The 576716-nt window shown below is 42.8% G+C and overlaps 4 protein-coding genes and 1 long non-coding RNA gene across 12 annotated transcripts; 2 read left to right on the top strand and 3 right to left on the bottom strand.

The window, feature by feature from the left end:
- Nucleotides 1–39141: 39141 nt before the first annotated feature.
- YTHDC2 (YTH N6-methyladenosine RNA binding protein C2) lies at nucleotides 39142–94813 on the bottom strand. 3 transcript variants are annotated; one of them, XM_090038387.1, is made up of 30 exons: nucleotides 94516–94813; nucleotides 93516–93606; nucleotides 91111–91307; nucleotides 89534–89733; nucleotides 88769–88935; nucleotides 86662–86764; nucleotides 84932–85088; nucleotides 82762–82869; nucleotides 81376–81524; nucleotides 76352–76487; nucleotides 75774–75900; nucleotides 71931–71996; nucleotides 67262–67440; nucleotides 66959–67055; nucleotides 66782–66869; nucleotides 66614–66694; nucleotides 65590–65672; nucleotides 63630–63735; nucleotides 62166–62285; nucleotides 60350–60622; nucleotides 59691–59817; nucleotides 58786–58991; nucleotides 58042–58237; nucleotides 54082–54191; nucleotides 52221–52513; nucleotides 49009–49186; nucleotides 47625–47828; nucleotides 44747–44929; nucleotides 42164–42264; nucleotides 39142–41736 (listed from the first exon to the last, which is right to left on the bottom strand). In XM_090038387.1, exons 1-29 carry the CDS (start codon nucleotides 94670–94672, stop codon nucleotides 42184–42186), a joined length of 4263 nt encoding a protein of 1420 aa, XP_089894513.1. In that variant the 5' UTR covers nucleotides 94673–94813; the 3' UTR covers nucleotides 39142–41736; nucleotides 42164–42183. The 3 variants fall into 3 exon arrangements, with proteins under 3 accessions (XP_089894513.1, XP_089894515.1, XP_089894516.1); XM_090038389.1 differs by having other exon boundaries at nucleotides 94571–94701; XM_090038390.1 differs by lacking the exons at nucleotides 93516–93606; nucleotides 94516–94813 and having other exon boundaries at nucleotides 89534–89731; nucleotides 91111–91270.
- Nucleotides 94814–138272: 43459 nt separating this feature from the next.
- Nucleotides 138273–502202, top strand: MCC (MCC regulator of Wnt signaling pathway). 2 transcript variants are annotated; one of them, XM_090038383.1, is made up of 19 exons: nucleotides 138273–138491; nucleotides 180053–180300; nucleotides 211627–211838; nucleotides 379713–379826; nucleotides 397226–397368; nucleotides 407022–407164; nucleotides 413225–413388; nucleotides 421073–421279; nucleotides 442174–442320; nucleotides 442654–442743; nucleotides 443515–443663; nucleotides 445843–445983; nucleotides 447821–447921; nucleotides 451954–452137; nucleotides 464526–464760; nucleotides 472807–473013; nucleotides 473944–474041; nucleotides 488578–488700; nucleotides 490359–502202. In XM_090038383.1, the coding sequence occupies exons 1-19, from the start codon at nucleotides 138346–138348 to the stop codon at nucleotides 490537–490539; spliced, it is 3033 nt and encodes a 1010-aa protein (XP_089894509.1). In that variant the 5' UTR covers nucleotides 138273–138345; the 3' UTR covers nucleotides 490540–502202. The 2 variants fall into 2 exon arrangements, with proteins under 2 accessions (XP_089894509.1, XP_089894510.1); XM_090038384.1 differs by lacking the exons at nucleotides 138273–138491; nucleotides 180053–180300; nucleotides 211627–211838 and adding an exon at nucleotides 237052–237637.
- Nucleotides 497993–523375, bottom strand: DCP2 (decapping mRNA 2). Of its 2 annotated transcripts, none has more exons than XM_090038386.1 (11): nucleotides 523185–523375; nucleotides 515546–515697; nucleotides 513914–514041; nucleotides 513354–513452; nucleotides 510478–510630; nucleotides 508616–508728; nucleotides 508355–508462; nucleotides 507269–507398; nucleotides 506794–506895; nucleotides 504656–504707; nucleotides 497993–504068 (listed from the first exon to the last, which is right to left on the bottom strand). In XM_090038386.1, the coding sequence occupies exons 1-11, from the start codon at nucleotides 523235–523237 to the stop codon at nucleotides 503905–503907; spliced, it is 1254 nt and encodes a 417-aa protein (XP_089894512.1). In that variant the 5' UTR covers nucleotides 523238–523375; the 3' UTR covers nucleotides 497993–503904. The 2 variants fall into 2 exon arrangements, with proteins under 2 accessions (XP_089894512.1, XP_089894511.1); XM_090038385.1 differs by having other exon boundaries at nucleotides 497993–504071; nucleotides 523185–523374.
- Nucleotides 523376–536967: 13592 nt separating this feature from the next.
- On the top strand, nucleotides 536968–564468 carry REEP5 (receptor accessory protein 5). Its single transcript, XM_090038382.1, has 5 exons — nucleotides 536968–537173; nucleotides 537344–537437; nucleotides 553693–553831; nucleotides 559866–560034; nucleotides 560989–564468. Exons 1-5 carry the CDS (start codon nucleotides 537053–537055, stop codon nucleotides 561036–561038), a joined length of 573 nt encoding a protein of 190 aa, XP_089894508.1. The 5' UTR covers nucleotides 536968–537052; the 3' UTR covers nucleotides 561039–564468.
- On the bottom strand, nucleotides 538628–559852 carry LOC149868323 (uncharacterized). Of its 4 annotated transcripts, none has more exons than XR_016441226.1 (4): nucleotides 555182–559852; nucleotides 551853–551924; nucleotides 540971–542307; nucleotides 538628–539737 (listed from the first exon to the last, which is right to left on the bottom strand). It is a non-coding gene; the product is annotated as an uncharacterized LOC149868323 (long non-coding RNA). The 4 variants fall into 4 exon arrangements; XR_016441227.1 differs by having other exon boundaries at nucleotides 538628–541056; nucleotides 542138–542307; XR_016441224.1 differs by having other exon boundaries at nucleotides 538628–542307.
- Nucleotides 564469–576716: the final 12248 nt, after the last annotated feature.

Below are 576716 nucleotides of genomic sequence, written 5' to 3'. Positions count from 1 at the left end.
TAACTTTTACAGTAACCAAAGTATCAGCATGGGTAAACAAAAGTTAAAAAGAAGCTACACAACTGCCGATCTCCCTTTTGCAGCATCAGAAAGCATACTAAAAAGTGTTCCGTATGACTCAATCCACACTGGGAAAGGTTAGCTAGGTTGGCAAACCCTGGTAGTGGAGATGCATCTTACAACAGCAAGCGTCCTGCCAGTATAGTTTAAACTGGTTTCCTGAATTAAATAAACTATTGTGGCAAAATAATTTCTTTGCTGATATAACTGCCTCTACCTTAGGGCTTCTGCTAGCATAAAAGTTTTATTTAAATACAAATGTCACACCTTAACAGACATTACCAGACCAGCAAAAGCTTTTTAGTACAGACTAGTCTGACAGGTGCTCTGTCTTTTGCTATGCATTCTAGCTTATTGTCTGTCTCTCTCAGAAGGACAAGCCTTTATTTTGAAAAATGACCTACCTTTTACAATACTGGCTGATGAAAGCATATTTATATACTCCACTGTAGCACCTGGGTGTTTGTGCTCTGAGAAACTCTTTCCTGATTTTTTTTTAATACAATAAGTCTAACAAAGATTCACTCTGAAGGATGAATTCTTAGTCACAGTCTATCCACCTGGGTGGAAACAATGGAAATACTATGGCTGACACACTCAATCCCCCCAGCACATGAAGTGAGCTGAATTTTAAATCAGCTGGTATTCACTCAGCAAGATTGTGCTCATCTCTGGAGCCTGCCATCTTGGAAACAGACACAAGTTACATTTTTAGCATGACTGGTCCCCTGAAAACGCTCTACAGGTCTACTGGGACACACACATGCATGGCTGCAGAGTGCATTTAAAGTGGTCAGTTGTGCAAAAAGTTGACCCTCCTCAAATGATCTATAAGATGAGGCACTGTACTTTAGAGTGCCTTAGGGAACTTGTGTTTCCCAGGGCAGTGGTTCTCAAAGTTTTTTGTACTAGGACACATTTGTAAACATCAATGGCCAGTCCTGACTTAGTGCTCCTCACTCCCAACCCACTGCCCTCAGTCCCCCAGAGTGTGGGGCAACGGGTGGATGGAGGTTATGGGGGGGGCCCCAAGCAGCCCCCCCACAAGCAGGAACTCTGCCAGCCTGGAAGGGAAAGGCCATGGTTTCCCATGTTTTTCTCTTTTAAAGGTTGTTGACCCATTTTTAAAGTTTGTTCAAGACCAATTCATATATTCTTGTGACCCACTTTTGGGTCGGAACCCGCAAGTTGAGAAATGCTGCCCTAGGGCTAATTTATCACATGACTGGTGCTGGCCTGATGCAGCCCAGCCCACCCCAACCCTTGGGACTGTTAGCAATAAGGGAGAGAGAAGGGCAGAGGGGTAACCCAGCAAGGGGTTTATCCAAACTCAGGTGGAGGGGGGACAGGTAGACCTCATGACCCCTCCCCCCAACCTCTGCCCCTCCAGCTCAGGTTGGGCAAACCTCAGCTGCTGACTCACTGCTTCTGGCTTCCCCCTCCACCACTCTTCCTGCTGACAGCACTGGTTAGGGGAGGGGGAGGATGGGGCTATAGCACAGGCAGGCAAAATATGGCCCACAAGCCAGATCCAGCCCACCAGGCCATACTACCTGGCCCACAGAGTGCCTAAAAAATTTAGTAAATTAATATTTATTTGCCCCTGCCTCTCTGTCAGAGCTGACAGGAGACAGGGGCAGTAGGACCCAAAGGAAGCCCTTAGCAGGCTTGCAGGCTTGAACAACTCATCCCTGCCCACCCCCAGCCAATTCACCACCACCACCACCACCCCCAGCTGGAGTACTGCATCCAGTTTTGGGCTCCACAATTCAAAAAGGATGTGGAGAAGCTTGAGAGAGTCCAGAGAAGAGCCACACGCATGATCAGAGGTCAGGAAAACAGATCTTACGATGATAGGCTGAGAGACATGGGGCTCTTTAGCCTGGAAAAGCGTAGGCTCAGGGGTGATCTGATGGCCACCTATAAGTTTATCAGGGGTGACCACCAGGATCTGGGGGAACGTTTGTTCACCAGAGTGCCCCAAGGGATGACTAGGTCGAACGGTCACAAACTCCTGCAAGACCGTTTCAGGCTGGACATAAGGAAGAATTTCTTTACTGTCCGAGCCCCCAAGGTCTGGAACGGTCTGCCAGCAGAGGTGGTTCAAGCACCTACATTGAACACCTTCAAGAGTAAATTGGATGCTTATCTTGCTGGGATCCTATGACCCCAGCTGACTTCCTGCCCTTTGGGCAGGGGGCTGGACTCGATGATCTCCCGAGGGCCCTTCCAGCCCTAATGTCTATGAAATCTATGAAATCAATGAAATTCCCTGCTTCCTGGCCCCCCCTCCCGTCCCCACTCAGACACCATGTGACTGTGGCTCCCAGCTGCATCCCCGGACCACGGAGCATAAGACTGTGCTGGTGGTGGGGTGGAGGGTGCATGAGGAGTGTGTGCATGCACGTGTGTGTGTGTGTCTGCAGGCACAGAGCAGAGCATGTGTGTATATCTGGAGGCACAGGGGCAGGGTGTGTGCGTGTCTGCAGGCATGGGGCAGAGTGTGTGTGTTCATTGGGTGAGTCCCACATGTACATGCACCCACCGTACACATGCACCCACATGTCCCCTCGCACTGCCATACGCAAACCCCAGCCACCCACTCACCATACCCACCCACACCCCACATGCTCCCTCCACCCACATACCCACACACCCCACAAACCGATACCCACCCTCCACAATATACCAGCGTAAGACTTCATTTTAAGCTACTGTGCATTCACCTCTGTGTACACTATACAAACACATGTAAATCAGGACAAAAATATTTTCTGAAATCAAATTAATGAATGTTGTAGATATTCAATTTTCAGAATTTAATTTGGTATTTTTCTGGTTCTAAGATGACAAAAACCCTTGCTGAAAGAAGTACTTCTGGGGGCAAGGAGAGGGACTTCTGGTGGCAAAGGTTAGAAGTTAGGGGGTGGGACTTCTGGTAACAAGATGGCAACCAGGGGGCAGGGCACCTGTCAAGTGGCAGAGCTGCATGCTGCTCAGCACTGACTGGAACAGGTAGGGGAAAAGTGCAGCTGAGCCCCTACCACTCCAGCTGGGCTCATCCCGTCCTGTCCCAAGCAGCACACAACTCCACTGCCACCTCTCCTCTCTGGTGTTGACTGAGCCAGAGCTGCAGCCCAGCTGCTGCTTCCCCTCCCCAGTGCCTGCTTAGCCTGACCCCGCACAGACTGAGCAGCACGACACGGAGAAAGCCTGTCCAGCAGCCACTTTCCTGGACTTACCTGCAGGGCAGGGCCCTTTCTAGTCCCATGCAGGAAGCAGAAGCTGGCCCAGACACCCTTTCCCCTCACCGGCGCCACAGGTTCTGGCCTAGCCCCGCTGCCCATCTCAAGCTGCAAACATGGCCTGAGCCAGGGGCAGGGCAAGGCCAGCTGGGTCAGGCAGAAGTCAGGGTTGACTGCCTCACAACCAGAACCCAAACAAACAGCCTGAGGTGCTGCAGCCAGTGGCTGGTGCTGCTGGCTGCTGTTGAAGGCTTTGAGAGAGGCAGCTGCCATTACCTGGGTTTTGAAGAGGCTGCACAGGCTGGAGAGAAGTGCTTGGTGGGCTAGATCCAGCCCACAGGCTGTATTTTGCCCATCCCTGGTCTGTAAGGTCGGGGAGCACTCTAACTCATGGGGAATTATGTAAAGCGCTACAAGTTAGAGCGGAGGTATGAACACCTGTCAGCACCCCTTGTGTTCCAGAACTTGATCTTTGTGCATTTAAATTCTTTAGCCCTAGCAAGAAAAAAATATCAAGAAGTCAGATCTAGAACTTCCTCACATGCTTTCACAAAGGCAGTTTCATCAGCATGCTATATGAAAAAAAAATCTTTGCAGTGCCCCTGCAAGTCTAAGATTGTTAGGAACCTGGGTGACAGTATTTGTGTTTGTTGTAGTGATGATCATAGAAAAGAAATGGATGAAATCAGACAAAAGTCACCTTAGTCACTGGGTTTTCCTGGGTCCTGCAGAAGCTCCATACAGAAAACTGTTAGTAGCTGATCTGACAGTAAAGGCAAATGACTTATATAACTAAAAAAAAAAAAGTGACTAAGACACCATACATAAACAAACCCTGCTTTTTAGAAATTCTAACTTTTTCTACATGGGAGACTAGGGAGACAACTGGAGGAGTAATGGAATTGTGATACAAAACAGAAGTTTTTATTTCACTTTTGTTAATATCTGCTTAACTTCCAAGGCATTAGGATATTAAGAGAACAACTAAGAGAAATTATATTTTGTTAAAAATTCAGATCCCCAACATGATCATTTAAGAAGCAAAAGCATACTAAACATATTCAGATTCTCAAAGCCCTCCAGCAAACTTGAGTTTATATATAATCCTAATATTTAAAAACAGCAGAATTTTAAATGTTTTCAGATCCTGTTTGTTTAATCAAAGAAAAGTAGAGCATAAACATAAAATTTAAGAAAGAATCTTTTGCAGGTCACCTTACATCAGATTCAGTGTTCTCTCGCACTGCTGTGGCTTTGAGCACATTTTTTAAATATTAGCTTTGCCTTGCCAAACATCAAAGTCACCAGATTCAGCTAGGTGTGCACACACAATAATGTTAAACCTATTTGACATTGGTGGATGTAGATACACAGGCATTCCAAAATTAAAACACTGGCACAGGAGAAAGAAATTCATCAGGTCCAAATGAAATCCATCCATTTTAAATTTTTCAATACAGGCAATTTGGATTTTCCTTCTGTAAGCTTGATATATTTCCTCATGAAACATTATGGGAAAAGCTGCAGTACTTCAAAAAAAACCACACAAAGAAAAAAAAATTTGTGCACCTACAGCAGATGCCCTCTTTTCATTATTTGCAGATTTATTTTTTTAAACATTTTGTTGAAGTTTTCCTTAGCAAAACATCACCACCTAGTGACAATGAGTATTCATGGGAGCTTCCAGGAAGCAGAGTTGTAGACCTTGAATAGAAGGTATTGACACACTTTCTCTCTCTCTCAAAATATAATTAAGCAAGAAAAAAAACCCAGAATATTCTAAGAATCTGCATATACTTACTGCATGTTTTTGCATGTTTAACTGAATAATTGAGATTCAAAGATAATATTTATTTTGTTAAGATTAGAAGTTCTCTAGGTAAGATCAATTTTGTGTGGAAACTGGGTATAATTAGGAATGATCAAATGAAAATAAACAAGGGAAAAACAGGCTGACAGTCAGAAAAGCCTTTCTGGCAGCAAGATCTATTTGACAGTGGAAAAGTTTTCATGGAAAACTGCTAGACCTTCACTGCTTGGTGCATTTTTTTTTCTAGTTGAAATTTTAAAACTGAACTACAGTGAAACCCCCTGCATTAAGAAGTGAGCTGACTACTATATATATTGCAGCAGACATTTTTCTTCTCTAATTTCCATTATTCATTAAGATTGTAACCCGGGCGGTACTCCAAGAGGTACCCCTCTCCAATCAAAGGGATCAAAGCAGGTGCACAAGTGCTGTGGGAGGTATAGGGACTCTCCTCCCCTATAGAGCAGAGCCAGACAACCAATAGGGACTTAACCATATACCTTTTAATGAAGGAACAATACTGGGAACATAACAGGCATAAATCAGAGTGTATAGTGGACACTACAATGCCCCAAGGGGGCAGGATTCAACAAAGGTTAGACACTTACAATCACTGACAAAAGACAGGGTTAACAAAATATAAAACACAAACAGCAGAACAAACAATACGAGTTGGTGAAATATAAAAAGGTACAAAATACTAAAATGTCAAATGACAAGGAAATATAGGTACCTGGAGGGGGAGAAACGGGGGAAAACACAATGGCCCCTTCTCACTGCAAGATTTGCTTCTTGTTAGCTCACTCACCTCAGCTGGGACTTGAACTCAGAGCTCCCACATGGGAGACAGGAACACTGCTACACAGCTACCACTGGTGATACTGTTCCAGCCTGCTAAGGGTCTTGACCTTCCCGGAGCCCCAGCCTCATGTCATGCTGCATGGCCTCTGATTGGAAAAGCTGGAAGCAGAGCTGGGAACCTCTCAGGTCGCTGCTCAGATCCTTGCTGGAGCAGGGGAGCCTCTCCTGCTGGCTGCAGCCTCTCGTAGGAGCTGGAGCTCAGTGGGGAGCCTCTCTGGCTGGCCACACGCCACACTGCTGAGGGTCCCACTGCTGCCTGCAGGTCCTGCTCCTTCAGGCTCTTCTGGGGCACTGCTCCTGCCCCGCTGGCTCAGCTTTTGCCAGCTGTGTGAAGCTCCTTCCTTCTTGTCCCTCGCTGGTATCTCCTGAGTCAGCTGCGCTGCCCCTTTTATCCCCATCCAGGTGACCCAAGGGGCCAATCAGGGGACATGGAGTCCCTAGGGCCTGATTGGTGAGGAAAGGGAATCCCAAGTCCTCCAATCATCTGTTACCCCTTCAAAACCCCTGGGCCAAATCATTACCAGATTGGTGAGGAAAGGGAATCCCAAGTCCTCCAATTATCTTTTGCCCTTTCAAAACCCCTGGGCTAAGTCACTGCCAGCCAGCCCGTCACAAATCAGGATGGAAATGTGGTTTCAAGGTAGGCATTTCCCAGATTAAATGTTTTTGTTATGCCTGAAGTGGTCCCTATCTAGTTTTACCCTGTTCATGTCTAGAGGAACTATTCAAACCAAAATACACATAAATGATCTCTTTACTCATTGCCAAACTTAAAAAATAAGCCAGGGACTCCTATGCAAAGACTAACTGGATATATCATTCACCTCTTTCAAGGACAAAGTGACAAGTTTACACAAATTTACACAAAGTCATGGGTGACTTCAATTACCCGGACATCTCGTGGGAAGATCACTCAGCTAAATCTGAGCAGGCGCAAAGCTTTCTCTCGTGCGTGGATGACCTCTACCTGACTCAAGAAGTCTATGGGCCAACGAGAGGCAAAGCGCTGCTTGACCTGGTACTGGCTACGGGGGACGACCTAATCGGCGACCTAGTGATTGATGGGAAGTTGGGTGTCAGCGACCACGAGCTGATCACCTTCACCATCCGCCGTAAAGCTGGCAAGTCAGTCAGCAACACAGAAGTCCTTGACTTCAGAAAAGCCGACTTTGATAAGCTCAAGAGGCTAGTCAGTCAGGCCCTCAGGGACCATGACCCCAGGGAGATGGGAGTTCAAGAAGAGTGGCTGCTTCTCAAGGAAGCGATCCTCAGTGCACAAGCTAAATCTATTCCAACACGGAGGAAAGGCAGCAAGAAGGCACAGCAGCCCCCCTGGCTCTCCAGAGACCTAGCAGACCTACTGTGGCTAAAAAGGAAAGCCTACAAAGGATGGAGGGTGGGATTCACCTCCAAGGAGGATTACTCCGCGCTGGTCCGGTCCTGCAGGGACCAAACCAGGAAAGCCAAGGCTGCAACTGAACTCCAACTAGCTTCAGGCATCAAGGACAACAAAAAGTCCTTTTTCAGATATGTGGGGAGCCGGAGGAAAAGCAAGGGCAATGTTGGACCCCTGCTAAACCAGATGGGGCAACTGACAACTGACACCCAGGAAAAAGACAACCTATTAAATAGGTACTTTGCGTCAGTCTTTCATCAGTCACACAAGATGCCCATGCCTGCTATGGGACAGGGAAATCTGGGTGAGGGGGATCCCCTACCCTCCATCAATGCTGACCTCGTGAAGGAACACCTTGAGAAGCTGGATACCTTCAAGTCAGCTGGCCCTGATAATCTGCACCCCAGGGTACTCAAGGAGCTGGCGAGCGTCATAGCCCAGCCCCTGGCACGGATCTTTGAAAACTCCTGGCGCTCTGGTGTAGTGCCCGAAGACTGGAAGAAGGCCAATGTGGTGCCGATCTTCAAGAAAGGGAGGAGAGTGGATCCGGCTAACTACAGGCCCATTAGCCTGACTTCTATCCTGGGGAAGATCTTAGAAAAGTTTATTAAGGAGGCCATCCTTGAGGGACTGGCCCAGGCTAACATTCTACGGGATAGCCAGCACGGGTTTGTTGCGGGTAGGTCTTGTTTGACCAATCTCATTTCCTTCTGTGACCAGGTGACCTATCACCTGGACAAGGGAGAAGAGATTGATGTCATATATCTTGACTTCAAAAAAGCTTTTGATCTGGTATCCCATGATCACCTCTTGGCCAAACTGCCCAGTTGTGGCCTTGGCTCCACCACGATCCGCTGGCTGGGAAATTGGCTTCGTGGTCGGACCCAGAGGGTTGTGATTGATGGCAGTCACTCATCGTGGTCCCCTGTGACCAGTGGGGTCCCTCAAGGCTCTGTCCTGGGACCCATACTGTTCAACATCTTCATTAACGATGTGGACATTGGAGTCAGGAGTGGACTCGCCAAGTTCGCCAATGACACCAAACTTTGGGGCAAAGCATCCACGCCAGAAGATAGGCGGGTGATCCAGGCTGACCTGGACAAGCTCAGCAAATGGGCAGATGAGAACCTGATGGTGTTTAACACCAAAAAATGCAAGGTTCTCCACCTTGGGAGGAAAAACCTGCAGCATCCTTATAGGCTCGGCAGTGCTACGTTGGTTAGCACTACAGAAGAAAAAGACTTGGGGGTCATCATTGACCACAAGATGAACATGAGCCTCCAATGCGATGCTTCAACTAGTAAAGCGACCAAAATGCTGGCGTGCATCCATAGATGCTTCTCGAGCAAATCCCGGGACGTCATTGTCCCCTTGTACTCGGCCTTGGTGAGGCCGCAGCTGGAGTACTGCATCCAGTTTTGGGCTCCACAATTCAAAAAGGATGTGGAGAAGCTTGAGAGAGTCCAGAGGAGAGCCACGCACATGATCAGAGGTCAGGAAAACAGATCTTACGATGATAGGCTGAGAGACATGGGACTCTTTAGCCTGGAAAAGTGTAGGCTCAGGGGTGATCTGATGGCCACCTATAAGTTTATCAGGGGTGACCACCAGGATCTGGGTGAACGTCTGTTCACCAGAGCGCCCCAAGGGATGACGAGGTCAAACAGTCACAAACTCCTGCAAGACCGTTTCAGGCTGGACATAAGGAAGAATTTCTTTACTGTCCGAGCCCCCAAGGTCTGGAACAGTCTGCCAGCGGAGGTGGTTCAAGCACCTACATTGAACACCTTCAAGAGCAAATTGGATGCTTATCTTGCTGGGATCCTATGACCCCAGCTGACTTCCTGCCCTTTGGGCAGGGGGCTGGACTCGATGATCTCCCGAGATCCCTTCCAGCCCTAATGTCTATGAAATCTATGAAATTTACATATAGGACTGATCTTCACTAGGAAAAAAGGTGTCATCTTGCCATATGTTCATTAACATAAAGTAACTAGCACAAGGTAAAATCCTTGAAGGTAAGGCAGTTGTAGTGTTCACAGGCTTTAGAGTGAATTGAACAATGTAGAAGGGCCACCTCATATTAGTTACCAGATGTTAGCTAACACATGGTAAGACAAGGCCTTTTTTCCTAAGGGGGGCATACTCACTGAGTTGCTTAGAGTATGTTTAGAGTTTACTTATGTGTCTGACCATCATGAACGGTCTCATGTATCTGCACTAAACGTGAAAGAACATTCAGAAATGAAATTATAGCTCAGTTAGCTTCATCCCAGAATAATGAATTCAGTAGCATCAGATCCACCTCAACAAATTTAAAGAAAATTTACTTTAACACACAAATCAAGGGCAGATCCAGGGAGGAGGTACAATGGCAGCAACTCCATTTTGCCTGCGTCTCCAGCGGTGTCCAAACCACAGCTGGAGCTCTGGGCTGGAGCGAGATATATCAAGGGACAAAGCAGCTGTTGCTGTCCCTAGCTGATCTTAGGGTGAGGGAAGTCCCAGGATCACTCCTGCCCCACTCCAGCCAAGGGTTCTAGGGAATAGCTGCATTGAGTATGTGGTTCCTCCCTCTCCACTATGTTTTTCTCACTGGCCTGGGGGCTCCAGCTACAGAGACCAGCTGTGTGGAGTGCTGGGAGGGGCAGGGGATGTCAATGAGCAATTCCCCCCTCCCTCAAGCAATTCTTCAGATTCGGATTCAGCTGAATTGAATCAGGGACAGTGATCTGAATCAACAAATCAAACCACTGCCCCTGATTCAAGCTGAATCCGAATCCAAATCAAATAGGGCTTGCTTCACACACCCCTACTATTTACCAAAGGTATCAGTTGAAGCAGTGCAGGAGCATCCTTGGGGTTCCCGTCAGTTGGGAAAAGTGCAGCAGTGGGCACATCCCCACTCCTTGCACCCAAAAGCAGCCCTTACTGAAGAGGGTGAGAGGGGAATGGGAGGGGAAGGGAAATGATGCTGAGTGGTGGGGGAAGGAGAGATTCTTACCTGTTTCGAAGACTCCAAAAAGTCCCCAGCAGCTGTTACCTGACTCAATCTGCCCATGGAGGGGGAGGGAGCTACAGCTTTCCTTGTGGCACCAGTGGCATCTCCCATACCCCCCTTTCTGACTTCCTAGGTCTCCCCATGAGACCAGTCATGTATTTTTCCCTGTTTAAGATGTTTGCTAAGACACTTTTTCCCCCCTAGTTTTGTCATGCTTCAGAAGTGTTTTATTGCATCAGCATCTATTTGTGTCCTTCCAACAGTCTTATTCCTGGTTTGGATTAGAAGGTGAATACATACCCTTTCCCAAGGCTAGCAGGGGAAAAACACTTCCAGGGAAAATCAGGTATGCCTTACTGTAGCTAAATTTCTTAGCAAGGTGTCAAATTATCTAGAAACACTACAAGATACAAAATAAATATAAGTGTCATGTGGACATTCTATAAGCAAATAAAATCTAGGGCCTAAGTATGCTCTCTCTGAACCAACAGATGCTTTGCCATTGACCTGAGAACAGAGTGGAGTCCAAATTAAGATGCTAGTTTTCTTAATTTATAAGGGACTAGATTCAAGATTTTTTCAGACAGGTGTTTTGTTTTTTCAGATGGTTTGAAGCTTTCTGTTTGCTATGTATTTAACTCAGATCACCAATCTATTTCATACCATAAAGGGTCATTGGTTGATGATAACTTGAAGTCATTCATTGCCAGTCCCAGATACATATGAAAAAGTTGAACAGAATTAAAATGCCCCAATCCCCTTTTACATGTACAGAGGCATTGAGTCCCCGAATTAGCACTTACTATTAAAAACGTTCTTTTTTTACTACATTTTACACATTTTACTAACTGTAAAAATGTTCTTGAAACTATTAGGCAGCAATCAGCAAAAATAAACCTATAACTAAGCAAGTTATGCCAGGGAGTTTTCCCTGATTTTCATCTAGAAGTCTGCTAGATTTTAGTACTTAAGAAAGTAAACTACACAGTATTGACTGCTGTCAAATCTACTGGTAAGCTGTATGCTAGCTGCAGCAAGAAGCTTAATGAACACATTTCAGTCTTGACTGACTCTCATTTCAGAGTATCCTGTTGCTCCAGTACTTAAATTCTCTTGTGTGAGTGCTCTCACTAACCCTGTCAGGACATAGGTGGTATTGTCAGATATGAACTATAAGACTAGCAAATTATTTTATTTATTTCCCAGGTGTTCCAGCTGCTTCTGCACGTGGTATCTCTAGGCTGTCTGTCCCTCCTTCCTCTTCCTCACCCCAGGGGTGGAGCAGTGCAGCATGGCACAATTTGCAGTGCTGGCAAAGCCTGCAGCCTAGGCACCCACCTGCACAGAGTAATGCGGGGGACCCAATGAAGCAGGAACGACACTGGGATATTCAGTACACTGGGACAGGGTGGAGGAGGGCACACACAGTATACTGGGAGATATATGATCCAGTGTGGGGTGCTGGGGGCTGCAGTGCAGCAGGGGGATGGGGTCATGCAGTGTGACCCTGCAGGCCCAAGGCCCCACTTACCTAGAAGATGGACAGCCCTGGATTAAATAGCACCTTACTCTAATTCAGTGAGACTACTCACAGGTTGAAGGTGCTACTAACTAAAGCACTGTTTCTCAAGGAGTGTGCCAGGGCCCTTTTGATGGGTGCCCCAAGGTGCAAGGAGATAAGCAAATAAACTAAGCAGATAAGCATAGCCTCAGGCTGGTCCCTGCCTGGACAATCCCCCACCCACAATGCCCAGCCCCTCTGCGAGGAGGTAAGCACTGTAATATATGAATTAGTTTTTCTTAATTAGTGCTACTCAGTTGACAAAAGTTATAGATGGGTAGGTGCCTCATGTCCAAAAAGGTTGAGAATCACTGAACTAGAGTAAGCATTATAAACTCTGATCCTTTATCATCTTGGTGCCTCATGTGTTAGATAGCTTTATAATCCATATATCAAATTAAATCAAATATTTGAACTGCATCATATCTGTAAAACTCTAAACCACAGTCTTCTTGAAATTGTTTGAGGTCATCATGTTCTAGTGTACATCTGCCAGCATATAGGAATATACAAGAAGGGAGACACAAAGGCCTTGAGTCTATTTCATTCTTTTATAGTCTAACAGATGGGCATCAAGGCAAGTCGCTTGGGAAGTTATGAACATTCTTTTTTATGCTTTACAGAGCCCGAGAGTGAAATAACTATAACAAAGCACAGAGAGACATTTAATCAACTGTCCTCTTTGGGGTTGTTACTCATTTACAGACATCTAGAGAAGAGGAAACCACAGAGGCAAATTCTGCTTCTGGAGGGAAACACAACACGTGTTTTCCATAGATGGCTCTTAAAGTTTAAGTAGACCCTGAACAGCTAGATGTCAAACTTCTAGGAGAACATCATCACAAAGTAACAGGGGTCCATTCCAAAGTTCCCAAAAGCCATGTCCAAATAGAAAACTGGGAAATTGTAAACACCTACCACCAACAAAGAAATACAATACAGCATCAGGTGTAAAGCATACCAATTTCCATGTTCAATCATCAGGTTTGTCTTCCAAAATAACTATAGAGCTGCCTCTATATTCCTAAAGACATACTGCAGATTGGCGTCATTTTATAAGCCACCTTCTGATGCCATGTGAAGAAAACCTCTTATTACATTGTAGAGCTTAAAAAGGCACCAATCAGAATTAGGGCCACATTATGTTAGGCATTGTACAAGCATAGGAAAAAAATCATTAAGAGCTTATTACAATCTGAAGCAAGGCCAAATGTGGCAAGTGAACATAACAGTTTGAGGACAAAGGCGAGCATGGGGTTAACAGTTGCATATACTTGTCATGTGATAATAAGCAGCTTCTGAGTCCAAAGATGTTTTAATATAAATTATTGCTGTGATAAATAACAATGCAATGGCAATCCTCCTTTAGGAATACCTGCTTACAATTTCATCATTAGTATTAGATATTACATTTTCTCACATATCTTTAGATAATTCAAATATTAGCTCATATCACCATTTTAATGGTACAAAATAAATTCTGCAACATTCTATATATTTATGGCTGCATCTACTTCTATAAGTGCCATAAACTGTCATTAAATACTTGGTAATTACCATATGTACTCAAATAAAAGGCTTCCCTGAATATAAGATGATCTCCCCAAATAGATTCTATATATGGAAAAATTGTAAATGTTGTTATCATTTTCCAGGTACAGAATCTAAGTAATGCAGGGTTGCCTTGAAACCCTCCCACTGCTATAACAGAGAAAGCAGTGGTTGGGGGGCGGGGAGGTCAGGTGGCTTCCTTGCCCTCTGCCCCACCCACTTCTTCCCATTGCAGGCTTCCTGCCCCCCTTGCCACCTGCACCTCCCACCCCCAGCTTCCCACAAGTCTCTGCCTCTTTCCTGCCTGCAACCTTCCTCCCTGTCCCCTTACTGTCAGATACTGCTTAGCCTGGTTCTTTCTATAACACAGCACATGGAAGCTGAGCCCTTGTCTGCCCATGCAGCAGTGCCAGCACTGCTCACTGGCCAGGCAGGGGAAAGAGTTTTCATGTGCTCCTGCCCAAGAGAGATGCCAGCCTGAGCTGGAGCTGAGCTCTGTGTGACAATAAAGGGGAGGCAAAGGGAGTGGGCAGGCTGGGCAGAATGTGAGGGAGGGGAAGCAGGGAGTAAACAGGGGGTAGAGGCTGCTGTGGGTCTGACTCTGGCCCCAGCCCAGGCTCAGGGCCAGAGTCAGCACTGCAGTAGCCACCTGCTCCTCCTTCCATTTCATATAAAAATGCAAGAGGAGGGGCTTTCTTCCCCCATGCTGATGGGGAGTGGGAGGAGGAACCCTGTCTTATATTCAAGTAAACACAGTAATGGGATTTTTTTTCCATTTGGGACCAAATTGGGTGAGGGAGAACATCGGAGGGAGTGGGGGGGGGGACGAGGAGGGAGAAATGGGCTTAGGTTCAACTGAAACAATTTGTTTTCTGGTTGAATGAAAGAAGTAATACCGCATTTACTTGAATCCAAGACCAAAATACTTTCCCCCTTTAACATGGGAGGAAAAGCACCTCATCTTAGATTCAAGGGTGAGGCAGCAGGGGGACAGGCAGTTGCTACAGCTCTAGCTCGGGGCTGGACCCTGGGTTGGAGCTGGAGCTGCATCTGTTGTCTGCCCCACTCCACTGCCACTGCTGCACATCTGCCCTCTCCCTCCCCAGCCCTCACCGCTTATCCTTGCTCTGGCAGGGCTCCACTCTACTCTAGTCCAAGGCATGGAGCACATTTGCTCCAGCTCCAGCCAGGCTCTGGAGCTCGGGCTGGAACTGCCACTAGTGCTGCTACCAGGCTGGACTGGGGCCAGAGCTAATGCTTGCTCCATGGCCGGGGCTTTGCCTGAGCCAGAGGGTAAGCGGCAGGGTGGGTAGCAGAGGCAGAGATGGCAGGAGGGGCAGGCTGCTAGGGGGAGGGTCACTGTGGACCCTCTGGGACTGAACATCTGATATAGGGCTCTTCAATTTCTGAGTGGCCAGGGGCCCCAAGCCTCTGCCATACACTGCACATGCTCCCCTGGGTCACATGCCACTCAAGCTTCAGGCCACATTGTGCCATGAGCTGGCATCCTCTCCCACCTTGCTGTGTCATACTGGTGTCCCCACACAGCACCCCACGGACCCACCCTTAGAGGTGGGGGCAGACAGCAGAAGCTGGAGGAGGGAAGGGAGCTTGGAAGTCCAGTGACAGCAGCTGAAGAGGGAGTGGCACCCGGACCAGGAGACTGGAACCTGCAGGTTAACTCCTTGGGGGATGGATGCTAGTGGTCTGTAGGACACCATTGGTCAGCCCTGATCTATTATGTGGTTGCCCTCAATCACAGATGAATGGATTCAGTGATTGAGGGCATCCCTTTCAGTCCCCTGGTCCTACATAAATCTTTAAGAATGTATAAATCAAGAAAAGAATGTAAAATGACAGGAGCAAGAGATAGATCATTTGTCACAGAGGATATCCTGTAATCTTAAACCAAATCCATCTTTTCTCCACAAGGTCCCAAGTTGCAGCATGTTTCAGAGCTGTCTGAACAATTATCATACTCCACAGTTATGTCTTGCAGAAACATACAGCTTTTCTCTATGGTGTTCATGTGCATTGGACTACATGTCACATTTTCTTCCTTCCAAAGTGTATAATCACTGTTCAGTGCATCTCCTGCCTAGAACTACCAACATCCAAAAATTCACTCCAACTCCCAATCTAGGAGTATCATAGAAGAGAACACATTCCATTTGCTATCAAATACACTGGAGAACACACTTGCACAGAGTGATCCTCGCCTATTCTAGCATCTTTGTGGGAGGATAAGTATCCATCTGCCAGCATGGTCTATACGCAGCTTTTGTGCTGAGAAATTTAATCATCTATGCTACACAGGAGTCCAGACCTTCTGGCCATAAACTCAAACTCTATGAAACTCAGAGGAAGGAATCCCAGAAGAGCAAAGAGACAATAAGCTCATTCAGGAGAGAGACTGAAAGATGCAGATCCCGCAGAGAGCCCTGAGCTCTTCAAAACCCATAAGCAGAATGCACTAAAGACAGAAGGAGCTCAGGAAGAAATATTACTGCAATGTTTTCTTTTCCCCTGTCCCCCATTTTTAATGGAGCCTCAGACCTTTTCCCTCCTCCCTCACTCAAAATGGCAGATGCACAAAGAAAGAGCAAAGGATTTGCTTTCTGAAGCTGCTTTATTTTAATATGCACTGGCAGATACAGGCAAGAAGTAAGAAAAAGGATGCCATAAGCAACCCCAAAACGTTCCCAAGTGCATATTTTTGGCACAGTAGCAGACAGAATTTCTAGTAACATTAAATCAATTCAGTGCAAATGGGAAAAAAGAAACACACCTAGACTTTTATGAGAATATTCAAATAAAATATGTGGAAAATGTAAAACCATCCTTGCAAGCATTCACACTATATTATTTTCATGAATAAAACTGAAAGTGAATGCAAAAAAATATTTAAAAGTGCAGGTTTGCCCAGTCACAACAATTCGACTCCAAAACAAAATCACTGGCCTGTTGTGCTTAGATTTAGGAACAGATACAGAGGAAAAGACTACTGATTGCTGGGTCATGGGACCAGGGTTTGAACTGGCCTGCAGATCAAACTGACAGAAGCCATACTTCTCTCTGCTTAAAGAAATTCCAGATGATCTTGGTCCAGATTTCCTTTCTATCTTCTGGCACAAACTTGGTAGAAGTGTTACTTGGGTATTCCTTAAGCTTTTACCACACCTTTCTAGGAAGGGCTGTCTTCTCTTGTCACAGTAGGACACCTTCCCACATAATTCTGTAATGAGCACTGGTAGCATTATTATGTAAAGAGATAGGCAGCATACAACCTCAAGTCCCCTCAGGCACGTGACTTTTGTTCCTTTGGCACACTCATGAGCAATTCATCACCACTGCCTACATGGCTTAGTAATATTTACTACAGTGTCACTACACTTAGTATCCAGGGAACTTGATAGTTTCTCCCTCCATCCCTCAAAGTGCCCTTGTATGGGCGTGCTGGAAAGCTACTGAACAGCCCAGGGGAAGCCTGAACCTCTTCATATTTTATAAAGATACTAGCCAACTGCCCATCAGGATTGATTGGGGGGGGGCGGGGAACAGGGATGGAGCACCACCACCCCACATTGCCACCACCTCCCAGGAGCAGGAGAAGAGGCAAAGCTTACCCCTCCATCCCCCTCAGCCAGCACCCTGCGCCACCACCTCCAGGGAGCCGGGCCTCACCCCCTCACTCCATTGCCACCTCCTCCAGGGAGCAGAGCCGCTGGTCTCACATCCCTGCTCTGCTGCGCTGCCACCACCACCACCACCTCCACCTCCTGTCCCGAACGCTCTTGGAGCACTCCAATTGGTTGTTTCAGGAACAAACCAAAAACCAGCTTTGATCAGAAGAAAGAAACTGACCAGAGAGGACATATTCTCTGATCTCCTAAAGATGTCTAAGCCTGGGGCACAAGGAACAAAGTGGATACAGGGAGCAGATGCCAGAGGAAAGGCAGAAGGACCAAGAGGTGAACAGGGAAAAGCACAAGCTGGCAAGCAGCTCGTAAAACATAAATGTAGATATTACAAAGCATTATGGAATAACATATCAGAGACCTTGTAGCTCACCAATTTTAATCAAAACCAGGGACAAAAAGCAACTTTCCCATCCGCCCTCTGCTAAATAAAATTTTAAAGAGGAGGAGGTTTAGGCATGATGGGGGAGTCAAGGTAAGCCAACTTGGGTTTTATTTTTGGTTAGCCACTCCAAATGACAGCTTCCCTTCCTCCATGCAGCCCTGCAGCTAGAACCAAACAAAACCCCAAATCATGTGTGGAGAAGAATTTACAGAAACATATATCTTACATGTTACCAACAAAAGCCTGGCTCTGTCTCAGAATTAATGAAGAGACTCTCAGTACAAAATGCTGCTATCTCCCCTTTCTTTGCAGCCTACAGAACAAGAAGACTTCTGAAATGCCAGCTTGAAACAGCATGGCTTCTTTCCTTCCATCCCAATATCTATCACGATTCCTCTTAATTACCATTCTGCAAATGTCACATTGTGGTTCTCCCCGGATGATAGCAATCATTATTCACTTTCCTTTAAAAAGAAGCTGAATCCTTAAGAGAGTCAGGCTGCTTCTGCCCTCTGAGAAGACAGGGTGACAGATGGTGTCATTTTGAAGATTCAAAAGCCAAAAAAGTGAGTTTGTTTCCAGTGAAGTGGTAAGGTAAAGAAGGAGGAATGGTGAAGGTCAAGGCCTCTGAGCCTTCAGAAGCAGATGGGAAAGAGAGCAAGTCAGGAGTCCTGTCATTTCCCTTCTGTTTTCATACAGTACTTTTTCACCTACAGAAGAGAAAGAGTTTTGTATTCTGGAAAACTGTCCAGTCTGAGTATGAAACACAATTCTAGCAGTCAGATCAGTCAGTGCCTTTCTGAGTAATCATAGCACATTTCAAGGGAGCATTATAAAACAAGAAACTAAAATTTGAAATAATTTCCATAAGCACATACCATCCGGAGTATTCTAGTACAACCACAACACAGAATTTACACACAAGTAGTAAAACTGGTCAGGACCCACACACGTCCTGGACATTTCTGACATGGGCACTACACCAATGCAAATCAATAAAACCTTACTTGTGTATAGAGTACTCATTTCATTATGTAAAAATGGGTTGAGAAGCCTGAGAAATGGGTTCAAATTGATTTCCTCTATGTCATTCAGGAAGCCCTGCCAAGATTCCTCTTTTACACTCTCTCCCTTACTAAAAACTAATACAGTATCTTTTATAATGGGTACCTAATGTGGTTTTTCCGTGCAAATACAGTGTAACGCATCACTTATTTGACACAGTCATAACCTTTTTATTTTCTATAGACACTTTGCACATTTCCAATTAGAATATATTTTCCTTAGCTGATCACAGTTGCATTCTCATATGCAATGAACTTTTATTTTCCATTGGTTTATCTGAACTTATTTCCTATTTATTTTTTTGCTCCTTCCCTGTTTCTACTTTTACATTCTCAACAACCATCCCTGCATAAAAACCTTTTTGTCCAAATAATTGACAGAAGATTGCCCCACTGAAGGAGCCAATTTCACATTCCCGATTCTAGGAGATAACCATGGCTGTGAAGCTAAGGAGCTGCCTTTGACTTTCAAACTATCTGCTGCCTCAGCTGAACTGTAAATTGGAGTTGAATGTGTAGAGCAGGGTTGCTCTATTGATAAGGGCCTATTTTTAAAGGATTAAACCTTGATTGGCAGAGAAAAGCAGCATGCCAAGAATTTGAATACTGTCTAAGTAAAGCTTGGAGTCTTGTGGATCACCTCCACTACTTGTACTAACTAATTAAATAGATTGCAAAACTTTGAGTAAATCTACCTTTAAAAAAAAGCCTAGCCCAAGCTAACAGACTCATGTTAAAATGGCAGCAAAGATGAGACGTTTGGGGTTTTAACTTGGATGAGAAATTTTCATTACACCCCAGTTTCCCTACGGGTTTTAACTTGAGCGACTAACCAGAAATAACACCCAAGTTGGCTTACCTTGACTCCCTCATCATGCCTAAACCTCCTCCTCTTTAAAATTTTATTTAGCCATTTTACTTTAAAAAGAGAATTTTCTCACTGACAAACTGATCTAGTGAACCGCTGAAGCTTTGAGAATCTTTCCAGCGTCTGCAAAAGGTGCTAGATTGGAGCCCTTTTTGTCACTGATTCACCATTAACAACCTGCTCTTTTTTCCCCCTCATTTTTAATTGCTACTGTATCAGGTTACACAGCTACTTACTAGCAATGATTTGTTTTGAAAGTCCCCAACTAAAATGCTCAGAAACATCTAGGCTGGGGCAGGAAAAATACAGGCTGCAAGCCGGATGCAGCCTGCCAGGGAATTCCATCTCGCCTGCAGGGCCCCTCCGTAAGCCCTGGCCTTGGGCTGCCTCTCTGCAAGCCAGTGCATCCCTGGAGGGGGTGGGGCTTTGGTTGCTAACCACCCCTCCATCCCAGCCTGGCCTTACCCACTCCACCCCCGAGCCAGGGGTCACTGAAGACAAGAAGCCTGCGCCTGGCAGAGCTTGTGCCAGGTCACCCCATGCCTGTTCCCAGCCTCCCTGCTTGCAAGAGTGGAAATTCAACTATAAACCCCATCAGGGTGGAGCCAGGGACTCCCACTGGAGGAAAGGAGGTGGGAGCACAGGGAGCCATGTGCTACGGAACTGCGTGGGGCTGGCCCTATACGCTGCTACCACGTGCAGCCAGGGATGGGGGTGGGAGCATGGGAGCCACATGCTATGGGGCCAGATGGGGGTGGCCCCAGCTGCTGCCAACATGTGCAGATAGGAACTAGGACAGGAGCTGTGTCTTATGGCACTGGGTGGGGCTGTCCCCACACGTTGCAGCCACCTGCAGGTGGGGACTTGGAAGCAAGCTGCGGACTATGGGCTGGTGGAGCTGGCCCTGCACCCTGCCACCATGTGTGGCCAGGGACTTACGTGGGAGCACTTTCAGGCCAGGTGAAGCTGGCCCTGCTTCGTAAAGCCACATGCAGATCCAATGACTTACACACTCCAGAGACTCCAAGGACCCCCCCTCCCTCACTCTCCTCCCCCACACAGCTTCCCATCCCCCATCATACCCCCAAGTTCACCCACACCCTCCCACAGCCCCCCCATACTCCTACCCCTGCGTTATACCCACACCCATACCTTCCCACACACCCACCCACATACCCCGCACTCACACCCCTCCACCCCTACCCACACCTCCCAACACACACTACACAAGAGTAAGACTAGATTTTGAGCTATTATGCAATTGCCTCTAGATACACTATGAAACTCACATTAATCAGGACAAAAATATTATGTTAAATAAAATTAATATAAATTATAGCAGATGTTTGATTTTTTTTAGTATATGATCCATTTTTTTCCCAGTATCAAGATGGTAACCCCCCCTCCCAAAAGGAGGGGCAAAGGGAGGCACTTCCAGTAGCAAGGGTCAGAGATTAGGGGGCAGGATGTCTGGTCCCAAGATGGTGGCAAGGGGGGCAGGGCACCTGTCAAAGGGCAGGGCTACCCTTGTGGCCCCCAACAGCTCACCAAAACCCGCTAAGTGGCCCTCCAGCCAAAATAACTGCCTACCCCTGATCTAAGTCCTTGGACTTTTATTTTTTTTAGTTATAACAAATAGCACCAGAATGTATCATTGTGTTCTCTTAAACAATGATAAGATGACAGAATTCTTTCTTTCACAAGAGGACTTCTGTGCATCCTCTTCACGGCAGTAATAAAAGACTGAAAGAGTCAGCAGTAGAATTAGGAGTAGGTGAACAGAGTACAATCCTTCGGCACCAACAGAGGGGACACTAGAATGGAAGTCCCTCAGACAGTCTGTGCCACCGAATACACCACTGCCCATTGCTACTGTTGAGGACAATCAGTGGCACTTGGGAAAAGGTCCACACCAGGGCAGCAGGGCCCAGGCCTTAGCCCTAAGGAGCAGGGGCAGAAGTCACTCACAGCCAGTGGGGGGGCAGCTAGGGTCTCTCAGGAGTTGCAACCCAATAGCCCTGGTCCCCTTGCCAGTCTACCGGACACTTGGTTGTATTTTAAAGAAAACTTACTGAGGGTGCAGAAACCACCCCAATGTGCAGGAAGAACAGCAAATATGGCAGGTGACCAGCTTGGCTTAGCAGAGAACTCTTCAGTGAGCTTAGACACAAAAAGGAAGCTCACAAGAAGTGGAAGCCTGGACAGACGACTAGGGAGGAGTATAAGAAAATTGCTTGAGCATGCAGGGATGAAATCAGGAAGGCCAAAGCACAACTGGAGTTGCAGTTAGCAAGGGATGTGAACCAAATACCTAGTTAACTATCATCCAGGCATCCAGTAAGACAGAAAAACAACAGAAAAAGAGAAAGACTAAAATATTTTCCAAGACCACAAACAGGGCTGGGATTAAGGAAGAGGCATTCTGTGAAAAGTGTGTTGGTAGCTATGAGATGCAGCAAAATAAAAGCACAGCACATTTTTATTTGTGAAAGATATAGATGCCCCCCTCCCTGACTGCCACTGAGAACTGTACTCTCAGCACGTGGATGAACTTGGAGCTACGCTAGCAGAAGTATAAATAATAAATAAAATATTATTAAACAACACTTACACAAAACATTGAATTTACCAAGTACTTTATAAATATTAACTATTTCCTACAAAACACCAGCAAGTAGCATTCTCTAATTACAGGATGGCAACAAAAAAAAGGCACTTTAAGCAACTGATACAAAGTCAGAGAAAAAACCAGGGTCAAAGCTGGGAGAAGTCATGATTCCCTTATTCCCAGCCCTGTTTGTAGGGCTTCCCTCCACAGAAAATTAAAACAGTGCTATCCTCATTTATGTCCACATTTCCAATATGCCTTTTCTTTTTAAATCTACTCTGTGGAAGCAAATAGTGTTTTATGACAATAATAATGTTTACAGTAAAAGCAATGGTGGTTAAACCCTTTAAAAACTAAAATAATCCTTTCTACTCTGCTCCTGTACTGGTTTTGGTCTTTGCAGACAGAAACTGCTCTTTAAAAAGCTTTTAAAGGTTTTGCGCTATGACTTGAATTAATATTTGGCTGCCGCCCAAGGGAAGGAGTTTCCCTTCGGAAGAATAGGAGCTCCCTGATGATAGCTATGAATAGAGGGAGAAAACACACACAGCTAACTCTTGATATGCAGCAATTCCAGTTCAGCCCCCACTGCCAGCACCAGTGTAGTCACAGAGGGATTTCAGAGCCCCCACTCTGTAAGACTAAAACTGCAGTGACGTTCACTGCTCATACTGCACTGCTACAAAGAACACAGGATAAACTGTTCTGGACAAACTAAGATGCATGTCTAGAGCATTATTCTGAATCCCTTGGGGAACAGGAAGGGTTTTTCCTCTTTGGAAGTTCCTTGGTCTGGGACACATAGCAGATGCTTACATCCTATTTAGCAAGAAGACTCCCTTCCATTATTTTCCTAACTCCCCCAACAAACACCCCTTCCCTCTACTCAGAGCAGACTCTTGTAATCTCCATTGCATGAAAAAAGCTTGCACTGCCTCGGAGAACAGCTTCAGGGAGACGTGTTGTGAAACGCAAGATGCACAGTTAGGATTTGTTTGCTTTTCAGGTTTGTTGCTGCCACAGCTTTTCTGAGAAAACACAGAACCCTACCAGTGTCATGGCACATGGTAGCAGAAGGGGTTTTCTGATTGGTTCACTACACTACCTCTCCGAACGACAGTAGTTCTGGTGGCAGAAGCTCACCCGTTGGTAGAGCTGTATCAAGATAGGGAGTTTTGCTGGCAGAGCTGCATCAATGAGGAACAGATCTTTTCACACCCCCTTCCTGGCCAACACAACTATTCTGGCAAGACTTTGTACCAAAACCAAGCCTTACTCTTGGGTCATGTACCAAACAAACCAACCTAGAAGATTTCGAGGACAGCTTAGGATTCACTGGAGCTCTGTCGAGTGTTGCACTGTGTGGTAGTTTTGTGCTCTGGAGAAATCCCTTCCAGAGAATGAAATAACAATTGGCCTGTGTGTGCAAATAAGCCTGCAGGTGTTGCTGGCAGAGTTGGCGGCACTTTTTGCAGGGGGTGCACTGCCAAGCCCAGGGGGTGCCCATGTGCACCCCCTACACGTCACCAATGTTCTTGATGCAACAATAATGAACTCAGGAGGCTGTCTTTAGAGGCCAGGGTAGCTCCTTTTGGTGCCTTCCCTCTAACCACAGTCCTCAGGGCTTCTCTGCCCAAATCACAGGCATCAGGGACTCTGCCTCACACAGTTGTTCAGGCCTGCCTTATAGGTACTAACCATGACTCTACAAGCCCTATGCATGTTAGGGGTACTAATTGTGGCCTCCCCCATAGCCATAAGGATATGCCACAAGGATATCACTCTAATCTCTTTCAACAGGCCCTCTGGTTCTGTTTCTGTTTCTGTATCAGTTTACACCCTCCCCATCAGGTCCCAGGCCCTGGCAGGGCCATTGCCTTTCTGTCATACTTTCTGCCTCTCTGTCAATATTTTGAACCTTCTAAAGGTCAAAGCAGAGTGCCTCCCAGGCATCCCCTCTGGCCTCCCTGTAGCCACAACCTGAGCCTCCAATCAAAAAGAAACAAAATACCGAACTCAAATTTTCAACCCCATCTTAGGTCTCTATACTGCTGCCAAACCCCACCCCAAGCAGCTGGCTCCACCCAGCCTCCAAATCTGCAGCTTTTTTTCTAGCAACCTAGAAGCATCTCTTCCTGTAGGGGCAAGGCCACACTGCCTGCTTTGGCCCAGGAGCCAGGGTTTATACTCCTTGAGCCTCTCCCCTTCTGGTCAGATTCCTCCCTGACCACGCACAAATGCCTCTCCTTGGGTCAATGGGCAGTCTGCTCTCATCTGCTGCCATCTGCTACCAGCTCTGCATCTCCCTTTGCGCATGCCTCTGGGTTCTGCCTAGTTCTTATTGCAGATCCACTTGCTCCCGAGTAGTCACCTATAGCTTTAGAGCTCTTGCCTTTACACTTCTTCGGCTGCTTACTCATTGGCAGCTGATGGTTGATGAGCTCCCTTTTCCTTATTAAAGTAACAGGAGCCCTTGCTCTCTGTTACACAAGTCTCCTGCCATGAAAAGCCAGTTCACTAGCCAATTGCACCACCTAGCATCATCTGGAGGAATTTTCAGTACCATAACATTTTGAGGCATTTTTATCTTCCTTGAAAAGGAGATACTTCTTACAATCTCAACTCCTTGTCTTTAACTAATGTCTTTATTTTTGCTTCAAAATTTGTTCTAAGAGGTTGCACATTACTCAGGTCAAAATATTAGCCCTGCAGTTGTTCTGATCTCATTCCCTGACCATCCCCACCCCTTCTCAACTATAAATACTATGTTTTCTATTGTTTGCTCATATCTTACCATCCCTAGCTCCCAGATCTGCAATTTCAACTGCCCTTCCTGTATTCTGGGATGGAGATTTGTTAGTCATCCCAAAATGTAGTTGTTTGAAACATATTGTGTTCTGCTTCCCCCTCAAATTTGGTGATTCCATGACCTCATCCTGTTATTGCTCCTGCTTTTGATCCAATAGTCAACACATCATTGTCTTTACTGAAAATTGAGCCAAAGTATTCATTTCCAACTGGAGCCATTACCTTTAATCTTGACTTCATCCTCACGACAAGAATACCCCTACTTCTTTCCTATATGTTGGAATTACCTTTGCAAAGTCTAATTCAACTAGACTCAGGACTATCTCAACATTTCTTGACTTCTACAATATCTTCCTTTAAAGACAAGTCTTTTTTTCCCCAACTCCCTAGGGCTGTCTGTCCCTATCTTTTTATAGATTTCATAGATTTTATAGACATTAGGGCTGGAAGGGACCTCGGAAGATCATCAAGTCCAGCCCCCAACTTCAAGGGCAGGAAGTCAGCTGGGGTCATAGGATCCCAGCAAGATAAGCATCCAATTTACCCTTGAAGGTGTTCAATGTAGGTGCTTGAACCACCTCCAGTGGCAGGCTATTCCAGACCTTGGGGGCTCGGATGGTAAAGAAATTCTTCCTTATGTCCAACCTGAAATGGTCTTGCAGTAGTTTATAACCATTCGACCTCATCATCCCTTGGGGTGCTCTGGTGAACAAACATTTCCTCAGATACTGGTGGTCACCCCTGATAAACTTATAGGTGGCCATCAGATCACCCCTGAGCCTGCGCTTTTCCAGGCTAAAGAGTCCCATCGCTCTCAGCCTGTTGTCATAAGGTCTGTTTTCCTGACTTCTGATCATGCACGTGGGTCTTCTCTGGACTCTCTCAAGCTTTTCCACATCCTTTTTGAATTGTGGAGCCCAAAACTGGATGCAGTACTCCAGCTGTGGCCTCACCAAGGCTGAGTACAAGGGGAGAATGATGTCCCAGGATTTTAATAGTTTTCCTGTTAAGTCTAAGCTTCCCCTTATCAGTTTTTCATCTGACCTTGGGATGCAAGACTGCATAATTTCTGGACCGTTGACAGACATTCCAAGCCTGTGCTACAGGCCACCTCTAAATTCAAATCCCTAAGCTCCCCTATCCAGCTGTCTTTGCCATTTCCCTAATTTATCAAAAATCTGTTTTTTGAAATTGAAAACCTTAGTTATAAACAGTGAGAGTCCTGGCTTAGTCATAATAGACGCATACGCATGCTAGAGGTTAGAAGTCTCTGGAGCATCTAAACTTCTGACCTTGATGACACTATGACCTACTCAGGAAACTTAGGCATGCGCAGTCGAAGCCTTAACATAATTTTCCATGCCCTGTTATGACAATAAGTTTGTGTGGTAATAATGAATGTGATTGGTCCACAAAAAGTGATGCGACTGATTGACCGGAATGATTAAGTTGAAATCCCATCTTACAGGGACCTGGCAGCAGGCCACTGCTCCCGACTGCCACCACTGGTAACAGGTCAATATTGCTCTCTGTACATACATTGTGTTCAATGGTTGTTGATTAGTTTATGTTGTTATGATTGTTGATACCTTTAGCTTATAATACAGATTTGCTCATCAACAGTAGTGGGCCTCAGGGTGGGGCTAGGCCGCAGGCCAACAACTCTGAGGGAGGATTCACCCTTTCAGGTGCAATCAAATCATAGACCCCTGGCACTGTAGAGGCCTAACAAAGCTCTGCCCATGTAATTACCACAGCCCTTGTGCCAGGCCAGTCTTCAACAGATCTATTTTATTTATCATTTATTTCACTCTAACCTGAATTGATTTAGGATTGTTTGGTTCAAGGTTATTTTCTGTGACCAGATCTCCTATAATGTCTTCCCTACTTATCAAAACTACATCTCAGATAGCATCAGCTCTTGCTGGCTTAGTGACTCAAATAAATCTATAGCTAGAACTTGCTGGGATAGCTGGGTCCTAACATTATTACAGTATTTATTCTCTGATCTGTATCTGGAAAATCCATGGCTATCCTAATGACAATTCCTGACTGTATTTCTCTCTAGAAATTTTACAGAGCTCTCTAGACATATTGAACTAACAAGGTGGGTCATGGGGAGTCCTGGTCTTGGGATCAGAGGAGGGGCAAGCCCCAAGTCTTGGTTTGGGACCCACAGCTGCCCCCTGCCCAACCTCAAAAATCAGGGCAGTAGTACCCCAGACAGGGGCTGCCCTTGTCTGATCCTGATGATCAGTTGATCATTAGGCTCAGCATTGGGAAGCCCTGGGCAACCAGCAATCGTGAGACTGGGGCTTAGAAAATATTATGCCCCATTCCCCAAATTCCTCAGGCTCCCCAACTGAACAACTGCCTTAACATCTCCCAGCAGCCTCAGTCTGCTACTTCTCCCACCCCAGTATGGCTGTTCTCCCCCCTGTATTTAAGTCAGCTTCTTAACCCACACTCTGCTACTTGGGACATGACAAGAAACTGAAAAAAAAAATACTAAAAGTTTAGGAATGTAAGTCCTATTCTTAGGCACTTGGCACGCTCCAGTATTTAGATATCCAATTTTTACCAAAATCCTGTTCAGTTTAAAATCAAATCTAAGCTAAAGTTGCTTTTGAAAAATGAGACTTGGGGAAACAATTTTCAGAATCTTTAAAGACTCTACGTGAGTATCCATTTGTAGCTAATTGCATCTAAATGTAAGAACTGATGGATATGTAAAGTATTTGAATTCTACCTTTATACCCCACCCCCCACCCACACACACACAAACCTGGAAAGTAAGACACACAAACTAGGCAGACACATTCTGGTACCTGTAAGAAATGCCACACTGTTGCTACATAGAAGTAGTTAGCTGGTATCTTTACAAGTGCCTATATCTAGGTGCACTAAGATACAAATCTCCCTAGCAACATGTGCACATAACTCACATTAACGTGAATGGAATTTATATCCAATAGAGAATATAGACTTACAGTTACTGTTCAATCAATGCAAAGTGTTCGAATGTTTTGCAGTCATGTGGAAAATTTGTTAGGGTTCTCATTACAACTAAAGCAATTGCATGCTGCCCTTCTGTTTAAATAACCTAAACAGAGCTGAAAAACCTATACATTCAGGAGAGAAAGAAGAGAGAACTAAAGTCCTGCCTATAAGATAAATGTACCATGCTTAAGAGCTGCATCCTCAAGCATAGTGCACCATTCTCTACACGGCATATCCTAAACTAGAAGCAGTGTAGCTGTGTCCATGCAGTTCATGAGTGGGCTAATTAGCATACATGTGTGACAGTGAGAATTCACAGTAGTTAGTCATGTTAGTCTGAAGTCAAACAGAAGCCAGGGTAGATCTGTACTTTATAGACTAACTAAAGCAAGAGTGTACTAGTCTGCCTTTAGCTTATTATTCTACATGCAGCATCACATGGGGGCAACTACAATACTTCCAGGTTTAAACGGCAGGTCCCTGGAGTGGAACATGCCTGAGATCACCACCCTGGAGAAAAATAAGTTTACTATAGCCCAAGTTTCCAACAGACTTTACCCTAGCCTTCTCCCTCCCCCATTGGCTGGAGATCAGACTTCAGGATGATGTTGCCTGCTGCTCTGCAGGCTTCACTTAACTGCTGACAAAAATACCCTTTTGTAAACTTCAGAAGCATGAAGCCTAATATGGAGGCTTTGTTAAAAAGCCTGTTTGATGCTGGGTTCCAGGCAACTGTAGCTAAACATGTGGACAGATATAAAAACTAAAGCAGTTCAAATGCTTCTGAGAAGTTTCAAAAGGCCACTTGGAATGGAGTGCTGTGGAGTATTTCACTTTTTATTATGTCTGTGCAGAGAGAGAAAGTAAGTATATAGCCTGCCAGCTGTCCTACCACCAGTTCCACTCCAAGTAGGACCTCTGCCCCCTTCCAGAATCAGACTTACCTCTCTGGTGTCCCCCCTTGCCAGACTCACACTGATTCGGAGAGCCATTGCTGAAGCTCCTCCAGTCACAATTTACCTCTCCACTTGGCTGAAGAGAGGAGAGAGAGAGAACGGATTGGAGCTAGAATGCCAGAATCCTGCCAACAGGGCCTAGGAGCCCCTATTTTCCCCACCCCCCACTTACCTCTCTGCTCCCCTATCTCCTCTATTTCCTATCCCTGTAGCTGGTGCTAGAGGAGGCTGCAGCATTTTGAAACATTCCACCCAGGGAAAGCACAGGGGCTGTATGCATGTCCACAGGGTGAAAGGCTTCTTTTATTAAATGTTTCATTTGGAAACGTTTCAATTGTTACATCTATCCATATCCTAAAGCACACTGCAAATGCTGAAGCTACAGCCATTCCGATTTTGAAGCTTTTTCTACCTTTTTCCCTTTTATAAGGAATTCTGGAATGGCTTTAAGGACTGCTGTGAAAAGACTAAAGGAAAGCCTGCAATAAAAAGTATAGCAGAATATTAAAAGGCAGATTATTCTTCAGGTATGTGGGTGGCTATATGGCTGTGCTGAAATAATAAAGTAATACAGGTTCAGAAGAAACAAGCACCCTCCCTTTTGCAGCAACAGATGGATGGCTATGTAATTTCAGCTATTAATACTGAATTGTTATGGGCTTTACTGCCAGAGTGCACTTAAATGTTTGAAAAAAGTAGCTTTTTATTGTTACAGAAATCGGTTTGCTCAAAGTTATCCTGAACTATTTGTTTACCTCTGCAAAAGTCACCAATAGAAATTCCTAGAATACTTTTAATCAGAACACATTTGTAAATGAATGTATACTGACTGACAGCAAATTTTTTCAGTTTGGCTCAGAAATGGCCAAACTGTTTTGATCCTTAAAGGAAAAAAAAAATTAGTCTACTATTTAACATATTAGATTTAAAGAAAATTAATTTCACTGAAGAAACGTGTGGCAGAATCACTGGATACACTACATTAGAACATATTACTTTCAAGGAATGGCATATGTTTTGATGTTTCTTGCAACATAAAGGTCACTTGTTTATTGCTACACTATAGGCTATATTCCTATATTCTTATTGTTGGCATCAAATAAAAAAACCCCACAGGAAACATTCCTCCCTCACCACGGAGGCTCGATCTGCCACCCCACCCTTTCCTCACAGCCGACTTACCAGCTGGACCTGGCTCCATGACGCCAGGTTGTGCTCCTGGCCACCTACATGCTGTGCTGTGGCTGGGTTTTAAAAAAGAAATATGCCCCTGTGTGTCAGCCACTTACGTAATTTTGTGGTGAACAGAATTTCTTCTATGTAGTTACTAGGGGTGCACCAATAGAGATTTTTTGGGCTGATACCGATGGCTGATTTTTAATGAGCCATATCAGCCGATATTGATCTGATTGGTGATATGCAGCCCGGCAGCTTGGAGAGCAGCATCTGACTGGTAAGTCTGTTGTGGAGGAAGGGAGGAGAAGGAAAGGGACTATGAGAGGGGGTAGATCGAAACCCCGTGGTGAGGGAGGGAGTGAGGCTGTGGCACAGGCAGGCACTACACAACTGGGGCATCGTGCAGGGCAGAGCCATAAGCAGCTTGTCTAGAGGGCGCAGGAGGCAGCTCCCACTACTACGCGCACCCCAGGAGGGCATGGGGGTGTGTACCCCCAGATCTGTGTGCAGGGCAAGGGTGGGCTGCTACTGTGGGCTAGGCTTTTTCTGGCAGGGGGCTGGGCAGCAGCAGTGCTGGGAGGGTGGCTGTGGGGGAGGGGGCTGCAGCCACCCCAAAATTTGCTGCAGCCCTCCTTCCAGAGTCACCACCTACCCCTGTGTGCAACCTCAACCTGAGCACAGATCCAGAGGCACACACCCTCTATGTCCTCCTGGGTTGTCCGTAGCGGCAGGAGCCACCACACATTCCCTGCACCCCCCAGAAGGGCTGCTCGTGGCTCCATCCCATGGCCTGCCCTGGCTGTGCAGCACCTGCCCCAGCTGCAGCCCCACTTCCTCCCTCACCACGGAGGCTTGATCTGCCATCCCACCCTTTCCTCACAACAGACTTACCAGCTGGACCTGGCTCCATGCTGCCAGGTTGTGCTCCTGGCCACCTACATGCTGTGCTGTGGCTGCACGCATTTATCAGTGATATTATCAGCCACATCAGCCAAAAAAAGCCGATGTCAGTTTTCCTTATATCAGTGCCAATCCAATATGGGACTGATCTGTTGGTACACCTCTAGTAGTTACTGTAGGCAGCTGCCTTCATCCAAGGATCTCAAACACCTTACAAAAGGGGATGGTATTAAACATTATCTCCATTTTTACAGAAGTCACACCTTTTACTTTTTACCTTTTACTTTTTCTGCCAGGGTATGGGATAATCCAAGATGGAAACTATGTTTGTTTTGCTCCATAATACCATTTGATTGCTGCTGTGCTTCACTAATAATCCCCAGTAGGTGATAAATACAGAAAAGTGGTACAGACTTGGAGGGTCTGATCCTGCACCCCAATTCCTGCAAGCAGTTTCATCACAGTCAACAGGACTTTCTCAAATAGAACCCCAAGACTGGGCCCTGCCAAAAAGTTTCCAGGACTCTTGTTTTGCATCATGTAACCCTGCAAATGTATAAAAACAGTAATTCTGCACAAGACATACCAGCTGAGAAAATGAACCTATTTTTCAGCCTGACAACTTTTTTCATCCCAACTGCTATATTTCCAAAAGAGTGGAGCAATAAGATACATTTTTCATAACCAAGGACCTCCACCTGTGTGTCTGAATCCCCATAATAATGTAGTTAATTGTTTTTCTCCAGCATAAGGGTGCATAGCTCTTAAAAATTGTAACTGATCTTGTGTAGTTATGGAAGTAGTCATCTACATAAATATTTAATTGGTTGAGCTCACACAGGCTATGCATTCATCCTAATACATATCTATGCAAGAAACACTAACTTTTGAACACCCTTTCTGATCAATTCCAAAAATTCAAGGAACATTCTAGGCATCACTGGCCAGAACCGGACTGATTCAGGAAAAGACATTTTGAAGTAGAATATTGTAGGAAACTGCCATCTGTTTAGCACTTCTGGTAATTCTGTAATTGTCTACAGATCAAACACAAGGCTGATGGAATCCATTAATACCTTCTAGCATGACAACACCCACATCTTGGCTTTGGTTATCCTTTCAGAAAGTTTAATATGTTGATAGCCTGAATGACTCATGTCCCAGGCAGAAAAAAAGACAAAGAATCATAGAAGTGGGGTCAGAAGGGACCTTGTAGATCTTCAAGTCCGAACCCCCGCCTGAGCAGGAGAAAGACTGGGCTCAGATGACTCCAGCCAGGTAGGCATCAAGCCTTTTCTTAAACTTCCCTTGGAAATTGGTTCCAGATCCTAGCCACCCTAACTGTGAAGTAGTTCTTACGCATGTCTAATCTAAACCTACTCTTCAACAACTTGTGGCCGTTATTCCTTGTTATGCCAGGGGGCGCTGGGGGGAACAAGGTTTCTCTCAAACCCTTTTTGTCCCCCCTAGTGAGTTTATTGACCATCACCAGGTCCCCCCTCAGCCTTCTCCTGTGGAGGCTGAACAGGTTCAGGTCCCGCAGTCTCTCATTGTAGGGTCTACCCTGTTGTCCCCAGATCATGCGGGTGGCCCTCCTCTGGACCCTCTCAATGTTGTCCAAATCCCTCCTGAAGTGGGGCGCACAGAACTGGACACTACTCCAGCTGTGGCCTGATCAGTGTCGCGTAGAAGGGGAGGATCACCTCCTTGGCCCTGCTTGAGATGCACCTGTGGATGCACGACAAGGTCCGGTTAGCCCTGCCAACTGTGACCTCGCATTGTTGGCCCATGTTCATCTTGGAGTCAATAATGACTCCAAGATCCCTTTCTGCCTCCATGCTCTCAAGAAGGGAGTTTCGCATCTTATAAGTGTGCTGCTGATTACTACTGCCCAAGTACAGCACCCTGCACTTGTCAGTATTGAAATGCATCCTGTTTTTGTTAACCCACCCCTGTAACCTATCCAGGTGATTGGACATAACTGGAGAATGGCGGGCAAAGGGTAAATAAAATAACTGCTTGCTTATTAGTTCCTCACAAATTGGTAGAGAGGAGAAAAGGGGACTCCTTGTGAAGAGGAGGACATAGTAGAGAGATGCATATATAGCCTCTGCTTGGGAAAAAGTAAAGGGCATACAGAACCACAGAGAAGACGAGAGAAGGTGGCAGGGAAAAGAATTATAGGAAGTCCCACCTAAAATAATGAAGAAAGGGCAAAGCACAAAAAGCTGTCTGTGTGACCCGAAGCAGCACTTCTCTATTTTTTGACTCAAGGCACCCCCTATCACTTTACTCAATTTTTCTCAAAACTACAGTGCATAACAGATAGAACTGGGCAAAAGAGAAAATTGGGGTGACTAGCTATTTTATTCAATAATAAACTGTTTTTTAGTTTCTCCAGATGATCAGGAAAGCACTCACACAGTTGCTATACAATGCCTTATCTGCTCAAGTCCTATCAGTCAGCTTTGGGCACTATTTAATCCTGTATTTCTCCATGAGGGGAACTGGAAGTCAACCAAGCCTGCAGCTGAAAGAGTTTGAAAGTCCTGGGACAACGTTGGGAATAAACTGAATGCAGACAGGAGTGCCCCACCTAGTGTCAGGAGTGCCACTTCCTGACTCAGCCCCATACACATCTCTTGGTAACAGGCATGCAGGACATTTCCATGAGGCGGTGACACAGCAGCCTGGAGATAAATCCTGGAAGAAGTTCTTATCATATGCTATGCAATCTTTCATAGATTCAGAGATGTCAGGGTTGGAAGGCACCTTAAAGGATTGAGTCCAACCCCCTGCCAGTGGCAAGAAAAAGTGCTGGGGTCACTTGACCCCAGCCAGGTGCTTCTCTAGTCTTCTCCTGAAGACCCCCAAGGTAGGGGAGAGCACCACTTTCCTTGGAAGCCCAATACAGATTCTGGCAATCCCAGCTGTGAAGAAGTTCTTTCTGATGACCAAACTAAATCTACTCTATCAGTTTGTGGCCACTGTTTCTGGTTATTGCAAGGGGTGCTGTGGTAAACAGAGCATCTCCTATTACCTGCTTCCTCCACCCCTCGTGAGTTTGTATACTGCCAAAAGATCCCTTCTCAGCCTTTTCTTACCGAGGCTGAAAAGATCCAGTCCCTTAGCCTTTCCTCATCAGGCCTTCACTGCAGGCCTCTTGCCATACGAGTGGCCCTCCTCTGGACCCTCTCAAGGTCATCCACATCCTTCTTGAACTGCAGCACCCAGAATTGGATGCAGTACTCTAGGTGCGGCCTGACCAGTGCTGCACAGAGGGGGAGCATCACCTCCCTGGACCTACTCGTGATGCACCTACTAATGCATGACAAAGTGTGGTTAGCTCTGCTAATCACTTCGCCACACTGATGACTAATATTCATCTTAGGGTTAACAACGACTCCGAGATCTCTTTCTGCCACTGTGCTGCTGAGGTCATCCCCCAACCTATAGCTGTGCTGGTGATTCTCTCTCCCTAGGTTCAGCACCTTGCACTTGTCCTTGTTGAACTGCATCCTATTGTTCTCTGCCCACTTCTCTAACCTGTCCAGGTCCGCCTGGATTCAGTTTCTTCCCATCAGTGCATTTGCTTTGCCCTGTAGTTTGGTGTCATCTGTGAATTTGGACAGAGTTCTTTCTACACCCTCATCCAGGTCACTGATGAAGATATTGAACAGCACTGGCCCAAGGACCGAGTCCTGGGAGACCCCACTGCCCACATCTTTTGAGGTCAATACCAACCTGGCCACCACCGCGCTCTGGGTATGACCCTTAAGCCAATTTGCCACCCACATAACTGTGTAATAATCTATGGCACAGCCATTCAATTTATTTATAAGAATAGGATGGGATACCATACCGAAGGCCTACTTAAAGTCCAAGTAGATGATATCTACCTCAACTCCTGCATCTAAGCTTTTAGTGACCTGGTCATAGAAAGAAACAAGGTTAGTTAGACAGGATCTACCTGCTATGAACCTGTGCTGGTTGCCCTTCAGCATTATATTATCTGCTGGACTCTTACAAAATCCATTGTGATCCTTGATAATTTTTTCAAGGGTTTTCCCAAGTATAGAGGAGGCGAGACTAACCAGTCAATAGTTACCCGGATCTTTCTTCCTCCCCTTCTTGAAAATAGGGACCACACTGGCCCTTTTCCAGTCCTCTAGGACCTCACCTGAGCACCATGAGCTCTCAAACAGCTGTGCCAGTGGCTCTGCTATGACACTGGCTAATTCTTTCAGCACCCTTGGATGGAGCTCATCTGGTCTTGCTGATTTAAACACATCTAGGTCCTCCAAGTGTCTCTTTACTAAGTCGGTGTTGACAGTTGGTGGGCTGGTGTTTCTCCTGCTTCTGTCAGTAGTTCATTTAAGAGATTTGTCTAAATCCAAGCTCAAGAATACAGAGGCAAAAAACTCATCAAAGAGCTCTGCTTTGTCCCTCCTATCTGTCACCAACTGCCCTTGTCTATCCTGTAGGGGTCCTATGCTGCCCTGCGCCTTCTTTTTGCTCCCTATATGCCGAAAGGACTTTTTGGTGTCCTTAATTTTTGTCACCAGCCTCAGTTGTAATGCTGCTTTGGCCTTCCTGATTCCCTGCAAGCGTGAGCCAAGGAGGTATACTCCTCCTTGGTAGCTACTCCCTGCTTCCACAGCCTGTATGCCCCCCTTTTTTGCCCTTAGGCTTTCCTAGATTTCCCTTTTTCGCCTTTTCTACACAGTGGGATTGCCTCCTTCTGCAGCCTAAGGATCGCTTCTTTGAGGAACGACCACCTTTCCTGGACTCCCTTTTTGTCCATGCTCCATTAGTCCACTGGGCTAATCTCCTAAGCACCCTGATGTCAGCCTTTCTGAAATCTAGCACTTCTGCGCAGCTGGTTACTTTTCTCACCCTTTGCCGGACAGCGAATTCAATCAGTTGGTCACTATCCCCTAGGTTGCCTTGTATGTGCAGATCCCCCACCAGGTCATCCCTCGTAGCCTGCAGTTAACCAAGTCCAGCAAGGTGTTCCCCCTAGTGGGACTGTATACCTCCTGTGTTAGGTGGAGGTCCTGTATGCATGTTAAGAACCTACGTGAGTGATTAGTTCTGGCTGACTGCTCCTCCCAGCCATGTCAGGGTAGTTTAGGTCACCCATGACAACTGTATCTCCTAACTGTACAGCCTCTGAGAGCTGCCCAGAGAATTCCAGGTCCAGCTCATCATCCTGGTGTGGCAGTCTATAGTAGACCCCCACTGTCAAGTCCCTTTCCCCTTGACTCCCTTGTATCTTAACCCACAGTACCTGAGCTTGGCCCCTCCCCAATTCCATCTTGATTATAAAAGATGTATATTGCTTCATCTCTGACCCAGGACAGGCAATGGGTGCAGCTGTAACCTTGGGCCTGGGTCAGGGCCAGAGCTAGAGCCATACCAACTCCTCTGCTGCTGTGTAATCCTCCCTATGCTCCCACCTTACACTATACCATCTTCCCTGCCCTTTTCCCAACACCACCCCCTCCCTCAGGCTGTGCAACTCCTCCCTCACACTGCCCCCTGGGCCCTGCCCCATGCAGTCTCCTGAGTCTCTGTCCATACCACATAGCCTCCCCTGCATGAGAGCCGAAACAGCCACCTGCCCTGGGCTAGCACTCAAATCCAAGACAAGGGGTTCTCCCCACCCCATGTTGAATGAGGACTGGATTTAAGGAAATACGCTACATTTCCTCTGCAAGGGGATTCCCAAGACATGCAATAAGCAAATAAACTTCCTCCCCTATGAGGCACCATAAACTGTGACTAGGTTTGGCTGGGCAAACATTTTCGGACAACTGACGCAAGACAAAGGGTGGGGATGCCTGGTCACTCGCAACTTGTGCCGCCATAAAAAATGTTATGGTGGCATGACAACGATGTTTGTTTGCACCCTGGTTACACAAAGGGGATATAATGGGACAATAGCAAGACAACTGTTTGCACAGATTCCGTTACTTTGGAAATGAATTTGTCCATGCTAACACAACAGTATTTCCCAGTGGATGAAAATAAGAGTAACTCCAGTGGATGCACATGTAGAATTCTCAGTAAGACTACATATGTGAGTGCAGGAGTTAAGGTATATAGACAGAAGGCCCAGGTTCAACACTGTGAACTGCTCCTTGGTGTTGACAGACTCTGTTGGGTTTCCTTTTTGACCCTCATTTTAACATCAAGAATGCAAGGCTAAAATGCAGGCAATTAGTCTAAACGTGTCCAAAAGTTCTTTGGGGCCGTTTGTTAAAAAATCATTATCTTGCAATGTAGCACCTTCAAATACCATAACTTCTTGCGCATCATGCACCTCTGAATAAAATATATGCCTTATTTTCAGAAGGCAGAATGTAGGCGGGGGGGAAAAAAGAGTTTTTCCAGAGTCATGGTCAACTGTATGACAGAGAAAGTCCTCCTGGAAACATTGACTGTCCAGGAAGTGTGGCATCCCAGCACTGTCTGGATGAGGAAACAAGGACTTCCTGATGTGGCAAGACGGCAACAAAGCTAGGCCCCAGACCCTTGGAAGAGCAGTAGCAAGACTGCTGTTTCTTTAAAAGTTTGTGTAAATAATATTGTTGTTTCCACACCATGAGCCTCACCAAGATACCACAGAGTATAGAGCTGCTCACTCACCTTCAGCCAGCTCAGTGACACTTTAGCCAGAAGCTACTGCCTCACCAGCAGTTGTGGGAAGGTTAACACTGGACTCTGAACTTGCTCTTTGCAGCTCCAGGGAGAAGTGGCAGCCATCCCGGTGGCCATAATGCACAGAATCCGTTTGCTCTATTCTACCCTGCTTCTATTCCAGGGGGTGGAAATCAGCTTTCTCATTTAAGATACTGGATTGTGGAGGTCTGATCTGGGAGAAAAAGGTGCATATGGTATGGAAGTAAATACAGTATTGTTATATTACAACACTGCTGAGGAGTTCTGACCTAAGAAAGCGGTTATAGAAAAGGAGAAAAAAAAAGAGAGATTCACAATAGACACAAGCTTAATAAAACCTGCTCCTTTATTCCTGTTTAGAGGTACACAAATATCTGCAAGTGACTTATACACGGGAAAACAAGAACACCACACATCACAATGTTCAGTGTTCCTTAGTTCAAAATACTCTCCCAGTAACTTAAATTCTTCAAAGGTAAGAACTGAAGGTTTTTGGATCTACTAGAAGACATTACTGGCAGTCTGTTCCTGGGTCAAGTCATACTGCTATTGCTGAAGAGATATTAAACACTGCTACAGACAATACCAGTTATTGTAGCTGTGTGCCAAAAATCCCAAAGGATGAACAGCAACAATTCTCTAACTATATGAGATATTATTATTTGATACCCTATGAATGTGACCGTATCAAAGACTAGGAAGCATTTCTTGTTATGGATAGCCTGTAACGCTGACCTTGAAATTGCATGAATTAATTTTATGAATCCTCAATTAACAGCTACTACAGTAGCCCATTAAGTTCCTTGGGACTTTTCTAAACCCATAGTGACCTAGCCTAACTCATTACCCAACATTTTGTTCTCAAGCCATTACTCATTTTTAATGTTGTCCTCCATGAAGTTGGAACTCTGTTTTTACTCCAAGACACCAACAGTGGCAGTTCTAAATATGCAATAGGGAAAAAAAAAAATTATGCTACGTCCAAGAAAAAAAAAAAAGAAAAAATGGAGAGAGAAAACAAAGCAGATGTTCTGGCTCACTGAATTTGTCTACTTTAAAGAGAATTCCCCAAAAAAATTGAGTCTCTCCACCAGTCCAGAATTATACTAGTCTGTCAGGGCTAAGAGATGTGGCATGATAAAAAAGACCAAATAAAACTTATCCTAATGTCCAAAATCCTGAGAAACTTACTCTGTAATCCATTTGTTTGCTTGTTCCATAAAGTGAAAAGAACTGGAGGAAGCACAGGCCCCGTGAAAACACTATGAATAAGGAAAGCTTAGTAGTTTAAACTGTGCTTTTATAATATCTCAGGTCAGAATTAGCTCATAACTTCTCCAAACTTTGTTATTTAAGAAGAATTTGTAAAATCAGTTTAATTTCTGTATAACATATTGCATTTTTAAAAGTATATTCCTAGTATTAATAATGGATTTGTTCAAAATTATATTTTCACTCAATTTATCTACTCTATATACAGAAAGTAATGACTGCAAGACATCACAAAGCTAAAACCGAAAAAAAAACTTTATTCCTGTAATTCCTTATTTCTAACTCCAAAAACACAGAACAGATAAAACACGAAATCTGGATCTAAGGTTACTGCTAAGAAAATTTAATAGGGGAAACACATAACTACAATGATGTGCAGCAAAACCTTAACTGCAAATGATTTCACATCAATATGTGACAAACACACGAAACTTAAGGAATAAAAGGGCATGCAGGGGAAAGAAAAAAAAAAAAATCAATGGACATTCTGAATATCTTAGTTGATGCACTGTATCAATATAAAATACTTCCCTGGAGAAAAGATGGATTCTCTTTCAATATTTCTCCTCCTTTTTCTTTTAAGGCCACTCATGATTTTTCCTCTTCTGAGTGTACAAGCATAGATGTGCGGTCCTTTCAAGAGTTTAGGTTGCAAATTGTTCCTAAGCTTTCTTAAGTTTATTAGTTTTGAAAGGAAACGCGCACTATCAATTAGCTTGAAGTTCAGTAACAAAGATTTCCTCTGAACTGCAAACCCTCTACCTTGTTCAAATTTCTAAAGGGATTTCATGCACATCTTAAAAGTCATGTAATATAATAGGGGGCTCTTCAGTACTACAGCACAAAAGGAAGTGCACAAGTTAGGAGATAGGAATTAGTAAAATTAGGTCTTCAAAACACACCACTTTCTGGAACCCAAAGTTTTTGGTAGAATGCAATTAGCCTCAAGGAGAGAGGGAGCTTGTATACCCAGGGAAGCAACTGTACAGTAAGATAGGGCATGAATCAACTGTAACTCTCTGCATGAACATCTTGGTAGTTAGTATGGATTAAGATCAAGGTAGCTTTTCTTACAATGGCTCTTTGAGGGTATGATGATATTGCTCAATTCTGGCACCAAAACTGCCCATAGCAAATATATTGCATCTCTGTATCTCCTGAAACTACTGTAGCTGCCTTAATCATAACACTGAGCTTATGGCAATAAACTCTCCTTCACTGAGGGCTTATTAATACACATATAGCAGTACATTAAAGGCAGCTAGCTAAACTGCTACCAGTTTGGAAGGTAGCATTTACAAAGCGAATATTACATCTCTCAGTGTAACAGTACCTAGCAACATAATTGCATAATACAGATATAGCCTGCAAGCATAAAAGTGTCCAAGTAGAAAGTTAGGATCAGGGTGGAATAGCTAATACACAGTAAATTCACATTGTAACTTACAGCACAGTATTTTTCCCAAGTAGACAAGACCAAAATAGCAGAATATCAGCAGTAATACATGCCCAAGAGGAGAAAACAGAAAATAAATTAAAAGACAAGAATGGAGATTTCCAGTTATAGATGAAGATTTCTGATAGTAGCCATTAAGTGTATAAATTTTGTGGAGACACACAGGAAAATAAAGATAACAGTAAAGGTAAGGAAAATGCTGCTGGTAACTGTTTTGAAAGTGTTTAGAGTTACTTCTTTTTTAATGCCCAGTGCTACATGACCAGGCAGACTGCCCTTTGGCAGCACCTTTAAAGAGGCTATTTTGTTTGCTAATAACGGAAGTAGCCATTAAAAAAGCAGTTACAGATCTATGGACAAAAAGTATAACCCTCACTTAAAAGGATAATGGGGATTTAGAAACACCCTCTGAACTAGTGTTCAAACAAAGAAAAGCCTACACACTTTCCATTCATGCTATAAATATAGGAGTATTTAATTTTTAAAAATCAGTTGCAAGGAGTACATTCTGCTAAGTCATTTGTCTGTACATAGCCTACTCTACCATAACATTTAGATGCTCGATGGCTACTGTAAGAAATCTTCACCTATAACTGGAAATCTCTATTCTCAAAATGTCTAAATAATAAAAGTTGCAAGATTAATGTAACAATAATTGCTCTAAAAATTTTCTGTTGTTTTGAACTGAAAGGGTATATGTAGCTCCCTACCATGCTATTTAAAACTCACCAGCAATTTCAGTCTTCTCCATTGTTTTAAATTTAATTCTGAAGCTTTAAAACTACTTGCTCAAAAATAAACTGTACACTAAGGGCATGTTCACAGCACAACAGTACCAGACAAGGGAGCACTAGCAGGAGGCACACCATGGCCACCCCATTAACAGTCACCTGAAAAATAAGTAAACATAGCCTCCTAAGTAGTGCTGGTGCCTGCCAATAAGCTCTCCACACAGTTCTCTCAAAAGACACGCACTCAGCGCAGCATTAAGTTGGCTATAATATTTCAGTTTGGGAGGTACTGTGCAGGGAGTGGACACACTTGCTCGACTGAACATTCATGACCAGGAGCAGTACTGAAGCAGCGTAGACAAGCCATACATGTCAAACTATAAAATACACATCATTTTCATTCTGTCAAGAACATACTAGTAAGTACTGTTCTGATGTTTGCTACTGTAAGTTCTTAATAAAATTAAAAAGGTACCCCCCGGGCAGGGGTGGTGGGGGATGGAGGTTCAGTGCTAATGGTCAAGGAATGGTGCAATTCCAAGAGCCTGTTGGCTTACGACACTTCTCCCCTTTTTATTTTATTTTTTTTTGCAGATGCACTGCAGGATTCAGTGCTTATTAAACAGATGTTCTTAGCAGCCATAGCTGTAAAACAAAAACAAAAAAAAGGAAATTTTTTAAAAACAAACTTATATTTTCTCTGACAAAATTATGCAACCTCCCCCATAAAAATATTTACAATTCTTCATAAGAAAAAAATATGGTGAAAACATATAATGCAAGGAATAATGAAAATTCACAATGGTCCCCTTCAAAAAAAAAATAAAAAGCATAATTATCCTACAACAGGGGTTGTCAACCAGGGATACCCCTGAGCGATCCTTGGGGGTACTTGGGAATGCTGCAACCACCCACAACCCCCTGCTACCACCTCTCAGGAGCACGGCCAGAGTGGGGCGAGGGTGGTGACGCACCAATGTGGGTCGCACAGGCACTGCCCAGCTGGACAGATACCTCCCCCGTCTTACACTTATTAAAAAAGGTTGAAAGCCCCTGTCTTACAATACATTACCTCAAGTGTATTTCTGTGCATCAATCAGTTGCATTTTTTCCAACCACAGGAATATGATCCCAAAGCTGTAGCAACTGTTCTCCAACCTGTGGTTCTAGTTCCTGAAGAAAAGCAAAAGCAATCTTAAATAGCAAATTCACATTTTTGCTGCTGTGTTTAGACATGTTACAAGACTACCATAACACAAAGAAGCCATAACACACTAGTGGCTGAGCTCCAAAAAAATTAGCAGTTTGGTTTTTGTTCTGTTTGAAGAGATACCTTTGGGTATTACAACATATACTACATTCCCCCTTTAACAAAAGGCTTTTCAAAGAATAAAAAGATTAAATTTTCATAACATACAGGAAACACACTCCGTGTAGGTGTAGCACATTGCAAGTACCCAGGATTCCATGAATTCCTCTGTTCTATCTATCTCCCTGTGTGCTGCCCTTCTGCTCCCCTTTATTTCAGGGACATTATACAATTTCTTCCCATCCAGGCCAGAGTCTCTGTGTTTCTCCATTCCCCTTCCTATCACCAACCTTATCTTACAAATCTCTCAAGGTACCACCTTCGTAAGGTTATAGCGAATACTAAAAGTTTAAATTTCAGAGTGACTATCCTTGCTGATATATTTTTGATCACGTCTGGATCAGTTATGTATATTTGGGATCATTTATATGTTGTGAAAAGCAAGTTGATTTCCAAGTAACTAAGACTGTTATGGATATGTGTGAATCTGTTGTATTGCTCTAAAATGAAACAAAGACTATTTGAATTTTATGAGACTCTGTATCTGGATTAAAACTAAGCAAGCCATTTCTGACGAGAATCTCTTCCACATTGTTCATAAAGGTAAAGGAAAAGCAAAGCAAATTACAATAAAATCCTAAAAGCATCCCTGTAATAGGTATTTGGCCAAAGTGGGTCCACAAGAACATCCCCCTCTTGTACAACACAGCCCCAAAGCACCAATTAAAAAATAAAATCTACAGTCAACCCAAGAAGGAAGCAGAAGACACCCCAATGTACTACCAAGGCCCCAGCATTGATAGGGAATTTTCTGGTTAATATATAGTCTCATGATCTTAAAAAGTAGACTGCAGAGGGCACATTGATCATAAGGGTATTTTTTACCATTAATTCACAAAGAATAACGAAGCTCATCGAGAAGCAACTTTTTAAATATTATAATCAAATATAAGGCAAACTATCCAAAAGATCCATATTCTAGAAGTTTTCTCTTTCATAGATATTCAGTTAAAATTAGGGCGGACAAATGGTTAAAAAAATAATCGCAATTAATTGTGAGATTGAAAAGAATAGTTGTAATTAATTGCAATTTTGATTGCACAGTTAAACAATAATCAGTATCCCCTCACCCAACAGCCTATGTGCCCTGCAGCTCCTACCCCACCACCACCACCAGCAGCACACAGCCCCAGCCCTGACCCCAGCTCACCCCACACCTGCTCCAGACCTGTGCCGCCAGCACGAACCTGTACAAACAGCCCCAACCTTGGCCCACCCTGTGCCTGCTCCAGACTCACTCGCCCATGCTAAGCAGCAGTAGCTGGACAGAAGCTGCTGCTCAGGGCAGGGGGAAAAGCAGCTCCTCTCCCTAACCGCTGACAGGCGCTTCTTGCTGCAGCCCCTGAGGCTCCTCTGCACTGCTGCCCTTTCCCCACTGAGAGGCCCAGAGACAGCAGTGACAGCAGCAGAGAGAAGCCACAGAGAAGCCCAGACCACAGAGAAGCCCAGACATGGGCATGGGCTCTGGGCAGCCACAGCAAAAAAGGCCCAGCAGCAGTAAGGGGGAAGAGCAGCAGCTTATGCCCAGCTACCATTGCTCAGCATGGGCAGGAGGTCAGGGCTGTGCATGTGGGTTACGCCCGGTCCAGAGCTGGTCCGCTCTGGTCACTCTGTCAGGCCAAGTCTAGAGAGGGTGCAGGGAGGGCTGGATTTTGCTCACTTCTAGTCAAAATGGACACGTACAATTAACGCTTATTATAAAAATTAACGTGTTCATTTGTTGTGTTATTTGTGTATGTTAACTGCAATTAACTGACAGTCCTAGCAAAAATACATTCATATTCCATTTCACACAAGAAGAAATATGGCCTCTGTTGCTCTAGAATATATTTATTTTAAAAGCAAAGGACAGAAGCTTTACAGCACACACAACACATTGTGGGATAGTATTTTCTATAGTTTTTAAATACATGGGTTAAAGTACCCTGGAGAATTATAAAATTGTATTTGGTTCTGTATGTCTTCTGTTATACACTGAAGTGTCAACCTTCTCCAGAAATGATGTTTCTTCCGTTTCATCTGTTCTACCTTGCTGTATGACAAAGCTTCAAACAAATTAATAGAACAACAGAACACAGTATGCCAGTATCGAATCAAAGTTAAACACATGATATATGAAAGATAAGTGCTGACAGAAGATTAAAAGTAGTAAGATACAAAGCTGCGCTATGAAACTATTACGAAAAATGAAAAGGTAAAGCCAAGAAAACTACACTTGCCTAGAAACTTTTAAATATCCTGTATATATAATAGTTAGTAAAGATTTTAAATGAGAATATGCGCTACCTGTCCATCTCTGCTTATTTGTACTTTCTTATTGTCATTCCAAGGGTTGAGTAAGTGATGCGCAAATTGAAAGGGAAGACTTTCTTTCCGGATCCACTCCACCTTAAACACTCCTCCTAAGCCTGTGGAGCCCCACTCCTGACTTTTCTCACGTCCTATCTCTGAAGACATTCTAGCAAAACCCTGTGACAAAATTTAAAATACAAAAAAAAACAAAAAACATGGTTTAAGTGTGACAAACCTAACCAGACTGTCTATAAACAAATAATACTCATGCAACCCAGAATAAAAGTAATCATTTCCATTTAGAATATATCTTTAATGAAAGATTTCGAAGTCCTTCCCTAAGAACATGAGCATAGTGATAGTGAGAATATAGAAACCAGGGTGTTTTTTAATCTACTTTAAATTATCAATGTGACATTTGAAATAAACTGAAGTAAAGAAGCAATTATGTTCTATAGAAGCCTTATGTAAAACACTGAGCAGGCTTGCACTGTGACTTTAATATCTCAGTATCTTAATTTTAAATAAATAAATAAATGTTTGACTTTTTTGGGTTTTTTTACTAAAATGATTTTGTTATGTGTAAATGCATGTAAAGCCAAATTTATAGAAAGTGAAACACTGATATTTTGGTTTTCTATTCTTTACTGACTGGAATGCACAATTTTAAAAAACCCAAAAAACTCTAATTACATTTTAATGTGCCAACAAAATATAGCCTCAAACAAGAAGCATGGTATTTTTTTTGTTTAGACAAGATTCAAAGCCAACTTTTGTGTCCAGTACCTATTAGTTGAGGGGCCTTTAATTTAGCAATCAAAACAAGATCCACAGGCGAACAGCCAGGGCTAGACAAATTCAGGCTAACAATGTGTGCCTTATTTCCAAGAGCCATGTTAATTAAGCACTGATACCATATTTATTCAATGGTAGTGTTAAGCTGATGCTACTGGTCCATGAAATGCACAACAGGCAAGAAATCTTGTGGATGATCTCTCTTATCAGAGCAACTGTATGGTTGGTATAAACATAGACAGGCTTTCAGGTATTAATTCTTACCCATGTTTAATCAATGGGATAAACGAATGAAGTATTAAATATGTTATTATCTTGTCACTGAACAAAAGTAAATAGTTAAACAGGGTTCAGGGTTCTGAGTACAGACATCACAGCCTTAGTCCTTTGGCAAATTTTAAGAATTTCTTTAATAAAATATTTAAGATACAGAAAAAGAAGGAAAACCAGTTAAAACATCTTAAATATAATGTAATAGGAAATGAAAAAGGCATATTAAAAGGTGACAGCTGGAGTGCAAGTGTCACAGTGTAGGTGGGGTTCACAATCTGATCGAAGTTGGTAGAGGTTACAATATTATGTGGGTCCCCTTTAAGCAGGGTTCTATCAGGTCAGGGCATCAGAGCTATGAAAATCCAGAGCCATCCCAGAGAACACCAAAGACGTGAGGGACGGTAGTAGGGCCAGCAAAGTTGGTAAAGGTTATTCCTTCTCTCAGTCCACCCTTTCCCTGACATCAGTGTCAAATTAAAAACCCCGTAAAGGTCTGATGGGTGGAATTACCGCATCCCTTCATTACCTGGTCCACCGTTAGACCTAATTTTCCAGCACACCAATACTGATCCAGTGACTTCCAAACTCTTCTTGTTCACCAGAGATGATCTCACTACAGTCCTTGGGTCTTACTGATAATCCTTTTGGTCTAAACCCAGGGTCTCAAAACTCATCTTGCACCCCAAGCCAAATCCAAACCACAGAGCTCCTTCCACACTAGATCCAGCCCAGGGCATGATGAAGTAGCAGCAGCAGCTCTGGCTCCAACCTGGAGCACATGGGGGCAGCTCCAGCCCTTGTCACATGCATCATTTCAGAGCTGGAGCTACCACCACCTCATATCCTGTGCTGTGGTGGCAGCTCCAGCACAGGGCCCACAGTGGGAAGGTAAAAATGTGGCAGTGGTGACAGGTAAACCAGCTGGAGGGTGACAGGCTATTGCTTGTCCTTCTGCTGCCAATCGCCATGTTCGTGGCCAGCCACTGCCTCCCCACACGCCCTCCCCCTCAACTTCTGGTGGCCTGATGGTGGTCCAGCGTGCAGGATGGAGTGGCTCCATGGGCCAAACCCTGCCCACAAGCTGCATGTTTGACACACCCAGTCTAAACTAACTCAGTCTATTTTCAACTTTTTTTAGACTTTCATAGATAATTTTATGTAACAAGCTGAGACAGCCCCCTGGTACCTTGGTCAAACTGAACTTTGTGAAAGGCTTCTGCACCAACACTTACTTGGGGATGGTGTTGGTTCTCTTCCATGTGAGATTAGCTTCCTTTTTTAGAAGATATGCTTACGGTCCTTACTTTAAAGCTACAAGGTGAAATAACTTTCAGGGTGAAATAACTCTCTGTACCCATAGCCATAACCTCTCCTAGCATTTTTCTTTATGAAACAGACCTCTCTCCAGACCTGTGGACCTCCATGACTTTTACAAAAAGTTGCCATTAAATCATAAATGGTACATTTATTTTTGGCAGTCAGAGGAAGAAAAGAATGAAGACACCTGTCTGATGTCTTTCCTCCCCTTTGATTTTCAACCAGAGGACACACACATAAAGCATAATGCTATCCAGACTGAAGAGCTCTGTATGCAATTCAGTCCTAATGACTGAACAACTTTCCTGAGTCAGACTGAAGAGAAAACTTCAGAGAAACATGAAATGCTCCTTTTTCTATCAACCAAATACAAACTACTTAAAACTGTTCTATAATAATATACAAAGTTTTTCCTCTTTGTATGGTAATCTGTTGTGCTATTACCCAACCACCAGGTAGACAATTTAAATTATAATTTAGGACTCACCTGAAAATGTCCAGATCCTTGAACTGAAAATACCAAGTAAACTATACTGCTCTCCCAGAAAGCTCGATTTAGTTTCCGCTCATTGCTTGGGGTTGTAGACCATATACCCTTTTGCTGAGAAATATCAAGGTTTCTCAGATTGCTACTCTTCATTATGAAGTACCGAACAGGCATATTTGGTCTTGGTGAAGGAGACTTGGAACCCTGCAAAAAAAGCAAGTGGACTGCATGTGCAAAAAAAAAATCTGGTAAAGTATCTTTTCAAAAAGTCCTCTTAGAATTCTAGGTTTGTCAAGAAAAGGACCTCTTGGCACTTGCGTTTGGCACCAATTTTCCTGATGCAAACAGGACAGATTTCCTCCCTCATTCCTATTAAATAAATCCAGGCAGCTAACATACACAAGGAGAGACATTCTGCTCCACCTAGACCGCATCCTCCACCACCTTATAGATTCTGCTCTAGTACCTTACCTCCAGGCCCTGGCATACATTAATTTCATGGCTCAATGGGATCAAAGGAATTTTATGCCTCATTCCACTATTTGTATATCCTGCCATGCCACACATGCATGGCATGATGCATGACTTTCAAGACCTGAGATAAAATTCCTCAGTTCCCTCTGAACTGACAGTGTTAGGGGAACCCCAGTCCCCAATACAAGGTTCCCCTCTTGTGCCTTGACCTTTAAAAGCTAACTAGACAGCCCAGCTTTGGGGAAAAACATGATACAAACCAACCATGAAGACGTTCATATTAAATGTAAAATATCTCTGTGGCTGGTTTGCCATTGTGTCATGCCATAAATTGCTTGTATGTGTTGCATGTCACAATCTATGGCACAAGGCCTGGGGCCCCTAAGTCAGACACTAGATATGTTGTGTGTTACATTTTCAATTTAAGCACGAGACCCAAGTTAACCTAGCTATCTGGAAGTAACTGAAAAATTGGTACTGAGACAAATCTGCAGACAAGAGCTTCCAGGAGGTTGTGCAGCTCTTGAACAAAAGTATTCTATCTAGAATTTAAACACTTTAGGGAAAGCGTGGGCAAAATGCAGCCTGCCAGGCCATTCTATCCAGCCCACGGGGCCCCTAAAAAATTTAGAAAATTAATAGTTATCTGCCTTTGGCTACCTGTCATGCAGCCCTTGATGGCTTGCCAAAACTCAGTAAGGAGCCCTCTGCCTGAAATAATTGCCCGTCCCTGCTTTAGGGTCTGGATTATTTATGTTTGTATGACATTTTACACTGTACACTGAAGCCTTAGTTTCATCAGGTACTATTTTGCATACGAATATTGTTCTTTTGCTCTCAAAAGAAATGTCAGGTAGATTATTTCATCTTTATATTTTTGTTACTATCCATAAATAAGGTGATATTTTACCTTTCCAGATAATGGAGGAGAAGGACTGGCACATGGGCTGGGATAACTGCTACTGTCTGTGGATTTCACAGATGACTGATCTGACCTGTCTTCTGAACTTCGTTTGGAATGTAAGATACCTCTTTCTTTGTATTTCTGTGGCTGGTGAAATGCTGGCGATGTAGATTTCATTAAAACTCTGTGGAAAGATAGGTGAAAGCTCAGAACTGTCTAAATATAATAGTTGGTCAGTATAAAATACCAAAGAGCATACAGTTTGAAAAAAAAAACAACTTTCAATTAAAGCCGAGTCTGGAGCACAGCTACATGTATTGCAATCCTGAGAAACTATGAGGTGTTTTGGTTTTGTGATGCAGGAAAAAGAAGTGACACTTAACCTACTACCTCTTTCCAGAAGACAAGTTTTATGAGAAGGGTGCATTCAAGGAAGGCTGCCCCTTAAAGAAGACATGAACAAATAGCATTGTTTCATACCCAACCCAAACTATCTATTGATTGGTTTTCTTCCTGCTGTTAAGAGATTTCTCATGCACATTCAGATCAAACTAGCTTCAATTTTAAGTGGACTCATGAAAACTAACCAAGAATTTAAAATAATTTGTGTTTCTTTCAGGGGTGTACCAACAGAGATTTTGGGGGCTGATACCAATAGCCGATATTTAAAGAGTGATATCAACCAATACCGATCCCATATCCAATACAGGGTCCATCAGGTTGCGAGTTCAGTGCGGTAGAAGGCGTGGGGAGAAGAAAAGGGCAAGGGGGGACAAAGCAACACCCCCTGGGTGAGGGAGGGGGCAGGCGCTGCTCAGCCAAGGGAGGGGGCAAGGGACAGAGGTGCGGCTTGTGGGGTGGGGACAGCTCCCCCTGCTGCTTGCACCCTGGGAGGGCTGGCATGTGCCCCCAGATCTACACGGCATGGGGTAAGCTGAGCTGCAGGGTGAAGCCAGCGCTGCATGGGGCTTTTCTTGCCAGGGGCTGGGCTTGGAGCAGGCTCCAGCAGCGCTGGAAGGAGGCTGCAGCCACCTCAAATTTCACCGCAGCTCCACTCCCAGGCCCACCACCTGCCGCTGCCCCAGCTGAATGCCCTGCCTTGGCCTAAAGACCGGGAAAAGCTGGGGCTGTACTGGGTGGTAGCATGGGGCTGGAAGCGAAGCTGCAGCGAAGTTTGGGGTGGCTGCAGTCTCCTCCCAGAGCCACCAGAACCGGCTCCAAGCCCAGCCCCGGCTAAGAGCCCTTTGCAGAGCCGACTCCCCCATGCAGCTGCCAGATCTGGGGGCACAGCCCTTCCCCCACTGCCCTCCTGGGTTGCAAGTGGCAGCAGAAGCTACCCCCACCCCACGAGCCGTGCCTCCATCCCGCACTGCAGCCCCCCTGCCCCAGCTGGGCAGCGCTTGTCCCTGTCCCCTCCTTCATAGCAAGGGGCATTGCTCTGCCCCTCACGCCCCTTCCTTCCCCTTCTGACTTACCAGCTGGAGGCAACTCTCCATGCTGCACTGCAGCTGCGCACAGCACGGACATTTATTGGCCAAATTATCGGTCCCATGGAGCCAATATCCAATATAAACTATTTTCTTAATATTGGTACTGATCCAATAATCAGACAAATGTATCGGTGCACCTCTAATTTCTTTCTCAAATTTAGTATTTGAATAAAGTTAGAAAAAATTTCACATTCTTATGGGTATGATTAGTATAGATACATGCACATGGATGCACACACAAACTAGTAAAGAAGGGAATAAGGGAGTTATTATATATATATATTTAGTTGCCTCTACTGTTTTTAAAGGGGGTTTGAAACAAAAAACTCTCATTTCTACATAAAAGACTTGTACATAGCAGTATGAGCCATTCAAGGTAAGAGCAACCATGTGACAAGTTTGCAATTTACATTTCTATAATTAAAAAGTTTAAACGAATAATTACCATATTTATTTGCACACTACACACACTTTTCCCCATCATTGACCACAAGATGAACATGAGCCTCCAATGCGATGCTGCGGCTAGTAAAGCGACCAAAACACTGGCTTGCATCCATAGATGCTTCTCGAGCAAATCCCGGGACGTCATTCTCCCCTTGTACTCGGCCTTGGTGAGGCCGCAGCTGGAGTACTGCGTCCAGTTTTGGGCTCCACAATTCAAAAAGGATGTGGAGAAGCTTGAGAGAGTCCAGAGGAGAGCCACGCGCATGATCAGAGGTCAGGAAAACAGATCTTACGATGATAGGCTGAGAGACATGGGACTCTTTAGCCTGGAAAAGCGCAGGCTCAGGGGTGATCTGATGGCCACCTATAAGTTTATCAGGGGTGACCACCAGGATCTGGGTGAACATTTGTTCACCAGAGCGCCCCAAGGGATGACGAGGTCGAAAGGTCACAAACTCCTGCAAGACCGTTTCAGGCTGGACGTAGGGAAGAATTTCTTTACTGTCCGAGCCCCCAAGGTCTGGAACGGTCTGCCAGCGGAGGTGGTTCAAGCACCTACATTGAACACCTTCAAGAGTAAATTGGATACTTATCTTGCTGGGATCCTGTGACCCCAGCTGACTTCCTGCCCTTTGGGTAGGGGGCTGGACTTGATGATCTCCCGAGGTCCCTTCCAGCCCTAATGTCTATGAAATAAATCTATGAAATCTATGAAAAAATTAGCAACCAAAAATTGAGATTCATGTCTTAAGGATTTCCAACTAATTTTCAAACAGCTTGGTTAAAAGTATTTTTAAATTGTTATATTAAATCATAATTAAAAATTATGAAATTGTTATATTAAATTATTTATTTTTCAAGGGAAAAAATTTCTTCCTCATTGTACCTTCCCATAACAAGTTTCATGGGTTTTTTTCAGGAAGCTTGTGTTATACAAATAAATACAGTATGTCTATTTCTACCCATTTTTTTGTAGAAACCCTTAAAGAAATGGAAAAAAATAGTATACTCAAAATAATACAAACCTATTTAAGATCTAGTTCAGGCATTACACTGCTTTCTATTAGAAAAATTACTCAGTTATTGCTCTGCAATTTTTTATATTAGAAAAATTTCACCTTCCTCTGGAGGACTCAAAATTTGAGCCAGATTCACCTTTTGTAATTTATACCACTAAAATCTATACAGGTTCAATCAAAGGGCTCAGTTGAACTGTAATAATTTTGCCCCAAGCAGGAATTTAAGGTACAGTATTGTATGGAAAGTTACAAACCAACTTACTTTTCAGCATTAAAAGAGTCATCAGATAATTCTGTTTCTGCCGAGCTTTTCCTGCTGGTATTTGATCTCCATGAAGATGCTAAGGGAAGCTCTTCAGAAGACATTGGTCTTGGTCTTTGTCCAATTCCTGAAGGCTGCTGTAAACCTGCAGACTGCTCTTCAGTACTTAAAACAGCTATGATTGCTCTTATAGTTGCTTCATCAACTTGAGACCAAGGTTTAGAAGGGGCTCTCATGCGGCGAAGAAATAAGCTGTGCCATTTCTGTCTGAGTTGTAACAGCAGACTGGAAGCCTATAATGAATGTCACCTCCATTAAAAGACTGATGACATTTTGAATAGCTCTGTAACAACAATGTCCTACTTCTCACTTTCTCATCTCACTAACCAGGCAATGTGCAACATTCTAGAACAACTGTTTAGAGCACTGGGATAAGTGCTTGCAATGTGGCCACTGCCACAAGCTGCCAATCCCTGGCTGCTCCAATCCCCTCCCTGCTCTGTGTCCCCCTCTGCTTACCAAGTGCCACTGAAAGCTGTGGCAAACACCAACAGGGAACATTAAATTCAGCAGCAAAGTCACTGAACAGAAAGCCTTAAATGGTCACTTCAACATGGCACCCCTGTCCCCTTGAATCAGACCTTCACAACACAGATCTGGCCTGTGGGTTGTTGGTTGTCAACACCCAATAAAATGTCTGAACTATTAAATGCATTTGTTTCAAATTGAAAAAGCAATTACATTTAAAGCCATTTTAATGTCTTGCTTTCCTAGTTTTTCTTTAATTGTTCTCTAAAAAAAAAATCAACTTTTTATTTAGCTCCATCATCTAAACTTTTTCATTAGCATTGTTGCTCCTACAATCTGGTTTTCTGAGTTGTACATACTACTAATTCCCAGCTCTAACTAAAGTTTTATTTAGAACCTCATGTTTATTTAATCTAATCTTTTTTTTACCTTCTGCCTTTTGTCTTAATTTTTTCACCGTATATGTTCTCTTCAATAAAGCAAGTGGAACAGTTCTAAATGACCCGTTTCCCTTAAAATATATTTCAACTAAATTGAACTGTGTAGGTCTGATTCTGTATTGCTAGTGCATGACATAAACCAAAGATTTCCAAAATAAAAAATAGAAAAATAGTGTAGAGAGCATTAAAATAGAAAACATTATTTTCCATACTGGGTCTGATAAGCTTTAGATGTCTGTCCTATAGACATGACTCCTCACCCTAAATACCACATTAAAAAGATATCTATACCTCACTCATTCTTTTTACATGCTGCCTTACCATCTTATTTATCAGTGACATTCTTCTTTAAAGCCAGGTCTCTGATCCTGCCTCATTGTCTCAAAAATGTATATGCATGGGGGTGTAAGTTTCCAATGGATTTCGGCAGGGTTTGCACATGTACTAAAACTAGCATTCATAAATCTCAATGCATTGTTAAACCATTAATTTATTGAAGCAGGAAAAAAGAACCACTTATTAAAGAAATCAACTTTGCTTTATTCATTCAGGAGAAGACCTTATATTTTTGTATGTATCTGATAATTTAGAACAAGATTAACATGAGTTGTGGGAAAGTAAACATATGATGTACTTACAGTTTTGCTGACAGTATTAATCCTAAACCTAAAATCTAATTTATTCCAATCAAGTGGCAAGTTCTTAGCTATAATTTTCCCTTCAGATCCCAAGACTTTTTATAAAAAAGTAAGAATATATACATTTATTTACTATTTTTCAATGAAATTCTTTAAGACCTGAATACTTCAGAAATCATAGTGAAGTGATAATATTAAGAAAGCAGATAATACTTGCTTCTTGGGTAAAATAATTCAGATGATACATTTACCTACCTCAGGATCTAGTTTGAAATGCAGCCATTCATCTAGCTTCAATACAGCCAGATTAGCAGTTGTTTTGTCTTCCATCTCACTATCACTACTATCATTAGGTGCACCATCCACTAAATTAACACAGAAAAATAAAAGCTACATTAGCACTTCTATATTGTTTCCAAGAGCAGACAAAAAAAACCCTATTTCATTATATACTCTTAAACACATGAATATTTGTTTCACTGAAATTAAAAGTAATGCTTTTATTAAAAAAAGCAAATACCATACAGACAGGTATAAACAAGAACAGTGCATCTAAGACATATGAAGTAATCTTTTTACTTTTCTCAGCACTGATAAAACCTCAGCTGGAGATCAGTTGCCACTTCTGAATAACAATCTCAAAAGAAAAAAAGATGTGAACCAACTGGAGAAAAACCAAAATAATCAGAGGTCCAAATAAATGTGAATGAGGAGGAAAGAATTAGGTTTCATTAGTCAAGAGAAAGGACATCTGAGTGGAGACATGGTAAGTCTTAAAATACTTGAAAAACTACTGCAAAAACGAAAATTAAAAACTGTCCTCTGAGTCCGCAGACAGGACAAAAAGTCTTAAATTGCAGCATACGAGATTTCTCAGCAGTGTTTTAAATCTATTGCTTCATTAGTAAATGTAACTCTAGTCTGGAGGGTCCCAAACTTCTTAGCAAGACTGGATAAGGTCTGCATGAGTAGAAATGAAATGACAAAGCTGACATCTGAATGTTTAAATCAAATATTACTGGCTTTATTACACAAAACAGATTTTACCTTAGTATCAAGTTAGTAACATTTACTTCACAAAATGTTCCTTTCAATGTTAAGGTGCTCACTTTAAATATTCAATATTAAAATGCAAAGTCCTTTAATGTTATTTTGTCAGTTAATATTACATAATGTCTTTCTAAATCTAATGGTGAAATTAAAGATATCCTAGCATTCCAAAAATCTCACTGCTTCTAAATTGTTGTAATATAAAATTTTGAACGGGATTATTCAAAGCTGTCAAATAACTGGTTCTCCAGAAAGAATGTTATTTTTAAATTGAGTTGGCAAATAAATATTTCTATATTAATTTAGTGAAAGATGCAAACATTCTACTCTACCAGAATTTCTGATAGAGTTTCTATGTTAGAATTAATTCTAAGTGCCCATTACTACTGCTGATGGAAAGAAACTTAAAACCTTGAAACTGAAAAAGATGACAAATACTTATGTTGGAAACATCACTGGAAAAAAGCTGACTTTTGAAAATCAATAGGTGCAAACATAAGTTTTCTGGTCATATGAAGTGTAAAGATGAAAATATCCTGAAGAAACTAACTCAGGAAAAAAAACCTGAAGTGAATTAGTGTAATAGATGACCAGAAAAGAGATGGAATAAGTCGCAAGCAGGAGGCCAAAGAGAAATAATTTTTTTTTTTTTTTACTTTTAAAAGGTCGGAAGTGTGCTAGGCTGTCAATCCAGTCAACCATTAAAAGCTCATTATCTGAAAACAGATCACCATTAAAAACTTTTCTACAAAAACACTATTTCTAAACTTATTACATTTATTTACTTGCTGGGGTGATGTGACCCCAGCTGACTTCCTGCTTCTAGGGCAGGGGGCTGGGCCCGATGATATCACAATGTCTCTTCCAGCCCTAATGTCTATGAAAACTGTGAACATTTATTTACTTCACTGAATGCTATATGGATATAAAGAAAAAAATAACAACAAAAACAACAAAAATAAAACAAAAAAGAAGATACCCCATAAAACACTCCAGTTTTAGAAGCAACAATTAGAAAAAGATCCAAGAAAAAAAACAGTTATCTAAGCAACTGAAAATTTAAAAGTGAGAATTGAAATCCAGATGTTGCATTCAATAGAACACTGATTCTCAGCCAGGGTGCAGGGGTACTCTGGGGTGCCTTGAGATCTTTTCAAGGGTGCTGCAGGGTACAACGCAGCATTAGCACTGTTAGGTACGCAAACATGATGCACAATATAAACCCAGAGATTTTAAATAAGAATCTGTAGTGTTAAAATACTGTGATCTGCTGTGGTCTTTGAGTTCTTTTTAAAAGAACAAGTGCTGTATTATTTTTATGTAGCCAATAAAGAAGTGAAAACTAAGAGCTGGTGATTTCCAAGGCATGCCTTGAATCTAAAAAGGTTGAGAACTGCTGTAACAGAGTACCCCTAATGGCACAAATATTAAAGAATATTATTTTTTAAACAACATTTAAAGTGGCCTAAAACTCAGTACAACCTCTTACTCTCTGGACGATAATTTCTTTTCCAATTAAAAGTGTATCTATTATTACCCGCAAGTCAGGATAAAAAGATGCATTATGCCTTGAAAGGGGCTAGACAGAACGACCTCAATCCTCAGGTGTCTCAATTACACCTTAGGTACACCTGAAGAGGGAAGGGGGAAGAACAGCAGAAGAACTATTAGAAGTACCCGGAACCTGGGTCCATATCTTTTGGTATAGTTTTAAAGCAGCCCTGAAGCTCCTCTGAAGTATGTTGGCTGCTTAAGGTGCCGGGGAGCAGCAATGCTGTGTCATGAGGACACAGCAGTAACATACGTACCTTACTCTGAGATACAGGAGAGGGAGAAACTAATTATAACACCTGCAGCTCTCACAGTAATATCCTAAATTGCCCCTTTTGTACCACAAGACAGAAGAAAACCTGACTCAAAGTATTTTTGGTAAGACAGCTTCAGAGAAAGACTGCCACAGACACTGCTGTGACTCCTTCAATGTTAAATGCTATGGAACCTCATTTTTCTTCAAGCATTAGATGAAACAGTAAACACCACCTTTTAAAATAAATGCGATGAGTGTTTAGTACCATCTTACCTGTCAACTTAAGTACTAATCACCTAACAAAAGAATTTAACCACTCAGCTGCAAGATAAATACAGTGAATTTAGGTAAGACATTCAGCTCTTCCTCACTTAAAGCTCTGGCCTTTGAGTCCTGCTGAAAGAACTCCATGTCTAGAATATTTGACATTTTATACTTTTATTTTTGTATCTCAAGATAGCTCTCTAGACTTTATGGCTAGCTAACATCAGGCTACAGAGAGAAACAAGAACCTTCATACACTGTCTCTGAGACCTGAAGACTGATCCCTTTGCTTCTGATCCATCCCCAGGTAAGTGGGGGAAAAAAAGCAGCAATTTGGCTACTAGAATAATGTATATATAGTGAATCAGCAATGAAGAAAAATAATTGCAAATGGAAAGGCATGAGAAAGAAATAAAATAGTCTAAGTTTATGAAGACCAAAAGTGTCTTTAAACACACTTATACCAAAGAACCAGTAGAGCCTAGACCTTAAAATCCTATGTCATTACAAGATTCAAACATCTTTTGATGCGACTCAAAGCTAAATAGTAAAGCAGATGCGGTAAAGGAGACAACACTCGAAGAAAGTTTTCAATTGACCTTCCACTCCCAGACTACTGGTGTATCAAGCGGCTGCAAATAGCTGTGGGTGCTCATCTCAAGGTAAGGAAGGTCACTCTGTCCACTATGTGGAAAAGTAGTGGCCCCTGCTACAGCTAACTGCTTTAGAACTTTTAGAGAAGACAGCCTTACAACATTGGAATATAATTCCCAGAGTAGTGTTCCTTTATAAATGTTTTGAAAGAAGATTCTCTCCCCATATTTTCCATTCCTGTTCTACTATTTAATCTTTAACCAATGAAAAAGCAGTGTTTTAAATAATCTTTAAAAGGATATTAAAATACAGAAGCTAGGCATAACATGTCTTTCACTGGAACCTTTAATGACTTTTTCAGTAGCTGTAAGAACTATGGTTGCAAGATCTTCATAATTCACACAAGAGACACATTAGCTACTCCTGTAAAATAAGTCTTGTTGCTGTAACTCACATGGGTACATATTATTGGAATTTTTTTATTTCCAAACATACTATACCTCTGAAAGATGAGGGCTCCTGTAAAGCATTACTTGGTAATCTTGCTGGTCCACAAAAGAGGCACACTGTAACAGGTGTCACAGCAGAACAGCATCGGATGTTTGCTATTCTGTGTGCTCTAGTCATTTCATCATATATTAGCCAATCTGTGGGGAGCGCCTGAATAGCTGCAGCTTGGCCATTTGCTGGAGGAATCTGTTAGCAAAAGCAAAAAAGGCTTTAGGCTGTTCTTGTACCTTTTCTAAGATGTACAAGAACAGAAATTTATTTATGTGTTTATTCCTCAAGCCAGGTAGGAATAAATGCAACATATATGCTGAAGTCAGCCATGATTGTAGAACAGTGTAATATTAAAAATTCTAATGTACTAAAGTTTTATACTGTCCTTTTACAGTTAAATAATCTGTACAGTTAGTAGACAGGGAAAACCCAGATCAGAACTTCAAAGCGGATTCCATGTTGCTACTTCATTCCAAAACACAATTCACACTGGAGACCAATAAACAACTTCATGACACCATTCCGTTAGGTAGGGTAACCAGGATCAGATAATTTCTGATAAAGAAGTATTTTAAAAGTGTTGTTTTTAAAATAAACTGACATCAACTTTTGCAGGCAATTTTAAACATGATCTTCATCTGGCCAACAGTGAGGTCTGATCTCTTGTACATATACATCTTGATTTCAGAGGGCTGAGACCTAAAAGGAGTTTGTGACGTTATACATTTAGAGAAATATTTTACCTTTTTATACTGAGGCTGACTAAGAACAGAGGTTGGGTGAAATCGCACTTTCTTCTCTTTTGGCCCAGTTAATACAAGGTTCTCTCTGTCCACATGGACGAGGTTTGGATACATCCCAGCTACTAGAGCACCTTTAACTACGGCCCAGTTTTCAGAGTTGGTGTTAACATCCCGAATATCACCTCCACCTCTAGCCCTCACAAAACCTAGAGGGAAAAAAAAGATTGTATATTTGTATTTTTTTTTATAAGCACACATTGTTTTTAAATTTCCTTTGGGTCAAAACAATATATTTATGCTTTCCCCAGCCCCCAAATTACATTTTAATAACTCTTATGTTAGTTAATATAGTATATATTAGGCACGTACTTAAAATGCAACTAGGTTAAGATCCTTCAATTTAATTGGCTTTGACATGTTAAAATAATGATGCTCTACCATGTAAAATGCTTTACATAAAACATTTACTAGGCTATGAAACTCAAAAAGCAACACTGGGTCATACCCTAAAATAAACATCTAGTGTAACTTTGAAACAGCCCTTTGGAGTACTTGAAGTTGTGCCATAATCTGATTCAATCTGCAGTCAAGACTTGGATCAGGGAAATGGAAACATGCTTTAAAACTATTTTTGTCTCCATTCTCAACCCTGAACTATGAAAAGCTTGGCTGAACTTAGGTATGATCCTCAGTGCATCTTCCTGTTTCATATTGAATAAACTGATGTTGTACAATGCCATCTTTTCACTATCAAATGTAGCTTTCTGAGCACATACACTAGAGTACTATATACATTACATGGGAGTGTAGCACCGGTGAGTTTTATTCTTGTTAAAATTTGAATATGCTCATTGCTATCTCTTCTGGGACTGAGTAATATTTAAAGGCATTTTTTAACAATTTACCTGAAGCTCTGAGCTGTCCAAGTAACTGTGTCCTCATCCCTATGATTATTTCCATTGTAGCCTGGGAAAGAAAGTTCTTCTCACAGAAGGCTCTCTCCCACCCGTCACTCCGTGCCTTCTGCCATGCCTGTAGGGAAAAAATAAATATATATATATTTTTATAAATGCCTACGAACACAGTTAACTTAAAACTACTACTGCCAGATTTTTTTTTTTTTTTAGTATAGTAATATTCAGTTTAGTTTAATTAAGGCAGAGAGGCCTTAAGGTATCAAAATCGCTGGACATTTCTTCCTCACATAAAACAGAATTGTCCATGTACATGTCCCTATATCAAAATAATGCATTTCAAGTAGTATTTTTAGATAATATTTTACATATAGATATATTTTAACTTGGATATACTTTTAGTATAGATACACTTTTAACTTAAAATGATACTCAGTTGAAACACTGAACTGAGTAAATTTTGCAAAATTATGCTAAGAAAAGAATAAATAATTCTCAAAATATTAGGTTACTCAGAGAAAGTTACTATTGGGTTCAATACAAGGACAATCTACTAATGACAACTGTGTTCTAGCTAGTCATACTTAAAGTGCACTATTACTCTCTCTTACGTAATCTATTATCAGTACTCCTCCTGTAGATGAAAATACCTGAAAAGCCCTGAGAAGCGCCATATGGTCACTAAATGTTCCCGCAGTAAAACGTTTTCTACACAGCATAGCTGCACGTTTTTGTGAGGCCTGTGTAGGTAGGACAAAAGGGTCTCGATATGCAAGAGTGCAAGCAATGGTAAGAATAGGATCCAGGCACTTCAAAACAACAGCACACAACACCATTTTACCAAGGTGTGGCTCTACTGGGAGGTCAGCAAGATGATAACCGAGTTCCGTGAGATCTTCCCAGGTATCCATGGCATCTATTGTCTAATTTAAAAAAAAAAAAAGGAGAAAAAAGCAAGCAAATTTATCATTCACTGTAAAAGCAGAAAGTAAATACTATTTGGATGACTGGATTAATACACCATACACTTTTCAACATACAGGAAACCCTTGCTATTTGCGGGTTTGGCATTTGCGGTTTCAAATATTCACAAATGCCGAACCTGCATTTTAAATACACTTTATACACTTATAGGAGCTCCTTGGGAGCTCCACGTTTGCAGCCACCGTGCTCCCACCGCCGGAGCTATGTACCCCACTCCCCAAGCCGCCAGGGGCACTGCGTTCACGAATGTAGACGGTATTCATGAACACAGTGCCTTATTTGCAGATTTCACCATTTACGGGGGATACGAGAACGTATCCCCTGTGAATGGCGAGGGTCATCTGTATTTCAACACAAGCTTACAAGTAAATCTTTGCTTTCTCCATGCCCCACGTTCACCCAGGAATGTTAAGGAGATTCAAAGCTCTAGGACACATTAATAGGGCTGTGTGAAGCTTTAGTCGCTGATTCGATTTAGCAGAGATTTGGCCCAATTTGGCAGCCAAATCTCCGAATTAAATCAAGAGACCCTTTAATTGATTCAGAGAGATTCAGGGAGATTTGACGACTTGGACACAGACACAGCTTTAAGTGTTTTTCTTCTACATACCTCAAGGTACCAGGTGGCTTGTGAACACTGAGATGGTGGGGCGGATGGAGCGTCCCACGGCAGCAGACCCAGAAGTGGACCAGAAGCACCCTGACCTGCAGCTTGGTGACTGGTGCCTCCTGGGTCTGGGGGACCACCCGGGGTTCCCCCATGGCCAATCCCTGAGGAGGTGCTGGGGGGACGGTCCGCTGCCGAGAACGCAGGGGTGCCCCCCGCGCTCCTGTGGGACGCTGCATCCACTCCATCTCAACATTCACAAGCCGCGCCTGGTACCTTGAGATGTGTAGAAAAAACACTGTGTCTAAGGCCGAATTGCTGATTCTCCAAAATCGGTATGGAATCTTCAGATTCAGATTCAGCTGAACTGAATCAGGACCGTGATCTGAATCAACGAATCCAATCAATGCCCCCAAATCGGACCAAATCCATATCAAATATAGCCCACTTCACACACCCCTAGTTATTAGGGGCAATGTAGGCATTGAATGTAGACAATGTAGAAATGTGTCTGGCAATAATAAAAAAAACATATAAATTCATATTTACTTCGGTTTTAAAACATTTATGTATATATGTAATCTAAAAAAAAAATTAGATAAACAACGGTTTCTTCTGAAGAAGAGACTATCTCATCCCTTAATAATGAGGTATTAGCCTAGACATAACAAAGCAGAAGCCTTAAAAAAAAAAAAAAAAAAAAAAAAAAAGTCAGCCAGCTAAAAGCCTTTTGTTAGGTGACTACACAAATGGAGAGTTTATACTCAACTATCTAACAGGCTACATAACAGATACACTGCCAAGTTTAAGGCCCAGACCATGAAAATAAAAACAACAAAGAAGAAAAATAAATGTAAGTCTATTCATCCACTTACCTTAAGCATTTGAACAGCATTTCTGACAATTAAGCCTGGTGGAGGATCTGGGGCTTTCATCAGAAAATCAGCAATAGGACAGTTAATTGGAGCCAACAGTTTTGTGTGCAAACAAAGCTCCTGTAAATTAAAAAAAAATCTGCAATTTCATAACATAAGTATAAATCTCAAATATAGTCTAAAAAAGGCAAACACACACATACCAGAAAACATTCAAATTTTAATGAGTGTTTTAATAAACATAAAACAAAGCAAACATAAAAAATACTGTATTTTAACTTCCACAGTTGGGAATTAATAAAAACTGTCATTTGGTGACATGGTAGAAGCCTGTAAGTACATAAGAGGTGTGCAACAGGATCTGGGGGAACACCTGCTTGCTAAAGCACCCCAGGGAATGACAAGGTCCAACGATCACAAACTCCTGCAAGACCGTTCTAGGCAGCACATAAGGTAAAAACTTCTTTACTGTCAAAGCTCCCAAGGCCTGGAACAGACTCCCCCCAGAGGTGGTAAAAGGACCTACTCTGGACACTTGCAAGAAATATTTGGATGCTTATCTTGCTGGGATCCTTTGACCCTAGCTGACTTCCTGCCCCTGGGACATGAGAGTGGACCCCCTCATCTTATGGGGTCCCTTCCAGCCCTAATGTCCATGAAATCCAAGGAGAAGGTGCAAACATAGCAGTATTTCATGTAACACTCACATTTAGTGCATGTTCTTACACTCCCTACACACTGACAAGGAAGGACAGTACTTGAGCTGGTCCATGATGCTGAACTTTCCACAAAATCTTTTAAAGGAGCTGCTCCTTCTGATCTTGGGCTCCCCATGTTCCAGGAAGATAAAAGGTCACCAGGGAAACCACACTTCTTTCAGTGCCCTTTGAAGATCCTGGGAAGCAAGAAACCTAGAATCCAGCTCCCTGATCCCCAGCTTCCCATGCTGACAGACATGCAATAGAATCTGAAAAATTTTATCAGATCCCGAAAATTATGTATCCTGCAGGATGCATGATTTCTGTGATCTGAAATAAAATTCACCAGATTCCATCATGGCAGGAGCCTTCAGCACCTAGGCTAGCGAAGCAAAATGGGTAATCCTGCTCTCATTTTAGGCCTCCTTCAAAAGTTTGTTTATGATAGATCTAGGTAAACAATAGTAATTAAATGTCATGATTTCCATTTTGACACTAAAAAAATTACATTATTCATATAAATACATGGTACTGCCAACACTTGAACTCATGCATTAAGACACAATGCAAGGTAAGCTATGCAGAAGCCAAGTGAGTATCAACAGCAAATTATCATAAATGACAACTTTTGTCTTCACTTTTTCTTTTTAAAATTAAGAAAAGCTAACTTAAGTATCACACACTTGCAGAATTCTATACAAACTTTATAAAGTGATATGGTAAGGTAACAACAGGAAGATATTACTATTTCCCAAGAAATACGCACCTGCAATGGCATTCTTAGAAGTTCTGGAGTCTGGAATTCCAACATATTCTGAAATCGGAGCCTGCTGAAGAGTCGGAAACAGATTCCAGGCCGACAGCGCCCAGCCCTTAGACATAAAATATTACTTAGAAGGTAACTGAGACTCTTACACAAGATGTGTAAAAATAAGTAAACCTAGACACTAGAGAAGATATGCACTGAAATCTGTAAAACATTAGGATAGATTGGCCATATTTTAAAAACATACTGAACTGAAATTTTCAAGTAACCAGTCTAATCTTCCTGAAGTAAAATAATGAAATAACTGAAGTAGAACTCAAGTGACTTCACTGCCACAAAGGAGAAGATGAAAGGCAATAAGGAAGGAGCCTTTAATTTAAAATGCAAATGGATCTGATTTGCATTTATAAAGTCAATTCACACCACACTACTCCTATGAAAAAGCTTTACAGAATATGCCATATGTCACAGAATGGTAGAGTTGGAAAAGACCTTGAGGGTTATCTGACCCAACTGCCTGTATGAATGCTGGAATACATTCCCAAAATTCTTGCCTGCCATTTTAGCAGGGGTGTAGGTTGTAGCCCTGTTGGTCTAAGGACACAAGCAGACAAGATTGTCTGCCATTTTAAGGACTCTTTACATTGCCAGGCTGGTGTGAATTGAGGTTTGTGTACCAGTTAGAATTGGACCCAAATATCTTCAGCCAATCAAATCAATGAACCAACCTTAGGAATTTGAAAATAAAATCCATGCATACTAAGTGGGTAGAATAAGGCAAAAATCTTCATACTCTCAGACCAAAACCAGGAAAAGTCGTATTATCTCATAGCTTGCCGAAGAATGTCTTGCATATGAAAGCTTGTCTATCTTTATCCTAACTATCCAGTTGGTCCAATAAAATGTACCACAATAAGAAATCCTTGCTTCTCAAATCTTTTAACATTATTTTAAGCTTAAATGTTTCCCCTTTGGCAAAGCTCCAACAGCCTATTATGGATTCATGGTTAAGACATGCCAATTTCTATACCCAACAGTACACAAAGGAATAAGGTGTGCTAGCAACATATCTGGGCACCTTTGACTCTCCAGCCTGAATGATCAGGTATCTGATTAGATCACTAATTGGATCAATTCAGGTCAACCTCTGGCAAGAGTCTAGAGTGAGGCTGAAACTTATCCTTCTCAAGCTGTAGCAAGACACCTTAAGCACTATCAAACACACCCCGTTTTTTTCTGTAAGTAGCAACAGTAGATGACTTCAATTCATGTGGATTAAAGGAATAGGCTGATGGCACAGGATCATAGGAAAGGACCTCATGTGGTTATCTAGTCCGGCTCCTGCTCAAGGCAGGAACATTCCTTACTAGATCATCCCAGCCAAATGCCTGTATATGCTGCACCTGCTCTTGAAATTGTCCAAGGATAGAGACCCCATGATTTTTCCTGTTTTAATGCTTGACCACCCTCACAGTCAGAAAATTCCTTCTAATCTCCAACCTAAATTTCCCCTGCTGAAACTTGAGGCCATTGCCCCTAGTCCTGTCCCCTACAGCCACAATTCTCCAGTCCATCCAGGTTACCCAGAACACCTATCAAGAACAATCTGGATAAACTGGAGAAATGGTCCGCAATCAATCAGAGGAAATTCAACACGGACAAATGCAAAGTTTTACACTTGGGATGGAATAATTCCATCCGCAAATGCAGACTGGGGAACAACTGGCTAAGCTGTAGTACTGCAGAGAAGGACCTAAGGGTTACAGCAGACCAAAAGCTAAATAAGCCAACAGCGTACTGACCTATATTAACAGAAGTGTCACTTGCAAATCAAGAGAAGTAATGTCCCACAGAACGAACCATTAGCATCACATTATTATTACTAAAGAGGCATGCTTTGATTAATATGTACAACAGTTGATGCTTGCAAAATAAAATGCAACAGAAAATGTGCATTTACCTGCCTTTTCGCTGGAGGGCACTAGCTTTTGAAATCCATACCATTTTTAACATTGTAACACAGTTCAATGCATCAAAGGATTTCTATAATGTTAAGGTAAAATCATTTCATGAAAACAAAATTTGGATTTGCCATGATATATTAGACAAAAATAACATAAATGACACAGATCATTGACCTTAATTTAAGCTAAATTCAACCACAATGATTACAACCATGGCATTTTGGAATCTGGACAGATTTAAAACTAGAATTAAGTGCATTTGATCTTATATCACTTCCTTAGCAAAATATCTACATCATATTATATTCTGTACATCGGGGTTTTTGTTTTTTTATAATACTTTGCATAGTGAAGAAAATGAACTGCATTTGCTTTATCACATGAACAAGTAAAATACATATTCAGTATAGTACTTGATGAAGTTTTATTCATTCTTTGTGACAATTGTCACATTGTCATATCTTCCCAGAATGCCTGCTTGCATGTAAAGTAAAACAATACCAGTGTAACAAATTAGGAGAATGTGTGTATACAGACTGTGAATTCCAGCTTATTTTATGACATCAATTCTTATGTCCTCTTCCTTATTATTACACACTGCCTCATATTCCCTGTGCAAAGCAGGCAAGGAGTGGTATCTATTGACAGCCAGTGAAGCCAACTATGGACAACACCTCATCTGGATGGAACAAGAAAGCATTAGCCTACATGAAATAAGTGACCCTTTCTAACTTGTTCAGAGTCTCAGAAGAAAATACAAACCGCCCTTTGTATATTTAAAGAGTTGTACCAGCCCTTGGCTTATTAGATCTCTTGGTAAATACCAGTGCTCTAATCCCAGCTCTACTAGAGTTATAACAGCCAAATATTTACATTTAGTTTCAATAAAATTTCCGCTATTAATGAGTTTAGATACCTTAAACATGTACGTTTAACAAGACACACTAACAAGAAACCTGCTAACATAATCTACCACTTCACACTTCTCTTAGTGTATAGAGAGTTTGAGCCAAAACATACCTCTTTCATCTTGCCAGAGTCAATAACAAACACAACATCATTGACTGTAATGCTGGTTTCTGCAATGTTAGTTGAAAGAATCTATAACGATAAAATTATTCTGTAATAACTGCAGAAGTGAAAACAACTGGAATTAAAGGAAACTTTTACAAGTCATTGGATACTTGCTATTTTGCGGATGCTTGGGGGTGGAGTTTTCAGCACCTTCTTCTGATCTGATGTTTGCATATTTGAATGCAGCATAAAAACCTGGTACCTGATGACAAAACAGAAGTTATTCTTAAAAATCTAAGGTATATGAAGGCAAGAAGAACTGAAATCAACAATACAGAGTAGAGATTTTACCTGTGAACATTATCAGCAAATCTCTTGTCATCAAACAGAATGCGATCCCTCAAGCTAACTATTTCATCGTAGCCAGGTAGAAAAATTAAAATTGCTCCTTTAAAAAAAATTATACACAGAAGTTATATTTAATCTGAGAAGAACATGCTTAAGTGCTGTGTATTTAGATCAGATGCAAAGGATTGACATACAGTACAGCAGTTTATTTAGCTACTACTATTCAGATAAGGAAATGATGATCTGATACATCAGGAACACTATATCTGCACTATCCAAATTATAATAAAAGAAATATACAATTACCAGCATCACAACTATGACAGATGTTGTAAAGTAGGTGCATAATCAAGTCCAGATCCACTTTCTCATCATCAAAACTGTGATGGTATGCTTTCAGTAGTTCTCTGTCTTCTGCACTAAGGTCACCACCATTTGCCTGGACCAGGGAACTTTCATCCAGATTTCCAAACTCCAAGGAAGCACTAAAATATATACATCCAATCACATAAAAATAAACTTATTCCTCATGAAAAAGGGTGAAGTGGGTCTAAGAACACCATGCTTCCTTTACCTGTGAACTCAAACTCAGATAAAAGCTATCACTAGTTCTGGGTCTGAAGTCAATATGAAATATTAGCAATGGCATAGATAGTAACATTGCATTTTCACTGCCCTGTATAACTGAACATTAGCTTTAGTGATTCAAACTCCAGTCCACCAAACATGCAACTCTCATACCACACCTGTGTTTAAGATGTTTTAGTTTACTGTACTTAGAGTCTCATCTGAAAGTACCAACTATATCACCCACTTTAACCTGTTTATAGGAAAATGGTAGAAAGAACATACATGTATCAAAATTAATTCACATTGCTCCAGTTTTGGAATGGGTAATATATTAGTTTACCAGATACCATATGAATGATGGTAAAATTCTACAAAACAACATATGAGAAACTGAAAATTTTCTGTAATCAAAATATAATTTGTGAATGTTCTGGTGTACGTATTACTTTTCAGTACATAATGACACTAGTCCTAAGAAAAAAAAAATGACAGCCACACTTTCAAAGAATAATTCTGAAACTGTATTTTTTTTTTTAATTTCAACTAGCATACCTTCACATTTTGGAAGAACTGAAGTGATTGTCCTTGTGCATCGAGGCTTTGCCTATGCACAGATACTGTAGTTTTATCTATCCCTATTATGTATGTAGTTGTACCAGCCTAAGTGTTTTATCCTGGTATAGGAATTCCCATAGGGAAAGAAAATAAGTTATTATGGTAAGAAAGCAATTCCTCACCTTTCCAGGTATGTTATCCCACTTCCAATGCAAGACATGCTCCCTCTAACAGTAATTCTATGGAGCTCATAATCCCACTTGTAAATGCTACAGCATAATTTGGCGTTGCAATCCATAGTTTGAGAAACATTACTGTAATGCTTTATACTGGTTATACCAGTTTAACTATTTTGGTTGAAAAAACAACACCCGTAAACAAAATAATTAAGTCACTGTTTAATACTATTGACCAAGCCTACCCACTCCCAAATCACAGCCTTGGCATCACCAAATGAAATAAAATTTAAAGTTCTTAACCAAAAATGACTGTAAAACAGGAACCTACAAAATCTTTGAAAAAAGCCAAACTGTTCCTCTCCTGTAATTCAGGAACACTTCATTTAGTCGACTTAATCATTCTGGCAATGACACTGCCAAAGCATCGAACAAAATTTGTAGAACATATCTTGCCATCTGAATCTGTACTTCACTTAACCCTCCTTACTTAGTATTAGCTCTCCTTTACAAGTATCCTCTAATTATCTTTGATAAATGATCAAGAATTGTTTAAAATTCATATTCCATTTCACTAAAAGAATATATAATAATGATTATTTGGTGTTTTGACAATCACTGTTACTGACTAATAGCTTGCTTCCTAATCTTTGTTCATGCTTATTTGTATTATTAAAATGAACTGGTATTAATAATTGCACAGACACTTCCCATTTATGACCAAACTCTTATTTTCGTTTAAGTGAAACATTTTCACTGAGAAGCAACACATCAGAAAGCAAATGCAAGAATTGATAGCTGTGTAACTATTGATAGATGGCTAACTATACATTCTATTTTCTATTTAACTGTTATAATATTCTGTATTATTTAACTACTTCAGGGTTTGAGGATTTTCTGTACCTGAATGCCTAGCCCTCTTTTATCATCATAGTATTAATAGCATTTTACCCACAAAATAAACCAAATACAATTTGATTCTCTGTTTCCCTATACTCCTTTTTCTGCCTCTCTCATTCTGCAACATGTTAAACAAGATAATACCAAATTTCGAAAATTTAGAATGCATCACTCTTCCACCTCGCAAAACTGGGAATCACATAAGGAGGCTACGTAGTGGTTGTCTTCAATATGCCCATCTACTCAGAAGTTGTAATTTTAAAAAAATTGAGAGAAATACCCTAGAAAAACCATCATGGTTTTGTTTTGTTATTCCAAGCAGACAAAAGTCCTGTGGTTATTCTCTCAATGAGTTTTTGGAAGAATGAGAAGTAAACATCTATATACCATTTTTTTTACCCTTAAAATCCCATTTTTCCCCCCTCGCACGAAGAAAAGGTTGTGTCTGGTAGCTCAGCATTAGTTAAAAAAAGAAAGAAAACTCCTTGCAGGTAGAATTTTAATAGTCAAAGACTACATCTAAACAAATACAGAAATTAAAAATGCATTTTAGAAATAGCTCAGTCTAGATAAAACAGCATTATATTAAAACAATCAAAAACAATTTAAAATGCATTGTTGCAGGCTATCATGCATTACTTCCTTCTTAGTTTGTATGTAAATTTTGGCACTTATAAAACTGAGGACACTATCTAGTGCCAGGTAGTGTAGAAAATGCAATGCAAGTTTTCCAAAATCATTCTGCCAATGAATCTCAATGGTAACCTGAAACACACATCCCCATTATGCTCAGTTAATGGAATCAGACATGGGTAATTTTTTTCAATAAATCACTTGCAAGTTTTTTAAAGGTAAACCTGTGTTCACTATGGATTAGTATAGAAAAATCTATTTCCTCCTTAAAAACAAAATTCAGTGTTTTAGGAATGGAGTAGCTGTATTTTTCAGCATTTTCTGTCATTTTTCAATGAATCAGGAGCACCAGTAAATCTGAAGAATCAAAGAATAAGTCTTAATTGACAATCAGTAGATCAAATTCCAAATTCAAATTCCAAATGAATTTGATAAGGACATATACAACAGCAGTGGGTATGATATAAAAATCAGTATTAAGGAAATCCCATTAGAGGTATGGTGCAGTAAATAATGTAGCAAGTTTTTACTGATGAAATTCTATGTGGCTTAGTTTAACTTACTGCTATTTGCACTCTAGCCAAATGAGGTATGGATAGAAACTCTTGAAGGACTATTTCAGTATCCCTCTCTTCCCTAAGAGCTCTTTCCAATTCGTTTAAAAGCTCTTTTGGAGAAAATATTATCCTGTTCTAAAAAAAATAACCACATCTTCAGCAAACAATGCTTTCAATTGCATACAATTAAGTTTAGGGATGCCAAACTTTAGAATATTAAGTTTTACAGACAGAGTTAATTTTTTCCTTGCACCTGCTCTCCCCACTCTTAACTCCCTTGAAAGAGCATAATGGAATTGTCATACTTAGTTGAAGAAAAACGGGAAGTATTTACCTGGGCATGTCTTCTTAAACATTGCAAAAAGTGCCATACTGGGTCAGACCATAGATCCATCTAGCCCAGTATCCTGTATAGCACAGTACAGAGAATGGATGCTTAGAGGAAGTATTTATGCAGGGCCTATCCAGTTTGAGCTTCTACCCTGCCCCTCCTCCCTTACAGGTTCCAACTTTCAAAGGGCTATAAAGTTCTAATTTAGAGGTTGCACTCCTACTTAACATGTTTAAATAGCCAATGCTGAGCTGGTTTCTGTATTAATTTGTCCAAATCCTCTTTCAAAATATCTGGTTAAATGATCAGCTTCTACAAAACCTTGTGGCAATGAGTCTCACAAGGTAATTACAAATTATGTGAAAAAGAACTTAATTTCTCTCTTTTATAAATTAAAATGCTAAAGTTGTAATTCTTTCTCTAGCAGTGTCAAAATAATTCTGAGAGAAAGTATATTTCCTGAATGGCCTGAATTGGAACTTTTGAGGTTTTTTTATGTGACTGAACCGCTGGAATAATAAGAATGTCTTACAGGAATCTAAAGATCTCTTAAATGTTTTGAAGAGCAGCACTGGCTCTTTAATGATGACACTAGATAGCACTTTTTACAAGCACTTACTAAGGTATCTTAATATAGTTATAGGAACCTAGTCTTACATACAGTTTTACAGATCTTGGGCTTAATTTTCAAGCACTGAGGACAGGAGATTACTAGATTTTTCTGTAACACAACCCTCTGCTGAGAGATGAGATGCAAAGATATAATATAGTGTTCTAAAAACATTCTTACCATGCAAGTGGTAGAGTAAAGAGGCAAAAGGTCAATTTAAACAGGCAACCTCCCTGCCCCAGAGTAGAAGGGAAGGGACATCAGTTGTGATTGTAAAGAGTATTAGGAGAACTTGACCTAGTTATCCTGCTGTTTTGGCAGGAAAATAAAGCATTGCATGGCTTACAGTTTCAGGGTTCTTTATCAAAGTGCTAGAATCAGTCCTGGCCTCTACAAGGAGTTGACTCATTCATTGATAAAGTAATAGGTGTGATCAAGAACACAGAGAAATATTTGATTTCAATTATGTTAACTCTTACTTTTATTTTAGAAAGTCTGTTTTTAAAAAGAGAGAACCCAAAAGTTTTGAGCTAGATTTTTAAAGACAGAAAACCAAAAAGTATACTCCTTAAAACTTTACTAAGAATTAACAGGGACACTCACCATGTTCAATAACTGTTTTAGCAAAGCAGAGATACTTTACCTATAGGATTCCAGAAGGTCAACCACCTCAGTCTGTCCAAAGTGCTTAGCCCAATCCAAAGCCATCCTGAAATAATGACAGGTTTTTTTTACTATCTCTCATTTAGAACTATATGTGCCACCATGCTTTTGTATGTTCTTAATTACTGATTTAAGTATACCATTTTCCCCTCCATTTCTAGTGTCTCACAGGTTTCATAAATACTGTGTAGCTATTTCACATTTGCAAGTATATAAACTAGCACAATAATGAACATGTGTACAATGGATGCGCCCAGTATATACCGTATTTACTCAAATACAAGAGGAGGTTTTTTCCCTTCCAATCAGCAAGGGGAAAAGCTACACTGTCTAGCATTAAACTGCTCCCAAAAACAGCTTGTGCTCAGTAATGGAAACCAATTATGAAGTTGATTAAATACAGCCAACATAGAGCATAACTATAAAACACATGGCCCACATTGGGCAAACATGCTCATGGGACCCTCTCCTGCACTTTTGTTTTGTTTTGTTTTTTAGCCGTTAAGAAAAAAACCAAACAAACGAACAGGCAGGTGATCCCTCTATAGGGAAACAACCCCAGGCCTGGAGGTACTGAAATACCAAACCAGTACTAGGAGGGCGAGAGCCAGCCCTGATACCCTCCCCCTTGTTGCCAAAAATGCTTGAACTTAGCCAAAAGGCCGAGATGCTGATGGGAACCTATCACGTTTGTTTGTTTTTTAATTTTGGAAAATTTTACGTGTTCCAGGTCAACTTAGCCAGATCAGTTCTGAATCCATTTAAATTGTTCAAAAACCATATGAGGCCCTGCTACCGGCAAGTATCCTCCACCCCAGACTTTTCAGCTTGGGACTTCAGATACTTCCAAATCCTTTGGCAGGCATCCTACATGCAGGCCCAAGCCTAGAGGCTTGGGGTTTGGATGCTCCCAAGTTTTTCTTACCCTCAGCCATACAGCCGCAGGAGCAACCAAGGAAGGAGTCTCCCATTTCCATAAAGTCAGTGTGTAGCCAAGATCCTCTCACCGGAAGCTGGTCAATGGCAAACTAACTATGAGGCTCTCATAAGGTGTCCTGTCCACACTGGACAGGGGTGGACCCTCCACTACACAGCACCACTTTAAATGCATTTTGGCTTAGATATCAGACCAGTGTAGTGACTTGATCTTAGCCCACAAAAGGCTGAGAAGCTACCACAAAGATAAGTTAATGCAGCCCATCTGAATAAGATACATGGTTAGTACCCACTGAACGCAGTCCCCCTCAACGCTGACTCTTTTTCAAGGCAGTGAACCACTACACTGATATTTGGACTTCCTCTTCACTCCTGCAGCTGAGTTGCACCTTACTTGCTAATTTCCAATGATTCCCATCTCTTCATGAGCTTTAAATGTCTGGCAAACATCACCAAACAGGGCCCCAGACAGTTTACCCAGAATCCCTCTGTCAAACCCTCTCTCAGCCTGTCACCAATGATTAGCATGCCACCCACAAGATAGCAGATCAGGCTGCCCTACGCCTCACCCACACAATTTTTTGAAGATACCAGGACTCATGACAAGAACACCCTGTTCCAATTATGAGTGGGAAGCAAATTAACACATGGTTCCTTTGGGTGGGGAGGGTGGAGGTGCTATCAGGAGTACACACACCTACTGAGCAGTGCTGAGCTGTGGGATCACCATAGCTTGAAACACTGTTAACTCTGCTGGGGCCCAGCTCAATGAACAACATGGTGTATCATGAGCCTTTCTGCTTTGGAACAAAAGTGCTGCTTAAAAGTGAATTTTTGGAGTACCTGTGCTAAAACTTGAAGCGGTCTCAAAAGAGGTAAAACGCATCGATTCTGGATGAACTAAGTCTATGGGTATAAATTACTCCATGTATGTTTATTTCAAAGTTAGTGTCTTCAGATTTGCCCCTCACTGCCATGGGCTTAGGGAAAGCAGGGTCTGACAGTCAGGAAGGGTGGCAAGGGGCCTGCAGGAGGGGAGAAGGGGAAACAAAGGAAAAGATACCTAACCATCCTGCACCAATTTATTTCCACTGCTGTAGCAGTGAAAGAGAGACAAATTCAAGACAAACTGTCAGATTCTATACCTGGAATATTATATCAAAAGTATACATTTTCCATATACAGAACCTAATTATTGGGGGGAGTCATCTTCTATTCGGGTAAATACAGTAATACTTTCCCAAGTAAAAATGTCAGTTTCAGGCAGGAGAGAGTACAATTAAGTTGGGTAAAAAAACAACTGTTTCACTTTATTTCAGTTGAAAAAACAAGTCTACATAAAATACTGAGCAATACTTTGTACTTTTCCTTCACTATTGTTTATACTGAACTTTTAATAGTTCCAAAGTGACACACGTGTAGCACTCCCTCTCAGCTAATACATCCATATGTATAAAGGTTTGCTTTTTTAACTTAAAAGTCTTCCTGGGAAATTATGTTCATTATGTCCTTATAAAGCTAATGTTATTGGTCCCTTCCCCCTCTCCAACTGAAAAAAACAAAACTCTTTTGCAAGGTTTTTAACATAATCACCATAGCAACAGCTCCCACCATACTCCAATTCTTGCCTCTTTCTTTATTTTACAATGATCTACTATGGATTTTAAGTTAAATTTTCTAAACTAGTACAGAATGCATTTAAAGTCACAGAAGCTTGAAAAATTGATATTTTTCCATAATAGGTCTATTATTTACAGTGGCTGTAGTACAAGTTAGTCCTGAAACGAAAAAAAGGCCTTAAGAATAGAAAACATACTCTTTTCCGGCATGCTCATGCATCATTCATGAATGGCAAAGCATTTAGGGGATGATCTGAAGCTTAGGAGCCTTTCTATTGTCTTTATATTTGCTTTAATATGCATTAATCAGTGCCATTGACAAGAAAATAAGATGGTCTTATAATACATTTGAAAAGCAAAGATTTACATATAAACTTCCTGAAAATTGCATAGTTTTGACAGACATCAGGGCCAGAAGTGACCTTCCGAGATCACTGGGTCCAGCCCCCTGCCCAAGGGGCAGGAAGTCAGCTGGGATCAGATCACCCCAGCAAGATAAGCATCCAAGCATTTCTTAAAGGTATCCTGAGTAGGTTCCTGCACCACTTCTGTGGGGAGTCTATTCCAGCCTCTGGAGACTCAGACCGTAAAAAAGTTTTTCCTTATGTCCAATCTAAAATGGTCTTGGAGGAGTCTGTGACCGTTAGGTTGTCTTCCCTTGGGGTGCCCTGGTGAACAAAAGTTCCCCTCCAGATCCTGATGCACATCCCTTACATACTTATAGGCTGCTACCAAGTCACTTCTCCAGGCTGAAGAGTCCAATGCCTCCCAGCTTCTCTACGTAAGGCCTGTTCTCTTGACCTCTAATCATGTACATGGCTCTCCTCTGAACTCTCTCATGCTTCTCCACATCCTTTCTAAAGTGTGGAGCCCAAAATTGGATGCAGTAATCCAGCTGTGGCCTCACCAAGGCTGAGTAAAGTGGGAAAATGACTTTTTGGGTCTTGTTTGAGATGCATCAATAGATGCAAGCCAAAGTTTTATTTGCTTTGCCAGCTGTGGTATTGCATTGGTGGCTCATGCTCATCTTGCGGTCACGACCCCCCAAGTCTGTTTTGGTTGTGGTGCTAGTGAGTGCAGCTTTTGAAATTTGAAATGTAGGGAAAAGAGAGAAAGTAAAACAGAAAAGGATGATTGGTTTTAGCTTGTTAAGATTATTCACTAATATTACTACCAAGAATATTTTTTCTTTTAAAAAAAGGAAGTTATCTACTTAAAACATGTAAACAGAAATCTGTATTTTTAAAAAGTCCAATAAAATTTTTTACCAGCCATTGGATGATTTGCAGTGCACATTTGCTCCCATACCAACTAGCTGCTCTACTTGACTCAAGAAGCCTCTCCCTGAAGCAACCATTAGTGCAGTTGCACTGGTTTCACTGTGCCTATAATCAACTAGTAAGGAAAAAGAAAAAAAAGAAAAACCAATGAGTGTTCGTGCAAAAACATCTGAATAGTGTTACTGATTCCTCCAAATGTTCTATTTGACACCTTGCAAAATTCTACCAATACAAGAAGAAATTAAATTTTGGATGCAAAGTAAAATATTCATTCCCTCCTCCTTGTCAATCCTCATAAATTTAACATTGTATTATATAAATTGGCTCCACACAAATATGCACACTTCAAGACTGTGATGATAATTAATAGGAACACAATCCATCATTCCTGAAAATCTTAAGTCAAAAATTTTCCAACAAGTATTTTTATTTAAAAGTAATATTTAAGAAACTAGTAATGCCAAATCCACAGAATTTCTTTACTTGTTTCATAATTTTTCTTTTCTAAAAACTATGCAGCAGATCACATATGAAGAAAAAACAAGCTTACTAAAATAAAGACCTACCACTGACATTTTCAGTTAAAATAAGGTGAAACACCTGAGCAAAGGCATCAACATCTTTATGCAACCATATGTCAGAGAGACAGGAATCCATTTCTTTTATTAACCAAGGTTCAAGACAGTTCACATCTTTCTCAGTCTAAAATTTAAAAAAAAGTAAAGATATTAGATTTGAAAAATAACCTATACAAATCTTTTCTAAGAGCTGTTGTTCCTCTGACAATTTATATTATTTCCACACCTACGCTAAAGATAATTATTATTCCAATAGTGACACTCCACAATTCACCATGCTACCTGCCTCTAACACAATTCATCTAAAATACCCTTGTTTAAAAGGAATACTGTCCCAAAGAGTTCCAATTTACCTAGATAGCAATATTGTAAGTAAATTAAAAAAGATGATAATCAAGGGACAGTACAAAATATTAATATAAAAATTGATTTGTATTTGCATAGATTAGTTAGGACCGCCTTAAAAGTTAACATTTTACAGCTGCTGTCTACATTATTTCCATTAAGTATATTCTCTCAACAACTTAGGTGAAGTTAACATACTCAGTATAACATACACCAATAGCATAACTGGGGCAGGGGGAAGGAAGCATTCCTTGCCATTGTGATGGCTGCTTGCACTGCTGCAGGATCCAGCACTGCCCCAGGCATGGAGCTGCACTGCTACAACTCTGATGAACAGTAAAACTACTTAGCAGGCTTTGAGACAATTTCCTCCTTCCCCATGCAGGTGAGAACTTGCAAAGTATCCGGGGGTATACAGAGCTGCAGACAGGCAAAAAAATAAAGGGCTTGGATAGCAGGCTATAAGAGGAGTGGTTGAAGGAAACAGGCTTTCTCCGCTTGTGGAAAAGATGATTATAGAAGGGACATGACAGCAATCTTCAAATATCTGAAGGGAGATCAGCTTCAAATATGTAAGGAAGAGGGAGATCACCTTTTCATCTTGCTGCAGAGGAAAAGATGTGAACAAATGGCTTGAAGCTACAGCAAATAGTTTTAGATTGTCAGGAAAATTTTCTTCACTGATAGAACAGTGAGGCAGTGAAACAGACTACCTAGGAAAGTTGTGGACTCTCCATCACTTGAAGTCTTCGAAAAGAAACTGGACAAGCATTGGTCACAGATGGTTTAGGATGGTAATTTTTAACCAGGGTGTATACTTTTAGACCCTTTAAAGGGCACTGCAGGAAGTGACACGCTATCTGAACTGTTAGGTGTGCAAATGATTCACACCTTAAGCTTACAGGGGTCTGGATAGTCCTGGGATCAGGTGGGAGGGCCATGCACCCATAGGAGACCTTAAACACTAATGCTTATAGTATGGGGAACAAGCAGGAGGAACTTGTCCTCCTGCTTGCTAACACAAACCTGGACACAGTGGGGCTCACTGAAACCTGCTGGGATTCAACCCATGACCGGGTGGTAAACATCAAGGGATACAGACTGTTCAGACAGGATAGAACAGGGAGGAAAGGTGGGGGTGTGGTGCTCTACATCAAAGAGCAATACACATCCTCAACAAAGAGCATAGGGTCAGAGGAGGGGCAGACTGAATTACTCTGGGTTAAAATAAAAGGAGGTCGGGGGGGTGGGGTAAGGGACTTAACTGTGGGTGTCTACTATACTACTGACTACCCAACCAGGGGGAAGAGCCGGACCGGGAATTCTCAGGTCAACTTGCGGAGGCAGTTAGGTCAAGGGACATGGTCATCATGTGTGACCTAAATTGCCCGGACATCTGCTGGGAGGAGCAGTCAGCCAGGTCTGATCGCTCATGGAGGTTCCTAGCCAAGATACAGGACCTCCACCTAACCCAGGAGGTGCACAGTCCCACCAAGGGAAATGCCTTGCTGGACCTGGTCCTGGCCACAGGCAACAGCTTGGTGAGGGGACTGCAGGTTCTCGACCACCTGGGTGATAGCAATCATCGCCTACTAGAACTCACCATTCAGTGCAGGGGGTTAAAGGCCTGCAGCAAGGCAGAAGCCCTTGACTTCAGGAGGGCCAATTTCAATGAGTTAAGGAGATTAGTTGGGGAGGCACTGAGGTCCCGGCAGGTAGGGGAGTTGCGAGTCCAAGGTTAGTGGCTGTTCCTTAACGAGACGATCCTCCAAGCCCAGAGAGTGACAGTCCCAACACAAGCCAAAGGGGGCAAGAGTGCTCAAAAGCCCCCATGTCTCACCAAAGGCATTCAGGAACGTCTGAAAGCTAAAAAGGAGGTGTACACCCGATGGAAAGGACGGGCCAACATCAAGGAGGGCTATACTTCCATTGCTCGAGACTGCAGGGGGGCTGTCAGGAAGGCTAAGGCAGAGACAGAATTTAGACTAGTGACCAAGATCAAAGATTACAAGAAGTCCTTTTTTAAATGCATAGGGAGTAAAAAGAAAGCACCGGGTAACATAGGGCCCCTGCAGGACACACTTGGCAATCTGGTAGTTGCACCAGACAATAAAGCTGACCTCTTTAACAAATTCTTTGCCTCAATTTTTCTGAGCTGGGACCGGGACATCCCGCACACTGGGATTCCGGATGGACTCAGGAGGGGCACAGACAGGCCTAGGGTCAGAGAGGACCTAGTTAGGGAATTTGTGGTGGGATTGGACATGTTAAAATCAGCAGGTCCAGATGACCTCCACCCCAGGGTGCTGAGGGAATTGACAGAGGTCATTGCGGGACCCCTGGCATGGCTTTATGAGCGCTCATGGTGCTCTGGCCAGGTGCCAGAGGACTGGAAAAGGGTCAATGTGATCCCCATTTTCAAAAAGGGGAGAAGGAGGACCTGAGAAACTATAGGCCCATTAACTCGGTCCTGGGGAAGCGCTTTGAGAAAATTATCCAGGAGCATATCTTCGAGGGACCAGCAGGGGAGATTATGCTTACGGACAACCAACATGGGTTAATTAGGGGCTGGTCCTGTCAGACCAACCTGGTTGCCTTCTACAACCAGGTCACAAAATTCTTGGACAAAGGCATTGCAGTGGACATAGTCTTTCTGGACTTTAGGAAGACCTTTGACACTGTCTCTCACCCCATTCTCATTAAAAAATTAGGCGACTGTGGCATCGGTGCCTACACAGTCAGATGGGTCGCAAATTGGCTGGAGGGCTGCACCCAGAGAGTGGTGGTGGATGGGTCTTTTTCGACCTGGAGGGATGTAGGCAGTGGGGTCCCCCAGGGCTCAGTCCTTAGGCCTGCACTGCTTAACATCTTCATCAGCGACTTGGACAAGGGGGTGAAAAGCACCTTGTTCAAATTCATGGATGACACTAAGATGAGGGGAGAGGTGGGCATGACAGAAGGGAGGGACAGGCTACAACTAGATCTGGACAGGATACAGGGGTGGGCGGATAAGAATATGATGGGATTCAATACTGACAAGTGCAAAGTACTGCACCTAGGAAGAAAGAACCAGCAGCATACCTATAGGTTGAGAAACTCCCTTCTTGTCAGCACAGAGGCAGAAAAGGATCTTGGAGTCATTATTGATTCCAAGATGAACGTGGGCCGCCAATGTGAGGACAAGGTCAGTAAGGCCAACTGCACCTTGTCATACATCCACAAATGCATCATGAGCAGGTCTAAGGAGGTGATCCTCCCCCTCTATGCGACATTGGTCAGGCTGCAGTTGGAGTACTTCATCCAGTTCTGGGCACCGCACTTCAGGAGGGATGTGGACAGCATCGAGAGGGTCCAGAGGAGGGCCACTCACATGGTCAGGGGCAGCAGGACAGGCCCTAAAAGAAGAGACTATGGGACTTGAACCTGTTCAGCCTCCACAAGAGGAAGCTGAGAGGGGATCTGGTGGCCATCTATAAACTTACCAGGGAGGACCAGCATGGAACGGGAGAGACCCTGTTCCCCCGAGCACTACCAGGAGTAACTATGAATAACAGCCACAAGTTGACTGAGAGTAGGTTCAGGCTAGACATCAGGAAGCACTACTTCACAGTAAGGGCGGCTAGGATCTGGAACCAACTTCCAAGGGAAGTGGTGCTCACTCCTACTTTGGGGGTCTTCTAAAGGAAGCTAGATAAATCATCTAGCCAGGGTCATTTGATCCCAGCATTCTTTCCTGCCCATGGCAGGGGGTCAGACTTGATCATCTGCTCAGGTCTCTTCCAACCCTACCACTATGAAACTTAGATATTTCAAATAGGAATCCATAGTGTTAAAAACATTCTGACCTGTTGTGGTCTTTTTTGAGTTCTTTGCAGAAGAAAAATTGCTCTTTTTTTTTCTATAGTCAAAAAAACAAGTGAAAACAAAGAGCTGGCCTTTTCTGAGTCTATCCAGGGGTATCTCGAGTCTAAACAGGTTGAGAATCACTGATCTGGAGTAACTATGTCTATGTGCTACTGTGGGTAGTTTCCATGCTTCCTGGTCACACGTGCCCAGGAAGGAATTTTTTCCCCTCCTGTTGCAACATGTCAGGGGTTTTACATGCCTTCCCAGAAGCACTGGGTGTTGCCTGCAGCCAAGGCTGGAGATTTTCATTTGGGTGTGCCAATGCTCCTGCTTGGACTAAAACTCAAAGGTTCCTGGCTAGAGGGCCTTGCCCCTCCACTAAGAGTCAGACCAATCACTGTATTTGGGATCAGGAAGGAATATTATCGCATGGTCACGCTGGTACGGACTATGGAAGTTTGTCTTCCTCTGTAGTGAGGGCCATAGCCCCGTGCCTTTCTCTCTCAAACCTGCTTTTGCAACCCTTGCAGCAGCAGGGCACTGACTACTGTTGTTCCCTGCTTTAACTGTATCAGGTTAGGGAACTATGTCTTGTAGATGTGTGACAGGCTTGATTGTGTAGCTTTACTAATAGGTTAGATAAGGTTTTGTGTGGGTTGGTTTGGTAAGGGATAATCCTGCCTCAGGTAGGGGGTTGGACTTGGTGACCACCAGAGGTCCCTTCTGTGATTTCTATGATTAACAAAATTACTTTTCTATGAGAGACAACATATTAACACACAGTATATATGAAACAAATTCTGAGACAACGGAAAACATACCAGCTGACTGAATACTGTGTCACCACCATCATCCAACAGGTCATATTCTTCAGCCACACTTGGGACAGATCTTTGTCTTTGAGCTTCTGGTTTACTACTACTGTCTTGAGCAGAATACCATTCCGTGAGGGTTGTTTGCTGTTTCTCTTCTAAAACATTTATGATTTCAGTAAAACATAAATGCAGTTATATTCTATTATCTAGACATTTAATTTACAGAAGTTAAGGCTTATATTATGGGAAATTTACCATACATCTCTCTTGAATTATAAAGTATGAGTGGTAAGGTTTTGTCTGTATCACCCATTGGTTAAAACACTAGCTATACTTCAACTGAACTATAATGATAAATAAAGAGCTTCTAAGATGCATAACTGCAAGCCTTCTCACAGAGCAAGGCCCAAAGTCACCAAATACAGAAGGTTCAAACCGGCAAATAATCAGCACTCCTAACAGACTGCAACAGAAGGGGAATTCAAGTAAATACTACAGAACTGGACCATATTTATTTCTTCTCTATAAGCAGAAACATTTTGAAATGATCAAGTAAGAAGAACAGACTAGTTTCTGGGCTGACCACCATTATGGAAGCCACTATGGCCACCATTATAGAAGCCATAACACTGATTGTTGATGTGGAACAACTCCCACATTTCTTAGAGGGAGCAATAGCCAATACTCCTAAGAAATGTGGGAGTTGTTCCACATCAACAACAATCAGTGTTCTACAGCTAAGCTGAGCAACAAGAACAATGTTTACTGCACAAATGACACTTTGATACAAGCCAGTGCTTAGGATTTAGGATGTTTTGCTTATAGTTTGTACATTTTTTTTTAACTGAAAGGAAAGGAACTAAAATGTCCTTTACTTGACAGGACATACATGTCTACTTAGGCTAAATACAGTTTTTAAATTGGTTAATATTTATTACAATAATTTTAAAATAATATCTTCATTGGAGAAAGCAAACAAAAATAGTACAACAACAGTCACTGATTCTCTGCAATGTAAACAAATGCTATTATGCTACATATCTGTTCCCAGAGGAAAACATTAATGCAACTTCTGATACTACCTTGTGAACAGCTAGAAGGCAACAAGTTTTAATGCTGCCCCCTTAGAAAAAGATACCCATCAAAATTCACCAGAAGATAAAGTACATACATAAAACAATAAAGTACATACATAAAACACAGCAGATCAAGTTATTTCTTCTTTTTTTATAAATATTACTTAAGATCATGAAACACTTAGAGCCTGAAGATGCAAGTATTTACAAATACATTAAGAATTACTTAACAAAAATATTTAACACATTTAACTACTCAACCACAGTTGCAATCCTACGTTTCCTTTTCCCCTGACAAATAAGTGAGTCTACTAACCTCGCTGTTTTTCTTTTTTGTATTTCACCATTTCTTTATTTGTATATCCAGTACTTCGTAAAATGTCTTCTAAAAACATCTCCTTAACCTCAAATGGCCTTCCTTGTACTGAAAAAATAAATATTTTATTTATTTGCTTTTTCTCCATTAGTTACTGTAACAAAGATCAATGTGTTTAATGCACAAAATTAACGCATGTTCTAGCCTACAAAAGAAAACAATTTTCACAACATTCCAGAGACTTGTTAAAGAACCAAAATGCAAAAAGCTCCTTATGGCAAAAGATACTATGGAGTAATGGAATGGAATGGAATGGAATGTATGTAAGATTTTTAACAAATTTCAGGGGGTACTTTTGCCTGGTTAATGTCTTCAACTTTATGGAAAGGTAACTGGATACAGTGTATGAGCAGAAAGTTGTTCTTTACAGTTTTATGAAAATGAAAACAAACTATTTTTGTTCTGTCCAATTATGCAAATTAGCCCATTGTTAATTACAAACACATGATTAATATATGGTTTACTAGCAAACTGCCCATCATGAATGACAGGGCAGGGGGAAGAGGAGGCAGGTGGGGAAAGAGCACCACCACCCAGTACCCGACAGTGGCTCTGCTCCGCCTCCAGCCCCATGTGCCCCACACCCACCACTCCTATCTGCCTGCAAAGGGGTGTGTGGCCACCCCTCGGATGTGGCGGTGAGGCTGGAGCAGAGCAGGCAGGAGGGGAGCCTGAGGCCAGGGCTGTGCTGCCAGCACCTCACACCACCACCACCTCCAAGAACCAGGGCTGGGGGAAGGAGGCGGGGGGCAGCAGCGCTGCTGGCTTCAGCCCCCCACTCCAATCCCTCAGTCCCGCTCCATCCCCACCATCTGCCTCTAAGGAGCAGGGCGATGGGGGGGAGGAGGAAAAGAGGTGAGCACCAGTGGATTTGCCCCCCACTCGGGCGTCTCAGTCCCCACCCTTACAGGGGTACTCCGTCGTGTCTGTCTGTCTGTGCAGAACACTCCGTTTGGTTGTTTCAGTCAGCATTGTGATTGGCTACAGAGACAACCAATCAGAGTGCGAATGAAATGTTAGGGACAGACAGACAGACACAGTGAGTATTATATTACATTAGAATGGTAGGTCTTCGAAAAAATAGTAAAAAAAGAGAAATATAACTAATTAGCCTGGACTCGCATGTGATCTTACCAGATGGCCAGTTCTGAAGTATCTTAAATCAAGTCTGTCCAATTCAAAGGCTTAATTTGGTAACGCTCCTTTTATTGCTTCAGTTGCTACTGCTAGCGTCTCTGGGCTCCCCATCCTCCTTTGGCACCTGGAAGCAGGGTAGCCCACAGCTCAGGGTGCCACTCTGCACTGAGAAGGGCCCCTACATGGTGTGGCAAAGAGTACCGGGGGCCCATGTGGTTACCCCCCACTCTGAAGTTGGACATCCCTATGTTAAATGAAAGTGATGATATATATGAAGCACCATCCTTCTGTCCTAGCTGAAAAGGCCTAGGACCAGAGGCAGATCTATGGGATTGTTTATTGAGATGAGCAGGGCTTAACACCAGAAATGACCTGACCATGCAAGAACTAGGAGGATCATCAGGACTGATCCTGGTCTCACCTTGCCGAGTACCCACATAATAATACACATAGGCAGGAAAGGGCATATGGGAGGATCCTGGACCATACGGTTTCTTGCCCAGGCAGCAAATGATCTATATATGGACCATTTCCCTGGAATGTGAAACTCATTACTGAACAAGGTGAGGAAAAGCAGGGCCACAGCATGATCTGTGGATACTGGGAAAGCTAAAGAAAAAGTTTCAAAAGCTTCTGTGCTAAAAGCACTTGTATACCCATAGGGAGGACAAATATTGACAATGACTGAAAAGAAAATGTAGAAATACTCTTGGTAATATGAGTTCACTTTTCCAAAACAGTAGCAACAAGCATTTTAAGGACAGCATGTAAGCACAGTTTTAACTTGGATTAATTTAACTCAGTAGTTTTGTGGGGGGGGGGGGGGGGGGGGGGGGGGGGGGGGGGGGGTTTGGGCAGGGGGCTCTTATTCAAAATTATTTGTTAGTTTCATAAGAAAGATATCAATTAAGGATAAGTTAAAAAGCCTTAAATCTGAATCACTTATTAGTTATATATATGAATCTCTACTTACTGTGAATTACTGGGCAACTTCCAAAATATCTGATAAATAGATTCACATCTAGGGCAGCACTAGATAGAATCAGTTTCAAATTTGCTTGTTTTTGCAATATGTCTCTGAGTTTTATTAACAAGAAATCACTAAATCTATCCCTCTCATGTAATTCATCCTATAACAAGCAGAAAAAGAAAACACGTAAAAATCATTACTCCACAATCACAGCCATTAAGAAAACTTATCCTGTCACAGCACAATTTGGAACAGTGAAGCATAAGACAGAAATAGCTTGATTTTTGGATTCTGAGTGAATTTTCAGACTATTACAAAAAACAAACACACACAAAAACTAAAAACTAAACAAAAATGTTACAACATTAAAAAATAAAGTAATTGATACTTGAGCCAATCCAGAAGTCATTGAGGCAATACAGAACCCCTGCCCCCACCCATGTCATTTTAAATAAAGGCCATTTTCAAAGTTAAATGGCATGGACCCTAACTGCAAAAACAAATCACACCATGGTACTTTTCACACAGGATATTGGGACCCCTTTAGCATTCAGGTAAAGGTACGAAAGGAGAGACTGTCTTGCAACTGCGGAACTGGTCAACTGACAGGGCTCCTAGCTGCAGGGGGTCCTACTACACATGCAACTTAAAGCTGCATAGCCACCAGTTATAAACTTAATACACATTTGTGTCTAACTTTATAGCAAGTTGGACCTTTTTTTGGCATAAGTACTTTACACATGTAAAGCTGGTCTCAGTTAACTGCATAATACCTGCAATGGGTAGAGGGGATCTTAGCTGTAGGCAACTGGCTGGAGATTTATCTTACGCATTTTTTTTTAAATAGAAGTCAAGTAACTCAAGCATCAAGCTGTACAGATAGCTACCTTTTATATGAACAAAGGGTTGCATAGTGGTTACCTTGTCCTCCTCTTGTTTGTTATAGCAATTTACAGATGTTGGTTTAGATGGTAAACTCTTTAGAACAGGGATCTATCTGTACTTCTTTACTATGCTCAGCATTCTGAGACCCTAGTTGCCACCCTGGACCATTAATTTTGCTGCTGCTTCTGCTAAAACCCACTCCAGATAAGGGAGGCAAATAAAGCAAAACCTTGGATTTAAGACTTGACAGTTCTCCTACTTTTTCTATTCGTGTAAGCAAATAATCTACTAAAACTGCCATGACTCAAGTAATATTCTCTGAAGTAACTAAAATACTAATCTTCCAACGTTCTAAACATTTTGAGCCTGATGCAGCCACTTTAAATACACACTGCACTGCAAATATATGATTCTTCACACACAGACTCAAATGCTTAAGGACTACATGTGATTATGAAACTTGCAAGATCAAGACTCTCAGTACTTTGCCTAAGTAAATGAAAGTCTTAACAAAAAAATGAAACTCACCCTCCAATATTTCCATGAGATGTTTTAAGACCCAATCTAGTTGGTTCTAAAGATGTTACAAATCATTTAAGGCTGTAATCTTAGCAATTTTAATAGTCTAAAAAAAATTATTCTTTACCTTGACAGGCAGCCCTTTTAATACAGTAAACCCTACACACACACATACTATTGTACAGGCCACCCAAAGTAGCAAATACCATAATTCTCATTTATATTATCCTAAACAAATAACAAGCTGACAAGAGAAAAAACAAGTCCCGATTTTGTTACCAAAGATACAGAACAGCTGTTCTTTATGTGAAACATGCAAGGGTTCTTACCACAATAACATGTGTCACTGTTGACAGTGTGCTATCTCCTGCCATTAGTGTGCGAAGTAAAACACCATTAGTGCAAAATGTTAATAGTGTCTTCGGAGAAACCCTGTTAGGAAGTTACAAAATAGATGTTTCAATCCCTTACAATTTTATAATTATACAGTATTTAAAATATGCATGCCATTTTTGTTTGGCTTACTAAAAATAATGTTCCACAAAATATTTTAATTGCTGATCAACAGAAATATAATTATATCACAGTTCCTTTATAGGCATATACTTAATAGAACCACTGGCAGCTATACTAATTTAAAACGGATTCCCAGAGGATGTGTGACCTGACAAAACTTTTCCTTCTCTAGAATCACATGGGTATACTCTTTAAAGCAATGTCAGAGTCACGGTCTATACCAGAATTTGAAAAAACAAAAGTACACCAGTCTGTGGTTGTTTACTTTTCTGAAAAATCTATAGTGTAACTTGGTTTGTAAAAACAGGCTCAGTAATTTTCCAGCAAGCTTAGCCAAAGTATCTGCAATTGACAGTGCTTGAAATGGACTGGTCACAGGAAACCACCAGACCAGACAGTCTCCCCCCGCTCCCCACCCCCCAGCTTCCATCTTGTTTTTCAAGAATTTCAACTTTAATTTCAGAGTCCACATAACATCAGTATTCAACATCTGTACTAGTGCTCCAAGTAGGCAGAGCTAAGTTTGCCTACACTTCCTTCCACCATCAGTTTGAGCTTTGACCTGTACAGCTTCACAGGCAGGTAAGCTTAATAACAAATATAAAGGTCAACCAAGTTTGGAAGCCACACAGTTACTCAGAGAGTTCTCAAGGTCAAAATCCCTTAAAGAAGCCAGTCCAGAAATAATTTAGCTCCTTCCCCCTACTTACCTCATTATTCAGATGCCCATAAGTGACCCTTCTTAAATTGACCCTTAACTATGTAATATTCAATAAGATTAAAATGAACTCCTCATTGCTAAGGAATGCTTCCTGCTGTCAGACACTGTTGGAAATTGCATTAGTCTTCCAATCTGTCTTCCATTTTTCCTTCATATTCAAATAGTCTCTAAATCCTAACTGCTTTTCTTATGCAGTATCTTCAAAGAGTAGCCTGCTACTTTTCTCAACAAGGACTTACTATTCTCTCTCAAGTACTGCAACCCCTCCCATCTGACCCTTCTCACATTCATCTTGCCCTAATTCAGACCAACACAACGCTACTGCATTTCAATCATTCATCTTTTCTGTCACTAAGATTTTCAGAACCTTTAAAATCCCTTTATCTGGCTTTGTAAGTCACTGTACTTACCTTCAAAACCTTACTTAAGTTGCCTCCCTTGTCCTTTTATTCTTCTCTTCTTTCCCCCCCACCTTCACTTCAAGCTACACAAGTAGTTTGCACCGTGAGTTTTTTCTTCCGACTTACCTGCATGCCACCTTCCACATGGATCCAGAAACCCATCCCTAGCTCTTCACTGGCAATTCTACCCAGTTTCACTTAAAAAACATGCCTATCAGAAGACCTACAAACCTCCTGTACATTAGCTAGCAATAAATCAAATGTCAAGTTGAAAAGGAAATGAAATAAAACTAAAACACAAAAAGATCAAGGCAGACACTCAAACCCATCATTTGTTTATGCTCTCGTTTCTTCCTTTTTACTGCAAATCCCACAAAACTTTTAGCTGTACACAAAGAATACCAAAAAACTTTGCTGATTTCACTGAAAACTGGATTTTGTGTCAGAACAAAACAAAGTGGATCTGTAAGGTATGTTATTTCCAGATGAAGCTAAAGATACCGCAGCTTATTATTAGAAAATGAATTTATTAAGTGGAAGCTTAATCCATACAAACAAAAGGCTGTTTTCTATATTGCCAAGGGTCTGATCACATGGAACATCACACCTTCATATAACCACAGCCAACCATTACTGCATCTCTGATCATGTATTATGCTGCATCACAGATGTGTATGCGTCTTTTAAACAACAGAAAGAAAGTCTCTGCTCTGAGGAACTTCCCTTTTTTCTTAAGTTACATACATTTGCACAACTTGATCTTTTTTGGTTATGCCATTAAAAAAGCATCATTCATACCTGCTTTCTAATCGGATCTGATAACCAATTGTCTGGCCAATCTTTTCTCTTCTTTCTGCAGCAACCCTTTCAGCCACAGCAATTGCTGCCAAACGTCTTGGCTGAGTGCAAAATATGCGACATGGAATTCCATTTTTATAACAATCATCAAGAAGGAACTGAGGAATCTATAAGAAAGTGCATATTGTTTTAGACTCAAAAATTTACATTTTTACTATAATAAACAAAATGTATGATAGGAGTACCAAAACAGTCAGCTTTCATTCATCCACACCCACAACATATGTCAAGTGCTGGCCACCCGGCTGGGGCTAGGGATGCTGCTACCACCACCACCACCTAGCCAGGGCCAGAGCCACTGTGTGCTCCATGCCCCAGGCCAGAGCCAGAATGACCACACAAGGTCAGTGGCAATAGTGAGGGGAAGCAGGGAGGGGCAACAAGTGGTAGCGGGAAGGCAAGTGGTAGGCAGGGGTCAGGCTGCCTGCCCTCCCTGCCCTGCTTTCCCCACTGCAGCAGTAGAGAGGGTTTTGAGATGAGGGAATAAAATAAATGTAAGGCAACCCTCCAACAGTTAAATTCTATACACTGAAATGTTTTAACACATTTGTAACTTTCTATGAATAGAATCTAATTATTATGGGGCAGAGTCCATCTTAAATTGAGTCATCTTGGATTCAGGTAAATACAGTAAATATTTTAAAGAATAACATAATTTTTAAATAAATAATTAAGTTATTTTGGTTTAATTGCAATAAAACCCACCTGAGTCGTTTTTCCTGATCCAGTTTCTCCCACAATCAAAATAACTTTATTTTCTTTAATAATTCTGACAATTTCTTCCTGTTTCTCAAAAACTGGTAGAGATTGCCTGAAGGAATCAAATTCAGATTCTCCCCTTTTCACTGGAATCTGAGGGATGCCATTGTTAAGTCTCCCACTTGTCTTGCTCATTTCTCGATTCTCTAAGAGAAGACAGAATTAATAACCAAGTACCACCAATCTGTCAATACCATGTACATTCTCCAAAATGCTCCAAATTAAATTTTCTGCTATGCAAAACTGATCAATCTTAATTTTAGAAACCTCTCTACAATGAAGTATGCAGTTCTTTCATTTTGTTTAACGTAGGGTACAGTGGAACCAGAATCATTTGTTTCCCAGTGGTTTTGAAACCTGCTTAGTGTGCAGTAGGTTGCTGAAATGAGAATAAGTCACTGAGCTGCTTGCTGTGGCATTTACTTCAGAGAGCATACTGAAGTAATTTGGAGTTCATCTCCAGTTCCACGCATCACATAGGCACAGGACCCTTTGACATAAAAGCTGCAACAAACAGTTGGAGCTCCTCAGTAGTCCAATGTAGCTGCTTAGCTTAGGTTTGTAGATCCCCAGTTACTTCACAATCCATCATCTTCACAAGAAGGTTGGGAAGCTAATCTTGAAAAGATTCTACTGGATCTATATAGAAACTGAACATTTTCCAGAATCCTAATTGAAGTATTTTTATTGTTTAATAGGCATTTTGAAATAAGAAGACTGACTTTCCCAAAATCTTACTCACAAAGTCAAGAGAGGCTAAAAGTAATGTAAAGACATGAGATTCAGCCCCACAGGAAAAAATATTATTTGTAACTATAGGGCAGCTAAAGAGAGATGGCAAGCAAGAGGAAGAAGCTGGCCTGGCTGTCACAGCATTCTAGCCTAACCCCCTCTTGCAGACTCATATTTTCATAATCTGCAGAGAAGCCAGTCATCTCATTATAATATATGCCTACTTTTAAGATTTTACTCTACCCCAAAACACGAGTTTGTGACATCAAATTATACACACCTGTTTTAAAGGATTGTTATTAATACTATGATACCTTGGCTCAGAATTCTATGTTAAATTTCAGACTTAACATATTACATACTATCTTCAGAAAGGTTGAAGGTAATCATAACAACTCTTTGATCCCAAATGAAAGAGAGCATACCCATTGATATGTCTGTTATTCAACAAGCTAAATATTATATAGCAGCAAAAAGCCTTTACAGTACTGATACCTTCATAATTCTGCTAAATAATTAGTATCCTGGTACAATAAGAAATTCATTAAATGTGTCTTTTTAGCTGCTACTTTCATTTGATAAAGATTTAAGAAATCTAGACATAAACTCTTAAAGCCAGCATTCCCACCAGTAGAATAATAAAACATAATACAAAAATAAACTTATTTTATAGGGGGGGGGAAAAAAATCAACACTAAAATCATGCAATAAGAAAATGAAAAGCCTTTTTTATCATTTTTTCATTAAATTGCATGGATACACAACCCAATATCAGTATACGATGTACATACCAGCTTCGACAGCAAACACATTTCCTCGTTCTGTTTTTGGCAAAAGTTCAGTGCGTTCTTTATTGGTGACAGGAAATCTCTGAATTAGACTCCTAATAGCATGTTTTGTATTGGGAATCAAACTGCAAGTCATTACTGTATGTGCCAATTCTGAACCATCTTTTTTCCTTACAGTTAGGTATCTGTTTGCTCCTTTCCTGAAAAGAAGTAAATAAATTACATTTTGCATAAAGAGTAATTCCCTTTGAGATTGTATTACCATGATTTATAAATAAAAAAGGTAACTTCAGCAACTTCAGAATAAGACCTCAAATACCACAATAAAAAAGGATAAGAGAAGCACATTAACTTAAAAATAATCAGTGATTAATGCATGAGGGACAGCAAAGAAATCCAAGCAGAGAGGAAAACGTTTTTTATAATTCTAATTTACAGGTGCGCTATAAATCAATGCAATAAATAAAGTTAGTGCGCTACCAAAATATCCCTCCAGCTATGACCGCATCTCTCAACTTATCTGTTTCTCCAAGAAAAAACAACTCTGATTCTTAAATGTATTAACATTCCAAAGTTTCCTTTTTTCCTCCAACATACACAGTAGATTTCTGTTACAATATCCCCATAAACCTAGGGGTCTGAGTAGGTTTAAGACTCTTCTATGTTTTCATGATTTAGCAGTCATAAGAAAAATATAAATAAAACACATTGAGTCCATACGCAAGTGACTTCAAATCTTCAGCATATCCAGTCAGATAGCATACATTGCACTCTGGAATTGGAAATAAAAAGTTTACAATGCACTGTTAAAGCATCCACAGTCAAAAGTTACTTCAACACTAAATATTATTTTTTCTTTTGCTTTAAAACTTATCTCAGGAGCCCAATAGTTCTCCTGGAGTGTTTATTTTAGTATGTTACAGCTCTAGTTGCTTTGCTTCTAGGTAGCACAATCCATTAACCAACCTAGATGAGCACATATTTGCTAGAATTGTGGATGATTACATCCACTTCATTCTCTGTATTCTTCAACTCAGCACTGAAGTAAAACTCAGAGTCATTTGTTTCTGAAGAGTTTAGCACAGCAGTCCTCAACCTTTTTAGACTCAAAGCACTCTTCACAAAGGCCAGACCTCAGCTTTTACTCATTTCTTAACTATGGAAAAAACAACAGAACAATTCTTCTGTTGCAAAGAACTTAGAAAGACCACAACAGGTCAAAATATTTTGGACCCTATGGATCCCTATTTGAAATGCCTGGGTCACTTGTACACGTTTCTAACATGATTCACATCTAACGACACAAATATTGCACAGCACCCCAGAGCATCCTTAAAAGCCTGAGAATCACTGGCTTAGCACAAGGTTCTTTTTTATTTTAATCGAGGCCAACAATGAAAGCAGAATGAGGATACAAAACATTCCTGGCATGATACCCTAAATATCAAGAGCTGATGGGTCACAGTAGCAACCCAATAATACTACTGTCATCAGTAGTGATATTACAACTTGTTTTGAAATACTGATTTTACTGTTTAGCAAAAGTAGTTTGGAGTGATGAGAACAAATTATGATCGGAGTTTTGAACAAGGATGGCCTCTGTCTAGAAGCTGTGTTAGAAAGAAGAGACTATGTTCAGGGGAAACACTTCAAAACTGCTGCCCATTTCGTAAGTCAGTAACATCTAGGGATTTGTGTGCCTTGCAGATAGCAGTTTTTGCCTTTTTTCCCCGCTTTACTACCTTAGTATTTTTAAACCTTGAAAACTTGGCAATAGTGAGATGCTTATTAGAAGTATAAGCTGGTCATCATTTTATGTGAACATAAAAGGGGCCCTCTGTCCCTGGAGCTCTTCTTCTCTTCTTAGGGTATCAGAGAGGGGAGGGAGAACGGGGTAAAACCATCTCTCAGATATCACTGCACCTACAACAAACTCCTTTCTGAAGGCCCTGCTCTCCAAATTTCTAGATATGGGAACAGATGTTTTCCATGATGCTGTCCCATACCAAGGTCCTGGATCCCATTCAGAAGTGTGGGCAGAAGATGCTACTATTAGACCGGAATAAGCCCCACAACTACAAGGAAAGAGAAACCTTCCTTTACGTACATATGTAAACAACAAGCTATTAAGAGAACACATCTTCCAAAACCACACAGCTCTCCAATTCCTTCAACAATTAAAGAATACAAACATTAAAAAAAGAGGAGGAATAATGCTAGGAAAGAAGCATGAGGAACCTGTTTCCTTTTCTTATCAACGCCTCTACCCTCAGGGATTTTCCCATGGAAAAGAACACTGTTATCCTTGGCCATGCTATAAAATGCACCAAAATGATACAATATCATCTAACTGATAGGCGGACGTTCACATCTAATAATTAAGAGAACTAATCAGGTTAACGGCTTACCCTTTGCTTTTGGAGATGAGGCCAAGGGACTGACTCAGTCGGTGAATAAAAGCTCGTTCCGTACTAGTCAAAGAAGAGGGAAATTCCATTTCTAAGAAGAAAAAAAAAGTCAAGAGACAACAACACAGCAGAGCCACCTTCTTCCTTCTAACTTCAGTAACCAAAATAATACTTTTCTACATTTTATATTTAATAGCACTAGCAAGCCAAGGGAACAATGAAAAAGGACTGTCCTGTTTCAACAGACTTCTTTTCCCCATAAAATGCAATTTTAGTGCAAGGCCAAATTATGTTATTAGTTTTACAGACTAATTAAGACAATCTGTTATCATATTTTTACAGCTTATTGGCTTTGTAAAGCTGTAACTGAGGGACCAGTTTGGCCTGCACCACGTTTGTGACAAGTGGTGGATACACTTCTCAGGGAGGCCCAGCAAAACACAGTCTGACTTGCAAACCCCGCAGTTTCTCTGCTTCCCAGGGCGGAACCAATCAGGACTTGGTGGGGGGGCAGGGAGGGAGGCTTGAATACAGGTGGGGGCCTTGAATACAGGGCCCACGTGTGGGAAGGAGCCCCCATGGGTCTGATCCAACCTGCCAACTTGCTCAACCCCCACTAACACACTACAGGGATATGTGCTGCTGCCTCACTGGCCCACCCTTCTAGGTGGTGGCTCCAGTCTGCAAGTACACACAGACATCACCTTATGTATTAATGTATATGAAAGTGAATAAATATGGTAACAAATATAATAATGGGCATATATGATGATACACCACACATAATAACGAGTGACACTGGAGCAGTCTGGAAGGGCATGATGAGCACAGCCCCGCGGGCCCATCAGCGCAGTGAGGAGAGGTCCTGCCCCGTCCCGCTCCCGCGGGCACCCCTGCGGGCCCCGCCCCAGTGCGAAGCGCGGCAGAGCCCCGGGGCGCCCCGAGGGGGAGCGAGCAGCGCCTGAGAGGGAGGGGGAGGGGCCGGGTCCCAGGCCAGCACCTCGCTGGTCGCCGTATCGGAACCGCTCCAGGGCCAAGTTCACGGCGATCTTCACCTCCTCGTCCACGCGGATGTCCCGCAGCCCTTTGGCCCGGCCGCGCCCGCGGCCGCCGCCGCCCGGCGCAGGCCGCGGGGACTCGCTACTGGGCCGCGACATCCTGCCCCGGGGCTGCGACCGGGTCGGAAAGCGAAAGCGGCCGGGAGCGGAGGCAGGGGCGGGGCCACGCGGCAGCGCTCTGACGCCAGCGCGTCCTCTGGGCAGTCGGCGGCGGCAGCGGCACCGTCGCCAGGCAGCGGGCGGGGCGGAGGAGAAGCGGCTGCCGCGGGGGGCGCCGGGATGCGGGGAGGCGCGAGGCGCTGAGCGTGTGGCCTAGAGTCACGTGACGTGCGGGCCCTTGGGAGGACAGCTGACCTTGCAAGGCACTTGTAAGGCCGAGGCAGGAGCAGGTCTCGCCTCAACTCTGCGCTAGGATACCCTCAGCCCTGACACAGCCCCAAGACCCTTACCTGCTCCACGTAAAGCGGGGGCACCCGGGCAGCCAATGTCCTGCTTCTGTGGCACGTTGTCAGTATGTGCTCAAGAGAGCCTAGACAGAGGGCTGCAGCCTGCGAGAGGAAGGTAAAGTCCCCACAGTCGTACTAGTCTGGCTGCGGGGTCAGATTCCTTCCTGCCCCAAGTTATGGCAGTTGGTCAGACTCTGGGCAGCGGGGCAAGACCCTCTAGACACAGACCTTGGACTTGTGTCCAGGCAGGAGTATTGACACAGCCCAGTCAAAATCCTGGTCCTAGCTGCAGCCAAAACCCCCATTGCCTCTGAGGGAGGCTTAAAAACCACCCTGACAGTGTGGCAGAAAGGGGGTGGGGGAACCAGCAAAGCCCAGAAGCATGGGGAATGCCTGTATTAGCACACTGGTTCAAAATGAAAAGCTGACCTTTTCCGACTTGTTCCTTGAGCGAAAGGGTTTGAGAACTGCTGCTCTACAGGAAAAACACAACAAGTAATACTTGGAAAATATAATAATGAACAGCATTTTGCATGGATATGGGTTGTAGCTGTGTTGGCATAAGGACATAGGCAGACAAGGTTCTTTGGGTAAATCTGATATTAGACCAACTCAGATAGTTGGAAAACATTTTCTTTGCAAGCTTTTGGGTATAAATGCCCTTTGTCAGGCATATTGCATCAAACTGGAAGGCAATCTCTATTTATTTTACAAGAAAATGTTTCTGTTGCATACATTTGATGTACATAGACTTTCAAAGGTATGGGAGCAGCTACTCCCCATGATAGTCTGGTCTCAGATTCTGTACAGGAGTGTGGGCAGGTCAAAATTAGATCAGAATGGATCCTGCAACTACACGCGTACTTATGAAAACTACAAGCAAATGAGAGAATGCAGCTCCCAAAACCACACCAACAGCACTATGAAACAAAGGCATTGAACTGATCTACATAACAACACCAGAGTTCGGGAGAGAGGGGCTTCCCAGTTCAGAGACATCACATGGATGAGAGGAATGATGATGAAACCGTACAAGACCATGACAACCCAAAGAATGCTCAAGAATGGGGAGGAAATTGAAGCATGGAAATATGTACTGGTATTTTATGTTATATGCAGCTAAGAGGACCCGTTTCTGAGAGAGGCTATGCCTAGGAAGTGTTTAAAGGATCAAGGAAAGAGACGGTGATGGAATATACTCAGAACTAGAGAATTAAAAGAACACAGCAGTACACTCCCGTATGGGATCCAGACACAAATACCTAGCAAATACCTGGCCGAAATATGGGTACCGGGGCTGTTACAGACTGGCACAGCTGGGTTCTGGGAAATGATCATAAAATGGCAGGGGCATTCCAAGTTTGCTGTGTCTCAAAGGTTCTATGTAATATTTTCTCAGTTTCCTGTACTGTAAGACTATTTTCCAAATAGCTTACCATACAAACTCTACCTACGTCAGGGGAAGACAATTATTTTGGGTGCAAGGCCACTTACCAAGTTTTGGCAATTGTTGAGGGCCGCAAGGGTAGCCCTGCCCCTTCACAGGTGCTCTGCCCCCAGTCACTATCTTGGGGCCAGAAATCCTGCCCTCTAACCCCTGACCTTTGCCATGTGAAGTCCCTCACCTTGCCCCCCAAGAAGTACTCCTTTCAGCAAGGGGGTTTGCCATCTTGGAACCATAAAAATTCCAAATTATATTCTAAAAATCAAATATCTACTACAACATTCATTAATTTCATTTCAAAAAATATTTTGCTCCGATTTACATGCGTCTGTGTAGCATACATAGAGGTGATTGTATAATAGCTTAAAATGAAGTCTTACTTTTGTATAATGGGGTGTGGGGAGGTATAGGGTTGTGGGTTAGAGGGTACAGGTTTGTGGTGGGCTGTGGGTATATGGGTATGTGAGGTATGGGGAAAGGTGTGGGTGTGTGGGGGGTTTGTGAGGCGGGATAGGTATGGGTGTGTGAGTGTGTGTGTAGGTGGGGTAGGGGAGCATATGGGGGGGTGTGGATGTGTATGGTGTGGGTGGGTATGGGGTTTGTGGGGGATGTGTGTGGGGGAGGGTGGCTGGGTAGGGTTGTAGTATGTGTGGAGGGGGTGGGTTTGGCCAGGGCCCTCCCACAGCAAGTGGAGTCCCAGCCAGTGCTTCTCCAAGCCCGGGTTCTGTGCTCCTGCCACTCCTGACCTCGGGGCATCAGTGTGGGCCCTGGGTTTCCACTCACTGCCACTTCCCCCCTATCTGCCACAGCTGTCCAGGGGATGGCTGGGCAGTGGCAGCAAGCAGGCACGTGGGAGCACATTGACAGCTGGGTGGAAGCATGTGGCCTGTGCTGGTGCAGAGTGGGGTGCAGGTGGGCAGCTGGCCTGGCTTCCACATCTTCCTGCTGGTGCAGCCCAGCCCAACTACATACAGCTCCTGCTGGCCTGGGCCCTGTGCTCCTGCTACTCCGCTCTGGGTCCCCACCAGTGCTGGCCCCAGCACACCAGCATGGGCCCTGCACTCCCACCCAGCTGTTGCTGCGTTCTCATGTGCCCGCTCACTGCCACTCCTCAGCCCCTATCATTTTCCCACTTTTCTGCCCACTGCCATCGTTTCTTTCTAACCCTCCTGCCCCTCTGGCACCACGTGGCTCCTGTCTGCAGCACTGGGACTGCAAGAGCTGGCCTGGCCTGACCCTGAGGACTGGGATGATCGCCCACAGTCCTCCCTGCTGCCCCCTCTCCCTTCTTATCTGAATTTCCCTCTCTGGTGGAGGGAGGCAGGAATAGACCCAGGGTCCCAGGCCAAAAGCATCTGCTACCTCTTCAGCCTAGGTCCAACCACATCCCTCCAGCCTCTACCCTAACTGACCAAAGCATCAAAGTTTAGAATGTCTCTTAATCTAATTTGTTAAAAGAAACAAACAAAAAATCAGAACCTTTCCCCCTTCCCCTCTCTCTGCCCCACCCCCCCCACAGGAAAATTGGGTTTATGCCTCTTTTTGATTGTACATGACCACACTCCGGTGGGCGTTGCTGAGGTTGCTGGGTCCTGCCACCAGCTTCCCTCCCCCTGGTTCCTACTGCCACTGGTACATTGTCATCTTTGACAGGCAGCCAGGGGCAGATAAATACTAATTTTCTAAATGTTTTAGGGGCCCTGCAGGCTGGATAGAATGGCCTGGAGGTCCAAATCTGGCCTACAGGCTGTATTTTGCCCACCCTTGACCTACATTTTGAAAAGTGACCTAGATTCTTTCCTTCCTATACATCTTCAATAGTGGTATTATTTAGTTGTTTATACTTATTTACTCAGAGACATTTTAATGGAATTCTTTGCTGTAATATTTGAACAACTGGCATTTATTAAGAAAGCTTGATGAATTAAGCTTTAAAACACTTGTAAATGTAGTATTTCCAAATGCTATAAATGTAGAACCTTACATGATTTTCACAGTCAGACAAAAATCTATATTTCTGTTATCCAGTCCTGTGTCTTAACAATAGCTTGTTTCCTTCCCATATAAATGTAACAAAGACGGTGCAGACCAAACTTTTCCCTCAGTTACGGCTTTGCGAGCCAATGACCTATAAAGATGTGATAACTGATTGCCTTAATTAGCTGTATCTGTAAAACTAAAACATAATTTAGTCTTGCACTAAAATTGCATTTCATGGGGAAAAGAAATCTGTTGAAACAGGACCTTCCTTTTCCATTGTTCTCTTGACTTGCCAGTGTTATTAAATGTAAAATGTATAAAAGTATTATTTTGGTTGCTGAAGTTAGAGGCATGACACAGACATTACAGGCATGACACAGAATATACACAGTGAGTAGAGGTGTTGAACAGAATCATAGAAAATTAGGTTGGAAAGGACCTCAGGAAGTCATCTGGTCCAAATGCCTGCTCAAAGCAGGACCATCCCCAACTAAATCATCCCAACCAAAGCTTCATCTAGCCGGGTCTTAAAAACTTCCAGCGATGAAGAGTCCACAATCTGTCTGGGTAGCCTGTTCCAGTGTTTTACTACCCTCCTGGTGAGAAAGTTCTTCCTAATATTTAACCTAAACTTCCCTTGCTGCAACTTGACCATTGCTCCTTGTTCTGTCATCTTCCACCATGGAGAATAGTTTAGCTTCATCCTCTTTGAAACCACCCTTCACGTAGTTGAAGGCTGCTATTAAATTCCCTCTCGGTTTTCTCTTTCTTAGACTAAATAGCCCAGTTCCTTCAGCCTCTCCTCATAAGTCATGTGACCCGGCCTCCTCACCATTTTCGTTGCCCTCCGTTGGACTCCCTCCAATTTATACACATCCTTTCTGTTGTGGAGGGCCTAAAACTGGACACAGTACTCCAAATGTGGCCCCAAAGGGCGCATCCACACATGCAGGCATGTGCTCTTGCAGCAGCTCAAATAGAATTGGTGCAAATTGCAGGTGGGGCTTCTTGCCTCAGTGCACGTGCCCGAAAATGCACTTCAGTGTGGGGCAAATTGTGCCACTTGGATCAAAATAATCCTGCCTGGCTCCTCCCAAATCTGCAGCCAGGGGGAGCTAGAGCCTGGGGCCAGCACCAGCACCCAGTATAAAAGACTGCCCTGTCAAGCAGTTACTCACTCTGAGGAGCTTCTGAGGCCCAGCCAACTGGTACCTGGGGACACTACCCAGCTGGACTGCTGAAGTAGCCCTGAGAGTTCCCTGCAACCTCTACCCACTGCAGTAGTCTGGCACTGGGGGCTGCTGCCTGGCTGTGACCTGCTATCACCTGCAACAGCATGTGGCCCAAAGGCTGCACACCTGCCAGACCCAGATGGGAACCGCATGGACATTAGAAGCATCTGCACCTCTGGGCCAGCTACCAGTGGGCTGTGGCAGCCCACTTGGCCTTGGTGCAGCACTACTGCCATGTGTGACACCAGCTGGCCATCAGCTATTGCCCAGATGTTCTCAGGATGGTAGCCTGCTTTGAACTGTCAAAGCATGTTGTCCTGGCCACTTGGAGCCAGGAGCTCAGCCACCTCCAGCTGGGTCCTGGGTGCCAGCTCTGAGCAGGATCCTCTGCCTGAGTCCTGCCACCTGCCTCCCTAGCAGGAATTATGGTGTTACCTGTTTAAAAACTGCAAAATCCCTGATAAAAAACCCCTGAAGTCATTCTTTAAAATACCCCAAAATCCATCTTCTTCCACAAGCAAAACAAAAGACAACTAGACATACATATATAGAGAGAGATCAAATCAGTTGGGCAATGTTTTATTGATATATTTACAATTTTAAAGCAATTTGAAAGTCTACCTTTGCCTCCATCATCATAATAAAATAAATTCTAAATATCTATACAGTTTGGCATTGACTTTTGGCTTTTTTGTCATAGAAAAATCAAAGCTGCCCCTACCCGCTTCACTCACCAGGATGTGCAGCACTGAGCAGCAGCGTTTCCTCTAAGCTGCGTGGTGTGCGTGGCCGTGCAGGCATACCTGACAGTGTGGTACAAGTGTGCCTGCACAGCTGCACACACCACACAGCTTAGAGGGAATGCTCCTGAGCAGCACTGATATGCCACTGCCCTGCCCCTGCCCTTGCTCTTCACTCTCAACCCATAGTCTGCTTCCCACCCCTGTCCCCTCACTCCTGACCCACAGGGTCAAGTATGTGGGTAAGAGGTTTTTTGGGGTGGCTTGGGGGTATGGGGTTTGTGGGTGAATTGTGGGGGGACTGAGTGTGGGGAGAGTGTATGGGGGGGATGCTCAGGTCTTCAACAGGGGCCAAAGTCCCCCAACAGGGGTTATCGCTCCCTCCCCCACATGGGCCACATGCCCCAAGCCCCACTCACTCCCCCAGCTGCCCCATTGTTTCCACACCCCGTCACAGCCCCCAATCACTACCCCACCTGGCCCCAGCATCCCTGCACTCACGGGCTGCAGCAGTGGCCGTCACGGCTGCTGGGGCCTCATGGCACAGCATCCCCACCTGGTGGGGTGCAGTGGGGATTGGCCCCAGCCGCCTGGCACGTGCTGCCAGAGTTGCATCTCGCGCAGGTGCAGCCCGGCTCGGCAGGGTGCCAGGGGGCCGCTGCAGCTGAGCAGTACTGGCCCAGGTGACAGCTGGAGCTGCCAGACAGCGCACAGTGCTACATAGCACCCTGCTGAGCCAGGCTGCACCCATGGAATGGGGCAGTGTGGGTGCCAGGTAGCTGGGGCTGAGCCCTGCTGCCCCCCGCCATGCAGGGGGGCTCTGCCATGAGGCTCCAAGAAACCCCAATTGCTGCTGTCGCTGCCGGGGCCGAGTGGAGAAGTGATCGGTGAGCTGAGAAGAGCAGGGAAAATAAGGGGACAGCAGGGGAAACAAGGGAGGAGCAGGGGGAACGAGGAGGGAGCAGGGGAAAAGAAGGGACAGCAGGGAAAATGAGGGGAGAGCAGGGGAAATGGTCGGGGAGCAAAGAAAATGAGGGGAGAGCAGGGGAACAAGCTGGGGGCTGGAGAGATGAGCTGGAGATGTTCCCCTGCTCATCTCCAAGCTCCTGTTCGTTCCCCTGCTATACCCTCATTTTCCCTGCTCTCTGGGAATGAGCAGGGGAACATCTTCAAATCGTCTCCAAGTGCTCGTCTCCACAGGGGGTGAGAGGAACATGTGGAGTTGGGAACAAACGGGGCAGGGGGAACGAACAGGGAGTTGGGGGAATTAATGGGAGGCAGGGGAGAATGAACGGGGAGCTGAGTGAACAAACAGGGCAGGGGGAACCAACGAGGAATTGGGGGAATGCACAGGGCAGAGGGAATGAATGGGGGAGCAAGAGGAATGCACAGGAGGGTTGGGGCCAGGTGGGGCCCCCCCAAACTCCTACTTACCTGCCATGAAGCCAGGTCTAGGTCCCTGCAGCCTGCACCACTGGTTGCCCCACACAGGCAGGCAGTGTGCTTCAGTACCTGGGCCAGGGCTGGCTACCAGAGCAGCTCTGTAGAGAACCAAACCTCTGGTTGTTTGTTCTGCTTTTTTCTCCCAGGGTATTTTTTGACCCTTGGATATCCAGGGATCTAATTTTGCCCTCATGCTGCACTTGTTTTGTTCCCACATGTGCCTCTTGCAGCATCTCAAAGGGGTTTGAGATGCTACAAGAGGCACATGTGTGGCAGAAAGCCACCTTGGTTTCTCCCCAAAATCTCTGCCCTGTGACAACGTGATTGGATGGGCCAGCACAGAGGATTCACACCTCAGCCTGTCTCTTTATGTAACCTGAGCTGGCTGCATTCCTGAGGGAGGGGGGAAACCTGCTCCCTCTGCCTACGTGACTGGCATCAGCCACCTGGGTGAGGGGCATCTACCTGGGGAGCTGGAATCTGCCTGGTAACAGGTGATGTATTTCAAATTGGTTGGCTGACAGCCAACTGGGGCTGACCTCCACTGGACCAGGTGAATGAGGTCACAGGGGCTATATAGGTTGAGGGGGCAGGGAGGCTCTCTCTCTTTGGCCATGAGGTGAAGCAGCAGCAAAGCAGGGGAGACAGAGAAGCCTTACCGTCTGAACCTAGCTCTCTCTCTCACCCCAAGACTGCAGAGGGGAAACTCAACCAGCCTCTGGAAGATGCTTGTGAGTAAGCTACTCAATCTGTTTAGATATTTAGCTGGCAGTAACACAGATGCGTGATCAAAAGGCTACCTCAGCCACACGGTTTGCTCTTTAGGATTCCTAAGATATTGCTCAATCCTGTACCCTAGTTTACCCTACCCCTTGTAATCAATAAAGTTCTCCTTTTTGACTGGTGTGGGGGACTTACTGAGGGGTGGGTCTAAATTATGCCTAAGAGACCCCTTAGGTCTGCGGACTAAGGGAGACTTTACTTTTTGCCCCCTGACTTGGGGAAGTGCCCCAAGTGCCTGTACTGGGTTGAGTACCCGTCGGACTATTAGGCCTGTGTTTCCCCGAGGACACAGGGCCGAGACAGTCCCTTCTCGGGGTGGTGGCGGCTACGTTACCCCCAGACTAGTGAGTGTGCTCCGGGAAAGGGGTCGGCCAAGCATGAGGCACCCCTAGGGAGGCATTCGGAGCCTGGAAGGTGGTCGAGCGCAGGGAGGTGGGCGGCTCAACGCAGGAGCGCCCCCTACTGGCCCACCACACATGCACACTCATTTAGATATGCCCAAAGGTGCCAAATAAAGCAGAATAATTTCTTATCGTTTCCCCAAAGCAAGAAGAATTCATTCTTGTATAGTCAGTTTCCATACTAGAACTGCACTTTAAGGACTGAAGCCCAAATTAACTGATGCCATTTCAGCAGGGATTAATCTGCTATGGGGGTTGACAGGAACTCATAAAATATTTCAGAGAAGTAGATACTTGATTTACTAGACTTATTTAAATGTCATGCATCTTAAAGATAAGCTGGTGTTGGACTCCCAACTATATTTCACACCATCTGCTTGCCATAGATTCTTGATCTTTTTACAAATATGTCTTTAAAAAATTATATAGCTAATAAGGCATACAAAAAAACTAGAACTCTTGGTTCCAAAATGATACCTTTTATTAAACCAACTGTAAAATGGCAAGAAAATTGTCCCTTTCTGCAAGCTTTTGTGATCAAAGTCCCTTTGTCAGGCTCTGGGAAAAGTGTAGATGGTACAAGATGGTAAAAAGTCCCCATAGGTAGGAAATAAACTTCATTTATATAAATTGGATTCCCAAGCATTCCCACTCTATGGTTGCATACCATGTTTCTGCCAGTAGTAATTTATGGCTGGCATAGGCGACAGGTCTTTCTATCCCCACTTCTTCTTGCGTTAGGACTGCACTGATAGCGGTCTCTGGCGCGTCAGTCTGTAATATAAAAGGTTTACAGAAATCAGGTGCATGTATCATGACATAGTCACATAAGGTTTTTTTTGAGTAATTCGATGTTCTGCATCATTTCAGCAGTCCACCTTATGGGTCCTGCCCTCCACCCTTTTAGGGCCTTTGAAAGGGGCACCGCTGATTTGGAAAACAGGGAACAAATCGCCGGTAATAATTTGTTAACCCCAGAAAGGATCTAAGTTGTTTACTATTGTGGGGTGTCATAAAGTTATGGATGGTCTCCACCTTGTCTGCTAGTGGCCTGATGGTACCGCGTCTGACTAAAAACCCTAGGTATTTGGTTTCTCTCTGTGCCAGTGAACATTTCCTTGGATACACCATCATCCCTGTTCTCAGTTCCAACAGTACAGCTCGGAGGGCTCTCTTGTTGTGTCCAGGTTTGTGAAAACACGACAATGTCGTCAATATAGGCTGCGGTGTATTCAGCCTGCAGTGCCAGAATCTGGTCCATCAGGTGTTGGGATATAGCAGCTGCTCCATGAAGTCCAAATAGCATGCAAATAAACTCATAGAGTGTCCCAAAAGCTGTCTTGGGCTGGTCTCTTTTGGCCATGGGGATCTGCCAACACCCTTTTGCCAGGTTGATTGTTGTGATATATTGGGTGTTCCCAATGCGTTCCACTAATTCAGCGATGTCGGGCGTAGGGAACGCATCGAAGACTGCCATCGCGTTTAACCATCAGTAATTGACACATAACTGTCAATCCGGAGTTGGCGAGCCAAGCTCACGGTATTGGTCACGGTGGGACGGCCGGGTGGTGGCAACTGGAAACGGAACAGGCGGGATTTTTGTCGTGGAGTTCTGAGGCACGGAAGCATAGTGGTTTCAAAACAGATAGAGATTTATTTGACTTACGCTTTTGATGGTGTAGGTAGTGATGCTTTCTTCAGTTACAGTTAATTAGTTGCAAACAATAAACAACGGAGGGGTCTGTTGGCCCACAGGGTTCTCAATTGAGCCCTTGCTTTCTAGCTGGAGCTAGGTGCGGCTGCCCAACTTGATAGTCCCAGGGCTGGTCAACAGCTCATATAGGGATCGACAGACAAACAATAACTGTAACGTGTCATGACGCCAGTCCAGTGATGGACAACGAATGGTCAATAGATGAAGGTGAGGTCAAGAGACGGGATGTGATGCAGCGGAGGTACAATCGGGTAAGTAGGGATGAGCCGAGTCGTGGTCGATGATGGATGCCGAGGTCAGTCAAAAGCCAGGTAAGCAGAAACCAGAATCAGTATCAAAGCCATAGGGATGATCAAAATCAAGGTCAAGGTCAAAGCCAAAATAGTCCAGTAACCAAAGGAATCAGTACTAGGAGAGATGAAATCAAAGGGTAAAATCACTGGGTGAGGTTATGAAGAAAACCGGGGGATCGAATCCCAACATCTCTCTCTGCCTCATGGTCCCTGCTGAAAGCAGCCTCCGCTTACAGATAGAGCACGGTCTCTCTCCACTCTTTCACCGACAACAACCACGCCACCTACACAAAGGTGGGGGCTCACACACTAATATTACAGCCCCTTGGCCAATCAGGCTGCTTAGCCATTAGAACTCTCTGGATTGTGACATCATGCTCTTAGGGAACTGAGCATGTGTAAGTTTGAGCTCTGTGTAGTAACTGGGCATGCGCAGGACTGAAAGTAGGTCACGGTTGATTGACAGTTCTAAAGGTCGAGCAGGGGGCAAGCTCTGACTGCACAGTGGAATTTTCCACTCCCTTAGGCTGTCTGCGCATGTCAAACTTAATTTCTTGTATTGGCAGCACTCATATTTAAAAATTTACTTTGATAATAACCTTAGAGACCCACTGGGTTTAGGGACCAGGACTAAGGGACTTCGCCAGGGGCCTCTGGGCGGACGTATGATCCCTTGTTCCAGCATTCTTCTAACCTCTTTGCGGACCTCTCCCAAGAGATGATGGGGTATGGGCCACCACTTTTCCCGCATTATGGCTCCAGGCGGTGTTTGTAGTGAGTGATAACTGCTCTGGACCCACCCAGGTTCCTCACAGAACACATCACTAAACTCTTTTACCAGAGCCTGCATCTCTTACCTTTGGGATGTTGACAACTCTTCACCTATTTGGACTTGGTCTTCTGTCCTCATCATCCCCTTCCCCTGGGGTCCAAGGTCCTCCATATCAGCATTCATAAAGGTAGCCCATCCCTCAGGTTTGTGCCACTCCCACAAGAGATTGACGTGATATATCTGCTTCTCACGTAGGTGGCCTGGCCAGTGCACTTGGTAGTTCATTGGTCCCACCCTGCAGGTTATCTCGAATGGACCCTGCCATTGGGTCAGAAGCTTGCTTGAGGATGTGGGCAGGAGCACCAAAACCCTCTGCCCGAGTTTGAATTCCCTTTCTTTGGTGTACCCATCCTACCTTTCCTTCTGGCAGTGTTAGGCCTCCTGCATATTATCCCTGGTAACGTCCCGAGCCACCTGGATCCTTTGTTGAAATTCTTGCCGATATGCAGCTAGGTCCTTCGCATTCCCCTGGCCCTGTTCCCAATCTTCTCTAAGTGCCTGGAACGGGCTCCTTGGACAGTGTCCTAGCACTAGCTTGAAGGCAGAATACTTCATTGAATCCTGTGAGGTATCTACCAAGTGTGAATAATATTAACAGAAGGAGTAGATCCCACCTCTGTGGGTCTCCTCATATACAGCGCCGTAGGATTCATTTTATTGTTCTGTTAAGGTGCTTCACTAGGCCATTAGTCTGGGGGTGGTACACAGATGTGCACAGGTGCTTTAACTGTAGGGTGCGGCATACCACTCGCAAAACCCCGGACATAAAATTTTGACCCTGATCTGTGAGGATTTCCTGGAGTATCCCCATCCTTGCTATCCACTTTATGAGTTCTTCAGCGATTTGTGGGGCTGTCACTGCCTGTAGTGGCACTACATCAGGATACCTTGTGGCATAGTCTTTGAACATTAGTATATACTGGTGCCTTGCACTGATGTGGGGAATTGGCCTGACTACATCCCTGGTGATTCTCAAAAACAGGATATTAATAATGGGCATAGATTGCAGTGGGGCCCACACCAGGCGATCCTCCCTGGTTCTCTGACATTCGGGACACACTGTGCACTGGTGAGTGATTTCTTCCCCCAGACCTGGCCAGAAGAACCCCCAGGTCACCCTGGAGGTAGTATTATCTCAACCCAGATGTCACCCAGTGGGGCTTGAATGGGCCAATTGCTGTATGACTTGACAAAACCAGGCGGGTACCACCAATTGTGTCCTTTCCAACTCCCCTATCTTTCCTTGCTGTACACGATACAAGAGTTGGTTCCTTACCTCGAATCATGGGGTTTCATTTGATGCTGGTGTCTGACTGGCGGGAGGATCAAGAGACTGTGTCCTAAGCCTCTAAATTTTGTGATCTTCCTCTTGGGCTTCTTGGAATTGCAGGCTGCTTGCCACACCTCAGAGGTCGATCTCATCTGTCTCATCCATTGATGTCTCACTCTTCTCAAGTTCACCAAGCCAACTTTCGTGGCTACGTATTTTCCTCCACTTGGCCTTGACATCCCAAACATGTCACAAATCGGCGTCCAGTCTCGACCTAACAGCTTGTCACATGCCAGCTGGGGGATTACACCCACCAGCAAGTCCCCCTGGTGTTCCATCACCCTAAGTCGAATCTATTGTTGATCTACATGTTTGGTTTCTCTGTGAAGACAGGACACCTTCACTGGGTTGGCACTATGGTTCCTTTGAGGGGTAATGAGTTCAGCCCTCACCAGAGATTGGGCACATCCCGAGTCTAACATAGCCTGAATGAGGCGGTTCCCAACCCAGGCTTTCACTATGGGCCATCCCCATATCGCGCTGTCCCCTCTGGCAGCATAACTGCAATCCGTCAGCTTGCTGGGGTCCTGGTCCCTTTGCCCCTCAGCTTGCATCCTTGGTGGATTGGCTGGGTGCCACCACTCTGTGGGACCACTACGGCATTCCCTGGGGAAGTGTCTGGTCTTCTCGCACTGGAAACAAATGGTGTCCTTTGATACGCCTCTGTTGGGTGGTCGCTTTCTCTCAGGCTCTCTAGGTAGTGGAGCTGACATGCCAGGGCTTCGCTTCTCCCTATTGTAGTCAGCTTCTGATGCCGCAAATGCTTCTGCTAGCTTTAAGGCTTCTTTGCAACTGCAGGGCAAATGCTGGCAAACCCAATGTTGCGTGCATTCCTCCAGGTCATTCAGGAATTGCTCTAGCAGGATCTGGTTGGCCAGAGCATCTTGATCGCATAATGCAGGGTTTACCCATTTATTTAAAAGATCCCTTAGCAGCTGTAGCAAGAGCCTAGGCCGCCTCTCTTCTGGACCCTTTTTTGCCCAGAACAGCCTCCTATAGTGTTTCCGGTTGATATCTAGCCCATATAGGATCGCAAGCTTTGTCCCGAGGGAGGGCCCGATATGCGGCCTGGGCTTTCCCTACCATGAGGGTGCCCAGTTGACTGGCCCAGTATCCTTTTTTGAGCCTAATCATTATGTCATGCCATTCAGAAGACTCGGTATAGGCCTCTGGATCATCTTCTCGTGTCATCTTCAGCATCTTAAGTGAAGCTAAGCTGTGTCTCAGCCAATCCTGTTGTCAATCCATCATCTGTTGTTGAGTATCTAGGATCTGAGTCAGGGCTTATAGGTTTTGACTCAGGACGTCCGGAGAAGCCATGGCCGTGGGCTGCATGTTGAATTGTTCTTCGTTCACTGGGTCTTCCTGTGGGTTCCCGGCCAGTGCACCATTTTGTGCCTGTCTCACTTTGAATATTTGTTCACGTGCTACCTTGGTGCATGCGCCTAGTGACAGGTGCGGGGAGGCTTTGTGCAACCTCGGACAGGGACCCCAATTACCCTGGGGAGACCCCCAGAATTTGCCTGCCATGACTTTGAATGTATCTCTAGTGGTGGGATCCCTTGTTGGCAGTCCCTCAAGATTGATTGTTCCTCCTGATGGATATTCATGGGGCTCCACCTCTTCTACACCCCAGCCATATCCCAGCCTCTGACAGGCCACCTGATCTTGATGCGGCTAGCCCTCCAGTCGTGATGGTCCTTACTCATCGCTCACCTTCAGGTGCCAGGTCTTCTCCAGCTACCTTGGTGGTCTATGGGCCCATTGGATATTACTCTCTCCTACAGGTCTCTCCCATCCAGCGCCAGCCTCTTGTTGGCTCCTGTGAGCAGCCCTTGAGATTAAGTTGTTGTTCGGACCTCTGGGCATTGAGATATCAAAGAATTACAGATAAAGCAACAGACAAGGAAAATGACAAAAGAAGAATATGCACAGGCCAGATAGCAACGAACAGATGGACACGCAAAAAGGAACATAAAGGCTGGTAAAGAAAAACAAAGAGATCAGGCTGGACTGCCTTGATATATTGCCTGCCCTGGAGCCTGTGCTTGGCAGCGTCCCCCAACGCTGTCCTGACCTCTACCTTGGCTGTGCTCCCTCCACTTTTCTCTAAGTCAGTTCTTCTCCCTTGACCCAGTCTCTGAGTGCCCGTTGCTGGGAGTCTCTTCTGTCCCGGGTTTCTGCCTGCTATTTCCTGAGCAGGGTTTCCTCCCACATGCCAGCACTGCCCATGACTGGCATGGAGGCTTGTTGCAGCTGCTACTCCTTGGGACATCCCTCTTCTTGCCAGCACTGTCTGCCACTGGCATGGAGCCTCTGCAGCCTCTGCTGCCTCTCCCGCTTTCCCCTGCTCCCAGCTGTTACCGGCTTTTATCTTTGCCAGCCAGTGATCATCAGTAATGTCAGCTACCGGCTTCAGCTGTATATAGGCGCGGCTGAACTGCACAGTTTTCTCCTGTCGGCATTGCTCGTCTGGAGTCTGGACTTCTAGAGTGGATGAGTATTCTTTGATCTTGGGGCTTCACCTTTGGGGGTGCATAGCCCTCGCATTTATTCCTCTGGAACATTTCTCCATCTGGAGCCCCAGAAGAAGATGCACATAGTCCTCTGGATGCTACAGATGATTTGCTCTGAGGGGGGACAGAAGCACCAGTAGCAACACTCCCCCACCATCAACAGGTAGCACATGTTCCACAGTCCCTGTTTCTGTTGAACCAAGGCCTTGGTCTTTTGCCATGTTTTCTGTCTTTTCAACTCCAGGTCAAAAACCACCCCAAGTACCTTTACCTCTTGGGAGTGGAGACCGCCAGGGTAGACAGGTCTCTGAGCTTACCCAATGCCAGGAAGATGCTTTTGCCCATGGTGAGCTTGGCCCCTGCTGCCACTCCATATATCGGGCATGTTGCAGCACTTTTCCCACAGACCACTTGTCTCTGCATAGGACTTTGAGGTCATCCATGTAGGCCAGGACTGTCGTCTCTTCCCTGCTGCCTCCAGAGATCTCAATTCCATGGATCCCAGGATGTCACCTGAGCTGCTGGGCTAGTGGTTCCATCATGCAGATGAAAAGGATCAGAGAGAGCAGGCATCCCTACCAAACACCCAATTCTTCTGTGATCAGGGAGGTTAGGAACCTGTTCACCAGCACCCTGCTGCTCACATTGGTGTACAGTGTTTTTAACCATGCGACAAAAGTCAGAGGGATCCTCATCTTCTTCAGCATCTCAAAAGGGAAATTGGTGGGACAACCTGTCAAAAGCCTTCTTCAGGTCAAGTTTCAGCACAGCAATGTCCTGCCCTTTCTCCAGTTGGTATGGGAGAAGGAGTTGAACATTGTAGCAGTGCCCCGTAGCTGCAGCAGGGCTCCACGGGTCTGATGCTCCCATACTGAGCTGGTCCTCATGGATCAGTGCACCTATAATAAACTTAAACCACTTAGCCAACACTCACTGCCTGAGGCTGAGAGTTAGGGTCAAATTGTTCTGCTCAGAATTGCCACCTGTAGGCCTCTTCCATGAGCCACACATGGTCCAAAATGGCTAATTTCAGGGTGTCATAGATGTGTGCATGTGGCCACAGCTCACAAGACCCAATAGGCATCTGGGCCTCCCCACTTAGGTAGGGAGCTAACTTAACAGCTCAGAGGTCCCAAGACCACTGATATACCTCAGCCACCTGCTCAAATGCTTCTGGAAAGGCCTCAGGCTCATCATCCAGCCCCATTCTTGTAAGCGTCCCCCCTGCATCCATCAGGGTCTGGGACACCACACCCTCTTCCAGGCTCAGTTTCACCTGCTGCAGCTGCAGCAGCATAAAGTGCTACTGTTCCTCTTGCATCCTTTGCTAGAACTGTTGCTGTTTTTTCAAAGGCTGTTGCTGTTCCTGCAGCCCCTCCACCTGTTTTAATACTGCTTTGGGGGTCATGCTGCTGACTGAAAGCTACAAAGCCTGCATTCTCCACCATCTGGAGTGTAGTGGACAAAGTGAGTTATACTAAGGCTTTTTTGCCATATTCCAGGCCTTTCCGGAACTAAGCAACAAAATTGAACAGAGTGCCTTCTGTGGCACTGGGAGATATGAGTGCTGTGACTGGGCACTAGGTGAGCAAGGCACAACAGTTTTCTGATAAGGAATGTGCCTGGCACAGTGTCAGGGGATAGGTGCACTATATAAGGAATGCTTGGCACAGAGCCAGGGGATTGGACAATCTGGGAAAAAGTTATAAAAGTAATGGACAAACAAAGGAACATGTGTGTTTCATAGATGTTAGGGTCAGAAGGGACCTGTTAGATCACTGAGTCTGACCCCCTGCCTTGGGCAGGAATGAGTACTGGGGTCAGATGACCCCAGCCAGGTGTCTGTCCAATCTCCTTTTAAACATCTCCAAGGAAGCACCACCTCCCTTGGAAGCTTAGTCCATATTTTGGCAACCCTCACTATACAGAATTTTTTCCTGATGTCCAATCTGAATTTGCTCTCTTCCAGTTTGTGGCCATTATGTCTAGTTATCCTGACAGGCACCCTGGTAAACATTCTATCCCCTATTTCTTGCTGCCCCCCCCAACCCCGATGAATTTGTAGGCAGCCATGAGATCACCTCTCAGCCTCCTCTTGCGGCAGCTGAAGAGGTTCAGGTCTCCCAACTGGTCCACATGGGTTTTTTTCTGTAGGCCTTTAACCAGATGAGTGGCCCTCCTTTAAACTCTCTCCAAGCTATCCACATCCCTCCCAAAGTGCGGCACCCAAAACTGGACGCAGTGCTTTAGCTGCGGTTTCACCCCGCATAGAGGGGAAGTATCACCTCCCTAGACCTGTTTGTGATGCAAGAAAGGGTGCAGTTAGCTTTACTTATTACCTCATCACACTGGTGACTCATGTTCATTTTGGAGTTGACTGCGCCTCCGAGATCCCTTTCCACAGTTGCTACTTAGAGTGGTACCTCCCAGGCTGTAGGAGTGTTGATGATTCTTCCTCCCCAGGTGCAACACATGACACTTATCCTTGTTAAACTGCATCCTAGTCTGTGAGGCCCATTTCCCCAGCCTGTCCAAATCAGCCTGGATTTGCTCCCTGCTGTCTAGTTTGTGTACCTCCCCCCATAGCTTGGTGTCATCAGCAAACTTGGACAGGGTGCTTTCTACTCCCTTGTCCAAGTCACTAATGAAGATATTGAATAGTACCTGTCCCAGGACAGAGCCTTGGGGGACTCTGCTGCCAACATTTCTCCAGGTAGAAATCGATCCATTCACCACCACTCTCTGGGTGCACCCCATAAGCCAATTTTCTACCATTGGACTGTGTAATAATCCACATTGCAACAGTTTAGCTTATTTAAAAGGATTGGGTGTGTTTTGTGCTTCCACCCTGGAGAGACAGGAGCAACCTTGGAATTCATGTTCAAACAACAGGGATTCCAGAAACTGAGATCCCACACACCCAGTGGAGGACCTGAGCCCTGGTACGCTCGAAGGTCACTGCCTGTCACTGTGAAGGGGTTGCTATTAAAGTTTGCTTAATACCACATCAGACAAGTGGCCATGTCAATCCTTGGAGGGCTCTGGCAAGAAGAATCCTAGTAGTAACAGGAGCAGGCCACCCCCTCAGGGGCTTTCAACCAGGCTTTGCCTGTCCTCTGTGCATCCCTCAGCAGCTTCAGGACTACCCAGTCTCTCACCTTCCTGGCCTTTGCTGCCTGGAGCGTCTCAGCCTTCACCAAAGTAAGCAAACAGAAACCTTATGGTCTTGGCCCCAGCAAGGGGTCCCACTGTAGCTCCAGGCTTCCTTCCCAGGTTTGCTTTCCTCCTAGAGCAGAAGCTTCCTCACTTGGGTACTTCTCTTTCACGCCACTCCCAGGTCCTGCCTAGTGGGTTTTTCAAATCTCAACAAGCCACCCACTCTTTAGTCTTCCCCCAGCTGCAGCCCTTCAGTCTTAATAGCTGCCTTTTCTTAATGGAACAAAACACCCTGTTACAAGATCGCAGACTGGGCAAAGCATATGGTTGAGGGTCCGGTGCTTGCTTGTTGACACAGCATGGCCACCACCCCATCCCCAGCCAAAGTAACACCACCCAGCACAAGGCCTGCAGACAAATGGCCCTAATGCAGAGGTGGCTTAAAATGTTTTAGGTGCACTGGGCATAAAGCTTGGGGGCTCTTCCCCCTTCCTGCACACAGGAGCTTCTTTTTTTTTAATATATTTCTCTCTCTCTCTCTCATATTCATATTCATATATATATAACAAAAAACTTTTTTTCACACACCTTAAATCACATTTAAAGCCCATGCACCCATTACAATAAATGCACCCATGGACCCGGAATTGGGGCTGTCTTCAAGTCTGATTGTCTAGTTGTCCCCTGTCTACTCCTCCTTTAGGAGGGTCTTTGAAGAGCCTGTGCCAACTATCCCTTTGCCAGGCAGAGTTGACTTTATCTTCTCCACCTTCTCCCACCAATTTCTGGTGGCAGGACTGGAGTTCACTCAGAAACATTTTAACAGTGTTTCCTCAAAGTTCGTGTGTCTGTACATCAGGAGGTTCCTGGACTTCTACAGAGCGCTCCTGATGCAGAACACAAACTGATCAAAGCAGGTTGTCAGGGTCCCCTGATGTTTAGTCAGGTGTCTGTACAGCAACACCTCCATTGTCATCAGCCTGACTCCTGTTACCTCTTTGCAGAATCAGTTTACCTTTTTCTATACCCCCTTGGCATATGGGCAGAGCCATAGGAGGTGGTCAATGTTGTCTTTTACACTTTGGCAGATTTGCCTGGGGTAGCTGGGTCAAATCCCTTGCCACTCTCTGTGTCTCCACGCCTTCACTGGGAGTGCACAGTGGGTTATTAGCCAATTCAGGTCTCTGTGGTCCTTTTGTAGGCCCTTGTAGAAGATCTGCTCCCAGACAGCCTGACAGTCATTATCAAGAAGTAGCTCTATGGTCAATAGTATATCTCTGGCTCTGTATTTCCTACGGTTTGACATAGTCACTGGGCCTTCATTTGGTAGCCTGTGTAACCCCTTCCCCCCATGCAGGAGCTAGGCTTCAGCAGGAAAAGAAGCCTCTTGGAGCTGCTGCTGTGGAGGTGTGCAACCTGGTTCTCATTCACACACTGCTGAGTTACACGAGCAATGTGAAGTGAGGGGTGACTCATTTGCATATTTATTGGCATAGTTGGGGTATATGCAAATATGTCTTCTTGTTTGTTTTGTATTGCTCACTGTGGTTTACCATGATCAGATAAGAACTGGGTTAAAATTAAAGACTTGTCATCTAGCTGTTAGTATTGGTCCTCTAGGTATGCTGGGGGCTAAGGCTGATACTCTTTATGTTCCTGAGAGACTAGAGTTTGGGGGGGGGGCCGGACATAGAATGGATATTGTAACAGGTCTGGGTGGCCAGCTAGGCCTTTCTGCAGGCTCTGCAGGGTTGGGTTTTGTAATGAATTATGGTTTTTCTTTGTGGAGTGATACTCAGAGTGTAGATATATCATCTCATATATATATAGACATATATTTTTCAAAAAAAAAAATGTCCCAGGCACCCTTTTCAAGCTCTTGATTGCTCTCAGGCCCTGCAGCAGAAGCTCATACTCAGCCAATCTGTCAGTGGCCCCAGTGAAGGCAGCCCAGCACCTAAACCTCCTGGGTACTGACTGAAACCACATCCTTGATGCTCTCAGGCCATTGGTTAGGAGCTCAGGCTGCCTGTGAGCACCACCGTTCACCAGTGATTCCCAGCCCCCACCTGCAGGGCCTGTATTTGCCCACCGAATGCAGCTCCAGGGAGGCTGCCCTGCGTTGCTAGGCCTCGCTCTGTGCCACAGACACCACCAGGGCAAGGACAGGGTGTGAGTGCAGGGGCAGGGGAGGCAGCAAGTGACGGGGCATGGCAGGCTGACTGTGCAAGACCCCTGCTGCAACTACTCCTGCCCCTTGAGGGCTGTAACTATTTTATATTATTTAGCATATAACCGTTTTATATTATCTTTATATAAAGCATATATTTTATATTATTTTCTCCTTTTTGTATAACTGCCGTGTGGCACTTTCACATTTATGTAACCTTAAGGCCTGTGCTGTTATCCAAAGCAAGTGCCTGGTACCGCTTTTTATTGCCTTGCAGTTTTACTGTTAGTCTAAACAAGTGCCTGGTACTATGCTCTGCTGGCAGTAGGCCCCACACCTGTACTCTATAAATTTTACCTCTTATCTAAAAAGTGTCAGTATTACAGAAACAAAACTTGTGCAGAAAATCTGCCTAGTAACTATTATGTAAAAGAAAATTATCCTATCTCTGTATATTTAGCCTATATTATAGTTAGTGTCATAGAGGCAGTCCAACGAACATCTATAAAAGAGGCAAAAAAGCAGGAAGCAGCAGAGACGACAACTGGAAAAACTCTGTGGGCCTGATCACCCTGCAGACCGGTTTTCAGCCTCCCCGCCTGGGCGTATCCCAGCGAAAACAAAGGCCTCAGAAATCCGACAACTGACAACGATTCACCGTGTTACAGTATTGCTTTGTATTTCCCATTCATGAGCCGTTGACCAGTTCTGGGACTTAAGGAGCCGGCAGCCGCACCTAGCTTTGGACTAGCTCCACTGTTGGAACGCAAGGGCTGGCTCTGGAACCTCGTGAACCAACGGACACCCTATAGAATATCCCACTCATGAGCTGTTGACCAGTTCCGGGACTACGGAGTCGGCAGCTGCTGGCTCTGGAACCCCGTGAACCAACAGACCCCTTTAGTATCCAGCACACTGTAACTGAAGAAACATCGGAGACTCCACTTCTCGACTGCCTCTCATCGTAGCTTAGACAGCATACCTACGCTCGCTATACTTGTATTTACTGCAACTTCGTTCCAACCGGCCTCCCCTCTTACTCGTAAGAGGGTGAGGCCAGGTGAGTGAATAAATCTTTTTATTTTACTCTATATCTACTCCGTAATAACTTTTATTACTAACATTCCATCTCAATGAGCCGTTGACCAGTTCTGGGACTTAAGGAGTCGGCAGCCGCACCTAGCTTTGGACTAGCTCCACTGTTGGAACGCAAGGGCTGGCTCTGGAACCTCGTGAACCAACGGACACCCTATAGATTAAGAGACACTAACTACTTACTCTAAGTCGTCTACTTGTGCCAACTTGGCGAACCTCGAGGGCGGCTAAAAAGCTACCTCAATTCCGCCCCACAAGCCGCGTGCTCGCACAACTCCGCAAAGCCCACGGCTCCCCTAAGCGGTGCCGGAGCCGCTAGCCCGGCATTTCGCCACAAGGGCTACCCCTGGACTGCCCCTGGCAGGAAGAAGGGAGGCCAGAGGAGGCAGCCAAGCAGTGCCCATGGACAGGGAGCACAGCCGTTGCTGGCCCCAGTATTGGCTACAAAGGACCAACTCTTGGAATCATCATAAATTCTAGTTTATTAGATGGTATGTGAAGTTAACAATAAAATCATAAATGAAAACTTTGAGTTATAAGGGGTACTAGTCACCTTAACACACACACATGAACTCACTCATTCAAATGCATGTCATTTAAACCCATGTAGTATATCATATAGTAGCTGCTGTAGTGATTGTGAGAGCACTGGTGTCAGTATATCTACCTGTCCGAGGCCCTGGAGTTGCTGTTGATGGTCAGCTTCCTTCAAGGTGATGTCATATCCAGAAGGGGGTCGCCTGCTTGTCCTGTCTCATTAGGTCAGGTGCTGGATGAGAGGGTGCCCCTGAGGGTCACGCTTCACTGCCTTTTATCCCTTTCTGGCAGACTTGTGTGATCTCCCAGCATCATCTTGGCTACCCAATCCAAAGGTCGATGTCCCACATCGGTTTTGACAGCTTTTAATCACAGAGGTGTCTGCCTGCTGGTACGTGAAATTTTAGGAGTCCACCCTTGACTTATTGACTTAATGGCTGTATTGTCATGGGTTACAGGAATAGTTCATCGGGTGGGTCCTCATTTTCAGGAATCAGGTCCTTGGCTTGATTAATTTCAAATGGCTTGTAGAGTAGAGTTTTGTAATGGTAAGTGGCTAGGCTATTGTCAATTAACAGCCAGAGGTACTTGGTTTGTCATTCATACTTGCATTCATTCAAGGGACTACCCAATACAGCAGATTTTATAACTTTGCAATTACAATTTCAGTGCAGTTTTTAACAATGGTCCAGGGTGTAACTTCATTCTACAGGAAGTACATTCCTTAAGGATTTAAAAGTATAACATATAAAATACAGAATGCCATAGTAAAGATGAGACAGATGAAATATAAAAATGCACTGTGAGGTAGTGAGGATCAAAGGCTACTAGGGACAGCAGGGGTGACACGTAGGGGGTGCATGCGGCTGCACGTGCACCCTCAGCATGGCAGTGCACCCCCTACAAAAAGGTGCTCCCAACAGTGTTGGTGGCACCTGCGGGCAGCCACTGCTCACCACCCTACTGACAGCAGCATCCGCGGGCGGTCAGCGATAGACGTTTGTGCATAAGGGTAGTTGCCTCCTCCGGGTTGGTGCTCGCCACCACCCCCAGCCACCACTGACAGCACCAACAGCATCTCCAGGAACTCCCTGCTTCCCGCTGCCACGTTTCTGCTGCTGCCATGCCCCCGCAGCTGCTGGGGGCACAGGTCATTCATGGGGAACAGTAAGTGAGTTAGGTTAACATAGGATATATTTACAGTCTTTGCAGTGGATATTTTCATTTTCTTTAGTGACACTGAGCTAAATTGATATATAGATGTAATTTCTAGGTTTCTCCTACAGAAAGCCACTTCAGCTTTCTGGCTTCCTCTGAGCCTCGCCACAACCATGCAATCAGTGTAATAGGTCTCCGCCAATACTAAAAGGAAAACAAATAAACAAAATGGGGGATGCAGGCAATAAGGGGTTTCTGTTATAACCATGCCCAGAAGGGAAATGAACAAAGGAGGCTTTTTGCTACACCAGCAGCACTACTGTTGGTGTCACTGGGCATAACCCTAGGTAACTCAGAGGGATGGAAGACCACGAGTGTCGATGAAGCCCCTCTGCTCTAGGCCTGGGCGAGCCAGGCCCCCCCCCCCCTTCCTGAACCTTTGTAACCCTTTCCTTGAACTTTTTGTAACCTTCTGTAATACTGGAAAAACAGGATGAGTAGCAGGCAAGCTGAAACTCCCTAAAACTGTTATCTGTGGAATGCAAGGACACCGCTCAGAGAGAGAAGGGAGGAGGGAAGGGGATTGGGGGGGTGGAAGCCAACTAGTGGAAAACTACTGCTGGAAGTGATCAGGGTATAAAAATACACTGTTGCAGGGCTAGGCGCGCAGGATTTGAGACCATACAGTCTCCCTGCGCCTTTTACTTGAGCTCAAATAAACTCTGTCTACTTCTCCCCCCAGTGTGTTTATTGGCGCGACGCACACCGGGCAACGAACCCAATTGTTGCCTCCCTTGGGCACCCTGTGCCGGCAACACTACTATTGGCATTTCCCCCAGCCATGCCCTGGGTCCAAGCTGTGGGTGGGGTAGGGTGGGGCAGAATGGGAAGCACTGCACTCTGGTTGGCCACACTGGCAGCCTCATGTAGTGATTACGGGCTGCAGCACAGAGCTGTAACCCAGCTGGTACTCAGATGAGGTACCCCCCCTCCCACCAATTGAAGGAATTTAGCAGGTATTAGTGTGCTATGGGAGGGGTAGCCACATATGGGGGAGCAGCTCATCTCCTATCCCCTATAGAGTAGAGCCAAGACCAATTGGAGCTTAACCATATACAGGTTTAATAGGGAAAGAACAGGATGGAATATAACACATATGTCGGGGCAAGGGGACCCTGGGAGATAATGGTACCCCGCCCCTCTCCAGGCATCCAGGAGGGGGGTGAACCAGGGAAGCAGAGCAGAATCAAAGGGATTTTTGGTGAACATACATGTATAACAGAGACAAATCAACAACAGACTTGAGGTGCAGGGTTCACAATTATATGAGACACAGGGTTTCCAAAAATATGAGACGCAGATCCCACAAAATGTGAGGTGCGGGCACCCTGGTAGGGTGGGGTAAAAAAGGTGAGGAGAACCTCTAGGACTGAAAAGAGCAAGAAAAGCTGCCCTATGAAGAGCAGCAGCCGGACAGGCTGCAATGCAACTGAACAAGCAGGTTTGTGCTCTCCTTTTGACAGGCTCAGTCTGCCCCACCAGAAGAGGGCTTGGAAAAACTGGTTGTTGCTTATGACAGCCCCTCTCCACAGAAATCTTTAGTAATTTTTTTATTAATATAAAAATTATATTATAGATTTTATAAATATAAAATTGTATTTTATATTAGAATAAAATTATATATCTATATACACACACATAGTTAAATGTATATAAATAGTTAATGTAGTTATATATATAGTTATATAGAGATATAGATATATGTATATATATATCAGCGACATCGACAAAGACTGTAAATGAATAGAGAATTTCAATTCCAGTTGGGGCTTGAACTAAGGGACTGCGATTGGGTTAGGAAGGACAGCGTGTGGGTGCATGGGGGTGCAAAGGAGTGGGTGCATTTACTTATAATGGGTGTGCAGGTTTTCTTTATGTGTTTTAAGTTTGTGATGAAAAGTTGATGATAGAGGATGTGTGTGTGTATATATATATCTATCTTTCCTTCTGCTATCTGCTATAATTACCAGCAAGACATGGCAGGAAAGGAAAAAGGTGCCCATTGGGCAAGACTGGCATGGTCATGGAACCCTAGAGGCATCACAGCCATCTCTGGGGACCCCATCCCGTGACATAGTGCTAAGAGCAGGGAGTGTAGGGGTAAGGTATGTAAACCTTACTCAGGTTGTAAGCACTTATACTTCACATTTTGGGGGCTATTTGGATGACTAACTTGCAGAAGTGTACAATCTTTCCTTTAGTAAGTAAATTGCTGGTAATTATAATAAATAGGGAGGCTGCCCCTGAGTCTATGTTTGGACACGGTCCTGATGGACCCCACTGAACCCTCTCAAAATGGATGCCTCACGGGACACCCGCAGCCTTATGGGCTAGATGCATGGCTCCAAAGCCACCCCTTTACCACACCCCAAGCCTCACAGATGACATTCAAACATTGTTCCTCTGAGGCCCTAGTTTAATTTGGCTTCCTGTCATCACCGGGCTCTCTGCAGCCCTGTCTCTGTGCCCCCTGGTGACAGGATCTCCGCAGCCCTGTTGTCATTGTGCCCTCTGGCGCTGGGCCCCCATACTGTAGTGGGCCCCCAATGAGGCCTCCTCCTCTCCCAGTAGCCTCAGCCAGGTCCACTGGTTTTTAAACAACAACCAAAATATGAGCCCCTGGGCTATAACATAATACAGCCAATCCAGCGTGTGCTCTGTCCCTTTTTAAAAGAGTCAAACCCCGACCCAAGCCTTAACTGCCTTGTAGCCTGGGGTACCTGGTGAGCTCCTGGAGCCCCATTAGGCCTATAGGCAGAATATCAGGTGACCACCAGTGTCTCTGGGCAATTCTTCCCTGGAGGCTCCTTCGCCTGGCTGCTGCCAGAGAACTAACTCCGGCTGGCCTCAGCCCTGGGGTTTATATGTGCCCAGGGCCCTGCCTTCTTCTGGTCAGCTGACTGGGTGCAGGTTAATTCCCTTGTTAGCCTGTGGCCATAGTAAACTACACCTGTGGGAGTGCTGCCTGGCTCCTAGGTCCCTCTCCCTAGGCAGTTTCCGCTCTCAAAGGAGCAGGCACTTTAGTACCCTGTGACACACTAGCATTGTATTGATACATGCTACATTGTGCACATTCAATAGGTAACTGCCATATTTACTCAAATACAAGATGAGGTTTTTCCCTCCCAATTTGCATGAAGGAAAAAAAGCTCATCTTACATTTGAACATAAGGAAACCTCATTAAATACATTGTCTGTAATTAAACTGCTGCCAAAAGCCACTTGTGCTCAGCAATAAAAAACAACTAGGGGGTTCATTAAATGCAGCCAACACTGAGCATGAGTATAAAACACATGGCCGTGTTGGGCAACCATGCTGATGGGAACCTACCACATTTTGGGACGCACCCACACACACACATACCTATCTAATATTATAAAGCCTTAGTTTGTCTGTCTGTTCATCAGGCTTTATTCACACTCTGATTGGCTGACTAAAACAGCCAATCAGAGAGTTCCAAGGGTGCTGGGACAGAAGGTGGCACCATGGAGTGCCACCATGACAGTGGGGACACAGAGGATGGAGGGGGAGGTGGAGAGAGTGGGCCAGCCCATTTCATAGATCTCATAGACATTAGGGCTGGAAAAGACCTCAGAAGATCATCGAGTCCAGCCCCCTGCTCCAGGGGCAGGAAGTCAGCAGGGATCATAGGATCCCAGCAAGATAAACGTCCATGTGTCTTTTGAAGGCATTCAGAGTAGGTGCTTGAACCACCTCCAGTGGCAATCTATTCCAAACCTTGGGGGCTCGGACAGTAAAGAAGTTCTTCCTTATGTCCACCTTGAAATGGTCATGGAGGAGTTTGTGACTGTTCAACCTTGTCATCCCTTGGGGCACTCTGGTGAACAGACGTTCCCCCAGATCCTGGTGAACACCCCAGATAAACTTATAGGCAGCTATCAGACCACCCCTCATCCTGCACTTTTCCAGGCTGTAGAGTCCAGGCTCTCAGCCTCTCTTCATAAGGTCTGCTTTCCTGACCTCCAATCATGCGCATCTCTCTTCTGCACCCTCTCAAGCTTCTCCACATCCTTTTTGAATTGTGGAGCCCAAAACTGGATGCGGTACTCCAGCTGTAGCCTTACCAAGGCTGAGTACAATGGGAGAATGACGTGCTGGGATTTACTTGAGAAGCATCTGTGGATGCAACCAAGCGTTTTGCTCGCTTTACTAGCCACAGCATCACATTGAAGGCTCATGTTCATCTTGTGGTCAACCATGACCCTCAAGTCTCTTTCATCTGTAGTGCTAACCAGTGTAGCACTGCCGGGCCTATAAGGATGCTGCAGGTTTTTCCTCCCAAGGTGGAGAACCTTGCATTTTTCGGTGTTGAACACCATAAGGTTCTCATCCACCCATTTCCTGAGCCTGTCAATATCTGCCTGGATCACCCTCCTGTCCTCAGGTGTGGATGCTTTACCCCAGAGTTTGGTGTCATGGGCAAACTTGGCTAATCCGCTTCTGACACCAATGTCTACAGCGTTGATGAAGATGTTAAATAGTATAGGCCCTAGGACAGAGCCTTGAGGGACCTCACTGGTGTCCGCACACCAGTGGGGTCCCCCAATATTCTATATTGCTTTCTGGTCCCAGAAAGCAATATAGAACTCCTGGTGCAGGCCATCTGCCCCATGAGTTTTACCACTTCTGAAGCTGTGGAGAATTTTGTTGATCTCCTCCAGTGTCCGCTTCACCACCAGAAACGTGTTCACTTACAGGCACATGAACCTCCCAGTCAAGGACTGAGTCAGAATGGGAGTGAGCAATCTGCAACTGTGTAGGTTACGCATGGGCCTGTGCAGCATAAGATATGGGTGACAAACAGCATTCTAACTTGATCAAACATATGCAATACAAAGCATAACCAAACTGCAGGGAAAGTCAGGTTTGGCCATGTTCAGGAAACCTGAATCAAAGCTGCAAATATATGACTGAACACCAAGCCAAGAGCCTGTATCCTAAATAGTCTGCATTACAGTTGCATCCTAAAACATTAATAACTAAGGTGATCAAACGTATAAATTTTGCTAGAATGTATTTTGCTAGAATGTATTTTGCTAGAATGCATGTATTTTTGCTAACACGTTCAAATCATTATAAACAGACACAAAGACAGGATGGAAAAAGCAAAGCTGCCTTGTCCTGACTGCAGGCCACAGTTAGTAAATAACTGTCTAAGGCAAAGGACAATCCATAATGGGAGATAAGTAAACCAAGTGAAGGAGCACAGACTTTGACTGTGTCTACATGAGCATGGACACTTATTTCCCTAGAGGCAAGAAGCAGTGGTACACTTTGTGTATCCCTGCCACCTGCAGCCTTACCTGGAGTCCTGGGGGCCTCCTGGGGGAGCAGCAGCAGTGATTTGTCCCGCTTGAAGCTTGGCCAGTAGCCAGAGCATGGCTCCGGCCAGTTGGGCTCTGGTAGGGCAGCATGCCCTGTCCTGGCATGCGCCGCCCTGCTTTCTTTTTCGGCGCAGGTTTTTTGACCCTGGGATCTCCCAACAACGATGCAACCTTGTAACATGGAGACACCTGAATGTACAGTATGTGGCACTGCAGGCAGGTCTGTGGTTTCTACATATTGCACAGCTGCATTCTTCTAGACATGACCTTTGAGGGGTTAAGCTAACAACTATGTCTGACTTCTTTGCATTTTAATAGGTGTGAAACCAGAGATTGGCAACTATATTACAGGTAATATTAAAGCTCATTCAACTGTCATGAAAATTGTCTTAGAATCACTATTATTGCTGCATTTTCTATTTGGAAGACAGAGTAAGCAAGGGAAAGGAGTGAACAAATGTTTTTAAAAAAAGGCAAAAATGGTGAGCAGCATGAAAAGGGTCATTAAGATAGACCACCTGCTTCTTTTTTGAAGTGGTGGTCTCTTTCTAAGGTCATGTGTAACTCTAGACTTCTGCCAACATAACCATAGGGAGTCGGGGTGTGAGGAAGTATGATCCTTCACAAACACAGATCTGGGTCAGTTAAAGCCCCAGTATACAAGCTGTTATACCAGCAAAACTGTGTTTTGTTATTATAACTTATTCCACAGGGAGCAGAGGGAATTGGGAATAAACTGTACTGCCAAAAGTTCAGTGTTGCCTGTACATGCTCTATCCTCTAGGAAGTCTTTACAGTATAGCATACCATTATAACAACAACCCAGGATCAATGAACCAATACATAGCTCAGGCTTCTCTTTAGATAGAAAAATACTAATTTCTTCTCTTAGGGTTTTTGATAGCGAACATCTGCAGACTGTTTACATGAATATAGACAACACTTTACTGCACCAGACCTATAGTTCACACACATGGCATTCTTTTTTGGAATAAAACATGCGTGGACAAGCCAAATGGTCTCTTTTTACTGAACAAAATTGCATAGATTAATAGTTCCCAACATTTTTGTCGCTATTGCTAGAATCTACTATAGGATGTTTGGGCTGCTCTGAGTAACCTGTTCCAGTGTTTTATTACCCTCCTAGTGAGAAAATTCTTCCTAATATCTAACCTAAACTTTCCTTGCTGCAACTTGAGACTGTTGCTCCTTTTTCTGTCATCTGTCACCACTAAGAGTTAGGGTTACCATATGCCCGGGTTTTCTTGGACATGTCCTCTTTTTTGGCCCCCTGTGCTGCATCCAGGTGGGTTTTTAAAATAAGAGCAAATGTCCAGGTTGTTTGCTGTTCTCTCTACTCTCCTGGCTGGTGCTTGGGACTGGGAGCAGTGGGCAACGTTACTGGCTGTTGGGGGTCATGTGCTCCCCACGTGAGCCCCGGCAAGCTAGGTGAAGCAACAGTGTGTGCAGGGGGGGAGGGGGAGGGGAGAAGTGTGTGCACACGCGCACTGCTTGAGCAGCAGGGCTGGGGGAGCAGGGGCAGTAGGTCAGGCACCAGCAGGGCTCAGGGCGGGGGCAGGGGGTCAGGAGTACAGGGCATTTGCAGGGCTGGAGGGCAGGGGGCTGTGGGTTGGATGTGAGGGGGGGCTGGCAGAGCTGGGGGACCAGGGGCTTAAGACATATCACTGCTCTCCTTCCCAATCATATGCCCCTCCTTCCCTCTTTTTTGCTGCTGGAAATACGGTAACCCACCTGAGAGCAATCTAGCTGCATCCTCTTTTGAACCCCCCCTTCAGGTAGTTGAAGCATGCTATTAAATCCCCGCTCAGTCTTCTCTTCTCTAGACTAAATAAGCCCAGTTCCCTCAGCCTCTCCTCAGAAGTCATGTCCCCCAGCCTCCTCACCATTTTTGCTGCCCTCTGCTGGACTCTCTCCAATTTGTCCACATCCTTTCTTGTCTACTCATCCATTCACAAACGCAGTAAAATGGAATTTTCCCTGAGCCTGAGGAAGGGCATGTGCCTGAAAGCTTGCAGAATTTTTTTTATGTGTGTGTATTTTTAGTTAGTGTAATAAAAGGTATCAACTCTTAACCAAGAGTTCCGGAGTTTTGCATTTCTTAAGGACAAAGGAAGATGGGGCATCCACTGATGTCATCTAAACCTGACCTTAAGAACATACAGGCCTGAATCAGCAAAGAAGCTAGCTGCATTAGGGACTGTAATGGGGAAAAGCAGGGAGGGAGCATGAGTGACTTCCATGGATCCACTTCACCTGAAATTTGTGAGCTTCAGTGACTCGCCTCAAAACACTCCATACACATTAATTAACATATCTTTTGCAATACATTCAGATTGGGAATTATTGTATCTTCTCTCATATAATACACTCCTGAATATAACACACATCTTGTTTCTGAAAGGCATTATGAAGATTTTTTTCCCCAGGGTTATGACTGCAGAGAGCAGACAGAGCCTAATCTTCAGATGATGCACCTTCCCCTTGCTTGAAAAGAGTGAGAGGCAAAGATTCCTTAGTGACATCTTTTATTGGACCAACTATGTCCTTGGGATGAAGTTAGAAAAGCTTTCAAATGCAAGACCATTCTTCCTCATATTCAGAGATGTGAAACAGAGCCAGAAGTCCTAGCAGACAGGGAAATTCCCCTAGGAAAAGTTAGCTTCATTATCAGAATGCCAAGACCATTAAAAGGGAGAGAGGATCTTTAACACCTGTGAAGTGAAGAACAGTGGGCCATTACCTCAATGGGCCATTGACTCTCTCAACTGCCTGAAAAGTAATACCAGAGATGTTACACTGTGCAGCAGGGATCAAAGCAGGAGGATGTTATCTTAGGCAAAAAATCAGCTTCTGGAGTAACTAGGAATAACAACCACAAGTTGATTGAGAGTAGATTCATGCTAGACGTCCAGAGGCACTACTTCACAGTCAGGGCGGCTAGAATCTGGAACCAACTTCCAAGGAAAGTGGTGCTCGCTCCTACTTTGGAGGTCTTCAAAAGGAGGCTAGATAATCACCTAGCCGAGGTCACTTGACCCCAGTACTCTTTCCTGCCCAAGGCAGGGGGTCAGACTTGATGATCTGCTCAGCACCCTTCCGACCCTATCAACAATGAAACTATGAGTGGGTGGATCTAGGATTTTGAAAAGGGGGTTAAAATGATGTGGTGCATCACATTTAACACAGTACATAGTTTTATCAAGTTAAAAAGAAACTAAGAGTTTCACTAATAAGGTAGTAGTCCAGGGCTATATTATTCAGTTTAAGGCCACAGCGAAAGCAAATATAAATTTGTTATACATATTTAAAAAAAAACCACCACAAGCTAGCTAATAAATACTGAAATATGTTGTTTCATCAGTCCTATAATCATTAGAATTAAATGGATGTCTCTTTTGCAGATCTGTAAAACAAAATCTAACCTTCTTGAGGACCTTGATAGTGCATCTAATGCTTCACTGAAAGTTATCTCCTCACCTGAATTAATGTTTTTAGCTAGAGTTAAAAACAGTTCTTGGGCCTGTGAAATAGAAGCTGCATTACCAGGAGAGCTATCAGACAGCAGAATTCCAGAAGAAAGAATAGTTTAATTAGGGAAACATAAAGACAATTCAAATTGAAGAGAGGGCCATTACCGCCTATGGAATGAAGAGTTTAGAAGGAATCAGGTAGAGTATAATGATCTACAAAGTCAGCTGACTCCCTTACTGCTCTCTGAATAAAAATGCTGCTGCCAGCTCCAGGTATTGCTTTTAAACTATGAGTGTACTATAAATCAAAGGGGGTGCAAGTGCACCACTATACCCCCCCAGCCACCCTTGAATACATACACCCCAATTTGAGAGGGAAGTGTGGGGGGTGTTTTTTTGGAGAAAAGGTGTGTGCTGTATGTGAGAAAAGACAGTATTATCGTTGCCATATTACATTTCAAGCTCTAAGAGAAAGAAATGAATGTGTGAGTGACTTTGAAACTTAAGTCCCATTCTCTAAAATTATTAGAGCCATGTGTATTTGGTAAACTTATGTCCAACAGCAACAGGTTTCACTCTCTGCCACCACCCTACTTGGCTGTGCTAGTCTGCTTTGTGAACTAGGGCTGCTTTGTAAACTAGATGTGGGGGGAAAAAGCACTTTACTTTCAGCTCAGCACACCAAGCACAGCACATGCCCAGAAGAGGGATCATGTCAGTCTGACCCAGCTCCCCATCATCCGTATAGCTTGCACATTTCAGCCGGGCTTTTTGTCAGTTTTATCTAGGAATAACGGTCACAAGCTGGCAGAGGGTAGATTTAGGTTAGATATCAGGAGGCGCTACTTCACAGTCAGGGCGGCTAGGGTCTGGAACCAGCTTCCAAGAGAAGTGGTGCAGGCTCCTACCCTGGGGGTGTTTAAGAGGAGGCTAGATGAACATCTTGCTGGGGTCATTTGACCTCAGTATTCTTTCCTGCCATGACAGGGGGTCGGACTAGATGATCTGCTCAGGTCCCTTCCGACCCTACAAACTATGAAACTATGAAACTATAATAGTTTAATGAATAAGCTATTAGATAAAAGTGTCAAAAAGCCCTGCTGAAGCTACGTTATAGACACTGGGAACAGGTTGTGGCTCCATCCCGTGCCCCCACCCTGGCTGTGGAGCACTTGTCCCTGCCCCAGCCTCAGCCCCACTCCCTCCCTCACCATGGGGGCCTTGACTTGCTCCCTGCTATTCCCATTCCCCCCCCATACCTCCTTCCTCACACCAGACTTACCAATCCAATGCTGGTTGCCAAGCTGCGCCGCCAGTATCAGGCCAAAAAATCTCTATTGGACCACTCCTACTTATTAACATTGCTGTGTATAAGCCCAAGTAGCTTGTTCATACAACACAAATGAGCAGTACTACACTTCCACCTCAGAGGGCAATCCACATAGGAAAGCAAAGTATGTGTGAGGGCATTATTGCCAGTTGGTTTATCATGCAGACATGGCCTTACATACTCAGGAGCTTAAATCTTGACTTTGAATTCAAATATAGACTTCTAAGGGCACGGGCAGATATACAGTGCTTTGAATAAAGCACTATAGCTCAGGAGTGTCGGTTATAGCTGTGATGGTCTAAGTAAGCTTCCTAAGAAGATTTTTTTTCCAGCTATTTGAGTTGGTCTAATAAAAGATATCGGATTTACCCAAAGAACCTTGTCTGCACTCTAGCTCAGACATTTAGAGTGCTTTGAACAAAATGAAAATCCTATAAAAATTAAATAGCCAAATGACATACAAAGTTTTAGTCCTACAGAATATCCTGTACCACATTATAAATAACCCTGGGGTTATAAACAGATATTGCATTTGTCATGGAACTGGTTGTGCCACAACTTGTCTCACAATGGAGAAGTCACGGGATTGGCATGTTTGCCTTTTAAAGTGAGTTTAGAATAGCTGAATTGGTTGTACCTGTGATGGTCTAAGGACATAGGCAGACAAGTTTCTTTGGGTAAACCTGGTATCTTTTATTAAACCAACTAACCTAGTTGGAAAAATTCTTCTTTGCAAGCTTTCGGGTACAAACACCCTTCTTTAGGCTGAGAAAGTGGCTGCTGAATGCACTGCTGTTCTTCCACCGGCAGGTGGCTAGAAAGAGCACACATCCCAACGTGCTTGGCACTGGTCAAGTGTCTGCATGCTCTTTTGACTCTGGCAGTGCTAACAAAAGAAGGTGCACATCTAAATCCTTTGCAAGTCAAAATTAAGGGGGAATCGTACACATGAATCTTCATGCAGTGTGACGCCTGCTAAGTATTCTAAAGCGTTTGCTGCTTTCTGTTGTGATGATAAATCTGCTTCAACTGGCTGGCTACCTTGTAATAAATACTGAAGTTTTAAACTGAAGTACTAGGATGATACAATTTTGTATGTATTTTTTTTTTTTTGGTAAAAAAGTAAATTAACCTGCTAAATGTGCAACAGCCAGGAGAGTTATATTAATGTTGTACTATAAGACAGCACACAGCTTTTACAATAGAAAAACTGATGAGGGGCCCCAACAGTTCTCAGTTTTTCTTTCACTTGCAAATTGAACTTTAATGTATTCTGCATACTGAAACTTTTGCAATTCATTCTAGTATTGCTGAATTTCCAAATTATGTGCACTATCAAATAATACAAATGTTAGCACAAAGGGGAAATTATTCAGCAATTTCCTCTTTTATGAGATGATTCTCCAGTCTTTTTTTCCAACTGTAATCTAAGGGAACAAGTCACAAATTGAGTTCATCATTTGTCACAAATTTTGTTATTGTTTGCATAACTTCTCTCAATAGCTATGATTTTTATGTCTTCCACTCTCTATCCTGTATCATGTCTCATTCATCTCTATGTATGTATAACTACAGTGCACAATTCAAAGTATGTACTTTGTTTACATTTTAAATAAATAGGGCTTCTCTACAGAAAAACTGACTAACTCAGGTGAGGTATTTAACTATTTCACTGTAGTGCATTCCAGATTCTTTGTATAGATATGCTGTTCTGAAGGAAAAGTTACTCTATTTGGGAAAATTATTTAGCTTTGAAACTGGAGTAATTTTTATGGACTACATCCCTATCATTTCAGGATAGGTGGTCCAAACAAGAGAGTTATTCTAGAATAAATAAACCAGAGTGAAAAACTTGTAGCAGAACATTTCCAGGAAATTTCATTCAGTGTAGATAAGCCCATTAATAAAGATCTTGCAACAAAAAAGGGCACATACTGTATTTAGAATCATTGTCCATTTCCTAGCTGTCACATTTTGATTTAATCACTGGAGGTACTTAAAGGGCCTGGGAAAAGTAAACTTCCTGATAAAACTTTTCACTTTAGTACCATAATTCTTACCAGAGTGCATAACCCCTGCAATCCTTGATTTTGGTTTGAATCTGAAAGAAAATTAATGTAAATTTAAAATCAAATACATGTTGAAAGTCTGGTCATTCATATTCAGAGTAATAGATCATTTAAATGCAGTCCTGGAAGCTGTTTTGTGTAGGTGCACTGCTACCCTCCTATAATTTAAATGGCAAGATCAAGAACCATATTTCCTGGTACTACTCACATTAAGTAAGTAAGCAAATATATATATATATCTCAAAAGTAATCACTTGCACATAAATAAAATGCCTGTATGGCATAGGTATACTGATGGAATTCATTATGATAGAACACATCTACAAGTAAATTTTGATCCCAAGTTAGTGTGTACATGCATTTAAAATGCCTTTTTCAATTTTACAGAACTTGTATGTGTTCAATAATTTAGTGCAAAATTATTTTGAGAGCAGCAAGGTTTGCAGGATAGAACATACAGCATGCACTTTAAATTTGTTATTTTTCTAGTAGTTATTATTTGAAACAACATAAATATTGGTATTATAGGCTCTATAGGTAGCTGATTTATAAAAGCTGCTGTGAAAAACCATCCCTGAGCAGTTCTCTGAGCAACTACCTAACTGGGACAGCTTGGTTGCTGTTGAAAGTTTGGATGGCATTACTTTTTGATATACATCCAATCAGCTGGAAGCATAATGATAAAAGTGCTAGCCTAGCACTTGGGAGACCCTGCTTCAGTTCCTTGCCACTGACATCTTGTATAACCTTGCACAAGTTACTTAGTCTCCCTCTGTGGGACCTATGGAGGGAATGTGACTGTTGTAGGTCCCATAAGATTGCTTGTAATCTGCAAATCCTCTGACCCCAACATTATGATGAATGCAAAATGAATAAAGAAACCTCTATTGAAGGAGATTACACAGCTTCCCTAGACAGTTTGTTCTATTGTCCTACTGCTCTTAGTTAGGAAGGTTTTTTTTTCCTGAGATTTAATCTCAGAATGAAGCAATAGCTGTAACATGGCAAGAGCTGATGAAAATTTAACTGGGTATTTCCTGGCTTTTCTGTGACTGTTAATGGCAAAGGCACATACCTGTGGGTTTTTTTTTAAAGAAATTTTTAAAGGAATTACACTGTCAATTAAAGTGATGAGTCCAGTGCAGCTTCCCAACCCTAAGAGATCTTGAGCATAAAAAGAAAATGGGAAGTGTTAACTTTGATGTGTTACCCTTGCAGAGTATTAATTTGGCTGCCTTGCTCCTCCCAGAGTGTGGTTTTGTCCATGCTGCTGTTGGCCACCCACTCAGTACATATGTATAGCACACTTTTCTGAAGGATTTAGAGACTAGGTTAATAGATGCAGATATTATTTCAAGCAGCATTAACTTCTTTCTGCATATGTGTCATTCAGGAACAGAACAGTGCAAAAGGAGAAATTATTCTGTGCCCAACAGACCAATTAGAGTCTGAAAATAAATTATCTCTCTACCCCACCTGCTGTTTTTTGCGGAGCTGCGTATTGTTTTTTCACTGGTTTCTGGGCCCAGTTTATCACTGGAACCTAGATGAGTTTGACAAAGCCAGGACTTCTCTAGAGAATGGCTTTTTCACAAAAAAAACCAAGAAACCAAACCCTGCTGGCCTTGATCTTTGATTTGTAGTAATCCCTGTAGCATTTAAATTATAGAGGTGGAGTTTGAAGTATGACTTTTACCTTATAACAATAATTTATATTGATGCAGCTGCAATTTAGTCAGGCTAGTATCTCTGTCTAAGCCTCTAGAATTGTTGATTAATTAGTTTTAAAGTTTTGGCTATAATGTAGGGCTGGAATCAATGGCCTCTGAAGAGAAGCTGCGCTGGTCCTCAAAACCTCACGTGATTAAGTTTTGATTTAAATCAACTGGTCTTCTTTTCAAAGAGTAAAGAGAAAAGAAACTGAAATGAAAACTGCAATACTGGACCTTTCAGGAATACAGGGCACAGCTACACAAGACATTTACTGCAGATTTGCCTAATTAGCTCCTCAGTAAAGCATCATCATCTACACGTGCAGTCATATTAGGCCACAGTAAACTAACTCTACCGTATGTTAGTACTATCTTACAGCGCATTACTTAGTTGCATTAAAACGCAAGTACTATCCTGTGGCGGCATTATTTAGTGTACTACAGCACATGTGCAGACAGTCAGGGCTGGCTCGGCACAAGAGTGCTTCAGCACAAGGGCTGCCTGCACTAACCCTGCACTGGAGCACCCTCATGCCCCAGTCTGCCCCTCCACAGCATGTTGAGCCTGGGTGGAGTAGCTTCAAACTGGCACGCTGACCCCTCCAAACTGTGCTCCCTGCCAGCCAGGGCTGCTCTGACCTGGCTCAACATGCTGCAGTCCTGGGTACACATGCAAATGCAGCACCCAGGAGTGTGTTGTGTTAACTGCACATGTAGATGCACCCATAGAATGGCAATTTAAAGTTTCTACAGTTACACAGCATTTGGCCTTATTAGACATCACAAAGTTGGTCAGTAATATTTCCATATACAAGGTAGCAGAAGTTTTTTGCATGTTTGTTTTTATTCTATAATATAGTTTAGCATTCACTCATTCAAGCTACACTTGTTGCTGGAAACATGTCATCTATTTATGAAACTTTAAATATATATGAGTCTAAAAAATTAAGTTGAAGAAGACTTTGTTTCTTAATATGTAGCAAATCATTCATATCTTTCTCTTGTTTCTTTGGACATATAACAAGGCATATTTTTATATAAATGGTGAGGTATTTTAGGCCTTAACCAAAATAAATACCGATTACATGATTGAGAAAAAAATGTTAAAATACTGATGGCTGCTCTCAGTTTTAATAAGAGCTTTAATAATAAACTCTTTGTCATCGTATCTTTAATATAACCATAGAGCATGATACCCTTCCCTCTTTTGCTTTCTTAGTAGTCAAAACATTTTGTATATTTAACAGAGGTAACAGTTCTTCAGGTAAAAAGAGAAATTAAAATGTTAATGCAGGGATTCCCACACTTTTTTGAGAACTAAACCAAGTTTGACAACTATACACCAACTTTGAGGATCCAGCTATGCATATTTTCTTAACATAGTTCCATTGGTTTGTGTTGCTGCAGTATCTTTCAAAGGTACTAGAGTCTGTTCAGAAATGTGGCCTGTGGTACAGGTAACCAGAAGATGTACAAAAAGCAAAAAAAATTGCCTCTCTTTTTCTCACCTACCTCTGATTGACTTAGGACAGTAAGGAGGAGGTGAAGCTTAGTAAGTGGGGATCAAATGTTGTTCCAGCACTGAAGTGCAGACTACAGAGTGATGGGTGAACACACCCACAGAGAGTGTGGTACTCTTCCTACCAAGCCAGTAACCCAGCAATCTGCACCACAAAGAAGTCAATCAGTTGAGAGGGAAATGCCTGTTACCACTCGATGACCTGAAGAAACATAGAACTCAGGTTAGTATGTGTGTGGCAAACGAAAAACACAAGACACAGCAGCTAGGACATTGGGGACATTTCCTGAAGGAAGGGCCTATCCCACCATATTTCTTTCTTGCTTATATATTCACTGTCATTTTATAAATCATAGTTGTGAATAGTTTTGGGGCAGCTAAAATTGCTTGAGTGAATGAGACGTGGGGAACAACACATCTTCCCCCCCCAGTATATTTACATTTAATATGTAACAGTTTATATACCCAGTTTAACTGCTTCCCCTGCAAAATCAGTAGCTGCCAAATTTTAAGAGGTGTTCCATAACTGTCTTGTTCTGTTTTTGATGCCCAACTTGAGACACGCAGATTTTTTTGGAGGTCCTGATCATGTACAACTCCCCTCAAATTCAGAGTTGTTTTTGTGGACTCAACACTTCCAACAATCAGACTACTTGTGCCTTACTTTCAGAGACCCTACACTTAATTTCCCAGCTATAGATGGAAGAAAAATTGCTAGTAGCAATTGCCAGTAGTCCCAGACACAACACTTGACAGGTTTTTTTAATGCAGAAGGCAATGAATCAACAAGAAGTGATGCTTTCTAAGGTTTGGCTTTGGTGGGTAATGGGGATTTTATATAAATACTTTTAAACAAATGTGCATGATTTGATTGTTTAACTTATATGTAATGATAAACAAATTTGGTCTCTAAGGTTCTCAATGTCAAAAGGGCAAACTGATAAACTAAAGGAATGAGTCAACTGGACTGAATGCAGAGGAAGCCTGGGATTACTTTAAGTAAAAGATACAAAAATTATCTGGAACTTATACCCCAAGCCCAAGAGAAAATGTGTGGGAAAGGGCTTCAAACCTATTTGAATGAAAACTGTCTCAAAAAGGATATTGGAAATAACGAGAGAAAACAGAGGACCCTGAAAAAAAGACTGATTAGCAAAGCAAGCTGTTTCTTAGAGCTTAAAAAATACAGTACATATTGCCCAAAGTCAAGCTAAGTTAGGTCTTGCAAAGAAAAATACAACAAACAGCAAAATGCTTTTCAGTTAACTAAAAGGAGAACAAGGAAAGAAGTAGGCCTGAGGATATAGTTCAGATTAAGGTAAGATTTGAAAACTCAGTGTTTCACCTCAGTCTTCAGTAAGAATGATGGTGTGAAAATGAAAGGCAGAATGACTAATGGTGTTGATGGTAAGAATTACTGCAGTTGATGTGGAAGCAAGAGTCAAGGAGGTCAGTGCACTCAGGCTGGGGGGCGCAGTGGTGGAGCTGATCCCAGAAGTCTGAAAGAACTGGCACATACAACTGGAGGTAACAACAGGAAGTATTTGCCATAAAACTATCAAGTCAATACTGGTATCACATGGTTGGACAACAGTAAATGTAACACCTATATTTAAAAAGAGGGAAGAAGTGATACGGGAAACTACAGATTAATTTATTTGACCTCAGTAGTATGCAAGGCCTTAGAACAAACTGGACATGTCTACATAAGATGCTAGCAGTGCAACAGACTAATTCTACTGCACATTAGTGCGTCGCGTAAAATACGTGCACTGGAGTTACTGCATAGTAGCGCCAATTGCAGCTAATTAAGGTTAGTACCTGCAATACCAGGTACTAACCTTAATGTGCCATAATTATGGTGCATTAATGCACATGTAGACATGCCCACTGAAAAGGAAAGAGTAGCTAAAGTCAAGGAGATAAATGGAAAACAGGCTAAAATACAATATGGGTTCACTAAAGGTAGAACCAGACTAACATAGTATCTGTCTTTGCTAAGATAACTAATTCTCTGGGGAAAGTAAATATAATGGATCTATTAGTAAATCAGTAAAACACATGATATGGTTTCACATGAAAGATAGTTAAAACAGAAAAGATGGGGATTAATAAATGGAAGAACTGTAAATTGAGTAGAGTGATGACAGCAGCTAGTGTTGACAGGGGAAGTACCAGTCTGGAGGGGGACTATTAGCAGTGTTTCTCAGGAACTGATTTTAGGAAAGATCCTTTTGAATATTTTAATTAATGACACTGGCACAAAAAGCAGACATATGTTGACATGAATGTGCCAAGGACATGAAATTGGGATGCATCACCAGTGCAGAGGAGGATCAGAACATCATGCAGGAAGAACTGGACTTTGGAAACTGGAATAATTGAATTTAATTCAGTTTCTATAGTTTCTTATTAATCTGCAAGTTTAATAAGAATTTTTGCAATAAACAGGGAGCTGTGTTTACTAATCAGTCACAAGATGGCCATCACTCACAAATGTGAGGTGGCTGTGCAGAAGGCAAATGAGATATGAAGATGGATCAGGCATAGTATTTTCAATAGAAGGAATTATTAAATAAATATTAAATAACTGTACAGGGCACAGTTGAGCTGTTATATCTGGAATGCTCCATGTAATTTTAGTTACCTGTATTCCAGAAAGATTCAGATTGGAACAGACAAACAGAAGAACTGTTAGGATGATCAGGAGAATGGAGGACCTGTCAGAGGAGGACAGACTAAGAGAGGATTAAGCTGCACAATTACTTGGTCAAATTAGAAGAATAGTCTGAAATAGCAAAATGGCTGGGTAGGCTGCACTACCGCAGAAAAGGAGAAAAGGAGTTGGGGTTCCACAGGATCATGAACTGAATATGAAGCAACAAAAAAACCTAATAGCATAATGAGACAGATGTCTTAATAGGATTGTCATAGGCTGGTCATGGGAAGTGATTCCTTCTCCTTTCTTCAGCACTGATGAGACCTCACCAGTGTCTGACTTTGGGCAGTGCACATTAAGAAACTGGAATTTGAGAGTCCATAAAACAGCGCTAAAAATTATTTTTGCTCTAGAAAATGTGAAACCTGAAGACAGGTTGGAAGAGTCTATAGTCTATGGAGGAGAAAATGGAGGAGGGAATTTGAACACACAACTGAAAAAAAAATTTAAAATACAAAAAGCATTATTAAAAAGGAGGCTGGCAACCAGCTGGCCTCTGGGTGGGAAAGGCACAGGACAAGAAATAATCTGTTCAAAGTGCAGCAAGGAAGGGTTAGATCTTAGGACAGGGGTGGGCAAAATGTGGCCTGGGGGCTGGATGCAGCCTGCCAGGCCATTCTATCCAGCCTGTGGGGCTCCTAAAAATTTTAGAAAATTAATATTTATCTGCCTGTCATGTGGCCCTTGATGGTTGCCAAAACTCAGTAAGCAGCCCTCTGCCCAAAATAATTACCCGCCCTGTCCTAGAAAGACTGTTCTGCCTGCGGAGATGGTTTGAGGCACTGGAGCAGATTCCCTAGCAAGGTTGTAGTATCTCAGTTCCTGGGGATTTTTTAAGCTTTGCTCAGACAGACCTTTGCCTGGATGGTTTAGACAGGGGCATAGACTGCATGACCTCCTGAAGCCCCTTTCCCTGTGGCAGGTTAGGGTGTTAAGTCTATGGTATGTCAGGGTTGAGGAGAGTCTTATGTAGCATTTAGATGGTTTTGTGTGGGATGGTTTGGATAGGGCTGATCCTGCCTCAGACTGGATGGTCAGCTTGGGAGTCCAAAGAAGAGCCACCTGTATAATGAGAGTCATATGAGGAAAGGCTGAGGGACCTGAGACTCTTCAACCTGAAGAAAAGAGGGCTGAGAGGGGACCAGGTAGCAGCTTACCACTACACTAGGGAGTACATCAAGGGAGCAACTGTTCACCAGGGCACTCAAGGAGAAAACCAGAAGCAATGGCCAGGAATTCCTGGAAGACTGATTCAGGCTCAACATTAGGCAAAACTTAAGTCAGGGTGTCCAGACTGTGGAATAAGGCCCCGCCAGAGGTGGTGCAATCACGTACCCTGGAAATCACGGGTGACTGGTGCCTCCTGAGTCTGGGGGGGGCACTAGATCTCCAACAAGGGGGAAGGGGGGGGTCCCCCAGCAGCTAACTGCCGAGCCAGTGGCAAAACCAGAAGCACACTTCTGGTTTTGTGGTTAGGGCTTCCAGGCGGTGCACCGCCAATCTCAGGGGGTGCATGTGCACCCCCTACTCATTGCCAATGCTGAATATGTTCAAGAGGAGACTAGACAGTCACCTTGCTGGGGCCGCCTGACCTCATTATCTTTCCTGCTTGGTGCAGGGGGCTGGACCCGATGATCTTCCGAGGCCCCTTCCAGCCTCACAGTCCATGAATCAGTGAAGCCCAGTGCAGCTTCTACGCAGAGGCCAGTGATTACAGCCCCACGTTACAGCCAAAACTTTACTAGCTTGACCAAACTGCAGCTGCATCAGTATAAATGAGGGTTCAGACTTTTGCCCTACTGTTCATTTTGGAAGCCGTGCGCAGCCGTGCACGTGTGTGTGCTCAGGGCTGGAGAAGTGTCACTTCTGTGCGCGCCGCCCGCGGCCCCGTCCAGCCCGCTCCCCGCGGCTCGTTCAGCCGGGCCCTCTAGAAACCGGGGCGGGGGAGACACCGGGCTGGGCTAGGAGAAACGGGTCTACACCGGCCGGGAAGGGTTTCGGGGCCCCCCTTGCAGGGGCAGCGACACGGGTTCGCAGGCGGGCGGGCGAGCGGGCACTTGTTGGCGCCCCGCAGGAGCGCAGCCGGTTGAGCCCCGCTTGCCCGGGGCATTGTTCAGGGCCCCGCCCCGCCCCCAGGTGGGCGGAGGGGGCGGCGCTGCGCTGGCGCCGGGCTCCCCCCCAGCCTCCACTGTGGCGCCTCGCGCCGGGCGAGGACCCCCCCGCCCCTGCCTCCCCGCCCACCCCAGAGCCGCGCGCATGATGGCGGCGGCGGCGGCGGCGGCTGCCGTGAGCGCGAGCAGCGCCGCGAGCAGCAGCAGCGACACGTCCAGCACGGGCGAGGAGGAGCGGATGCGGCGCCTCTTCCAGACCTGCGACGGCGACGGCGACGGCTACATCAGCAGGTCGGCGGCGCGCGCGGCCGGGACCGGGGCCGCGGGGTCCTCCCCGGCCCTCCCCCTCCCCCTCCCCCTGAGGCGCCGCTCAACTTTCGGGCAAGTTTCTCGGGCAGCGGTGGCTGTCCCCGGGCACCCGCCGCCCCCAGCTCCGCTCCGGGACTCCCGGCCGGGCGTGTGCCTGTGCGTGCGCATCGTGTGTGCGAGTGTGTACGTCGTCCTGGGGCGTCTATGCGTGCACGTGTGCATCGTCCTGGGGCGAGTGTGAGCGTCCACGTGTGCATCATCCTGGGGCGAGTGTGAGCGTGCATGTGTGGAGCATTCTAGGTTATGTATGTATGCGTGTACAGATTGTGTATGCGTGCATGTGTGCATCGTGCTGGGGTGAGTGCATGTGTGCATCGTGCTGGGGCGAGTGTATGTGTGCATCATGTTGGGGTGAGTGTGTGTGTGCGCATCGTCCTAGGGCATGTATGAGTGTGTGTGTGCATTGTGCTGGTGTGTGTGTGCACAGGTGCTAGTGTGTGTGGTCCTGGGGCATGTGTGTGCACGAATGTGCATCGTGCTTGGGGAGGGGGGTGTGCATTGTGCCGAGACCCCTGTGTATCATCCCGGGGGGGTATGCTCGAGTGTGTGCTCATTGTAGTGGTGCATGTGTGTGCATGTATCATCTGAGGTTGGGTGTGTTGTGCATGCGTGTGTCTGAGTATGCATCGTGCCGAGGAGTGTGCATTGCACAGCACTGGCACATGCATGTGCATGCATCGTGCTGGAGTCCAGGCATGTGTGTGTGGGTTGCTCTGGGGATGGACAGGTGCGTGTGCAAAGTGCAGCGGAGGAGAGGAGGCTCCGGCCCTTCCTCATCTCCAGAGAATGGGACCAGGCCCTGGCTCCAGGCACGGGCAGCCCCAAGCTTGCATGGCTCGGTCTGGAGGACAGTGTCTGCTGGGCATGGAGCTTCCTGCCTGCTCCTTCAGGGGACCAGGGAGTAGCTGCGGGTGCCCGCCCTGGAGCCCTCATATACAGGAGGTGCAGGCACAGCTGCTGCCTGGGGGCAGCCCAGTTCTTACAGCTGGCAGCAACTTTGTTTCAGCAGCAGATGACCCAGGCCCTACTGATTTTCACCCCCCTTCCATCACATCCACGAGGCCCCCCAGCACCCGGCCTGTGCCGTCAGATCCTGTCCTGTTCAGGCTAAGGCAGGAGAAGATCAGCCCAAAATAAGTTGTTCAAAGGAAAGGGGTCCCATGGGCCATGGCACCACAGCGGCTGCACCCTTAGAAAGCAGGGCTGGATGGGGCCTTGCGAGGGCACCTAGTTCAGCCTCCTGTTCAAGGCAGGAGCTGCCCTGAGGGAGCCGGTCCAGCAGAGTGCCTTGAAAACTTCCAAGGATGCAGCCTCTATGATTTCTCTAGGTAGCTGGTTCCAGTGCTTGAGCACCGGGGCAGCCAGAAAGTTCCTCCTAATCTCCAACCTGAATTTCCCCTGCTGAGGCTTGAAGCCATTGCTCCTAGTCTTGCCTCCTACAGCCACAGAGAAAAGCCCATCTCCATCCTCTCTTTAATCAATGTAGATATTTGAAGGCATCAAATCCCCCCTCAATCTTCTCTAGGCTAACTAACCCTTGTTCTTTCAGCTTTTCCTCACCAGCATGAGCAACGGGCTTCATGCTGCCATGGGTGTTGCATGCATCTGACCCCATTCCCTTCACCCCACCTTCTCCATGTACCTCATGCCTGGGTGCCCCAGCATCACCCCCAGCTCCTAAGGCCATTGGCTTCCCCAGGACTGTGCCATGCCATGCTGCACCATACTGCCCCCCTTGCACAAGGGCATGGGCAGGGGCATGGAAACCAGAGGAGGGAGGGGGAGCCTGGAGGCCCCCGATCCCACAAGATTGCTGCACATGGCCTGCAGGCTCCCAGTTTAGCCTTAGCCCTGTTCTAAGACAATACTTCCATTGGTCTGCCAGTGCATGCATTTTTGGTTGATAAGGGGCTTTCGATAAATGTGATACTTGTATTAGACCAGCTAAATAGTTGGAAAAATACTTCTTTGCAAGCTTTTGGGTACAGACACCTTCCTTGTCTTTTTGGTTGTCTTTCATTATACCGTCCCTGCAATGGTGTGGATCTGTAGTTGGATTCCTGTATTCGCCCAAGATCAGGCTCTAGACTGGGGTGTGTGATGTTAAACTTTTCTGGGTAAGGTTGGGTTTTAATTGCATCTTCTAGAGCAACAAGTTGAAAAGAAGTAACCTACTACTCAATGTTTATATGCCTGTAGTAAATGGTAATATTTTAAATGGGAGAGGGTTGGTGGTGGGTGGGTTTCTGTAAAGGCTGCTTGACTTTGTAACATTAAAAACTAAGAGGGGATTTTCTGAGGCCCTGGGAATTCACAGCTCCAAATTAATTCAGTGGGAACTGCAGGTTCACTACACTTCTGAAGAATGGGATCTAAGTGAGGGAAGGTTGTCAGTGTTGCATACTTTGACACTGGAGAATGTGAGTCTGCACAGAGGCCTTGAGAGCTCTGATATCCACTTCAGTCCTTTTGAAATGAGGGTGCCTTCAAGGGGCTCAAACACTGCGATTCAGTAAAAACTGGAACTTTTATATATACAGGCTAGTTTTAAAGGGATCAGTTGTTTTGTTGTTGTGTTTTCCCTAATGGACAGACCTTGGGTTTTTGGATTGTTTTTTTTTAACCAAAGGGATAGTTTGTCAGTAGTGGCCATCAGTTGGAAACTCTAAGAATATACACCTTCATACAACTGTATAAAGATGACATTTCCCCTTTAATTTGTATAAACTATTGATAAAAATTCTTGTCTGAAACCCTCAGCTGCTTGTTTACTATATATTTTGCCTGATCTTGGTATGCTTTCTGATCTGATTTGTGGTTTTTTATTAGTTTTTTCTGCTGACTGTGCAAATTGAAATGGGTTTAATAATGTAGTTAGTGTGCGTGAAACTTGCTCATAGTATTTATGTAGACAGGGTAGAGGACACTACTACCAAAGCACATTGTTGTATTTTAAATTATTTTTTCCTGCATGCACTTTATTGATGCTTGCAATTTGTGCATTGTGTGTTACCATGATGGCCTGTTCTAATTCTCACTTGAACTATCCTGGAAAAGCTATGACTCCATGATCTGGTCTAGGAGTTGCAACAAAATGATGCAACTCCTGAAAAAGTGGTTAAAGTTCGAGAAAGAGGTATTGTATCTTCTCTTAAACTTTTTAGGAGAAGGTGATGAATCTTTTACAAGACATTTTTGCCATCATATAGAACCATCTGTGGGGAGGAGGCATTGTTTTTGTCATCTGTTACATTTTGATCTTGGGTGGGGTATAGAATCTATACTGCACTGATTTTTTCCTTGGCTACTGATCTTGGAAATTGAGTGCATCCCTCTCTTTGTGCTGCTTACTCTGATTTTTTCTCTCTGTAACACACTTTATGACAAACTGTATACAGGACTAGACTTGCCCAGCTGTTCTCAGATATTTTCATAATGTGAGCCATTTTAGTAGAGAGATTGTCTGATAGTGAATAAGAAAATACCTATTTTACAGTATCTTGTGACAAGTAGAATAATTCCTTGCATTGAAAAGTATAGGTGTGTGTTTGGACATGTAAGTACATCTTCTAATATAAACATTAGTTTCCAAAAAAGAAAAAAAAAAACACACAATTTACTTCTACTTTTCATTTAATCTCATTCTCCGGTGCAGGCTCTTACTCTTGCTATTTCTTTTTCATTCTGTCCAAGCACTTGAACTTTTTCCATCTACTCTTTGGGAGATGCTACTCAGGTTTCTAGTTCTCTTGGCTTGCCTCCCTGGACTTCCCTTTGGTCCCAGCAGGTATTCTCTGTCCAAGAGGCAGCTAAGGTGATTCCTTCATGTTTATAGTTCCTTTTACAGGCCCACAGATGCAGCTTTGCTCTAAGAAGCCTGTATAAGTAGCTGGAAACAAAGAGAAGCCAGCACCATATAACCAGCCAACACTTTTTGTGCGCTACCAGCAGATTTTTTGTGGGTCATGTGTGGTCAGACTTGTGTTAACCTTTCTTTATTTGAACATCTTATCTTTTGAGAAATTTAAATGCATTCGGTGTAATAGAGATTGGATCCTCCCTTCCCCCCATTTTGCAGCCGTTTTCTGGTAAAACAGTTTAAAATATACATACCATTTATTTTCTGCTTGGAGCACTGTACTTTTAGTTCAGTGGTTCTCAACCTTTTTAGATGCAAGTCATTCCTTGTTTGGCTACAGGCACCTCTCCATTTGTTTTCTGCATTGAGCAGTACCGCATTTCAAAAACTAATTTATTTATTACAGTGCTTACTTTCTTGCAGAACAGCCAGGCAGCGGGGGAATGTCTGAGATTGCACTGACCTTCTCCCAGCAGAGGCACCTTTCAAAAGATCTCAACCCTGGTTGAGAATCACTGATTTAGTCTTTCATTTGCTACCTTAATGCCCCAGTAGACTGTTCCTAAGGTTGCTTGTTCATTGTAGCACCCCTTTTAAATTGTAGCGGTCGGGTGGGAAAAGAAATCTGTATTTTTGTAGTAAAGGAAGCATTTTCCCATTGTGCACATTTTATTTAGTATAAATCACCTGGGGAGACGAGCTATTTGCATATGTAATTAAGTTATATGGAGTCTCAGCTGTGGAAACTCTTTGTTGTGCACTAAACTGTAAACCTATTTAAATAATAGCTGGGAACTAGAGGCACATATGGAGAGAAAGGGCACCTCCTGAGAGAATCATGAATTTTTGCTCTCTGAATAGATGAGGTGACATTCTGAAATGATAAAGGCATAATTGTTAAGTACGTACTGGTGATGACTGTAAGAAAGAAATTGAAAAGCAGGAGAGAATTTTAGATGTGCATCTCCCTGATGAGTTAAATTTTTCAGCAGCCTGGATGCTTTTTCACTTTAAGTGGCAGTGTTTAGCAAATCGAAAATTATAAAGCAGTGCTGTAACTTCAGTTCAACCAGTGCATATCAAAATGCCCCTGCTTCTATTGTAGTCATTTGTCTGCTGTTTCAATGTCTGACAAGTGCTTAGCTTCCTTTAGAGAGCTGAGCAATAGTAGTAAGTCACTTTGCAAATGCGGTTTGCACATGACAGCCAGTTTTCAGGACCAGTCCCAGATGTTTTCCTGATAGCCTTCATTGAGAGCAGGATTCAGTTTTCACAGGTTTTCATCTGAAGACTTCACTTTTGTACTGTTAGCTAGGTTGTTTTTTTATTAAAAAGGAGCTGTTAATTGAAAAATATGTAATAGTTTATTTCATTTTGGCTTTGTTTATTTTTGAGATGCTTGGAAAAAAATACATATCAGATGCCATCGTTAATTAAATATCTATTCAGCGACACAGAGTCAAATTACTGGTGAAGACACCTGCTGTCTTTTGTTTCTTTTATAAGGTCAACATATGTGGCCCTGGTGACTAAATGAGGAAAGGGAGAACATGGTTCAGTTTTCACAGGTGGTGGAGTAGATTGATGTCTTCTTTTGAAACTTGCTTGCCATGTAGCTTTGTTATGGCTAGAACCTACTAATGTTCCATTTAAACTCATAATGAGTTTCACAGCACTGTAATTGTTACTAAATGCTTTACCAGATACTTCTATCGAATAAATTCATTCCATAAATATCTGTTTCCTGGTGTGTGCTCCAGCAGATATAACTTCACTTTAACCCCCCCAGATAAACATAGCTTACTGAGTTGACAGCAGTAGAAAAATGAATGTTAATGGTTCATGTTACAAAATATGTGCTGGTTTTATAATTTTAATATTACTATTTTTATTTTAATATTAATGTTTAATTTTAATTTTAAATTTAAATTGTTTTAAATTTTAATATTAACGTTTTAAATATGGCTAAGAAATATTCTTTAGGATTAGGAAAAAGTGAGGAAAAATGAGCACTGAAAGCACAGGGAAAACTTTAATTTTTATATTCAGAATGGCACAGTAAAATTAGATTCTGGAGAGGTTATTCACAGATTTCTTTATGAATTCACTGATATTCTTTATGAATTCACTGATATTATGCCATTATTCATCATTTGTTAAACTGCAAAACCGTGGTAAACTTGGGTGATTTAGAAAACCTGCTGATTTGGTAACAAGTTAGTACAGCCTATTAAAAACACATGCTGAAAGATTGCTTCCTTTGCCGGTCACACTCAGAAAGAGTTGCCTTAGGAAACTTGTCTGACTTGTCACGTTACATGAATGAAGTTACTGGTATATAGCCCTGAGACTATGCACGCATTATGTAATTGCAGACTGACATTTCCATGTTTAACAGGCTACAGTAGTCCTGCTCCTCCAGCTTGTTTTGCCCTCTGAGAGTCCTGTGGGATTTGTGAGCTGTGCAGAGTCTGTGGCTATTTAAAAAATAAATCCTAGTTCAGAAGGACTTGATGAAATTTTTAGGAAAAAATACTTTATCTTAAAATCTGTGTCCTAATATTCTGTGGTTTACCAAAGCTTTAGGTACATATTTATGACCTTAATTATAGCGGTGATAATATTTTTAATTATGGAATAAAACATTTTGTGTACAAATGTGAATGCATTGAAGTCTATGGGAATTTTATAATTGATGTCAGCGAAACCAGGTTTTATTTTTTTAATGTTCTTTGCTCCACTGTCTAAAAGAAATGAGTAAACCTGGCTTGAAACAATGCACTAGACGTTTGTTGGCTGGAAGACCAAACCTGCTTATCTGAAGTAGATGTGAAATTTGAGTGCGTGTAAGGGATCGAACGATATCAAAAAACACAGCCTTGTACTCACTACTGTGGGAAAGGATTAATGCTGGGCTTTCTGCTACAGCGTTGATTCTAAGGCATGGCTGTCCAACATCTGGGTGGTGGAGGGCTGCATACCCTGTGGGTTGCAGACCCCAGGTTGCATCCTGCACAGACCACATACTGCAGGGGGGGGCATCTGGGTCTCCCCCTCTGTTGTGCAGGCAGCCCACTCCCTCTGTTCATCGCATGCAGCCTGGCTCTGTGCCTGCCTCCCCATCTGTGCGTAGAGCCCTGGGCAGACCTGCCTCTGGTCCCCTCTCAACATGCTGCTCTGTCCCAGGAGTAGGATAGGAAGCCTAAGCTGGAAGACAGGGGCAGCCCAAAGCTCTCAGTAGCCGTAGCAGCTGGAGGAATGGGAGGAGCAGTGGCCAGGAGGGAGCCCACGGGCCATATATTAACCCAGCATGTTAACTTCCAGTTGAACAGCCCTGTTCTAAGGGACTCCGTTGTTTAATAACCCAGCCAGTTGGTACTGTCAAACTTGATTTTCCTCTAGTTGGTGAAAGGAATAGGAAGGTGTTTCCCTAGTTTAAAACCTCCAGTTCTTTGTGAATGGGAAAGATGTCCATCACTGTACTTCTGAGTCCTTGGAGCCATTGTCTGTGACTGCCATTGACAGTTTTGTCTAATCTCCATCAGCAGGGAAGTTTTTTAACACGTGTTCATGGGGCCCTGCTGGTGGGAACAGCTTGGAGCAAAGAGTCAGTTTCTGGATGAATTCTGGCTGGTCATGGGGCCTCTCTCTAATTCTGCCACCTTACATTTCATCCTCAGCCATTTTCTCTATTTCAGCTCAGTTGATTATCCTTTGACATTCAACCTGGAGTATCATTTCTGTTCTGGTGACAAAATTTCCAGTTTTTGCCTGTTTTGGCCCTTGCTTTACTTTATAGCTAAGATCACACATTACATTTATCCCGGGACCGGTTGTACTTGTATTTGTCCTGGAATAGAAAAGTCATGGGACTGGCATGTGCACACATCCGCCTCCCAGTTGGAGGTTTAGTGAGCAGCTGAATTGTCTGCCACTTCTGTGTCATTGAGTTAATGGTACAGTCCTGGGACAACCAGCCACTCTGAAATGCTTTGTGATGTCCAAGGTCAAAATGTTAGCACGTCTCATCCTGTGAACTTCTTTAGGGTTTGGCCAGGGACAGTGGTCATGGATAGCTAAACAACTGCATTTTATCTCGGGAGAAAATATTTTCTCCCAGGACAAATGTGACATATGCTTGTAGCCTATGAGAGACTGAGTTTCCACAGATTGTTTCTCTTTCCATAATTTTACTTCCATAACTGAAATTCTACTTGGTAAGTACCATAAAATACACATCTGTCACCCTCTCAAGAAGTGTATCCAGCATTTTATAAATGGGGATGTGGGAGCAGTGATCGTTGCTGTGAGGTGGCTGCAAGTCCCACACCCAGCCCCCTCCCCACCCTACTCCTGCCAACTCCGGTGGGCAGACTGCACCACAGGAGCAGGAGTCAGGGACTTTAAGTCCACAAAGTAGAGAAGTTTCCAAAGCTTATAGGAATTGCACATAAAGCCAGGGTGTGCAGTCCCCCCACCCTTTCCCCTCCCTGCCCAGAGGCACATTTCCTCCATACCCCTTCTCCCCCTCTGCTGCTGCCACTGTCTCCATTGTCCTAAGGGTGAGGAGAGCTCCTGTCCTGCTCTAGCCAAGCCTGGCAGGGGCTGAGTTCAGACCAGGACAGCACCAGGTGGGTGGGTTCCCCCTCCCTGTGCTTGCTCTTGTCCTGGCAGGGGACCAGGAACTCACCCACCCACTGCTGCAGCACAGCCCCTGCTAGCCCAGCTGGAGTGGGATAGGCACTCCCCTTGCCCTCAGGATAACACTCAGGCAGTAGCAGGAAGAGGAAGGGAGAGGGCAAGTTATTTTCTTCAGGGACTTCTGGGGGGTGGTCCCTGGCTAAGCTCTTACTGCGTGGTCAGAAAGCAGGGGGTACAGCTATGCCACTGCATCCCCTCTGAATTTGCTCGTGCCCTCATCTTTTCCATGCATATTTTACATTCACTAATACTGTGAGAAAACCCTAAAGCTCTCTGGCTCTTGTGTTTTTGCTAGTTAGTCTTGATAGTTTCCCTGGGATGGCTTTTTTTTTTGTCTATTTAATATTGCCTCCACACTTCTGTTTCTTAATCCTATTTACTTCTATTCATCTTCTCTCAGCTTCACTGCAATAATTCCTTTTATGCTTTTTCACATTCCTGATCTCTTTGCTTCTGTTGTTTATATTTGGTGGTCCTTTTGACCCCTACTGTTTTCCACGGGGTTTTTTTGGAGTAGAATATAGGGAGCATGAAGATGAATTGTTCTTTTCTTCATCTTATAACTGAAACAGTAAAATGTGTGCGTTTTGTGTTGTTATATAGTATATATGGTTGTTGAAATGTGCCTCAAATATTCTGCTCGAGACATGAGCAGAAATGCCTGTTAAAGCACAGAACTACAGCCTGGTAAAAACGTAATCCGGTAAATTAATTTCTGTAAGTTCTTGTGGACTTTGTCCAGGGGTAGATTTGGCAGTTGGGATGTATCTATTTCAAGTGCATGAGATTCAGATTTGTGCTCCATCTATTAGAATAGTACACCGAGTTGATACCCAATTATAGTTCTTGGCAGATCATTAATTAGCCCATGTGTTGTTTATAGCCCCTGGAAAAATGCATAAGTATTTATTTATTACTGTAGTCTGGATTGCTTGGTGCTCTTCATGTGCATTTCTATATTAATGAGTCTGAAATTGATCTACCTATAGGAGAGTCAATTTCATAAAGAAACTTCTGTGGGTAAATGAAGTAGTCATGAAATTTAAAACTCAGAACTCTTTTGTTTAGAATAGTTTTAATGAACTGCTGGGGTTTTTCCTCTAATTCTAAAAATTGGAGAACTTTCAAATAAAATAATTGTCAGAGTATTTTAAAAAGATAATTCTTATGTTGGACCTAAAATATTTCATTCTTTGATGACAAAGAAGAGCCAAGATCCGAACTGATTCTGTTGCTCTGTTTAAGTTAACACAGAATTTTACCCAGGGGGAATTTCTTGCTTGCGTGCTCAGTTACTAGCGATGTCCTGTGAAAAGTCGAGACTTCTGTTTTATAACAGAACACAGAAAAGGATTAGAATTTAATAGAATGAGTAGAAGTACCGCTTGTTCTTTTTAAATATGATCTCTTTATTTTTTTTTTTTAATAAAGAAAACCCTTTGAGAAAATTAGATTTTTTAAATTTATTTATTAGAAGTAAAGCAGCACGGGGTCCTAGGGGTGGCCGTGAACTCCCCTAGCGCACCTTACCGTGCCAATGTGATATTAAAAGCACCCTGACACCTCGCTTGCCACGTCTTTGATGTCAACAGTGTTGAAGGGAGGCTGCCCTTAGTCCTCTTTGACATGGTGCTCTGATGCATCTCAGTCTTTGTTCTATTTTGAGTGATTCGGTGCACCCCAGCCTTATGGGCTACATGTGGCTCCAACCACGCCTGTACCATGCCCCAAGCCTCACAGATGTACCAGACATTGTTTGGTCGATTTCACTCTCCTGCGCCCCACTGGTGCATCTGGCTTGCCTCACAACCGTGTTCCCTGGCACTTGTCAACAATCTCCGCCCCCGCTCTGGGGCTTCTCAAAACTGCCCACACTGGGGCTTCTTGCCTTGGGGCTCAGGTGGCTGTAGCCATGCCTAGCCTCCAAATCTACTCCTCAGGTCTTAAGCCTCCTGTGGGGCTCAGGCAGCCTCAGCCTTACCTGGCCCCCAATCCTTTGCTCCCCTTCTCAGAGCTGGGGTCAGTGCACCCCTGAATGTTGTGCCCTCTCTGGCACCGGGGTCCCCACACTACAGTGGAGCCCCTATGAGGCCTCCTCCAACCCCTAACAGCCTCACCCGGTCCTCTGGTGTAACAACAACAAAAACAATAACACAAGCCCCTGGGCTATAACACAAAGCTAAACCTCATAGTTAAATGTTCTCCAAACCACACCAGAGCTCTCACCCATGTAACTAGCAGCTTATACATCCAGGCCTTTTTCTTCTTTCCCTTAGTCAGGCAATGCTCCTTCTCCCTGGCTGCTAGCAGAGAGAGAGAGAGTAGTCACAGTCTCCAGTCTGCACTTTATAGTAGTCAGCCCCTGCCCCTTCCAGTCAGCTGACTCACCAGGTGTGGGCCCTTAGCTCCTCCTGGTTGCCCCTAGCAACCAGCACCTGAGCCCATACTGCTGCTTTTCAAGTAGCAGGCACCTTAGTGCCCTGCTACAAGAAGTATCAGCTTTTGGAGAACAATAGCAGGGTCCTCAGAAGGCAGCTGAAGAAGGCAGTCTTGCATACTTTGCAAGACTGCAACCTGCACAAAAGATGAACCTTGGGTGCAAACAGAAGTGACGGTTTTCACCTGATCTTGCCCCAGTCTACAGTTGTGACCAAACAGAAGTGCATGGCTGCAGAGCACTTTAAAATGGCCCTATCCCATGAAAATCTGAACCCTCATTGTACAAGTGTTCAGATGAACATGCTCCAAAATTCATTCTCCAGCTTCTGTCTGTGGAGCTCCCAGCCTGTCGCTGTTTTCAGAATGCAAAGGGGAAAGGGAGTGGAGGGAGTTGGTTGGGGGGTTTTCAGCTGGTGCTGGAGGGTTGGGCTGGTATTGGAGCCCCCTTGAGGCTCCCTGTACTCCCTTTCCCTTCTCCCATTCTGGGAGCGGGGGAGTGGCCTTGCTACGGAGACTGGGCTGCAGGTTTGCAGCAAGCAACTAGAATCCCCAACTCCTGGACCCAGTAGCAAACTTCTGTTGGATCTGAGGGATTGTTGTAACTTATAGTGCCTCTGAGTTGCAATAAGGAGTTGCTCTTCTGTCTGTGCCCACTTTTGTGATGCCCACGTGACAGCTCAACTCAGGGTTCTCCAGGAAACTTGGCAGGGTTCTTCTTCATCAAAGAGAAGGAACAGAGGATCAAATATTTTAAAATAAATGTAAAAGTTGGCTGGACGTCATGCAGGGGCGCTAAAGGGAAAATCCCAAAACTTGTCTTTTTGTTCTGCAGCTTATTTAAAAAAAAATAGTTAAAAAAATTACTAACATTGGATGAAATTCTGACCATATTGAAGTCAGTGGCAAAACTTTCATTGGTTGGTGCTAAGATTTTATTTTGTGTTTTAGTCCTCTAGTATTGCTAACAGGTAAAATGTTATAAATCTTCCAGATGACTAAACCCAAGTCCCACTTGATAGTCAATGGATAATCACTAGGCTTTAAGTTATTTGAGTGTTTTTGAATGTTTGTGTGGTAAAAGAGCCTTTTGAAATGTTTACTTATTGAAACAAAAATGGCTCCAAGGTTTCTATAGCAGACTAATGATCTGTCAGTTTTACTACACTCTGGGTGCATCTACATGAGATGCTTTACTGTGCAGCAGACTAATTTGCTGCACAGTAAAGCATCACCATCTACATGAGCACAGTAATTAGGGCTCAGTCGATTAATTGACTACACTGCCAGATAGTCCTGTCAGATACAAGTGGTATCTGGCAGCGCAGTAAATTACTGTGCTCAAACGTACATGTAGACAGTGACATTGGGATTAGTTTACTTTGGCTCAAATTGAACTGGTTTATATTCGGTCACATTAACTGCATGTGCAGACACACCCTTTGTTTACAGAAGCAAACCAAATTAATTTTTTGGTGTGAAGTTCTTTGTCTCTAAGCAAACTATAGTAGGTTTGAACAGGAATTATGTCCAGGCTTTTAGGAATGCAGTAAAGAGTTGCTGCCTGTGCCACGCCCCCCTACCCCCCCCCCCGGATAATAAAGTTCCTTCCTCAAGTTGTCATGTTATGTAGTGTGATTAAATTCATGTATTAGAATAAAATAAATCTTAATTATTAATAAGAACAGTGAAGTAAGCTGCCTCTTACACTGACAAAAATGGGACCTGTGTTTCACCATTTACTTGTGCAGTGTAACCACAAGTAAAGCTGTGGAGTAGAAATGACTCAGGTAGGTATGTTGTGTCTGTAACTTTAATCCCTCTTCCTCAATTTTTGACCTTTATCTGACCTATTCGTATATTTAAGTAGGTATCTTTTGCTGCTCCTACTTGTTGGATTCCTAACAGGAGATATTTGAAAAAGGCAACTGGGTCCTTTTTGTGCAAAGACTAAATGAATTCCCAGTACAGAAATTGCAAACTCTCTTGGTCTTTTGGATGAATCTTGGTTCCTTGTGTTAAGTCTATATATAAAACTCAATCCCAAACTCAAAGAGAAAGTTTGAACTATCCATCCTCTAGAATGTAATAGGTTGTGTCAAAATCTTGGTTAATAACTCTGAGACTTCAGTATATTTTGTTTTATTAAATGTACAGTTGCCTTTTTAAAACACTTGGAATGTTGTTATTTAAAATAAAATGATGCAAAATATTTCAGTATCACAAGAATGCAGCATTAGAGCAGATCTTGCACACTTGTAAAACTGTTGTAATTGAACTATTTTAATATCCTTTTACTGGATCACAGTTTTTGGTGATAATTGGGCTGACTCAAGAACTGTTATTGTTTAATTATTGTCCTCTCATTGAACAGAGGGTCTAATTGATTGGGTCAGAGAGAAAAAGAGCAGTGGAACATTTATATTGACATAAGCCTACTCTATAATTTAAAATAATTCTGCCCTCTGAAATTAGCCCAAGTATACACTCGGGTCTCTCTTTATGTGAATGCTTTTTGTGCAAATTCACTTACATGCAACATCCTTATTTATACGAGAAATTCACTTTGTGTGAGAAAAATCTGAACTTTTGCAAGTTGGCCAGCAGTGAGCTCCCTGCAGGCTGGCAGAGTTCCAGCCTACGGGGAGCTGGGATGAAGCAGAAGGAAAGCAGGGAGACGGGGGATGCCATGTGCATATTCAGTAGATGCACGTGGCCCCAAGTAGCCTTGAGGGCAGCTCCAGCAGGTAAGTGGGGCGGTGTGGGAAGAGGGAGATTGAGACCGCTGTAGGGAGGGATCTGGGCAGGGCTGGGGCTGCTGTCCAGCCAGGGGGAAGGGGCGGAGGCATGGACACAGTGGGCCCTGGCCCTGATCCTGGGCCCAACTTGGCTCCTCTCCACTGTGGTGCAATCACTGTGTTTTTCAGCTGCTGCTTTTGTTGATTCCTCTGAGACAACTGAGCTGATTTGTTGGCATCTACCATCTGCACTCAGCAGCTAGTCAGTCTTAAACACTGTAGGTAGTGATTAAAAAATTATTGCATTTGGTACGTATTGCAGCAGCTGAGTTAAAGACTGGAGGTTCAGGTATGGAAAATCCTTAGGGGATTGAGACAATCACATTTATGAGCACGTTATATTTTGTGATGGACTTAGTCACCATTGTGATTGAAATCTATCTTACTTTTTTATGGGAGGATTCTCTTGTTGTTTGAGGCTTTGCAGAAGCTTGGAAGGTGCTGGGCTGGAAATCTCAGCAGTGAAAAAAACTCCTGTTCTGTGTCTGAAAATGTGTCCACATGGATAGCATATTTTAAAGGCATACATTTTTGAGACCTTGTAAGGGTTAAATGTAGGGGGAAAGAAAAGACTTAAATCTTTGAAGTTGAAATTGAACGTGTGAGTACCAAAATTACCAGGATAAAACAGCAGCCAACATTCATGTGTTTTTAGTGCTTTCCGTTCTACACAAGAACTAGAGATTTCTTTCTTCCGTTTTTTAAACAAATTGGCCCCTTATGGTAACATTGACAATCTGCTGGTGAGTTCCATACCTCAATGATTGCCTCTAACTTTACACTGAAATCCCACCAAATGCACAACCTGCACGATCATGTTTAACATACCTTTGGTCAAGTGGTCCTGCTTTATGGGACATACTGCTGTTGGCGGAAATGTAGAGCTTAGTGTTCTGCAATGCTGCCGTGATAGAAATGGATTTTCCACAGCAAATTTAATTATAAATATATGGGCAGTGAAGCTTTGCTATATGCTCGATATAAACTTGACAACTACCTTCCAAGATTTCTAGCAGAAAATTGTCTGAACAAAACCACAACTTGGAATGTTTGTTTTTTGCCTCCATATTTAGCATTATGGGAACAGCTACAGTTCCCAAGGAGCTGAGGAAGTTTGATCTCTTCTCCTTTAATCCTGCTTAGTTCCTAGAGATGTTTTGAAATATTCCACAATGTTAATTCTGGAGCAGTGACAGGAGATGTAGGCTAGGTATGTACAGAGCAATGCAGTTAACAGTGTTAGATTGTTCATATCTGCATACAGAGAAGATCTGCATGCAAAAAACAGTGTTAGAGTGCTGATGTCTGAGTGCAGAGAAGAACTGCAATCCATGCAAAGCGGGATGTCTAGTTGATGCCCTGTACATTTTTCGTTTAAGTGCTGTCTAGCTTCCTTCTCTCTGGGACTTACTTCAGTCAACTACTCTACACAGAGCTTTAAAATAAAAATGATACAGTTTTTCATATAGCTTGTGTTAGAGCGTGTTAACTGGGAAAAGGAATAGGGTAGTGATATGCGGAAGGCAGACAGGGGAGAATCAAAAGGAAAGGCTAAAAAGAGCCATATATATGCTCTGTTTGCAATGGGAAAAATAATCAGTTTGTCAAACGGTATATTTGATATGCACAATGAGAATTAATGTTTATTAAAACTCTGTATATTTTGAAGTACGTTTGATGGAATAAATACACAGTTGAGAGAGGATATTTGAATTGGCATTTATAGAGCGCTTAATATTTTCAAATGCGTTATCCATGTATTTCTTGTACAAACATCAGGATGTCACTGAAGACTGTAATGTGACATTTTTGTTTGAGCCATTTATGTTTTAAGGTTAGGAAATATCTGCGTTTTATGCAAACTATTCTCTTCTTTTTTCTCAGTATTGGTGATCTGAGAAAAGTGACTTAATAAATAATGAGCTTGTTATCCTAAGGTTTTTAATTTCATTCCCGTGGTCTTAATATCCATACAGATTGTAAAATGAAAACTTAAGCAAATAATCTGTCACTGGAGAACACAGTTAAGAACACCTCTTTCAGACCTCTGTTCCTTTTGAATGAAACCTTGCTGAAACAATCAGTTCACTTCCTGCTGCTCACATCACTTCTTCATAGTCTCATAGCTATTAGGGGCTGGAAGGGACCTTACAGATCATTGGGTCCTATTTTTATTCATTTTTTAATGAGGTACTTACTAACAATGCTGGAAAACTAAGATTGTATGATATTGGCTTTAATGTGAGAGCTAAATTATAAAATGTCAAGTCGGTTTCATAGATTTCATAGACATCAGGGCTGGAAGGGACCTCGGGAGATCATCGAGTCCAGCCCCCTGCCCAAAGGGCAGGAAGTCAGCTGGGGTCATAGGATCCCAGCAAGTTAAGCATCCAATTTACTCTTGAAGGTGTTCAATGTAGGTGCTTGAACCACCTCTGCTGGCAGACTGTTCCAGACATTGGGGGCTCGGACAGTAAAGAAATTCTTCCTTATGTCCAGCCTGAAACGGTCTTGCAGGAGTTTGTGACCGTTCGACCTCGTCATCCCTTGGGGCGCTCTGGTGAACAGATGTTCCCCCAGATCCTGGTGGTCACCCCTGATAAACTTATAGGTGGCCATCAGATCACCCCTGAGCCTGCGCTTTTCCAGGCTAAAGAGTCCCGTGGCTCTCAGCCTGTCATCGTAAGATCTGTTTTCCTGACCTCTGATCATGCGCGTGGCTCTCCTCTGGACTCTCTCAAGCTTCTCCACATCCTTTTTGAATTGTGGAGCCCAAAACTGGACGCAGTACTCCAGCTGCGGCCTCACCAAGGCCGAGTACAAGGGGAGAATGACGTCCCGGGATTTGCTCGAGAAGCATCTATGGATGCACGCCAGCATTTTGGTCGCTTTACTAGCCGCAGCATCGCATTGGAGGCTCATGTTCATCTTGTGGTCAATGATGACCCCCAAGTCTTTTTCTTCTGTAGTGCTAACCAACGTAGCACTGCCGAGCCTATAAGGATGCTGCAGGTTTTTCCTCCCAAGGTGGAGAACCTTGCATTTATCGGTGTTAAACACCATGAGGTTCTCGTCTGCCCATTTGCTGAGCTTGTCCAGGTCAGCCTGGATTACCCGCCTATCTTCTGGCGTGGATGCTTTGCCCCAAAGTTTGGTGTCATCAGCAAACTTGGCCAGTCCACTCCTGACTCCAATGTCCACATCGTTAATGAAGATGTTGAACAGTATGGGTCCCAGGACAGAGCCTTGAGGGACCCCACTGGTCACAGGGCACCATGATGAGTGACTGCCATCAATCACAACCCTCTGGGTCCGACCACGAAGCCAATTGCCCAGCCAGCGGATCGTGGTGGAGCCAAGGCCACAACTGGGCAGTTTGGCAGGTGTGCAGATGACAACTTTGTTCCAGAAAGTGGAGGATACAACTAGGGGATCATCTATCTTGGATCTTGTCCTGACCAACAGGGAAGAATTGGTGGAGGATGTGAAGGTGACTGACACTTGCAATGTGTTAGAATTCTAGATTCTGAGATGGGGAAAGCCTGAGGTCAGCAAAATTAGGACGCTAGATTTCAAACAGGTGGATTTCATCCAACTCCAGGAGCTCATAGGTGTGGTGTCATGGGAAGATAGACTGAAGGATAAAGGTGCCCAAGAGGACTGGGAGCTGTTGAGGGGCGCGGTGTTACAAGCCTAATGAGAAACTGTCCCAACAAGATGGAGGCAGAAAAAGAATGGCAAGAGACCAATGTGGCTTCAGAAAGAGCTTCTAAAATGCCTCAGATGGAAAAGGAAAATATACAGGCAATGAAAGAATGAGCAAGTCACCCAGGAAGCATACCAGGTAATAGCCTGCAGGGATGAAACCAGGAAGGCAGAGAGAGAGAATGAGCTGCGCCTGGCAAAAGAGGTTAAGGACAAGAAGAAGAAAAGGTTCTATAAGTATGTTGGACAGAAAAGAAAGACCAAGGAAGTTGTGAGCCCTCTGTTAACAAGCCAACGGGAACTCTTAACCGAAGGCGCAAAGAAGGTAGGGCTACTTAACTGCTACATTGCTTCAGTCTTTACCAAAAAATTAAGCTGCAGCCAGATACCTAATAGGAATTTTTTGGATACGGAAGGGGGCGAGCTGAGGGAAGAGATAGCAAAAGAGTCAGTCATGGAGATTTTGTTGGGTCTGAATGAATTCAGATCAGCAGAGCTGGATGAGCTTCATCCCAGGGTCCTGAAGGAACTGGTAGAGGTGATATTGGAGCCCTTGGCAATGATTTTCATGGAGTTGTGGGAGACTGAATTCCCTTGAACCCTAGTAAAATCATTTACATAGGCGAAGACAGATGAGAAGACAGATCTTACGATGACAGGCTGAGAGCCATGGGACTCTTTAGCCTGGAAAAGCGCAGGCTCAGGGGTAATCTGATGGCCACCTATAAGTTTATCAGGGGTGAACACCAGGATCTGGGGGAAAGTTTGTTCACCAGAGCGCCCCAAGGGATGACGAGGTCGAACGGTCACAAACTCCTGCAAGACCGTTTCAGGCTGGACATAAGGAAGAATTTCTTTACTGTCCGAGCCCCCAATGTCTGGAACAGTCTGCCAGCGGAGGTGGTTCAAGCACCTACATTGAACACCTTCAAGAGTAAATTGGATGCTTATCTTGCTGGGATCCTATGACCCCAGCTGACTTCCTGCCCTTTGGGCAGGGGGCTGGACTCGATGATCTCCCGAGGTCCCTTCCAGCCCTAATGTCTATGAAATCTATGAGAAATATGCAGTATAGTGAAACATGCTTAATATCATTTGAGAGAGATTAAGTGGGTTTGACTTTGTAAATTAACCAATACAATAGCTTCCCCTTTACAAGTAGCATAAACAGTCAAAGTATCTACTTACACTAAAGTAATTACCAATATTTTTCCTTGTCTTGCTGTCCTCTAGGGTGTGACATTGCTTGTTACACTTGTGTTTCTTAATGCTATTTTTGGAGGATCTGCTTGTCTTTCAGAAGTTTATCATAGAACACAATACAATCCAGATTAAAGTTAACTCACACAGACAATATAAGGTTCATGGTGGGGCATTCAAGCATGATTTTTCAGGAGACCATACACTTATCTTTATTGCAAGATGTTCAACAGGAGCTGGTGTCTAGCAAATTAGGGGTGCACTGGTAGGTTTTTTGGGCCGATGCTGATGGCCAATTATTGATCAGCCATATCAGCCGATACTGACCTGATTGCTGATATGCAGCCTAGCAGCATGGAGAGCAGTGTCTAGCTGGTAAGTCTGTTGTGGGGGGAGATTGAGGCCCCTGTGGTGAGGGAGGGAGTGGGGCTGTGGCAGGGGCAAGCACTGCCCAGCTGGGGCAGTGTAGGGTGCAGGACAGAGCTGGTGGCTCATCTGGGTGGGGGTGGGGGGCGGCAGCAGCTCCTGCCACTGCATGAACCTCTAGGGGGGCATGAACCCCCCCCAATCTGTGCATGGGGCAAGGGTGTCTGTTGCGTGCTCTGGGCTGGGGCTGCTCCAGCCTCTTCCTGGTGGTTGCACTCAGTCTGGGTAGGGCGGGCAGCGGTGGCACTGGGGGGGGAGGGCTACAGCAAATTTTGGGGTGGCTCTAGTGCCACCCAATAACCCCTCCTTCCAGCACCACAGCTGCCTGCCCTGCCCTGCTCCTCCCAGCCTGAGCGCGGCTGCTGGTAAGAGGCTGGAGCAGCTCAAGCTCTGAGCGTGCATGGGAAGCCTGCCCTTGCCCTGTGGACAGATCCAGGAGGCACATGCCCCCTATGCCTCTCCTCTCCACTCCCCTGCATCCCCTGGATGAGCTGCTGGCTCCGTCCCATGCCCCACCCTGCTTGGCTGGGCAGCACCTACCCTTGCCCCAGTCCCATTCCCTCTCTCACTGTGGGGGGCCTCAATCGGCCCCCTCTCCCATGGCCCTTCCCTCCCTCACTCCTTCCCCCCAGCAGGTTTACCAGTGGACACTGCTCTCTACGTTGCCGGGCTGCACTCCCTGCTGCGTGCATGCTGTGGCTGCATGCACGCACATAGGATTTATCAGCCACATCAGCCAAAAAAAGAATGCGGATTACCAATTTAATGTCAATTTTCCTTTTATTGGTGCTGATACAGTATGGACCGATGTATTGGTGCACCTCTATGGCAAACATAATGCAAATTCCACAGCCTTAGATCTGCATATTATACTGCCTTCTTGTCCCTCTCTTGAAAAACATTCAGTCACCTTTCAGCAACAGGTGTTCTCCAATGGTTCCAGTCAGAAAGATGACAAGTGATGATTTATTTTGCATTGGCCCACTCATCAAAAAGACGATTCTTATTCAGCAGACTTAAGGTGGGGATTCTAGTGTAGCGTGTAACAAAGCTTTCTTATGTTTTGTCCCATATCAGCAATTTTTTTAACAGGGTCCACTCAGGCTTTTCAGTGTACTCAAAGGCAGGTTTCCAGTGCTCTAAGTAGGATGGGCATGCTGTGTAAAAATTGTCAACTATATTGTAAAATTCACCTACAGTCTACAAAAGACTGCAGTAGGTTCTTTATTTCTGTTGTGACAGATCTTTCTCTAATCCCCTCTGCTAAATTATTCTGAAAGGAACATATCTGCAGCACAATTTATTTTACTGACAACTCTTTTTTCCAATCACCTCTACAGTCTTCTGAAACGTGGCTGTTTGTTTACTGGCGAAGAGAAGCCACAGTTTAGTGCTAGGTTTACTGAACACTTTCTTTATTAGTGTTGGGCATTTGTCTTGAGAAAGGAAATATGTTTTTAGTCCATCAAAAACAACAAAATTCTGCCCAGTACTGGTCTCAGTGACAGAATCATGTGCTGCCATGCTCTGGTAATTTTAAAATACTTGAGATTGATAAATTAGCAGAAGTCTTTCAGCTCTTCAGCATATACAGTGTACATGTGAAGGTATTTATAGACTTTGGGCATGTCTTCCGATGCAAATAATGCGCCTAAAATTTCTGCACAAAAAATTCAGGCACGTTAAATTGCGCCTGGGCGTGCATCTACACATGTGCCTGCATCTGGAGCACATTGAGCCTAACTGAAGCAACTTAGTCCAGAGCTGCTCCTGCCCTGCTTTGCCTGCCTGAAGCAGCCAGGGAGACTGCCAGACTCCAGCTGCAGCTGCCTGGGTGCCAGCCCTGGCAGGGGCATGGAGCAGAGGGGTAGCCTTGGGCTGGCATGGGGCACAGGGGTCAACCTCAGGCTGTTAGGGGGCTCCAGGGGTAGCTTTGGGCTGGCAGGGGATACAGGCAGCCCAAGCTGGCAGAGGACATGGTCCCAGGAGTCTGTAGCCAGATACTCCTTGCCCTTCCCTCAGCAGCAGCATCTGGGGCACTATGTCCACAAGGTGCTTGCTGACCACCTCCTCCTCCCCCCACCCTAGTAGGGTGCAGTACGATGCATGTGGGCTAGGGGTAGGGGCTGCAGTAGATCCTGGGTTGCATTTTAATTCAAAAAGTGATCTGGTACTTAAAAAGGTTGGAGACTACTGCTCCATACCAGGAGTTTTCAACCTTCTTTGGTCAGTGCACCCCTGGCGGCCAGTCGAGAAGCAGGGAGTCCCGCAGTGGCCAGTCGAGAAGGCGGGGGGGGAGGGTGTCCCCTGCACACTCACAGCAATGAAACCGGAAGTGCCAGTGGCATGCGGCAGTGGCAAAAACAAAACTGCTGGTGGTGCATTGCGGTGCAGTGTGCTGGTGGCCTGAGCCCCCGCTTCTCCACACTGCTGCCCCATACCCCCTGGAGCCTTCCCAGGTATATGCATACCCCCGGTTGATAACCTCCGCTCATTTAGGGCTGTGAGTTCTACTACATGAGCCAGGCACTTAAGTCCCTTTGCATGTGAGCCTAACCTTATTCGTAGGGATGCTGAACTGTTTCCTGAATTCAGTTTAGACACTAGGGGCATTTTTACATGCGCTTCTGATGTGGTGCTGGGCGATTTTTAATTGGCTAGCCGTGCAAATTAAAAGCGCCCGCACATCGTGTATCAGTGGTGGAGCATACCTCCTCCACTCAGAGAAAATGGCAGTGGTGCACTTTATACTAAAGCACATCGAATGTGTTTTAGTTCAAAGCACAGTGTTGCCATTTTCCCAGCATGGAGGCTGGCTACACCGCTGATGCATGTGATGCATGAGGCTGCTAGTGCGTATCAATGTACATGCTCCAGCAGACTCGATTAATTAAGCCTGTTCAGACATGCTGGATTTCTAGAGCATCAGAGCAGACTCTGTGTAAGTGCCCCAGCTGACTTATCTTCAATGCAGATTTTTTAAATAATTTTAAAGTGACTGTGACACACACCCTGATCCTGGATGCAGCAGGGGTACTCCCCTGAGAGACACTCGTAGGGTGTTCTTGCACTTTCATGGTTTCTCTTCTGTCCCAAGCCCTTCTCTTCTGTCTGCTGTTTGGCAGCTAAGAACCAGCTGAGATGTTCCAGGCCTGTGGTGCCTCAGCCTTACTGGTCTTGCTCATGCCTTGCCAGCTCATAGCAGAAGGGATTTTGTTAGCTGGAAGAATCACATTCCTGTCCAGTCATGCTCAGAAAAGTTGGATCCCCTTGCTCCCTAGAGAAGATCAGTTTGTGTGGTAAAGTGTTTTGGACTTGCATTTAACATTGCTAATTAATTTGTTAAAAAGATAAAGGGATTTATGGTCACAAGCTGGCAGAGGGTAGATTTAGGCTAGATATCAGGAGGCGCTACTTCACAGTCAGGGTGGCTAGGATCTGGAACCAACTTCCAAGAGAAGTGGTGCTGGCTCCTACCCTGGGGGTCTTTAGGAGGAGGCTGGATGTACACCTTGCTGGGGTCGTTTGGCCCCAGTACTCTTTCCTGCCATGGCAGGGGGTCGGACTTGATCTGCTCAGGTCCCTTCCGACCCTAGAAACTATGAAATTATCATTATAAAAGCAAGAACAAGTGTGAGAAATCAGTAACTGTATGTTGAGATACAGGCAGAGGTATAAAAATGTACCCAAAAAATTATCAGAACAGTAACTTGTTCTTATTCCGCAACTCAAATCCAAAACTTCAGTTCCTCTCAACTGAAAGGTTAGAAAGTGGTATCTACCTTTGACCTCTCTCTCTGGCAGAGCCTCCTGCAATTTCTTTGAGCAGCTTGCTCTATTTAGCCTGCTTTACTCAAGTTGAAGGACTCCAGTGTTTCCATAGGCCAAGGAAACTGAAGGCAAAGCCATGCTTTCAAGGTACACTTAAGTACTTACTGGGCTATTTGCATAACCTCCCTATTGGATTCTTGGGGTGTGGAGGGAGGCACGCTACACATTTAACTTCCTGCCTCCTCTACCCCCAAAGGTACATGTTTTTTATGCGCCAGACTAAAAGTTTTTCTTGATCTAATTAAGATCAGGAGAGTATGTATATCCTTTCAGACATGGAAAATATTAATCCAGTATCCCTAAGCCATAGTGAAAAATGGTGCACATGTTAGGGTTTCTTCCTTTAAAATGTAAATTTGTCATTGTCTGGGAGCACTTCTTCCTGAGTAAACACACTCATGTCAGATGTAGCTTTTAAGTCTTTTCTAGGTACCAATTCATGGTTTATCTCTTGAAAGTCACCTTAATAATGTGCAATCCTGGCCTTATAATAACATATAAGACATATTTTTTATTAAAAAATGCAGCACACACAAATGTAAGGACAATAAACCTAAATTCAGCTTGATGGTACCTATACATAGAGACTACTGTGTGCCATATCAGTTAAACTCAATACCATGCAAGGCACCCTCCGAGCACCTTAGTTTTGTGACAGTAACTTTGCTCCATCCACACTTGCCAACTAATTTATATAAAAAAGGGTTTGTCTACGTGCCCAGCCACAATCTGGCCAAATTATATTGGAGGACAAAGGAAAAATAATACAATGAGTTAATAGCCCAAATTGTGGGATTCTTTCCCAATTGGGTACCTTTCAGTACAGCATGAGATATATCTATATATATCTGGAGCACATTGATGCTATATATATCTGGAGCACATTGATGATGCTGGATACCTATCTATATATATATATCCCTTCATTTCTACTTTCAGTTCTTGGCCAGTTTATTTTTGAATGCCACTAGAAAGCTGGGTGGGACTTGTTCAGTAACATGCTAAACACGAGTAGTTATTTAAGTCCTGCTTTTGCAATAGGGCTTTAGCAGACAACTCTGAAATCACACAGAGCCACATGCAGAGTCAATTGCTAGATCAAAGGCTTAGTCATATAGTTGAAAGGATAGCCAGGGGGCCATGCTTTGAAGGAAAGTGGCAGCCGCAACTGCATTTTGTATAGAGCCTGACCTGGTAGGCACACACTTTGAATGCCTGCTGGATTGAGCGCCTTGTGCGAGATGTGCAGATGAATGCCTTTTTTGTGAATCCCTGTGGGAATACAGTGTGACATGGGCACTGAGCTGTTTGGTTTATACAGACTTGAGGAAGTTCTGGGCATGTGCAGAAGCAGAACTGAGGTGCCTGGGAAACTTGCTTTGTCAAATATTTAGGCATCTTGGGACTTGATACCTGAGATTAGCAGGATAGCAGCAGCTGACTGGTGATTTGGAGGATCAAAAAATTAGATTTAGACACTTAGCCTTCTACTCGTTAGTTGCCCAAGAGACACCGGATGCCTTTGCTCTTTAATATTTTCTTTCTCCCACCATGTCCACTGATAGTTGATATTAGCAGCCTTGCTGGTGCTAGTTACTTCCCTCACATGTATTGGCTGGACTTGTGTACCTAATTCAGTAGTTGTTCCCATGTGTCAGGGCAGCCTCTGAGAGAGGTGGCAAACCAGTAAACTTTCTTCTAATTCTTCCCTTTGGATTGTGAATAGCCAACTTCTGAGTGCTGAATTTTTCTTTTAACATAGCGCATGTCATATATCCTTTTAGCTAAGGAACAATCCTGAAAGAAGTTTTTTTGTGTGGTTTTCTACAGTTTGCAGCAGTTTTGTTCTTAGGTCTCGGTAAATAAGGGGTAGAAAGTGGTAAAGCCAGGAGATCGTCTAACTGAGCATTATCAGAAGCAGGTAGTAAGGGGCTTCTCGAGGTAAGTATGGATGAGCTAAATGTATGGAGCTTTTGAAAGGTACTCTTTATCTTTATTGAGAGCATTCCTGTGTGTTTGCTGGAACCGGTGATGTGTGCCTGGAGTGTATCTGGGTTAGTAACTGTTTCCTAGCACTTGGGTGTTAATTAGCATGGTTAGCTTTAATGAGCACATTTAATGCATGACTCCTACTGAGAATTTTATTGGACACTAAATTCTTAAATTTAATAATGCAGAATGTATCTGTGAAATGCCAGTAATTATAGGACTTCGGGCAAATAGCACTGTTCAGGACTCAATGTAATAATGGGTTAATTAGATAACAAAACCTGTGCTACCTTTTGAAGTATGAGATGGGTCCCTCATAGTTGTCCCTACTCCGAAGTAAAACTGGTGGGCTTCATCAGATATTCTGTTTGTGAAAACTCAGGCTAGCTGATTGGCACAAAGCACAGAACAGTAAAAGCTCTTTCCTTACAATGACTGATTATAGCAGCAATAGTTCAGTCTCCTTAGAAGATGCTGCTAGTGAAGCAAGTGGATGATACCTTTGCAAGTTGTGAGATGCAGTTTGTATCATCAGTGTGACATACGGAGTAATCCTCGAAAAGGTTAATTACTTTATTTCTGGTAAGTAGAATCATGCATGCATTGTGGTGTTCCTGTTGTAAAACAATTCAGTTAAAGTTAATGGCAGTTCTTCTAACAGGCTGGCAGTTGTCTCCTAACATATCTCCCTCTGGTAGTAGTAGATACTTATCCTGCTGGATCAGGGTTAAAATGTCGACTCACTGAGGCAGCTGAGTTTGCACCTTTTTCCCCCCAAGGATGAATGGCTTTTTAGATAGTGTAGCCTCTAGTATATGCCAAACATGGGGTAAGGATGTTGGCAGTAATCAGGCTGAGCAGAAGGTGTGAGGTGAACTCTGTACATGCTCGTAAGCTTGTTAATAAAGGCAGTCCTCTAGAGGGGGTTGCATGATTTTGATTCTGTTCAGTGTTTGGATTTTGCGTGAGTGAAAGTTTTCTGTTCACGTTTATACTTTCTTTAGCATTATGTTGTATAGTTTCTTCCGGTGCTTTATTTTTTTTCTCAATAACTTTTGCAATAACCTAAATTCTATTTGTTCTACCTGTATATTTCTGAGCAGGGAGATTTTCCCTGATGTCCTAAATAATTTTTTTTTTTTTTTTTGTCTCCACTCTGCCTCCTTCACTTCCTCTCCTGAGTTCCCAGGAAACTCCTCTTCTGCCGTACTGTTAACATGTTAGAGTCTGCCTGTGCCTAGGGAAATATGTTTCAAAACATACTAGTTAACTAAACGTTTTAACTAAAAGCATTTTGAAACAGGTGTCAGAAGGCCTGGGACTCAAACTTAGGTTTTCCAGGCTGGTGGGCAGAGTCCTGTGTTGTGACACCACCAAGTAGCTGCTGGACCCTGGCCAGCCTGGGCCCTCTGGTGAGGTTCCCAATGAGATCACATGGCCCAGGGCTCTGAAACCCTCTGACTTCTTGCAGGGCCTTGTCCCTGCAACAGTATTCATGGTACTGCCTCAGACTCTCCTGCCTATCTCCTTCTACTTGTTGGATTTCTCAGCTGCTGACCTTGGCCTGGCCTCCATCATAGACTTGCTTGAGCCTCTGGCACAAACTTTTGGATTTGGACTGACATTTGGTATTGTGACTCTTGGCTTGACTTCTGGACCTATGGTATTGTAGACCTTCCATTTCTGAGCCCTGTTTCCCTCATGCCCAGGTCATATCCATGATGACACAACAGGTTGTATTAAAAAACCATTTTCAGTTTCAAAGATGTTAGGGGCTGGAAGGGCCCTTACAAGATCATAGGCAGGAAAGACTGCTGGGGTTAGATTCTAGGTGCAGCCAACGCTGGACGACTCCTACATTCTTTATCTCCGATTGGTGTTTTTTTTTCTTGCTAGAGCAGAAAATGAAGAATTTCAGCTGCATCTTTCCTCTCTGAATCTGAATTGGCTTTGCCATCCCCATCAGTTGTGTTTTCTCTGCGTTTAGTAGAATAGTGCTGTTCAACCTGTGGTCCGCAGGTCCCTTGGGGGTCTCTAAACTATGTTTTAAGGGTCCTCAAAAGATGACTAGGATCAATCAAAAGTATGTGAAAACCCACACTGGGGGTCCCCACCTCCATTAGAATTTTTTTTAGGGGTCTGCAAATGAAAAAAGGTTGAAAACCACTGTAGTAGAACATAACTGTCTTGTAGATACTTTCTGAATCTTGTAATTACAGATATAAATTATAAGGCCTTCTGTGCGTTTGCCTTATTAGGTGCAGTGTTTTTTGCATACTGTAAATTGTTGGTTGATTTCCAGTGAATTACATGTATTCAGTGACATGGTATTCAGTGCTTGTTGCAGAATTCGTGTGTGTGTGTTGGGGGGGTAAATTTTGTTTTTATCCCTTATGGTAGTAAAGAAAGTCTTGAACCAACGTGTATAAACCAGTGCCTCTTGTCTTTTGAGTTTTCAAACCATCTGAAATAGTATATCTGTGTGGATTGCCTCACTGATCTCAAGGGTATGCTAGGTTTGACACCTGCATTTCAAATCCCAACATTGTTAACTATGTCATTGTTGATCATTTTCAGTAAACATGTCCAGCTAATATGTCAGTGTCAGTTTAGTCTCCTATTACTCCCTTTATGCCCAAAGCCCATACTGGCTGTTGAAACCTCCAGCTTCCCCCTCAGTTGATAACTTTGTTATGCAGTTATGCATTTTCAATACAGAAGTATTCGGCATGCTGAAAAGGGAAGTATGGAGACACTGGGCACGTACACATGTGTGCTTTAATGTATATTAAAGCATCACAAAAAAAACATGCTCTTTAGCTAATGCACATTAAAATAGGCTAATGTGCGTTTTTCTAGTACTTCACAATAGAGGTACTAGATTTAATGTGCATTACCTAAAGCACATTAATGAACATGTAGATAAACCCCAAAATATATGGCATTTTGTATCAAAATGAGTAGCATAAAGGGTGCTGTGATTACTTTTTCCATATCTTCATGTTTAATTTACAATTCCATTTTTAAATAGAAATCAATCTGTGGCAGTAAAGTGACAGAGAACCCAGGAATCTTCCAGCAGTAGGCCTATTTTGCCCCAGAATACATGGCAGCACACAAATATGTGTATAAGAGATTAATTGTAGAGACATCAATTTAGCAGTCTTTCTGACTGATTAATAGTGATGGGAACAAATGTATTGCATTAAGCACCGATTAAAATTGAGGGCTTGTTCCTGAACAACAGCTGCCAGTTAGATTTGTCACAGCAGGAAGTTTGTCATATTTTGCATTCTTTGCCCTCTTTAGAATTCCCATCTACTAGGAAAAAATTGCCAGAAAGTTTAAGTTGTCTTGGGTCTCATTTTTCAAAATCACGACAGAAACTGAATCGGCTTTCAGTATTGCTGAGCTACTTGCTTTGAAAGAGGATGAGTAAGATAAAGGAATATTTTTTCTAGGATGGTAGTTATTTGTGAGCCTGTGGGGAAAATCTGAGTAGACTTATGTCTGCATGTGAGCTTCTGTGTCACTAAACCAAAACAGGTTTAATAGCCATTGAGTAAAACAGGTGTGACAACTGATCATATGTGATCCCAAATTTATAAGTACAATGGGTATTTTAAAAGATGGAACAATTAGTGATGGAACAATTAGTGGTGGATTAATTTTAGCACTGATTACCATAGATGAATTTGTGCTAAACTGGTGTTGCCTCCTTGGTTTATAGGGAAGGGGATTAAGAATGGGTTTTGGAGACCTTCCCCCCATCCCCTTTGAAAGAGGAGGGTACAGCTTGGGAGGAAGAACAGTAAGGAAAGGGTACTGGCCTGTATGAGGTGTGGGAGTGGGAATACATATGTGGGGAGGGAATTGAATGCAGATTGAAAAGAGAAGTTGGGTTGGGGGGGAGGGGGACGGGGGACATGACAGTGTCCCTGGCCAGAGGCAAGGTAGCAGCAGTGGGTGGTGTGGATTTCTTCTGAATTTTTTTTCTTTTGCTGGGGGGTTGTTTTCTTGTTTTACTGTCTTCTTTTGTTTCTATAATTCTTGTCTTTTCAGTGTAAGCTGCCCCCAGTAAGTCTTTTTGAGAAGGATGGTGCACAAATCTAGTAAATAAATAAATAATGGGTAACTTAGTGCACAAAAGACGGCATTAAAGGTCATGTGCTTCAAGGCATAAACTGTAAAGGGACAGCAGCTTCCCTTCCCTGTGGCCATATCTAGATTTGAAAAGAAGGCTGTATTTACAAATGTGTTACAAAACAATGCACTTGCAAAGGATAGGCAGGGTTTTATAGTGGTTTTCAATGTTTGACAGTTACCTTGAATGGACAATAAGGGGTCTAGAATTTGCTGCAACTAACACTGTGGGCAGCAACCTTTTTAGACTGTGGGCCAGACTGTAAGTTCAGGTCAGAGGTGGGAAGGCTGGTGCCTTCTCAGCCACTGCTGCTGTTTTTCCCTGGGGTGCTCCCAGTGGGGGCTCCCCACTGTTGCCAAAGCCCCATATTTGCAGGGTGGATTAAATGGCTCTGCAGGCAGGTCTGGTCAGTGGGCTGTATGTTGCTGCCCTCTGGACTATGCATTTTTGAAGCTGTTCAGCTCCGTTTTTAAACACATGATACCTTAGGTAGTCCACTGTCCGTTACGTTACTGTCACTACATTACATGAGCAATATCTTTTGCAAATGCAACGTATTTTCTTATTATGGACATGTGTGTAGAATTGCACAACTGGCTGGTGACACAGGGATGGATGAAGCAGGGTGAGCTGTCCCTTTAAAGGAGAAGAGAGAGCAGTCAGCCTTCTTCTGTTGAGGGTGCAGCCAGCAGGTGGAAGGGACAGGATTAGGGCAGAGTCCAGCTGAGAGGTTTAGAAGACCTCCCATGAGAGCAGAGAGGAACAGGAGAGTCTGCAAAGAAATGCTGCAGGAGGGTAACTGGGTGATACCACAGACCCAAAACCCAAGGCTTCCGTAGCCCTTGACATGGGTTTATGTGCCCTGTAACACCTCTGTGTCTGAATGCTTCCTTTTACTTTGAAGGATAAAACTAGCATGGAGGTTACAACACAGACCCAGGGTGGGGCTGACTGTCACTTTCCTAACTAGGAAGCCTGAGTCTGGCTTACACAGTAGATACTTAGTTAGGGTGACCCAGTAGCAGATTCAGGATGGTGAAAAAGGGAGTGCAATGGTAGCAGCAGGCTTGCTGTGCCTGGGCAGAGATTTCACTGTACATGCATTTGCCTGCTGAGACTGGTGATCTTAGCAGCGAAGGGGTGTGTAACTGCATCACTGCAGCCCCCTGCATCTGACCCTGGTGTGACCATATTTCCATGGTCTCAAAATAGGGTACTTTCCAGTGGGTTCTTAGATGTTTCTAAGGTCTGGTCTCAGCTGAGTGCACTGGAAAACGGCTCAGGGACTGGGAACAGTGTTCAAGCAGTATTTCAGAAGACCAGGGGAAGAAGGAAAGCATAGTGATATGTTTTAAATACCTGTTCTGGGCATTCTGCTGGAAACAAGACAACAGCATTTGTTTCACCAAACTAGCTGGACACGCAGGATGGGTATTTTTTAAAATGGGACTTTCCTGGCAGAAATGGTGGAGCGGTGCAAGGTATGGTTACAGTTAGCAGGAGCTTTGGCAACATTTTGGCTTGCATAGGTTTTTCTCAGCAGAACTGTGCTTAAATGGAGCTAGACACAGTCAAAATCAGTTTTAGAGCTTGTCACTGAACTCCTGCTTTCCTGATTGATGTACTAGACTATAATGCCCCCTGGCAAGTCACTTAATTGCTCTGAACCTAGGTTTTCCTTTTGATAAAAACAACTCCCCAGTTACCCAGGCAGTGATATTCAGAAATGCACAGAATTTATCTAAAGTACTGGTGTATTTCCACATTGCCCATGAAGATGCAGATAGGGTCAGACCAGTGTTTTCAAAAGTGGCCTCTAATTTTCGGTGCCTGCTCTGAGGCACTTTGTGTACAAAGGCCTTGAATATACATAGTTGCCATGAACTTTGCTTAAGGTTGTGGATATTGAGCACTTCTGAAAATGAGGTGTGGGTTTTGTCTGCTTGGGCTCCCAAATTTAAGAGGCCGTGTCTTGAAAATTATAAGGGAGAGTTTTAAAAAACTGGGTTTTAGGTAGGGTGAGTATATGGGACCATGGGAAATTCAAGACACTGCTGCTTCCTCCTTCCCCCCGCCCCAGCCTGTGGTGCTGCTGCAGGCAGAGGCAGTGTGGCATGGTGTGCAAGGCAGGCAGGCAGCAATGGTGCCTGCCTGGCATACCTTGCCCCTCCACCTCCTCACTGAACTGTGCCCCATGCCCCTGTGATTCTAGGACAGTCATTTTAACTTTGAGTAACTGGCTGGCTGAGACCAGCCTTCAAAATCCAGGACTGTTTTGGCCCAGGATATATGGTCATCCTAGTTTTAGGGTTTGTGCTGATAAATCCATGAATCACTTTTGGAAATCTGGCCCTTAATCTGGCAATTAAACTGTCAGTTTCTCCAAGTGCAATAAGGAAGAATGATGTTTGTTAACAGCTTTGAAGTCTATTTGTGGACTATTATAGAAACAGTTTATTGTTAAAGCTAGTCAGTGGACCCTCATCTCTGATTATTTCTCAAAGTCATGTGAGCTGGTACTTTTCCTGTTCCCAGGCATGTAGAAAGGATTTGGAAATAGGAAACTGACCCTCTCTGTTTTTTTTTTAGAATTGAGACTCAGGGGTTCCAGGTTTTGTTTTTAACGTAGGGATCATGGAATTTCTAAAGTAGGACATTACTGCTATGTGTTTTCTGAGTATGTCAGGCTCTGAATTTGCATTTACCCAGTGGAGTACCATATTTACTCAGATCCAAGGCAGGGTTTTTTCCCCCCCATTCAGCATAGGGGGAGAAGCCTCATCTTGGATTTGAGTATCAACCTGGGTCAGGTGGTGTCTCTGGCTCTGACCTGGATCTGTGGCCACAGCAGTTGCTGCTGTCTGGCTGGGGCTTGTGAAGCAGTGGAGGGGGAGCACAGGGGAGACTAAATGGCAGGGTAGCTGCTGAGGCTCTGGGGCTGGAGTTGCCACTGATGCCTGGCCAGGCACTGCATGCTGGGGCCAGATGCAGAGCTGCTGCATAGTGTAAGCAAGGGGAAACAGAAGCAGGGGGCATGGGGAAGGCAGGGGGTTCAGGGCAAGTGGTTGGGGAGGTGGGCACTGGGTGGTGGTGGACAAGTGCCGGGGGGGCAGGTGGCAGGAGGGTAAGTGCTGGGGGATGAAGGCACTATGGGGAGCAAGTGATGGAAGGAAAACTGTGGTGGCAGGACAGGCGGTCTGATCCCAGTCCCCTTGCTTCCCCTTGTTTCCCTGCTACTGCTTTCTCCATTGCAGTGGTGGGGGTGGGTACATCTAAGATGACCCTCCAGTAATTGGATACTAAGAAGGGACAGTTGTTATAACAAATTTATCTTTTTTCATGTCTAAAATCTGGCGAGTTGTCTTAAATTTATCATCTTGGATTTGGATAAATACGGTAATTTTGTTTCAGATGGTAGCATTTCAGTGACAAGCGATTTGCATAGCCCAGAAGTTCTCTTTTTCTGATAGTGGTTTCAGGATATTTGCAGTGCACCAGAATTTTTAGGTATGGAGTGGGAAACATCCTGAAAATCTGTGAACAAAAGAGGCAAGCTAGTGAGCCCTGAAATACTGAAGAGAGTAAACCTTTCTCACTTCCCTAAGGTAATCATAAAGGGGGATCAGAGATTGGAGGGCCTGAACTAGAGCCCAGTTACAGCTTCACTGACAACTTGTGAATCTTTGCAGGCCTTCCAGATAACTTGGCTGAGTTTAAGTTCATAGTGTATCCTAGCTGCAGTACCCAATATTAGATTTGTTTGGTGGTATTTGTATAGCTCTGGTTTCCATTTCCTCCTTAAACCTCACATTTAAGCTGCTGATTAATTGGGCTTTCTTATGGTAACTCATCTGATTGGCTGTTCTGGTTCTTGTTAAGCAAGAGAAGAGAGAGAAAATATACGTAACTTCATATTCCTTTTGATAACGACTTGTTTTGCATGATGATATTTTGCAGTTGAGTGGGTATTGATACCAATGGTTTCAAATCTAGTGAATTTAAAAATGGGTTGAATATGTTTTATATACTGAAACAATTCCTGTGGTTTCACAGTCACAATTTCTAATTCTTAAAGGGTTTTTTCCCCCCTGCACTGTTGTATTTAAAAAAAAAAAGATTCACAAAAACATCAAGGAGAACTAATTGCATGCTTGATTCTGTAATGAGGCATGAGCATGTGGGCCCTTGTGGTCTCATGGGTCCCTTTGCAGGATTGAAACCTAATTATGTACAGTTATTGTCACTGTTTGCCTGATCAAGGAGCTAGTGCATGCAAAAAAAATTGGTAAACTGAAAACACAGAGGGGGTTATATTTTTTTCCTTTATATCTCTTTTATTATAGTAATTTTGCTCATGAAAATATTAAGAAAAACAGAAATATGTGAGAGGCAAGGATTTCTGTGGGTGATAGCTTTTATTGGGCCAAATACAGAAACATGATTCCATCCTCCTGAATGTGAAGTGTTTGTAGTTTAACATACTTTTTTTGTCTGAAATGTTGCTACTTAAAATTGCTCAGGTGTTAAGTGTTTTTTCTGGGGAGTGGGCTCAGTGATTACAAAGGTAACTAGCTGATATCATGAAATATCGTGGAATCTCTTGGCGGGTATTGTGTGTGCCATGAAGTGGTCTGTGTCACGTAACTGTCAGAGCAGGGACAGTGGTAAACTGTTAAACCTAAATGATTACATACTCAGGTGGAAACAGCTGGAGACAATGGGCTGGCTGAAGCTAGAAGAACACGTTCTTCCAACCTCTCTGCGGGAAATGGGAAGTGGAGGGTGGAGAAGTTGCCAAACAGGACAAAGGGATGCATGTGACAAGTGACTTATAAAGAACTTTCAGGAGGAAAAATGTGTTGGCTCTTTGGACAAACAGGAAACTGTGGACCAGAGTGAGGAGCAGGGGGCATGTTTTTATAAGAGAAGAGCTTTGTTCACTTGTGGAGGGTTGATGAGGTCTCACTTGGACCACACCGAGTGAGTGAGAATCCATGTTTCAGAAGAGCGCTGTGAACTGGAGGAGGGGAATTCTGGAGTCCCAGAGAACTCTACTGTAAGCCTAAAGGAAAGCCCAAAAGTGGTGGAGTAATGGAGGGAATGTATATAGGTGTGTGTTTTTTGTGCCTAGATCTTTTTTCCCCTGCTAGCTAAGTAAAGAGCCATTTGCTTTATAATCCTATGTGAATCCTTTAGAATCCTGTATGCTTTGTTCTTCAACTGCTACTTGCTTTGGGAGATTTAAGACTGTAGACAAAGAGCACCTATCCACATAATGGATCTCTAGGAAAGGGTGTGCATTTGTTCCTGGGATACTTTTGGAGAAGGATGGCCTGTAGTAGTTGAGAGCAGGCAGGTCTGTGAGATCTGTCTTCTCTGAACAAGTAACAGAGAGTGTACCATAGTGGCTGGAACCTGTAGAAGCCTCCTAGGAAGTTCCAACACAGCAGCCTTGCGAAACTTGACTGGGACCATGACGTGATGGCAGTAGTTTGGATTAGTTTGCTAGTGGCTGCCTACAAGTGTTTATGCCTAGTGGAGGCAAATTTCCCTCTCTCCACTGTTCCTTGCACCTTCCCCAGACTGGGGTGATCCTGGTCGGGGAAAGCATGGGTTGCTGCAGTCTGTTTGTTCCAGGGGGGACTGGAGCAGTAGGATAAAGTCCCCTACCTGCTTCTCACACCAGAGTCCCTGGTGTGAGAAGCAGGCAGGAGACTTGCAGCAATGCTCTCTCTGGTAGTACTGGGGAACTGAGGAGACAGAGCAGTGTGGTAAAGCTCCTGCCCACCCCACACATCTGGGACTTGTGTGTAAAGAGTTGGTGGGGTCTTTGCCCTGTGGCCCTAGGGAGAAGCTACCTGAACCCAGGTCCCTACCATCTTGTTTCTCTTTTACCCCCTTGCTGCTCAGCTGAGCAGTGGGGGCAGGAGCTGGGCTCAGGAGAGACTTTTCCCAGCCTGGTTCAGCCAGCTTTCCCTTGCCCTGTACCCATCTTTTCCCAGCCTGGTTCCTGGTTCAGCCAGCTTTCCCTTGCCCCATACCCATCACACTGCTTAGCTGTGAACTGTGGTGTGAGAAGCAGGGCAGGTGGGGAGCGGCTGTCCCTCCTCTTCTCCCAGTCTATGGGATGGGCAGGAGCGCTGCCTCCCGTGCTCACCCTCTCCCAGAAAACCCCTGTGCCGGCTTCAGACCCTGGTCCTGGGAAGGCAAGGGAGCCTTTCACCAGTTCCACTCTTCTCAGTCCCTGGGAAGAATTAAGCTGGGGGAAGTGTGCAGACATTTAGTATCCCTGGAGAAACTCTCAGGAGCAATTTAGCCCTGGCTGTCCCTGAATTACTTTTTTCTCAGAGTAGTCATTTTAAAAAAATCCATGCGAAAATCTTGAATTATCAGCACACTTGTGGTTTCTATCAGGAGAACTGTGATTTTCCCAATAGAAACTGAATGCCTGTATGTAACCAGTCTGCAAGCATTTTTAGGAGGGCTCTGGAAACTTTCCATTCTTTTTAACTGAAAGGCAAAAACCAGATCTCTGTCTGTCTGTTTCAGGTCGAATCGCATAGCAGTCATGGCTCAGGAAGGTTTTGTTTCCAGTGAGATTTGTCTGCTGCTGATCAGGAAAAACTGGGAGTGGGGGCTAAGTTGTGATCCTGTGATTGTGGTAGATAGGACTGGTGGCTACGGAGACCCAGGAAGCTTAGGTACACAGAGGCTCAGTATGTGAGGCCCAGGCACAGCAATCTGGGCCATGTCTAGTAGGGGAAACTCTAACAGGATAATGTGAAGAAAGGGAAACTAAGAGATTGATGCATATAGTGTTAGCAGTAGATATAGGAACTTAACAAACTTCTGTAATTGGAGGTAGAGAGAACTTTATTTTGATAACTTCTCCCAAATTCTTTTAAGTGTGATGAAAGGTTTAGGCAGAAGAGGATTTTCATTTTTGTCACTTTACTATTACAAAGAGATCACCAGCTGCCTACAGATTGATCTAGAAATGCAAATCATGTACATAGGACAGATTTTTTTTTTCCCCAACTGTTCTATGAAATCCTTGGTGCAGAAACTTTCTCTTTTATACCTTACAGACACAGCCATATTAGGCTGATGATTCTATTAGGGTCAAATCTTGCTTATTGATATCTAATCTCAAATGTGAAGTGCTCATTTGACTTATCTTTGTGTATACATAAACTATTATTGTTGTCTCTTGGTTGTGCTTTGAATTTTGTCCTAAAGACTACATTTTTAAAAGAATATTTTAAAAAGAAGATAATGGGACTGACTTCCCTGGGTGTATTTTAGGAGTAAATTGATTAAGTCAGTGCAGTTATAAATGTACAACTACAAAAGGAGAAATGGGGCCCTAACAGTGTTGAGGGTTTTTTTTATATTTGGGAAGATCCAATCTGTGCAAGTCTTGTGGTTTCTTTTTTTAAAGACTCACTTTGTTCCTGACTTGTACAGATGTACAAGCCCCACCAAAGTATGCGGGATAAAGTGTGCTATCACTTTTTCCTGGGACATAATGGTATTATCTGTAAGGTTAGGGAAATGCCCCACAATAACAAGCTGTCCAGGATGGGTACTCTCTCCAGCCACCTACTGGTGGAGGAGCAGCAGTGCAACCTAAAAGGACTGTGTAAACAACTGTTCTGCTCCTCTTTTAATCCAGCTTAAACAATCAGATGGGATGTTTATTTACAGCCTTAGTTTTTTCTCTAGTGTTCATCCATGTGGTATGTAAGCAGTGATTCAAATACCTACTGACTTGGGTATTATAGGAGAATTGTCATAATGTGCCAAAATAGTGTAGTTTGAACATATCAGCCATAGCACATGACATGCAAATACATACGTCATCAAGTCATGAAGAGATGTCAGAGGCTGCGTCCACATGAGAAGGGGCAGGCATTTGCAGCAGCACAAATATTAGTGGCACAAATTTGTGCTGTTACTTTGTGCAGCAATGCATGCCCCTGCTCGTGCAGTTTGCAGCAGGGCACATTGTCCCATTGCTCCATGTGCTGCAGGAGGCGGGGGCTGGCTGGGATATAGGGTGCCTCAGTGCGGTGTCACAGTTTGCACACGACTGCACATCTGGATCTGGCCGGAGTTGTACCTCCAAACTGATTAGGCCTCTTTGCAAATATCCATCTACATGTGCGTAGAAGCGCTGATCATATTCTGTTGTCAGCTACTTCTAATGTGTTTCATCTTTACAAAGAGTCTGATCCAAATTCCAAAAAGGTAATTGAAAAAACTTCATTTTATTTCACTGTGGTTTGGATTAGCACCAAAAGAAGAAGAAATAATGAAAGAATACCAGTGATTAAATAGTCTGATTGTTTCTTTTAAAAAAAGATTCCTCAGACCAGTATTTGTATCACTTAGGCTCCAGTCCAACTAAGCGTTTTAGCAGACCTTTACCTATAGGAATGGGAGTAGATCTAGCGGAAGTATAACATGATGCCTGTGATTAAGTTAATCATTTGTTTGTCTGACTGTTTGTTGGATTCTAGCCTTGGAGAACCTCTGAAACTTGATGGAAAACCTTGAAAGGCATACTGATTTAATAATTTAGTTAGTTGGTTAATTTTTATTTAATACCTCTTCTTTCTTACTTTATCCCTAAAGATATTTTCATAGAAATAGAATTCTTCTGTTAGAATTAATCCAGGGCCATTGTATATTCCACACCTATTAAATTCCACTGATAAACTTTAATATCCTCATTAGAAGTAGTTGAAATACCAATTTCTTTAAAATATTTAATTTTCTGCTTCACAATATTTTGGGGGGAATAATGGAAAGGGAATATTTGTTTCAGTTAGGTGTTTATCTTGATACAGATTATTTAATGAAGAAAAATAAATGTAATATGTTTAGGTAACTGATGTATATTTTAACCAGATTCCTTAAAAAAAACCTTTCCCCATTTTTAAAAATACTATTTTGAGGCTAGAAACAGATGATGTTAATGTCATTTGATGTCAGATGATGTTAATGTCAGAATGGTGGTCTCAGATATGAATGAAATAGATCAGTAACTTATCTGGTATCTGGTCTTTGTTAATTGACTAATTTTTGTTTATCTTATTATAAAAACAATTTCATGTAATCCAAAGTAGCTCTTCATCACTCAGTTTTTCACATGCTTTCAGACTACATTAGAAACACTGTTCCCAGGTTGAAAAAAAAATTCCTGTTTAAATATTGCACTGATGGAGCAGGGAAATACCAAGCTGGGTATCTACCAATAAAGTCATCTCCCAACTGCATACTTTTTAAAATTAGCAGTCTTATAGCATTCATTCCTCTGTTTTCCTTTGATGTTAAATTTCTTATTTTAGGTTATGTGCAAGCGGACATTTAGACTTGTTTTATGCACTCCTTTGGCCTCCATTCTACAGTACCCAAGTGCTTTGTAAACTTTATCCCTACATCTTCCATGTAGGTAGAGCAGTACTGTTGGCCTCATTTCTACAGATGAGGAAATGAGCTATAACAAGACTAAGAAGAGCACAGGAAGTTGTTGGTGATGCCGGAGCTTAAATCTAGGTCTCAGTTGTGCAGTATTGTAGCTGTAACCATTGGCCCACAATAATATATGTAAACAGTAATGTATATGGGCACTAAGAAAAGTGATGTTAAAATGTTATATTTTTATCAGTATAACTGAATTCCTTTTCTCTTGAAAGAGAAGTAAAAATAATACATAGGAATTATCAGTCACTTTTACTCGGCACATGGTGTGATTTATATCTTTTAAAATAAATTCATGCTTGATTTATTAGGGGAATTTTTTGGCCAAAGTACACAGTCTTTGATGATATTATTATTATTTTTTATGTTCTGGCTCCACTATAAAAGTCTATGCCAGAAGGCCTGGTGAGGCAGCTGTTCTGGAATTAGTATATGGAATAGATTTATTAAGTTCCAGCCAATCTATATTTTTCCCTCTAGAACAGATGGATGTTGACTGGCACTAAATGGCTGTACACAGGCTGTCCATATATGATACAGGAATTTTATATACTTAATCTATGCATATACATCTTCCGAACAGTGTTCTGATATTATTAGCTTCCTAATTAGTACTGAAAATATCTATTACTGAAAGCATTTACTCATGTAATAATTATTTTATTCATAAAATTTCTCCCATTCTTTCCCAGGTCCACTCGCAGTGCTGCTTGGTATCAGTAGGAAATGCAATTAAAATAAAAAATTACTTTTGTTAAAAATTCATACCCATAAATTCTGTTCCAGTTGGTTCCCAAAAAAAAGTATTGGAGAAGGGGGTGTAGGGAAAGACTAGAAATGCAGGAAAGGGCTAAAATGGGGGTTAACTCCATTTTCAAAGCAAGGCAGAGTGAAGCACCAATGAGGTTCTGATACAAAGGCTAGCTATTGTCTTCAGGTTAGTATTAAGGTGTCTTACATTTTGTTTGAATTCACTGGGGTCCAAAGATTGTGGACCTCTAGACCGCCTACCTGGAAAGAAGAGATTTTTCTGTCTTGCTCAGTGCCATACTACTGACTGCTTAAACGTGTAAGGAGAACAAAAGTCTCTGTTATTCTGTCAGTTCACCATCTTCTTGGCTGATAATGGGGTAAATGCTGTTTTCTACCACAGTCACATTTCATCTGATATGCTTTTGGTTGTTATTCTTATTGCTGTTAGCTTTTTCAAGCTTCTTGCCTCCTACAGTGCATACTTTTCTCAAGCAGCAGCCAAACGAGACAAGCCTGATTTTGTCACTTTGACTGATGCTGCTTAAGAACAGTATGAGTACCTGAAGAGGAACAGATGCTATCTCTGCAGCTCCGGAAGATAATCTGGTTTATCTGTCAAGAACTATTTGTACTACAAGGACTCGAATTGTTTTCATAAAATCTTTGTAGAAATTGGCTTAGATCCTTTTGTCTGTTAGAAAAGACTTCCCACTCAGGAGTGAGTGAATTTTTTGGCTTGTAAGGCCCTGATTCAGTAAATCACTTAACCATCTCCAAGTACTTTACTGAATGACTTCACTAACAGGAGTGTCAGATATTTGTGATATAGGTTGTTTAATATGTATTACTTACTATGGTTCTTTGAAAGGACTCTCTGTTCATTTGCCAGTTCCTTTTATCAGTCAATTTCTGATCCATGCAGTACTGATTTTTATGAAATTAGTATTTTAACCTTTTTTTTTTTTTAATTTATTATATCTTATTCCATATTTTTCTTCAGCAGTTACTAACTAGTGTTCTTTTGCAAATTGTGCCCTGTGACACTGTGGAGCAGAGGAAAAAGGCAGATCTTCTGAAGGGGATAGAAGTAGAAGGCAAGTGTCCGAAGAAAGGTTTCTTCTCATCACCCAGTCTGAGCTCAGGGGTATTCAGATGGCTCTTCCTTTCCTCAGACAAAGCAAACAATTACTGGCCTTCCAGGGATCTTGAATGGTTTCTCTTTGGCATTTTATTTAGGGTCACTTATGTTCATCAATCCTACAAAAATAGTAAAAAATACTACTAAATGGTATGTACAGTTGTAGCTGTCCTTCAAATCAGGTTTGTTGCAACAGTTTTCTGGCTTCAAGGGACTTGGAGTGGAGTGCAGGACTGAAGAAAAGTATTCCTCTCTTTTTGTAACTTGTTTTGAATGTTTGGAGCAACTAATATTTTTAAAGGATTTTGTAGTCAGAAAGTCTGGGAGCAGGCTTCAAGTCAAATATCCAAAGTAATACTTTCCCTCTTCTGCCCTGCTACTTTCTTTCTCTTCCCTAGTTTTTTGTTTTGAACTTACTACTCTTTAGGAGAAGAGGATATTTTCTCTGCCTCTCCTACCTGAAATGACAGCTCTGTCCTGTCTTTGAGAGGCTATTTATTTAAATATTATCTATTCATGATGCTTTTCCTCTGAACTTCCTTAGAGAGTACTGTAAATAGCAAGGTTCAGTTCTCTTAGGCTATATGCATTTTTGCTAATCAAAATGTTAGTAACTGTATGAAGTTTGGATTTATGGATTAATGATAATCATTTATTATATTTTCCTCTTTCTGTGGTGCATTTTGTTTCAGTGGATCTGAATAGGAGCCTAAATCTTCCTAGTGAATGTGATATTTTAAAGTCTGGACACGCAGGCTTGTCAGGGTTTGTTTTGTGCAGCTTTGCCAAGGAACAACAGGCATTTATAACTTTGTTTAGGCATCGTTCCTATGATTGAAATCTGTCAACCTCACAGTTCCCTTATTGGATTGACAATGTTCAAAGTTACCTTATTGGATTTCAGTGTTTGTGAATTAACGGACACGGTTTGTATTCTTTTATGAACTAAATTGCTTTTTTTTTTTCTTCTTCCTTTCTTCTCCTCTCCTCCTTGTTTGAAAAAAAAATAATTCTCAGGAATGACTTGCTGATGGTGTGCCGCCAGCTGAATATGGAAGAGTCTGTTGCTGAGATCATGCACCAACTGGGAGCAGATGAAAATGGGAAGATTTCCTTTCAGGATTTTACTCAGTGTCGCATGCAACTTGTACGAGAAATCAGGAAAGAGGAAGTAGAGCTTTCAGTGAAATCAGATGACTCTTGTAAAAAGAAAAAATTAAGAGATAGAATAGCATCCTGGCCAACTAGCAGCGATAACAGTTTGGGTAGGTACAATTCCAGATATTCCTCCAGTAAGAAATAATGAATGAAGAAATCGTGGGCTCTGTTAAAATCAATGAGTGTTGTGCCATTGACTTTAGGTGAAAGCCTGGCCCCAGTAAAGGATTTTGCAAATATTCTGTAGCATAATATCATCAGATAATATCCTATGTCTAAGGTGCCTTTTGTCATGGTAACTGGTTACCTCTTTTGTAGATTAGAATAAACATAGAACAATTTTAACTAAAAATCATGGGCATACACAATGAGCCTTCTGCAGCCAGTATAGTGTACCTCAGTGGATGGCTAAAGTGCCAACAATTTTGGAACTAAGCCTGAATAAATACATATACTGAAATATGAAAATAAAGGAGAAACTAAGGCTATCTTCCTCACCAAGCAACTTTTTACTTTTCTTAGCTGACACCTAACTCTGTTTTCCCTAGAACTTAGTATATGGTTGTTGCTGGGCTTGGTCAGTCCAGCTAGGCTGTTATGTAGTTTCTAGCAGTAGCCAGTACCTTATGCAAAGGATGCTGTCAGTCCCCTTTCTCCTCTCACCATCCCTTCTCCCCTCAATGCCTGATCACTTCTGTACAAAAATTGCTTATTTTTTCTAAGTGGGCTCTTGAATTCATATTTTGCTTCTCATTCTTTGTAATTTGTATGTCAGGCTGCATTTCTAAATTCTCTGCTCATGGTATTTCCCATGTTACAGTGGTAAAAGCTGTCCATTTGGTTTAATATTGGCTATATGCTTAGACCTATTGGAAATTTCATGATTTCTGTATTCTTATCTTGCTTTGATTTCCAAATGCACTGGAGTAGTGCAGTAACCAGATGTGGACAGACCTTGAGGACTTCTGTGAGGTGTGTCTGTGGGTCACCCTAGTCTTGCCCCTCCTCCAGGTCCTCTGTATAACCCCACTCTTTCTGTCTTACTTGGCAAACCCATGTTCATTCTCTGTTGGTTGGGAGGCTGCCCCTGAGTCCTGGAGTGCTCTTCTTTGTGCCTAGCAAACTCAGTCAGTCTCTGATCCCTCCATCCACTACCAGAACCATGGCTGTTATCTGCTGGTGGGTCACATGCCCAGTTAGAACTACTGGTTCCCTGACCCAGAAGCTGCCAGATGTGGTTGGGCAGCTGTGGACACAGCCGGCAGCTGCCAGGTCCAGATTCGGGAGGGGACATGGTGGGTAGGAGGTATGGGAGGGACACGCTACAGCTGTGAGCGGGTTCATGCTTCCGTTTCTGCACTGATGGCAGCCCCAGCCCAGAGACAGAGCACGCCAGGCACATTGGAAGCAGCCCCGGCTGCCTGGCACCACACAGCTGCCAGAGACACTGTCTACCTGCAGGGCAAATCCAATCAGTTGGTGAGCTGGATCTGGCCCATAGGCCATATTTTGCCCGCCCTTGCACAAAACAAAGAACAAGATGAACTCAAATAATCCCCACCCTGAATGAACTTAGAACAAAAAGAAGGCTTCTCTGCCTGTATGCCAGAGCTCCCTTTTCTGCCACCTCAGACTCCATAGCAGCCTGCTTGGGAGGTCCTCGTCTTTCCCCAACCAGGGCTTGAGTGAGCCTGCTGGCCTGAGGGCAAGACTCATACTGGTAAGTCCCTCCCCTTCCAGGCGGTCCATCCTGTCATGCGGCATGGGCCCAGTGTTCTCTCTCTGGTCTGGTCTGGTCAGCCCTGCTTGGTTTTAGTACAGCCGTGGCAGGTATGTTGCTAACTGCTGAAAACCTGTCTCCTCTTCCCCTTTGGCTGCTTGCTTCCCGAGGCTTCACCCTAGTAACCCTATTGCCTGCCTCCCCTCCTGTATTGTTTGTATCTTTCAGGTCACAAAGGCACTACTCTTGTCTGCTAGCCTTCTCCCGTACTACACCGTACTACTGTAAAAACACTTCACAGAGCAGTAACATAGGGTGTCCAGAAGAATAGTACAAGCTAGCAGTCCTAGCTAATGAGTTACAGTGTGTTTTTAATACATTTCAGGTCTTCAGAGGCAGTGATCTGGTGCTTAGGTAGGACCTAGTTGCTGGTGTTATTTGAACAAACTTTCTTTTGCTTGGTAAACACTGATTTAAGACAGGAGACATCTATATGCTAATTAATACATATAAACCTAATGGATGCTGGATCTTTTATTGAAGATGGTGCACTGTTTCTAATAACCAGTGTCTTCAGAGACTGTCTGCAGGCATTTTCCCCAGATTTATTTCCATGTGATATGTTAGCTGCTGCTATCCCTTGAAAGTTGGCATTAGTTGCCCCATATGGAATGCATATATTATAGAAATTCCAAATTCATTTTGCTGCCACTGAGCAGCAGGGATCCTGCTGATCTGCAGCAAAGGAATCCAGGTTCTTTCACGGGGCTCTTACACTGATTTTGTTTGGAAATAGTACACTGAACACACAGTTCAACCAGTATATGCAGCTGGGGTTTTTTGTTTTGAGACTACTTTTTGGAAACTTTTTCAACAATTTATTTGCGTATCTATTTAAATGAAAACTAAAAGGATATATTTATAATACTATAATTTATGCATCCCATAAAAAGCAGAATGAAGCACCTGGAAGAGATTTGTTAACCATAATAAAGAATAGTTATGTCTAACTTACTGCTTAAAATGTCCATGACTATCTTGCCTTTCAGTAATCGCAGTTATTGACAGTAGAATGTCTACAACCTCCTTGCCCAGTAAGTGTTGTCAGCTCCATTTTCTTTGGCTTGAGGAAAGCCATATTTAGAATGTAGGGTTTGTGGAGATTTGCTCAGGTACTTCTTGGTCCACAGTTTTGTGCTCAGTCCATTTGATGACCCCTTTTCTTTTGATGTTGACCAGTGGTTGTCAACTGGGGGTACACATACCCTGGGGGTACTTGGAGTAGTCTTAGGGCCAAGGTTCCCTCCAAGGTGCGCACGTGTGCGGCGGCACACAATTTAATGCAGTGTTGCACACTAACTTATTAACACTGTGCATCTGCCCTGGGGCGAACTGGGCTGCAGCACCGCAAGGGGAAGTGGGGGCTAGGGGCTGGTGCGGTCTCTCCTCATTTCACGAGTGCTCCTCACTCCTGGGGGTGGGGGCTGCTGCCGGGAAACTGCTTCACTCCCCAGTCCTGAAGCTGTGTACTTCCTCACTCCCAGAGGTGAGGTGGCGGCTGGGGCTGGGGCTGGCACGGGCTGTGCAGGTGCCGGGGAACTGCTTCAATCCCTAGCCGCAAGGCCATGTGTCTCCTCATTCCTGGAGGTGAGGAAGGGGTGGGGGCTGGGCTCTGCTGGCTCCGGGGAACTGCTCCACTCTCCAGCCCGGAGTCCATGTGCCTCCTCGCTCCTGGAGCAGAGACACATGCAGAACTTGGCTTCCCCAGATCTCAGGTGTGCAGGGTAGAGCAGGATGGTGCAGAACCTGTGTCTGCATAGAGGAAAAGGAGCAGGTGCAAGGAATCATTCCTAACCATGGTGTAGTTTGGGGGTGCTGGTTATAGCTGTGTTAGTCTAAGCACATAGGCAGACAAGGTGCTTTGGGTAAATTATATCACATTTACCCAAAGCACTTTGTCTAACCATGACATAAGATTTCTGCATCATGAATGGGGAATCCCCATTACTGGCTCCAGGGAACTGCTCAGCTCCCCAGCCCCCAGTCTTGTGCTTGGAGGATTATTGCAAAATCCATTGCATGAGGATGCCTTACGTGAGGATTCTAGTCTATTAGGCTTAGCATAGTCTGGATCCAGGCTTAGCAGAAGGGGGAGGTGGGACTGAAGTGGCACGATCACGGACCAAACAGGTATGCTCATGGATCCCTACACCTTAGAGGGAACATTGCCTAGGGGCAAGGGCACTGTACAATTTTGGATCCTGTTCTACACCATTAAATTCAATGGGAAGTTTAACACCTGTTCTGAAGACCTCTTTTCACCTCAATTTTAAATAAACAGTATTACTTAAATGTTGTTATAACACGGTTAAAAAAGACTTTGAAATCTACCTTGGAAGCTGTAGTATCTAGGTGCATCTACATGTGCATATTAGTGAATGAGCTTATTGCTCTTGAGTTTGTGTCTTCACATGCGCCTGGGATTGCATCATGTTGAGTCGGGGCAAAACAGCCCCAGCTGGCAAGGAACCCCAGGGGTCAGCCTAGGGCTGCTCCCCCTGGCTTAATGTGCTGTATAGGGGCCAGCTGATGCATAAGGATGCTTCAGTGTGGGGTTGGCCACATTGAAGCACCCTCTTGTTCCAACCAGCTGGGGTAATGTATACCTGTGCTGTTGCAGAGGGGTTTTTTTACTCTGTAGCAGGATAGTACTTGTATTTACAAGCTGTGTTCTGCTGCAGAGTAAGTTAGTTTACTCCAGCCTAATAGGGGTGCATGTGTAGACATGAGACGTTTACTGCACAGGTAAATAGGTACTGCGCAGTAAATGTCTTGTGTAGACGCATCTCCTGTCTCCTAATCTAACACGGAATAGATCCTTGATAAGAAGGTTTGGCAGAATTTGAGGTGTTACTCAAATGTCTGTTGCCACTGATTATTGTTATAGAGGCCAAGAGGCTGAAACAGTTACAGAAAAACTTACCTTACATGACTGATAGAAATGGATCTCTTAACAAACACGGCCTTGTAATAAAGCTTAACAGTAGTTTGTACATCTAAAGATTCTTGGTATAGTCTGTTAAGGCAGCATGTTAGCAATAAAAGTAGTTTCTTACCAGCTATCTTGTAATTTAAAGAAAATGTTTTGGAAAGATTTTGTATGATTGGTAAATGCTATAGTAAATAAATATTATCTGAGATGTCTGGTATTTTACGAAAAATAGATATTACCTAAATAACCTATTTCTAAAATGTAGCTTCTTGGTACATTATAATTTTAAAGAATGGACAAGAACAGGAAACAATGTTTTTTTTTAACTTAAAACTTAATTCAGGTCTATAAGTGAGTGTCTTTACTGTTAGTCTGGGAGCTCAACGTCTACTCATCTGACTCTACAGACCAGATGCTCAGTCAGGAATAAAACAGACCATAAGCCATCCTGAACTGTGGTTTAACAACAGTTCATAATTAATTTAATTCATGGCCAACTCCCCTCTTCTCCTTCCAAAAGAGAAAACCCTTGAGAATGAGATATGATGATTTATTTGCATTACATATCAAGCTTGAGAATAAATCAAAAGAATAGCAGAATTTCAGCTTTAAATTAAGCTTATGGGTAAACATGAGAAGCAAGTCATTTGGGGTTGAAAAATCATTGCTTTTGTTCTTCATTATTCCCACATCTGATCTCACTGTAAATAAATTGTTTTCAAGAAACTGATGCAGTGATTAACTTTATCTATTCTGTATTTAATTAAAAGCTAGAGTTATAGCGCAAATGTGCCCCAAAGTAGCGCAGCTTTTTCATATTTTCCCAGGATTTGACTAGAACAGCTCTTGTGAGTATATCATCCTTAATTTACATTGCATAGTGAAGTAGATGAACTTGTATTTAGTAATAAATCAGTTTCTTCTTTAGTCCGGCTTAGATACCTGTTATCTTTCTTCTGACTAGCAACAGAAATTGCTCGTGTGCTATTCGAGACCACCTGTGTTCTAGGACTAATCTGCATACAAATAAAACAAGTTGGACTAAGAAGATACTGAGATTTTTTTCACTGATCTTTTTCCTTCAAAAAGAAGCTGGTCTGACTGACTTGACATACCTTTCTTCTGAGTAGCAGCAGTTAACAGGTTTCTAAGTCAGACATTAAGAAAAGACTGATCCATTACTAATAAACTGTCCTTCATCCCAAGTTATTCACTGCTCAACGGGTTTGTTTGTTTATTAAGGTACACTCTAGCATGTTCATAGGCTCCAAGTACCCTGTGTTTTTTGCATTTCACATTTAGGTTAGCTTCTCCTAATGTAATGCCCCACCCTTTGTCCCAGGTGTTTAGGAGATCTTGCTGAGCTTGGTTGCCATGTTTCATCAATGAAGGACTTGTATACTCTGCTGTCTTGTAGTTCTCATTTTGGTATCTGTTATTTTCTGGCAGCTGTTAACCAGGAGTAGAATACTCTTGTACATGGCTTGGCATATATTCTTTTTAAACTCAGTAAGTTCCACATTTCTAGCAACTTGTCTCTGGATATTTAGTACATATTCCTTGCTAATTGTACTGTTATCATATAAGAGTCTCTCTCTTCCTTTGAGAATCCCTGGTTGTCTGTTCCTGTCTTTTTTTTTCCTTTGGACTGAAAGGTTTCCCTATCCATTCTGCTTTTGTATCGACACCAACATGAATATCCAGTGTTGGATTAAGGCATCTGTGCAGTCTCTATCAACCCAGGTTTCTGACCTATAGAGATACACAGGTTGACTGTTGGGCACTTTGAACTATAGGCCTCCTACATTGCTCTGATTTTTGGGAGCCCTTAATGCTGAATTCCCATGTCTTTAGGAATCCTTTTTTGTTGTAGTCTTTTCCCTTCTCACCTTGCATGCCTGCTTCCCTTCCTCTGTGTGTGTGTGTGTGTGTGTGTTTTGGGGGAGGGCAAGTATATTGCTTCTCTTGTTTTCCACCATTTTTCTTCTGTACAGGTATAGAATTTCCTTTGACTGGAGGGATGCTAGCTGAAATTAGGTAATCCATAGCAGGGTTTCAGAGCTCTTTGCCTCTTGTTTCTGGTGGGTGATACTATAACAATACGTATTTTAACCTACTGTTCTAAGAGATTTAGCAGAAAATAATCTTTTGGTTTATACTATCTGGACTTTTACTCTATCTGAAAAGAAACATGATTGGAGTTTCCTTTAGATATTGGGATCCATTAATGCTGTGACCAAACCTAATTATTTTCATGCTTTCAAATATTGCTTGGGTCCTCCCTTATCATCATCTGCTTTGGGACACTTGCTACTTGTCCTCTTTCGGTCACATAAGTGTCCCCTCTGTAAATATTTTTTTAGTGGAAAGGGTTGATTCAGTAAGTCCTGTTCCCATGTTTTTCAAATTGCCTAATCTCATGCTTATGATCGCAGGTCCTCTGGTTTCGTTTTGGACACGACCCATGTTATTTTCATCTCCTTATCTGAATAACTGTGAATATACAGAGAGTTGAACTCTTGCATTTGTCATAAATGCTTTTGTTTTAATATCTAGTACTCCCTATCATATTTGCTTGTAAATGCATTTAAACCCCTATGTTTCTATTTCAGGTGGATTTCCAGCTTTCACATTCATCTATTCAGGTTCTTGTTCAGTTAAAGATTTCAAATATAGGTTTTTAGTTTGATCTTTTAAATTAGTGCATTTCTGAAGGTCAAAACTTGGCTAAGCTAGTGAATGCAGCTGCTGCTGTGTCAGTTTGTGGTGGTATTTAGTACTGGATATCCTTTTTGGTTCGCGTGCAACTGCCAATCCATATGAATTGACATGCCTCTTTTATATTCTTCTGCTGTCTAGCATAATACGTGAGTTGGGGGTTGTTGGAGTTCCCAGATTGGATTTGTGATCTGCATTTTTTGTCAGATGGAATTACAACAAGAATATTTTTAATGTTCTTCCAAATGTGCCTGTTTGTGGAGTTACTGCATCTCTTAACATGTCTTCTGTTCAGAACGCTGTCAAGTAAATAGTGATGTAGCATCAGTTATGTCACTGGGAAGCCAGGAGCTAGTTACTCAGATACGATTCATTATAGGGTTCTGATATGCTAAAGCTGGCAGGCCTCCAGTCATAGAAAGTCTTCTAGGAGAGTGATGGGTTAGGGTAAAAGTTCAACAATCTCCCCTATGCCAGGTTGTCTACAACTGGCCACTACAGCTCCTGTGGTACATGTAACTAGAGTGTCTAGATGATCTACACATTTCATAGATTTGTTATGTGATGGGAATAGTAAAAACAGATTTCAACCTCAGGGTAGGAAAAATGCTGCTTTTTTGAATGTTCTTACTATTTTTCTTTTACAGTAGGGAAATGTTAACTTACTCAGGCCAAATGACATCTTCCTTCCTTCCTTCCTTCCTTCCTGTTCTCCCTTGCAAATGCTGGAAATGTGACAGATTTGGACTTTGGATCATTACAGTACTGCAAATGGCAACCCCACAAAATGATTTTGTTTAGTTCAAATGCAAATCTAAAATGTATAAAGAGGGTGCCAGGAAGGTTCTTTATGGCTCTTCAGTTTCATGGGTGGGATGTTTGTAATGTAAGAAAAAATAATGATTTCTCTACAACTGTATGTAAATATTTGTGCTTTGTAGTCGAGCTATAAGGTTTGGAGTGAATACTTGAACTCTATTTAACCTCTGTAGTATATCAAGATAAATATACCATCCATCTCTTATTATACACAACAACTTCTTAATGGAGTTAATTAATTTGGCATGGGGGAGTTTTTAATACAGACTTTAAATGAAATATTAAACCGAGGTCCTGTCCATTCAGGTTTGTTAGTCAGAACGTGACATTTTGCACTCATGGGTATTTTGGCTAGATTCCAAACTGGTGATTAAAATCTGCCTATCTCACATTTTCCCTGTAGTTTTAATGGATTTGTTTTACTTTCTGTCTTAAGTAGCATATGCTATAAAAGTGCACAGCAAAATAGCTTGGTGTCTTTCTCCCCAAGATATGCTTTAGCTTGTAAAATTTGGGATTTTGAGTGTGAAAGTTGCTATATGTGTCAGTTATTGTTGTTTCTTATTATAGATTATATTTATGATCTAAGTAATTTGAAAACCTACTGGCAGGAGACATGCACCACATGTAGGTTTATGTGTGTAAGAAAATATTCTTGTTGGCCAAGAGAAACACTAGTCTGTACTGTATTGCTAACTTGAGTCATTCTAGCCTTTTTGCAGCAGAGGAAGGAATGACTTGTTTGATTTATGGCAAAAAAGAGAGAACTATTGGGAAAATTGGTGCACTTTGTACCCATTTCTCACTGTTTGTGATTTGTTAACTTGTCTTTCCTGTTTTGACATGGTGTAACACATTTTAAAACAAATGCTACAGAACATCTTTTAACAGGTATTTGACAAAAGGTTGGCTGCTAGTAAAGCAGAACAGTGGGGCTCTCAACCTCTGGTCTGCAGGCCAGATCCAACTCACAGAGCCATGTCATCCAGCCCATGGGGCTCCCCATGGTTCAGGAAATCTGGTGGCAGGGGGGTGGTAGCCAAATTTATAATCCCTGTGGGCCAGATGACAGCCCTGAATGTGGGGCCAGGGCTACAGGTGTGATCTGGTGTGTGGGGCCACAGGCACCAGATTGGGCCTAAAGATCTGATCTGGCCTGCAGACCAGCCCTGGATCACTCATCCTGCTCATGGGGCCAGAGGGTTAGACCACTGCTTTAGCAGAAAGTAAATACCCAACCTTACACTATACTTGTGCGGATGTGCTGTATATAGGGTAAGAAATTCCTTTGTTAGCCGCTGGAAGAACAGCTTACTCACTGAAGATTTGAATAGTCCTGTTTTTAGTGTGTGTGACTTATCTTTTGCTTTTTAGTGACCATGACACTGTTCAGTCATAAACATCAAAATTGCAAAAGTTGCTGATCAAGATCTATTTTTTCTCTAACATCTTTTCTCTTCTTTCTGTATGATCCTGCTGTGAAGTCCATACTCTTCTGTCTGGTGTAATTTTTTTTGCTTAAAGGCAGGCCTAGACCAGAACCCTTGTTCTGAAGACCCCAACATTTGGAAAACCTTAGAACTCATACCAGTTTTTGCATGAGTTGACTACCCTTAATTTAGCGAAACTGTACAAAAGCACCCAAGTGTATGTTCATGTTGAGTTTGAGATGTCAGTTTTATAGTTCATGCTCATCTCTAGGTGTGATGTCCAAAACGTAGTATCATTAATTCTTGAGGGGATATAGAAATTGATGGGTCAAAGGCAAGCCCATTTTGGAGCACTGTTTCCCTTTAGCTGAGAAAAGGATTATGGTGATTGGAAAGCTTGTGAAAAGTAAAAGCACTTCTCATTTGTGGGAAAATACCTGTCAAATGATCTATACGTATATTTTACATACTTATAAATCATAATATAGTATCCATAATCTGCAACATTATACAATATTATGTATATGATAGTGTATACTTTGGACTTTATACTATCTTTTATGTATTAAATATATTTTAGTTTTCTAAAATCCCACATCTAAAATCTATATAGAGATATAATGTCCATACATATTTAACAGTTTGGTTTATACTATTATCTCATTCTGGTCTGTAAGCATGTTTAAGACAATTCCTGATAGCACTTTGGAAGAACATTCTCAAATGCTTTCATATGTGGTAGTATTATCACATCAGTCAAGATTAATTAAGAAATACAGATAAAATAGGTTTGGCCTGTTAATCTCTGGCTGAGGCCTTATTATGGATGTGGTAAAAAACATCCCTGCAGAATACATACTCTTAGTACCATTGCAGCAAGTAAAACCCTACAAAAATTTAAAAAATAATAATCTTGCTTTGACCTCTTAAGCCCCACATGAAGAGGCAATGTTTTGTGATGTCATGAAGCAGTTATAATTTTCTTTAGCTAAGCTACAATTTTGCCAGCTTTTAGATGATATTCTGAGAATAAAAATTGATAGTTGGCAGTTAGATAAAAGCTTTTCTGTTCATTAGCTAGGATGGAATATCCTTATTAGTCCTTTGATCTTCCAAGAGAATGGCTTATGTTATAAAAGTTTCCTAGAGGCTTATTTTGCTTTTTTCTTTATCTCTTATTAGACATGTGCAAACTTGTTGCAGTGTATTAAAGCCAAGAGGCTTTGCATATAGTTAGAGTAATTTAAGAAGTTTTAAGTTAGTTTCTTTTATGTCTCTCTGCCTACCTGTCTGTCATCAGTCTATATGCTGCAAGCTGTAAATGGATCATCTTCAGAGATTTGGAGGAAAAAATTCACGTGCATGACAGGCCAGCTGTACCTTTTTCTTTCAGTGTGAAGCACTCTCAAGTATTTGACACTGTTGGAGGCAACATGCTTGCTTCGGAGGCCAGTGGTGTAATTAGCTGTGGCATTCATATTTTCTTAATGCATAGTGTGTGGATTACTTGATTCTGACTTGGATTGGTTACACCATGAATTTATTTTTGGCTCACTCGGTGTTTTTCTTTCAGATTTTATCATGGTGGTATTCAGTGTATTTTCATGCCCAAGATTTCAGATAAAGTTTCTGTTTCACATTTATTAAAGACTCTTGATTTTGGGTTAAACTTCAAGACCAGCTAACGTCAGAAAAAGAAGTGCCTAAAAGAGAAGAACTGAAGATGGTCTTAGGGAGCAAACATGAGGAGCGATCCTCTTGAAATGGTTGCAGATTTTTTTTAAAGCTTCAATTAGTTCAATGCTTTGAAAATGTGTATTTTCCTAATTTTGGCATTCTGCAATGCAAGTCTGCAAGAAATACAGATTTATTGCAACTGAAGATTTTATTTCAGGTGTCAGTGCATCTAAATTCAGGAATTGCAGATTTAGTAGTCTTGAGGATTGTTCATTGTGCAGAAATGAAGTTTTGTGACAGTTTGGAAAAAGTGTACTATAGAAGCAGGAAAACATTAGACTTCTGCATCTAGCTGATGGTAGACAGGGGAAGACTCAATATGCTTAAACAAGATAAGATGATAACTGCAGAAGACTTGTTTTAATGAATTTTGGTGACAGAAAATTGTTGCCAGCTGTGACAACTCTTCATTTTCTTGATGACAAGTTACTTTATTCCTCTAATTGGGAACCTTGACTTTTTTGCCTCCTATCATTTTTATCATACTATCTTGGATGTTCTCAGATCATTTATTTGATACTGATTAGTATTTTTGTGGTTTCTTCATCTCTTTAAATCTCTTAAGAGTGAGAACTGTTGCAGTATGTACCCGCCACAGGGATATTGTTGTATATTTAGACCTATGGCCCGAAGGCTGGATCTAGCCCATAAAGAGATTGAATCTGGACGTCAGTGGCATGTATTGAGGAAGAGGATTGGTGGTACACAGTGACAGGGCTATCCTGTGCGTTCTTCTGTCACATGCTGTGGTCCCCCTCTGCTCTGCCTCGTGTCTGCGTTGCAGCTACCCTTGCTGCCAGATTTTGCTGCTCTGCATCCCTGGTGGCAAGTGGTGGTGAGGGTAAGTGAAAGCTGCAGCTGGGAAGTGTGAGAGACAGTGCAGGGAGGGCTGTGAAACTATCAGTGGTCAAAAGTGGCAGCTGGGTCACAGGTTGCTAATCCTTGATTTAGAATATTACTTATGGGATCCAGAATGTCGTGTAGGTGGCCTAGGGGAAGCAGAAGCAGGAGGAGGCGTTCTCATTTTTTCCTGAGAAAGTAGGGCATTTGGCTAGTTACCTGAGATGTTTACATGAATGCAGACTGAGGAACAAGCAGGAAGAATTGGAAGTCTTCATACAGTCCTGGACCTGTAACGTGATTCAAATAACAGAGACCCGGTGGGATAGCTTGCATGTCTGGAGTTGTGTCATGAATGGGTATAAATTGTTTGGGGAAGACAGCCTGCTGTGAGCTCAGCCCCCAGCAAAAAAAGGCCCACGCAGTGCCGGCTCCAGCTCCGCCCTGCAGCTGCTGCCTGCCCTGCACTGTGCAGATCTGGAGGCACACCCCCTTGCCCCAGCCCTCCCGGGGTATAAGCAGCGGCGGAAGCTGCCCCCACCCCACAAGCCATGCCTCTGTCCTGCACCTCCCCCACCGCTCCAGCTAGCCAGTGTCTGCCCCCTCCCTCACCATGGGGGGTGTTGCCTCCCATGCCCCTTCCCTCCCCTCTCCCCTTCCACCATACCAGATTTACCAGCTGATTGCAGCTGTATCGGATATCGAATCAATATCGGCCGATATGCCTCCTTAAATATTGGCTATTGGTACCAGCCCCCAGAATCTCTATCGGTGCACCCCTAGTTGAAAGTCTCTGGTTTAGAGTAATATTGTGGTTGGTGTCTGCTGTAGTTCACCAGACCAGGAGGATGAGGTGGATGAGGCTTTCTTCAGGTTTCCTCATCAGAGGCCCTGGTTCTCATGTGGGACTTCAGTCTCCCTGACATCTGCTGGGAGGGCAATACAAGAGTGTACAGGCAATCCAGGGAGTTTTTGGAGAGTGTTGGGGACAACTTCCTAGAGCCAGGGCCGGAGAGGCCAACTAGGGACTGTTCTCTTCTTGACTGTCTGCTGGATGGAGGATCTGGGGATCACCTCCGTCCCTGGAAAAAATCATGGAACAGGTCCTTAAGAAATGCATTTCTAAGCACTTGGAGGAGAAGGTGATCAGCAATAGTCAGCATGGATTCACCAAGGGCAAGTCATGGCTGACCAATCTGATCGCTTTCTATGATGAGATAGCTGGCTCTGTGTATGCGGGGAGACCAGCGGATGGGATATACTTTGATTTTTAGCAAGGTGAATTATGTGGCCTCCCACAACATTCTTGCATGTAAGCTAAGGAAGTCTGGGTTGGATGAATGGTCTGTAAAGTGAATACTGGCTGGTTCATCAGGCTGAAAGGGTAGCAATCAATGGCCAGTTTTGTTCAATATCATCATCAACAACCTGGAATATAGGATGGAGTGCACCTTCAGTGAATTTGCAGATGACACCAAACTGGGTGGAGCAGTAGACACAATGGAGGATTCGGAGAGACTTCAACAAATTGGAGGATCGGACCAAAATAACTCTTATGAGCGGGGATCTGGGTTTTCCAATTGGTGTGGAAAAAATGCAGATTTTTCTCCTTCAATAGAGGGAAAACATGGATTTCTTCATTAAAGGAGAAAACCACAGATTTCTCCTTTAAAGGAGAAAAATGCATGAAACTGCAGGCTTCCCCGCCCAGGCAGGCACAGTTCCAACCGGCAAGGGGCTGCTTGAGGCTGGGGAGAGCAGGATGCAGGGGTCACCATATGTATATGCAGATGCAGGTGCACATGCACGTGGCAGCCTGGCAGCGGTGGAAAACAACTCCCGCAGCTCCCTCCAGATAAGTCTGTTGGGGTGAGGGGTGGGGGAGGGGGAACAGGTTACCCAGAGAGGTGGTGTAATCTCTGTCCTTGGAGGTTTTTAAGACCTGGCTAGACAAAGGCTTGGCTGGGATGGTCCTGCTTTGAGCATGCAGTTGGACTAGATGACCTGCTGAGGTATCTTTCAACCCTGATTTTCTATGATTTTATATATACTTTTCCAAAGAATTATTGCATTTCTGCAATATAAGACTATTGTGTTTTGTTTCAGATAACTTTAAAATTCCAAAAAAGAGCTATTGAAGAGTTAGGTATGTTCTATGAGAAGTTGAAGGCCTTTCTTTTTCCGTATTTTCTTTTTCCTTTTTTTTTTTCTTTAGCACAGTTATTAGTTCTGTTCTTTTCTGTTCCTTGACCTGTGCACAAAATGGATCTTCCACATGTAGTTCTGTTCTCTACCATAGGCAAGGAAGAGGGAGCAAAATGCACATCATCTCCCCCACCTCTTAACTTCCAAGGAAAAACCAGAGCATATAGGCTTATTTGCAAGGTTTGTTTTAGAAGCAAGTGTCTGGGAGACTGACATTTTATAAGACGCTAAATTAATTCTAGCCTTCCAGAAATTATTCATGATCCATCATGACTCCCTGTTAGTTTTGTCAGGTTTTGAAATGGGTCTTGTGGGTTTTCCTGTGGCAAAAGAAATCCCTTCCCTTATAGAGCATTTTAGGGGATTTTACCAAGAGAGTTGTCATGGAGAGTTCTTTTCCAGGGCCCCAAACTAGAGAGGGTACTTCTAATTGTTCCTGGACAATGGTGTCTCTTTTTTAAAGTACTGTTACTGCGTTAGGGTGTTGGGAATTTGTTTGTTTTGTTTTTTTAAAAAAAGACTTAAAATAGTTATTAAAATATTATTGTGAAAATAGAGGGAAATTTGCATAAATGTGCCTTACCTGCACACAGTTCATGGTTTGCATAAGTGCCTATTTTTATGTATCAACTATGGCACTGTATACAGGTGTTTTCAGAGCTCCATGAAGAATGTGGCTCTTAAAGGATGCAGAAATCAGCCTTTAATACACTTTAAATTGCATTCTGTTCAGCTAACTTTTCTGTGAAGACATCTGTTTGAAAAAAACCAAGTCCCTTCCTTTCTTTTTCTTCCCTCTTTCTCCTAGCAAGTCAGATAAATAATTAAGTGAAAAATTTGCCTTTTATATTTAACCTTACTAGTAAAGCTGTGGACTCAGGTGATTTCTATAATTGTTTGTTTTTTTTTAAATAAGTTTTTTATAATTTATCTCCTTTGCAAGAGAACGAGAGTGTTTCAGTTACTTACATAATAAACTAAATTATGTCAATCCATTCTTTATGAAAGAATACAGAGTTACAGCCCCAAGGACAGATGTTCCTGGGACAGTCCAAGAAGATTCTTGCTTAACTGGTATATAATTGTAGTTGAACAAGCTGTGGGAAGCTGGTGCTTTCTCAGTAGATGAAACTAATGAACGTGCCCAGTACAAAGCTGCTGGTAATGGCAATGTAGTGCATTCAGTAATTAAAAGACTTTTTTCTTACCTATTGCCACTTCTGAGAATAGGTTTCCCTAATAAATAGAACAGCTTTTTGGGATTTTTGTGCTAAAACAGAGTTTAGATGGAAAATGTCCATTTGTTAAAACTGCGATGTTTTGCAGAAATATCTAGTTTTAATTAATGTTTACTGAAGCGTGCAGGTTTTAGGTGGAAGCTGTCCTCTCTGATAGGCAGAAATCCGTGCAAAACCACCATGTTTCCTGCTGGCTTGCCTCCTTAGCTACTTGGGCTTCAGAGCCTCTGGGGCATCAGTGTTTGGGCAGCCCTGCCATGTGAACTGCTCCAGGATCCCTGGGGCTTCTAGCATCCCTGTAGCAGAGCCAGGAGCGTGGAAGCCCTGGGAGTTCCAGTGCTACTGGGGGCATGGCTTCTGGCTCTTCAACTAGGTTGCAGCTAGGTTACAAGCAGCAGCCCGCCTTCAGCCTGAGCTGCCTTTAAATCAGCTCACTACTTCTAAAAGGCTGCCCACTCCTGCTCTTGACTCCGTGCAGCAGTGGTAAGCAGCAGAGAAACTGGCAATTTTCAATTTCACTGGCAGTTTCACTTCCAGAGCTGGAGACTCTTAGTTTAGAAATATTATTCCCAGATTTTAGGAATTTTCATTTTGTGGGAAAATGGTATTTTTCTTACACTTTTTATAAGTTACAATCTCTGAGTTTTGCTGAGGTCTAAAAACGATACAGCTGAAAGAACGTGTTCAAGATACCCTACCTTTGCACTTCTGAACAAGACTGTAACATTTTAATACAAATTATTTACCATCCTGTTCTTCTGACGTATTATGCAAAATGTCTTGTGATCTGCTGTAATTATTTGTTTAAGCAGGTTATATTTTATTGAGGTAGTATTGCTGTTGCCATTTAGCCTTTTTAATTGTGTGTAATGTAGTAACCATTGATAATGAAGTTTAGTTAAAGCTTTGGCCTTTGGCTCCTGCACTGGAATGGTTTCCTGGCTTGCACAGAGCCCATTGTGATTATCTCCTTATCATTTTAAAGTGGGTTTTATTTCCGTTACTAATGCAAACAGCATAGCCAAAACTCTTTCAAGAACAACAAGAACATTTGTTCAGTCTTTCGCCCTCCTCACTGGATTTTTATAGCTCTTCTGGGAACAATATTCCAGACAGCAGGATGTGAGAAAGTTTACATTCCATTATGAAAAGAGAATAGAAATAAAGAGTGCTAGAAAGCTCCAAACATGTCTATCTAGTTTTCACAGTCATAACCAAATTGGCTGCATCTGATACTGACCCCTTCCCCCTCCTTTTGTTCTTTTCCTGACTTTGGAACATACATCATCTTCAATTATTTCTATTTTTTGTGCTTTATAGTTAAAACCACCAGAAGAGTGTAATCAGCTTTGGTGCATTGGGCAGCAGTAATCTTTGCGTAAGCAAAAATGAGAAGAAAGGATTCAAAATATGTAGAACCATTATTCTCCTTTCTTCCCTTATTTGTTTTAATGGTAAGCCTTGCTTCCTGCATAGCCTGGATAAATAGACGTCATAGGGATGTGGGAGGTGTCCTCTCATTTTACAAGTCTGTTACAGATAGTGTCTCTTACTAGAACTTCTTGTTTAACTGAAGCCAGTAAAGCATGCTGGCTATTTTTTATGTACCAGTGTCACCAGTGTCATTTTGCTGTTCAGTGAAGAGTGTTTAAGTCCACACCACTTTTTGTTGTTTAAAAAAAAAAAAAAAGTTTCACGTATCACCTATTGAATAAAAGATTTCCAAAGAGGAAACCAACATGATAAAAAATGTTTATAGTCCAGCTCTCTTTCTGAGAGGGCTTTGCTTCTCTTTCTGAGAGGCAACTTTCAGACTTGGATGGTGAAGGGCATGACAGTAAAGGATTAACAAGGGATATTGGCAGACTCAGGATTTTTGTGATACGATTTGGATCCTATTCTCTGTTTGCAGCCAGTGGAAACATTACTAACCAGCAGAAGGCCTGAAGTAGTTATCTTCTGAAGGCTCTTTGGAGGTCCATGGTGTGAAATGGCTTGTTGAAACAGAATATATACTGAACCTGAGAGCTACCTCACAAAGAATTTTTGTACTTCTATGTTCCTATCATAGGAAAGATCAAAGAGATATTTATATTCTTACGCCACTAACTGCATAGTCATTACTGCCCGAAATATTCTGTTTTATGAACTCCTGTGCTCTTCCACAGTCTCAAGCATTTGTGCTTTTGCATAGTGAAAAATCTGCTGCCCCGTTCACAAATTAGATCATCAGAACTTGGGAAGATGTCTGGCTGTCACAGTTGGGAGTTGGTTTATGCCCATAATAAATAATGCTCCTCCATGGAAGTTGGATTATTCATTGCACTGGAAGGCATCACTGTTGTTGAGGTTTGATCACTTTTATATTGAATGATTTGAACTTCCTCAAATGCTTTCGGACCTTTATCAATGAGGACAGGTTGCTAGCTTCTCTTCAAAAAAGAGTATTGGCTTGATAGTGTTTCTTCTTTCACTGTAGACAGCTTTATGTTAGCTATTATGTCTGCCGTTCCTGAGCCAGATCTTTGTGAAGCTGGTTGTACAAGGCTACCATCAACATACGATCTCAGCTCATTTCCTAGACCCATCACAGTGAGGTTGCAGGCTGTCTCATGGCATTGAGACTACACTGGTTGCACCAGTGGAAGACGACCTTTCTGTCTTCTGTGGACAATGAATAGAATTACAGCTGTCAGCAGTATCCAGCACAGCTGACTCCAAATTGCCTGAGGGACCTGACGATATGGGCAGGTTTATAGTCAAGATGGGCATCTGTTCCTCTGCTGTAAGCACAATCAGGTGCACAGCAGTGGAAGGCTTAGTTCCCTTCATCCTAGACAAAACATTTTGGAGCCTCTAGAGAGACTGAATTGTCATTCAGTTTTCAATCAGCAGAATACAGCTGGCACCAAATGCTTTTTATGTCATAACATTCAGCACCGTTGCCCAGCTTTTCAGGTGACAGAGGGAGATTAGCAGGTTGGTGGAATAAGATGCTAGGCCCAGTGCAGGCTGGCCAAGCCAACCCTATAACTTGCCTTGCTGGTGACCTGAATGATTATTCCATGGGGGCATTATGTTGAGTAGTATTTCTCGAATTGGAGTATAATTTTTGTAACCCTGGCAGCACGTGGTAAACATTTAATGGGTACATGAGAGGAAGGAGTGGTGTGTGGGGCTTGGGGCCTGGGAGCAGGGCAGGAACACGTGGCTGCAGGGCCCAGGCAGGGAGTGAAATAGAGCTACAGGTGGCTCATTCAGAGGGTGGCAGGGAGTTGGCTCCCCACCACTGCGTGCACTCCTAGGGAGGGCATGGGGACAAGTGTTCTTCAGTTTTGTGAACAGGTTGGTGCCAGATGCAGGCTTGGGGCTCCCTGCCTTGCTGCCCCCCCCTTGGGAGCTTCCAAGGTCCAGCAGGCAGGACCTTGTGCAGCAGGACAGAGCAGGAGGAGGCTTGGTGCTGCTGCCAAGAGCCCTGCACCACCATGGCAGCAGCAGGGGGTACAACTCTGTACTGCCACTCCCTCTGCTGCTGGGTGGGTGGGGGCACCTCTCTGTGGTGATGCAGGGCTCCCTGCTGAGGCACTGAGCCACACACCACCTCCCTCCATGCTGGGTCCAGCCCACCAGGCCCTGGAGAGCAGCACAGCAGGGAGCCCCAAGCCCTCGGCTGTCAGCCCGCATCTCCACCCCCCCCCCCCACCACCATGGGGTCTGCTCCAGCTGTGCCACCCATGGGAGAGGAGGGAACCGGGCTTGCACTCCGCTTCATTGCAGCAGCTCACTGTCTCCCATGGGTGGTAGCCAGGGCTCAGGCGCTGCTGGGATCCCTGGCCCTGTAGCCCTAGCAGTTGGTGGGGGCCTCTTCAGCATCATCAGAGCCCAGGGGGCTATGGGTTGGGAGTGAGGGGCACAGGCAGGGCCCAGGGGGCTATTGGTTGGGGGTGAGGAGCATCAGCAAGGCCAGGAAGCTGTGGGTCAGGGTGAGGGGCACCATCAGAGCTGGGGGGTTGTGGCTTGGGAGTGAGGGGCAATGGCATGGGCAGGGCATTTAGGGCTGCTCAGTGCCACAAAGCAGTGTGGGGTGGAGGGAGCCACAGCTGGGCCCATGATCTGGTGAGTGAAGGGGGCAGGGGGAGCTCTAATTTTCCATGATAAAAAATCCCAAATCAAATGCCAAAATTTATAGGTATTTAGAATTTATTTTATTAAAGTGATTGTGAGAGTCGGTTAGGTTTCCAAATTGCTTCAAAATTGTAAATGTATCAATAAAACATTGTGTTCGACTGATACCTAGAGAGAGAGGTGTGTGTATATGTATGTATGTAGAGAGAGTGGTGTTTCATTTTAATCATGGAAAAACATGGATTTGGGGGTTTTAAATCAAAGAACGTGGGGGGCGGGGTTTATCAGAGAATTTGTGATTTTTTTTTTTTAAGCAGAGAAAACCAGGATCCCTGTGTATTATTCAATAACATGAAATCATAAGAATACATAACAATTTAACAAGCTTAAGGAAGAACATCACCCCCTGCCCTCCCCCCCAAAATTAGAGAATCACTGGAATAAACTTACTTTACATAACTCTTGTCTTGTTCTATCAACTTAAACTATATTTGATTTTTTGAAACTTCCTTTTTGGTCACTGGTATTTTTCATATTATTGACTTAACCTGTCTTTAGCATTAATGAAGCTCAACAGTTTGTTTTTTATAAATTGGGCATGTTGGCGTAAAATATTTAAAAAACTAAATTAAAATGATATAGAGAGAACCAATATTAGGGAACCAATATTAGGGACAAATGATTCAGGAAGAGGTAGAAAAAGAGAGAATTTTTTAAAATAAATGTTCCTCTTAACCATTATGGTGAATGAGCTTTTACACAAATACACTTTGGAGCTGATATGGGATTAACCTAACAATTGCCACACACTCAGTTATTTCTTAGTAGGCTAGAAAAGTAATAAACACATTTCCCCCCATCCTTCTGGCCCCCCTCCCCCAGTCAGTATAATCAATGTCCTTTATAACTGGAGATTACCTGATATTGATTCCAGCGAAAAAATTCAAAACTGAGAACTGTTTGGTAAATGCTAGAAAATCGATGGCAAAAATGGTTGTGCAGGGAGTATTGTTGGTTCCAGATGTATTTGCTTAGGTTTGACATTTGCCCTTTAAATGTTTACTATATGGAAAACTCCCAGCAAGTAGGGACTGTAGTTAATTTTCTAGATAATTGAATTGAGTCTTTTTCATTATTGGCTGTGGCTGAAAGAAGGTCTTATAATGTCTGTCCTTTCCTTAGTATGAAAGAGAAAGGAATAGCTGAATGGGGATTATAGTATTGAGAGAGATGAATTATATTTTCTAGTTTATGTAGCATTGAGAAATCTTGTGTCAAGTTTTTTACCTGGCCTTTTTCTTTCTTTTTATTGAAGTATCAGCACTGATGGTGTCTTTTCTTTTTCATTTTGTATTCGATGGACTTCTACAGTGAAATACACCCATTGTTATGCCAGTTTAATCCCCCAGATTTCTCTGATTTTTGTCCTTTTTCCCTATCCTTGAGACAGTGATAAGATACTACAGTTTTTTCTGATGAGAGAGAATTGACAGGCATCCTTACACTTAGCCAGACTTTCTCCTGTGAAATTACTGTTTGTGATTTGCAGCATAGTATAACACATTTCCTTCAAGCTGAAGAAACATTCTTATAACATCCCCAGCAGTTTACCCAATCAGTGAAGGACAGGCAAAATTTTGGTCTTTTATCTGCAGAGAAATCCAGGGCACTTAACCTGATCCATAGTAAACTTAATTCAGCTCTCTTACGCTGTAATTAGGAAGCATCAAAGATACAGCCCATCCCATGAAATCACATCATTTAGCCCCCCCGGGGCTGACCCCATTTGGGGCCAGTCCTGAACCCCCTTCCCTCCCTCCCCTCCTCATGCTGGATGCCCATGGCATTTGGTTTGGCTCATCTGGGATGTTAGCTACGCATGTCATGGGTCCCAGAGCAGGGACTGTGTGTGGCACAGTCCTGGACCAGCTAGAGCGGGCACTGGATCTGGCATGCTAGGGGAGGAGCTCCATGGGTGGTGTGCATGCTGGATTCAGTGCCTGCTCTGGCTGATTCCAGGACTGTACTTCACACAGTGCCTGCTCCAGCCATTTCAGGACCTGTACTACACTCAGCTCTCACCCTGGAGCATCTGGAGCAGGTGTCACATGTGGCTTGTGTCCCAGTCTGGGCCGGAGCAGGTACCACATGCACTGCAGTGTGGAACTGGCTGGAGCAAAGGCCGTGGGCACTGGATCTGGCTTGTGGAACTAGCCCTGCGCTGTTCGTCTGGTCCATGGACCAATCTAATGCAACTCACATGGCCCAAGGGGTCAGATGAGTTTAATAGATTGCAGGGCTGGAAGGGACCTTGAAAGATCATCAGGTCCAGCCTCCTGCACCAAGCAGGAAAGACAGCTGGGGTCAGGTGAGCCAGCAAGGTGACCATCCAGTCTCCTCTTGAAGATTTCCAGGGTAGGTGATTGCACCATCTCTGGAGGGAGCTTATTCCACAGTCTGGACACCTTAGCTGTGAAGTTTTTCCTAATCTTGAGCCTGAAACAGTCTTCAAGGAGTTTGTGACCATTACTCCTAGTTTTCCCAAGGGTGCTCTGGTGAACAGTTGTTCACCAAGCTCTTGATGTAGTGGTAAGCTGCTACCAAGTCCCCTCTCAGCATTCTCTTTTTCAGGCTGAAGAGTCCCACATCCCTCAGTCTTTCCTCATATGGTTTGCCATGCAAGCCTCTGATCATATGGATGGCCCTTCTCTGGACTCTCTCAGGCTTTACCATGTCCTTGTTAAAGTGCGGTACCAGATCTGGATGCAGTACTCCAGCTGCAGTCTCACCACGTCTGAGTAAAGTGGAAGAATCACTTCCTTGGTTTTACTAGAGATGCATTGACTGATGCATGCCGAGGTATTATTAGCCCTGCTGGCTACGGCATCCCACTACCGGCTCATTCATACTGTGGTCTATTACACCCAGGTCCCTTTCATTCATAGCGCTGGTCAGATTGGTGTTGCCAAGCCTGTAGGTGTGTAGGGAATTGTTCATCCCCAGGTGGAGCATTTTACACTTCTCAATGTTGAACTTCATCTGGTTCTGATCTGCCTACCTTACCAGCCTGTCTAGGTCCACCTGTATCTGTAGCCTATCTTGAAGCATTACCATGCTTCCCCATGACTTGGTGTTGTCCATGAATGTGACCAGTGAGCTCTTCAGCCCCACATCCAAATCACTGATGAAGATGTTGAATAGTACTGGACCAAGCAGAGACCCCTGAGAGGCACCACTGACCACTTCCTTCCAAGATGACACAGATCCATTCATTAGGACTCTCTGGGTCCTACCTTGCAGCCAGCTTCCTACCCACTTGACTGTCTCACAGTTAAGCCCACAATCCTCCAATTTTCTTGTGAGAACATCATGGAATACCAGATCAAAAGCTTTTTAGAAGTCAAGGTATACAATGTCAACCTCCTCTCTCTCTTATCCAGGTGGCGAGTTACCTGACCATAAAAGGAGATGAGATTGGTAAGACAAGACCTGCCCTTGATGAAGCCATGCTGGCTGTCGTTCAGAATCTTACCTTCTGCAAGCCTATTGCACGTAGACTCCTTAATTAATTTTTCCAGGATTTTCCCTGGGATAGAAGTTAGGTTAATTGACCTTTAGTTACCCAGGTCCTCCATTCTCCCCTTCTTGAAGATGAGCACAACATTGGCCCTCTTCCAGTCCTCAGGGACCTCTCCAGAGTGCCACAAGCTTTGGAAGAACTTTGCCAGGGGTTCCGCAGTGACTTTCGCCAGCTCCTGCAGCACTCTCAGATGAAGTTCATCTGGTCCTGCTGACTTATAAATGTCTAATTTTTTAATTGATCACGCACCAGTTCTATGGCAATAGTAGGAAGGCAGTCATTTGTATTCTGCTCATTTTGTGTCCTATCTGGCATGATTTTCCCCTTGACCCGGTGAAAAACCAAAGCAAAATAGTCATTCAGAAGTTTAGTTTTCTCTTGAGTGCTAGTAACCAGCTGTCCTGAGTTGTTGAGCAGTGGCCCCACAATCCCATTTGTTTTCCTCCAGTTCCCTGTGTACCTAAAGAAGGACTTCTTGTCCTTGATTCCTCTTGCTAATTTTAGTTCAGTTGCTGCCTTAGCTTTTCTAATCTGATCCATGCAAGTGCAGGCCATTGTTGTATAGCGCTCCTTGAGGCCCGTCTCAAGTTTCTGTTGTCTCTTTCGTCTTTCTGAAGAGGACCATGACTTCCGTGTTTAGCCAAGAGGGCTTCCCAGCCCTTTTGCTACCTTTCCTCTGCGTGGGAATGGACTTCCTTTGTGCTTCAAGGATCATGTCCTTAAGGAACAACCACTCTTCATGTACTCCTTTCACCTTCAGTCCCTGGTCGTGCAGTGCTTTCCCTACTGATGACCTGAGCTTGGGACACCTGAGTTTGATACCCCTGCTTTAACTGAAATGCAGCAGTCCTCCATTCTGCTACTTGGTTGGGATAAACTATCATCCAAAACTACCATACCCATTGCAAATGTGATAAAGTGTAACCCATTAAAACCATACTAATATTTTGGATAAACTTTGGATGTATTTAGTATATTTTTGCTGGGTTTTTTTATTATGACTTTCCATACTAAATGATAGTCTTTTTCTTAACAGCAGAACATTCTGAACCCACTGCAAATTAATATTACAGTTTGTAGAACTTTGTCATATTTTAGCGCTGTACAAGAATAATGCTAAATGCTTTGCCCTCCATGATCACGCATTTGCAAACATTTTGGAAAGCTTTTATGTTTAGCGCATGTGCCACCTTGGGGATGGAATGCAGCCACTTGCTTCTAAGATAAGGCCTCTGCTCCTTCAAACTGTAGGGAAATATCCTCTAGCTCTTAGAACAGTGGTTCCCAACCTTGGGGTCATGACCCCATGTGGGATTGCAATGATAAAAAATGGGGTCGTAAAGACACTTGACAGCGGCAACCAATTATGATGAATGTACTTCCTGTTTATAAATACTCAATTCTCACGCATGGAAGTTTTTCATGCATGCATGACAGTTGTACAGGCACCTTGAGTTGGATCTGCATTACAGGAAGATGAACAAATATGTTGATACTTGCTGGCTGGCTGAAATACATTTTACATGACAGAGAAATCTAACGTGGATTTTTCTTGGAAAAGTTTCTGCTTCAAGCTCTAGCTGTAAAACTAATGACAAGGATGAGAATGAGAAATAAAAGGAGTGCTAGACTCAAAAGCAGAAATTTGATTGATCCTTCTTTGCTGATCTTGCTTGCATCATTTTGGGATCACAAAAAATGTTGACTGTCTAAATGGGATCATACTAAGGAAAAGGTTGGGAAGCCCTGTCTTAGGGCTTTATTATTGTAGTCTAGCCACTAGAGGGCAGTGATGGGGCATCTGCTACATACTTTTATTCCACATTACCTGGGGATTTATTTTGGATTAACAGAAACATCATAGCGCATGCTGCTTCTGGAAACTGGCACTGTGTGAGTAGATTGCTTATGCTGGTGCAGCCCCTTCATATACATATGAAAAAATCCATTTAAATTGTTCTTAATCTAATTTACTTTAATGTAGAAATATATTTTAGTTGCATTAGTTACAAGTTCTGCATTATAAACCAGATCTCTTGTGATTATTTGGAGAATACTGTTTGTTTTGGGTGGATTTATTCCTTTTATTTCACCTTTTTTAATGAGTGAGTTTACTGAGATATTCTCCTTCTAGTGAATTGAGTTAAAATGTGTTTAAATCAACTTGCCATGCATTTTTGCTCCCCGTAGTCTGCAGTATAAAACTTGGTTTTGTTGCAGTTAGGTTGCTTATTCCTTTTTACCTTTAGATGTTTGTATCCTTGTTTTTCCCCTTTTGTTCATTTAATTTATTATCATCACTCAGCACTAATCTGACTAATGAATTATTTTTGATTGATAAACACACAGGTTGAATGTTGATGCATATTTTAGAGAGGAAAATTGTTGCTTTTGAGGAAGAAGGGCCTTTCGGTTAGCTTGATAGTTTTGTTGTCAGGTATTTATGGGCCCCTGTTGCCTGGTTAGCTTAAAAGGGTGCTTAGGAGACTGTAGAACCAGATACTGATGCTGACTTTACCAGTGACCTACTGCATATGCTCAGAAAAGTTGCTTCATCTCTTCTTATAATGGTGCCCACCATTACAAAGTGATTGGGGATCTATGAATTAAAATGCTATGAAATAGGAATAGCCATTTTAAAAGAGAACTGGCCTTCTGCTTCACATAATGTTGCCCCTTGTGAACTGGATTTGAGTAGTAGCTCCTGTTCTATAAATTGTGTTCACCAAATGTTACTCGAAAGCTTGTACTGTCATTGTGACAGCCTCTGAGACTTGATAAGTGGCCAGTCTGGAAAATATTAGAGGAGATGTATTGCATCCTATATTTCCCAGGACGTTACCCCTCTGAAGTGAAAGTGAAAGTAGTGATTTATTTCTACTATTATGGAGAAACTGTTTAAATTTGGAATAGTTCTTGGAAGATTTTTGGAATTTAGCTGATTTTAACAGATCAGTCTGCATGCAGTGCGTTAACAGGGTTAGGGCTAGGTTAAAAGGTGCTAACAAGGCTTAACACCTCAGGACAGCTGGTAATGGACACTCAGGAAAAAAACTGAACTCCTGAATGCTCACTTTGCTTGGGTATTTCACTGGACCAAGGGGAATAACAAAGGAGATAAGGATCACAGAGGGCATGGTGGGAATGATAACCTTCCCACTGTGGATGCTGAGCTGGTGCAAAACCAACTAAAAAAGCTACACATTTATAAGTTAGCAAGACCAGATGGACTTCACCTGAGAGTGCTGATGGGGCTGGTTGAGGTCATTGAGGAACCCCTGGCAAAACTCTTTCAGAAATTGTGGCACACAGGGGAGATCCCTGAGGATTGGAAGAGAGCCAACATTATGCCCATCTTCAAGAAGGGGAAGAGGAAGGACCCAGATAACTATAGGCCAGTCGGTGTAACCTCCATCTCAGGAAAATCCTGGAAAAACTAATTAAAGAATCTGTGCGATACACTCGTTGACAGTAAGATTCTGAATGATAGCCAGCGTGGCTTCGTCACAGGTAGGTCTCGTCTTACCAGTCTCGTCTCCTTCTACGAACAGGTCTCTCACCACCTGGACACGGGAGAGAAAGTCAACATTATATACCTAGACTTCCAAAAGGCTTTTGATCTAGTAACCATCAATATCCTTGTGGAAAAATTAGAAGATTGTGGGTTTAACTGCTCAACAGTTCAGTGGGTGGAAAACTGGCTGCATGGTAGGACCCAGATAGTTCTCATGAATAGATCTCTGTCATCCTGGCGAGAAGTGGCCAGTGATGTCCCTCAGGGGTCTGTGTTTGGACCGGTGCTTTTCAACATCTTTATCAATGATTTGGAGGTGGGGGTGAAAAGCTCGCTGGGCAAGTTTGCGGATGACACCAAGTTATGTGGGAGTGTGGTCATGCCAGAAGATAGGTTGCAGATACTGGCTATAGAGTTGGGTGGACCGGAACCAGATGAAGTTTAGGGCAGTCCGGGTGAGGGAGATCCCGTGCCCTCCATTAATGCTGACCTTGTGAAGGAACACCTTGAGAAGCTGGATACCTTCAAGTCAGCCGGCCCTGACAATCTGCACCCCAGGGTACTCAAGGAGCTGGTGAGCATCATAGCCCAGCCTCTGGCATGGATCGTTGAAAACTCCTGGTGCTCTGGTGAAGTCCCCAAGGATTGGAAGAAGGCCAATGTGGTGCCTGTTTTCAAGAAAGGGAGGAAAGTGGATCCAGCTAACTATAGGCCCATCAGCCTGACTTCTATCCTGGGGAAGATCTTAGAAAAGTTTATTAAAGAGGCCATCCTTAATGAACTGGCCGACACCAACATTATGAGGGATAGCCAGCATGAGTTTGTTGTAGGTAGGTCTTGCTTGACCAATCTTATTTCCTTCTACAACGAGGGAGAAGAGATTGGACAAGGAAAAAGAGACTGGTGTCATATATCTTGACTTCAAAAAAGCCTTCGATCTGGTATCCCATGATCACCTCTTGGCGAAACTGCCCAATTGTGGCCTTGGCTCCACCACGATCCGCTGGCTGGGCAATTGGCTCCATGCTCGGAGGGCTGTAATTGATGGAAGTCAATCATCATGGTGTCCTGTGACCAGTGGGGTCCCCCAAGGCTCTGTCCTTGGACCCATATTGTTCAACACCTTCATTAATGATGTGGACATTGGAGTCAGAAGCGGACTGGCCAAGTTCGCCAATGACACCAAACTTTGGGGCAAAGCATCCATGCCAGAAGACAGGCGGGTGATCCAGGCTGACCTGGACAGGCTCAGGAAATGGGCAGATGAGAACCTGATGGTGTTTAACACCGAAAAATGCAAGGTTCTCCACCTTGGGAAGAAAAACCTGCAGCATCCTTGTATTCTGGCTAGCACTATGGAAGAAAGAGACTTGGGGGTCATCATTGACTACAAGATGAACACGAGCTTGCAATGCGATGCTGCGGCTACTAAAGCAACCAAAACGCTGGCTTGCATCCATAGATGCTTCTCAAGTAAATCCCGGGATGTCATTCTCCCATTGTACTCAGCTTTGGTGAGGCCACAGCTGGAGTACTGCATCCAGTTTTGGGCTCTGCAATTCAAAAAGGATGTGGAGAAGCTTGAGAGAGTCCAGAGACCACATGCATGATCAGAGATCAGGAAAGCAGACCTTACAACAACAGGCTGAGAGCCATGGGGCTCTTTAGCCTGGAAAAGCTCAGGCTCGGGTGATCTGATGGCCACCTATAAGTTTATCAGGGGTGACCACCAGTATCTGGGGAAATGTTTGTTCACCAGAGCGCCCCAAGGGATGACGAGGTCGAACGGTTGTAAACTACTACAAGACCGTTTCAGGCTGGACATAAGGAAGAATTTCTTTACTGTCCAAGCCCCCAAGGTCTGGAACAGCCTGCCATCAGAGGTGGTTCAAGCACCTACATTGAACACCTTCAGGAGCAAATTGGATGCTTATCTTGCTGGGATCCTATGACCCCAGCTGACTTCCTGCCCTTTGGGCGGGGGGCTGGACTCAATGATCTTCTGAGGTCCCTTCCAGCCCTAATGTCTGTGAAATCTATGAAAGTTCAACACTCAGAAGTGTAAGGTGCTCCATCTGGGGGCAAACAATCTCCAACACACCTACAGGCTCAGTGGTGACAATTTGACTTGCACAATGGCCGAAAGGGACCTAGGGGTAGTGATCAACCATCGCACGAGCATGAGCCAGCAGTGCAGTGCTGTGGCCAGCAAGGCAAACAACATGCTGGCATGCATTAACTGTTGCATCTTATGCAAAACTAAGGAAGTGATACTCCCACTGTACTCCGCATCGGTGAGACCGCAGCTGGACTAACTGCATCCAGTTCTGGGCAATGCACTTCAACAAAGACGTGGGAAAACTTGAGAGAGTTCAGAGAAGAGCCACCCATGTGGTCAGGGACTTGCAAGACAAGCCATATGAGGAGAGGCTGAGGGACTTGGGTCTCTTCAGCTTACAGAAGGGAAAGCTGAGAGGGGATTTGGTAGTGGCTTACTGCTACATCGGGGAATACATCCAGAACTTGGTGAACAGCTGTTCACCAGGGCACCCTTTGGGAAGACCAGGGCAATGGATATGAACTCCTGGAAGGCCGCTTCAGGCTCAGCGCCAGGAAATCTCCTTCACAGTCAGGGTGTCCAGACTATGGAATAAGCTCCCTCCAGTGGTGGTGCAGTCATCTACCCTGGAAATCTTCCAAAGAAGACTGGACAGTCACCTTACTGGGGTCACTTGACCCCAGTTGTCTTTTCCTGCCTAGTGCAATGGGACCCAATGATCTACAAGGTCCCTTCCAGCCTCTAACAATCTATGAATCCACTGAAGGCCAAAGCAAGGTGTTCCTTCATGGACTTCTGCAAGGGCTCCTTCCTTTTGTATGCGGCTCCCTCAGGGCCACCATTTGGACAGCCTTGCTCCAGCTGATCCTGAATTTCTGATTGTATATTGTGCGTAAGGTAGATTTACCTCTATGGACAGAATATGATTCTTGTATAGTAAAATGATGTAATAAACTTATTGTTCTGTACCTGTTTATGCAACTGCTGGCGTAAGTTAATACTAGCTCTAGTAAAATTATTTTAGGCTTTTGCTTGAAAAATTGGTTTGTGCTTCAAAAGCAGAAAGCACTAAAGCCTTTTCCAACCTAATGAATTGCACTAACTGCAATGGTATTCAAATTTTGCCAGACTAAGCCAATATTGACAACTTGCAAGGAGCAGATGGCTGCACTTAACTTGCTTGAAATGGAACTGCTGAAGCTTCCTTTAGTGTTAATACAGAAGTGTAAACTACAAGGATTTGAGGATAGTTATTCCATCTTGATTCAAGTTGAAGCTGGGTCAAATTTTCTCTTTGATTAAATGGATCTGTATGTGCATGTGGCAAACTGATGCATGTTTTTTATGTCTTCTCATTATATGGGAGTCTAGATGAACTGTATCAAAATAGAAAAGAACCAGCTATCATTGGATAGCTCAATAAAGACCTTAATCCGTGTGCACCCACAAATAGCATGTTAGGATGCATAAGGAACAGGGTGGAGAATAACGTAGATATCATAATGATGTAATTAAATACATCAGTTGTATGACCACTTTATAATACTATGGGTAGTACTTCTTAACCCGGCTCAAAGGATATTGCAGTGTTTCAGAGAAGGGTGACTAGAATGATTTATGGTATGGTAAAACTCTAATGTAACTGAGACCAGGGTAAAAAGATGGGGTTTGATTACCTTGAGAAGGACACATATCAGATGGCAAATGTATATAAAACTGCATTTAAAAATGTTAAAACAAAACCTTATTTAGGTTGCAAAGTGAAGCACTTAGAATTCAGGAAATGCCAGAAATAAGGTGCCGGTCTTGCACTAAGTCACATCCTTCCCTTGGATGTTTGCATTTTGACAGATCTGTAGCTGGTATAAATTGTTATGGCTCTACTAAATTCATTGGTTGAGGTTCTTCTCCACTGATAATTCCACAGGCCCCTACCATGGTAGAGGGTAAGCCATTTTTATTAAAGGGCTAAGTATTCAGTATCTTTTTTCATCCTCATTTCTCTGTGGCCTCAGACCAGTGGATGTGATCCACTATAGCAGGGCTGTGCAACTTCTGAGTGGCTGCAGGCCACAGGCCCCTTGTTGACACATGCTGGATGCACAGGCCACATGCTGTATGGGCTATATGCTGTGCCATGTGGCTAGTACCACACTGGCATCCCTGTCCAGTGCCATGTGACCACACCTCCACAAGCAGGGGCAAGGGCAGGAAGCAGAAGCTGGGAAGGAGAGTGTTCCCACAGATTAATGGTTCAATTGTAATTGATTTATTCTTGGTATGTGTGAAGTATGTGAACATACACTTTTGCTGCGTTGTGCACTTAGATTGGTACTGAGTTTCTTTTTGCCATCATATTAATAAAGATATGTTTCTTCCTTTTGGAAGGAACATGTTAATTTTTATACCTGCCTTCCTAATTACAATGGGATATGCTTTATGTATCTGTATTTTAGGTGCCTTATCAGGAGCTAGAGAAAGCTGGGAATATGATTCTGGTGCAAGAGACCTTCAGAGTCCTGACCTGCAGAGTCATTCTACTTTACAGAAACTCTTGGAATATGGAGGAAGTAGCGTGAATCAACAAGCTGCTTTGCAAAGATTGCTTACGCAGGCCTCCAATCTTAGTAATTCTGTTGGAGGAAGTTATTTAGAACTTGCTAACACTGTAAGTACATTTTACCTACAATATAAAAAAGCTTAAGTTTGTGATGCTCCCTTCTGAACCCTTCCTTCCCCCTGCAACATAATAATTACAACTTTGCATCGTGGTCCACAGAGGCATAGAGAAACTATCAGGCTGTTGTAATTTTCTTCTACAGGAGCATCATTACATTTTTGGCAAATAATAAGTAGCTAGCAATTGTTTGTGTAATTGGAGACTTACTCTCAGGGAAAAGAAGAGCTGGGTCTCAGTAAGGAATTTAGGTGAAGTTTTAAACTTTTATACAGATTTAATTAACAAATCAACATTGTTGAAAACTTTTACTTGGGAAGAGAAATTAGTAGCACAATTGCAAATTATGTGAGTAAATAGCATCTTTCTTACTAAGTCAGAGTGATGTAAAAATATACTTTCCATTATATTCCTGCTTTAATTTTGGATTTTTTTTGTTTTTTTTTTTGAGATTTGTTTGGAACTCTTTGTAAGGCTGATATTTCATACTGTCATAAGCAAATATTACAGTAATTGTATATTCAGGTTAATGTACCAGACTGTTTTTTGCAGTAGGAAGCTTATGCTTTTAAGATAAGTTGTTGGGTTTTTTTCCAACTGGGTATTTAATTCAAATTTGTAAATAACTACTGACCTTATCAGTGCAATTAAAGGAAGGAATTTAAAAAATTTTGTACATGCGATTAGAAGAGAAAAGGACTGCCTAGGGGAGACCCTTAGTCAGGAATGCTGGTTAAATGTTAGCTCAGCAATTTCCAGACCAGAATCGTATCTCCACTTAGTGCTTTGGAGAATATGGGTGTGTCTACATGTGCATTTATACCAGCTTAAATTTACTACACAGTAAATTACTGTTCAGTAAGTATGAATAGGCCAGTGTCTGAACATGCAGGAATTAAAGCACATTAAAGTCCATGTGTGGACTGACTGGGGACTAAAGTTAGTCTCCAGTCAATCCACACAGACAGTGTTACTGTGCAGTAATGCGTCTACACATGCACTAGTGCGCAGTAACTAATTGAGTGTAAATTTGATACTTGCATGGTGCAGGTATTAACTTTATGTTCAAGTCTGCATAAGTTGCCATATTTACTGTACAGTATGCGTATGCATGTGTAGATGTGTGCCCATACTGCACAGTAATTTTGGTTACTGTGCAGTAAATGCACACATATTGACTTGAACTATTTTGTACCTAGACTGTGAGCCTTTGAAGTCATGTCAGTATTGGACAGGGTGGTTTTGGTGTTGTATTCAGGTTTCAAGATGACTATTTGTCTAACTGTTGGCCTTACAACTTCTGGGTAGATTTTCAGAGAGCTGCATGACTATGCTTCTGTTTTTTGGTAGTTTTCTGTATATGTGTTCTCACTAGCACGTGATTCATGCTGTGAACTCCTGTTGGAGACTTTTTTACCTTAGCAGTATCTCTAATGTGTACTTTAGGTCTATTTACTTCTTGTTTTGTCCTTATGCCGAAACATGGTACATGGTTCCTGATCTTCTGTTCTTAACCACTTGGCTAGAGATCCAGCACTTCTCTTGAGTTTCTAATGGCCTTTGAGCTTTTGGAAGTGTTGCAAAGGCTTCTTTAAATTGCTTACATTCACTAACTCAGGAAAGGTGTTTGAAAAGTTTGAACATTTTTTTTTCTTTAGGGGAAAACTACCACCCTTGGGCTTCATTTTAGTGCAGGTCAGCGTTTCCACTGTCCTGTTTACCTCTGAAATAAAATGATCCCACAAGGAGACACCATTTTATAGCTTTGTCTCCAGATGTCATCATTTGCTTGTAGCAATGTACTGTTCTTTTTGCATCCCAGTAGCCTACACCTGGCTTTGCTTCCTTTTTTGGACCTCTTGATACTCAAATAATCTCAAACATCAAACCTATACTGACAGCTCTTGTAGCACCATTTCCAGGCTCAGCACTGTCTTCTGGCACCAGCTGTCCATTACTGTCAGCATGACTCTTGTCCTTGGCACTGTGAGTCCTCTATTCAGGGTCCTTTTCAGACACTGGATCACCTCCGGTGCCTATGCACCATAGACACTTGCCCATAGGTTGGTGCCTTGCAGGTTGATTTATAGACTGCAGTGTTGTGAGGCTCATAAAGCTAAATGTCTTTGTTGTGGTAATTTTAGAAAGCATGTAATTTGCCATGGATTTTCTGTTTGTGTTCATGTTTAAATTCCTATTTATTTTTAGTAGCATGAAAGGCATCTGGTCTCTGTTTTTACATATTTTTTATGCCTCTATTTCTCTTTTTTTTTTTCTTTTCTCTTGGCACGTCACAGCACAATAAGCAGTCTCCAATTTATATGTAGATGAAGACAATAATGTCCCCATTTGACTCATGCTGAGCACTGGATCAGTAGGTTACGTGGATTTTTTCTTCCACTTTATTAATGCCAGGAGAGACAGTATTGCTGCTTTTGCTATTTATATTTCCCTCCTTTACACTAATCTTAATACTGGCAGGAAATCAGAGGTGACATGCTTTAATGCAGACTACATCTAGAGAGTGAAGTAAACTTGTTGCAGTTATGAGTTCTTATGTGCACATACACGCTCCCTCTCTGGAAAGGTGTTTTTTCAGTTGCAGTTAGGAAGCTCACTGCACCACATTGTGTTCTCTTTGTGTCTGTGTGCACCCCTACCAGTGATGAGCCTCAAGCTTTCACCTGTCTCATATTGCTTGGGTTGTATGACAAAACTCTTAGCATCTAAATTAGCGTCTTCTGGTTTAGGACTGATGGTGATTTAATACTTGCAGTTCTGCCTCTTGGGTTCCCTGACCATTGATATATCCAGTTGGAAATATTAAAATCCTTGTCCTTTTGCTGTGTAAAACATTCTGTATGCAGGCATGTCTATCTAGAGTTTACCATGCTCCATAAAGGCCCAACTTCTTCAGGCTCCTCCAAAATGCAAAACCTCTTTGTGTCAGCCTGCTCTGTTGGACAGTCCTTGAAAAGTGACCACTACCCCACCCCAGACAGTAAATATGTAACTGTCCAGTGCTCTGTTGATCTTAGACTGCTTTCCTACCGTTGGCCAGGTAAGTCATTTCACTTCAGTGAAGCCAAGTCGGGTCAGTGAAGCCAAATCCGGTAGGCCTTTTCCAGTTAATTTAAGCCCCAACGTTTTCAGCCACCTTGAGGTATTTCTCCACCCTCTCCCCCCTTTCTTATCATGTTATTGCTTCATTTTTTTGCTTTTTTTTTTCCCCCCAACAGCCGCTTTTGATTTAGCACCATATAGTCGGACAGAAAGCAACCCTGAATGCTTGTATATCATGTATAATAATTATCAGTCAATGCAGAGAAGCCCTGTGTCACTCTTAGCAATGAAATAAGTTGGTTTGTAAATGGTAGAGGCAGTAGTCCTTTCTCCAGATTTTAGCTCAGTCTCTACAAAGTGAAAAAAATTCATTATGAATTTTTAAAAACATTTGAACTCTGTAGAGCTTTACAAAAATACAATACCTGCTGTGCAGCATCTTACCTCTTTTTGTTTCAGTTACTTTTTGTCCCCTGGTGCAGTATGGATTGATTTTTATTGCAGTGTGTACAAATATCTTGACAAGCAACTACAAGCTTTTGTTAGAAGTATGGAACTTTGATGTCCCTAAGGAAGACATTATTATTCTTGATTGGAAGCTATTTAAAAAGAGGATGATATTTTGAGAGAAACCACTTACAAGAAATGATTTAAATAATAACAACAGCAACAACTCAAGCTGATTTCGAGCTCTTACTGACTACTCATGCTTGCATGTGTATGTTTATATATTCATTTTGCTTTGTTTCTATTGCCCATTCATATTTTGCCCTATTTCCTAAGATATTCTTTTGTCATTTTATATAGAATACATAAATCTTGCAGCACTTCTTTTTATTTCCTGTCACTAGGTTTAATAGCAAGACCATATTTCTCTTTTCACCCCTTCACCTGGATGCTGTTGTTTTTGTCTGACATTGGCCTGTTGGTTGACACATCATCACCATCCATTGATGAAGTACCCATTAGTGCCATTGGCTTAAATATAACAATACATGTATGCAGGATCCATTATGTTCCTTTGAATATAATCGTTTAGAAGTTTTCTTAATGGTATAATTGGGTACAAAGGTATTTGCAAATAGGCAATTTATAGCAAGATTCCAGCCTTGTCAGGCAGTGTTTTTAGGTATTTGCATATTTTTATTGCCTATATAATTTCAGTGTCTGACCTTTGTTATCCATGTGTTTATTCATTCCTACATAAAATATTTGCAGCCATCTATCTGTGTTCACTCTTCAGGAAGCTATTTCTGAAGGGCCAAATAGGCTTGGTTTTCTTTTAGTGTATCCTTCCTTATAATTCAGCCAAACAGTGAAAGGGTGAGTTTTTGGATTAGAACTGACATTGTGGAAATGCCATAAGAACAACAGTTTGATACAAAATACAGCTTTTTGTTGTAATGCTCAAACTTAATAAGCTAATGGGATTTGGATGAGTTAGATTCTTTTTCCCATGTTTCCTTTCATAAATGACTACTGTGGAATAAGACTTTATAATGCATTTAGTTGAGTGTGTTCTTATATTGTCTCAGCTGGATTCTTTATGTGAGTGTGCACTCAGGCTGTTTGCAGATGTTAAAAAAACAACCAACCAAGCAAAAAAAAAGTGTTTTACTGGAAGCAGCAATGCTTTACTTCAACCTGCCTCTGCAACATCTGTAAAGATCAGGCACTTCAGTGTGGGTTTTTTTGGCTTTTAGCTAAAGTTGATTCAGTCAGCTTTAGATAAAATCTCTAAAAACACCCCATTGAAGCACATGATCTTTACAGAAGTTGAGTAAACTGGGTTGAAGTAACGTGCTGCTGCTTCTGGGTATGTGCAGGGCTTTGTGCGGGAATGTGTTGAGTTTAAAGTAAAGCACCATTGGGTGGGGGAGGGTTTGTTTATTTAACATCTGCAAGCAGCATCAGTTTCAGCTCTGTTATCTGCATGGGAAGTTGATCCAGGTGGTTAAAGCACGCTTGCAAGCACACCTGATGGCATTTACACATATAAAACCCATATGGATAACATCCCACATCTGTGTTTTGTCATTTGCATGTGTTAATATTTGAAAAGTTGCATGCAAAAGGATACTGCATTTCAGAAATTTGGAGGTACCCACTTCTGAGCAAGTGAAGACAAAAAAAAGCCTTCTATCACTCCCTTACAAGCAGACACTACATAAGGAAGTTAGTCTTTCTGCACACAGTATCTTCCCTTCCAAAAGAGCTCCAGCTGCATTACAAATGGAAGTGCAGATTTTAGACTCAAATTAATTTCTGCATAACTAGAACACCGCCTTTGAAATACTGCAACTGTTTAGGAAAAGCACTATACAGCAGGTGAGAATAGAATGTGAAAAATGAACTTTTCACTTGGCACTTGAGGTGGAGAATTTAGCTAGGAAGCAGTTAACCAAGTTAGAAATTAGATCCAACACCAAATATCACTCTTGAGAAGTCCTCTAGAACTTTTTATGACTGCTTGTTTTGTTCTGTTCATCCTTCACAAGTGAAAATGACCGCATCCAGCGGCTGGGAGTGGGGGAGAGAAGAGAGAAAGGAAGCAGAAAAGAAAAAGGGAGGGATAAAAGAGAAAACAAGAAAGAGAGAAAAAAAAGAGAAAGGAGGGGGTTGGAGGCCAGGTCTCATGGGTACGCAGGTGATTTATGAGCTCAATCTTTACCCTGAACAATCTGCTGCATCAAGGGTAGGAGAGCGAAGAGGACTGGACACGAGAGGTCCTCATTTTCCTGGCTACATGCTTCCTCACTGCCTCTACCTGTAATCTGCTCTGGACTGATGACCTCCAGGATGGACAGTCACGAGCAATTTGCTCTCACGACTCTGGGTCGGTGCCAAAACTCTTTAGTGACATCTTTAGGGTGTCCTTGTACTGCTTCTTTGGTGCACTGTAAAAGCATACTCCATTTGACAGTTTGCCTTAGAAGATTTTATTTGACAGGAGAGTGCCAAGCATTCTTGAAAGGTTGCTGGCCCGTCTTAGCTGCACCAGTTTCAATAGGGTGTGGATACTGGGGAGAGCCGATCTTCAGAGCACCTCAGCATCCAGAATTTTGTCCTGCCATTTGGTCTTTAGTATCTTTTGCAGGCAGCACAGGTGAAAGTGGTTTAGTTTCTGGAATGATGCTGGTAAACAGTCCAGGTTTTGCAGGCATACAGGAGGGTCGGGAGAATGATGGCTTTGTAAACTTTCAGCTTGGTCAGCATTCTGATGCCACTGAGGTCCCAGACCGGCTTACAGAGTCTGCCAAAGGCCACCTTGCTTTAGTAAGGCTTGTGTATTTACATCTTATCTTAGGCAGGAGATACAGCACTCTTGACTCCACATAAGGATGCTATATGTTACCCATTCAGGGGAAGAGGGATGGGACTATTATTTAGAGAGTTATTAGCATCAGTTCCTGCAGCATTTGGTTATCTACACACAAATATTTGAAAGGGGGCTGTCTTTACCATATTTCCGTGTCTGGCTGCACACCTTTTCTGTGTAACAGAAATAAGATGACTAGACCAAACTTAGGCTTGTAAGTATGTGTTAAAGTTATATTAATGTATTAAAGTTAGAGACTATCTCTGTATGCAGAGTTTGTCTATAAAAATAGACGCAGTTGATCCATAGCAGAACAAATCAGAGAAGTGTTAGCTTCAGCATCTATCAGTACACTTAATGGTTGCTATGAGATTTTTTTTATATATATATATATATATATATATATATATATTTTTTTTTTAAATTCAAAAGACACACACCCGGTTTTAAAGAACATAGTGCAGTATTCCTGTCTTGAATCCATGCTATGGAGAACTGCAAATATGGAAGACAGAACAGCTGATTTCAGAAAGTTTTTATTTTCTATCTGAAATTAGAGACAATTATCTAGCAACTAGTGTTGTATTTTCAGTGAATAGGTGTTTTTTTCTTTTCCACTTTGAAAGCTTGTCCCTTTAATCTGTCAGACTTGAATTTTAATTGCTTATTTTATATAAATAGGTTATATCTACACAATCACAAATACAAGCTTATCATTAAGGATTGAATTTATTTCAGACTGCCATGCAGCCAATTCTGGACAGCTGCCTAAAATGGCATTAATAGGTTGTTAGTGCAGAATACTGAGCAACTGTTTGCCTATTCTGTGATATATAGATACCAAATGTTTGACAATTACAGTTAGTATTGCTTTAATATAGAAAGCTGACCATACCATAAAGTGACATTTTGCAATATCTTAATGTGATGCAATTTGTTCACTTTTTAAAAGAGTGAATGGAGACCTTGGTCTTGGTTCTATTTTTATATCACATCCTGTCTTGGAATTAAAATGATTAATGTAACCTGTCCCTTATGCCTGCTGGCCCTACTGTGTCTGAAAATAAACAGTTACTCTGCCTACTTTCCATTCTCCTGTTTGGTTGTAAGACACCGAGGCTAGGGACAGACATTCAAAAAGCCTGAGCTTAAATTGATTCAATATTTGCAGGTTAGTCTAACCTAGCTAGGCTGAACTGGTTTGAAACTGGACAGACATTCTCTCTGGAAATTCAGGCATATATATGCCTGCAGTAGCTCAGGCTAGATGCCAGGAGGCGCTAGACAAGCTCTCCCTTCCCTTCTGCAGGGAGCTGAGCTGAGGAGGGCATGGCTAGATTATGTGTCATGTCTGTCCCTAGCTCTAGTACAGTTTCCCTGAAGGAGAGGCATGGGGCATGCTTATATAACTAACAGAGTTTTTCACTGTGTTGCTCGTCTCGCCAGTCTGAGCAAGTGATGGAGAAGATATGTTATCCATCCTTGAAATCAGGCCTCACAAAGAGTACTTCATGCAGTTACTGCATCATTGCATCATCTAACAACTGCTTCTGCCTGTCTAGCTTATATCGAACTATGAAGTAATGATGCTTGTGATATATTTTTTTAAGGAATATATATGTTACTTGATCAGCTTAACTAGTCTTTGCAAACTAGCTTTGAATATTATTTCCTAAAAAAATACAGAAAGTTACACCTTTTTGGTAAAGAAAGGAAAAATTATTTGCATTGAATTTTTACTGGTCACTTTGTCGAATTCCTTCAATAATGAAGATTTCAATGTGTACACTTAAGAGCTATCAACAGTAAATGTGGCCACATGGTAGGCCCAATTTTCAAACATGGTTACTAACTTTTTCTGTGCATGTTTTTGGGTTCTGTTCAAGCATAAAGACAGCATTAACATGGAATTAAGTGTTCAGCTCTGAGTCTCTTTGGAAACTTGTTCCCATATTTTATGCATGTGTATGTGTTTGCCTAAAGCCCCATCTACTTATGTTTATTTCAGGTAAAGCAAAATGTGCTGTTTATAAATATGGGAGTATCTTGTAGGCACCAAGTTCCTATTAAAGGGAGTGTTCCTAGAGAACTAACTGTAAATATCTGTGGTTGGTAACAACCACGGTATTTTAGATTTCCCAACACTATGCATTAGGAAAGATTCTTGTGACTTCTTTGAGAAGCCCCATCACCTCAATTTAGTGCAGCTAGCATTGACATTTGAGAAGCAAAATGTCCTGTTCTTTTTTCCCCTTCCAGTGATGCTCTATTGAGTACAGTTGAGAGAGACTTAAAAAAACAAAACAAAAAAACCCCCAAAAATCCCTCATTTCCTTTGTCGTCATTGATGTGTGCCTGCATTCTAAAATGAAGTAGATGCAAACATCCAAGGATGTGGTCCATGCCAGTTCCGAAATAAAGAAACACTGCACCAAGAATCCCTTGATAAAGCAGTTTCTTCAGGTGCACATGAGAAACAGGCTAGGTTTTTCCTAAATCGTCCCACCTGATACCTCTTTCTCAGGGAAACACGATTCCTAGCTGCCTCACTGGGGTTTTTTCAGTCACCTTTTGAACCTAGCACCATTTCAGGGGTCTGTTCAGCCTTCTGGGCAAACAGCTTTCCCTCTGTTGTCAGCTGATGCAGTTAATTTGATAGCTTGAGCTCTGTTGTCTTGCTGAAGATTCAGAGTTCAGATCCTACCAAAGGTACATAAAGGTGGGGGGGTAGGTAGTTAAAATTACACACACTTTATTATTTTTACAAGCTTTATTAAAAAAAAAAAGAGCTACCACCACATATGTATTACATTAGAATAATGGTATTAGTTTGCAGGGTCAAGCCCTCAGAAATCAGGAAACACTGTTCAAACTAGGGTTGCATGAGAGCAGTGACTTGTACATAAAGCAGTGAGATAAAGTCTTTAATTACATGGCCACACACACAGTCTGCAAAGAAGCAGTGCCTCATTTTGTGTACAGTTTGGATAGCACTGTGCAAATGAGGCATCTATTTAATATTTATTTTATGCATTCAGTTAGTGAGCCTTGGTTTACTTATTGCACTTTATTCAGAAGCTACAACGATTACAGAATTATTCATTTGCTCCTGGTCTTTATTATCAGCGTAATACCTCTCCTGGGGCCACTATTGTCTCCTCATACACCCCTGTCTGTCTGTATCTGTTGCCTCTTATACTTATATTGTGAACTCTTCAGGGGCAGAGACTATCTTTCTGCAGTGTCTAGTGGTACTGGCCTATGACTGTGATGCTTGGATGCTATGATAATACAAATAGTAACTGAAAGAAGTTGGAGGGCTTCATAGCCAATCAATCGCTCTTCTCAGTAAGTTAACAAATCATTGTACCAGCCACTTTGCAAATGGAAAATTAAGATAGAAAACCTACCTGTGGCCATACAGTGAATCAGTGGCAAAGCCAAAAACCAGCTCCTTATACAGGTTTCCCTCACTTTTATGTGGGTTCCATATGTGCGAATTCGGTGTTATGTGATGGCCCTTTTTATATCAAAAATTTGTTATATGCGAGGTAAATTCAGTCTTATGTGATTGCTGTGGTGGAAGCCTGCAGTCAGATGCGTTGTGCGGTGCATTGTGGGAATGATGCGCACCAAAATATAGTCTCCTGTGTAGATCTGTGCTCCTCACTCATTGTCTGCAACACGTGTTTCTGTAGTTGCCATCCCCATTATGATAGTGCCCTGTGCTTGTGTGAACTGCCTGCTGTTGGTGAGTACCAAAATTGTCTTGTAAAAGTGGTAGAAATGGGTCTGGGGGTCAGTACAGTTGAGGTTTTGGAACGTCTCCCTATTTGTTACATTGTAAAGTGGGTTCCCTTTATGCGAATTCGAGTTATGTGCCTTTTTCCAGGAACGCTTGTACAGCATAAAGCAAGGGAAACCTGTACTATAACTCTGTGCTTATTCCTCTAGAACAAATTGTCTTTTTGCCAGAGATGAGAAGTGTCCACACTTCCCATGTAAGTACTGGGCAAAAATGAGCCCTGAACTGTTTCCACAGGATCACTCAGAAGATCAGGAGCATGCTGTTAGTGGCCCTTTATACAAACTTTGATTTCAGAGACTTGTTCAATATAACTCCAGAACAAGATTTATCTGCCTTATCTATGAGGCCCATATTTTCTCTTCCTGCAGTCCTTTGCTTCATTCACAGCATACCTGCCTGCTTCTGCAATAAATGAGGCAGGTACCCAGCAGACAAAACGTACGTTTATTCTCCTGAGAAAATTCTGTCCTGTTCACTGAATATGGGGCAAGTCCTATGAAATAGTATGCAACCAGGGAAATAAGGTATTATACCATGCAGAAGGAGGCTAAATAATGACTGCAAAGATAACGTTGTGTTTGCAGGCTTAATGTATTTTAACTGGTTTTATAGGTTATTAAAGAGTAATCAGAAGTCTGACAGCAGTGCAATCATGAACCTGTTGATTAGCAGCGAGTTTGAAGTTTTGCTGTTTGTGCTCCTAGATGCAGTTGCTTGTGGTCCTGCAATTGTTTGTGCTGCTAGATGAGAATGGCACAAATTTCAGAATCTGTTTTTTCAGCTTTTGAGAAGATAGCTGAAGAATGTTGAGACCCAATTTACTGTAGAGGGAGAGTGACTTTGAATGACACAATGTGCTCTTGACTTGTTTTGTATGTAAAGTGACCTGGCACTGCCTTTGATTTTAGGCACGCTCTGGGGGCACAAATCCACATCTAGTTTGTCTCGCTGAGTATGGAGATTTAGGAGCCCTGTTTTTTCAGGCAGTCTGCTTCTAGGTCAGGTTTCTTTTTCTACATCCTGAAGTTGCTTTGTGACCCCTGCATCAGCTTCCTCTAGCTGGGGCTGGTCCTGGAGTCTTAAGGGTTCATTTTGCTATTAAGGAACAGAGAGATGGGCCTTTCTCCATTCCTATGCAAGTTCCTCTCAGGTTTTAAATATTTGTACTAAGGGTGCATCAATAAATATTTTTTGGGCTGATACTGACAGCCAGTTTATTAATGTGCCATATCAGCCGATACCAACCTGACTGCTGATATGCAGCCTGGCAGCTTGGAGAGCAACATCAGGCTAGTAAGTCTGTGGCGGGTAAAAGGCATGAGAGAAGGAAGGTGAGGAGCAGATTGAGGCTTTCATGGTGAGGAGGGAATGGGGCTGGGGCTGGGGCTGGGGCTGTGGCAGGGGCAGGCACTGCACAGCCGGTGGGGGGGATCAGGGCACAGGCCAGAGCTGCGAGCGGCTCGTCTGGGAGGTGTGGGGTGGTGGCTTCTGGTGCTGCATGCACTGCCAAGGGAAGCATGGGGGGTATGTGCCCCCCCATATCTGTGAATGGGGCAAAGGCAGGCTGTTTGCTTGGGGCTAGGGGTGGCACAGGCCTCTTCCCAAGGCGGGGGGCTGGGCCGAGGCTGCATTGGGGGTGGGCAGCAGTGTTGAGAGCGGGGGGGTGGGGGGCTACAGCATGGCTGTAGCCCCCCTGTAGCCCCTCGCCCAGCTTCACTGCTGTACACCTGCCTGACCCAATCCCCCTGCCAGGAAGAGCCCAGCACCACCCCCATCTCCGAGTGAGCAACCTGCCCTCACCCCGTGCACAGATCTGGGGAAACACGCATCAGTGGGAGCTGCCCACCCCCCAGCACACACTTGTCTCTTTTTGTCTGCCTCACACTCTCCCATTTCCATTGTATGCTACTATAGGCTTTACGTTTGAATATTAATCTAATACTTTCTAGTGAAACCTGCCTAAATAGGGGCAAGCTAGTGACAAAGAGAAATCTGACAATCTGGACAACAGAGCCTGCTTTTTATAAAGTACCTCTCCAAGAAATTACTTCTTTTTGTGCTTGCGGTTCCAGTGTAGTAACATTTCTATTCTGTTAGGTTTAAATTAGAAAGTGAAGATTCTATTAAGATGAAAATTGATTATAGGAATATGGATTGAGCAAGCTTGGTTCGGCTGAAAGCAGACACAAAGATGGTTTTGTCTGACGAGTGTTTGTATGTTTGTTTGGGGATGGGAGAAGCAGTTTGGTTTTTTAGTCTTTGATTCCAGGCCAGCATATGTAATGGTGTTTGTTTGTGTGGAGCTGGATATCAGGTGTAATAGGATTATTCATTGTGTTTATTTGACCCTGGCTTTTATTTCCCTCTAGCAGTACTCAGTCATTCATTTTTCTCATATAAATTAAAAACGGAGGTTGTAGATTACATCTGCCGGGGCTCATCTGTGTTATGTGGGATGTAGATTTTTTTCTGTCTTGAATTTACTGGATCATGACAGAAATATAGATGGAGAAGAAGAAAATATTAAACTCTAAGAACTTGCTTCTGTAGCATATTGATATCTTTTTTCTTCTCTGTGGTATATTACTACATCAAAACCTCTTTTTAAAATTTTTGATACTGTATTTGTGTGTTGCTTGAAAGGTCATCCTGTCATTCTCTCCCTCTGTAAATGATCAGAGCCCCAAGTAACAAGGTTTAGTACCAGGCACATTTGTTCAAGTGGTCTTTTAATAGATACTCTTAACTGAGGCTTTTAATTGGATATTTTACGTGACAGTGAAATTATATCCTTTATAGGCAAGTAATGTAGGTGCTATGCAACAAGATAGTGGGTTTTGACCATTCTTTTAAAATGGTAGTAGTGTAGTGTAAAATGGTAGTGTAGTAATTGTATGTTAAAAAACAAGATAGTGTGTATAAATGTGTGTATTTGTATAAGTGGAAAGAGGCAAGGAGTCCAGAACAGCTTTGAGCCTTCTAATTTAATTTAATTACAGTGGCTTTGACTTTCCCTCTGACTGCTGTTTAGAAACCTTGGTTCACGTTTCTCACTCGTTTTCTCTTAGTTAGGAGGAAGGTGTGTCCTTGGATCCAAAGTTTCAGATCTGTTTTTTTCCAAACTTTTTATATTTCCACTTGACTAAAATCGAGGGCAGTTTGCTTGTTAGACTGAGCCAGCACCATCATCATACAGGCAACCTCCGCTTAACATTTTTGCTTAGCGCTATTTCGCTGTAATGCTGATGTTAAATCGATACCTGATTTCATTTAGCACTCAGCAAGTTTTGTTATAACACTCACAGTCGCTATCTTAGGTCATTAAAAATAATTGTGGTTGCCATTTTGGGTCATTGAATACTTTTGGTTTCACTTAACACTCATTTTGCTTAACGCTTGGTTTTTCAGAAAGCTATTTAAAAGCACTAAGTGGGGGTTGCCTGTACAGCTAAATAATTCTGTATTGATGCTGTGCATTACATAGGCGATTAAGATGAGATTGGGGCCCAGGATCATACTTTTGTAGCAATGTTAACCTCCTGGTTTTCAGTTGGCCAAAAAGAGTACAGAATAGCTACAGTAGTAGTAATTTCTGTCCTAACCATGAACACAACTTCATATTTTTTAACCCTTCCAACCAATAGCCCTTGTTTGGAAAACCAAGCTCTTTCTTTCGTTCTTAAAGCACGGACTGCTTGGCCAGTCTCATCTGCTGTTGCTAGTGGGCAGTCTACATGAACTCTCAATTGTTTTTTTTAAAAAACACAACAAAACAATAGTATATTTAGAATAGTATGCTAAAACAATAGCCTTTCTACTTTCACTATGCTGGGCATGGGAATTCTAGGAATAAATGAAAAGCTTATTGTTTTCAGTGTAAACTGGACTCTTAGAAAGCTTTTCCATAGCATTCAGTAATTCTGGAGCAGTAGATCAACAATCCTTGCTACACTTTCAAGCCCCTTGGAAAGCATATGGTATAAACCAAAGAGGAGCTGTCATGGCATTTTTAGGAGCGTATGAGTACCACAACTAAATTGTCCAGGGACCTCTTACCATCCTGGGCCTGCAAATTGTATTTTGTTATTACCAGCCCAAGAGAATGGACTTCAGACAGCATACAATGCTTCTACTAGACTGTGATGCTAACTCTTACTCATTTGTGTTCTGTGGGGTTGATAATGAATGACTGGTTGGCCACCCAGCTGCTTTTAAGAACGGTTTGGGTGTCAGTGCCAGAGAAATGCCCCTTTGCTGGTGAGATGAGTGGTCCTTTATATGCCATCTTTCTCTTTGTCTCTTTCTCTATTCCCCCACCTCCATTTTGTGAAGAAAAAATTCAGTGTGATTGCTTCATTTTGGTGTACAAAAGCAGTGTCACTTCCTCAGCAGGGAGACAGATTATGATAATAGCCATATTGCAGTGTATTGGTAAATTCTGCTTTTCATCATTGTTGGAAGCAATCAAAATAAACTCTTTGAATTTCAGGAAGGGCAATTTCTGTTCTATGTAGAGTTCATAATGTAATAAGAACCCCACTGATATGCCTGAGTGAGGTCTGTGCCCTTAAGCTAAATGGCCAGCTCCAATTTCTTATGCTGTGCATTTCCTATTACTTTACCAACTTGAAGCTACAATTTTAGGGCAGTGATTGGGGAGGGGACGTGGGGGCCAGGAGAGGTGAGACACTGAATTTTACTGCTCCATGCATGTTTAAAGAGGTGTTAAGTGCCTATTATTGGTTGAAGCTGATTTTTTACATGAACACTGAATGTGTGATGTGCACATGCCTGCACAGTATGAAAGGGGGAAAAGGAAAATATAACTTATTTTAGCAGCACCCAAAAAGTGCTAGGTGCTTTTTGACAGATAAATCAGGAACCTAAAAACTAATACTGTACATAACACAATGGCAGAGAAGAACAGGAAAGAGAAGGATAGTAGCAGTGAGATTATGCATTTACTCAATGAGGCTAGCGCACATCATTATAAAAATGGAGTTTTTTGGGAGAAAGGGCAGGGGGAAGAGAGGAATTGAATAGAAAGATTTGCTCAAGTTTTTTTTGGCGCCCATGGGCTGAAGTACAGACAGTGAAAAAAGTCAGGTTAATCTAAGCCAGTGATCCTGAACCAGGGGTACACGTACCCCCAGGGGGTACAGGAAGCCTCATCAAGGGGTACGTGAGATATATTTCATACATTGTCTAACACAGGTCAGAGGGCCTAAAAAATTAATTTCCCATTGAAAGGGGGTATGTGAAGTCTCACTCTGAGACCAAGGGGTACATCTACTGAAAAAAGTTCAGAACCACTGGTCTAAGCTGTGTAGATTGAACTGTTAAACAAGTGAACAGACATACATTCACTTTTGATTTCAGAAATACAGCCACATGCCAGCAGTAGCCCAGGCCAGAAGCTGGGGGGCACTAGAACATGTCTCCATACTTGGCTGGAGCAGACAGCTTGGGCTAAAGCTAACCCACCCACTCTGTGGGGAGTAGCGGGGTTGAAGGGAGGTGGAAAGCATCCTGAGATGCTGGGGTGCTGTGAGTTAACTTGAATTTGGAGGGGGTATTTGGAGAGAAGAAGTGGCTCTTTTGGTGGAGAAGCTAAGGTACAATCAAACTTCCATCAAACTTAAGAAGAGCATTCTGTATGTGGAGAGAGGGATGGTAGAAGGGCATAGAAGATTTTATGAGATCATCATGTAGACTGGCATAACTGCTGAGGCAGGGTAGGATGGGAAAGAGACTCTTGGAGTTTCTGGTTTTGGTGCAGACCTGTCAGAAAAGTGTCCCCCAGGGCTGGGGACTATATGGCTTCCAGTATCTCTCGCCCTGGGAAAGACCTACTAGGAACCCACATAGAGCTCCCTTGGAACCCCATCTCAGATTTGGTAAAAATTCATCAAACGTAAACTGTTTCAAATGAGTGTTCCAGGCTCAATGAAATGGCAGCCTTCAACCAAACTTTGTTGTGTCAGAATATTTCCAACCAGCTCTCTTGTGAAGCATTTGGAAGATGCAGTATTGGGAAGAGAGGCTGGGGTCTGGCGTTTGGATGGAGAGAAGTAAATTTGTGAGTTTCTGGCATAAAGATAGGAGTGGTCCCTGGGAGAACTGGAAAAAGGCAGGAAGATCTGCAAAGAGTCATAGAGGATTGGCAAGAGAAGTAGGAGGAGACCTAGAAAAAGGCATTTTTGTAAAGCCAAGTTACGATAACATGCCAGATAAAGATCATAAGGTTTTGAGTAGGGAAGAGGTGCAAGAGGACTCTGTTCTATTCAGATGAACGTGCTGAGCTTGTTGCTGATTAAGGCAAGGTATGTTTAAGTATGTGCAAAATATAAGGAGTTCAGTATACTGGAGATGACAGAGTATATCCGGATGGAAGTTAGAGGAGAGGAATCCAGATTCTGAGTGTAAATTGCCTGCTTGATGTGTTTAAAAGTGAAAGGAAGAAGGGAATAAGAGCAGTGTATTTCTTCAAGAATGAGAGAGATCCATACATGGTTTTATTTCATGGAAAAGGTGAAAAGTCAGTGATAGGTATAGAAGGAGGAGAAGAAGAGTGGAGCCAAGAAAGGTTAGGAAGCCCAAGGGGATGGGAATGAGGAAGAAAGCAGGTGATAAACCTCAGTGTTAGTGACTGGAAGAAGCAAGAGAGATTGTCAAGGGTGGGAGAAGAGGCAAATCTTCCTGATCTCCAAGTAAGTTAGAAAGCTTTCTTGCAGAGAAAAAAAGAGAATGTAAATAGGATAGAAGTTTTGGAGGAATTTAATTTGCAAATAATTGACACACTTGGAGATATGTAAGGTACAGTTCTTTGCAAGGAAATAAAGAAGGAGAGGAAATATTTGTTAGAATGCCAACAGCATGCAGACATTTGTTTATCCAGGAGAAACTTTTTTGGGAGTGCTTTAACCCTGGTTGTTCCCAGGTTTTTTGTTTCCTGGACTGGACATTTTTACTCTGGGAGAAAAAGCCTGAACATCTGTACACTTGTGTTTTCTCCTTGGAGAACAGCCATTCTCCTAGGAGAAACTAAAGGCACTTGCACACATGCGGGGGGGGGAACCTGCCCCAACTTCATTAATTGAGTCTGCTGGAGCATGTGTCCCAGCAGCACAGTGCGTCTCCATGCTGGGAAAATGGCAGTGATGTGCTTTGAACTAAAACATGTATGATATGCTTTTGTTCAAAGCACGCTGCCACCATTTTCTCAGCCCAGCAACATGCTGGACCACTGATGCAACGTGACATGCGGGTGATTTTAGTTAGTGTAGCTTGCTAATTAAAAGCTCCCAGTGCCACATCAGAAGCACATGTAAAAATGCCCTAAATGTTTGTACAAGCCATTAGTGTGCAAGAATGTTAAACAAGATGAGACTGGAAGTTTAATACAGGGAGATTTTGTGCTGGGAAACAAGGAGAGAGTAAAGTAAGTAAACTGAAGAGAGAGAAGGGAAGAGCAAAAGAAAAGTAATAGATGTGAAGGGCCGGGTTCACTAGGCAGTTTAGAGGCAAGTTTGCTAAAATGGAGATGAGGTGGTTTTGAGAGAAAGGGAGTTAAGAAATTACTGTCTTCTCAGAAAGGTCCCTAACCGTGTTACAGACCTACATCAGTGCCCTAGTGCTTTGTCTGTCATTCTGCCTTTTTTAAGGCATTCTGGGGTCAGGTAGAATCCGATATCTGTGGATGAAATGACAGAAAGCAAGGGCCTGTTGATTTTGACAGATTGGTGAATGGAGTGGTGAAATAAATATTGGAGCATGAAAAGAAGATTGCTATGGTCAAGGACATGACATTTTAAGTGAATTTAGTATTTCAAGGGGGTGAAAGGGTGAGGGGAACTGTGATTGAAGTGCTGTTTGGAAATCCCATTATTCTAGACAGTATCCATTTTAGACTAATCAAGATTGTGTGATGGAAGGGACAGAACTTGTGTTCTTCAGATTTGAGGACTTCTTCTCTTGATACAAATCAGTAACCTTTGGTAGCATTGAGGTTTGCATCAAAGTGAGACTGCTGTCCTTTCCAGTGTCCTTGAGTCCCTTTTAAATCAGTGCATTAGGGCTGCTGAATAAAGATTGCTCTGGAAATTTTATTCAGGTATTGAGTTTCCCATTCCAAGTTTCTCTTCCATGTTAACTTTCTGCAAGCTAGGACTTTCTTCTGCAACTGCAGCCTACTGATTCTAGGATAGCTGCATATTTTGTGCCAATGTGAAAACTGCATCGTACACCAATATGGTTTTGTGGTGTTTGGGGGTGGTTCTTAATAATGTTTGTGTTATGTTGAATGGATAAACTATTTGTGACTGCAAGGTGCTGCCTTAAAAAGGAGTATTAATATGAGAAATAGCTGTGTTTAGTGGATTTCACATTGAAACATTTCAATTATAAAGATAACTAGGCAGGGCAAACTGAAAAACTCTAATTTCATGCATGCTGGAGTTTTGATCAACTGATCATTCATATTATGTGCAAGGTGGAATCACTTGCCTGAATTCTTTTTTGACTTGTTTACTATGTATGGTGTGGAGGGGAGGGGTTATGTGCATATGTATACTTACATTTAACAAATAGCTGTTTTTGCTGCAGTTTTTACTTAACATCTGACAAAACAAGAACAGTAGGAAACATCTTCACATGCAGTGACTGTTGTGCCTGTGGATGACTCCAATACCTGAGGGATTTTGTGAGTGGGAACCCTTGTAAAATTCCCACAGCAGTAAAATTTTTTATAGTTTACAAAAATTTCAAAATTAGAAGGTAACACAAGTTGGGGAAGTTGGATCTTGTTCAAGAAGAATTACACTGCTTCAGTTGATCTACTATACTAGTTCTTCAGAGATGACACAAAGGCAACATCTGCAGGAAATGTGTCAAAATTCGAAGGGAGATCTGGATACATTGAAGGCAGACAACACTCTTGGGGTAGAGGCGATATCTTTTAATAGACCAACTAGATAGTTGCAACAAATATTTTTTTTTATTTGCAAGTTTTCAAGCCCAAACACGCTTTGTCAGGCAAAGGAGAATTCAAAGATTGTACACTTTCTCCTAGGTAGAAACAAAACTTCACATTGCACAGATTTCTCCAACAAATATCCCTCTGCATTTAATAAATATGATTTCTTTTTTATAGGCTAAAAATAATACCCTCTGAAGATCTTTAAAAAAATAAATAAATAGGAATAGTGTGGTCAGATGAATAAATTAAGTGAGCAGAAATAGCTGAATTAATGATGACGACTAGGTAAGTTTCATACTCCCTGAGCAGCTCTAAAATTATGGGAAGAACTTGTCAGTGAAACTGCGTGTTGGTTGTAGAAGACACTCAATGTTGACAATGCATTGTGAACATCCAGTAGCTCAGCTTACTATGTTTGATTTTTATAGCATTTGGCTTTATTGGCATACTTCTTTCTCCATCAGCTTCCATGACTGCTAGACATGTCCTGTTAGTTGCTAGTGCCCTTTGTTTACATTATGGCAGGCCTCAATTGAGATCAAGACCCTAATAGGTTTGGCAGCATATAAATATACATTAAAACAGGTTTTTTGGTCCTGTCGTATATAATCTAAATATTAGACAAAAGTTGAGAGAAAGGAAATGTTATCATCCCTATTTTATGGCTGAGGGGCCAAGTCAGAGAGACTGTAAGCAAATAGTCTCTGGTGGCACACAAGCATGATGTTAGAACCAGAAATAGAAGCCCATAGGCCCCTGTGGAATTCTTTGACCCACAAGACTGTCCTTCCTCTGCATAGCAGTAAAAAAGCTTGACAGTTTCTTAAAGAATTTACTGGTTTTTGCCCTTGAAGGTTGCCTGCAGCACAAATCAATGTAAAAATGTATTTTGGCATTTATAATGTTCTTATCACCACGGTACCATACTTGAGCACTGCATAGGGATTAAAAGCAGTGAGGCTGCCTGGGGGTGGTCAATTAAAGCTGCATAGGTTTTATATTTCTGGGATTTGATGTGGTTTTATTGCACTGAAGAAATGGTAGACCATTCATAAAAATTTCAAAGCAGAGCCATTTTCAAATCTTTTAATTATTCAAAAACTTTGAAACATGGTCTGGATGTCAATAATAAGATACTTGAAAAAACTGTGATACCATAATCATGAATTTACAAGGGAGATCAAAGTTAACGATTACTCTGGGGAAGGTATTATCTCTACATAATAAAGTTGGTGTCTGCACTTTATTGTAGGACCAGAAACTTTGGTCTAACACAGGGGCAGGCAATTATTTCATGCGGAGGGCCGCTTACTGAGTTTTGGCAAGCCATCGAGGGCTGCATGACAGGCAGCCAGGGGTAGCCAAATATTAATTTTCTAAATTTTTTTTAGGGGCCCCATGGGCCAGATAGAATAGGCTGGCAGGCTGCATCTGGCCTGTGGGCCGCATTTTGCCCACCCCGGTCTAACATTTTCAGAAGCAAATGCTCTAATACAGTGGTCTTCAACCTTTTCAAGTAGGAGATCACCTTTGGCAGTTAAAAGCAACTCAAGATATACTGTGTGCCGCTGCCACCCCCACCCCCACCCTCCTGGCAGGTAAGTCTGTGGGGAAGGAAGCGGGGGGTGCAGATCAAGGCAGAGGGGAAAAAATTATTTGGGGGCACACCTCCCCAGCAGGCAAGTCACACCCAGGCAGGGCCCCACTCAACTTACCTGTGCTCTTGCTTTGCTGCACTGTCCTTCACTACAGGGGACTCGATCTAGTCTCCACCCCTTCCCTCTCCCACGGACTGACCTGCTGGGTTGGGATGTGTGTGTGCATACACATGGACACTCAGCCCCCCACCCTAGCCTTGGATTGACTCCAGGAGGCTCCAAGATCTATTGGTGGATCAAGATCCACTGGTTGGTGACCACTGCTTTCTAATACTTAACACTAAAAGGAGAGCTTTGTTGTCAGTTTATCTATGGAAGGATGCTGCATGTTTTTTAAGCTGTAATCAGCCAGAAGAGGGCAGCCTGCTTACATGAACACTTGTTACTGAATCCTGTCTCTGTTAAGAGTCAATGACAAATTGAAAACAAAAAAGTCCTGTTGCTAATAATAAGTGAGAACAGGATTAAGGGTCCTGTTACAGGGCTGTAAGTACCTTTTGACATAAGGCTCTAATCTACCTTGCACTGAACTGTCCACGCCAAAAAAAAAAAAAAAAAAAAAAGCATTAATATATTTGCTTTACTAGCCTTTATATCTTAAAATGTACTTATATAAAAAAGTTTTCAAGGCTGTTTACTTATGCGACTCCAAGATGAACATGGGCCGACAATGCGAGGTCACAGTTGGCAGGGCTAACTGGACCTTGTCGCGCATCCACAGGTGCATCTCAAGAAGGGCCAAGGAGGTGATCCTCCCCCTCTACGCGACACTAGTCAGGCCACAGCTGGAGTACTGTGTCCAGTTCTGTGCGCCCCCCTTCAGGAGGGATGTGGACAACATTGAGAGGGTCCAGAGGAGGGGCACCCACATGATCTGGGGACAACAGGGCAGACCCTACAATGAGAGACTGCGGGACCTGAACCTGTTCAGCCTTCACAAGAGAAGGCTGAGGGGGGGACCTGGTGACCGTCTATAAACTCACTAAGTGGGGACCAGAAGGATTTGGGAGAGACCTTGTTTCCCCTAGCGCCCCCTGGCATAACAAGGAATAATGGTCTTAAGTTGTTGGAGAGTAGGTTTAGATTAGACATCCGCAAGAACTACTTCACAGTCAGGGCGGCTAGGATCTAGAACCAACTTCCCAGGGAAGTGGTGCTGGCTCCTACCCTGGGGATCTTCAAGAGGAGGCTTGATGCCTACCTGCTGGGATCATTTGAGCCCAGTTTTTCTCCTGCTCAGGCAGGGGGTTGGACTTGAAGATCTACAAGGTCCCTTTTGACCTGACTTCTATGATTCTGTGATTCTACGTGGAAAGTTGGAAAGAGATAGTGACTAGCTGTGGTGTGTTCATGTGCTTAATTTCAGAATGGTTTTTGATGTTTATAACTCACGATAATTTTGACACAGCTTTTTTAAATTTTGCCAAAACATACTTCTTTGCCATTAGAATTAATATAGTAATTTCCATGCTAGAACAATTTTCCATATTAAAGATCAAAATATAGCTTTTTATTTAATCTTACTGCAACTTGAGGCTCTGATCCTGCAAAGATATAACCACCTGTATAACTTTACAACATGAGTAGTTAGTGGGGCTACTGACTGCACAAAGCGAAGCAGGTACATGCATCTTTTCTAGTTTGGGGCCCCTAGTTCTGTCCTTAGAACACAGTGAAAAACCCTTGAGAATTGCTAAGTACCTTTTTACATGAAAAATGAAGCAAAATCATAGAATCATAGAAACTTAGGGTTGGAAAGGACCTCGGGAGGTCATCTAGTCCAACCCCTGGCTCAGAACGGCCAACCTCCTCCTATATCATCCCAGCCAAGGCTTTGTCTACCCAGGTCTTAAAAATCACCCAAGGACAGAGATTCCACAGCCTGTTCCAGTGCTTTACTCCTAGTGAGAGAGTTTTTCCTAACATCTAACTTAGGCTTCCCTTGCTGCAACTTGAGACCACTGCTTCTTGTTCTGTTATCTGCCACCATTGATAACAGTGTAGCTCCATTTACTCCCTGCTCATGCTTCCTTTTTATAGTTCAGAGGTCACGTAATTTTATATCATCTAAGTGCAGCGTTCCACCATTACTACCAAGAGTCATCTGGGACAAATGTAAATATAGTTTAAGTGTTTGGTTTAGCCCCGCATTCGTTTTTAGTTGGATTTTTTTTTTGGCTGAATTTTCTGTTGTCCCTGAGCATGTCTGAAAGTATTTGAATTCCAGTGTTGATTTATTTGGTTTTTTTCCCCCAAGTATAATTCCTAATCTTTTTCAGCTTTATAACTGGCAACACTTGAAAGCAAGAGAATAAGAGTATTAGCAGTATTTGGGTGCACAAAGTGTGGAATCTTTGAAAAATGTTTTGAAAGTTGTGTGTCATATGCATATACTACTGTACCAAAGCTGCTTTTCTGGATTATAGGGTCATGTGTCAATCTCTCAACCAATGCCTAGACAACCACTAGTGCAGAAAGACCAGCTAAGAAAGTAATACAAAGATGGTTTGAGCCATATCTTCCTATCTCAACCAGTTGGGGTATGTTTTGTGGGTGGGGAGTGGTAATCCTGCAAAGAATAATATGTTTCAGCTTTAATTATAATAGTGTTAAAGGATGAGGGGTGAGGATAAAGTCTAGGTCTTCGCTGTGAATTTTACTTTTTCACGGTACAGTTATTTCTAAACTTCCACTCAGGTTTAATTTAAGTTAAATAGAAGGTGAACTTTGAAATCTAAATAAGTCAAGGTTTGCAGTGTACCAAAAATAGTTTATGGTAATTCACTGTCAGGCCTCATTGTTTTCCCAGAAGAAAATCCATCTAGTCTTATAGTCTGCAGGTAAGTAATATTCATAATCATAACTGATGTGGACAATAAGATAAGAGCATATATTTCTCAATACTTCTGTGTCTTTCAGTCTTCCAGAAAGGCCAGGCTTTACAGAGGTCACCTTTCTATGCAGAGCTGCTGGGCTGCTGCCAGCGGGAAAGCTCACTCTTTCTGTTTGTTTTCCCCTCTTGTTCCTTGCTGTGCTGCAATAACATTCTGCCAGCAGAGAGCAGTGCCGCCTATTATCAACAGCTGAGGGAAAGTGCAAATGAACAGATGCTTGGCTACATTGGGAGGAACACAGGAGAATGCTGAGGCCATTGACTGGGCGGTTGAGATGACACAGAGAAAATAAATTTCAAATGACAGGAAAGAGTACAGAAAATTTAGGTGGAAGACAGAGTAGGTCTCATTTAGATAGGGGCAAGAAAAGACATTATGTACTAGAATACAAAATTAGGAAAATTATATGGCATGGAAGATAGAGCCAGAGTAAGTCAGTATACTAAAACTGTACTTAAAGTAGCTATGTCTGCCAGGTCTTGGGGGGGAATCCCCAGATCCTAATCTACCCTAGGCAGTGCCCATACCAAAAAGTTTAGGTATTAGAGTTTTCAATACCTTTTGTCTTTCATCTTTATAAGCTTTTCAGTGTCATTAACAGGAATTATCTTTGTATCCAATTATTATAATTGATCCTATGATTAAAAAGCTTGAGCAGAGGCTGATTTTCCCATTGCTGCTCTTGGCAGCATTGTTCCCTTTATAAATGCATTTGCCAGATATGCAAGGATTGTGTCACAGGCTTATGGATTTATTTTTACTCTTCACTAAGAAACACTTCTTATAGGAGTTGATACTTTAAAAGTATTGTGGATTAATTACTCCAGGTGATCAGACAGGCGTCAACCACTGGTGCTAGGACACTACTGATTTTCAGCAGTTCTTTCCAGCCAAGCAAAGCAGAGTAAATTTGGGGTGAACAGAGGGCTTAGGTCAGCCATAGACTTTGGGAAGGGGAGGAGGCCGGGAAGACAAGGCATATATTAAGATTGTTGTCTGGCCTATCAGCACGTTCTTTGTAAGAATCCATGGTCCTAAGGATTCTTCTTTACTACTAGTTAGATGCTGAATTCAGGTGTTTTTACTGTTTGTTTTATTTGGTAATACTGGTATTTGCCCTAATCTTTTGTAAAATTGTTGTCCTGTCAGATCTATGTCTTTGTAATAGAGCTATCAGATTTGTTTAAGACTTTCTAAAACAATACAAAGAAGCAAATTTAATTGCTTGTGAGAGTAGGGAATGTGAATTCACTTCATGGTTATCTAGGTGGCTTTTCCTGTTGCTTACTTTGCTTTATAGTTTTGCATATAGCATGTATACAGAAGGCTGGAAAGATGCCTGCAATTCCAAAATGAACTCTCTGTAGCTCTCTCTCTCCCTCCCTCCCACCCACTCTCTCCTTTAGAACCGCCCCTTCCATGCTCCCTTTAGCCAGCAGCAAGACAGCTGTGTTTGATCATAAACCACTTACAACTCCAGGCTCAGTGGAAGAGGAAACTTTAGCGTGAAGTGCAGCATCGGCTTGTCTCTGCTTCTCTTCCCCTTCACTGAAGACTTAGCAGCACTCTGTGTTCTTGCAGTGAATTTGTGTGAAGCTCATGAAATAGTTCCCAGTACATTTAACTCCTATGGGAGATGCCCTCAAAGCTAGCTGGGAAAAAGGGCAAAATAAAACTAAAGGCAGAGCTGAATCATAGATTTCACGTGGACTTGGGCAATTTTAGTATTGAAGAGATCTTTACGGTCTGTCTGCATTCTCTGCGATCGTGCTCTCTGCAGTGTTAATGAGTCTCTTGCAGGAATGGATTGTTTGTGAAATGAAAACCAATTAGGCTGTTTTAGGAGCCCTTGCATCATTAATTTAGGCTGTATAATTGTTGACTGAAAATGACTGTCTAGAGCAAAATGTGCAAGACAGAAAAATCTTGGAGGAGAATGAAGTGTTGAATCCATTGAGCAAAGGTTGGAAACATTAAAATCTGTAGAAAGAGCCAAACCTTGAAAACTGTAATCATGAATTCTGGAGTTGCTATGAAATATGGAAATGACTCCTCTGCAGAGCTGAGTGAGGTAAGCAGATCCAGTGTCCTTGGATTTTTTTTGTTATTATTTATTTATTTTAAATACTGTATCATTCCTGCTTGGGCTTTTAGTCTGCAGGCAGTTCTATTAAAGATTAATAGAATGTGTATTTTTGTTCTAACTTGCAGTGTTAGTCAGGAAATGACCTGAACTCGCTTGCTTTTCTGCAGTCTGAGTAAATGGTAAAAGGCAAATGGTTATAACCAAGCAGAGACATTTTTTTTCTCTTCTCCTGCAGCAAGGATTCCCTCACCTCCCAAGTGCTGCATTTATACATAGCATTCCTTTTTGTAGGAGGTAGAATACACAAAGATCCCAATTGAGATGAAGCAGATGGTAACTAATTTGGAGTGAAGAGCTGAAAACAAACAGCATTATTAAGCCAGCAACTTCAGTAGAATCGCATGGTATATTTGATTCTTTTCAGCCAAGGTATGCTGTTCCTTCAGATGAGATAAATATTTGGTTGGGGGAAGGGAGAGGATATGAAGCTATGGAGAACTTCTTGTTTTTCTCCTTGCAGCCTGTCGTAAACTACTATATTATGTATTACTTTGTGTTGCAGACATGTCTGCAATCTTTATGCTTTTATAATAGTATGCTTTTAAACAGTTTGGAAGTAAAGCCATATCAAATATTATGCAAAGGTTTAAAAGCATTACTAAACTTCATCATCTGGTGGTTACTGAATTGCCTTGGGCACATCAACCTAATGGAGTTGATAGTTTTGAAAATTGCTAAATTTTGGCTACAGTGTACAACCCAGAACTGCTTACAGAGATTACAAGTGGTTTTAATATTCTACAAAATACATTCTACAAAATGTTTCCCAGTTTAAAAAAAAATCCTTTTCCCCTTACTTTTATTTTATACTATAATTCATTTTTAAGCCATCTTTACACAAAACATTTCTCAAAATATTTCCCAGAAAAGGGGAGTCTAAGGAGTTAATAGCTTACAGAACAGGGTATCAGTGTCATACAACTAGAAACAACATACTGAGATGGGCAGCTGACAAGTAAAATAGAGACTAACAGCTATCCTGAGCAGACCAGCATGAGTGAGGTCAGTGGAAATGTGTGGGGGAGAATGGGCATCATACAGTTTGATATGGCATCAGCACAGGATTAGGATTTACATTTTCTTCTAGAATAGAAGTTTTATGTGCCTATTTGTCTGTGTAATAAGTCCTGTATAGTTAGTTCACTATGGATCTTTCAAGGAGACCTTAAAATTTTAGTCTCATCAACTCAGCATAACCTCTAAGTTCCTTGAATGTTTTTGTGAAACGTGCCCTTAGACAAAACTGTCCTCCCCATCACATTTATGCAGTTGTATGCACATATATGCACGCTTATTGGTTGCTGCCTTCCATTCTCTCTCCTAACTTGGGAGTAGGTTTTGCTTTTGTACCCATTTCAAAAGTGAAAGTTTCCAAGTTGTGCAATAGCCAGTGGAGCATTGTGAGAGGAGAATGCTAGAGGATAGCCTTCAAGAGCAAATGACATGTCACAGCAATACTTGCTTCTGATTGACTGCATTTCAATACTGTTTCTGATTTTTGAGTCTACTTCATTTAGTCCCAAGACAAGACTTCAAGCTATGTTATTTCTTCTGCTCTAATTCAGTGATATTTCTTCTGACTTGTTAACTTCGGACACTGGTCTAGGGCAACTGCCAAGTGCAACACAAGTCCTGGACCATCTGGAGCAGACTCTGCATGGGGGCACGTATCCTGGACCAGCCCTGCATGGGTGCTGTGTGCAGTACAGGTCCTGGGTCATGCATGTGAGGCTGGTCCAGCAGTGTTATGGATGAACTTTGAACCTAGGGGCTGGCTCCAGATGTGCAGGCACGTGCAGTTTTTGGCACCACAAACTGCGTGCCCAGCACGTTAAGCAGGGAAAGGGCAATTTGTCCAAAATGAGGTATTTTGCTCTGCACCAAGTGAACATGTGCAGTGTGCTCAGTGGCAAAAATAGCAGCAGCACAAATTTGTCCTGCTGCTATTTTTGCTACTGCAAACGCACACCTCTGCAGGTAGGGACATGTCTGGGGACAGGGGGCTGGATGATGGGGCTAAGTGGTCTGTATCTTTGACACCCCTGATATAAAGGAAACAAGTGGAACTAGTTCATTTTCCAATAAATCCATTGAGTTTCTCTCACACCCACCTCTTACATCCCATTTATGTATCATGCCACCTATTGCATCGAGTTGACTAGCAGGTATGGCAAGTGGCTAATACATACAGCAAACATAATTATTCAACAGGGGGATTAGGGGGCATCAGTATCTTTGTTAATGCACAAATTCTAGCCATAGAGTTATCATTAAGAGAATGAATGGAAAATGTATAAAGCCTTGAATATACATAGCATATATGGAAATGTGCATGCATTTTAATATACACATTTATAGTGTGCATATTTATCCAGGTAGGCAGAAAAAATAATTGCAATACATCAAATTTCCAACAGATATTTTTTCCTGAGTTTTATATCTTTTTTTTTTAGAAAAAACAATCTGTCCATCTTCTTCCTGCCCCACCCATCCAATTAGAGATTAAAAAGTGCAGGAGTGGGGTTTGCTTTTGATTTGCTGATGTACTATGAATTTAATCTCTCATTTTATTGTATGAGGAAAAAAAGATCTTAATAACCTGTTTTCCTTTGTTTCTTTGTTGGTTTTGGTTCACAGTGAAAGCAAGGAAAAGCATCACATAAAGCAAGTCATGACCCACTAGAGCAGTTTGATTTCAGTGCTTCCCCAGCTCCAGAGTTCATGTTGTTGATATTGGTGCATGGATCAGCAGCTCCTCCATGTGACCTGTGCCCCCCTCCATGCTTCCCCTAAATCAGAGTTTCTTCACCTTCTGAGCCTCAAAGCACCCATGGATAGACTTGAGGCACCCCTTGAAAAATGCCGGCTCTTATTTTTCACTCTGGTTTTTTTTTTTGGTTTACAGAAACTGCTCTAGCAGTTTTTTCTGTTGCAAAGAACTCTGAAAGACCACAGCTGTGGATGTCTATTTGAAGTCTCTGGGTTTGTCTTGAGTCAAGCTTGTAAACTTAAGTGCTAACATTGTGTGGCACCCTGTGTCACCCTTGAAAGGATCTTGAGGCACCCAGAGTTCCATGCACCCTGGTTAAGTATCACTGTCCTGAACCCTTTTCTAGAAGACAAATTAAAAGTCAATATGACATTTGACCAGATAAACTAAATTACTAACTGATGCGAAAAGGCAGCATTCTCCTTGCATGATATTCAGGCACGCAGCATTTTTTGAAAGTATGACACACTGGGAGAGGCTTGTTTAAAAAATCTGAAACCTGCTGATGACTATTTTTGCAATCCATCAGAATGTAGGTCAGATTTTGTTAACTTTGGAAATAAGTGATGAAGTCCAGCATGGTTTTCTTCCAGCATTGTGAAACAGGCTTGCTGCTGCTACTGTTGTGATACAGCATTACTTTGAAGAGTTTTATTTTATGAGAATTAATCAGGAAGCTTGTTTTGGTTTATGGACAATGTGTAGCACCATGAATTAAGTAATTGCTTCACGGTCCTTCATTTATCTAGTCTTGTGATACTGTACATTTTTTACTGTAGCTACACAATGCAGTATATCTTTCAAAGCCAGCACTGAATGTCACTGAAGAGGTTTCACAGGTAATGATTTATCCAGTTACAAAATTAATTGATAACATTAAAAGTAAAGAAGTTCTAGGAAAGAACTTCCACACTTTTTGGTGGTATTACTAACCAGCTGACTGGTATACAGTGAACTGTTTGCATACAAAATACTGGACTTAGAAGACCGAAATTCGGATTACAAAGTGCCCAATCCTTCAGTCATTTTACCGTTCCTTATACGATTTTGAGTGCTTACATGACGGGAGTAAAGTTAAACATGTGCATAATTGCTTGTAGGATTGCTGTTTTACCAAATAAGTATTTAAGGACCAAGTTCTTCTTGGATGTGCATGAAAAACTCCCATCAAACTGAGTAGAATTAGGTTTCAGGCAGCAAAAGCCTGATATTCCATTGTTTCAAAGCAGCTGTCATTTTAAGTGTGAAGGTTTTGTTTTATCTGAGCGATAACCATTTCCTCTCACTTTTACTATAGGCTGTGATAGGGGTATAATTTCTCCAAATGGGTAAATTCTTTCCTCGCCAGTAAATTAGAAAATAACCCTTCTAGTCAGATGCATAATTTTGTGCCTCTGCTTCTCGTTATCTCTTCTTGGATCTTAGGTGTTCAGAAAATAAATGCTGTTGCTTACATTTGTCTGTCCTTTAACCACTGAGATTGCTTAAAACAGACCAGTTGATTTCCTGCCTACCTTTTTAAAAAAAGAACATTTACCAAACTATCATTTACAGTTTATTTCAAATAAATTGTTCAGTAGTCAAGGGACTTTTGTGATCCAGGAATGAGTTTTTATGGGAAGAGACTGATTTCACTTCTCATCATTACACTGCTTACTCCTACTTTAAAAAAAATCATGCAGAAGAACACAATATATAAGGCAAACCTTCTTGGAGTCCTATATGCCAGTCAGTAATGAGTGAAATTTGCAGTGGATCATGGGGTGGGGCAGATGCCAGAGACAGAGGGCCTGATATTTGGTCAATAGGGAATAATACTGCTTTGGAAATCCCCATCCTTCAATATTTTTGCAAGCTTTTCTGCTGTTTGTGAGTTGTGATTCTGCTTGTATATTACAGCCTTACTGTACATGGGAATAGTGCCATGAGAACTAGGAACAGGTTTCATATATATTTCAGGTTGAACAGAAAATACCTTGTGGATGGTTAGGGGAGGATATTATAAACCTGCAAGTGAGAGACGAGGTAAGGGCATTTTATACCTGTCAAACTCTACAGCATCATTTCTGTGGACCCATTTCATAAGTCTTGTGTGTCTTCTGTTCCCATTGATCTGTTAAAAGCGCTTAGCACTTCATAGTATTGCATCGAGTATTTATTTATTTATTTATTACATCAACTGCACAGCTATTTCTTTCCTGGCTTGTTCTCTCTTCCTGAATGTCTCTGTTCTTGGTTTTAATTTTTGTCTCCATCACTTGCACACTTGGCAAACTTATGCCCTTAATTATGCAGGATTGAAGTCTTCAAGATCACCGAGTGCCATTTATTGCTCACATTTGTGAAGGACAGAGAGCATACAGGTTTCCCTCACTTTATGTGGATTCTGGATGTGCAAATTCACTCTTATGCGATGACCCTCTTTATACCATTTGATATGTGTGAGGTAAATTTCACTCTTATGTGATCAGTATGGTGGAAGCCTGCAGTCAGCTGCTTTGTGTGGTACATTGTGGGAGTGATGTGCACCAAAGTATGGTCTCCTGTGTGGATCTGTGCTCCTTGCTCGTTGTCTGAGACATGTTTCTGTAGTTGCCATTCCCATTATGGTAACATTCACCACCACCCTGTGCTTGTGTCTGTTGTTGGTGAGTACCAAAATTGTCATGTAAAAGTTGTAGAAATGGGTCTGGGAGTTGGTACAGTCAGGGTCTTGGAACACATCCCTGTTTGTTTCATTGTAAAGTGGGTTGCTTTTATGCTAATTGGAGTCATGCACTGTTTTTCAGGAACACATGTACAGCATAAAGCAAGGGAAACCTGTATTTGTCCATTTACATTTCACTTTTAGTTACATTAGCTTGGTATTGGCTACCCTATACACCGATGTAAGCAGACGGGACTAAACCGACTGAACAAGAGTACCCATCCAGTCTTATGTCCCCTGAAGGGATAGAGCTGTTTGGTGCAGTTCAGAGATGAGTGATGCGTATGGGATCGGTACAGTCAGGATATCCAGGTGCATTCTTTTGGATAAGCTTTGTTGCTGAGGTCTTTGATGAAACCCAGCTAAAGGTTTAGCTGCTGCCTACATACAGGAGGAAGTAGGTAGAAATATTAGTACTTGCCGTTTCTACTCTGTTACCTTAGTGAGTGAGGTGTAGTTTGCTCTCATCGGTGAACTATGCCCAGTTTCTGTTTTTGTCTTCTTGCTCTGCTCTCTACTGAATAGTTGGGTTTTATTAAATATTAACCCTTTGGAAGGAAACATTTTCAATATTATTGTTCTAAAGGATGCTTAAGCAGTAATCATGCAGCATAACAGCAACATCTAAAGAATTATTGCAGGTCTTGCTTGTATTGTCACAGATACCTAATTTAAGGAAGGGATTTGAGTAGAGAATTTAAATGGTGCAGCTCATGGATGGTAGCCAGGAAGTCTGGATGTAACTTTTAGATTAGATAAACTTCTTTCCTATGCTATAAATCTAATCCTGGTTATTCATAACTTGACAAAATCTAATTTATTTTCATGCTTTACTGTGCACACTTATGATGAATTGCATAGATGAAAGTATCCTTTAAAAAATGGGGGAGGGAGATGAGCAATTCTTGTGATACCTGCACACACTCAGTGTCTTAACAGAGATTGGTATAGTCAGGCTAGCTCAATGGCATGTTAACTTATAAGGGTCTTGTATTTCCAGTCTTGAAATCTGGATTAGAACAGAAGCTCAGATTTGTAGTCTGCCAGAGAGGTTGCATTTTTGGCATGACCAGTGCATGTCACTACCAGTGTGACTCATACATAGTATTTCTGGTATAAAAATTATAGTGACTTCAAAGCATGTTTGTCTTTTGGATTTGTGTGAGCTGCTTATCAGGCCCAGAATGTGTTTCAGGCTTGGATGTTATTAAATTGAAGCACTATAAAAAGATTACTCAAATGCTCAGACACTGGCAGTGCAGATAATGATGTTCTCCAGCCTCCTAATGGAAAAAAGGCAAAGATTATGTAACTTATCTGCCTGATATTAAAATAATTCCAGCTTTTAAAAAAACAAGTTTGAAAAATGCCCTATGGACTTTATATTTAATAAGGACAAATGCATGTTTTGAGAGTAACGTTTACAGAGTGTTGGAGTCCCAGGCTGTTTTTAGGGATGTTTAATATTATTATCCTGAGATCTAAAGGACTAGAAACTCATTACTTCGGAGCATTTTTAGCTGAAGCTCAAGAGATCCCTTCCCCCCCCGCTCTGAACCTTTGTTGGAAGAGAGAAGCCTGCTGTCTTAATTAGCCTTCTAACTAATCAAGGCATAAATTAAAGTGTGCACAGCTGGAGGATGATGCTTCTGTTTCAGATGTTCTTATTTATTTGTTCCTCCAAACTGGACATGCACAGCAGAGTTATCAGTTTGTGTATGTGTTTGGATGGAGGGGAATGGTGAGAGGTCTCCTATAAGTAAGTGGGCAGTGTTTATAAGGTAGGCAAGGTTTTGACTTCAGTATTTGAATATGATCTCAAGAAGCAGAATGTCAGTATGTTACTGTTGTCTTTCAGCAGCTTGTTTTATTAACAGTGTGACTTTATGTAGCAGTTACATTTGCCATTTGTACTTGTGTGCTGGGAGTTTTTGACTTTCAAACAGAATAGGAAAGCCTGTGGGAGTTACCATGAAACACAGGAATATGGTCCCTATGGGGAATTGCATTGATCTCTGAATTCAAGGATTCTTTGTGATCAAGGTATGGAGGTTTGGATGGAGCTGGAGAAGGGATTGCTGCGACATGGACCAGTGTAGTACAGTGGCTGTATGTCAGAATAAATTAACCTTCCTGTTTCTGCATGAATGACACAGATTTCATAGACATTAGGCCTGGAAGGGACCTCGGGAGATCGAGTCCAGCCCCCTGCCCCAGGGGCAGGAAGTCAGCTGGGGTCACAGGACCCCAGCAAGATAAACATCTAAATTTCTCTTGAAAGCATTCAGAGTAGGTGCTTGAACTACCTCTGATGGCAGGCTATTCCAGACCTTGGGGGCTCGGACGGTAAAGAAATTCTTCCTTATGTCCAGCCTGAAACAGTCTTGTAGGAGTTTATAACTCTTCGACCTTGTCATCCCTTGGGGGGCTCTGATGAACAGTTGTTCCCGCAGATCTTGGTTTACACCCCTAATAAACTTATAGGTGGCCATCCGATCACCCTTGAGCCCACAGTTTTCCAGGCTGAAGAGTCCCATAGCTCTCAGCCTGTTGTCATAAGGTCTGTTTTCCTGACCCCTAATCATGCACGTGGCTCTTTTCTGGACTCTATCAAGAGAAGATTTCATTTAGAATCAAATAAATCTGAATTACAGAAGACATTCTTTGAAAGATCAGTATTTGGCTTAAGTCTTCCAATTTTGGTTTTTCCTTGTAAGAAATTTTCATAATTGAAATAAAAATATAAATTTGTGGTATGAAGGCATTCTTTTTATGGTTAAAGTCAATCTCAGTCAATCATATCAAATTTTTTTTAAATGTGAAAAGTTTTCTACATGTGCTAAATAAGGCTGTGTGAAACAGCACCTTTCCATTTCAGCAATTCAATGCGACAGTCCTTCATTTAGCGTTTCATTTAGTTTCAAAAATGCTGTTCTGTTTTGTTTTGTTGAAATTGTTTGGCTGTTTCAATGCTGTTTCGGTGTTTCGCCCATAGGTTATTGTGGGGAAACATTAAAATGCAGCAGGCCGGCAGATCAGGGCTACGCACCCCCAGGAGGACTCTGGCACAGCCCCCACAGCCCTCCCAGAGGGTGCCAGCAGGCCCCTGCTCTGCCTGCTGGGTGACAGGAGCTGGGTGCTGCCGCCTGGGACCAGTGGAGCTGGGGCAGATCAGCTCGTGCAGGGACCCACTGCCCCAATCTGGGTTATCCTCGATTTAGCTCATCCCTGCACAAGCTGATCTGCCCTGGCCCCATACTGAAGCTGACTTGAGGAAGGTGCGGGGCCCGGGGCAGATCAGCTTGTGCAGGGACCCTCCCCTGCCCCAGGATCAGGGCAGCAGGTCCTTGCACAAGCTGATCTGCCCTGGCCCTGCTGGCCCCCGTCTGTCATCTGGTAGGTAGACTGGGGGCCCACAGCCCCCGCAGCCCTCCTGGGGGTGTGGGTGAGCCCGTGATTTTCCTGCCAGATGACAGGAGCTAGGTACTGCCGCCTGGGACTGGCAGCAGCAACAAACTTCCCAGTGCTGGTCCCAGGTGGCAACACCCAGCTTCTCTCATCTGACAGACAGATCAGGGCCCACACTCCCAGGAGGACTCCAGCACAGCCCCTGCAACCCTCCTGGGGGTGCAGGCGAGCCCCCGATCTGCCTCCCAGATGACAGAAGGTAGGTGCTGCCGGCTGGGACCAGCGCTGAAGCCAATAAGCTTGGCTTTGAAACTTGAAATATTTTGAAACTTCCAAAACGTTTTTAGTTCCCTTGTTTTGTTTCGAAGCTGTTTTGAAGGCTTTTGTTTCATTTTGATTTCACTGTTTCGAGCTCGAAATGCATCAAAACAGCTTCAAAACGAAATGCCAGGTGAAATGTCGTACAGCCCTAATGCCAAACTGTATATAGATCTTAAATTGGCACACTTATTATACCTAGATTTGTGTATTCCTTACAGAATTGCATAAATTACAGTCATTTTGGTACAGATATATGTACAGCTGAAAAGATACATTTTTTTTTTGTCTGTGTTCCATTAATATTCCATTGATGTCAGCGGTGTCACATTTCATGTAAATTGCAAAACTCAAGCAGCTTGGTTGGGCAGACAGGACGCTAAGCTGAAACTAGGAAAATCTGGGTTCTGTTTCTGCTTTTGCCACTGACCTTCTCTGTGAACTTGGGTAAGTCACCCTCCCTTTTCTGTCTGTTTTCCCCTCCTGCCCCTCCACTCTTAACCCTTCTGTTAAACTGTTCTGGGCATGGAGTGTTTCTTATTTGTTTGTACAGTGCCTAGTACAATGGGGTGTATACACATTACTATACTGTAAGCCAGACTGCCATGGGATATTTAATTATTAACAAGCAAATGCAATGTTAACTCTGTTATGATAAGATTCTAAATATAGTGGCATAATTTCCCGTGTGGTTTAAGTTAGAAACAGCCAGGTAGATCCTTCATCCATGTAAACTTCCAGGGATTCATGAAGTTAGTGGAGCAATAACAACTTATATCTTCTGTGGATCTGCCTCATTTTGGGGTCTTAAATGTTGTGCGTTGTGGCTGTGTGCTGTTAAACTATTGCCGTGTTCTCTCTCTTCATGCTTAAGTGAAAAAAGGATATAATATAACATCATACAAGTAATATGTTGTGCAAAACATCTTAAAATTATGTAGTTGTTTATAGTAAATGAACCTGGTTTTGAGGTTGAATCAGGAATCATGTAGCTATTTGACAGAACTTTTTTCTCTAACTTTGTTATTCAGTCACTCCTCTATAACTGCCAAATATCTCTTCGTTTTAGACTTTGACATTTCTAAATGCAGGTAAGCACATCGTCAGTGTTAAGTATTAATGTCAGAATAAATTATATTATTTGATATGTTGCAATTTCTTACAGTAGGTTACTTTTTCTTTTGGGTGTATGGCTTTGCAACCCGACTAATATTATTTCAGTGTTTTATGTGTAATATTTATTGCATACCATATTTTATGTATTACCACCACTAACCTCTGTAAAGCTATGCCAGCACTTCAACAGATGGTAGTTGCCCTTGATTGTAAATTGCTTGGATTTTGCTGGAGGACAGTGCTAGATTTCTGCTTTGTGTTATAGTATAGTCTTACAAGAAATAGCTATCTTGATGATGATTCAAATCAGGTAAGAGGCACTGTTTTAATGTTGGTAAGTTTTAGTATTCATAAGTTTATGGGTTTAATAATGAGGTGGACAACACATCTAAGTCTTGTTCTTTCATAACCTCTCATTTGTGTTGCCATTTAAAATAGAACTGAATTTTGAATTACATTAATGCAGTCAAGGGTTATTCTATCATGACCACATACTTTCAAAATGACATCATAGTATGAAAACTTTACTTTGCAGTGTGATGATGAGATGGATTTGAATAAGTACAGTATTTTGGACTCACCAAGATGAGGTGACCCCCTCCCATTCAGCATGGGGGGAAGCCCTTCATTTTCGATTCAAGTACAAGGTGGGGGAGGTGCAGTGACTGTGGCTCTAACTCTGACCCCATTATCTGCCCCCCCCAACCCCCACAGTGTCTGCTTCCCCTGTCCCCCACCCTGGTTTCCCACTGCCCTACTGCCACTTACCTTCCTATTACAGTTCTGGCTCCATTTGGGGCCCTTTCCAGCATGGAGCAAGGAACACGTGCTGATTCTGGCCTCCATGTAGCCACACAAAAATGGAAGGGGCAGGCTGGGAGGTGGCACAAGTGGCATGAGGCAAAGCTCAGAGGGACATACAGGCACTAAGGGGGGCACAGCCTCGAATACCTGTGTTTGAGCTCTAGGGTGATTCAGGCAGAAAGGGGAGGAATGTATGGCAGATCTTAGCTGTCCCTGACTCCAGAGCTCATATGGCAGGTGTCCCTTTATATACTGGGTTTACTAGGGGTGGCTTTCAGCATAAATGTAGAGCAGTGATTCTCTGCCAATATTCTAGGGAATCTTGGGATGCCACCAGACTCTTTGAAGGGTGCTGCAAGGTGTGAGGAGATAAGCTAATTATATAAATACTGCCCTTGCCTGAACAATCCCTGCTGTCCAGCCTCTCTGCAGGGAGATGGGCACTATTTTATTTATTTATATGTGTGTGTATATGTGTATATAAAAATTTGTTTGTTTAATGGGTGCCACTCAATTCACCAAAGTTGTGGAGGGGTGCCTTGAGTCCAGTCAGGTTAAAAACCACTGATCTAGAGCCTGGGTCTGTAGTGAGATGCTTTCACTGCTTTGCCACTGTGCCTCTTTGCCTTTTAATGTTGTATTATTTTTTGTTCTGGTTAGAATCTCTTCATTACCATGATTTTTAGAGTTACCATCACCTGTTATTCAAACGTATATTGGCTTATCTTTGTTAACCAGGCAATTCCCTTACCAGTGCAGCCAACCTTCCCTCTACCCCAACACAGGTCTAATGTCTGGTTCCTGCAACAGCGAATTACTATGCCCAGATATCTGAATTAAGTTTGAAATTGTGGGCACTGAAGTTATAACAAAACTGTGCAGTTTAGCATTTTTTCCCATGATGTTTGCGTGTTCTACCAGATCTGACTAACACCATTCCTTTCAGAAAAGACGTTCAGTGAAAGTTTCTGACCCTTGTTAAATGCACTATAGTGTTGCTTTAAATACAAATTAGCACATGCAGAGCTCTATGCTGTACTGCTTTTGGTATTGAACCAAACCCATTTAGAGCCACTTGGAAGTCTGCACCCTCTATTGCAGAAGTTGTCAACTGGGGGTTTATGTTCCCATACTTCGCCTCTTACCCGGGGAAGGGACGTGCTGGGTGCTGCCAGTCCCACATGGCATATCACGGTGCCTCCCTGCTCCCCACCTCAGTTTGTTCTCCTCATTGGCCACAGGTCGCCACCCTCAGACAATAGCCAGTGACGAGGAGGTGCTGATGCCACCCTCTTCCAGCAGAGCCATAATGGTCTCAATGGCAGGGGGGGCTAAGTGCATTTCTGTGCCCACTCCTAGGAGCAGGGCCAGAGGAGGTGGGGGCAAGGATAGCAGTGACCATCTGCAGGCTGCACAGGTGCTACCCAGCCCAACGGGGTGGGGTTGCACACAGCAGCAGCCGCCACTACTGCCCAATGGTGCTTTCCCATGGCTGGTTGCATGTGCGGCTCTGTGGGCTGCTGGTGGGCAGTGCACAATTGGCTGGGCGCAAAGCCTGTCAGCAGGCTGTGGAGCCTGGCTATGGGAAAGCAGGGTGGTGGGAGAAGCATGGGGTGGTAGGTGGCAGTGGCAGCCACTGCATGCAAGCTACTCCGCATCTGGCCAGCTGGGTAGCGCCTGTGTGGCTTGCAGAGGGGTGCTGCTGCCCTCGGCCCCCTCCCCCCTAACCCTGCTCTCTTGGAAGCGGGCACAGAAACACACTCCCCCCCTAACCCTGCCATTCAGACCCTCTGTGCCTCACTGCTGCTGCTTGCTTCAAGAGCAGCACAACAGCCGTGTGTATTCTGTCACTGGGCAGGCAGCAGCCCAGGGGCAAACCACCCAGTGGCGGGATGCACATGGCATTGTGCCGCTCTCAAAGCAGTGGTGGCGAGGTGCAGAGGCAGAGCAGAGCCCAGCCCACCCCCACCACTCACACAGATCAGGGGGCATGTGCCCTCTCCTTGGCTCCTCCGCAGTGCACGCAGGCCCCTTTTGCCCCTGCCCCACTTCCTCTTGCACTGTGGGGGGTCTTGATCTGCTCCCCCAGGCATTTCTCTCTCCCCACCCCTTCCCCACACACATACTTACGTGCTGCATGTGTGTGTCTGTCCTTTGCCAGCCCAGCGGCAGCAGGCACATGGCATTGCATGGCTCTTGGGGCAGTGGCAGTAGGGTGCAGAGTCCAGCCTGCAGCAGCAGCTGCTTCCGTCCCGCTATTGCGGCTCTGTCCTGCACTCTTCCCCGGCTGTACAGTCCCTATCCCAGCTCCAGCCCTACTCACTCCCTCACCATGGGGGCCTCTGTCTGCCTCTCCCTCCTCCCTTAAAAACAAAAAAATATATATAAAGGGGTACATGAGCTGAAACTTTGAGGCAGAAGGGATTCACTTGTTAAAAAAAGTTGAAAACTGTTGCTCTATTAGATTGTGCAGTGTAGAAAACTTTTTTCCAACAAGCAGGCACACACATACACAGACTGCCTTCTACAGACATAGTTTCTTAACTGTGTAAATATCAGTAATTATGCTTCTTTAGGAAAGTCCATACAATTGAGTTTCAATGCTTACTCCTTTTGCAAGTGAAAGAAATACGTTAATCGTTTTTCATGGATGAGCTATTCCCCTAATCCTGTGGAAATTGCTTTAACTTCCTATATTTCAGTACTGTGGGTATGCTGTGTGCTAAATCTATTTTCTTTTAGCTCAGAGTCAGAATAAAAGTCAGTAATTGATTCCAATCAAAATGGATAATCATCATTCTAAATTCAGAATATTACATGACAGTAACCCTGAATAACAAGATTTCAGTTTTCATCAGAGTGATTGGTTAGCACATCTTTAGGTACTGTTGTTCCTGCTCAGTGAAAAGAACATCATAATAGTACAGTACCACTGTGCATATTGGATCAAAATAAGTGCTATAGTTTCTATGAACAATCTTCAAAGGACTTATTTGAGACAGTATCTAGACCATTAATTCTGTCAGAAACATTTCAGCTTCATGGGGGTAAGGGCATATTTTACTGGAAGTTTTGGTCCCATAAGAAATTAAGTGCATTTTCAATCTATTTAAGCATTTCCTTCCAGTCTCTAGAATGGTATGGTAAGAATCTAATGGATTTTGCATGACTTTTTTTTTTTTAAACTAAACCTAACCACACTGTTGCATAATGTGTATTGCAGCTTGTCTACCTCTCCTCCCCACTCCCCCACTGCCTCCTCTTGGTCTTAATTTTCAGATTAAACCATTATGGATTTCTGTGAAAGAACTTTTTTTCTACAGAGAGATCAAAAAGAGATTTTAAAAGTTTTGGTTGTTGCCAGATGTTGAATCATGTGTAGGAAGGCTCAGATCAAGTGAAGTATCACTTGGACCTATCTTCATAAATATTAAATTTAATGTTATAAATTGAACAATTGCAATGCTTGGTCTAGGCAGAAGTCAAGGCAGAGTGGCATCTTAGAGACTAACTGGTTCAGGGAAGCATAAGCATTTGTAGGTGACTATGATAATAACATCTATTTATATTTGCTATAGCATCTGATGCAGTAGGCTGTTGACTACAAAAACTTATGCCTCTTGGAACCAGTTAGTCTCTAAGGCAGGGGCAGGCAAAATACAACCCATGGACTGGATCCAACCCACCAAGCCATTCTGTCCGACCCATGGGGCTCCTAAAAAATTAGAAAAATAATTATTATCTTCTCATAGCTGCCTGTCAAAGATGGCAAGGTGCTAGTGGCAGCAGGATCCATGAGGAGCCTGCGGGAGGCAGCAGCAGCAAGGCCCACCTAGCCTGACCCCACCTTCAACCCCCCAACCCTAACACTAGCTTCTGCCTAGCAGAGGATTCTGGGCTGCCAAACCTGAGGCTGTTCCCCTGGAAAGACTCAAACATAGATTTCATAGACATTAGGGCTGGAAGGGACCTCGGAAGATGGAGTCCTTCCATCTGTCTGAGAGAGAAATTTGGATAAAGTCTGTCAGAGGAGGGGAAGTATCTCAGGCACAGCAGGAGCCAACCTGTGCCAGCCAGCACCATGTGGTTCCCAGCTGGCTTCTGCTGTGCCTTGTGGTCCTGGCCCTGTAAACAGGAACTATGTGCTGCCTGAGTGGCGGGTGGGGAGAGCAGTGGCAGCAGGCAGGGAAGGAAGGGAAATGGCAGGGGGAAAGCAGTGGCAGCAGGTGGAAGGGGGGGAAGTGGCAGTGGGCAGGAGCTTGGGGCCCCAGGGCCAGGGCTGGTGGCAACAGGAGCCAGCTGGCAACTGCAGGGGCTGGGCTGGCTCCAGTTGTGTTCTGTGGTTCCAGCATTGCAGTTGGATACTGTGCGTTAGTGGGAAGTGCCTGGCCAGGCTGGCTGGCTCTGTGCCACACTGTGTGGTTCCCAGCTGCAGCGCTGGGACCCATGCAGTATGCCACAGAGCTGGTGGGGCCTGTCCAAGTGGTGCTTGGTCCCCACACCATTGGGCTGGGCTGGGATGGGCCTGTCTGGCTCTGTGCGGGTCCCGGTGTTGCAGCAGGGAACCTCATGGCACAACATGGAGCCAGCCAGGCACCTACTGGCACCCTTTAGTTCCTGGCAGTGTGGCACTGAGCTGACCCAACCCAACCTGGCCCATCCCCTCCAGGCACCACACCATTCGTGGCTGCAATGCTGGGACCCATGTTGCACGGCACAAAGCTGGCCGGAACTTCCCTGAGGCACGCAATTCCCGGCTGTAACACTGGGAACCGCCCGAAGTCTGGCCCAATGGTGCACTAGTGCCTAGAGCCATGGGGAGTCCCAAGCCATCAGGCTGGACTGGCTCGCCAGCTTCCTGGTACTCTAGCTGGGAGCCACACGTGGATGCACAGAGCCAGAGTCCTGCAAGCCCAACCTTGCAGCCGGGAGCTGTGTGGTGCCCTTGCTCACATCCACACACAGACACAGCCCCTCACAAACCCCAGACCCACCTACCTACACACAGAAACCCACAGCGACTCAAAAAAAAGCATACCCACCCACCCATACCCCCTACACCTCTCCACATGCCCCCACATCCTCTCCTCCCCCAAGTAAGACTTCATTTTGAGCTATTATGCCATCACCTCTATATACACAAGAAACCGCATACAAATCAGGATAAAAATATTATTGAAATAAAGTAAGTTATAGTAGATGGGTGATTTTTAATATATGATTTAGGTTTTTTTGGTTGGAAGATGGTAAGCCCCCTCCCAAAAGGAGTACTTCCATGGCAAGTGGAGGGACTTCTGGTCACAAAGTCCATGGGTTAGGGGCAGGAGTTCTGGTCCCAAGATGGTTACCAGGAGGTGGGGCACCTGTCGAGGGGCAGGGCTACCTTTGCAGCCCTCAACAGCTTGCCAAAACTTGTTAACTGGCCCTCCAGTCAAAATAATTGCCTGCCTTTGTTGTAAGGCTTCTCTTAGGCACTACATTTATCATGAGAGTAACATGTTAATCATGAAGTAAATTGCACTAAATACATGAAAATGGCAAACCAGCCACAAGGTTGTTCCACGTTTAATAGGGAACATCTTTGTGGCTGGTTTGCATCACACTTTAATCTTAATGTGTGGCATGGAGGTCCCCAACCCCTAACTGCCTATGTCTTAGAACATGCAACCAGCTGTACCTGGCAACCAGCTGTACCTGTACTATCGACAAGCCTGAGGTGTATGCAGATGGCTACAGGTTCACCTTTTTAAGGTCTGAACAAGCAGGGAGCTCAACACTGGTAACGGGGTTCCTGATGCAGGGCTTCTTCCTGTGTGACTGGATCTTGAAAAGATGTGTCTACTTTACAGTGAGGTGATTGAGATCCGACTAATTTTATCCCTGATCCCTCAAACCACATATCCTGCCATGCATGTGTGGAATGGCCCAACTTGCAATTTTTGGGATCAGGTAAAATTTGTCAGATACCAGTCGCATGTCTGAATTAATATCTGCCAGGTCCCCAAGTGCTACCCTGCCCTGCCTTCTGTTTAACTTCAGACTAGCACAAATACCTACCTATTTTTGATTTTAGGTCCAGCATTTAATTTTGTCTCTGTTAAAATATAATATATTCATTCTGACTCTGCATATAAGAAAAAAACTGAAGGATAACCTAATGGGTGTAATGTCATAATCCTACTAATATAATGGATTTATGTAGTATTTAGTATCCTGAGAGAAACTGCCTTTTTTTTTTTTTAAATGGTTTGTTCTCTGTCTCTGCCTCTGTATATTTGTGTATAATAATGCTGAATATAAGCATGCGGCAACCTCTGTACCTTACCCCATTTATCCATGTCCCTTTCCTTCTCTGGAAGAAGATGGTAGGCTTCCTAACAGGAGTTCATGTCTGTCAGACCAACTCAGGTTTGTCAGATTCAGGTTTCCCTGCAGTGCAAGAAAACAGGTTTCTAGAGGTAGGCGTCAGGAGTAGTTTCCAGCTCATGTAGTCAGCTGTTCCCTCTGACCAACATTTTGTAGTTGACAAATTTGTTTAAAAATGTACTTTATTCTTTCCAAATCTTCAGCTTATTTTAAGATGCTCACAATGTTTAGTGAACACTATCCAGGTTCCCAAAACGTAAAAGTTGCCATAACAAAAGTATTATTATTTCTGCCATTCATGAGTTCAGTTCTTTGGTGATTGTTTACCATGCCACAGAAGTGCATCAAACCAGGAGTTTCTAGTTGCTATGAATTTACTACTCATCCAGTGTCCAGGTTAATATATTCACATAATCCAACTCAGAAGTAAAACCTCCCAGGAGTTACTTCAGCAAGGATAGTCCAAGGATATCCTAAACAACTTCTGGTGGGGGTAAGACCTATCACATGCTACACGTGCAAAAAAAAATGTAGTGTAAATGGATGTGATGTAATCTAGTGTATGTATAGTATAAATATCTAATGTAAATATAGAAGGTACTGGGGGGTGGAGGGCACCGGCTCCAAGAAGTACAAGATCATCACTTCTGTTACTAAGTGATTTTTTCTTTTCTTGATTAAAGATCTTAAATACATGTTCCATTTCTTAAATGCAGTGCATCTGTCTGAATTATTGTTGACATTTAACTGATAGATTAGAAAAATAGATACTTGGAACTATATCTTGGAAATACATAATTTGTATGTCTTGGGGGAAGAATATACTTCTTCAGTGTGAGTTCACCAAAAGGTGAAGGTTACAGCACTTTAAGTAATCTGAATTACCAAAAAAAAACAAATCCAACGTGGTGAAACATGATTCTTCCTCAACCATCTTGAAATGTTGCTTAACTTAAAATTGTTGGACTTGCACTAAACTATAAATGTTTTAATAATCAGGAAGGCCCCTTTGGTTCTGTTGTCTCATTCCTTCCCTGGAGCCATCAGGAAGCCTATGAGAAAATGGGTTATCTAATAATATATCAAAGCAAGTCCCTCAGCACTAGATTTTACTGAGTGAGTGACAGCTCTGGCATCATGCTTTTCTTATTAACTGGAGTTCACTTGGCTGTCTTTGGATAAAGTGTGGTTATACTCTGAAAACTGAATATAAAAATGACATTATGAGGTTTCCACATTTACTATGCTTGAGACCATTCCTAAAGCAAAAGTGCTTATTTTATAAATCCAAGAGTGCAGATTTTTTTTTCTCTCTATGAACTTGGTGAACCTAATCTCTGCTTTTGCAGTCAAACTGCTGGTATCTTTTCTTCTCGTATCATTATCAGAACTGCATTGACTGTAATAGATATTAAGGAAATCTACAAATTTTAAACAGAAGTTCTAAGACATTAAGTTACCGTAAAAATGACATTGTGGCATTCCTGCAATTTAGATAAAATGCAAAAGATTCCTAGGAACCTTGGAATACTTTTTAGCCATTTTTCATTTCTGCAAATTGTGATTTCAAAATTGCATTCCCAAGAATTTCCACTCAGAATTCAAACAGCTAGGTGCTAGGTGTGTCACTAATCCAGTAAGCTGATCCTCTGACTGAAGGTGAGAGAGAGAGACGTCATTAAAAATGAACCTTATTAAAAGTGGAACCTAAATAGCAAATGGAAATTCTGACAGTTCAGGCAGTTAGTCTGATTATCTAAGTCAGGCGTGTCCAACTTTGGTGTAGTTGAGGAGCCCCCAGGTTGCACACCCTTTTTCCCCCCTCCTCCCCCTAGTTGTGCAGCCCCACACAACACTTTCCCCCTTCCCACAACATGGGCAGTTACTACCCCACTACATAGAAGTGAGAGAGGTGGCTACAGGGATCCGTGGGCCACATGCTGGCCCTTGAAGGCTACCAGTTGAGCAGCCCTGATCCAAGTCAAGAATTAGCCATTTGTTACAGAGAAACAGTATAGAGACTTAAAACTGTTTTTAAAGTAACAACAAACTTAGAAAACTACCATCGGCGCAATATGTCTACAGTTTTAGGTGACTGAAAGGATTTAGTGTTTGGCTTTGGAGCACGCTTTCTAAATGCTGTATTTTAGTATAAGTGAGTGCATCTACACGACATACTTTACTGCACATTAGACTAATCTAATGTGTAGTAAAGCATTACTGTCCACATGTGCATGGCAATTACTGCTCAGTCTAATGTACTGTTTTCTAGTACCTATAGATACAGGTACTAGAAAATGGTACATTAAACTAATGCACCAAAGCATTTGTGTAGATGCTGCCCAGGAGCAAAATTGCAGCAGGGTGCTGCAGGGGGTAGGGAGAGCTGTCCTGGCTCAGTGGGACACTGCCTCTCAGCCACATGGGAATTGGGACCCATGTTGGCTTTTGCTTTTTGCTATACATGAGAAACATGTCTCACATCATGTCTCCCTGCTCCATGAACATCAGGAAAGGTCCCAATCTTCATGTGGCTGGGAGGTAGCTGTCCAGCAGCTGGGGCAGCTCTCCTATGCCCTGTGAAGATCAGGACCAACCCCCATGCCCCCTGCCAGCTTGGGGCAGGCATCCGGGGGAGCCTGGGGCTCCACCTGGCTGCTGCAGGGCTGTAGAGAAGGGCAGGAGCAGCCCTAGACTGACCTGCTTCTGATGGGCACAAGTTCAGATCTGTGTAGGGGCACAGTTTAATATGCCTGAGTTTTCTGTGCAGAAAATTCAGGCATATTAATTGCACATGTAGACACACCCGTTGTATACTTTATTGTATATTTCTATATACATGGTCTGACTTATTCCATCTTTTCTTATAAACAGATATATCTAATTAAAAACAACCTAGAGTAAGATGTGCAGCAAAAATCCAAATTCTGTGAGAATATTTGATCCAAGAATGAAGTTAAGAGATATTTTCTACAGTGATTAAGTTTGCGGGACTGACCAAATTTGAAATGAATTATTTGAACAGACTGAAGAGATGCAAAATCTTCAACATTAAGTCATTAGAATCCCTTTAAAAGTGTGGTTTTCAGTATTTTTTATACTGAGATCTTCTCTTTCTCTCCTGTCCAGCTGTGTGTTCTAAGAAGGCTTCCCCTTCTATTTGATAGTATGGAAATAGAAGAGTGGGTGCAAACATCCACTTGAGAAGTTTGGCTTGAAAGGAAAATGTCTATAGTAAAATAGCTGAGAAACTATCTAAATGTCAGAATAGCCTAAATGGACATGTTTTACCTTCATTCTATACAGCAGGGCTGCTCAGCTGGTAGCCTGCAGGCTGCATATGGCCCCTGGGGGGTAAAGCTGCTGCCCCAGGGCTCCTGGACCAAACCCATGGCAGCTTCAGATGTTGCTGCTGCCACTGCCAGAGTCTCTGGGCTCTCTCTCTCCTTCCTTCAGCTTCTGCATCCTGCATGTGTTCCAGGGGCTGGTGCAGCACAGCAGATGAGAGAGCCTGCAACCAAGGGGACTTCCGGGACCCAGGGACTTCACACAGTGCAGGAGTACGGCACAGTACAGCAGGGCAAGGCAGAGGAGAGGTGCCTTGCCACATCCTGATGTAGCAGTGCCAGGATGTAGTGGGGGTGCCTGCAACATGCGCAGAAGTAGGACAGCCCTGATATACAGGAAAGATCAGTATTGTACCTGATTGAACAGGATCCATCCAAAAATTTAAATACTAAAAACGCAGAGAAAAATTGCAATGATGATTATACTTTACACTTAATAATGCTTTTCATTTCAGACTGGAATCGCTTTAAAAGTCCTAATTAATCTTGCAGTATTTTAAGGATTAAGTTCATCTCCATTTTTCAGATGGCATAAATGAAGCACAGAGATGCTGAATGATTTAGCAAAGTAATTTACATTTTGTGTCAAGAAGCTGGAGACCCTGTGTTTCTTAATTTTAAAATGTAGGATTAAGTATGAACAGCAGTACAAACTATTTTCTTCAGCCCTTCTAGTTCGAGTCATCTTCCTTTCCCTTCCTGCATAAACAAGAGACAGCCAACAGATTGAGAGACAGGAAAGATTGTGATATCAAAAGAATTGCAAAGTAGGAGACAAGAACAAGCAACATAAGTCAATGAGAAGTAAATTAATGCACCATATTTGATTCATTGGAGTGTTGTTGCAATTCTATCATCATAATATAAAAATATTTATGTTGTTAAATGACGAGAAGAATAAATCCCAATTTGTTAATCATATGTTACTACATATGCTGCCAGAAATCTTATTAGCCAATCTTATAACTCAATTCTTGTTGCTTAGTTTGGCATTGCAAAGGAGAGTGCATCTTATCTGAGCAGAAATATCTAGACAATTAGCAATTATGGAAATTACACTGAAAAAACAACCTAAGTGATTTTTTTTTTAAAAATTCTTCAATAGAAAATTGAGTTCAGAACTTCTTACATTTTAAACATATTGTTGCTGCAAATTCTAGTCTGATTTAATAGTATTGATTGTAATGGAGCTTGGAAGCATGGTGGTTTAGATATTTGTGGGAATGGAAAAAAACTTGTCTGATTTGCAGGATTCTTTGATAGTGACTCCTGTTTAGTATGTTTAAAGAAGTGTTAGCAAAACTGTAACGTAGAATAGTAGAATTGTTGCTATGAAAATGTGTTTGTGTTTACCTTTGGCATAGTCAATTTACTTAACTTTGTTCCCAAATCTGAACATTACTTCATCTCTAAAATACCAGAACCCGATTTTAAATTACTAAAATGACTGTAAACTCCTAGTCATCTGCTGCTCAGTTGATCCTGTCTTTCCAAATCTTATACTGTTGAGGCAGATTTAGAAGCATGTGGGGAAGAAGGGCAGGAGCAGCCCTTGATTGGAGCAGGACAGAAAAACAGCAGGTGCCTTCAAAATCTTTAGGCTCAGGTAACATCAGCAGACTGCGTTTGACAATGTGCATCTGAGCATTCTTATCTTTCTCATGATTTTTGGTGCCCCAACATGTCCATTGTCTTTTGCAACTTCATTACCACCTGCCTCATTCTCCCTGGCTCACTACTCCTGCATGTTCTCCCAGGTCTCTAGCAGCTCTTCCTCTGCTCTTTAATTAATCAGAAACACTGCCTTTCTGATTGCCTTACGTGTCCTCTCAGAATGTGTTGCAGAAACACCAAAGTGCAGCTTTCAGGATGTGAAGTAGCCATTGCTGATCACTTCATTAGCATATGTTTATTTTTGGTATTGAAGCCATGATCCTGCAAGATGCTTAGTGTCCTCAGCAGCAGTTTAAATTTTTTAATAATAGGAAGTTAGGGTTGGAAGGGACCTCAGGGGGTCATCCAGTCCAACCCCCTGCTCAGAGCAGGACCATCCCCAACTAGATCATCTCAGCCAAGGCTTTGTCTAGCTGGGTCTCAAAAACCTCCAAGAGTGAAGAGTTTACAGCCTCCCTGGGTAGCCTGTTCCAGTGCTTTACTACCCTCCTCATGAGAAAATTCATCCTAATATCTAGCTTAAATGTCTTTTGCTGCAACTTGAGGCCATTGTTTGTTCTGTTGTCTGTCACTGAGAACAATCTCACTGTATCCTCTTTGGAACCACCCTTCAGGTAATTGAAAGTTGCTATTAAATTCCCTCTCAGGCTGTACCATAGCAAGGAGGGGGTGAGCGGGGTGACCACCCCAGGTGCTGAAGTAAAGGGATGCCAACAGGCAATGCCCAGCTGGGGTGGGGTGCAGGACGGAGCTGTGAGTGGCTTGTTTGGGGCAGGGGGAGTGGGGGGATGGGGAGAGGGTGGCTCCTGCCACTGTGTGCACTCCTAGGCAAACATGGGGCGAGGGAAATGTGTGCCCTCTGGATCTGTGCAGGGGGCAAGGGCAGGCTGCTGCTGCGGGCTTGCCCCGGGTACCAAACTTCCTTGCTATGGTACTGCTCTCAGCTTTCTCTTGTCCAGATTAAATAAGCTCCATTCCCTCAGCCTCTCCTCGTAAGTGGTGTGCCCCATCCCCCTAACTATTTTCACTGTCCTCCATTGGACTCTCTCTAATTTGTCCACATCCTTTCAGTAGTAGGGGGCCCAAAACTGGACAAAATACTCTAGATGTGGCCTTAGCAGTGCCAAATAAAGGGGAAGAATCATTTCCCTCAATCTGCTGGCAGTGTTCCTACTAATGCAGCCCAGCATACTGTTAGCCTTCGTGGCACCAAGGACAAAACTGTTGGCTCATATTTAGTTTCTTGTCCACTGTAACCCCCAGGTCCTTTTCCGCAGAGCTGCTGCTTAGCCAGTTGGTCCTAAGCCTGTATCAATGTGTGGGATTGTTCCATCCTAAATGCAGAACTTTGCATTTGTCCTTATTGAACCTCAGGAGAGATCTTTTGGTCCAGTCCACTAATTTGTTGGGTCTCTCTGAATCCTATTCCTACCCTCCAGTGTATCTACTATTCCCCCCAGCTTGGTGTCATCTGCAAACTTACTGAGGGTGCAGTCCATCCCATCTTCCAGGTTGTTGATGAAGATATTGAAAAAAGCCAGCCCCAGAACCAATCCCTGGGGCACTCCACTTGATACCAGCTGCCAACTAGACATCGAGCCATTGGTTACTACCCTTTAAGCCCAACAATCCAGCCAGTCTTCTATCTACCTTACAGTCCAGTCATTCAACTTGTAGTTTCTTAACGTGCTTGCATGAGTGTTGTGCGAGACTGACTTTGGCAAGGCTTTTCATACAAGGTATATCATGTTCACTGCCGCCCCCACATTCACAGAACCAGATATCTCATCATAGAAGTCAATCAGGTTAGTCATGCATGACTTACTGTTGGTGAATCCATGCTGACTGTTCCTGATCACCTTTTTCTCCTCTAAGTGTTCAGTAATGGATTCCTTATGACCTGTTCCATGATTTTTTCCAGGGACTGTGGTGAGGCTGACTGGTCTGTAGTTCCCTGGATCCTCCTTCTTCCCTTTCTTAAAGATGGGCACTATATTGCCCTTTTCCAATCACCTGGGCCCTCTCCCAATCGCTATGAGTTTTCAAAGATAATGGCCAGCAGTTCTGCAATCACATAGGCCAACTCCCTCAGCACCCTCCCTCTGGTGCATAGTGTCCAGTCCCATGGCTTATACATGTCCAGCTTTTCTAAATAGCCCCTAACCTGTTCTTTTGCCACTGTTGGCTGCTCATTTCCTCTCCAAACTGTGCTGCCCAGTGCAGTAGTCTGAGAGCTGACTTTCCTGTGAAGACAGAGGTGAAAAAGGCATTGAGTACTTCAGCCTTTTCCTCATCATCTGTGGCTAGGTTGCTTCTCCTATTCAGTAAAGGACCCACATTTTCCCTGATCTTCCTCTTACTGCTGACAAACTTGTAGAAACCCTTCTTGTTACCCTTCACATCCCTTGCTAGGTGCAACTGCAGTTGTGGTTTAGCCTTCCTGATTTCATCCCTGCATGCCTGAACAATACTCTTATTCTCCTCCCTAGTTGCTTGCCCAAGCTTCCATTTCTTGTAAGCTACCTTTTTGTGTTTTAGGTCACTGAAAAGTTCCCTGCTAAGCCAAGCTGGTCTTGTGCCATACTTGCTAGTCTTCCTGAGCATTGGGACAATTTGTACCCTAAGGTTTTTTGGTTTTTTTTGGGGGGGGTTAAGTACAACCAGCTCTCCTGGACTCTTTCCCCTCAGGCGGGTCTCAGTTCCCTGAGTTAGTCAAAGTCTGCTTTTCTGAAGTCCAGGTTCCTTACTCTACTGCTCTGCTTTCCTTTCCTCAGGATCCTGAATTCAGTCATCTTGTCACTGCTGGCTAAGTTGCCATCCACTTGTGTGCTTCTACAGGCTACGTCGAACAGTATCTTGTAACCTTTTGTCTATACTGAATCTGCTATACCTGCCACAACAGAGGCCCTACTGAGATGAAAACAATAGTTAAAAGTGATTGTGTATGACATGAACAGTCAAATTAAATAAGTGCAATAATTACATTTTAGATTTTGTTTATGTGAACAAAAATACATGTTAGTATGTCTGTCAAATTGTATAATCAGTCATTTTATTATCTGAGTGTTCTTAATCAAGTCAAAAGAACTGAAACATACAAAAATGACAGTTGAAGGGAAGGGAGAAGAGTTGGACAGAAATGAAGAATTTCTCATTTATTCAGTGGTGACCAGAGTTGTTAGATTTCCCCTATTGACCCAAAGGCTCATGCTTATCTGGGTACTTTCTATATGGCTTCCCTCCACAAACTTCGTTCTCTGCACGTAGAGACCTGTGGGTTGGTCGCTCTAGACTGTGTGAGTAATGGGAGGTTGGAACTGATTGGAAACTTGGGATGTGTTCTTCAGAAATGCTTTGACAAAAAAATGATTCTTTTGTTTTTGTTGAAACTTTCTGCAATAAATGTCAACTTTTTGGCAAGCTGTTGAAAGTCTTTGTTGGTTTTGGGTTTTTGGTTTTCCAATAAGTACTGATATTTTCTGCATAAAGTGCAGAATTTTATTTTGGGAAAAAAACTTTTGTCAAAAGCCCAATTTTTTTATTGAATAGCACTTCAGATGAAAATGGTTGACTGCACTATAAGCAGGAGGAGAGCCTTCTCTGGGGAAATCCATTTTGAGTGGGATTTTCAACTAAATGTTGCAACTTAACAGTGAGGTCTCTAACCATGAAAATTACTTCCAGAATATGGTTTCCTTAACATCCAGGGGGAATAATGCTATGGATAGAGTAGACTGGGGCAATATGATTGATAGTATTCCTCTAGTCATAGGATGTCCAACTCATCTAGCCCTGCTGGCTGGCTGAGCATCCCTGAGCTGGTCTGCAGGCTGGAGTGGGACTGACCCCCTGTGGAGTAGTCATGGTGCTGGGTCCAGCCTCTGCTCCACATGTAGCACACACCAGCCCCCCAGGGCAAGCACAGGCCATGTGCTGCTTGCAGGCTGGACCCAGCACTGCATGTGACACATGGGGTCTGTGGTGTTGGCTGCATGTGGTGCCCTGGACTGATGTCCTGTGTAGTTTGCAGCATGCACAGTTTGGGGTCCAGCCTGCATGTAGCATGTGGTGCTGAGGCCAACACATCAAGTTGGTTTAACTTGAACCTGGGTCTTGGCCTGTATGTTTGACATACCTGCTTCAGCCATAACCCTGGACCCGTAGATTGGTTGGAAACTATGAGGGGTTTCCAACCAATCAGTTGGAAACTGTGAGGGGTCTATGAAGCTGGAATTCTAGAGGAGTGCCCAGCATTAGCAACGTATAAGGGGTGCACACGGGTGCACATGCACCCCCTGGAAGCACTAGCCATGCCACTGGCTAGGCAGTTGACCACTGGGGAGCCCCCCTCCCGGTCAGCAATCGGCTGCTGCCCCCCTAGGCCAGTGATCGGCTTCTGCTGCCCTACACTCCCCATCAGCGATCTGGTGCCCCCCCAGACTCAGGAGGCACTACTCGCCCATGGTGTCCAATGCTGTTGGACCAACTATAATGACATGGCCTAGACAGCATCTCCCACTCACAAACGCTGAAGTGCTGAGTTGCAGTGGGACTTGTTTTTACTTTCCAAACGCACTAAAAAAATAACATGCGTTGGTTGGTTATTATGGCACAGCCAAGTGCTTTCTTCCAACAGCTCAGAGTGCTGAAGGTATTCGAGTTCAATTTTATTGAAATTCTAGTGTGTCCAGCTCTAGTATTTTTCAAATTGATGCTTTCTCAGATTAGATGTTGAGTAATTATTCTGCTGAACTATTGGAAAAGGAAAATATTGAAGAGATGTTATTAACGGCTTTCAACTATCTTCTCTGATAAAGAAATCTGACTGTTTCCTACCCCTCCTATGGTAAACTCCTCCACACTGGAACAATGGAAACTACAGCTTGAGTTGTCAAATGGTAATGAATTTTGGTCACTGCTGATAGAATTGAATTTCAGCTAGTGACCCTTCATTCCCTGACTCTCCCTCCAAGCTTATACCAGTTTAAAGGAAGGAAAAATATTCATGGATTGAACAAAATGAAGGAATTTTATCTCTGTTTTTTAAAGGTTCTCTAGCAAAATTAATCCTAATTTGTTATAACATCAAAAATGGCATTGTAAAGTAACATAGTTTGGTCCAGTCTCCTATCTGCTACTGTCTGCTCTGGCATTTTAATAAAAATTGCAAAAAGCAGCTGAACTGGATAAATTGAGACCTTTTTGACCAGAGAGAGTCATTGACATTTTGGCAGCGATAGCTCATTAGCAATATTAACCAAGGGTTTTGCTTTCAGCAGGACCCCATTTCATGCATTAAATTTTATATACAGAAAGATAAAGACCTTGCAGCTCCTAATTAGCAAATGTAATAAGTGGTACACAGTTTATGGGTGTACATCAGGAACGTTAATTACAGTTACAAAGTCACTGCATTTAATAATTTAATTTGTCAGTATCAATCAGAAAACCTTGCTGATGATAAGACAGGACATTTTTACAAGCCTAGGGAAAACATTGTTTCTCATTGTGCTAAATTAGGAAGGGTGCCAAGTACAGATTATGGTATGGCCAGGTTTTGTGTATTTATTTTTCTTCTTCTTTTCCTTAATCCTCTAAGTAAGTAACATTTGCTCAAGATATGTGTATAGTAAATAGGACATACGGTCAGACACTCTATATTTTCTTTTTCATTTTGACTACTTGACTACTTTTTCTGTTTTGTGTCAAACCAGTTGTTTAAGCGTGTACCCAGGACAACTGACAGCTACAATTTCTGCTACTCTGCTGAGGTGGCTGTATCTGTGTGTTACGTCCTTTAATGGTCAAATGCATTTCTTGTAGCTGAAACTCAGGACTAAAAATAGTTCAGCAGTAACATTACTTGTTCAATTGATGTAGGCAACAAAAATATTGATTGGTTTAGCAACAGGTTAAGCAGGATCATGTGGTTTTTGTATCAATCAACTAGATTGTGTTTTATCATCTTTTCCCTCTGGGATAGCTACCTCTTTCTCCATCCTCTTGTACCTCACTTTTTTAAAAATAAAATCTAACTTATTTCCACCCTTCCCTGCCTAATTACATGTTGCAGTGGGAATTTGTTTCCTGCTTATAGCTTAGCCCTAATAACAATACACTAATATGTGGATGTGGCAGTACTCTTACTAACATCCTGTTAGGTCTCTGTGATGCTCTGCCATAGAGACCTCTAATTTTTAGGAAGTGTCACAGCAAACACTCTGAAGCGCTGTGGATAGCAAGAACACCCTAACGTGATGACTACTAAATCATAGGGTAATTAAATGAACTTTAAGTTCACTAGACAGTAGCTTCCAGGAATCTGCAGCGCATAGGCAGCCGCCACAAATGAAAAATGGGCAGGTATGGATGCAAAAACTCCTGGGTGTCAGTCCACAGTTCTCACTGTTGTATTGCTATCATACAGCACAGAGGATAGTTGGGAATAAAACTAAGGCTGGGAGGAGCTCAGATTAAAAATAAGTAATTGGCAATCCCAAGAATATTTAATGCGCTCTCTGAAATAGTGATAAAGTTACAAGAGGTTGAGGACAAGAGTGTGGCCAGAAGATTAGCTTCAAGGATGAATATAAGACATGAAAATGGTTTCTAGTGTATGAAGCAGACACTAAAACATTAAACACTAACATATGAGAGCTGTTAGTAAAGAGCTTTGCTAAGGTTGATCCACCCCTTGCATAAGATGTCTTGCATAGTTGCTATATGAAAACTCAAGTTAGAAACAGAATTTTTCAAATGTCATCCTATGTCTGTTAACCGCTGCTGCAGTTTTTTACGTAGCATTTTCACCATTAACTGGACTGATACAAAATGGAACCCGATTTTGCCCATTGTTAAATCTTTTGTCTGTGGGGAGGGAAGGGCAAACAGAATTGTAAATGGGAAAGAAGCAGACCATTTTTACAGTTGTGACCTAGTCTAATTTCTTTAACTTGTTTACTCAAGCAACAGGTTGTGTTTTAGTTCACAAAAAATAATAAATAGACAAATATTCTTCCCTTTTATGTAGACAAACCCAGTAACATGCAATCATGTTCTTTTGCTGAGGGGAAAATGGGGCTGTTTTTTTATAAACCTCTTTAAGAGGAACAAATTTGTTCAATTGGGCTGGAACACCTGCAAAGATGATGCACTTTTTGAGGCTGGGGAAGTTTATATTTTGTAAATTTGGGTTCCAAATGACAATGTAAATGATCTATTACATAGTTTTATGGTCGGACAGCTGCTGCTCATAAGCAAGGAAGTCAAGGGAATTACATATCCTCCAGCCATCTAAAGTTGCAGTCCTGTCAACTATTATTCATGGCAAACAGCTTTCAAGACTTATAGTTGGGATATTTAGATCTTTTTAAAATGTACAAGATTGTTGGCATGAATTTCAGTCTAGGTCAAGCAAGACCCCATCAGACCCTGCCTTCCAAGTGGCTGATTGTTTTAAAAGGAAGAGCATATGTGCATGTTGCAGTTTGAACCAAGGGTGGGAGGAGGGGACTTTATGATCCCTCTCTGCCCAGACTTAATCTCATCTGCCTATTTACCCACCTCAAAGGGATACTCTGAGATTTAATTAGTTAATATTTGTACAGTACTTACAAATGTGAAATGCTGTGGATGTTCTGTGTTGTTATAATCATTAGCCTCTTAAATTTCACTAAGCATAAATTCCATTTGTAAAAGAGAGCCGTTTCATAGAAGTCTTTTAATATTCTGATAAAGAATTTGCTGATAGAGATGATCATTGCTTTTTGCTGAAATTATTAGGGTTGCAGAATCTTGCAGTTAAGATTAAGAGTAGGGCTGGTGCTCTGTGCTCAGTCAGGATCCGGGTTTCATTGTCCCATTGCTCTTGCACAATTGATTTGAACCTCCATGAGTTGCATTATTTGTTTCTCATAAACTGTTGGTCAGTAATGTTCTAGCTCCGTATTTCCTTTGTTGTAGTTTTAATAAACTTCTCTACAATCCTTTTGGCTCATGGAAGGTTTTTACTTCAGAACTTTCATCTATCTCTTTAAACTCCTCCTCCCACTCTTTTTAAAATTCTGAATCTATTAAAAAAAAAAAATTAGTTGGTTTGCAGAATATCAAACTCTCGTTGATCCTGTGTGTTTTCTTCATTGAATGATGGAGTTTAGAAGGATTTTTTTTATTTCTTCTACTGTTTTGCTGTTTCTCTGTTCCTTTACATGATTGTGTCTTTGGCAACGTTCTAGGACAGAGGATATTGTGTCAGCAGTTTTTAAAATGTTTCAAAAATATCAGTCTCAAGGATTGGGATTTTTTTAATCATAAGAAATGTCATTTTTACGGTCTGAGGTTTTGTGCATCTGTGTGTGCTTTTTTCACAAGGCACATGTTATCTAAGCACTATAGAAATCTGTCCAAAAGTACTTACTCACCTTGGTGGTGAGTATGGTATTATGAACTTAGAACTGATTTGTTAAATGCACACAAATTTATGTCCTTTTGAGGAATGATCATTTGACCTGTTAAATGAAGCTGCTATTTTAAAATAGTATTAATAATCTAAAACCCAGTTACCTGGCAGCTGATTGAAAGACTTCAGTATTTTGAAACCCATATCATCTGTGACTCATAAAGCAAAATTTCATATTCTTGAAAATCCAGACTGATCAGTGTTCCAAAGAAATGTCCCTCTGACATCTGCTGAATATGGTATGGTTACTAGGCAGGGTAAGAAAGATGGTAATAATTAGTCTCAGCCCTTATCTCTGCTGCCGACAGTGTGTGACAATGGAGACTGCTTATACAGATATCTAGGGTGGAAAGTAAATGCATTCCTTTTTAACATATTCATTGATGAACTAGACCTACTTTTCAGAGGATGCTGTACAAAGACTATTGCCCTTACTTACTGTTGAATAGATTTTGTTTTAATGTTTTTTAACCCTTCCATAAAAGGAAAATTTCCGTTTTATTACGTAAAACAATATCACTTAATACTTTAAAGGCTTTGGATCTGGCTCTGAGAGGATCTGACACCTTTTTTCAATACCAAATTTCCTTTAACATTTAGAAGTATTGATGCATAATAAATATAATCATTACATTTAATGTTCATTCTGTTTTATTCATACTTCACTCGTGGTTGCATCATGCTTTCCTTTGGTTTGAAAGAGCGTATGATGTAATTGATTCAGGTCATAAACTTGCTGCTTGGCAAGTTCGGTATCTTTACAGATTCAGGGGTTAAGTGGGCTTCACAGTCTTAATGACTCATCTCCTAAAGAATGAGAGAGAAAGGTTTGACTTAAGGATAAATCATCCTGTCACAGAGAAGGGGTATTTTCAATAGAGGTGAACCCTGTGGAAGAAGAAAAATGAGAATGCTAAGTTCATTTCCTGTAAACTGGCCTGATCTAATCTTTGGTAATCAGCTAGGGGGGTTTCAGGGTCTAATTTATAAGGAAAGAGAAATGAGAATTCTCCGGTTGGTTGGTTGTGTAATTAATTCTATTTTGCATCAATTGCACTTAAATGCACTAGTCTAGGGGTAGCCAGCCTGTGGCACAAGTGCCACATGGGCAGCTGCTGTGATCAGGGAGGTAAAGAGCAGCAGCAGATCAGCAGGGGAAAAGGATTGGGATGGCAATCTCAGGGTATGGTGCTAAATTTGTGGCACATCTGCTAAAAAGGTTGGTCACCGCTGCTCTAAATAGGTTGGACAGTTCCAAAATGTGAACATCAACTCCCAGTCCCAGGCTGAATGACTCTAGAACAGCATTTGTCCCAGATTCCCAGTATCATGCAGGGATCCGGGTTTTCCATTTGCTGTGGAAGTGGCAGGTTTCCCATTGCAGGGTGGCAGAGTTCCAGCCTGCTGGGGGGAGCGGGACATTGGGGGTTGGGGGCATATGTGCACATGCATGTGGCCAGGAACACAGCCCCGGGCAGCAGTGGAGAGCAGCTCCCCCAGCTGCCTGCAGGTAAGTTTGGGGTGGAGGCACAAGGACACTGGGGGGGCAGGGCCTTCCCTGGGGGAGTAAATTGGGGTGACTGCCCCTGGCCCCATGCTTTGGGGGGGTCCCACGGAGCTGGGCAGAGTGCCCATGGTGACTCTACGCTGCCGCTGGCTTCACGTCTGGCTGCTTAGCACCACTGGTGTCCCCCTAGTTCCCACATGCCCCCTTATAAACCTTTTCACACACCCTCAAGAAGGGTGTGCCCCACACTTTGGGAAATGTTGCTTTAAGCGCTCTGTTCTTCTAGTCTTATACCCTGATCCTTCCCTGTGTTGACATGTCCTCATGTCAACTTTCATGAGGCAAATTTGATTCGTACACTCCTTTCTTTTGTGTGAAGATCACTAATTAAAACATTATCTATATGGGCAAATGAGCAAATTGAGGTCAATTAGAAGTGTGTGGGGCTTTCTGCACAAATCAGTGTCCTAAGGTCACTTCCAAGACCAAGCCTCAAGGAGTTCTACTAGTAACCAGCCAGATGATTTCTTTTTCAATACAAGCCACTGTTGATTCCATTTAGCCAGTTTCTTACTCATCTCATATTTCTTGTAATAATAATCCATCTAATCTTCAGTTTTAATTAATTTCCATGTATTACAAGATGAAATGCTTTACTTTTCAGACCAGATGGATTAGGTCTACTGCATGTCTCATGTCTGAAAACCAGTTATCCTATCAAAGAATGATATCAGGTTAGCTATAAGCATGACCTACCTTTGGAAAATCTGTGTTTAATTTTATCCCATTTTCCATTTAACTCCCTTTGAAATTTGTTCTAAAACCTTGTCTGCTATTGAGGTCAGACTAACAGGCTAGCAGTAGCCTGGATTAACTTATTTTCCCCTTCTTTAAAAAAAAAAAAAAAAGGTATTGTATTTGCTGTTTTCCAGTCATGTAGTATCCTTCTTGCTTGATAAATTTATTAAATTTCTGGAGCTACAGTTTCATGTACCAGTTGTTTCAGAATTTAAGGAAGAAAATTATCAGAACAGCCCCCCTTCTGTCTCCCTCCCCTAGATTTAGATTCTTGTAAGTTTTATATCTACCTCAGATGTTTTTGTTTCCATACTCTCCTTCCTATTAGCCCTCCTGCTTTTTGTTCTGTGTCCAACATCATCTTCCTTATCAAAAACTGAATCAAAATAGTCATTTAATTTTTAGACTATACCTAGATTTTCCTTAATCTCTAACCTGTCCCTGCACACTTTGCCACCCTGTATCTTTCCTTGTTCTCCTTTTATTTATACAACTACAAAAGCTCTTATTTGTTTTAATTCTCTTTGCAGAGTCTTGTTGTTCATTCCTAATATGTTTTCTAAAGTGATAATTCATTCAAATAGATCTGAAGCACTTTCTTTACAAGTTTTTTTTCCTCCCCGTTCTTGGGATAAAAAATCTGGAAAGTTTTGTAGCTTCACCTTAAATTCCAAGTCAGTCTCACATTCAAGTCCTTGATCTTTTCAGTCAAGTCAATTTTAGTAACTAGTTTCTGTAATTTCTCAAAATGTGCCATTTTGAATTCAAGGTCTTGATTACAGACCTGTTATTGCTTACCCCCTACCATTTTAATTTAATCTGATTCTATTTATGATCCTTTGATCCAGTGTCATTTTTCAACAACTAGTTCTTCTATAATATCATCATTACTTACCCAAACCAAGCGTGAAATAGCATTCCTTCTTGTTTCTGCGGCTGTTTGGTAAAGAAAGCTGCCGGTTAATTTATTTTAATAAACATCTATTTTTCAGTCCGTATCTGGAAATTTAGTTTCTTATAATGAAATAGTTCCAGTTGTTCTTCTCCCACTTCCCATTCGTCTTGATTCTATTTCCCACCTGCTTACTCCTCTTATTTTAGTACTTTTTTCTTGTCTTCCTAACCTGTGTGTATCTTTTCCCGATTTCCATGTCCTTCTTAATCTGATTTTTCTCTTCCTGTGAATTAAAACCTGACATGAAGATTACACAGGTTTCTCCGAGGCTTCTCTTCTCAGATTTTGAAACAGAAACTGTAACTTGCTATGTTTTTCCATATCTGACCAAAATATGTATTCAAATTTGCATTACAGCCAAATATGCTTATTTTTTAAAAGTTTGTCTTGTTTCATAACATCGTTTTGGTTTGTTTTAAGGAATCTGGCTTGTTTTTGTGTAAGAAATGTCAACTACCAATAGTGTCTTTATTCCTTCAGTCAACTGGCTATTTGTATAAATCAGAAAAGACCTGTCCTCAGACAAAATGTGTTCTCTACTAAGGGTGCACAGATAAAGACTTTTTGGGTTAATATCAATGGCTGATTATTAATGAGCCATATTGGCCAATACTGATCCGATTGCCAATATGCAGCCCAGCAGCTTGGAGAGCAGTGTCCAGCTGGTAAGCCTTGGGAGGAAAGGGGCATTGAGGGGGCAGATTGAGGCCCCCATGGTAAGGGAGGAGGTGGGGCTGGGGCAGGATCATATGCTGCCCAGCTGTGGCGGGGTGAGGAGTGGGGTAGAGCAGCAAGAGGCTCATCCGGGGGGTGGGGTATAGGGAGGCAGGGCACGTCCCACCACTACACATACCCCTGGGGGAGACATAGAGGGCATGTGACCCCTGATCTGTGCATGGGGTGAGGGTGGGTTGCTGCTGCGGGTTAGTGCCAGGGACGGCACTGTGCTCTTTCTGGTGGGGGAGCTGGGCCAGGGCTGCACTCAGGGTGGATGGCAGCAGTGCTGGAGTTGAGGGGGAGTTATGCGGGGGCTACAGCCATCCAAAAATTTGCCACCTGCCCCAACTGCAGTACTTACCCAGTCCCCCAACCAGGAAGAGCCTGGCACTGCCCCAAGGCCGCAACAGCAGCTCACCTTCGCCCCGCACACAAACTGGGGGGCATATGCTCCACTGGTGGTGCATATAGTGGCAGGATCCTCTCCTCCCCTCCACACATCCCCCGGACAAGCCACTTGTGGCTCCATCCCGTGCCTCACCCCAGCTGGGCAGTGCCTGCCCCAGCACCAGCCCCATTCCATCCCAAGTCCCTCACTGCAGGGGCCTTGATCTGCTGCCCCCCAAGCGCCTTCCTTCCCCGCAACAGACTTACCAGCCAGACACTGCTCTGTAAGCTGCCGGGCTGGCCGTGTGCATGCTGCAGCTGCACACATGCACACAACACGTATCGGTGACATTATCAGCCACATCAGCCCAAAAAACCCAAATGCTGATAATGTCAATTTTCCTTTTATCAGTCCTGATACAATATGGACTGATGTATTCTCTATAGCAAGAAGTAGCAATATGGACAGTGTGAAAACATTTTGAATTATTTTGATGAACATGCATATTACTGTATTTTCTCTCTCTTTGTATTGTTACTTACTAGATGATTCATTTCTCTCTTTGGACAGAGAATTGGGTAGGCAGGAGACACATCAGTGAGCATGAATGAACTGTTGAGGACTGTTGCCATATGAACTGATTTACCTGAAAGATACAGTAAAAAAACCAGTGACTGCTAGACCCTAATTTTTAATAGCAAGTTAAGGGAAGCAGAACATATGTAAGCAGCATAACTAGATGAAGTTTTGGCAGCCAATAATTGTAACTTGTTTCCCAGTACAGGGACAGAGATGGAATCCTGGACACAGGCAAATCATGCTGCCAGTATGGATTTGTGTGAACTTTGTTTTTTCCATTCTAATCTATACTACATTCTAAATACTAAATTCTGGTTAATTAATAAATGTTATTGAGGGCTTTTTTTTAAAATGCTGTCCTGTGTCACTGCAAAACCTGTTTTTATGGCTTCTAAGGTACATGATTCTTGTGCCCAAGTAGAGCCTTGGAAACAGTGGTGGTCAAGCTAATAGCCCAGTCTTCATGGAGTAGATCCACAGAGCCCACTCCTGCATAAAAAACAAAGTGGGATCCTTGCAGTATCTCCTTGCATCAAATAGGAGTGCTATGGCTGTACAGTTAGAAGTAAGCTGTCTCTGTGGAACGTAAGAGACCTTTTATACCATTGCCTGAGTGTAACAAATATATCTGGTAGAATAATAATAGCCATTATTATTACTGTTATTGTTGTTGTTACGTTTAATATGCAAAAATACTTTCTTAACTCAAAAGAATTTTTACTCAATTAGTATAGATGGGTGAGGAAATAATTTTTGAATGTTTATTAATATATATTTATAAATATGCATAATTGCAAACTGTTCCAGGTAAGAGATTCATAAATAGCTTCATCATGTACATACTTTATTAGTTTCTCATCCTGCAGTGAGATGTCGGGCGGGGGGTGTGCACGCGCATGCGTGGGTGTGTAGTTTCAGTAATTTCAGGGGTTGAGCTTTGTTGCAGTCAGGGCCTTGCCTTTATTAATTTGCATTTTAAGCTGTAGCAAACAAAAGTGGGCTGGGAAGTGACTGGAGCATCAGTCTTGGTACCAACCCTGGGAAGCTCAGTAATAGCAGCAGCTGCACTTCTGGACTGGCCACTGCTGTGCTGCCAGCAGCAAGCCAGTGTTGCTACCCTATGCACCACTGCTGCCCAGGACACTCAGGCATTTTGTTATGCTTCTGTTAAAAAGTTTTCGTTGCCATGCAAATTCCCATTCTGTCAAATATTTTGTTGCTGTTTTGCAATGATCCATGGCATGATGCTGATTTGGTTTGACAGTCAGAGACTGGACTGTTAAGGAGTGTTAAGAAAAAAGAGGCTAACTTCTTTGTAGGTCACAGTGAGTAATTCCTTCAAAGCTTTACAAGTTGTTCTACAGATTTTTCCATCCAAGTACAAATAAAGTATTCTGTTTTGTGGGATTTTAAAAGTTCATTTTTCTTGGCAGAATCAAATTCATACTTTTTTTTGTGGAATGCGTTTGAAGCTGTGGTAGAAAATTATAAAGTGAAACCAAATTCTATGTCCTTGTAAATTACTCTTACTCTTAACTTGTTTGAGATTAATTTTAACAGACTAATTTGAGTTATTTAGGGTCCAGTGCTGTGCTGATCACCCTTATTTCCTGCTAAGATAAAGGTCCATTTGGAAACTTGTTTCCTTACAGTAGTATGGTCTTAATTACCAGTTCAAAACATGATTTGACACGGGCTATAAAACTAGAGTCAAATTCTAGATTCTTTTGTAAGCACATGGTGTGTAAAGCTGAGCAGAATGCCCACTTGAAATCAATGGAAATTAATTTCTGTAGGCTCTAAGTCAGGGCCATTGTAAAGGAAATAATGTTATCACCTCAGAATCCCAGCTCTTGCAGACATTCTTTCTGCACACTCTTAAGCCTCTCTGGAGCTTCATTGATTTTAATGGGTCTTTGAATTAAACTATTTAAGATTAAGGCCTTAGGGCCAGATTCACAGTGGTGTTTAAGTGCCTGACTCCTGTTTTACTGTATTGATTTCGGTGGAAGTTAGGCACCTAAATACCTTTGTGCATCAAGGTGTAACTTCCTATTTCTTAAGAAATTTCACTAGATAATTTAACTAATAAAGAATTGATCATGATACACCATACAGTCAGATCGTTTCATAAAACTATTCAATGCTATAAATGCCTAACTGTTAGTGGCTGTGTTCAGTTATACATTATGCAAGTGTGTATGTATTTTAGGTGGTCCAGTGGATATCAATACGAATGAAATGCTTAGTGTGCAGAATTTTCTTGCTGCTGCTTGCTTAGCTTCTCTAGTCTCGGTGATGTTGAGGTCAGTTCTGATGTGCCTGCATTTATACTCAGATCCTGCTTGCATTTAAAAGGATTGCTAGAATATTTAAATTGGCAAATGTCTATAATGAAGATATGGTTTATCCTGTTAAGTGCTTCTTTGCCATTATAGCTTAAATTCAGTGCCCAAACAGATTACAGCAGGGGTGTCAAATGTACAGACCATGGGCTGAGTGTAGCCTACAGAGCTGCGTCCTTTGGCTTGCAAGGCTCCTAGAGGGGCTGGGAATTTGAGGGCTGGGACCACTGGTTAAGTCCAGTGTACAGAGCCCTGCTAGGGAGACATGTCAGTGGGAGGGGAAGGTGTGGATGAGGGTGTGAGCCGCAGCTTCATTAACCCCTGCTGTGGCATCTGGATCCATGCTGTGGTTTTTGCCAGCATAGATGTGTTGATGAGGGGTGTTGTTTTTTTCCTCCTCCTGACTAACATAGCTATGCCAACAGCATTTTTTTTTTTAATGAAGACCGAGCCTCCATTTACTTGCATGGGCATTCTTTTGAATAGGAAGTAGAATATACTCTGACTGCTTTTTGAGAGTGCAGTGTTAGAGAAAAGTGTACAGGTCAGTAGTATCACATAACATACCCAATCAAAGCAAGTTCAGTCAGCTTCTGCAAGAAATTCGCTATATGCTTTTTCTTCTTCTCTTCCTGTAAATTTTGCCATGTTTCCTGCATGTACTTTTCTAGAGATTGGATCTGCTATAACGACTTAGTCTGTGCCAAATTCAGATCTCTTTTGATCTTTGAAGATGTATATTTATAATACCTTTCAGCACCTAGAAAAGTATGTGAAGAAAGATTGATCATAAGTGTTTGAGGAGAATGATTGCAAACAGACTGCCGGATACTTTAAAGGCTTAACCCATCTCTCACCTTTTTCTCGCACATCTATTCATATGCATGCTACATTAGAGAATATTTTTCTCTTAACAGTAAACAAGGAAAAATATATAAGCTTTAGAGAGAATTGTATAAAATAGCCCTACAGGCAGACCCAGTGTGCTTGAAAAAAGTTGTTACCAGAGCAGCAGGGTGCCTCCTTGTATATTGGAGTGTCTGTGGTTGGTTCCAGCCTAGTGAACAGAAATTTCCTGATGCTTTGAAGTGTGGCAACCCTATCATATTTTCACTCTCTTAGAGCCTCTTGTCACTCATTTCAGAGTTCACTTCATACCTCTTACAGGAAAACTCCATTTGAGTAGATTCTCTGGAATCTTTCAGCAGGGGCATTTCTTATATTTCACAAAGCCATGGTTCCTCAGAGCCTGGCCCAAACCCTCTTGAGAACCTCTGCGGCAAAGTTAAGCATTTGCTCGTCCCTTCCAGTCCATTTGAATCTCTTGAGCCAGCGTCAGTGCTAGAAGGCAACAGTTACACTGTCCTAATTGCTCAGCATAACAGGAACATGTAGATAAATCAAGGTTGTTTCATAAAACAAAAGAACCTCTTTAGCTATCCTCCATGTCACAGTCAAAAAACAAAGCACAAGGGAAAATGCAAACCAAAACAATCCATACCCTCGTTATGGTTTAAGTATTGGTGCACTCTTGCTCTTATTTTTTATTCTTACTGATTTTAAATAATAAGGTGTAGATACAAAGTGTTGCCCATTCAGGATTTAAAGAAACTACATGCAGTTCTGAAGCAGGCATATTTCTACGTGGAAATCCAGAGCTGCTGCTTCAAATCCCTTCAGATGGAGGGAAATTTCTTCTACTTCTGTATTTACTTTTGTAGGGTTTTTGGTTGTAGCTGTGTTGGTCTAAGGACATAGGCAGGTAAGGTTCTCTGGTTAGATGTGATACTCGGTTGGTCTAATAAAAGGTATTTGGAACAAAGCTATTTGCAAGCTTTTGGATACAAATACCCTTCTTCAGCCTGAAGAAAAGGTCTTGTGCCTGAAAGCTCACAAAGAACTTTGTTCCAGTTGGAGTTCCAGTTGGAGTCTAGAAGGTCATCATATATTCATAAAATCTGAATCATTTTGAGTTGGAACAAAGTTCTTTGCAAACTTTCTGGTAAAAATACCATTTTTCAGATGTACAGACACCAGGACAAAAACATTCCAAGATCCGGCTCATGTACTACTAAAAAGAATGGTGTAATTCTGCCCTCATAACTGTTGCCAAAGAATCTGTTGTTGCAAAATATGAAACCATCTGCTTTAGATACGCTGGAGCTTGCTTGGTGGCAACCTTAATATATTTAACTGGAACTCTAGCATATTATTGTGATATTTAAACAAAGGTGATTGCAGTCATCGAATTTATCTTCAGCTAGAACTGTTTAACTTAACAAAGAAAAAAAACATAAAGGAGATACAGTACAGATGTTCCTTTCAGAATTATGCAGATTTTACAAAAATATAATGACCTTCTAGACTCCAACTGACTTAGTTTAGACTACTCTGATGTGGTTACAACATCTGCCATTCAGAAACTGGGTGCTTGCTTAGCTGAACTAATCCCTGTCTGGAGCACATTTCTGAGGTTTAGAAGTTAATGGAATGAGTAACTTAATTCTTTACTATGCAATGTGTAGTGTATTAATTTCCTGGAAAGAAAACTGGCAGGAGTGTTGGACAACCATTGTCCATTCAAGTACTGTTGTTAGAATACCTTCTTGATGATGATTTCACCTACAAAAATACTGCTTTGTAGCTTGTTCTCTTGAAAATAAATTGTGATACGAGACATTTCATGCAGCTGGTTAGTCTGGAGCTGGGACAGGCACTGCCCTGTCAGGGTGCGAGAGGGAGCCGTGGCTCGTCTGGGGGGCACGGGGGAGGGCAGCCCCCACTGCTGCATGCAGCCCGGGAGGACACTGGGGGGGGGGTGCCCTCAGATCTGTCTACATAGGGTGGGGCCAGGCAGGGTGCAGCTGCAGGCTGGGGCCAGGGCTGCACTGGGCTCTTCCGGGTGGGGCTGGGTTGGGCTGTGCTTGGGGCAGGGTGGGTGGCAGCACTGGGAAGGGGGTTGGGGAACTACAGTGAATTTTGTGGTGGCTGCAGTCCATGTCCATCTGTCTCTTCCCCCCCCTCCCCCCCAGCACCACCACTACCACCCGCCTTGAGCACAGTCCAGCCCAGCCCCCACTGGGAAGAGCCCGATGCAGCTCCAGCCCTCACCTGCAGTTTGCTCTGCACAAGTTGGGGGGCACATGTCCCCCATGCCCTCCCGAGGTGCATGGAGCATTGGGAGCTTCCCCCCTCTCCACATGCCCCCACCAGAAGAGCTGCAGCTCCACCCTGTGCACTGCTCTGCCCTGGCTGGGCAACACTTGTCCCAGCACCACTCCCTCCTTTACCATGGAGACCCTGATCTGTCCCCCCACACCCCTTCCCTCCACACTCCCCTTCTACCACAACAGACTTACCAACTGCATGAAGTTCTCCATGCTACCAGGCTGCATATCATAAATCAGATCAGTATTAGCCCCAAAAATCTCTATCTGCACCCGTACCCCCACAATAAATAGAAATGTTGCCCCAATATATATATCAAATTCAGCAAGCTGGGTTTTGTTACCTAATAAATGTCCATTTATTAGTAGTTAAGGTCCATTATAAGTAGTAAAGGTTAATTTATTAATAATTGCTGTAATTTTTCTCATTGTTATGCATCAAAATTGTATATAGCACTTGACAATGACAAAGATAAAAATACAATCCTATCCTGAGGCATTAAACATCTAAGAAAGATCTTATAAGCTAAATGGACAAAACAGCTACATAGTAAAATTAGAATTCTTAACTTCTTAATAGTGATAGATTGGTGTTGTAGCTGTGATGGTACAGGTGTTATGTGAGAGACAAGGATTTTTTTTTACTTTTTATTGGATTAGCTGCATGATTGAGATTTAAAGTTAGACAAACTTTTGAATGCAGGGAATTCTGACTTGATTAAGTGGTTGACACTTCTGTGTCCCCCTACCCTGGGCGGGATCCAGCCTGCCAAGGGTCCTATGGTCTTGCTGGGTACCCCAGGTGAATTTAACACCCCTTGTCTAAATCATTCCAGATGAGTATTTGTCTAATCTGCTCTTAAAAATGTCCACAATCTATCTAGGAAATCACCACCGGTGCTTAACTACCCTCCTTGTTTAAAAAAAAAATTCCTAATATCTAGCCTAAATGTCCCTTGGTGCAATTTCAGATGATTGTTTTTTGTCCTTTCCCCTGTGGCCACAGAATAGCCCATCACCATCTTCATAAGCATTCATGTATTTGAAGACTGTTGTTATCCAATTTCCCTTAAGTCGTCTTTTCTCCAGAATAAATAATACCAGTTCTTCCAACCTTTCCTTGCAAATTATGTTTCATGGACCTCTTGTTGCTTGCTACTGAACTCTGCTTCCTAATTTGTCTATGCTGTTTTTGAAGTGCAGTGCCCCAAATTGGATGCAATACTCCAGGTGAGGCATCACCAGTCCCGAATAGAGTGGAAGAATTGCTTGGTTAACCATTTTGTCAGCATTCTTTCTTTCTTACAGATGACTTGGAATATGACTTGCCACATACACTTTTTACATACTACACATAATTTATATAGTCAACCAACCAAGAAAAGCAACAAAACAGTCCCTTTCCAAACACACGAGCGGTTAAAATTAGATCCTCCTTTAAAAGTCCTGATTTCTTCAAACCCTTTCCAGTGTTAAAATGCTGCAAAATAGAGGAAGTTATTGGAGTTGAACTGCACTTTTAGTTCCCATGTCACTAGAACTTACTGGAGTACTGATGACTTTTTTTTTTCTTGCCCATTTACATTTCTGTTCCTGGTGGGAAAAGAGGTCAGATTAGTTGATCAGATAAAATACTGTAAAGTAATCCATTGTATCTAGCATTAATCCAGGACTGTGGTTTAGCTCTTAGAGAAGTGCCATAAAAACAGTAGAGGTAGACATTGTCACCATCAGATTACCGCAGGGGTTGGCAATATTTTTGGGCAGTGCACCCAAAACACCTACAACTTCGACTTGTAAGATGGTGATATGCCAGGGGCAGACAACGGGGGAACCACAAGGGGCCTGATCCTTGTTGTGGCAGTGCAGCCCTGGCCCCTTGCCCATCATCCGCCCCAAAGATGTATGTACCAAGCAGAATGCCTTCATGCGCCATGCTCTGGCACCCGTGCCAGGGGTTGCCTACTTGTGAATTACAGGTTCTTTATCTTCAACTGGGTGACAACTGGTCTTGGACTTAGGAGAGACAGTTGAGCAGAACAGTGTGCTTTAACATACTTAACTATGATTTCTTTTTTTAACATACTTAACTCCGAGTTAAGTATACACAAAGGTGTTACATCTTCTGTTGTTTAGAAAGCAGAATCACTGAAGGATAATATAAATGTTGAGTAAATTCCTGTTTGAAGGTTTATTCATCTCCATCAGAACCTACTTTCAGGCCTCTTGATTTTTCTGTCTAATCAGTTACGGTCTTTGAGCTTCTCTGTTGTTAGATTAGGAATTAATTCCTCCAGCATAAACCGTAAAACTGAGCTGGGTAGAAAAATAGATGTTTTACATTTACCTGATTGAAGAGCTGTTTCAGGGAAATACCCTAATGAATGCAAACATATCACTGGGTAAAAACAGTTATCACCAAATGAAGCAGATTAGCTCTTCCAGGATATGTCCTAGAACAACGGATCTACTTAATTTGGGGAAATACATGTCATCTGTTTTCCTGCCCATTGATCCCCTGGGACAGCTGACAACGTTTTCATCTGTCCCGCTCTTTGCAGAGATGCAGCCCAGGGAATCTCCAGGGCATCTCTCTCCAGGTGGGAAAAACTGGTTCTGATGCATTCCCGGGGCTGAGACCAACAGTCAGCTGATTTGACGGCCCCAGTTCTGGGACTATACTGGAGTGTTGGAGAATCCTAGATGGGGGAACCCAGGTGGATGCTGCTGGGCCTTCAAGGGCCTGATCTTGCATGCCCCATGAATGGGAAATGTCTAATTCCAGTAGACATGGGAATACCCCTGGGCATGCAGGATTGGAGCCCCAGAAATACCTGTCCAGAAAAATGATGGCGGGAGGCTGCAGGCAGCTTTGGCTTCCCACTCTCTGCCATCGTAAGTCGAATGGATGTCTTCCACGGTAGAGCAGCACAAATTGATAGTACATATGTTGCAGCCACAAATTTTCATAGATTTCACAGACATTCTGGCTGAAAGGAACCCCGAAGGATCATTGAGTCCAGCCCCCTGCCCCAGGGACAGGAAGTCAAGGATCATAGGATCCCAGCAAGATAAACATTCAAGTGCGTCTTGAAGGCATTCAAAGTGGTTTCTTGAACCACCTCCGGCGGCAGTCTATTCCAAACCTTGGGAGCTTGGACAGTAAAGAAGTTTTTCCTTATGTCCAACCTGAATCAGTTATGGTGGAGTTTGTGACTGTTCAATCTTGTCATCCCTTGGGGTGCTCTGGTGAACAGACGTTCCCCCAGATCCTGGTGAATACCCCTGATAAACTTTTATAGGCGGCCATCAGATTGCCCCTGAGCCTGCGCTTTTCCAGGCTGAGGAGTCCCATGGCTCTCAGCCTCTCGTCATAAGGTCTGTTTTCCTGACCTCTTATCATGCACGTGGCTCTCCTCTGCCCTCTCTCAAGCTTCTCCACATCCTTTTTGAATTGTGGAGTCCAAAACTGGACGCAGTACTCTAGCTGCGGCCTCACCAAGGCCGAGTACAAGGGGAGAACGACGTTCTGGGATTTGTCTGAGAAGCATCTATGGATGCAAGCCAGCATTTTGCTCGCTTTACTAGCCGAAGCATCACATTGAAGGCTTATGTTTATCTTGTGGTCAATCATGACCCCCAAGTTCTTTTCATCTGTAGTGCTAACCAGCGTAGCACTGCTGAGACTGTGAGGATGCTGCAGGTTTTTCCTCCCAAGGTGGAGAACCTTGCATTTTTCAGTGTTGAACACCATCAGGTTCTCGTCTGCCCATTTAATGAGCCTATCAAGATCTGCCTGGATCACCCTCTTGTCCTCAGGTGTGGATGCTTTACCCCAGAGTTTGGTGTCGTTGGTGAACTTGGAGAGCCCGCTTCTGACACCAATGTCTACATCATTGATGAAGTTGTTAAACAGTATAGGCCCTAGGACAGAGTCTTGAGGGACCCCACTGGTCACCATGCACCACGAAGATTGACTTCTGTCAACCACTATCCTCTGGGTTCTGCTTTGGTGCCAATTCCCCAGCCAGTGGATCGTGGTAAGGTCGAGGCTGCAGTTAGCCAGTTTTTCCAGGAGGTGATCGTGGGATACCAGATCAAGGGCTTTTTTAAAGTCAAGATATATGACATCAATCTCTTCTCCCTTGTCCAGGTGATAGGTCACCTGGTCGTAAAAGAAAATGAGATAGGTAGGCCTTGCTTGACCAGCAACAAATGCATGCTGGGTATCCCTCAGGATATTTCTGTCAGCTTGTCTATTAAGTATGGCCTCCTTGATAATCTTTCTGGACTTTAGAAAGGCCTTCCACACTCTCTCTCACCCCATCCTCATTAAAAAATTAGGCAACTGTGGTGTTGACACCTACACAGTCAGATGGGTCACAAACTGACTGGAGGGCCGTACCCAGAGAGTGGTGGTGGATGGGTCATTTTTGACCTGGAGGGCTGTGGGCAGTGGGGTTCCTCAGAGCTCAGTCCTCGGGCCCGCAGTGTTCAACATCTTCTTCAGCGACTTGGACAAGGGGGTGAAAAGCACCTTGTTCAAGTTTGTGGATGACACTAAGATGTGGGGAGAGGTGGGCACGCTGGAGGAGAGGGACAAGCTGCAACTAGATCTGGACAGGTTACAGAGGTGGGTGGATGAGAATAGGATGAGATTCAACACTGACAAGTGCAGGGTGCTGCACCTGGGGAGGAAGAACCAGCAGCATACCTACAGGCTGGGGAACTCCCTTATTGTGAGCATGAAGACTGGCCTGGCACAAGGGCTGTGGTAATTACAGGGACACAGGTTTGTTAGGCCTCTACTGTACCAGGTGTCTACGATTCGGTTGCACCTGAAAGAGTTAATTTCTCAGAGTATTGGCCTGCGGCCCAGCCCCACCCTGAGGCTCACACTATTGATAAATACAAACACAAAGTAAGGGTTAATAACCAAGCTGTATTAGAAGCCAAAAATAACAATGATCGTAGTTAACAACCACTTAACGGAATGCTATATACAAATATATACAGAGAGCCATACCGGCCTGTCACCAGCCATGTCAGCCAAGAACACCAACACGCAGGCTGAAGGGCCTGAAGTCAGATCCCTGCCAGGCAGAGGATTTCTAGCCTTTCCTCCACAAGTGGAGTACTTGGAGACCTTAAAAGGAAAGGGTGATACTTTACCCGTCCTATGGAAAACGAAGGTGAGTATCTCAGGTGAGTGTTCTAGTGTCGTGTCCCCCCCCCCACACACACACACAGCACTCAGCACCTGCACTCCCAATCTTCCCAGCCTCTCCATCAGATTCAATACCATGCAAAACTCTCGGGCTCTCAGACTCAGCTTGCACAGCTTCTGGGTGTACACACTCTTCACCACATACGTACCCACACATGCTCACGCACATGCACCCGCACACGCACCCCAAGATGGTGCCTGACGCTGGCTTTTGTAGTGACCGCCTCATGCCACCTGCCAATCATACCATGGTCCAATCACTGCTTGCACATCTCGATCAATCAAAGTCACTCAACAGTATCATTTTCTTGGATCACTCATATTCATTATCACTTCATAACTTATCAACATAAAGTTCCTGCTCTTCGGTTATATAACAAGTTTTCAACTGCGCATGCCTCAGTTTTCTAAGTAGGTCATAACTCATCAAGGTCCGAAGTTTAGATGTTCCAGAGACTTCTAACCTCTAGCCATCCTACACATGCATAATCACTATTATGACTAGGCCGGACTCTCACTGTTTAGAAGCACAGAGGCAGAAAAGGATCTGGAGTCACTGTTGATTCCAAGATGAACATGGGCCGCCAATGTGGGGATGCGGTCAGGAAGACCAACTGCACCTTGTCATGCATCCACAGATGCATCATGAGCAGGTCCAAGGAGGTGATCCTCCACCTCTATGCGGCACTGGTCAGGCCGGAGCTGGAGTACTGCGTCCAGTTCTGGGCGCCGCACTTCAGGAAGGATGAGGACAGCATCAAGAGGGTCCAGAGGAGGCCCACTCGCATGATCAGGAGGCAGCAGGGCAGACCCTATGAGGAGAGGCTACGGGACCTGAACCTGTTCAGCCTCCACAAGAGAAGGCTGAGAGGGGATCTGGTGGCTGTCTATAAACTGGCCAAGGGGGACCAGGAGGCAATGGGACAGTCCCTGTTCTCCCAAGCACTACCGGAAGTAACAAGGAATAATGGCCATAAGTTGACTGATAGTAGATTCAGGCTAGACATCAGGAGGCACTACTTCATAGTAAGGGTGGCCAGGAGCTGGAACCAACTTCCAAGGGAAGTGCTGCACACTCCTACCCTGGGGGTCTTTAAAAGGAGGCTAGACATTCACCAACCCGGGGTTGTTTGACCCCAGCATCCTTTCCTACTTATGGCAGAGGGTTGGACTTGATGATCTGATTAGGTCCCTTCCGACCCTACCAACTATGAAATGAACTATGAAACTATAGTATCCCCTGTGCCATGTTCCCCACGGATTTTAACTTGGAGGGTTTCAAGTCTTCCACCATGGTTGCCAATGATGGCTTGCAGGGATGTGTAACTTTCCTTGAGAGCTACACCTCTGCCCCTTTTGTCTTCTCGATCCCTCCTGTACAAGGTGTAGCCATCTATACGTGGCCCAGTCATGGGCGGAGTCCCACCAGGTCTCCGTTATCCCAGTGACACCATAGTTATTTGCATTTAGCAAGAGGACAAGTTCCTCCTGTTTATTCCCCAATCTCCTGGCATTTGTGTATAGGCATACAAGTGTCCCCTTGGGGGCCCTGGCCTTGCCTACAGTTTGTTCCAGGGCTGGGGCAGGGGTGGGTTCCCTTAACTGCCTTCGCCTGCTGGCTTTGCAAGGGTTGCTAAGCAGGTCAGCAGTGGCAGTAGTCTCCCCATCCCCTGGCAGGCTTAGTTTAAAGCCCCATGGAGCAGGTCAGCCAGTCTGGCTGAGAAGAGCCTCTTCCTCAGCAGAGAAAGGTGGAGGCCATCCCTTCCCAGCAGCTCACTGCCTCTCTCACGAAAGAGTAGACTCTGGTCACGGAAGCCAAAGCCTTCCCAATGACACCAGTGACGCAGCCTTTGGTTTATTATGTGGATCCTCCTCAGCCCGTAGCCTGAGATCGGGAGGATTGAAGAAAACATTTCTGGCCACTTCTGGTGCAACTAGGAATATGGACATCCGTTTGCTTGGCCTTTGTGTCACCATAAAAATCTTTATGGCGCCCCAAATGCACTGTCTGTTTCTACCCATTGTGATGTACATCTTAGAAGGAGAACAGGGCCCTCAAGTTATGGTATCTTGCTCTATACCTCCACTGAAATAATTGTGTTCTCTTAACGGCTTACAAATGGAATTTTCAAGATGTCCAGATACTATTAAAATCATCATGAGCACTGAAATTCCTTAGACTCTTTGGACAATTCCTCCTGTGTTTCTGTAAACAAGCTCCAGTGTTATATTACTCTTAAATTGTTAAAAGGATACGAGCCTTGGATCTTGTCTCTCTTTGACTTCACTTACAGTACCTGTTTGGTACAACATAAGTCTTTTCTATTTTTCCTGCACACTTAACGTAACATGCCTAGCAGCCATCACTCAAACCGACAGATGCAGTCAACTTTCCCTCTTGCTCATTTTCTTTATCTGCTTTGCCAGGAAATATCATGATCTACTTTACCCAACAGCCAAATGGGCATTTGGTTTCTTTGTTCTTCCAGGGATTTTTCAGTCTGTAGAGTCAGCTTTTCACATTATCTCTGCACTGAATACTTCAGCTTCTTTGACCCACTACAGGCTGACCCACATTTGTTGTTGCTGCCTGTGTAATGTTCTAAAATTTTTGGTATGTGAATTTCTCTGGGATAAATTATTCACAGATTTCCCCGAGATGATATTTTTCTTGGTCCAAAGAGATGCATATGTTTGGCAGCATTGAGAGCTTATATTTAAAGTATTTCTAAAAAATCCAGTGAATTTCAGAAACTTGCACCTCAGTGTCTCCATCAGCGGGAATCCTGGTTTTCTCTGATAAAAATTCTCTGATTTAAATATAAAAAAAGCAAATTCTATGATAAAACCCCCCAAATCTGCAATTAAAATGAAATGCCACCTCTCTCTCTCTCTCTCTCTCTCTTTTATATACATTAATGCAGATATATGAGAGGGGTGTGTGTGTGTGCACACGCGTGTGTGTGTGTATATGCGTGTATGTACGTGTATATAGCTGTAGATATCTGTGTGTGTGTATACACACACGTATCAATTGAATACAGTGTTTTATTGATATATTTACAATTTTAAAGCAAACTGGAAGCCACCAGTGCCTCAATCACTATACTAAAATAAATTCTAAATGCCTGTACATCTTGGTATTTGATTTTGGGCTTTTTATCGTGGAAAATTAGATCTCTCCCTGCCCCCTCAGCTCACAAAACACAGGTTCAGGCCCTTCACTTCCAGGCCACAGCCCTACGGCTCCCCCACCCCAGCCTTGCTGGAGGGGTCCCCCAGCTGCCAAGCTATGGGGCCAGGGACCTGCATCCATAGTCCCCAGCCCCCTGCAGCAGAGCCTAAGCCCTGGCTGCCACCTGTGGGAGGCACTGGCTGCTGCAGAGTAGCAGAGGTTGGAGCCTGCCCCCGCCCCTGCCCCCTGTTTACAGGCAGCACAGCTGGAGTGGAGCCCGTGTGGGGGCAGGAGCAGGCTGTCCTCTGCGGGCTTGGGTGGGGAGAGGCTGGGGCTGCTGCCCAGCTGGGTGGTGCTTGGGGCCCAGGTCTAGAATGTGCAGGCTTAGGGCCCCGATGGGGAGTAGCATCGGGCTGCGAGCAGCTCATCCAGGGAGGAAGACGGGGGTGGGGCCAGCTCCCTGCCACTGTGCACGCTCCTGGGTGGGGAGGAGAGACCCATACCCCCCCAGATCTGTGCATGGGGTGGGTGTGGGCTGCCCACTGCAGGCTCCCTGCCTTGTTGCCTTCCCCTGGGGCCTCCACAGCCCAGTGGGTGGGACCTGGTGTGGCAGAATAGAGTGGAGCTGCACAGGGCAGCTCCTTGCTGCTGTGAACCCCACGTTGCCCTGGCAATGTGTCCCCTGCCTCCCCTGCAGCAGTGAGGGGCACAACCCCATTGCCAGGGTGACGTGGGGCTCGCAACAGCAAGCAAGCTGCTCACCGTGCTGCCTGGCAGGCACGTGCATATAGGCGCACATGGTGCTCCCTGCCTGACTGCCCTCCACCCACTCCCCTCGGCTCCTTGCAGGCTGGAACTCTGCCAAGCTGCTGAGAGCTTTTTGCAAAAGTGCAGAATGCATGTGTTTCTCCATTAAAATGAGAAATCCATGTTTTTTAAGGTAAAAGGGAAAATCCATGTTTCTGTCCGTTTTCCCATGGGAAATGGAAAACCTGGATGCCTGCTAATCAGGTTCCATTCCCTTAAAGGACAGGTTGGCTAGTTGGCCAGTGATATCTGTCGGATTACATTTAGTGCCTGGACCTGGCCTTAATGTCTCTGGGATGGCCAAAGCTGGGAACACTCCAGAAGCAACAGCATCCTCAGCTATGCAGAGCCAAGGATCTTTCTTTCCAGGTGATTCAGGTGAGAAGCTGCATTAAAATGGAGATGGATACACAGATGGAAACATTTCTCCTCTCCAAAGAGGGGAGGCTTGTCACACAGTGGGGCTACTGGAAGTACAGACTGTGGGGAAAAAAAAAAAGATTTAAACTGGTAGCAGTTATTGAATAATTTTGTGAAATTATCTCAAAGTTCACATGTATTAAATAAAAAGAATATTCAACATCTTTTTATTATAAGAGCATTGATTAATACTCTTAGGAGATAGGGAAGTAGAAATAGCCTCATATTTGATGTGAAAACTGAGACAGAAATGTTAAATCACTTGCCCAAAACCCATAGTAAGGGTTTGTCCATTTAGGGAGTTTTCCTCATTATAATGTTATATAGTTATAGCAACAGATTTACATCGCTCTAGTTATACTAATATCCCTGTGTAGATTCTTTTCTAGTATTAATGCCTTTTTTCAGTTTAGTTGTCACTGGAAACAATATAGGTCAATCCAAAAAGCTACTCTTATTCTGATATAAGAGTAATCATATAATTATTCCTGTGTAATTTATAGTGTCCTAAATTAATGAATATCTTACCCTGCATCAGGGTAACTTTCCCAGGTAGATGACTCCAGGGGAAGACTACTGGTATACTGATACCACTGCTGATCACACAGCTTAATATTCTCCCAGTTTTCTTAGTATTTTCCCTGTCTGTATATTTGTATTCCTTAGCTGCTCCTTTATTTTGATTATAAGTTGTTTGGGGCAGGAATAATTTTTTGTACTGTGTATACTGGATCTGGCATAATGAAACCCTGTTTTGTGACTTGGGCTCCTCAATGCAGTAGAAATGCATGTAATAGTAATAGCTGGGATTAGAACTGTGAGGGTCAGACTTCTTATACAGTAGTGTTATTTGTATAATCATAGCATCTGTGAACCAACTTTGATAACATTAGTTGAGATCCACAATGTCAAAATTGAGATCTAAGTGCTTAATACTCATATAGCCCATTCTAGATGATGCCTACTCCCTGAATAAAATTTTTTTGTAGACAAGCTAGATTTTCTTGATATTTTTTTTTATTCCCCGCCCCCCCCCCCCGGCCCTCTGAATGGCAATGAGTAACTGAAAAAGAAGGCTTAACTTAACTGACACTTCTTTGCTTTAATATGAATTCTTTTAATGTGTGTTACTTTATTCTTTTGGGACGTGTGAGCATATAGTGAAGTGAAATCACTTCCTCTAATGGTAAGGTTTGCAATCTGGCATTTCCTCTCATTTCCTTCCGGGTTGAGACCACACAAATAATTCTTAAAGTCTTCAAGGTTTCTTGGTAGCATGAGAAATACTTGCATCACCTATAGACCTGGAAAAGTTAAAGACTGAAAAGAATCACTCAGTCTGTCTATCCTCTAATGTGAGACAGGTTTGTACCAGTGTGGAGCTACTTAGTCTAGTTTTAAATATCTCAAACTCTAGGGTGTTAAACTCTTCCTTTAGGAAAAACTGTTTGGTCTGTAAACTGTCCTTAATGTTCAATCTTAATGTTCTTAGTTTCATCCAAGTACTCTTAGTTATATCCCTTTGTGCTATACTGTCTATAGTGATCTGAATATTATTTTATTTGCTTTTTTATTTTGGATTTAATAAAAAAAACAAAAAAACCTCTCTGGTTTTGTGTACACATGCCTGTACGTGTGCTAGATGGAGTTTAAGAACAGAGTTCTTGACCTTGTGACTTTTTGCAGTCACAAGGGTGTTAGTTTCAGTGAGCTGGCCAAATTTCAATTGGGTTAGCTGTGTTCAGCCTCAAGGAAATTCCTTTTGGCTGATTGTATTAATTTTCTATATTAAACTGTTTTTCCTGTGACTGTGGCATTTCTCCTCAGATATTGTTGTATTTCAGTGTTATACAAAAGTCCCTGTACATGATGGAATCCGTTAATAGTAAATTAGGATAAAATGAAATTCTGAAGGGGAGTAAAAGTTCAGGATTGATAATTGTTCCATTTATCTTTTGTTTAAAACCAAATAAAGTAATGCTTATGCTGATGTTTGTTTGATTTTTACCTGAAAGCAGGTTCCCTTACTGAGTGGTACACCACCACAAGCAAAATAGCACCACCCCGAGTAACAGAGTAAAAGAGGGAGAAATGGTCTCTTCTCACAGTGGTGATGGGAAGATGATGATGTTCCACCCAACCACAAGACACAAAGGAGTACCCCACCAGCACTGCGTGCATAAACACACAGATGTACTCACATGTAAACACATAGATGTCTTCTGCGTAGATGTGGGGAGTCATGCAGATGGGGCTGTCCATCTGACATCATGCAGAGAGGTGGGGAAAGTGGGGACAGGCAGGAGCAGGGCTAACGATTCTTCCACTTGACAGGGATTCAAGCCAGAGTGAATGTTTGTTTTGTCACCAAAAAAAATCTGTTGATACCTGTGTGTATGTTGTTGTGTGTACCTTTATTGTTGTCTATAGCTTGGAAAGGGATTTCAGGTTTTTCTGATTGCACTGTAACTAAGGAAAGGGTAATTTGAGCATGACTCAAATTCTTATTCCATTCATTTCTCCCAGCCTCAAAATATGGAAACTCTGGACTTTCCCAGTAAAAGTGTATTACTTAAATTATTCACATAAGAGGGGGAAAAAACCTTGTGTTTAATGTTTGATGCTGAATACTTAGGATGGACCCTGGAATAAGAACAGCATTGGAGTCAGTTTTTTCTGAAGCAGTCACAATGGGACAGTTATTGTTCTGGGATAGGAGTTGTGAGAAATCTGAACATAACTTTGGCCATTCATTGCCAAGTTCCCCAAAGTTTCCCATTTTATTGAGGTAATTTTAAAGGATTAATCTAACCAGGAGAAGAAGAAAGTAGTCTACCTCCATAAAATTGATTATAAGTATGTTGTGCCATTTAAATGTTATTTTTATCCCTATCCTGTTGACAGCAGTTGCTTGAAAGACATGTGGAAAAGGAGAAGTCTGCTCATTAGCTTTGGGCTTAAATGAGCCAAGGTTTATATTTAAAGAAAACTGTAAAATAAGCCTGTCTTAGCACATAACACACACTTTGTTACTGCTTCACTAGTTTCCTGGTTGGAGCAGGCAGCCCCTGAATTAAAAGAAGTCTCTGATAGATATAAGCTTGAAGAATATGTATTTTTTAATTTTCCTGATCTTTTAAAAAAATGTACCACTATAAGCTAATGTGTTCCTGGGTACTTGCTCAGCGTGAACAAAACATTATATTCTGGGATAGCCAACTTATAAATGAGGTTCAACAAAGAGACAGGAGTTTCATTAAAAACAGCAGTGTCCTGTTTGTCTGTTGGGGAGTCTTGTTAGCCACTGCTCAGCACCTTTCCAAATTAGTAGTGTAGCAGTTTAGTGTCTCTCCCTTCTTTAATACAGAGCTTGTAAGAAACCATCTTGATCCATGTGGATCAGACATACATATTCAACATTAGGGCAGGAATACCTTATTTTTAGAATTGGGCTGGAAAGTGCATTTTTGTAACCCAAATTTTAAGTAACTCTAAGTTTATTTCACCACACACATTGTAAAGCTTCTAATTTTAGTAATATTTTTGAAGGTTTTTTATTTTTGTGCTTGTGTCTAAGGCTTAGGCCAGTCTGTTCACTGGCTAATGACTGACATATTGGCTTTAAACCATCTGTTTTTCATTATTATGCTGAGGCAAGAGGGCTGAAAAAAATGTCTGTAACTTGTACCAACTCTCAAAGGGAGAATTGTTTTAAAATGTCTTTTAATTAAGCAATTTGATAGTTTTTATCATTTTAGCATTCAAATAAATTGTGCTGTAATAGAACATTGAGTATTTTGCTGAAGATGAGGAACATTTGACTGGTGCATGCTAGCCCGAGCCAGGGCCAATGGGCACAGGCAGGAGCACAGCGCTGTCTTCCCTGGGCGGGAGGGGGCTGGGGCTTGTCCCCATGCTGAGCACCACAGGGGCAGCCACGGAACATACTGCCCAGGTGAGCTCTGCTGCATCTGCCCCCCCTAACCCCTGACCGATTCCGGACCTAGGGCACAGGCAGGCCCTTGCCCCCACGCTCTCCCCACCCTGTGTCCCCCACCCTGCACATACCTCACACACACAATAGACAAAATTAAAACTATTTTGAGCTATTATGCAATCACCTCTATATATGCTACTCAAAAAAACAAATTAGAGCAAAAGCAAGACAAATACTTAAGGGAGTTTGCCTATGTTTCTGTTACTGAGAGGGAGGGAATATTTTAGTGTTGTGAAAATATTATCTGCGTAGTGGAGAAGACTGATGAAACATTTTCTTAAAGTGTAATTCTGAGACTATAATACTTAATGGTACTTCCTTGAAGAAATGCAGGTTGGTTTAGTTCCTCTACATAGCTGCTGTGCATCAGTTTTTTTTCAAATTGTGATTGTTATCCAAAGAATAATGTAGTTTGAGAGCCAAAAGGAACGGAGGAGGGAAAGATAAGTTAGTGCACTAAAGGCATTCTCTCTTTCTAAATGGCCCAGAGAATAAGGCCATTAGAGAATTGTGCCTGCATTTTTTTTTAAAAGATTCTTTTAAGTATCCGTTTAGCTAAAAAAATATTTCTTACATTATCGTTGCTTTAGTAAGCCGATGACAATAATGATTTATGTTTTAGCTGCCTTTCATCAAGAAGGAATCCCAAATGTCTTAAGAGCAATGTAAAAAACTTCATAGCCAGGAATAATACACTCACTTTGTAATTCAGGTTTATTAGTGCCGTTAGAGTTACGTCATGCACCAAATACACCATGCGCTAGTTTACAGGGAAAAAATAATACCTTATCAAATTGAAAATGTACAGGGAATCTTAGATAAAGAAAACACAATCATCCACACTGGAATGTGGCTGGAGGCTTGGTTTAATTCTTTTTTCAGAAAAGCTTTAATAACCGCAAGTGAATTGAAACGGCCAGTTCTTTACATTTCTAAAAGAAACTGGCCAAAGCTTGAGCTGGTTTGAATTGACAGCATAAATGTAAGTCACTTGAGGGGACCTGGCTTCTTCCTTCAGCGTCTTAGGGGCTGTCATACCGGTTTTGTTGCTAAATAAAGGCACGCTGTTAGATCCAAAGGTAATGAAGGGTGTACAAATACTGAGCTAGATACAATAATACTTAGTTTTGTCAGTCGTCTCATGTATTTAATTGTGTTTTGTTTGCTGCTGGCTTCTATCAACTCCTGTTTTTTTAAGTTACCATCCAGCACACATAAAGCAGTATACTATTATGTAGTATGCTGGATGGGGGTACCCTGAGTTTCCTTCAGGTAATGAGCTGGAAGATTAGTCCAGTTTTAACTCCAAATATTTTTTATATATACGTGTACTAACAAAGCCTTGTTACGTTTCTATTTTTTGGTCTGAAGTGGGAAATCTGGAACTATAGAAGAACTGAGTTAAGGGGACAGAGGAGGGAAAAAGGGGCTTTTGGGTAGGGACTGCAGAATTTCTAAAAAAAAAAATGTTTTATATCAGTAATAAATTACCAAGCTTTGTAAGTTGTTATTTTATTTTAGTTAGCTGCAAAGTGAACTTTCAAGGACATGTCATTGAATTAAGTTAAAATAAAATAAAAAGGGTAAACTGTTGAAGATAATTCTTAGGAAATATTCCTGGGAATACTTCTCTTTAAGAGGTTCTGCATTCATTAAATGAAGTCTAAGGTAAGGACCATCAACACATTTAGCTTTTATTTGAGAAAATGTTTATGTTCTTATGACTATTCATCCTGTGTGTAAGGTTGCAGGAAGAAGGCAGGCTTGTTAGTGTGGGAAACCCACTCCATAGGTGACTGCATAGAAGAGGTTGGTCTTGAGCTGTTTATTTTTTGTTTTGAAATTAATTCTGTGGAGCCATCACGATCAGAGTTAGTTATTCACCAAAAATATCTTAGTTTATATAGTGTGTGTGACACACACACACACACACACACACACACAGGGTATATGTGTGTATATATATGTATGTATATAAAACTAGCATATTTTTTGTGGATATAATATGGTATTTTCTTGCCTTTTGCTTTGTTGGGAAAAGTTTAAGAGATTTTTCTTTAAAAAATGACTTTATTACATATAAACCCTCTTTCTCCTCTCCTTTTATTTCACCTCTTCCTCCTGACCCCTAGCTATACCACACAGAAACCTACATATGAAGCATTTCTTGCTTGCTGTGGGATGCAGTTTTGTTTACATTCCACAAGTCTAAGGGATGAATTTTCTTTGTAATTGTAGCATGTGTTCTTTTTCATTACTGGTTAGCATTGCCTCAGTAAATTGTCTGGATTTATTTCCTACATTCCTGATGTAATGTGAATCTGTTATTGTGGCAGATCTCCTTGGGTATTTAATTAAAGGTGACTTGCTTAACCCTTCCTGCTTTAGTTTGTCTACCTGCATAAATAGAAGAAGTTGTGAAGATGAATCAGCTACTTTGATACAGTACTTCTGTAAGTAGGTGTGATAATTTATTATTATGTTCACCATTTTCTGACTCCTTTGCTGTAGATGAGGCAGAGAAAAGGCTTACATTCTGGGTATTTCCAGAACAAAGACATGCATACCAGCTTTATAGTTATGTTGGCATCGTACCTTTGAGCCTGTAGTAAATTTTGCTCTAAACCAACTGTAATTCATAGTTTCATAGTTTGTAGGGTCGGAAGGGACCTGAGCAGATCATCAAGTCTGACCTCCTGCCATGACAGGGGTCCATGAATAACAATAAGGTGTTCAGTTCCTTCCCTGACCACCTTCTGATTAGTATTTTGCCTTTAGACACGGACCTGGAAGTCTTGAGATTCTTCCCAGATAGATATAATGAATATTTTTTGCCAAAAATAAAAGCAATTTAAGGTTTCAGTTTTAATTTGTCAAATAAAAGTTAGGGCAAAAATATGTTCATGTTTCATGAACTGTTTCAGTTGTTTGGACACATTTGCAAGAGGACCTAGATACTGTTTTCACAATCCAGAAGAAGGATGTGGTTGTGTTCTTGCACCCCTTCCACCTTGTAGGCTGGTGGAAAGGACAGTGTTCTGGTATACAGAGAGACCTCAGTTCAGATTCCTCTACTGCCTAATTTGGAGCTGGCTTTGAACTGAGGGCTCTCCATTCAGGAGTTCCCTAACCACTAAGCTAGAAGGTATTCTGGGTGAATCACTCATCTATTTTATGAATAGTGGGTAAGTCCACTTGTAAATTTAACCTTTTTTATTTAAGATGCCTGGGAATAAAACAACATTATTCATTAGAAGTTAAATGAAATTTGTTTCATCAGAAATTCCAAAATATATTTGGCTTTGGTGTAGCCTGACACAGCAGCTAAATTAGAAAACCAGTAGTATAATGGGCTTTGTCTTCACCCTTGTAAGGCCCTTAGTCCCTGCTTACTTGTGGTAATACCGTAGTGCTTGCAGATATGTTGGCATCATTAGAAAAAATCTGATCAGTGGAACTGATTTAATTGCCTGCGGATGATAGAGGGAAGTAGTCTAAGGATGGTAAATGTTGGTGGCCTCAATGAAGTAAGCTGCTGGTCACAGCAGATCTCAGTTTATCATAACTACCCTAGTTCAGAGATTCCCAAACGCTGGGCTGTGATGGGGTGGCTGTCAGGTCATGGCATGAGCCCGCCTGCTAGATCCCCATCTGTCTGCCTGAGCAAGCAGCTTCTGGGGTGTGCAGCATTATAGCTGGGGGGTGGAGCAGCCCTGGGAGGGAAGCAGCCAGCTCTGTGTGCCCCGTCTCACTCCTGTGCCCTTCCTCAGGAAAAAAAAGTTTGGGAACCAATGCCCTAGTTGATGTGGCTTTCTAAGGAGGCAGATTTGGTTGGTCGTGAAGATCACACACTTACTTCAAGAGGTGTTCCCCTCCAGTTTAGGTGCAGACACAGACCCAGGTGAGGAAATAATGTCACAATTAGCTAATATCTGCCAAAACCATACATTTACTCAGACCTTTAAGATGGAAAATATAGAAATATAAAAAAAATACTAAATGGCTGATATAACTTTCCAGCAATGACTATGAGCATCTCTAAACTGATGGAATACTTTGGTAGGAAAGGGCAGCCTGCCTTGTTAGTAACAGGGAAGTGTCACAGAAAAAGTCCACTATTCTGAGATTCCTTCCCAGTCCTGTGATTCTGAAGATGGCGTTCACATTCCCAAAGGTGCTCTTTACGCTCTGGAATCCAAGCAGCTTTTCGCCTAGCACCATAGCACAGGTACAAGCGGAAGGGATAATAAGCTGAATTTAACCCCTTGTTTAGTGGCAGAGGTCACTAAAAACTCAGTGCCATCTCTCTCAGCTTTTTGATATAACTTAAATGGACACAAGAGGCCATATCCTCTTCGCCTTAAGCATATGGCTATTCCTGTTGACATCAATGGAATTCATCATGTCCCTAGAATGAGCTCCCCCTCCTTCTTCTGCCCTCCTCGCATTCTGAAACAGGGACAAGCTAGAATAGTGGAGGGGCCGTTCCAGTGCTTTACTTACCCTCCTAGCGTTCTGTAGATGCACCAGTTTTTTCTTAATGTGTAACCTAAACTTCCCTTGCTGCAACTTAAGTAACTGAAGATTATGCAGATCGTTAGCACTAAACTACTGAGCTGGTTTTTTACTATTAAAAAAAATAACATGGGATCAAAAGATCCCTAGTTCACAGAATATCTTTACAATTTAAAGTAAAAATGTTCCTGATTAGAGAAACTGGCTTGCTGTGTAAAAGGTAAAGCTTTCTGCAACCTCAGTGACCCTGCTTTGGACTGGTAGGGCATTTTAAAGTAGCCAAATGTAACTATATGACTTCAAGTTATAACGGTTATAAACTACTGCAAGACCGTTTCAGGGTGGACATAAGGAAGTATTTCTTTACTGTCCTAGCCCCCAAGGCCTGGAACAGCCTGCCATCGGAGGTGGTTCAAGCACCTACATTGAACACCTTCAAGAGTAAATTGGATGCTTATCTTGCTGGGATCCTGTGACCCCAGGTGACTTCCTGCCCTTTGGGTGGAGGGCTGGACTCAATGATCTTCCGAGGTCCCTTCCAGCCCTAATGTCTATGAAATCCTGCTAACTGAGTGTATTGATGTTAAAAATAGATGGAGTTTTGTTAAAAGCACAATACCCAATATGTTTTTTATTTCTGAATAGCTTAGGTATTACTTGGTACAGCTGCATGAGATGTTTACTGCAAAGCTGCCTAATGAGCTACTCAGTAAAATCTCAGTATCTACATGTGTGGCCCTGTTAGGCCTTAGGTTAGTACTTGTAAATACAAGTACTGTCCTGCAGCAAGATTCTTCAGTGCACAGCAGCACACATGTAGATGCTGACAGGTCTGGCTGGAGCACCATTGTGGCCCAGCCAACCCTTCCATAGCATGTTGAGCTGGGTCAGAGCAACCCTGGGCTGGCAGGCTGACACCACAGACTCCCTGACAACTGGGGCTGCTCTGACCTGACTCGACATGCTGCAGTCCCAGATACATATGAAGATGCGGCACCCAGGAGCAATAAACTCTTGGACAGTATGCTCTAGAGTTTATTGCTTCATGCTAATAGCATGTGTAGCTCAACCCACTGAGGTTTTGATGATCATGTGTGTTGTAGATTTCGTGCTTTGGACATTTCCTTCAGGTTAGACATGCTTGCCAGAAAACATTTCACATTTCACCTTTCTGATTATATAAAGTACAGTGTGCTTATATTCCTAAGGGAGCTATGTTGATGCAATAGTTAGTTGACAGTTGTACAACTGAAGATTCATGTTTGAAATTAATCTGCAAATTTTAGCACATTGCCCTTATTGGCAGGATGTCTGACACTGTCTTAAAGTTTAGCAGTCCAGCCAGAATCTTACAGAGAGTGAAATCAGTACTTGCATCTTAAGATCATTTTGTCTTTTTTTCTCGCAATACTATATATCCCATGTTGTTTTCTGACCCTTGTTGTTAATAATTTCCTACAGTATTTTTATTTTTACTTAATAAAATACTTGATTTTTTTCATAAGTGAGCTACTTAGCTAAAAAAAGAGTGTTTGGTACATTCAGTTTGTGGCTTTATATCATCCCATGTATTTTTCACAATACAATATTTCATTACTTCACTTAGCTGGTGGGCTGCTGAGGGCTCGTGGCAGAACCTCCTTGCGCAGCGCATGGGAATGGGGAGCAGCAGGGATCACCCCTTCCCTGGTACCTGCATGGTAGCTGTGTCATCACACGGGTGGAGCGCAGCTCAGCAGGGCACCGTGCACTGTCTGGGAGCTGGGGCTGGTACCCTTCCAAGCCATGCTGCACCCGTGCCACAGGGCAGATGCCACCTGGGTGCTGGGGGGGGGGGGACAATCCCCACTGCCCCCCACTGCCCCTCACTGTGTGGGAGGGCTCTGCCATGAGCCCCCAGAGGCCCTGACTGCTGCTGCTGTAGCTGATGAGTGTGGGGCTTTTTTTCTTTTTTAGAAGTGCTGGGAGGCTGGGGCCGGATGGAAGATGAGACCAGGCAGGGCAGCCGTGGGGACTTCTCCCACGGACCGCTGCCCCCCCTGGAGTGAGGCATGCACAACCAGAGGAGCCACAGAAGGACCTGCAGCTGCCCAGCTGTGCCTGCCTCTCCCCCAGCTGATCCAAATCTCCGAATAAGCACCGAATTGGTGCTGAATTTTTTATTCTGATTTGGCCAAATCCAGTGGAGACAGTGATTAGAATCACTGAATCGAATCACTGTCTTCCAAATTGAATACTTTACTATTCACACAGGCCTAGTGTTTAGAGGAGACAGACAAACATGAGTTGGTCCTGGAGTTATTGCATGCTAATGGGACACGTTAATGGGAAATCAGGTCTCTCAGGGATGAAGAGATCTATCTAGATGCAGTATATTCACAGAATCAGGTCCTAAGTATGTAAATTTATTGTGGACACAAGAATATAGAGTACTGCAGTGCACATGGTTATGGTTAGGTGGGTATTATAACAGCACCTCCTGAGTGGTTGAATTATTGGATGTAGCATTCTTGATGTGAAGAAGGATATAGCAGAATGCCAAAATTAGGCCATAGATTTTCCTATGTTTCTTTTAAAGCTTTTCATTTTTACAGGGTTTCTAGGCCTGTCACATAATTTTGTGGCTGCAGGTGATTTACAGCTTTGCTTTTTGTTTTTGTTTCCTAGAAAGTACAAGATACTTAAAATAACATATGGCTCCTGGTACTTAAAGTGAAAATAAAATACCAGATAATTGTATTTTGTAGTTTATTGAACCACTCTAAAGCGAATATAGAGACAGACTCTTTAAAGTTGAACAAGATCTCTAGAACTTAGTGCCAGTTATAAATTGTTCAGTATAATAAAAACTGAATATTATTATGGATAAATAGAGTTGATGCACATTGTAGCCAGTCATGATTTTGGCATTTGTAAGATACATTGACCATGTTAAATAACTTTGAACCAAATGTGGAATAGCACATTCTCTAAAACCTCCCTGATTATCAATAAAACCTTCCTTCTTTTTTAGTAAGTACATAACTTTGAAAGTCATTTCTTTCAGAGTTGCTGACACATTTGGCAACGGTACACTGCACTACAGTGTTCTAAGTTTCACAGCTGTCAAGAAAACTTGCTTGAATTTGAGCAGGATTTCCTTTTTTTTTTAAAATGCAGAGATTAACAACGAAGTAGCAAACCTGACTGAATGATGTTTTCTAACTTATTTGGCTCCGCAAAAGGAATGCGTCAGGTAAAAGTTCATATCCTATAAGGCAGGCTCTCAGGTATAACTTGCCAATAAGCTGTGAATTGAGCCAGGTAGAGCATGTAGTGTAACTGAGTCTAGGATTCTCACTGAAGATATCTGTGGATTAAGTGAATTCTTTAGGACCTGCAAAGCAAACAGTGCTCAGAAATCTTAGACTACAATAGCAAGGCGTGGTGACTTTCACCTCTTCTACAGTAAGAAAATATGATGTTGCAGTGGGAGGACCAAACAGGAATTTGGAAGTTTGGATTTGCTTATGCCTCTGACTTTGTATGTAACCTTGTGTGAAGGAAGACGTAACTTTTCTGTCCCTCAGATGTGTTTTTTGGGGGTCAATAAGTTAACATTTGTAATGCACAGGAATCTTTTGGAAGGTGCTATAGAAATCCAGAATACTTTCCACCTATTGGTATAAAGATTCAGATCTAACCTAGGGCAGCAGTGACCAAAAGTTACCATAATCCAATGGCTGTTCCATGAACGTATGAGTTTAGTGAACAAGCATAAACATCACAAATGTCACTGTTGTGCATGGGTCAGAAAGATCAGAAACTGAATATATTTGAAGACTAAACCTGTCACATTTGGGAAGGACCCTGTATTGCTGCAGCCCAGGTTGTATCTTTTTACCTCCCTTTCATTTAAGACGAAAGCAGAGCAGTTTCATACTTCTTTATCAACTGGACTGAATAGTTTATTTTCAAATGTAGGTACATAACACTGCAGTTTTAAAAGGTTAAATGCTTTTCTGATGAATGTTACCATATGGTGAATTTAAATTAAAAGACACTTAAATGTATCAAGAGTATGTATGCAGTATGTTGATGTATTTTTGTGTACAAGCATGTGTACAGCCCTACAAACAATTTGGCTTATTTATATTTTATATGTTTTTGTTTTTCTCTCTATCTTTAATCTATTGATGGCTGGAGAACCCCAATATTGGATAATACGTCCATCCTCTTAAACTCAGAAGTATTGTAGCACACTGGAATTCAGTTCCCTACATGTGATGTCACTGACAACAAATGTCATAGGCAAACCGGAAAGGCCAGCCTATTTGGAAGTCAGCTCTCCAGAGACTCGCATAAATGGAGCCAGCTGGATCTCCTAAAATGTCCCTTGAGAAGAGGAGTCAACCAGCCAGCCCATTATCTCCCCAGAAGGAGGAGCTCACAGGCTGGCCTAACCTGTGTTAGGAAAAAGCAGTAGTTAGACCAGTCCTCTGGGACAGGAGATACTTAGAGAACTGCTCACTAAACTAGTTTTTATGATTTGTCATCTATATGCCCATAAACTTCAGCATATTAAAATCTAAGGGGACAGTAAAAGAAATAGTGACTGTCCTTTGGGACAGGAGTAATATATATATATATATAAAAATATGGGTAAAAAAGGTTGCATTACTTTTCTACAGATCCCACTGAGTCAGTCACTATTGGTGTAATTGCATGTATGTCACTTGTTATCACAGTAACATCTGGTCCTGTTTGATTCTTGATAGAAGCATGACCGACAAATTATTTGAAGTGAAATAGCACTTTTATATTGTATGTGTGTGTCTGGGGCTGTGTTTGTGTGTGTGGACTCATGCGTGTGTTGTCTAGTTCCACTGTGTTTAAAATAATGCTGTGTAAATGTATGTTTCAAGGAAGGGCAGTGCTTTCTTTTCTGCATTAAAGAACATTTTAATATAGGACTCCTTTTTAATATGGTTATTAAAAAAATAATAATACACACCCTCTTCTATGAGCAGTCCTGGAGGTGCTCATTGCCAAGAATAGTATTCATCACCACTCAGGCTGGATGAAAAAGTGATGACGTCCTGCAAAATAAGCTTTGAGCACAAAAGACTCTATAATGAGATTCTGTTTGCAATAGATCGTGTAGAAGATGTTCAAATAAATTGATGCCTGAGCCATCTAGCTTGGGTTCTGTGAACTTTGTTCCCACTTTCTGCGGCTCAGATATACTGATGGGTTCTGCTGAACTCCTTTAGCTTAGTCCTACTAAGGAAATTACAGGCCAGTTAGTCTGACCTCAATCCCGGGTAAGCTCTTTGAAAAAATTATCCTGGCACACATCCAGGAGGGCCTTGCGGGGGAATGCATGCTCAGGGGCAACCAACATGGGTTTATCAGTGGCAGGTCTTGTCAGACCAACCTGGTGGCCTTTTACGATCAGGTCACCAAATCATTAGACGCAGGGGTTGCTGTGGATGTAGTCTTTTTGGACTTCCGGAAGGCTTTCGACACTGTCTCTCACCCTGTCCTCATCAAAAAGCTGAGAGACTGTGGTGTCGATGCCCACACGGTCAAATGGGTCGCCAGCTGGTTGGAGGGCCGCACCCAGAGGGTGGTAGTGGATGGGTTCTTCTCGACCTGGAAGGACGTGGGCAGTGGGGTTCCGCAGGGCTCGGTCCTCGGGCCCGCACTGTTCAACATCTTCATCAGTGACTTGGATGAGGGGGTAGAAAGCACCCTGTTCAAGTTTGCTGATGACACTAAGATGTGGGGGGATGTGGGTGCACTAGAAGGGTGCAATAGGCTACAAGCTGACCTTGACAGGTTGCAACGGTGGGCGGATGAGAATAGGATGGGGTTTAACACTGATAAGTGCAAGGTGTTGCACATGGGGAGGAAGAACCGGCACCACACTTACAGGTTGGGGAACTCTCCTCTTGCCAGCACGGAGACGGAAAAGGATCTTGGAGTCGTCATTGACTCCACGATGAACATGGGCCGGCAGTGTGGGGAGGCAGTCAAGAAGGCCAATCGTACCCTATCATGCATCCACAGATGCATCTCGAGCAGGTCCAGGGAGGTGATCCTCCCCCTCTATGCGGCACTGGTCAGGCCGCAGCTGGAGTACTGCGTCCAGTTCTGGGCGCCACACTTCAAGAGGGACGTGGACAATATGGAAAGAGTTCAGAGGAGGGCCACTCGTATGATCAGGGGTCAGCAGGGCAGGCCTTATGAGGATAGGCTACGGGACCTGAACCTGTTTAGCCTCCACAAGAGAAGGCTAAGGGGGGACCTTGTGGCCTGCTACAAACTGGTCAGGGGGGATCAGCAGGTATTGGGGGAGTCCCTGTTCCCCCGTGCGCTGCCAGGAGTGACCAGGAATAACGGTCACAAACTGGCGGAGGGTAAGTTTAGATTAGATATTAGGAGGCGCTACTTCACAGTCAGGGTGGCTAGGGCCTGGAACCAGCTTCCAGGGGAAGTGGTGCAGGCTCCTAGCCTGGGGATTTTTAAAAGGAAGTTAGATGAGCACCTTGCCGGGGTCATCTGACCCCGGTGCTCTTTCCTGCTAAGGCAGGGGGTCGGACTAGATGATCTACCTAGGTCCCTTCCGACTCTAGCTACTATGAAACTATGAAACTACTTCTTACTGAGAAGAAAAAATGAGTAGTGTTTCAAATGCTGCCTGGTTTTGTGCCATCAGTGAGCCAGTATTCATAGAACCTGGTTCTGATTTGTGTGAGGACTGTACTAGTTAGCGCACTGAACATTTATTTATTTATTTATTTATTTACTGTTTTTAATGCATAATGATACAATGATCACAAAGCAAGGAAAAACGTATTTATGATTTTATGTCCAAATTTTGCACCCTGCTGATTACTTCAGGTGTAGTATTGTGCAAATCCAATAGAGTTTCATTAAACGCACAGAGAGGGAATTCAGAGGTGATGTGGTTCAAAGTTTGAAAACTTTTCAAACTTTGCGTATTTATAATATTACCAGTGGGCATCTGAATTAACCATTCTCTAGATCTGAGTGGGCAAAATACGGCCTGTGGGCTGGATCTGGCCCATCAAGGGATTTTATCTCACCTGCAGTGGATCCCTTGGCCCTGCCCAGCCCAGGCACAGGGGGGGCAACCCAGGCTGTAATGCATGTGACTGGCCCTGTCGCTCTCTGGCATGCAGCAGGGCTTGGACAGTACAGCAGCTGGACTTCGATTCCCAGCAGCCGCTGCAGCGGTGGCTCCTTCCAGTTACCACTGCCAGTGTTGCCACTGCCGCTGGATCCAGCTCTGCTTCCTGGGCACCCTGGCCCATCCACCATATATCTGCTGCTGGGGGCACTGAATGGAGTCGGCAGGTGTGTGGGGTCTCTGTGGAGACTGGCCCTGGACCCCCAAGGATAGGGTGTGCTCAGCCAGGTGGACGGGGTGGAGTCATGGGTGCGGGGAGCAAATTATGGGGAGATGGGACTCGGGCCAAGATCGAAGAGCAGTGACAGCATGGGGCCATGTGGTGACACTGGTAGCAGCAGCCAGAAGGAGCTGCCACTGGTGGGGTTCCCAGGAAGCAGAATCTGGCTGCCATACTGCTCCAGCCCCACTGTGTACCCAGGAGTGGTGGGACCAGCCTTACATGCTGCAGCCTGTGCTTGTCCCTGTGTCTGGGCTGAGCAGGGCCAAGGGACCTGCTGCAAGCTGGGATTGTGGGCTGGAGAACCACTTAGGGAGTTTTGGTGATCTGTTGTGGGGGAAGATGGAGGGGAGGTGCTGACCTGGCCTGATGTGGTGGGGGTGGTGGTGACCCGGCCTGCAACAGCTCTCCAAAACTCCCTAAGTGGCCCTCCAACCCACCCCTGCTCTAAATGAAATAGCTTAAGATGCTCACATATCTTAGCATCTGTTCTGCTTGCTCTTCATATCTGTCAGTTGCGCTGAGTTCACATTGCAACAGACAGCTAGAGCTTGACCTTTTACAAAAATATTAGAGCAGAGATTCTGGAGAGGAAGAAAGGAGCAACAGAGAGGGCCTAGAATAGTTTCAGCTTTCACTGTTTATGTCTGAGCCATGATACTTATTTCCAGGATTACCCTAATTATGTTAGTATTGTATGTTTTGTAGATAAACCTGTGCCTGGTAGTAATTGATCGTAGGCTGAAAGCTGCAGATAATAGGTTTTCCCCCTAAATCTCCCCTGCTACCAGGTACTCTCTTAGAATTGTAATTTATGCATGCTTTACAAACTTATTTAATTTGTTATCTAGTTTGGAAAGAGAAGTAGTGGCCAAACTAAAGGAAATATCATTTCAAAGAATTGATAAAGGCTACATTACAGCAGTTTTTACAATCCAAAATGAGCATTCCACATCTCTTTTTGCAACAAGCTAAACATAGATATTTGGGAATAATAGAAAGCTGAAGGCCCGAGTTAAACTGTGGCCAGTTAAAGAAAGAAAATCTGGGCACAATATTCCATTGCTAGAGGAATAATGTATAAAATATTTCTATTATTGTGTGGGCAAGGTAGGTTCTGAAAATTGTTCTCTGTTACTGGAAAAACAGGCTTGTATTTAATAAGGAAAGAGTTGTGAACTATATGCACATATTGCTGAAGCACTGGAAAAGTTGTCTTTAAATTGCATGTATTACTTATTAATGTCATAGTAAAGTACATACACAGATGCTAAAAGTAGACCCATAATTATAGGTGCTTTTTTATAATCCCAGGAGAGGGACAGAAGTCTGCGGACTGGGATTTCTTTTACTACGTGCATTATTTAAGTCATAACAGTTATTGTATCCTCCCTAGCTTTAGCTGGACCAGTATACTTTTTTAACATAGTTTTCTTTCTCCTTTATTATGTTTCATAGTTTCATAGTTTCATAGTAGCTAGAGTCGGAAGGGACCTAGGTAGATCATCTAGTCCGACCCCCTGCCTTAGCAGGAAAGAGCACCGGGGTCAGATGACCCCGGCAAGGTGCTCATCTAACTTCCTTTTAAAAATCCCCAGGCTAGGAGCCTGCACCACTTCCCCTGGAAGCTGGTTCCAGGCCCTAGCCGCCCTGACTGTGAAGTAGCGCCTCCTAATATCTAATCTAAACTTACCCTCCGCCAGTTTGTGACCGTTATTCCTGGTCATTCCTGGCAGCGCACGGGGGAACAGGGACTCCCCCAATACCTGCTGATCCCCCCTGACCAGTTTGTAGCAGGCCACAAGGTCCCCCCTTAACCTTCTCTTGTGGAGGCTAAACAGGTTCAGGTCCCGTAGCCTCTCCTCATCAGGCCTGCCCTGCTGACCCCTGATCATACGAGTGGCCCTCCTCTGAACTCTTTCCATATCGTCCACGTCCCTCTTGAAGTGTGGCGCCCAGAACTGGACGCAGTACTCCAGCTGCGGCCTGACCAGTGCCGCATAGAGGGGGAGGATCACCTCCCTGGACCTGCTCGAGATGCATCTGTGGATGCATGACAGGGTACGGTTGGCCTTCTTGACTGCCTCCCCACACTGCCGGCCCATGTTCATCGTGGAGTCAATGACGACTCCAAGATCCTTTTCCGTCTCCGTGCTGGCAAGAGGAGAGTTCCCCAACCTGTAAGTGTGGTGCCGGTTCTTCCTCCCCATGTGCAACACCTTGCACTTATCAGTGTTAAACCCCATCCTATTCTCATCCGCCCACCGTTGCAACCTGTCAAGGTCAGCTTGTAGCCTATTGCACCCTTCTAGTGCACCCACATCCCCCCACATCTTAGTGTCATCAGCAAACTTGAACAGGGTGCTTTCTACCCCCTCATCCAAGTCACTGATGAAGATGTTGAACAGTGCGGGCCCGAGGACCGAGCCCTGCGGAACCCCACTGCCCACGTCCTTCCAGGTCGAGAAGAACCCATCCACTACCACCCTCTGGGTGCGGCCCTCCAACCAGCTGGCGACCCATTTGACCGTGTGGGCATCGACACCACAGTCTCCCAGCTTTTTGATGAGGACAGGGTGAGAGACAGTGTCGAAAGCCTTCCGGAAGTCCAAAAAGACTACATCCACAGCAACCCCTGCGTCTAATGATTTGGTGACCTGATCGTAAAAGGCCACCAGGTTGGTCTGACAAGACCTGCCACTGATGAACCCATGTTGGTTGCCCCTGAGCATGCATTCCCCCGCAAGGCCCTCCTGGATGTGTGCCAGGATAATTTTTTCAAAGAGCTTACCCGGGATTGAGGTAAGACTAACTGGCCTGTAATTTCCCGGGTCCTCTTTTTTTCCCTTTTTGAAGATAGGGACCACATTGGCCCTCTTCCAGTCCTCCGGCACCTCGCCAGAGCACCACGAGTGCTCATAGAGCTGCGCCAGGGGTCCCGCAATGACCTCGGCCAGTTCCTGTAGAACCCTAGGGTGAAGATCGTCCGGACCAGCGGACTTGAACACGTCCAGCCTCTCCAGAAGTACCATAACTAACTCCTCGCTAACCCCTGGCCCAGGCGTGTCTCTCTCGGGGCCCGAGGGGGGCCCAGCAGGGAGGTGGCTGAACTGGTCCCTACTTAGGAAGACAGAGGCAAAGAAATCGTTAAATATGTTAGCTTTGTCATCTGGCGTGATGACTAAGTTGCCCATCGTGTCCTGCAGGGGCCCCACATTACCCGGGACCCTCTTTTTACCCCCTATGTATTTGAAGAAGGACTTCTTATTGTCCTTAATCCGGGAAGCTAGTCCTATCTCCAACTCTGCCTTGGCCCTCCTGACTGCCCCCCTACATCCTCGGGCGACTGTAACATAGTCCTTCTTGGTGATGACCCCATCTCTCCATTGGGTATATGCCTCCCTTTTAGCAAGGAGACATTCCCGGATGCTCTTAGTGAGCCATGGGGGTTTATGTGCCCTCCTGCTTCCTTTGACCCTTGTTGGGATTACCTCCCTTTGGGCATGGAGGATCGTCTCCTTAAGGAGCAACCACTCACCTTCGACATCTGATTCCCTTCCCCTCTGGGTCCTCAGCGCTTCCCCAACGATCCTCCTTAGCTTGTTGAAGTCAGCCCCCCTAAAGTCTAGGGCTGTTGCCTTGCTGCAGCCCTTTGCCACCTTACGCTGGATGGTGAATTCCAGCAAGCGATGATCACTGTCTCCCAGGTGGCCCATCACCCGCAGCCCCCTCACCAGGTCATCACCTGTGGCCAGCACCAGGTCCAACAAGGCGTCTCCCCTGGTGGGACTGTTGAATATGCACCCCTAAAAAAAAAAAGAGATCTGAAAACAGCAGATTTGAATCAATAGGAATTGACAGTGCAATCTAAGTATCTGTAGTATAATGCATTCGGTTCACCAATGTTGTTTCTATAAGGGGTTTCTCTTACGACAGCTCTTCTAGAAAAATGTGACTACTGTTGTAGTTTTGTGGTGAAAATTGTGGCTCAAGCTGTTTTCTGCTCCTTGCCCAATTGAATGTGCTTATGAGGAAGATTTAAATTTTTAAAAAACTCCTGACCTCCATACTCTAATGAACACTGATGGAAATAGTTGACTAAACTTGATACCTTCTTGCTTCTGCTTATAATGAAGGTGCATTTAATAACCTGATTATGATATGCATTTTCCAAAATATATTAGTCTTAATTTCTCTCACGCTTACCTTACTATAGTGTAAGAGTGTTGGTAACTGTATAGTTTTGAAGCATGTATACATGTATCTTTGAAAGATGGGGGGGAAAAAAAAAGAGTCTATGTTGGCTCATTTTTGTCCTTCTGCTTTCTCTAGCGACCTTATTGTTCAGATCATTTTCTAGCAGATTATGGACAAACTGAATTTGTCCTTAAAGTTAAACCAGAATAGCAGCTGTACTGACTGAAAGGAGAACATAGTCCAATGCTGACAATCTGTTTAGTTAATTTTCTTTCTATAATATTTTAACAGAAATTCTGGGAACTGGTAATAACAGGTGGATTTAAAAAATTGAAACAGAAACCTGGCAGGCACAAATAATGCAGGATGCTGGCACTTAGAAAACTCCTTTGCTCTTTCAGAATGTTTAGTATAGAAAACAGCACCAGCACTGTGACTTCTTTCCTTTTTTCTCTAGCAATTTTTATCCTTCTCATCACTATAAAGATAACTACCCTGAAAAAAATTAAATAATTGTTAAGATGTGTTTTACCAGATTCCTTTGTTTAAAACAAACAATAAAACAAAACAAAAATGAGAGTTTGGCAAAGTGCAGTGGCGTTACATTCAGCATACATTCTCACCCAGCTCCGTGGTTGAGGATCACTAGTCTAAATGGTATGTTAATATGGCCTGGTGCATGGTCTAATAGGCCTTTCAAGGAAGACTAGCCAACAGAAGAGAAGTACTTCACTAACTGTATTGCTTCCAGTTCGGGAACTCTGACATGCAGATCTAGCAGTGTTGTAGCATGGTGCTGCCTTGTGCCACACAGATATGCCCATAAAGTTTATTAGTGACCTAATAAATATGTAAGATACTAAGTGTTTTAAACATAGATTCTGTGCTTTGACAGTTCATGTGGCCAGAATTTGCATGGAAGTTTTCAAGAGTGGAATTATAGCATCATTCATGCCTTAGGGTATCTGTACCCATGCTGAGAGGCTGCTCAAACACTGTAATTACAGTGCGTCGAAGCAGACTCGGTTAATCGAGTCTGTTGGAGCATGCTAATTACCATGCTTCAGCCAGCCTCCACATCGTGTGTATCTAGGGTTACCATATTTCCAGTTTCAAAAAAGAGGACACCTGTTAGGGTGGGGGGTAATATGATTATGGGCGGAATATGCCTGTGTCCTGCCCCTTACTCCCAACCCCCAGTAGCCCGCCACCCAGACCGTGCTGGTGCCCCTCACTCCCAACCCACAGCCTCCTACTCCCCCCAGTCCTGCAGCATCTCCCAGCTGCCTTGCCTCTGCGAGCAAGGACACTGGCCTCTGTCCTGCTGCTCCGCTCAGCCCCAAGCACCTCCTTGCTAGGAGAAGCCGGGAAGACCCGGGAAAAACTTTGATGCTGAGCACAGCAAAGTCCCAGCCCTTTGATCATATTTTTAAAAACTGCCTGGATGGGAGGACCCAAAAAGAGAATGTGTCTGGGAAAACCTGGACGTATGGTAACCCTACATGTATCAGTGTCCCCACGCTTCAAAATGGTGGTTGGGGCGCTTTAACTAAAATCCACTCAGAAAGCTTTAAATAAACCACCCCGCTGACATTTTGAAGCACGGGGATGCTGATACACAAGACACTCCGAGTGCTTTAATTTAGAGGCTCATGGAGCCACTTAAAGTAAAGCCCTCCCTCTCCGTGCATTGAGCATGTGTAAAAATGCCCTTAATGTCTGATTTCCCCCTTCTTGCTGAAAATCCTAACAAGTTTGTGTGAAAGCGTGTAGATTTTGATCGGGAGGATAATATAGTCTAAAATTACAAACTACTCTGAAATATGGCACATTGTTTTATTCAGAACACCTGTGTCATTTAATTCGGCCTTTTTACCAGAACAGAACTTGAAATAATGGCAGGTACTCCTGAGTTCTAATCTCCAGTCTTCTACGTTGCTCCTGTGTAAGATTAAACCATTTAAAGTGTCTTTGTCATTTTGAAGATAAAGAATATTTTCCCTGTTTTGCAAAAATAGTAAGTGACTTATTAAGGGTCTCACAAGGACAGAGTGTTCTCAGATAGACTGCAACTTTCATAAATAACGCTTGTAAAACTTAGTGCTCATACAGTGTGTTCTTTCTTTAAAGATGTGCCCAAATTGATATCCCTTACTGATCTTCCCCCAATCAGTAGCAAGAGGTTGATTCATCATTTCAGTTAGACCATCATATCAGCCTTCTTCCTCTTTAGCTACTAGATTATTAAGCAAACACCTTTAAGCTGTCTCCTATGCTGCCCTCACACTTGGGAGGAGCTCTCTGTAAACACCCACCCAGCAACCTCATTATTCTTTTTTAATTCTCGCCTTAAAACTCCTTTACAATAATGCCTGCAGACACTTTAACAATGGTTAGGTACTGTACTGGAGACTAGGGGTATGCAAAGCTTCAGTTGCTGATTCTATTTGATGGAGATTTGGCCCAATTCAGTGGTCGAATCTCTGAATCTGAATCAAATCAGGAGACCCTTTAATATCTCTGAATCTAACCAGAACCCTCCGAATCAATTCAGAGAGATTCAGAGCGATTCAATGATTTGGACATAGACACCGCTTTAAATGTTTTTTCTGCATACTTCAAGGTACCAGGCAGCTCATGAATGCTGAGATGCTGGGGCAGATGGAGCATCCCACAGGAGTGCAGGGGGGCAGGTCCCAAGTGTGCTCGGCAGTGGACCCAGAAGCACTTCCGGTCTGCTTCCGAGTCTGCCACGAAGTACGTGGGGGACCTTCCCCCCAGCTCAATGACTGGTGCCTCCTGGGTCGGGGGGAGGGGCACCTGGGGTCATCCTGTGGCCAGTCACCAAGTCAGGGGGCGGAGGGGAAGGCTGCACACTCAGAAGTGGACTGGAAGTATTTGCAGTTCACTTCTGGATCTGCCGCCAAGCACATGGTGGCGGGGGGGAGGCCTGTGCTCCCATGGGATGCTCCATCTACCCCACCATTGCAGTGTTCACAAACTGCCTGGTACCTTGAGGTAAGTAGAAAAAACATTTAAAGCTGTGTCTGTGTCTGAATCTTAAAATCTTTGAATCGATTTTCCAGTTCAATTCTGAGACATTAAAGTGTCTCTGGATTCGATTTGGATTTGGATATTCGGCCACCGAATTGGGCTGAATCTCTGCCAAATCAAATCAGCGACCGAAGCTTCACACCATCCTAGCCTAGTTACCCGGGTCCTCCCTCCTGCCCTTCTTGTGGATGGGCACAACTTTGGCCATCTTCCAATCCTCAGGGACTTCTCCAGAGTGCCATGAGTTGTGGAAAAGTTTCACCACGGGTTCCACAGGGTCTTCGGCTAGCTCCTTCAGCACTCTCAGATGAAGATCACCCAGTCCCACTGACTTGTATACATCTTATTTTTTAACTGGTCATATACCAATTCTGTGACAATGGTAGGAAGGCATTTAATCCTACTGTGCTCATCCTCTACTCTACCTTGTGTAGTTTTACCCTTGGTCCGGTGAAAGATCAAGGTGAAGTAGTCATTCAGGAGTTCAGCTTTCTCCTGGGTACCAGTAACCAGCTGTCCTGAGTTGTTGAGCAGTGGCGCCACACTCCCATGTTTTTCTCCTGTTCGTTATGTACCTAAAGAAGGACTGCTTGTTGTCCTTGATTCCTGTTGCTAATCTAACTTCAGTCACTGCTTTAGCCTGTCTTATCTGTTCCCTGCAAATGTGGGCTGTCGTGGAATAGTCCTCCTCGGGGCCCACCTGAGCTTCCATTGTTTATAAGCCTCTTTCTTCTTTCTTAAGAAGACTGTGATTTCCCTGTTTAGCCAAGAGGGCTTCCTATCCCTTCTGTTACCTTTTCTCCACATGGGAATGGACTGCCTTTCTGCTTCAAGGATCATGTCTTTAAGGAACAACCACTCTTTCTGCACACCTTTCACCTTCAGTCCCTGATCCCACAGCACTTGCCCTACTAGTGACCTAAGTTGTTGACATTTGCATTTTTGAAGTCCAAGACTTCAATCGTGCTATCCAATTTGTCTCCCTTACGTCAGACAGTGAACATGATGGTTTCATGGTCGCCGTCGCCCAGACTTCCCTCTATATTTAAGTCAATCACCAGTTCATCTCCTTTGGCCAGGACCAAGTCTAGCAGAGCGTCACCTCTGGTTGACCCATTTACCTTCTGACTCAGGAAAAGCTCTTTGACATAGGTCAGGAAAGATCACAACGTATCCAGCTTGGCCGAATGTTTCTCCCAGGCAAGGTCTGGATAATTAAAATCGCCCATGACGATTGTGTCGTGTGTATGAGGTCTCAGTTTCTCCCCCTAGTTTGGTGGTCTGTAGTATACACCTATGGTTAGGTCTCCTTCACCGCGCCTCCCTTCCCCTCCTCCTCCCATACCTTGCCCCAGAGGGTTTCAAGCTGTCCATTTTTGGAGCCGATGTCAGCCTCCAAGGAGGTATACTGGTATTTCACATAGAGAGCAACGCCTCCATCTTTCTTCCCCACCCAGTCCCTTCTGTGCAGGGTGTGACCCTCTAAGGCTATGCTTCAGTCATGTGAGGAGTCCCACCAGGTCTCTGTAATCCCTACTAGATCATAATGCACACTGGAGAGTGGGAGGGCTAGCTTCTCCTGCTTGTTCCCATGCTCCTAGCATTAGTATGTGGGCACCTGAGCCCTCCTACTGAGGCCCTCGTCTTCCTGTCCTGCTGATGGAGAACTATTCCTTCAGCTCCCACAAAAGTGGCTCTCCCAAGTGTCCCTATCTACAGGACTTATTTGTATGTTAGTCCCTGGACATGTTTGTATTTGTGTATCCCCATCCCCCAGCAATCTGAGATTAAAACCCTGTCCAGAACATAGGCCATCCTGGCCGCGAAGAGAGACTTACCTTTCCTAATGAGGTGGATGCTGTCCCTTTTCAGGGAGAGAGACTCCCTGGGGTGCGCACCATGGTCAGGGAATCTGAAGCCTTCTCAGTGGCACCAGCGTCAGAGTCACCACTTCACTTCCTCAGCATCCTTCCCTTCTGGGACTGCAGCCTGAAACGGAGCACAGAAGAAACGATTACTTGGGCCCCCAACCCCTTGAGCCCAGCCCCCAGAGCATATATAGTTGCTCATGACCAGGTCTGGATTACTCCTGGCCGTGTCATTAGTTCCCACATGGATGAGGAGTATGGGGTAGTAGTTTTAGAGGCCTGGATGAGCATGGGGATCGTCTCTGCTACATCTCGGATGCAAGTCCCTGGGAGGCAGCAGACCTCACAGGCTAGGGAGTCCAGAGGGCTGATGGGTCCCTCAGTGTCCTGCAGGAGGGACCCATCACCACCTTGCACTTACTCTTGGAGATGGCAGCAAGCTGCTTACCTTCCTCCTCTTCTAGTGTCACCATCGGAGCCTCCTCATGTCAGGAGGGTAGCATACCTGTTGTTCAGGACCAGAGGAGGAGCCCTGGCCCTGTGTTTCCTGGAGCGTGAGGTGACTGTCTTCCAGGTCACTCTGGGTGGGTCTTCTTGTTTAGCCATCACGTTGGCCACCATCTCAGTCTCTTCCTTTTCTTCCTTCTTCTGGAGAAGGGTCTGGCAATAGCCATCAGTGAACATCAGTGACAAGTAGTGTTATTTTATGAGAAGTTAGTTATTGGTTGACACTTACATAGTCAGGTAAGGTGTCCTGCTAACCAGTGCTGTCTCAAAAACAGGAAGAACAGCTTGTTTCTGGTCACACACTTTTTGGATGGTCACTGGCCAGCAGTCAGCAACCTGCTTAAGCTGCAGACCAGAATGAGTCCATTTGGATCTGAGGTGTGCAAAATGGCAGACACTAGGATCCAGCTCCTGCTTCTTCTTGCAACAGCACAGGGCACGTTCCCACCCCGTAGCCATAGGTTGGTGATAGAATCATAGAATATTAGGCCTGGAAGAGACCTATAAGATCATCAAGTCCGGTCTCCTGCCAGAGGGCAGGAGGCAGTTGGGCTCAAATGAGCTTAACAAGGTGCTTGTCCAGCCTCCTCTTGAACCCCCTGCCAGGGATGGCAACTGTACTACCTCTGCTGGGAGTGTGTTCCAGATTCTAGATACCCTTATGGAAAAGAAGTTTTTCCTTATGTCCAGCCTAAATGTTTCCTCAACTAGCTTGTGCCCATTGGACCTCATCCTCCCAAGGGGTGTCTTTCTGAAGAGTTGCTCCCCTAGATCATGGTGTTTGCCCCTGACATACTTGTAGATGGCTATCAAGTCACCTCTCATTCTTCTCTTACTCAGACTGAACAAACCCAGTTCCTGGAGTCTCTCCTCGTAGGGTCCCTGATCATACGGGTGACCCTTCTCTGTACCCTTTCAAGCTCAGTACTCCAGCAGTGGCCTCACCAATGCCGAACAGAGGGGGAGAAGCACCTCTTTGGATCTATTGGCAGGACATCAGCTGATGCATGCCAAGGTTCTGTTTGCCTTGCTGGAGACTTCATTACACTGATGGCTCATAGTCATCCTCTGACTGATTGTCACCCCCAGGTCCCTTTCAGATGCAGTGTCAGCCAGGGCACCACCACTCATCGTATAGTTATGATGAGGGTTCTTCCTACCCAGATGAAGGACTCAGCACTTGTCCCTATTGCACCTCATTGGATTGCATTGAGCCCATACGACCAGCCTGTCAATGTCATTCTGGATCCTTACCCTCGCCTCAGATGTGCCCACACTTCCCCACGGCTTGGTGTCATCTGCAGACTTAATCATTGTGCTTTCCACTCTCTCATCCTAGTCATTGATAAAGATGTTAAATCCCTGGGGTACCCAGCTTGAGACAGCCCTCCAGGATGAGGCCATCCCATCGATTACAACTCGCTGGGATCAGCCTCTGAGCCAGTTGCTAATCCACCTCACTGTAGACCAGTCTAGGCTTGTACCCTCCAACTTAATTGAGAGAATCTCATGGGAAACAGCATCAAAGGCCTTGCTGAAGTCTAGGTAGATGTTGTCAACCACATGTCCTGTTTCCAGCTGGTTAGTTACCTGGTCATAGAAGGACACCAGGTTTGTTAGGCATCACCTCCCCCCAACAAAGCCGTGCTGGTTGTTTCTTAACATCCCACCAGTTACAAGCTTGTGGTCAGTGGCCTCCTTGACAATCTCGTCAAAGATTTTTCCTAGGACCGAAGTCAGACTGATCAATGGAGCTACTTGAAATAAATCCCATTGACAAGCTAACTGGAGTGTGTTTGTCTTGATATACGAATAGCTCAGTGCACTAATAATAGAAGTCCAAGTGCAAAACCTTTTGGACATTTGATCATAGAATCATGATTATTGTCTTTTATTTCTCATCTTGCAACATTCTTAAGCTTACAACTTTGTAAGGGTGACTAGTGCTTCCCTTTTGAAATGTAACTATATGTACAGAATGTATTGCCTGGTGAGTTTAATTTTTGATTGCCTTTCAGTTCATATGTTCCTGGCTGAATTTTGACAGAAGTGAAACTTGTAATGAAGCAGCTATTTCGCTGCTGAATTTACAGTACTATTGTATAGCAGTCTCATTTTCCCACCACCTTTTGTAACCATCGTTACATTTATTGCAGTCCTGCCAGCCAGTAGGATAGAGATCACTACCTCTCTTATCAGGGGCTTCGTAGAGTGAGTACTATTACAGGGATCCAGGTAGCAGTAGAAGTGTTTTCAAGGTTCTGTTTTTGTTCACTGGAACTTTAGAGCAGTGGCGTCCGGCATACTGGCCCCATGGGCCATATGAGTGGTACAGGGTCAGTTCTCTACATGTCCAGAAATTCGCAGCAGGAGAGTAGCAATTAATGCTGTCACTGTCTCCCACTGCCAAATTTCCAGATCCATGAGGAGCCCTATGGGCCGGGTGATACATTTTCATGGTGTAGATCTGGCCTGCCAGCTGGTTGAGCACTCCTGCTTTAGGAGACTTGAAAGAAGTGTTGAACTATTGCTCTGCTGTTATTTGCCAAGTTCTGCTCCTCGTTTTGTGCTTCTGAGTTGCTTTGGAGAAAGTGCCACAACTACTCTGCCCTCTTCCATTTGAAACTCTTCCAATTGTGTTAGTTTTGGAGTAGATCTATGCATGCTGAGTGCCAAGGCAGAGCAGTCATAAAATGCTCATTGCTCGTGCTAGAGGAGAATTCCCTCTCTGTAGATGCAGTGTTTTTTGACATGCGTTTTGTACCTTGGTGATGTCAAGCTGTTGAAATAGTTTCTTGAAGGCTGTTGTTTTTGCTGTCACCAAAGAATCTGCAGATGACACACTAATCACAAAAAATTGCCTTTTTAAAATTTTGAACTGATTTCTCTAATCACTTTTCAAAAGCCTTCCCCTTCTCTCCTTTGTGGTCATCAGTGAATCTGTTTGTTGCTCCTCACCATTATACATTACACCACCATCATGGTTGATGGAGCTTCATCCTCCTTTCTCCATTCTTCAGATGCCCATTAGAGTTTTATCCTCTAAACCCCTGTCTGTTTTCTTCACCGTGCCCTACACTCCATCTATACCACCTTTGTTCATAACATTCAAATCTACTTTCTGTTCCTCTCCAACCTTGCTTCTCTGACCACTTTTCTGACATACCCTCCTGGACGTCCAGGTACCAGTTGAAGAGCAGTCTATCCAAAATGGAACTTCAAGTCTTTCCTCCTTAGGAAAATTTATGCTAAGTGCAATACAAACATATATGGTAACATGGTCTTCTTCTCCAAGGATTTTACAGTTGTAGGAAATCCCCTAACCCTACTTTCCCCTTTCTTTCCTTCTCTTCACTATTAACAGCTCTGTATTTCCATTGTCCCAGTATTAATGATGTTTTTCAGCCTTCTCTCTCCTTTCCCCTTTATGTCTCTTGCTAAAATCTGTGCTGCTTCATTTAATCTTCAGCCTATCAAGCACAACTCGGCTAACCTCCTCAGACCTTTCTTATCTTTCTGACATCATTGCCCACATCTCTGCACCTTTTTACTTGTTTCCTGTCTTGAACTTGAACCTGTCTTGAACTGACTTTCACCTCTGTCTAGATCTATTTTTCCTTTTATCCTTTCTTTCTCCTTATGCTACCCCTAGTTCTTTTCCTTACTCCCGTCATCATTTTCTCCCACTTTCAGCTTTGCACATTCTCACTTCTTGCTCTTTCCTCTTCAGAATCTGAAAACCCACTTCTGTATTTTTCTTCATATAGTATTGTATTTGCCAGTGATTTATATATGCTGTACCTACCTTTACACACACAAACACAGTATAACCTCATGAATCTGGTGTGCTTGGGACCGAGCACCTGTCAGAAATGTGAAAACTCCAGATTTTTGAAAATGAAGTGGCAGCCGATCCCGGAGCAGCATCCGCACATGGAGTGGCGACACAGGGTGGTGGATGATGGCGGCAGCCACTGCATGCAAGCTTCCCACTCCGCTGTTCTGGGACCAGCCGCTGCTATTCCCCAATCTAGTTTTAAAAAGTGCTGGATTTCTGAGAATTCTGGATAACTGATATCTGGATTTATGAAGTTATACTGTACTGCAGTGTTAAACTTGGTGAAAATCATCTGCCAGATCTTCTGTTGCTTACAGTATTGATTCTGACTTTTTCACCAGAAACTTCTAACCTATATTTGAGCTGTTAATTTCAGTTTCTTACATTATACCTTAATTGTGTGATAATATGAAATATCACTTATAAAGATGGGTCTTCACAAAATAGCTATGTTTCTGCAGTTAATTGGAGGTTGTATCACTTTCACCCATGACTTCTTCCCCTCCCAGACTTTTCATCACAATATTAATAAATTAAATGTTATTTTTGGGTCTATAATGAATTGTGAAGCTGCTATTATTAACCGTAAGGATTCTGACAGATGCTACTGGGAACACTGTAATTGAAAGCTGCTTAGTAATAATGAAAAAGGGCAGTAGGGATTAATTATACAGAATAACTTTTTTAAAATTATTCATTTTCTGAATAGCAGATCGAAGGTTGTTACCTAGCATGAATAATAGTCATTGGAGAAGTGCCTGATCCTGAAAGTCCTTTTCCTGAGAGTACTCACAGGAAGATCACTGCGACTGCTGATGGGAGGGAGCAGTTGCTGTGGCATATGCAGTATGTATCAACATGTTATATTTAGTATGTATGGACATGCATATACTCCACATGAACAGCATGAATAATAAACTAAAAGTTCCAGAAAAGGAGAGCAGGAATGGAAAAAGCTCTTTTGAGATGGAAAGGATTCTGAAATGTTGGTGCAACAAGGATTAATTATTCTTCGGTGAGGAACAAATTCTAAAATGAGATTATTGTAATTAAAGAATAAATGTAATAGAAATTTGGGGAGATAAATGAACAGTAACTATATAGAGCAGTCATGTTAGACCTTTTTGCCTTGCAGGCCAGATGGATGGTGCTTAGTCTGTTGGTAGGCCAGATCTGATGGGTAGGCCCAATCTGGCATATGGGATGGGTGAATTGGGGCCCAGTCCAGCTGTCTGGAGGAGGTCGGGGAGCAGTCTGGCCCCAATCTGGCTGCATGGGGAAAAGGGAGTGTGGTCTGGCCCTGATCTGGGCAGGCGGAGGGAAGGAAGCTTGGCTGGCCCCTATTTGGCTCTGTGGAGGGAAGGCGGTGTGGTCCAGCCCCAAGGTGGGGGGTGGGAGAGAGGGAGTGTGGTCAGCCCTGATCTAGTCCACAGGGCTTGGGAATTTGGCAGCAGGAGAGGGGCAGTATTACTTGCTACTGCTGCCCTGCCACCAAATTTCTGTGGGGAGCACCCCTGGGCTGGATGCCATGTATGTAGGCTCTCATTTTCTAATTGAAATAACTGAAGAATACAGAAATCAATTTAGATCCTGAAAAAAAAGCAAGTATTACGTTTCTAATGCATTATGTATTTTACCATTTTATAGTTTGAGGCTGTATGATCTGCCATTAGGTGTGTGCACATATATATACATAATAGCTATATATTGACATAGTAAGAATATGTAAACCCCCTCTGGCATTAAAAATGACCACTTGGATTCACCTTCTGTCTTTCTGTATATGGGGCATGGTGTCTAAAAAGTAAAGCTAGATCGTCTTTTTTTTTTTTTTTTGCATCTTGGTGTGAATTCTAGTGGAAACAGGACATTGTGGGTTTTTTGTTTTTTGGGGGGGGTGTTATTTTGATATAGCTACAATATAGTTTTAGCTAAATTGTCAACAGTATTTGACCTTCTTTAGCTACATTGAAGTAAAAGCTGCAGTGTCCTGTGACTCCTAAAATAAGTCCATGAAAAAGTTGTAATGAAATGCTGTCTGAGGTGCTGTCCAGATAAACGTGGACATTTGTTTCCCCAGGGAAAAGTAGCAGTGGCACACCTTGTGCCACTGCTACGTGTCCCCGGGGGATGCCCATGCCACACGTGCTCTGGCTTGCAGCAGGTTACCCTGTGTAGGGTAGGGGTAAAAAACCTGAATCTCCTGGGGTCAAAAAAAGCCTTGCGTTGCAAGTTAGCATGGACAGTGTGTGGTCCTACAGACAAGTCTGGACACGGCCTTGGTGTCCAAATCACCTCTACCCCTCTTCCTTACACCTCTCTTCCTCTGAAGATAACACTGAAAAGAAAAAAATAATGTAGCACTGAACTGACCAGGCACCAGCTTTCCTATTCCATGGAACAAGCAGTGAAAATAGTTTGAGGAACGGAAAATCTTAGTGTGATATTGGGGATGTATGCGGTCAGATTCTCTGAGAGAATATAAGATGAAATACCAAGAGAGTGCTTCTGATGGGAATTTACTGTAAATCAGCCATATGCAACAGGATTAGCAAAAGGGTATTTTTCTAGGCTGCACCCATCACAAATCGCATCTGTTTCTCTTTCCCTGACACAGAGAATTATGTCCCTGTGTTTGCATAGGGATTTCTATTATAGTCTTTAATTTTTTAGCATGTGAAATTTGAAAATCATGTTTTCATCTCAAATTTAATGTTAGTTCTTGTTAACTCAGAGTACTATACCTGGAAGGGAACAAATGCAATGAAGAACACTTTTTTCAGCGTGTTTGCTTCATGCATTGATGGTATTTCTAGCAAACCAGCTCCTCTGTGTTGGTGATGGAGAACTTCCTTTGCCAAGGTGTGTGTGTTAAACAGCAGCAGCAGAACTGAATCTGAAACTGATGGAGGTATTTGACAGGTGAATTTACTGATGGAACTGGGAAACATGAAGTGCAGGAGCCTGAAGGCATCGCCTGTTGCTTTGAAGGCTGCCCAAAGCCGTTTCTAAACATCAAGCAGAAAAACCCTTATACATAATTTAAAGGAACATTTTTAGAGGAAATATCAAAACTTACGAGCTTCCACTGTAATTCAAAATATAAATTTAACTTGCAGTGTAAAAAGGTCAGTATGTGATCTGAAAGTCAACCTTTATTCTCTTTGTTTCCTGTACCTTTGCCTGTCCTTTAGTAAAAATTGCACAGTTAAGATTTAGTAGCCAACAGTTTTGTTGGTATTTGTGGGAGAGAAATATAATCCAGCTCAATATTTTGTAAGTAATGTAAGTTTTTCATAGACAAGAGAAGGTGATGGAACACACTACAAAACCTTTTTCTTTTCTTTTCTTTTTTTTTTTTAAATTGGTGCAATAAGCAGCCTTGGCCTAGATGAGGAGAGCAGATGCAGAGTTAATAGGTGCTATTATTATAAAGGCTTTTTTCTATCTCAGGTCACACTTCAGTTCTTTTACTTCCACATTCTAATAATTTTCAGTGTGACAGTTGTCCCATTAAGCAGTTTCAGTTGTGCAGGATGGTCAAGAAGATACATACAGATTATGAAAGCTGTATGCCTGAGCTCCTAATGATTATTTTCACTCACGTGGAAGAGGATAATTAGCTCATAGGATTTCTCAGGTAGGTCCCTCTTTAGTAATCCATCTTTTACTTTTGCTCAGGGAGATAAATGAGAGCAGCCAACATGTACACAACCTACAGTCAGTTATAAACTTACTTCTCTAAGGAAAGGGTGGATGGAGGTGGGGAGAGTTTTCTCAGTGTTCTGTTCAGCACTTTATTTAAAGCGTATATAGTTATTATCTAGTTCAGGAATTTAAAATAAGGAGTTTTGCTTGTTTGTTTTTAGGATAGGCTATATTTGTAAAACAACATTGAAGGACCAAATTAATTCTGCTGAAAAGTCCTCTCTTCCTAAAATGGGAAGTGTTCCAAGTCAGTGTGAATGTATTTATTTAGAAGGTTGACAAATATTTACATAGGTTGTTTTCTCTGTGAATTAATTTCTAGGCCACTGTGCCTGCTTTGCACAAAGGTATTGTGCCCAGATGTTTACTAGAGTACCCTGCATGTACAGCACTGTCTGTCTTCATCTATCCACTACGGCTGTCCTGGGTGTTCTTTGCATGTTGGTTTTATTGACTAAAAGGGTGAAAGTCTTAAACTAAAATTTGCAGGCTGCAAATGTTTCTCCTTAATCTGCTAACACTATAGTCATCTCAGTTCTTCTAATCTTACCATCTAATAATGTGTGAAACTTAGGCATTGCACCAGTGTAGGGCATGTTGTTTATGTGAAGACTCCAAACTGGTTATCCGAGTTGCTGAGTTGCCACACTGTCCTTGTCCCAAGGACAAATATTCTTCTGTTGAGTTTTTATAGCTTGTGTTATGCTGGAGTTCAGATTAGATCACAGGGATTTTTTCTGGCTTTAAATACTATGGGTGTAATCGCCCCACCCTTTCCATGCAATCATTGCCTATTCACTGGGGCTTTTTTGCTTGTCACTGACACGGTTTTAAAAGCCATTGTACAACATGTCCACATGGGCATGGATGTTTGTTTTCTCAGGGACAAGAAGCAGTGGCACACCTTGTGCTGCTGCTGTTTATCCCCAGTGAATGCCTGTGCCATGTGGACTCTGGCATGCAGCAGATTACGCCAAGCTGGGGTAGGGGAGGTTGGGACCAGCAACTGTGCTGGCCTCAGCAGCCTTACCTGGGGTCCTGGAGGCCTCAGGGAGCTGCTGCCGTGGCAATCCTGCCTCTCGGAGCCTGTCCAGCAGCCAGAGCATGGCACTAGCTGGCCAAAATCTGGTTTAGGATGGCGTGCATTGCCCTCACTTGCACCGCCCTGTTTTTTTTCATTCAAGGTTGTTTTTTTTTTACCCCAGGACCCCAATGTAGCCGTGCGGAGAATACCTGAACGTGCGTTGTGTGGCATTGCAGACGGATTTGCTGTGCCACATACTGCATGGCTGCGCTTGTCTGGACACAGCCTGAGCCACAGGCTGAGCAGAAATATTTAATTTCCTGTGACTGAGGGGAGCTACCATGATACCAGAGTAGCAAGCAAAACAGAATTTTTAAAAGATCATAGAAACGTAGAAAACTAAGGTTGGAAGTAAGTTTATGACTGACTGTAGGTTGTGTTTTCCTAATATCAAACCTAAACTTCCCTGGCTGCAACTTCAAACCACTGCTTTTTCTGCCATCTGCCACCGCAGAGAGCAGTTTAAGTGTTAAAGTAAATGGAAGATAACTTTTAAATGACTGACTAAAAGTTGAGGGTGTTTTAGGAGCTTGGGTAAAAGCCATTCTAAACCAAATTAAGAGAATCTACCCAGGGAGAAGTTTTCCTCAACTGATTTAAAAATACCTGAAGTTATCACAGTTCAGATGTACATACAGACAAAATTGCACTCATCTGCCTTCCTCTCTCTGTCTCTGATTGCATCAGTTAATTCCTGTCTCTAGGCTTAGCCCCCCAATAACACGTCATCTCTGCCAACCACTTCAGCTTGACTCTTCATAAATCTATCTCAGTACAAGTAATGCACTTCAAATGTGTCAGTCAGAGTTAGGCTCTTTTGTATGTATCAGGAGAATTTTGTCCTTAAAACACAGAGACCGCAACTGTATCCATTCTGTCAGTCTAGGCAGAGAAGGAAGAACATCACACATTAGAAAAACTAGAAATTTGCTTTTAAAATGTAGCTATATGTAAAAGCCACTCCCAGAAATCGTTTTTGTGTTTTATTAGAGTGGAAGGCTGGAATACTTGCAATTGTTAATTGTTTATCAAATCTGTATGTCTTAAGTGGAAAAATTAATTGCTGTATAGGCAAGTATTTGTGCCAGGTTTCACCTACTCATTAAACTGATGGATCAGTAGGGACCTACTCAAATTGTGATTTGCAGTTTTTGTGGAAATCATGAAAAACAGCAATGTCCATGATTTTGTGAAGAATTGTCAGGAAAAAAAAAACCTAGCAAATAAATTCTGGCTCCCCAGTGGGATCCAATGGCCTCTGCAGCCTGTCCTCGTAGCCCGCGTGGGGGGTGGAGTCACCAGCACAAAAGGGACAACCAACATGGTGGCCACCCCCTCCTACCTCTGCTACTGATTGGCCGAGAGGGCTGCCTTTCATGTGGCCCTGCCCTTCTCCACCAATCAGCAGTGTGGACAGGGCCACATGAAGGGCAGCCCTTTCTGCAAAAGGCAGGGCCACACAAAAGGCAACCCTTGGCCAATCAGCAGCAAGGAGTGGGGCCTCTGGGGCTCCTTGGCCCCTCAGTGGTGAGGGGTCCAGCCTGCCTGGATAAGCCTACAAAAACAGTGGCTGGTGCTGCGACTGGCCCATGAAATTACCCGTCTGCCACCTCGATTTCGGTAGGCCCCTACAAATCTGGATGGGGTACTGTAGTAGTATGTTTTCAGTCAGTTTTCCACACACTCCTCAGACAGGTGCAGGAAAAGATCTGAAAACATAAAGAGACTTTGCTTGGAATTGAAGTGCACAGTATTTATTTTCTGGGGTCCTTCCAGCATTGGAGCTGGTGTTGGCCCCCAGGTTCACAGTTGATCCCCTTATTCTTTACATAGGTGTGTTTCACATATGCGAGGCTGAGTTGACTTTGCATTGTTATTGAGCTGTGTGAACTGGATAAACTTACTTTGCTAAATTGTCAGCCCCCCCCAGCTCAGTTGTGCGTTACCTGTTTTGGATGTTTCGATTCAGATGCAAGGTGTCATTGTACAGGTTCTCCTCTTTGTTTCATTACCTTATTTTGTGGTGGTTCAAGTTGCTTTGAGTATTTTGAGATTAAATTGTTTCTCCTTTCATTTGTGAATAAACGGTCAGTTCCACATGATTTGCAGAAAAGATTAACCACTCCTATAAATGTGCATCAAAATATTATTTAAAACATTCTTAATGATTCAGAAATATAATTATAGTCCCATGTTACCAGGCATTAGGGAGTACAGAAGCCCCTTTCCATCACAGATAACTCACTCTGCACTAGGTCCTACTGATCATGAAAGCAATTATGCTGGTGTATACCATATACCAGCAGAGCAGGGGGATTCCTCACCAAGTTTTCAAACAATATAGGTGATGCAGGCAAGGGAGTTCATTCAGTCTTTCACCACCTCGTCTGCAGCACAGGTACTACCTTTTCCATCCTGCATTTCTTTATATAAGGGTTCTTTGGCTATTTCTATAGCTGTAAGATTATAATAGCTTCCATATACCATCAATAAGAAAACTCCTGGTGTGAAGGAAGTGGAAGCTTGGGTGGTTGCTAGATGGGGATGAGTTTGCTCTCTTGATTTCTTGCCAGAATCTTGTGTCCAGCACCCATGTGAGGAGGGAGTGGGGGTGCATTTTTACTGGGCCCCCAAGCTGAGGTGGCCCCCTAAAGTTATGAGAATTCCCTCAGTAGATTCTAAAGTATTGTGAATAAAGTTAGAATTGTAAGGTGTGCGCATGTTTGTGTGTGTGAATAAAGTAGAAGTCTGATTTTTAGAAACATATTTCAAAACTTACAAATTCAGCCTAGCATTCAAACAGAAGACCTATTTCCAGTTTCCAAAATGAACTGTAAAGGGCCCCCAGATTTTTCTCACAGCCCCAGCCTATCACCATTGACTTACACCAGAGCACAGGTAACTGAATACGTAACAGTTAATATGTATATAGCTCATAAAGAAGTAGGGCTGGAAGGGGCCTCCAGAGGTCATCTAGTCTGACTTCTTGCCTGAGGCAAGATCATCCCTTTCTAAACCATTCTGTACAATTCCGTTGTCTGCCCTATTAGCAAAACTACACTACCACAAGACATAACACCCTAATCTACCACAGGTAAACCAGGGGGACCATGGTAGCTTATGCCCTGCTCCTGCAAAGGTTGTTAAAATATACTTAAGAGATCTGAGGAATAGGGCTACAGAGGAGGACAAAAAATCTCACATTTCATACCAATCTGACCATCCATACTATCTGACCAATTCCTTCCTGAACCAAAATGTAGTGATCAGTCTGACTCTGAGCAAAGGGACAAGACCCTCTAACTAGGAACTTTTGGATTGAAGTCCCAGCAAGAGCATTGGTACACCCCAGTTAGAATCCCCAGCTTTGGCTGAAGCCAACACCGAATGCTTCTGAGGAAGGCTTTAAAAAACAAAACCTTGATACATGTAGCAACAAGAAGGGAACAAATTCCCTCCCAGTCCAATGTGGCAACCAGTAAAGCCCAGAAGTGTGGGAAATACCCATAACTATACCTAGATCATCCCTGACCAGTTGCTGTCCAACCTCTTCTTGAACACCTCCAATGCTGGATAGTCCACAACTTCCCTAGGTCATCTGTTCCACTGCCTCACTATTCTATAGGGAAGAATTGTTTTTCCTGATATGCAATCTAAACCTACTTAGCTGCAACTTCAAGTAATTGGTCCATGCCCTACTCTCTGTAGCAGTAGAGAAAAGGTGCTTTCCTTCCTTTTTGTGGCAGCCCTTATTTGAAGACTGCAGTCATGTCCCCTCTTAATTGCTTTTTCTGCAAGATGAGCACATCTGTTTCCTTCAACCTCTCCTCTCATGACTTGCCTTTCAAACCCTTTATCATCTTTATCACCCATCTCTGGACCCTTTCTATCTTTTCCATGTCCTCTTTAAAATGTGAAGCCCAAAACTGCACACACTACTCTAGATGAGGCCTAGCCAGTACCAAACAAAGGCAGTGTCACTTCCCATGTCTTGCATGTAATGCTTCTGTTGATGCATCTCAAAACAGCATTTGCTTTTTGAATGGCTACATCACACTGCAGGCTCATATTGAGTTTGTGTATTACCAAGACACCCATATCCTTCTCCATAGTGCTGGCATCTAGGCAGGTGTCACCCATTTTGTATATGTATTTTTGATTATTCTTCCCAAAGTGTAACACCTTGTCTTTGCATTGAACTTCATCCCGTTAGCTGTAGCCCAGCTTTCCAATCAGTCAGGATCCTTCTATGTTGCACTCCTATCTTCCAACATGTTTGCAGTCCTTCCCAGTTTTATGTGTTCTCTAAACTCGCTCAAGAAGCTCTCAGTTCCAGCATTCTAGTAATTAATAAACATGACTCATTTGAGACCTCCTGCCATTCTGACAAATCCATTTATAATTACCCTTTGTTTGTGGCCATTGAGTCAGTTGGCTATTCACCTCATAGTAGTTTTGTCAAAGCGACGTTTCTCCAATTTGTTTGAGGAGGTCATACAGGATTTTGTCAAAAGGCTTGCTGAAGTTCAGCTGCGCTATACCCACAGCATTTCCTTGTTGTATGCAGATACAGAATTTGTGTGTTTAACTTTCCTGAACACAGCTTTTAATGGATATCTCTAAAAATGGCTTTTTTAGGACTCTTTAAATTGTGCAAGCTAAGTCTGCATCTGCTTTTGTTCTTTGAACAGGTATGTGGATTATTTTACCAGTGTGCAGAATTTTAGGTCAAATCTGAAGACCTAAATATTGAAAATCAGACTGTCTTCATTTACCTAAACCCTGGTTAGAATTATATTTCTGTACAAGAAACCATCTGTGTTTTGGAGGTTTGAGACAACTCCTGCACTTTAGCAATGAGAATTGCTAAATTTTCCATCATTTAGCAAAAGTGAATGCATTTTGGATAGCTCCCCAGATTGGGTTTGGCAAGCCCTTTAAAAGCAGAGTTGTGGTTGTGGTCTGTCTTGAAATATCATGCTGTTCATGCCAGTTGAACACTAGCCAGTGATGATATAGAACGTCCTCATTGCAGCATAGTCAAGTATCAGATCCTCACTTAATCTTGACTTCAGTAATGGGCATTGCTGTCAAAGACCTATACCAAGAGATTAGAAACTAGAGTTTAAGCAAAGGTTTGCACGTATTGAATATATGTAATTCTATAAATGTCATATTTATAGATTAAATAATTGAAAACCTGTTGATTCATTTCTATGAATGGGTGTAGTTAATTTTAAATTCCTAAATATTACAACGTTTTGGTCATGCTCTTTTTGTTCCCCTCCCCCCCAACAACAGTTAATAATCCTTATACCATCTACTATCTGTGTGAGATATTCTGCTCCCCTCTCCACAAGTCCATCATTTCCCAGAAATCAGCCCTTTGGCTGGCATGTTGACACTCAGGAAAAAAAGTTATGAGAGACAGGTTTTGAAAGTGTGTCATAGCACTGTTCACATTTTAATAAGGTTTGAGTTACCACTACCCTACAATTCTTGCTGCCTTGCCCTAATTTATCCTTCAGCTAACACTAAGCTTTCTTTACAGTGACCCAGATGAATTCATAGAAGTAAGTAGATTTACATAAACAAATGCATTGATTTCCATGAAAGGATAACTAGTTTGTTGGTGACTGCATCTCACCTCCTTCCATTGTAAGGGTCTGGCATGGGCAGGCAAAATGAATATTAATGATGAGAGACCTATATAATACATTTATTCAAGAAAGGGTAGTAAAAGGTCATTAGGCTAGTCTTATGTATGGGCAAATTGCTTATGCATCAAATAAAAAATGTATACAAGTATTGAACCTGCCATTGCCTTTGGCTGATGTGATCCAGCTGTTTTTCTTTGTCAGGCAGACAGATGGTCTAGCATAGCTCTTCGGTGGAATCAGCCATGCCATTAAAAGAGGGAACGTAAACAGGTCACTTGAAGATGTTAACACTGTTCTTATATCTAAAAGCAACAGTAACACCACCATCTCAAGAGTACTAGGCATAGCCCAGGCTTTCAGTAAAATGATGAATCTTTCTTTCTCATTTCAGTTTCAAGAAAATAACAGAGAGCCACCCCTAAGGAAATTTTGTGTATAGCATCATTATTTTAACTGAGCTATATCTTGGGCACTCCTCCACACGTGTGTGAGGAGGGAGGGCCAGATGAATATTGATTGATCTTCTCTAAAATGTGAATACATTTCTTGCAATGCTAATGGACATTTTGTTCTGTTTTTAAACTGGCCTCACAAAGTTTCTTCTGAAGCTAATAGGATACAAATGAGATTAAATTGCTGAAACTAAAAGGTAAGTTTTGCTGTTGGCAGGATTCTTGAGTTAGCCAGTTTTACAGGTGTCCCAGGGTCCAGCATGGCAGTATTATTATTTTGTTATTTATAGGCAGTTATATTTTGGGTTTTTTATAGGTACTTACTGCTTTTAAATTTGCCATTACTGGCTGGCAAGCTGCCTGCCTGCATCTCAGACCAAACATCCTTTAGTTGAGTGCTGCAGAGGTCGAGCGTCCCATGTATCGGGCACCGGTCTGTTGCTTTGATCATCTGCTTTAATCCTTCTATTATTCTAGCAGCTAGCGAAAATGTGGGTTTGAATCATTCTGTCTCAGTAATTCTTGGAGATAGTGAGAAGACCACATTCAAGCCACAGGAAAGAAAAAGCATCCAGCCCCTCCTCTGATCCTGTAAAGTTAGTTATTTTAAATTGCTTTTGTGCTCTTGCTTTGCTGTGTGTTCTTGGGATACTTTTAAATATGGTAATAGCAGAGAGAGGCGTTTTTTAGCCTTACGTTACTTAGGGGCAGTCTGTGCCACTTGACTGATTTGAGAGTTTTATTCGTTAGAAATTATGAAACAAAAGCAGCTTTTATGTGTTCAAAATTCTGAAGCTAATAACAAAAAAGCACCATTCTTTAAGTACCCTCTTAAAATTTTAGCTCAATGCTTGGCACAGCAACACTGTTGGACTTTTGATGATTGACAGCATCAGCTTAGGAGTATTAGACTAGTTAAGATTAGAGGCTATTGTTTCTCTTGCCATCAACACTATGGAACAGGCAAGGCAGTTTGCAGCTTGGCACTGAAAGGACCAAGAAGCCCACATTGACACAAATTTGTAGGAGAGTACTGTAATAGAAACATTTAAGGAGAACCTGGAGATAAAAAATAAAGGTACTAAAAATTGAGGGGATTTTTTTTTAGTCATAGCTATCCAAGTATTTGAATGGTTTGAACAAAACAGTAGAAGAGGATTTGTTTTAGTGTATGTGAGGGGGTATGGAGGAGCTGGAATAAAATCAGATAAATCTATGCCAAATGTCAAGATAAGTTATCTAATGGGTGAAAAACAGGACCTTAGAACAACCTTTCAAGGGAAGCAATTGAAGCCCCATTACCTGAGATGTTTAAAGCTGTATTGGGGAGAACATTGTAAAATATATTATGAGAGAACATTCCTACATTGGCAAAGATTGACAGAAGACACAGGGTAATCAAGTCATAATCTCTAACTTTCGTGATTCTGTGTAGCAGGAAAAGTATTAATATAATCATGTCAAAGGTGGTATCACTCCAACATACAAGGCACGGAGGCGTTCTGTCTTTGAAAGAGCGTAGGTTTCTTGAAACACTCCTTTTTTAGAAACAATAAGCAAAGTGTAGTTCTTTTATAAGTACATAGTGGGTCAGTTCCCTTGATTATTTGTACAGTAAACTCTCCAAGCTTGTTCATTTTGGATTGATTGTGGGGGAATGAGGGGTTGCAGTTACTGATGACTGTAGAATTGTGTTTAGGCATTGAACTGTTTAATTACCTGTATGTAGCTGGGGTACAGTTTGGGTCAAGCATCCTGAAGCCAGAAGTGGTCGTCTGTGCAAGAACTGGATCTTGTGAAAGCTGTCTTGGGGAGCTAGAATTCATAGGGCTGGTCTATTTGCAGTTGCTGTTTGCAGTTCGCATTTGATTTTCCTGACCTCAACCTGTCATCTGATTGGGAGGAGTGGAACTGGTTAACTTAAAAAAAAAAAAAAAAAAAAAAAAAAGACTTCCCTAAATGTAGTCACAATGTGCCACTGTTTTAGGTAGCATGTTGGTAATTTTTTTGGAAATGTAAGGAAAAATGTTGCAGGATAAACAAATAAAAGCAACTAATATTCCTGTGTGGCAGGCAGTGGTTAGCAGAACAAAGAATAGTTTGTATTGAGAAACAATTTGACGTGAGGTCTAATTTTGTCTTTTAATATAGAGGCTTGCACATTCAGAATGTTATACCAGTAACCCATCTAAATAAAATGACCTGTAGATCCATGGGCTTGTGTATGTGGATTTTTGGGGCCCTTTTTTCCTCCAGGGTGTTGACACTTTTTATGTCATTTGATAAAGACTGTATAAAGGTCATTGAATTCATATACATCTTGGTCTGTGAACTCTTCGAGGCAGGGCCTGAGTCGCAGCATACTTTTTACAGCCTCAAACAGATTGTAAAAGATAATCCCTGCACTCTTAGTTGAAACGAACTAGCTTCACTCATCCTCAGAATTTCTTCCTAGAAGGAGCTAGTGTTCCTCACTACTCTTTTGTAGAGGATTTATCTCCTTGAACATGTGTGCATCTGTGCATTTGTTTCCCTTGATTGTTTTTTCCCCAGAAAGGATGTGTGCACAAGACAAACATTCTTGTATGAGTGTTTGACTTTTTTTATGGGTGGGTTCCTCCATAACAAAATGTTTTGTGGTATGCACGTGCTGAAAGGGATAATGACAGAAATAGTAGTCTGTGCCGGCAATGCTTACCTTGTTAATAAGAGTGTGCAAGCAAGGTGACATATGTACATCTCGACAGAAAGTGTTGTATATACATAGCACTGTACTCTACAAATACTTGATGCATTTTAGGGGCATGGAGCTGTATTTCAGATTCTGCAAAATGTCATTAGGACTTCAGTGAAGTGATAGTTGGTTTGCAAGCCAGATACAGGCATACCTTGGAGATACTGCGGGTTCGGTTCCAGACCACCGCAATAAAGCGAATATCGCAATAAAGTGAGTCACACGAATTTTTTGGTTTCCCAGTGCATACAAAAGTTATGTTTTCACTATACTGTAGTCTATTAAGTGTGCAATAGCATTATGTCTAAAAAAACAATGTACATACCTTAATTAAAAAATACTTTATTGCTAAAAAATGCGAAGTGAGCAAATGCTGTTGGGAAAAATGGTGCCAATAGACTTGCTCGAGGCAGGGTTGCCACAAACCTTCAATTTGTAAAAAAAAATGCAATATCTGCGAAGCCCAATAAAGCAAAGTGCAATAAAATGAGGTATGCCTGTATTAATAATATATTATGCATTTATGTCGTGTCTTTACTACTGATCACTTTCATTTTAGTATTGTACACCCAATGAGTGTTTGTGTAATGCTGTCCTTAGTGGCAATGGGCTCCATAATATTTTAATATATCAGATTTTTTGGAGTATGTGATGTGCCTTCCTATACACTTCTACACTACTGAAAATATTTTGGATGCTGTTGTAATGGATATAATAAACAATATGCTTATTGGAGGTTGCTGAGAGTTGCATTTTTGAGATATACCAACCCTTTTCTTTATAATAGTTCTTGTATGTGTACTGTTAATGTACTTAAATGTATGCAGTTGCCATATCAAAAAAGTGCAAAATACCAAGTAATTTTAATCTAATTGTAGGATATGTAAATGTAATACTATATTTTCATTACTATTCAGATTTACTAAAAGTTGGCTATGTGAAAAGAATTCCCTTGCCTTGTCAGGTTGGAAGCATGACATACAAAGGGGAATGCTTTTCTGTCTGTAGAGATGGTCAGTGAAATAGTGTTGATACTTAATCTCTAGTTGGAGTTGCACTGAAAGCTCTTACGAATATGAGATTAGTCTTGATGGAGATGTCCTACTGTCACATGTGCATCATACTGATCAAGAGTAGTAAAATCAGTTCATAGGGAGTTGGGTTGGAGGGATAGAAGGCAGAAGCCGAGTCAGCTTCAGTTTAGTAAAAGGCATTACAAAGGCTGAATGTATGAAGGTATCCAATGTCTAGCTGTCTCCTCTGACTGAACACTTGTAGGCCTTATCATAGAATCATAGAAGTTGGGTCGGAAGGGACCTTGTAGATCTTCAAGTCCGACCCCCTGCCTGGGCAGGAGAAAAACTGGGCTCAAATGACTCCAGCCAGTTAGTCATCAAGCCTCCTCTTAAAGATCCCCAGGGTAGGAGCCAGCACCACTTCCCTGGGAAGTTGGTTCCAGATCCTAGCTGCCCTGACTGTGAAGTAGTTCTTACGGATGTCTAATCTAAACCTACTCTTCAACAACTTGTGGCTGTTATTCCTTGTTACCCCGGGGGGGCGCTAGGGGAAGCAAGGTCTCTCCCAAACCCTTCTGGTCCCCCCTAGTGAGTTTATAGATGGTCACCAGGTCCCCCCTCAGCCTTCTCTTGTGAAGGCTGAACAGGTTCTGGTCTCACAGTCTCTCATTGTAGGGTCTGCCCTGTAGTCGCTGGATCATGTGGGTGGCCCTCCTCTGTACCCTCTCCATGTTGTCCACATCCCTCCTGAAGTGAGGCGCACAGAACTGGACACAGTACTCCAGCTGTGGCTTGACCAGTGTCACGTAGAGGGGGAGGATCACCTCCTTGGCCCTACCTGAGATGCACCTGTCGATGCACGACAAGGTCCGGTTAGCCCTGCCGACTGTGACCTTGCATTGTTGGCCCATGTTCATCTTGGAGTCAGTAATGACTCCAAGATCCCTTTCTGCCTCCATGCTCTCAAGAAGGGAGTTTCCCATCTTATAAGTGTGCTGCTGGTTACTATTGCCCAAGTGCAGCACCCTGTACTTGTCAGTATTGAAACGCATCCTGTTTTTGTTAGCCCACCCCTGTAACCTATCCAGGTCTTGCTGCAGTCTTTCCCTCCCTACTAGCGTGCTCACCTCACCCCAAATTTTGCTATCATCGGCAAATTTAAACAGGTTGCTTTTCACCCCGTTGTCCAAATCGCTGATAAAGAAATTGAACAGTGTGGGCCCAAAGACCGAGCCCTGGGGGACTTCTCTGCCCACTTCTCCCCAGGTCGAATATGACCCATCCACCACCATCCTCTGAGTATGGCCCTTTAGCCAATCTGCAATCCATCTGACTGTGTAAGCATCAGTGCCACAGTTGTCTAGTTTTTTAATGAGTATGTGGTGGGAGACGGTGTCAAAGGCCTTGCTGAAGTCCAGAAAGACTATGTCCACGGCAACACCTGCAGCCAAGGCTTTTGTGACCTGATCATAAAAGGCAATCAGGTTGGTCTGACATGACCTGCCCCTAATGAAACTGTGCTGGTTGCCCTTGACCATCGTCCCTGAAGCCGGCCCATTGCAGATGGGCTCTTTGATGATCTTCTCAAAGAGTTTCCCAAGGATTAAGGTAAGACTGATGGGCCTATATTTGCCCGGGCCCTCCCTCCTCCCTTTTTTAAAGATGGGGACCACGTTGGCTATCTTCCAATCATCCGGCACCTGGCCTGAACACCACGAGTGCTCGTAAAGCCATGGCAAGGGCCCCGCAATAACCCCAGCTAGCTCCCTCAACACCCTGGGGTGGAGAGCATCTGGACCCGCTGACTTGAACACATCCAGCCCCTCCAGAAGCTCTCTAACCCGTTCCTCCCCAACCTGAGGTCTGGAGGCATTCCTCTTGAGTCCGTCTTGCATTACAGCGGGGAAGTCCCAGTCCCTACACAAGAAAATAGAGGTGAAGAATTGATTAAAGAGGTCTGCTTTCTCTGGCGCAACCACCAGATTGCCCAGCATATCTTGCAGGGGCCCCACATTTCCCGGTGCCGCCTTCATCCTCCCTATATATTTGAAAAAGGACTTTTTATTATCCTTGATCTTGGACGCTAGTTCCAGCTTTGTGTCTGCCTTAGCTTTTCTTACAGACCCGAGCAGAGGAGGTATACTCCTCCCTGGAGATACACCCCCCCCCACCCCCGTCCACCGGGTGTACGCCGGCTTTTTGGCAATCAGGCATTCCTGTACACCCCTGGTGAGCCAGGAGGGCTTTTGGGCACTCTTGCCCCCCTTGCTTCTTGTTGGGATGGTCAGCCCTTGGGCCCTGAGTATCATCTCCTTAAGGAACGACCACTCATCTTGGGCACTGAGTTCCCCTGCTCTTGAGAACCCTAGCGCCTCTCCCACTAATCTCAACTTGTTGAAGCTGGCCCTCTTGAAGTCAGCTTCAAGCCTTGTTAGACTTAAATTGCTGTTCTTACTGTTCTTGGGTGGAGTAAGCAGTAAATTAAGGCAAAAGAGAAGCTTGATTTTTATTTTTATTATTATTATTATTATTACATGAAGATATTGAGAACTACAGATTGCTTTTGTGTTGGTGAAAAAAATAGTCTATGTGTATAGCAGGACATTGTCAGAGAAACTGGAACGCAAAAATGCCTTTGCATTCAGGACAGATTTGTTTTTGCTGCATGGGTAGTCAGCATCAGTGTTTTTGAACAAAAGGGAGGAGGCTGATTACCAAAAGGTTTCCTGTTCACGTGGATAAAAAGCTCTGAAGGAGAAACAGGAAAGCAGAAATTCTCAGTTATAATTAGTAATAATTAGTAACTAATTATAATAAGAAACTAATTATAATAAGTATAATTAGTAATACGTCTCAGTAATAAGTAGCTGTCCGATGCATTTTGTGACATTATGCACAAATTACAAATGAAGCAGAATTAAATATTGGCAGCCTGGTTAGGATGTCTAGCAGCATCCGTGCAAGGAAAACAATTACCAGACTACAGAATTATGCAAAATGCCATTCTTTTATTGGACTTGCATGCTTAAAAGTAATAAGCATGTTAACAACCAAGCAGTTTCTGTGCTGTATGTTATAGAATATACAGGTCAGACTGAGCTCCTGTGAGTATAGGAGGGCGTGGACTATTTACCAACAGTTAGAGGGTTGTTGGTTGTAGCTGTGTTGGTCTAAGGACCAACAGAAAATGAAATCCCTTGGGCTTAACATTCTGCATATTTTTTTTCCGGTTTGAAGAATGCAACTTTATTCCTGTTCTGGGAAAGAGCAGGGCACAGTTTCAGAGTGTATCTGAAGGACTACTTTCTTCTCTTACAGCACCTACCACCACACATAGATGAGAAGGGCTTGTACTGAGGAAGCAGCTGTGAACACAGGCAGTTCACGTAACTCACAGCTGTGGCTGGAATCTGCCTAGGAAGAAAAGGAAAAATCTAAGCCGGGCATGTGAGAATAAAAGTACTGCTGGTTAGTGGGTTAGTAGATTACTACTTGCTTCCCCTGAGACTTTACTTAGATCATTCATCTCTCTTGTTCATGCTGTATATATGTAGGAACGGAGAGTCAAAAACCTGCAACCAGAACTGCAAATCTGGGTCAAGAACAAACTGTCTCTACTAGGTGAGTTTATTGATTTTTCTGGAAATAGCATGGAGCAGGCATTATTTCCTGTTATGGCTCTGTATGCAGCCAGGCAGAACACTAAAGCTTCTATTTTTTTTTAAATCTTTTCCTCCCCCCCCACCCATTCCTTTATTTTATTTAAGCTGAATACTTTAGTCAGATCAGTATCTTTCTCTGGTTTTTTTGTGATTCTGATTCTTGCTTCCCTACGTTTGTTGTGTTAGACGTTTGGCAGGGTTAGCTGGGGGGGAAAGGAGCAGGGCAGGGCAAGGAAGCTGAAGAGGTGGGGGTAGGGAAGGTTAGTTTGAGAGGAAAGTCTGTAGTATTTGAGCAGTGGCTGAAGTTGGAGGGTCTGAAAAACGCTGTGTCGTGACATAGATGATGACTATTACTGCGGTGATGATGCATGCTGGCTAGATCACTCCACAGCCCAGGTGAGAGGGCGGCAAGAGAGCGAGTAATTGCCAGGTCTAGTTAGCCTGGTGTGTCGTGCCCTTTATTTCATTGACCTCTTTTTGCAGCTGGTGTTTTGAGCCCATTTTCTGCTAGGTAATGGAGTATTTCCAGAAATCTTTATTGATATTTCATTCAAGTGCCAACCTTTAGGCACAGGGTATAACTTTTTTAAAGAAAAACTATTGCAAACGTCTGGGGCGTAGGTTGATAATAAATTTGCTGTTCTCTTTTTCCTGGCTCTCTAGTATTGGAAACCACAGCAGTTTAAATCATAGTACTGATTTTTTTTTTCACATGTAAACACCCTGTTTTTATAGGAGTGTTGTTGCAGAGTCATTAAACTGGCTCAGGGCTACAAAAGGAGTCATGGCCAATCATGTAACTTGCAAGTTCCTAGTTTCCCCTCCTATGCCCAGATCCTTAAGTACTATCTATGCAGTACATGTGGGTTTTAAGACTTTTGGGGGAAAAAGAGGAAGTAGCTGGGTTTGCAGAGAAGGAATTCAGCTATGTGAAGTGACGCAAGCAAGAATGAAAGAGCTGAAGGGAAGCCAAGAAAGGAGGTGTAAGCAAGGGGTGTAACCTGCAAATACAGGATCAGAGATAGGGTGCAGTTGCTTCATACAGTTTGTAATCTAGAAGGCAGTTTTGAAACAAATTGGAATGCAGTGGAAGCCCCAGATGGTGAGCAGAAGTAATGTTATCTTAACTTTATAATAGAGTAAGTGCACTTTTCTTTTGGATGGAAAAACTTTGCTTTAGCTTTTTAATTGCTTACATCCATGTACATAACATTGCTGCCCAACCATACCATAAAAGGGACATAAACTATTAATAAGCTTATTTTCTTACTGTCTAAAGAAGGATCTGAAAGAGCCACATGCTGGAATAGACAAGGCTATGGAGACACATAAGAATTGAACTGTTCCAAAATGTCATTCATTGGGTGCATCTGTGTATGCCATTAAGGCAATGTGATAAATTCCAGCACAGTTCACAGCAGAGTTGACTGCTGCTGGGCACAGTATTTACATGTGCATCTGGGCTGGCCGCAGGCTTGGGGGGTCAGCCCTGGGCTCCGGGGAGCTGTGTCAGGTGGCAGAGGGGCTAGCTGGGACACGAGTGCTAAATAGGCTAGATATCAGGAAGCACTACTTCATGGTCAGGGCGGCTAGGATCTGGAACCAACTTCCAAGAGAGGAGGTCCTGGCTCCTACCCTGGGGGTTTTTAAGAGGAGGTTGGATGAACATCTTGCTGGGGTTGTATGACCCCAGTATTTTTTCCTGCCATGGCGGGGGTCGGTCTAGATGATCTACTCAGGTCCCTTCTGACCCTAGAAACTATGAAACTGTGAACTACTATAAAGTCCAGAGCCGTGCAGCAGGCCACCCCTGGATTTAGCACTCTCATGCCTCATCCAGCTCCTGTCACCATCTACACATGTATTTCAGTGCAGTAACTGACTCCACTGTAAGATGGTACTGTCGTGTCATTGACAGTAGTATCTTATGGCAGAGTTAATTAATTTACTGTGCCTTAATACCAACGCACATGTAGACAGTGAGATTACTATGGAGCTAATTAGTTAACTCCACAGTAAAGCACACATGTAGATGCACCCATAGGGATCCATTTTGCAATTGTGTGAAGTGCTGTGGTTCTGACCAGGGGGTGAGAGTGAGTGCCCAGCCCAGTATGCCTCTCAGTGGGCAAGTGGGAGGAGTGCTTGTACCACACTTTGAGAGTCGCAGGGAGGGATGACCTGTGGTTGGGGCAGTGTCCTGTTTCTGCTTTCCCTTGTTTCCCAAATCTGAGTTCGGTAAGCTTCAATAGCCTGCAGCTGACCAAAGTCTTCAGTGTACTTGGCTGACTTGGGGGAGAGGGGAAAGGAGTACCTGGACCCATGCTTTTGGTTCTCAAGGTCAGTAGAAGGGCTGGATGAGGGGCTGCAGTTAGGAGTGAGGGAGGACACAGCTGGTTGTTAGTAAAATAGCTTTTATTGAATAAACAATGCAAGGGAGCTCACTGATTAAAGAGGAAAAAAAGGGGAGCAGTAGAGTTCTAGCTGCATACCAGAGTAGCCAGTTGCAGCCGTGTGTGTGGGTTGGGGAGGGGGGAAGTGATGCAGTGTGGGATGCCTGGAAGCCTGACCAGACCCATGTCACAGAATGCTTGGTGTCCACCATAACATTGAACTAATTCACAGTGAAACATTCAAAATAGTATTTGATTTTCCAGGTATGCTTTTTAACCTTTCCTGGTGTATTTAAACCAGGTTAATAGGCTTGTGTACCTGTCTGCTTCAAGTTTAAACTGGATTTAAACCATTCTAAGTGGACTGTGGTGATGCATGCTGGTTAGGTTACTGCAAGATCCAAGTGTGAAGACAGTGAAAGAGCAAATGATTGCTAGATTCAGTTAGCCTGGCAAGAATGGTTTCCTGCAGTTTCTAATGGACAAAGCTAAGCTGTTTTGAAAGCACTGTTCAAAAATCTAGATTCCTCATGAGTATTTTACTGAGTCTGTACTTGATTCCCAGCAGCGCTTGCCATGCAGTAAATGTGATGTGCATGCTGTTTTAGAGTTGCCTTCATCTTACCATGATGGAAAGAGTTTATGCTATTGCATACTAACATTTGTAATTGTATTTCAAAGCAGAGAAATTGTAAAGGTCATCAGCAGCAAATTTGAGACCCATCTTCAATCATAGACTCATTTAATTCATACTGGGCGTGTCTGAATGAGCATTAGACAAATTCTACTGTACATTAGCATGTCATGGTGAAAGCCATGCTGGTGCACTAATGTGCAGTAGAATTAGTCTACTACGCATTAGCATCACTTACATGGCATATGCTGGCAGTACTGCACAGTCGCATCAGCTACTACACATTCAGTTAGTACCTGTTATTACAGGTACTAAACTTAATGCTCGGTAACCACAGCACATTAATGCACATGTAGACATGTCCACTTGCTGCATTAACTCCTGTGCAGATACTTTGCAGATACTGTTGTGGCTTTAAAAACTGCATGCAAGTCCTCTGTATTGTTATTGTGACTGTGTGTATGAGAGGGAGAAGACAATGCATTATGTATAATTTGTGTAACGGAAAGCAAATGGAGAACTGCTGAATTTCTTTTGCTTCTGGGAACTTTAATTTCTGCATTTCCTTATCTAGCCTGAATTCAAGCTCTTTGGGGTAGAGACTTATTTCAGTCTGTTTCTTCCATGTGAACACCACAGTCCAAATAACAATAACAAGGGTTCTGAAATCTCTAGATGACTTTTTCCTTTGGTGAAACTCATTTCTTCCTATTACAATCACAGTTGTCCAGCAGCAACTGTAATTATAGTATTTTTTTGCATCTGGGGTTTTGTCTGCACTAGGTTCTTTTACCAAAGTTTCCACTGGTTCAGCCCCAACAAGGACCTGGTATTGCAGGCGAAGAGCTGGCAGCCCACTGCTTTAGCCAGCGTGTCACAAGTATCTGCTCTGAGTGCGGATCTTTTGCAAACTATCTAAAGTGCTGGCAGTCTCCTGGAATTCTGTCTAAGCTAGCACTGCCCACAAAGATATGCACCTGATGAGAAAGATTTAGCATAAAAAAGCATATTCTACACCCTGTCCTAGAAGGCAAGAGAGGCACTTACCTCAAAAGGAGTGATTCTCGAAACCCAGGGTGGTATGAGATGTTTTGAAGGGTGCCATGAGGTGTGAGAAGAAAAAGTCCAGGCTCGGGCTCATCCCTACCCTGACCTGCCCTCTCTGCTTGGCCCCTCTACATAGAGGTAAGCACTGTAATAAATACATTAGCAGTTGAAATGGGGTGGTGCTTGATTCACAAAACTTATGGAGGGTTGCCTTGAGTGAAATGAGAGGGTACCTCAAGTCAAATGAGGGATGTCTTGAGTCTGAAAGGGTTGAGAACCACTGGCCTAGACAAAGATAGGCAGGTACCAGAGGAACTTACATTACTTGTACCTTCCAGCTGTTTATTGAGGGTGACGCTTGCATCCATGATACTCTCAGGGATATATCTAAACCTCCGTCCTCACTTTGCATTGGCCAGCTCTTCTGACTGTTGTTTCTTTAAACACAGGCTGTGTTCTCCTCCTGTCTCCTTCTACTTGTTTTCAGCGGTTAGAATGGAGCAGGGTACCATACATACCCTTCACACAGCCAAACGTAACACACGTTCCTCTAGTACTTGCCTATCTTTGTCTAGGATTCTGTGGCTTAACCTTCCCACAGCCAAGCAAGTGATGTCCCAGGACTCTACCTTTATCCCTACCCAAGCCTGCTAGTGGACCTCAGTTTGCTTCGGTTGCTTCTTTAACAAACAAAGACAATTTATTAGTGACAAATTCTCTTCTGAAAAAGTATGTTCAAGTCTGCAAGATGGATTTTTAACAAAAGCTGTGAATGGAGGAGGAAATGCAGCAACTTTTTCTTTAACAGTATGTTTCTTTGGCATCTTCTCAAAGTACAGATCATTCCAACTGTGTGCTTGCTCACTTTTTGTATGGTTTGTTTTTTTGGTTGCCCACTTGGTCCCTCGGTGTTTCCAACCAACTTTGGTCCTCAGGTTGTCTTGGGTTAGCATTGCTTCCATACTGTATGAACCTGCATAAGCCAAAGCTTGCTGCCTAGGGCCATAGCCACCATCTGTCTTATTACTGAGCTCCTATTTCTCTCACACAAGGAAGCTCCTGCTGTCCCTTCCAAACTCTGACCAAAAAGAGGGGACAAAAGTAAGAGAGGTGTTAGGCCTGGTGGATACAAAGATGAACCTTGCGATGTCAGTTTCCCCATAAGTCATGCCATCTGTGCTGGCAGAAAATCAAACCTCTATTTGCATCCATTGTTGTTCTCACAGCGTCAGCTGTAGCATAGACAGGGTTCAGTAGTATTTGTTTGCACGTGATTTTCTGGGGTAAAATTAGTTCAAACCAGTTGCTTGGGAGGAGTAAGAAATGTTATCTTCCACACAGGGTATTAAATTGGCCATGTACCATCTGTTTTTGCTTTCTTTAAATGAAACATTAAGGTACTTGTCACTGCTCAAAGCAGCATCTTGGTGGTGACAGATTGTTCTGATCCAGTATGGCAAATCCTGTGTTTCCAGTCAGAGGACACAATTTTGTTATTTTTTTAAGCCCTCCTGTTCAGTCCCCCTCTCATTCTGTAATGGTATGTAGCATGTACCATTGGCCCATGTGGTCTAATTTGTTTAGCTATGTCTGTGGTCTTGCCCTTGCAGATGCAACTTCTCTTTCATTTCTACTCGTGTATTCCACAGCAATCACTGGGGCACCTTGCCTCTGGCTGGGGAAGCAGACACAAACATCTTAAGTCTCTCTCATCTTTTCTGTCTCTGTGTCTTGTTCATGTACTCTCACTCATAGAGAAGATAAATTTCTCCACCTGCCTCTTGCCTGTAGACCAGATGCTGTAATCCCCCAAAACATTTAGAAACTGAAAATGCAAGATAGCAAGACATCTTTTGGGCTCATAACTTTTCACTAGGCTGCCACAGTTCATTTCATTTTGGTAAGATGTTGTCCAGAGGCTTCATGTGTCAGGACATGGAACCTGTACTTAATGCAAATTGAGAAGCAAAGCCAGTCAAGGTATGAGAAGATATGTGACTGTGTATAATGTGGCTAGAATGTCAAGCTAGATTATTTTAGATACTCTGAAGGGAATGGAGGGAAATCTGAGGAGGTCAAAGAGGAAAGAGAAGTTCACACAATCAAGATAACAAAAGCAGGATCGATATACTTAGTAGCAGAGACAGGTAAACATGCTGTCCAGTTTAAGCCTGTGTGATAAAGTATGACAGAGATCCTGGGAAGATCTCTTGAGACACGGGGATAGATGTTGGCAGTCAGAGTCACGAAGATAAGTTAGAGAAAGGAATTACTGGCTAAGGCATCAGGGCATTTAAGGAGAGAGAGAATCTGTCCTGCCCTGCAGAGTTCTTCCTGGTGCCAGTATTTGCCCACATAAGCCTTGCTTGAGAACTGCAAACAAAAACAAGTTTGAGTAAAGATGGGCAGTAGTGTGCTCCGTTGATCTAGCAACTCCTCCGGGTACTTCAACGGTGCCAATTCCATATTCTCTGGAATAGAGATTTGAGTTGAACCTGTTCAGCCTTCACAAGAGAAGGCTGAGAGGGGATCTAGTGGCCGTCTATAAACTTACCAGAGGGGAATGTGCTCCCCCGAGCGCCTCCTGGAGTAACAAGGAATAACTGCCACAAGTTGATTGAGAGCAGGTTCAGGCTAGGCAACAGGAGGCACTACTTCACAGTCAGGGCGGCCAGGATCTGGAACCAGCTTCCAAGGGAAGTGGTGATCACTCCTACCTTAGGGGTCTTTAAAAGGAGGCTTGATAACTACCTAGCTGGGGTCATACGAGCTTAAACTTAACAGGGGTCATATGAGCCGTTCATTCCTGCCCAGGGCAGGGGGTCAGACTTGATGATCTGCTCAGGTCCCTTCTGATCCCATATCTGTGAACCTATGAGTTGTGTTAGTCTTGTACCACATCTACCCAAGTGATTTTTCCAGTGAAGTGTTCCAACTTGGCAGTCATGCACTTGCCTATATGTAACTGCTCCTTCACCCTGCCCTCAGCTTTATAGCTAATTGGTCAGGGAGACACTGCTATCAGTCAGGAAATATTTGTTCTTGGATACAAACTTGAACTGGAATTAGGTTGTATCTTTGTGTTAATTTTAAAGGTTGGGGCATGGGCTTATGAGAGCAACATTTTAAGCTGCAGATGTCACCACCCTGATTTGTCTGTCTCCTTTCTCTCTCTCTCTCTCTCTTGCTTCTCTGCCCCCGTATCCTACCCTGCTTCTTTATCATAACTGTGTTTTAGTGACTTGCTAAAATCTATTTGGCAATATTGGTTTAACCATAACTGGCTTAGTAGGAAATACTCCAGCTCCAGTAGGGACTTTCTGACTGATTTAGTTCCTTAGGACTCCAAAGCTTAGGGCCCCTCTATAGAAGAATCTTGAATAACCCCTTGGATGTCTGTGTTGCTCCAGGTCCTCATTTTGATCCTCTATGTTCAGTTTCCATACAATGTCTAACACTCCTCTCATTGCTGTTAATACTGACCTCTGTTATAAAATAGTTTAAGGATTTTATCTAACCCATCCATATTTCCAATCTGTGATTTTTGTCTGGGGACTAAGGCTCTTACTCATAGAACTACATGGATGTGCTTTCTAAGCAGAGTTAATTTGGCTTCCTGTGCAGTTCAGCAGCAAGATTTGCCATCCTTTTTGTCCATATCCTCCTTCCCCTGGTGTTTCTGCGAGGCACAGAGGTTTCATCTTTCTGTAGCTGGAAGGAATTTATGGTTGTGGCCTTTTGGTCAGTTTCCACTCCAGTCGAAGGAACTCTTTGGAGGTAATAAAAATGATTCTAGGTGAATTCTGAAAGGCCGCATTGGATATGGCCCCTTGTGCAATAACACCTCTGAGTCATTTTGTATTTAAGCCATAGCAGTTTCCTATGGTGAATAGAGAGCAGCTTGATATTTGATGATTTTTCAAATGGCTTTTCTTTGAAGTCAGTTGCATGGTCAGACCTATAGAGGCAAACCTCACTCTTTCTCATTTGGAGGCAAGCCTCATTGGTTGAGCTATATTTAGGTGGTTGTTAAAGTCTCTTCTTCTAGCATTGCCCCAAATTAGCAGTCTGAACTAATGTGGTGGATCTAGTTCATGCTTTGTTAGTTTTACTGTTCCATCCCCTTCTTGTCAAGTCCTGTATTATTAGAAACCAAATTGAACTATTTTTCAGCGTTTTTGTTAAGGTCTGGAATCAGTTCTCTGCAAAAACAATCTGGAGTCCTTGACCATGCTGTAGTGAATTCTGATGGCGTTCATTCGGGTATTGGGCAGGTGTTACATTTCCAGAAAAATGCTGCTCCCCCCAGCATGCAGGCATTTGCACAGTTTCTTGCAAAGAAACATACCATCCACAAGAAAGAGCTTCCACTTGGGAATTTCCCCTGCAAGAAAGATTTCTCATGCCAGAATGAAGACCTGTATGCTTCTGCTCAACTCGCATAATCGAGAGATTTGGGAGGGGACTCCAGTCTTGGGAAGCATGTGAGGAGGCATTTCCCCACAACTTGGCTCCTCCCAGTCAGGAGAGGAGTTGAGCTACTGCTACCACCTTGAGCCTTTCCTAGATGGGAGGAGTCTGAACTGGGGGAAGGTAGAGAGGAGGTTCCCCGTGATAGGGGAGTAGTCGAGGAACTGCTTCTCTTGTGCCTTCTCCAGCCTGGGAGGACCCAGGAAATTTGCAGTGATGGAAATGAATGCCTGTCCATGGCTTCTGACAAGCAAAAGGTAACACAACTCCCAGGACAAACTGGTAGACCGCCTACCTAATTAATGGCTTTGGGTGTTTACCTGAAATATAATCAATCTGTTGTGTGAAAAATATTATTTTTATTATTAATATGACTGTTCTAAGAAATTCCATTGTATTTTATGAAGAAGGGAGATGTTAAGAGTTTGTAGCCTCTGTGTGAGTGGTCATGATATTATATAGTATGCTGATATAAATCTAATCATGCTGGTAAGTCTCCTTTTTTCCAGAGACAAACAAATTCTTTGCAAAGCTTTAGGAAAGAAATATATATTTTTAGGGCTGTAAAATGATTAAAAAATTTGATTGCGATTAGATACACGATAAAAAAATAGTTTCAGTTGACTGCAATTTTAATTGCAAGCTAAAAAAATCAAAATTATGCAGGTGCTTTGTATGGTTGTGGTGGGGCTGGGATTGTGTGTGGGGGGAAATTTGTGAAGGTGCTGGGAGCTATCGGTGCGTGTGTAGGGAGGCTCAGGGGTGGAGGGGTCCCTGCACACCCTGGCAGGATGTGGAGTATTGTGGGCCAGAAGTGAGAGGCAGCAGCAGAGCTGTGGGGGCTGTGGCTTGGGAGTGAGGAGCAGACGTGCACACACCGCCCAGCAGGTACGTCTGTAGAGGGAAGGGGTGTGGGGGCAGTGAGGCCCCCACGGTGAAGGAGGGAGTGGGGCAGGCGCTGAGGAGAATGGAACTGCAGGGCTGGGGCGGGTTGTGGGATGGAGCTGCAAGCAGCTTGTCCAGCAGCGCAGGGAGGGCATGACTCCCCACTACTGTGGGCACCCCAGGGGGCAGCATGGGGTGCACATGCCCCCTAGATTTGTGCATGGGGCAGAAGCGGGCTGGGGCTCTCTGTCCTGCTGCCATTGTCCCAGGAGCCATGTGCTAGTCATGCTGCACATCTGCTGCCTGCTTGGCCATGGGAGACACAACATGGCATCATGCAGCTCCTGGGGCAAAGAGAGCAGGGCGCAGCACCCCAGCCTGCAGCAGGCAGCCCACTCCCACTTCTGCCCCACACATAAATCCAGGGGAACATGCCTTCCATGCCTGCACTGGGGGTGTGTGCAGGGGTGGGGCACCATGCCCCTCTCCCCTGTGCCTCTGGACGAGCTGCCTGTGCCTCTGTCCCATGACTGACCCCAGGGCCCCATTCACCCCTGTCTCACTCCCTCCCTCACCATGGGGACCTGTCTGTCCCCACAACTCTCTCCTCCCCTACGCCCTTTCCTCCACAGATGTACCTGCAGAGCGCTAATCTACGCACTGCCGGGCCAGGCTGCATTCCTGGCCACATGCAGACAGCAGCCATTTGCCTGTCTGTGAGTGCTCCCCCCCTTCCCCTACTGCAGCCGCCCAGAGCTCATGCCCAGGCTGCCCTGCGGTCTTTTGCATCACTGCCACTGCTGCCCACCTGGATAGCTCAGAGGCGATGGTGGCAGCAATGGAGCAGAGCCCAGGCATGGGCTCCAAAGCCACGTGTACAACTAATGCATTAAAAAAAATTAACACAAGAAGTGATTAACGCATTAATTGCAATTAATCAACAGCCCTAATTTTTTTAAATTTTTCATTTGTCTTGACTTTTCTCCTGGTTGTTTTTGTGTTTCTTTTTTCCCTAAAGATCCAAGGTTAAAAGCACTAAGCCTAAAGAGAGATTCTAAATGAATCCTAGACTAATAGAAGATTTAGCTGTCTCAAAAACTGACTATGTTATCAGTCCCACTCCTTGCTAGTGCAGGAGTGTCTCCCTGCCAATATGTTTTCTAGGGCTTTATCCAGTTATCTAAAAAGTCTTGAGCAATCAGGTTTCCACAGCTTTCTACTAATAGTCCACTGGGAGACTGTTCACAATTGAATAGATCTCAGAGTCAGGAAATTTCCATGGTATTCAGCCTAAACTTTCTCCTTTTTAACTCCACTCGCTATTCCTATCTATTCCTGTGTACCACAAGTTTCTGTCCCTCACTGGGAAAATATAAACTATTATCCAGCTCTTAGCAGTTGTTCCTTAAATGAAATTATGGGTTTCATTCTTCCATATGAACCTCGCAGGTTCTCGGGTACTGTTGAGGCGGACAGAACACGCAAGCCTAGGTAGACAAATGAATCACTGTAATGGCTTAATCATTCTTGCTGCTATTTCTGAGTTTCCTCCAATGCATCAATATCTTCCTGGTATTGAATTTCTCAGAACTGAACAAATCATTCCAGCTGGTATCTTCCCAGAGCCACGTAGACAAGAGCTGACACCTCCCTGCTCTGTGACATGATTCCTCTGCACATGCAGATGGGCTCCGTCCCTGTTTGCTGCTTCCCTCCTAGGCTTCCCTCCAGGACTCTTCCTCCCACTGGCTCCCTCTTTGCGGTTACTTTTTCCCCAGCTAGCCCTGCTGGCCTTTTTCCAAGTTCACTCTAATTTCTAAACCATCTGTGTAGACATTTTGTATTAGTTCTGTCATCTCTGATGTTCTCAGTGCCTCCCAACTCAGTATTATTCACAGTGGTGTTACATTTGTTAACTCCCTCTTCTAGGTAATAATGAAAAGGTAGATAGGAGAGCACATGGCTGTAAAAACCTGTGCGCATCTCAACGCATTGCCTGTAATAATTACCCTTCCTTATCTCAGTGTGATGGTGATACATGTCCAAGATCATAATAATTGAATTTGAGATCAAAATTTTCTGGAAGTTATTGAATGTTTTACTTAACTCCAGATATATCATATCAGCCATGAATGCAAGGTCCAATGTTTTTAATTAAAATAAAACGCGTTTAGCGATGTCCTGCTGCAGTTCGTTGTTCATATTTTTTCATGAACTAATGAAGTTTACTATGCTGTGAAGAAGTTTCAGCATTGTACTTTTGCTTTTAACACCCTATACCTACTGGTGATGTTCTTAAGCTAATAGAGGAAGGAAACCTCTGGTTCCTTATGCCTTCTATATCCCTTTCTATATACTTCTGATAGCACTGCTTAATAGCATGATTTTTCAGAGTGCATCCCAATATTTGCATCCTTCTTCAAATACATAAAAGTATACATTGGTTAGCTGTAATTTCATCAGACTTTTAAAAACTGATGAAAAACTCCAAATATTCTTCCTGCTGGGACCAAAGAAGTACATCTGTGTTTCTTACTACCTGCTCTGTGAATAACTGATTTGTTTGTGTTTTTAAAATGATAAGAGGATTCAGATTGTCAGCTGGTCCTGTATGTTCATAATGCCTGACAATAGCCCACACTGCTATGATTAATTTATAATAGAAAACAGGGCATTCTGAAATGACCACAGGGCTTGCGTGAAATGTGAACAAGCTGGAACTAACATAAGCCTTATCTATTCTTTCAATTCCCATCTGACATCCCTGCCTTCTTAACTATAAATAATGAATGGCCCTTTTTACATCCACTGTTATAAACACTGGAACTCAGCATAGCTCATTTATATTTTGTTTTACTCCCGGTCCCTTTTTCGTGTCCTCTGATAATAGAATCTGGCTGAAGCTTGGCTGCAGATCTGATTTATTAATTATTTTTGCTCTCTCTTTCTTTTCATTCTGGTTGCTGCATTAAAATAATTTAAGGTATAGGGTAACTTACAGAAACATAGCTTTGTGATATATTTGCATAAGCTCTTGACTGACTTAGTTTCTCCACAGTCTGCACAGATTAATTTTTTAGTCATAATATCAGATACACAATGACCACAATAACACCACCTGTGATGTCTACAACAGAAAATATCTCATTTCTATATTCATAGCATTGTAGCAATAACCATTTTTCTTTTGGGCAGATGTTATTATATAGTCATAAACCCTGACACATTTGCTGTTTTACATGAAGAAATCTTGTGTTTCTCTTAATACCGCAGAAAAACCTTACTCATTTTTGTTTTCCTAAACCAAAAATCCTGTAATTATCACAAAACCTGGTAATGACACCCGATTTCTCTTTTAAAAAATAAAAGTAGGATGCTGCAATGAGCTGTCTGTACAGTTTTAAGAATGAATTACTTCTCCATCCATAAAATCCTATGGTACAATCTTGGCTGCGGTCGAATAAGCTACTCAGCAGCAGTAGGACTACTCTGTGTATGTAAATTAATAAAGTACATTGGGAGACGGATGGGATGAGTGATTAGAGCACTGAACTGGGAAACAGGACACCTGGCTCTTAGTGCCAAATATGCTACTCTCACTGTGTGACCTTGGCAAAAGAGATGTAACCTCAAAATCTAATAATCTGAGACTGCAGTTGGCAACATTTTCACTGGCAGGCCAGAATGACCCAACTTAGGTCTGAGGCAAGCCAGTGCTAAAACCCAGGCACTGCTGCTTCTTCCAGCCAGCCCTTAGGGAAAGCTCCCCACTGCCTTACTGTGGCATGGGTGAAGCTCCCTGCTGCTTGATCTTGGCACAGGCTAAGCTCCCACTGCCCAGCCATAGCACAGGTAGACACCCCCTCCCCCAGCTGCTGAATATTGCCAAAGCTCCCCAGCTCTGCAGATGAGAACACATGCTTCTGGCCCATGGGCCATACATAGGTTGCCTACTCCTGGTCTGTAAAATTATCACAGACTACTATCTATTTTTTGTTATGCAGTATGGAAACTGCCTTCGTCAAATGCAACAAATTTGGAGGTTTTGTTAGGCTGTGAAGATAGGATGTAAGGCTTTTTTTTCCTTAAAAACTGTGCAGCACTTCGTAGAGTGTGGTGATTTGTAGGTGGGGAAAATGGCATACCATATTTTCTCTGATACAACACACCCAAGAAGAAGATGTACACTTGTTTTTTAAAGGCAGGGTGAAAAAGAAAAAAATATTTTTTCCTTGAGAATACTAGTAAGTAGCAGTAAATAAGTAGTGGCAGCTAGGAAGGCTAGCATGCTCATTTTATTGCTTGTTTACGGACTATGTACAACCTTACTTTGGTGTGCCCCCTGCCCTCCTCACCTACCAGACAGAGACTTAAGCATCACAAACTGCTACTACTGTATCTTCTTGCTTTTAAAGTACATCCCAATTTCCAGCAGCTGACTTTTTGGGGAAAGTTGCATGTTGTGTGCGAGAAAATGTGGTAATTCAGGATTTGAGCTGACCAGGTAAGTTCAAAGAGAAAGGAAGAATCACTATCTGTGATAGGCTGAGACTGCAGAAGTAGAGAATGTTTTTCTACTTCTCACTGTGTGTGGGTTGAGTGAACAGAGTTTGTGATTCTCACAGCAGCCATCTTTTCCTTTCTGTCTTCCTGTCTCCATTCCTCCCCTCTGTTCTCATAGTCACCTAGCTGAATGTGTAAAACAATGTCTGATTTTCAGTTTGCTGGTCCTGATGCTCTTGTATCTGCTGCAATATGTAATCACAAACCTGGGGCTTTGGGAAAAGCTAAAACCATGGGAACCCTTGCACTTGCATCTGTCAGGGAAGTAGACACGGGTTTACACATCACACAGGAAAATGTTTTGTGTGCTCTTCCGTTCAAAGTAATCTGTCTTACAGTGTCTGAATTCTTCACATCTAATTATTTTGCAGTATGATGGAAGATGTGGGGGTTTTGTTCTTATGGCTGTTTTGTTTTTGTTTTTTAACCACCTATACATGCATACTTCCTGGCCAGTTTTCTGATGTAAATTTAAATTTTTGGAAACTTGATTTGGTAATTCAGTGGATGCTTTACAAGTCATCATAAAATGTTTGTGTTCCTCCTATGTTCCCTAACCAAAGGAGTTTGTTTACCAGCTGATGGAGGTGTATGTTGGGAAATAAAGTTATTGTCACACCCTCTGCAGTGTATGGGCCTGTACCTGCTCTAAAAGTGAACATGAACAACACCCACTAAAATCTCAGAATCTAGCCTAATGAAGCCATAGAGCTCAGTTGGCAGTGTCCTCATAAATAGATTTGACCATGTTAATCTTGTTCTAACTTGTCCAAGTGTACCTTAAAAAGATAGGGAAATGTCATGTCCGAAAAAGTAAAGGGCTCAGCTTTGCTGTTCTTGTGCAACACTGACTTCATTTGGAGTTCTGTGTGTGTACAGGGGCTATGTATGATCGAGGCTCAAATTAATAGATTGAGTATTACTGACTGAGTACGGCCTTCAGAAGTTGTCTTCAGGTTTTTTGAAAAAACAAACTCTCATGGTACTGCTGGCTACAGCTTGAAGCTGCAACTTTACCTTTTTCTCCTCTTAAGTCCCATCTATATTTAAATGTTTTGTTGGTCTTTTAGGTGTGTGGAAGTTGCACCCTAACCAATATAGCTATGCTCACCAAACCCTAGTGTAGTGCCCCAAACCCTAATCAGGAAAATACCCACCTTTGCCTATGCCATCTTGGGAACTAACATATTCATTAGAAGGGTTTGCTGAAGTCACAGTATTGGCAAACTGTTTCTATCATAGACAATAAACAACTCATTCAGAATGGGGCTTGGTGTCTTTAATAGCCCTAGACACAACATTTTTTCCTGTAAGACCTTACCTGAAATACTTTAAATCTACCACTTCTTTTTGGGACCTCAGAACAAGAGCGGTTAATTGCCTGCCTTTTCTCTCTCTGAGAAAAATCTCATCCATTTTTTCTCTCTGTTGTTGTATTGGACATTCAGACTTGCCTGACTCAGGCAGAGCTGAGTAAGTGATTTGAAGCAGTGTCTGAAGTGATCCTCTCATAGGGGAATAAACCTCCATTAGGTAGGTTGTTTTGAGGGTTCTTTTGGGGATCGCTTTCAGGGTATGTTACATGGCATCATACAGTGCAATGCAAAGATATCCTAGTTAACTCAGGGACTAGAAGCAGTATAGTTGCTTAAGCACAGGGCTCAGCCCACACAAATTGTTCATATGAGAAGTAGCATGTATTAGCTAGGGTGGAGCTTTTGCACTGACCAGCTATGCTACTTCCAGAAACCCAGGCTGTCCCTGAGCAGTCTAGCCTGGGTATCTCTGGCTTTGTGCCTTGTAGGCATACCCTCCAGGGCTGAAGCTGATCTTTCCTAAATGGATCATTAACTTGAGGTCTTAGGGTAAGTCTGCTGAAATTATCCTTCTACCCCCCTCTCCCTGTTTCAATTTATGCCCTGTTCTAAGGAACCTGAACACCTAAGAGTAAGATGCCACAGAGCACTACTTGAACTTGACTGAGTGATGAGTGCATGTACATTGGAACCATTGACAATAGGTAAAATAGTGTTGCTACTTAGACTTAAATAGCCTCTTTTGATTATTGTTTGTTATGCTGGGGGTTGGAATTATGTCTGATTTTTAAACTTAATTTAGTGTTTTTAAAACTGTTTTATATATAGCTCAGCTCTGAACATGGAAGAGGAAACAGGAATTCAGATTAGGCTTCTATAAGGGCCGGGCTACCCAGGTATATAGTGTGCAATATTCTGAAGTTGCTTCTTGTTTCCCATGCATACCAGTCTGGGAAAGTCTTTTTAGTTGCTTTAGAAGTAAACTTAAGGTAAGCAGCAAAAAGATTCCTTTAGTGTGGAATAAGAGTTATCCACACAGGAAGTGAGTTTCAGCTTTTTAGCTGGTTTTTTTTTTTTAATCACAGCTATGATGCTTCTGTTCCAGTTGTCTCGGCAGGACTTTAAAGGCTAAATATCTAATTCCCCTTTTCTGGTGAAGAGATGTAGCAATCACAGATAACTTTATTTCAACTGCTTCTGTACATACAGACATATTCCAGCAAATTATTTAGCAACTAGATGGATTCTTCCTAGACTGAATCAAGAGAAGTATCTTGTAACAGAAGGCAGTCTTTAAATTTCTAGCATGCTTATTCAAGGAGATAAACGCCAGATACTGGGAGAGCCCTTTTCTTGTAATGACATATTTCTGAAAGTGGTTTCTCAAAAAGAAAATGATTTTTCCTTTGTGTAAAACTACCTTTGTAACTCATTTTTATCAGAATCATTGCAGAAGTTCATCTTTCTTCTTAGAAACAAGATTGATGTATCTTCATGAATAGAAATGTTCAGTTATAAAGGGTTGAACCATATCATCTTGTAACTAAGCCTGGAGCTGATAGACAGGAACTCCTGCGAAGAGCCAGCACTCTTTGCTGTGTGACTTTAAAAAAGTAACGGGGCGGAGTCTCACATGGCTAGAATTGGCAGATATACAATGAAGTTGTTAGAAAGAAGGTTTAAATCAAACAAAAGGAAGCATTTTTTCATACACTGCGTAATTAACTTGCAAAGCTGATTGCCACGAGATGCTGTAGAGCAGTGGTCACCAACCTGGGGATCCCAATTTACAGGTAGATCCTGGAGCCTCTTTTGGTAGATCATGGGCTGGGGGGGACAGCTGGGTGTGCACGCATCTATGCACCCACCTTCTCTAGTCCCAGCAGGTCAATCTGTGGGGGAAGGAAGGGGCGGGGGCCAGATGAAGGCCCCTGCGGTGAGCGACTGACCGTGCAGTCCAGCCAGGAGCAGGAGAAAGTAAGTGGGGCCCTAGCCCAGCCAGGTGGTGGGAGGACTGGAGCCTGGGGGGGGCTCCTCCAGGGGTACAGGGTGCTCCCTCCCCATCTCTGAGGCGGCGGCAGAGACTGCTGCCATTGCACCTCGAGTCCCACTACAGCTGGCCACGTGCAGGTGTGGCTCAGCTCAGCTGCAGGGACTCGTGGGGGTCTGGGAAGAGCTGTTTGTCTAGCGGCACTTGGGGGGCTCCCTCCACTGGGCACAGTCTGGCGGAGGCCCTGGGGGCCTGTGCCCCCCCCAGCTATGCTCAGGGTGCAGTAGGCAGCCCATGGCAGCAGCCACCTCATCCTGGGGCTTTGCCAGGCTGCACCCAGCAGTGAGAGGCCCCCCCCTTCGCCCCCCAATCACACACATGCAATCTCCCTGGATTGCGGAGACTTCCAGACCCAGCGTGGCGGCAGCCCAGTGCCACGTTCCTCTAGCTGCCGGGTGGGCTCAGCACAGTACAGCCAAGGCACAGAAGTGGCCCGGCCAGTTTTGGGACACTCCAAGGTCCAGGGGTGTGTGGGGCAGGAAGTGGGGTAGGGGGTGGAGGCACTGGGTGGGGCAGTGGGTGGGGGGCGTGGTAGATCCTGGGGTGACCTTTAGTTCCAGGAGGTGATCTTCACTGTAAAAAGGTTGGAGATCATTGCTGTAGAGGATAATAATTTAACTAATTCAAAAAAGGGTTGGACAGATTGATGCAGAGCTGGTCCATTAGTGGGTATTAAACAGCATAGTTTGGGGTGCGACCCACAAATTAGATTACTGGGTCTCTGACTGCTATAAACTGCAAGGGAAGAAAAGCAGGGAACAGCTTGGACTGGATAGGTCCTGTAGAAATATTCTTCCTCTTAGCATCCACTCTCTGCTACTGTGAAATACAGGATGCTGAGCTTAGATGTACCTGACAGTATGACACTTACTTTTATAGGTAGTTCGGTGCTGAGCTTTAATTGGTTTCTTTGGGAGTTTAGTAGGAATTTGACACCTACCTACCTTTAAATTTGTGGCATTTGGTGCCAGATATTTTAAAATGTCCATTACATTTACTTGCATCAGTTGTTGGCTGTGTAGTGTAAGACACAGTTGGACATCGCTCCACTGCCTCTGCTCAGCCTGGGCCTGCTGCTAGTTACTAGGCCCCAGCCAGGTGCTTTGTGGTCAGCACAGGAACAAGTCTGACAATTAGATTGAATAGATGCCTTAGAGAGGTCCTGAATATGTGCCCAGTCCTGCTTTCAGGCTTTCTCAAGACATATGCTATCATTTATGTCTACTTAGATATAGCTTGTATGTATTCCTAGTTGTGTATTTGCCCAAATACCTCAATCATCTACAGATAAAATTATCAGCATTTGCTCAGTTGTACTTTGAATCCAAGCTGGTCAGCACAGCTCTGATTAGGGGTTCAAGCCCCAGCTCACTTTAGGTCAGGCTGGAAACTGTCCACCTTGAAGTGAGGGCACAAGCAAAATAACTAGGGACCTACTCAAATCATGATTTCGTGGAAATCACAAATTTGGGTGATCTCCGCAAGATCCATGGGAAGATGGAAAGACCAAAAAAACTATTAAAAATAAAATGCTGGCTCCCCAGTGGCAACTGGCAGACCTCCCGGCTACACAGTGCAGCACAAACAGGGCTGCCAACAAGAAGGCGAGTGGGCAAGATGGCTGTCGCCCCTGCCTCTCACGGCTGATGGGCTGAGAGGACTGCCTGTCATGGAGCCCCACCCATCTCCACCAATCAGCAGTGAGGGGCGGGGCTGTATGATGGATGGCCCTCTCCATTAATTGGCAATGGGGGGGGGTGACACCAGGGCCCCGCAGCCAGTCAAGGGTGTGGGGGGAGGCACAGCAATAAGCCCATGAAAATGGTGGCCAGTAGCACAATCTGCCCATGAAGTCAGCCAGTTGCCTCCTCAAATTGGGTAGACCCCTAAAGAGAACTTATGCACTTCTAGTCCTCTAGTACTCTTCCCATAGATCCCCTTAATAGATGAGCAAGCTCTCCTTAAATTTATGTAGCTGATTAGGATCTCAGCATAAAAACACTTAAGGGGGTGCTCCTAGATACATGCATAATAATATAGATACAGTAATTTTTGGTATTTTTTCTCAGTCACGAGACTAGGGTAAGAGGAAAATGGAAGCCTAATAAATGCTGCTGTTGTCTGGCATTGTTTGTGCAAGTGAGATTAGTTGCTGTTCTAGCACTAACATTATTATTACAGATAAGTAGCTCTCCTAATGATTTGTATGTGAAACGTGGGGTGGGCTCATTTAGGTAAATAAAACAAAAATTGATACTACTCTCCACCCTGAATTGGTGCAGTTCAGTATACCAAGAAGCAAGCAACTAAATGAAGAAAAAAGCAGATTTCTTTCCCCCTGAATTGTGCAGAATTATATAAATGGATGAAGAGACAGGCCATCATTTGGCCTGATGACAATTACACATGAAGTAGCTTTAGCTCTGGTAAGAGCAAGCATGCTACACCTTTGTAACGTTCAGGAAAAATGTTCATAGAGCCATGAAGTAAATGGATTAATGCAGTGTTGATCCTTTTCTGTCAGGACAATTAACAGGAATAAAGTACTTGCCCTACTTAAAGCAGATAAGGGGGTCCTGCATTGTGCTCCTCTTGTTAAGATTAATGTTCCTATACAGGCAGCAGAGAGCTAAAGATTTATTTTCTGAACATTACGTGGATTTACGATTATGTTAGCCACTACCGAAAGCACAGAACCATGTTCATAAAGACTCTTTTTAGTGTAGTGAGAAAGGTTGTAAGAGGGATTCAGACATTTTAAAGCATTAAGAGGAGTGTTTGTTATATATGCAACACCTTTAATTAATACGTATTAACTTGTGCTGACCCCTGATTTTTTATTTTTTTTCAGTATTACTTCATTAAATGCTTAAGCAATAAGTTGCATTGTTGTCTTTGGGTTCTTAGCAGATTTAATGCTTCTGCATTATCATTTGATGATTGAAAGCAGTGAAAACTACTTTCAAATACAGAATCAGACTGACTGGGATAGGGTGCAGAGTGGTAGGTACCCTTGCCGTATTTTTTTAATTTCAGTTTCAATTCCTAAAAGTGCCTGCACTACAGAGCAAGACTCTTAAATTGCTTGACCAAATTCTGACCTTAGCCCTCTGAGCCTGAACATTGTCTGGGTTGCGGGAAACGCTGCTTACTTGAAATCCTGGCTGTGCCTCAGTGAGGGCAAGAAGATAGCAATTATTTTCTTGCCAGTGGACTTAGGGTTGGGAGAGAAAACAATAAGATTAGACCAGAGACAGAGGGAGGGATCTTCTGCTAAACAGCCAAAAGTGCAGTGATTAAGGAAGTCCCCTGGGGTGTCCTTGCATACAGTAAGTTTGGAATCTAAAAAAGAAACCAATCTAACATAGAAACAGAAGCCTTGACCCTTGGGTTACTATATTTCCAATTCCAAAAAGAAAACAACTGGGGGGGATATGATTGTGGAGGGGCAGTTTCTAATTGTTACTATAAATAACAAGTGTTACTGTCTCAGAAATTAGATGTAAAACAACAATAAGGCCGCAGCCCCCTGTCCCTGCTGGTGCCCCTCACTCTCAACCAGCAGTCCCCTGGTGCTGTCAGTACCCCACACTCCTGACCTACAGTCCTCCACCCTCCCAGTGCTCCTCACTCCCAAGGCATAGCCCCCTGCCCTGTCCGTGCCCCTCACTCCTGACCCGCAGCCCCCTGCTCCCCCCAGCCCTGGTGGAGGGAACCCCCAGCTGGTCCTGTCCTGACTGGGCTGGAACGTGGCAGCTGCAGTGACTGTGGCTCATGGGCAGTGGCCGAGTGAGTCTGGCCCTGGTGCAGGTTGGAAGGAGGAGGAGGGGAGGCCTGTGATACCCCTCACCCTGGGCTGGGGCTCCCACGCCATACCAGGTGGCCTGGCCATGGCCCCCCTGGGCATTGTCTCCCAGCCATCCCACCCCTGCAAGCACAGGCACTGGCCCTGGTGCTGCCAGCCCAGCCATGCAGCTCCCCACTGCCCACAAAGGCCCCCCTTACCTCTTTCCCCCACCGTAGGGTCAGGTGCCTCCTGTTGCCCCTTCTGCCCTGCCACAGCCCCAGCGCCCGGACACCTTGCCTCAGCACTGGCAGGCACCTGCCCCCCTCTCACATACCCATCCCCTCCACACACCCCTGACACACACCCACATACACACAGCCCTCCAGACAGTCCCAAGCCCTGACCCTCCAAACCCTGTTCCCCATAAACTAACCTGCTGCCAGAGCTGTTCCCACCACCCTGCCTGGCTATATCCTGGCCACATACAAGTGTGTGCACAGATGCATGTGGTGCCCCTTGCTTCCAATTACCCCAAGCAGCTCCTTGCAGGCTGGAAGGCTGCAAAGGGAAATCCGCAGTTTCCTCCTTTAAAGAGGAAAATACACATTTTTCCACCACAGATGGAAAACCCTGATCTCTCATAAACACACACATCGCTAGGACAAGCCAGGAAATGCAGTTCTACTAGCATCGAAAGTGAAAAATCCCATGCATATGTTTATATTTAAAAAAAACTGCCAGGATAGAGATCGGAGGACCCAAAAGAAGGACATGTCCAGGAAAACTTAGACATATGGTAACCCTACTTGACTGTGCATTGGGATCTGCTAGGCTGATACTTGTGCCTCGCACTGGTGGATCCCATGGAAGATTGCAGCAGTATCAATCACATTCATGAATAAATGTTATTATTTTCAGGTTAGCTTTAAACGAAATTTTGCCATGCTGTACTTTCTTGTTTGTGTGTCATTGTTACCAGTTCCTGATTTGGTTGCCTGGAATTGCATGGAAGATCACCTGGAATGCTCTTGTGTGATTTTGCTTGTAATTGAGGTGGAGTTAGCTGAAAAATATACTTTTTTGTTGATCAGTAAAAAGTATGTGGTATTTTTCACATTTGAATAAATATCTACCTCTAGAGAGGTACATGGCTCAGTGCAAGGGGTATTTGTATCATAGGAGAGTACTTGGAGGGGGTGGAGGGATGGTGCTTCCCTGAGACCATTGCAGCCTTACCTGGTCTCTGAAAGTCCCCCTATGCCAGCCTGGGCATGGCTTGTGCAGTGGGGGGTGGGGAGACACGACTCGACACACTCCCACTCTAGATGTTCCTTCCCACTTTCAGTCCCTGACCCTCCCTAGTTATTCCGTGGCCTTCACTCAACAGCTAACTTCCAGTTCAGCTCCTGGAAGAGGGACCTCATCGCTTATTAGAGAGAACATGTGCAACCCAAAGGTTTGTTTTATGTGTCAACAAAACTATTCAATTCCTCTGTTTCTGGAGCTCTGTCTTGTCTTGTGCAGTTGGCAGACAGCTCTGTTAACAGAAAAGACCTAGTAACTCTTCTTTCCCTGGGTAAAAGCCTGGTATGTGAACTGAGACATAGAACATTATATAACAATATGAACCCCTTTAAAATAGAAATTTCTAATAACACCTATAGTCCATCACAACTTTCAAGAGAACCTTGGTCTTTTTTTAATTTGCATGTGGATATCAGGAGTTTTCCATGTTTTTGTGGCTTTGAAGGTGGATTAATGTATCTTACACTGGAGAAAGTGAAGCATTTGGAGATGGAAGAGTATTACTTAGGAAACGCATACTGCACCTTTGTTCTTCCACTGACACATGCTGCCGGTTGATTTCTGAGTGCAGTTTGAGGGTGTTTTTTGATTTATAAAACTTTAAATGGTCTGTGTTATTGCTGCTTTAGACCAGTGATTCTTAACCTCGTTAAACTCAAAGCATCCCTTGGAAAATGCTAAGATTTAATTTTCACTCGTTTTTAGTGTACCTAAAAAGAATCATGTATTCTTCTACTGCAAAGAACTCAGAATTGACCACAAGAGGTCAGAATGTTTTTAACATATAAATTGTTATTTGATATCCCTAGGTTTATCTCGTGAATCATGTTTCCACACCTAATTGTGCTAACATTGCATGGTACCTCACAGCACCCTTGAAAGAATCTCAAAGCACCCTGTTCGACTATCACTCCTTTAGAGACTTTCTCTCTCTCTCTGTGATACCTTGATGTTGTGATTCTAACATTATTAGATGAGGATGTGGTGGCGAAGAACATTTTCAGAGAGGCTTTTCAGCTCACTTTGCTGGCTTTGACCTGACAGAACACAGCTTAATGGGCTCTTGAAAAATACATCGTTTCCTGATTTATTTATTTTTTTCTGGGAGTAAAGATCATAGAATCATAGAATTAATGAGTCGGAAGGGACCTAGACAGATCATCTACTCAATTGTTCTGCTAGACATATAGTACTGTTCATACAGATTTTGCACATTCACTTTGAGAAATGATATGATGAAGGCAATCAGGATGGGATTCTAGAGTGTCTTGAGCAGCAGCAGTGCATGGGCAGGAGGGCGTCACTGGATGTGTTACTGGTGGTGTGAGGTGGCTGGTCCAGCAACAGTCACTATTTTTTTCAAAATTTCCTCCCCCAGAGTCCATGCCTAGAATCATAGAATCAATGAGTCAGAAGGGACCTGGACAGATCATCTAGTCCGACCCCCTGCCATGGGCAGGAGTGAGCACTGGGGGGTGACAGGGGGTCATAAGACCCCAGCCAGGTGCCTATCTAGTCTCCTCTTGAAGATTTCCAGGGAAGATGAGTGCACCACTTCTCTGGGAAGCCTATTCCAGGCTCTGGCCACCCTTACAGTGAAGTAGTTCTTCCTAATATCTAACCTAAACCTATCCTCCCTCAGCTTGTGGCCATTGTTCCTGGTGAAAGGGGGGCCCTGGTGAACAGACTTTCCCCGAGTCCCTGCTGCTGGCCCCTGATAAGGTTATAGGCAGCCACAAGATCCCCCCTCAGTCTCCTCTTGCGGAGACTGAAGAGATTCAGGTCCCTCAGCCTCTCCTCATAGGGCTGGCTACGGAGGCCCCCAACCATACAAGTGGCCTCCTCTGGACCCTCTCCAGGTTCTCCATGACCTTCTTGAAGTGTGGTGCCCAGAACTGGACACAGTACTCCAGCTGCGGCCTGACCAGCACTGCCTAGAGGGGGAGCAAGACCTCTCTGGACCTGTTAGTGATGCCCGTGTTGATGCATGACAGGGTGCGGTTGGCTCTACCTATTGCTTCGTCGCGTTGGCGACTCATATTCATCCTGGAGTCAATCCTGACTCCAAGATCCTTCTCTGCCTCTGTACTGCTGAGAGGGTCAGCCCCTAACCTATAACCATAATGCTGGTTCCCTCTCCCCAGGTGCAGCACCCTGCACTTGTCCTTGTTGAACCACATCCTGTTCAGATCCGCCCACTTCTCTAACCTGTCCCGGTCTGCCTGGATGCAGTCCCTGCCTGCCGGTGTATTCACTTTACCCCATAGCTTGGTGTCATCAGTGAACTTCAACAGGGTGCTCTCCACACCCTCGTCTAGGTCGCTAATGAAGATGTTGAACAGCACCAGCCCAAGGACTGAGCCCTGGGGGACTCTGCTGCCCACACCCTCCCAGGTCAACATCGACCCGTCCACCACCACCCTCTGGGTGTGCCCCTGGAGCCAGTTTGCCACCCATGTGACTGTGCATTTGTCAGTGCCTCAGTCCTTCAGCTTGCTCACCAGAATTGGGTGGGACACTGTGTCGAAGGCCTTCTAGAAGTCCAAGAAGATGACATTGACTTCCTCCTTCACATCTAAGCTCTTTGTTACCTGGTCGTAGAAAGAGACCAGGTTAGTCAGGCAGGATCGGCCTGACTAACTAACTAATCATTTTAAATTAATGTACACAATGAGGAAAGCAGGGTTCGAAGGGGGGTGCGCAGTGAAGAAAAAAACCCTTAATTTGGTAGAGTAATGGATGGGTGGGGGGTGAATGTTGGGAAACTTATTTGGGTGGATCTTGGGAAGCTTTCCTTGGGATTTTAGTCAAAATAAGTTTCAGTTTTTTTAAGTACAGCACCTAGAGTTGAAGGTCAGGGTTTATCTAACAACAAAAACCTAATAAATACTCACAGTCTCAAAAATGCTCAGGAGTGACTTTGCAGTTTCTACTTATAAATCAATACTTAAAAAAAAAAAAAGAGTTGCTTTCACTGTGCACCGCCTCTTTCTGCCCTGAATACCTTTAGTGCTGAGTCACCAGACGCTCTGTCAATGTTAGACAATTACCTCCCTTACAGAATGTTGCAGATTCGTTAAACTGCGTATTTCACCAGCATGCTCCACTGGAGTAGAAATAAAAACTCATCAGGAGTTGACAGGGGGTCTCCTACATTCTTTCTCCTAAATAAAAGGTTAGCAAAGATTTTTAGGAAAGGTGGCCAGTCTTACCTTGTGTATATTATCCCATAATAAGAGAAAAGGGACTGTGGCAAATGTGAGACCTAGGAAGCACTGAGATGTGCCGGACCCTGCGTACACAGGGAATATTCAAAGATAGCAACTTCTTTTATAAAGAGTTACTTGTACGGAAAATTTAGGAGGAAATTATAGGAGTTTCCTATAGGAACTAACATCAGTGGGGAGGGTAATTAATGCAAATTCTTAGGCAGGTAAACCAGTCTGGAGACGCCCTACTTGCCTGGGGGAAATCATGTATCTGGGTTTGAATTGCTTGAAGAAAATTGCCAAGCAAAGAACTGAGAACTGTAGAAAGTGTCTAGCACAATTTAGAGGCAGATTGCAGTCACTTGATCCAAGAACTGACATGGGACAGTAAAGCATTGACTCTGGAACAAAGAATTGACAAGCTGGTGTAATATACCTGCCAGAACTGGTGTCCATGGGTGAGACCTGGTAAGCTTTAGCACATGTGGACTCTTGTTTTCTTGCTTATGCTTTTGTCCTAAAATCAGTAGTATTTTGCTTTCTGTAATCTGGTTGGCCCCTGGCTAATACTATCATTGTACTTACTGAATTTGCTTCACTAAGGCTTTCTAAGGTATTCACTCCATGAGAAACTAGTTTAAATGCCAGGTTTGGAAGTAGAGAGTAGCAGAACTCGGTTATGATAGAGGTGGTGGCTGGAGGTCTGAGAGCTGCAAAGGGGCTATGAGGTTTTCAGAGGTGCAAAGGGAACAAATTTACCAAATGAGTAGCAACACATTTTATAACTTGTGCAGTTGTTCTGTTGATTTCACTGGGAGAAATGTGGTACAGATTTTAAGGTCTTTAGCTGTATTTAAGAAAGGACATGTTATAATGTTAGACCATTAACAATTGCAGCTGTGAAAGCTACAGTAGTCAGAGTTAATGCCATGGAGTACAGGAGTAATCAGCTCTAATGCTTTGGCATATAAATTGGTCATGACAAGAGCCAGGAAGGCATTTTCTTTTGAAATAACATTGAAGGCTATATTATAGTCTCCTTTTTCCCCCCCTCCATTTTCTTTAGAAGAATCAGATTTTGGCTTCTGTCAGTAGTAGGATGCTGAATTTGATGCACTACTAATTTAACCTGGCATGACAAATCTTAGGTTTCTAAATTTAGAGTGACAGCAGCTCATACAGATAATTCTATAAGACAATGAACCCTTATGTCACCATGCATACAGTCTTACTGGTGAATCTCCAGTTGTGCCTTTGGAAATAGAAATTAATTTTCTGGCTCAGAGATCCTGAAAAGAGCACAAGATTTCTACATCCTCTCAGAATGAGTTACATTGATTGCGGTATTTAATCAATTGGGTTTCAGAACCTCCAAAGTGTAGTTCTTATGTCTGCAGTCTACTACAGTTTATAGTAGACCTGGTCCATTTTCAGGCACAATAGCAAGGTGCAAGAACAACCTTTTGCGCTATAGCAGTGGTTGCAGTTTGTGGTCTTTCTCAGCTGGACACAGTTGTGAATATTGGGGAAAACAGATCCATGTACACAGGATTCAGCCAGGGGGAAATTGTACTCTATCTGATGATTGCTCCACCAAACATTTGGGAAGAGAAAATAGTGCCAGACACAGGAATGTTAAATACAGTGCCTGAGTGAGGGGCTAGTTTAGAATTAGTCCTTTGCTCCCATTTCCTGAGTTTAGACACCAGAGCGCAGCACCCATCACAAAAGTGCTCCTGGCCCAGTGCAAGGGGCAAACAGTCAAGGGCCATGATAGGGGGAGATATTGTCAGAAACAAAGAGCTTCACAGAATCATGGTCCTCCATTCTTTCTTCCATCTCTCCCTACTCCCCCACCCACCACCTTCCTTTCCTACAGCTGCCTTGGGTGGAGGGGAAGGTAAAAAAGACACACACTTTATTTTCTTAGATCCAAAGGGAAGAGGAAGAAAGGAAATTTGTCTTCATTCCTCCCCTCGAGTTACATTTAGATATTCTGTATTGCCGGTAACTAAGAGGGAAATGTGAACATTAAGATGGTTCATAAGCAGCAAAATTAGGTCCATACATAGCCCCTGGTCCAAGAGAGATACCCTTCCATGTTGATGTGAATTACATATACAGACTGAGGACAGCATATTGCCCAAAGGCTTGTTTCTGTTCTCTCACATTTGTTTTTCCTTAAAAAGGGGAAATATAAAAAGGGAACTTTGCACATAGCTTTTGGGGAGAAAATGTCATCTACTGTCTTTGCTTTGGGAGCAGTTTGCTTCTGTACATCTTCCTGTTGGAGAGAGATAAGGAAAGGAAGGGTTTGTTTTATTAATTTAATATTTATATTCAGGTAACGCCAGAGGCCAAACTTAAAAAGGCCCCATTGTTCTAGGCACTGCACAAACAAAAAACGTGACAGTCCTTGCCCCAAAAAGCTTATACCACATCCTTCTGTCACTTTCCCTTCACTTGTAATGTGTCCATAGGCCTGTGTACAACAGAGCAGTACTTCCATTTAAGTTTTAATGTCCGTTACCTTTCAAGGACAGTTAAAAATTAAGACATCAAGGCTGCACAACTGTAATGTCTTAACTTTTAATTGTCTTTATTCTTATGTCCACACAACCTTAATATGACTTCCTTGGGGGTATGCTGTATGACATAGTTTCTGATTGTGCACATGGTCTCAATAGGACCCCTCATACTTGAGGTAGAAGATGGATTGTGCTTCTCAAATGGATAATTTTTCAATATTTATTTATATTTTCTTCTTTCAAATGCAGCCCTTGCCTACCTTGCTGCCCACCATTGCAATTGTGTGTTTGTGTTCTCGCAAACTGTAATATCCATATTTCCCACTAATGTACTGTATTTACTTCCACGTCTTCCCTAGGAGACGGGTTTTCTTATCTCTGTTTTAAATGAGGAAAAAGGGATGGGGACTTGTGGATGTGGCCAAGGCAATGCAGAGAATGTGGAGCAGACTGAGTAGACTTCTACTTATTCGTCCCCATCTCTCGGCCTTATTTCTAGAAAAACTGAGCATCTGCAGCCCTTACTGACTTCATTTGCAATTGTAAGTGCTCAGCACTACAGAAAACCTGGCCCCAGCTGCTTCGAGTTGAGTGCCCAGAAAATGAGCCACACAAAGTTAGTGACCACCTCCCACAACATTCGGTAACTAGCTGAATGCCATGCAGAAACTCTTAACAAAGCAGCAGGGATAGAACTAATTTCTGTCAGGTGGCACTGAACAGCCTTAACCTGTCTCTGTTCTTTCCCCTGTTTTACTACATGCCTTCCAAGTTTCAGAGCAAAAGAGAAGGAAATGTATGCTTAACAGAATCCTACAAATTCCTGAGCAACAGGCATCATGTGCATAGAATGAGACAGAGGCCTCTGGACAAAATCATGTTTGTGTCATCAGCAAAATATTTACAAAATTCCAAAATAACAATATGAATGTGCTAATGCACACCACTGCCAAGCTAACAGTACCATCTCCAGCCTGGGGAGCATTTGCAAAAGACTGCCTCATGAAAAGGGAGGAGAGAGCACTGGCATAGGCTGCCCTAAACTCCAGTTTTCCAGTTCTGTGGCTCCAGGGACAGCTTTCCTCTTCTGTGACACCGCATGTCAAAAGAACCCTCCACATCCTGGTGGGGAAAGAGTTTTAAAAAAAAAGGATGTGTGAATATTTTATACTGGAAAATTTGGGGCAACTTAGCTTTAAAGTTATTATGATCTCCCCTATAACAGTAGTTCATGTGGCTTGGTTGACAGACTTTCTTCTTTTGAGTATTCTGACCTTTGGTGGCGATGAAAGAAGATTTATGCTACATTACTAGAATTCTATTTTTAAATGAGGAAAATATAATGCAAAACAGCAAAATTAAATTCCATTTAAAAAAATAGGTAAAGTATGTCAGCTGAGAGCCCTCCTCCTGCATGCAGGCTTTGCAGAGCCAAGCAGCAAGGTATGATGTGCTTAGGGATGATGGAGGTATCTTCCTTCCCACCTGAGTTCTGTGTTGTTGCTTCAGGGAAAGAGGCTAGCACTAATACCTAATATAACTGCTTTTAGATTGCCAAAGGGGACCCTTGGGCTTTGCCTTGTTGTCTTGTTGCTGGAAACCATCTCGGTTCTGGGAAGCTGCATGCAGCATATTCCGTACCATAGATGTTTTGGGGCAGTTCACAAGAAAGAAAAGGGTTTTTGATTTTAACTGAGCTAGCGTTCTGCCGCAAAAAGCCTCGACCTTTGGAGAAGTGAAATATTTTCTTACTCACCTAGAACAACTCCCTGCTTTTCCCAATTTTCTTGTCTTCAAAATCAGTTCTTCCAGCATCAATAGCCATTATTACAGAAATGAAGTATTTTGTTTTTCAGACAGTCCAATGATTGTTTTTACCATACAGTTACATAGAAACATGTGAAAGCATAGTTTTTTACTCTCTCAGGCCAGCCCACATAAGTTCAAGAGGCGGACTACTTGGAAGAAAAGCAAAAAAGTTTTATGAATCTGACTTTCTACTACTTGATAACCTGCCTATGACTTGTGAAGAGTTCTCTTGTGAGCCCTTAATTACTCCACTTTGTATGTACCTCTGGGCAGCCCAGAGGCAGTGGTGGCCCCAGGGCAGCCAATGGCAGGCTCTGGGCAGCTGTAGCAGGAAGCACTGGGCAGCGGTGAGGAGGAGGGACCACATTTCCCCGTGCTGAGTAGCAGTTTCTGCCCGGCTGGCGCTGCTGCTGTTTAGTGTGAACAAGCGAGTCTGGAGCAAGTGCGGGACGCACTGGGTTAGGGCTGTGGCACAGGTCCCCACCAGTACTGTGGGGCTGAGGCCCACTTGCTGCTGCCACTGAAGAGACTGCGACCGCCTGGTCTGCCTAGAAAGGCAGTCCAGCTGCAGAGCTGCCCCAGCCCCGCTTCACGCTCAGGGGGTGGAAGGATGCACCACCACCGGGCAGTCTGGGCCAGATGGGACTGAGGGACCTGCCAATGGGTAGATGTGGCCTGTGGGCCACATTTTGCCCACCCCTGCCCTAGCTGCCCCGTGTGACGAAGATGAGCCTAGCAACCAAAGTGAACGAAGACAGTGTCCATTCCATGAATCACAGTTCATTCATACTTCTGCCCCTGTATTGTGGCCTCCTACTTGAAGTGGTGATGGCATCTGGACTTCAACAACTTAATGGGGCATCCAAGTTATACCTTAATGGGAGAGTGAGCCAGTCCTGCAGTGGACAGGTGGAATTAACACATTGTTGAGACTCTTAGGCAGTTAGCTGTTCTTAGAGCCAGTTGTTTCAGGCTATCTGCAGACTCATGGGTATTATGGTCATATTTTCAAGTTTCGTTCGTGTCTTCAATTCTTTTCTTCATGGCCATGATACTGGAAACTGTTTTTGTTTTTTAAAGAAAGTCGGAGGTAGTAACTTGAGCCCTGGAACAAGGGTAGGCAACCCCTGGCACACATACAAAAGAGTGGCATGCCAAGGCATTTTGATGGCATGTGTGCCTCAGGGTGGACAGTGGAGGAACTGTGAGGGGCCCAGTCCTTGCTGTGGCAATGCAGCCGTTCCCTGCTGTCCACCTCAAGGCGCCCATGCACCTGCTGCAGGCAGCAAGCCAGGTTGGGGCTCCAGTGACCTGGTGCAGCTGCTTCCTGCTGCCTGCTGTGAGCAGCCTGGGCTGTGTGGCAGGCACATGCACCTTGGGGCAGACAGCGAGGCAGGGGCTGGGGCTTCATTGCCACAACAAGGATCGCACCCCACATGGCTCCCCCACTGTCCACCCCTGGCATGCCAACATCTTACAGGTTGAGGTTGCAAGTGTTTTGCCCAAAAACATTGCCACCCCCTGCTCTGGGGTCTAATGTCTCTTGTATAGTGTCTTTGCCTTATTCTGACCTTGGTGCTAACTAATGAAGTAGGAATTATCAGAGCTCTATAGTACTCCATTTATCAAGGGAGATAAAAGGAAGATGCCTGTGTGTATCAGTGTGTGTACGCTTTATATTATTCTGAGCCTGTTTCTATTCCCATTAACTTTGATGACTGTATCAGGCTCTTTGTTCCTCAAATTTATCTTGATCAGAATGGAGATGTCATACAAATTTTGACACACATCCTGTATTTTCACCAATCTTTAGTCACCAAACTTTTGGCAAGTGGAATGCTGGAGTTGTTTTAAAGAATGATTGGGTAGATTCACAGACACAATGTGAATAGAAAATGTAATGCAAAAAAAAAATCAGTTTAAAAATTGTATAATGACAAAACCAGATTGTTTTCATTTGAAAACTCTTCGGTAAATATGTTCAGAGTATATATTTTGAACACTTGTGGTTTGTTTTGCTGCAGTTTGGGTGGCTGCATCCTGACTTGTTTCAGCATGCCATTTGGTTAACTGCGCACAACATGCGAAGTGACTAGGGAATGTCTAATATGACCTAGTTACTTCAGCAGGATAGTCACAAGCTGTACATTTCATCTGTCATTTTATAAGTTGGAAGTTTCTGTGCTTTTGGGGACTAACACAAAATGATTCTTTCATGAAATATTGTTTCTTGAGGTGATTTTTGTAGAAACCTCCAACAATATAATGGTAGCATTTTTTAGTCATTTTGACTTTGCCTCAGATAATTACTTAAAGGGCAATTGGCTGTGGTATTTCAGGTTTATGCTCTAGGGATCATACCAGGAAGATTGTTTAGGGAATACTGAGCTGTGCTGTCACTAATTCTAGAAGATGGTTGTACTTTTAGGTTTTTCCATTCCAGCCTTGTCAGTGCACTCACTAAAATGGACTTTGATTACATTCATTTCATCACTTCATGCCAGAAAAATGTACCTTCGTGGAGTATTGGCTGGAAAAAGTACTATAAAAAAATAAGTGCAGGATTGAGGAGGGAAAATGGTTGAGAGAGCCATTCATTTAGATAAATGTGTTTTATCTGCACGTAGTTCTGTAGTTGTGTGTGGTACTGACAAAATGTAAGCAGCATGACAAACCTCTGGTATCATAAATCCCGTCTTATTAAAATCTCCTAAGATTGATATAAGAACGTTTTGTTTTCAAGGTATTGTTCCTCTGATGTATCCAAGTTCATATATGTCTGTGCTGTAATTTGTTATAAACTCTTGTTGTTGTGTGCATTACTGTACAGCCATGTATCCACAAATTAATGGTCATCTGCAAAAACAGAGTAATGCCAATATTTCCTGAACCCTGTCTGAAGTCGTCTTCCCCTTATCTCATATGGGAGTATGGATTGGTTGGATATACTGCAATGTATTCCGTTTCCAGTGAAGTTCACAAATGGCAAAGTCCTGATATGTGTAAAATCTTAAATATTTAAGTTCCTACATTCAAAATCCTGAGTGGGTCAAATTCCTTTATTGATATTAAAAGTGTGATTGTCATTGTTCCAGTGCATGTCATGCACAATGCCCCATAAAAATGTATAATACACACTGGTTTTTCCCTTTAGTCCTTGTCACTTTTAGTTATTTCCACCTGGTAGCTTCTCTCATTCTGAAGGAGGGTTGAGAGATGCTTAACCAGTATTTATTATTCTCTTGCTGTTTCTTCACTTCTAGATGGAAGTCCACTTGCATTTTGCATTTTTAGCAGTCAGATACAACTCTGTGTCCTGCCTCAGACTTCCTGGAATTTCACACATTGCCATGGCATTCTGAGATTGTAATTTGGTAGAATTCTTAAAATTGAGGGGTTTTGTTTTATTTGGCTCTTGGATCCAATTGAGAGTTTGTTTTTGAGTTGTAGTGCTTACAGGCTGGAAAAACAAAGTGCCACCCCTGTCTGTACTCTAAGGTAAAAGAGGATGGTGGAAAGGTGAAAGGAGAGGTACTAACAACTAAGGTGGTCAGGCAGTAATTGGCTGTGTCAAGATAATACACAGCTTTAATGACACAATTGGGTATTCTTTTCTTTTTAATATATAAGGGAAAAGGGAAGGCTGGTTGACATCTTAAAGACGTTCAGAAAGGCATAAGCTTCCATAGGCTAAAGCCCTACTTCTAATGTATGAGGATGTTGTCTGCACAACCCCCATCTCACCACAATTGTGATGTTTTTGTGGCTTTTTGAATTTTTGTTACAGTAACTCAGCTCAGGGGGACAGGAGGGGAAGGCAAATGGAATGATCAACTCATTTTATACCATGCATGGACAGATACTTCTAGGTTCCCTTTCTGCATTTGCTATATTTGAGACTAACAGAGGCAGATAGTAAAATCATGTCATTAGGGCAACTATTTTTAGTTATTTCAGTTGAGATGTGATGCTTTCTGTTTAGGAAAACTGTAAGTGTGCATCAAGCTCACTGACAAAATACATCAGGATAAATGGCTGTTTCAAAATGTGTAAAATGCTCTGTAGGTGGTTAGCTTCATAAGTGGCTCTTCTTTGTTTATGATTTCTATATTTTATGGTTTTTGCCACTAGAATTCCTCATCAGCAACCCACTGAAGTCAACAGAAGTCTCTTTCCATGGTTTCCTCTTGCCAGTAAACCTCTGAGTTCATAATATTCTCTGCCAGAATTCAGTCCAGGACCTCACAGGCATTCTTCCAACATACTCATCACACACAGTAGACTTTCTATTTCCCTGTGCTCCATTCTTATTTAGTCCACATTGACATTGCATCTGTCCTTTTTTGATTGTCAGTAATCTTTATATATATATAAAAATAACTCCCTCTCTGCAAATGTTAATATTAATCATGCTGACTTAGAGCAGTTCACAAAGCCCAGTGTAAACAATATGTTTAGAGCACTGTGCAAACAGTAAGTCATTAGCCAATGTTTACTATACCCCTATGGGACATGGAAGTAGGTATCCTTTATTCACATTTTTACTAATGAGGAAATTAAGTCAGAGGCTTGAAATGATTTACCCAAGGTCACAAAGGAGTTGGGAGTCAAGTTCAGGAACCTTTTGCCTGTATTTATGCTGCTGCTTTTTAAGCCATATTTTGCTACAATCTGATATCTGATACATAATAACTTTTTAGTAGTTACTCTCTCTAGTGATCTCGCACATTTTTCCCTTGTACTGATGTAGCAGTCTACTGTGGGTATTTGCAAATGCCACCACATTAATGGTGACCATTACTGTTTAAATACATTTAAATGAATGTAGGTGGAGTTCTGCCGTAAGATGCTATGTCGTTATGCACCAGTTGACTCTGCTTTTAATGTTGCCAGGGAAGGGGCCTTCCACTGCTGCTGAACTGGCGCTAATCCAAAGCCAATCCCAGGAGCTAGTGTAGACCTCCCAGCTTTTTGTTCCTACTCAGTTTTCTTGCTTCTTGTGAGCTGGCAAGGCATTGTAGCTTACAAGAATTCTGTGCTCAAGTGGGTAATTGTAATTATCACTGCCCCGCAGGCACACAAGCAATGAGCTGAGCTGAGCCGGCTAGAAGACTAGAGAGGGGTTGTGTGTGGCATATGTATGCCTGAGTCGCATGCATGTTTGTGCCTTTTGTAATTAAATTTAATAGAAACCATGGCTTCTGAGCTAAGATGTGCAGTATAACACATACACATATGAGTTCTTTTAGGAGAAAAATTCTATTTTCCTTGGACAGTGGTTGAGTTTTAAAGAATAAAAGAAGACTATTTTGAGCCATTTCAGTAATCACCGTAAAATACGTTGGTTTTGCCTGCTCTGTTGGATTGATTGTGTTCTTCACTGCTACATTTATTTATTTCTGTAGAATGTGAGAATTCAATACCTTCTAAATTAGATCAATAGAAGCATTTATGAACAATGCAGGCCTTGTCCGAGAGCTCTCTTACTTGTGCTCATGTAATTCTCCCTGGGAGTTGCAACCTAAGGGCTTGGATCCGTATTTAATGCACACTAAAACAGTAATGGTGTCTGGTTATACAGCCTTAATTGTTATGAACTGCTGTGTCTTTAATATGTTTTGTAATTTTATGCCATTAAGATTCAGCCCACCTTGAGCTTTATGCATCTTTCAGTAACGCTGCCTCATCTGTTATTGTTCACTCAGAAGAAAACAGTATCTCACTTGGCTGCCTCCATTCTCTTCTCCCTGCCTCCCCCAGTTTTCATATCCTGTCACTATTAGGTGCCACAGAATCACAGCTATGGCTTCCTTGACAAATAAATTAGTTTTCCTTAAAGGGACACTGTGTTGTTTTTCCTAGTGGCATTTTTGTGTCACAGATACCTTGGATTATTAAAGTCTACTTTCTGAATGAAACAAATGAAAATTGTAGTTTCACCTCATATCCTCTTTGTTCATTTTAGCTCTTCGTTGAGTTTCTCATTCTTTTGTATTTCAGCAGTACCTAGCAGCCCTAATTACTGGAATTCCTCTCTATAAGAGTAAAAAACTGTCCTTGACATAAGCACTTTTAGAGCCAGATCAAGATAAGATGCAACCAGTGTGTTAAAAGTAAGATAAAAGGAGGACAAGGGAAACAATACTAAGATCACACACAACTATTTTTACTTGGATTCATGTTGTTTCTGTTACAGTACATGAACTAAACATTACCTATATTTCCCAGTGGTGGATCAGCTATTGTGCTAGATGCTACGTCGACAGTAAAGACTGCCATTGGTCAAACGAGATAATTTAGAGATGGGTCATAGAAAGTAGGGTTGGAAGGGACCTCAAGAGGTCATCTAATCCAGCTTCTTCCCTCTCCCTTCAGAGCAGCAGTATCACTATCTAAACCATCCTAAGGCAAGGGAAAGGTGCATTTTATAGGCTAACTGAAAAGGCACTTTTATCCGGCCCCTGGGCACCTACCAACAAATGTGCTCTGCCCAGCCCTCCTGTCCGCAGAGGTGCGAGCAAGGCTCCCACTTATACACACCCCTGTCTACACACCCTATTGCACTTCACTCCTGCCCTCATAGGTGGAAGGGCCTGCCCTAGCCAGCACACAGCCTCCAAGTGGGGCTCCTGCTGCCCCTGCTGCAGCCACTCCATGGGAACCTGCTCAGCTTCCCAGGTAGCTTGCTCACTCTGGGCAGGAGGTAGGGTAGAGGGACGGAGAGGGGGGAGCTGCAGCTGGGCAGGAGCATGGGGCTGGGGCTGGCGGCAGCTTGGCTGGGCAGCATGTGGGTTTGAGGGAGGGTGTGGGGACAGCCCACACACTCCCCCACATTGCGAGCAGCCCCCATTGCCAGCAGCAGCAGCAGCAGGCAGGGGTGTTCAGGGTGCTCATGCCTGGTGCAGGCCCTCAAGCCCAGCAGGGTGTGGCTCTGGCCAGCACTGCACGCAGCGGCAAGGAGCATAGCCTGCCCAGCTGACTCTATCACGGGGGCTCCCCACAGCACACCTGCAGCTCCTGCACTTGCACCAGGGGAAACCCTACGCTGGAGCCAGCTGCCTTTCCCACCCCCTACCACAAATCCCTGGACTCCACAGGGAGTGGAGGGAGCCTTGCCCCCTGCTTACCCGCAGGTTCCAGGTACCTGCGGCAGAGGGTGGGGAAGGCAGCTGGCTACAGCACAGGGTTCCCCCGGGTGCGAGTGCAGGATCTGCCATTGCACTGCACAGAGCCCCCACAATAGAGTTGGCTGGGTAGGCTGAGCTCTTCGCCTCCACGCACAGCTCTGCTGGGTGCCAGTGCCCTGAGCACCCCAAACTGCTGGTGCTGCCAGCCTTGGGGGCTGTGCATCATGTGGGGGAGTTTGTGGGGATCCCCAACACCCTCCCTCACACCCCACAAATGTCACGCACCCACACCTTGTCCCCGCAACCCCTACCAACATAAATACACCCCAACATACCTTATGCTCCACCACACACCCCTGTACACCTTACCATACACACACACCCCTTTCTGGGGAAGCAAGGGGAGGGACTTCTGGTAGCAGAGGTGAGGGGTTTGGGGTGGGAATTCTGGTCCCAATAAGGTGACTGGGGGCAGGGCAACAGTTAGGGGACGGGACTGCCGCCAAGGGGCAGGGCTACCCATGTGGCCCTGGACAGCTCACCAAAGCTCGTTCAGTGGCTCTCCAGCCAAAACAATTGCCCACCCCATTCAAGTACTAGTTGGTACAAATGCTAGTCTGAAATTGCATTCACTCAAAAGAATTTACCACATTGAAGTAACGTGATAGAAACCAAGGTGAAAATACCTAACCTTTGATTGAATTGCAAAAAGAAAATATATATACAGGCATACCTCGTTTTATTGCACTTCGCTTTATTGTGCTTCGCAGATACTGCGTTTTTTACAAATTGAAGGTTTGTGACAACCCTGTGTCGAGCAAGTCTATCGGTGCCATTTTTCCATCGGTTAGCATTTTTTAGGAATAAAGTATTTTTTTAATTAAGGTATGTACATTTTTTTTAGACATAATGCTATTGCACACTTAATAGACTACAGTATAGTGTAAACATAACTTTTATATGCACTGGGAAACCAAAAAATTCATGTGACTCGCTTTATTGCGATATTCGCTTTATTGCGGTGGTCTGGAACCGAACCCGCAATATCTCCGAGGTATGCCTGTAGTGAAATACATACCATCTTTCAGCATGGATGGTTTCAAGTCTTACTAATAGCACAGATGAGGAAATCTGGGGTTTTTTTAATGTGATTTTTAAATTAAGCATCCTCTTATCCCTTTTATACTTGTGTATGAGAGCTGCTGGGCTAGTACAGGCAACCCCCACTTAGTGCTCTTAATTGATTCCCAAAAAACTGAGCATTGAGTGAAATAACCAGGGTTTTTTTTGATGAACCAACGTGGAAACACAAACAAATTGGCAATAATTGCGCAATGAGGCTGTACGCTATTGATGCGCTGTGATACTAATGTACACTCCTTGCCGCCATCTGTACAATGCCCATGAGCGTTATAACGAAACTCACTGAGTGCAAAGTGGAATCAGGTATCAATGTAAAATGAGCATTATAGTGAAATAGTGCTAAGCAAAACAACATTAAGCTGGGGTTGCCTGTATTTCATTAGAAAAGCAGTTGTTGATTATTGAATTACAGTGTGTAAAAAAGATGTTTCCTTATGTACTTATGTAATAGTAATTTATGTAGCTTAAAGAATTGTAGCTGTTATTTGAGCTATAGAATGAGGGCAGTGCTTAACGATGATAGGAGTTCCATGAACCTAATGAGCCAAATTGTGATCTGTGACAGCTGGTCAAAACACTGGAAAGACTTTTTCTCAAAAACATTTCCCACTTTATTTTTGTTAAGCGTGTAATGTTAACTTGTGAAATACTTGAGAATTAATGTCAAAAGCCAATTAGGTCTCTCAGAAAAGTGCACAAATAAATGTAGAGGGGTGAATAGTGCCATAACAAAAGTGAACAAAGTAGAAAATAAATATAGTGCTTGAAAAATCAACTCCCCTAAACCCCTCTGGCAAGTTAACAAAAGGCAGTTCCCAAAAAAAGGTCCCATGATACCAAAGAGGCACAAATTCTCTAACATTTAAGCTTTAATTTAAAATTTATGTGTGTGTAATATGTATGTACGTACGTACACATCCCCACGCCCTACAGTAAATATATTATTGAGACTGTGAAGTCAAGCATAGGAAGTGCCAGAATTAAGGTTTTTACACAATCATACTTTGCTCCTTGGCATGTAGGCATTATGATGTGCTCTTTAATCAAATGTAACAAAACCTTTAGATGCACAGACAGATTTCTATTACTTGAATTGACAAAGTAGTTCATCATCATGCTAGTACTTTCTCTTTTCTTTTCTGGACCAGTCCCATAGAGGGGTTGGGACACTGCCTTAGTTATCAGACATTTGCTGACAGCAAAAGAAGGGTGAGACCTGGGGATCTTCAGGTCTGCTTTCACAACCTGGAAATAAATGTTCATTACTTGGCACAACCTGTCTGCCTCTGAGTCCTGCCTCTGTCCCAGTTCCATTATTTTTGCTTACCTTGTTCCATTTTACACTCTGAATGGTACCCTATATCCCAGTCTGGCTTTTGGCCTTTCTGCATTTGAGTCAGTCATCTTTATACTCCATGCTTCATCTACATGGCATTGCTACCGCAGGAGACAAGCTCCCTTTTCTTAATTCAAATGCTCAAACATGGCAAAGCCCATAGTTACTGTTGCAAGGGAACATACTCAGGGTAGTAGGAATTTAGCCACTTAAATCCAAGTGATCTCTACTTGTCATGTGAAACTGCAGTATTTTTTTTTAAGTCTTTAATAACTTAGCCAGATTTGGGTGAATTTCCACAATGATGATAAAGGGCATATCCCTGAGACAAGGGCCACCACATGTCAAATTTCAGTTCTCTTCTCCAAAGCATGGGTGACCTAAAGTAAAAAAAGTCTGTGATTTTTTTAACCTGGGCAAAACAGCATCTTTTCGATGACCGCCATCTGCCATTTAGTTGGAGCACTGGAGTTGTTGCCTCTGGGCTTCCAGAATTAGACCTCACCTTTATCATTGGCCTCTGGTTAACAGGTGTCTGGTAATTTTTTTTCAATGTTCTAGCAACTGGGAGTGGAGTTATCCCAACAATGGGAAAGAAAGAAATTATGGTAGCTTAAGTGAGATGGAAAGCGATCTACTAGTAACTTAACACAGATTCTTGGTTCTGCAGAAGCCTCCCTGATACTAAAGTGAAGATACTGAAAAGAAATGGAATAGTGCCAGGATCAAGTCACCTAAGAGAAATCTGTATCCAGAATGAAGGGGAGAGATCCAGACACGGAGGGATGAGGACAATAGTGCTAGAAATTGATTATTTAGAAAGGTGGATGGGTGGTTTCATGTTCATTGATATATCTCAGTCCTGGTAATTGTTAGCTGCTGGATACCAGGATCAGTAAAATCAAGGAATGGGTCAGCTAAATTGCTGTATGCTCAGGCCAGGATTGACTGGAATAATTGAAAAGGAGATTCAGGAGAATAATGTAAAGAATTTTTTCAAATGAATGTGAGAGCAGAATCAGACCCAGAGAACTGAAGGGAGAAAAAAAATCACAAATGCTTCTCAATCTGCAGGTTAGCATAGAGTTTTGCAGTTGGTGTTGAGATACTGAAGTTCAATCAAGAAAAACCTCTACTAAAGGAACCACATGGTACAGTGTGACTGGGACCGGGATTCCAAAACTGGGTCAGATTTGGTCAGTGAAAATCAACTTGGTTTGACCGCATCCTAAAAATATTATGTATTTCACCACGGCTGGAAGAAGTTATCAAGAACATCCAAAACATTTCACTGGCATAGGCAGTTTTGAGGTGATAACTGAGGTGTACTGGCCCACATATTTGGAAGAGTGCCTTTTCTCAATAGCTGCAAACTGCTCCTTTCATAAGTACCAAATCCTTTTGCAGCATTTAAAAAAAAAAAAGAGATGTTTACAGTTTTATTTTTTTAAAGCATGTAGCTGTCATAATAGAATTATGTTTGCACAAAAAGCATCTGAAGACATCCAGCTGTCAAATGAGTCTCCTCAGCCTCTGACCCAAACTGAAATGAAAACTGCAGAGTTTACAGCTGAAAAATTATAGCAAAAATACTAGTCTTGAAACCCAAACTGACATCTTGAAGTACTCACAATGCTGTATACAAAGGCTGCAGTTGCTGGATCCATCTCAGTCTTCCTTTGCAGGAAAAAAAACTTTTCATCCCTCCAGACATCTGAGCATCTGTGGGCTTACTGGTTCCCAGCATTGAATTTGGTGGTTTTGGGGTTTTGTTGTTGTTGGGTTTGTTTTGGGGGGCTTGGGGTTTTTTTGGGTTTGTTTGGTTTGTTTTGGGGGGGTGTTATAATTCAAATTATATTAGAACCAGACTGATTAACAGTTTCAATGGAGGTAGAACAATAAAAATAATATAAAGGAAACCCTCCTAACAAAATGTCAGCCCAGTGAGAAAGAGAAGGAGTCTGGGCTTAAGAGTAAAGAGAAAGGTTTGTCTTGGCAACCCAGCAGTATTTGCCTTACTGTTTCATCTTTTGTGAAAGGTCAGTTTTGTTTTCTTACCCAATGTAACTTAGAATTGTTCCTCCAGTGCTACAAAGATGAACTTCAGTATTACTTGCTGGTTTTTTTCTTTGGCATTTTAGTTGTATTCACCATCATGGGCCCATGATGCATTTTTCCCAGCTATGGATTGGGTAATTGGGAATACAGGAGAAAGTGATGGATTTTTAACGTCTTCCAAATACAAATTTTTTTTTTTACTCTTCCTAAGGTGTCCATTTATCCCAGTTATCTGAGCCTATCATCCATTTCCACATGCCATCAGATAGATATGAATTGTCAATTCCACCTCGCAACCCCTACCATTCTGGGTGCTTTCTCAATCTTTTTTGGTTCTTCTCTTCCATTCTGGGTGCTTTCTCAATCTTTTGGTTTAGCTGCTCATAGCATATTCTCTGGTACTTGTGTGCACTGCATTTTAATTTCTAGTATTCTAATTGGAGATTATCATATTTGTTTTTACAAGAGTAAAATGCAGAGAGCAACAGCGCTGAGACAGCAGACCAAAATTGTAGATTCAAAAGAGTATCCAAAAGTGTTTGGAATCAATATATTGAAATAAATTATGTTTAGTCACCAAGCTACAGTTTATAAGGCAGCTGCAGATTATAAAGCAGTGATCTTCATCCAGGATGCCTTGAGATCCTTTTAGGGGTACCGTGCGGTACCAAGCAATGGTAGCACTGTTAAGTATGCAAACATGTTTCTCAAGATATGCCCAGAGACTTCAAATAGGAATCCATAGCATTAAAACCATTCTACCCTGTTGTGGTCTTTGAGTTCTTTGCAGCAGAAAAATTAATTGCTTTATTTATCTGTAGTCAAAAAAACAAGTGAAAACTAAAAGCTGGCAATTTCTGAGGGTCGCCTTGAATCACAAACTGGTGAGAACCACTGTTATAAGGACATGTTTGTCATTAGTATAATTATTTAATTCATACAAAATATCAAAAGAGTGAAATGCAGTTTGAGTCCTTCTGTTGAACTTCTGTAATTTTACTTGTTCAGACTCCCCAACAAGAGACCTGGGCAAAATGACAACTTCAGAATGGTAGTAACTCTGAAATGGCATTTCTGTTATTTGCAGAGTAATGTATTGAACTCTGCTGTATCCCCATTGTTCTTTCTAGCAAGCTGACAGACTGTGTTGGAAATTATTCAGGTGGTTAAAGCGTATTCCACCTTCCTTTAGAATACAAGACTTTGAGCCAGAATTTCTGGGGGGTCTTCATAACAAGTTTCTAATCTAGCTTCTATGGAGGTAGTGTTGAAAAGCTAATATACCTAGACTTTCAGCTATATTATGCTGCATTGTTTTTATTTTGGCTAGGTGTGTATTCGTATGAGGAGCTTATGTAAAAAGTGGAGAGTTCCAGTCATTCCTTAATGTGCGGATTATTTTTACTAGTTGATTATCTTTAAACTTAGTTCTGATTACCTCTTGGTTCTGAAGTGGGAATGCCCACAGTAGTCTGTGTATACAGAAGATCCATTCCTATTCTATTTATCTAAATTATGTCCAGATCTGGTATTTTATATGTGGTACAGTTTAACCTGGATATATTTTGATTATTTTACAGCTCCATTTAGCAGCCCTGGCATCACTAAAAGGAGACATAGTGGAGCTTAATAAACGACTGCAACAAACAGAAAGGGAACGGGACCTGCTGGAAAAGAAATTGGCAAAGGCACAGGTGAGTGGTGGCTGAAGATGCTGGAAATGGGCTATTCAAAGGTTGGGGGGGTTTTTCCCCTTTCAAACAGAAAAAGAGAGTAAAATGTACCATAACACAAACATCAGCTAAAAGAAGGCATGAAGAATTTATTTCTTTTTGTCACAGTTTTTATTTATTTATGCTTGTATGTTCTAATGGCATAACTAGAGCTAACTGAATTATTTCTTGAACTTTTTTGGTTCAAAGCCAGCATAAATAATCAGCAGTAATAAGGAATATTTTAAAATAGATTAGAAAATATAAATAGATGCAAGGTCTGGTTGGCTTGAGTGACTAACTGTGGAGCCTTTAACTTCTTGATCAATGCAAATGCAGCCAATAGTAGTAGTGATCAAAATTCATTGTTACTCTGTAGTTGCTCACTAGTCCAGGAGAAATGATTTGGCTGTCTCCAGTCAAGTTTGTAATGGGCAGGTTTCAACATCAGTATGATCACCCTTATAAGTGATGCTCAGTAAAGAAGCCAAAGATTAAATAGGAATAAGATATGAACTCTTAAAAATATTCTTTCAGAGCAGGATAAAGACAGGCAGAGAAAGGGTGTGATAACATTTGAACTATAGCTTTCTATGTTGCATGTCTTCTTTAGGCACAGAACATTTGCCTGCAAAGGCTGTTGCTCTTACACATTTCAGATACCCTCCATTGACTTGAATATAAAAATGTACAGGCACACCTTGTTTTATTGCGCTTCTCAGATATTGCGTTTTTTACAAATTGAAGGTTTATGGCAACCCTGCATCGAGCAAGTCTATCGGTGCCATTTTTCCATTGCTTAGCATTTTTTAGGAATAAAGTATTTTTTAATTAAGGTATGTACATTTTTTTTTAGACATAATGCTATTGCACACTTAATAGACTACAGTATAGTGTAAACATAACTTTTATATGCACTGGGAAACCAAAAAATTCATGTGACTCGCTTTATTGCGATATTTGCTTTATTGCGGTGGTCTGGAACCGACCCTGCAATATCTCTGAGGTATGCCTGTACTCAATTTCTTAGAGTTTAACGCCAGAAGGGGCCATTGGATTATCTAATCTGATTCTGAATATGTCACTGGCTGTTAAATATTTCACCCAGTTACACCTGTATACAGTCCAGGAACTTGTGTTTGGCTAAGGGTTGTCATCCAGTCTTGTTCTGAAGACATCAAGAAGTTGAGATGCCACCATTGGTAGTTTGGAACTAATAACCCTCACTGTTTAGGAAAACTTTGTGCCTAATTTCTAATTTGAATGTGGCTTTATATCCCAAATGTTGTTTTTTGTTGCACCTTTTTCTACTAGATTAGAGTCCTTTAATAACCAGCATTTTTTTTCCCCCACAGTGGTACTTGGTTTCAAATAATAATTTTTATAAGGTAAACGAATAGAAATATAAAGAGTTCATATACATAAGAGTTCCAGCATGGGCAACTGGTGCCACCTTACTTGGTGAGGAGGGGGAGGGGGGCAGCATGTGCCCCCCTCGCCCCCAGCAACCCGTCAGCGGCTGGGGGCGGGGGATACCACACAGCTGATCCTGCAGACTGGGGGGGTCCCCCCACAGCCAATCTCACTCACTGGCTTCTGGAAGTGGCCGCAGCACTCCCACTCCCTGGCCGGCACTCGCAGGTTGGGCCCCAGTACTCCCACTGGCCCCCGCTGTCTGTCACCTAAGTGCAAAGCATGGCCTGTCAAGGGTACATGTGCACCCCCTGTGCATCGCCACTGTATTCCAAGGCTTTTTCTCCAGCCCTTGAATAAGTTTTCACTGCTCTATTTTTCATATTCTCCAAGTTCTTCAACCTCCTTTTAAAAACAACAGTAGAACTGTACTCACTGTTCTGTATTTTAGGAGTAGTCCCATCATAAAGCAGTGTTTTTTTTAGACTCAAGGCACTCCTTGTTAGACTCAAAACACTCCTCAGAAAATGCCATCTCTTTGCTTTCGCTCATTTTTAGACTACAGAAAAATAATAAAATAATTATTCTCTGGCAGAACTCAAAGATCAAAACAAGTCAGAATGTTTTTGACATGGTAGAGTCTTATTTAGGGAAAATCTCTCGGTTCATCTTGTGAATTGTGTAGGCTTTCATGTCTGACAGTGCTAATACTGCACAGCACCCCACGGCAGTTTTATTAGGGACTTGTGGTAGCCCAGGATGCCATAGCACCCTGGTTAAGTATCACTGGCACAGAGCAGTAAAAGTATCTCCCTACTCTTTACTCCCCCCATTTATACACCCAAAGTTCACAATAATCCTTTTGCCACAGCATCTCTATGGGAATTCACATTGACCATTCCGATCCCTAAAATTCCTCTCGGTTTGCTGCTTTCCAAGGGAGTCCCCATTCTGAGATACAATTTGATACAAAAGTGTGCCCTTTGTTTGAATGGGGATTAATTTACCAAACTGTTCAGGCATTCTTTAAGTCTCCCCTGCCCTTATTACTATTTACTGTTTCTTCCAGTCTGTCATCTACAGATTTTGTCAACCATAGTTTTATGTTTACTTCCAGATCCCTGATAAAAGAATTGAATGGCTTTGGGCTTAATATTAATGCCTGAACAACCCCATTCGAAACACCACCATAAATGACGATTCCCTGTTGGCATATACCTTTTTTGATTTGGTACTTAACATATATTAAATGCATTAAGATTTGGCTTTCATGATATTATATAGTACTAATTTTTTAGATTTTTTGTATGCTTGTTTGCAATGAAGTTATATTTCTGAATTTATATCACAGCAGTTATTTGCATGGCTGCATCCTGTGATGTCATAAATGCATATAACTGCTGCTGGAGAACTACAAAAATGAAACCCTGCTGGTTCAGCTTCACCCATGGAAATTAAACTAGCTGCATGCTGTGCTATATTTTGTTTAGGTTCATAAGCCTGTCAATTAAAATGGGAATAAATCTGTGTTGCTTCCAGGCCAGGCATGAATACTTAGCAGCAGTCTCTCAAATACTTGTTGCAAGCCCTCTCTGTAGAGGTCTTTTAGGGCATTTTTACACATACTCTGGCAAGTGTTTCTGGGGGAGCACACTTTAATAAGTGAGCCACCATAATTAGAAGTGTCTGATCATCATGTGCATCAGCATCCTTGTGCTGAAAAAATGGCGGTGAGGCACTTTAAACTAAAGCTTGTTCAACAAGCATTAGGTCAAAGTGCCCCACTGGCATTTTTCAGTATGGGGACACTGATGCATGTGACACTAGAATCTGCGGGAGCACATTCATATCCATGCTCCAGCAGACTCGCTTAATCGAGTCTGCTCTGACGCATGGGATTTCCAGCAGGTTGGAGCAGGCTCCCTGCACCTGTATAGTAGCCCTTACTGACTAAATTTGATCAACAGGGCTGCGGGTTGCTTTTGCTTGCTATTAGGCATTCATTAAGGATCAGTTCAATTGCATTTGTAACTGCAGTTTGCAAAAGTACTAAACAATAAAAGTCGCATGTCCTTTTACATTGAGACCTTTTTTTAGTATGAGAAAGATAGTAAGAAATTGAGGAAAGATGAGAAATAATCTGAAGTTAAGAATTTCCAGATTGTGTCAGGTGAGTGGTCCATTTTAGAAGTGGTCAATCTGTGTACATATACTGTAAATGGCATGAGCAGCCTCTTTGTGTGGCATGTGACTGATCAGGGAGGGAGCAGGGAACACAATGGTAGGGCAGACTGAAGAAGGCAGAGCAATGGATGAGGCAGAACACAGACAGCACAGTAACATGTCGAGCAAGGGGAGGGGTTCAGAGTAGTACTGGGGGAGTGTGCAGGGTTTACCTTGTGCCATGTCTGCCAAGAAGGTTGGCTCCCACTGGTCTGTCCAGTCAAGGTTCTTACTCACTGTCAGAGGGCAATGAAAGAAATCCTATGTCCATGACAATCTTCTTACAGGGAGGGCTTACCTGCCTTGTTTGCCTTTAGCAAAAACTCTATCATTAATTGTTTAATGTCTGTAAAGTGTTATGCGGGTGTGAAATATTTGGCTGTTGATCCTGGAGAGTCCTGAGAACTGTGTAAACAGCTAAGAGTAATAAAGTTTAGTGTTTCTAAGGGTAGTGCCAACTTGCATTTCATCCAAATGTATATTTTGCAAAAGCCAAAAGTAAGTTCAGTTGAACTGTTTATATGGCATTTTAAGAATCCAACCAAAACAGTTTTTAAAGCAAATAAATCATCCTCTGTAGTAATTACAAGCCAAATGTTATGACATTGTGTTGGGTCAGGAGAGCCAAAGGATGAAACTGACCCAAAAGAATAGATATAGATGAAATTTAAGCTAATGGGTCCATTTGCATTGCCATGGTGAGGATTTCCAAAAGCAACGAAACACAAAAGGCAAGGAAGGTGAACATGTGTATAAATTAGGATTTTCATTTTAATAATTTGTGGTAGTATTAGTAATATAAGTAAAACCACTATAATGTAGGTACTCTTTCTGTTTTATTAAAAAAAATAACCCAAAAACAAAAAGTGGACCAGATTCTGAATTGTGTCCTTTAGGAGTCTATGCCCAGGAGGTACAGGGCAAATTCTGTGCTGACTCCAGGAAAAATCAGCACAGCCAAGAAGGTTGGAGGCAATTTTTGAAAGGTTTTTAGCTTTGCTGGTTTAGGGTTGGGCAAAGTGCAGGGGGGATTTGCATGTTTATAGACTAACTAAATCAGAGCTGTTACAACATACACTTTTGTAAGCAGAGGGCTTACTTCAGCAAATGCTGTGAAGGGCCTGCAGGAAACAGAGCTACTAAATAGAAAGGAGTGATTAGAATACAAAGCATAGGAAAGGGGAGAGGAAAAAGGAGAAGGCACTGCAGAGAGAGGCAAGTTGGGCAGGAGTGAAAAACAAAGTAGGTTAACACACTAAGGGGCAAGAGGCTTATAAAGGCTCGAAGTAATGGGATAATAATTCATAGTCTCAGATTAAACCATACTTAACACAATCTAGTCTGTGATGATTTCTTGTTCTGCAGTTTCCCATGCATTTTAAAAGTTTTGCTGGCTAAGAACAGCTACTCTGAGGTCAGCAATGGAATATCCAGGGAGGTTTAAGTGTCACGCAGGGGTGCCCCCCTGCTTCAGAGTGTTTGAAAAGTTGTCTCTGCCCTCTTCTCCCTCCCCTAAAATAAACACCACAGGACATGCACCTGCAAAGAGGACTGTGGGGAAAAATAGATCCCTTATCATGATGCCAAAGGAAGAGAGAAAATCCATTGTTCTTTGGGGGCATTCTCGTTTGGTTATTACTGCTTTCAAATAGCTGGAGTTCCTTAAAGAGCACATGTAAATGCTCTATAGTGCTTTATAATTGGTCCCCAGTTTTCTGCTGAAATATTTTTTGGACCAAAAATGGTTTTCCACTAAATGTTTTTTCATGAAGTTTCCACATTGTGTAGAACACGTTGCTGTTTTCTAATCAAAACCCCAACATTTTAAAAATGGAAGTTTTTAACTTGTAAAACTGCAGAGATGCCTTGCAGTGGGGAGTTATAGTCTGGCTATTTTGTGATTCTTCCCTGTGTTCTGTATTCCCCAAATAAATACCAGCTGTCTCCCATTTTACTCTCCAGAGGACAGATAAAAGATCCAATGAATTGTTGGACTTAATCCTTTATAGAGATCAAAACACTAATAAAAGGGGATTAAAGTCACATGTTTATTTTATTTGAAGTTGTGGTGGATGTGGAGGGTATTGCAAAAGATGATGGAAATAAGGAGGCCATATTAAAAATATAAAGTAAACATGATGCATCATGACCATTCTTGCAGTCCTCCTGAGCTGAGTGTCCCTAAAACATGTTTTCTTCTTTGTTTGTATTCCCTTCACTTTGATTTATTATTAACATTAGCATTCAGTTCTTCATACAGACTCTCAATCTTGGAATTATTTTTTCATCTTTTTCTTCCCTTCTGCACTCCACCATTCTTGTCCTCATCAAAACCTGTCACCTCTAAAATGTATCACTTCATCAATCTGATTAGTTGCCATATGGGGCCAAGAAGGAATGTTTTTCTCCTCCTGTTGCATATCATGGGGTATTTTTTCACTAGACATTGGTTGCAGCCAAACTGGGGATTTTGATTAGGGTGTGCTAAATGTTCTGCTGGGACTAAAACCTAGAGATTTCTGGCTAGAAGATCTTGCCCCTCTGCTCAGGATCAGACGGATCACTACATTTGGGGTCAGGAAGGAATTTTACCCTGTGGTCAGATTGGTACAGAGAATGCATTGTTTTGCCTTCTCTGTAGTGGGGGGCTTGACCGTCTTTCTTGGATCTCTCAAGTGTGTTTTGATAGCATCCGCAGCAGCAGGACACTGGCAGTCATTGTCCTCCTCCTTTACCTGTGGTAGGTTAGGTTGTAGATTTAGCAGTAGATTAGACAAGGATTTGTATGGGATGATTTGGATAGGGATGCTGCTGCTTTAGGCTGGGAATTGGACTAAACAACTTCCAGAGATATTTTTCACTCCCACTGTCCTATAATTCTGTGATTCAGAAGTTCACAGGGGTATACATTTTAGACATAGAGCAAGTAGATGAATGACTAGGAATCTGTATTCAAAGGGACTGAAGAATAGCATTTGAATTACCATAATGAGCCATATTTAACCAATATTGAACCACTTCTGTCTTCCTGGGCTTTCAGCTCAATCAACATCTCAGATGTGCATCAGAACAGATGACTGCTGTGGCATCTCATTATTAAACTCACTGTTGTAGTTAGCTGCAGTGTCTCCAATGGGTCTGTGGCCCATTGGAGAGAAATATCGGTGATTTTGGAGACCATCAGAGTATAGGTGAGTTTAAAAGCCATGAGAAGAGGTAAGGTCATTGGAAGACAAATGTGTAGAGAGGAAAGGCTTGGTCCCTGAATTGTTCTGTTTGCTATCTCTGAAATGAAGAAATGAGGAGGAAAAATAAGAGGTGAGATCAGCAGTACAGGGACAGCAAACACGAGAAGGAAGAGAGAGAAGTTGTTTAGAATTTATATAAAAAGGAGTAATTTAAAGGTTTAGCGAGTGAAGAGACAGAAGCCTAATTACAGGGATGAGATCAAATGGCAAATAGGAAGGAACAGAATGGGCACACAGATCAATGCAGTGCCATGCAGCAGTAGTACCCAAGCTAGCTAAGCTGCTAGAAGCAGTATAGTCATGCAGTAAAAATTCAGATCAGTCCCCTGCCATATTTATCAGTTCCATTCCTAGCTATCATGCCTACCCTTTTGTTTCTTTCAGTTTTTTCCCCCATGTCGTTGTTCCTCCTTTTGGGCACCTATACATGAGCGCAGAGGCTGGAATTCTCACCTGTTTAATTCTAGTCTAACTAACTGAGTCTGTTGGAGCGAAGCAATTGCTATGCTCCAGGAGCCTCTTGCATGTCATGTATCAGCATCCCCATGCTTAAAAATGGCAGTGGGGATCAAATGAGCTTTAGGTCAAGTGCCCCACCACCTTTTTAAAATGTGAGGATGCTGACACAGGGGACGTGGCAGCAGTTTTAATTAGAGTGGCTCTTGGAGCTGCTCTAATTAAAGTACCACCCCCTGCCCCCGGAGTATGTGTAACAGTGGCCTTTGTCTGTGTAGCAGAGCACTAGGGTGCTCGCTACTAGTAATAGTAATAAGGACAGCTGCCAATCAACAGGGCAGCACAGGTGAGAGTTGCCAGGGCAGCTAATGTGGGTCAGCTGGCTAGAAGGGGGCAGGGCCTGACCTTTATAAGCAACCAGGCTGAGGCCAGAGCCAGTTCCTTTCTGGCACCCTGAGGTGCAGGAGCTCTGCAGAAGAGCCCAGCAGAGCAGATACGAGCGGTGCAGCCTGAGCACCTAAGGGGACGCAGTGTGGTGAGGGCAGAGAGAATCCTGGTGGAGATGCCTTTACAAGAGGGCCAGTTTGGGCCTGGACCCTTATGTTATAGCCGGTAGGCCTATTTTGAGTTAGAGCCAGTTGGCTAGTAGTTTGCTTTGTGGTAGGGCTGTTTGTGTGAATACCGGAGGACCGGGTGAGGCTGTAGGGGTGCAAGGAGGCCTCACGGGAGCTCCCCAATAATTTGGGGGTTCCTGGTGCCCAGTAAAGGCACAGCACGCAGTGCCAGGGCAGCACAGTGATTGGTGCCGGAGCTGGCACTATGGGTGAGCGCCAGGGAGAGGCGCGACGTTGTGGGATGTTGTGACCCCGGCCCCGTAAGGGGGCAGTATTCTGCCCAGTAGGGCGTATGACCCAGGAGAAGGGTCAGGGCCAGGCACGGCTACGGGCCACCTGAGCCCCCAAGCGCGGGCAGCGCGGGAGTTAGGCCCCAGGGAGGGCGAGAAGCGCGGGCAGCGCGGGAGTTAGGCCCCAGGGAGGGCAAGAAGCGCGGGCAGCGCGGCATAGGCCCCAGGGAGGGCGGGCAGTGCGGCATAGGCCCCAGGGAGGGTAGGCATACAGGAACAGGAAACCTGGGCGAGCGTGCAGTAAGAGTCCGGGAGAGAGGCTGGCATGCGAGAACAAGCCCGGAGGGCTGGTTAAAATAAGAGGCTCCAGGGTGAGCGACCAGCATCCTACTGACACTAAGTCCAGGAGAGGGGCAGGCGCGCGAGAGGAAGCCTGGAGAGGGGCGGACGTGTGGATAGGGGCCTGACTGATAGGAGTGCAACAGAGCCGAACGCGTGACTAGAGGCCCGGAAAGGGTGAGAGGGGGACAGAAGCCCGGGAGGGGCGAGTATATTGGGCGCGCGTATGGAGAAACTCCAGAGAGAGGGAGTGCGCGTATCGAGAGACCCCAGGTGGGGGCAAGCATATGACACGAGAACGTCTGGTACAGCTGTGAGGCTTGGGGCGTGCTAAAGGGGAGGTTGGAGGCACGCATAGCCCTTAAGGCTGGGGTGCACCGAGTCACCCCATACGGAACGGGGAATAGTCCCAGCATAACACTGTGTACTACGGGATCAAAGGCAACCTCCCATATAGAACCAGATATCATCAAAGATGTGGCGGGCGAGATAAGAGGGTGCTGGATCACCTACTTGGCACGGTAGGGGGGCGCTAGAGGGATCACGGCCACCCCTGCGCCCCTCCCCATGACAGTCTGCTATTATCAGCATGAGACAGTTTGCTTCTAAGGTTCACTGACTCCTCTAGAAGCATTTTACTGTTTCAGAGACCAGCTTGCCCATTCCTTAGATGGCATGTTGTCTGTTGCTGTATCCTATGCCTCAGATATCCCAATTTATCTTGTGTGGCTTTGACTTTCAGCATAGGCAGAAAGAACAAGCTACTACATCCCCATCCATGGATCTCATAAATCTGCCTTGCTCTCCCTGCTTCTCATATGTCCCTTCTTTCTTATGCCACTACTAATAACTTTTTGTAAATAGTTCTACAAACTACTGCACATCCTAACTAACACTAAAACAACCCACTCCGCCCTCTTGTATCCGAAACAAAAAAGCACTTCTGTATCTCTGACATGTAACCCACAGTAAATGATACAAAATGAATGCAGGTCCACTTCTGGTTTTGATTTAAACCAAGCTATAATGCATGGCCATGCATAGAATTTACCTACCTCTGCCAAATGGACATTTTTCTTGTTTGAACTCTTATGAAACTAGTGAATTTGAAGCTTTAGAAGGGAGTTGGCTCTGAAGAAAATATTTGCAGAAATCCGTAAGAAATCCGTAAGAAAATAGACAAAGCTCATGATGCTCTTGTTTTAACATGCTGCAAAAAGAGAAGCTGAGCTATAAGGATTAAAATATTCATTAAAGCTTGATTAGTCTTCAGTAGCAGAAAAGGAAACGCAGAAGCTACATATAGTTGGATTTCTATAAATGTTTCTTTTTCCAAAGTTGGTTCGAGGTCCCCTCTTCTTCAGGACAGGTAAAAGAACACATTCCTAAAGGCCTTCATTGTCGGGACGTGCCATATATCTCAGAGCTTGGCAATTTTGTTATGCTCTTTTTAAAGAAAAATATTGACAGTTGATGCCACGAAAAAATGTATTTGGAGATGGGCAGTGGGGGGTTCGAAATTTGAGAATTTCAAGCTACGTACTGTTCCTCTCTATTCTGCTCCTTTGGTAATTCCACAAGCAACCTCACAGTTCTCCACACATGAATTACCCAGCTTTATCAGTACAGTAGTGTGCCTTTCTCTGTAAGCTAGACAGAAGAGAAGGTGGAGGAGAAGACTCCTAGAGAGGGGGAAATCCAAAACACTTCATACTCTTGTTTTTGGATGAGGAGACTTGACTTCACAAAAGGAACAGCTTTATTTTGTTTTGCTGTGAATAACTTGAAATCAAGACACATTCTGTCATTCAATAAGTGAGCTGAAATCATTAGAAATTAATATTAAAATCCTATATCGATTCTATATTGATGGTATCTCACCCCACTTGAAATTTAAATGCATTTAAGGGGTAGAAACAGGCAAACACTGGAGGGAATGTGGTCAATTGGAAGGATGCTACCACAGGTGGTGGATGTGTCCCATAATTAAACTGCTCTAGAAGAAGGCTGGAGACATGGTGAGGGAAATGCGAGGATGCAAACTAGCAGCTAACTTCTTAGCATTCGTATGGATCCATCCTGCAAACTCTGCAACATATAAGTGTCATAAAGAATTCATTACTAATTGTCTAGTGGCTGCAAAAATTAGTTGCAAAAGCCTGGAAGAGAATTAACACCCCTGAGATCACAGCCTTATTAAAAAAAATTCAAAAGTTTTAGGAGTGGAAAAGTTGTCTTGTCGAGTTGATGTTCTACAGGGGAGAAGGCAAAATGAAGCTTGCTTGGAAATCTGGTGGAAATTTTTGGAAGAATCTTCTGTTGTCTCCAAGCCAGAATCCAAGCCAGAAAATTGGAGAAACGTTTTTAATATTGAAGTGCAAGTTTTATGAGCTAACACTAGTTTGGAATAAATTTGAGATTTGGGCATAGAGATGAGTGGCGGATGGTAGGATTTGCATTGTGCAGAGTTCTGAGGAAGAGGGAATGTCAGGCAGGATGAAAGTACCTTTATAAATAAAAATGTCTGACATCCTCCAATCCCATTCAGTTTAAACCGTTCTGTTGTTTGGACAAAAATGTTAGCCCTTTAGAGCCTGCGAGGTAGGTATTGGTTTTTAGGTGTGTATGGGCTTTTTTAAAACTAATTCAAGTCACGACTTATGCTCTTCCTTAATTATTTTGTTACTGGAATTACTTCTACTTCATGAAGGTGCCTGAGGCTCTGGGGGTTTTTTACCATAGCACTGAGGTTAGGATTAGTCTAATCGTCTAACTGAGTACAGTAAGGGTAACACAAAGGATGAGGCTGTTACTGTTTTGTTTATGGTAGGTTTCTGTGCATTAATAGGCAATGACACTCTTTTGCTGAACTGATATCCTGGGGCTGAAATATTTTTTCTTATCCTCTCACTTCATAATCCTGATACTCTGGTGGTGGTTTCATGTTATCTCTCTTATCTAGAAGATCAGATTTAAGAGGCAAAGGTGTTCTCAGACATGGTAAATTGATTCAGTGAAGCAACTTGTAGTTTGTCCCAGGACAAGGTTAGCTTGCTTAACCTAAAAACTTTACCAAAACCACTTTTTTCTGGTACCTGGTCTTCAATTGCAACCCCATTCAGGAATCTGTGGCTTATCCTTGTACTTTCTCTCTGCAATGCCCTTAAATGTCAGTCAGGCAACTAGATATGAGGCCAGAACAAAGCTGAAGAGGAAGGGGGGAGTCTGAGTCACTTGTGTCATAACTGTAAGGTTGAAGATGGATTAAAAGGACTAAATACACACATCTTGGCTAGGAAAGGATGAGGACATGAAAAATCTTGTGATATTTGAAAGATATAAACAATGAGGTGAAATAATTTAGCATAATGAAATGACATTTAATAACAACAACAGAATTGAATAAGCAAAAGGCAGTTTTAGATTGAATATTAGAAAGTTCATTTTAACATTGAGTGACACAGAGTAAGTTTGGGCCAAAAGCTGTGTTGTGTGACACAATTGATAAACACTGAATAATAGGCAGTAAAACAAATAAAATTCTGGCTTGCATCTACGGCTGCATCTCAAGCAAAACCCAATAAACCATCCTCTGGCTTTACTCAGCCTTAATGAGGCCTCAGCTGGAGTACTGCATCCAATTCTGGGCTCCATGCTTTAGAAAGGAAATGGAGAAGCTTGAGAGAGTCCAGAGGAGAGCCACACACATGATGAGAGGTCAAGAGAACAGGCCTTATGAGGAGAAGCTGAGAGGCATGGGACTCTTCAGCCTGGAGAAGTGAAGGCTCAGGGGTGACTTGGTAGCAGCCTATAAGTATATAAGGGGTGTGCATCAGGAACTGGCAGGACATCTGTTCACCAGGGCACTCCAAGGGAAAACAGGGTCTAACAGTCACAAACTGCTGGAAAACCATTTTAGACTAGACAAAAGGAAAAATTTCTTTACTGTCTAAGTCTCCGGAGTCTGGAATAGACTCCCCCCAGAAGTGCTGCAAGCACCTACCATGGATACCTTTATGAAATGTCTGGATGCTTATCTTGCTGGGGTGATCTGACCCCAGCTGATGGCCTGCCCCTTGGGCGGGGGGCTGGACCCGATGATCTTGCAAGGTCCCTTCCAGCCCTAATGTCTATGAAATCTTATGAAATCTATTAAATCCTGGTTAGTAGATAGCCTTGATATGCCCTTCCTTCTCTAGATTGTAGAATTCAAAACTATGTGTTCCCCCCTTTTGAACGCTCTTTAAAGAAGAATCATTTCACCTTTCAGGACGCACCAGCCAAGTATCCTTAGGCTTATTTCCCACCAAACCAGCTTGCAGCCTGTCCTAGGGCATAGTGGTTCCTGCTTCTGCCTTTTCTATTTCCACATTTTGTTGCCCCAGTGACTCTTTTAAACAAAACTTGAAATAGTTCCGGTGCACACGTTTCACTGATATCTTTAAAACATTTGCTCTTTGTTGTTCACATTATATGTCTGTCACTGTATAAAGATTATTGTGAAAAATGGTGCAAAGGTGAGAGACGGAAAGCGAGTCTGATAATGTCTGAGAATGGCTAGAGTCCATTAGTGGGAGTCAGTATATCTTCAGTCAAGATAAGGAATTATTCAGCTTTTCAGGGAACAGAGAAATTAAATCTGTTGTTGTAGGCTTTTTATTTATTGTTAGAAAAATAATTATTAAACATTATCAGAAATGTCCTTTCAGGGTTTTTTTTTTTTAAAACACACACACCGTGCAGATAATTCACTGAACTGGATAATGCTGAGACATTGTTTGTGGTCAGCAAAGTATATCACAGGAAATTTGGTTTAGAAAGGTACAGTAAGCAGCTTTTTCTTTCCATTTTTCCTGCACTTAACCTGTATCTAGCATTTTTGTGAAGCTGTTGTTTTTTTCTGACACTTTCTACTCAATACTTTTACACTTTGAAAGAAGAGGAAGCTCTTTGGTCAAGTATGAAGGGGTAAGATGGGGAGAAACTAAATTATTTCAAGTCAGCAGATAGGTTGTTGCCTTTACGTAATAGCCAGTGTGTGACCTGAAGGCCAGATTTAGCTAACTGGAGTTCCAGGAAGTAGCCCTTAGCTCTTCATCTTTGTTCAGAAGACCATCTGATAAGCACACTCCCCTTGTGATCCATGTGGCATTCCACTTGGTACAAGTCTGAGCCCTTAGTCTAAGAACAAAATTAATCCCATTGCAGAATGGGATGTTGCCTGTGCTAGTGTTAAAGATCTATTTTATGCAAAGAAGGTAGAGCAGCCTTCATTTGGACAGAGACTGCTGTTAAGAACAGTTCTGCCCTTGGCAAATTTTGAACTCATTTACATTCCTGAGTTCTATTTTTCTGTGATAAATATGTATTTACGTTTTAAACTAAATACTGTTTGCCCCATCATTATAGCTTGTGATATATATCTTGGTTCTTTCTTTCCCTTATTTTCCAAAAAATAAATAAATAACACTGTCTCCAAAGTACATGTTTGTATTAATATCCATCAATCAAATTTTAATATTTAGTACTTTGTTAGGAGGGTTGGGGAGAAACCACTGTATATGGTTCCTGGTAGGGGTTTAGAATAAAAAATAGCATGGAAACTCTCTACAGGGCCTGGGGAAAGGTAGCAAAAGTTAAAATTTAGGACAATTTTACTGGAGAAGAGTAGGGTCTGAAACTAGTATACCTGTGTGTTGTTAGTGTGTAGAAACATTGAAGTGTTCTCAAGCTCAGCGTCAAGTTCTGTTTTGGAACAAATTTTGTATGTAGGTGATTACCTCAAGCCATAGGTTTTGGACCAAAGAGAATAAGAGGAAGTTATGAAAATACTGTCAGACTCTTTAATATAGGAGGTGTATATATATGTGTTTTATATAACATTGCTGTACTTGTACTGTATACAGTGACAATTTGGGGCAAATCACTTTTGGTGTAAAAAAAAAAAGTGCAAGAGTTGCATGTACTGTTTATTTCTGTTCCATTATGTAGACATTGATTATGTTTGATCAGCAAATGTAATTTTTACAGTAGCCATGCTTAGATCACTGAGATTTCTTTAACTGGAACACAGTGCACACTATTATGCAACTGCAGGAGAATTGGCTGATTCCTGCCAAGGAAGAGAAACAGGATGTTAGAAGTCTTGGTCCTCACAGACTGCTGCTAAGCACAGGCCTAAAGAACATGTATTATAGCTGGCTCTGTAATTGCAATGCATGCAGGTACTGACATCTGGGAACAGGTGCAGAAACTGATTTAAAACTCTCTTGGAGACAGCAGGGTTCTGTGAGGCATACAAAAACACTCATCACTCAAATGAGTAAAGTGTGTAAAATGTAGCGCTTTCAGAGACCCTTCCTTCCTGATGAGAAGGTATGCTTGCTTACAGATTTTCTAGAATTTGTTTATTATTCTATATATGTATTCCAACCAAGTACTCAAGCCAGAATAATAGGGAAGGAGGTAGTGGCCACATCTCCGGTGTCTTGCACTATTCTTCCTCCTGGATCACCCACTAGAAGATGCTGATGCACCTCAAATTTTTGGTTAACTAAGGTGTTTTGCAGCCTGTTGCAATAGACTGCTCTTTTCTGGAATAAGCATTGCTACTTTTTGTGACCATCTTCTAGAATTAATTGACTGCTGCAACTTCATGACAGAACGTTGTATCAAATTGTATTGGTTTGTTATTGCATTGTCATTGGGTATGCTTGTACAGCATATTGTAGTGCTATGTAGTTCAACCTGAGATTGTCCTGAATGACAGTTTCATACCAACATACCATATCAGGTGCCACATTTTTGTGGTACTTTGCTTGACCTAATGTACTGTGCTTCTCAGCAGGGCTAATTAGGTAGGGGAAACTCTGTGCTGCTTTTAGTAGTTGAGTTAGCATAAGTATCTCTATATACACACCATTGTTCTGTGCTGAAGTACTGTATTTGCTGGTATGGGCACTGTGTTGGGCCAATAGGGGGTGCTCCTATGTTGAGCCACCCGCCTCACTGCGCTTGACCACCTTCCAGGCTCTGAGTGGCTCCCTGGGAGAGCTTCATGTCCGGCTGACTCCCTTCCTGGAGCACACCCACAAGCCTGGGGGTAATGCTGCCACCACCCAGTCTGAACTAATCTTGGTCCTGGGCCCCCTGGGAAACACAGGCATAGTAGTCCTTTGGGGGGTACTCAACCCACTGGAAGAACTTGGGGTGCTTCCCTAAGTCTGAAGCACAAATAGTGGTCTCCCTTAGTCAGCTGAACCAAGGGGACCCTAAGGCATAATCTAGACCCTCTCTCAAAAAGTCTGCCATGCTAGGTACAGAGGAGAACTTTGATTACAAGGAGTAGGTTTGGAATAGGGTACCAGGGTAGAGCACTATCAGAGAAATACCTTAGAGCAAACAGTGGCATGGTAGCCTTTGATCACACATCGGAGTTACTGCAAGCTGTATATCTAGTTAGATATCAAGTAGCTTACTCACAAGTATCATCCAGAGGCAGGTGGAGATTCCTGCTAGAGGTAAGTAGTTCATTGACCATGAATTTCAAGACAGAGAGCGAGTTTTAGATGGTCCAGCTTCTCTGAAAGTTCTCATCATGGATGCTGTCCTGCCTTCTGGGCAGTCCTTAACTTGTATACAACTTATGACCTCATTTACCTGATCCAATGAAGGCCAGCAACTGTTGGCTGCCAGCAACTGTTGGCTGCCAGCCAACCAATTTGAAATGCATCACTGGTTGCTGGGTAGACTGGCAGGGTCTTTAGCCCCCAACCCAGTCCTGATGATATTTCTTAGATTACAGGGGTGGGCAATTATTTCAGATGGAGGGCTGCTTACTGCGTTTTGGCAAGCCAGTGAAGGCCACATGACAGGGAGGCAGGGGCTGATAAATATGAATTTTCTAAAATTTTTAGGGACCCACGGGCCGGATAGAAGGGCCTGGCGGGCTGCGTCTTGCCCACCCCTGGCTTAGAACAATAGAGAGCTGAAGCCCCCACTTCTATGTGTGAGGCCAGTTACATAGGCAAAGGGAGCAGGACTCCCTCAGGAATGTATCCAGCACAGGTTACAACTCAGGGTTACCTGAAGCTAATGGAGCCAGGGGTGTCTGCCCTCTGCAGTGACCATGATAACCAAATTGTCAGATTGGTCATCTGCCTGATAGCAGAGTTTGGAGAAAGACAGAGATGGCATTCTGCCACAGGCAGATCCTGCCAAAACTACTTTGGTAAAGACATGTTCCGAGCAGACCTGAGCATGATATTGAGAGGACAGATCTTGTGACAGCAATTGAGAGAGAGAAACACTGGACATGATATATGAACTGTCTATGATTGTTCAGTCTACTTGACAGCAAGTTGTCACATAAATTTGTAAAAGTCACTGACGCTAAATAGTAAATGGCAAAGAAGATAAGAGGAATCATTGCATTGTGTTACAGGATCTGATGCTGCAGCACAACATCACAGCACAATTATTGCACAGCCTTCTTGCATAATTTCTGCTTGTGGTATGTTGAATGGCCCTAGCAACACTGGGAGAGCTCTGAACATCCTGGATGGATAATGATTCTCACTAAGATTTCAACATGTGTTACTCCAGGTTGCTCCAAGCTGTGGGTGACACTTCATGTTGAAGATGAAGACAGCTTCAGCATGCTTTGTTTTGTCCAATTTAAATTAAATCCTTGAGCAACTGACAAATTGCCAGCGTAGCCCAAGATTGTGTAACTTTTGAGCATTCTTGTATTCTTCCCCTTGTAGAAACTTAATGATGGGATTGGCAGGTAGGAGGGATATTTTATATTGTCATAAAACCTATCTGTTTTCTTTGTGCTTTTGTTTTCTGTGCTTTAGTGTGAGCAGTCTCATCTCATGAGAGAGCACGAAGATGTACAAGAACGAACGACACTGCGCTATGAAGAACGAATCACGGAGCTTCACAGCATTATTGCAGAGTTAAATAAGAAGATTGATCGACTACAAGGAACAACAATAAGGTATTACAGCTTCCTGGGAAGTCTGGCCCAAATTCTTGTCACACAGTATAAAGTACGTGCTGGGCCTGATTTGGTCATAAAGTTGGTGCAGTTACATGTGATATAATAGGTATTCAGAGGGCATGGAGGATTGGAACATGTGTATTAGGCTGTTGCAAAGTGGGTAGCCCTAACAGGAAAAGAAACTAATAGGAGTGTGTCAGGGAAAGCAGCCAATCCTTTCTTTTAACTTTCTCCAGTGCTATGCACAGTAGGACTTTAAACCAAATTCATCTTGATATAGAAGCCCAGTTCAAATGTAGTACACTTGCTTGTATCTGTGATCCTTCCCTTCCCCACTCAGGCTGCGTATCAGGAGAGGGAAGCCCTGTGTGCTGGAGCTGGCTGCCTTCCCCACCCCCAAGGGAAGGTGGCCAGGGCTTCCCTCCCCTGCCATGCAGCCCTGGCAGGTTAGGCAACTGGCTCCAGCACACTCAGCTTCCCTCCCATGCTGTTCGAGTATGAGGAGCGCTGGCAATAGAGACTGTCCAGCAGGGGTCTGCACTCCTTGCTGCTATGTGCAGCGCTGGCCAGAGCTGCACCCCGCTGGGCACAAGAGCCCTGAGCACCCCCTCCTGTGGCTGCTGCACCATGGGGAGAGTACAGGGCCAGGGTCTACACTCCCCCACACCCTCTCTCTCATCCCATAAACCCAACACACCCACACCCTGCCCCACCACACCCCCACATATACACAACCCCCTAACACCTCCACACCCCAACATACACCCCCCCCACACACCCCTAATATACAAGACTAAGAATTTATTTTGAGTTATTATGCAGTCCCCTCTATATACAGTACACAAATACATATCATGGCAAAATTATTTTTTTGAAATAAAATTAAAATATGTACTAGTAGGTGTTTGACTTTTTGTGTATGATTAGGTGGGGTTTCTGGTTCTAAGATGGCAACCCCCCCTCCTAAAAGAAGTATTTCTGGCGGGAGGGGGGACAAGGGGAGAGACTTCCAGTGGCAAAGTCCAGGGGCTTGGGAGAAAAGGGGGGGCACACAACTTCCAGTCCTAAGATGGCAACAAAGGGGCAGGGCAACTGTCAAGGGGCGGGGCTACCCATGTGGCCCTTGACAGCTCACCAAAACCTGTTAAGCAGCACTCCACCCAAAATAATTGCCTGCTCTTACATTACAGTAATTCAGTATACTCAGTGAATGTCAGGGTTTTGGGCACCTCTTTTTCTGGACATTGCTCTATAAGTACAAGTTCTTTCTTTAAATACTTTCCAGATATGATCAGAGGAACATTCTTTTTCTCTATTACATTCTTAGCCTATTGCAAGGCAAAGGCCTTTTCTCCCAAGTATGTGACAGTCTTCTGGCATTTCCCAATGTTTTTTTCAGGAGCTTAGCTTTTTAAGAGGCAAATGAACTGCTAGGTCCTTGGCTATTTAGATATTTTACACCTACTTTGAAAGTAAAGAGTTGACATCTCTGCAGGAGATGTTTAGAAATTCTCTCACACTAACGATGTTTGGCTTTTCACTTCTTAATTTTTTTATCTTTATTTATTAACAAATCCAAGTTATTGAATAACAAATCTAACATTTAAAGATCTATCCCAGCTTCTAAAATATACCCAAAGACATATTTATCTTCCATTAATAGTACTATCTTAACCCAAATCACTGTCCATAGGAGCCTTATGTTCTTTTCTTCCTTTTGGTTTTCCCTCCTTAATTATAATTGTGTAATCTATATTAATGTGTGTTTTAATTTGTTTATCCTGCTGAAGTCTACTACCTAGCAAACTGGAAGCCGTTTCGTTTAGTATACCAGGAATATATTTGTATACATGAAAAGTGAGAGAGTACTGCTGCACTCTGCAGGAGCAGTAATACCTTTGTACTGTAATAATAGCATCTAAACATTTTTTGAACAGGTTAATATTGCAAATTCTGCTATAAATAAAGATACTGATGTGCGTGGGAAGATGTCTTCGGACAATACAGCCTAATATGACTGCTGTTGGAATGGTACTGCTATGAAGTATTTTCTGTACAGAGTAATCTCTATAACTGCACAGTCAGCCATCTCTGTACTCATATAAATAAGCCTCAGATTTATGTCTTCTTGGGCAGTGCTCAGAAGGGCCATGTTAGTTCTCAGCATCACATTAACTGTCCAAGCTGTCATTCCTCTCTAGTAGCCTCCTGTTTCTAGATGGGCAGTTAGTGGCTTTTCCCATGCTTTGTTCTATAATCTGTCATATGAACTTTTACTTTAATGGGAAAAGGTTTGCATTAGAAAACAAACAAATGTACTAACAATAGCTATAAATTTCTAGGCAGAGGCCTTTGCATAACTGAAGTGTGCATGTATATGTGTGTATAGGTGCACAGACAGAGAGAGAAAGTATAGGGTATCTGACTTCTTTGACGAATGCTACAGGTGGCTAAATATGTACATATATATGCATGAGATCATCTCCAGAATCCAAAGGAAATTGGTACACAGGACTGAGTCTAATACTGCTGCCCCCATCGTGTGTGGCCCCTGGAAAGTGATGGTGCTGTCAGGTACTGCTCCTCCCCGGGTCAGTGGCACTTCTGCAGACAGAGGGGGGAGCAGGGCAGTATGGTGTGCTGTGCCCGATGCCCCTGTGCTTCCGGGACTCTCATTTTAGCTCTCACCAGCCAGGCAGGACCAGCCTTTGAAATCCAGGACTGTCCCAGTTAAACTGGGATGTCAGGTCATGGTACCTGAGCAAAACCTTTCCTCAGCCAGCAATGCCCTGGTGTTACATACTGTATTAGAGCCCTCTGTGCTTAGGTCATTAGACCGTAGGGGCTTGATTTGACCATGTGTTCCTTCACTTTGATTTATGTTCATGCCTCTAGTGTAGAAGTAACAAATATTTATAGCTAAAGATTAAAATTTTGTGGTGTTTTTCTTTTGTGGTCACTGACAGACCAGTCAGTGCATTTAGGGGCAAAAACACATCAAGCAGGATAACCTTAGGAAGCTTCTAGTTAGCTTTTTGGGGGCTGGTGGGAAGAGGTAAGGAAAGTAATTCTTTATTCTTATTGCTTCCAGGCCTTTTTCACAAGGTTTGAGATTCATCCCTTGTCCCACTCCTTTAGCAGACATTGGAACATTGCAGAAATCTTCAGGTTAATTACTGCTTCCTTCATGGGGATGGGCTTTAGTCCACCCTTGTTATACTCCGCCCTGACTGTAAATGAAGTTCAGGTTTGGAATAAATGGATTCCAAGGGTAAAAATCCTGGAACTACCTGATTCTGAGCCCTCACACACTATTATTTTGGAATTACCTTTTCATTAATAAATCAAAACCCAAGCATGGTGATGATTGTTTTTGACTAAGAGCCTGTCAAAGACCATCAGAGATGAAGAAGAGCCATCTCTTACAACATCACAATATAATCTGGCAGTGATTTTGTAGGCAGTTATTTACACTTGTTTAATGACAGGAGAAATAAAAGCCTCTGCCTTGCTGGCACAAAAAGTTGTACAACCCTGGCACCCTACAGCTGACATACTGAAGAAAGTCCTGATATACTGCTGCTTTATGCCAACCTAATGCTTCCTTTTAAATAAGTCAAAATACTGTGAAAACAGTCAAGAGAAACCAGAGCTCCACAGAGTTTGACAGGCTGATTTTAACTCCCATGTCTTTAAATTAGCTGTTGATTTGAAGGTTAGTAATGCATTCAGTCTAAACAAGAGTCTAAATGATTGCAACACATTTAAATCTGTGACATATTACATAAGTTAACTGATATTTTTCCATTTAGAAAATGTGTGTATTTTTAAACTCTTCAGAAGGTGAGGTCAGATGAGCTTAGCAAGTTTGGAGAGTAATGGCTCGCGTGTCGTGTCGTCCAGTAAACCCAACAGCAGAGAAATGGTGTCACAATTGTATCTCTGCTCAGATGCATGCAGTGTGATGTTTGCTGTTAGTAGTCATAATCATTTAAAATATTTTCAGAATGTTCCAATAATGTCCTGGTCTTGATAAGGGCTCTTGGTAAGCCCATTCTTGGTTATGGCATACCCTATATGCATGGCCACAAGAAGCTAGATGCTCATGTTGTTACATTTTGCCAACACTCCTGATGCTGATGAAGTCACAATGGTTATGGGGTCAAGCCAGCAATCTTCCCTAATTGTTTTGTCTCCTTGATGATTCTGTAGCTCAAGACAGCTCAGCTGGTTTGGGAACCCAACCAGGAAAAAAAGAGTTGAAATACAGCTGCAACCAATTTGGTATTTGGTTTGGAAGAGAGATGTCTGAACTAATATACTGTAAGCCTGCTTAGCTCCTGAAGGGAGCTGATGCACCATTTACCCACTTACCAGTTTACAAGAAATAGGTTGTAATTTGTGGACATTTTGGAGCAACTAAGAAGAGAGCTTGCTCTGAGGGACAATGGTTCTTTCTTGTAAAGTCAAGAGTGAGTAGAAATCTTGTCTCTGTTTGAATGATCATTTTGAGTTAAAATGTTGCTAAGAACACAAGCAATATTGCAGATTTGTAATTAGTTTGTTTTTGGTCAGTGTGGAATGTGGTTTGGTTTTTGCTGCAAAATGCAAAAGGAATGGCTCAAATCAAATTCAGCTTTCAGTTCACGTAGCTCAAAACTCCCCTGTAGTTTTATGCAGAAAAGGTGCAGAGTAAGCTTTGTTTACTGTTTTACAGAGTGAATTTCCATCATTGGAAATTCTTAGTTTGGAGTCCCTATGTCATTTGGACATAAGCAAGGAAACTGTTACCAGCCTCTGCTATTTCCAGTCAGAAAAGACTTAATTCATTCAATAACTGGTTGTCCCTGTACTGCTCCCCATCTCTGAGATGGTATAGAGTCATGGGAGAGCCACGACAGTCAAATGGCTCACCTAAATGAGGAGGTAGTAGCCGTATAATAAACACGTTCTATCAGTTATACACCATGACTGTAATTCTCAAGAGCCAAGAGGGGCCAAACTAAATGCTAGTACACCAAATAAAAACTAATAATGCATTTTAAAACAAACCTTCCAAACATGGAAAAGATCAGCATGATGATGTGATCTCATTCAAATGCAAGTTTGTTTTTAATTAAAGCTTCAGTAGGGAAATATATTTGTCATACAAAAATAAGTCATACCATATGATAGATTGAGGCTGGGATTGTCTACTTGAACAGCTTCTCTAGAAGATGAGCAAAATCTTAGGGTTGTAAGGTACCTCAAGATTCATTGGGTTCAACCCCCTACACAAATGCAAGAATGCTGCTCCTAAAACATCCTTGGCAAATGTTTATCCAGCCTCCTCTTGAAAATTTCCAATGATAGAGATTCTGCAACTTCTCAAAGCAGTCTTGTTCCACTGTTTTGTTAACAAGGAACTGAGAGGAGAGGGGGAGAATTAGTGAATGTCCCTCAGTGCATCTATATGCAGCTCAGATATGGCAAGCCACAGAGCCAAATGAAAGGAATGTGGACTCTTGCCTGCTGGGTAGCTGTCAAAGAAAAACTTAGTCTGACCAGTCAAGTATTTATAACTAAATGCTGTGCAGCTGCAAACTTGTGGACTTGTACAGCATATTGCCAGCAGAAAATGGTTATAGAAAGTGACTCATCACATCCTCCTGCCCACAGGGCTCCCTATGGGTCTGAAAATTTGGGAGTAGGGGAGTGGCAGCAGCGTTAGTTGCTGCTCCTTTGCTGCCAAAGTTTTGGACTTGTGGAGAGGCCCCGTGGGCTGGATAGTATGACCCTGTATACTAGATTGGGCATGCAGGGTTGGAGCAGCAGAGGGGGTGTGATCCAGGCATGTGGGGCTGGGGGCACATAATTTGGACATGTGGGGTGAGGCTGAGGTCTTGGGAGGTAGGGGGTGCAATCTGAGCACACCAGGCCAAGGCAGTGGGGAGCCTGATCTGGACACAGGGGGCAAGCCAAGGCAGTGCAGAGGCCAATCCAGGCATCTGGAACCTTGGGGGTATAAGGCCTGATCCGGCCCAAAGACTAACCCTTTGCTACTCATCCAACACACGGGGCAAAAACTGGAACACCAGTGGTTTAAAGGTTACCTCTACACCAGTTGCAGTGACTCCCTGAATTGCTTTGTAGACATACCCATAATGCTTTTTATCTGAGGTTCTCAAAGTGTTTTACAAAAATGCATTATAGCAGAATGAATGTGAAAATGTAGCCAACACCTGGAGTGTAGAAATCCCCTGTATCTGAAGCCGTGAAAATCTGAACCCACCAACACCCAGTAGAATTTCTTAATCGAAGGATGGGGTGCTGAGAGTTTGGCCATGTGGATCATGACTTGCTTATGGTTTAACTTTTGTAGTTTTAAATGCAGTGACCCTGTTTCTTACCTGCAGCCTCCTTAAATGCACCTTTTTGCTGTGCCCTTCAATTCTGCCTCTGATCTTTGAACTGCTCTGGACTTAGTGCAACACAAAGCTTGATCTAATTAGCACCAGGCTTCATCAGGAACTGGGGATCACTAAGATACAAAGATGAGCACAGATGCACCCTTTTTCCCAGCCACACTTCAAATGCTGGTATCAGGGAATAAGCAGCAGAATGGAGTTGCTGTATACTACCAGTAATATTCCCCTGTGTGAAAGAAATTCACGGCATTTTTACGCATGCTTGCGCTACCGCAATGGGTGCTTTTAAAAGCACCCAGCTCTCCGGAGCATACAGTTGTATAAGTGGTAAAATGCACGTCAGCGCTGAGAAAATGGTGGTGGCGCACTTTTGAACTAAAATGCATTGGAGGTATGTTGTTTCAAAAGCACACCATTGCCATTTTCTGCACGCTGACGCACATTTTGCCACTTATGCAACTGCACATGGTGCGGTGCAGTGCAGTGCAGTGCATATCAGGTGGTGTGTGGAGCTCTGTAAAAAGTGGAAGGAAAGGGACACTAGAACTTGCTTGTGCTGTATTACAAAGAGAGGACACTAATTTCTTTGTATAGCTGCCAGACTAGACATGGCAAAAATAGGCACCTCAGTTGAATCTGCAGAATATGAACACAAATAACTGTGTAGATACTAGCCTACTAGGTGTTTTTGAAATACCTACGACAATAAAGGTAACTTTCTCACAAAAAGCATGCAGTTGCATATGCAAAGTGGATAGCTAAAGATTTGTGCACACAACTACTTATTTTGAAGGTGCAGTTACCTGTTTGCACAGAGGCATGTTTTGCCTACATGCTCTAGAGCAGACCTTTGAAAGTTTGACTCAAATAGTTTGCCATTTAGCCGCTGCCTTTTAAACCAGAAAATTAGCACCAGGTACTGCCAAACTTGTTGGTTTTAAAGCTGCTTGGCCTGAAAGCAGAGCAGCTTGAAAGAGCTGATTACAGTGTGTGTACAACCAACATCATTTTATGAACAGAGCAGCCTTTCATCCATTCAGGAAGGTAATTCAAATTTTAAAAGGAAACACTAATTGTAAAGAAGCTTGGTGTGTAAATGAACAAACAAAATTACCCTTTTGACCAAAAAAATACAGGTCTTTGAGCTTTTAGTAATTGTTTTCATCTAAAGCTAATTATCATTGGCTTGTGCTGTGCTTAATAATTAACTTATTCATAGAACTTTAACTCACATTTATGTGTCTTCTTTATCCTGTGTTTTAATTTATGCCATTTGTGGTTTGGTTCTCACACCTGCTTTAACATATATTTCATATCACCTTAAAAACATTGCTTTGATCTAAATCTTAATTTTAACCAGGTGACTTCCATTTTTTTAATAATAGCTGTTAAGTGCTTGTGATAAAGTCTGACATCTTGCAGTGAACCAAATAGACTGTAAAGGTTAGAAAGCATGGTAATTCCTATTGAACTTGTATCTAGGTATGCCAAGGAATCCCTGCTTGGCAAGCAGGCTTGAATTTTTCTTTTTAAGCGTTGGTGCCCTCTCTCCTGCTTTGAGTGACAGTAGCTTTTCCTTAAATCAGTGCAGGGTTGGGATAGGTGTGGGTCATGTGCCTCTCGAGTATTTTTTCTAGTCAGACCTTACATCTAAAAACTTAAAAGTACTCTCATTTGCTGTGAATTCAGTGAAAACTGAATTTCTGTCAACCAGTAGGGTGTTTTATTGGACAACAGGCCTCCCTCCCAGCTGGAAGTGCCAGGACAACTTCGCACTCTCCTCCCCCGGCCCCCCCCCACCTCCCCCAGTCCCCAACCTAAACAGCTCCAGTCCCAGGCTACACTTCTAACCCAACCCTCTGCTGAAATAGCTGACAATAAACCACTGAGAAATAGTTTGCTTAATGAGTAACCAAATGGGTACAATTTATTCACTCATCAAAGGCCTTTTGACTTACTGTCTTCTATTATTGATGTGTTTTTCTTACGGTTTAGGGTGTACGAATTTGAACATGTCAAAATAATAATTACAAAAACAAAGCCTGGATTTCTGAGTCACATTAGCAGAATGAAATGTTTTATTTTCTTTTAAAAAGTGCTGTAATTGCATATTTCTTTATCTGCCTTCTTCCCTTCCTCAAATCTTTCATGTGGGGATAAGGGCATAGAGTCCCTTCATAAAGCTTTTAGTTTCAAAGAAAGGCCAATGTGTCCCAGAGCATTTTGTGGGAAGTAACTTGACAAATAACATGTGATTAAGGCTTCTGTTTTCCAGTAACCCCAGTGGTTTGCTGCCCTTCTGTTTCATATGTGCTTTGCCTTCCAAAAGATTAAAATGAATAGTCACTTGCTGACAGGTGCATATAGACCTGTATATGTGTAGGCCCCTACCTGCAAATAGTAGGTAACAAGCACTGGATGGACAGAAGTGGTATAACAGTGTGGAGCAGAGGCAGGAGCTAGAGCCCATGGTCTTCATCCTTTGATGGGAGTGCCCATCTCACTGAGCCATACTGCCTCTGGCTTGCTGCCCATTTTGGTTTCCCAGTGGGCTAGGTTCCGCAGGAGGGGTGGAGGGCTCAATGGCTCTGCGTGGGCTGTGTCCTACTGGTGAGTGTTTTTTGCTGTGAAATAGGAGCAGTGGAGGTTCTGGCCCTCTCCGGGTAAGGGGGGCCTAGAATTTGGGTTTCCCAATTCACTGGGCAAGTGCCCTAACCACTAGGCTATTGAGCTGAAATATAGAAGGGACCTCCTGTTCTTTGCTCCCACTTCTCCAGTGGAGTTACAAACCTTCCTGAGGGAAATAGGATCTAAAATCTGCATAAGTAGTCTGAAATTCCCATCTCTGGGTACTACTTACCATCTAAAGGTGGAGTTGGTATTTACACAAGGAGTTATTGCAAAATAACTCCTATGAGTTACATTTGTGCCCTGGCTTGCTTCAAAATAACTTCCCTGTGTGATGATGGTATCCCCTGTACAGTGATTGATGGTCCGGAATGATCATGAGAACTTTGGTCAGACTTCACAATTCAGAAATGCTGGCCAGACCCTCCCTACCCCATAAACAGGGCAGATTATAATCCAGTGTAAATAATTGCTCTCCTGTACAGGATATGTACCCTGTTCTGTTTGAGTCATGTCCAGCATCTGCCCTACAACAGAACAGAAATGTGTGCAGTAGAAGAATGTATTCTTTCAGGGTTTTTAAATCTTTTTTTTCCCTTTGTGCCTCTCCCCTAGGGAAGAAGATGAGTATTCAGAACTGCGATCAGAGCTCAGCCACAGCCAGCATGAGGTCAATGATGATTCACGCAGCATGGACCAGGATCAGACTTCTGTCTCAGTACCAGAGAACCAGTCCACCATGGTTACTGCTGATGTGGGTGAGTGAAATTCTGAAGAGAAAGGATGTTTCTGACAAAAGGAAAGCCATCATAGCCTGGAAAATACTGATCACAGTGTGTAGAAGAGAAGTAAAAGTAGAAATAATTTAGGCCTGTAATAAATATGAAATAAAATTATTTTTGCAAAATTGACAAAGTGTCTTTTAAATGCTGCTACTGTATTTAAAATGTTACTTATTACTAATTGCAGATAAATTTAAGAGGCATTCATAGGAAACAAAGCAAGGATTGCTCTTAAACTTGTTGTTCCAAGCAATGATTTTCAAGATCTATTGCTTTCTGAGAGCCATCAACTTATGGATAGATAACATTTTTTTTTCAACGACACCTGGCTGCTTTGGGGAGAGTTACAGAATGCTCTTTGTGGCAGGGAGTCTGTTTTTTGAGCTAAGCTCAGGTTAGGAATTTCAATGCTTTCATACAAAGCTAGTAGAAGGTGCGGATATTGTGTTTTTAGCAAGGTATGCTCAGTATTAGTGTGCATATATTTTTCTAGGCTTTGGAGACGTCACTGAGATCCCGTTAGAGAGAGAATATCTAAATCAATAATACCCCACTAGATCAAATAATGGTCCTAATTACTTAAGTGGGAACAAGGGGTACATCCTTCACTGTAAAATACCTACTTCCCTTTCTCTTGTAAGTGTCTAAAATCCATGCCTCTTTGGGCAAAGTACGGTGTGATTAGAGTTGTTTCCTACATACTTTATTGATTTATGCAAAACACCAAATATGCGCTATTCTCATTCAAGTTGGCAACAACACAATCATTTTTTTAATGGTGGTTATATTTATTTATTTATATGCTGCCCTTCCCAAATAAAGGCTCACAGCAGCTTACAATAAAAGACAAATAACTTATAAAAATAGAATTAAATATGAAAGTATAACAAAACTCCCTCCTCCCAAGTTCAAGAAAACTTCTACTCCCACTCTACATATGCCCCTCTGGAAGGCAGTTTGCCCTATGGTATACTTGGTTAACAAAACTTTTTTTTATTTCATGCTTTCTTTTTGCAGTCGTTATCCAGGCATCACGTGGTGTTGCCCTGATCTCTGGCTATGGTCTGTACTTTCTGAATAAAGCTTTCTCAGGATGATGGGTGACTCTTACGTGCCATCCCAAGAAAGAAACAACATTCCTGTTTAAAACACAAAAACTCTGACACAGCTCCTACTATACAATGGGTGGATGGTTCTGTAATTTCATTCCTGCAAATGTTCAATCCCTAGGAAAGTATGCAGTTTATTGAGTCATTGGGTGGTAGTTTGTCCAGTCCTTGAAAAGGAATGTTGAATTGAGAAGGTCTGTGACCCCTCCTTCTTAAATGATACGAAACAGAATAGGATTCATTTCAGTGGAGTTACACCAGGCATAAATTTGTGCCAAATAGTTGATGTACAGGAGGGCCAACCAAAGTCTGCTGTTACTGAGTGGATATTAAGACCAAAAATGTGGCTTGAAAGCAGAACTCTGTGTGTGCATTCATGTGCGGGAGGAGGGGTTTCAGAGTTGTGGGTTTTATTTTCAGTAACTGATGTGCTACTTTGTGTACACATATTTTGATAAGTGTTTGGATGTCACAGGATTGAAAAAATTAAACAAGATGCTTGGGTCCTGTTCTTTCCCCCAGGTGCTGTGAGGATGTTCATGAGTTCAGCTAGTTTCATTCAACGCCAGGGAATTGGGTCAGGGCTAATTTACACGTTCTGCAATCTTGTTGATTCAGAAGGATTATGTGATGTGTAAATCAACACTGAATCAGTCGCTGAGTATTGAAACACCGTTTCTTTTATAATGTGTTTCCTGTTAGTAAATTTAGCCTGTTCCTTAACACAGACATGTCCGTGTACATTTGCAACATGAGCAAAAGTTAAACCTTTTTATGCCTTTATACGTTAGTATTAACTGACCTGCTCTTGTTGCTGCTGATCGAAACTTTAGGTTAACAGAACCATGTCATTGGTATAATCTTTTATTATGATTTGGCTTCTTGCCCTATCTCTGTAATGGATTGTTCCTCTTGTCTTTCCCTAATTTTTAAAGCACAACTGTATATTTTATTATGTGAAAAATAAACAGCTCTCTACCATTTGCTCATTAAGTAAATTGAATCAGGGGGTGAAAGAGATTCTGTGGATAGGTCCTACTACCATACATAAGGACCATTATAGGAAATCATTAAAACTGGCATCTTTTTCGTTCCCGTTGCTAAATTTGAAATTCTCAAATATCAAGCCATAAACTCTTTGTGAGGCTGTGTTTATTGTGTCAAAACATGCAGTAGATGCTTCCCTGTATGTGGTAAGCTGTCACCACTGAACCAAGCCTGTGCATTTCATTAGTGAGGTCTTTTGATTTTTTTCCCCAAGACAAATGCTACAAAGCAGAATTGTACTGAGAGTAAACTGACCTTTGGACACAATAATCACTGACCTGAGTTGCAGTTTAATAACACAGAAAGCACTAGGCTCCTGAAACAGTCATATGAAATAAGAAGGTTTCTGCATGTCATTTTACATCCTAACATGAAATGAATTACCCTTTGTTCAGAAGTATGACAGTTGATCACAAATAAACATGTTGCTTGAAGGAAGTCCTGCATTTCAGCCTCTTGAACAAAGAATTTAATAGGATACTCTCACAATAGTATGGGTATTTACAAGCATTACTTTTATTAAGTCCCTTATCCAGGGTTTTCAAGTCACTTTTTAAAAGATTTTAAAACACTCTGGTAAGGTTTTATATATATATATATATATATATATATATATATATATATAAAATAGTTCTATATTTTAAGCAACCATAGGCAGTTTTTTTCAAATTCAGATGTCTGATTTAGGCTCCCAAATCCACACGTAAGTGCCTAATTATGAGAGCAGTGATTCCCAATCAGGTTGCCTTGAGATCCTTTCAGGGGTGTCACGGGGTGCCACACAATGTTAGCCTTGTTAGGTGTGCAAACAAGATTCACAGGGCAAAATCAGAGATTTCAAATAGGAGTCCATAGTGTTAAAAGCATTTTGTCCTATTGTGGTCTCAGTTCTTTGCAACAGAAGAAATTGCTCTATTATCTTTCTATAGTTGAAAATCAAATGAAAACTAAGCACTGACATTTTCTGAGGAGTGCCTTGAGTCTATCAAAGGATGCCTTGAATCTAAAAAAGGCTGAGGGCTACTGATTTAAAGGCTTAATTTTTAGACACTGAGCCCAAAAAGTTTGGTTTATTGTCTTTACTTATTTTACTAATAACAAACTTGAAAGGCTTTTTGTAATTCAGTTTACTTTTCTGTGTTTTGGGTGGTGGATTTTTTCTTTAATTGGTTCACTCATCGTGGACAACGGTATTTCAATGAGCAGTATTACTTTTTCTGGTACATACATTAATGCAACGTTGGCGTTTAACTTCCCAGCACAGCAGGGGCATATGGAAGTACACATAACCATTGTAACACAGGCACATTAAAAATGATACTTTATTCATAAGGAATTAATCTAATTCCCATACTCTTCCTACACACCCGCAGTCTTCTGTCTGTTTGTATGTTTTTAGTATTGCTTTAAAAGTGAGCCTTATTTTGGTTTATCCATATAATGTTATTTAAGTTTGACTTGATAACAACATGGTGCTGTATGCTGCATTAGTAGAGCAAGCTCAATGACACACCAACTACACTTACATGTCATGATAAACTAAGACATTTAGATATGCTTCTCTACTGCTATAGGCAATAAAATATCAAGAACTAAAATTGTTAATCTGCTGTTCTGTAGCTTGTAAACCCTGTTGTTTGGCTTTAAATTAGCTTCTCTTGGAGATGCAGGTCTCTCCAACATTATTATGAACTCTTATTTTCAGGGAAGAACATTCCCTTAGGTGGAAAACTTAGCATATGACATTTTGTTTGTGAAGGGATTATTTTGTCGACTGGGACAGAATGTGGATACAGGAAGCTATGGAGTTGCAGAAGTGCAAGCTAAGCAAATAGATTTCACACTTAAATATTTTTCATGGTGTGTCCTTGACTCAGAAGTTACTTTTATTTATAAAGAGGAATGTGTTTTACAGAATAATTACTTATAGCAGGGTTTTGAGGGAGTAGGAAGTTTTTGGACACATGGCTTCCTTGGGGGTTTAACATGTATGCAGAATGCAGGATTCTTTTGCCTATCCATAGTTACAATGCCATTGAGAAGTTTGTTTTTAACAGGAAGTTGCTTTTGCTAACATTAATTTTTCATTAGCTCCAAGGCTATGCTCTGTTGCAGGCCTATTCCTGGATGAAAAGAACACTTAATTTTTTTTGTGTAAAGCTGGAAAGACTACATAAGAATAACAACCTACTATTAATTTTTTTTGTGTAAAGCTGGAAAGACTACATAAGAATAAGAACCTACTATTATTGCTACTGCTGTTTAAACACAAAAGACCCAAATCTCTGTTTCAGTTTTGAGGTAGCAAAAATGTTTGAGTAGCAACGTTAGGTCCATGTCCTGAGTAAAAAAGAAAGTGTTTATTGGTGCATTGGTGGATAGAATTATTTTAGTGTTCAGACTGTTTTTTATTTTGTTTTAAGCGTTAATTAGTCCATATTTTTTAAAGTGGCTGTCTAAACTGCAGCACTAGATTTGCACACAAATGTTGCGTTGTGCTCAGCTATCTGTTTTCCTGTATCCACAAGTGAATTGTAGCATAGGTAGCCAATTTTGACAAATTGACTGGATATTAATTAAAAAGGAGACTAATTTGGATTTTGAATTTAAAGTGATTTATGTCATAGTCTGTAGTACCCCTGTGCTTCATTTATTGTTAGTTGCCATTTTGGGCTGAGGTATTTCAGAGTAGCCTAAGTAAGGTAGGCCTCCACCTTCCAGGGAATTTCAGAGGGACTGGAATGCTTGTGTCCAGCCTTTGAAAACTCCAGCCATAAAGGTTATATCTATTTGGAAAGCTTGACTGTAAAGAAGTCCTATTTGGAGCAGTAGTAAAGGAGTAACCCATGCACATAAATTGAATACATGACAGTCTTTTTAATATTAACTGTTCTGTGAAAATAGTACATCATCATAAAATTCAAGACCACCATGTGCTCTACAGTGCAGTAATTTGTTATAGTTTGAAGCTTACAGAATTAATGGCCAGAAGTGGATATATTCAAGATGCTTTCATAACCCAAGAGTGAGTCTGGCCATATGTGCACATGAGGGACTACTATTATTTCTCACTGAATTTAATTTGGGGGAGGATATAAAAAGATTGCAAGATTAGCTCACAAGGCATAAGGATTGTTTGGGTATCACAAGACTAAGGAGTTAAATGGATGACACCACAATGACAAAGTACCTCCAAAACACTGGAGAAAGGGAGTGATCATCTGATGCTTGTGGGTATGTTCCTATACTAAAGCAGGTTGTTAATGTGATTACATTGTGGAGCATTGTAAGAATGAATACTTTTATTGGGTTGCATGAATGTTCCCAGTATCCTTTTCAATAATGCACAAAAAATAAACAGCAGTAGAATTGAAGTATTAGCTTCATAAAGCAATCACTTGGCATGGTTTCTGAAGGTTTTTTTAAAATTTGGCAATGTTCAAGCGCAATCCCCAAAAGGCTGTCCTTTTTAAGAGCTAGTAGATTATAGCATCACTGAGTAAACTGGACAGAAGAGCAGTTTGATTCTGAGGAGGAAAATCTCTGATCAAGCACAAAGAATGATTAAGATAATCTACAGTGACAGGAAAGAGAACAGCAAAAACTAGGCAGTCCGGTTGCATAGAAATGTGGTAACATGTGGTGTGTTTGAAATGATGCCTGCATGCAAAGAAATCATTCTGAAATAAGTGATCTCTCCAAATAAGTGGATAGCAGGTTTATATGTTAGGTTTTGAGCAGTTTGTTATTTGAGAATTCAGGCCTCGGGATATAGTGAGACTGGTTACCCTCCTGTAAAATGCTATTGATCAATATTAGATTGTAGTCTTCTGGTTGGTTAGAGCTGGTGCCTGTCTAACATGGTCTTTCTCTTTCACAGATAACTGCAGTGACTTGAACTCAGAACTGCAGAGAGTGCTGACAGGACTGGAGAATGTAGTCTGTGGGCGGAAGAAGAGCAGTTGTAGTTTGTCTGTAGCAGAAGTGGACAGACACATTGAACAGCTCACCACTGCCAGCGAACATTGCGACCTAGCTATTAAGGTGCAACAGCATTTACTGATCACTGAATATATCATGTACACATGTGAGATACATAGTCATATTTTATATTTAAAGCACTCTTCATCTGGGAATCTCGGAGCATTTCAGATAGACTTGCTGCGCCTCACAACGCCTTTCTGGGATAGATATATAATATTATGCCTCTGTTATATATGGATAGAAGATGCTAATAGTAGGCCTTGAAACGTGTTTTTCATCCATATATCTAAAAGAATGGATCTCATTTATATTTTACAGATGGAGAAACTAAGGTATAATATCAACTGACTTAGTAAGGGTAGCTGAGCTAACAAGTAATATCTTAAGTCAGATAGCATTCAGTGACTGTACCTTACTCGTAACTATATCTGTAAATACAATGTATACTATTTCATTGCAATTATGGGGCCATGGCAAAACACTGTCATTTCAATTTTGTTGTTTTATTTTCTTATAAAACCAGTAGGTAAGCCACACACATCCTATGCTTATTATTTCTAACTAAAGCCAGCACAGAGCAAAATATAATTTGGTTAATACTCACAGAAATGCATCTTAATGTAATTAATTATCCACATTGCAAAACCATAAATGGATTGTCCAACAGTGTAAGTAGCAGAGCACAAACAAAGAGCTTGGAAACCAGATTATCCATGAATATCCACCACAGACCGTGCATGAGGAGTGGGGAAAACAAGTTGTTCTGGTACAAGATGGAAAAGCAAATTAAAACTGTTTAGCAGTCCAGTTGCAGAAAGTAGATGAAGATGTAAAGCACTTCTGTTACTTTATCTTCATCCTATTTCAGAACCTGTTTAGTTTATGTTATTCCCATCAAAAAACCTTCAGAATGTGCCATGTAGAAGACATTTTAAAACAGAAAAGTCTTGTTAGCTTGTGTTATCTGGAGTTTTGCCAGGAAGAGTGGATTCAGAGATCTTTTCCTGCCAGAAAATCCTTAACTGTTTTCAGCATTTTTCTGCTTTGCTTCGTTGCAGGATTATGATCGCATAAAGATAATAGAATGGCGTCCTCTAATTTAATTAAAATTCTTAATAAGCTACTGTGAGGAATCTTTGTCCTAAGCATAGCAGTTATTGATCATTACAGCTTGTTTTGACAACAGAATTTTCTAGTTTTTGTCAGATGGGAAAACTGTTTCTTAGATAAAGTGATATATAAACCTAAAAGACTGAGGGCCCAATCCTGTTCTTTCTATTAGGTGCCCAAGCATGATCTTATTTCATTTTGCTTGGTAACTGAAAAACTATCCACACAAATGGTGGGTGGCTCCTTTTCCTGTTTACTGCTTTTTGTGACTTACTATTAAGGCTAAGTGAGTTACAAAAGTAGATGCATTACTATTATTTCTTGGACCTTGAGCAGGGTAAAATGGGAGAGCACTTACACACCTATTTATCCCCAAAATATACAGAAGCTTTACTCTCAGAAGTTGTGAAGATATTGAGAGTTTTAAGTCTTACTTGATTCAGAAATTATTTTCTACACTGCTTCAGTTGAAGGACTTTTAATTTAGGAAGGTCATACTTATTTGATGTGGCATTTTCACCATCCTTTTCTCTTAATGGCTAGGAACAAACATTCAAAAAGCCTGAGCCTGAGTTGATTCAATCTTTGCAGGTTAGTCTAACCTGGCTAGGCTAAATCAGTTTGTAACTGCAGAGACATCCCAGACCTGCAGGCACGTGCCTGCAGTGGCTCGGGATAGAAGCTGGGGGCTGCTAGAGCAGCACTCCCTCTCTTCTACACTGCTGAGCTAAGCAGGGTGTGGCCAGGCCCTGGTGGGACACTTTGATTATGGAGGAATTCCAGCCCCCACCAGCCCAGCAGTGAATTGATAAAACACTGTTTATCTCCCTAACTCAGTGTTTATCACCCCATTAAGAAAAGAACAGAGGGACGTTGCCAGCTACCTGTAGATTCTGCCTTTGTCCCATCTGCCACAGCACAGACCGTAGGCAGCATGTGGTTTACTAACTAATGCTGTGTGTCTGTGTAAGGTAGAGGGGAGGGGGGGAGCAGAAGCCAGGCAGACACCTGCAGTCTCTGCCAGAGCTGAAGCCAGGGAGCAGAGGGGAGGGGCCAGTTCTGCTGTGGAGCCCACCCAGCCCAGAGAGCATGCTGGGATGCTGAGGGAGTCTGATTTAACTTAAACTAGCAAGGGCTCTGGGGCAGACATTGCATAAACAGGTTTGAGCCAAATCAGTTAAGTCTAATACTACATTCAGCCAGGTTTATCTCAAACCCATAGGCATGGTAGGGGATGCACATGCCTCCAATGATGGGGCCGGTGTCCCCCCAGTGTGTAACACTGATGCTGTTGGTAGGGCTGGTGCTCCCCCTGACAGGGCTGCCACTGCTGATGGCTTCTGCGGGTGTCCCTCAGGTTCAGGAGGCACCAGTCACTCATGCTCAAATGGGTTTCAGCCATTTTCGAGCTGGTTTATGTGCATTGAACATCTGTTCTGTTATGGGTTTAAACTAGTTTCTCATCACTTAAACCAGTTTATGTGTAATGTCTGTGTGACCGCCAGACTGGAGGGGGAGGGTCCTTCCCGTGGGTAGTCGCCTTTAGAAGGAGGACCGTCGCTGATCACCCTGGAATGCTACCGGTCTGGAGTAGGTGTTATGACGTCCATTCCCCGCCCTAGTTCTCATCCGCCACGACTTGTTGTTTAGGTTCAGTTAGGACGGTTCCTGGGCACTCCTCAGCCCGGGATCCCTCGGCGGTCACGTTGTGGGGCTCCACCACCCCTGCACCCCGGCCTTACGCCTCCTCTGGTGCTCCCCTGTAATGTGGGACCTGGCTTCCTACAGACGGGCCGACTGCCTCACCGGTCTGACCGGCCCTTGTCTTCGGGTTCCTCATATCCTGGTTGACCCAGGACAGGGTCATGGCCAAGGTAGGGTTTCACCACGGGGTCCCTGACCCTACCTCCCCAGCTATACCCCTCAGCTGGGGTATCCCTTTACTGGGAAAACAAACCTGAAAAGAACTGAAAGTTAGGCCACCACAGCCCTACTGGCTGGGCCTCTTACCTGGACCTTCCTAGGTCCCCTCTGGGCAACCCCTACCGCACCATCTACCCCACACCCTCTTAGTCTATGACCGCAGCCGGCTGGCAGCGACCTCCACCCGACTGCGCCTTTTCAGCGCTCTTCCGGGTCCCGACCCTCTCTGGAGGCATCGTGTCCCCGCACCAGCGCCCCAACACTGGACCTGCAAGTCCCACACGTCTCAGGTTCGCAGTCCCAAAATTCCCTGCAGCTGGATTCCTCGTCCTCGAAGCTCGTCTGCTGCTCCTCACTCGTCCTGCAGCTGGCCATAGCTGGTATCGTCCCCTCCGTCAGGGTAAGCTGCAGCTCCCTGCTGAGGTTCCCTGTCCTTCCCTCTGGGGAGTTAGCCGTTTGCTCATCTCCGGAGTTCTCTGCTCCTCGAGCTGAGCGTTTGGCAGCTCATCCTGCTCGAGGGGCTTCCCGTCCCTCCTAATGAGGGGTCCGTAGCCCGTTCCCCTCTGAGGCCTTCTGCCTTGGCTGGTGCGAGGCCCCTAGCTCGTTCCCCCAGCCGTCCTTTCTCTGCAGACTTTTATCACCGGCGTCCGTTTGCCGGCATCGACGTTGACTTCCGGTCGCGTCAGTGTAAACAAGCGGCAGATGTTCCGCTCGGGCTTCGCTGCCGCCGCGGGTAAGTCCCGTCCTGGTTCCCCAGGACAGTCTGTCCTTAGCCAATATGTTCTTCTCCCGTTGACTCCTTAGGTTACTGAATTGTCAGTTATAAAGTGTATAAGTGACCAGACTCACACTTATTTATCAAACATTTAAAAACTTACTGTCTGGAATGGCCTAAACTTTATTTGATTTCTTTTCTAAGACTTCCCACACTTCTCTATGTAATCTGTTGCTTACAAAGTGATTATCTTCTATAGTATCCGAGCACTTTGTAAGGATTATTTGAGTCACAGTGTAAAACTGTGTGATCTAGTTTAATTGTTTCAGGCAATATTTTCTTGTTTCTTCTTCGTCCAGGTTCTATCTCCTTCCCTTTCTGTCTTTGTTTTTATTGTGGCTGTGGGCGAGCTAAACTGAAAGCCTTACAGAAACAAAAGAGGCCTGTAGCCATTCTGACCTTCTCAAGTGAGTTCATAGCCTTTGGACTGCTAATGGCAGTGGTCTGCCTCCCTCTGGGTGTCACCTTCAAGACAGAGTTTGGTACTTCTAGCAGAAAGAATGTAGCTGTCTGGGGAAGTGATGGAGGTGAAGAGGGAGAGAATGAGAAGGAAGGGCAAGATAATCCATTAGGTATCTTGGAAGAGTTTCTTGAAATGCTTTCAAAATTGGGACTAGGGCTTTTAATTGTGAATCCAGTATTTATGGAGCACTGGGATTAAACATCTTCAGTTACCAAGACTGTTCTTTAAAGACTGATGTGCCTTTTCTTACCTACCTACTGGAGAGCTCCTGCAGAAAGTGCAGCAAGTGGATTCAGTGGGGTAGGAGGCAGATTAAGATGCAGAAGCTGCCTTTTAACACTCTTTAGCTTGCTTAATGCTGGTAACTTATCCTTTGCTGCAGGGGTATCAAGCTGTCTAGAATCAGGCCCATAGACCACCCCTCTGTGCTAGAGCCATCACATTGCCCTGGACTAGTCCTGTTTGCTCACCAGCTTCCCGTGTATAGTGCACACAGCAAGCAGAAGACTGGGACCGACACATGCTGCACGTGGGACATGTCCTAGAGCAACAGGCAGCACCACGGATTGGCTGACAGGCTGAATGCAGCCTGTCAGCCATATCTTTGACACCCCTGCTCTACTGAGTGAAACAGTAGTCAGATGTTTACAGTGTAAGTAAGTGGCAACAGTTGATTCTCCTGTCTCCACATGATTTCTGTCTGCATAACTAACTTAGAGCTAGGGATAGGGGAGGCAAATGCTTTTCTGTTTGCCGTAGCCTTGGATTGTTAGTGCTAGAATCATAATAGCAGCCAGGGGGTCACAGGCTTTTCAGAAGGTGATGAAGAAACTGCCTTGGATGTAATCCAACAAAGGCAGAAACAAGTTAAGAGTGTATGTACAGTTAATATATATGCAGAGCCTGGAGATTGGCTTCTCTGACCCCAGGCCCGTTTTGTGCCTCTTTTCTTTGAGAGCTATTAGACGAGAGCACCTAGAAGATGGCAGAAACACGAACAGGGCCCGGGAATCCTGATTCTGTGCTTTAACTTACAGCCATGTTCCTGGCTGCAGGCCCACATATGTAGAAATACTGTGTCCTTCTCCTTTGCTGATTAGATTTCATCTTCATTTTAATACTGTTGCTGGTAAGTGTTTGACCTAAACAAAACCTGTAGCTTGCACAAGTTGCAGTTTCTTGCTTTGCAAACAATACAAGACCTTCAGATGAACAGAATGCCCATCTATCTGTGTTATTGTAAGAGTAACATTTGTTTAAGAACTTTACATAGGGTAGGCTGACTAATGCTTAAGATATTTAGAACATCAAATATCTATCAAAGTAATGGATACCTAGCACTTATGAAGCTGTGAAGATTAAAACATCTGTTAAAGTTTTTGTCTATGATCTCTATGCCAGACCTTTGTGACGTAAGGTATTGAGAAAAACTGAGGTGGGGAGAATTTATGTTTTGTCTGATACCACAGGAAGCAGTGTCAGAGTAAGGACTGGAATTAAGGTGTTCCTGGCATCCACTTCTGTGCTCAGATCATCAGCTCCTGGGTCTAATTACAGTGCATGAAGCTAGATCCTGGATGTACCTTTGATGTATCACTGTACACAATCAAACTTGTTGTAACACTGTTTAATTAATGAGTGGAAGGAAAAATCAGTAATGCAGTAGTTACACAGATATTTTGTGTCCCAATTAACTTTTATTCTTTGTCACAAATACCATGGTGTGCTAGTCACCAAACCAGAGCTATGGCAAAGCGTCCAAGCATCCAAAGACCCAGAACCACTGTTTAGTCAGCAAATGGATGTCAGTCTCATCAGACTGTGGGAGTTTAAGGTCAGGATTATATTTGGATTTAGTTAATTTATATCCATAGTTGCTGTCATTATGCCTGTCAGAGCAGCGGGATGAGTGTCAGTGTTAGAGGTGGGTACATGTAACCTATTATGTTTCTTTTCCAAAAGAGGTCTTCAGGTAAAGAGTTTAGAATCTTTTCCTTTTCTTTTCATTTTTGCTCTTTCACCTTTTCTTCCTGTGGCAAAACTACAGTTTGAAAGGGGCATCAGAACAAATTAGGGATGCTGACAAAGAGAATACGTGTCAGATTTGTTGCATATTAAACCATTGCCAGTAAGTAGATTTAATTGTAAATGTGAAACTTATTCCAAATAAGAGATTTCACTCCTTGACTGGCTTTCCAGTATATTGTTTTCAATATCAAGAGACTCTCCAGTACCCTCTTTTACTGTGCTTTGTCTCTAAGGAGATTTATTTCCCCTTCTTCACATTTCAAGAATGAAATCCATTCATGCATCCAGAATTTTAAATGTTCCTTGAAGCGTTAAGTTGTGTTGGAATGGCTGCTGCTGTGTCTTGTCTCCTGCATTTGATTATTGGAGACCTGTAGATTTTGGTGCAAATAATAAATGAAGGATTGCAGCTTTTTTGTTGCAGAATGATTACAAGGGATTGCTAATCAGCAAATGAGGGTAGGCACCTGCTAACAAATAGCATATTTTGATATTTGATCCATACCAGTATGGGTCAATAAGTTTATAGTTGTGAACCTATTACAAGCACATATGAAGGAGAAACGTGACCCCATACCAAGAGAAAGAAACTGCTAGTCAGATCATCTTCTTCCAAAGCAAGGACAGTTGGCAACCATACTGTGTTAATTGTGTCTTTGAAATAAATACAGTCCAGACAAGGAGGAAGATGTGGAAGGGTCTGTGCACCGTTCCTTCCTAAGGCCATGACGTACATAGGGACTGCAAAGGCTGCACCATTTTAATGAATAATGAAACCTTTCCCTGCAAGATGCTTGGCTAAGGCGCCTTCTCTTATCTCATATTTCCCCAGAGCGGACAGGGTGTCCCTGCAAATGCATAAAAAAACCCATCCTTCTGCCACCCTCACATGTGGAGATGCAGTTGTCCCTGAAGCAAAGCCTGCTAAAGTAAAGAGAAGGTCTTTGGGTTTTGTCCTACCCTGCATGTCTGCTGAAGGGCCAGGCACAAACTGGAAATGTCTTTCTGTTGTTTTACTTGCTAAATAGGCACTTCACTTACCTATGGTGAGGCTTACTCAATGCACTGGAAATACCTGGAGATCCTCAGAGGAAAGGTTGCTGTGTAAATGCAAACTGTATAGCATTGTTTATATGTATGTATGTAAATGAGATGGTGATTTTGTTTATAAAGCACCCCTTTTCTGTCAGTGTGCTTGTGGTGCTGTACAGTGGGGAGATTATAAAATACTATCATTTTAGCTGCAATTTAAAATATTTTTTGTTAAACTAAACAAATGGTACAAATTTAAATGCGTTAATTCTGTATGTGGGGGCATATGCTGTACATATAATTTACGTGTCTCCTTTAACATCATTACAGAGTGGTGATTAATGTGCTAACAGTCTCTCTTCAAAACCTGTTGTCTTGCTCCTTTTTATTTTAGTGTCATTTTGTTTTTGCAGACGGTAGAGGAAATAGAAGGTGTGCTAGGTCGGGACCTTTATCCAAATTTCTCTGAAGAAAGATCTCGATGGGAAAAGGAGCTGGCTGGCTTGAGGGAAGAGAATGAGAGCCTCACTGCCATGCTGTGCAGCAAAGAGGAGGAGCTGAACAGGACCAAGGCTACCATGAATGCTATCCGGGAAGAAAGGGACAGATTACGCAGAAGGGTAAGGCTCCCCCTAACTGTCTGCCCAGTTTATAGAGGGTCCTTTCTGGGTACAGCGTTCTGAACAAGTCCTATCCTGTCTACATAGCCAGATGAGTTTGACACCCCTGTCCTACAGAAGAGCAACCACTAGCTTGAATACTACATTTCTAAGAGGTCAATGCTTTTGAACAGTTAGCTTGTATCTGCTCCTGCCTGGCCTCGAGTGCCCACTCACGCGCTGCCTTGGCATGGGCAGTAGAAGATGTCTGCTCTCTGGCTTTGTGGGTTCCCCACGATTGGCTTTGGTTGTCCCTCTGGCTTTCCCTGAACTCGCCTGCCATGTCTTGAATGTTAAATCATTGGAGGGTTCAGCCTTGAAGTTCCCCTCAGGGATGACGACTCTGTTTGCGGGATGTTTATGGGGCTTTACCTCCCCTACACCCCAACCTTATACCCCAGGTGGGGAGATCCTTTGCAGCCTCTGCTGCCATTCGCCGTCTTGGCGATCCCTGATCACACTGGCTCTGTCCTTTGCCAGTACAGACAGCCTCTGTCTCCTCACTCGCTCTCTCCTCCCTGTTGCCGGCAGCCGCTTTTATCCTTGCCAGCTGGTGCGTCCTTGTGACATCACCTGCTGGCCTTAATCGCATAAAGGCTCAGCTTTTAAACTGCGTGGGCTTTTCCTTCCGGTCTTCCAGCATTGCGTCTCCTGCAGGTAAGTAAATGTTTTGCCTTTTTTCCTCCATTTTGGTGTCTTTTTCAGTGCTGAGCCCCGCAGGCAGGGTTTCCTGGTCCTGCTTCTCATTATCCCCAGGACAGTAGCCTTTGCTATTTCAGTCCTGCAAATATCTAACCATAAGTTGTCTTGCATGGCAAATCTTTCTGTTCACATGTAACATAATTAGTGTATTTTCTACTAAGACTGATTATACCTGTCATCTGTTGTGGTGCTTAACTACATTATTATGTACAAATGTATGTATGAACATGGAGTTTGTATTTGGCTTTTTTTTTCCCTTGCACCATTTTTGTCTTCTATAAAATATAAGCAGTTCTCAGCTCTGAGATCTTCAGACTGGATATTTAATAATAATTTTTCTTTAGCTAGGGGTTTTGATGTGTCTTGAGATATAGACAAAGTTAAATGAATGCTTCATTAGCTTCTCAACATGATATTGTTCACTTTTAATTATACAAATTCACCTCAGGTAAGTATAATAACACCTGGCACAGTGTAAACCTTATTTTGATGCATTATATCATTATCTCTTTATGCCATGTCAGCTCTCAATATTTTTTTTGAAAACTCCTTTCCTTGCCCATGAGCAGTCAGAAATTGAAATGTCAAAAGAAGAAGCACTAGAATGAATGATTTTTTTAAACCTGTATTTAAGAAACCTGGGCAGTTGCACATTGGCTTCCATACCTGATAAAATAACAGACATTTATAAGACACCTAAATGATATAACAGGATCTAACTGGTGTAGTTCCTGCAAAGGAAAGCTGTTCATCACAAATATAAATATTTGAACATATCAGTAAAATAAGGTAGAAATGTCTTCTCTCTCTTTTTTTTTTCCCCAAGAAAATAAGGTAAATGTTTTCAGTGTCACTTTTGTATTTAAGATCCACTGGTATATCAAAGGCCTGTGCCTTACTCCTGGTCTAAAAGGATCATATATAGGGGTCTGTCTTTATAAGGGAAATATTTCCACAGTTGCTACTACTGGGTCAACTCCAAAGAGTGGTTACACTGGTAGCACAGATCTGGCTGCTGTTTGTACTTTGAATGCCATATCATATGGCCATATACTTGGAGCAGGTTTAATCAACTTGGCTCCAAGGCTGTGGCACTAGATAAAAAAATATATATATCACTGGGCAGGAGAATGGATAGCGAGGAAAAGGAAATAATATTGATGAGAACAGTAGCCAGGGAGGCAATAGTGAAAAGACTATGGCTAATTTACCTAACTGGGTGTAGTCAGGAATTAACAACTGAAATGTTTTGACACTCATGTGAGGAGGTTAGGCAGAAAAAACTGTTGATTTTGAATTCCTGGTGCAGGAAGTGAAACCAGGCATTATTAGGGTAACAGAAATGTGACAGACTAGTAGTTGAGGTTACAGCACTGGTATTGAAGGGTTTATGCTGTAAGGTGAAAAGACGAAACTAAAGTAGAAGCTAGAGGAAGAGGTCACCACTGTATGTTCATTATGTGATAAACTGCAAAGAAATAAGACTGAATCTGTTTGGGGCCACACTTAATATACAGAACAATTAGTTTATTTCCCTTTGGAGCAATCTGTTTATTCTAGATGACCGTGTCAGTAACACTGTGTAATAGTTGCACTAGAAAGCATATTTGCATTTATAATGTGACCCGTGTCCATAGCTGTATCATAATAAATGCTTTCTTTGACCCTTTACATACCAACCCTATACCCAGAGTCACTTTAAGTTATTTCCCTTGAGGGTAGAATGGGAGACCCTGCTAAAACTTAGGTTTTGTTCTACACAAATTAAATTGGGTGGAGAAAATAAGTTGGAGTTGACCAAATCAATAGGTCTGTTACTTTGGCCCAATGTTTATAATCAAGCAAAGTGCTCTCAGTAGGTTTTCTGAGGCTTGTTAGAGAGTTAATTCAATTAGATATTTAATGCAGTCAGTTAACAGATTGTGCTGCTTTGCAGAGCAGTAGCTAAGAAATGAGTTGCATACGGATTTTTGTTTCTCACAGGTCATTAGTAAATGAGATAATCATTTATTTCAGTAGGATGCCCCTAATGTAACTGCTAATTTCACTATGCAGAGGTCTACTTTTCTCTGCATGATGTAGCCATTTTATAAGTAAATGCTTCTAAGTCTGGGGCCTTTACATACACACATGCTCATGCACACATGCTTCATTCTGATCTTATATCAAAGGCCTGTGCCTGAATCTTTGTCTAAAAGGGACACATATAGGGGTCTGTCTTTATATAAGAGAAAATATTCCGACAGCTGTTACTACTGGGTCAACTCCAAAGAGCACAGTTACATTGGTAACTGCTACAGTTACACTGATTGTGCAGAGCTGGCTACTGCCTGTGATTTGAATGCCATGTCATATGGTTGTATACCTTGGAGCAAGTTTATCATAAAGATAGAATTAAGGCAACTCCATAGTGGTACCTGGAAGTTATTTTAGAATAATAAATTGCATCGGAATCTTTGGAAAAGCAGCCCCTAGTTTAACAGTAATGGGAACAACAGAGTTAAAACGTCCAAGGAGGAGTCTTTCTATCTACTTCTCTGGGTAGCCTGTTCTAATGCTTAACCACCCTCAGAATGAGAAAGTTCTTCCTATAAGAATGCCTTTTAACTCTCCTAGGAAATATGAACTTTAATTTCTGCCTGGGAGAACTTTACAGTGTTTTCTCCTATGCCTGAAGAAGGGTGTTTGTGCCTGAAAGCTTGCAATTAAAGAATTTTTTATGCAAAAATCTAGTTAGTCTAATAAAAGTTATCACCTCTACCACAAGTTGTGATTCCTATAACAATAGGAAGCAAAATTTCCCTTGGTGCAATTTAAGACCATTGTTCCATTTTCTGTACCTGGTGGCCACAAAAGAATAGTTGGTCAGCATCTTCTTAATAACCACCATATAGGTATTTGAAGACTGTTATCAAATGCCCTGTGGCATCTCTAGTGAATGCTGTGAGTACCACACTGCCCCCTTGGGCTCCCTCAACTCACTTGCCATGACTTCCTGTTACCTGAAGAAAGGAGGGGTTCAGTGGTGTTCTTCTTCCCAAGCAACCTGATGACGGGGGTACTCACAACAGGGCTGCAGTGTTCCTCGGGGCTTTGCCTCCCCTACACCCCGTCCACTTGCTAACCACTCTGGTGTTCTACTCATGGTTCCACGATTCCCAGCAAGCCCCTTTCTAAAGCATCAGCTTCAGCGCTGGTCAGTTGCCTGTATGTTATGGCGCCTGGAGCCTCAGAACCTGATCCCAGAGGGCTGAGCTCCCATTCTCTGGCGTTCTTCTCCCACCAAGGGAGAGGGACACTTCTGTGAGCTTTGAAATTAAGGTGGCTGGGGAAAGACCATTCCCAGCCTGAAGCAGGATGCTGCTTCCCCTGCTTTGAATCTGGGGGCAGAGCCTGCAATGCTGCTATTGCCAGCCTTTGGAGTGACCACCTGCCTGGCGAGCTCCCCAGTGGTTCTCTCCTTCTCTCCCCCCGCTGGTTTCCAGCGGGGTTTTTGAATTTCCTGTGGTAGCAGCACCAGCTGCTCCAATTAGTCAGGCACCACCCCACCCAGGAAACAGCTATTTGAAGAGCCGGCGTAATGCCATCTCACGCAGCTGCAGCTGCGTCTCTGGCTCCGCTCCCGGAGGTAAGTTTACTGGGGCACGGGGGGCCTGCTTGTTCACCCTGGGGATGCCCCCAGCACCCTTAGCGACTGTGGGGACTTCTCACCACCACATACCTCACCCCTTAAGCTGCCTTGTGGCATTTTGACATCTTGCTGGGCATCCCACGTTGTCTGGTGTTTCCTCTCATGCGCTTGGCGTGCCTTCTCAGCTGGATCCTCGGAGCTGATATATCTAGAGAGGAAATCTGCCACAAGGTTATCTTTGCTGGGGCGGTGCATTACCATGAACTTGAAAGGTTGAAGAGCGAGTGCCCAGTGGGTTACACAGGTATTTTCTGTGTTTTGGTTAACCACTGCAGTGGGTCATGATCCATCACCACCAGGATAATCAGATAATATTTAAAATACTCTACTGCCCAGTGTGTGGCTAGGCATTCCCTCTTTATTTTGGAATACCTGGTTTCAGCTTGGCTAAGTTTGCGGCTTGCAAAATGCAACCAGGCGCTCATCTTCCCTCCAACTTTGTAGTAAGCCTGCCCCTAGGGCGCTGCCAGATGCATTGGTCTATAAGCTAAAAGGGGCAGAGAAGTCAGGAGTATGTACTACCACATCATGATACATAGCCTCCTTCAGATCCTCAAAGCTTTTTGTCATTTCAGACATCCATCTTAGTATCCCTGACGCCTGTCCTCTGAGTGCATCTGTGAGGGGTGTGGTGAGCATTGCAAAGTGTAGTATAAACCTGCAATAGTAGTTGATGAACCCCAAGAAGGACCGGAGTTGGTGATGGTTATACGGCTCTTGGAAACTGTGTATTGCATCCACTTTGTCCACGAGGGGTCAGATAGTTTCCCAGCCTACACAAAACCCCAGGTACTTGGTCTCTTTACCCGCCAGTTTACATTTTTTTGGATTAGCAGTCATACTGGCCGCTTTGAGCTCTCCCAGGACAGCCCTCAGGGCGTCAAGGTGTTGTGGCCAGTCTGAGTTGAAGATGATTATGTCGTCAATGTATGCTGCTGCATATGCTGCATGTGGTGCCAGCAGGGAATCCATAAGCTTCTGGAAGGTAGCTGCAGCTCCATTCAGCCCAAAGGGCATTCATACAAACTCAGGCCCCAGGGTGCTCCAAAAGCTGTCTTGGCACACTCAGCCAGTCTCATCAGGATTTGCCACTACCCTTTGGCTAAGTCGATAATGGATATATACCTTGCTTCCCTGATTCTCTCGATGAGGTGGGTGATGTGGGGCATGGGGAAGGCGTTGAAGGTCACTAGTGTATTCAACTTTCAGAAGTCGATGCACAGGGGGAGTGACCCATCAGGTCTGGACACTGGGACAATTGGACTGTGCCAAGGATAATTCCTTCCTTCTGCATTTTTCTATCTCTTGCTGTACTTCCTGTTGTAATTGCTGAGGTATAGGCCTCCATCATTCCCTGACTAGTGTGACCGGCAGCATTTTATCTTGTGTTCTATTCCTCATGCCCATCCCAGGATTTCTTGGAATACATCCCAGAAGGTTTCTATCATCCCCATCAGTTCCCGCCATTGCTTGGCATTCAGATCTTCCCCCAGCTGAACTTGCACCCTCTGTGTTGTTTCATCTCTTAACTCAGGGCAGGGGGGGTTTCAACTCCTCCCCTGCTTCCTTGTGTTGCGCCATCCAGCCCTTATGGTGCCCTCCATTCTTTGAGGAGGTTGATATGATAGATTTGATGCTCACGGCAGTGCCCAGTCTTAAGCACCTCATAATCTACTGGACCTACCTTACGGGTCACTTTAAATGGGCCTTGCCACTTCGACAGGTGCTTACTCGTCAAAGCTAGAAGCGATATTAATACCATATCTCCAGGCTGGAATGTCCTGGGTTTTGTTCTTTGATTATACTGGGTCTTCTGCTGTTCTTGCGTGACTTGAAGATTCTGGCAAGCAATTTGCTGGGCCTTGTTTATGCGATCTTGTAGTTCCTTTGATTATCTTTCTGCTATCATTCCGGGTCCCACCGGCCTTTCCCATTCTTCTCGGACAATCTGTAATAGACATCTGGGGCTGTGGCCGTACATCAGCTGAAAGGGTGAATACTGCGTAGACTATTGTGGTGCATCCCACAGGGCAGATAATAGTGGGGTTAATATTGTGTTCCATCTATGTGGGTCCTCTTATGTGCAATGCCTGAGCATGCTTTTGATTGTCCCATTAAGTCTCTCCACTAAGCCATTAATCTGGGGGTAGTAAACAGATGTTTTCAGATGGGTGATGCCCAGGGTGCTACAAAGTGCCTTCATTACACGCAACATAATTTGTCCCCTAGTTGGTGAGTATTTCTCATGGGATTCCTGCACAGGCGATCCACTTTAGGAGCTCTTCCACCACCCAGGTAGCCGTAATGGACCTAAGTGGAACCACTTCTAGAAGACGTGTGGCGTAATCCACCAGGACTAATACGTATTGGTACCTCCGTGAGATTTTGGGAGGGGACCCACAATGTCCAGCCCTAAGCGAGAGAACAGCGTCTCAGTTATTAGCTTGGCATGGGTTGCAAAGGCACCTTCTGAGGTCTCCATTCTTGGGTACTCTGGACATGCTGCACGCCACCTATCCACATCCTCTTGTAGACGGGGCCAAAAGAAATCCTGGACTAGTCTCGCCCTGGTTTTTGGTACACCCTAAATGGCCACCTAGTGGGGAGTTGTATGCCAGTCTCCAGATTTACCTGCGAAATGGGGATGGGACCATTATCTGCCACTTCTCTGCCATCCCCTTCTGACCCCTCTGGACCTAGTACAGCAACCCCCACCATTACCTCAAAGTCAGAGTGGCTCCTGGATGTCCCCTCTCCTAGCTCCTTGGTTACTTGCCGTTGCAGCTCTGGATCTTCTTCTTGTGCTCGACGAAACTGCGCCGCACTTGCTACTTGCTCCATGTCAATGCTGTCCCAGATAGTTCCATCCTGCAGGGAGACTATTTCTCCTGCCCAGCCCTCACCTCTTCTTAATCACTTTCTCTCCTCGTGTAATAGCGACCAAAGTTCTAGTACCGTGTAAAACGGTTCCCACTTTTGGCCTAAGATCATCTCACAGGCCAACACTGGAGCCAGGCCAACCCTCAGTTTGCCTTGGAACTCCATTACTCTCGGGGAGGTAGCAACTCCAGAAGCGCATCTCACCACCCAAGATGCAGGTCATCACTAAAAGGCTGGCCTCCCTCGCCCCCGGTTTTGGGGCCAGATCTGCACGGAGTAGGGACTGTGAACATCCCGTGTCCAGGGTTGCTCGCATTGCCGATCCCTGGTCCGAGCCGTCATGACCAGGTGTTCCCAGCCTTCTCCTGTGATGTAGCACCAAAACTACAATCCATGAGCTTGCCTCGGTCAGCTTCCCTTGCTGTCTCTGTAGGTGGAGTGGATGTTGCCATTTTGTGACTTAGTTCACTAAAACCCAGTCCGCACTCCCTTGCGACCACGATTGTAGCAAACTACACCCCTCATCATCCCCTTCTGAGGCCCTATCCTCTTTTCCTCTTCTTGACTCATGTTCCCAGTTGGGGCATGGAGGCCTTGCACACAGCGGAGGGTTTCTTCACTGCTCTGTGGTTGGTGTCTTCTTACCCATACCTGAGTGTCCTCCTCCAAGTCACAAAGGAATTGTTCCAACAGGACCTGGTCTATGACCCCATCTCAGTTGAACCAACCCACATGAAGCCATTTATTCAGCACGTCTCGCAGGTACTGTAGTAAGCTACGAGGCCTCTTGACCTCCTTTGATTTCCAGGCTCGGAAGGCCTGCCTGTGGCTTTCAGGGGAAATCTTGAGCCGGTACAAGATCGCAGCCTTCGCTGTATCATAGTTACAGGCATCTTCCCTGGACAGGGCCCAGTAGGCCGCTTGGGCTTGGTCTACCACTAGGGCACCCAACTGGTGGGCCCACTGAGTGTGGTCTAGCCCGGTCTGGAGGGCCGTCCTCTTGAACACCTCAGTGTAGGCCTCGGGGTGATCATCCTGCGGCATCTTAAACAGGGCGGCATTACGCTGCATCCACTCCTATTGGTGGGCACCCTGCAGCTGTTGTATTTCCAGCACCTGCCCTATCACCTGGATGGCTTGCATCGGGAGCTCTGTGTGGGCTACAGCCGGCACCTCCATGACTACTTCCACCTGGGTTGGGATCACTGATCTGCTGGCGTAAGAATTTCAGTTCCCGGCCAGTGCACCGCTGTGGCATTTCTGGTAAATGCTGTGAGTACCACACTACCCCCTTGGTCAGGGTCCCCCAACTCTCCTGCCATGACTTGTTACCTGAAGAAAGGAGGGGTTCAGTGGTGTTCTTCTTTCCGAGCAACCCGATGACGGGGTACTCAAAACAGTGCCACAGTGTTCCTCAGAGATCCGCCTCCCCTACAGCCCATCCACTTACCAGCTGCTCTGGTGTTCTACTCATGGTTCCATCATTCCCAGCAAGCCCCGCTTTTAAAGAGTTCCAGTGTCAGCTTCAGCCAGTCAGTTGCCTATATGTTAAGGGGCCTGGAGCCTCATACCCTGATCCCAGAGGACAGAGCTCCCATTCTCTGGCGTCCTTCTCCCACCAAGGGAGAGGGACATTCCTGTGAGCTTTGAAATTAGGGTGGCTGGGGAAAGACTGTCCCCAGCCTGAAGCAAGATACTGTTTCCCCTGCCTTGAATTTCCTGCAGCAGTGTCACCAGCTGCTGCAATTAGCCGGGCGCCGCTAATTGCAGCATATACATTACAGTATACTGGCCCTACTAATTGTTTGGAGAGCCAGTATAACACCGGCTCTGGCTACGTCTCTGGCTCCATTCCCAGAGGTAAGCTTACCGGGACAGGGAGGGCCTGCTTAGTGCCTGTGGGGGCTTCTTGCCACCTCATGCCCCCTCTGTCTCTTCCAGAGTAATTAATCCTAATCCTTTCGTTTTATCCTCATAAATTATATTCCCCAAGCCTCTAATAGTTTTTCTTTCCTTCTACTGGGATCCTTTTAGTTTGTTAGCATCTTGAAGCACAGTGCCCAAAACTAGACACAGGTTAGAATAGGGAGGAAATGCGCTGTCAGTGTAAATTTCCCTCAGCTAACCAGTTTGCTTTTATTCAAAAAAACCAAAAACTTCTCTTCACAGAAAAAGAACATTTAGGATTGTCCCCAAGCCCCTCCTTCTCTCAGGGTAGTTGAAAATCATGCTGAATACTGCAAGAATCTTTGGTCCTGGCCCTCAGGCTCCTCTCCAGTGCCTATATTGTGATATGTCACCAGAAACCTTCCTTGAGTGATATTTTCTGTTGTCATAAAGCTGAAATATGTTCCTTCATTCCTTTTGGTATCTACAGTATCAGGGCAGAAGAAGGGATTGTAGGTGCTGGGAAAAATAAGGACATAATGGCTTCCAAAGGGGAGCATCATAAACTCATGTCAGTTAGGGCAGTCTTTGAGTTGTTCTAAATTTACCCATTTGACTTCGGGATGTCCCAGGAACAAAAAGCTAATAGTCACCTCTAGTTTCCTCATTTCCAGCTGTGCTGTTTCTGCCTACGCAGCACTATCATTTTAACTATGAATATCAATTTAGAGCTCCACTTCTGTTCTCAAACTCATAACCAGAGAGTCCAGAATTAACCTGGAATCTGGGGAACCTTGAAAAATGTTGCCCCTTAGATTAGAGTGCAGGGGATAGCAAAGACGCCCAAGATGCTTATTGCACTCACGTAACCTCCCATCATGCAGTGCAACACTACTATTTAATGGTATTCCAGCTTAGCCACGTGAAACAAAGCCTTTTCTTGCAAAGAGGCAGCCCCCAATATATTTCTGCATGGAGTATTGCATGCAGAGACTTTGTACTAAAGACAGTTAGCTGCAGCATGCTTGGTAGGATTCTGTGAGTTACCTGCTGCGTTTGACCTTCCTGCATTGTAGTCAGTGTGCCAGTTGCATGTGGTTTTTATTTTCTGAAACATTTGATGGTACATATTGTAGGCACTTTGAGTAAACAGCACAGAAGAAATGTTCTTTATCATACAAGAAACCCTTCATTATGCTGCTCATCAACCATATGTCCAGGCCTTGCCCTCGGCAGTGTTCCATCATGCTGAAAACGACAGACTGGGAAAAGGTGTGGCTGAGAAGTGATGAAAATGCAGAGGCTGGAAAAGCACTGGCTGCTCAAAATGTTTAAATTGTCAGAGGACTTGAGTCACACACGAGAGATGTATTCTTCTGTGCTTCCCACCCACAGAACTTGCATTTGGCACAAAAAAATCAGAAGGTGGAGACAGATGTTTATCTCCCATTACAGAATAGCTTGTTACGCTTGGTTCTGTTTCCACTTATGGGAGGGAAGTGATTGGAAAGTGGTGTTATTTTATTTTTTTAACATCCACTTCTTAAAAGAGTCAGGTGGTACTGAATGACAACATAATCCAGTTGCTGATCAAAGAGGAGAAAATACATAGAAATGGTGCTTGCTCTGACATGCTCTTTATTTGAAGGTGCACAATCAGAAACTACTGCAGTAATTTCCCTCTTAATTGAAGTACAGGAATAATGATACAAGTTGAAAGTTCTCAGTCATGACTTACGTTAAGGGTAAAGTTATAAATAGTTTATAGCATTTCAATATAAGTTTAATCAACTGTTACAGGATCTAGTTTGACAATATGTTCATAATAATGTATTATAACCACCTATCTTATGTTCTACTGAAGAGTGAATATCCATCTATATGCTACACATGTCCACAACTTGCTCATAATATATATTAATCATTCAAGAGCCTTTTCATATAGGTGCCACATTATAGTAAAGTTCAACAGGATTCTCTTTTTCTCACCCTCATTTCATTTGCATTGTTGTTATTGTTTGAATTTAATATTTGTTTTGTGTTTTTTTCCCTACTTTCTAATCCCATTGTTTACACTTGGGGGAAAAAAAAGATTTAGACACTATTTTAGACACAAAACCTGCAGTTTTCTGTTCCTTTGAATTAAATGTTACTTAATGTTAATAAGCCTAATTAGAAATTACTTACACATGTACTCCAGAAACAATAGCAACAATATTTATTACAGGAGCCAACAGATACAAATATATATAGGAGGTTTCTTTGGAAGTGAGTTATGTTTTAATATATCCACTGATTTTGAATCTCATTGTTGGGTTGGTTTGCCTTCCTTCTCATTCTGCCTGCTGCTCCTAACTCAGTCAACCATCCATTTCTCTGATACACCCTAATTCCCTGGGCTGTGTAACTCTTCTCTTAGTTTTCCTCCTGTTTTAGTCATTTGATGGATCTTCCCTTTCTGTTGTTATTGCCCAAGGGTTTCTCCTGAGGCACTGCAATACCCACTCCCCCTAGCCTGACTTCATCTGCCCCCATAAGCTTTTATCAATCTGTGTTAATGGCTGTCAGATCTGACCATGATGAAAATGCTGAACTCGTCTTTTGTTATAAATCTTCCCTCTTTGTCCATTGCTGTTGACAAATTCACTCTCCTCCCTGTCTCTCAAGCTTGATACCTTGACATTTTTCTTTCATTTCTTCATTCCCATTTCTCCTGATGTACTGGGTCTTTCCAAAGCATATCACCTTGCCTGATAAAAACTGCTCCCACTTTTGGTCTTGACTGCCCTAAGTCACCCTTCAGGTGTCTCTGAATACTATGGAATACTATAGTATGGAGTACTATAACCATCTTCTTCTCTCTTGTCTCTCTGACATTGCTCTCAAATTTTTCCAGCGCTGTCATGTCAACAGTAGTCCTGTCAACATTTTAAAATTTCTCTGCAGCTATGCAGACTATATACATATTCCTCCCTTGTCACCTCATCCCTTGTGCTGTACTTTCTTTCTCCCTTGCTCATCATCACACCGGTTTTCGTGTTAATCCCTGTTCTTGCCATGACATGCTGATCCCTGTTCTTGCTATGACATGTCTTCTCCATTGCCCCACATTTCCTCCTTTAAAACCTTCCTTGGTCTTTCATTTTGTTTTCCACCACTGACGTCTGCTGCTGTTATCTCCGTTTTGCTTTGCACTGCCTCCATTTCAATCTAAAAAATATCAAATCTGTCATTTTTGCATTATCTTCTTTTGAAATCTCTTACCTGTATTTCATAGCTCTTTTATTTCTTCATTTTCCATATACATGTAGAAGTACATTCATGGAATGGCTCGGCAGTGATCCTTCTCTCTCTCAGGGCATTTATAGATGTGCTCCAGGAGATGTGTGGTGGGGGGACACTTTAATTAATTCAACTCTAAGAGCCATGCTAATGAAAGCACCCAGAGCATCATGTGTATCAGCATCCCTGCACTGAAAAATGGCAGCAGGGCACTTTGAACTGGACCTTGTCAAATGAGCTTTAGTTTAAAGCTCCCTGCCACCATTTTTCAGCATGGGGATGCTGATACACGTGAGGCTGGAGTCAGCTGGAGCATGGTAAGTACCAGATTAATAGAGTCTGCTCCAACACACTGTAATTACAGCATGTTGGAGCAGCCTCCCTGCACATGTATAGGAGCCCTTAGGTTATAAGTTGCTTGGGCCAGAAGCAGTCTTTCACTTAGCATCTTGTACGGTTCAGAACACGCAGGTGGACATTTATCTATGCTTAATAATAAAATCAATTAAAACTGTATATATTCCAGTGGTGAGACTCCAGACTGGTAGATAGGTCGATATAGAGTGTCGGGACAACATTGCATTTCAAACTAATCTTTTCATAACTCATACATTCACCAGTCAGTTGAAACCTTGTCTTAAGTGCTTGTATTGACCCTTTACTTTCTGGTCTTCTTTTATTTTTCCTTTAGAATTACCATTACACGTAGTTTGAAAAATTACCCTTTGAAGAGAATGGTACATATAGTTTTCTTACAGAAGAGATTTTGTTGACCAGGAAGCTGAACTGCTGCTTGGGCTCTAAATTACTGCAGTAACTTTAATATTTAAGGACATTTATACATGTGCTCTGGAGGGAGGGTGGGGGGGCACTTTAAACAGCGGTGCCGAAAAATGGCAGTGGGGAAGCTTTAACTAAAGCTTGTCAAACCAGCTTTAGTTAAAGTGCCCCCACTGCCATTTTTCAGCACAGGGACACTGATACACATGGCACTGTAGGCTGCTGGAGTGCAATAATTTCCACGCTCCAGCAGACTCGATTAATCAAGTCTGCTCTGACACACTGTAATTGCAGTGTGTTGGAGCAGCCTCCCTACATGTGTATAGGAGCCCTAATTTGACATAAAATCTACTTGAATGAAAATCTGGATTTGTAAATACTTAAAATGTATAACAGGTTTGTCATAGCCCTTTTTTTTCCAGTCTCCTACTTGTTTTCACAGTGGAATATGTTAACACTGAATAATGTATGCTGACAATAAGGCTGTGCTCTGAGTTTGGAATATGTTTTTTCCTGAGCAGATTGGTCTTTTAGCTGTGGTCTAAACTTGGTTCATTTTTCTTTTCCATTTATAAACGTTGCTTTACAAGCCCTTTAGAGCATTTGGCTTTGTAATTGTGGTTGGTAATCACAGGTTGGTTATAAAGTGTAGACCAGAGGAAATGTCTCGGTGTTAGTGTTTTATTGCACTGTGAGGAGTTTTATAAAATATTGTCTATGAAAGGTAGCTTAAAATTGTGTGTGACTTTATACATAGAATAATAAAATAATTTTATTTTTATTCCACTATGGTTAAGATTTCAAATGCTTTTAATTTAGCCCTCTGTTTTCACTTGCCTGTAACTTTATACAGCTATCAGCTTTGAAACTGAAATTTTTCAGGCACCATTTCAAGAGGATTTTTTTAAAACTATAAATAAAACATGCTCTGCATTTTTAAGTCAACACAAAATGGGGAAAAAAACTAGTTTTCTTGTGGACACTTTCTTATGATAACATTTTCACACAGCTCTGCAGCCGTAAATACTTGGAAAGGAATAGCCTTGGTTAGAAGTTACCTGGTTTCATTAGTAAGATTTTATTTGCATTTGGCAGAGGTGTTATCTGTGTTCTTTCTCCCCTCTCCCCATAAGTTTAGCTAGACCAGAGCAAGTCCCCATATAGCAGGGGTGGGAAAAATACAGCCCCTGGGCCGGATCTGACCCACCAGGCCCTTCTGTGAGGCCCCTAAAAAATTTAGAAAATTTATATTTATTTGTCTCTGGCTCCTGTCAAAATTACAGGAGCCAGGGGCAGTAGAACCCGAGGGAAGCCATGGCAGGCTCCTGCAACAGCAGGGCCCACCAGGCCCTGCCCCGCCCCAGCAGGAAACCCCTGCCTAGCAGGGGCTTCTGGCTTGGGACCATGGGGCTATTCGTGCCTGTGCCAGAGCTGGAAATTCAGGTAAGAGAGGGAGGCGGGGGAGGGGGGGGCAGGGGAGGACTGCAGGGATCGCCCCAGTCCTCAGGGCCTGGCTGGCTCCTGAGTCCCATGGTCTGGCCATGCAGCTGGGAGCCATGTGGTGCAGAGTGGCCAGCGGGTGGGCAGGAAAATGGGGAAAGCAGGGGCAGGGGGAGTGGAAGTGAACAGAACATGAGGTCTGTGCTTGTGTCCCGGGGCCAGTGCTGGTGGGGCCCGCAGTGGGGTAGCAGGAGTGCTGGGCTTGGGCTGGCAGGGGTGTATGGAGCTGGCCTGGGCTGCCAGCAGGGAGAGAGGGGACCTGGCTGACGGCTTGGTGGCTTTGGGCCACCTCTGGTGCAACTTGGCCTCCTGCTCCTTCCTGCTACACGAGGTGGAGCAGCCCTTGTGGCACCCCTCGGGGCCATCAGTGTGGCTGTGGCGATAGCAGGGCTTGGGGGCCATGGCAGAGGAAGAGGACAAGGAGGGCTTGCATGCCACTGCCTTCTTGTCACCACGCTTGCGGTGCCATTCATGGGGGTGGTCCCACTGTACTTGACGCCACACTCCACCTGCCTGCACCTGCTCCTGCAGCCACCGGGGCTGCTGTTTGTGGCTGCCGTAAGCGCCTTAGCCTACTGTGGGGACGGCAGCAAGCACAAGTGGGGCAAGCAGTACTCAGGCTCGCAGCAAGGGTGTGGCAGAAACAGCTTGGCCTCATCGCCTGTGGCAGCCGCCCACTGCCTGAGGAGCAGCTGCGCAGGGAAGTGGAGTGTGGCACCTGGGCGCAGCAGGAGCACCATGATGGCTCACGCCGCTCCTGCGACCAGCACCATGAGCACAGTGACAAGGGGAGGGTGGTGGCGGCCTATCCCTCTGCCACCACCTCCTCCACTATGGCTGCCACAACCATGCTGGTAGCCCCAAAATGTGCTGCAAGGGCCGCTCTGCCTTGCTTCTGTGGCAGTAGGCGGCTACTGTTGGGCAATGAATCTGCGCTGCCTCCTGTGCTGCCACCGCAAGTCCGTGCTGCAAACCCAAGCGCTGCTTGCCTTGCGGCTGCTTGCGCTCAGTGCCATCCTGACAGCAGGCTGAGGCACCCGTGGCAGCCAGGAACAGCAGCCATGGCAGCTGCAGGAGTGGGTGCGGGGAGGCAGAGCATGGCAGCCAGGCATGGTGGGAGCACTGTGACAGCAATGATTGCTCGCACAAGCAATACCATGAGCTGCTTGCACCACAAGCCCAAGTGCTGCTTGCCCCATGGCATTTGCATTCGGCACCGCCTCGCACTAAGCTGAGACACCCATGCCAGCCACGAACAGCAGCAGGTGAGGGCCCAGCAGTGGCAGCTGCACAAAGAGGCGGAGCGCAACAGCTTGGCATGGTGGAAGCACTGCAGTGGCAGTGGCTGCTCCCACAAGTGGCACCACTGTGAGTGTGGCGACAAGGAGAAGGCTGTGGCAACTGAGTCCGCCTTGTCGTCGTCGTCGTCCTCCTCCTCCATACCAAGGAACGTTGCAAGGGCCGCTCCACCTTGCACAGCAGAAAGGAGTGCCAAAGCTGCCAAACTGTCGGCCAGGTCCCTTCTCTCCCTCCTGGCTGCCCAACCCAGCTCCATGTACCCCTGCCGGCCCAAGCCTCACAATCCTGTTGGCCCACTCTGGCCCCCTGCTGGCATTGGCCCCGGGATACCAACGCAGGCCCCGTGCTCTGCTCACTTCCACTCCCCCCGCTGCCACTTTCCCTACTTTCCCACCCACCTGCTGGCCACTCTGCATCACTTGGCTCCCATATCCTCAATACCATATCCACACATCCCCACAAACCCCCATTCCCTCCCACCCACCCACAGCTCGCCACAAACCCCACACCCACCCATCCATACCCCCACGGCACCCCTGCACACCCCACACAATATACAATTAAGACTGCATTTTGCAGCTATTATGCAATCACTTCCACATGTACAGCACAAACACAGACAAATCAGGACAAAAATGTATTTTTTAACTAAATTAAAATATATTATTATGGACGTTTGATTTTTAGTATATAATTTTGGGGGGGTTTTCCCCTAAGATGGCAAACCCTGTGTTCCCCAAAGGAATACTTCCAGGTGCAAGGGGTGGGACTTCTGGTTGGAAAGGTCAGAAGGTAGGGCAGGACTTCCGGTCCCAAGATGGCCACAGAGGGGCATAGCACCTGTCAAGGGGCAGGACTACCCATACAGCGCTCAGCAGCTTGCAAAAACTTGGTAAGCGGTCCTCCACCCAAAATAATTGCCCCCCCACACACACACCCACCATGTAGGCATGCAGCATCTATGTAAATAAGTATTTGCAAGTAAAAAACCATATTTGAGTATGGATTACCAGAGCTAAAAACAATATGCTGTCCAAACTGTCATGCGGGGGGGAGGTGGCGGTTGTTTGCAGCCAGATGCGGAGTGGTGGATGGTGGTGGCAGCTGCCACATGCAAGACTCCTTGCTCCCCCACTCTTGGGAGGCAGCGGTGGCGGAGGGTGGTGGGTGACTATGCTCCACCCTCCTCCTCCCTTCCCCCTCAGTCATTCTTGATGGGAAATACAAGTTTAGATATATTCATATACATGTAAAATTTATGGACTCCTATACACATGTAGGGAGGCTGCTCTGATGCTCTGCAATTACAGTGCATTGGAGCAGACTCAATTAACTGAGTCTGTTGGAACATGGTAATTACCTGCACTGAAAAAATGGCAACACGGGCCCTTTAACTAAAGCTTGTTTGATGAGCCTTAGTTAAAGTGCCCCTGCCACCATTTTTCATCACAGGACTGCTGAAACACATGACACTGAGAGCTTTAATTAGACCGGCTCAATCTAATTAAAGCACCACCCACCCACATACACACACTGTCCTGGAGCAGATGTCCTATATGCCTATGTCAGAGGTTATCAACTCTTTTTGGACTTGAAGCACCCCTTGCTGGACTCAATGGCCCCTCCATAACTTTTGTGAATTAAGTGGCACTTAATTTCAAAAACCAGTTTATATATTCCAGTGCTTACCTCCCTTGCAGAGGGGTTGGGCAGTGGGGGTGGGGCATTAGCTAGGCAGGGACAAGCCTGAGCCTGCATTTATCTGCTTATCTCTTAACGCTTTGCTTATCTTTTCACACCTCCTGGCACCCTTCAAGGTCTGGCAGCCTGCCAGAGTGCCATAGCACCTTGGTCACTAAGATATGTACTCAGGGCCTCAGATGCAAACAGCTGAACAATGTATGTTTTGCATTTGTGCTTTGAAACTTACTTAAGATGTGCAAGCACTGGAGTAATGGTTCCATAGTTGTAGTCGATTCAGGGCATGCCTATTGTATTTATGTGGAGATCCAGAGACAGCTACCAAGAGCCAAATCTGACCTGCTTGATCTTGCACTGCACATGCCACATATTGCAAAACATGGTGAGGTTCCCTGTAGAGCAATGCCAGACGTCATTCTTAAGAGTGTACCTGAGATTGAGCCTCTGAGTGTGGCCTTGGACACACTTCAAAATCCAACCACAAAATGTTTTTTCAGCAAGTAGGAGCAGCTTGTTTTTTAGTGGGGGTCTTGGGATTGCTGTTGAGACATGACCTTGATTATTGTGGCCCTGTAAGAAACAAAAAGGTTAAAACAGTGGTTCTCACCTTTACAGACAGAAGGCACCCTTCATTAGACTCCAGACAACCAAAGCACCAGGGTTGCCAATCCAGGACAGTTTTACTGGTGATCTGCAAACTTTATACTGATAACCAACCTTTTTTCTCCATATATTTTACATAATGTAAATGTAAACCTTCTGCCATGCTGTAGCTGAGGGTTGGGTTCAAATTTAGGGATCTAACACCAACCATAGTTTTAAAAAAAAGTTTGGTGATCAGTAAAAATTTTGTAGTGTATCTTTAAAAAAAATAAATGTCTTGGCTTGACCAACCTTGCTTGACTGCAGCTACAATTTTACATCATGCTGCCCCCACCCCAAGGGTTCCCTATTCACCCCCACACCTTGATGCACCTGACTGCACCTCTCAACATGCTGCCGCCCCAGCCTTACCCCCAACTCCTCTGTCCCAGCACAGGCAGACAAAGGATTACTGTCTGCCTACCTGGGAGACCCAGCAATGTGACAGGGAGGTGATGAGATACAGCAGCAGCACACGGCTGGGGTGGGGGAGTTACGTAAACTCCCATGAGCTACAAAGCAGGAGGCATGAGATTTTTTTTGGATCAGCTGCATGATTGGGATAGACTTTGAAAAGCTTTTCAGTGCAGCCAACTCTTCAGGGGAATGCATTAATCATTCCACAAAAATCCTTTGCTCCACACAATTGTTGAGCTTTGTTATAAATTAGATTGAAAGTTCTTTGAGGCAGGGATCTTGCTTTCTGTATGTTTGCACAGTGAATACAGTAAGGCCCTCACTCCTGATAAGAGAGGTAAATATTAATAACAGTAAAGTACCTTTAAGAATCCATGGGTGGGGAAGGTCCAGAATCTTAGTGCTACTTTAACTTTGATGTTTCTTATCTGCGGGCTTATGTTTGCAATCTTAGCCTACTTTTTGTGCAACTCTGTGTCCACAGACATTCAGTTTCTTCTGGGAAAGTTGTTGCTCTCATAGAAGAAACCGTTGGTGAAAGAGTATACAGATGTTCAGACGTTTTGTCCCCAAGCGGAAATGGCTGCTCCAAGAAAAAAAAAAACCTGGTAAAAACCAGTGGGTATATGACTCCAGCAGGAATCAGAATATGCTCCCTTCACAATCCCTACATTGTGCTGCAAGGAAACACAGTCTGCATTAGCCAATCAGGGCTGCCCTATGCATTGCTGCCACCTGTTGCCAGGCAAGCTAAGGGAGCCTGGAGAGCATACTGAGATGTGTGAACAGACAGCTGGATGGTGTCAGCAGTACAAGCTCTCCACTCCTCAGGATCTCGGCATTTGAATGTCTGTACACGTGGCTCTGGGTAGATTTTTGTACTGGGAGAATACACCTGGGAGAACTCTCTTAGATTACTTGAATGTGTTGTATGCAGCCTGTGTCTACACACAAAACTAGTCTTGCCCTACAACTCAGAATATTATTCCTAGTTGTTTGTCCAGCGGACTGTTAAACATTTCGAACAGTGTTGCATTTCTAGGCAAAGTATCACCGTGTCTACATTGTTTGTTTATTGTGCCACCAGAATCCAGGAGAGACTTGTGAGATAAAATAAGCAATCAAATATGCAGGAAAATTTCCACTTCAAACTAGTTCCTCCATCCATCCCCCACATTTTTTCTTTTGAAGCCAGGGTGCTAGTTTTGTGGAAAAATGAGCTGTTAATTTCCCCTGTGGTATAACTGCTGTGTTCAAGCAGGCCATTTATTCTGTTTCTTATGTATTATTCCAAGGTAAACTCTGTAATCTCTTACCCAGCAATACCACTTGGCTTGTGCAAGCTTTTTTTCCCCTCCTCTTTTCCCCTTCTCCTAAAACCATTCAGAGGTCAGTTTTATATTTGTCCGGCATGTTATGAGAACAGTGCGGCTTTTTGCAAATGTGTGGTTTTTAAGCAAGCTGTAGTTTGGGCATATTTTCTAGCAGTTTGGGCATATTTTCTAGCAGTTTTCTTTCTTAACATTACTCACTCTGTGGCAGTTTGGAAAGTATTAATAAATTATTTACATTTCAATTACTTTGTCCTCTTAATGTGATGAAGTCATGCTGGAATACTTGCGCATAAATCATTTAATCAGTTTTGGGACTTTTTTTAATCCATTGAAGATACCACCAGTTCTTTGTGCATGATGATTTTGGTCCAAAGCATTAAGTGAACTTCCTCCTGAAGAAACCAGTTTCTCTGCCTGTAATACTGTTGCAGTCAACAGATTATATAAAACAAAATGAAACTAGTAATCATAATTGCAATGCAGCATCAGGTTTAATCATTCATTCCACAATAAATAGGTCAGCAAAGATTGACAAATGGGCTGGGGGTTGAATCAATGTCCCCAGTCTCCCCAAACTCACACAGGGAAAGCTTTGTAGTAACCACAAGCCAAAACAGGATTACCTGTTCTTGGCAGAAAGCACTGTTTTGTTGTGTTTTGTTTTTTCCTGGAGGTGGAGGGAATGAACTAGCTTATCACTTAAACATCAGTGGAAAAAGAAAATGTTGCATTTTTTATAGGTTCGGGAACTGCAAACACGATTACAGAGCGTTCAAGCAACAGGGCCATCCAGCCCAGGACGCCTTACTTCTACAAACCGACCCGTTAACCCCAGTACAGGAGAGCTGAGCACAAGCAGCAGCAGCAATGACATTCCGATTGCCAAGGTGAGCTATTGTGTGCTGCAGTAATGTCTCTCATTATCTGGAAGAAGCAGACTTCATTGTGCACAGCTGCTGTGCAGGCATGCGATTAACTGGGAGGTAGCATCTGGAGTCCCAGGGGAGTTTTCAAGGGTCCTAAGCAGGTTCATGAACTTGAGCTGCAGAAAGAGATAACACGCTAATAATTTTAAGTCTCAGTCACAACACAGATGCCAACTTACGTTTATCAATTTAAGATTTCAAAATGTGGTCAGTGTGTGAGCAATGATGTATTTCGCACAGCTGTGCAGAACATGGGATTCCTGTGTGTAACTTACGTGATATTGTGACTTCCAGATTGCTGAACGAGTGAAGTTGTCAAAGACAAGATCCGAATCTTCTTCATCTGACCGACCAGTCCTAGGATCAGAAATCAGCAGTATAGGCGTGAGTGTTGCAAATAAGTGCACAAGAAGTTCATCCTAGCTCTAGTAATGGTAGTGAGCACCTGTGGGTGACTTTTGTTCCATTAAAAAGGAGAACAAATATTTAATTAATTTAAATATGATTTAATTAAAAATATTTGAAATCTTATTTTCTGAAAAGTATTTAACAGGTGAAGGGGAATAATTAACACCCACTTCTCATACCCTCCTGTTATTTTGAGGTCCATGCAGTTGCCATGTTCTTCAAACCATTCCTCCTATGAGTTAATTCCCTTAACTTCAAGGGGATGATGATTGTGAATGAAGATTACCCACATGAGTGAGGGTGGTTCACTTGCACCCCAAGTTAGTCTGACATCTCTAAAAGAACAGTAGACCAAAGTATAGCCATATACATACACCAGTGAATATTCAAAATGTTATTTGGCACTCTAGGTTTAAACGTGGGTCATTAATGATAGAAATTAACCCTGCTCAGATATTTTGAAGGTATAGAACTTAAGAAGTCTTCTTAAATCTGTCAGTAAAAGGTTGCTAAAATATTCATCTCCAGCAATGTGGGCTTTTAAATTAACCATTACTACTACATATTGCCCATCATCCCTGCTGGTGTGAAAGTGGGCTTCATCATGTGTTTTGAGTGGTGCCCCATTCATAGTTGACTCTTCTGATCTTATTGCCTCTGAGTAGACACGTTCAGTGGCTCAGCATACTTAGGGACTGAATTTTATGCTCATCCTTTGATAGAAGCTTTACTAATCACCCTGTGCAGGTGTCTAGCAGTGTGGCTGAACACTTGGCCCATTCCCTTCAAGATTGCTCCAACATCCAAGAAATCTTCCAGACACTCTATTCACATGGATCTGCTATCTCTGAAAGTAAAATCCGAGAGTTTGAAGTGGAAACTGAGAGGTTAAATAGGTAAGATGTGAGGTCAGAGGATGTGAGGTATTTTGTCTACAGTTAATTTTGTTAAATTAGTGTTTTTTCTTCATTGTCTGCCCCATAACTTAGAATTTTGCTGGGGCCAAGTTCAACTACAGTAGCTTCAAATAAGTGTGAAACTTGGATGATGATCAGGAGATTATAATGTGAATTAATAGTTCTTTCTACCAATATGATAATGTGGCTATGCGTAGTAGATTTGAATCTTTGGGTGTGGACAGATGAAACAATTGTATCTATTTAAAGGGGGTGGGGCAGGGAAAGGGAGCAGATATATTGATCATCCCGCTGTTCCACTGCAACTATTTACTGTTCCCACTTAGTAAGGGAAAGCTAACCTATAGCAATATAATAGCTGTTTCATTTCAGGTATATTGCCCCAGTTTAACTTCTGCTTATTATGGAATTGATCAGGCTGTCATTACACCTTGGGACAAAGAAGTGGACCAGTAAATATGGCTTATATCCTAACATAAAAATGTTAAGGCTTGAGTGACCAGTTTGCCATACTGAAAACAGTGTATTTTTCAAAGTAAATCACATCAGTGGGCATCGTGGTCTTAGCTGTAGTGAAAGATGCAGTGCGTTCTTCTCCTGTCACTACTTGTGCAGGGTAGTTCTTCCATAATCAAGGATAATCATGTCTTATTTAGCATATTATATCATTATAATTCAGTAGATATCACAGAGTTCTGTGGCATCACACTTCTATGCTTTCTCCTTTCCACTGCTTTTCCCAGGTCCAGTCCTGTTCAATCAATACAGCCTCCCTTTTGTTTGTATATTTTGGTATTCATTAATTTTATGCTTATTCTCCCCTTTTCTTTGTGCCACAGAATTTTGCATTGGTAGCACATAACATAGCAGTGGTTTTCAGAGAGAACTGGAGGTTTCATCAGCTGAGATGAAGGGAAAAGTTAGGACTTTAAACCACAAAGAAAAATTTGAGCTTGACTATTGACAAAGAGCTATAGCAGCTTTTTTGCTGATTTTGGAAGGAACACTTGTGACAGTGCTGAGTGCTGCTGTATTCTCATTTCTTACCTTAATAAATCTTGGTGGCAATTACTTGCCTGTGCCCCAGTATCTGTCACTATATTCAGTAGTGACGGCTCAGTCCATTCAGTTGGTTTCTATGCTACAGTGGTCAGTAGTGACATAGCCAATGTTGTTGGCATTTAGAATTTTGTTGTTAGGTTTATGGGTTAATGTTCCTTTGAGATGGATGGCACAGTTGACCCCTTATCTGAGCCTATTGTTTCAATCTGTTGTCCAGCCTCTGAGACTCACTGTCTTGTTTGTATTCAGTTCAGATTTCAAAAGTTATCCTTGTAAACATGATGGTCTGAACATAGGAGCATTGAACTGGAAGGGATGTCCCAGCAACCTGGTTTGCAGGCAACTCTTCATCCAAAATGGTCCACAGAACAATGACTCTACTCTCCCTCACGCACCACAGCCGCCAAGTGGTCTATAAAACTCCTTAATAATGGACCACAAGTAAAGAGCAGGGGAGGCAAGGACATTGTCAGTGCCTTGGCCACTGTAATGGCAGGGAATTTTTCAAGTCTTAGATGATCACAGGAAAAGGACCCTAAGTCCATGCTTTAGAAGAAGGCAAAAAAAAATCTAAATGGCATTGCCAGTCTAACTTAAGGCAAAATTTCCTTCCTGACCCCAAATCTAGCCATGGCTTAATTCTGATAATACATTTATGCATCAAAGTTTACATCCTGGAATAAAATTATGCAGCAAATGCAATGACACTGGGCACTTAATGCAGTTATAGTATTCACTCCTTGTGCTGTAAGAAATTTGCATTTAAAGTCAAGATGCAAGTGTGTAAAAAAGGAGAAAAGAATGGAGGAGGGAGGGTAAGACTAACAGTAATAAGACTGTGCTGTTAAAAAAGCTTTCGGGTTGCAGTTAATTCAAAAGGGAATGCTTTATTGATTTCTCCCTCATCCGCCACAATCTAAGTATATTTCTGTGTTCGTGTTACAGTCCATAAATTTGATGGATTTTGCCACAGGAGTTAAGGAAAGAAAACTGTAGGCCAAATGAGCTTTGACATTTTAAACTAGGATCATTTGGAGTTTCAAGGCAAATAGACTGCAGACTGTTAGAAAGTTAAAATGTATTTATTTGTTTATAGCCGTATCGAGCACTTAAAATCCCAGAATGATCTGTTGACAATCACTCTGGAGGAGTGCAAGAGCAATGCTGAGAGGATGAGCATGCTGGTTGGAAAATATGAATCGAACACCACAGCACTCCGACTGGCGTTGCAATACAGGTATGTCTCTACACAGACAGGGAAATTCAGCATGAACAGGGCAGGGCACAGAAACTGCTGAAGAACTTCAGTTGATAGAAGTGGTTTTCCACAGTGACAAACCTGCCCCTGTTTATTTCGGTCCAGAATGCTGGTGATTTAAACATCACTGCCTAACTGAAATTATCATCTATAATGCAGCCCAGCTATCATCAGGCACCAGAAATTAACTTAATAACCCTCACTAGCTTTCTTTCTTTTTGTCAATACATAGTGAAAGTTGAAATTAGGGAGGAGGGGTTGTTTATTCCCCCCCACATTCATATTAAATCAACATTACACATTTTACTGAAGAAAGGTGATACCAAATTAAAGATAAAAGTGATAGTTGCAAGCAACTCACGGGGATAATGTGATAGATAGTGAAGAGCATATTCTTTTAGGTATTTCCCTTTGCTAACAGGAATGCACTAGTGTTAGAGATCTGTTAAGTATTAAATCCCATCTCCCTATACAGAGAGCCATTATTATTGGTGCCTTTACTGAACTGGCCCTCTGAACAAGAAAAACTCCCTATTCTTACCCTAGTCATCAGAGGTTTAATGTCTGAAGAACATATCTGGGGCAATCCTCCCTCACCCTTCCCCTCCCTGCATCTGTCTTCAGCACGACATGGTGTCCAGGAACATGGCTGGGCAGTGTGTCATGGCATACAAGGTGTTCTGGGAATTTTAATTCTCTAGGGTGGCAGTAGGAGCCCACATTGCTGGGAGGAAGGAAGTTGCCCCATTTTTTGGCACCAGTGCCCATGTCAAGAAGGCAAAAAATGCTGATTTAGGCAGGAAGAAATGTAGTTAATTCTCCCCCAAGCAGCAGCAGCAAACTCCATTGCTGCTCTAGAAAACTGTGATTCCCAGAAGACTTTGCACTCCTTGACCCACATTGCCTGTGCCACCTATTTCCTGTAGCCCTCTATGATGGCAGTGTAGGATGGCAGAATGGGGTGCCGCCACCTTATCCTTCTGGCACCCCTCTCCATAGGGAGTGCCCAGGGCATGCTCCCTGCTGGCCCACCTCGTATTATGCTTCTGTTAGCCATTATCTCTTCAGATGAAAGTTGAGGAATATTTGACAGTCACTGAAAAATCTTGCACTGTGGTTAATTGTGGTATACCTGGTCTTTGGATAAATTGGAGACATTGATTTATCCTTCAGTAAATCTGTCAGCTTTTGTAAGTTCAGTGGGCCAAGCAGAAAATTGAGTCACCAACAACTTCCGCAGACCATGATTTCAGCTGACATCATAAGGTTGCCAGCAGTTTGGGGCCAAATTCTGAATTGGTTTTAAAACACTTGTGAAAATCGTGTCACTTGGACATTCACAGAAGTTTTCAGTAGTTTTCTCATTGGTTTTGGAGGAGGGGTGCAGGAGCAAAGCATTTTCCTAAGATTTTGGGATTTGGGGTTTTTGTTTTGGGGGTTTTTTTGGTACAGTAAGAATTCTTGAAAATCAGTTTCACAAAGAAATATCCACAAGTCATGTTACTGTCCTGTGCCATCCACACTTCTGAAGAGATCCAGACTTTCCTCACATCTGCTTATTCTGTTTCTCCTGTTTTCTCTTGTCAAACCAGACTGTTAAATGAGCAAGGATCAACTATAGAACACCATCACAGGGATGCTTCTTGAGCATTTTTGATAGAAACTATATGTCATGTCATTTAATGTTCCTGCTATCATACAAGTAAAGGGGAATAACGTAGTTCATCAGCTAACACTTGTGCGCTGCTGATTGATGATATTGATTTTTTTCCTGTCTAAATTGCACATATTATGGTTTGTGGGGGGTTTTTTTCAGTGAGCAGTGCATAGAAGCATATGAGCTGCTACTTGCTTTGGCTGAAAGTGAACAGAGTCTTATTCTTGGACAGTTCCGAGCTGCAGGTGTTGCGTCTGTCGGTAAGAACTCAATGAGTCACCTTATTTAAATTTAATTCATTCTGTACTTCGGTGAATATTCATCAGCTTTGAAGACTTGTTTGTAGCAGTCAATCATCTCATAACTGTTTGCAATCCACAAGTCGAAGATGTTTGCTTTTTTCATTTTTCAAGTGGATAAGTAAAATGTTTGACAAAAAAAGATCTGCAAGTGTAAAATAAATCATATATAGGATTACAGAAAATGCATCTTCTGGACTGGCAAAGTTACTTTATTGGACAACAATCTATACAGAGTACAGTGATTTAAACTGAAACATCCAAGCATGCATTTCACATCCTGGTAAGGGTCACAACATTTGTGCTTGCAATTATTGCAGGTGCGTATGTAGTCACAAAAATTATGGGCACATATTAGTGCAGTCTTTACCTCCAAGCCTTCTTTTTTTTTGTAATTTCTTAACATTTTCATTCTAATGGTTTGCTGCATTGTTTGAAGTTTCAGCCTTGAGCAACTTGCTTCGGTGTGGTCTCGGGGCTGGGACTGCCAATGAGCTGATCATTGTTCCCGGCACCTAGACTGCACAAGTCTGGAACCAAGCTGGGGCTTGGGCCAACAATCAACTGATTGCTCCAGTCTCGCAATGGCACAGGAGTCTTGAAGCAGCCCCAGTGTAACCCTAGGGTCAATTGTCAGTCCCAGCCCCAAAACCACTCAGGTTTGGGCAGGCTGCAGGCACTCAACTTTCAACTTGCCAGTGCAGAGGAAAACCAAGATCCTGGGATCCTCCTGCACTGGGAAGAAGTGATGGCACCATTGGGATCCTATCTCTGGTTGCATGGCAGAAGGCATAGTAGTTGGGATCAGATCAGATTACACTAAATGAACATAAACCAGGAGCTTCAGTGGCACACACTGACTCTCATTAACACTGGTATATGGTATAGAAACCTGCTTTTGAAGATGATGCTCTCTTAACCACAAAGCAAGGCACTTTAGGGGCATTTTTTCAGTAGGGTACATGGGGAATTCCATACATACTTGTTCCTTTTGTCCATACACACTTGTTCCTTTTGTTGTCAGAAGATGTGTGTTTGCCCAGTCAAAATGTTTGTTTTAAAGAGGCTCATTCCTCTTCCTATTGCAGGAAGGTGGTTGTAGTAATCTTGGGCTGGAAAGTGGAGAGATCTTAAGAAAGAGAAAAATAGCTTTCCATGCTGTGCTGAGATGTAAAAACTCCCTGTTTTAGACTATAATTTATAGCACCACTGAAATGTAAACTGAAAGCTTTTAAGGACCAGATGACCAGCTGCCTTCAGAGCCATGAGACAGATGAGTTCAACCTCTTGTTTCAACAGCTTAGATGCAATGATCCACAGTAACTGTGCTGTTTCTAAGCAGTTTATTTTGTATCTCTCCTAGAGATTTACACAAGTGTTTGTGTAGGTGTGTTCCTTCTTGTAATGTATGCCATGCAGGAAAGGTCATAGCAGATGCTTTCTTGTCCCATTTTTACTCTGGATTTCAGCCCTTCCTTTCTGCAGCACAGTATTGAACTTGTACTGCAGATTTTTTATGAAGGAACATTTAGGAATAAGGGTGGATTAAGCCTTAGATTTTACTATTTACATGAATAGCCAAGAAAGTAAATCTGGAAAAGGAGGTTCCTTGGATATTAGTTTTCTGCCCTGATCCAACTTGAAAGGGTTTAACCTACATTTATATAGGTGTCAGTCATCAGTTTCTTTTAATGTTAGCATTGCAAGTCACAGCCCTGTAGTGAATGCTGTGCCAGGGTTTTCATCGTAAATCATGTTTGTTCAGTGGCTTATACCTGACTATAAAATTTAATTTGCTCTGAAATTTGGTCTGAAAAAGCTTTGCCTTGCAATAGGTTTTGTTATATATCAGTTTAAAGTAAAAAATCAGTTTAGTTATATTGAACATTATACAAGAAATGTCTACCAAGAGCCAACTCATTTTATCAAGGAAAAATCTTTTCAAAATTCACACAAATCCCACATTATGAATCTGTTCTTACTTGTTAATCCTTCATTTATCACTGTAAAAAGTACTTGATAATTAAACAGCAAGGATTTGTTAGCTAAAATAACTAATTGGTATCCAGACCAGATACCTTTACTTAGTACTTAGATAAACTTTGATTGACCTTAAGGGGAAACTTGTCTTAGCGCTAACCAAATGAATTCTGGGATAAGAACATCTGGATTTAAACCACAAATAAAAAATGCATTTTAAGATCCTGAAATCATGTTTACTCAGATATGGATTTTCTTTGCTGGTATTTGAGCAAATAACTTTTACAGTCTAGTATCAATCCCCAGAAAGAAATCAGAAAGGAGTTGAAAGGGTTAGGTTAACAGTGTAGTGTTGCTGTAGTTATTGTCAGTGTTGTTTAATGTATATATACCATATTTACTTGCATATCACTTGCAACTTTTCCCCAAAAATTAGCCTTCCAAAATTTGGGTGTATGCTTTAAGCAAGGAAGCTGAATGCAAGCATGATAAATGATTGCTGGGGGCTGGTGCCCTCTGGCCACATGGTGGGAGACAGTCTGCTGCTCAGCCAAAAGCTAGAGGTTTAACCCCATCAGAGCTGTTGCCAAATTAAATGGCACTAGCTTTTGGTGAGCAGAAGAGTGAGGGGTGAGTGACTCTTTTAAGTAGACTCTACCCCAGCAGCTAGAATTCAGCTGTGATTCTGGAAAAATCTTTCTTTCACCATTCTCCCTTCTCAGAACAAAGTGTATATCTTATTTGAGGGTGAGTAGCACGTGGGAAAATACAGGCATCATGTTGAAGTTTGGATAGGCATATATAAAACCCAGGTTATTTAGTGTGAAACCTTTATGTTGTTCCTCCTGTACCTTACGTGATCAATCAATTCATTAGATAAAGAAAGTTGTGCCAATCGCCGCTTTGAATGTCCTGGTATCTGCACTTCTCCGTTATTTAATCTTTATATTTTACTTTAGCACTTTTAGCACCAAGAGATCCCACCTGAGATTGGAGTCCGATTGTGAAGGCACTGTACAAATGCATAACATGAAAAAGGTCCCTTCTCTTGGAGGACTTATAACCTAAATAGATGTAGAGAGAGGGAGGAAATAAAGGCAGAGACACATCAAGTGGCTTGTCTGAAGTCGCACAGTAGGCCCGTGGCCAAGTTAGGGATGGAACTTGGGTCTCCTGCCTCCCAATCCTGTGCTCATCTCTGCCTGTTGCACTGTCACTAACCCCCATTGAGGCTTCACATCAGTACCTGTTGTCACTGCTTCTGTCAAGGAGAGGAGCCTGACTGGTTAATCCTAAAAAAAAAATCTTCCTTTCAAATTTTCATGCAGTTTTTAAGGGCAACTGGTCTGAAGAGCTAACATCAAAATAAGAGTATTTGATTTATTTAGCAAGCGTAGAATATGGATATAGAATCCTTGGCTCAGACGAGGATTAAATGACAATCTTGCATAGAGCGAACTACCCCGTTTGCTCTGCCTGGCAACATTGTGCTACACTGATTTGTAGCATGGAATTAAGAATGCCTGTCAGAGCAATGCTCTGTCTTCGCTGCAGCAGTCGGCCTGACTAGTACCCTGGAGTTAGTCCATGCAAGGTAGCCCTGCTCCAGCGAAAAAGTGCACAAGTGACCATAAAGCAAAACAACCCTGGAGCTACACAGGGTGATTGGATTGGCAACAGATGAGTTGTGTGCTGCTAGTCTGAGCATCAGCAGCACTGTATCTTTAGCTAGCTACCACTTCACCCTCCCCAAAGGCCTAGTAGCCCAAACTTAAAGCAGTGCTTACCTCAATATTGACTGTTCGGTATGGAAATGAGAGGTGGATTGTGGGGGAAAGTAAAGTTACAGCTTATGCTGACACAGCAGTGAAGATAGCTCTCTGTATATCACATGGTTAATTCATTACTAATGTCTCAGTTTGAAGTGAAAATACCTCCTAGAATCCTAAGTCTTGCATTAATTTTTCTGAGCTTCTTTAAAGGTCTGACACTAATTATTTGCTTGTGAACTAGGGGACCAAACAGGTGATGAAAACATTACCCAAATGCTCAAGAGAGCGCACGACTGCAGGAAGACAGCTGAGAATGCAGCAAAAGCCCTGCTGATGAAATTAGATGGGAGCTGTGGGGGAGCCTATGCAATCACAGGCTGTAGCGTACAGCCCTGGGAGAGCCTGTCATCCAACAGCCACACCAGGTACCAGTGAATCATTCAACCTCCCCCCCCAACCTCCACCGGTCCTCAAACCGTTGGCTTCAGACCTAAGTAGATTATGTTGTATTTCATTTATTTAACTATCTATCCTCACTTCAGTCTCTTGGGTTCTTTTAGTTTTGGTCTTTTGAATCATCACGCTTCAGTGACCTAATTCTTCTCAGACTTGGAACAAACTCCATCCAAGAAAGGTTTTGTACAGATTTGTTGGAAGTGGGTGATTCTGATCTTTGATCTCTCTCATAAAGGACAAAACCATAACATTTATTTTACTTCAGTAATTCTGTTTTCTTTCTTTCTTGCTCTCCTCTCCTCCCCATTTCATTGAATTGTGAAGCATGTATTTCTTATTCACCTCTGTTGTATGAGGGCAGCACAGTTTTCTAAAGAACTGGAAACCATAAATGCACACCCACCAAGGTTGTCATAAGGTTTTGGAGCATGCAAGAATTGTTGCTTTTTAAATGTCACAAATAAAATATTTTAATTTCCAAGAGAAACAAGCTAAGAAACAGAAAATTATACTCCAGCAGTTATAACAATTTTCCATTCCTTTCCCTTAGTGCAATCGAGACTGTAGTCAAATATCAACTGGCTCAATATACTTTATTGAGATTAGAGTGAATTTTTCCAGAAGGAAAGATCAGGATATTGGAATATTTCTTAGAGCCATAAAGTAATGAAATGTAAACAAGTTATTATTGTAAAAATGTTCCAGTTCAAATAGGTCTGGAAGCCAGATCTGCTTAAGCACTTGCCTATATACAATGCATTTTTACCGTGTGTATAGATAGTGACTGAAGTTGAATGTTATGCAGAAGGGAATTATCCACAGATTTAAAAAGTGGCTGAATTCAGGTTAGGATAGGATCTCTGGCAGAAGAGATTTCTTTTTTAGTGGAGATCATATTGTCAAGCTACAGGACAACTCTTTTTCCCTTCAGTTGACATTTTCTGGCTTCTGTATTTTGTAACATGCTTTTTAAAATATCATCTGGCTCTAACTGTTCAGAAGCTTTAATTATGCCCTGCTGAAACTCTTCTATCTTATGGTTGTATCTTTTGTTGTCTCATATGACCCTTTTGTTGAATCTCATAAAACTCTTGTTGTGTCTCATATGCCCCTCTTTGAGACTTGTAAATGCTTTGCAGGACAGATCTGTTTCATGACAATGGCCTGATACAGTTCTATGGTGAACCCATCACAACACAACCTTATGTTGTTGAGCTGACCCACAGCAAGTTTTGTGGCTGCTGATCTTAATTAGAAGAGGCAGAATAGTTTCCTTGTGATCTAGATGGTTGGCAGAGCTCTTGCAATCACGTTGGCAGCCATTTTGAAGCAATGTGAGCGAACATTTTTCTTGACTTTTTTTTTCTTGACTGTTTTTATTGTGCTTATTCAGTCTCCTTTGAGCAAGTTCCTTATTTTTCTCACTTTTTGAAATTGAGTGAAATCTTGGCTCTGCATTTTTTCCTTATTCTTACTTTCACTTACTATATTTTGCTTGACTCATCTAAAATCAAAGCAGCAAAAGATGAAGGAAATGCAGCTCAAATTCTATTCCAAACATGAGAAAAGTTTTAACGTTTCACACTGAAAGGTGATTTTGCTTTCAAACTATGCTTCAGTGCCTGCCAGTCTGTGCAGAGGAGGATGTGGTTTAGTTTACATATTCATTTGCAGTGGAAGTAAAGTGTTGTTATAGCTGTAATGCTTCAGGAAATATATGAGAGACAAAGGGTTTTTCTGATATCTTTTATTGGACAAATTGTACAGTTGGGGGCTCAGAGTGGGAAGGGCAGTTTGTACATGAAAGCTTGTTTAATCTCTCACTCATCGATGCAGTTGTTCCAATGAAAGTTATCACAAAAAAGATTTTGTTTCTCGTATATTAATCTAAGAATCTCTAGCGAATCAGTAGCTTTAGATGCCAAAAATATTGACTGGCTGAGAAATGTAATTATACAAGAATGTTTCAGTCTACTGGACCCCATCTCTCATACTGAGAGTGGACATACAACGGATGTATACATGCACTTCTGTATGTCTGTTTGCCTGTATATGTTGTTAGAAGTGACAACACATAGGCTGAACGTCCTTGATTATTTTCATAGACATTAGGGCTGGAAGGGACCTCGGAAGATCATTTGAGTCCAGCCCCGTGCCCAAAGGGCAGGAAGTCAGCTGGGGTCATAGGATCCCAGCAAGATAAGCATCCAATTTGCTCTTGAAGGTGTTCAATGTAGGTGCTTGAACTACCTCTGATGGCAGGCTGTTCCAGACCTTAGGGGCTCAGACAGTAAAGAAGTTCTTCCTTATGTCCAGCCTGAAATGGTCTTGTAGTAGCTTATGACCGTTCAACCTCGTCATCCCTTGGGGCACTGTGGTGAGCAAACGTTTCCCCAGATCCTGGTGGTCACCCCTGATAAACTTATAGGTGGCCATCAGGTCACCCCTGAGCCTGCGCTTTTCCAGGCTAAAGAGCCCCATGGCTCTCAGCCTGTCGTTGTAAGGTCCGGTTTCCTGACCTCTGATCATGCACGTGGCTCTCCTCTGGACTCTCTCAAGCTTCTCCACATCTTTTTTGAATTGTGGAGCCCAAAACTGGACGCAGTACTCCAGCTGCGGCCTCACCAAGGCCGAGTACAAGGGGAGAATGATGTCCCGGGATTTGCTTGAGAAGCATCTATGGATGCAAGCCAGCGTTTTGGTCACTTTAGTAGCCGCAGCATCGCATTGCAGGCTCATGTTCATATTGTGCTCAATGATGACCCCCAAGTCTCTTCCATAGTGGTAGCCAGCGTAGCACTGCCAGGCCTATAAGGATGCTTCAGGTTTTTCTTCCCAAGGCGGAGAACCTTACATTTTTTGATGTTAAGCGCCATCAGGTTCTCATCCACTCATTTGCTGAGCCTGTCCAAGTCAGCCTGGATCACCCGCCTGTCTTCTGGCGTGGATGCTTTGCCCCAAAGTTTGGTGTCATCGGCGAACTTGGCCAGTCCACTCCTGACTCCAGTGTCCACATCATTAATGAAGACATTGAACAATATGGGTCCAAGGACAGAGCCCTGGGGGACCCCACTGGTCACAGGACACCATGATGAGTGACTTCCATCAATTACAGCCCTCTGGGTCCGACCACAGAGCCAATTTCCCATCCAGCGGATTGTGGTGGACCCAAGGCCACAATTGGCCAGTTTCGCCAAGAGGTCATCATGGGAATCCAGATCAAAGGCTTTTTTGAAATCAAGATATATGACATCAATCTTTTCTCCTTTGTCCAGGTGATAGGTCACCTGGTCGTAGAAGGAAATGAGATTGGTCAAGCAAGACCTACCCTCAACAAACCCTTACTGGCTATCCCTTAGGATGTTGGCATCGGCCAATCCATTAAGGATGGCCTTTTTAATAAACTTTTCTAAGATCTTGTCCGGGATAGAAGTCAGGCTGATGGGCCTATAGTTAGCCGGATCCACTTTCCTCCCTTTCTGGAAAATAGGCACTACATTGACCTTCTTTCAGTCTTCGGGCACTACACCAGAGCACCAGGTGTTTTCAAAGAGCCCAGCCCCTGGCACAGATATGATGCTTGCCAGCTCCTTGAGTATCCTGGGGTGTAGATTGTCAGGGCTGGCTGACTTGAAGGTATCCAGCTTCACAAGGTCAGCATTAATGGAGGGCAGGGGATCTCCCTCACCCAGACTGCCCTGTCCCGGGGTGGGCATGGGCATCCCATGGGATTGATGAAAGACCTACGCAAAGTACCTATTTTAAAGGTTGGCTTTTTCCTGGGTGTCAGTTGTCAGTTGCCCCAGCTGGTTCAGCAGGGGTCCAATGTTGCCCTTGTTTTTCCTCCAGCTCCCCACATATCTGAAAAAGGACTTTTTATTGTCCTTGATGCTCGAAGGTAGTTGGAGTTCAGTTGCAGCCTTGCCTTTCCTGGTTTGCTTCCTGCAGGACCAGACCAGTGCAGAATAATCCTCCTTGGAGGTGAATCCCGTCCTCCATCCTTTGTAGGCCTTTATTTTTAGCCTTAGGAGGTCTGCTAGATCGCTGGAGAGCCAGGGGGGCTGCAGTGCCCTCTTGCTGCCTTTCCTCCGAGATGGAATAGACTTAGCTTGTGCAATGAGGATTGCTCCCTTGAGGAGCAACCACTCTTCTTGAACTTTTGATTTTAAGCAGTCTTTCTTTTCTGTCTTTTTTTTTTAAATCCTTTCTGTGGGATATTTAATGCATAGGTTTCAGTTACAAAACATTTTTTTTTACCCTGAAAGCTTCACCAAAAATAAATAAAGTAACCTCAAGCCTGGAAGGATTAAAAAAAAAGTTTTTCTGCAGCCTTGCGTTTTGATAGAAACTTGTCATTTGACAGGAATACAGTCCCTAGATGTGCCTTTCCCTGGTCTTGTGAAAATCAGATGTAATTGCTGAGTAATAGGAGCTAGGGGAAAAGAACATTCTACATACAAGCCCTTTGGCTCTGTTGAGTAATAAAACTAATGATCAAGCTAAGATCACTCAATGTTCCACTTCATCGGTAAGGGGAGATAAATTGATTGCTGACTAGTTAATCAATTGAATCTGGCTGAATTTACCCCCTTACCAGTTAGCTTCTTAAAGGACTTAGAAGACTCTTCAGACATCTCGGATGCAGGGTATATTGTGTAGCATTAACAACTGAGCACCTTATCAAAAGAAAAAGAGTGCAAGAAAAGTGCAAGTTTCATACCAACCACTTTTTCTCTACTTTTGCTCTGGAGTTACAGAGCACAATGATAAGGCTTTATAAGCCTGTTTTTCAAAATCAGGTCCCAAATGAATATTTGAGGATTTAATCTTCAGAGAGGGTGCGGTGCAAGACAAAAAGCTGGAAGTTTGAGGAGGCTTTCTTTATTCTTAGGGCTCTTGAGAACCATTTCTGAGTGGTCCTTCGGAGGTATCAATTAAAAGATTTAACATGCTGAGAAATCCAGCAAAAGACTTCCTTATTTTCTGACTTACCATTAGATGGGACTTCCCATATTGGATAATGCCCATTAGTCCATAAATTAGCTTTTTTCCTATCTAATGTACTTAACATGTTTTAAGTGTCCCTGCCTTAGAAGATTCTGAGAAGTTTGGTCAATGTCTTAGTATAGGTAAACAGTTGCAGCATAGTAATTCATATACTGCATAAAGTTAAGTGTTACTAAAGGTCATCAGTGTGTTTTAAACTAAAACTACAGCATGCACTTTTACAATGTTTATTGTCTGTGTTGTATAACAACCCATGAACAATGTCTGCATAAGTGTATGTAAAATTTCTCATTTGAAAAGACAGCACCTCAGCATGTATGCATGCTTGAAGTTGAGTGGGATTTCATGGCCTAAAAGGAATTTAAATACTTATGTGTGTGAAAGAACGGGAAACTACACTATTCACCTGAATCTGTTTCTGCATTATTGCAGGGTAAATTTTTCCTGTTATAGATCACATACATATTGGGCTTTAAACGGATACAGCAATTGAATAGTTGTTTTATATATACAAACAGAAAAAGAACGTATGTATTTGCTCATCTAACTACAAAATCTGCGCTCCCCACCTCTGTTTTGGTCAGAGATGCTATAATAGAGAAGTTCCCCAAGCTTTACATAGTGTGACCACTTCACCATAGCTAGGGCGATTGTCTGTGGGTACTTCTCTCCACTTAAAACTTCCAGGTGTCAACTCCCAGCAGTTGCTCAGATGGGACAGTAACGTTATACATGTGCCTTGAACTGTATTTTCTTCAGTAAGGGCCAAATCTTATTTCACTTCTACATGCCTCAGTTCCACTTACATACCTGCATTATTAGCTAGTCTACTGCTATCTGTTGATCTCATCCAGTGAGTATTTAGTACAAAGAGCAGGAAAGTCAGTGAAGGTAGCTGCTGGGGCCAAAACATGGACTGCCTCCCTTCCAGGGCAGTATCCATCCATTGCACTGAGCCAAACTCCTTGTAGCATGTTCTCCTCTTGGCCCCCCATATATCTTCCCCTCCTGGACCAGCTTCAAGAGGAGAGTCCTCTAGGCAATGCCCAGTGTATGATCAGGTGGTTACAACACTTTGCTGAGAAATGAAAAACAGAGGTTCAAACCCTTCTGGGTGTGTGGTGCCTAGAACCAAGTCTCCAGCTCTCAAGACAAGTGCGCTAACCCTTGGGCTAAAATGTGGGAGGGCTCTTCTCTTCCTCCTCCATTTTACTTCCAGCATTTATACATGTACCCAGGTAATCCTGTTCTGCCACAAGGGGAAGTAAAATCTGAAATTTGCATTAGTGGCACTTAGTCATGTTAAGGCGAAATAGGACATGGCCCAAAGTGGTTTATTCCTTTATGAAGAAAGTTAATAACACTGTCTTCTTGCCCTTCAGTATAATTTCTTCCTAGTTCTTCACATTCTGGCTCTTTTTTGTTCCTCTTTCTCTTTGCAAATACTTTCTTATTGCACACTATATGTGGTGCTAGGGTCTCGGGACATGATGCCCAGTTGCCTCAGATCCTTGTGCCCTAGACATCTCTTTTGTGTTGGTGTATGTTGGCCGCTCTGGTCCCACTAATGGTTGACATCACTGAAGGTGGTTTCCATTTCCTCTGCTTCATTATTGCACCAGGGTTCTCTACCAGAGCAAGAAAGTCTGGTCCCTTGTTTCTAGCTGCTTCTGCAGTCTTCCTGGCTTTTCTTGGTAATGAAGAACCTTCAAGCTTTGTAGAAACAGATGGGCACCAGGAGGGAAGACAGCACTCTCAGCAGTGAGTGCTCTCTGGACTGCAGGTTAGGAGCAGCTGCACTTAAAACACTGAATTGAAAACATCTCTGTGCTTTTGACAGCTTAATGCTATTGATCCACAAGACTGAGCTTTGCAGTCTTGTAGGTTATATTTTGTGTTCAGATAATCTTACTCAAACTGATAGGCACATTTTTTCTTGAAAACTTTTTAAGGTGTGGGGAGGAACCTCTCCTTGCCAGACTTCATGGCTAAGTGAATAATTTGCCCTGAAGTTCAAACCCCTTTGAAGAGGGGGTTATAATGGAAGTGTTGACCCAGATTCAGGTTTGGCATCACAAATGAGTTGCTGAATGTCAAATCTCTGAATGCATTACGGAGAACAAATGCATAGTCAACCTCTGGTGACCGGGGGGTTAAAGATTATAAAAAGGAGCAACTGAGATGAAATGAAAAAACAGCACAAAGGTTGTTACCAGTCATGTGAATAAAAATAATAGCGAGCATCTCAATTGATTTGGTTGGCAGCAATCCAACAATATTGCCAATTCATTTTTAAAAAATAAAAATAGCTTTGCGATGTAGCTGAAAGTCGTAATCATTTTAATGGACAGTCTAACCATGGAACATTTATTTCCAAGAAGAGTCAACCTTTGAAAAGAATGAACCTTTGAAAAGAATGAACTGAGGCGGGGGAGAGAAATGTTGCAGGGACTAAAATGCTGTTTTGTATTCATTACACTGCTAGTAACCTCCAACCTTACATCTAGATGGGGGGAGGAGCAGTGGGACTATTGTATGCAAAGGAAATGTGTTTCTATAACAAAGGATCGTAGGAAAATAGAGCTGGGAAGGACCTCACAAGGTTTTTTAGCCCGGCTCACTCCTCATGACAGGATCATCCCTGACTAAACCACCCCAGCCAGCCAAATGTCTGTCCAACCCACTCTTGAAAATTTTCACGGATGGAAATTTCACAACTTCTCTAGATAGGACAGTGGGAAAGGTTCCAATACTTAACCGCCCTCATAGTCAAAAAGTTGCTCCTAATCTCCAACCTAAATTTCCCCTGCTGCAGCTTGAGGCCATTACTAGTCCTGCCTATCCCCTGTGGTCACAGAGAAAAGTCCATCTCTGTCCTCTTTATAATTGTCCCTCAGATAGTTGAAGACTGTTATCAAATCCTCTCTGTCTTCTCTTCTCCAGACTGGAGACACTAGTTCTTTTCAGCCTTTAAACGTAAGTCTTGCTTCCCAAGCTCCAGTAATTGTTGTCACTCTGCATGGGACTCCTTCCAATCTGTCCACATCTTTCTTGAAATGTGAGGTCCAAAACTGGATACAGTACTCCAGGCCTCACCAGTGCTGAATAGGATGGAAGAATCACTTCCCTTGATTTGCAAGTGACACTATTGTTAATACAACCCAGTATGCTGTTGGCTTTTTTTGCAAGAAGAGCACAGTGTTGGCTTATATTCAGCTTTATGGTCTGTAACCCCCAGGTCCTTCTCTGCAGTACTACAGCCTTGTCAATCATGCCCCAGTCTGCATTTGTACCTTTTTTGCGACATGCTACAAGCCTTCTGGACACAACCAAACATAGAGCTAAATCTACCTATCACATCCAACTCACAGATTTCAGATAAGCACTTGAAATAAAGAATTATCTTGGCTGAAATACAGAAATGGTGATATGGAAGTGCGTTGATGCTTCCAGGTCCCAAAGATTGTTTTTATGCTGTCCACACAACACTTAGTCATTGGAACACATAGTGTTTAAAAGAGGGAGGTGGATATGCCAGAGTATTGTGATTTTAGCCCAATAAGCTGCTGTTTTAATTCTACCTTGTCTGAGGGCAAAGCCAGTTCATTTGAAAAGGTTATTACTGCCTTCCAGTAGTGCACTTTCAGAGATGTGGAGCCACTGTGACTTGGAAGATGAGTGAACAAATGTGCATTTCCTAACAAATGCATTCGTTAAATTAAAAATACTTGGGTTGATGCTACCACTCAAGAATGCTACATGAATTTGACACTTTCTACATGATTTTAGTTCTATTAACATGCAATTATATATTTCAAATTGAATTACATAAAAGGTAAGGGTCATTATATCCCCAGCCTCCAGACACATTTTGTGAAATGAAATGAAAAGACAAGACACACTTAATGGCATCAGTAAAGAGAGAAATATTAAGAGTGAATTTGTGTATGTACACATGTGTGTCAACTGATAAAACCTTTCCCACTGTCCTATGTTCTCTCTAAAGATTATATATGAAAATTAATTTGACCTCATCTAGGCATCATGTCAGCTTCCAGAGATGGGCAGGGTGGGTAGACTATTCATCTTGGTATTTACCAACACTGTGGATACGTCTACACATGCACATTTACTGTGTAGTAATCGGAATTACTGCACTGTATGGGCACACATCTACTTATGCATGCCCATACTGTGCAGTAAATATGGTGACTTACGCTAACTTAAGCATAAATTTGATACCTGCACCATGCATGATGCAAGTATCAAATTTACTCCCAATTAGTTACTGCACAGTGATGCACATGTAGGCGGCTGACTGCGTAGTAACACTGCGTGTGGACTGACCTGAAATGAAAAAGACCCTGTGTATCAATTTTTCTGGTTCAGACATTCTGCGTGTTTAGTTCCCTGGTTTCATTCTTGTTATCCTGATTGCTGTAGAAAAGGACATTAGGATGCCAAATTCAGTACTGTACAGTCCCTAGCTAGCGATGTGTCATCACTGACAGTTTTTTCCCCCATCCACTCTGTCACTCCCTCACCACCCCTGCCTCTACCAAAAAAACAACAGGGCTGGCCTGAAAATTTTGTAGGGGTCACCTAACAGTGTTACAACACAGTCACACTCATTCGTATTGGCACTTTTTCCTTGTTTGGTGATGCAGATTCATATTCTGGACCTCTTTTTCTGGGTCCAGGGGTTAAAAAATAGTAAGATAAATAACAAGGGGTGGGGAGGTGGGCGTGCTTTCCACCTTCTATGAGTAGGGGTTGGCTGTGAAACCCTACCCTCTGCTACCCAGATTGCTGCTTCTCTCCCTCTTTCATGGAAGGGGAAGGATTATTGCTGAAATTGGAGAAGGGAGAGCTCTCCTTTTCTTCTGCCTGTGATTGAAAAAGCTTCACCCTTCACCTTGTAAAAGAGACTTCACTAGCACTTCAGCAGAGGAGCCAGCTCAGCTGCAGGCAGGCAGCCAGGATTGAGCTAAAGCCAGACCTAGCATCACTTTCATCAACTCAGCTTGCCTTCCACAGCTGTGTATTGGTCTCCAAAAAATGGAGAGACCTACAGCCACTGACATTAACATCAGTCTTCTGCAGCTGTGGCTGGTACTACAAATATTAGTGAGCTTTAAAATTAATACCCACCATAGGCTTACAGTCCTGTACTTGTTTTTCAGTTTGAAAGCACTCTTCCCAGCAGAGGAGTCTAGAGGTATATCTTTTCTTTATATGAAAGTTAAAATGAGCACTAATTGTTGTATGGGACCCTATGGGCCGTCCCCAAGGTTCAGGGGACCTCTGGTGTGGGTGTGTAATCCAGAAAAACTGAGATTTATTTTTATTTTGGAAGCTAGAGGAGCTTACAGTGCCACTTGAAGATGGATTTGAATACTAATTTATTGTATTTCCTATCTCAGAGGTGCGCAGTAGAGAGCCTGAATTAAGGTTTATAAAGAGCTTTAAGATCTTCTGAAACACAAAGCATTAAGCAGACCTCATTAATACCTGCAGATATTTTTGCCTAAACTAGACAAACTGCTTTCTGATTCAATGCAGATGGAAATTAGTGAAAACAAAAACAAAAAAAGGTTTTCATTTCAAGTAAACATGGCGCCTATTATTCCTTGGAGAGAGAAGAAATTATTTGAAATGAGCAGAAAGCTGCAGCAAAGCCATGTAATGTGATATTTTGTGAGGGGGAGAGACTTAGGGAAGTCTTTGTAGCTGTGCCAATGCTCCGTTTCCTCCTGGGCTGTCCTGCTTTTGCAATTCTGGCCAAAGATTCTCTGGCCGTTATCTGATGCAGCTTAAAATTGACACAGTTAGAGCACAGGTTCCGCCTATTTTCCCTTCTTTCTCCAGTGCGTAATAGCACACACAAAATACAATGCGAGGACATTATTGTCGAGACAGCAAGAATCCAAAGGGTGGGGTTTTCCCCTCAAAAATGTTGAAAAATAATGCAACCCAATACAGAAAGTGATTTATTCCCCTGCTGATAACTGAGATCATCCAGCATTCCAGACAGGCACACTTAATGGATGACTTAACCCTCACCCAGCAGCTGATTACAGGTCCTCGGGAGACAGCAGGCAGCTTGTCTGTGTGAGGTTGTAGAAAACGCAGCGTTGGTTCTTTTCCCTTTTGTGTTATTGCAGTTATATTCAGCACTGGCATGTTAAGGAACTAAAGCAGCATTGCAGTTAACCTCCCCAAATCTCTCTTCCCTAGACCACTAGCATGCAGCTAGATAGGGACAGAGCACTGAGGCACCCCATGCTTATCTAGACATTGTTTTCTCTTTATAAAAGCTCCATGTTTGGTGCTCTGTCAGAAAGCTAATTGATTGACAGTTTTGCTTTGGAAACTGCATCTTAGAAAAGGAATGCTATGGAAAAGTCAGATGAAGGAGTTCATTAGAAATCCTATGATAAGTCTCTAAGTTTGAGCGATTTGGCTGTCTTTTGGATAGATAGCTGGTTGCTGTTTCAGATTCAGCCCCAGCCTGATAGTGATTGAAAGACACTGCCATCCATGTGACAGTTGCTGGTGGATCTGCTAAAGTAACCTGCCAGTCTCAGGCAAGTTGCTGCAGATGTCTATCAAAAATAAGGAACCATAACATTTATTACGGGGAGATCACAGGCTCTGAAATACCATTTTGCTTCTAGGTGTTGTCCTTGCCCTGGAAAGTTAGGGCACGGTGAGGAGGCAGTGTTTAAAAGTTGGCTGTGCTATTGCCAGTGCTGTATCAAAGGTGCTGTTTGTAACAGACCTTAGTTGTCATTGCTTTCGGTATAATACATAAAGCACTGAGTTCACTTTTTATTTTTTTTTAAAAGATGATACTCAAAAACTGTTATTCCAGTCAAAATAATTTAATTCCAGGCAACAAAATACCTGACTTTGCACTGAAGAAGTAATTGATTCAGTATTCTGAGATTTTTTTTCTTTTATTCTTGTTGTCTGAAGAATGCTTTTCTTTTCTTTTATGTTGTAAAGACTTGTAGATGCATTTTCTGTCTATTATAACGTTTGCTATACTATCCATATCTTTTACCTGAATTCAGATAATGAAACAGAATTCATAAAACTTTCCTCCCAAATATGAAAAATTGGATACTTGACACACTGTCTGAAGGTGGTGTTTACTAAAGTGCTACCATAGTGCTTTAAAAAATATATACTAAATCCTAATTAAAATTATATTCTATCATAACTGGTAGTGTAAGAATGGATGGATGGATCAGATTTGTTGATTAAACCAAAATGCAAATAATGTGAGGATGCTAGAAATACAATCCCCTTTTTCTTGCTGGTAAGGATGTGTTTGCTTTTTTTCAGTACTACCAGCTCAACTGCAAGTAGCTGTGATACAGAGTTCACAAAGGAGGATGAGCAGCGGTTGAAAGATTACATCCAGCAACTGAAGAATGATAGGGCAGCGGTCAAACTCACCATGTTGGAACTGGAGAGCATTCACATTGATCCACTCAGTTATGATGTCAAACCTCGTGGAGACAGTCAGAGGCTTGATCTGGAAAATGCTGTATTGATGCAGGAACTCATGGCTATGAAGGTATTTTATGCGAGGCAGTCTGTGCCCTGGATTACTTCATCTTGAACTAAAACTAGAACTCAGGGTAACAACCACACCTGTACAGATGAATAGCAACTTAAGGCTGAGCATCCTTGAGCCCCTGATCTAGAAACCCATTTCTAATTCCAGACTCCAGGCTTTATGTATCCAACTTGTGTGCACAGTCCTTACATCCCATTGGGATGCTGTAACAATAGCAAGCATGTGATTAGCGCAGCTTATCCTTCTCTTTGGAATAAGCTAACCCCTATGTAAAGCATTCCTGTATTTACTGTCTCTGAAAAGGTTTCAGCATACACATAATCGTGTATCTTATGCAGCCTGTTAGACCTGAACAATTCAGTAGGAATTATGGTATTATGCAGTACTGTCCCCCAAAGCTTTCCCTTGCTATATCCAGAGCAATCAATGCTGCTTCCCTTGGGCTTGTTTGTTTTTATGTTAAATTAGATTGTTGTGCTGCCTCTGTACTTTGCTGCACATATTTAATTTTTCAGATGTAATTGCATTGTGGAAGTTAACAGGGAAGTTTTTGCACCCAGAAGATAGGCATGAATATTTCATTCCCTTCCTTTCTCCACCTCCACCCACCTTCCCTAAACAAATCTTGACAGTAGTCAATTGCTGCACTGGAGTCCACCTCACTATCTGCTAGAGCACCCAGCAGCAACAAGTAGGCATGTTCATTTGATGTTTCTGCTCAGATCAGCAATAAAATAGTTGGAATTTTCTTTAGGCTTTACCATTAACATCCTTTTGTCATGAATAAGAATGATTTAATTTTGTAGTTCTGGTTGTCTGTAGACTAGCAAACACATTTGGCTTATGTTGAGATGTACCCAAGATTGGGAAAGTCTCTTTTTTAAGTCTGCATTGATAATGGATCAAACTGCATAGCTGCGTTATACTGAGCTTACCAAGTGCCCTTAATGATAAGTGTGTGACATACCTAGTGCCCTTTCTGTCTACAAAGCTGTGTTAGGGTGACAGACATGGAAGCTTAGGGTGATTTTTTGGGGTGAGGCAAGGGGGCACGTAGCGGGGTTGGCATTCATGCTCCAGTAGCTGGATAGTGTTGGAGGGCAAGAGCATTAGCAATGACTAAGCCCATATGAAGTAAGCAAAGACTTTATCTACAACGCTAAGCTTATGACACGGTAACTGACAAGCCCAGATGGTTGCAGCAGAGATATGGCAGTGAAGTTGCTGGAGGGAGACCAAGTGCATGGCAAAGCAATACTACCATGATGCTTCATTACTTTTCTCACAGGCTTGCACATGTGCAGCTCCCAGGCTTGCAGGCTGAGGCAGAACAAATCCACCTCCATTTAATATTGCCTCAGGAAGGAGGAAGCGTGTCTCAAAAGCTTTCATCTTTAATGTACTCAAGTGGTCACTAATCCAGAGCCATTCTTGAAACTGCTGTAACACAGATGTGGGGCAGTAGCGGGAAGCAGGTGGTGCAAGAGCACAAAGGTTTACAGTTACAGTTTGGTAGGACTGAACTGTGGCCCCTGATCAAAAGACAAAGTTATGTGGATATAACTAAGAGTTCAATTTTTATACCAATTTAGTTAAACTGGTTTTATACCAATTTAGTTAAACTGGTTTGACTTTTTTGTCAGTTTAAGCCTGTCTTCTGTTGGTGTAGTCTGTCAGTGTATAGGTGCCATTTGAACCTGTGGGGCATAACCTTCTAGCATCATGAACCCAGTGCTTGTGAAATGACTGCACTACAGGGCAACATTGCCCTCTTGTAGCGAGGGAGGGAAAGAGAGGAAGGGGTGTCTGGGGGAAGAGAGGGAGAGAGTTTACTTCCCATAAACAGTGTTTACCATAAGGGAAGGGGACAGAACAGGGGCTCACTTCCAGTAAGTAATATAGAGGAGCAAGAGGGTTGCAAAGGCCAAACTGCTTGCCCCTGCACCCTTGTGCTGCAGGCCAGATCCAGTTACTTCAGGGGCCAGATACAGCCCGTGGGCCACACGTTAAGCACCACTGGTCTAAACTGATGGAACCAAGCTAAGCTGATATAAGTCTATACACAATACTTGCACCAGTTTAACTTAACCAGCTGGAGTTGAGGCTGTGCAGATTCTGTGGGTAGAGTAGACAGAAGCATGCATGTCAACCTTACATTTGTTTTCATTCCTCACTTTCCACTGTGTATGCTTTCTGGTTGATCCCTGCAAGACACTGAGATGTGCCCTCTTGTTTACTGACTACTTTATCCTCACACCTGCAGTGGGTATCATAGCTACCATCACCGTACTCCAGCCACACTGGTTTCAGGGGATCTATTTGAAGTCCACGAATGTCACTCTTCACTGAATAAAACAAGGCACTGAGTCACAGATTCATAGAAGTGACCAAAGTGGTCATCCAATCTGATTGTCTTCATAACAAATAAAATACTTCCCCGTTAATTTGTCTATCAGCTCTATAACTGTTCTTTAAAATAGAGCAGTGGTTTTCAACCTTTTAATTCGTGGACCCATAAAAATTTTGAATGGAGATGCAGCCCCCTTTGTATTGTAAGTGTGGGTATTCACATACTTTTGATAGATCATAGTCATCTTTCGCAGACCCCGTAGACGTAGGGTCCACAGACCACAAATTATAAACTATCTCTTAGAAGGAGCCCCACCTGAATTTAAAGTAGTGGGATTCTTAACTGGGATGTCATGGTAGCAGCAGCCAGGTAAAACTGCCCTATACATACACTCCTTCTGCTTTAGGGCTCTGATAACCCTAAAGCTGTAGCTGCTGGCTGGTGCTGTAGCCCTTCCTGTTCTGCACCTCCTATGCTCTCCCAGAAACAGAGACACACAAGACTCTCACGCCTCTGTTTCTGAGGGGAGTTGTGGGAAGACCAGGAGGAGAAGCGCAAGGTGGAGATGGATGAGAAAGAGCTACCCAACACGCAGCAGCTCGTGCCTGCTTTAGATTAGCTAGAGCTCTAGTGCAGCAGTACTGTGTGCACCACAGCTCTTCCTAAGCTATCTGTGCAGCAGACGTGGGGCACATTTTTACCTGGAGATGGCCAAACCTGGTTGACAAGCACTGGGGTCACAGAGAAGCAGGGCTGGAAGAGACCTCTAGAAGTCATCTACTCCAGCCCCCTGCCTGAGGCAGGATCATCCCTATCCAAACCATCTTATGCAAGCATAATCTAAACTCTACCTAAGACTACCCTCGCCCTAACACAACATAAACCGGACACCTTAACCTGCTACAGGTTAAGGTGGGGGACTATAGCAGCCAATGTCCTTCTTATATGAAATGTTGCCAATAGGTGCTCAAGAGGCCCCAGGTAGATGGCCATGCCTCTTGCTACAGGGAAAGGCAAAACCCCCCACAGTCTGTACTAGTCTGCCCATGGGGTAAAAATCCTTCCTGACTCCAGATACAACCATCAGTTCGACCCTGAACGGAGGGGTAAGACCCTCTAGCCAGGAACCTCCGGCTTTGCCCCTAGCAGGACAGTCGGTACATCCCATTTGAAGTCCCCAGCCTTAGCTGTAGCCAGCTCCAGATGCCTCTGGGGAGGCTTAAAAACACCCTGATACATATAGCAGAAAAGTGGGGAGGTTGGAGTGGGAGCAACCAACAAAGCCCAGAAGCATGGGAAATACCCATGGTAGAACATAGGCATAGCTATGCCTACATCATCTCTGACCAGTGGCTGTCCAACCTCTTCTCAAACATATCTAGTGATGGAGAGTCCACAGCTTCCCTAGGCAGTCTATTCCACTGCCTCACTTTTCTCACACTGAAGAAGTTTTTCTAGGTATCCAGTCTAAATTTACTTTGCTGCAACTTCAAGCCATTGATCCTGCGTCCTCCTCTCTGTAGCATTAGAGAAAAGTAAATGGCAGCCCTTCAAGTAACTCCTTCAGCGTCTTCTCATATAACTTGACTTCTAAGCCTTGATCATCTCTGCCCATGTCTGGACCCTTTCTAGCTTCTCTGCGTGCTTTTTAAAATGTGAAACCCAGAACAGTCAAGGCAGCACCAACATTGGTTCTCTACTGGGGCTGCTGCATCTTTCAAAGAAGTGCTGGAGGGGTGCTCTGAAATTGAAAAGGTTGAGAACCACTGATTTAAAGACTTCAAGTAATGGAGAATCCATGTGCCTAAGTAAATTGTTTCAACTCGGCCACCTGGGCGACAGTGATCATCACCTGCTGGAATTCACCATCCAGCGCAAGGTAGCAAAAGCCTGCAGCAAGGCAGCAGCCCTAGATTTCAGGAGGGCGGACTTCAATGAGCTAAGGAGAATAGTCGGGGAAGCGCTGAGGTCCTGGAGGGGAGGGGAGCCAGGTGTCCAAGGAGAGTAGTCGCTCCTTAAGGAGACGATCCTCCAAGCCCAAAGGGAAGTAATCCCAACACGGATCAAAGGGAACAGGAGGGCGCAAAAGCCCCCATGGCTCACCAGAAGCATCCAGGAATGTCTCCTAGATAAAAGGGAGGCGTACACCCAATGGAAGGGAGGGGCCATCACCAGGGAGGATTATACTACGGTTGCTCGGGGATGCAGGGGGGCAGTCAGGAAGGCCAAGGCGGAGATGGAACTGGGACTAGCTTCCCAGATCAACAACAACAAGAAATCCCTTTTTAAATACATAGGGGGCAAAAAGAAGGTACTGGGTAATGTGGGGCCCCTGCAAGACACGCTAGGAAATTGGTCGTCACACCAGATGACAAAGCTAACCTATTTAACGACTTCTTCACCTTTTTTCTGAGCAGGGACCAGATCAGCCCCCACATGGGGCCCCTCTCAGGCCCACCTAGGGGAGGCACACCTAGGCCAAGGGTTAGTGAGGAACTAGTCGGGGAACTTCTGGAGGGACTGGATGTATTTAAATCAGCTGGTCCGGACTATTTCCACCCCAGAGTGCTGAGGGAATTGGCTGAGGTCATTGCGGGACCCCTGGCACGGCTTTACAAGCACTCGTGGTGCTCTGGTGTGGTGCCAGAGGACTGAAAGAGGGCCAGCGTGGTTCCCATCTTCAAAAAAGGGAGGAAGGAGGACCCGGGAAACTATAGGCCAGTTAGTCTTACCTCAATCCTGGGTAAGCTTTTTGAGAGAATTACCCTGGCGCATGTCCACGAGGGCCCAGCAGGGGAGATTATGCTTAGGGGCAACCAACACGGGTTCATTAGAGGCAGGTCCTGTCAGACCAACCTGATGGCTTTCTACGACCAGGTCACCAAATCCTTAGATGCAGGGGTAGCAGTGGACATAATCTTCCTGGACTTTAGGAAGGCCTTCAACGCTGTCTCTCACCCTGTTCTCATTAAAAAACCAGGGGACTGTGGTGTCAACACCCACACAGTCAAATGGGTCACCAACTGGCTGGAGGGCAACACCCAGAGAGTGGTAGTGGACAGGTCCTATTCAGCCTGGGGGGATGCAGGCAGTGGGGTCCCCCAGGGCTCGGTCCTCAGGCCCGCACTGTTCAACATCTTCATCAGTGACTTGGACGAGGGGGTAAAAAGCACCCTGTTCAAATTTACTGATGACACTAAGATGTGGGGGGATGTGGGCACGCTAGAAGAGAGGATTAGGCTACAATTGGACCTAGACAGGTTATGGGGTGGGCGGATGAGAACAGGATGGGTTTCCACACTGACAAGTACAAGGTGATACACCTGGGGAGGAAGAACCAGCAGCACACCTACAGGCTGGGGAACTCCCTTCTCATCAGTGCAGAGGCAGAAAAGGATCTTGGAGTTGTCATTGATGCCAAGATGAATATGGGCAGGCAGTGTGGGGGTGCAGTCAGGAAGGCCAACCACACCTTTTCATGCATCCACAGATGCATCTCGAGCAGGTCCAAGGAGGTGATCCTCCCCCTCTGTGTGACACTGGACAGGCCGCAGGTGGAGTACTGCATCCAGTTCTGGGTGCCGCACTTCAGGAGGGATGTTGACAGCATGGAGAGGGTCCAGAGGAGGCCTACGCGCATGATCAGGGGGCAGCAGGGCAGACCCTACGAGGAGAGGCTACGGGACCTGAACCTGTTCAGCCTCCACAAGAGAAGGCTGAGAGGGGATCTAGTGGCCTGTTACAAATTAGTCAGAGGGGACCAGCAGGCACTGGGGAAGTCACTGTTCCCCCGAGCACTATCAGGAGTGACCAGGAATAAAGGTCACAAGCTGGCAGCAGGTAGATTTAGGCTAGATATCAGGAGGCGCTACTTCATGGTCAGGGCAGCTAGGATCTGGAACCAACTTCCAAGAGAAGTGGTGCAGGCTCCTACTCTGGGGGTCTTTAAGAAGAGGCTAGATGTACACCTTGCTGGGGTCATTTGACCCCAGTACTCTTTCCTGCCATGGCAGGGGATCAGACCAGGTGATCTGCTCAGGTCCCTTCCAACCCTACCAACTATGAAACTATGAATGGTTAATTACTCTCATTGTAAAAAAAACACAAAAGTTTCTTTCTTGAGCATATTTGTTGGACTTCAGCTTCCAGCTGCTGGATCTCTCTTTCTGCTAGATCAAAGAGATCTCTACTAACAGAAATCTCTTTTGCAAGTAGATGTTATGTGGACAGTGATCAAGTTGCTGCTTAATCTTTTGTGCAGTAAACTTAGGTGGAATCATATCATCTAGTCCAAACTCTGCTCAAGCCGGGATAATCCCTATCCAAACAATTTTATACAAGTCTTTATCTAACCTGTTCCTAACACTACACAATCAACTCTATGGCATAACCACAAGGGACATAGCCCAAGGGCACCAAAGCACCCCAGCCTGCCACAGGTAAAGCAGGGGATTAACAGCAGTCAGTGTGCTGGTGCTGCAAGGCCTGTTAAAGTGCACTTGAGATCCAAGAAAGAGAGCTATTCCTCCCACTATGGAGGAAGGCAAAAATCCCTACAGACCAGTTTTTTTTCAAGTCTGTTAAGTCAGATCTTCCTTTAGTCATTCTTGTAGCTCTTCCTGAACCCTTTCCAATTCCATCTTCCTCTTTGGAGTGTGAACACCAGAACTGGAAACTGTATTTCATTAGTGGTCTCAGAAATGGCATATAAAGAGGTATAGTACCACCCAGTAAGTTGTATTTGATACTCCCCTGCAAATTATTCCAGGATTGTACCCACCCTTTTCTCTACAGCATTCCACTGGGAGCTCATGTTCAATGAATTACCATTGAACTGTCATCTCTAAATGCTGCTTTTCAGGATACATTGCCCAGTCCCATACAAGTGACCTATATGCTTTGTTCCTACATCGTATGACCTTGCATTTAGCTATATTAAAGCACATGCAAGTGCATGCAGTTCAAGTGATGCCAAGTATAACTGACCTGTCCCCATTACTATGTTCCTTTTTACCAGTTTTTGTGTTTCCCAACAGATTTTATCAATAATGATTTTACATTTTCTTATGGATCATTGATAAAAATAAAGATTAGCATCAGGCCAAGAACAAAACCGTGTAGGATCTTATAGAAACAAACCCACTGGGTGACAGTTCCTTGTTTACATTGTTCTTTATAGTTTGTCAGCTACCTAGGTTTGATCCATTTAAGATAGCTACATTAATTTAAATTAATTATTTTTTCCTTAGATTACCATGCCTCTCCTAGCATGTAACTTAACCGCCTTTGAATTTGGTTGTGACAGTCTAAATGCTAATTGGTGTACTCAGAAAGAAGCAAATATTGCACCAACTCAGACTTATCTCTCAGTTGGGTCTTTTATGTCCAAATGAATGCAGGTTGCAAATGTTTTCCTAGTTATTTTTGCTTATAAATATAACACACATGATCTCATTCAGTTAAAAAAAAACCCACACATTTATTGTAGAAAACTCCTGTCTGTTATGTGTCTGGAAATGATTCTTGTTACAGGAGCACACTTATATATAGTGATTCCCAAATTAAAAATACATTGAAAATCAAACTAAAGCTTGAAGCATTGGTAAGTAATGCAGATGTGATTTAATTCCTTGTCTAAACACTGTCTCCCATTTATGTACAATTCTTTGAAGTGATCTGCCTCTCTTCAACAGGAGGAGATGGCTGAGCTAAAGGCACAACTGTACCTTCTAGAGAAAGAAAAGAAAGCACTTGAATTGAAACTAAGTACCCGAGAAGCCCAAGAACAGGCCTATCTGGTCCACATCGAGCACCTTAAGTCTGAGGTGGAAGAGCAAAAAGAACAGAGAATGAGATCTCTCAGCTCCACCAGCAGTAGCAGCAAAGATAAAATGGGCAAGGTCAGGAATTAATGAGTTTCCAGGTTCAGAGTAAACATAATTAATCACATTTCTTCCCCCAGGAGGTATAAGCATGATAACCACTCTGGCTTTCATGTACACTTGCACAATCCTTTCTGATTCTTTCAGGTATTAAGTGGCATGTTCCATTCTAGGATTTAGGAGCACTTTGATCCTATATCCCCTGACTGAAGTGCACTTATTATTTCTGGGGAGGAATGCAGTCAGAACCAACCCCAATAACTGTTATTGCAAAGATTATTATGGTCTTTCAAGAATTGCTTCTCCTTGCAAGTTGATGACAGAGGATATACATATCCAGAAATAAACTGGGATCCACTAGACCGCATATCTCTAGAGAATGGCTAAGGATTTAATTAAAATCCTATCCTATAGTCTAGATAGGTTTCAATTAATGGGGAGGAAATTATTTCTCCTTTAATTAACATAAGGTATGTTTGTTTAGGTTTATAATTTTGCTGTGAAAATGGGAATATTTTAAATTCTGTAATCCCTCATTCCCTCATCTGTGCTTCTGTGTCCCCAGAAAACCTCGCCAGTTTTTTTGGGGGGGGGGTGCAGAGGAGTGGAGCAGTGTCCTTTTTTCCTATGGATATTTTGGTGAAACATCCTTTGAATTTTTGTTTGGTCAGTGGGTATTTTTCCCCTTTAAATATGGTGTTCACATGTAAAGTGAAATAAGACAGCAATGGGAATATGCTCAATAATGTGAAATGTTGCATAAAACACTAGATGAGTATGTGAAATGGCGTGTCTGGCCATTGGAGTCTGGATCTACCTTGTGAATTGTGTGGTGTTTAGTTTGTTTTGGCTCAGTTTAAAAAGCATTCGTGAGCTTAAAAGTGCGGTTAGTTCATCCCTTAATGTGATGAGTAACTTTGGGTGAGATGATGCTCCTGTATTTTTCAGGAATGCACTGATGGGACCACAGTGCCATTAACACTAGCTGAGCTGAGACCATACAATGAGAGTGAACTGGCTGCAGAGCTAACAAATGCACTCAGGCGGTAAGTAACCTCTTCCACTTCCTGGAGACTTGATTTATGCAACAACCTTAGGGTAAAAACAGACATTGGGTTTATCTAGGGTCTGATTATCCCAGGCTTTGACTCATATCACAACAAGGACCGGATTTACACAGGTAACTTGAATGGCAATTTAACTGAATTAGCCCCAGTTGTCCTGGGGAAAAAGTACTCTCAGATATTTCACAGGTACTTGAAGTGGATCAGTAGTCATGTACAATCTGTAGGATCCCAGAGTAAAAGGCTTTGTCCCTAGAGAAATCCAAACTCTGTGTTTAAGCCCTAGAGTAAGATTTAAATTTAGGTTTTCTTTTTGGTCTGGCAGTCTTTGTAGAGATCTCTCAGGTGTGTTTATAGGCAAAATCAGAGCTAAAAGTTTGTAACCATCTCTTTACTGCTGCTTGCTTTTAACTGATTTCTTTGTTTATAAGGTTTTCCATGATGCTGATCTCAGTCCTTAAAATTCCCTCAACATCAGTGAACGTTATTCTTGCCAGGTCCTTGAGAAGTAGGGAAGTGTTGCTGTTCCCATTTTAATTATTTGCCTGAGTTTACACCTGATTGCCATTGCAAAGGTAGCATTAGAATCCAGGTCTCCAGATAAGAAAATGTGCCCCAGGTCAGTACTTGGGTGGGAAACCAATGTAGAAGCTGGTGTAGAGGCATTTTGCTGATTCAACAGCTGCATTCATCTCTTTGAATGAGGACCAACACAATTCTGTAGCTTGATGACAGGGGAACATTGTTGTGGGAGCTGTTGGCTTTCAGATGAGAAAGGAAACGGATATCTTGACAAATAGTTGTTATTAATGGACATATTTTGAAGCTGAAGCCTGCCTGCAGTTAAACGCCTATTCTGTGTTTGCATGTGTAGTGACTGCAAGCTATGCAGTTTGTGGTGACCATTATGAAAATGATGTTAAGTGATAGTGCGCAAACACATTTTACCCTTGCCTCCAGTCGTAAAGATCCATCCTTTATACAGAGCCCACAGATTTATTTTTATTTTGTGTATTTATGTATTTATTTATGCAAGAGACCGGGTGTCCAGTTCCTGCCCTGATAATTATGTTCTGCCTACTAAAAATCCTTCTAACAGTTTCAGGATGAAAAAAATATTTTCTTCTATATTTTTGGACTAAAATGAGTGTGTAGTGTTGTTGAGTCCTATCATTTTCCTCTGTAGGGTAGCTTAATTTCATGGTTGAGGTTGTAAGGTGCCTATAGATATTTGAACATGAAAGGCATTATATAAATGTAAGATCATCACTTGTGTAAAAAATCAATAGTGCTCATATTATTTGCTTTATAGTGTTAGGTTGCAGTTGCTGCACATCTAGTTTGGTTGATGCAGTAAACAAAAATGGTGGTTTAAAAAAATTGTAATTGGTGTTCTGTATATGCATTTGGTTGGGTAAAAGCCCTAAATGACGTAAGTGGAGTAATCATTGCCCAAGGGCCGTTTGCCTCATCTCTGCAGAGTCTGATAGTGGTGCTAGAAGCAACTGGGTCAGCATTCTGTGTGTATATCTTTTAACTGTAGCTTTTGGGTTTTGTTGCCTTTACCATTTGGTTTCCAGTTGATGCCCCTGGCCTTGGGTAGCAGAGGCAGAGCAGAATCACAGAGCGTGGTTTGCTAACTAAATGCAGAAAAACTTCAGTTTATCTACTGCACCTTAAGTTGATTAGCCAGTATTTCCAGTTAAAAACCTAGCAAATGCATAGCAAGTAGCGCTGGTTGGGCAGAAGAGGGAAAGAAAAATAATTAGATTAAACTAGACATAAAGTTGGAGCTAAGGCTCAGTATATAATGGAAATAAGACTGAGTTAGCTATGACCATGTTAAATGGGATTGTTGCTGCCAGAAGGGCTCAGACACATATTCCATGATGTGTGGAAACAGAGATATTTTTCTGAGGACTATGCTAGCCAAACTAGTCTATAAACTAACCGCCATATGTGTTCTCTTGTGTTTAGCAGCGTTCTCAGGCAAAAAGTCCTATCCAGAGGGAAGCTACTGGGACCTGATTAGTGATAGCTATATTTAAAAAAAAATCAACTTGGTTTTGATCCCAACATACAAAGGGCCTTATAGTACTGCATAGATTTATATTGTTGTGAATCCAGCCAAATTACTGCGTTCTTGGGGAGAGACCTTGCGATCTGGCACTGACAATTTCTGTTTCTCTCGCACAAATGGAGAATGACTAGCATCCCTTGTGTTCCAGGTGTCTGTGAAGACTCCACTTCCTAACAGAACTGTATGTTCAAAAGTAAGCGCTGATTTAAATAAAACGTTATTCTCAGTCCTTTCATTTGCAAAGATCACCTTCCAAGTGTGAGCTGGAAGTGAAATGGTTCAGTATCATCTTCCTGAAACTTCAAAGAGCTTTTGAAGGAGGGAGATAAGAGCTAGGAAATTAACTGAAGCCTAATGGAGGCATTCAAATGGGAATGTTGTTAAATATCACAATGCTTATAACATTTGCAGAAATATCCAGCCATTGGGCTTTATCTATTATTGTTACTTGCACTGGCAGAGACTGAGACAGCGAGGATAATAGGCCATTAAGTTCACTCAGAATTCAGTCCCCGATCCCTGTCCGTCCCTTCCTCCCTCCACCTTCCCCCCACCTCCCCACCCCCAATCTCCTTCATGGCAAAAACACGTCCAAACCTTTTAAAATGTCATACAGAAAGAGGGGATGAATCTCTTCTAGCACAAAGTTTCAAGCCTTCCCTACTTCATTAAAACTAGCCTTCTCTCCTAAACAGTTTCTGTTTTGCAATTGCTGAAGTGCATTTAGAGGCTTCTCTCTTGAACTAATGCTAGTTGTGTTTTAAAATAGCTTATTTCTTTCAACAAAAAAAAAGAAGGAGATCATCTTGTGCACGGAAAAAGCCTGTCATTGATCTAGTGGTTTGGAAGCATTTACTTTTTCATGGTCTGCAGCTGGTTTTGCAACAGCACCACCAGGTCTCTGCTGCACTGCAGTAACTACTTGGCTGCTTGATGCATTCACAGAAAGTACTGCCCTTGAGTCAGCTTTTGGGGTCCACCAGCCTGGCTCCCTAAAGTGTCAGTGGTAAGGCTTGTACATGAATTGTCCAGGGAGATCCAGCACAAAGAAGATCCAGCATTTTAGCAATGTGGTTTCATTGCACATTTACATTTGTTCCGGTGTGTCACTGTTTCTGTGGAAGCTAACTGAAATAAGACATAAGGCTTCCCATAGCTGTGCACACTATGACAATCCATCTGCTGTCCTTTCCATAGAGATTTATTCTTCCCTTTTCTCCATGCATAAACCGCACATTAACAAATAGAATTAATTATATTTTATCTGCAAGTCGCATGCTATAATGTCACATCAGGGTCAGCAAGATTCCCAATCTTGAAGGCTAGAATTATTTTAAATAAGTTAGCTTTGACCAAACATAAATTCCTCCTCCCAATGAATTTTTTGTGTGATACTTTTTTTAACCCCTCCCCTCCTTCACTCCCTGTAGTCTGATGCTTTGATGGATATGAGACTCTTTTCCTCCAAATGAAGACATTAGAGACTCAAGAAAATTACTTTGTTGGCAGAAAATATTTCATTTCCATGATGGAGAGAAACTATTCCCAGCTGCCCAATGGCTAGAGTTCCCAGTGCCAGACACAGTGAGGGCCCAGGACAGCAGTGGATGTTATACAGTCTCTAAGGTGACACATAAATGATACAGGCAGGCTCTCTTCCACTACTCCAGGAGGAAGCACTGCAGCTTGGTTTATTTGACTTTATACTTAGTAAATGCACCATCAGGTCATAAGTCCTTACAGCAGCTACACTGGAGGGAGGAGGAAATGTGAAAAATGTCCTGTGGGGAACAAGCTTGCTTTGGCAGGAAGATGGCTGTAGTGATGTAACTGAGTCTTATTTGGTCTCTACGTCCTTTGATTCTATGAAAAATGGATGAGAAGGATGAAGTGACTAAAAACCCCTGCATGCCCCTGGGACCAGGCAAGAGCATTCTGATTCTTGAGGCCCCATCGTCTACTCTTACCATGCACAACAAAGGCATGGGGTTTGTATTGCGTTGGTTTTTTTTTTCTTTCGTGTAATCTTGTATGCTCATTAAAATGCCTGGAGAGGAGGACTTAGAGTTCCAGGGATTGTTAGTGGAATACAAGACAAGTCAAACCCAAGCATGGTTGGTAGGGGGGCTGTCTGAAGTGACTCCACGATGCTGGTCCAATTCTCAGTGGATTGGTGTCCGTATCACAAAAGCTTCTGTTCCGTTTGGCACCTTGGTTGTGCCCCTCTCAGTGGAGAGGCTAAGAACACAAGCAGCTTACAGCAGAGCATGGACATAGTTGTACTTTTCCCTGGTATTAGATCAGCTGAGTCAACAGAAAGCTGTTCTGTATCATGACAGTGGCTGTTTCTTCATGTAATGCCAGCTACGGCTTAACCAAGCTGGACACTTTGGTTTTAAGCTTCTGCAAAGCCCATAGATGTTTGGATCCTGGATTCATAATAGAAATTAGGACCAGCCCTTAATGTAGGAACTTGATTAGAAATAAGTATCTTTTAACATTAATAAGGCTGCTGTTGGAGATCCAGAAGCCCCATAACATCATACTGTAATGATGTGGCACAGTGACATTTAAAGTGGCACAGCTAAATGTACTTTTCTCCCATACTGCAGTACAAAGCAGACATGCAGATGCCAGTCAAGCTTTGTATTAAAAGGCAGTCTTTTCCCCAAAGCACTAGATATGCTGCTTTTGCCAGCTTTGTTTCACATTTGCTGCTTTTTCCATGACCTAATTATCACAGCTACTAAATGGTCAGTGGAGGGAAGATGTGAAATTCTCAATATTTGAGAGCCAAACAGATTGTGACAGATTGTAATAAAGTCTGCAGCACAGCTCTGCAAATGACACAGTCAGCTGCACTATTCAAGGATCCCTGTCTTTTCATGACACTGCTGTCATCAAGTTTCTCCCTAGCCAGCAAGTTTTTCTTGGGAAAAACACAGGATTCTGCATGGAATTTGTGGAAATAGCCATGTGATGTATAACACAATAAGCATGTCCAAGAGAGATCTCCCCCAGAGGGGAAAAAAGAACTGATTGTAGTGACAAGATGGGACAGATTCTCAGGACACTGCAGGCAACAACCTACCTTTTCAACTGAAGCTGAAGAGATTTCCTAATAAAGTCATTCTCCACCTTCACATAACTGAGTTGCGCTCAAAGGAAGCCCAAGGACAAGGTAAAAGACCTCGGCAAAGCTACACTCAGCAGCTTGACAAGACAAGTGCCTGCATTGCACCCCATCCATTCCAGAAGTTCCACTAGCATAATTTTTCAGAGGTGCCATATACCCAGGGGTTTCTTTGGTTTCTGAGAGGCCTGCAGCTGCTCCAAGCCTCTATCAGGCAACACATTTGAAAAGATAAAATGATGCAGCACTCCTTGCTTCACAGGGCAACAAGATAGGTTTTAAAACATTCAACACCTCTCCTTTTCATGACCACCGTCAGACCGGCAGCAGGACACAATACCCCTGCATCTGCTAGCCCAAATGAGCTTTTGAGGTAGGGAGAGGTGGTGTTTGAATGACTTCCATAAAGCATTCTGTGAGTACTGATTTGTTGCTATCCAGAACAACAAGCATCAGCATAGCCATCTTCTTTTGTGTTCCAGATCCCCAAGCTAGCCCTGAGTGGTAAGGTAACTGTGCTGTTGAAATGGCTTGAGTGTGTTGTATGTAGTTGCGTCATTAGATGTTGGTTTAAACTGCCAGTAAAAAAAGGATTCAGCTGCACTGATTTGAAATGCACGGCCCTGGTTGCCTGAGAAGGGGAACTTCATTTGGAAATCCTGGTGGCTGAATCAGAGACTACATGTGTATCCTCCAGTTCTACTGGCATAGGCAACGTGTAGGAGGGTAATGGGGGGGCACGTGCCCCCCCCACAACTGAGCACTCCAGCTGGTAGTGGGGCACAGAAAGTGGCTCTGCCAGCGGTAGATCCCCTCTGATGCCCCCGTCGTGCCCTGTTGGTGCCCCCCCAATTCAGGAGGCACCAATTGCCCGTGTCTACTGGAATAGCAGGATGTAGTGCCTAAGTAGGGGGGAATCCAGGCACAGAGAGTAGGGAGGGAAGTCATGAGATCCTCAGGACCCTGTCTAAGGCAGCCTGGATCAAAACTAAACCAGCAGCAAATAGACAGAAAACCCCAAATCCAATTCTATTGTCTAAGGTTTATGCTGTAGTTTCCTTCTCCAACCAAAAAGGATTCCTCAGCATTTTGTGCAGCTAGAATTTGAAACAAGAGAAAATGTAGAGGCCCTGTTAACTACCCTTTCAAATAAAGCCATTCCATGAACCTGAGCCAAAAGCTCTTTAAAGCATTCAGCAATTGTCCCTTTTAATTCCACCCAGCAATTGTTGTAAAACCAAATTCTCCAATACTACTATGACAACAATTTCAATATATAAATGGTAATATTTTTCCAAGGATGTAGCTGAACATGCTTACTCTAAAAGTAATTTTCCCCCTTTTAAACAGGAAAGTCAGGGATTTCCCCAGTGGGCTTCTTTAGTTTCCTGCTGACTGCTCACTGCAGCAGAGTTATTAACAAACTGAAACAGACCCACAGTCTCTGTGTGACCTGCTGGAGGTGTGTCTGTGATCACAGGCTTGCTCCCTGTCACCAGACTTCTCTCTTGCTGTAGGTTACACAAGATGTGAGGTGCTGCTGGTAGGTTTTTCACAACTCCCTGCTGCAGGAGTCAATTGGAAAAGAGCAGCTGGGGGTGAGATGAGAGGTGATATACTGGTCCTTGTAGGGGAAAATTTCTGCAGTCCTAACTACTCTGAATCTAGAGTGCATAGGACTCAGGGCATTTATACACATACATTTTTGTGCTGTGACATGCCAGAGATCCGGCATGTCGGAGCAGACTCGATTAATCAGATCTCTGGCATGATTAATCGAGTCTGCTCTGCACACAAGCTGATGCACACTGCACCACATCGCATGAAGTTGTATAAGTGGCGAAATGCACATCAGCTCAGAGAAAATGGCAGCGGAGCGCTTTTGAACTGAAACACTGTCGATGTGTTTCAGTTCAAAAGCGTGCCACCACCATTTTCTCAGCACTGACATGCATTTCGCCATTTATACAAATGCATGTGGTGCACCACTGAGCACTTTTAAAAGCACATGTACAATGCCCTGAGGGTTCCTTTAAAACAGTTCTTTCATCTAAATGCAAAAAGGTCCGATTCCAGCCCATGTAGATATACACAAGCTAGCAGTATGGGCACCATCACAGGCTATGTAAACTCAGGATGGATTAATACTCATCAGCAGAGTATTCCACCACAGCTCCACGGTTGTCAGTACCCAAGTTAGGTACCTTAAAACTAGCATATGTCTACCTGAGTGGCAGTCATAGCCTCAGATTGCCCTGTAGACATACCCTTATTCTGAAAAGGCACAGTATTATAAATAGCGCTATTATTTTTAAATGTTCTGTTGTATTAAACCTTCTCTTGCTGATTCTTCATATTCTGCTGATTTATAATAGCAATCAGGAGAGTGAAGCTGTGCCCAGAATTTCATAAATGCATGTAGCCCTGTAGTGCATTAATGGAATACAAAGTGCACCTCCAGGTTTGTTATCACTCAGATAAATTGCCCAGAATACGTGCCTGGAAGGGCAGAAACATTAGAAGGGTTTTCACGAGCCAGACTGACTTAGTTGATTGGGGAACAATAGAAATTAAGAGTGATACAAAAATGGCTCCAAATGTAGAAAGAGTATTTTCTTAGGGTCTTCAAGGGAATAGGAGACAGCTGACCTTCCAGCAGTTCACAGCTATGGTGAAGTTGCTGACATGTCAGTGAAAATGGAAAATGCAACACCTTGAAGGGGAGAATCTTCCTTCCTGTGGTTTTGGTTACTAAGTCAAACTGTGAATATATCTTGTTTCCTCAGACTCCAAGCTAAAATAGCAGTAACTGCTGCTATAGTACCCCTGTGTCGTAGTAGCAATTTGTCATAAAAAGCCCATTGATGTGAAAGGAATGTGACAGTAAATAAGTACACACCAGGCACACAACAGGATTGGATCCCTGTGGATTGGTTTGTAGGATTGTGTGAGGTTTCTGTAGACTGTAGAGCACTTCATCAAGCTGCTGTGGTGTCTTGCATGAGAATCCCTGACAGAGAGTAGAGGGTTTGATGTTCTTCGGCTGACTCTACTAGATCAAGAAAAGGTAACAACACTTCCTGGATTTTGCCACTGTAAATTATGAGTTAGATTGATTTACCTGATGCAGCAACATTGCAGGTTCCCAGTTGTGTAGTAAGTGTTGGTAGAAGTAAATATGCTGCATAAGTGGTGCTTGATGCCCTGGTAGCTAGGGGCTCTGAACTGGCGCCTGAAAAGAATTTGACCAGTTTGGGATGGACTGGCTCCATGGCAGGCAGCAGAGATGCTGATTCCTTGGCCCCCACATGCAGAGCCCCTGTTGCAAACCGGAAAAAGGGCAGTATAGGGACTGAGAACATAAGAACAGCCATACTGGGTCAGACCAAGTCCATCCAACCAACAGTGGCAAGTAGCATTTGCTTTAGAGGAACAGTATAAGAAACAAGGCATGTATAAGCTGATCTGTCTTCTGTTGTATCTTCCCAATTATCAATAGCCATAGGTTAGGGATGACCTGAGTCTGAGGTTACATCCCTGAATACTGTTTAATGGCCCCTGTCGGACATACCCTCCATACACTTGTCTAATGGCTTTTTGAACTTGGTTATGTTTTTGGCAGTTAATTCCACAGGCTTGTTAGGTGCTGTGTAAGAACAAGAGTGGTAGTTCCTTTATTTGTTTGAAAATTTCATGGGGTGATCCCTGTTGACATCAGGGTTTGAAGTTCACTTTTACTCTTGGGGGAGCTGAAGGTGGCAGTGGCAGCGGCGGCAGCCGAGAGAAGCCGCAGGGCAGCCCGGGCGCAGGCTCCAGGCGGCTGCAGCAAAAAGCACCTGGCAGCAACGAGGGGGAAGGGCCGCTTTTCCCTCGCACTAAACAACAGTTTCTGCCTGACTGCTGGGGGAAGGAGGGGTCTTGTCTCTTATTCGGGGCTCAACCCCCTCAAGCCCTCCCATAATTCAAACCCTGGTTGTCATATGTGGAATAGTAAGTAATAGTTCTTTTTTGCAAATGTACGTATGTATCACCAGGTTACAACAGCCAGGACAAATCAGCTATTGGCTTCCTTTATCATTTGAAGAAAATTTCCTTAGGTTCTTTAAAGCCCTCATTATCATTTTCTTCCTTTAGTAATAGCTGCCCGCAGGGCTTGTATGAAGGGTGATCTGTTGAGAACATATGGGAATTGTTGCTTTATGGGGCTTCTCACCATGCAAGGTGCTGCAGCGTTGGCTTTTAATACAGTATGTTCTGGTCAACCTGTCATTTTAAATGGGGCTACATTATTTTTGTTTTTTCATCTTCTCCTCCTTCCTTGGTGTACGTGTTATCCAGAATGCTGAGGCCAATCCTATTTCCTACTTCCTGGCACAGGCAGACACTTTGACTTCTATGCTGTTCTAGCCAGGTTTGTATGGTCCTTATCAGCCAGGTATCAAAACAGAAGCACACCAGCTAACATCTAGCATCACAGTGGATCCTCTCCCATAGGTGAAATTGTGGGGAATTTATTTACTTCTGTTTTTTCATAAAGAATGCAAACTAGTGCATATAAACTGTGCTGTGTGCTTACATTAAAGTATGTCCAAAAAAATGTACCCTAGAGCCAGAGGGAAAGTTGATGAGGCTTATGATTATCTGCCATCACCTACCCCGGGGGGGGGGGGAGAAAAACAACTGAAGTACTTGAATTATACAAATACATTTTGTAGCTTATGCATGAAGCTATTCAATAGAGTTTTTAGGGTTCTAGGCTGTTTCCATTTTGACCTAACCAGTTTTCCCTAACTTCTTTTGTCAAAGCTTGTCTCTTGCTGAAAAGAGGGACTTATAGTTCTAACATTGAATTAGCTTAATAGTAGGTTGTTCTTTCCATAGTTATAAAATGCTGCCACTGTCAGACCAGCGCTGGAACTGCAAGCTGGCTAATCTCACCAAGGTCTTGGCGGATCCTGGAAGATTCCCCAGGCTGCAGCGTGGCATGTTGGTTCAGATGGTTCTTTCAGAGGCTTCAGTTCTCAGCTCTCTTGAAGGATAGATAAGGTGTGAATAGAAAGCCTGGAGAAGTGCTCCTCTTTGCCAGCCAGCTCTTAATGATTATGTATCAAAAATAACCAGTTTTCAAGTAAAAAGATGGGGTTTTCCTTCCTCTTCTCAGCCTTGCAAATGGGACATCAAGCTCAGTACTTCCCTTCTAGTACTTCCACTCTAGCAGGAGCAGTTCTGCAGGCTAAATTATGGCGTCAGTAATGTGCCTCTTCATAACAGTTGTCCTCAAATTAAAGATCATCTGTGCAATCCCAGCATGTTAAAGTTCTGCCACCACAGATGTGTGTGGGCAGGAGGGTTTTACAGGCATTACTGATTTACCCTGTACAGGTTTCCCTCACTTTATGGTGTACATGGATTCCTGGAAAACGGTGCATAACTTGAATTTGCATAAAGGGAAACTACTTTACAATGTAACAAATAGGGAGACGTTCCAAGACCTCGACTGCACTCACCTCCAGACCCATTTCTACCACTTTTACAAGACCATTTTGGTACTCACCAACCGCGGACAACGGGCACAGGGCACTATCATAATGGGGGTGGCAACTACAGAAACACGTCTCACAGGCTAACAGGACAGCAGTGTCATGAAAAGACAGGGATCCTTGAATAGTGCACAGGTTCTTCAGGGCTAACAAGAGGAAATAACAGCAGGAATGGTTGTAGTCTGTAAAGTTGGGACATATACGCTCAATCAACACAAGGGGCTCTGCTGGCTCACAAGGGAGGTTTAGATCCAGTACTGCAACATCTGTCACCTACATGCTGCCCAGTGGACTCCACAGCTCTGAAGTCGTTTCCCAGCCCCCCTCCCCCCCGCAACAATGCGTTGGCATAAGAGCAGTAGCAGGAGCATCAGGGTTCAGGACTTAAGCCTTGCCCCTTTCAGGGACATAGGAACTGAACTCTGTCTGCGTGGAAGAGAGGCATTTCCTGCTGCTCTGAACTCACAGCTGCAAGCCTTTTGTGGCAGAGCTATTAAGCCAGGTCACGTCCCATTTTACCCAGCAGCCCAGTGATAAGAGCAGTCACCGGGAATAAGGGGGGCCCACAATTATATCCCTCTTTTTCTGGTTTGTAGCAGGATTTGAATGCAGATCTCCCACCTTTCAAGAGAGAGCCCTAAGCCCTGGATTTAAACATGGTTCTTGCACATCCCAGGCAAGTACTCTAATCACTGGGCTATAAAGTAATCTCGGCCTCTCTCACACTCTCTCTCATGCACTCTCCTCCCAGTTAGACAGAAACAGAAGTGTTTCTGCAGTGGTTTTCTGCATCCCTCAGGGTAGTACTTACTGACATATGGGTAAAAGGGTGATATCTCCTCTTCTTCCTCCTCACTCTGTTCTGTGCGCAACTCAGTGTACTCGACGTGTTCCAAAAACCACTGCTGGACTAAGCCTCACAGTCATGATAAGCACTTACAAACCTTGCTGGGGTATAGCCATCTAGCAAAAGCAGATCTAGTTTTTTGAACAGAGGGATGCAGATAGCATGGTGCATCATCACATATAGCACAACACTTTCTTCCCTAGTTAAAAAGAAACTAGAAACTTTAATAGGCCAGGGGCCTGGGGTATATTGTTCAGTTTAAGATCCAAGCAAAAATAAATATAACTTTATTGGAATGGGCATTAATTTGCTATTCATATATCCTGTATGAAAACAAAACAAGGCAAAATAATCAAAAGATGTTTCATTACTTCTGGAGCCCTTAGAATTAAATGGGCGTCTTTTTAAGAGTCATAAAACAAAATCTGGCTTTCTTGAGCATCTTGACAGTGCATCCAGTGTTTCACTGAACATTATTTCCACACCTGAGTTAGTGTTTCTCATAGTGTTAAAAGCATTTTGCAGAGCTGTGAAATAGGAGCTAAATACCAGAAACAGGTAAGACAGCAGACTTGCAGCACAAAGGCTCTGCCTTGATTAGTGGAACCACTGAAGACCATAAAAAGGAGAGAGAGTCGTTAACACCTGTGGAGGGGAGAGTTTAGAAGGGATCAGGTAGATGATAATGACCCACCATGTCAGCTGACTCCCTCAGGGATGCTGCCTACTGCAAGGCAGTTGCTTTTAAAATTTGGGTGGAGCAGAGATCAAAGTGGGGGTGTAACTGTACTGCTTTCCTGTCCATCTGTCTGTCATCCCCCCTACCCCCCAATACAGCACCCAGTTTTTCAGTTTAAGTGCTGAAGAGAGGGGTTGTTGTGCACATGACTGGCAGCAAGAAATTTCAGTGCGTCCAGTGCAGATTGGGCAGGGTTAAGTGGCAGCTGAAGAACTGTTTTGAGAATCCAGATTTTGGATGTGGGTGTTTAAGATTGCAGTTAGACACCTAAGAACCTTCCTGGATTTAGCCCTAAATGCCTCGCAAACATTAATTCATCTTCTGAACACCCTTTAAGATGATATTATTATACCCATTCTATAGATGGGGACCTGAGGTATGGGGCAGAAGGGTCCACTGATGTTTGTCGCTCAAATTGAGACCCCCAAGGACTGATTTTTAAGAACACTTATTTATCTAGCACTTCATCTGTGTAAAGCACAGCTCCCACTGACTTCAGTTATAGCTCTGAGTGCTCAACATTTCTGCAGATCAGGTCCTAGGGTCTCAGAGTGGGCCCTCAGAAGAGGAGAAATAGACCATTAGTTGACTGCCTATGAGAAGTTTGGTGTTAAGTGACTTGCCAAGTGTCACACAGGAACTTTGGCAGGGTTAAGGACAGACTGCTGTTCTCCCAGGCAGCTTCCAGCTGCCTTAACCAAGGAACTGCCCTTTCCCTTCTGAAATCCTCTGCCTCATTAGTTACCACCTTCACAATTTCTACCACAAACAAGGCGGGGGGGAGGGGGTCTACACGGCACAGTTGCAAAACCCTGGTTCACCCAAAAAGCAGCTTAATCTTGTGCATTTGATGGAGGCAGGGGGTCCTGTGGAAAGATACTGTCCGATCATTTAACGATATACTCTGTGGACATGCTCGCTCTCATGTATTTTGTGCTGCCTTTTTACTAATGTTAGGAATTATTTTTGTAAACCTGTTCAAAAGCCTCAGTTAACAGTTCAGGAAGCAGAAAGCAAAGCAGCAAATCGAGCAAGGGAAGGGTACTCAGGGAGGGTTAAGAGTACTCCTGCCAAAAATTTGGCCTGGAAGATCCCTGGCTGAAGAAATTCGTGAACGCTCTGTCTTGCTGCCTCTTGCTGTCACTCTCCATTTCCTATTATTGTTTCTTCATGCCTTGTATTTTCTCACTGCCAAATAAAAAAGGCTCCTAATCATCACTATTAATAATCCATCTTATTCTGGTATACACCTGTTGTGGTAACTGTGTTAAAACCTTTAAAAATATATTTTAAAACATGATTTATAAACCATTTCTCAACTATTTCATAAGTCTCAACTGCAAAGGGGCTTTTGTAAACACAGCATTGTGCAGAGCTGCAGGAGAACAACCTCTGCCGTGGGTCACGTCTTTATGCTGTGATTTGGTTCTGCTCCCGACAGTCCTGCCTCATTCTGCTCCGTGAACTGATGCATTCCTAATCCAGGGCAACAGACTCAGGCTGTTGGGTGCCTTGGATTGATGTTTTGCTTCTGTGCCATCCAGGATGCTGGGGAAGCTTCGCTGTTTGAGGTCTTCCTCTTATACACTGAGTCTTCCTGTAGTTTCTTTTTTTCCCCCTCTACTGAAGAAAATTTTAAGTCAAAACAAGCAAGTGCTTGACTAGCAAATTGCCTTGATTAGTAATCCAGCATGCACAATGGTTATACCTTTTCTATATACATAGTACCTTGAAGCTTAAATTCTTTAGTTTCTTTAGCTGAGTTGCCATGACACATGTAGTGCACAGAACATGGTATGAACCTGTATCTTCCACCGATCGCTCTCTTTAACTGTGACCGTTGTGCATCCTACTCTTGTTTATTATCTTTTAATGAGGTGTCATGTGAATAAGACAACCCCTGTGGTCATAAAATTTTGCCCTACATTTGCCCACATGACCTTTTGTCCTCCATTTGTAATTGGTGAGTTTGTTGCTACTTTGCATTTTTAAATCAAGTTTAAAGCAATTTCACTGAGAAATAAATCTTGCATTATCAGAGTTGCATAAAGGAAATGCCTTCTTCCCATAACCCTGACCCAGAAGGCGTGTGGCTGAATGCTATCCAAACTCAGGCAAGTCCAAGCATTGCTATTGTGCAGTTAACTGATTTTTCTTCATTCCTTGTGTCCTGATGCAGAGAGAAGAAACTGAAAGCCAGAGTGCAGGAGTTAGTGAGTGCCTTAGAGAGGCTCACGAAGAGCAGCGAAATCCGACATCAGCAGTCTGCAGAGTTTGTGAATGACCTGAAAAGGGCAAACAGGTAAAGGATTTTCTAGCGAGCTGATGCACATATGATTTCTACTGCACTCCCGTAGTGCGCTGTTAATCATTTTCCTGCCCTAATGAGCAGGCTTTACATTCTCAGCTTCACGCCAGTAGTCTGAAAGGTTGCAAAGTTATTCCTGAGGGCAGGGGGTAAATCCCTCTCACTCAGCACTGTGAGAACTCTGTAGTGGGATGAAATGGGATCAAGTTATATTGCTGCTGGGCTGTTCTCTTCCCCCACCCCAGCCCCTGAAGGGAAGCATTACAAATAATTGCTCCATTTAGCCATGCTTATGATTTACAGCACTTTGCTGCAATCTCCCCTTCCCTTGAGCCTGGCTCATTCATCTCCACTGATCCTTTCAAATGTTCTTCCTATCAAATTTGCTTCCATAATCCCATGCACAGAACTGTTTGGTAGTGTCCTGTCCCATCCCATCTCCCTCTCACCCCGCGAGCTGGTCTGCATCAGCTGTAGATTTTGATATACTGAGAGTTATTAGTGGCATTGGTCTCTCTCATGCTCAAAGTCCAATATTCACCATGTAGTATCATTTGTGTGCTCTAGTTTGTCACAGGGTGGCTTGGCCATTGTGGTGACAAGCTAGCCTAGATATTCAGCCAGTATCCACCTGGTGTTTTCCTGTTGAATAGAAGCGGGGCAATAGGGATTTGATGATAGTGCATTTGGCAAGTAAAATGTTATGTGTGTTGTTGGACTTTAAGCAGGCACACACTCAAGGTCCATTCGGGTACTTACATGATCCACATCAGTGTAATATCTGGGCACCCCACAAACTTTCCCCACCCACCACCTGCCCCTTTCCCTCCACACACTTACCAGCTTGGCACTCTCTCTCCATGTGCCAGAAGAAAAAATCCTGAGATTTGCTCTATCAGGAGATCATGAGTCAGACTTAATTTGACTTGGAAATCAGGAGTCTCATGATTTTTTTCCATGAGAGTTGGCTTTACTGGCATCACACACATTGCACACATGGAGGCAAGTGGTTCTCAACCAAGAACCTCCTTGTTAAACTCAAGACACCCCTTGGATAATGCCAGCTCTTGGTTTTCTTTCAGTTTTTGACTACAGAAAAATAATAGAGAAATTCTTCTGTTGAAAAGAAGTCAGAAAGACCACAACAGGGCAGCATGCTTTTAATACTCTGGATTCCTATTTGAAATCTCTAGGTTTATCTTGCGAATCATGTCTACACACCTCACAGTGCTAACAGCCTCCTTGATACCATGGCACCCTTGAAAGGACTCAAGGTACCCCTGGTGCTGACGCACCTGGCTAAGAATTGCTCCTGCAGGCACTAATGAAAGTGACAAGTTGTGCTGTCTTGGATTTTTCAGGTCCCATTTCCTGCTCCTTGTACTGTGGGCATCTCAGGCTTTTATTTGCTCATTTTTATTTTCTGGGATGAACACTAGTTCACTCAAGGCTGAGACTTTGGAAACAATGTCCTGGCTTGTAAGGGAGTCATTCTGTAAACCTTAAGGGGGAAAAAAAATTTGATTTCAGCTGGGGAAATTTTGTGTCAAATTTTCATCAGTTGTTGTTGATTTTGGGTGCCTCAGTTTCTAAGTATGTGTCTTGGAGTCAGCTATATTGAATGTTCTTATATTGCTGCTTGTTTCCAATAGTAACCTGGTGGCAGCCTATGAGAAAGCAAAGAAGAAGCATCAAAACAAACTGAAGAAACTGGAGTCACAAATGATGGCCATGGTTGAAAGGCATGAGACGCAAGTGAGGATGCTCAAACAAAGAATAGCTCTGCTGGAGGAAGAGAACTCAAGACCTCATACCAATGAAACTTCACTTTAAATATCTTATCTATCTATACATATATAGAGAGATATATATCTATATCTATAGAGATATATATAGATTAATATCTATATAGATATATATTTCTATATATAGATAAAAGACAATTAGTGTCATTAAGAACCTGTTTCATTTTGAGGCTGATTTTGGGTAGTGAACACTTAAGGATATGGGCCATAACATAGACATAGATCAGCACCTCATCTTGGACTGTGGCTCTCAACTCAAATCAAGACGGATGGAGAGACTATTCTCAGCCTAAGCCAAGGATAGTTTTTTGATGATTCCTTGCTAATGGACCATGCCTAAAGGTAAAATTTCTCTTCATACCAAGGTTACGTATACAGTGTATGTAAGGTCTCTGCCCATGCAGAATTTTGTAGTATGTGGGACACCTGGATCCCTTTGCATTCCATCACTGCAGATGTAGTGCTAAGAGAAATAAGACGTTACACATTTTTTCTGGTTTGAATCCATAAAGATTTTGATAGTTCTCCAGCCACCCCCCACCATTCCTCCTTCAACCGCCTGTCTTAAAATCTGGAGGAAAGACCTGCTGTTGCTGTTAACGGCTGCTCTACGTATATGTTGGAGGGAGTGGGGAAGATGTAAAATGAAAGTTTAGTTTGTCTTTTGCACCAGACTCACGGTTGTCCACAGTGCACACAGTTCAGCACATCAGGGAGGACAAGTCCTGTTAATTCAAAGAAGTTTTACGCAGGCAGCATTCCTTCCCCAGAATGAGAAAGGCGGTATTGCATACTTGTGGTGTTGATGCATTTCTTGTGACCTTAAAGGTTATGGGTATGTAACTACATGTTTTTCAAAGTACCAGACAGTCTGTGCCAAGAGTGGGTAAGAAGTTGTAGAACAGCTTTTGTCTTTCACATTGTATGGTGGCTCTGACAGTTCATGAAAGCAATGGATTTCCAGTAATAATATATTTACAGCTAAGGTCGTCTTCTACAAGATGGGCCACCTTTGTCACGTGCATAATGTTCGATTGTGTCTTTGCACATTCAAGATGTGGAAAGTCCCTCTGCACTTGTTTTGACCCAAAAGGTACCTGTTTGCAACAATGTACTTGTTCAGTATTGTACGCATGTGTATGTGTATATGTGGGCATACATATAGACAGTCACACATGACACAATGTGAACAAAATGGCTGTGTAGCTCATGCAACTTCTACTCGCATTGTCCTAGTACAGCTTTCTGGGGCTCATAAACTATATTTATGAGATATTCTTAATTAATTACTGTTAGTGTGTCTGAAGTTCTTTGTTCAAGTTAGTTGGTTTTTCATGTCATACTAATGTATCGTAAGCTGGAACAGGATAAAAACCTGCATTAATAGAAGCAGGCTGAGGCATGGAGATTGGGTTGCCATCTCTAGGTAGTGGGGAGAGGTGGGCTCATGTGCAGCACATAGCCAGTGCCCTGGATGACTTGTTTATAGGCCTTTTTTCACCATTGCTGAGACTGAGCAGATAACAACACAGTAGCAATTTTAACACGGTGTCAGCCTTGCATCAGTTAGCTTTGCACTGTTCATTATTGTAACTACATTGCCTTGTAGGTTACATGTTTTTCAAGCCTGAGATCCTTTCCTTGGCATCAACGTTCAGAAGTCATTTGGGATTTGTTTCAGGTTTCCTATGCATGGTTACGCGGATATGGATTGTTCTCTAAAGGCTGTGGCCATGGTTCTGTAAGCCCCATAACCCTCCGTTAGCACAGGGCTTTGGCATTTGGGCTGGAATCAGGCCTTGCTACATCTAGACATTAATCAACATTTTGTGGGTATTTGCTGTCCAATTCCCCTCCCCCCATACTCAGATGGGATTTAAACCCTACTGGTTCTTAGTTCTGACTTTCAGCTATCCTTCATGCTGGCACCTACTGTTTTCTTCCTTGAACTAGTAGATGTTGATAATCTGATCTTCAGACAACAAAAGACCACTTTGTAATTGACTGCATCAGTGCAAATCAAAAAAAGATTTTATAACTTCCAGATGAAGGATCCCCATTGCTGTTACCACCCACCTGGACTGGGCTAACCCTTCTTCATGGCAGAGCTATGTGATTCCCACCTGCGCTGAGGTTATTAAATAACAATGCAAATGCAGCTTTTTGCAGTCCCCCACCCATCATTCAAGCAGTAGTCGCATTGATTTCGTGGTGTTTTGAATGCATCTCTGCCTACCTAATGGTTTTGTTGAGATGAATCTATTCTCCCTTATAGCAAAAAAAGCTGCAACCAGTTTGCTTGGAGGCATATGTTTTTACAAGATCTGTCCAGAAAAGTTTCTTGGTCCTGCAATAGAATGTTTTTCCTCTATTCTAGATGCCAGGGTTGCTGGCATGTTTGCCAGAGAAGGTTTGATAAAAATACGCTCTTACAGAGGCATGCTTTTCTACCTTGTTTCAAAGCAGTTTCTGTATTTTTTGGATCCAGCGCTGTTCTTGAGTTTTGTCATAGCCTTTACTGGAAACAAAATCAGACTGCACGTCTTGGAATTATCCTGGGAAAAGGTCTTTCCAGGTAAAAAACTGTGAATATAATCCCACGTTAATGCTGCACGGAGAAGAGCAGACTCTAAACATTCTGTTGTCACGAATCTGAAATGACCATTGAACTTTAGAGGGAGTCAAAGTGAGATCATTCCAAATAAAAAGCATTTCACTAAAATCCACATAAGGTAACTAGAAAAGGTTACAGCAGCGCACTTTTTCCTCACTCCATTTTTTCACTTGCTGATTGCTGCCAGCAATATTTTAGTCCCCAGCCAAAAAGGTAGAATTGCTTATCTTACATTATATATACTGTGTAAACTGGCTGAATTCAAATGTACCTGCAGAAACCCACATGAAGGAAGCCTGAAATAACCCTCAACCCTGTGACTCTGTGCAATCCTGTACAAGACCCCAAACACAGTAAGTGCAGTGTACACAAAATGATGCAAATTTACATGCTTTTGCATGCACATGCATGGGCACAGGAACTTGTATGTTGTGCATATGCACTTCTCTAGTTTAGGAAAATGCAGCCAGTGAAGAGTAAGTTTGAGCAGACACTATAGCTCTAATCTGGGAACGCTTTAGTCTAAAACATGCTTTGAAGATCAGCTGATGTCTTGACTGGTTCCCTCCCAATCCTTGAAGTGAGGTTTGTGCTAATCTAGTTTGCACAGGTTCAAAACCTTTCCACTGTGGTAAGGTCATCAGTCCCTTTTACTGTGCTTATCACTAGTATACTTAAGAGCCTGAGAACTGCTGCATGATGAAGGAGGTAAAGTTATACCCATGTGGAGAGTTGATGAGTCCAAATCACCAGTTTGTACCAAGGGGAAAGCCCACATTAAGTGGAGGTTTTGAAAGAGTAAATGCAGTAAAATCCTCCTGCTTATGACTAAAATAACCCTAATCATTTGCTTGCCCCATTTAAAATGACAGAAGTAATGAAAAGTGCCCCCAGACAATGGTTTTGTAGTGTAATTTAGCCTCCCTGTTTCTTAATGGTTCATTGATTAGATTGGCTGTTTGATTACTGTATCTTACACAGCTAAGAAAACTATAGTTGAATGGGGAGGCAACCACAGCTAGCAGTCTGGCACTTAAGCTGTTTTAGTGCTTATAGACATGTATTCACATACCTTTGTCTGCTCTGACCTGCCACAAATCCAGCCTGGCGGAGCAGACGTAATTAACTGAGTCTGTGGAACATGCGAGCTGATGCACCCGGATACATTTGTGTACATTACAGCAAAATGTGTCAGCGTGCAGAAAATGGCAGCAGTGCACTTTTGAACTAAAATACTTTCAATGTGTTCAAAAATGCACCACCGCCATTTTCTCAGCACTGACATGCATTTCGCCATTTATACAAATGCATGCATCGCAACACCAGCACTTCTTAAAAGTGCCCAGTGCTGCAGCACATGCATGTGTAGAAATGCCCTATGTTCCCAGTAGCGACCAGATCCTGTGCTTCATAGACAGACCTGAACAGATGGACAAGGCTGACGTATTTTATATGAGTTGATGTTTTGTTATATATCATTATCTAAATAAACTTAGTTATGTGGGAGTAAGGTTCAGAAGACTGGTTTATTAACTTGAACTAACTATAGATCAAATCCAGAAAAGTATTTGGGCGCCTAGCTCCTGTTTAAAAGCCTAACTTACATTTCTGCATCTGGTCCTTTGTGTATATGAGCTGGAGGAAAGCATGTCACTACACTTAAATAGCCTCATTCCAGATAGCCCTTAAAAGTGCCTTAACCAATTAGGTTCTGGTCATGCTTACTCTCTCTGACCAATGACTATTTTGATAGCTAAGGAAATGTGGAGCGATGTCAACAAGGAGTGAGAGATTTAACCCTTTTTGTTTGATGGCTGGAGCATTCACTCAGGAGGTGGCATGGAGATAGGGGAGAAGTGAACCTGGGTGACTGTTATAACCAAGAAGATATGCAATAAAAGGAAATTAAGGCTACTACCACCTCTGGCAGCGGGCTTGAGTTAGTGGGTGTTGGAGGAGAGGAAGAATGCTTCAGCCCTGGATCCCATTAGGAGCCTAGTTGCACAGCCTACAAGGTCATTTGGCTGGCAAAAACAGAGAAGTGGGATTTACATTTTGGACTTAAATGTCCTTCTGTGAACCTTGCCTGTAATGTATACACAGTACATCTCTGATGTTTACCTTATTTGTTGTGGAGTTGTATGTCAGTCTGCTTCTACTTCTGTTTGGCTGCAGCATGTGATTTATTATCATTTGTTTTAGTTACAACTTAGGCAGACTAACTGGATTGTAAGAGGGAACCTGAACTCTCCGAGGAAAAATATTAGTTGAGTTTCTCAACATTTAAGATACTTGGGTGCTTTAGGATAGACATTTAGTGATGATGTAAGAAACCAGTAACATAAAAAAGTTGAAGCCTCAATATAAATTGAAGAGTATTTGTAGGAGACAATGTTAAGTATCTGGCAAAGAACTATGGTTCTCTCTGAATATCAGGGCTACTTTTCCTCCAGCACGCTCCAGCAGCTGTATTTTCTATTTACCACTAGTACAAAAAGCATCTATTAAGTTTCTGATAGTCTGCCATCCTAATGTAACATTAAAAGTTTTGAAGTGTTGCTTTCTGGTACAAAATGTTACTTTATAGAAATGCTGCTTAACCTATGAAAATCTTTTGAATGATAAAACCTTGGATGTGGTTTTGTTCAGTAACAGACTTACTATTTTGTACTGGAGAGAAATCTCAAAAACAAATTCAGTCTGTTTTCTTATTCTCTGAGATGGTGTTGGCACCTCTTCTCTGTTTGGGTTTTCATTACACAGAGATATCAAGACTAGGGTTGGGTACTCAACTGGTCATAGACGAATCAAAAAGTGTAAAAAATGGCCAATAGGTCCAAATAATACACCGGAAAAGCACATTTTTTCCATTATGAAATTGTCAAAAAAAAATTTCTTGACAGAAATATGATTTTTTTTTTAAAAGTACAGAAAAAAAATGTAGGGTTTTTTGTAAAATTGTTATACTCTTTGACCTGTTAACTGCCTGGCTTGCCAACCCCTAATCAAGACAATAACCACCATTAAGTGAGGCTTACTCAAATATTCAAAATGCTGAGGAATGACCAATACATTTTCCAACCAGTTATTATAGTCATCTTCAACTGTGCCAATTGACACCCAGGAACTCAAATTTAAGTAGGTTATTTAGCAGACTTTTCTTTCAAATACATTTTAAGCATCCCCTAAAGGTGGATCTGACATAGATAGTTTTACATGTTCGAGGCAACCCAGCCAACATTTCTTCCATAAAAGTTTTAATAAACAAGCAAGACAATTCTTGTTGTGTCAGACCATCCATGTAGGAAAGTCTTAGATGTGGTTATCGCGCTTCATACAAAGCAGATATGGCATCATTAGTTAGTTAGAAAAGGGTGTAGGGATAGGTCCAATTGTGAAACAGTAATCTTCTGCAACAGTAAGTAACATCTATAAAGAGTGTGTTTCATGTTAACATTTTTTGTCCAGTACTTTTTAGTTAGTTCACCTAGGTATTCGTTTTTGGCATTCAAGTGGAAACTAAGTATGCAACTGTATGAAACACCAGCTTGACCTCTGCATTTTTAGTCTGCAGATAGATGCGAGTCACCTTTAACACTACAAAATTAGCTCCGACTTTGATAATGTCCATTAGCTAAATGGAAAAGAGTTAGACTCTGTAAGTTGCTCCAAGTCCATCTCTTACCAGAAAAGTGCAACAATACCTGTTTGTATTTTTTGTTCTGACTTTTTTAAAAATAAAGATCGAGTCTGTCACACAGCGCATGGGATTTTATACTTCACATTATGTTCTGAAAAGTACTTTTCTAATTAAAGGTATAATAAACCCTTTTACACCAGCTTGAAAGTATTGGTGTTATTACAAAGCACATGTGATTTAGTTTGCATAAACAGCAGTACTGTTCTACTGTTTTATTGGAAGTTCCTCATTTAAAAGATGTCATATAACAGTATGTTGTAATTTGAGACTTTTCCTCTTAATGGATTTGCTTTAAATGTGTCCAGCTGCTTTTTAGTTTCTTAGCTGCTGTAAGATAGCTATTCTGTGTTTATTTGATATATAGAATTGTAAAAACTGCATTTATTTATACAGAGACATTTATAATACTTTTATTTTACAAATGTTCTTATATTCTGAATAAATTTCTAATGCTAAAGAGTGCTGCTGTGTTTTTTTTCTTGGTAGCTGCAGCCTCATCTAATTCTCCTTGCCTCACTAAACAGTTCAGTGCTAGGCCATGAAATCAAGGTTAATAAATTATACAGTCCAAAATCCTTATTAGTTAATTTTCACTCTTAAATGTGACAAAATGGCATAAGAATCACAATTGTGTTGTTTCACAAACGGAGTGCTAGGGTAATAGGAAAGTCTCTATATGGATTTTGCTACTAGAGCTTTCTGCTTTACCTTACAGCAGGAATTGAGTACAGTTCTATAAAATGTACTTAACATTGCATTTGTAAGCGTTTTAAAATTATAAAGCACTCTGGGCTTTATAAAAATCAGATCAGGCCTAATTGAGAGAGAAGGGTACACATGACATGTCCATATATCTGATTTTTTAATAAACTATCTAGATGACAAATCACTTTAACTCAAATACTTTAAAAGCACTGATCTGAATTTGACACTAAATCTTTAGTTCAGTGCACCCAGATGCTATCAAAAGCAGCTCCACAGCCGCTTTATTTGTAACTTAATACTCCCCTTAAACTGGCACATGTAAAAATCAGTGCTGCTAACTGGCATTTAAGGCAATGAGTCGAAACATTCTCGTGTAAGTTTAACTGCCACAGCAGTACAGAATTTAAGTTTCACACTGCAACAAATGTTCATAGTCATTACTTCAAGTTATTACAGTAATAATTATCCAGAAAGTAAAAAACTTTAATCTTAACAGTAAAAAAAAAAAAAAAGAAAGAAAACACTTTACAAATACAAAAGAAATAGCCTGTGACTAAATGTCGATATTTTAACAAACAATGTGCTTCAATGTCTGGATCAGGAAATGAACATAAAAAAAATGCTTAAAAACACATGATCTATTAGTACAATAGACTTTATGGGTAGTTACAGATCTTATCTAAAGAAGAGCTGAACAGTGCAAACCACTCCTCAACTATCTCATAGAAACTAAATAAAACCTGTAACCTTACATGTTTATTTAGCCGGTATGGACAGCACCCAACACCAGTGAAAAAAAAAATCTAGAATCTTAAAATGTTACAGTGGGACAGGCTATGTCTCATTGGTAACATAACAGAACACTTCATTATTGCAGACCAAGTCTTTGCGTCTCCCCAGTTTTCTGCAAGACAATCACAGGAACTTAAAAGCAACCACAGATCAAACAAGTTATCTCATGCTGCACAAAGAAACAGCTGTACTGCACTTGGTTGTCAATACAGGATGCCATCTAGAAACCAAAAAGCTCTTTGAATTTATTACCATATAGGTTTAACTTTTAAAAAATTCCCTACATAATATCAAGAATATTCCAACATCTTAGAATCAAAAAATTAAATTGCCTCCTGCAATAATAATAATTTGATGAGTGTCGAGCACACAAAAGATTCCAACATGTTCTTGTTGCCATCAGCAAATTTTTACATGGGATTCTGAAATATGTAAGATGCTTTTATGTATGTGAACTTAAAAATATAAAAGCCTTGCTGAATTTCTCATCAAAACTTTGTGGTACTTTACACATTAGAATGAGTTATGTATCTGCTTCAAAACCACAACTCAAACTTCAGAATAGCAGAAGAGCGTTCAGAGTTAATTTTCCTCCAACATTTCAATACCTTCAACGCTCATGCTGCATAAAGAGTTTGTCGAAAATTCTACTGTACAACTAATGGTGGTTTTTTAATTTGAAAAAAGATATCAATATTATTTCTATACCACAAGACCTTTTTTCCTGCAGATACCCAACAGTAAGTACAATTTTCTCTTCCTCTCCAAAAAGTCACTTAAACAAACCTCTTCATCACTGATAGTCAAGTAAAAATTCCTTAAATTCTAGCCTTCCCTGCTCTCCAAGACAATATCCTGCATACCTTAGCTGGTGAAGAAGCAGCAGAATAGGCTCTTCTGTCACCCTGCAGTCACTGGCATCCACAGAACATGCCAGCGTTCTGGTTTCTTTTCTACAGATTGCATAGAAGAGTCACAGCAGAGACCAGGAATCAGTTCCTACTTAAAATTTTAAGTGAAACCCAAACCTCAGATAAGCAAAGCACATGCAAATTTGCTTTTGCATGATCTTGAATGCAGCACTGAAGTAATTGCTATGTGTACGGTGTCTCACTTTAAGGCTTACAACCTACTTGAACCAGTAGTGAATTGCACGCTCAAAAGAGCACAAGATATACTGCATCGCCTATCAGTGCTTATGTACAGTATAAGAACAGTGCAAATGCAAGCTTTTAGCCTAATCCTCTTGTTCTTTCCATTCTTGAACAAGAATATTGCTACAAATATAAAACACATGATCACAGCTTAATTGCTGTACAAGAGAAACGAACTGTCTAAGCCTCATTTACTGTCAGAGCACCTTCACAGTCCACGTTTTGGCAGGGTTGAATCAATTCACCACCCATAAATGCCACATCTTAAGTAATATTTTGCTGCTTCAACATTAAGTAGTTAAAATGGACTCAGGTTTCAGCCTACTGTAATCCCCAAAGCAGCCTGACACCAGTACCAAAATGTTAACATAATGCACAAAAAAACTGATGCTGGAAACTTTAAATTGCAAGCCTGAAGTACTGATGTCCATGCAGAGATAGAAAAACTGACTTGGGACTGGCAAAATACACTAGCCCATCAGCTAATTGTTCCAAAAACTTGGATTCCCAGCACATGGTATTAGAATAAACTCCAGTAAATATTTGGTTTTAAGAGGTTATGGTAGCATGAGCTGAGCTCATACCTTATGAATTTGTACTAATGTTGCACAGCTAGTTATAAAGCATGCCCCAACAACAACATTTCATGCCACTACATATTAGAATTTGGATCCCTAGTTTCAATTCTTGCTCTTTAGAGCAGCAAATGACAGCATCAGCATATCTACTGCAAATCAAACTGGGAAAAATAACAGCATCAGATCAGTGAATGCAGCAGAAAATGCACTTTTTTGTATGAAACAAGCATCTGACTGGAAATGTTAGGAACAGCCAGACTGCAGTTTGCCTTAACATTAAAGTGTAACAGTTACACATGCAGCATTAAATAGCCCATGAGTAAACACAGTGAGAGAGAGCACTGCTCTTGTCATTCTCCAAAGTAAACCACTAACAAGGAGCACGGGAGGAAGCCTGAAATTCTGTTACAGACTCCAACTCGTGCAGACATCATCTAAAAAAGACTTACTATGAGCTAACACTACAGAAAGGGAAGTTTTTAGATTGCGATATAAAGTTATTTATTCTTCTCTCCCTCTGTACTAATATGTCTAGAGCTCAATGTTTAAGATACAGCTGCTTTCATCTGCATGAATGCATACTGAGGACTGGAAATTTAAGACCACCAAGCCACAAAAACATGCATAAGTTAGACAAATTAGTTACAAGTCCAAAGCTCCCAAATTAATTTCCCCCTCACCCCTCGCCCCCGCACTAAAAGAATTAGGCAAAAACATACATACAACTAACTACTGTAAGAAACAAAAAACCCAAAAAACCCACAAGCTATAATAAATTAAAAACAGTTTATGCAGTACTTAATTCCATTCTAGATTTCCAGTACCTGCACTTTGCTTTTTGTCCGTTAAACCTTCTGTCGTTATTTCACAAGTCCTTTAACTCCAAGGACACAGAACAATGACATTCACAACCTGAAGAGCCACTGTGGGCAAGGGTTGCATCTTATTTTACTCCAAGCGCAAAGACTGCCAGTCATGCTTACTCTTTGAGCATCTTTAAATGAAAAACAAGCTCTTGGCTCTCAGAAGTCCATTCACAGAGTTTAACTAGAGACTGTGGACTCCCCAAATCTCACCACTTATTTAAAAAAAACCAAAAAGTCCAATGCAAATTCATCCACCCGTTTGCTCTTTCATCACCATTTTGAAGAAACCCACGTAAACTGTACTCCTGCGTTCTGGAATACATGTATAACTATAAAATGATTCATTTAACATGTGTGCAATCATGAAACACACAGAGAACACATAAGCTAACAATTCAAACTGTTCACAGCGCAGGGCACATGGAGCCCTCAGGACACGTCATATGTCAGCACATTTAATAAGCTGTTTCAGACACCTCTGAGAAAGAAGGAAACTGATGCTGATACACGCATGAAAATTTTGTATGCAACTCTGAAACACAGTACCTTTGCACAGAGGTGGAAGTTATTGCATAATTATCACATTTATTTGCAACTCACATTAAGGCTAGATTTAATAAAACCAGGTCTTTTCTGGAGCTCATGTGTGGGCTTAAAAAGGAAGTCAGGTATTTTTGTACTGAACAAAACCATTACTTAAAAAAAAAAAAAAAAGACCTGCACTTTGTAACCAAGCTGACAGGGCAGACAGTGCATATTCCACTTAGGGATATTCTGCACAGCTATTTCTCTTGAGAGACTTCTCCCCTCACTTCTGACAACCATTAAATGCCCAAGTTGTTAACAAACAAGTTACAAATTTAAAAGGAGTTTTGTTCTATCAACGTATTTGCTTGCCTTCTTAAAGTCCCTATTTAATCTCTGCTCCATTTAGAAGTGTTACAGCAACACCCCTGAAAGTCAACCTACTAAAATTAAAAATTTCCAAATCTTGATTTGCAATCATGCCTTAAGAGTCATTTCCCCCACTGGCACTAGCAGCCTGGAGATGTGAATGCTAACCTCCCATTCATTGCGAGCTAGGCACTTATTGCTGGGAAATCAACTACTTCAGCTAAAAAGAATTGACTAGTGCTTCATCCTTTCCCAACCTTATTATCCCAATTTCTCACTTAATGACAGCACTTTTGCATTTATCAGTGCAAGCAACCTCTGGATATTAAGCTGGACTGTCAAAAGACTGACCTCTTGCTTTTTTTTTTTTTTTTTTTTTCAGTAAGAACCTAGCAAGCCAAGAAAAAATGGCTTTAAACCAAGTAATTTCAAGACTTTCTGATCCAAATGGGAAAAATGTTGAAGTCAATTTCTCCTATTAACGAAAATGTAAGAGTCTAGCTTCTCCAGCTAACAAAATATTTTACCATCATTAAAAACTCATAAATTGCATGGCCCCAGAAAGGGGAGAGGCAAGAAGGTGAAGGTAAAAAATAAGCTGTGTAACTACTTATTGAGGACTAAAACTAACAGGCAACACGGATACTTGCAAGAACACGGAGATTGCATGAGATAAAAAAGGCTGTCTGAGTGAATATACATTCTCTGGTCAGAAGACTCAGCCTTGGAATGACCAAAGTCAATTAAGGCATTCAGCCCTCCAAATCACACACCCACTAACCTTTATTTATTTCAGAGAACAGTTCACTTGAAGATATACAAAATACAGTTGTTCACTGCCAAGATAAATGTTCCCTCGTAAGATCCTCTGCAGTAAGTTAAAATGTAAGTATTTAAACTCCCTCAGCTGGATCAGAATGTAGGACTAGTATTTTTTTTAATGCATCCCCTGAATTGCTACTGCTAATTTTTCACATCTTTTATATTGTTATTAAAAGGCTGTAGCTTCAGTCATTCTCAGCTACAGTTTTCAGACACTGAGATGCAAGTGCAATATAAAATTCAATACTATTGGATATATAAACATACATTACACTAAAAACCCCTAAGGACAGTGTAAAACACTATAATGGACACTTAAAAAAGGTTATTGCAAACCTATAAGCGGCGCGTAAGGTATTCTCTATCCAGTCAGACATTTGCCCGGATGCTTCCTCCCTCCCAAGATTAGAGGGTATTTTAGATTATTATTGAATATAAAAAATGTTACGCAAGAATCCCCTCTCACAGAAATTAGCGTCTCCTAATTTCTTGATATTAGCTCCAACTAAACAGAAACCGCAGGTGATTTTCTTCCAGTCAGACAGTTTTTGTGGACAAAGATATGATGTTAGGTCATGTGAAGTGGCAAGTTCTGTCCATCACAGGTATCTCCACAGGGAAAAAAAGGAAAAGCTGCAAGTCATGGCAAAATATAACCCAAAGGATATAACTTTGAATCCTACTCATTGTGAGTCATTTTGAAACAAGTTTCAATATAAAGAGAAGACACTCTAGGCAGACAACTGGGGAGGAGAAATGTACAACTTTAGGTTTTGCCATTACTGGGATAGAGAATACAGGAGTCCTCTGAGAATTACTTTCTTTGCCATTGCTATACTATTGCCAAGTACTGGAGAATAAAGACTGAATATTGCAACAGCTTTTACATCATAGCAGGCTAAAAGTTCAGTGTTAGTGTACTGCCAACACTAAAATATTGCAATGAATGACAAATCTAAATGTGCAGCAAGTTTTAACAAACGAACAAACAGAAAAGAATGCCCTCTAATGTACAGCTAGGAACAAGCGAACCAAACACTGGAAAGGTACTTTTGTAGGTAAAGGCTATACTGCATTTAAAGTGCAACACTTCACTGCCACTCCCATACTGCAAAAAGAATGAACCCTTTAGATCACCATACCAGTCCCTGCATTGCATTAAAACAAACACACAGAAAACTCCTGAGAAAAAGTAAGGCTGGATTAAAAACCCACTCAACTGCAACAGGTAAGTCTTTGATTTTTGTTCCTCTAGAACAGGCTTGCGGTCAGAGGTTAAAATTTTTCATGATGGCATCATGGTCAAACTTGAAGCTCAAGAAAGCTCTCGATGAGAAAGTGAATTTGTAATGGCCATTACATGCCACAGAGTCTCCCTCTGTCTGTTCTAGCAGCGGGTCTTCACTGGAGCAACACATGTCATAGGCTGCATCTGCTTTAAAAAACAAAAAAGAACAAAAAACTTAACTGCAGAAAACCTTGAACAGTTATTGATCAAGGGGATTATTTGATAATATGCCTGTATTAGTTTTACACTGCTGTACAAGAAACTTGTTCAATTAATATCAAATCACCCTGGCAGCTTGGTTAATTTGGTCATGGTTTCAAACAAATAGGGTGGCAAAAGAATCCCTCACCTTTACTGGCCTTCTAGTGGTCATAGTCAAGGCCAATTTCATAGGAGTTGTAGTAAGTATTTTGTTTTACACACAACAGTAAATATTGTCTACATATCACAGGTTTGGGGGGTGGGGGGATTCTTCTGCAACTCTGATTCTGTAATCCCACAGATTTCACAAAAAAAAAAGGAGTGAAAACCTTGATTTAAATAAATGGTTTCTCTTCTTAGCATGAGCTGCAAGAAGTTGATGCAGTTCTAAAAATTCAGACTTTTCATGTGAAAAAGTTGCTTCATTTAACCTGCATCTTGGTATATGTAAGACATGGCATCCCCCATGTACAGAACACCTTCAACCCTCCACATAGTCACATGTGTATGGAAGTTAGGAATATACTTACCCGTTTCAAAATTATCCTGAAGTCTTCGTGGATTAAGCTTTTTTTCACATTTCTGGTTAAAAGAATGACCACATTACACACTTCATAACACAGTTCCTAATTCTAATCAACTCACAAGGAGATGCATACAAGCTTGGACATTCTTGAATTGGATAACAAAGAAAAACAAAACTCAGCACTGAACTTAACTACTTAAAACTGAAGTGCAGTCCCAAAGCAAGTTCTGAATTACTGCTTCCCAAGATTATCTAATAAACACCTCAAACTCTACTACAAACCTTTTGAAAGAATAAAATGTTAAAATATAGAATTAATTTATTTTACAATTCTATATTATAAAATGTAAGACTCTTACGTAACACACAAGAATTATTACTTTAAGGAGGTATTGGTTTTAGACTTTTTTTGAGAACAGAAGAAAAAAGAAAACTGACATGCACTAAAAGCTTTCCTTTCCCTTAAATATTTGCTCTCAGCATCATACCAAGAGCTGTAGACGTGCCACTTATATGTTTACTGTTAGCGCAATACCTCCACACCAATACTTCGGATATGCGAATGTTATTCACTGATGAGCTTACATGATTAAAAAAAAGAAGAAAAAGAAAAGAAAAAAAAGACAGCAAATTGGGACTCATTAAGCATGTATATTGAGGGGATTATTCAATCATTCCGGCACTAACCATATCAATGCTGTGCTCCTACAAGAAACACAAGCAGGGCCCTACATAGTCCACAGAAACTTGAACACAGTTCACTCCTTGCCTCATCGCTGTTTCAGAATCTCAATTTTCTGTGTTTTAAAAAGGTTCTTCTAGCCTTACAGACTGAAGACCACCTTCACAACACGAGCCAAACTGATGCACTGGCAGGTACATGAGTCTGCAGACAGCCTCCAACAGCTCTGAAGTGTGAACTCCCCATTAATCTCAGTCAAGGTTCCAACAGACTCCAGGATTCCAGAATTATGGAACCTGGTTTTTTCTAAGAGGCCACAGATTTCAGCATTTCTGCTGCAACTTGTTACCTGACATGTTGTTCCCTTTCCCTGCCCGCAACCATCCCCCTGCTTCCCTACTTTCTGCAAAAGGGAGGCTTATTTGGATCACAGTGCATGCTCCCTGCACTTCTACATGGCACCAGACAGCAGGGAATTAGGAAGCAACAGCTGGAGTCCAGCTTATTAGCAGAAAAAAAAGCAGCCAAAGCACAGACTGACGAACTGAGTCACATAGTCATAGAGGCCTGGGAAGTCAGGGAGATGAGCCACTGAGGCTGGCAACGTGCTGCCTTCTTCCCTGGGGCATTTCAGAGTTTGGCCAAATTAATAATATGTCAGAACGACGCCACAAGGAGCGAAGCCTGGAGAACATCTCAACAAGAACCACGGTCAAAAAGAGCACTCATCTGATGCACAAACTCATCAACAATGAGCCAGGGGAGGGTGTCTGTGTGGGTGCAAGAAAGAATATCCCAAGGGAACACTACAGATTAGTACTGCTATGAACTTTGGGGCTAAACATTACTAAATTTAGTCCTACTGTGGCATAGTATAGGTAAGACTATGGGGTAGAATTTTCCAAGTCTACAAGTCCAAGTTCTAGCCAGAGAGGAAGCAAACATATTTTACAATTAATATGTAGTTTTTCCATGCCACAAAATAGGTCGCCACACACACAAACCAATTATACATATATTTTGACTTGGCATCATATACTAGGCATTTATCTGGCAGAGACCTAGAAAGCAACAGAAAGGCCCGACTGCTATGCGGTGGAAAGCAATGGTTTTCACGGGTGGTATCTTCTGCTGGACTAACTACTTGCTTAGGATCAAGTTAAACAAGCTTTCAAATTCTTCACCAGATTGAATGCCTTCCATTCAAAAGCTTATCTGACTTGCCTCACATTATACCTGAACCACTGTGGCTACAACATTGCTCCAACACCATTATGCACTAGAATTCGCTGGCAATAGGCTACCCAGAGGAATTCTAATACGCAACAGTCAAAGGACACTGTTCAATTGGGTCTGCTTACATCACTGGGCAATCTAGTGTTTACCACCAAAGCTTTAGTCTACACTTAATTAAATGTCACCAAAGTTGTTAATGCAACAGTTACTGTTGTATATCTTACCAGTGTGTGGTTCTGTTTAGCTGGTTGGCTGTGGACCCCATTTGTCCTCTTCTTTTGGTTAGGAGTGTCTTGATATTGCTTTCTACCATTGCCCCTCGTGTTCTGAGTCAGCCATCATACCCCCAAAGAAAGGAGTAAATATTAAGATTAAACATCAGCAGCATGCACCCCTGTATTATGACACTTGCCAAAAGGCAATTTTCACCTAAATGTCTCAAAGCATTCTTGAAAGTAAATATTCTGCAGATGAGAAACTGAGGCACAATAAAACTAAAACAGCTTCTCACCCACCAGGCAACCAGAAGAGGTGAGAGAAGAAATCAACCAAAGCCCTATCCCCTGCTCCAAATACCAAAGCCTTTTAAGTAATAATGGTTCCACCACCCCTTACGGTAACAAAAGCCAAGAGTCTGAATAAGTACTATCAATTTTTAAGGGCCCACACAAACCCAGTGGCTTCCGAAACAAAGCCTACCTTAATTTTTAAAACTTCAGACATCTCAGAATGATTATATGGCTTCTGTGGTTGTGGCTGCTTGTGTTTTGCCCACTGGTCTCCTAAAGGCGCATCTGCAAACACCTGCTGACTATAACGAAGTTTGGATCTAGCACATTAAAAAAAAACCAAAGAAACATTTTATTTGCAAGCAAACTTCAAAGCTATTCTGATCAGAGCAGAACTGCATTTTTTTTTGCTTCTGTAGAAAGGTGTGGAAGTAAAACTGAACTAGAGAAAACAGGTATAACTTAGTATTCTCCTAATTTACCATTTGCTTACTTGGGAAACAGCTGGACAGTAAGGAAAAATACTTCCAGTGCTTTGAAAGCCAAGGGTATTTATCAGATAACAAAAAAACTCCCCTTTCTCCTATTTATCAAGTAACAAGAAACCTCCCTCCTCTAGTGGGACATACCTAGCAGGAAGAGGCAGGCACAGTGACGCTTATTTTTATTTTATCCAGCAGCAACTTTGGCACTGAACTACACTGAATTGCTGAAGAAAACTCTCTTTGGGAGCTGGAGTTTGCTTGAGAAGTTGCTGTGACCCATGAACATTACAATATGCTCATTTCCATTTAAAGCTTTCCAGTCACCCAATTCTATTCAAAGTTTGACTCCACAAATGACTTATCACACTGATTTTTAAAACGCTCCTCTTGCTATCACTCTAACATAGGTTTCATTCAGCTGCTTCTGAAATTACTTCTCAATCCCTTTGTTTTTAGTGACTTTTTAACTTTGATCTATTATTCCTGACATTTTTAGAAATCTTATCTACTTGTTCTACCTTTTCTGATAGAGAAATTCAGTTTTTTGTAAAGCTCTCTCTTTCTTTGTGCTCCACATTCCCATCTGGAAACTCAAGACATTCTCTCAGTTTTGCCATTTTAAAAAGTTTGCCAGATAGCACAGTTTAAACATTCACCCTATTAAGAATAATACTTCTAAACTATATTATAATAAATGTTAATACTCTAAAACAGGAAAAAACTTTTGCTTTATGACCACTTTTGCTTTATGCAGGATTGAAGACAGGGCTCTAAGTGACACGACTTATTACCTCACTTTTTCCAAGCTGGGTTTGGACGGCGTGCTCCCAGTAGATGAGAATCCATTGTCACTATCAGAGGAGTCTCCATACCTTCGAGAAAGCCAGTCTCTCAATGGTCTATAAATATTAGCATTTAAAAAAAAAAAAAAAAAAAAAAAAATCAGCAAAATCTAGTTTCATTAAGCAAACAAAACACACACACACACACAGTCTTTTTGCCAAGAAAGGGTGAAATGTTCTGGGCTAGCCTTTGACTTTTCTTGAACATACCTGATAAAGGGAATAGCCATGAAAAACTTGTTAGGTGCCAAACCTAGCTTGGACTTTGGGGTCATGTCATTTCTATGGCATGGTAACTTGTCAATAGAGAACCATTCAATATGCTGAAACACAGGAAAAAAGTAATTACTTTAGTGATGTCTGGAAGGGATTTAAGTGAATGGCACATCAACCACAATGATATTCTTCAAACTGCAGGAGGGTTTGAATTAATCAACTATGAAAGAGTTTGTTCATTACCATACCTAATTATTTAAAATGGTACAGTCACTTTTCTGACCACAACCACACGGTAATGGACACTAACACATAAAACACACCAAAATGATAGGATAGGGATACATAAAATGTGGACTATGGTACTCAGTAACTTATTAAGTTTAATTTAAAATAAAGTTTATAATAACAAACAGTGCTTTATTTGCATCAATGCCAGGAAAAGCCAGGGTAATCAGAGGCTACAAATAGTTTTGCAAATTTCTCTCTCACCATTCCCATCCCCCACATTTTATTGCAAATGCAAACAAACAGATCACCAGCACCCACTCATAGAATGCTCCAGCATGCACTATGTCTACATAAGAAAAACTGAAGTATTGTTATAGTACTGAATCCAGCCTATGGTTGATGACAAAAAAAAGCAATCCAAAAAGGGGGCAAGATAACTGTTTTCTAACGAATGAGACTTTGATAACAACAAATATGATGTTTCTATTTTGAACTCTGCATAGCGTGCCATTAAAATGAATTACATAAAAATAAAGTACTCTGAAAACCCATTCAATATACAAAAAACCTCACTTAACTTTTTTCTAGCTGCATGCTTCAGCCAAGTCATGCATACTTTAAAGGGTAAAGAATAGTGCAAGGACTTTCCAAAACAATTCTATCCAGTCCTCAGAAAAAAAGACTCAAAGTTTAGCTAGATCAGGTGTTCCCAACCTTTTTATGCTGAGGACTGGCAAACAGTGGACCGGAAGTGACTGCAGACCAGCAAACTGCGCACCAGCAGTGACCGGCATACTGCGGGCAGGCAGCCAACCCTTTTTTATACTCAGTATAAAAAAGGGTTGGCTACCGGTCCACAGTACACCGTTCACTTCCAGTCCACAATTTGCCGGTCCATGGTCACTTCTGCTCCAGCAGCCAACCCTCCTGCAGATTGGCAGCCCACCCTTCATGGCCCAGTACCAGGCTGTGGCCTGAGGGTTGGGAACCCCTAAGCTAGATGACACCAAAAAGGCACCTAAAGCAAGGAAACCATTTATACTTTTGAGGAATCTAAATAGGAGGAAGAGAGCATTCCTCTTGCATTTGGAATTCCAAAAATACAGATACGGTTAAAGTTGATCCTAATTTTCAAATACTACTCTTGAATTTATTTGCATGACAAGAAAAATTCAAACACCATGAAAAGATTAATGTCATTAACAGTACCAGAAATTGTTCAGGATTTCTTCCCTCTGCAACAGCTTCTATAAGTCCACTGAGTACAAATATCACACACAATGGCTGGCTCCCACCACACTCCACACCCCAGCCTGATCCCTGGTGTTTGCTGCACACTAAGATCCGCATGGTATGGGCTACCTAGAGAGTTAGAGCAGCCCCCATTTTTCTTTTCTGGTGTGTAGGCTTTTGCAGAGTATCCTTTATATACTGATATTCTCAGAAGAATCCAAGCACCAAGGAATTTAGTTAAGATTTAATAAAGACTATTAGCTACAAAAATATAACAGTTAGAAGAGAGAAGGATGTGCTTTACTGTCACAGATAAACCTAGTACTGGAGCATGCAGGCTATTATAAACGTGGCATCTTAATGAACAGCTGGTCAGCAATAATTATGCATACCCGAATTTCTCTTCTGGTTTTGGGATTGAATTTTGTGTCCTTTGGAACTCCTGGAATGATGTATAATCGTGCTATCTGGTCGTTGATTCGCAGCTCAATGTAGTCATCTTTGCAGATGTAATCTTTGATATCAAAACCAGTTTCTTCAAACACCTGAGCAGCATAGAAAATAAATTAGATTTTGCAGGTCAGACTTTCAAAGTAACAGCACAAAGGTTAAGGTTGTGTACATAGCGTAGTGATTCTCAACCAAGGTGCCACAGAGGTCCTTTCAGGGGTGCCACACAATGTTAGTACCGTTAGGTGTACAAACATGACTCACAAGATAAACCAAGAGAATTCAAATAGAACCCCAAAGTGTTAAAACCTTTCTGACCTGGTATGGTTTGAGTTCTTTGCAACAGAATAATTGCTCAATTATTTTTTTGCAGTCAACAAACAAGTAAACTAAGAGCCAGTATTTTCCAAGGGGGCCCTGGAGTCTAAAAAATGTTGAGAACCACCAATATAGAGACATTGAAGGAAGAAAGCAACAGTATTCCATGAATACAGAAAAAGCATTCTGTAAAACAGGATGAAAGAATAAAGGCAGAAAGAGCAAAATCAGCTAGTCATCCCACATTTCTCAGAAGTAGAGAATGAGTTAAGTAGATATACTATCATCTATACCAGAGAAATTGTCAGAAGCCAAAAAGCAAGCAAGAGAAAGACTGCTTAGCCCAGGGGTATCAAACATCTGGGCCTGTAGGCCAGATGAGTAAAGTGGAACCAGTCCAAGGGTCAGACTGGGCCTACAGATCCCTCGGATCCAGTCCATGCAGTGCCCATTCTGAGACCTATGCCACATGAGGTGCCCACCCCAGCCAGTCTGGAATCCATGCAGCTCACAATGTTCCCCTGGGCTGGCCTAGGACTGTGCTGCATGTGTCGTAGATGTGCAGCACAGGTCCTGCACCAGATGAAGTGCATGCCACATGTAGCATGAATCCCAGGTACTGTATGTGGAGCCAGCCTAACATGGCACATGGGTCAACTCAGACATCAACATCAGGGGCCAAATGATAGGCTTCCACAAGCCATGAGTGGCCCATGGGCCAGATCGTTGATACCTCTTGGCAGGCCGTTTCCTTGGGGAAAAGAGATGCATTAGAAAAATGCACCAATCTCGCCTTTATGGGGGGCGGGGGAAGCATATTTTTTATCTTATCCTCTCAAGCGCTATGCTGCAGCTGCACAATCTCATAACTATAACCACTGTTCTCCCCTCTCCTTATCTAATTTTCCAAGCCATGTTTTCAACTGGTTTGTTCTAGTGCATTACTGTACTTTCTTCTTATGCGTTTCTCTAAGTGTTATAAGTAATATTCTGCCTCAGGGGTCAAAAACCTAAGGCTTGTGAGAAGGAACATGGGGCTTCAGCTGTAGTTGCCACCATGAAGAAGTAACAATGACAAAAAGTGGTGACAGCAATAACTGGGTCCTAGCTCCCACTCACCTGCCTGCCTCTCATCTGAACTGAGCCATTCTGGCCCATAACCTGAAAAGGCTGCACACAGCTGTTCTACACTGACATATCTAAACTGGATGTGAAGTGCTGGAACTGTATTATATTACAGATTGAAACAATACTTTAAACACAGCCAGATCTTATTTTTCTCCTTACCTGAAGCTTTCAATGTCCTCTCAAACAGCTCGTGTAAATTGGAAGATACCTTCAGAAAATTAGAAATAAGGAGCCACCCCCTAACCCACAACAGGTATACTTAGAAAGCAATGAATTCCAAGAAACTCGTTCAACCCAGACAGGAAATCAAATGCTTTTTACTACCTTATTTGGCAATCCAATTCCATCTCCCAGTATCTCCAAGTGAGAGTTTATTACCCCCATCTTTATATAAGTAAAGATAAAAATTGGACATAAAATTATCCAAGCCACTTTTACATCCAGATTCAGTGTGTGCCTGGCTTTCTGCAATGGTAAATTCCACAGGCAGGTTATGCACCATAGCTTTCTATTTTGTGTCACTGACCGTGACCCTTTATTTCTATAATAGGGAAGAGCATAAAAAGCTGGAACTGTTCATGCATTTTACCATAATAGTGTACTTTTCCCTTAACACCAACTTTTTAAGTGACAACCCCAGACTGTGCAGAAATACCAAAAAGTCTTCTGTCATCTTAATTTGCCACACAAATATATTCTTTTTATGTAAGACAACAGTCTTCTAGAAGTACGTCTAAAATTTCTATCCCCAAGGCAGCTGGACAAACTTGTATTGAATCACTACCACAAAAAAACAGATTCTCACATTCACTTATTTTTAGTCATTTTCCAAATTGGATCCTCATTTTACTTTTGATGTACATTTCTCTTCCACTGGTCATTCCAAGAAGTTTTTTATATTTCAGTTCCTTCTTCACAAATTGGTATCAAGGAAAAGAGATTAATTTTACATCACCAGACAACTAATCCCAAGGGCCAGAGCAGCTAGGGACTTTCTAGACACCCAAATCAATAATTACCAGGCCAACCTGACAGATTTAACTGATGTTCCAAAAGGTGAAAAAGTTACTTGCTGACCCTAACAACAATCAAGATACAGAGCAATCAAAAAATTTCAAGAACACATTAATTTCAAGCCCTGACTTTACACTGGGCACAGACTTTTGATTCCTACAGCTGACAGCAGAGGGAATAAAATGCTTACAGCAGCCATATTCCAAAGCAGAAGCTTTCTGTAAAAAGGCAGAGTGGAATTGCTTTTGAACCTGCACTAATATCCTACTCAGCATGAACAAGGACAACTACTGCTGAATTACTTGTGCACGTTAATTTACGAGTAAGGAAAATTTAAACAATCATACATGGAGCTCACCTCTCGAGCAGCACAGTCATGTGGAGCCTCTTCTTTATTTACTTTCCCTTTTGGAAATCCCCAGCCAGATTTTGCTAAATATCCCTGAACCAACAGTACCTGCAGAAAATGAAGACAACAGTCAGATACCCATTTATCTCACTGCTTTGTCTTAATCTCAAAAACAATGCTTTGGAGGGACCCTCATATGTTCATTTTCAGTAGTTCGCCCACAAGGTTGGCGAAGGTTAGACAAAGAGTTATCAACTCTATTATTTTTATCATATAACATTTTGGCAAAATTTGGAAAGACCATGCACCAGCTGCCTCTGGTATACAGATAGTAGGAACACCCCCACTTCCTAACACACTCCTGCAAAAAAGAAAAATCTACACAAACATAATGATAGGAATGTGACAAAAATCCTGCTGTATTCTGACGCCATTATCTATGATCCTCAGACTGAAAATGTTTTTCCCCGCCAAAACAAAAAATCCTGGTGTTAGTTAAAGCCTAGTTAACATCCCCCCAGTTACCCCCATCTTGTACAAACCACCTCACAGATTGGCTTCAAACTTACATTTTCAAGTGTCTCATCAAGAATAATTGCACCATAGGTTGGTACTCCCATTTTATATTCCTTCCACTCATCTAAAACCTTTTGCACATCTTCACCTTGAGGCAGTAAAAAAGGGCAATGATTGAAGAGTAAAGAAATATGTTAAGGAAATTAATGCTTAACCTGAACTCGTAACTCACACATACGTACAGATCTACCCAAAATAAATTGTTACAACTACTACTCTCTATATGGAATAGGGTTTTGTTCTTCTAGATTTCTCTCAGGTTTATTTGAAGCTGAAGTCATACAAACAATCCAATATTACATTACATCCTACAAGTTGAGGAGGCACATAAGTGCTTTACTATTCTAAGACAAGCTACTTAGAAAAAGTTTAATTAAAAATGGTATCATTTTATAACTTTAAATAAACACAAGTAGCCCAACTGGAGCTAAAAAGCAAATTTCTTACCAATTTAAAAGCAAGTTACGCCAAAGAGATGATCCTGTTCTAAACCTATATTTGCCAAGAAAGCACATATCATGGATCAACATGGATACATCTGCTCCCCACAGCAGCTAGCCAAACCACTACCTAGAATCCATCCTTAATCAGCTGAGCTCAAGAATATTTTAATTCTGATTAAATCACTATCTATCTACTTAAACACACTTGGCAGTCTTTACTGGCTCATTAAATGACCCAAAAAACCTAGAACTAGATAGCATGCTGTACTGTTCTTATGGATAAGGCTCTCCAAACAATCTGTAAAATCAACACACAATCTTACTGCTTTTCTTTCTAATAAAAAGCTCTGTATCAGTGTACAAAAAAAGTACTAAGCCAGGACTTACATGGAAAATATAAATCATATACAGTGAGTACATACTATCCATAAAGTTACATTTCCTACTTATTACCCCACAATTATTCAAGGAATACATTTGTTTTATGACACTAGTATATTCCCAGAAGTAGGGTAACATGAAAGACTCGCCCATCCCCAATATCATAAAAATCAGATCAAAGTTTATTTTCAATTACCAGCATTTCAAACTCACCAGCAGCTGACCATAAAATCAAGCACCAGGTTTTCTACCCTGGGAATCACCATCATTAAGTATTATGGAAGTCAGGGTCAGATCTTCCACTCTTATGTAAAAGTATATGGGAAGAAGAAAAAAGCTCTACCAGATACTACCACAGAATTTACTCTGCAAAATTCCCCTTCAAGGAAGAAAGGGTACAGCATTCAAACTCTGTAAGTTCAAAGGATCAGTAGAGAAAGCAGAGGCCAACTGCATGGATTCATCAGGAACACAAGCTGCAGTTGGTGTATTCCTCATAACTGTATACCAGTCCCATCTCCAAATAGGCACAGCCAGAGTGTCAATGTGCATTTCAGCTTCTCCATGGAAATCCATCATGTTAGGAAAGAAACATGCCACAGAGAGCACTCTTAAGCTTTCCTTGACCATTCCTGAACACTGCAGTACTTTGACAGGAACAAACAGTAGGGATTTTAATAGAACCTATTTTTTTCTTCACTATGTTGTACTGACAGCGATTTTAAGAATAAATCTCATAGCTATACTTCAGTGCACATTTTATACACAAACACTAAAATGACAAACAAATACAAAGGATATCAGCTTTAGCAAAATCTCTTATCCCACACTGAGGTAATCCTGGTGTGTTCTGCATGTAGAAATCCAAGTAAAACCAATGGGCAAGTTCAATCTGAAAGCACACTCTGATCGCATTGTCTCTCTCCTCACTTGGGATGTGCAAAATAAATCGGCTGGAAAAGGAAAATTTAATTAACCAAATGCACACACAGAAGTTTAAGAAATATTTCTAACACGCAAAATGCATTACAGCAGCAGCTTTAAACAACAATTTATGGGACTCTGGCAATGGATATATTCCTGGTGGTCTGTGATGACTAGAAAATTATATTCAGAAATTTGCTTTTAGGAATCAGTTTGTAGGTAAAGTAGATATTGTATTAGAAAAATGGTCCAGGAGAATGGCAAGGGGTAGCTTGTTTCTAAAAGCCTATTTGTGACAAAGTTTCAGAGTCTTCAAGGCAGACACTGTGCCTGAGGCTAACAGACAAGTGGGCATACACACCCAGGGAAATTAAAAACATCCAAACAGCATCCAAAACATAAGATAGGCTTGCCACATTGGAGCTAGGTCACAGGGACCAGCTGCAGACCCCTGGGATTCCCAGTTTTGGTGGACAGATCAAATTAGAAGCCTGGGGCATGCCCAAATTAAGACACTGGTAAATTACCAAACTAAGATGTGTGCATGTGATGGGTCTGGCAAACAAAGGAATATGCTGACAGAACAGAACATGGACAGTATGATGACCACAGGGAAAACAATCAATGGTACTCAGAAATGAAGAGTCATTAAAGGATAAAAAGAAAACAAAAAGAAGGATTTCAGAGCAGCAAAAGGTCCCCCAAGGAGGGAACCCAAAGCCACCATGAACAGAGGGCACACCACCAGCCTGTCTTACCTACCCTACTGAGAGGGTGGGCCTCAGTCCTCTACCTCCAAGACTACTGACATTCAAGCAAGACCCACAAGGTAAAGCTCACATGTTGGCCACACATACCTTTCCTTTGTGAGCCCACGGTTTGGTAGATACAGAATCAGGCATTTGCCTTCCCTGCATTGTCCCTATCTGCTATCACTGTGTATCAACAGAATTTGCCCATTATTGAATGGAAGAAGTCGTGGTCAGTCTGAGGTTTTGGGTCTGCCTGGAATAAGGTATCTGGGTCATAAATCCAATGCCAACAGTCTGCCCAACCAAAGCTTTTGACAATCAGGTGAAGGCTTTAGCATTAGCAGGCAAGTGAAAAGTGGAGAACCCCCATGTTACAAGAAAACTAAAAACAAGTCAATTCAAAACAGACTATCATGAGAGCACACAGCTATGTTTTCAGAACAAATGGTACAGAACAAAATTCAAAAGAGTCAGATGAATGCTATACCAACAAAATGCTCCTATGGCTGCTGTCAACTTAAATATCCAACAAGAATGTTTCCTTGCTTGTTAATGCCATTACAAGCTATTCAAATACTATAACTTTAAAATGTGATTTATCTTGGCTATCCCCGCCTATGCATTTTTCCTGTGGAGCAGACAGTAAACATAGTAAATTAAATCATTTTATTTTCCCAGTCTACTTTCTGCTCCTCATACACTGCACAGGACTGTCCAGCTTCTGAGTGAACAGGCACTAGAGGGCCCTCAGCCACACACTGCACAGACCACAGACCCCCGAAGACCATGCAACCCACATTGCCCCTGCCCACACTACAGGAGCCCCCCAACCTGCTGCAAGAGCAATATTCCATGCCACAACAGCCCCCTGACATCTTGCAAGAGTCCCCTCACTCTATACCGCAGGGGTACTTGATGTAGTGCAACATGCAAGCCCTCCCCCACTGCATCACAGGGCCCAATGTGCTGTGCCATGCCTCGCAAGCCCCGCACTGTACCATGCCAGTTCCCCACAGTGCTGCACAGCCCCACTGTGCCACACAGGCCCCGGCACCCATGGCTGCCTTGTGCAGGGTCCCCAGGTTCTTCAAAGTCCTCGACCCCATGGACCATATCACTCGACACCACCCCCTGGAGCAGGTGCAAGCAAAGGAAGCTGGAGGATGGAGAGGAAGTCCAGGGACTCCAAAAGTAGTAGCAAAAGTGCAAAGCCAGGAATGGTACCCAAGCCAGGAGTCTAGGAGCTGCTCGCAGCCTGTGGGCTGTCAGCTGAACAGCCCTGTGCTAGCTCATGTTGCAGCACACATTTCTAGACTTAAAGAAGATTCACGTTCAAACAATAAAATTTCCAATTTTTGTTTTAAATCAATAAAACAGAATCATTTTAAAATTCATCATAGCTTACTGTTTTCAAACTTAAATTGTCATGTTTAAGCTATCCAGCAAAGTCCCTCCAAATCTAACTTCAGAGACCTGCCAGATATGGACATGGGACACCAATGCTACAACTAGGAGCCAGAAAGCTACCTTTTCAGAATATGCTTTAGCAATATTCACTAAGTATAAACAGTCCTCTGCAAAGAGGGACCTTACTCACACCTGTGATAGTGATGGTAACTTGCTGCAGTAGCAGTATGCTTTGCCAGATAGCTATCCTTTGAGGGTCTGATTTATTTATTTATTTTGATATAGGTATCCCTACCACTCCTGCCAATAGCCATTACACTAAAGACGTACACTGGAAGGTTAAAGAAATATATATATATATATTTTTTGGTCATTGTAACTGTCTGGTAAAAAAGCTTGTCATTATTATTGGCAAACATCCTTTTTGCAGAGTCAAAAGTCAAACATGGAACTGAAGAATCAGCAGAAATAGTGTGACCAGACTTAAAAAGGAGAAAGGATCAGAGTACATGAGCACATTCAGCATCTGATTTATGCAAGGGCAAGAAACAAAACAACAGATCACAAACATTATTTTTAAAGGTACTATCAGAAAAATGGCATTAAAAAGTTGATCAAAAAAGTTAACTGCCATTTTAATTCCAACCTGTGCCTCTCCAAGATCCTGAGAAGTGTTAATTCAATGGCATAATTGGGATCTGATCCCCGATTTCCACATTTGTGCATCATGCCATGCCATGCCCAACTATGTCAAAGTTTGGGTCTCTGTCTTGCAATTTGTAATTCTACTGATGCATCTCAAGCAGAGCCCAGGATATCATCCTCCTGCTGTACTTGTCCTTGGTGAGGCCACAGATGAAGTACTGCATCCAATTCTGGGCTCCACAATTTAGGAAGGACGTGGAAAAGCTTGAGAGAGTCCAGAGGAGAGCCACACGCATGATCAAAGAGCAAGAGAAGAGGCCTTACAAAGATAGGCTCCAAACTATGGGACTCTTCAGCCTGGAGAAGTACAGGCTCAGGGGTGACTTGGTGGCAGCCTATAAGTACATAAGGGGTGTGCATCAGGATCTGGGGGAAACACCTGTTCACCAGAGCACCCCAACAGATGACAAAGTCCAATGGTCACAAACTCCTGTAAGACCATTTTAAGCTGGACATAAGGAAAAACTTTACTGTCTGAGCCCCCACGGTCTGGAAAAGACTCCCCCTAGAGGTGATGCAAGCACCTACTTTGGACACCTTTAAGAGACTTTTGGATGCTTATCTTGCTGGGATTCTTTGATCCTAGCTGACTTCCTGCCCCTTGGGCAGGGGGCTGGACCCGATGATCTTACAAGGTCTCTTCTAGCCCTAATGTCTATGAAATCTATAAACAGCTTAAGAACAGCACTGGAAGAAATTATATGCCAAGGTATAATTTTGATTTTATGTTTACCTACTGCAAAACCACAGTTCATTGATTAAGACTGTTATGAGAATTAGCAATCTCTTGCTTATTTGCAAATAAAGATTTTGACTTTATAGCATGCTTTCCTGAAAGTGCCACTGGGCTGATGATGTTGTTTTCAAAGATTTTTTCTTTCAGAAATACAATTTTGTAGCCAATGCACACTGTTACTGTTTACACTAGGGGTGCTGAACCTGCAGCCCACAGGCCAGATCTAGCCCCATATATTTTGTCATCCAGCCTGCCAGGTTCCCCATGGATCTTTGTGAAGTCCTGCACATTAGATCAGGACTCCAGTGGCCACCCTCATCCCATGAGCCACTGGTGACCTCAGCTGGCAGCTCCTCCACAGAGCCATCATCATGGGAAACCCTGGTATACATGACCCAAGTGTGCCAGGCTGCAGCCCCTCCACCTCCAGAACTCCTCCTGAGGTTCTGGTTGAATTTCACCCCCCACCTTTTTGTTTTTGGTCACCCCACCCACAGCTCCACCAAGTACCAGGACCTCCTGGTCAACCTCCTCCTGGCCATGGCCAAGTGGGTCCTGTACTTGACCAGGAAGAGGCTCTAGCCGGGAAGATGCCTGGAGACTGCCAGGCCACTTTCCTCTCACTTGTCTGTGCACGTTTCCAGGAAGAGCACCAGTGGCAGCATCCACCGGCTCCTTTGAGGACCAGTGGGTGCAGCCCGGGGGGCTCTGTTCAGTGTCGCACTCGGGCACACTCATTTTCACATTTTGACCCTTTGGCCCTTGTGTCACTCCTGTCCTGTTTTTTGCCTTTGTTGTTCCAGGTATTTTGCTGTAGCATTCACCCATTAGCCCCCCATACAATAGGGACTACTAGTTAGCCAGGTGGGCCTTAGGGCCCATGGTATTTGAATGTTACAAATAGGCAGAAATGCAGTGGCATGTGAGGGCCAGGTGGCAGCACAAGGCCCTCAAAGCCTGATCCCAGCAAGGTAGCAGCGATGCAGGGCCCCAGAGCCTGATCCCAGCTGGGCAGCAGCAGGAGGCCCAATCCAGCCTATGAACAGCCCCCTGCCATTCATCCAGACAGCAGGGTGAAGACCATGAGCACTGCTGGTTTATACTATCATATGTCTGATCCCCTTTTTATAAGCAGGTTTCAGGAGATGGAAAGGTCTACTACTGTAGAAAATTACATCTTTTTTAACAAACTTATTCTAAAGGACTTGTATTTGGATTCTTTTTGCCACAGCAAAGTCTTCAACACTTTTATAGTTAGAACTTGATGAATTCAGGACTGTAACTGAATACTTGAGACTGAGCATGTATTTTATTTTAGGTAACATTACAGTACTCCTCACCACCCCTAACAGGAATGCTAAGTCCCGAGAGAGAAATACAAACCCTAAAAGCAGCCAGTTGGATTTATCCAGCCAGGGCCCATGAAAGTTTTGTAGAATACACACTTCTAGACACTGAAGTTTCCATATTAGGGATGCTCAATGCACAGCCTGGGGCTATAATCGCAGAGGCCTGCCATAATTCTCTGTTAAACTACTTTATTAAACAAAAATAGGAAAAACAAAACAGGAAGTCCCAGACCCTGACTGCATGTGATCTGTTAATTTATGCATGTGTCTGCAATGCACTCCAGTTTCCTACTTGAAAATACTTTGAGGGCAGAACAGATGTCACTAGTGGCTGCTCTCCACTGGAAAGTATACCTTACAAAATTTGAGTTATGCACCCTTATTTTAGATCTTTTGGATGTTAAGAAAGCCTCCTGATTCTGACATAATGTCTGCCTAAGTGTGCAAACAGACAGCTACTTGGACATTAAATGCCCTTCACCTTTCATTAACTAGATTTCCAAAGCTAACTATAAGTTACACAGAAACGTCTACTATAACAGTGCTGACTCCTGGGCAGGATCAACTAGCAACCATGTATGCCTTAATGGTTGATGTAAGGGGAAACGACCACTCCTCCCTACTGAAGTGCACTGCTGCATATTATGGAGCCAGCAGCTCTGCATTCAGTGTCAAGGCCCATCGAAGAGAAAGAGAAACTATTTGTTGAGAGTCCTTCCATACCCACTCCAGGCACAGTAAATGGGATAAGATGCTGTACCACTTGCCCCTGCTAACTTAGTATGGCACTCAGCAGCAAACACAGAGCTCAATTACAGCTTAACAGACAATTTTTACCTTCACAAACATTCAGTAACAACACAGAATCATATATGCATCCACCTACTTTTGCAGCAATGCTTCATGAACACTACTTAGCGGCATAATTCAGCCTTTCCTGAACAACTGATTTTTTACACTCCTGAGATAAACTGAATCAAGCAAACCAAATGGTTTGGCTGAAGGCTAGACAGAAGGCCAGGCACCTCACCACTGAAGCAAGTAACAGCTAAAGAAAGCAAGAATTATCTTCCTTCTACAAAAATTCTCCAGGAGGGTAAAGATAAGGTTAAATTCTTAATTTAAGGGGCTCATAATTTATTAGTATTCAATGACAGAAAAAAAATCATTAACACAAAGCTAAGGCTGTATGGTGGTCTGTCATGCCCTTCCAGAACATCAAATTCAGCAAAACTTCAACTTCAGACTTTGAAACAGTAGAATTTAACCTTATCTTTACCCTCCTGGAGTTGGCAGCAGTCACTAGCAACCATTTACATGCACTCCCCGCTGCAGTCCTACTTTTGTCATTTCCATTCACTGCATCAGATGCAGCTATTTTGAAAAAGCAAGGGAATTACCTGCAGTAACAAACTAGATTAATTAGCAACACAATGACTGGTCTGGGGGCCTGTGCCTGCTCCCCATGTGTGCAATTAAAGGAATGAGTTGCATACAAACCTTCAGAAAGCCAACCCTTCTCTCCACCCCCCCGGAATTCCTCACTTAAGCAATGCAGTGTGTCAGCAACAGCTCACCAGGGACTATAAGCAATAAAAGATGCAATAGTTTAATTCTGCTTTAGCTTTTGTTGTTTTGGATGCTCTGGAAGGACATTAGCAACATTCACTCTGCATTAATGATTTTTTTTTGCTCACTGGTAACAACACGTAAGCAAAGGTAAACCATATGGCATCATGTGCATAAAGGTGCAAGGGATGCAAAACTTAGCAGGTGTGGTATTCACCCTGCAGAGCGGTCTACATAGACAGACAATACCTGCTCAGTACAGCTCCAAGGCACAGTTCAAGCACATGCAGATAGCATGTCATTCAGAAAGGGCAGGACTGTGTCATTTGGATACGCGGGGACATGGGTGCCGAGTACGTGGGGGCTGGAGGATGCTGCCTAAAATACCTAAAACTTTCCCCATGTCCATCATCTTAGACACCCCCCCACCACCCCGCAAAGAGACTGTGGATTCTCCATCCTTGGAGGTTTTCAAAACCCAGCTAAATAAAGCTTTGGCTAGGATGATCTAGATAGGGATGGTCCTGCCTTGAGCAGTAGGTTGGACTGGATGGCCTCCTGAGGTCCCTTCCAACCCGAACTTCCTGTGATTCTGTGAAAAACAGAAGTTGGAGCCTACAGCTGGGGATTTCCAAGATGTGACCATGTGCTGGCCCCAGAGCCCCACAGCTCAGCAGGTCAGAGCAGGTGCCAGTGACACCAAGCGTCTCTCAACCTGAGGGTCACAAGAGCAGACAAAAGGGTCGCAAACGAATTTTACCAGTGGATCCTCCTGCAAAGGAGACACACGTGGGGCTCTTCCCTTGCAGGCTATTTGGCCTCCCTCCCGCCCCACGCGCGGCGGGGCTGGGCGTGGGGCGGGGCGAGGGGCGCTGGATGGAACAGGCCGCGCCTGTTTACCAACGGGTCCTGCTGCAAGGGAAGGCGGCCTCAACCCCAAGCCGCGGGGCCGGGCCGGCGGGGGTGGGGGCGGGGAGCCGCGGGGGCCCCAGCGTCACCTGCACAGGTCGTCGAGGACGCTGCTGGGAATCTCGGCCCGTTTGGTCTCCATGGCGACGCGCGGCTCATCCCGACTCGGCGGGCCCGGACCAGCGCACGGCGGAGGGGGGGAGGGGCCGAAAAGGAGCGCAACCGCTCGCTTCCGTCCCGCAAAGGAGAGAGGGGCGGGTCTCCCCGTGGAGACTGACAGGCGACTCCGCCAAGCGACTGCGTCGGCCAGGCCGGAAGGGGCGGGTAGCTCGAGAGGTCACGCCGGCTGTCAAACCAATCAGGGAGAGAGTGATTGGTGGGCGTCGAAAGACCGCAGGCGGGCGGCCAATGGGAAACGCTTTAAGAAAGGAAGAGCAAGGGAGGTGGGGCGCCTGCGCAGTGCGAGTCAGCGCCGCTGGGGGTGCTTTGTGTTTCAGCTTGGTTTCCGACTGGGTCTCACGAGCGCTTGAAAGGTGCTGTCGGGCCCCCGCCCCCACGTGCTCGGGGGCCTTGGCTGTGTGATCGCTGCGCTCCCGTCTGTGCTGCCCGGCTTCTCCCTTCCAGTGTCCATTCTCCTTGAAAACACTATTTCCGAGTATTTAGCTCTGGGGATTATGGTTCTTTGGGGGCCCAAAAAGTAACTGGCTACTGTCACAAAAGCCGCTGGTTTCCTTTTTGGAGCAGTTGTGCCTTAAGCACCATCTCACTGACACGGTGTTAGCCCAGGGGACTGGGCACCTGGTCGTGTGCTGCGTGTTGTGGGGCCCATCTGTCCAACAGTTGCCTCATTCCTACCTGTGAGAGGTGAGGCAGAAGTGCTGAATCATTTACAAACCCTGATGGTCTCTGAATCCTTCCATACCATTACCATTAAGTCAGGCCCAGGGCCAAGACACAGGAATAGGCAAACAGAAGCGGGGTCCAAAAATGGTTATTTTTATTCCATTATCTGATTATTATTATCATTATCTCTGGTAAAAGGGGGCCCAATACTAAAAGTTAGCCCAAAGTCTAAGTACAGTGCTGGTTGGGGCAGCTTGCTACACTGCCTTTTGAGGCATCAAGTCAATGAGTGATTATTCCCTTTGGGACACTGCTGCAATCACAATTTCATCTTGCATCATAAGAAGCAGATGTGTTTTTTTCCCAGACTGTGGCACACGAATGAGGTCATGGTGGTGTCCCACCGCAGCTTCTCCCAGACACTTGCATATGTCATGGGCCCTGATGTGGTTCTCCCCGAGCCCTGTGAACACACCTTGCTACTCGTCTTGATATTGTTCTGCAGGTGTGATTTTAAACAGCTCTCCTAATCAACTCTATCTGCTCAACTCTATCTGCTTTCCTTACCTAGGAGCAACCGTCAATATCTGCCTTGGGCACCAGCACTGAGACTATATTTGCTTTTGCCAAGTCAGCTAATAGTTCTTCAATTACAGGAATGAGGTAGTGAGCTCTTTTTAGTGCTTTGCTAAGTTGCTTCCACCAAATGTGAAGCTTTGTCCAACTTTCCAGCCTTTATTATGGAATTAGTAATGATGCTTCTTTCTTGTTTGCTTTATTGATCCTTTACTTTTCGTTTAAAAGAAGACAGGTACAGAAATGGCTCATTAGTTTTAGCTGTGTCCAAGTATCACATGCCTGAAAGACCTTAGTCCTTCCAGAACATCATGGTGATGATATTTTAGCAGCCTTAGGATATCCCAACCTATTTTCTGCTTCATATATACCTTTTGTTACTCTGTGGAACTATTGTATGACTGAATTCCCCCAGGTTTATGTTACAAGGTTAATTAACAAAAATGCTTTCTCGCATAATTTTTAGTCTTTTAAGGACCAAGTAAAAAGTCTTAATTAATGTGCATTAGTTCATTTTCCAGGTTGTACCCATATTGGTCTAGAGGAAAAAACAATCGGGGCTTGTGGACAGAGGTGATATCTTTTATTAGACCAACAAGATTTTTGCCAAAAAAATTTTTTAATTGCGAGCTCTCAGGAGCAAACACCCATCATCAGGCATCAGAGAAAATATTGTAAAAGTTCTTCTGGGTAGAAATGAAAGTTCATATTTCATAAGATTTCACAGAGGGGTCAATAGATGGAAAGACCCTCTGGACAACAGTACTTAGCTGGTAAGGAGTCTCAGCTCTCCTGTGAGGCTGTGATGATGCAAATTACCTTAGACAAAGGCAGGTGCAGGATCTTAGGTTTCAGGTGGTCAAAGTAAACAAGTGATGCTTGTGTGCCTGATGCTGTAGATTAAATAAAGTGTTTAAGCTTTACATTTAAATGGGAATGGAAGTTACATGCTTTTAAGTGTAATGAAAAGGCATGTCAAAGCCAAGTTTCAAGTACACATTCACACAAGCTATAGCCACCAGAGGGTGTCTACTCCCCTTTTTATCATTTATATTAAACTCTAATGTAGGTCACAATCCTCCTGCAGCTGAAGGAACATAACTGGTTCCATTTGGTGTGCAAAAAAAGCCTGCATCTCCAAGCCTGCTTTTCAGAATTCCTTCTCTTGATGTTCCCTTGAGTCATGGCTCTCCTGCCCCTCTTTCAGCTCCACTCAGATGATGCTTCTGCATATTCCTAACTAGCACATCCCTAACTTTGATCTCCCTCCAAGTCCTTTAATTTCTAAATATCATCTGAAGATCTTTGAAAAATTCTATAATTTTTGGCTCTGGACTTTGATCCCTAAAAAGATCCTTTATAGATTAAATCAGAGGGTATTTACAAAGATACCATACAGATGTGCTTGGAAATATATAAGCTGTACATTTTATGGCAGCTGTGAGGGAAGGAAGTGAAAGTGGATCTCTCCATTTCTCTCCAACATTAGGAGAGTGCATGTTACTGGCCCCCATAATATGAAGAGGGAGGGAGGAGGATACAGTCTAGGAATGGGAAGAAACAAAAGGGCAGTGAGATATGTCAGAGAAGAAACAGAGTTGCTGCACTGGTGCCTTTTCCCCACAGATACCATTAAATGCTTTGTGACAATGATGAGCATCCTCATTAAATTTTTGGCAGGACTTGTGCTTATAGTTCCTCAACAGAAAATAGTTTTGCTTCACAAAAAGCATATTTGTCTTGAGAAGGAATCTTTTGCTCAATTCCCTGAACAGTGACCCCTATATTTAATTCCTTGGCCTCATTGCTAAAACTAGCTTAATGCCAGTAATGGAAGTCCAGAGGAAAGATTTAGGATGGGAGCAATTAAGCTGGGTCAGCACCTCCAAATGATTCATCTACCTCTCCCCACTCAGTCAGGTGGTAATGATTTTCATTCACCACTAAATTGAACAGAATTCAAAGCTGTGACTTAGAAGTGAAAAATTCTATAGTCCAGCCTTAATTAGCCACTGCCACGTATTTTAATGTTATTTTTTTCTAGAAATGCTTGAGAATTTTTCTTCATGTTTGAGAAGATCAAACTGAATAGCTGATTATCTGGCATTTCACTCCTTCTCAGTTGGGGTTTTTTTTTGCTTTACTATCAGTTTGGATTTGATCTTGGAAAGTACTAAGCTCATAAGAAGCCTAATTTCCATGGACTTGAGATACTTAATGTCCCAGGGGCCGCAGTAATGCGGAACACTTACCCGCAGCCTGGGACAGAAGAGACGTGGAACAAGAGGGAAAACCTGCACAGCTCGTTAGCCACCTCTTTTTACAGCTGCGGCCGGCCGGTGACGTCGGCATCAGGTGCCGGCTGGCAGATTTAAAAATGGCGGCCGCTGCTCCAGAGGGGGCAGATAGCCTGGAGAGTAGCCTGCAGCCAGCACCAGCAATGGAGCGGGCTCTGCAGGCAAGTCTCCAGAGATCCAGCGTGCCGGAGGGGCTGGTGGCCAAAGAGAAAGGCACGGCAACCGGCACGCCGGCAGATCTCCAGAGGAGCGATGGGCCGGGTGAGCAAAGGAAGGCCGGGGCAACCCAGGGAGCATCGGAGGTCCCTGAAGTGAGTATTGAGATGGTGGGTGTGGACGGAGTATTGAGAAGAGGGGGCGAAGAGCCACGGACAACCCGGCTGGAGGGTGATTGGGGTGGGATTCCCATTGGGGTCTTTGGACTCCGACAGAGGGGCCCGAACTGGGCAACTAGTGGTTGACAGAGGGGAGTGCCCTCCCTACTTGTAAGGTTCCCCCGACAGGAATCTGGTGGAGGGTCAGTTAGGGGTAGCAAGGACACTAGCGTCTCTGAGCCGGGGGGACACAAAGTACAGAGGTGCTCATGGTGGAGGGGCTTGTGATGAGGTTCCTAGAGAGGTGATGGCACAGGCTCTCTTATAGGATAGGGTGAAGGCACATGACTGCGGGGTAGTCGTGCCCTACCAGCATTTGGGTCCAAGGACTGGAACAACATCAGAGGCCTGCAGGGACACCCCTGGGAACGAGAAGGTGATGCATCACAGAAGGCTTGAAGCCGGGGTGTAGGAGTGGTGGAGCCCCATGAGCAACCATTGGGCCAGGCCCAGGCTACTGAGGGACCCGTGAACTAGCCTTACCTACTAGGGAACATCAAGTCGTGGTAGGCGAGAATGGGGTGGCAACATGGGAAAAAGAACTACCCCGGCGACGAACAGGCCCAGAAGGGGCGGAGCCAACCGCAAGGAGAACAGAGATGCCCTGGAGTGGCTGGAGAAGGCCCACTAGTTGCACTTAACATCTTGCAAAATCAGGACTATCCTGAATATGCTTTTTCTTAAACTGGTCCTGCTTGTGGTTCCATAGTACCAGTGATATGTTGAACTGTACAGTTAAAAGCTTGATGTGATCTATACACTGCTCTTCCAGAAGTATCAACTGACTCACTATGACAGTCATTTATTATAATAATAGGTGCAGTAATCATTACATCTTTTTTTATAAGGACAGTCAGCAAGTCAGGCTGTAAGTAACTAGAAAAACACACAATATATTTTATGGTGTTACACAGTGTAACCCTGGGTGCAATGCTACCCACACCCTCACTTGAATAGTGGGATCCTGGGGTACCCGATAGCCCTTCTCAGCTCCCTGGGTAGCTGCTACAGGATCCCCGAGCAGAGAGCCTCCCTTAGCAATCAAAACAATCTTGCAGACTGTTATAAAACTATTTACAGAATTTAATTATTTATAAGATAATATATAACTAATAAAATAAAACCTATAATGTTACACAAACATAACCCAGCGATTGTGGCTTAAGGGTTAATACACCTCAGACCAGGCGAAGGTATACAAATTACCCAGGATAAATAAGGAACCAAAAAATAAATTGATTCACCAGCTAATAAACTATCTAGAACTTACACATTCAGTCTATAACTTGTATGCTCCAGGGTAACTATGAGGACCCTGTGTACACTGCCCCTGGCTTGGTTTCTCAGGGAGCAGGGCTGCCTCTGGGTCCCTGGCACAGAAGCCGTGGGTGTTCCCTGCGGCTGACATCCCTCTCAGGAGCTCCAGGGGTCTCAGTGCAGCAGGTGGTGGCTCCTCCCCTGCGATCCCTGCAAGAGAACTTATTTCTGCCCAGACCCTTGCCCCTGGCACAGCAGGGAGCCGTGTCTGGGCTGCATGACCCGGCACATACAGTCCCTCCCTGGGTCCTGCCTGCACTGGGGTGTCTGGTGGGCTGGAGCAGCCCCCTGCCCCTCTAGCCCAGTGCTCCCCTGGCACACTCAAGCTGTTCCTCTCCAGATGCCTTCTCACTCATGGAGCAAACCAGGGCAGTTTCCTCCAGGTCTTGTGTCCCCCCTCGCTGTGGTCACCCAGCCACACAGGAGCTTGCAGGAGGGTCTTCCCAGGCTTAGAGTCTCCTGACAGGCAGGTTCTCTCTTGTGCCTGCCCTGCAGGGCTCTAAGGGGGAAGGGAGGAAGAACAGATACAGTGCAGCACTCTCAGTGCGGCCTCTAGCTGCCACCTCTGCAGGGCTCTGGCAGGAGTTCTCCAAGGGAGAGCCATGGCAAGATCCTTTTCCTGGCCTCCAGCCTGTCTCTCAACTCCTCTCTCTCCCCTTTGTTGTCCTCCTTGGGAAAAACTGCTTCCCTTTATACAAGCCCTCTCAGCCAGTCTCAGGCAAGGACTCTTCCCTGGCTCTTGCTAATGTCCCTCTCATTCAAACCTCTCTGGGTCCCTCTCATCCAAATCACTCCTCCCACTTCAAAGAGGGCTGCCTTCAGAGCAGCTTCACTCGCCCTCAGGGCAAACAGTGTCTTAACTGGAACAAACTCTCTCTCTCTCCACACTTTGTCCCTCTGCAGAGCAGCCCTTCCTGTCCCTTCAGGTGGGTCCATTTTTGATGCTGCTACAACAGTAAGGTTAAAGATAAGAAAAACAAAATAAAAACAAGCAGGTCAATATCCCAACTGGAAAGACTGCTACTCTGACCCAGTAAACAAGAAGATGCTCCAGTCATCTCCAGAAGTATGAGAATGCATAATAACATTACATTAAAATTGCAGAAGGGTGCTTGTTCTCGAAAGCTTGCAAAGAACAATGTTTCCAACTATTTTGTTGGTCTGATAAAAGATATCACATTTACCCAAAGAACCTTTTCTTCTTATGTCCTTAGATAACACTGCTACAACCAACAACCCTAAAAAAAATAGCAGCACTTAATAAGTCCTTTGTATCTTAGAAATACTTTGTATATTTGAAAGCAAATTGTCTTTGGAATGCAAATATTATGTAAAAGACTCTTGCATCAGATACTTACCTTAAGCTCCAGGAAATCAGAGGTGACTTCATTGGCTAGGACAGCTGCAGGTTCATCATCATTGGCAATCCCTCATGGTCAAGGATGACCACTCCTACAGGTCAAGTAAAGGGTTATAGATGAGTCTGTTGATGGCAAAGGCAGATGATCCTAGAGCCACAGGCTCTCTGGCAGACACCACGGGGGGGGGGGGTAAAGGGAGGGTTGGACCACAGATTTCTTGATTTTGTTTCCATTCTTTCGGTTTCTGTCATTTTTCTGCCTCTAGGGAGAGACTGTTTTCCTTAAAGTAAAATTTACCTTCTCACAAGGCATTGCCATGTAGCCCTTTCCTGGGCTAGTTTTTCCCAATTTGTGATGTCAGTGCCGCACTTAATGTTGCCTTGAGGGTGTCCTTGAAGCATTTGAGGGTGTGCTTGACGTGCTTCCTCTGGCCCCCCATGTGTTCTTTGTCCTTGGCTGAATTGGGTGTACAAGCCGTCCTTGGACTTAGAGCACAATTGGTTCCTGAATACTTCATCTTAAGTCAAAACATTGTAACTCGGAACCAATTTTCTTATAAGAAACAATGTTATAAATGGGGAATTGGTTCCTGAACCAAGGGCCAATACCCTATTTTCACAAAAATACCCTAGAATTTTGTACTCGATCAATTATAGATGAGTAATATAGCTACATTAATGTATTTATATTGTAAATAGCAAAAAGCTGGACTTTTTGAAAGGCTCTTGGTTGGACTTTTTCAAGGGTTCTTGGATGGAGTCTTCTCAGGAGTCTTGGCTGCAGGTTTTTCTGGAGTCTTGTCTGCTTTCTTAAAGAAAGTGTCCAAGGCAGTTTGGACAGATGTTCTCCAGGGAGCTAAGCAACACAGGAAACTTGTTCACTGGCATGGCGTCGCATTGTATAGCATCGCATCAAGCATTGTAAAGTCGAAACTGACGTCATAATGTTGAAACGGTGTCAATTTATAAACATTGTAAGTGCAAACGTTGTAACTTGAAACGTAAGTCGAAGACTGCCTATAAAGCAGTTGTCCTGGTAAATGTACATCAGGCACATGCACACAATGCCCTGTCCACCACAGCTACTGTTGAATAATCAATGCTTCCATATTGGTGGTGTTAGCATTGATAAGGATACTGGCATTTGTGCAATGATCTCCCAACTTTATGCCAAGGATCTTTCAGAAGTAGTGCTGGTGAAGGTGGTCCCTGTAGGCCACCCAAGCTTCACTGCCATAGAGAAGAGTTGGGGTTACCACAGCCTTCCCCTATGGCTGTGAATGATTAATAAAAACAATAATAAGAGCAATTCTATTATATAGGAATTACATTCTTATAGTATTCTATAATAGAATATTCTAATAATTCTTATTATGGTCTTATCTTTATTCTTATAATATTATTTAATATAATCTTTATTATATAAAAATTATATAAATTCTATTATATAAAAACAGCTACAGATTATGTGTGTTGAGGGTTAAGCGATTAATTGACTTTGGCAACAGTTTCTCATTTGAATTATAATTAAACCAAAAGTCTCCATATCTGATAGTATCTGAGCTTGATGACCTATTTTACCAGTGTTTCCAAGGAAACTGCCTCCTGCTCTCACTGCACCTCTTAGCACCTAGGCAGAGTGAAGTGACAGCAGAGAACAGATTGACTTTGAGCAGTGGGGAGACAGTGGATAACAGCTAGAAACAGAGGGAGAAAGAGACCAGCTAAGATGGACAAGGGCAGAAAAGTGTCTGTTACACACCCTTCTCTCCAGAACTGAAAAATGAGCCCAGGAGTCCTAAGTCTCAATATTCCTTTGATGCTGTAAAGAAAATCTGTGAATTCCACTGACTAAGCAAGTCTCATCATTCTCTAGTGCCTAATCCTCTTCGAAGACTGTAGTTTACAAATATTACCAGTTACCTCTCTAGCCTAAGTGGCGTAAGTCATTGTTGTCATCCAATGGCTCTAGCCTTGCTAATGAACGCTGGGGGTCATAATGGTTCTACACAATAGAATGTCTGTGTTTTTTCTTTTTCCTTTTTTTACAGTTTCCTTTTTTAAACACTTCAGAAATTACACAGAAATCCTAAAAGACTATTAGAGTTACAAAGCTAAGGGCTTAGGCATTAGGAAGCTGTTAAGACAGAACTGAAGTTGCTATTGCACACTCATTTGGGCCCCTTGTGTGTATAACAAGTCTTTACTAACTAAATCATGTCCATTTTTTCTATAGGACCTCTGTTTTCTGCCCATACTCAATGTGCCAGATAGATGGTGCTCAGAAAACAAATCAGGGTTGTGCAGTGTTGTTTGTAGGAAGTTGGAAGGTGTCCAGTTACTGAGGCAGAGGATGGCAGGGAGAAAAAGGAAGGTCTCAAGATTAAAGCAATCAAGTGCTGCCCTGCAGAATGGAATTCTACACTTGTATGTCCCATACAGAGCTGTTACATAATAGTCAGGAAGTCACTTAAAAATATGCCTTCCTAGCTAGTCATTTAACTATGGATTCCTCAATTTCTTATCCTTGTTGCCCAACTAGAGGCTCTAAGAACAGATTTTCATAAACGCTGAATACTTACAACAGTAAGAGAAATCAGTTACACCTGTGGTTTGAACACTGGAAGTGCTATGAAAATGCAAGCTGCCTCAGGTCAGGCACCCCAAATTGCCAATTTGGACAGTTTGAGCCCTTTTCTCTTCGTACTTGTATTCCCACCTCTAAAAACAAGGATAACAACAGCATAGTGTCTCAGAGAGTATTTTGAAGAAAAAAAACATTAAGGTTTGTGAAGCACTTAAATATTTTAGGGAGAAACTCCAGAGAAAAGTCCATAAGAAAATTAATAGTTATATAATACATGAAAGCTCTGATATATGGTAAGACAGACCTGCAGTCCCATATAGAACAAGGAGAATAAAAAAGTAATATTAATTCCACAAGTCCCATCTATCCTGTGCACTGAATGAGGTAGGATTTTTACAGAAAAAACCCAGCATGCAATTAAAGACTATTTCATAATGCATACACACAAAGATTGGAGAAAAAAATTTAATTCTGGCTTTCTCTAACTTTCTCATACTTATCACTGCAGGTTTTACAATGTCATTTACATTATATTTACTTTGAAGTGGAATGTACAATGTTACAAGTACTGAGCAAATGTGCAGGAAAGCAGGGTGCCTGTTTTAGCAAACTTCCCATCCAAAGTAATAATCTTAGAACCATAACATCCATTGCTATATAGACTAGAGTGACAATGTTATTTCCCCCCCTCCCTTTTTTGCTAACACATTAAAACTACAACTGTTTTATCTGTACTAGGATTTAAACATGTATTAATAAACCTGAGGCTGTTAACACATCATGACAATAATTTATTTCCTAATACAAACATGGTCTGCATGTCCTCATCTCTGCCCCATATCTTTGCCCTAAGCTTATTTTAATTGTTTTCTCTGTCTTCATCCCTCTCAGACAGATGAATGGAAGCTACAAAAGGCTAGTTATTCTACCTTTCAAGCCATAGAAACATGCAGACTGCTGCTACCTAGCTCATCGCAGTTATAAACTGTTTTAAAGAGACACATACCTCTTTCTCAGGCTGTATCTACACCAGGTAGTTGTATCAATGTAACTATATCAATCGTATCAACCATATCATTTTAGGGATTGTTTGTGCACATCAATCTACCAGTTTAACTTCACTTTTGATTATGATTTGCACTGTTGAATTAAAGCAGTGTAAAATGTGTGGATATTCTTTTAAGTCCGTTATGAACAGACTGAAGCTAGACAATGATAATCCATTCTTACACCAAAATAAAAGTGTCTACAAAATGGTTTGCATCAGTTTAATAAACAAAGTAAATTACACTGGTCAAGTTTCAGTATAGACAAGACCTGATTTTGTAAATTTGGTGCAACCTCTTAAACACATTTTTGGTTGAAGAGCACCTGTTGGTGATTTGTTTTAGATTGACTTTACCAGCTACAATTAAAATAATGATTTGCCTATCCTGTATGCATTTCTCATGCAGATAAGAATCTAACTAGAGTTGCATTAAATAGCTCATTCCATTCTGCTGTCCATTTAGTCACTAAAGAGAGAAAATAAAAAACATTGCAAGAAAAAAATCAGAAAAGGAAAGCAAGAAAAGAGATGGAAAACTTTAGGATGTGACCAGTGGAACAGGAAAAGTGGATAGAAACAGCTGAAAGTATACAATGCCCAAACCTGACATGTCACAATTACTAGTCAGATGTGCTTGAGAGCCCTTCATTTGCTCTTGATGCACCCAGAAGACAGCAAACCTGACTTTCTTGCTCAAAGGATTGAGCTCTATTCTGCATCCACTCTTACACTGCATCTGTGAGGCTGCAGGCTTCCTATTAAATGCCCAAGCAGGCTTGGCACCCATAAAATCTTTCCCTCCAGGGACCTGCAACAAGATTACAGTGACTTAAAACATTTCTATAAGACAAAACATTTAGAAGTGGACTGGCTAAGTTCACAGAGGACACCAAATTATGGGGAAATGTGGTCACTTTAGAGGATAGCCTGGCAATTCAGACTGACCCGGACAGGCTTGCAAGGTGGGCAGATAAAAACCTGATGACATTCAGCATGGAGAAATGCAAGGTGCTTCACCTAGGGAGAAAAAACTCACATCATACTTATAGGCTCGGCAGTGCTACACTCACTAGCACCACCACTGAAAGAGACTTGGGGGTCACGATTGACCACAAGATGAAAATGAGCTACCAACATGATGCTGCAGCCAGCAAAGCAAATAAAACTCTGGCTTGCATCTACCAATGCATTTCAACCAAGATCCAAGAAGTCATCCTCCCACTTTACTCAGCCTTGGTGAGGCCTCAGCTGGAGTACTGCATCCAATTCTGAGTTCCACACTTCAGAAAGGATGTGAAGCTTGAGAGAGTCCAGAGGATAGCCATGCACATGATTAGAAGTCAAGAGAACAGGCCTTATGAGGAGAAGCTGAGGGGCATGGGACTCTTCAGCTTGGAGAAGCAAAGGCTCAGCTTATAAGTATACAAGGGATGTGCATCAGGAACTGGGGGAATGTCTGTTCACCAGGGCACCCCAAGGGAAGATAAGGTCTAATGGTCACAAACTCCTGGAAGACCATTTAGACTGGACATAAGGAAAAACTTCTTTACTGTCCAAATCTCCAGTGTCTGGAACAGATTCCCCCAAGAAGTGGTGCAAGCACCTACTCTAGATACCTTTAAGAAACACCTGGATGCTTATTTTGCTGGGGTGATCTGACCCTAGCTGACTTCCTGCCCTTGGGCAGGAGACTGGACCCGATGATCTTGCGAGGTCCCTTCTAGCCATAATGCCTATGAAATCTATGAATGAAAATTTAGAAGGGAGCAAGTAGATTATGATGAGACATGAAGTCAAGTGACTCCCTCAGTGCTGCCTGACTAGAAGTGCCACTGCCAGGCAGGTGGTGTTAAACTTTGGGTGGAGCAGGAATCAAAGCAGGGTGTAAGTGTGCCAGTGCACCCCCACCATGCACCCCTCCAGAATGTGCTTCTCCATAGACTATACAAGGCAGCACACATTAACCATTATACCTTCTTGCTCTTTACAGTCAGCGTAAGAGTGATGCTGACACTGTAGCTGTGATGACCCAGAAACGTTGTGAAAGGCAAGGAATGTATATTGTCAGGATTTCATAGAAGCAGGATGTTGACCCGGGGGCTCCCCTGCTTTACCTGTGTCAGGTCTTAGGTCTGTGTGGTGTCAGGGTTGAGGGGAGTCTCGTGTAGCATTCAGATGACAGTTGCATGGGATGGTTTGGATAGGGCTAGTCCTGCCTCAGGCAGGGGGTTGAACTAGACCTGCATTTCTCAACCCATGGGTTGTGACCCAATAATGGGTTGTAAGAATATAGGAAAGGGTTGCAAACAAACTTTAAAAAATGGATCAACAAACTTTGAAATGGGATTCTCCTTTAAAGGAGAAAAACATGGGAAACTGGCTTTTCCCTTGAAGGTTGGCAGAGTTCCAGCCTACATGGGGTTGCTTGGGGCCCCCCCCCATATTCCACACATACACCCCTACCCTACACAGCCAACCCTTGCCCCACAAACTGGGGGACTGTGGCTTGGGGGCAGGGGGTGCAGTAGGTTAGGAGTGAGGGGCACTGGGTCAGGACTGGACAGACCCATCAATGTTTACAAATATATCCTGGTACTAACAAGGCTGAGAACCACTGCGCTAAATGACCTCTAGAGGCAGGGGCAGATTAACACATGGGTCTGTGGGCCCCGGACCCAGGGGCCCCTACCACTTAGGGTGCTCTGGGAAAAATCTCTGCTGGATGGTCCAGCACGGTGCCATGCGGGGAGCTGCATATTGCCCAGCACAGCACATGGCAGCAGCCAGGCTGCTGAGGGTCCGGAGGGGATGCCCTACTCACGCTGCTCCCAGGCGCAGAGCTGGTCCTGGGGGTAAGGGGTGATGTAGGAATGGCAGTGGGCAGCAGGGAAGCCTCCAGCACCTGCCTTCCTGCCTCTAAGTGCATGGCTGCCCCTCTTTCCTCAGGGAAGAGGGAAAGAAAGAGCAATTTTCTTCCCCCTGAAGGGTGCTGATTTTGATCTTGAGGAGAGACAGAACAGCGGATGTAGCGGGTCTAGTTACCAATGCTTTCTGATACAGTCGTGTTTAAAACGAGGTGCAGACGCCTCCAATGTTTGCTTGCCCTAGGCCCCAATAAATCTTAATCCGCCTCGGGGAGGTGCCTCCCAGCCCGGCTGCTCCGTGCGGCTCAGGGCCAAGAGAGCAGCTGAGTCAGGCCGGCTTTGGCTGGGTTGGGAAACCCGCCCCCAGGCCCGGGGATGCTGCTCTGACTCCACCCCGGCGCTGCAGCTGCTCCAAGAGAAAACACCGCTGTCCGCCCCCCCCGCGGGGTCCTGGTCTCTCCGCATTTCCTGCGGGCAGGCGGGGCCGCCCGGCGCGCCGACCTAAGAGGCGTAGGGAAGCAGCGGCACCGCCCAGCCCGAGGCTGAGCTCAAGTCATAGGCCGGCAGACCCCCGCGCTGATTGGCGCGCCGGGCGGGGGCGGAGCCAGGCCGCGTGTCCCGTGACGTCACGGCCGCGGCTGGGCAGCTCGAGGTTCTGCAGGCAGCTGACAGCGGCGGTAGTGGCTCGGTCATGGCGACGCTGAGCTTGCGGCAGCGTTTTGAACGGTTCTTGCATGAAAAGAACTGCGTCACGGCCCTGCTGGAGCGCGTTGAGGCCCGCACCGGCGTCAGCCGCACCTACCTCGCCCTCGGTCAGCGCCGCCCCTCCCCCACCCCACCCGCCGGGCGCTGACGTGTCCGGACGCTGCTGCCATGTACCCGTTCAGCGCGGCTGGTGCGGGCGGAGCGGGGGGTCGTGGAGAGTCGGGGGGGTGGTGCAGGCAGGCGGGCGCGCACTAACGTTGTGTCCGTGTCCCCGCAGGCGTGGCAGGTGCGCTGGCTGTCTACTTGGTCATCGGCTACGGGGCCTCGCTGCTCTGCAACCTCATCGGCTTCGCCTACCCCGCCTACGTCTCGTGAGTGCCCGTCCGACCAAGGGAGAAGGGGCAGGAGGGCGGTGTCCCGTGGGAGCCCCGGGTCGGGGGGGCTTGGGGGAGCCTGTGTATATGGGTACACATGCTCTCCTTCAAAATCATTGCTTGGTGTGTAAAATTACATACAGCTGTTTTGACATGTCTGTATTTAGATGTGTGCCCACATGGCTGGCTGGCTGTGTGTGTGTGTGTGTGTGTGTAAAACACAACCACTCCTTCAAAATCATGGTTGTGTGTGTGCAAAATACATAATTTTACACGCACAACCATGATTTTGAAGGAGCGGGGTGTTTACACACATGCATGCGCACACACTTTCAAACTTGTGGTTTTGTGTGTGTTACATAATTTTACACAAACCCAACCATAATTACAACCATGACTTTGAAGGAGCAGGGTGTGTCTTTTTTTTTGTTTTGTTTTTTGTATTCATGCACACACGGCTTTATTTGTATGTGCATATACATATAAAACCATGTGTTTACACCTCCCCCCGTGTATGAAGGAGCAGGATTTTTTGCAGCTAGATTGCCCCTGGAAACAGATAAAGCAATTCAGCTTGCAGGGTGCCTGTTTAGAGAGCACCTACAGCATTAAAAGAAAATGTAAAGGGAAAAAGTAAAGCAAGTAAGGGGAAAAGGTACCTTTGCCAAAGTCATAGTGACTATGTTGAGTGAACAGCAGGGTAGCTGTTTGGGGAAGAGAGATGTGTGCCTGTACGGCTTCCCTCAGTGGCTGCTATGCTGTTCCCCCAACTTAGTCACCATGACTTTTGCAAAGGTACCGTGTGTGTGTGTGTGTGTGTGTGTGTGTGTGTGTGTGAGTGATTACACACACACATGCACATATGTGTGTGCATATGCGCGCGCATACTTTTGTGGGCTAAAGGTCATTTAATCAGATTCTGTGTAAGGATGCCTGCACATGGCTAGATACAAGGAGAGAGAAAAGCAGGAGCAGGGCTAGTGGGGTGGAGGGCCAGGGCAGTGAGGGGAGGATAACATAACTGAACAAATCAATAGTTGGATGGGGAGATAGTGCTTGTGGTTTGTTAAGTTAAAAAAAAAACTGACCTTTTTCTCCTGCTTTACTAATGGTAGCTATGCATTGGTTGTGGTTTAAAAATGACACTGCAAAATCACAGTCACATATCTGATTTTTAAGCTGTTTAATAGTTCTTGTCACTAGTATGGAAGCAAGGTACACTTGAAGGTTCCCACTCCATTGAGTGTGGTATAAGGGGGCACTGAGCAGGGGGGGAACTGTCTCACTTAAGATTTAGGAGTTAAACAGCAAGTGTGAAAACCTGACTTTTCTCCAGATCCCTTGTGTAGGTATCCAGATGTCAAGATTCCTCAGTGCAGTGATTCTCAACCCATTTAGACTCCAGGCACTCTTGTTAGGCTTTGGTACCCTTTAGAACAGTGGGTCCCAACCTCTTTTTCCTGTGACAAGCTGCTGGAAGCGGCGGGGGAGCTCCTGGCATGTGGCGCAGCTCATCTTTTATGTGTGGCGCCACCAGCATTGCCCTCATAGCTCTCATTTGGGTTGCTACCTGAGGTTGGGAACTGCTGCTTTAGAAAATGGTAGCAAAGTTTTTCACTCCTTTAACTCCAGAAAAATAATACAGCAATTCTTCTATTGCAAAGAACTTAGACCACAGGTCAGAATTTTTGTTTTTTTTAATTGTTGGGTTTTTCTTGTGACTCATGTTTGTGCACCTAATAGTGTTAACATTGTGCGGCATCCCATGGCACCCTAAAAGGATCTTAAGGTACCCCAGGGTGCTGCATCACCCTGGTTGAAAATCACTTGTGTTAATGCTTAAGAAGTCTGTCACTGTTATGAAGTACGTTCTGATTTTAAGCTTTTGAATGTTGTTGGCTTTAATGTGAGTTGACTTATGGGGTTGTATTTGCTTTTAGTAGCAAGAGAAAATGTCTATAGTTGGGAAAGTGGATGTTCTAGTTTAGAGTGTGGTTCCAGATGTTTGGCAGGACACTAATTTAATCTAGTGTCAGTATGTAAGCATTGTATAATGGACTTGAAAACAGACCTCACTTAATGAAAACTGTGCACTCCAAAATAACCAGCTGATACAGAAGTTAGATGTTGGAAGAGTGACTGGTAGCAAGAGATTATTTTAAAACTTTATTTTTGTTTCTGTTTTGTTTTTTTTGTTTTAAATCCTGAGATGGCATGAAGAATTTGTGGGCGTGCCTCCTGTAGCTAGGATCATCAGTCTAGCTCACAAGTACTAAAGTAACTTTAAAATCAATTTCCTGTTCAGACAAAACAAAATATCTTATGTTGTAAATGTTTTTGGAAGTGGATTTTAAAAAAAGCTTCCAGTAATCTATTCATAAAATGGAAGTTTCCCCAGCTGTACTGTGCTTTTTAAAAACTGTTGTTTGTCATTACATGATAGAATTCATGTCTCTCTTTTTTTAAAGATACTAGGCATTTTATGAATATATAAGCAGCACTTGTGAAAATGTTCTCTGGCTAACATCAGGACAATTCCTTGCTGTTTTATAAGGACAAATGCAAATTACATTGGGGTGTTCGTTCTTCCTCTTTTTCTGACATCTGAACTTTGGCTCAGTTTTGGACTTGGACTAAATTAATCCTACCTTCTTAAAACAACTAAAAATCACAAGGTTTAAAACTACAGAGTGGTTTTCTGTACTTGCTCTCGTTAGGGGGTGTTACTTTAGAAAATTACAGACAAAAAGACTTTTTCCAGATAAGTTTAGGTAAATGGTGTTCAGTGACTTGTACTGCTGACATTTAAAAGAACTATTTTCTATCTAGGTAACACTTGATAGCAACTAACTTAAAATATACCAAAACTTTAAAGGAATAGCATGCTTTGTTCATTCTCTAGAATCTATTGGTGGAAAGTGTAACTTGTTGGCGTGTCGCTTTCCTCTTGATGGTCTTACTACATTTTAAGGAAGTCACGTGGGAGTTGTGGTTATACAACATGGCATGTTTCAGTACCAAGTAATTTTACAACATGAGGCAGTCTTTGTTTAAAAGTTTTATAGCACTCATCCCTGCAGTACCTCGCTATTTGCATGTAGCTTATTATATGTGAATAGTCAAATATGGATGTGGAGAATGATTACATGTCAGTATCTAGAAACTGATGCTGAATTTGTGAATTGGTTGAAAGACCAGCTTGCATGTCTTTCAAGGCAGAATGGAGGCAAATCGTACAGAGTCAGTGGCTTTTCCCCCCTTATCTTAAATTTGGTTTTCTTTCCCTTTATAACTTTTAATTAACTCTTTCTCTGTTTACTTCTATGTAGAATAAACATAAGTGTCTGCTTTAGTAAGGGAAAGGGGGTTTTCACATGTATCCATTTCGTGTGGAGTATGGGTGTCCATTGGGAAGAGGCTTTCTCATGGGTAACCTGTACATCACTCTGTCTTGCCAGGACCCTTTTTACTGAGGAGCACAACATGTGTGCCTACATGCAGATACTTCCCTCTTTGCTACAAATTCTTACCTTTCAAAAGTGGAACATGGATGAAAGGGTCCATTGTATTTTGTGCTTTTTCAGTTCACATTTCCACTTCTGTATTTTATATTTTTCTGGATGACAAAAAGATAAGATGTGTAAGAAATAATAATCTTAAACTAAAATTCAGGGAATTAAGTTCAACTTTTGTCAATGTTTGAACAGGCACTTGTTTCTATATTACAGAGTCATTAGAATGATGCCTGTCTGCTGGTAACTTGTAAACTTTTTTCACAACGTTCTTTTCATTCACAGAATCTTATTGGAAAGATAAAGTGTTGATCCTTATTATTTCAGTAATGCTCTGATTTGATTTTACTGCATTCTTTGTTGGACACTTTAAAATAAGTCATGCATATAGTTGGGTCTGCTAATCTAGTTTAAGTGAAATCTCTTTTCCAGGCATCAAAGCGGGGGGGATCCTTTCATTTGAGAGAACTTTCTTATGCTTTCTGTAAGTTAAATCTTCGTGGAAAAGGGGGGAGTCCCAAAGATGGTTACTACAGCATACTGTCCCAAGGTCTTCATTTGACTCTTATGGAGTCAAATTAGCTACATTATTGTTAAAAAAGCAGAACATTCCAAAAGGTGGGAGGGGAGCAGATTCCTCCTGTTTCCTCATCTCTCTGTTAAATTGTTTTCTAGTAGGAATTGGGTCCAACTCCCATTTCCGTGCTATGACTGATTCCATGTTTTAAAACAAGATTGTAGAAACAAATTTAGGCCCACTGCTACAAATGCACACTTTCCTAGTTGCTTTTGTCAAGGGATGGACAGGATGTCCACTTGGACAGCTAGTCCTTTGAGTTAGGAAAATGGGGTATGATTTCTCTGTTGTCTGACAATGCCAAGCAGATCATCAAACATTAACAAATAGAGACCTGTAATGTATATTTTTCTCTTAACCCACAACTGTAATTCTATAATCATAGGATTGTTTCCAGATCCACAGCAATTAATGCTGCCACCCTTCCCCTTCTGTGAGGTGTGCAGACCCCAGACCAGCCCAGAAGGTTGTTTTGATGTGGCCCTGGGTATGGTATTGCACCAGTGCATATAATCAGTCTGTGGCTGGATCTAACACGTAGGGCTGAGCTGGTGTGCTGCATCATACCCATGCACCGTACCTGTGCTACATCCAGTCTGTGGACTGACCTCATGCCACTCAGCTGGCCCATGGGGCAGAGAGATTGGGCACCAGTGCTGTAGATCAACTTGAATTTTGTAAGCTCTTCTACTTGTTTGTAGTAGATCACACTGATAGTGAGGTTTTTAACCATGGAAGTTGGAGGTAAAACTTCTTATATCTTCAGTCAGTTTCACCTCTGAACAAGAAGAGAAGTGAATTTTTCCAGCGCTTAAATAAACTAAGCAGGCTGAATCTAGAAAGCATAAGGAAGCAGAGGAAATGTTGCCAGCCTTGTTTAGCACAGTTCCTCTTATAACTAGTGGTGGTGAACTGATTACAGTAAAGTGCATATATTAGGAAGAAAAAAAATGTAGAGTATTTGGTTATGATTAAGAAAAGCAATAAGAGGGTCTACTAAAATGTCTGAAACTTCCTTAAGGGAGACAAGGTTCTTTGGGTTTATCTGATAACTTTTATTAGACCAAATAAATAGTTGGAAAACATTTTCTTAGCAAATTTCTTAGCAATTTTTTTGTGGTGAGCTTAACAACCTACAGCCCTGAAAATTCCTAAATTTACTTAGTGTTTTATAGTTGCTAAAGAAAAAGGTTGTTCTGGGCAGTAATAGTGCTAAAATCTTTAAAAAAGAAACAACTGAATACAATGCAGTCTTGTGTTCTGGCTTAATTTGCATTATTGTTTTTCTTTATCTACATTTTTGCTACGTAAGTGCTGATTCTTTTATCATCTTCATCTGATAAAAGAGCATAGTCTAGAGAATGGTGTGGCAGGGAGGGGTTTGGGAAAACAGAAACACAAGTTCTTAATTTTGTGGGTTTTTTCATTATGTAGCCCTAAGTAAATCACTTAATACAGGGGCAGGCAATTATTTTGGGCAGGGGGCTGCTTACTGAGTTTTGGCAAGCCATCAAGGGCCACATGACAGTCAGCCCAGGGCAGATAAATATTAATTTTCTAAATTTTTTTAGGGTCCCCGCAGGCTAGACAGAATGGCCTGGTGGGCTGCATCCGGCCCCTGGGCCACATTTTGCTCACCCCTGTCTTAATACCTCTGCCTACACCTTCCATGTCCCAGAAAATAAGGATGTTTGCTATATCTCCTACCTCAGGAGTGCTATAATGACTATATATCACTTTGAAAATATAAAGCATTTGGACATACTGAGAATTAATTTTTTTTCAGCTTTATTTCCTGCTTTTTGTTTCCTTTCGAAGATGCAGTTAAGTGAGTACACTTTTCTCCTAAATCAGCAAATGAATATGACCTATTGCTGGTTCTGAAATTGTATAAAAAATACACAATTGAGGAATTTGTTCACACCCCTCACTTCTAAATTCAGACATGAGGAGATCTGACAGATCTTGCTTTTCAATCATGTTTTTAATTTGTACCATTTTTTTACAGCCCACAATCTAGGGTTATAATGACACTATAGGTGCTGAGAAGTGCATATTAATTTGCTGTATGATTTTTTTAATTTATGGGCCTTTTAGTTCAAGCAGATCACTATCATACTTGAACAAGTCTCATGCTTCCCTTTAGAAGTAATGGGTGGTTAGAAACTAGAGAGATTCTAAGATTAAATAATAGTAAAATTGAATTACTGCTCTTTATTTTCACTGATTTACTGAAATGTTGGCCCAATATAATTGTCAAGTGATGTTTTGACCCTATAAGCTCTCAAAGTTAGATATAGTGATTTGCTTCATGGAAATGCAAGTTTCTCTGGGTTTAAGAAATGCTTGTTTAGTAGTATGAGGGAAAATCTTGGCAAAGGACGACAGGACAGTCCCCCCATTCTTAGGGAAAGAAAAGTGCCCTGCGATTTGTGCTGCTACTGTCAACAAACTACTGTATTGTTCTGATTTGTAGGTTCACCTTTTTTCATTCCTTCTCAAAAATGATATAATTCATAGTCTACTTATACTACATGGGGTCAGCTTCATAATTGGAGCAGTATGGCATTGTTGTACAGGGCAGGTGACCCTGCACAGCAGCTTTACAGGTGCTGTATGGGATCATCTGCTTTATTTTGATATTGCTGAGTGATGGGCTCTGCTTGATGGGGGCAGGGTTGCAGTTGCTGAATGAACCAGATGGCCATGGCCTGGGATCCCCTTGGTTTGTTTTGCTGGAGAAGAAGGTAGGCTGGCTAGGAGCTCAGGAACCTTGTCGTATCAAAGCTTCCAAACTCCTGTCTCCATTGCAGAGAGCTGGGAAGCTCTGGGTCATCAGCTCTGAGGCAGTCTCTTAAATTTTAAATATATAACAACGTTTCACTCTGCCAGAATACTAATTAGCTGCATGTGCTGCTTGCCTCGCATTTCTAGACGCAGTCAAATATGACCTCATACCCACGTATAATGATGGCAAAAATCCAAACACCCACTTTCTCTTTCCCTACATCCTTCTAAACCTAGGACTGCTTGGATCAAGGGTTTTGACTGTAAATGTCATTAAGTCTGAAGAACTTGAGTTGAAATCTGGGCTATTGATCAGAGCCTGTTTTTTGTGTAAGTCTATAAACAGATTCTACTTCATTAGAAATGTTTGTCTTGATACAGTATTTTGGACAGTGTAGTGAACCTTGAGCAAAATTCCTTGTTCATTTTTTAATTTTAGAGGAAAGTTGTTTATATAGAAACCCTACTTTGTACAAGTAACAAGTATTGTTTACATTAGGGCAGAATGTTTATCAGAAAAATGAAGAATTAAGTGATCAGGAAATAAGTTTTCTTGGAAACATCTGCTTCAGTACTCTGGACAAGTATAGGCAAGTCTGCATTTCTTTCTGGTTTTTTTCATGCTAGATGGTCCATTATTTTTCTTTAGGTTTGAAGAATGTACTAGAGGCCTGATCCTGTTGAATTTAAATAGTGTTGTCATTGATCTTAACGATAGGAAGATTCTCCCCTGCAAATCTAGAGACCAGGGCAGTAATTGAACATGAAATGCAGTTTTATCAGTCTTCTCTGAAGGAATAAAATTAGCCCTTGCAGTCACAGAGGAAGTAAAAGACATTGGTTTCACATGACTAGCTAGTGGCTTCCTCCTGCAGAACTACAGTGTTGGTACCTCTGCTGAAAGGATGACACACTTATTTTTGGCTCTCTGCTAGATAAGTGCTTGCACGCCATATCTAATTGGCTATGGTACCTACCAAAAGGCAAGACCAGTTGGTTGATTTCTATTGGATAAATTGAATTGAACCTCATTACAAATGTGGATTTGTTGGCTGGGTCTAGCAATCAGTGCATTGGTACCAGTGCAGCCTCTCATATAGATAAATTAGGTTGGGATTACTGGACCCCTCCCTGGGATTTCAAGTCATGTTAAGCTCCACTGATGCAAAAAGTGTTTTTGCTTGGCTGTGTTCAGTCAGTTCAGGGATCAGTAAAACTACATTCCTGACTAGGATTGTGGTAATTTTGTTTTAGAAAAGCCGTAGAATGGCTGTCAGTGTGGCAGGTTCTCATGATGGAGAGGAGCTACTGTGCAGAGACTCAGGAGTTTTGGAAGAGACCTCCATCCCAAATCTAGTCTTCTGCACAGAGTTCTGAATTCTCCTGGGTAGTCAACTATTCCGTGTCTCCTTGAAAACTTCCAGACTTCCCCGGGAAGCTTGTTCCGTTGTCTGAGTCTTCCGATAAGTATAAAGATTTCTGTGAGACTTGATCTAAATCTGCTTTGCTACAGTTTAAATCCACTGCAATATATCTTGCCTGCTGTGGCAAGGGAAAACAACATTTTTCCACCACCTTTGTCAGCCTTCAAATACTTTAAACCTATCATATCTTCTTTTTTTAATCACCTTTTCTCCAGATCAAATCTACTGGTTCTTTCATCCTTTCTTCCATATGGGTTGCTTTTCAGTCCTTTTATTACTATTGCTGCTCACCTCTGGATCCTCTCTAGTTTCTGTAATATTTAAAATGTAGTTCCTGAAAACACAGTATGCCAGGTGAAGCCTAACCACTGCTAAGTAAAGTGATAGTCATCTTCTCTGCATATGCTTCTATTAATATAATCCAGAATTTCATTTAATACTGTTTTCTGATGGCATTGAAGTGCTGAGTCATGTTTATGATGTACCATAATTTCTGAATATTTCTTGGCAGTGCTGTTATGAAGAAGGTTATCCTTTTTTTTTTTTTTTGTCTGCATTTTATTTTTCTTCCCTTGGTGTACCATCCTTATATTTGTCTTTGGACACTTCTTGTCTGCTGCCCAGCTTTTCCAGTTTATCAGGATCCTCTAAATTTTTAATTCTATCCTCCAAAGTGTTTACAGCTCTTCTCAGTTTGGTCACCTGCAAATCTGATCAGTACTCAGTCTGTTCTTGCACCCACGTCCATCTCGGTTCATCTTCTAGTAATTAGTACCTGACTCCATGTATGGAGGCTTGTTGTCCTCTCCTGACCTGTACCTCCAGTAAACTTATCCAGTGCCCTTTCATATATGTATGAATTGTGAGAAGGAAGATGGCAGACTAATTTTTTTTTCTTTTTTTGTGGGGAGAGAGGGATAGTGCATCTGTGTGGCAGAAAGTGGCTTTAGATGATGTCTTGAAACATGGTGTTTTTGGTGACAGGCTGAAAGATTTAAGGTTAAAGTCCAAATTTGGTGTATGGAGTAAGAAAAAGATCAGACCAGTGAAGAAGATGTAAATGTGGGTACTTCCTGCATAGAAGCAATGTCACTGTGATTTTTAGGTGATTTACCAGGGATAGGATGAGAAAAATGGAAGAAAAGATGGCATTAGAATGGTGAGGCCGGTCTAACACAAACTGCGGGCTGGATCCGGCCACCACGCCATTCTATTCGGCCTGCGGGGCCCCTAAAAAAATTTAAGTTAATATTTATCTGCCCCTGGCTGCCTGTCATGCGGCCCTTGATGCCTGCCAAAACTCAGTAAGCGGCCCCCTGCCCAAAATAATTGCCTGCCCAGGTCTGACAGTAGAGTTCATTATCAATCATGTACAGATATCTGGCTACTTAAAAGCAAAGTGTTTAAGATTCAGTTTTGTTGCGCCCCGATGACCGGTGCACCCTTGACCTGCGAGCCTGGGTCGGCATGACCGGCTTGGTGCGAGGAGGGATTTATGACCGGACAGGTGGGTGTTAACGGCGAGCAGGAGTCAGATGATTTAAAGCATCATGGTTACACGGAAAGTTTATTTTACTTATGCTACTGATGTAGTGCAGTGTAGGCAGAGGAGTTGATTACTGAGTTACAGCATGCAGATGCTCTGTCACCCAGTGATTACAGTGGGTTGCAGACTTGATGAATACAGGTTTCAAGCAGGTCACACAAATTACTGTGGTCTGCAGATTACCAAGAGCTCTTGACGAGAAAGACAGACGAAGATAAGACGAGCCAGCAGAAACGGGGTTATGCCAAAAGAAAATAAACCAGGGTGGGGAGATGTCTGTAACTGATCAGATTACAGATTGTGTCTCCTGGGAATGCTCCGAGATCTCCGCTTTGGGCGGAAGTTCTTTCAAAGTTATACTAGGCAGGGTAGCCAATTACTACACGCCAGGCATGAATAATTAACAGGTTGGCACTTGTGCTTTCTTTGTTTGCTCAAGTTTCATGCTGGCAGCCTATCCTTCAAGAAAGGGGGGGCCTTTCTTTTAGTTTAGGTGGTACTGAGCCTGTTTGGTCACAACAGGGTAAGCACGACACATTATTCTGATCTTACAGTTTCATTAAAGTCTGCTAATCTTGTTACTATAGGTACTTTATCTTTCGTGCTGGGCTGTCAAGGTTAGTTTCTCTCTCGTATGAGAAGCTCAAGTGATTTAAAATGAGGCACAGACAGGGGTGTGTATATGCAGCACTGTTAATACAGAGGGATAGACTACAATTGCAGAATTTGTTGTGTTAGCCTCTGACCTTTTGCCATCGGCATCTGAAATGAAAGACTTTGATCTTTGACAAGTTTCATACATCATTTTGTTGCAGAAAGCTGTAGTTGATACTATGAAACTGTAGGTTAAAAGGTGTGGGCAAGACTTTAACCAGAAGGATTGCATGTTAGGGCATTTTTGGAGTAGTAGAGGTAACAATAAAAGTTACTGAAAACAATTGGGGGAAAAGGGTTGTACCACTTGTACCAATGTTTAGAATAGGGCTTCCCAGCTTCTGAGTGCTTGGGGGTCGCATGCTTCATGGGCTGTGCTAGCAGTGGCTGCATTACTGAGGGGGTGGTCAGAATCCCTTTTGGGTGCATGCTGCAAGGACACCTCAGCTACACTGCAGCATGGTCTCCTGTGGCTGTTCCCTACCACCAGCTGTAAGCCTGGCTCTACCCTGAGCGCTTTGCACTGTGCCTGCTATGCTTCGCCTGCCCCCTGGGGGAGGAGAATGGCTGCTGTTGCAGCTGGAGCAGTAGGGGAAGTAGCAGTGAACAGGAGCCCAGAGGCCATAACTCAACCCTTTGCAGGCTGCATGCAGCTCACAGACTGCCATTTGGAAGCTATTTTAGAATGTGGTAAGATGATTCTCTCTTGTTCTTAGGACATTTGAAGGAAGGGAAGGTCTGCATGATAGCTTCTCTTTCAGAGTGCAGATTCACCAGTGTTCATTACAGTAGCAATACAAAACTCTAGAACTCTTGGTTCAGAAATGATACCTTTTATTAGAACAACTAAGAAATCGCAAAAAAAAAAAAAATTCTGCAAGCTTTCGGGCACTCATGCCCTTCCTTAGGCTCAGGGAAAATTAAAGATGGTAAAAAGTCCCCACAATAAAAAATAAACTTCATTTTTGCACAGAGGAAGCTGAAGGTGGAAGTCTGTTACTCTGGGTCCATGAGTGTGTCTTTGTGAGAAGTTCTTTGAACAGGCTTGCACCTTCAGCTCCCTCTGTGGAAAAAATGAAGTTTATTTTCTACCTGTGGGGACTTTTTACCATCTTTAATTTTCCCTAAGCCTGAGGAAGGGCATGTGTGCCTGAAAGCTTGCAGAAAGATGTATATATTTTTTTTTTGCAATTTCCTAGTTGGTCTAATAAATGGTATCATCTCTGAACCAAGAGTTCTAGAATTTTGCATTTCTTTTTGTCTCAGAACAACAGTACTACCAAATACAGTACAGTAGTGGAACACAAATTTTATTTACTTCATGAGAGGTATATACAGCACATTTATAGGCTCTTCATTTAACAGGGAGGTAAATACACAGTAAGTTACAGATATCAGGCCTTTTAAAGCCCTCCCATTTGTGGTTGTATTTCATTTCATAGTGTTATAGTGAGGAGGGGGATAGCTTTATAACAATGCTGCCACTCAAAGTTTTCTTTTCTGAGAAGGAATGTGCTGTCTCTGATTGGAACATATTTTGGCACCACTTTTTTGAAATGGGGAAGGGCTAGACAGATTGGAGAACCTTTTTCCTTTGGTTAGTTGTTATTTAGAAAATTCACACTCTTTTGGTATTGATTCCTCCCCCACACACACTTTTTGTGCATGGTACAAGAAAGCTTCTGATCTAAAGCTGATACCTTCTTATACCCAGTACTAGACTGACGACATGGAAATGGAAAGCAAAGCATATAAGCTTTCATATTGGAGACATATATGGGAGACATGGAAACTGATGTTTTTCATAATATCTTAATTCTATGCATCTCTTATATTTTATTGGCATAAGGCTTATCTTGTATGCAGTATAAATTCTAGGCTTTTGAGTAACTTTTTTTATATGACCTCTGGCAGTAATAGTTTCTCAGTTCCATGCCTTATACTTGTAACCTTTACAATTGTTAAAGGTTTGTCTGTTGTTCATAGACACAAAAGGGAAGTAAGTACTTTTGTGGATTGTTAACTCTAATAATAATAATAATAATAATAATTTATAACATTAGAGGTACATAAAGCTTGAAACTTTTTTTTTCTGCCAAACTGATTTTCTAGATCAGTTCAAAGTGGACCACAGAATTTTAAGTGTGTTAACTGAACTTGGTAACTTCGGAATACCATCTACAATAAAGAGTAGGTCATAGGAAAACAATGTAGAATAAAGTCTAACAATTACTGTGGTACAAAATAGAATTGAAATTTTGAGGTGTAAAAAGAGAGTTGTATTGTACTGTAAACTTACAAAATTCAGTAAAGGAAACATTAAAATTAGGGTCCCTCTGGGATGTTCTTGATTCTGCATTGTAACAGAAAATGCTGTTGAGGAGCAGTATGTTTTTTCAGAGACCATTGTCTTTGTGCAACACTAATGTAAATGATTGCTTGAATTCCTAAATCCTAGTTAAAGTCCATAAAATTGAGAGAGTTTTATGTTTGGAGGAGTTTTGTATCCAGATGGATCTTTGTGCTGTGACATGGCATGTCAGTGTTTTAGCAGCTTGATGGGGTTAGGGGATAAACTGGCAAGGAATATATTTGTAGTCTTTTAATTTTTTCCCTTAGTTTATACCTTGTGGGTTTTGGGTCCTTCCTTCCTGTTTGATTTCTAATAATACTGATTTTATAGGTCTTTACCACAAATGACTCATCTGTTCTCTCAGCATACAAATAACTATTGCAACAAGGCAGTCTTTGACAAAATGACACTTGTTAAAAGGTGGTGTCAGTTTTGGTGGTATTGCTCTATTGCTAATAATTAATGATCTGACTTCATCTCTAATTTTTATCACTTGTTAATGCAGATGTATATTGAGTATTCTACTGTCTTAATTTTTGTTCAGATAAAATAATGAATGTACTTTAGTTGCATAGAATATTGTAAAAGGGTAATGGTCTCCTATTACAGTACAGAAGTAAAGTTCAGTAAAGACATATTCAGAAACAGACGCTGAAGAGAAAAGAGAGATCAACTTGTAAGTTGTTTCAATACAAATACCCAACCTGTTCTAAGTGCAATGAAGCTAGTTCTTATGTACTATTAAAATCATACTTACTCATAGACTGGTTTGCTTTTGACGTTAAATATAGTGGATTTGGAGTTTTGTGCAACAAAACCTGTTGCCACACTTTAAATATAAGACTTATTGGTGCTGTCATCCTTATGTATATTTTATGGTGTATTATTTTCATCTTGTCCTTAATTTAAAACAAGCTTACTTTTTAAAAAAGATCTATCAAAGTGTAGCATTTTAAAGTTATATTATAAAAAAATCAGGTAGATTTCTATCCATTCCATTTATGAGTCAGCAGCTTCTTGAATGACCATACATGAATATTAACCAAAAGAATTTAGGGATTTTTTTAATCGCAAGCAACGCTTGTGCAACAGCTGCCAGGCCTATCAGTGATGAAGTTCCATGTCTTTAAGTCTTGGAATAACTGTTGTGCTTGTTTTACTTGGAAAGAAGTGGTGGATGAAAATGACAGACTTGTGAAAAATTGTGTATTTAAAATACAGATCTACACTGGCATTGGCCTTTAATAGAGCGAAGAACTCGCTCATGAGGCAAGACAGTCTTACAGGGTTTTGTTCTTTTTAACTTTTCCAACCTATTGCTGAAAACTAAAATTACTAGTGACTGTCCATTTTTATTTGATCTTACCTCTCCTCCCCCTGCCACATATTGTTTGTTTTTAGTTCTACATTGCTGGCTCTCTGTACTTACCAGGAGCTAACTTTTGCTTGATACTTTGGGGCTGTGGCAGACATCTTTGTAAAGATTGCAGATGCCAATCCTTCCTCTGCTCCCTCCCCCTGTGGAATGTGTCTTGTAGCATCTAGATCAGACTACTTACAAATGAGAGGGATCTGATGTTGCCTCTTGCAGGGTAGAGAAACCTCCATCTGAATTTAGTGTTGCATTTCAGCTGAATAAACAGAAAAGTAGTAATCCATTAGTATAATAAACTGCTGCTTTTTACTGTGTACATAATTACAAATAAAGCTGCTTTGTTCTTTTGATCCCTTTATCACTGATGATAAGGTTCCACTGTATATACTTCTAGGCACCTAATTGTATTGGCCCAGCCCTTATCTATATTTTTATGCACATCTGCTACTGTACAGTACAGGCTTCAACAAAAACACTTGTTCTCAGGAATAAGTTAATTTCCATTTTGCTTGGAGGAGCGGGAGAGAGCAAATTGTCCTCTCTTCCTCCTCCCTCCCCCCAGTGCTTTCAAATGGTACAGGGGCTGCTCCTAAATTTGTAGCAGGGCTTCGGGGAAGGTTCTACCATCTTCAGGCACTCAAATTGTGGTTTATATATTTATTTTGCATTTTAATTTTGGATGCTTACTTTCAACCTAGGTTTGAGCCTTTAATATTAATGTTTTCAAGATTTGTTTCTCTCTTAAGTAATCAATTAGAAACTCATTTCCCCCTGAAAATGAAAGCATTAAAATACTTATGATAAAATTGCAAGAGTTGGCAGTGCTGTCTCCTTAGGTATCAGGAAAATTGGCTATTTTACTTCTTTAGTTTGAGTGGAACATTGTCTGGAGTGTTTGCAAAAATCTAAAACAACATAGGCACTACATAAATTTCACCCTATTTCAGCCTTATGTGTATACCTATTAAATATTTATTTAAGTCAGATCAAGACCTCTGTCTGTCAGCTTTTCGCTTTGGGGGGCCCTCCGTTCCCATCCTTTTCTTTTGGTTTAGTACAGGCATACCTCGGAGATATTGCGGGTTCGGTTCCAGACCACCGCAATAAAGCGAGTCACATGAATTTTTTGGTTTCCCAGTGCATATAAAAGTTATGTTTACACTATACTGTAGTCTATTAAGTGTGCAATAGCATTATGTCTAAAAAAAACAATGTATGTACCTTAATTAAAAAAATACTTTATTGCTAAAAAATGTGAAGTGAGCAAATGCTGTTGGAAAAATGGCGCCGATAGACTTACTTGAGACAGGGTTGCCACAAACCTTCAATTTGTAAAAATTTGTAAAAAACCGCAATATCTGCGAAGCACAATAAAACAAGGTATGCCTGTACTTCTGTATCCTTCCACCCATTGATATGTCAGCATTGTTTTTCCCCAGGATAGTTTTCTGGTACTCTATTTGCACAGTTCAGTAGCTTACTCTCTGAAAGGAGGGCACAAACTCCAAACTAAGTTGGTTCACACTGACTTCCATCTAAATTTCTCAATCACTGGGTACTAAGTACCTCCCAGGTACAGTCATTCAAAAATAAACAAAGGCCTAGAAACTGTATACTGTCCCCCCTAGGAACAACCCCCATGATGTTGAGAGTTTGGCTGTATGGATATGTAAAAAGTCCTGTTGCTTTCTCCCTACTCACAAAATAACTATAAAGTAAGATTGTTATAAACAGAACTAAGCGCTGGTGAATTGTTGGTGTCTACTTATAATCCTTTATCACAGAGTTGTAAGTAGGGGACACAAAAATGCATCTGTAGCCTTCCAATATACAGAGAGACTTTGATATTCAGTTTGTGGGTGAGCTGGCTGTATGAAAGGAAAGCTTCAATCCATACAAAGATAAATTAAAGTAACTGAGAGGGGTAACAACAGCTCCTCTTCTCCCTGCACTGTCCCCCTTCCCTCCCCAATTATTGTTGCAATGAGAACTGTTGCTACTGACCTATTCTGCTTTCCTTTCAGAATCAAGGCAATTGAAAGCCCCAACAAAGATGACGACACACAGTGGCTGACTTACTGGGTTGTTTATGGAGTCTTCAGCATTGCAGAATTCTTCTCTGATATCTTTCTGTCTTGGTTCCCTTTTTACTACATGCTGAAGGTTTGTTTCCCCCTCCAATAAGGATTTTGATGGAACTAATTAATATCTTCTGAAGTGGTAAATGGTAGTAAGATTTTTTCCTGTTAATTTTTAAACCACTTAGCATTGCAGTTGACTTGGTGCTATATGCTAACACTTTCTTGAGGTTAGGGGAACAATGAAGAGGAGGGCAGGAATTCTTGCTGTCTAACACCGTAAGACTTGTGTCAGCATGTACTCATGCAGTAGACAGGTCTTAGGGATATGTCCAAGTTTACAGAAGTAGGGGCTAGCAGGAGCAGAGAGGTCACAATGAAAAGTAAAGTGTCAGCTTCTTATTGTGGTCACTTGTGGAATGGAGAGGGTAATTGGAGGGTAAAGTTATACATTTTGGATTATATGGCTTCATTTGTCCCTTTAAATATTCTTCCCTCCCCTCCACGTACTATATACCTTTTTGTTTCTAGTTCTACGTTTTGAAGGTTATTTGTACATATCAAGCAGAGTCAGCTCAGGGTACTTTGGGGCAGTGACAGATATCTTTGAAAATATGGCAGGTGCTATCCTTCCCTGCATGCACTGCCCCCCCTTCCAGGAATGTGTCCCATAGCATCTAGATCAGATCTTTACAAATGAAAGATGGATGTGATGTTGTCTCTTGAAGTTGCAACACCTTATCACTGAAGTATCTCTGCAGCCTGCACTTTGACTACCAAGTGGAACCTGCTTAAAATACTGTAGGCATTCTCTGCCAATCGACTTAACTTTCTGAGTCAGCTTTAAAAAAACCGCATTGCTTATGCTCAACAAAATAGCCAATTGCCATGTGCCCTGAGAGGCAAAGGAAGCTGCAGCTAAGGCAACTGCATTTGAAGTGCAGCAGTTAATTGCTATGTATTTTCTGGATTGGGTTCTCTTTTTCTCTATCCCTATTTCATCCCCTCATTTGCACTTTATTTTTGTAACAACTAGTTGCACGATGCTTAATTCTAAGAAGTTAGCCCAGTAAAGATTCATAGTAACAGTTACAAGTCAGTTGTGCAATTTTAACTACTAAGATCTGATTCTCTAGCATCTTCCCCAGTATATGTTTCATTTTAAGGCCCACGTGTTAAAACCCTCGGTGGAACAGTTCAGCTGATCCAGGATAAAGGTTCACAAGGAAAGAATGGTAGATGCATTGGATATTATTCTATAACTTAAACCAGGCATTTGACATACAGGGTGTGATTGACAAATTCTGATCTAGTCTTAAAAGTAGCCAGTTCTATCTTCCTTCCTTTTTTTTATTTTTTTTCTTGAAAATGAAGATTTATTTTATAATGCAACAATCTTTTTTCAATATTTTAAAGTTTAGGAAAAAATAGTTACCTTTGGAAATGTCATGGAGACTTGACATCTCATCATGAGGAACAGCTGAGAACCAAATTTACTTCTCCCATGTGTAGATATTCATTCATAACTAGAACTGGTCATGATTTCAATATGGTCCCATAAGTAGTTTGCACTTACTTGTGAACTTATTTCAGAAGTTTACAGCATTTTTATCTTAATAAAGAGACACTGACAAACAGAAAAGTTCAGAGAAGACAAAATAATTGGACTTCTAGAAATGGTTTTAAAAAATGAAGTACAGCAAAAGCTGTGTTATCTGGCACTTTATCAGCCAGAAAGTTCCTCTAACCAGCATCTGAGGGAAGCAGCAGAAGCGTAACCAGAAGTCCCACTTCAGTTTCACCGCCATAAGCCGAGTTCTTCTTCATCATCACTTCCTTGGCCCACAGCCTGAGGCAGAGCAGCCTGTGTGGGCCCCCTCCCATCCACTGGCACACTGATGCCAGGGAGTGCACCAGATGGTGCATATTTGATTAATCGGCATCCCCCATTCTCAGGGGATGCCGGATAACAGAGCTTTTACTGTAAATATGTACAGTCTATCAAAAAAACTTGACTAAAGGACATAAGCCTAAAAACAGCTAAAACGTATACACATCCACAAAGGGTCCATACATCATTGCTTGGTGTGAAATTTAAAATCTTTTTGTTGAAAATCAAGAGAGCCTTCTGGCAGTGAACAACTGTATTAGACTGTGGAATAAATTCCCTGCAGGAGAAGAAAGCTCATAGCCTGGAACCTCTAAACTAGATTGGGTAAAACAGTGAAAAATAGTTCTCTTCTGTTCCTGCGTCCATACTTATATGAGAGAAGCTATGTTCTGACCTCTGGCTGAGTGAGGTAGTTGTCATCAGATCTCAGTTATTTCAAAATGTTGTTCAGTCTGCTGCTATGAAATGAGGTAGGTCTCTATCTGAAGATTTCACTATGAAACGCTGTTAACATATCACCATGTTGTTAAGGTTATAAACTATTGAAATCCATTTCTCAAACCACCTGGTATCTCGAGGCCTGCTGAAGAGACTAGGTGAATGTTTTTTAACCAGAACTGATGTTTTGTAATGAGCACTTGGTGTTCCATGCTTTTTTATAAAAAGCACGTGAAGTATGCACATATTTGCTATAAGCCAGTTCAACATAGAGATACCTGAGCTAGCTTGGGCATCAGGAGCATTCTGGCTTTGGCGTACCTCACTTGCTTCTCTGCTATATTCATCTAATCTTAATTAACAGCCAGAGTTGACCTGATTCTGAGCTCCACAATGCCACAGCTACACTCCTACCACTACCTAAGAGAGAATTTTAAATCTAGCTCTGACAGTTGTAAGTTACACTGCAGTTACCTGTGTGGCTATACAGCAGACAATCTAAGAGTGCAGCAATGATGATCTTTTTTTTTTTTTTTTTTTAAATGTACTCTATGAGAACGCTCACTTTCTCATTACAAGACAGCTGGGAATATAGTCAGGCAGCTGTATGGCTCTCATGACAAAACTTTAATGTAGCTTGTCCAGTTATTTATAGATTTATCAGTCTGGCAGTTTCAAATTTAACATTTCAGAACACAAGACATTTTATATATCAAATGCTAGCAAACTCTGAAAGCAAAATACAGTTCAAATTTAAGCTGTCTTGGAAATGTATCTAATCAACTGCAGAAAGCTTATTTCAACAAATGTAAAAATACAAAAGGCTATTAAGAACAAATCCAGAATTGGGAGGGATTAAATTCATTTGGCCAACCAGAAAGAGGGCTGAAATCAAAGCAACTAATTTTAATCTTAGCCACAAGAAGGAAACTTAAAATTGTTTTCACTTTAGCCAGAGAGAAAGTTGGACTTGGTGCAGGGGGATTTCCTACAATTAAAGAGTTCAGTTGTGGAGGAGGGGGAGGAAGGGGGGGTGGGGGAGAGGGAGAGAGTGTGTGCGCATGCATGTAGAGAGACGAGTGAAATAATTTTGTCTTTGAATAGTTTAAGAAATATAGTTAATATGTTGGAGGCAGAGAAGTATAAGATGTAGTGCTGTCTTTTATAAAATAGACTAAATAAACAGTCACATGTAAATAGGAGCTTTTGAAAAGAACTGTTCAACCCTTTTATTTTCTCTGACAAGTTTAACGAGACTTACTGCAGTTCCATTTTAATTGCTTATTAGCACCATATTTGTATTACCTCTGAACTTTATTTCTTCAAATTTATTAAATGCTCCAAAACTGTGGGCAGATACTTTTAATCATTTGCAATTTTTAAATGTTATCTTCAAAGACTTCTTCCTACTGTTGGGGAAAACTAAAATCTCTTTTCAAGCCAGTTTACCAGCAAACTCCTATCTACCACAAATTAGAATGTGTAGCACTTAGCTGGTAGTAGTATATTAAAAAGGAGAGTTCAAAATGGCCTAGGAGCATTCAGTAAAAAGAGTTATTCTCCCTTTTTGAGAGAGTCATGCTCCAACTAGGTGCCTAATTTCTTAATACGGTGTTTTGGATTTTGCCTTTACTGAAAAAAAGAGTGTGGCTTTAAAAAAATGCTAGCTACCGCTGCCTAATAGAGAAAGAGATGAGTAGTTCTTGTCCCTCAATTCCTGTTTGAGATAAAGTACACCCTAGATGAGGCATGCAGACTTGACCATAATGATTTTTCACTGAAGAATAAGCCTGGAGGAAAAATAGCAAACTATTTCCCAGGAACTCCCTCCCTCTCCCCCCATCCCCAATTCTTGTAGCAAATCCTCAATTATAATTTTCAGAATCAAACTGTTGTGGTGACAGTTTCTGACTTAAAATAATCTTCAATTTAAATTGTTAATTTATGGGCTTTGATTTCCTTTCCTTGTATGGATCAAGCTGCCATTTTAAGCTCTTCAATATTACAGCAAACAAAGCATTCGAATACTCAAATCGTTATTCTCTTTTGCTTTTTTTCCTGAATGAACACTACCTACCATAAATCAGTGAAGTTTTTCAATCTTAACTTGAGCTCTCAACATTGCCATAAGGAAGTTGGAAGAATAGCAGCAACAAAGTAGAGCAGTGGCATGACTGAGTATAACCTAGTTCTGGTAGTGTGGTTGCAAAGGTAGCTTTAAATAGTGCTTTGGTGTGATGTCAGATACTAGAAACCCATCTGTGAAGAACTACATAGATGACTCTATGCTCATGAGGGGTCTTCTACATCCTGCCAGGCTCTGGAGGTGCTACTATGAAATACCAATTTTTTGGGTTGAGCAGCTGTTCTGTTTTAGGCAGAAATATTAGCACTGCCAATTGATAAACTTACCTAAGATGACCCTGCTTTTTAATTCCTTATATATTTGCCATACTTTAGCTGCTTGGACTGAAATTTTCTATTTTGGGTATCTGCATCCAGTGCAGGGTCTTTTGGAGAGCTTCAACTATTTCTGGCAATAAAGATAAGGGAAAATGTTTTGGTTTTTTCCTTTTTTTTCTTTTGCTGCTTGTTTACTCTGGAGCAGGGATGTGTAACCCTCTGGTAGAAGGAGTAGCCTTTGTATCAGGGGTTTATATTGCTGGTACTGGAAAAATGCCTACATTTTCCTGGATTTTTTTTTTCTTTGAAAAATCTGCCAGCACATGCTCCATAGAGACTTCTAGAGTTTAGCCTCCAAGATTTCTAATTGGAATGTATTGACCTGCAGAGTTGAAGCCAGATTCTTTTTCTCTCTTAGTTTTTATAGCTGTTCTGTGTTAGGGCAGGTCTAGAACAGAAACTAAGGAACATCACTTTCCTGTCCTTTGAATGGCCTGTATCACATATACACCCAAGCTACATGGAAGAGGAAGCTGCTTTGAATAAAAAGGACAAAAGCTGAATCAGGAGAGGAAATAGCATTTGATTGGGAAGGCATGGGAGTCTGGAACTGGTGGGGAGCTTTATAAAGAGCAAGTTTTTCTGCACAACCCTTCTTCATCTGTATAACAGGTCTATCCTGAGCACTGAATTTGTAAATTGCTTACTGGGTCATACAACAAGTCCTACTGAAATGAGCAGAACTCTTGTGAATTATAGGCAGAATTTGGCCCAGTTTTAGTTGGTAATATAAAAGTATCTCATTTAAACAGTTTATCTTTTTTCTCAGCACCTCAGTGGAAAGGGAAGTCATTCCTAGTGCCTGAGTCAAGAGAGACTTTTACATTACTAACACTGGGCCAAATGGACTCATTACCCTCATTTTATAGCTAAGCAACTGAGGACACAGAAACTGACTGGTTGGCTTAAGTGCAGGTGTGGTGAGTATAGGGTTATTAATGTGGAGAGAACGCTTTTAATGTAAAAAAGAGGGAACCTACCTTTTTAATATTCATACTGGTAAAATGTACTTTTCCCCCTCAGTATGCACAGTTACACCAATATAAAGGTGCCTTATAAACGTGTATCTTACTGGCTTCTGATCTGGGTATTAAGTTTTATCAGTACGTGCACTCTCTCTGGACATCTGTGCCCTCACAAAGGGCTTTGTTTTGCTTTACCTGCATTGTGTAGATGGAGTACTTCAATGGTTGCATATGTAAAAAATAAATAAATAAATAAATAAAATTAAGTAACCTTCAACTTATTTTCCAAATGTGTTGGACTTGGGGAAAGAACTCAGATATCTCGAGTCCTACATCCTCTTGTGCTTTCTTGTTCCATGCAGTGCGGTTTTCTGGTGTGGTGCATGGCTCCAAGCCCTTCCAATGGAGCAGAGTTCCTCTACCATCGAATTATCCGCCCTTTCTTCCTGAAGCATGAGGCTCAGCTGGATGACGTCGTAAAAGATCTGAAAGACAAAGCTGCAGAAACTGCTGATACCATCACTAGGGAAGGTGAGGCCAAGACTGAAAAGCCTATAAAAAGAATTTGCAATTTTACCTTTCCAGTATTGCTGTTTTAGGAAAAAGTCAAGAACATTGGTATTGTTAGATGCTGCTTTTCAAGATACTAGGGTTGAGGGGGACAGTGTTGTTTGAATGGGGAAATTAAGTCTGAAAGTCCAAGAAAGAGGCATGGTGCTTCAAGTCTGCTGTTTTTTAGAGCATGTTAATGCTAAATGGCTGTTAGCTTGCTTGAACCCCAATCTAAGGAGAGGAGGGACCTCCTGGAAAAACAGCTGAAGCATCTTTGGACCGTAAATCATATTGTCACTTGAGATTTCCCTTTATTACCTAATTTCCCCATTTTTTGTCTATTTGTACTTACGTGTGACCTTTACTAGGAAAACATACCTGGTGTTATATACAGTATCAGTTATAAAATAGATAACTTCCATTTTCTCTACTATTTCTGTTCTGCCTATTGCCTATGTTTTATGCCTATTCTGTTACTTTCCTCCTCTTTCATCTTCCTTTTGTTTCCCATCTTTAAATACCTTTTTAGACTTGAAGAGTTATATATATACATCTTTTATATCTTTACCCCTTGCTAACACTATCCCAGTTCCACACCATTTGACTAGTCTGTTTCTTGCTCTGGATTTTATTGTAGAGTTACAAAATATACATCTACTTTAGCATACTAAACCCAGTTTTTCATTTTAAATGGTACTACTTAGACTTATCACTGCTTCCCTATAATATAAAGCTTAGGATTCTGCTGTTAAGGTTATAGTAAATCTCATTTCATTCCCTGATTCTCTTCAGGTAGGTTTGGTTGGTTAAATGTTGTCCTTTCACTGGAGGTGGGACTTGAGTCTTTTATATCCCATAGCAGTAAAGCAAGTTACTTCTAGTATGATAAAAGTTAACACTTTTTTCCCCCCCTTCCCCCTTTCCATCTTACAGCCAAGAAAGCTACAGTGAATTTACTGGGTGAGGAGAAGAAGAGTACTTAAAACAGTTAACTGGATGAAGAAAGTTTCCCTCCCCCTCCCCCATCACCTCCTTTATAAAGCTTGATGTTACTGGGGACTATGGTATAATTTTAACAATGTTGCCTTGGAAACATTTTTGATATATTAGGGGAATGTGTTGTAAGTTTTGCTTACTACTTTGCTGTTGTCTGTATGAAAAGTGAGCATTTTTATTTAAATGCAGTGCAGTGAGCAGCATCTAAAGCTTATTGAAAATATTTTATTAGTCACTGTGAAGAGGAAGATCTTTCAGTAGCTTCCTCTTGCAGTAAACATAAATAAAATTATATATCCCACAGGCTCTGCAACTCAGTTTTTCTTTATGCATGCATTCTCTGTAGTTCTGTTAACATTTTAACTGTGGTTCTTCCTGTAATGTACAACCCTTGTATGGGAAAAAATGTTCCGAATGCATTTTCATGCATATATTTACATATACAAGGACTAGTTATCAAAAGAAAGTGTTTTATGATACCTCCCCACTAACGAAGTTGTAAGTGATTTAAGCTGAGTGCAGTAGGCACCTGGTCACAGAGATTCTGTGTTGCACATGTGTGTGTTCTTAAATGAGTAGAGGTTACACACAGAAAAAAGTACTTTGGTGCCAGTGACCAAATTTATACTGGTGTGAAGTTATTTGCCAGAAATGGATGCACTGAATTGATTGTCTAAGGTGAGTAAAGCCTAGCGTAGTCCCTTCCTTGTTTAGTTAATGCAGCAGGCATCTAAAACTAAGAATGGAGTGCCTTATAAATAAATTGACTCAGAAGAAAAGAAAAGGTACCTTTCAATGAAAATTAGTGCTACTCTAAAAATTAACTAAAAACTCCTGCTGAGAGTTTTACAGCTGGCACTAATTATGGGGATTGACACTTGCCTTACCATTGTTCCCATCAGCACCTTTCTCCATTAATTTTCCTTGCTGTACATGTTGGCTGCATACAGGGATGTTGCTCCTCCCAAGCTTTGTAAGGGAATGCAGTCCCTCTTGTAGGGAGTAGTAGAGTTGTCTGGGTTGCTTGATTTGACAGGACTGAGAACATGACCAGACTTAGAAGGAAGAAAAATTACAATTCATTAAGCAGAATCTGATCCCATGATCTTGAGCGTACATGTACCATGGTACCTCCAGTGCTGAACCTTTTTTCATAGCAGTCTCATGCTACTTCAAACAGTACTGCAGTCATCAAGTTTGTTACCTTCCCCACTGACACTTCCTTGGTGTTCCATGTTTTAATTATAAACAAGGAAAAGCAAAATGTTTGATATTTGTGGGTCAGTCTACATACCAAAGAAAAAAAAGGCTTGCAAATCTGAATCCTCTTATGAAAAGGCTTTTCTAAATTTTCAGATGTGAGTGTTGTGGCCCCAAACATTGTTCCCCAAGGATATTGCCAAGGGGTGAAACTTACCTGTGGAATACAAAAGTCTTCTCAAGTTACTGCTGCATCTTGAGGGCAGGATATTTTCAATAAGCTTCATAAAATTTAAAGCTAAAAGGGATATCAGTAAACTTCTGTTACTGAGAAGTTGTGTGTCTACTACTGTGTGACGAAGCAAAAAGGCAAAGCCTGTACTTTGAAGGGACAACTTGAAATAGCATGATGCACCCCCAAAGAAGTATATCATGCATTTTTAAGGCAAATCACTTTGTTTTTTGACAGCTCTTTGCTACAAACTGACCTACATTAAAAAAAAAAAAAAAAAAAAAGTGTTTAGTTTTGGAGCTGCGGAAATGAGCAAGTAGACCAGTTCTGTAGCTGGATTATTCTGCGAGTGACCTGTGTCCTTATCTTGCTGGTGTCTTAGAGCTGTGATAGGGCTGTTGAAACTTCCAGAGCAGTTGGGTTCTTGCTGTACTCTTAAGGATTCCTCAGCACAGTTTTTAGATGGGAAATGCTCCCTTGTGTTCCAATAATGTTAAATGTAAACACTCCTTCCATTAATATTACAGTGCCTCCTGTTTCAAAACCTCTTCCTGGTATTAATAAAATATGAATGGCAGGTGAAAGCTACTCTTTAAATTGCTGCAATCTTTTCCCTTATTCTATCAAAACAGAGTCTGTCCTGTTTGTTTCTGGCCAAAGGAATGGTACTGCAAGACTGGAATTCAGCTTAAGTTAGGAGCATTGCTAATGGCTTCAGCAAAAGTAATAGCTCCTTATTTGGTTTTGGCTTGCTCAGACGGACAAGCACCATTTTACAGAATGAGGGAAGAGCAGGGGTCAAATCAGTCTTTCCCTGGGATCAAGCACAGCTGTGGCTTAACAGCACAATGCAAACTTGGATGGAATACAAAAAGAAGCAACATGGGTAATTTAAAAAGGCAGCATTGAAATCTAGACAAATAGCTATGACCTATTGTCGCTTAGACAGTAGGAGGAAAAAGCTTTAGTAGGGATTTAAACCCTAGATTTGTGAGAATCCACACCTTTTAGGACCATGACTCATTTTAATTTATTTTCATAAAGTGCTTAAGATGCAAAATTACATCAGCTATATACATGCCAATCAGTTGGGCCAATGTAACTTAAATTTAAGTGCTCCTTTTTTTCTTAAGGATTTATAGTGAAGTGATAGCCCTTTGGCTTAGTACTCAGCATGATACAGGTAACAAAGTGCTGTCTAAGCAAACTGTACTCTGCAGGGCTATTAAATACTATTTCTATTGAAAAGAAGGGGGGAAATAAAACTAGGGGGTTAACAGAATTCCCATGATTAACTAGATTTCTTAAAGGAAGCTTGAGAATACAATTCCCTGATTCTCAAACCAGTCCTCAGTTCCTCTTCTGAAATAGGAGACTTTTTTTACTGAGTTTCACTCTAATTATGTGAGATGAAACCCTTTCAGGTATCTGCTAGAGTAAGCTTCCCCTTGTACCTTAAAATTATACAGAACTAAGCAGTTAGATGTTACATGTATTTTACAACACTATAACACTTTTCAGAGACCTGCATTATTGCAGCAAATTTAATGGATTTTTTGCACTACTTTAATATAGCAGGATTGCAGATCAGGTGAAAAAAGCACTGAAAGCCTTAGTGGTACTTGTAGGTGCTGCAATAAATCAAAGTGAGTCTCTGGAAAACTAAGCTTGAACAATTAGTTAAGTCTGTCAGGCCCTGGAGTAGCTGTAAGGATTATTTTGAAGGGCTGATTTAAGTTTTAAGTGATTAAGAAACTTACTGGGCAGCTTCTTCAGTTGTGCAAAGGAAGAGGAGCTGTTCATTCCTGCAGCAACCAATCTGTTCCTTGCAAATAACTCGACTAGGCTGGCCACTCAAAACAACTATTTTGTAAGTCTCCCAACAACTGTTTAGGGAAAAAAAATAGTATATCTTAGTCAATGTCTGTACTGAAGATGTAATGTACTAAATAGAAATGGATACAAATAAAAAGAATCTTACTGTCTTTGTATGATGCTTTTGATATCTTCTTTAATAAAAACTCTATGCTCCACCCGTCAGAAAATCTCAACAGGGCTAAAAGCTGGCTGCACTTACACTGCCAATGTGCATGCAGGCACGTATGCATTCATTTTCACCCTCAAACGCAGTGTGCTAGAAGCTTGCAGCGTTTCCTCAGCTATATAAGAAACACTCCAACCCAGACAGTAAGAATATGTTCAGGCTGTAGTGTTGCTGTTTTCTTAGATCTGCAAGTGGACATCTATGCATCCACTGTGGTTGTATAACTCCAGATTTTCAAGGAGCTCTTATTGCTGATAGTGGCATTTTCCCCAAAGATTGCCAAGCTTTGGGCAATGGGTGTGCTACATACCATCCATTGAGGATAAGCTTTAGAGCAGTTCAGATTTGTTTATCCTCTTCAGTGGATTTGCCAGCTTTTGGAAAGAGCACAGGCCTAATTAACACCGATCAAGAATATGGAATTATTCACAGTGATGAAATAAATGGTAGATAGAAATGATTGTGACTACTCCTCTCCCTGTTAGCAAAACACGTGCCATCACTTCCAACTCTTCCTGTGGCACTCTGAACCTAACAAAACAGTGGCTCAGAGCAGCGAAAAAACAACAGAAAATGGAATTAACTGTCGTCATTGAAGAATTTTCTATATGGATGCCAGCAAATTAAAGTATGATCATTCACCCACTGAATAGTGTGAATTCTTGCTTTTCAGCTTTATTTTGTCAAGCACCAGTTCTTACAGGAATCTAACAAATATTTGGGATTCTCAAAACTACACTTAACTTCCCTGATTTGACAAGTACCAGTTTATCCCATCCATTTCAGTGAGTAGGTAGTTCTGTGCAACAGCCAAGAACAATGTGCAGTTCCTAAACATTGCTACTGCCATCTCTTGCTATTCAAACTGCTGTCATTTCCCCTTGTGAAAGAACATAGTTACATTCTCTGAATGAAGAGTTCCTTTTAAATATCAAAAAACTGAGACCCTTAACACCTATAGTAAATGGTAAATCCTAAATCATATTTCCAAGATGCCTTGTGAAGCACTCCTAAATTAAGAAATGCCAGAATTAAGCCATCTCTTGTGCATCAGTGTATCCCCCTTTGAGTATATGGATCCTCTAATTACAACTCTGTTCTAAGATTACATACTATTTGTAGATGGAACTTGTACCTAAATTAGTCAGAGTTATGCAATAAGTGAGCTTGACTGTAGGTCTCCTGCCTCGGTTGTTGAAGCATTAAAGGCATATGCAGGGGTTGAGCCTTTCAGGGAGGGGAGTTGCCCTACATTTAAAGCAGTGGAATAGGACCCTGGAGAATTTAGATTCTGGCCCTGTCTACTGGCTAATTACGTAATGCTAGTCACCTCAATTAACATGCAGGAGCAGCTGCCATATGCCTAATTTTTGGTGCACCTACCCTGAAATCCTGGGAATGTCATTTACCTCAAGTTGCAACCAAAGTGACCAGCAGTAGACGTTTCAGATCTTGTGTTCAACAGTAGGATTTGGATACCAATGTGCTGCAATAGATTAATGGCCTCTTTATTCCACCTTGCCCCCATATCTAAGCTGTTCCAGCACTGACTCTCCTGTCCTTGTCCTCACCAGTCTCATCCTGAGTTTCTCCTAGTACTAGCCTCTTTGCATATCAGGTCCAGTTGCACCCCCTCCAGATTTCTGGTCTTTTCCAGATATTTCCACTCCTCCCCACTCCCAGTTCCTTGTCTTCAGTCTGCTTTCCAAGCCTGTATTAGTTCTTGCTCTCCCATAGGTGCACAGGAAGTGCCATGCCAGGTCAAACGACAGGCCCATTGAGCCCACTGAGTTACAGTGGCAGAAAGCAGATGCTAAGAACAGGAATATACATGCAGGGGTTTATCCAGACCCATCTGTCTCCTGCTCCTCTCCCCTTCAGCTTCCAGCATTCAGAGACCTAGGAAACTGAAATGTGTAGGCAACACCCCTTTTCTGAAACCTTCCTGAGGTTCTTATCCAATCTCAAATGCCCTGCCCCAATTTTTGGAACAGTCTCCTAGCTCAGCCCATTCCAGCTCCTGAGTCTTCCTGACTCTCAAGCCTCTGCCACCCAACTCCCAGTCTTCTGTTTTCAGAAGGCCCCAATTTTGTCCCCAGTCCCTGTGTCTAGGATTTACCAGCTTTAATTCTTTCCTTGTTAGCCTGAAGTCCCAGTTCCTGCCCTATCAAATTCCATTCTAATTTGTTCCAACTCCCACTGGTCTAGCTCCCATCCTCTACCTGCAAATCAAGAAGCTTCATCCTCTCTCATGCTGCCTGCGCCCAGCATGTACTCCAAGAGCACAGGGAAGATGGCCTGTCTATCCTTTGTTCAAGTGCTCAGATTGGACAGGCCATCTGCAACATGGAGCCAGAACTGCAGGGGAAGCCCTGTCTTACCTGTCCATCAAGAATTTGGGTACTGAAAACCTTAGAAGTTTCTTCTGAACATGTGCCAACGGCTGTTGCCCAAAGGCTTATCACTTGGCCAAGCTGGGAGCAAATTTTTCACAGGAAGAATAAAAGATACAACTATATATAAATGACCACCCTCTCCCAAGTCTTGAGCTACCTCCTAATCATGGGGGCATTAGAGCTTTAAAAAAAAAAAAGGGAGGAGACCCAGGAAAGCACAGCCGGGGTTTTTTATTATTATTAACTGCATCTTCAAAAAAAATCATTTTGGTTTAAAGTTTTCAAAAATGTTCAGCTTGCAGCAGACACTCAGCAGAGGATAGTTTATCTAGAATTCAGCAGTTATAGGCAACTGGAAATGGTGTTACACTGGAAAGTATCTGACATAAGCTTAGTTAAAGACAACACTGCCAGCACTAATAACACCTATTGTGATTGCCTTCTCATGCAGTCATGCTTCATTTGGAACCCAAAGGCCTCATACTTTGTGACGAGCTTATGCATTCCTCCCCCAGAACTGATGGGGATGGGCCTGCCACTGTGGTTCTAGAAGAAGGGAAGGTATAAAAGACACTTCCCCCTTGCACACGTGAATGAGGTTTTTCCAATCTAGGAATATCAGTATAGTTTGTGGTACTAAAAGAGGCATATCTATATGTTCTCAGAACATAAAGCAAGTTTAGCCAGCTCTGCTTGCATTGAAGTTATAGTCTGACATATTGTATGACTTAAAGAGGTCATGCACATAAGAAAATGTAGATATGCTCTTACTTCAACACTACTGAAGTTGTAATTTTAGACAGAGCACTGAAGAGAGGAAGAACATGATTCCACTGACTAGCCTGGGATTTTTGTATATTATCTTTGTCTTTCTAAGTAAAAGTGCCATTGTAACTTTTGACTGACTTCTCAAAATGGTTAGGAGGTAAGCTGAAACATATGCATAGTTGAGCAGAAGATTCCTTCTTCTGATACTGTTATTGCTTCCAGGGGAGCTTTACAACTTTCCAGTGAGAAATCATAGCTAGAATAGATCTCTCTCAAATACATGTGGCCAATGCCTGAAGTTCCTGAAATCATCAGACTTGGTAATGCTTGATAACTTAAAAGCCTGAGCTGTGGGATTTCTGTAAAATAAGTTTTGTGGCCAAATAAATCAAGATGATTTTTTTTGGTAGTGCTGAGGTGATGCTGTTGTCGTCATGATGGTCCAGGAAATATGGGGAACGCAAGCATTCTTGTGAGTGATATATTTTCTTGGACCAACTGCATAGTTGGGATAGATATAGGCTGTTTACACCCATTCAAATAACCTGGGATAATTCTCCCAGGATTGTTTTCCCAATAGGAAAACAATGAGAGAGCCCTATACAGATTTTAGAAATGTTGAGCCACTGAGGATCCAACAGTCTGTGGTGCAGAGGCTGCCTACCCAGAGGGCCCCATTGCAACAAGGTCTGCAGACTCCTGTCTTCCTGGAGACAGGTGACAGTGAAATGCACAGGGCAGCCCTGATTAGCTGACCTAAACTATTCAGGATCATGTGCAAGGGACACAGCTATCCATGCAGCCCTAAAGCAGTGTGAGGAATGTGAAGGGGCTGGGCTTTTCCAGACCCAAAGCACTCTAGGAGCATATCCTGGCTCCCTGCTTGGCTGGAGCAGTTGAGTCCAGTCTGAGGGATACACTGCCTTCTGGAGGGGAGGAAAAGGAGAACACACCAGGATGTCAGAGGGCTATGCTTCAGTTTCTCTCGTAAGAATAAATACGTAGACATTCAGTCTCCCAGGAGAAACTCCTGGGCTATTTTTCTCTTGGAGCAGACATTTTTGCTACAGGAGAAAAATCCTGAACGTCTATATACTCGTGGTTGCTCATAGAAGAGCAATGACTATCCCAGTAGAAACTGAACTTCTGTACATGACCATAAGCAAGCTCCCTAAGCTTGCCCAACTCATCAGAAGTAAACTCCCTCCTGATCAACAGGCACCTAATAGTTAAGGCAGTGCTGGGTCCAATAAATGCAAGACCTGTCAACATATCCCTAATGTCACAACAATCAATGCTCCCCACAACAAAACCATCAGATTTATGGAACATATACATGTCTATCCCAGCCTGTAGTATACCACATCCAGTGCACCAAATGCCCTCATGGCAACTGTGTGTGTGAAACCAAACAAAAACTATGCACCAGAATGAAAGATCACAGAAAAAGATAAAAGCACAGAGACACTAAAACATAAGTAGATTTTTTTTCCCCACAGAAAAATCTGACCTCACAGTTCTTCTGTTCAAAGGAAATCTACCCAACAGCTCTCTCAGATGAGCATGGCAATTAATTAGCTTATCAGACACTAAGTATGTAGAGGCAGTCTTTGATTTATGCGTTTCGACTTAATGGCACTCCACCATTTACACCTATGTTATTACTTACAGTTCTGGATCCTCGCACTTATGGCACTAAAGGGAAATTTACAATGAGAAAAAGAGTGCAGCAAAACAAACATCCCTGGATCAGTTTCTCAAAAAGCCATCAAGTGGCCCTAAGTCTCCCCAAAATCTCCCCAAAGAAGCCCTTCTGAATTCCATGACCCTGATGAAGGTGTTCCTTCATTTTCTCATTAAATAAAATTGTATGTGATTAGTTACTGTATTGCCCTGTTTAATCGATTTATATATAGTACAATTTAGAAAGCTTTGTACTGTATAGTGTATATAATTAAGTTGATTAAATAGCTGATTTAAATATGGAGCTTATGGCCATTTCTATAAAAAGTTGGGTATCAGACCCTTGGTCAGGAATGTAACCCCCTATTATAACATTGTTTCTGTAGGAAAATCAGATTTGATTTACATTTCGACTTACAGCGTCTTTTCCAGGAACGTAACCCGTCATAAGTGAGAGGACTGCCCATACCAGGACTTAACATAGACAATAATTTCATGGCAATTATAATCTACTTGATACTTGCTAACTTCTGCATTTTACAGGTGATAACTCTCCTGAATGATCCTGTTCGTTCATTATCAGGTCTTTTACTGCATCTCTCCCGACTCCTGGCTACCTACTAATTTCTCTTATATCCTGTTTTTATTTATATATGGTATTTTACACAAGCTTCTGTTCCATCTGCTACGTTGCTGTGTCTGCTTTTCTCCCAGAGGCCTGATGAAGTGTACTGTAATACCTGAAAGCTTGCCTGTCTGTCCCAACCATGTAGTTGGTCAAATTAAACATAGCACACATGTAAATTTTTGCCACTTGCATGATGATTTTTTGTCATTCTGTGGTAATCTTCAGATTTTTCATCAGCTGCTAACAACTATACGGGACCCTTGCAGGTGGAATATGATATTTCTTATTTGCCTTCCCTGAAGTGGGGACAGCAGTAGCAGGTGTTTGCTATAAATTCTTAGCTGTATTCATGACAGCCTCATGAGGCAGAAGTGCTACACAACTTGGCATGGTTGAATGTGAAAGGTCTCAAACCTCCTACTGGGGAATTTGTAAAGATTGTAAGGACTCTTCTGAGCAAATCTTGACAATCTTAAAATCATCTGCTTAAATGAGATTCAAGGGACTACAGCTTCATTTGAGGATGAGGATGTCACAATTATAAGTTCAACTAAGTTTCCAGTTTGAGGGAGGTCATCTTTAAAAATCTCCCCCAAGCGAGCAGGCTCTTGAAGAGCTAACCGAGAAGCAGCGGGTTGATGAGTTCTGGCCATAGAGGATTTCTCTCTGTAGGGTAGCATGTACATGTAGTATTATGGCCAGTACGGACCCCACATATTCCAAGAGACTATTGCATGGGCAATGCTGAAGGCCATGAGGTTGGGCATGTGCAACCACTCTGATACTTTGTACTGTTAACTTCTTCAGGATAAATTTCTAGGACTATAGATCAACATTTTTTAGACTCAAGCACCCCTCACTAGTAGGAGCCTACCAAAATTGGGGTGGCTCCCCCCCAGTTTGTAGTCCGAGTACAGCACTGGCCGCTATTTTCATGGGGGAGTGTGCTCCCCTGCCATGCCTTTGATTGGCTATGGGGCCCTGGAAGTCCTGCCCCTCCCTGGAGATTGACAGATGGCCACTCAAGAGGCATGGGTGGAGATGGGAGGATAGGGGGGGCAGAGAATGGACCCTTACACAAAAATCTCACCCTCTGCCCCCCCATGCTTCAGGATACCAGGGCTTCCTGCTATTTTCTATTTGCAGCTCCCTCCCCTAACCCCACCAGATTGCTAGCCATTTTTGTTCTTTTTTGTAGTCCCTACACTTTTCCACAGGGGACCTACACATTTTGTGGTTTTGGTGAAAACCACAAAACTGTGATTTCAGTAGGTCCCTACTCATTAGACTCAAGGCATCCCTCAGAAAATATCAGCTCCCAACTTTCTCTAGTTTTTTTAATTTCAAAAAATAATAGAGCAATTTTTCTGTTGTAAAGAACTCAAAAAGAACACAACAGGTCAGAATGTTTAACACTATGAATTCCTATTTAAAATCTCTAGTTTATACCACTAACAGTGCCAACATTGCTTAGCACCTTGAGTATCCTTGAAAGCATCTCAAAGCCCCCAGGGTCCTAGTTGAGAATCCCTACTTTAGAATCTCTCTCTGATCCATAAAAGCCATGAAAAGATACCTTTGGCAAAACATAAGTCTCCCTATCTTCTCCTCTCTGGGGCACATGAAGACAAACAAGATGCATCTTAAGTCATGGTAAGCAGGATGCACTGAGTCTAAAGGCAGTAAAACCTAACAAGTACCTAGTACAATGATGCGATGTTAAAAGAACAGATGAGAGGGGAAAATGTGGAAAGAATCAAGTCTTCTGGGACTGCATATTTTGCCAGTTCTCAGTGACATGGTACTATAAAGATGAGATCTCGAGAAGAAAATAAAGGGTTGACAGCATTGATATAGCTGGTAATGATGAAACGTACCAAATACATTTAGTATCAAATTAAATGTTTTCACCATCAGCAGAAAGCGTGCAAGATGCTACTGGCTCTGGAAAAGCCAGAGTTCCCAAGATCAGCTTTGAAAGAGCTGGTACCCAAGCCAAAGTGGATTTTACATACTGATGCAGTACTGAAGCCTGAGTAGCACAATCCCTCACAGTACCTGCAGTAACTGTACTGAGTTTAGAGTCCCACTAGCATGAAAATAGTGAGGGGAATTAGAGCTTTTCTTAGCAAGATTTGTACAGGTCTACCTCTCACTGTCCCTGAACAATGCTCTAAGTTTCTAGCAACTACAATCTAGTCGGCCTACAAGACAGAAGTGGGAGGCTGGGATGGCAGGGATCAGGGGTTGCCAAGAACATTTCTAGATGGAATCTGTCCAGAGGCACCAGGGTCTGAAGGTTCTCATGGAATAGGCAACAAAAACATCTGTAAACAATTTTTTCTAACTTCCTAATACTTTTCCAGAAGGCTTTGTAGAGGGTCTAGTTCAACTAATCCTGTAACTAGCCAACACTAAACTGTGGAAAGCCAGTAGATAGAGCATAAGTGCTGCAAGACACAGATATTAGCGCCATCTTGCAGTTTGTGCTTATTGGACAATACACTCAAATGTTTACCTATGGGAAAACATCTGTGATCCTGTGCACTTCTCTCTGGGTTAGATGACAACAAGCAAGAATATTCCATATCAAAAGTCAGGGTTAACAGGTTGCTAACCTGGCCAAAAAACTAATCATGAGTTAAAATGTGTATGCGCCAGGAGCTGAATGTCTATTCAGCCACAGACAAGTACTCGAAGAATTGTTTTCCTAATGCTCATCTCCTGTGACATGAAGATTATGGATATGGAAGGCGAAGTGTATGCAATAATATTTTAAATACTATTTCTCAATACATTTTAAAGTATTTGATACTCACTCATTCACTTTGTAAAGCATTGGGTGGATGTAGGGGTTTGCATTTCTACTATAGCAACTGCTGGCTTCAAACATCTGAAACAAGTAAACAAAACATCTACTTTTAGAATTTAACATATTGCTAAGCTTTCATTTGTAAGCAATTATTCATTTTTTTTGCCTTAATTTTTTTTCAAACTCATGTTTGCTCAGTGCCTAAATTCAGGCTTCCAATTATTATGGGGGAACTTCTCTTAAAACAAACAAACAAATCACACTTCAGTCCAAAACTTTTCAACCTGGCCTAGTTAAATAAATATATTATACTAACCGAACAGTTGCAAACTCTTTGATTCTTTACTTTTTAAATTTGCTAACTATGTATATTTCCATATTCTGCCTTGCTGAATAGGCCCTCTAGGAAGAGCACCTGAAAAATTTAAATTTTAAATTCTTTAAAAAAAATCCTCACATATTATTTAATGGACAAACCTATAAAAGCAGTTTATAAAACTGAACACCCCAAGTTGACTAGTGTTGTCATAGATGTATTTTAAAATTATTTCCTACCACATCTTAGAACCATCCTATTAGCACTCTAAAATTTGTTTGGTTTTACTATGAATACAAATTTCTAATACTTTACCATGATCATATTTAAAAAAAAAAAATAAAAAATTGGGAGTAAAATACTCTGTGCTTAAAAATATTGGGTATTATTGGTCTAAAGCAGTCCATTTAAAAAATATGTTAATGACAGTGCTGTTGAAATGCCATATAAAGCTTCTTAAGGTGCTTGTGTTTTCAATACTTTCAAAGATAAGAATTGGATGCCTAGGATAAAGATTCACAACACTCAAGCCAATGGAGTAGGGGGGCAGAGTAGCCAAGATGTTAATCAATCTGTTTAAGAGTAGTGTAGGAGTGATGTTTTAACCTAACAAATCCTTGCCTCTCGCATGCTTAACAGGAAAGAGACTCTCCAAAAGACATTCACATATTATTATATATATAACAAATATAAAGGCACATCTAAATCCATTTAAAAACAGAACATAAAATTCTGTTTCTGGGGCTTCCAGGCCATTCTACTGCACATAATCCTGCAAGTTCTTGCCCCACTTCCCTGCCCAAGGCCAAACTCCAAGCACTACTGACTACTAGATTTTACTTCTTACTTCTTTTGATTATACATAACCACAGGATGAACATACACTTCCTTTTCAGATAACTACATGTATTACATTGTTCATGCTCTCATTGTAGTTGCAATTGTGAGAAAAAAAATCAAAATCATTATGATGTATTATAAATCAAGAAAGACCTCGATTTCCAAGTGGAGATACAATCCACACTGGCTGTTACTTAGATATATCCACTGACTTCCAGAAATAACAGTACATACCATACCACCTGCACATAAAATAGTTGAATTATCACAACAAATGAAATGCAGAAAAGAAACAAAAAATGGGTAAAGTAAAAGCTATTATTTACAGGGATTTTTCAAATAAGACCTTTATGATTCTGAGAATGTTTAACTTGTATTTTAACCCCACCTCCCGCACCTTTTTTATGGGGAACAATAGCTATTTGAGCTTAGATCTAAAAGAGACTTAACAATGACAGTACTGAGTATGTTACACCTAAACATGTCAGTTGTTTGGCTCTAGGAAAAAAATTTACTAACCATAGCGAGGTGCCTAGGTTTTCTATACTTTAAATGGGGAGTGTTAGGTGTCTGGGATTGGGATTCACAACACTTAAGCCACTGACCATGGGGACAAAGTCTAGGCCAGCCCACAGGGGGCACATTTACATGAAATAACCACCACACAATAGCCTAATAACACTGTGCAGTAGCTTGTTGGGCAAAAACTGTGCTAACATACTTCTGTGCAGCAGTATTAGGCTACTGTGTAGTAAGCGTCACTAAATAGCTATGTGCGTGTAGTGTGTGTTACTGTGCATTGATTTAGTACTTGGTTAACCAAGTACTAAACTTAATGCACAGTAACTATGATGCATTAGTGAATGTGTAGATGTGCCCAGGAAATGCTAAAAGGATGTGTGTGACTGAACTCCCACCTAAGTGCACCTGGGCACAGATTGCACGTAGATGCCTATCTGCAGCTCTAAGTTAGATGTCTACATGAAACTAGGGTTCAAAGCCAAAACTTGCACTTAAATTCACATGCCAGTTTATCCCTTTATGTGCAGATGACTATTTTTCTCTAAGATAGGGCTGCTAACAGTTGCGTTGCCTCTAGCATGGTGGTTAGATGCAGTTTAAATGTCAAGTCTCCAAATTCCTGTGCAACTGTTCTAATCATTAGGTGAACACCAGTGTCAGCATGTTTTTGATTAAAAGTGGCCAAGTTGAATGCTATCAGTATGTTAAGTGCAGACTGAATGCACCACTAGATATTACCCCTCAGGAACTCTGTTTGTAAATCCCAAACAACTGTAAATATAAATACCTAAGCACTCAGCTCAGCCAAGATGACAAATGTTAATAGGTACGTGCAGTAGCCAAATTTGAGGGACTATGTGGACAAGGTTTCCACCAGTAAGAATTCCTTTGGTACCTAAGGACTTTCAGTTTGGGTGGATTTTTTTTTAAGTGAATTGCTCTTGGTCTTAGGTAACTAAATTCCACCTAAACAGCACTTTAGGCAACAGGGTCCTTTCTTAGATATGGTCCTTAATGGACAATTGAATTTCAGATGCTACCTAAACAGAAAAAAGTGCTGACCGCATTCCATGTATACTATTCAAGGTATCTACTTTCCCAAATTCAGAATATCAGAATCTATCATAAAACGTAACTTCCAGATCACTTTTTAATGTCAGGAATTTTGTAAGATCCAGGATACCCTCTAAACGTGCAAGACACTAACATTATTTACAAGCCAGAAAACAGACACATGCACCCTTTTTATCATACATTAAGAGATGAAAAGCATCTTCTTCAATTTATTTGCACCTATTCTTTATATCACAAAAATGAGACTTGTTGTCATTCCTCCTACCCAAGCTTGGAATCTGCACAATAGCCAGACTGAAAGACATTGATTTAAAAAAATCCATAGGAGAGCAACTCAGATTTATGGGCATCACCTAGTTATCCCACCTCAGTCATAATTATCAGCACTCCAAGCATCTAAAAGTTATTCATAGTCACCACAAAAATCATGTGGCACAGACCATTTTCTTCTTTACACCATCCCTCTCTGCATATCATACTTCGGCTTAAAGGTGGCAATAGTCCCTCAAAGGATAATCATACAACCATTAGTCAACTGGTAAAAAACAAACAAGACCAAAAGAACCCAAAAACAAAACAACGCCCCCCCTCGCAGCAGGAAACAAAACCTGCCCAAAACCTTGCATAACTAAAACTAGATTTTTAAACAATAAAAGCTTTGAGGTTACTTTTAACAGTTTCTCCCTTCCTCTTCTCCCATAAACTTTTTTGCCAATACAGTGGAACACATAGTACCAAGTCAAATTGCCTTGTAAGATGAAGATGTACAAATAGTTGCACCAATAAGATATTAAAAATAGCCTGGCAGGAAGCAGGGTACATATGTATCGTTATAGACTAAATAAGATACATAATTTGATGCACAAGCTTTCATAAACATAAGTTCATGCAATATATATGATACTGTTAATTTTTTTTTGTCAGAACTCTGACATACATAAGAGAGACTGGCAAGAGAGGACTTTCAAATAGTTTTCTGCATCACATGCTATTTAGTCTCCCAGTGCTGAGATTTGGGATATTGTTAGAGACCATGTTTGTAGAAGACTGAAGTGATTCAAGTGTGTCAAGGAAAACATCAAGACAGCGTAAAGAAAAATATCATTCTACTTGGAAAATCTGCCTCACGAGAACGCTACAAGAAAGACTA

Source organism: Crocodylus siamensis, chromosome 3, assembly GCF_052110815.1.
Source record: "Crocodylus siamensis isolate JL-2025a chromosome 3, ASM5211081v1, whole genome shotgun sequence".
In the NCBI taxonomy this organism is placed as follows: domain Eukaryota; kingdom Metazoa; phylum Chordata; order Crocodylia; family Crocodylidae; genus Crocodylus; species Crocodylus siamensis.
The sequence above is the reverse complement of the archived record's forward strand: the minus strand, read 5'-3'. Positions and strand labels throughout refer to the sequence as shown.

Excerpts from the sequence above, each read along its gene's own strand:
- MCC (XM_090038383.1), top strand. The coding sequence starts at position 138,346 with ATGATGGCGGCGGCGGCGGCGGCGGCTGCCGTGAGCGCGAGCAGCGCC. Across the intron at positions 445,984-447,820 it reads CGACTGGCGTTGCAATACAG|TGAGCAGTGCATAGAAGCAT; the intron begins GTATGTCTCTAC and ends GGTTTTTTTCAG. Across the intron at positions 488,701-490,358 it reads GACCTGAAAAGGGCAAACAG|TAACCTGGTGGCAGCCTATG; the intron begins GTAAAGGATTTT and ends TGTTTCCAATAG.
- REEP5 (XM_090038382.1), top strand. The coding sequence starts at position 537,053 with ATGGCGACGCTGAGCTTGCGGCAGCGTTTTGAACGGTTCTTGCATGAA. Across the intron at positions 537,438-553,692 it reads GCCTACCCCGCCTACGTCTC|AATCAAGGCAATTGAAAGCC; the intron begins GTGAGTGCCCGT and ends CTTTCCTTTCAG. Across the intron at positions 553,832-559,865 it reads CTTTTTACTACATGCTGAAG|TGCGGTTTTCTGGTGTGGTG; the intron begins GTTTGTTTCCCC and ends TGTTCCATGCAG.
- DCP2 (XM_090038385.1), bottom strand. The coding sequence starts at position 523,237 with ATGGAGACCAAACGGGCCGAGATTCCCAGCAGCGTCCTCGACGACCTG. Across the intron at positions 514,042-515,545 it reads AAGAGATTTTGCTAAAGCTG|TCTTCAATCATTGCCCTTTT; the intron begins ATATCCTTTGTA and ends ATATTTCTTTAC. Across the intron at positions 507,399-508,354 it reads CCCAGCTTGGAAAAAGTGAG|ATCCAAACTTCGTTATAGTC; the intron begins GTAATAAGTCGT and ends TTAATGTGCTAG.
- YTHDC2 (XM_090038387.1), bottom strand. The coding sequence starts at position 94,672 with ATGTCGCGGCCCAGTAGCGAGTCCCCGCGGCCTGCGCCGGGCGGCGGC. Across the intron at positions 67,056-67,261 it reads CTGTCATAGTTGTGATGCTG|GAGCAATTTTAATTTTTCTA; the intron begins GTAATTGTATAT and ends TTTTTTTTAAAG. Across the intron at positions 58,992-59,690 it reads TGGACAGCTCAGAGCTTCAG|GTTTTGTGAGGGCTAGAGGT; the intron begins GTAAATTGTTAA and ends TTTTCCCTCTAG.